Below are 574,922 nucleotides of genomic sequence, written 5' to 3'. Positions count from 1 at the left end.
CACGAATGTCATCTGCACAAATTTGTGATGCTGGAGGGCAGAGCGGGGTGGTCCCCTTCACCCCGCATTCCCACCTTGAAGGGGTGCCACCTCCCGGGGGGCTGGGGAGATGCTGCCATCTGCTTGGTGGCAGGGTGGCCCGTGCCCACATTTGGTCCCTGCCCAGATGGAACAGGAGCAGCGAGGGGGCTTTGGGGGGCTCTCCTGAGGCACATCTCTAGCAGACACTCCTGGAACCGGAAGGTCCTGCGGCCCCGGGGGCCGAGTCACCAAAGGCCATCATCACACATTTGCCGTCTGAACCTTCTCATGGTGTCTGTGACCCGCAGTTAGACCTGATGGGCATCTGAGACCTGATGGGCGATTGGGGCCCGGGGCTGGTGCTGGCGTCAGCAGGGGAGGTCTGGATGCCTTCTGCGCCCAGAGGTGCCTGTGGCTTCCACTGCACCAGACTGTGACCCTGAATGGGGCTGTCACTGGGGCTCAGCTGCAGGGTGACTTCCATTGATTTACTGACATGTTTACAAGTATGTTCACAGTAGCCCAAGAGGCAATTACTAATGCATCCCCATTTTACAGGTGAGGAAACTGAGGCAGAGAGGTTGGGTTACCCACCTGAGGACCCAAAGGAGCTAGTGGGATTTGCACCCTGGCATTCTGTTTCCAGTCTGTGTGCTCAGGCTGGGGCCATGGCAGGTGGTACCGTAGGGGATCTAGGGGCTCCCAGGGGCTCCCACCCTCGTGGAAGTTCCCCTGCCTCTGTACGTGGGGACCAGAGGAAGGGGCAGGACAGGTACCAGCCTGGGGGCGTTGATGGCTAGAGGGAGCAGGTCTTCGCCTGGCGCCACCCAGCTCCCTGCACCCCAGGGACTGAGCCGTGCTGGAGGCCCGTCTTTCCCAGAATCCTCCCTCTGTGCCTGCTCCTGGTGTTGTCACGGTCCTGCAGGCCACCTTCCTGACGGCCTCCTTGCTCCTGCCCACCCTGCATCTCACCTGACCTCCCCTCACTTTCGTGGGGGTGCCTGCATTTCACCACTGAGGTCCAGCTGCTCCCTGGCTGATGCATGCCCCAGAGGGACCTGACTTCATGACCCACCTGAGGGAGACGCTGCCTGTCCTCCGGCTCCTGGATGCCCCCAGCCAGCCCAGGCCAGCCTGAGGTCCCATCCCCCTACCTCCATCCTGAAATAGTTACCTGTGTGGGACAAGCAGGTGCCAGGTGGCTGTGTCCGCAGAGATGCCCTAGCAAGCTGAGGTCTGGGGGCCCCACGAGGGCCGAGACTTAGGAGCTTGGGAGCAGGGAGTCTTTCTGGGCTCAGAATCTTTCTCTCAAGATGGAGCATCCTGGTTGCCAGGGCCACTCAGCTCAGAATTCCGCCGCTGGGGGCACGTGTGCTGGGGGTTTATCTTGCATTTCTCATCTGCCATGGGATGGGCTTAGCGAGGCCTGTCTAGGCCTGAGCACAAGAGCCCATGGAAAGCCATTTTTACCCTGAACTCCTGTTAATCCTCCTCATTTTTATGTTTCTGACTATGCCCTCAGTGTTTTTTTTTCTTTTCAAAAATTAATGTAATTTTTCTAATTATGTAAGAAATGCGTGCCTTCTTTGGAAAATACAGAAAAGCACAAAGAAGAAAATAATCTACAGTCCCACCTCCCAGAGGGAACCACGAGTAGCATTTTGTTCCTGTTTCTTTTAAAAAACTTCGTACTAAATGCAGTTTCTTATAAAGCATGGTTTGGGGTTTAAGATCGAACCAAGAGTCACTGGCTTCTGAGCGTGTTCCCCTCTCGGGGACGTAGCTGTGCCGTCACAACACCGCAGCCTCCTGGCCGCCCAGCCAAGCCCCCCTGGGGTGGAGCCTGCGTAGGAGGCCAGCAGCCCAGCAGAGCAGGAGAGCCGGCTGGAGGCACCCCCACCCCTGCCCTGGGTGACCCGAGAGAGAAGGTCCGGGGCCAGCACGTCCCTCCTCCTCCCCTGGGTGCGGAGGAAAGCTGGCCGCCCCACCATGTCTCCTGGGAATGGAGTGGGGACCCCACGGTTCGTGGGGAAACGGTGACCCCCTCATGAACATTCCATGGCTCTGGGCAAGCCTGCCAGCCCTGGGTTGGAGGAGACCGTCTGGGGGCACCGTGGAAGGGACACAAGACAGGTGGTGACAGGCAGGCTCCAGGGTCCGCATCCCCGCATCGTCCAAGGAATGTGTGTCTGTGGGGGGTGGGCATGGAGATCCCGGGGAAGGGTCTGCGTGTGCCTTTCCTGGCCCCGCCTGGCCCGGGGCGGGGCGGGGGGAGGCGCAGCAGCCTGACTTCTCCTCCGCAGCGGCCTGCGCCCGCACCCCCGTGAGCAGCAGCGGTGGCGGACGGAGAACCGGCCACCCCTGAGCTGTAGCGTCGGCTGGGCTGACGGGGCAGTGAGCGGCCCCTGCTCCCCCTGGCCGCTGCTCGCCCCTGGGCAGGGGCTTCGTTTCCTGTGGTCGGGAGTCTTTTTTTTTTAACTTATTATTGATACATGAGATACAGAGACGTGTACAGAACTTACGTGTGTAGCTTCAGTTTTTGCTGCGTGAACCCACCTGTGTGGGCAGAACACCACCGGCCCCCGGAAGCCCCGCTGGGTCTCTTCCAGTCACCCTGACCCCTGAGATAACCACCACCCAGACCACCTCTAACAGCAGGGGTTCGTTTGCGTGTTCTGGAACTTTCTATAAATGGAATCATGCTGCACTTGCCCTTCTCAGAGGTTCTGCTGGGCGATGGCTGGGCCGTGTGGTGTCACTCTGGCATCCGTGGTGGCAGTGATGCCCCTCCCGACTGCAGGGTCGTTCCGTCACTCTGCAAACACTCCGTGTGTGTGTGTGGCTCCCGCAGATGCTGGCTCGGCGTAAGGGACACTAAGTCCTGGCTTTGCAGAAACTCTCAGGCCACCAGGCAAGGACAGCGTCTCCTTCTGGGGCTGGAAGGCATAGGGGCCGAGCCAACAGCATTCAGAGCTAGCCCAGGAGAGAGGTTGGGATCTCCCTGGAAGAGGTGGAGCCTGAGTGAGGTTCTGAAGGCTGAAGAAGAGTTTGCCAGAGGGACAGAGCTGGGGGAAGGGCAAGTCCAGAAGAAGGCAGAGCATGTTGGTTTTCCCAGAGGGACCCTGGCTCCTGCAGACCTGGCCCCATGCCCTGCCTTGTCCCTGTTGAGACTGGGATCAGGAAACCACATACCAAATCAAGTCAGGAGCCAGAGTGGCCCTCACTGCCACCCAGCCCTTGAAAGAGGAAGAAACTGCCGATCAAAAACACCTCCCTATCTTCTGTCTTCCACCTTGAGATCTATGGCTTAAGGCAGATGCTTCTGGGAAGGGACAGAGGGCAGGGGATGGGGTACTGAGGTCTCGCTGTGACTGGAAGAGGCAGGAGTTGGGTGGAGGGTCTCTGAAGTCCCTCCCAGCTCCAACCACCCCGATTAGACGTGTGGTGTGAAAAACTGAGGGTGCGTCGCTTGCAGTAAGTGCTTGTGTGAGAGGGCAGTGTCCCTTATAAGGCATGGGCGCCTAAATGTGGATGGGCAGGGAGGATGGACATGCGGAACCATAGGACTGCGGGCAGAGCTGGGGGTGCGGCACAGCTGCCACCTGGGGCTGTGGCTGGGCTTCTGGGGACCGAGTGCACAGGCGGTGTAGATGGGCACAGTCCTGGGGTAGGGAGCTGTGGGAGGCGCTGTCGTCGGATTCGCTGTGTACCTGGAATTACACGTTCTGCTCTGCGGGCAGTGGGGCAGGAAGGGCCAGTGGCTCATTTGCACTTTTGCTCTGAGTGTGCGCGGAGCTTGGCAGAGGCCAGGGCGCCTCAAAGAAGGGCCACTGAGTTGAGACAGGTCCAAGCTCTGCAGGGGCCACTGATCTTGTCCTTGTTTGAGAGAGGAGCCCCCTCCTCACTCCCCTTCAGAGTCTCTGGGGAGCTGGGCGGGTCCAGCCTCCTCCCAGGACCCCTTTTGGGATGCCGGCGTCAGGCAGGCCCAGCCCGTTCAAGCCCATACAGCAGTTGATTGGCCGACAGACCGGAATTCATCTGCTGGCTGGCAGCCCCTCCCTGCAGGAGACCCGGCGCCTGGTTTCATGCTTTGTCACCGTGAGGTTGTGCGGGGTGAGGGGAAGACGGTGGGCAGAGCGCTGAGCACAGACCTCAGCGCTACGGCCGGCTGGGCTTACCTGTGAAGTGGCGCGCCCGCCACCTCCCAGGCCCTCACAGGTCAGTGAGATTGCAGGTGCGATGCACCTGGTGCCTAGCAGACCTTCCGTCAGGGTGTGGCCGTCCCTCTTGGCACAGATACCAGCACATGGGAGCCAACTGTGTTTCACCCACCCGTGGAGTTGGGTGCTGTGGGTTGATTGCCCTGTGGAGGTGTGATCCGTGTGCACCGCTGTACTGCGCACGTGGGCCGGCTCCCCTGGGGGCACTGTGGCTCCCAGCCACATCCCTCCCCCGGGGATGTGGGCACCTCGAGTTAATGATAGAGCTCCTCCCAGGGGAGCTCTTCCGGCAGCCACCCCTCCGTGACCCCTCCCAGGGCAGAGAGGAGCCCTCGCCCCTGCCTGGCTCCTGTACCTGCAGGAAGCTCTGGAGATGGGAGATGGCTCCCTTGGGGCAGGCGTAGGAGTCAGGTGTGAACCTGGCCTTTCTCCTCCCTAGGCATCTGTCTCCTCATCTGGAAATGGGGATAGAGGATTGTTCGGACTTCACGGGGTATCACAGGATTGAATGAGAGGATGCTTCTACCACAGTCTTGCCTGGCCCGAGGGGGAAGCTCGTTGATTGTTAGTTCAACTCACCTGTTGGGGGTTGTCTGGCGATACCATGTTAGCCTCCAGCTTTTCTCCTCCTGGGGGATTGAGGGGCCTTCTCAGCCTCCAGGTAGGGCCCTGCCTCTGCCCTCTGTCGCTCACCGCCGGTGACCCTGGCAGCCCACCGCCCACTCTGAGGCCCTTCGTGGCCAGGCCACGCGTCTTGTCCTGACACTCTGATCGTTAGTTCACCGGCAGAGAGTCACTGGGTCTTTCTGGAGCCTGGAAGTGGAAGTGGCAGACAGGTGCTCCCAGGTAGCCAAGAGGAAGGGCCGAAATCGACAGGCAGCATGAAAGACTCAGCAGGGTGCACACGTGTGCGTGTGCGTGTGTGTGTGTGGGCGTGTGTATGTATGCGTGGTGAATGTGTGTGTGTGCAAGCATGCATAAGTGTATGTGTAAGTGTGCACTTGAGGATAAAGTTTTTTTTTTTAACATATCTCCTGTGGTTTTCAAATAGCTTATGTTTCTGAAAATCAATACAAAAGCTTCAGGTGCACTTCAGGTCTGTCAGGCTGACATTGTCATGCTGCTTAGAAGGTGGGAGGCTCAGTCAGGGAGAAGATGCAACCGCCCCGCTGTCATTAAGTGCTCATCAGGTCCAGCTCCGGACACCGAGCTTCAAGAAGAGGCAGGAGATGGGGAGGGGGCTTGGATGCGGCGTCTGTTTCAGCGTGTGCTGGTGGCACTGGCAGTCGCCAGGCTGTCCTCTCAGCCACGCTGGTGGGAAGGTCCAAGGTGTACACGACTGCCTGCGGGGCTCAGGGTCCGCCAGGGCGTCTCTGTAGGAGCAGTGTGGGGACACACCTCTGGACTGCCACCCTATCCTGACCTGGAGTGGCCGCTCATGGATGGGGTGGGAGGGTCGCTTTATGCCAGCTGTGCCTGGAGTCGTGCTGGGTGCTGTTCACATCAGGCCACTTAATGGCAGTCAGCCCCTCACGTGTTATTTATCAAAGGTCTGCTCTGAGTGAGGCCCCTGCCAGGCGCTGGGACGTACCTGCCAAGTATTCACGCATATTATTAGGTAAATAATAAGGTAGTGAGTGACCTCTTCACACTCGTTCCCGAGGAGTCACCGAGAGAAGTCTAGAGTCATCCTAAAGGCTTCCTTTCTCGTGTCCTGCAGCCAGTCCCCGCAGTCACCTCCTGTACCCGTCAGGACCGCTTTGGCTGAAGCTGCCAGAACACTAGCTCGCAGTGGCTTCAGCCATTGAGATAGTTATTTACCAAAGAAAGCAGTTGACAACCCTCAGACTCAGGGTTGGCACTGCACTTCAGCAAGGGCTGTCTCACCTGTATTTTTTGATCCACAAGCCTTAGTATCAGGGTAAATCCAGGCTTTCTGAGGCCTGAAGTTTAGGCAGCGTGGAGGGAGAGGGGCATTTTAAGAAAAAGAATACATTAGGTTTAATGAATATAAAAGTAGGTTGGAAAAAATTGGAAACACATGTCCACACACAAACGTATAGATTTAATGTTCAGAGCGGCATTGTTCGTACTGTCCCCAGAGTGGAAGCAACTCAGGTGTCCATCGCCTGATGAGTGGACAGACAGAATGTGGCCTGTCCTCCCGGCAGTGGAATGTTATTCAGCCATAGAAGAGAATGAGCTACTGACTTGTGCTATGACATGGAGGAGCCTTGGAAATATGATGCTGAATGAAAGAAGCCAGACACACAAAAGCCACATGTCATGTGGTTCGTTTACAGGAAATGTCCAGAACAGGCAAATCTGTCGAGATAGAGGGAGCATTAGTGGTTGCCAGGGGCTGCGGGGTAGCCAGGAATGGTGAGAGACTACTGAATGTGTTTAGGGTTTCTTTTTGGGGTGATAAAATATTCTGAAATTAGATAGTCATGATGGTTGCCTAACATAGTGAATGCACTAAAGGCTACTGAAATGTACACTTTAAAGTGGTAAATTTTATGTTATGTGAATTTTACTTCAAGAAATGACTATTTACATGAACATATTTCTGGGGCCCTGGAAGGTGCCTATGCCATTGAGGGGCCTGAAACTGAAGAGTCATTAGCTTCGTGGTGAATCCACTCCTGCTTAGCCTGTTGGCTTTTCAGTCCATCTGTCACCTCATGGTCATAAGGTGGCTGCCATGGCACCGAGTGTCATGGTCACCTTCAAGGCAGTGCCAGTGAGCTTTCTTTCCATGAGTGTCCCTTTTATTTGCTTTAAAAAATTTATTTATTTTTATTTTTTATTTTTGGCCACACTGCACGGCATGTAGGATCTTAGTTCCCTGACCAGGGATCAAATCCACATCCTTTGCATTGGAAGTGCAGAGTCGTAACCACTGGACCACGGTGAGAAGTCCTGAGTGTCCCTTTTAAATGGATGCAAAGCTCTCCCAGTGCTGCCCACCTTCCCTAACTTCCAGACTTCCAACTGTATCTTTGGAACTGGGTCACATCACCATGCCTGACAAGGGCTTCTCAGGAAGGAAGTACCTGGCACGAGGCAGTGGAATTGTCACAGCTGGCTTAGCCAGCCGTGATTCTCTGCCTAGGAGTGGACCCATGGCTGCCTCAAACAAAATTGGCTTTAGGGTGGCCAGGAAGCTAGCCTTTCTGCCTCCATGACACCCCCACTCCATCCTTCCAACAGCAGCCAGGCTTGCCTCGCAGATGTTCAAATCTACGTTCTACTCGCCTGCCAGAACCACTCCACGGCTCCCACTTCCTTCTGAGCCAGGCCGAACTCATGTGCTCCATCATCTACTAGACTTTTCTGGGCTGGCCTCTGCCAGTGCAGCCTTAGCACTCACCAGTCCCCTCTCCACACTGAACTTGGAATTCCCACCAGCCTCCTCTTCTCTTGGCCGTGGCCTTCACTGGGATGTTGTCGGCAGTGGTGACTCTGACAGCGACTGGCACGGGGGGAGCACTTGCACTGTGCGGGGCGTTCGTCTGTTTCTGCCTCATTTAAAACTCTCCATCGGGTGACGCCTTCACCCCCGTTTTACAGATGAGGTACCTGGGCGCCGAGTGGTTGAGCCGCTTGTCCAGTCACATGGCTAGCAGCGACAGTACAGGTGCCTGCCCCGGCCACCCTGCTCTCAGGTGGGTGAGGGTGGTGACGCGGAGGAGAGAGAGTCACAGCTCCTGTTTCCTGAGAGATCGGCCCGGCCAGGCGCGGGGGCTGCGGGCGCTGCTAGGCTGAGTCACGCAATCATCATAAACAACCCGCGGGGCCGTCGCCCTTCTCACTTGAACGTTGAGGGGACTGCAGTTCCGAGAGGCAGACTGTGCCACCCGGGGTCCCAGAGCTAAGTGGCCGAGGGCGGGATTCAGACCCACGCTCTCTGGCCTTGTTCTTCCTGAAAACCTTGCTGCAAACTGGAGGCTGGAGTTTGCAGCAGGGAAGGGCCCCTGCCCAGCTGGGGCCCTGTGGGTGCCCACGCTGGGAAGGTGGCTGTGCCTCACCTGGACCCCGAGGCCTTCGCTAGGCTCCTGCACCCCATCCGGGATTGCACTTGCCTGACCTTTCCACCCGGGGCTCCTCACACAAGACATGCCTGTCACTAAGCGCTTGGCCCCTTCTGCCTACCCACCCCCCTCACCCCCCACCCCGGCGCCTTTGTTGGTGCCACTGCTCACCCAGACCATGTCCTGCAGTGACCCTCCTCTGCACTGTGACTCGCGCCCCAAGCTCAGTCACACTGATGTTGGCAGTGGCTGCTGGCAGGTCCCCTGTCTCCATCCCGCCCCCACCCTCCAGTCCATCTTCCCTGGGAACCAGAAGGAGCTATAAAATGCACATTCCATCAAGCGCCTCCTGGCTTGAACACCCTGTGGGGTTCCTGTGGCCCGTGGAGAATTCAGGTCCTTCTGTGTCCTGCTGCCTCACCTCTGTCATTGGACCGGTCACACTCCGTTCTCCCTCCATGTGCATATCTAGGTCTCCTTTATATCAGTTTTTGGATACTTATATTATTATGGTTAGAATTAGGTATTCTGCATTTTCACTCAACATCACACCACCCATATAATTCTGTTTCCCTATGATCTTTAAATTTTTTCTGTATGGACTCTCCATCCTCTCTCCTACCCCCACCTCCATCCCAGAACAATCTCTGTTAACAACCTGCCATGCTTTTCTCTCTGCTCGAGTGTACACACACACACACACACACACACGCACACACACAGGCGCGAGGGGTGGGGGGCCGTCTTGTTTGTTTTTTCAGAAGCGGAATTGTACTGTTTTTCTTTGCACGCTGCTTTTCTCACTTCACATCCCGGATGCCCGCCAAGTCCACGGCAGAAGTGCTAACTCGTGCCTTTCACACGCTGTGTGCTGTGGAGGCCTTGCACGTGTGCTGGGTGTGGGCGTTCCCACTGATTCCTCTAGCCGCCTTGTTACCAGACACTTGGGCTGTTCCTTTTTTCCCATTACAGACAAAAAAATATGCTTTCTTAAGCTATTTTCTTGTTTTAAAACTGTTTCCAGTTTCTCACTTAATGGTTCGGACTTCAGATTCTATTAATGATTCTATTAATTCTATTAATGTGTTTGTGGAGTAAAGAAGAGTTCTGGGAAAGTCGCAGCTTGTCCTCTGTGGTGTCCACCAGGTGGAGGTTTGAGCAGGCAGAAGGGGGCAGCCTCTGTCCCCAGGCTCTTGGGTGAGATTTCCACTCCAGCCTGTGCTGAGTGAGTGAAGAACCCCCTTGGCCCCCGAACCCCGCCACGTGGCTCTAGGTAGCATTGCCTCAGAGCACAGGGTTTCCGGCTGCGAGGAGGAGGAGGTCAGGGCTGATGGTCTTCCCCCAGTAGAAGCATTTCCAGGGGAAGGGCCGCCCAGCCTGGGGAGGTGCTCACAGCGCCGTCAACCTGAGCTTGTTTGGAAATAGGGTCAGTGCAGATTTAATTCGTTAAGCTGAAGCCACACTGGAGTCGGGTGCGTCCTTAATGCACTATGACTGGAGACATTTAAGAAAAGAAGTGACAGAAAGTCACAGAGAGAAGTCAGCCACGTGAAGACAAGGCAGAGATGGGAGTGATGTGGCCAGAAGCCAGGGAACGCCTGGGGTCCCAGATGCTGCGAGAAACAAGGAGGCGCCTTTGGAGGGAGCGTGGCCTTGCCAGCACCTTGACTTTGGACTCCTGGCCTCCAGAACTATGAGAGAAGAAATTCGTGTTGTCTTCAGTCCCCTAGTTTGTGGTACTTCATAACAACTAGTATTAGCCAGGCTTATTTAGACTAATTGAAACAAACATCAGACATCATGTCATTTAGTGTGAAAACATTTCAGTCCAGAGATGGAGACCGGCAGGCTGGGGAGGGGTGGGGAGGGGGCTCAGGGAGACTGTGGGTTTGGGGCCTGAACAGCTGGATGGGGGGTGGGAGCTGGACCCTCAGGGCGGCTGGGGGCTGTGGGGAGTCCTGCCTTGGCTTCCTTATGATGCAGAGGCGGGTTGGACCTCCAGGTGGAGACCCCTGGCGGGCGATGGGTCTTCACGTCTGGAGCTCCGAGTGACAGGCCAGGGCTGAGGTGAGCCGTGCGTCTTGTCCAGCAAGGCCTCGGCCGGAACCTGGGTCAGCTCTTTCTGCTGTGGCCTTCTCACGGGTCAAGGCCAGTGGCCTTGAAGCCTCCCTGACCTGAAAGGAACAAAGGAGGGGGACATTTTAAAATAAAAGTGTACATTTTTAAATGCATGGCTTCTCTTAGCTTTTAAGTAGCGATGGTGATTATATTAGGCCTAAATGGGAACTCATATTTCTTGTTTCTAAATTTAATTAACTTAATTAATTAATTTGGTTGTGCTGGGTCTTAGTTGCAGCAGGCGGGCTCCTTAGTTGCAGCTCACCGGCTCCTTAGTTATGGCATGCGAACTCTTAGTTGCAGCATGCATGTGGGATCTAGTTTCCTGACCAGGGATGGAACCCGAGCCCCCTGCATTGGGAGCTTGGAGTCCTAACCCCTGCACCACCAGGGAAGTCCGAGAACTAATATTTCTAATATGAAAATATAGTCTAATTAGATTTTTCCTGTAAAACAATTTCCCAGCAGTGCATCTTGGACATGAAAGCCCCATGATGAATGAATCTTATCTGCAAAATTCAGAAGTTTAAGAGAAAAGAAGGAACTCAGTTTCTAAGCCCTAGTTCTGGAAAGAAGGCTTTCTTTTCTGTTTTAGTGCTAGTCTTATTTGTAAAGCTTTACAAATTCATAGAAGAAACCATTTGGTGCTCTTTTCCTTTAATTGGGACACAGGGTGTGGATTGCTGCGGTGACCAGTGGTGTGATTTGCAGGAACGGGACCTTCCATGCATGGAGTAGTCTACCAGGCGGGCTGGCCTCTACCGCCTCGCGGGGCATGGTCTCTGGAATCAAGAGGTCCTGACTCAGTCACTGCCTGACCGGGCACTTTGGGGCAAGTGACAAACTCTCTGAGCCTCGATTTCTTCTCTGTAAGTGGGGATGGTGATGCCTACTTTATCAGCTGTAATGAGGAGTAAATCAAATCACGTTGTGTCTGTACAGCATCTGGCAGGGTAACTGCGGCCACGAGCACTGTGCTGGCCTTGCAGGGTGGCACAGATGTCCTGACCTTGGCGGGCTGATGGCCTGGCTCCCAGCCCCTCAGAGGCCTGGGAGTTGAACAGACTCCTCTCCTTCTTCCTGCCGCCAGGTTGGGCTTGAACACCCCCAGTGACGGGCGGCTCATTCCTGGCCGAGGGAGTCTGGTCTCCTTTTAACACTGTCGTACCTGTACCCTCTCTGGACCCGAGCCCTGTGGCCACATTCCTCAGCCACTGTGGAGCAGGGGGCTCCTGGGTGAGCCCAGTCTTGGTGGTTGAGCCCTTATTCGGGGATGATCAGCCCTCCCCCTGACACACCCCTTCTCATGCCGTCAGGAGAGAGGCCCCGTCTCCACTGTCTCTGTAGTTCTTGTGCTCAGATTGTGCAGCTGCTTTTGTTGATTCCTAAGATTTCTAGAAACGTGTGCAGGTGGGACGGGGGATGTCGTGTGTTTCACGTGCAGGAGGTGGTCCGGCTGCCGTGGCTCAGCCTCAGCGTTTTATGTGTGTGGGGCCCTCCCGTCCTGGTGTGGACACGTGTGCACAGGTGCGTGTGCCCGGCTTCTCCCCACATTGACTGATCGTGGAGAAGACCTGCTTCCCCTCTCCAGGCTGCGATTCTAGGACAGGGGTTCTGGGCTGCCAGCTGCGGGGGCGGGGAGCCGGGGCAGGGGGAGGGGCCCGCCGGCCCACAGAGGCCTGAGACGGCCGAGCCCCCTGCCCTGCCACCCCCTCTGTGCCCCCAGGGTGATGTCCGTGCGCGGAGCTGGGGCCGCCTTTGTGCCCCACACAGAGGGCTGGGCGAGGTGGGGTCTGGAGCCCAGCTCTGGAGCCCGACAGCCTGGGTGCAAATGCCGGGTTCACCATTGAATGAGCTTCACTGTGTGAGCCTTGCTGTGCCTCCATGTCTAATAACCTGGCTCTACATCGGGACCACAGGAGCCACCACCTCCTGTGAAACCCTGTCTCCCCAGAAATGGTACCTTCTGTCATCACTGTCATGCCTGCCAGCATCAGCCCACCCGCCCTCCGGGGTGCCTACGGAGGCAACCCCCCAGCCTCAGCACCCACCTGCCTCCGAGCCCAGGCAGCGGGGAAGGCCAGTGGCAGGGAAGCCCTCTCCCCAGACGTGTGGCGCCCTGCCCCCACAGCCTCGCCGTGGGCTGTCCTCCCTCACCCCGACCACGGGGAGATAAAGGCCAGGTGGTGGGACACGTCCTGGGTGGGAGATGAGAACTGCAGGAGCCAGCGTGGGAAGGGGGCCTGGGCTGGGGGGAAGCCGCCTTTGCTAGGGTGGTGGGAGGGCCCCCTTTGGAGTTCTGATGCCCGAGGTCCCCCGGGCTGGGCTTCACGGGAGAAGGTCTGCAGCTGTGAGGGGCCCACAGCCCCTCCACCCCAGGGTGGGGGCCCCTGCAGGCCTCCTCCGGGGTAGTGCAGCTTGGCCCAGGAGGGGGTTCCCACATCTGCCCTCCCCCCACCCCCTGGAGCCCGGGCTCACTGCAGGGACAATGCACAAGAGATGTCCAGGGAGTGTGCGGGGCCGTCAGCGCTGTGGTCTTGCGGCCAGCGTCCCGACAGCGGGTTTTCCCACGGCCTCTGCGAGCAGGTCCAGCGTCCTGAGGCCCCGAGACACTTCACATCCCCTGCACCGACGGCAGGCACTTCCTCTCCTCTCCCGCTGCTCCGCTGAACTGTCTTCTCGAACCTTTCCTTGCTGTCCTCATGTCCCCCTCTGTCCTCAGGATGTCCGTGGGGGTTCCCAGTGCTCCATTAGAAGAGGAGGCCCTGCCTTCCTGCTCCAGCGCCCTGCTGGCCCTGCAGCCTCCCCACTCCCCACCCTGGAAAGCGGGTTAATAATATTCACCCCCCCCCCCCGCCACCGGAGATAAGGAGAGAAAAGCATCTCAGGCTGGAGGGGCTGAGCGCCATGACTAACAGGCTGATGAGTGTTCTGATCTCCTTGAGGGAAGAGGGGGGGCTCCCGGGCTGTCCTCGCGGAGAAGCGGCCAAGCAGAGCACAGCTCTTAATCCTGCCGTCGCTGCCTCGTAGGCTGGTCTCCGCCATCCCCCTACCGCACCTCTGCGGTCATCTCTAAATCAGACCTAGAAGGGCTGGCTGTGGGGCCACCGTCCTTTGGAAAACGCCAGAGACCGTGTGGACCAGCCTCCCTCCCCACCTCCCGACTCCACGTGCCCCTGAGCCTGCGAAGGGCCAGCCCCACGTAGGGCCCTTTGAGCAGCCGCATTTTAATAGCCTGACCCCGAGAATCAGGAGGACCCGCTCTGCTGATTTATATGCTCTACGCTTGGGGTTTAATTGGCACATAATTGTAACCCATACGCCTGTTGAGGTGATTACGCTTATAAACCTAATATGATCCATAGATCAGTGGGTTCGCAGCTAATGAAGGCAACCGTAATTAACATTTACAAAAAACCTGGCAATTACCGGAGTATCTTTAAGCTGGCCTCCCGAGCTGATGATGAGGCCGGGCTCAGGGCTCCGCGGCCTCCTAGGGCTGATTCCTCACACTGGGCCTCGGGTACCAAGTGCCTGTGCCTTGCCTCGCTGGGGTGGGGTCAGCACCCACCGTTACCACCGCAGGGCTCTGTGACGGGCCCCCGCCGATGACGGAGGCAGCAGAGGAGCCAGATCCTTGTGACTCGGCCGTCTCCAGTGCTCAGCTTCTGTTCTGGCTCGTTAGACTCAGCCCAACAAGGCAGTTCTTGGAGAAGGAGAACGAGAGATCTGCGTGTTGAACTAGAGGTGAGACCAAACGCCGGGGAGTATGGCGCTTCTTCGCCCGGCCCATTCCTCAGTGGCGATGAGCTATCAAGGTTCAGAGGGTCTGCCTCCGGACTTTCTTCCTGCCGCACCCCCTGCACCTGCAGCAGGGCTGCACCTGTGCTCCCCCCACTGCCCTGGGCTGGGAGAGGGGTGGGGACGCGCCTGCCCTGAACGCTGCGCTGGCTGTGCCTGCGTTCTGTCCCCATGGGCCCTCCTTGGGGGAGAGTTGGGCCTGGTGGGTGTGGGGCTGCAGGTGGCAGTGGGGGTGGGGGATGGGGAGGCCATGCAAGGATCCGTGCCCGGGACCGCGTCATGGCCGGAGCTCAGGGGAGCCGGCCAGGAAGTCCAGGTGCCCTTGATTGTCCATGGCTTTTGCACAGCCTCCAAATCTGTGTGTCTGGGAAAAAGGAACCCGTCTCTAATACGGAATGTTCCAGACCGCACCCCTCTCTTCTCTCCACCCCTGCCCAGCCCCAGGAAAAATCCAACAGCTGCACGCTAGGGCCGGGGCTGCTCCTGTTCCTGTGTGTTGTGTGGTTCCTGGTCGTGTTGTCAGCTTGGCGAGCCCCACAGAGGCCACCCGCCAGCCCCCCGCTCTGCCCCCGCAGGCAGGGTCCACGCTGGGATGACCGCTGGCTCATCTGTGTGGAATCTGTGCTCTTCCTGCTCAGGAAAGCAGTGGCACTCTGGGAGGCACCGGGACGTCCTGTTGTCCTCGCGGCCCCGTCCTCCGGGAACCAGGGGCTCCTTTAGACAGCACCGTGTGCCTCCTTTGGGAGGGATGCTGGTGTAGATAGAAGGGAGTGTGGCAGGGCCGTGATTAGCCTGGGCTGCCTGCATGCAGACCCTGCCTCTGCCACTTGGAGCTGGTTTGACTGGGTAGGAGTTATTTAACCGCTTTAAGGCTCACTTTATATGATGGGGAGGTCACGACTAAGATGATGTGCATTAAGCGCTCAGCATAGTGTTTGGTAATGGTAAGCGCGCAGCTCACGCCGCTGCTACTGTGTCATGACTGTCATGGACGGGGGCGGTGGGGCAGCAGGGCACCGGGGTGGGTAGGGTAGGCCGGCTGGGCTGTTGGTGGGGCCCGGCTCTCTGCTTTCCTGTCTCTGCCCATAGACCCTGCAGACCTGGCAGAAATGTCCAGACAGGTCCCGTCTCTTTAATGGAGCAGTGAGACAAACGAGTGTGGGGGGATTTGTCCACGGGGACCAGGTTCAGGGGCGGCACACACACATCGGGAGAGAAAATGAAAATCCCAGTGGCGTCGTCATTTCTCGAGCACCTACGGTGTGCCAGACTCTGGGCTAAGCACCGCGCAGACTCGTTCCCTGACTCCGACAACAGCTGGATGCAACTGGTATTTCAGTCCATTTCATGAATGAGGAATTGATGCTCAGAGAGGCTGAGTCATTAGCCTGAGTTCGTCCAGGAAGGGGTAGCTGGGCCAGGGTTTGAACCCAGCCATTCTCACCACCCCTGTGCGCTCTCCCTCCCAAAGGGAGCCCCCCCCCACTCTCTCTCCTGGATGGGCCAGTGGGGCTGGGGGAGGGGTTGGGCATGCATGGAGGACAGGAAGGAGCAGGCAGGGCTGGGCTGCAGGGGGCCTGGGGCAAGGTGGACGGCCCCTGGCTGGGTCAGAGAGAGGAGCCTGTAGAATGCTGGGGGCAGCCGCCCTCTCCAGGGGGATGAGAGCTGCACCCTGGAGACGCTGTCTGGGGTCGCTGTCATCAGCAGCAGCCTCTTTTTTTCCCAAAATTCGGTATAATAATTTGTATTTTTTCTTATTGACTGAGAAAACTGTGGGCATTCCTGAGCTGTTCTGGGTCCAGTTCTGCTCTGTTCTTAGGTGTTGCCTCGCTGAACCCTCATGCCGAGCCCAGGATGTGGGTGCCGTCATAACCCCTCGTAGGGATAAGTTAAGCCGTTTGCCCGAGGTCACACAGCTGGGACGTCATGGGGATGCTGGCCCCACGGCTTACATGCACTGGCTTCTTTGGTCCCTACCACCTCCAAAGGCCACAGCTGCGAGGTGGCAGCAGCGGAATTCAAACTCATGCTGTCCAGCCCCCTAACCTGTGCTTACATTCACTGTGGAAAACTTAGGAAAACCTGAGAAGTGAAAAAAGAAAGTAAACCTCCGGCCAGCCCACCATCCAGAGGTGACTTCTGACAACATCTGGGGTCCACCTTCCAGACCTATGCAGAGTCGGTGGGTTACGTATTTCATCCAAAAATGTGATTAGGAGCACAGGCTGTTTTTTTTTTTTAATTTAGTGAAGGTATTTCTTTTTTTTAATTAATTAATTAATTAATTTTATTGGCTTTGTTGGGTCTTTTTTGCTGTGTGCGGGCTTTCTTTAGTTGCGGTGAGTGGGGGCTACTCTTCATTGTGGTGCGCAGGCTCCTCGTTGCCGTGGCTTCTCGTTGCGGAGCATGGGCTCTAGGCGTGTGGGCTTCAGTAGTTGTAGCACATGGGCTCAACAGTTGTGGCTCACGGGCTTAGTTGCTCCGCGGCATGTGGGATCTTCCTGGAGCAGGGATTGAACTGTGTCCCCTGCGTTGGCGGACGGATTCATAACCACTGCGCCACCTAGGAAGCCCCAGCACACGCTGTTTTTGAAACTCCTCTCTTCAGGGACCAGTTTGAGAACACCGTTCCAACCTCAGTAGCATCCTCCCGTGTCACTCTGTCAATGGCTGCATCCTACTCCATGTGGATGCACTGTGTTGCTAGATATATTCCATTGTTTCCAATTCTTCCTTAGTGTAAATAAGGCTGCACTGAACGTTCTTGGAGCTGGGCCTTGCACTTATTTATGATTTTTTTGCATTAAGATAAATTCTCACATATGGCATTGCTGGGTCAAAGGACGTGCAAAATTCTGAGGGCTGTGGTACTTCTGCAGAATTCTCCCTCCCAACGTCAATTGTGTTCACATCTGCAGTACATTGAAAAACATTGCCTCCATTGATAGGAAAAAAGGTACCATCTTTGATTGCTAAGGAGACTAAAGTTTTTTTTCCATCTTCCTTGGTCATGGATTTTTTTTTTTCGTTCTGTAAATTGCATATTTGTATCCTTTCTTGTTCTTTATTGGCTTTCCTGTAATGAGAAATCTGTATTTCATCAAAGATGGAATGCAGAGTCTGTGGTTCATTTATTCTCTGGAGAAGATGCTCCTTTTTTGTTCCTCTAATCCAATCAGATACTGAGACTGAAAGATTTTTGGCAAATTAATTTCCGGCGTGTGAGACTGGCGGTCGATGTGTATAAGGATCCTCATTGAGAAAACAACATTTTAATCCCAGTTACTCAAAGTCACGAGGCCACTTGTGGTCACACTGACCAGGGTTGCAGTCCCCACTCGGCTACTTTTGATCACCGTGACCTGGGAATGCTCCTTAGCCACTTACAACCTTCACCTTCCGGGCTGTAGAATGAGGACCCCTGCGGTTGCTGTGCAGTTTACATGAGGTCTGGGTGGTTGTGATGGACCTGGTACTGCACCCGACCCCTAGGAAGGGAGAGGGGGTTTTTCAGATGCTGCTGATGCTGGGTCAGGCGTCGCTCTTGATGCCGTGACAGTTCAGGCAAGTGAAGGAAGGGGAAAGGCTTGAATAACTCATCTCAGACCAGCTGGGGCCCCAGCACCGCTGGGGCAGCGATATGCTGATTAGATCAGGAGTGACAAAAAAGCCAGCAGGGGACTTGGATGCACCAAGGATGTGGCATGGAGAAGGAAAACTAGAGAAATCCTGCAGCTGAGTGATGGACAAAATGGGTATTGGAGTAGTCCTACCATAATCACTAATATTTATTAAGCATTAAGGTAAATGCTGTCTTATCCCCATTTTGCAGATGAGGGAACTGAGGCACAGCGAGGAAAACGACTTGCCCAAGACAGCGCAGCTGGGGAGTGGCCCAGTGGCCCAGCTGGGACTATAGCTCCTTCTTGACATGGTCCTGGGTGAAGGGTCTTTGAGGTCTGTGCTCAGCAAGGGCTTCCCTCACCTGCTGCTCATTCTGATGGGGTCAGACCCCACCAGACTGGAGAGGGAGGAAGGTGCAGAGGTGGCTCTGAGATCATGTAGGGAGCTGTGCAGAGTCTGATTCAGTGGTCATGATGAGACTGTGGCCTCCACCCAGGGGCCTTTGTTTCCATTGTCAGGTGAGGCCACTCACCCGGCATCCACCACACCAGCTTCAAAGGGCAGTCTGCACTCTTGGGCCCGGCATCTGAGATCCTTTTAGAACTGCCCCCCAGACATTCTGGTCTCATTGTCCATTCTCCTTACCCCACCCCCCAAATTCCAGGCAGGCAAACCACAGCCAGCCTACTCCAGGCCTCCCCTGCCTGGAATGCTCTCTTCCTCTCCCTGATTCCACACACTTACTCTTCTTGTGAGTGCGGCCTCCTCCGAGAAGCCTTCCCTGGTGCCACAGGGGAAATTTAGACATTTTCTCGTCTGGCCCCCGGAACACCTCATTCATGTCTTGGTCATAGCTCTTGCAACCCGTCCCTGTCCGCACTAGCCCAAGAGCACCCAGACTCCCCTGGGCTCCTTCATTTTTCTGTCCTCTGGACTGGAATCCACTCTGGACCCGATTTTGAGCTAATGAATGAATGAATGAAGGTAGGAGCGAATGGTTGGCACATCTGGGCCGCAGGAGGGCCTGACGCTCAGCAGTGCTCAGCTGATGCCGGCTGGATCCGTGGTGGTGGCCCAGGGGGCCTGCATGTGCTGCAGCCCCAGAAGCACACTGAACCCACCTCGGAACACATGTGAACCAGCCCCCTTGCTTGTGTTGGGAATTCAGGTCGACAGATAGCTTCATGTAGTTACTTTGTACTCAAACCTCTGTGTCCCCAGGAACTGGGGAGACAAAGATGTGTAAATAAATGATGTCTGTCTTGGAGTAAGTTGCAGCCCGTTTGTAAAATCCATTTCCTAGAGGAGGGCTGGCATGCTGGTCTTGGGGTGGGGCTGAAGCCTCGTGGGACCTTGTCATCCCCCAGCTGGTGGGCTCACCCCTGGGGAGGCCAGGTGGGCCAGGTGTTGTCCCTCCCCCGCAGAGATGCTAGGCCTGGCTGGCCAGGGGCAGGGGCACAGAGGGCACTGGGTTGGAGAAGCTACGCAGGAGTGGACTGTGAGTGATCAGAAGCGGGGCCCATGTGGTGGTCAGGGGCTGAGCGGAGCAGCACGTGGACGGAACACGTGAGACCTTGGGGAGTCCAGGGGGCCTAGGGGGTGTGCAGGGGTTGGGGAGGGGAAGCATAGAGGTAGCCGAGAGGTGTGGCCTCAGCCCCGTCCCGTCACTGTGTCCTGACACCTGGGATGCTCACGTGGAGCCTGTCCTCTTGTACCTGCTTCTTCCCTTGTCCTTCCTGTCCCGTGTGCCTGACGCTTTGGGGTCACTGGACAGAGGTGCCCTGACGACTCTGGGTGACAGTCGAGGGTGCACGAGGCTGCAAGAGAGAAGCAGCCACGTGGCCCTGCGTTCTCACGCTGCCACTGGATGGACAGCTGCAGCATCTGCCTCGGGGGCCACCCTGCAGCTGCTGGGCCACCTGGCCCGGGGAATGGGCCCAGCCGCTTCCTGGGAGTGTTCTCAGAGCCTTTCTGGGGGAGGGAGGCAAAGTGACCCTTCTGGAATCTGAGCCCCAAGTCAGGGAGTGGCTGGAAGGCTTCCTGAGTCCTCCCTGAGCGGATGTCGTCCCGTGGCTGTTGGGCCTCCTCGTCCCCAGGGAGCTGCGGTCCACCCCGCGCCCACAGCGGGCCTGTGTGCGGCTCCTGCCGTGTGCTCTGCATGGCCCCCTTTCCAAAGGAGGGCAAGGGGGGTGGCGGGCGCGAGCCACTTGCCCACGGTCCCGCAGTGGGAGGCGGACGGGGTCCCGCCCTTGGCAGTCTGACTGAAGCTGTGCTCTGAGCCACTCAGCTTGTCTCCCTCTCGGTTGTGTGGACCCCAGCCTCTCCCCTGGGTGGCTGTGCTTGCCTTGGGTTTGCCCAGGTCAGACATGGAGGCTCCCGGGAAGGCTTGCGGGAGGACATCGGGGCAGAGCCCTGAGCCGAGTGGGGCCGGCGGGCAGCGGGCGGGGGGCACTCACCACGCTGCCGCCGCTCCCCACCGCCCGCCCAACATGGGACAAAACGGCTCACGACCCACTTTTATTTTGGTAGAGCCTTTAGTCCCCATTTACATGTTTTGTTTTTCCTTTATAGTCCCAAGTGTCGAGCCTAGCAGAGCACAGATGTCTCACCAAACAAAAATAGATCTGCTCCAAGGAGGGCTCTGCGGCCACAGACATTCTCATGCTCTCAGCAAAACCAAGGTCCCTTGCCAAACGCTCTTTGGGAGGATGTTTGGAAAAAATGTCAAGGCGTTCATTTTTCTCTCGACCTTTTCGGTTGAAATTGCGGGGCCTTCACACTGGAAGTAAAAGAAGTTATAAATAAAGACGCAGCCAATGGCCAGGCCTGGCCTGCTCTCCCAACTGGCCGCGGATGGTTTCTCTGCAGCTGTTACACTGAGCACAAGGGCCTGCAGGGGCCCCGCCTCTGTGAGAGGAAGTTAACGATAGTTTCCAGATAGCAGAGGGACAGAGAACAAGGTTTCCACACCCTATGATAGCAAAGAAGAGGAGAGGCCCAAAGAGAAAGGGGGCGACAGAGGACACTGCCTGGGAGGCCCAAGGGGTGGGCTTCCTCTAGACGGTGTCACCAGAAGATGCGTCTGAGAATGTTTGCTCAGTCTGTCCTGGAGTTTGGAAGTGTCGGTTCTTTACTGCCTTCTGGTTCTCTGGCAGCACTGACCATCTGCTGGAGGAATCTGGGTGGGTCCAAGGGCACCTGCCGGTGACGCATCCCAGCTGGCTCTGACTGCATCCACTCTCCTGTACTTGCCCGGCTGTGGGTCTCAGGCTCCAGGCCAGGGGGCTGGCTGGCTTCCCCAGGGCCCACCCCCTTCCAGGGAAGCCAGGACCTGAGCTGCCTGCTGAGATGAAGACCACCCACCAAGGCCACAGAGGGGATGTGGTGGTGGGGCCAAGGGTGTATCTGCTGGGGGAGACGGCACATACGGGCCCCCGTCTGCCCCGGCTGGAGCCACCTGTGGAGGCATTTCGTGCAGGGAAACGGGCCGTTCTTCTGTCTTCATCCTAGAGGACCTCCTCTGGCCAGTCTGGCCTGGCCCATGGTGTGGAGAGCTTGGTTCTTGGCAGTGCTGGGTTTTACTGCCCTTTTGGTCCTTTGGTGGCACCAATGGTCTGTTGTGGGGCCTGAGGGCGTGCGTCCTGTGGGCTCCGGGGCGCACGGACAGTAGCTTCCTTGGGGTCCATCTGCGGTCAGTGCTACAAAGTGACTTCTTGCAGGGGTGTGGCCACCCAAGGGGCCACCAAAACTGGAAGCCTCAGGGCTGGCAGTACGGCAGCTTCAGGGGTGCAGGGAAGAGGCGTAACTTCCACTTTCCAGGTCCTGGATCTGGTTGGCATCTCATGCAGTGGCACCAGAGTCCTGTCTTGACCACAACTTAATGGTCTTAAGTTATAAACCCCAGTCCAGATGCGACAGGCAGGCAGTGATGGCTTCATATACTCACTGGTTAGCTTTTCATGGGAGAGATTTTATTTTGGTTTAAAAATTTGTTTTTAATTTTATAAAGGTAATATGTTCACAGTGGGAAATTTGGAAATTATAAACAAGCCGAAAGGAGCAGTGAAAAAAAAATCCTTTTGTAATCCACCAATAACATCAGTTAACATTTGGCGTATTTCCTTCCAGCCCCCTCCTTTTTTTAGTATTTTTAAACATAATTGAGGTTGTGTTTTATGTACAGTTTTACAGCCTGTACTTGTCAGCTTTGAAATAGGCTCATCTGCGTTTTCGATACGTGCTGTGGGGAGAAGACCAGATTGCTGAGGTTCAGCTGAAGCTGTGGAAGAAGGAAACCCAGAAATATCTTCCTCACACAAGGAGTGCTGGGGCCTCCTGTTTTCCTGCTGGTGAAATAAAGGCTGAATTAGCCACTGAGAGCGGCCCCCTGATGGGCGCTCGGTGATTATGCTCCCAGAGGGCATGCTGTGCTCTCGGTCAAGACCAGAGACGAGGAAGGGGCTGTCACGGGGGAGCGCTGAGCCCAGCCCCCTCCTGAGGAGCCCCTCGAGAGCTCCCCAGGGTGCTCTGCAAGGCAGACCCTTCACAGGGAGCCGAGGGGTCTTCTGTCAGATACCCGCTGCTTCGTCACCCAAGACCCACCCTGGTTACAAGAAAAGAAAAATCTGAACCATGAAAAGCCGTTGGAGAGACTTCTGCTTCTGACAAGATGGAGTAGAAGTCCTTTCCCTATTCCTCCTGCTCAGTGCAACTGAAACCCTAGACATTAGCTGTGAAACAAACACAAGAAAACTCTGAAAGGTGGAGACAAGAGGGCATACTGGCCAGGGACCCTGGGACCCGAGGAGTGACACAGTGGTGAGTTCCCTGGGTTTTCTTCTTGCCCCGTAGATGTCAGACTCAGAAGGGAAGAGGTCAGCAACCCGGAGACACCAGTGGGCCCAGAGGAAAAGCCCCCACGGAAGTCTGCTGTCTCAGGCAGCCCAGTAAGACAGAACCTTGCAGGCGATAACCACTCTACGCCAGTCAAGTACCGCAGAATGAAATGTGGTCTGTTCCCATCCATGCCAGCAGGGCCCAGTGGGGAGCCTGGACTTCCGCCTTCTGGAGGCTGTCATGAGCCCCTCGCCGCTGGGGTGGGGGCGGCAGAGAAGGCCAAGTAGGTAGGGAGCCAGAGTAATAAAGAGGGCTCCTCAGCTGGGGTGTCAGCGGCGACCACACGGAGAGTCTGTGCTTCTACCCCAACCAGCAGGGATAAGGCCACCCCCGACCACCCCCACGCACAGTGTCAGTGGAGGCCACGTGGGAAGCAGTCATGAGTCATGCCTCCCGGCAACCAGGGGCGGGGGGTCTCCTGCCCTGGACCAGCCGCACCCAGCGCCCCTCCCCACCTCCGTGTCAGCAGAGGTCCAGGGAGGAACCTGGGCTTCTCCCCCACCTGGCAGCTCTACCATCTTTCACCTGCTGGAGCTGTGTTCCAAAAAAAGCCAGCTGAAAGAGAAGGTTTAAATAAGATCCAGAGTCTCATACCATAATACCCAAAATGTCCACATTTCAGTACAGAGTCACTTGTCGTACCAAGAACCAAGAAAATCTCAACTTGAATGAGAAAAGTCAATCAATAGACACTAGCAGTGAGATGACACTGTGGTTAGGAGAAATATTTTAAAGCAGCTGCTTTAAAAATGCTTCAACGAGCAATTGCAAATATGCTTGAAGCAGATGACAGAAGCTCAACAAAGAAGCAGGTCTCAGCACAAAAATAGAAGATGTGAAGAAGAACTAAAGAAAATTTTAGAACTGAAAAACACAGTTCCTTGGAGGGGACAGAGGAAACAATCTCTGAACATGAAGACAGACAAACAGAGGTTCCCCAGTGAGAAGAGAAAAAAATAGCCTGAAAAACAAGAACAGACATTTCACCAAATAGATAGCTAATATACACAAAAAAAGATGTTCAACTTTTATTAGTCATTAGAGAAATGCAAAAAACCACCATGAGCTAGCCCTACATACCTATCAAAATGGCTAAAATAAGAAATGATGACAACAGCTAATACCGAAGAGGGTGCTGAGAATCTGATCCCTTAGGCATTGCCAGTGAGAATATAAAATGGTGCAACCACTTGGGAAGATAGTTTGGCAGTTTCTTAAAAATCTAAACATGCAACTGGCAGTCCAGTGGTGAGGACTCCGTGCTTTCACTGCCGAGGGCACGGGTTCAGTCCCTGGTTGGGGAACTAAGATCCCGGAAGCTGCGTGGTGCAGCCCAAAATAAATAAACAAACAAACATCCAACTATCATATGACTTGGCAGTGGTACCCCTGGGCATTTATCACAGAGAAATGAAAACTATTCACACAAAAACCTGTACATGAATGTTCATAGCTGTTTTTCTCCAAGCCCCAAACTGGAAACAACTCAGATGTTCATCATTGGGTACATAGTTTAACTGTATCCATTGCACAGGATACTACTCAGCAAGGAAAGGAAACTGTTGATACAGTGAATAGATCGCCAGTGAAAAAAGCCTATCCCCAAAGATTATGTGCTATCTGATCCCTTGTATGTAACATTATTAAAATGATAAATTTACAGTGATGGAAAGCAGATTAGTGGTTGGCAGGGATTACGGAGTGTGTCGGGGTAGGAGGGAGGTGGGTGTGGTTATGAAGGGCAACATGAGGGATGCTGCTGGTGATGAAAATCCGCTATATTTTGACCGTAAGAATGTCAGTATTTTGGTTTTGATATTGTTCTTTAGTTTTGCAGGATGTCACTATTGGGAGAAGTCACATGTGAGTCTACAGTTATCTCAAAATAAAAGGTTTCCTGAAAAAAACAATGAAACGGTAGGGAGGGGAACCCGTTTGTATGTAGCAACCCAGAAAAATGCCTATGATAACAATGTGAAGTGATGGGAGCTGATGACAGAGTTTCTTGTTTCAGAGTGATGACAATTCTGGAATAAGCGTGCTTGTTGGGGAAAGAGGCTGGAAGGCAGTGTACCCAGATACCTATGGTGGTTGGGTTAGAGGACTGAAGTCAACCTGTTATTTATCTGTCTGCCTGTCTGTCTGAACATTGGTCTTCTTCAGTCCTTCCTGGTTCCCAGTGGGAGACGGATGAGGAAGCGGGTGATTGCAGTGTAGAGTGCTGAGTCTGGGGTGGGTCTGTGCACTGTACGTGAACTTATGGGCAGTGTCTTCTTATCTCTAAGTTCCAAACATGTGATGTGGCTATATTAATTTTTTATGATGGAAGAAGTTATATATTAAAAAAAAAGGAAACTGCATGAGCAAAGTAAAGCCCTTCTCCTGGCCATTCTGGGGGAGCTCATAGGGTGCACTGGGTTACTGCACGGTCGTCTGACAACAGCCCTGGGTTCTAGGGCCTCGGGGGGTGGGGTGGGCCTTGCTCTGAGCTCTTTGCTGCTGGGGCTTTCCCCTGCACTTCCCTGACACAAGCGCATCCCAGAACCAGATGGCTGGTGGGGGGCCTCACGGGCTAGACACACCTGTTCTAGCCTTTTCTCTCACAGAGCAATAAACCAGAAAGCAGTCTCCAGGCAGCAGTGGGGCGGGGGCTGTCACAGGAGCCCATGTCTCCGTTCAGCAGTGATGTCCTCACCCAAACATGTCCCGTGCTAGGTTCTGTGATATTGAGATTTATAATAAGAAATATATATTTGGTCTTCATCTGCATTTCTGGCACAGAGGCCCCCAAACCTTTGGAATTCCCTAAGTGATAAGAGTGCTAAAGGTGTCTCATATTCATAACAAACCCCTTTCCACCACCTGTGAGTTTATGTTAATGATGTGACTTTTGGAAAGCCCCTACGGATGGGGCTGGTCGCCAGGGTACCAACCTTGTGATTAAAGGATTGGTACTTTCATTTCTCCCCCAACCTCCCAGTGGAGGGGAGAGGGGCTAGGGGTTGAGGTCAACCACCAGTGGCCGATGATTTAGTCAGTCATGCCTACGTAATGAAGACTCGGTAGAAACCCAGAAGGATGGGCCTCTGGAAGCTTCTGAGTTGGTGAACACATGGAGGTGCTGGGAGAGTGGTGCACTGGGAGAGGGCATGGAAGCTCCTTGCCCCTTTCTTCCTACTTCATTCTATGTCCTTTATAACGTCCTTTAAAATAAACTCATAAACGTAGGTAAATGCTTCTCTGAGTTCTGGGAGCTGCTCTAGCAAATTAATTGATCTTGAGGAGGGGATCATGGAACCCCCTGATTTATAGCCGGTAGATCAGAAGCACAGGGACCACCTGGACTTTGGCGTCTGAAGTTGGGTGGGGGACGGTCTTGTGAAACTGAGCCCTTAACTGTGGGAGCTGACGCTCTCTCCAGGTAGACAGTGTCAGAACTGACTTGTATATAGGACAGCCAGCTGGTGTGGGACAATTGCTTGGCATTGAAAGCTCCACACATTCTTTTTTATCATTTTATTTTTTTTAAGCTCAATTTATTTTTTAAGAACTTTTATTGAGCTATAATTGACATACAATAAGCTGCATGTATTTAAAGTATACAGTGTGATTTTTTTTTCTTATTAGTAATGTATATATGGCAACCCCAATCTCCCAATTCATCCTACTCCAACCCTGCTGGCCCCCGCTTTCCCCACTTGGTGTCCATATGTTTGTTCTCTACATCTGTGTCTCTATTTCTGCCTTGCAACCCGGTTGATCTGTACCATTTTTCTGTATTCCACATACATGTGTTAATATATGATATTTGTTTTTTTCTTTCTGACTCACTTCACTCTGTATGACAGTCTCTAGGTCCATCCATGTCCTACAAATGTCCCAATTTCGTTCCTTTTTAAGGCTGAGTAATATTCCATTGTATATATGTACCATATCTTTTTTATCCATTCCTCTGTTGACGGACATTTAGGTTGCTTCCATGACCTGGCTGTTGTAAATAGTGCTGCAGTGAACACTGGGGAAGCTCCACACGTTCTTAACACACACTCCGCTCAGATGTGCACAAACCACACGCCAGGTGACGGGCGAGGCCCACCTGAGATGCTCGAGGCCTGTCCTGGGGGATCCACCCCTTCCTGCAGCATCCCGCAGCGCTGAGAGGCAAGTGTGAGGGAGGAGGGCATTTTTCCTCCCTTGGAAATAATTTTCGGTTGTGGTAGAGGATTTTGTTTGTCTGCTTGTTCTTGGACCGAGTGCAGAAGTAAGGCCTAGTGTCCCTTGCGTCCCTTACTGAAAGTCAGTAAAGAACACAGGTGCTGCCAGCCAGCCATGCAGGTCACAGCCCCCGAGGAGTCACTTACTGTCTTTCTCTGCTGGTGTGCATTAGACTTAGGGTTACGGTTTAGTCTGGGGGGAGCAGGACCCGTCAAGCTGGGTTTCCAGGTTTTGCACCTATTGTTAGAAAGGGCACTATTTTAAAATCGAGAACCGCCAGCTGAGTCCCAGCCTGTCCTTCAGAGTGGGCATTGGGAAGAGGCCCAGTGCTCAGAGCCCTGACACGGAAGTGAAGCGGCCCCTTGCCTCGATTCCTGGGTGGCCACCTTCATCCAAGAATTTCAAGGTCTTTTCTGGTATCGGTTCTTGGCACGTCCGGTTCTGTCAGGCGGGGAGAAAGCCCAGCTCCTACTGTCCCAGTGTGTGGCCGCAGACGTGGGGGCATCTGGCCTTGCTCAAGGTCACCAGGCAGCAGCTGAAGAGGTTGGCACACGGAGCCTGGACTGTGGCTGCCAGCTCTCCGCTCCAGCCCAGGGATCGGGTTACAGCAGGTCCAGCTGGCTCGGAGGACCACTGCTGCCCCTCCGTGTTTGTGTGTGGTGGAGAAAATTGGACTTTACACCTACAGAAACCTGACAAAACAAAGGTGCCAGGTAGAGAGAACCCCTGCTGTCCTCACAGGGCCTCTGGGGGGTGGGCTCAGTGCGGCCCACTCGGCCCCTGGGTGGCCGCAGAGCTGGGCTTGGCCACCGTGCAGTGTTTGTTGTGGGCAGTCGCCATGCCACACTCAGCGGGTGAGGCCCAAGGACAGGTGCGCCGGGCCCGGTGGTTCCCCAGCCTGCCTGGCTCGGGGGTGGCACCTTCTCCAGTGTCTCTTCAGGGCCAGATCCTGGAGACAGGACATGTCACCATACCCCTCCGCACGCCCTGGTGCCCTCCTGGTACCCGGAGTCTGGGTAGTGTCATTGGGTCCCCAGGGACAGCACTCTTGGAAGAATTGTCCTTGAACCCCAGGGACACAGTGCTTCGTGTCCCCAGGGGGACACTAAGCTGGGAGACCTCAGGTGCTGGCCACCCCTTTAGGGCCAAGTGCCCGGGTTTTCCCAACTTCCCCCGGTTTTCCCAACTTCGACACTAAGCCGTTTGGCCCAGGTGACGTGCTGCTGGCGTAACTGTGATGTAGGCCTTTGGAGCAGCGGGCCAGCTTGTCAGAGTCAGTTGTGCGCATCCGTCCTGGCCCTGGTCGGCCATGTCGCGTCTGTAGCTTGAATCTGCCATGGTGGAATTATGGATCGTCGGGGGTGTTGCAAACTAGGGTTCATCCCCCTCCTCCCCGGTAAACTCCCCGCCAGGAGCCCGTTTACCAGCCTGCCTCTACCTTTTGGGGTCTTTTGTGCAGAGTGAGTGGGATCCCAGCAGAAGCTTGGCCAGGTCACTGTGAGGCTTAGGGTGAGGGGCGGGTGAGCAGCTGAGCTGGTCACCCAGGCAGCAGAGGACAAGGGTCTGAGGGTCCGCAGCAGTGCCTGGAGGGCGGTTTGTTCCTCTCAGCCCGACACCCTTCCTGGTGGATTCCCCCGGGGCAGCCTGGCTTTGCCCTGGAGCAGGGCCCTACCTCACGCCCCCCCCCCCCCCCCCCCCCAGTTCTAGGAGTGAGGGCCCCCAGGCTACACTCCCTTGTCCGCTGACAGAGCTCCCAGCAAGAGAGGCGAAGGGGAGGGGGAGTTGCCTGGGACCCTGGAAGGTCAGAGCTGGGGCTCCCGCCCTGGTCTCCGTGTCCCAGAGGGTGCGGATCCTGTACCTCCACCCTCTGGACACCCCAGCCCTTTGTCCCGGTCCCTGTTGGGGCTAAATGTGCTTGGGTCTGTCCCCACAGTGGACTGCAGGCTCCCCATGGGCTGGTGCCTTGGTCAGCTCTGTGTCCACAGGCCTGGGCTGAGCGGGACGTGAGAAATGTTGCTTACGTGAGAGAGAAGACACGCACCGGGGACTGAGCACGTGCTTGTGGCGACCAGAGGCACAGGTGGGTCAGGTCCCAGCCCAGCCACTTGCTGCCCTCTGTGTGCCTTTGGCTGTCCTCCTCAGCCTTGATCTCCTCCACTCGTAAATGGGAGTAAGTAATTGAATAGAAAACACCAAGTTCTTGGTCTGCTGCCTAGCACCTAGCAGTGCTTAATATGTAGTAACTAGTATTATTGTTATTAATGAAGTGTCCTTCATGGTCTCCCCTGTGGGCAGTTTTGAGTCTTTTAATATCCCTGGATGACCACAAAACAGCACTCTTGGGGACACGGGACAGAACAACCCGGGTCAGCCTCACGTGGCCACTTACGTTACCAGCTGTGGCTCGTGATCTCCTGTGGCTGAAGGAGCCATATTGTCCCGGGTGAGACGCCTGTGTGCACAGCCGTGCACATGCACAGGTAGCCATGCACGTGCCTGCGTGCGTTCAGGCATGCATGGACACATGTGCACACCCGGTGCAAGCACACTCACACATGCACCTGTGTGCACGGGTGGATACTCATACAAGCGCAGACCACTTGTGTACACACACACGCACAGCTGCTCCCTGTGATCTGCTCTAACGCATGGTTTCAGGAGCTGTGTAATGTTCCATGGTTCTTCCTAAAATTTCTTTAAATTAACTTTATTGAAAAATAACATAGTAGAGAGGAGTGCATGTATCATAAGCACACAGCTCGATGTATTTTCACAGAGTGAATCACATCCCAGTAACCAGCCCCAGGTCAAGAATCAGGACGTTTCCAGGCCCCCAGACGCCCTCACGCGCCCCCTTCCTGTCACTCCCTCATTGCCAGGATGACCACTTTCCCGACTCCGGGTCTTTACGGGATGGAACCACGCAGCGAGCTCTGTCTTGGGTCCTGGCTTCTGCTCAGCACCGCCTTTGTGAGATCCTCCTGTGACCACGTGTAGTCACGTGTGGCTGGTCCACTCACTGCCGTGTAGTTTCTGCTAGTTCTCTGTTATACTGACCTGGGCATTGGGGGCCATTAGGAACGGGACACCGGAACATTGCTACGCGTCCTGTGCGCACATGAGATGCATTTCTGCTGGGTGTGTGCTTGGCAGGGAGCCTGCGGCGGGTGCTCCTCTTCATCACGGGCCGGTGAGGGGGACACACCTGCCATCTGAGTGCCCAGGCTTCCAGAGCAAGCAGGAATGTGGAGGGCAAGGCAGCCTGAAAACATAGTGGTAGCATGTGTGAGAATTTAATTCCTTTTTCGACTGGGTACTGTTTCATCACATGAATGTACTACGTCTTATATATCCGTTCCTCAAGTGATGGCCAGTTGAGTTGTTTCCATTTTTTGGCTATTGTGAATATAATGCTGCGGTGAAATTCCATGTACAACTTTTTGGTAGACATACATTTTCATTTGTGTTGGATGTATACCTACTTGTGGAATTTCTGGGTCAAATGGTGACTCCATGTTTAACTCTTTGAGGAGCAAGTAGCCATTTTTAAAGACTGGATAAGCCTGTGTAAGGAAGAGACTAAAGGTATTCACTTCCATTCAAGAAACTTAAAATAACATGGTAGGTGTGAACCTTTGAGCCTTGCCCCAGACAGCCGCGATGTCCACACGCGTTACCTGGGAGGAAGGCCTCGGGAGGTAGAGGGGCCATCGTGGTGTCGGTAGTAACAGAGTCCAGCCCATGAGTGAGATCAAAGAACTTATCAGTGGAAGCATTTGCGTGGTTTTTCTGTTGAGTTCACTCCTTTAACCAGCTCTCACGGGCTGGGCGTTCGGGAGTCACCAGCCCGCTGAGGGGACTGAAGCCCCTGCTGCACGGGCTCGCGTGCTGGCAGGGGAGGACGGACGATGGAGAGGGCGAACGGGCAGCTACCTTCTACGTGAGAGGACGAGGCGGCCCTGGACCACGAGCAGGCTACAGGGGAGTGGGGGGCCGGGCACCGTGGGTGCAGGTGCAGAGCTGTACAGGCAGTGAGAGGAGTCAGGGCTTCCACTTTTGTTTTGCCAGGGTGGCCCATGGCGGGTTTTGCACAGAGGACGGAGCTGACCTCAGGTTTGGAAGGGGTCTCTCTGGCTGCTGTGTTGAGAGATGACAGGGGGTGAGGGCAGGAGCAGGGAGACCGGTTAGGAGGCTTCTGCAGAAATCCACCGAGAGGTGGTGGTCACTCGTACCAAGTAACAGAAGCACGTTGTTAGGAAAATACTCTGTCCCGGTAACATAGAAATACGTCCACTGGAAAGTGGGTGCTGACTCATCGTTGTGTTCCCGGACATAATCATCACGGCTGCTGTTTGACATAGGTCCCCCTGGACTCCTCCGTGTGTTTAAACACATGCTTTTTTACCTTGATGGGATTATACCGTAACTATAAAGTGCAGTGATCTTGTTTCCCCCTTAACATGCCTGGGTGTCTGGGTCAGTGTGTGTGGAGCTGGTTTCTCTCCTGCAGCTACAAGGGCCCGCATGACACAGTCGTGCTGTTACATAGTTAATAACTTCCAGACTCGTAGACATTGCTGTTTCTAGTTTTTCCCTATTTTAAACAACGTTGCAGTGAAAATTCCTATGCAGAGATACGTACGAGTGTTTTTAAAAATAAACTTCTTATGTTGGAATAATTTCACAGGCATAGAAAAGTCGCACAGAGGGTTCCTGTCTTCTCTTCCCCCAGCTTCCTCTCGTTAGCATTTTACGTGCCACGGTCCGCTTGTCACAACAAAGAAACCGGCTTTGGTGCATATATTGTTAACTACACTCCAGACTTGATCCGGATTTCACCACAAACACATATTTCTGTATACTTGCTTGATTATTTCTTTACAATAAGTTCCCAGGGACTTCCCTGGCGGTCCAGCTGTTAAGACTGGGGGCTTCCACTGCAGGGAGCGCGAGTTTGGTCCCTAGTCAGGGACCTAAGATCCCACATGCTGCAAGGCGCAGCCAAAACATAAAAAAAATAAAAAGTAAAATAAATCCCCAGAAGGGGAATGGCTGGGTCAGAGGGCAAGTGTAGTTGAAGTCCTGCCTTCTCACCCCCAAGAAAGAGGATAGCGTGTTGTCATCCCACTGAGTGGAGGAGGGTCCCGTTGCTGCACCGCCCCCAGCCCCGCCCCCGGCTGCTGAGCATTGTCACCAGGGTGAGAGCGTGGAACTCTGGACTCTGGGTCACCTGACTCAGTTCGGTCACTTTGTAGATGAGGAAACCAAGGCCCCAAGAGGGAAGGTCCCTGCTCCCAGTTATGGCGCAATGGGTCTCAGAGCCAGGATGGAGCTGGACAGCGTCCTCTCTCCCAGCTGAGACACTGAAGATTCTACCTTCCCAAACGGTGATTTCGGACCCCTGAGACTTGGACAGGTCCAGGTTCACATTTGAGATGTGGGAAACGGAAAGCCACCCTCACAGCCTGCAGGCACCTGGACCCAGGTGCCACAGAGCAGCTGCACTGACCCTGGGGTCACCATGCTGGGCCCGTGCACGCGCCAGGCTCAGGTCCACCACCCCAGCCCCGGGGCCCTGGGAGCTGTGTCTGCGGTCGTGCCTCGATCGGAGCACGTGACTCAGAACCCCAGTGCTGACTCCTCTGTGAGTTACATCTCCTGTCGCAGTGTGTGTTCTGTGTGTGTGCACATGTGTGAAACCTGCAAGACAAGCAGATGAGACCCTCCTGCCAGAGTGTCTGTTGTTGCGCAGAATAGAAAGTCGTTTTTGACGGGTGGCTCTCAACACACAGCTATACCAACCCAGCAGAACGGTGCCCAGGGCGACAGGTTTGCTGGGAAGTGGGAGTCGGGAACCACCCAGCAGCGGCTCATCTCCCTGCGGGAAAGTGCCCTTCCCCCAGAGCAGGCCCCCGGGGAGGGACCTTGGCACAGTCACCTCAGATCCCCAGAACTTCACACACGCAGAGCCTGACTCAGAGGGCTGCTGGGGCTTACGTTTAGCTTTAAACTTCACGAGGTGTCCTGTGTGTAGAAGTGGTGGATGCATCGAGACTGTGGAAAATCAGACATGGGGACCTGCTCCCAAGGTCCAAGTTCACAAGGAGTGATACCCAGCCTCTGAGCTGTCCCAAGGGCACAGCCAAAGTCCCGAGGAGTCTGGGCCAAGGGAAGGGAGTGGTCACATCCCACTGGGCGCCTGGGGTGGTCCTGGAGGGTGCAGCGTCTGAGTCGGAGGGTGAGAGGGAGGATGTGTAGGGACCAGGGGAGGAGGAGGTGGGAGGCAGGCAGACGGGAGGGCACGGGTGGAGGTGCGGAGGAGTGAAACTGCGGGCCTGTCGTCCGGAATAACAAAGGGTGGGTTCCCATGTTTCGCCTGCTGAAGCCACACTGTCCTCTCGGCCCTCAGCACACTGTCATTCCCAGGATTCCTTCTCAGCCTCCTCTCCTTCCTGGTCTCCAGGCGCCGTAGGCTGCAGGGCATTTTGGCCGAGGTCACCTGCTCTCCTCCATTTCTCCCCCCAGGTGATCCACGCGGGCCTGTGGCCGTAAGCCCAGCCAGGGATACTCCCCTGACTTCGGCCTGCAGCTGACCCTCCTGAGCTCTGGCATCAGTAGCCATGTGACCTCTGCCCTTGTCCATCATTTGACATCTCCAGCCTGGCAGGTTCAAAACAAAGCCCTTTGGAAGTTAAAGCAGAAACAGGATATTCATGTAGCTTTCAATTACCCTCCTCCCCAAATGTAGCAATCAGAAAGGGGACAATGGGACATTTACAGGGGAGGATGCTGGTAGGCTCAGCCTTAGCCAAGTGATCCAGGTGGATGTCACCTGCAATGAGACATCACGCACTCCCTGACATTGTGCTCAGGAGGGCACCACAGCCCTGGGCGCCCTTCCTCATAAACTCGGGGAAACTCAGATGTACCACAGTGAGGAGGGAGGTGGAAGCAGGGAAGTGAACAGCTCCTGTGCACAAATGTTCATAGCACCGTTTTTCGCAGTCGCTGAAAGGCGGAAGCAACCCAGGTGACCTTCAGCCAGTGAATGGGTACAGAACACGGAATATTATTCAGCCATAAAAAGGAATGGATTTATGACACGTTACAACATGGACAAACCTTAAAGACATTACGCGCAGGGAAATAAGCAGACACAAAAGGACAAATATTGCGTGATTCCACTTATGTGAAATATCCAGAAGAAGCAAATCACAGAGACAGAAAGTCTAGCGGTGGTTGCCAGGGGCTGGGGGAGGGGTGAGGGGGAGCTCTTGCTTAATGGGAGCACAGTTTCTGTTTGGGGTGTTTTCTGTTTTTAAACCTATTGGAACTAGATAGTGGTGATGGTTGCACAACCTTGTGAATGTCATGAGTGCCACTGAACTGTACCATTAAAAATGATTACCATAGCAAAGTTTACGTTCTCTGTATTTTACCACAATTTAGAAAAATTAGTAATGCAATATATCAGAAGCCATTGATTTGTACACTTCAAATAGGTGAATGATGTGGTATGTGAATTGTATCTCAATCAATCCGTTAAAAAAACACATTGAGGAACATTGTATAGAACGGTCACTGTTCTCCCAGGGGCGTGGTACGTGGGCTCCCTCCCTTCCTCTGCTCAGACCCCATGTCTTAGTCTGCTTGGGCCAGACAGCTGGGGCACTTACATAACAGGCACCTATCTTCTCAGAGTTCCAGTGGCTGGAAGGCCAAGATCAAGGCGTCGGCAACTGTGGAAAGAATGATTAAGAAAGTGTCGGTGCTTGTGTCCACCTTTTTCCTGCGTCCCTGGTCCCCTTTGTCCACTCCTCCCCCAGCACCAACTTCCCCCAGACCCGCTGCCACCTGCGTCAGGTGACCTGCTCGGGGCGGGGTGGGGCCGTGTCTTCTTCATCCACCCCGTGGCCTCCAAAGCCAACGTGTGCGTGGATGACTGAGCAGCATTCTCCCAGGAGTACGTGTTCCATCCGGTTGGTGCGATGGGCGTGGGAGCAGGAGGGGTGACGCGTCTAGACAGCATGGCCCAGGGCTGGGCAAGGACTCCAGGCGGCCTCCTGGCCCACGGAGAGGCTCGCAGCCCTTGGGCGTCTGCTGCAACGTTCAGCTGTCAGCGGTTAGTAAAACAGAGGTACGAGCCGAAGGGAAACACGGATCCCAACGGCACGGGTCATTTCCACATTGTGCGGAGCGCTCAGGCCTGGTTTTCTTAATCACTTTGTTCTCTGAATGCCCGGGGTTTTGATGATGAGCTGCTGAGGATGACTTCATGTGGAGATTTTACTGCCTGATGGAGTACATGCATATTTAAAAAAACAAACCTGGCAGGACAAGGGTAAAAGTACAGCTTTCCCAGAAATATATTTAAAGAAAAAAACCGTTAAGAACCCGGCAGAACATAAAGCGCCAGTGTGAAGTGTGAGGCAGGGAGGGCATGCTTTGGCCGTGGTGGTGGTGGGCCAGACCCTCCTCTCCCCCTACAGCCGGACCCCAGGCCTGCCAGGAACGTGGATGCAGGGGTCTCCTGCGCCCCCTGCACACGCACACACAGACCTCCTTCCTGCCTGAGCAGGGCATGGCTGGGGGACCGGGGAGAGCTTCTCCAGGGCGGGGTGCCCGTCCCAGCGAGGCCTGTCCCAGATGGGCGCCCGCAGTTCGTGTCTGTGCTGCCCAGGGAGGGCCCTGCCACCCCCGCTCTCTCCTTCCACAGCCGATGGTACCCCAGGCTCTGCATGCCCCACCCGCCCGTCTGGCCTGTGCCCCAGGTGGGCTGCTGAACACCAGACGCAGGCCAGGCCTCCATCTGCCAGTGTCAAGGGGACGGCCGTTTATCATCCCGAGCTCTCAGGTGCGTGTCCGTGGACCCGGAGACAAAGCAGGCGCTACTACTTACATTCTAACGACAGGGAAATCGAGTAACAATAACAGCGCCCACGGAGCGCGCACTGTTGTTAGGCCTGGTGCTGACTCTTAACTGCTCCTGGGAAGTAGGTACCATCATCACTCCTACCGTAGAGCTGCGCGAACAAGGACCACCAGAGGTGCCTGTCTGCCCGGTTTGTGGTTGACCAGGAGATGAACCAGGTGGCCTGGCTTCTCCTGGCCCCACCCCAGCCTCCTGGGCCCAGGGGGTACTCCCACCCCAGCCCACCCACCCAGCCTTGTCCTCCATCCAACCTCTTCTTTAAAGCAAGACGTCCCCTGGAATGAGCCCACCCTGAAATTTTATTGATCCAAAGAAAAAAACTTAATTAGGTTCATAAATTGTCACTCTTGACACTCTCCAGAGGGCCGCCTCCGGTTTCCAGGGCCCCAAGGAGCTGAGGCCCTGAGGCAGGCTTGCCTGTGTCTGACCCTGGTCCCTCCCTCTTCTGAGGACACCAGGTGGCCTTGGAGCCGGGCCTGGCCCTGCCTGTCCCACCTCCAAACATGGCGCAGGGGTCGCCCCTCTCTCCCTCCCTCCCTCCCTCCCGGCGAGGCTGTGACGGGCTCCTCCCCACCCCACGCACGCGCACGCGCGCGCACCTGCCCCCCTACACGCACACGCCTTCACTCCTTATCCTCCTCTCCGCAGCCAGCACCTCCCCTCTCGCAGCCCCTCACGCTGTGATTAGCTGTTCTAGCTCCTGTGACGACCCTCCATGGGTGTCTCCCCCACCCAGGCATGAGCTCCCGAGGTGAGGCCACGCCAGCATCGTCGCCGGGGTCCCCAGCCCCGGTCCAACCACGGAAGGTGGCCGAGGGAGGGACGATGCACCAGGATTCAGGAGGTCAGGCCGCGCGTCTCTGCCCCAGTGCTCTTTCCAGAGGTTGGACCGAGTCCGTGCCCGGTGCCCTTGTGGGGGCAGCTGAAGGGCCTGGAGGCCTTATGGCAGCGGCGCCCACCCGGCTCCCAGGCCTCCGGGCACGAGCTGATGCACACACACCGGGTCGCTCTTCCTCCCACGGCCGTGCGTCCAGTTTCCTTTTCCCTTCCAGCTCCACCCCCGCAAGGGGTGTCACTCCCTGGAGTCCTTCACAGACCCCTCCCCATCACCCTCGGCCTGTCCCTGGGGCACAGCTCCGCACGGGGCCTGCTGGCTGTGCTGAGCAGGGGCTGAGCGCCTCACCCACATTCTGCCAGGCTCTCCTCTGGCAGGTGAGCTGCACGGTGCAGGCGTGGCCTGGGGTCCAAGGCGCGGAGGAGTTGACAGGATGGTGGTAAGCCCCGCCATGGCAGGGGTGAGGAGAGAACGTGGTCAGGAAGGACATTCCTGTGTCCTGCTTACGAACTGTGCTCAGGTGCCGAGGGGGCACAGACCCCAAGGGACCCAGGCACTGCCCCTGGCCACGGGGAACTCACGTTCTGCTGTGGGTCTGAAGCTGGCGGGGTCTGAGCAGCGCCTGTGAGCGCCTGGAGGGCCGGGCCTCTGCCCTCCGCCCCGGTGCCCCCGCCGCCTGGGCAGCCTGGCCGCCAGGGCCACCCACCCATGGCTCACACACTTAGATTTTGGCCTTTGGAAAAACAGTTCTTTGCATCACTTATTTTTGGTCCCACCTAAGTCTGGCTGCTCAGAGGCCCCCTCGAGGGCCAGAGGGGATTCTAGGAAAGGGGATCACGTGGAAAGGGTTCTGCAGGTGAGTAGTCTGGGGAAAGCTGGGCAGTTTTAGGCTAACGTGCTGACGATCCCAGCCACATCTCCCGAAGATGCCCCGACACTGTCCCTGGGTTTGAATCGATGTCAGGCGGGTCTCCCCAGAGCCTGCAGTAAGGAGACAGGCATTGTGAGGCTGAGAAGGGTGGGGCGGCCCACATCCCCAAACAGGTTTGACCACAGAACCCTTCTTTGGAGGAGCATCTCATGCACCAGGGTTTGGAGTGCCCTCTGCAGAAGGCCCTCCTGCTCCAGGCAGCCTACCACCACCATGGAGCTGGCGAGGGTGGGTCCCTCCGCCTCTCGATGGAAAGAGTCAGCTACTGGAAAGGTAGAAGAATCCCAGCACTGAGTTCCTTCCAATTTCCTTCAACTGTATTCGTGCAGCATGGCACCAACAGGGAAAGTCGCACATAGGACCTGTTTATTTAGAGGCCTGGCCAGCCTCTGGAAATGAGCATTTCAGGGTTGGCCAGGAAAGAGGCTGGAGTTACGTGGGAGCATTTCAATGTATGGCTGTCCCACAATTTGTATTCCAGTCTCCTGTTGATGGATGTGCAGATGGTTTGCAGTTTTTTTCACGATTATAAATCATGCTGTGGCGAGCCGTGTTGGCATCCCTCCTGTGAAAATGGGCTAGGTTTTCTTTAGAACAATTTTCCCCACACTTGCTGGGTCATAAGCATCACCTTGGAGAGCTCATTAAATATACATATTGCCAGGTCTGTCCCTGGCGGGTCTGCGTTTTAGACCCGGGAATCTTTTCTTTCTTTCCACAGGATTTCAGTGATTCCTGTTATCAGGGAAGTTTAGTCAAGCCTGATTCCGAAGCAGGAGAACTGGCTCAGTGAACGCAGTTCACAGTTTACTAATTAGAGATGCCGATCACTGCAAAGTGGGCGCGCCCAATTCTGTCCCCTCCAGCGGTGGAAAAGAATCCCATTTCCCCACATCCTTGCCAATTCTTGGTACCATGAGGTATTTATTAAAAAAAAAAAACAACTTTTCCAAATCTGAAAAGCGTGTAATAATTTGTTTTAATAGCATTTGCATCCCCTGTACTCTCGGTGAGGTTGAGCTTTTTTTCAATGTTTCCTGGCCATTCAGGTTTCCTTTTTTGTGAATTACCTATTCATATGCTTTGTGCACTTTACCATGGAATGCTTGTCTTTTTAAAATTTGTTTGTAATAATCCCTTATGCATCCTGTTCCTGCTCCTTTGTCAGATATCTGTATTGCAGACATTTGTTTCCAGTCTGTGGTTTGTCTTTTCACTTTATGTGTCTTGTTGAGCAAAAGTTTTAAGTTGAAGTACAGTCAGATTTATTAATCTGATCATTTTCATTTTCTTTTTGTTATGGTTTGTGCATTTTGTATCTTGTTTAACACATCCTCCCTTCCCCATAGTTAGGAAACTGGTCTTCTGCGTTCTTCTCTAGAAGTTTTTAAAGTTTTGCTTTGCCCATTCAGATTCTAAATATAGTTGAATTTGCTTTTTGTGTGTGGCGTGAGGCGGGGTATTTAATTTTATTTTCTGTGTGGATAACCAACTGTTCTAACATTGTCTTTTAATAGCCCACCCTTTCCCCTCTGATCTGTAATGCCACCTCTGTCATACGAGGGTGGGTCAAAAATTATTCGCACTCTGGGTGTAGAATTTACAGGAGTTTTAATATAACTGGAGTGCAGATAATTTTTGACTCACCCTCGCATGTCAGCTTTCCATGTTTGCTTTTATCACTCTCTTTAAATGTGTTTTTTAAAAAACAGTGTTATTGAGCTACAATCCACAGCCATACAATTCACCCATTTAAAGTATGTGATTCAAGGGTTTTTAGTGTATTCATGCACCATCATCATCCGTCAATTTGAGAGCATTTGCATCTCCTCTAAAAGAAACAGTGTACCACGCTCACCATTTAGCTACCCTCCCCCCCTCTGCCCAGCCCTGAGCAGCCCCTAACCTACTTTCTCTGTATGTAGATTTCCCTATTGTGGAAATACATGAGTGAAACCATATAATATGTGGTCTTTTGTGACTGGCTTTTTTCACTGGGTATGTACCGAGGAGTGGAATTGCTGGGTCATATGGTAACTAGTTTTAGTCGTTTGAGGACCTGCCAGACCGTTTTCCAAAGCAGCAGCACCGTTTTACATTCCCAGGCATCATGTGAGCGGTGATTCCTCCACATCCTCACCTGCACTTGTTATTATCTGACTTTCAGATTCTGGCCATCTCAGTGGGTGGTGAAGCAGTATCACTGTTGTCTTGATTTGCAGTTCCCTGGTGATTAACGATGTCAAGCATCTTTTCATGTACTTATTCGCCATTTGTATATCTTTCTTGGAGAAATATCTATCAGATCTATTTCCCATATTTAAATTGGGTTGTCTTTTTAACATTGAGTTGTAAGAGTTCTTTATATATTTTGGACATAAGGCACCACATATATGATTTGCAAATATTTTCTCTCATCCTGTGGGTTGTCTTTGCATTTTCTTGATGGTGTCCTTTGAACACAAAAGTTTAATTCTGATTAAGTCTAAATTATCTATTTTTTTTCTTTTGTTGCTCATGCTTTTGGTGTCATATCTAAGAATCTTTTGACAAATCTGAGGCCGTGAAGATGTACCCCTGTGTTTTCTTCTAGGAGTTTTGTATTTTTAGCTCTTACATTTAGATCTTTGAGCCATTTTGAATTCATTTTTCGCCTGTGATGTGAGATGGGGTGCAGCTTCATTCTTTTGCATGTAGCAATCCAGTTGTCCCAACACCATTTGTTGAAAAGATTATTCTTTCCCCTTTGAATGGTCTTGGCACCCTTGTTGAAAATCAGTTAACTTACACACACAGTTTTATTTCTGGACCTTCAGTTCTGTCCCACTGAGCTTTATATCCATCCTTGCACCACATTGACTTGATTACTGTTGCATTGTGGTGAGTTTTGAGAAAGGGAAGTGTGAATCCTACTTTCTTCTCTTTTTCAAGATTGTTTTTGGCTACTGTGAGTCCTTGCAAATCTGTATGAATTTTAGAATCAACTCGTCAGTTTCTACAAAGAAGTCAGCTTGGATCTGATAGGGATTGTGTTGAGTGTGTAGTTTTGGGAACTTTGCCATGTTAACCACGTTAAGTCTTCCATTTCGTAACATGGGATACTTTTCCATTTATTTAGGTCTTTAATTTCTTTAACAATATTTTGTAGTTTTCAGAGTATGTTTTGCATTTCTGTTGTTACATTTATTCCTAAGTATTTTATTCTTTTTGAGCTATTATAATGAGGATTGCATTCCCGTTAGATGTGTGTTTTTTAAATTAATTTATTTCATTTTTGGCTGCGTTGGGTCTTTGTTGCTGTGCACGGGCTTTGTGTAGTTGCAGTGATCGGGGCTATCTTTATTGCGGTGCGCTGGCTCTAGGCACATGGGCTTCAGTAGTTGCAGCATGTGCGCTCAGTAGTTGTTGCTCGTGGGCTCTAGAGCACAGGCTCAGTAGTTGTGGCGCACGGGCTTAGTTGCTCCATGGCATGTGGGATCTTCCCAGACCACGGATCGAACCTGTGTCCCCTGCATTGGCAGGTGGACTCTTAACCACTGTACCACCAGGGAAGTCCTAGATGTGGTTTTTTTTAAAGATTCATTTTATTATTTTATTATTTATTTATTTAATTTTTGGCTACGTTAGGTCTTCATTGCTGCACACAGGCTTTCTCTAGTTGTGGTGAGTGGGAGCTACTCTTCGTTGCCATATACTGGTTCCTCATGGCGGTGGCTTCTCTAGTTGTGAAGCACAGGCTCTAGACGCGTGGGCTTCAGTAGTTGTGGTAGATGGGCTCAGCAGTTGTGGCTCATGGGCTCCAGAGTGCGGGCTCAATAGTTGTGGCGCATGGGCTTAGTTGCTCCGTGGCATGTGGGATCTTCGCGGCCCAGGGATTGAACCCAAGTCCCCTGTGTTGGTAGGCGGATTCTTAACCACTGAGTCACCAGGGAAGCCCTAGACATGTTTTTAAGAAAGCATTTTCGAGCAAATTTTTCTTAAGCGAAGGGCTAACATGCTGAAGATCCCAGGTAGTGAAGCAGGTAAGTCCTGAAGGACCTTGCTCCTCCCCCTCCTGGCCCCTCCCTCTCCTAGCCCAGCAGCTGTTCTAGATGTTGTGGATTGGTCTCTGCCTTGTTTCCTTTCTGTCTGAATGAGACGCAGAGAGGAGAGGGAGAGATGAATGAGATTAATCAGTCCTCGCTCTAGAGGTGGGGCTGATGGAGAGAAAGGCCCAAAATGTTCCCTCGGTGTTCCTCTGCCCTGGCAAGGGAGCAGAAAGTCGGGGAGATCACCCTCCCCCTCCAAACCTGATCTAGTGCGGACCGTGGTCAGTTACGAATGTGAATGAGACAGGCCCCTGCCCTGCAGGATCCCCCAGGGTTGTGGAGAAGAGAGCCACAAACTCCACACAGAACAGGGACACAGAATGGCTTGGGGACACCACTATGCCAAGGACTGAGTTTGCTTAGTGAAGGGCCCAGCCAGCAATGTCTGTGAAAGTCCACGAAGGCTTCTTGGAGGAGGTGGCATTTGAGCTGACTCTTGAAGGAAAGGCAGATTCTCTGACGGACCGAGAGGATAAGGCTTTCCAGCAGAGGATGCGATCTGCACGGAGGCCCACAGGTGGGAAGGAGGCCACAGCTCTCCTGTGGCCCCCACCTTGCTAATATAAAGTCAGATGCCTCAAAAATGTTATAAATTAAAGGTTTTCTCATCTCCAAAGACCTTCCCTGGGTCAGTAGTGATTCAGTTTTATTGTCATCATCTTGGAAGTCACCCTGCCATGCATCTGCGAACCCTGGCTTATTTATATATAAGCATATACGTCATTATCTCATGGAGTTGTTTTTGACTGTGAGGAGACATAGTTAACGTGGAGGATTAACAAGTTCAAGTGCTTTAGAGGTAACAGCTCGCTCCTTGGTGGTGGGGAAGCTCTGACGGGTTGTGCTTGCCACGTCCCGTGGTGTCAGTGCTCCCACCGTGGCGGATCTTGAGCCACCAGCAGGATGTCCCTGAATGTGGAGTTGGCGAGACACATGCACAGTCACTACAGACCAGGGCAGCACACGGCTGTGTGCAACCCACGTAATTTATGTTCTCATAGAGAAAATACGATCCCACGACTCTCTCTGGGGTGGACCCTCTGTCAGCCGTGTAGACATCAGCTGACTTCATCCCCAGTGTGCGGTTGTGATTGTGTTGACAGAGTCCCGGGAGACAGGATAGATGGATGGGGGTTACACAGAGAGGAGACTGTATATCTAATCTTTGCAGAGCACAGAGCAGCCAGCAGTGATCGGAGCAGAGCGGTTCCAGGGGCATTGTAGAGAAGGGAGGGAAGAGGAGGGGAAAGAGCTAAGGATTCCCAACCCTGTAAAAAATGCTGCCCAGCAGGAGCATTTGCTAGGCTCTGACCCCTGCACCATCCAAATCCGGTACTCTGGGCGGTGCTCAGAGGGGAGGCCAGGTATTTGGAGAACCTCTGCTCCTGACGTCCGGACCCTGGTCCCAGCCAGCAGTGCCCCTGAGACATAGCCCCAGCCGGGGCCTACATTGGAGCCGGTGTGCAGAGTGCCCGTTCCTGCTGTCTCTCCTCGAGCCTGGGTGCGGAGGGCCCCGAAGTGGCCCCTGTCAGTGCCTTGGCGGCCGTATGAGGGTTCCCAGGCAGCCCTCTCCTCGGTCCTTCCCGAGCGCTGGCCACTTGGGACTCAGAATGGGGAGGTAGCTCCAGAGTACGTGGGAGCCAGGGCTGGGGCGTGGCCCCCCAAGTGGCAGGGGACGGACCCCACAGAAGAGTGAGGCTGCTCTCACTCAACACATCAAGACAGGGGGAGATTTCCCCCGGGGGCACCCCCGCCCTGTCCTTTTGGCCAAAGTCATCTTCTTTCTCTCACACCAGCCCCAGTAACTTCACCTTCTGCTCCACAATTCAGTCTGAATGTTTGTTTCTCCCTTTCTGACCAGACCCTCCTCCATCCCTTCCTTCAAGCCCGATGCAGGGTGACCCTGACAGTGCAGCAGCCAGTGCTCTGGCCAGTGCCCATGTGACATGAGATGTGCCCCAGCCCCTCTGGGCCCTGCTCTGCCCCTCCCTCCACTGTCACCACTGTCCCCCACGCTGCTCCCAGACCCTTCACTCTAGCTGTTTGTTCTCAAGAGGCCAGCACCCACCCTGAGTTAAAAAAAGAAAATCCCAGAGATGTTTCAGGGTCTGGTCTTGACCTTGCACAGTCGAAGCCCTGGCTGAGCACAGGTGCGGGTTGGGGTCAGGGCTGCCAGGCTCTGTTAAGGTGGGCATCCCAGACCCACAGGTCCCACACCAGCAATGCCACCTGCCCCCCATGTGCCAGCCTCATGGGAAGTCCTGCTCCCCACACTTCCCGCCCCCAGCAAGCCACACCCACAAGTGCTATGTGTGCGGAGAGCCAAAGGCTGGGAAAATACAGGTCTCTGGACAGGCATCTGTTGGGGTTCAGGGGCTCTGTGCGTTCCCAGCCCAGAGGAGCCAGGGCCAGCGCATGTCGCCTGGGGCCTCGCCTCCACGGGCCCAGCCAGCCTGAAGCATTGCTCTCTAGAGCAGCAAGCTAGACTTTTAAATTTTTTTCAAAAGAAGTTTTTGTAAATGCACAGAAACATCCATATTGGTGGGTTCCTGCTCCTCAGGACCTGCCGTGACAACAGCTTGCAGGGGCTAAGTCTGCCTTCCCAGGGGGCACACACCGAGGCCTGCGGGAGGGGCATCAGGGGGTCCCCCCGCCCAGGGCCCAGCCCACAGGTTGTGTTGTACTCTGGGAGCCGAGGATGCAGGAGCAAAGGTTGGGGAGACCAGACGCTCGCCTTCTGGAGCAGCTGTGTTGCCAGCACAGCGGTTATTTATGAGACGGAGGAGCGCCCGTAAATCAAAGCTTCCCCCAGCAGCGCAGCTAATGAGGGCTCTGGAATGATCTCGTGGTGCCCCCTCTGCAGAACCATCGGATGGAAAACGGGGCGTCGCCTATAAGGACCTAGGCTTCTCCCGAGCCTTGTGCAGACCCGGGCAAAACCTTGTCCCTGCACTGCGGGGTTTTGGTACAGCCTGCGGGGTGGTGTGGGCAGGAGTGTCGTCCGGCCTTAACTGGGGCTGCTCCACGTGGGTGAACGGACGGGTGGGCCGTGTGCGGTGGGCGTCTTCTCTTGCCTGAGGACAGCGACTCAGAACTTAAAGATGGCGCCTCCTTGGTGGCGGCCAGGCTTGCTCAGAGCATGCGTCACAGGTCCTAATTTTTCATCTGTTCGAGAAGCTGCCAACTGCTGGATGGAGCTGGGCCCACCATTCTGGCTTCTAAGCCGCCTCCAAAGACAAAGGCCAATCAGCAAAAATTAAAATCCGGCTTCAAAACAGTGACGTGGGCTCAGCCACAGAGTCGCCATCCCGTGGGCCCATGCAGGATGGCAGACAAGAGGAGGTGTGGGCAGTGGCCACGTGGGCTCAGCATGACCCCTTTGTCCAGGGTCGGAGGTGCTGGGCCGCTTAGGCACACGAGACCCCCTCCAGGGAAGGCCTGGGTGCTGGGGGGCTCACTCCTTGAACTTTAATCGCCAGTTAGGGATTGGCCTGTGTAATTTTCATCCACTGGTGCTTCCTTCCCGTGTTATTAGCACAGAACGATGCCTTTTCCTCTCCATCCCAACAGACCCGTTGGCTGTCCCGCATCTGTGGGGACAGATCTGTGGGGTTCCCCACTGGGCAGCCTTGGCCGATGGCTACAGAGCTGAGGTCAGCCTCTCGGTTCAGACCCAGGGGTCCCTGGTGCCGCAGCCCCTCTGATCTGCAGGCCCCCTGCGTGCACTGGCTCTCCAGCCCCCAGGCTCGGCTTTGAATGAGTTCATTATTCCCAGCCCTGATGCGGCGTGCTGGGCTGCCAGTTTCTCGGGGCTGGCAGTGCTCGGAAGCTGGCCACTGCCAAATCCAGTTGTTTGACTTAATGTTTCAAGGCCAAGTCCTTTCAGGAAAGTTCTCTCCATCCCCACCCCATCCCCCTTAGAAAAATAGATGTGCAATTGACTGGCTTTGCAAGTTTTTAATCCATCATTCTTTCCAAAGAATAGCGTGAACAGCTCATTCGTTCACACACATAACACGCTCTCTCCGTATCTGTCTCTCTCTCTCTCTCTCCTTCCAAATGCACATGAAATGGAACTGGGAGAGTGTGGACTCTGAGCGTTTTGGGGATGGGGGCTACAGAGCAAGCACTGGCTGTGGTCTGTGCAAAGGAAAGAGAAGCTGGCTGCCAGGGAATGGAGGTGCCCATGGGTGGCCCCGGGGAAGGGCTGGAACCTTCCACGCAGGGTTCGCTGCAGCTGGATGTCCCTGTTGGCATTCCTCTTAGTGCCTGTGATGTTTTAAAAGTTCTGGCCTAATTAATAATCCATCTATATATTTATATGCCCATGTCTTCCCCACGGTGGGAGGGGTGGCGCCGTGCAGGCTCTGGACTTGGCCTTGCCTTTCCTGGTGGAGAGGCCGTGAAGGACATACACAATCAGGAGGGTCTTTCTTGTGCTCCGAAGGCACCATCAGAGCCAAGAGAACTTTTCCTGGCCCAGAATTCTGAGTCAAGGTGTGATGTGGGCCTTGGCGATGGCGAGCATCTCCAGGGCCCCTTGCCACTGTGCTGGGACTGGGACTTGGCCCCAGGCTGGGAGCTGTAGTAGGGCGGGGTAGCATCCTTCCCATCTGCCCAGGGCTCCCCCACATCTGCATAGGGGGCCCGTCCCGCAGGATGCATCCAGCGACTCAGCTGGAAAGGGAGTCAGAGTGGGTCCATGACCCAGCACTGCCACTTACCTGCTCTGGGACCGAGGGGTTCACAGCCCCTTTCTAAGCCTGCTTCCTTGTCCACAGACCAAAGGCCAGATCATAATCCTGCACAAATTGAGGGCAGAATGTGCTCACGGCATGGACTGTGCCCTGTGACATCCAAGAAGGCATTGTGGTTTTTAGCAAACACTGTTGCCCACCTCTTCGCAGAAAACGGGATTCCCTGTCCCAGATAGAAAAGATCTCGCCTGTCTGGCGGCCCAAGATCACTGTTCTTTCATGAAGTTTTCACCTGCCCTGGGCGTGAGGCGGGGAACACAGCGGCCCCTAAAGGAGGATGTGGAGCTTGCAGAATACGAGCCAAAGGGTGGTTGAGGTGGGTGTTGTGTTCAGTGCTATTTCGGGGTCCTGGCTTGTTAATTAAAGGGGAGATGGGACAGGAAGGACAGGCTGCCTGTCAGCAAGCATCCTCTTAGCGTCCTGGCATGCGGGTTGTATCCTGAGTGTCCAATTAGGGCAGCGGCTTACAGGGAGAAAAGACCGTGTGGAGGGAAGGTCCATGCAGAACTGTGGAAGGAGATGAATTTGGCCACCACAGATGATAAGGACCATTTAGGCCACCAGAGTAATGGGTGGAGGCTCCTGATGGTGGAGCAGAGCTGGGGGTCTTCATTCACAGGCCCAGGGCCTGGGGTACAGGGTCGAGTCCATCCCATTCTCTGGTAGATGGGAGGAGGCGGGGCTCCTGAGGACTGGCAGCCGGATTCCCACCCTGCTGCCCTAAGGTTCTTCGAGAAGCTGGGACTCCAAGCAGCACAGGTGGAGAGTGTCAGGGCTGGGGCAGAGTCTGGTGTGAGGCCCAGAGTGGGAAGCAGACTTGCCCAAAACCACACGGCTCGTGGCTGGCATTGTGCTGCCACCCTCGTTTTACAGGTGTGACAACTGAGGCAGCGTTTGTGCAGGCTGCTCTTTCTTCCTGCTGGGCAGCCCTCAAGTGGTCTGCATGTGGCAGCAAGGTGGTCCTCACCACCCACTAGAGTCACGGGCAGTTTAGACCAGCCAGCACCTAGGCCAATTCCAGACCAACTAAGTGAAATCTCTGGTGGGATGGGGGTGGGGTTCAGGCATCAGCATTTCTAATTGATCTTTTCAAAGAACTAGCTCTTTGTTTCAGTGATTTTTTTTTTTTTCCATTGTTTTTCTGTTTTCAGTGTCATTGTTTTCTGCTCTGGTCTTTATTATTTCCTTCCTCTGCTTGCCTTGGGTTTGTTTTGCTCTTCTTTTTCTGATTTCTTAAGGTGGGAGCTTAGATGATGGATTTGAGAACTTTACTCCTATATAAGCATTTTAGTGCTATGCATTTCCCTCTGGGTCCTGCTTTAGCTGCACCCTACAGCTTTGATACCACACATGAATCATTGTTCTGAGCTCGCTAGGTGATTCTGATAAGCAGCTGGATCTGAGAACCAGCATTCTCATCTGCTGTCTGATCTTGGGCCTCTAGAAATCGAGCTGACAGCAATTCCCAGTCTGCTCCCTAGGGTTCTGAGGAAAAAGTTAGGCTTTTCCTGCTGAAGAACATTGTTTAGGGACAATTTAAGACACCTTCCTCCATGTTGTAACACACACTGGAAAAGTTAATTCTTAAGTTTGTATGGCAATAAGTGAGTAAATAGTCAGGAAACCTGGGGGAGGGAGGAATGAGGGGCCCTATCAGATGTTAAGCATAGTGTAAAGCCTCAGCCCCTGGAACTGTATAGTCCTGCCACACACCTGGGCTGAGGGACCAGCAAGGGATGGTGTTCCTGTGATGCTAGGCCCTGTGCCCAGAATCTGGTGCCCAGGAAGGAATAGCATTGCAGATGTCACCTGGGGCCCTACTTTTCATGGGATCCTCACACAGCACGCAGAGGAGGTAGGTCTTGTTACCTTCTTTCTGCCTGTCACTGGACCGGGCTGCCCATTCTCCAGTCCCAGCAGCCTGAGCCCTTCAAATACACTGAGTCCAGGCCTCAAGTCCCAAAGGTCACTGAAGGGGAACTAAGGCTGAGAAGGTTGATGGGGAAGATGAGTCAGTGTGGCTTCCCCAAACTTGGGAAATGCTCTGGTCCCCGAGTCCGGAGCCTAAACCACTGCCATCGGCCAGGTTTCCCCTTCTGGCCCTGTTTCCCCATCGGTAAAGAAGACAGCGCTGCCCCGCCCCGAGGATCAATGAGCAAGTGTGCCCCAGGGCTGCCACCGTCTTCACCCACAGCCAGATGGGAGCTGCTTCCAGGGCTTTCTGGAGGCCAAAGGGCCAACTTGTTTGGGGCTGGTTTGTGGCTTCCCAGTAAATCACGGGGCAGGACCAGGGTCTGAGGAAAATCAGAGCAGTGTTGAGTGAACGTTCTGGAGGAGCAGCTTGTCTTCCTGGGCTGGAGATGAAACTGAAGAAAACAAGGTTCCGTCTAGGAATCGTCCAGGGCTCGGCGGCCCTCCAGGAGCCGGGGCAGCTTGGACGGGGTCCCTGCACGCACAATCGGCCCAGTGTGGGGCACGCCGCCCCGGCAGGCTGGCGTCCCTGGGGGCTGGAATGAATGGCCCCTCACTGGGCGGCTTTGACCGTTTACGAGGTGCTGTCTGGGCTGTGATGAATGAAGTGGCATCTGTCAGCTTTTCGGGGAACCCAGCCGGGGTGGAAGATGCTGAGTAAATACGGGGGAGGGGCGTTGGTCTCCCCACCGGTTCACTCCAGGCACTCCAGTCTGTGCCTCAGTTTCCTCTCCTGCACCCACTCCCTGACACCTGGCCCCTGTGTTGTAGGTGCAGGCAGGTGAGAGTCCTGGTAAGAAGGGAGCCCAGAACCCCCTCTGCTCAGGCCTCTGACCGGGGGTGGCTGGCTCAGCTCTCTGGAAGGACAGACTCATCCCATCTCCGTGCAGCGTCTGCCCCTCCCTGGGCCTCAGTTTCCTCACCTGAGAAATGAGGAGTTGTACCCCGAAGTCCCTCCAGCTCCTGGCTTTAAGGGCTCGTTCACCATGTTTGGGGCTTGGGTACAGGGAAGATGCTGGCATTGGAGTCAGAACAGAACCCGAGTCCCAGCCGCACCACTTACTGACCACGTGGCCCGAAGCAAAACCCTTACTCCTGTGTCCCCCTCTCCAGGTGGGGGGAGATATGAAGTCCTTTCCAGGTGGACCCAAAGGAGGTGCCGTCATGGACATGCTGGGCGGACCCCCAGGGCTTGCTCTCTCCCGAGGGCAGTGGGTTTGGGTCTGACACTGTGGGTAGGTGGGCAGAGGGTCCCGGGTGAGGCCAGCCCTGGGTGGTCTCCAGGTGGCATTTGTTGGCTGTTGCAGGTACCTCCGGCCCCACGGTTACCTCGGCTCACCTAGGGTGCTCCGTAATTAATGGATATGCTCTACAGAGCAGGTGGCATTCGCCATGCCCGGCTGGGTCACTGGCCCCAAGGTTAGGGCTGGCCTGGAGTGTCCTTCCCACGGCTGGCAAGCTGCTGGACCTAGGCGGAGCCGCTGTGCCTCTTGTTGTATCTGGCTGAGCTGGAGCATAACCTTGACTTTCCAGCCTCCTTAATACCTCCGGTGAAGCGGTGGCAAGACAGAACTTTGCTTTTATTATTATGTCCATAAATATTAAGACAGCTTTCCCGCAGCCTCCAGGGGAACTTGGAGGAACGGTCCTGCCCATTATCGCACCGCACTAAGACAGCCGTTCATCTCCTCTGGGTGCCTGCCGGCCCCCTTCCGTAGCCACGCTGATGTGCGCGTGTAACTCTCGTCTTCCCCTGGCCATTGTTCATAGCCGCGTCTTATTTTACGGAGCAGGTAAACCACACTCCCCCGTGGCTGGGCTGGTTTGGGCTGGTTGCTTTGCTGTCGTGAACATCTCTATTGTACCTATAGCTTTTGTCCTTCAATTCAGCTCACTTTTATTGAAACCCTTCCACATGCCAGACTCTGTATGAGGTCTCTTTAGAATGAAGTCTTTAGGAAAGATTTCCAGGAATGGGACTGAAGAACATGGTTCTTTTTATGAATCTTAACATCTACAGCCACATTACCCTCCAACCGAGTGCTGTCAGCTTGCCTCCCCGGGGAGGAGGACAGCAGGGGAGAGTGTGTCTGTGCCCCAGGGAGGGTGCATCGTGACAAATGGAGAGGCTGCACGGCCGCTGCAGAGTCACATGCAGGGGGGCGGGAAGGCTGTGCCAGAGGCAGGGGTGCCGTCTCTGAGACCCCCCTGCAGGGGACAGTCCTCGTGCAAAGCGCATCCGTCCCCGCGAGCAGCCCCTGCGAAGCGGTTCTTGATGCCCACTTGGGACGATTTGGTCCTTGCCGTACCGCCCAGCCTCTGGTCCGTGATGGCTGTCCGCACCGCTGCCTTGTCGCCCTGAGCTCATGCAGACTTCCACTAGCCAGCCCGACCAGTGCACGCTGTCCTGTTCGGTCCTCACGGGGACAAAGGGAAGTCACCTGCTCAGGCGGGATTTGCACCCCAGCTGCACCAGCCCAGGGTCCCTGTGTGAAGTGCTCCCTCCAGGCCCTCCCCACGGTGGCCCCCGTCGACCTCTGAGGGGCCGGGAGGGTCTCCTCCTTCCTTTTGCACAGGAGGAGCCCACACTCTGAGCTCAGTGCATACGGCCAGGCAGAGGCGCGGGGGCAGCTGCCACCAGGAGCAGGTCCTGAGCGAGCTGGATGTAGGTCCTTCTTCTGCCCTGTTAGCCCTGGAGCCTCCTGATTGTGGTTAGTAAGTGACAGGCGACTAGCTCAGGACCCTCAGAACACAGCACATTAGCGCTTGGCGCCCAGCATTAAGTGTTTTGATTACCGTCTCATTTAATGGCACTGGCTCTCTCCTTATGATGGAGTGAAACCTCTGCATGTGAGGCCTTGGGTCCCCCTTTGCCGTCTTGGAGGGACATCTCGAGCGCGTGGGGGCCCCGGGAGGGCTGAGTGAATGAGGAAGGCACACAGCAGGCTGCCAGGGAGGGAGTGACTGCCACCCCACCCTGCAGGCACCCTCTGACACCTGCGATGTGCAGGATTGGAGCTAAGGAGTAAAATCCCTGCATGGGGCTCATTAAACACAGGCTCTAAAACTTCACTTGGCTCCTGGGACCTTCGCCGGCTACCAATGCTGCACCAGCCCGCCCCCCCCCATCCCTACTCCCAGTACCACCTGTCCTGGGTCAGCGTCTGCCTCAGTCTCCTGTTGGCCCATGAGGTGGGACGTCCACTCCCAGATGGGAGAAGGAACATGAGAGCCAGGAAGGTCAGCTGAAGCCACCTGGTTTATGAGTGGAGAATCCGAAGTCCAAAGAGGCGAAGGGACTTCGCTGAACTTGGCGTGGCCAGGTGGGAACTTGGGAGCAACTGTGAGCTAGTTTGGGAAAACCTTTGCTGAACAAGCCAGCAACCTGCTAAGCCAGACTTTAGGAAGTCAGGGGAGTGGGTCGAGCCAGTCTTGGAGCCACACAGTAGCCACCTTGGAATGAGATGGCCGGAGGTCTGCTCATAAGGGAAGAATACCTTCTGAGCTTCTGAGACCCCCACCAGGTCCTCGCCATGCATGAGACCATGCATACCCTCACGTGGGCAGGACAAGACCCTCCTGGTCGATGCTACTGGGAAGGTTGTCCCTTATGAATAGTCACTGCTTCTCTGTAACCTACAGAGTTTCCCTCTTTGCTTTGGCTGCCAGGGAACTCAAAGCTACATTTTTGTTGTTGTTGTTCCAACCCTTAGGCCCCTGGCGCTGTCCTGAATGTCACTGTGTGCCTTTCTAGGCTACTGGGGATGTTTAAAAAACCCAAGTCTTTATTTCACCCGTGTCGTCCTGTGTCACAGGAGCCTGTTCTTTGTCACTGGTGTGTGTTGCTTCACTGTGTGACTGGACCACAATTATCACTCATTCTGCTGTTAATGGTCACTGTGAACAGAGCTAATGGAATGTTCCTATCCACGTCTCTCAGTGGACGTGGCCTCATTTCTCTCAAGCACACATCCAGGGTGGAGTCCCTGGGTCACGCGTATTCATGTGTTTAGCGTTAGGAGGTACCATATCTGCCAAACGTTTTCCGGAACGCTGCACCCTCTTGCACGCTTCCCGCTGTGGTGAGAGCTCCCCTTGCTCACATCCTGCCAGCCCTCGGTGCTGTCCCTCTGGCTGTTCCATGGGGGAGGGCACGTGAGGTGTACTGCTCTGAGCCTGCACATCCCTGATGGCACGTGATGCTGTGTAGCTTTGAGCTCGTGCGGCCATTGGACCTCCTGGTTTGTGAAGTGCCGATTCTGACCCTTTTTAAGTGGCTTACACACAGCAAAGTAGGTAAAGGCTGGTAGACCAGAAGGCCCATGTGAGCCCCTGGGAGGCCATGGAGCTGATGAAACTGCACTTCTGAGCTCAGGCTGCACGTTGTATGGAATGAGAGCTCCACACGCTGGTCCCTAAATAGGACCTGGGAAGCGCAGCCTGGCCCATCGCCTTTGGAGACTTCCCTTCCGAGCTGACAGACAGGACAGGGGTTCTGGGTGCGAGCCCTGCTCTGCTTCAAGCTCTGGGCAAGTTCCTCACCTGTCCTGAGCCTCAGTTTCTTCACCTATCAAGGGGGGATATGGGTGCCACCTCCCAGGACAGCTTGGGGTGGTGCCAACAAGGCCCCCTTCCCCCCGTATAGAAACCCCCATTGTCCACAGTCTCCACCATGCCTGGTGGAGACAACACCAGGCCCTCAATGAGTGGGACAGTCAGACCCCCCGTCCCCAGGACCGGGAGGGGCACCCGCTCCCCGTGCTCTCCCTCCCTCCTGGGCCACCCTGTGAGAATCAGAGCTTGGGGGTGCAGGCCCAGACCCCTGTGCTAGCCGTGGGGTCTCCCTGACCTGTCTCGCCTCCAGAGGAGGGGGATGGATGGTGTTTGTGGAGGAGGCGGGGAGTGAGTGTCCCGCCCTGTGCCCCTGCGGGCCCGGGTAGGGGCACAGGTGGACCTCTTGGGAGATTTGCCTGTTGGAGAGCACATCGGAAGGGGCCAGACCAGCTTGTTTTTATCTAAACACACACCAGGTGTTCCGTGTGTTTTTATCAGAATATTCTGAACAGCTGTCAGGGGCTCCTCTGCTAGAGGCCGGCGCCCCGCCCCCCAGCAGGTCCGCTCCTCTGCTTAAGCGAGCCTTTTAGGTGGACCTCTGCCTGCTGCCTGCGAGCCCCGCCCTCTGGCTTCTGATGGGGTTTGGACAGTGCTTCCAGCAGGCTGGGAAGGCAGGTGGGCCTCCCAGCACTGCTCTGTGACCCCGGGCAAGCCACTTACTCGCTCTGAGCCTCTACTTTGTCAGTTGTAAGATGGGGGCAGTAGCACCTACCTCCTGGGCTCCTGCGCACAGCAGAGCCACAGCACGTATATTCCCTCACCAGGTCCCTGAGGGAGAGGGCTCTCAGTGACTGTCACTATTATGAATCGTATTATGAAGAGAGCATCCCGTCAGCTTGGAGAAGTGGGCCCCGAGGGCAGGCTTGGGGCACAGTTGGGTCAGCCTCCGCCAGGGGCTGCTGCCCGGGAGCCTGGCTGTCCCTTGGGGAAACCTCCCTGAGATACATGGTCCTCAGGACCTCCTCTGCAGGTAGCGTCTGCTCTCCGGACACCAAGCCCAGGGTGAGGCCCCCGTGCACAGCTGTAGGCCTTGCCCCTCCCCTCTGGCCAGAGCGGCCCGCGAGGGCTCTTCACCCGCCCCGTCCGGAGCCTGCTGCCCACCCGCCACCCACACTGCACATCTGCGGTGGCCCCCTGTGCACCATCTCCCCGCCTCCCCACTGTGGCCCTGGGAGGGGGTCTTTTGAGCCCCGCTTCCAGACTAGAGACTCACGGTTCCGAGACTTTGCTCAAGGTCACACAGTGGTCAGGCCCAGCAGGCAGTCCCCGGCCCTCCGCAGCAGCCCTTTCCACGCCCCGGCCCGGGTGTGGTTGTCCTTAGGGACCTCGCGGGTCAGGCTGGCATGCCTTCTGGGAGCGAGAAAGGGGAGAGAAAAGAGAAACTGCCCTCGCTCTTCAGCAGCCGTGGGGGTCACGGGATGTGATGGCTGACCGCTGAGGCCTGACTTGGGGTGCCCTGGGGGTTCCCCACCTCCCGGGGAGCTGCACCTGCTCGGTGTGCAGAGCCACCCATTTTGGGGTGCTCTTCCCATGACCCTGGGCTGTCCCAGCTGGATTCGCTGGGTGCCTGAGGCTGTGCAGGGGTTCACTCCCGCCCTCATCCACGCAGGGGTAGGAGGGGTCCTGGAGGCCGTGGCGAGGGGTTGCTTTCTGAGTTGGGCCTTGCAGAGAGGAGTGGGCACGAGGAGGGGGTGTTCTAGGCAGTGGCGCAGATGGTTTGGGGACCATGACAGGAGGAACACAAGAGCTGGGGGGCTACGGGGAGGGGAGAAGTGGGGGGCGGCTGGTGGGCTCTGGGCACCTCCTGGGCCACGTCAGGGAGACTGGACTTAGTCCTGGTGGCGGTGGGGGACTGCAGGGTGATGGACACCCTGCCCGGACCCCTCAGGTCCCTGGCGGCTGTTTTTGTGCAGCCCCCAGCTCCCGTGTGCTTCTCCTTCGAACACCCACGCTGCAGTTCTGCTCAGGACGCTGCCCTGGGGCGCTGGAGCCTGCTTAGCGCGAAGATGCAGAGCCCTGCAGGCCTGCGTGGGCACAGGGGGCTTGCCCCTGAGGGTTCGTTACACTGGCCACAGACAGGGCTGGCCCAGGCTGCCTGTTGACATTTTCATGCTTCTGAGAGCCTGGGCTTGGGGGAGAGGGCGTTTCATTCTGGTAAGTGGTTCTCCAGAAGGAAGTTCTCTGTGGCCTGGCGCCACCACCCAGACTGAGAGCTCTGGTGCTTGGGGGCTGGGCAGCAGGGCCTCCCCGGGGAGGTGAGGATCCAGATGGCATGTGCCCCGCACGCTGGGGCCTGCGCTCTAGGGAGGAACAGGATGGTGAGGCCGGGCGGGGGCTCCCAGGCCCTGAGCCTCAGACACCTGCCTTTCTGCGCGTCACCCCTCGGCTATGGGGACGGACTGGACCCCACGCCTAGATTTCTAGGACAGCTGGGGCTCACAGGGCACCAGACGCCTGGTGATGAGGCACAGCTGCCAGATGGTCAGAAGGAAGGGGCCACTTGCTCATCTACTCAGGCATGTGGCTGACTGTTCTTGTCTCTGTCAGCTCCCAGCATAAGCCCACACCACAGGGATGCCCTTGACCTCAGGGAGCCCACAGTCTGGAGCGAGCATCACACAGGTAACCAGACAACTGCAGTAGAGTGACAGGTGCTCCGATGGGGTCAACACAGGTGCCCCGGAGCACAGGACGGGCACCTCGCCGAGGTGGGGCCTGGGGGAAGGGCTTCAGGGAAAGCTTCCTAGAGGAGGTGACTTTTTCCTTAGGAAATGAGTCCAAGATAAGCCAGTGCTCTGGGACAGGGTAGCAAATTCAGAGACCTGCAGGGGCAGGAGGAAATGTAGTGGCGTGAACCAGGCCTGGTCTAAGATAGGGAGACGAGAGAATGGGGGAGAGCGTGGTAATCGAGAAGTCTTTTGCCCCATTCAGGGGAGCGGCTGCCACACTGTTTCAGCTCTTTTTGTTTGTTTGTTTGTTTCAGCTCATTTTTGCCTGTGGGAGCCCAGTCCATTATTACTGAGTCTTTCAGATTTTCAAAAGAAGCCACATTTCCAGCTCCTTTTCTTGAAAAACTCTATCTGGGCCCAACCAGACATGTCCAGGGGCCACCGGTTCGTGACTCTGGCCTCACCGTGCATAAGAATTGGGCAAAGGCTGAGGCAGGGGCCACAGCCAGGGCTGGGGGCTCAAGGGACCTCGTCTGTCAGCGTGAGAGAGGCTCTCAAGTCCATCAACGGGCAGGTGGGTGGCTCTGCGGCGCCACCCACTCATTCCTGCGTGTCCCACCTCTGCTCGCAGAGCCTCAGGTGCCTGCAGCCCATGGGCAGCGAGAACTGTGCAGGAAGCAGCTAGCGTGCTGGGTCAGTTCTGGTTGACGGGGTGCCACCAGGCTGAGACACGCCGGAAACAGGCCCGTTTCCTCCCTGTGGGCAGAGGGACCCTGGCACCCACCCTGGGTGAAACCCCTCCCCGCTGGGCTCCGGCCCGCATGCCCTCTGCCTGGCTGCAACAGGCCTGGCCCTGGGTGCTGGGGACCCCGAGGCCCAGGTAAGGCGTTCTGGCGTCTCCGCGGTTCTGCCCGGGCTCGCCCAGCCATGGAAGGCAGTGCAGCTCCAGTGTGGACGCGCCGCCGCCTCTTTCATTTCCCTCGTCGGTTTTTCACAAACCCCGTGCTGCCCTCCGGGCATTGGAGCTGGCAGACACTTCCAGGAGCCCGCCTCTGGCCTGGAGCTGATCCAGAGGTGAGGTGCACCCCTGCTCTTGGCCTGGCCGGAGGTTGACCAGCACATCCGTGATTCCCAGATGCGGAATCTGTCCCATGCGCCAAGGGAAGGAGCCTGGATTTCAATCCAGACACACAGGGTTGAAGTCCCAGCGCCACATTCACTGCCTGTGACTTTGGGCAAGTCCCTCTTCCCTTGGGTCTCTGTCCTCATCTCTAGAATAGGCCGTCGTGCTGCCACCAAGGAACGTCGTGCACGGTGCATGGGAAATGCTCCCCAAAGCCCTCCTGCACAAGCTGGGGGGGCCGGAGCCCGGTTGTCCGCTGGTCCCTGTGGGGCAGTGTCTGTGGCTCACCCATCCCCCCCAAGCCAGGTGAGCTTTGCCCGCCTCCCAGAACCTGCCCGCTGGCTGGGTGGGACCTCTAGTCCGTGGCAGGCTCCTTCCCTTGCTCAGTTTACACACAAAGTGCCTCCTTCTGGTGGGAGAGACCCGTGGTCCTTCCCAGCTGGAGGATGGGTCGGCCGGGGCAGGGGCGCCACCTTCCTGAAGGAAAAGGGGCATCCAGGGACCACCCAGGCTGCAAGGTGCAAAACACAAATGGGACCCTCCCCCTCCCTGGGTGGCGCCCCAGCCCACACGTGCACATGCAAGGGGGGGTGTGTCTCCCAGCTGGTGAGCACAGGACCCTCCCCCATCTTTAGATCCTCCTCCAAGTGGAAGCTGGAGGGAGGGGGAGGGGAGGCAGCCAACCTGTGATGCCTCCGCCCCTCCCCCGTTGCTGTCGGCTGGAGGCTCCGCTCTTAGTTCCCTGAGGGCCCGGCTCACCTGGGCGCACCTCTTTCTCATTTGCACAAAGACTCCACAGGGGAGGGGCTGCTCTGGGGGAAGCTTAACTCTCCACCCTCCCCACCCCTGCGCGTTACAGATGAGCAGACGGCCAGGCCTACAGGAGAGGCCCAGGCGCCTGCCAAGAGAGGGAGCTCTGGGCGCGGGCACCTCCCCCGGCAGAGCTCTGACCTCCAGGGAGGTCCCGGGCAGCAGAAGTGTGTCCCCATTCCCTTTCCTGGCCAGGGCGCTGTGGTCCTCAGAGGGGCCTGAGGCGAGGACTGTCTTAGGCCTGGGTTTTTATTTCAGTGGTTTTCCCTCCATGTGATTTTAAAGCATCTCGAGAAGCCCCGGTCTGCGTGAGCTGGGCGGGCGAGGGGAGGGCAGGTCTCTGCTATCAGTGACAGGAGGGGCCCCGGGTTGCAGCGTCCCCAGGCTGGCCTGTACCAGGTGTTAGGCTGAGGCTGAGCCCAGGCAGGTGGGACTGAGGGCAGGTGATGGGGGGGGGGGGGGGACACAGGGGCCAGGGGAGCTGAGGGTCTGGTGGGTGGGGCTAAGGGATACAGGCCTGAGGCCTGAGGCCTGAGCAGGTTTCTGAGCGAGGACAGGGATCTGAGGCTGTAGCTGATGACCGGTCCAGGCTGGACGGCACAGGGCCTGGGTTCTTGTCTCAGGGGTGGCCTCCTTGCAAGCAGGGACCGGGTCAGAGTGCCCTTGTGAACCAGGGCTTGGCGGACCTTGGCAGGATGGGGCGTGGGCTCCGGGGGGAGCAGCTCCTGCATAGGTTTCTCCGTCAGCAGCAGGACCAGCGGTTCCTGGAGGCGCCCGGGGTGTCTGCCCAGGTCTGGGCCTGCACCGCCCGCCCCGCCCCGCTTCTGAGATCTGTGGCTGAGAGTGCCCTCCCGGCCACCCCGCTGTGAGGTTGCACCTGCCAGCAGGCAGCTCAGGCCGGGTGTCACTGGCTGCCCCACTGGGACCCAGCGAGCGGCCGTCTTGACGGTGAGCGTCCTGGGCCAGCACGTGGATAGCAGGGAGCCCCGTGCCATAGGCCTCATGTTTGGGCCACAGGTGGTGGCGAGAATCCCATAATCAGCCTTCAGAAGAGCATGGACCAGGGCAGGTGGAGGCAGATCGAGGGACCCTGCCCCTGGTGTTCGCAGGAGGCCGCGCTCTGGCCTGTGCTGTTTTAGAAACAAGCACTCAGGCCTCTGGGTCTTGGACTCCTGGGGCTCAGATGAAAGGACGCCTTTTGCCCAGACGCGTCACCTCCGGCCCCATGAACCCAAGCCCTCTGTCCTTTTTCCTCCAACCTCGTCAGCACAGCCCAAAGTTGGCATCAGTCATGGTGGCGTCACCCTGGAGCCAGGGCCCAGTTCCCTGAATCCACATGGCCAGCCCACCCCAGCACCCAGCCCTCAGCCACCGGGGGTGCAGCCGGCCCTTCCAAAACAACTGGGGACGAGGACGCAAGCCTCTCCCTGTGTGGGCAGCGCGGGGCCTCCGGTCTCAGGCACCTCTGCCCTGGAGCGGACCATGGTGGGGAGGTGGAGGTGGGTGGCACCATCTCCTCGAGGATTTCACAGGGGGAGGCTGCACCTGTGTCCCCTCGGTCAGTGGAGCCAGGGAGGAGGAGGTGGGCATGGAGATGGCCCTTGCTGGGCTCCTCTGCTGGGCGTCCAGCTGCCATTTTCCTTGGGCTGGTACAAAGATCGACCCTATGAAGCCATCCAGGCTGACACAGATTGGCCTTGTTCTCTGCCTCCGTGTTCCCTCCTTCCCTCAGCTCACAGGGCATGAGGGGGCGGAATAACTAATGACAGGCGGCGCCCTGCCTGGTGGGGGCCTTTGTTCACTTGCTGGTTGGCAGACACTTCCTGGGTGCCTTTGTGGGCCAGGCCTGTGTGGGCGGCCACTGGGGGCAGGAAGCCTGGCCCCTCCCTCTAGGCATCCCAGGTCAGCTGGTGCCCAGCCAGAATGGTATGAGGGTTGGGGGCAAGTTCTGGGTGCTCAGAAAAGAGAGCAACTCGCCACGGAGCATAGAATTGGAGATGGGAACAAGTGGGTGAGGCTTTGAAGGATGAATAGGAGTTTGCTGGTGAAGCAGGACCTAGCGATTATGCCATTTGAGGACGTAGCCTGGACAGAGGTGTGGGAGAGCATGGGATGTCTGAAGCGCGGTGGGCCCTAGACACTGGGTAACTGGGAGGACATCCAGTTAGGACGAACGTGTCTGCTCTGCTGAGGAGCCGGGCTGTGACACGGGCAATAGGGAGCAGAGGTTACACAGGGAGAGGCGAGAACTGTTGAGGAGAGAGGGAGGATCCGCACAGGCCCCCAGGCTCAGACTCAGCCAGAGAAACTTGGATACCGCCCCCACACAGCAGCCCAGAAGAGCAGAGAAAGAACCCACTGCCCGTCAGCCAGGCAACCGCCCAGGGAAACTGCCTCCGCCTCCAACCTGGGGAAGAACCTGAGGGCCGTGCTCAAATGGATGGCGGGGGCGGGGATCCAGCCTGACGCCCCTTTCTGGAAGCTTCCCTGACCCCCTCCTGTGCCCCCTGTAAATTCCCTCAGACTCTGCACCCTTTTCTTCCCTTCCCAGCCCTGGTCACGACTGTGCGTGTGGGTTGGACAGGGAGCCCTGGGAGGGCAGAGGGCAGGAGGCCGACCCCCACGTGGGCCTCCAGGTGCAGGTGGAGTGCCAGGTGCTTCTTCTCAGAGTGACCCTGAGAGCCAGGCCATGTGCCCACCTTACACACGGGGAAGATGAGGCTCAGGGACGTGAAGAGACACTGGCTGGGGACAGAGCAGGGGGCCCAGCCTGTGTGGGCCTGGGGCAGGGGACGTGCAGTCGTGACCCCCGTGGGGGCCCCCACAGAGCCAGTGGGTGCAGGGAGAGGGGGCCTCTCCCAAGTCCCAGGGGGCAGAGGGGTGACCAGGGCACAGCCCGCTCGCTGTCTGCCCGGGAGACCCTGGTATCTGCTCTCCACCTCTGTGCTCTCCTTCTCCTTTCTGTTTCCCTTTCTCTCGTCCTTCCCTCCATCCCTGTCTCTGCTCCCCTCCCTCCGTGTGTCTCTGCCCCCTGCTCTCTCCCACCTTCTTTCCCCTGTTGCTCCGTTTCCCCCCTTCTCTGCCTGTCTGACTGTTTCTCTTCCCTCCCTCCCTCCGTCTTTCTTCCTGAGTGTGTGTCTCTCTGTGTCCTCTCTCTGCCTGCCTGTCTCTTCCCTGCTCCCGTCTCAGCCCTCCGGGCCCAGCTGTGCCTGCCTCTCCCCTCCCTTCCCCGCGCGTCCAACCCTGTCCTGGCAGGGCCTGCGCAAGGCCGGGGGGCCGGGATCCTGGCCCCTTTGCCCATCACCCTCTGCTTCTGTTCCTGCTGCCAAAGGGCACGTCTTTGCTGGGTTCTTCGTTCAGCTTCTGTAGTGTGACATCTTGGAGGCCCCGTGGGTCGCAGGTCACTGGCCGGCATGGAGTGGGGTTCTCTCCTGCCCAGTGAGGCCAAGCATAGCTGCCTCGGGGCCTTCGGGGCGGGCAGGCCCAGAGTGAGTCCCCTCCACGTACCCCGGCTCCCTGAGAGCCGCAGCCCACGGCAGCATCACGTAGTTAAGACATAAAAGTCCGCGATTTCCTCTGTGTGTTGGCAAACAGCGGCTGGCTGCCAATGCAATCCTTTCTTTGAATGGATTCTTGAATTTAAATGATATGTAATTAAACATAATTAGCCACGTACCCATTCGGCTTGGTACCGTATGCCGAGTGGGCCCGCCTAGAATCTCATCATGAAGCATCTTCTTTTACGGGCGGATTTCTTGCTCCCTCTCGGGGTGGCATTCGTTTGGATGGACAGTAAACCTGGCCTGCGGGCCAGTGGAGGTCCGAGGAGGACAGTCCTGGGCCAGCTGCCCAGGGGATGACAGGGATGACGCGTCGGGGTGGGGGTGTTTGTTGGGAGAAGTTCCCTTCTGCCTTGAGCAGCCCCGGGCCTCACTGCCGCGGAGGGAAAAGTCAGGAATCTGATGGAAAGTGGTGGGAGGGGCCGCAGAGCGGGGGCAAGGGGGTCAGCACCTGGGCAGGTGCAGCCTGAAGACGCCTGCCCCCCGCGACACCCCCCTCCTGAGTGGGGGCTGGGGCCCCCCGCGTCTGGGAGCCAGGCCTCAGGGCTGCCCTTCGACCCCAGGGGTGGCTGAGGGAAGCCCACGTCGGCGCATCCTGGACGAGACAGGGCTTAGCTTCACACACACAGGCTGAGCAGGAGGGGAGACCAGGGGCAGGGGGCCGGGGCCGTGGCGCTGCCCCCGGGACGTCCCCGAGGTCCCGGCCGCCCTCCGCCCCCTCCCCCCCTGCAACGCCTGTGGTTACACGTGCCCGCCCCGCCCACCAAACTCACCGTCCTCCGTGTGCCTCGCGTGCTGCTGTGTGTCCGTACGTCCCATCTGGCGTCCCCCCACCAGCCTGTGTGCCCCGGGCGGGACCCGAGGCCAGGTCACAGCCAGTCTCCCTGCCCGGCCCGCAGTGCCCTCCCGAGGGCTGGCTGTGTCCTCACCGGCCGCGATCACCGCGCTGCGTGCCTGCCCCAGGCCTGCCCCCTCCAGCCTCGCGTGTCTCCCGCACTCCTCCTGGGATTACCTCCATCTGGAGACGGGCGCCGCGGCACGGAGGGCTGCAGGCTCACCTGGCGTCACGAGGCGGGTAGGGGTGGAGCCTGGTGTGCTCAGGGCACAGATGAGGAAACGGAGGCAGGGAGGTGGTTTGCCAGGGGTGGGCTTACTGCTCGTTCAGGCGCTCTGTTTCCATTGCTCAGAGGGCCCCTCCTGCCCACCTGCTCGTCCAGCTCGCTGTGCCCTGGGCCAGGCTGGCCCCGTCTCAGGTGGAGCTGCCCAGGGAAGAATCTCTCCCCCACCTGCTTCGGAAGGACCTGAGTGAGGGGGCCACCCCTCAGTCTGTACAGGGGAGGGGTTGTCTGCACACCAGGAGGGCCTGGGTTCCCAAGGAGGAAGACCCTCCTGTAGAGCCCCTGGGCGGCTCGCAGGCCGTGAACGCCCATCCCTGGGAGGACAGCAAGGGAGTGGCCAGAACCAGGGGTCCACGAGCCTTTGCTGCAGAGGCCCAAGGGGCAGCTGGTTGAGGCTTGCGGGCCACGTGTGGTCTCTGTTGCACATTTTCTTCTTTTTACAAAGTTTTAAAAATATAAAAACCATCCTTAGCTTGAGGGCTGTACAAAAACAGGCTGCTGGAGGAATCTGACCCATAGGCCATAGAGAATAGCCGCAGGGATGGGAAATAGATACCTAGTATTTGTGAGAGGGTATGTGACTTTTTTTTTTTTTTTTTGGCTCTGTTAGGTTTTCGTTGCTGCCCACGGGGCTTTCTCTAGTTGCGGTGCGGTGGCTTCTCTTGCTGCGGAGCACAGGCTCGAGGTGCGCCAGCTTCAGTGGCTGTGGCTCGTGGGCTCTAGAGCACAGGCTCAGTAGTTGTGGTGCACGGGCTTCGTTGCTCCGCGGCATGTGGGATCTTCCCGGACCAGGGCTTGAACCCGTGTCCCCTGCTTTGGCACGCAGATTCTTAACCATTGTGCCACCAGGGAAGTCCTATGCAACTTTTTAATTAAATTTTCGAGGTGTAACATCTACCTGAAGAGTATGTTATATACGCATATGTTTAGATCACGTAAAGTGCACCGAAAATGAAGAGTGTGGTGCATTTTCCACCATGTGCCGCCCCTGTCGTTACCACCCAGGTCAAGGTCTAGAACACTGCCAGCACCCCCCAACCCATTCCCCCAGGAAGAAACCATCTTCTGGCCTTTGCACGGGCGACTGGTTATACCCATTCCCGAACTTCACACAGACAGGTCACCTGGTTTGGGTTCTTGGAGCCTGGCTTCTTCTGCCCGTCGTGATCTCTGTGGGACGTGGTGGGCAGACCGTGTGGCATGGTGGGTCGTTCACTGTGGGTGGTGGTGTCCTGGGCTGTGCTGCATGTGCACATACCACCCTCTGTTTCTCCGTTCTCTGGTTGATGGCCATTTGTGCCGTTTCCGCCTTTTTGCTATTACGACTGGAGCTGCCTGGAACATTCCTGTGCATGTCTTTAGTGAACGTGTTGATGCATTTTTGTTGTGTTGCACACCCAGGAGTGGAATTCTGGGTCACAAGTAGGTACCAATGCAGTTTTCCGGAGCACGTGCCACATACAGCCTTTCGCTGCTAACAAATATTTCAGTACTGACACGGGATAACTTGGACCCTAAATTCCCCACATTCACTGGATTGTCTGACTCTGGCAAGAATAAAGTAATAATCCCTTAAAATACCTCCGCTGCCATGAGAGAGCTGCTCATCCTGTGGGTGGTGGCGAGGGTCCCTCTGTGCACTTGTCCCCTTGTCCCCAAGGCTCATGTTTGAGGCCTCACCTCTAGGGGAGTCATGTGCCGTCCGGGGTGCCTGTCTGTGAGTGTGTCGACCCTCGAGGCGCAGGGTGGCCAAACTCGAGACCAGAGGAGTGATCCCGCCAGCCCTGGCATCTGAAGGTGGCCTCTGCTTGGCGTGGGCAGTGCCCACTGGGGCCTTCCTGTTGGGGGGGGGGAGCGTCCAGTGGCCGTGTGTGCTCTCGGAGGGTGTGGCACCCAGAATCCAGCTGGGAGTCAGAAGAACCAGGTCAGATCCCGGCTCTGCTCTCCCTGCCTCTTGGCCTTGAGCAAGTCTCTGAACCTCAATGAGCCCCCATTTTCTCACCTGTCGGGCGGGGCACCTGCCTCCTCTCTGAGGATGGATGGAGAAAATGATGTGAGACGTGGGAGGGCCGTGCCTGGGGACTGCAGCAGGAAGGAAGTGGCCTCAGCCCATACGAGAGGGTGGGTGAGTGAGTGGGGGCCGCTAGGGGTGGGGGACCGGGCGGAGTCGAAGGTGGGCCCCCCTCAGTCATAGGAGTATCCACACTTGCCTCCCCCAACCTGCCTGCCCAGGTCCCAGGCCTCAGCAGCCCCTGGGGAGGGGGCCTCCAGGCTCCTGGGCTGAAAGCTCTTTAAAGGAAAGGTGCCTAGGACTTCCCTGGTGGTCCAGGGGTTGGGACTCCACACTGCAGGGGGCACGGGTTCGATCCCCAGTCTAGGGACTAAGACCCTGCAAGCTACATGGTGCGGCCAAAAACAAAGGTGTCTTTGCCCAGGACAGCCATTTTAGGGTCAAGTGCTTTGTAGATGCCAAACCCTTCAAAAGGGGCAACTTGACTTTTACAGTGTTGTCAGAACCAACTTCAGCCACTTCCTTCCAGACCAGGGTGGGAGCTTCCAAGGTGGTGGCCTGGCTGCTGGGAGGGTGCCTTGTGCCTTCCCAGGGTGCTTGGGTCATTGGGGTGATACAAGCGGCAGGCCCTCAGTCTGGGAGGCTGCACAGGGGCGCCCCCCGCCCACCAGCCTCCAGCCCATGAGCAGTGGGGAGGGGCCTTCCTGTTGCCAGGACCCCACGCTTCAGTTCACAGCCCCCTAGGCTGCCCACGGCACCCCAGGATGAGTCTCAGTCCCTCCCACAATTGTCAAGACTCTGGAGGGCAGCCCCTGGAGCCCACCCCGCGCCCCTCCTCCCTCCTGTGGCTGGGGCCCCAGCCCCATTACAGCTCTCCCTCTCCCACGTGTCCACCTGGAGCCCCTCTACTTCAGGACTCAGCCCGCAGCCCCCCACCGTGAAAGCCCTACACGGGCTCCCCTTGTACTGCAGAGACCCCACAGGCATCTGCACGCATGGTGTGGTCTCAGTCCCCTTGTCCTAGCATCCACCGAGACCGCGGGGAATACAGGCGGGGACAGACGAAGGCTTTGGGAGGTTCTAGCCCCCAGATCTCAGCCAGAGAGCAGCTCTGCCAGCAGCCTTCCTCTGCTGGGTGGGAGCTGCCTCTGCGGACACCGAGCAGGTGGCACACGAGTCCCCTGGGGCTTGGGCAGGAAACGCAGAGAAGGACTAACTCGGGGCCCGACTCTCAGGGGCGTGACGCTTCTGCTGGCAGCACAGACAGAGCAGGGCCCAGTGGTCACTCTGCCACCAGGCTCCAAGCAAGCTGCCCACAGGAGGGGCTCAGGGAGGAGTCCAGGTGGAGGAACACTCAGGAGGGAGATGTGTGTGCTCTGAGCTCTGAGTGGGGGTGGCTGGGCCTGGGGCGTGGCGGGGACGGGGACAGCCGTTGGCCAAGACCAGCCTGCCTGACTGGGGCACAGAAGGGCCTGGAAGTCTCCTGAGGGCAAGGCCACGCCTGTGCTAGACGCTGGGCGGCAGTGGCTTCAGACGGGTCACCTTGGGGTTACTGATGGACTAACGTGCGGTCCTGCCCTCCAGGCCCAGTGACGAGCACCACCCGGAAGTAAAGGCTGACGGGTACGTGGACAGCCTTGCGGAGGCCGTGGACCTGCTGCTGCAGTTCACGGACAAGTGACAGGCCCTCTGGGAGGGCCTCCAGCCTCCTGCCACCCTCCCCTGTGCCCAGACCACCCAAGACACTGCCCTCTGCCCTGGACGGGCAGGCGAAAGGGTGCCAGGCGGGCAGTTCTGGGCCGCCCTGCCCCTGAGCCACCAGCCCCTCCTCTGTCTCCATCTGCTGACCATCCCCCTCCCCCTCCCCGTCACATCTTCCAGCCGCCTGTGCTTCCCTAGGGAAGTCGAGAGGTGGGGCACATCTGTTGAATCCCCAAACGCATTCTCTCTCCAGTCACGCCAGTCCTTTAAATGTGCTACCGAATTGGACTCAGGCATTGGCCCACTGCCTCTTATCAAACAGTCCTTTGCATTCTCAGGAAGCGCCTAGAGAAAGCGGGGCCTCCCGAGCACAGCAGCCGGAGCTGAGCCAGCCTCCCCGGGACTGCTCGGCAGCCCCTGCCCTCACCTGGTGTCGGAGGGGCCCCTCAGCGCTGCCCACGCTCCCCCCCAAGTGATGCAGCCCACCTTTCCCATCCCAAGTCACCTCTGGAGCCAACGTGGAGCGGCTCCCGGGCACTTCCAAGTCTGCCGTCCTTCAGAGCTAGAATTGTAACCTCTGGAATCCAGGTTGTAGGTGGAGGGTACCTTCTGGAGCCTTAACTCGATAGACTTGAATGTGTCACACCCAGGACACTAATAGGTGAATAAACTCTGCCCTGACCTGCGGCGACTCAGGCTCTGACTGCGCGGCGGGGTGGGAGGAGGCACCATCCCTGATCCTGCTCTGGACTTGAGCCCGTGCACATCGGAGGGCCAGGGCCCTGAGGCACTTGGCCTGCTTCAAACCCTTCATTTAACAGAGCGGGAAACTGAGGCCCCATGGGGACCAGGTGGACGGGGCGAGTGTGGGCCTTCCCTCACGCAGCAGCCGGGGCCCCCAGGGGTGAGCCGAGGGCTTCCCGCGTTCACGCACAGCCCAAGTGTCAGGTTTCAGAATCAATCAGCAGAACAGATAACTTGATTTCTCTTTTTCTCCCCAAATCCATCCAGAAGCCACTGACGAATCTTGGGAGACTTCTCATGAAAGACGTCCCGAGCCCTCCTTCCATTAAGTGAAGGCAGATGATGATAAAACACTCAGCCCTGAACCTGAGTTCCTGGCACAGGAGCCCAGGGCTGGCGGGGGGGCCATGTGGTCCCCAGGCCTTGCCCGCCAGGCCGGCCACCATTAAATCAGGATCAGGAAGAAATGGTGGTGGCTCTTTTCATCAAAATGAGAGGCCACCGACCAGGCTGGTGTCATTGGCTTGTGAGGGAGGAGGGGCATTTGGCTCGTTAGCTGGGAAATATGCAGATGGCCTGCTCCTGTGTGGAGTCCCCTAATCCCAGCTCGTTAGGTGACCAGCACGGTGCAGGCAGCAGGCACGGGGGCTTGGAGGGGTGACTGTGCTGGGACGGGCCTGCAGCCTTCTATTGTTTGCTTCCTTTCTTCCTTCTTTCCGTTCATGTGGGCTGCCCTTGCCTGCTGTCCTCGGCAGGGGCTTGCTGCCAGGCCAGTGCGGCTCTGGAGGAAGGAGGCTGGTGGTCCTGCTCTCCATGCATAAGCAGAGCCTCCCCTTGAGAGCTGCTGCCCAGGAGTGGGGGCGGAGAGGGCCTCAGAGGGACAGAAGGCTGACCCCTGCTTTGGGCAGAGAACATGCTGCCCACCACCCTGAGCTGTGGGTTCAGTGACGTGGACACTGTCATCTCCCCATTTTACAGATAAGGAAACTGAGGTGCAGAGAAACTGATTTGCCTACGGGCTGACGGCTGGCAAGAGCAGAGCCAAGGCTCAGATCAAGGTCTGACCCTGCATCCTATGCCCTTTCTGGTCCCTTCCACAATCCCTCCTTGGGGGGTGGCCTGTGGTGGCCCCAGTGGCTGTGACTTTCCAGGCGAGGAGTGCTCTGGCGTCCTCCCTCTGGAGACGAAATGTTCCTCAGAATTGAGGTCCAGCCCTAATCTGGGGGCACCGTGTACCCCCGAGCCTCAGCTACATCACGCTCTCCTTAACAGGCATCCACCGAGCACCACCGGGCGCCAGGCCAGGCCAGGGTGCCCTGTCACTCCACTGGGGGTGCTGACCCGTCCTCCTGCGGCCCTGGGGACTGCCTGGAAGTGAGGATGACTTCCCTCACCCCTGGGTCCTTCCAGCTGTCGGGCCCTGGCCTGCTGCACAGCCTCCTTCCACACTCCCAAGCAGGGTGGGCACAATTCTCAAGCCACGGACGGAGCCATTGGCCGTGGTGGGGCTGGCAGTGACCTGAGGAACTGTCTGTGATCAGGAGACGTGCCCCAGATCTGCCACACGGCCAGAAGAACTTGCCAGGCTCTGGGGGGCCCAGCAGAGCTGCTGGGTGGGGTAGGGGCAAGTGGGGCAGAGAAGAAGGCAGGAAGGGAGCTCAAGGGCCTCACCTACCCCCAGATCTCCCAACTCAAGGGTCCACACAGTACCAGCTCTGCATGAAAACTCGGGTTAATCCAGTGGGAGTTTATCATGTGCGTGGCTTCCAAGTCCAGGCCTGGCTGGATCCAGGTCCCAAGATAGTCCCAGGCTGACCCTGGGCAGGGCAACGGTGACCCCACCCAAACTCGCATGGGAGAAGAGAGGGGCGTGGCACCAGGAGGACATCCACACGGTCCTCTCGCTGCCCTGCTGGGAGCTGGGAGCCAGGCTGAGGGGTCCACGTCCTCGCCAGCAGGTGTGCGCCCACCGTGGGGCCCAGGCAGCTGCAGTGCTTCTCTCCTCACATCAGGTGAGCAAGGTCCCTGCAAATGCCCAGCCTACCCACTGGGCCATGCCTGCCCTTCTCCGGGAAGCCAGGGCAGGGGTGGGGGGGGGGGAGGGGGCTGCGGCAGGAGCAAGGGGCACAGGGGTGGGGACGCAGGGAGGGACACGTGGGGGCCTGCTGGGTGCTCATGGTGCCACCTGCCCCCCGCTCGAGTACCCACGAGCTCCTGCTTCCCCGCTCAGAACCATCCTGCTTTAGATGATAAACATTCTGGGCACTTTGAATCATCTCACTTTATCTTGTTTTGATTTTTTAAAATAAAATTATGAAAGCAACATGCGTTACTTAGGAACATCAACAGAAATGTTTAGAAAGGAATTGCCATCACCTGGAGCCTCCTGACCACTGTTAATATTTGGGTGCGTTTCCTTTCCTCCCTCTTTCCACGTGCAGACAAATGTCTGGACACAGCCTGGATTGCACTGCGTGTCTAGGGTGGCACTGGGGTTTGGGGGGTCAATTCTCCCATTTAAGCCTCACGAGGGTTATGAGCCCCGTCTGTACATGGGGAGGCTGCTCAGAGTCCGTGTATGTCCTGGTGGCCCACAGCCCCTGCCCGTGTCGGCTGCAGGTGGCCCCAGCGGAGCCAGGGCCAGAGACCTGCAGCTGGACCCAACGGCAGGGCATTTGAACTGCTGTCCAGTGAGCCCAGAGCCCATGCCTGAGGCCATGTCCTCTCCCTGCCGCAGGGCTGGCACCACCGGGTGAGCTGAGCTGGGGCAGTGCTGCTCGGCCCGGGCCACACCTGGACAACAGGGCCAGCGCCAGACCCAGACCCAAGCACAGCCAGGGACCTCACCTGAGGGGGGCAGGTAAGGAGCTATTAGGGCTGCAGGCCCATCCGGGCCACTCTGTGGTAGCATCCCCTACCAGACACGGGGGATGTGAGGCAGGGTCCCGGGCCTTGGGGCTACAGGGCTGCTCCTCTCACCCCCAGCCTCAGCCACAGCTGCCTTGCTTCACCTGCTTCGTGAACTAGACGTTCACACACAATTTTGTTTGAAAAAGGAACGGCTGCTACATGGAAAACAAACAAGAAGCGCCTGGACGGGGTGCTCTGGTGTCTCGTTCCCAGAGGGGCATGCTCAGGACCTGATAGATTTCTAGGCAAAAACTCTGTGGTCAGGTGATATGGGCCAGCCTTGGGTTATAGACATTGCACAAGCCTCCCTAAGTCTGTCCTCAAGGCTGCAAACGTCCCAGTCCCCTGAGGCTGGTTAGCGAGGGGTCCCTGACTTGGGGGCCAGGCACCCGGAGACCACGCTGGGCTGCGCTGTGAGCACCGGTGACCCCTCAGCCCGAGCAGCACAGATGTGAGCTGTGCTGCCCTCTGCGGGGCACGGGGGCCCACCTTGTGCTGCCTCCTCCCCCGCTACCCTGGTGGGCAAGGGGCCTCCAGGCCCGGCGCTCTGGAGCAGTGCAGCCTGGAGCAGCTGCTGCGTGGCCTTGCCTGGGTGTGGCTGCGGGCTGGGCTGATGTGCTCAGAGCCGAGGGCTCTGTGAACCGTTCCTCCCCTGCTGCTGACACACAGGGGCTGTCCCTGCTCCACTGTCCTGGGGTCCCTGGCTCCTGGCTGGAGTGAGGAGCTGGGCCCCTCCACCCTGAGCACACATGTACTAACTGCTGGGGTCCCCAGGATCACAGCCGTGGCCTTGGCCAGCCCTCCCGTCCCAGGAGCTCACCGCCTCCTGCATCGGAGCCTCTCGACAGCTCGGACCCGACCCTGAGGCTCGGAGGGGACAGAAGAGCCCAGACTCTGCCTGTGCCAGCCCAGAGCTGACGGTCCCACAGGCAGAGGGGGGACCCTCCGACCTGCCAAGCCCAACAGAAAGCACACAGCCGGCTCCCAGCAGCTGGGTGTTGAACCAGGAAGCTTTATTTACACAGTAAAAGTAACAAGCAAATTCCTGAGAGACTAGAGCGGCTCTAGTGCAAGACAGTCGTGGCCTGCACAGAGGACAGGCTGCGGTGGGTGGAGATGGGGGGACAGACCCAGCGCCTTCTGCACACAGAGCTTGGCCCCGGGCAGGGGCCTGGCCCACGCTGCCCATTCTGGCCGCCACACTTTCTGAAGCTTCACGGCACCAACAAGGTACGGCTGGGAAAGCACGCACAGCCCCAGAGACCGCCAACGCGCTGTCACCGCGCCCCGGGACGTTGCCCCCCCGCACTGAAACACAATTTCTTTGCCAAAGAGACTATGCTAGAAGATCAAGACTATCCTACCTAGGCTACAAGATCTCCGCTGCGGTCTGGGATTTTTAAAAAATCTTTTCCTCTCCTTTTCTCTTTAAAGAGGCATGGTTTTCTGTGGCGCCAAGGGGGAGGGGTCGGGCCAGCTGTGGCTGCGGCAAGACGCGGCATCACTGCCTACACGGAGGCACTGCCCTGGCCGGGCTGCCGCCCCGGCGCCAGGGGCACCGCTCGCGCCCCAGGCCGTGGAGCCTGAAGCGGTCATCGTTTGGGTGACTAGCCCCGAGGCTGGAGTGCACACGCCTTGAGCCCACGGCAGGGCATCCTGGCGTGCGCCGAGGCTCGGGCAGTGCCCGCCAGAGCATGGCAATGCACGTCACCCCTGCCTGGGGACCCTTTTGGACGTTGGGTTTGTTTTCGTTCTAAGGTGGACTTTTCCTTTATTTAAATTTTCTTTCGGCGTACAAATTCACAAAACTTTCCTGCTATAAAAATTTTGCTGAAAAGTAAGGCTTTCTGAGAATGAAAATCCGTGTGTATGATCAGAACAAGCTCTCCTGTGGCCTGGATGGCGTGTCTGCCTGTGGGCCCCGCGCCGGGCCCTGGCCTCCACCACAAGTAAGGCAAGAGGGTTTGCGGTCATGTAAACGGTGAGGCTCCGGCCCTGACCCCTGGCCTGGCCCCCGTGGGCAGCAGCCCCTGTTAGTCCAGCGGCTTTAGCAGGCGCTCCCTCTGGAGTAAGCAGGGATGCCACGCGACAGGCAGCCCCCCTCCACATCCACGATCCTGCTCTTGCCCTTCAGGGCCCCCTGGGCAGGTAGATGGCCGGGCACAGTCCTCCCTCCTGGCTCGGAACCTCCTCAGTCCCCTCTCAGAGGCAGGAGTTCATGGGCTGCAACAGGCAGGGCCCCAGCAAGTGAGGCTCGGGGTGAGCCCACAGCTGCCCACCCTCCCCGGGACAGCGTCCCGGGATCAGACAGAGCCTCCCTCCGAGACCGGAAGTCCTGGTGCCAGAGGAGCAGGCACGGCCGGGCCTGTGACGGTGCGGCAGCACCTTCTAGACGGGGTCTGCTCTCTTCCATCAAGACTGAGATGAAGCTACCTGAAGGCCATCTCTTTCTCTGAGGGGGTCACTGGCCATTCTCTCCCCTCTTTGCTGCTGTCGTGGGCTTGGGTGAGGAACTTCAGGTTGTGGGGCAGGGAGGGAGGGCAGGAATAGCCAAGAGAAGCCTGAGGAGGCTGGAAAGGGCCATACCCTGCCTTGAGCTGGGATCCCTTCTGCCTTTGGGGTAGACAAGACCAGCCTGCAGGGAGGTAGGGAGGATAGGGCTGCTGCTGTCCTTCCCTGCCCCCAGGCCTGACAAGGGGGAGGTGGCCGGCAGAGTCCGAGGGCATCACCTGCACCACAGCCCTGTGACACCCACCCACCACCATGTGGTTCCCTCCCGGCCCTAAGGAAAGGCCCATCCTGGCTCAGCCCCGCCCCCTCGGGAGTGAGGGAGATGGGACCCTGCTTGTCCTCCCCCAGGAAGGACCGCTGTCCTGCACGCGTCCTCTGTGGCCACTCTTGGTGTGGGCCAGGTGTCAATACCTCCCAGCCCAGGCTGTCTGAGGCCATGAGGCACCAGCATGTACTCTCTGAGTTCAAAGGCTGCTGGACACCACCCAACAGCTGCCCCAGCCTCCTCTAGGTCAGCTCTAAGACAGCCCACCACGTGGGGATCAGGTGAGATGTCTTCCTCCACCCAGAGCCACCGGCTGCCGGATCTGGCTCCCCAGGGTCCCCAGGGGACGTGCCTTTGGGGGGGCCCGCCCAGCGCCTGCACACCCATTAAGCTCTACAACCTGAGGCTTTCGACACAATCTCGGGGGGCCACGGAGTTGGGGTTTTCTGCAAGCATCTTATGGCTGATTTTTAAGAAAAGCCAAGTATAAGTGAGTACTTGAGCCAACACGCTTCTGATGTAAAAAAGTGAAGGTTTAACTAAAGTTTCCCAAATACGGTCTCTCTTCAGTGGAAAGAAAGTGAGAAGCATTTGCACTCAACCTGCAGCAGTGAGGCACCCGCTGTGAACAGAAGATGGGCAGGAGCTAAGGGACTCCGAGGGTGCCTCCGCCACGCGGCAGCGACCTCCAGAGGACACGCAGAGGCACTCAGCCTCGTGGGAAGAGGAGCCACTTGCCCGTGAGCCGACCCAACTGCTCTCGTCTGTGGGAGATGCCAAGCTGCTAAAAGCCAGATTCCGAGGGAGCAGAGCCCATGTGGCGTGTCTGCACGCGGGGCTGGAGAGGAGCTGTCTGGGAGTGAAACGTCGGGGGTGGGGGCTCCTCGTAGACGCGGGGCGGTCTGCACACCACGCTCTGTGCCTACAGTGGCCGCAGCAGGGAGGACACGCTCTCCTCCTCTGCTCCCCAGTCGACCAGCCCCACGAACCGAGGAGACTGTGCTTGGAAGACTGGGGGCCCCAGAGCGGCCGGCAGACACCGTCCGTCCCCGAAACGTGTGCAGGGCCTGGGTTCCTGAGGACATTTTCAAGAGGTTGTCCTTTTATGGTGACGTCTCTCCACTCACCTGAATCCACTCACCTGACACTCAGTGACAGGTCAGTCATGGAGGATGGCTGCCAGCTGCCAACTCTGCCAAAGCAGCCCCCAGGGTGGCAGGGAGCCCGGGGCCAGGCCCTCCACGCCACAGCAGGGGCTCGTGGCTCTGCCTTTTTGGCCAAAAGATCCACCAAATGTCTACCCAACTAGACAGCCTCTAACGAGCACCCCAAGTTGTTCCCTGGACCCCGAGAGTCCAGATATGGAGGCCACCCAGCACCCCAGGGCCCGTCTCCCACACTTGGAATTAAGGCCAAACGGTTCTGGTGTTACTACAGAAGCCTCTCCCGACCCTTCCCGAGCCTGAAGTGGGAGACCTGGGAGAGAAGGCACGGAGGACGACTGAGGGAAGGCGGGCGCTGCGGGCCGACTCCCCAGCACGGAACCTGAGCGGGAGGCTGAGAAGGGCCTTGACCCCAGTGGATGGACCTGAGCCCAGGAGGAAACCCCGGCCGGGGGTCAGCACGGAGAGCGGGCCAGCCCCGTCGGAACGCCACGGGACTGCCCGGGGACGTGCGTGCTGACGTCCCACAAGGGAGAGGGGGAAAGAGACGGAAACCAAGAAGCTTCTCACCCGGCCGCCGCAGTTCCGTGGACCACGGCTGCCGTGCTGGTGGGAGGCTGAGACGCTCCACCGTGGGGCCTGGCTGGGCGGCTGGTGCTGGGCCAGGACCCCGCAGGCGGGACACGTCTGGGGAGGCGGTGGGCTCGCTCCTGGGCCCCGATGCCTTCCAGGAAGCTTTGATCAGGCCCAGGAGTGGGGCTCCCCCAGAGTAGGGCTCCCCCGGAGGGCCTGCCCAGCGCCGGGGGAAGGCCCGTCGATTCTAACACCCTCGCCCCCCGCCCCCAACTGGGGCCCGAGGCCCCTCAGTTGTTCTCTATCTGCTCGATGTCCAGCTCACCGTCCAGGGAGCAGGGGCTGCTGCGGGCGGCCCCGCGGTCCCGCCAGCCCGTGCCCGGCTCCCCCCGCCTGCCACAGCCCTCGTCCAGGGCACAGCCCCCTGACTCCTCGCAGCACGACTCCTCCCGGCAGGCAAGGTGGTCGTCCAGGGATGGGGGCAGAGGCTCGGGGACAGGAGTCCCGGCAGGGGTCCTGCCCCCCGTGCAGGAGGCCGAGAGCAGGGCGGTCCAGGACCTGGTGCTGCTGACGTGGAGGGCAAAGGGGCTGTGGGGGCCGTGGTCTTCCGTCCCCGCGCTCAGGCAGCTGAGGCTGCTGAAGGTCTGACAGTTCTGTGGGGGAGACAGACACACAGGTCACTCAGGGTCATGCTCCTGGAACCCCAGGACCTCACGCCCCACCAAGCCAGGCCCAGGCCCATCAGGCAGGGGAAGACCACCCAAATCCTGGCCTCCTCCCCCGCCAGGCAAGGACAAGGGGCCATCGGTCACTCATGAAGAAATACCCCTGGCCAGTGAACACCATGTTAATAAAGAAATGCAAGATGCAGTCATTCACCTACAAATTGGCAAAGAGGGCGAGCCTGCCAGCTCCTGGTTCTGGGGGCACTGCGGTGGGGGCCGTGCGCAGAGCCTTTCATGCACAGCTGTTCTGAAAACGGACCTGAGTCTTTCATCAGGCAATTTCTAGAAGGACTTTTATCTGAAGAAAACAATTTGGACGCATGCAAAAACTCAGGGACATGAGTGTTCCTCGTACACTGTTAAATTGAAAAGGAGAGAAAAAAGTTCCCTTTGATAATGGTTTCATAAAGCATGTCTTTTCAGACAAGGGAAGCCTCTGCAGCCATTTAGACGGACACTGCAGGAGTGGATTTACTGACGCAAGCGGAAACGCCGCCAGGCTGCACTGCCGCCCAAAGGGGGCACGGTGCCCAGGCCACCCTCTCGCCATGATGGGAGGGGACACCGGCCAGGACGGTGGGGTGGACGTCCACGTGGTGCACATCACAGCTGCCCAGGGGCTGGTTTCCCCGTGAGCCCTGGGCTCCTGTATCCTCGACAGGCACTCCGGTGGCAGGTGCTGCAGCCCTGCTGGGGAGGGCTCATTGTTGGGGGCCACAGGCAGGCCCCTCAGCCTCCCTAGGCCTCGGCTGCCTCATCTGGAAGAGGTGAGTGATGGCCCCTGCCTGTCCCGCAGGGCCCTTTGAGGCCCCGGTGAGAGAACGTGGCTGTCGAGGACCCTGCACCCGCCAGGCCCTGCCTCTGCACGGGGCCTGCCTGTGGCAGGCACAGCTTGAACACCACCCAAGGGCACTTTGCACCACCCACTCACAAGAGGGGGCAGGCCTGGCGTGGTGCACAAGCAGGTTCAGGTACAAGCCTGCTTTCACAGCCGAGCACAACATCAGGACAGAGAGCTGTGTGGGCGAGGGTGCCTACGGCCCCAGCCCCACCGATCCCCAACAGGCAACACAGTCCTTTCTCGGAACAAGACAGAGGAGATGCGCGTCGAAGGCAGTAAGGGGGGGACCTGGGCTTTGGTTTCGTCCCTGTACACGCTGGGGAGGTGGGGGTGCGGGGAGCACCGCACGCCTGCCAATGCCAAGATCACAGGCCTGTCCCGCGGGCCCTGGTCCTTTTACAGGCTGCAGTGTTTGTGTGTCCCTTTGAAATAAAGATGAGCACCGGCTGTCACAGTGAACAAGTTGCTGAAACAGGCTTGGCAAATGGAAAATAAAAGGCGCTCTCTCTGGAGGAAGGTGGCCAGGCCTGCCGTACACACGCTCATTGTTCCTGCCCGCGCCGCGGAGGAAACCGTTCTGATGGGTTTGCACGTCTCAGAATCTTTTGATTAGCTGAGAAAGGAAGGCTGGGGTACGGACAGAGGGGAGGCGGGGCTCTGGGGTTGAGGACAGAAGAGCTGGGGTTGAGGAGATGAGACCTGAGACGCTGGCCCAGGCCGCGGTGGGAGCCAGACTGGGGGCCCTCGCGGTGCCCCTGCTGGGCCACGGGGGGCTCGCCGAGGCCCCGGTCCGCACAGGACACCTCCCTCCGCTGCCGCACAGAGAGCTGGAGACCGCTCCTCGTGCAGCACGCCCCCGAGATCCTCCACGTCCCCAGGTCAGCACATAAACCTGACACTGGGTGGGCAGGGGCTCCAGACGCCTGCCACGCGAGGGCCCCTGAGGCCCCTTCTGCCTCCCGGCCACTTTCCCGACGAGCCTGGACCTTAGCCGGGACAAGAGGAGAACTGTGTAAGGGAAAGAGGAAGAGGGACGATGGCCCAGCCCGGCAAGGGCGTCGAGCCCTGGTCTCAGCAGAAGAGGAGCGAGGCCCAGGGGCAAGGGATCCAAGCCCCCTCGCAGCTGGGCAGTCTGTCTCTCGCCCTATAGAGGCGGCGGTGTGTAAGGAATTTCCGCCAACGGCAGTGTGCTCCTGTTCCAAATACTAGCGCCCAGTGGAAACACGATGTGCTGTGACTGGGTCGCAGGTGATGCCGACACCCCGATGCCCCCCGCCCTCGGGGACCAGCCGCACCACACCCCTCTGCACGCGGAACCGCTGAGCAGGCCTCGCTGTCTCCCGTGAGCTAACGTGCAAACGGAGCCAACCTGAACAGAACGTGCTCCCGCGTCCGTGTCCGCCTCCCATCCGGCCCAACCTCGGGTGTGAACTGAGGCGCAGGTGCTGGGCGGGGGCAGGGAGGAGTGTGCCTGACGTCATGGCAAATGCGACAGCGGCTTCTGGGCCCTGATCACGTCAAACAGCAGCCGTGCCCGCAGCAGGGTGCCGGGACCCCACTTTTCTGAGACCTCGCAGAGATGCAACTTTTGCCTCAAGTGTGCCCCGCCGGGGGCTGAGGTCAGAGAAACCGCTACAGTCCTGGGTTCTGCCACACAAGCCCGATGGCTTCCGACAGGACCTTCAACCTCTGGGCCTTGGCCCACCTGACAAAGGGTGAGCCAAGGGCCCCCGGACCCCTCCGTGCTGACTGGAAAAACGGGGTCCTTTTCGCTTTGCAGCAGGCCAAGAAGCTGCAAGGTGTGGCTGGTGAATGTTGTCACAAGCAAAGCCCAGGATGCCACTGAGCCCTACCCTCTGACAGTCCTCAAAGGCACCTACTCCTTGGCTACAAAGCCAGTGTCACCTTGAAAACACTGACTTAAAACTCAGCTGTTTCAGCCACAGTGAAAACCAAGACCCACCTGCTGAGCGTGCCAGCCGGCGGTACGCCCCGCCGGCCAGGGAGGTGTGTGACTGCCACAGCGGGGCAGTGTGTGTCCTGCCCCGGCTCCCTCCCGGGAGGGCCCATCCTGTGCCGACCACACCCTGGGGGCAGGGGCCCGCCCAGCCTCTCCTGGCAGCTCAGCTCTCCAAAGCCCAGCTCCCACGGAAGAAGGCTGCACGGGCCTGCTGGAGGCCTGTGTGCCCTCAGAAATGTCTGGGGAAAGCTGCAAAGCTGTGAACAAGTTCAAAGCACCGTGTGAACACATCATTCCAGGGCGAAGTGGTTGCTCCGGGACAGACCGTCCCCTTACGCCAAACCCTGTTCTCTTGGGGACCAGCCCTGGTCCAGAGATGGGTCGCCTGCGTGGGCATGGGCCTGCCCAGGTAACAAAGCTCAGAGAGAACCACCTGTGTGGCCGCAGGCTAGTGGCTGCAGACAATGCTCAGCACCCCAGTCCTGGAGTCTGGGGCGACTTTGGAACAGAACCCCTGAAAGTCAAGTTGCTTCCATCAGGTCCGCCAGACCTCAGGTCTAGGCAGCCTTTCTGTGCGTTTGCTCCTGTTCCCTCCTGCAGGGTGGCAGGCTCCTGGCTGGGCCCTGGGGACTGAGACAAAGCTCCCTGCCTCTGGGCTCAGCCCTGCTGGAACACTGTGCAGCCTTCACGGCAGGCAGACCAGGGTGGTGGGAGCACACGGAGGGCCAGGCCCGGCACCTGTCCACACCCAGCCCCGAGTGCCCACACTGTGAAGAGACCGAGGAGGACGCAGCCCCTCGCCAGCTGAGGGCACCTCTGCCTTGAGCTGCAAGCTGAACGCCAACCCCACCCTCGGGAAACTCACATGACCTCAACAGATGCAGCCCTGTCTCTCTGTGCACGCCGACAGCCACCCACCCTGCCGAGCCTCGGGCCATCAGCTCCGAACCCTCCCCAAGTGCCAGGGCTCCCTGTGCCAGCCTGGGGCAGCCCAGGGCCAAGGGCAAGGAGGGCTGGGGGTGCTGTGGCCGAGAGCAGGCAGTGGCAACCCGCTTTCTCCTGGTCGTCCTACCCCAAGGAGGACAGGCTGTTTCCTTCATGCCTATCTCCCGGGGCCCCATCCTGCCCTCGAACTGGAAAGGCCTTGGGAGCATGGTGCGTGTGGCCTGGGGGAGGAGTGCGGGATGCAGGGCCTGGGATTGGAGAAACTGGGCCCAAGACTGGCTTCTGCACTGACAGAGTCGCCTCATTTGGGAAACGAACAGTCGTCACTGCCCTGGCTGCCCCCCGGGCCACTGCAAGGGTCCCACAGGAAAATGGATGTGAAGCCGGGCTGTTGGGGCACCCACGGAAGCCTGTCCCCCAGCGCCTGGCACAGCTCCCCTGCCCCTTCCTCCTGGGACAGCCCACCGCCAGCAACTGGCTGATACTGGTTCTGGAGCTGCCCCGGGCCTGGGGGGGTCAAAGCCCAGGTGCCCTTCACACTGCGGGGCTCTCCTGGGTTAGGCTGAGGCCTCCTTCCCTGGCTTGTCTGCTTCCCTCACTTCCTATAGGTTTCTCCCAAAGCCTCCCAATCTCTGGGCCCAGATTCCCGGCTGCAGCTCTGCTTCCAAGGAAATGACCTAAGACGGGAAGTGAAAGCACTTTGCATCAACTGCTCATCCGTACCGCTTTTCCTTCCAGAAGAGGAACACCAGGTCCCGTCAGGAGTCAGCGGTCAGAACCATCCTGCCCTGCATTTCCTGGGGAGCAGTGCTCACTGGGGGCCTCTCCTTGGCCAGCCCGGGTCCTCATCATCCTGCCCAGATGAAGCTTCCTCTCCGCATCGCGCTAGGACAGGACACGTCTCCCCAAGGCACGCGTGTGCTTCCCCTTCTCAGACAAGCAATGTGACAGAGTCCCCCACTTCCCTCTTCTGGTACCATCGTCCGTCAAGGCCGGCACATCTGCTTTTCCTCTTTTTTTTTTTTTTAATAAATTTATTTACTTATTTATTTATTTATTGGCTGTGTTCAGTCTTCATTGCTGCGTGTGGGCTTTCTCTAGTTGCGGCGAGCGGGGGCTGCTCTTCGTTGTGGTGCGTGGGCTTCTCATTGCGGTGGCTTCTCTTGTTGCACAGCAAGGGCTCTGAAGCGTGTGGGCTTCAGTCGTTGCAGCACACAGGCTCAGTAGCTGTGGCGCATGGGCTTAGTTGCTCCGCGACAAGTGGGATCCTGGACCAGGGATCAAACCCGTGTCCCCTGCACTGGCAGGCGGATTCGTAACCACTGTGCCACCAGGGAAGCCTTGCTCTTCCTCTTTCTAATGTTACCTCCCTCTTTGTAATCCAACTTTATGGATTTCTTTGTGTTACTGATTTTTAGGGAACCACCTCAAATCCCTCTAGAAAGAGGAGCATAAACAAGCCCAAGCAGCCAGTCGGGACGACCAGACCAGGTCCCCGCCCGGCCCAGGCTTCTGGAGCCTTGCAGCCGCTCTGCTGCAAGCTGCTGGGCTAGGGCCTTGGCTGAGTGGAGGTATTTCCTCTGCAAACAGACCTTTTCACGAGAGCAGAATTCTCCAAGTATCAAGAAAACACCAGGTCCATGAGAATGGCTAGCAGCCTGGAAATTTTCTAAGTCTCATTTATGCTGGAGGCTGGCACAGAGAAAACCAAGGCGGTGAGGCATGCGGTTTCCTGGGGTGGTTTGTTTGTTTTGGTTTTTTTTTTAAAACTATCTCAGAAAAGAGAAAAAGGTACCCGCTTATTTGGGGCCTATCTTTAATCCACCTTTGGTAAATCTGAATTTTGCACAAAGGCTGCACTGTCTCTCATAGGAAGCCCCCCCAAGGGGTCAGGTGGTGGGGCTGGCCCAGGTCAGAGCTGTAGGTCTGATGTCTGATGTCAGGCAGGTGCTGGACGTGGCCGAGGGCAGTCGATCCAGGCACCTTATCACTGCGCTCAGGCTCCAGCCCGGCTCCACTTCCTGCACACTCAGGTCTGCGTCACGCCCAGCCCGTTTCTGTGACCTGCTTACCTTTGGACCCCACAAAAGGCAGCCCTTTTGAGCCTGGACTGCTTCCCTACCCTCAGGAATAAGGGAAACGGTGGCCGTACAACCCAGACAGGGAAGCTGGGTGGCCGAGGCCTGAAAACAGAAAATTAAGTTGCCTGGAGGGAGGAGCCTCGGGGGCCCAGGAAGCACCATGGATTCGGCACTGGACACTCGAGGTTCTTCCCAGATCACAGGGTCTAGCATCAAACAGCCGGGGGAGAGCAGGAAGTGTCTGTGGGGTGGAAGGATGGCCCTGGCAGTTACTAGGAAGTCCCTGCCTTCCTGTGCCATTTCCTCAGCTCACTGCTGCAGAGGCCACAAGTGTTTCTTGAGCACCCATCACCCGGCAGGCTCCTCCTCATCCTCTAGAACCCCACAGGAGCCGGCCTGAGCCTGGGTGCAGCCTGCTGGTCCCTGCGGCCCTGACCCTGCACCCCACTGCCTGTCTCAGGGGCCGGCTCACAGAAGGTGCTAGTATAGCCTGGTGGGATGGGAAGGAAGGACCCGCCGGGTTGGCCCCGGGGGCTCAGCTTGTGTGTCCGCGCAACCCTGAGGTCCTGGGACACTGTGGGCATGTCCTCTGAATGGTGGCCAACCTCATGGTCTGGAGCCCCTCTCTGCCTGGGGCCACACGGTGGCGACTGCTGTTTCTGCACCAGGCCCCGGGGGGCAGATGGCCTGCCTGGACACAGGAGGTGTGGAGGGCGACGCCAAGGGGCCTCCCGGCACGCTCACAATTAGAAAACAAACATTTTGTTTCTGCGGTGAGCATTCCGGCCAGCACACACTCAGGACAGGACTTGTGAAACCACCTCGTTCTCAGCTTGGCGTGGAGAGAATTCCTTGCCTGACAAAAGTCGAGGGACCTTTCCAAAGCACACAAGGTCCTGGCGGAGGGCCAAGGCTAATGTGTTGCCAGGATGCACAGGGACTCTGGGGGCGGCTTCTGCACCAGGACTGGGGGCCCTGAAAGTGGCTCCAAGGCCCCAGAGGGGATGGTGGGCCCTGAGTTTTGCCCTGCTGCCTGGAGCTGGGTGTCCCAAGGGCCACGTCTAGGCCAGGGAGCCAGGACTGCAGAGCACTGGGGCCCTCTCGGCCGCACGCTAGCAGCCCCATTCTCTGTTCAGATATTGGCTTCCAGAGAAGGGGATGCTTTTTGGAAAAATGATCAAATTGGCAATCAGTCTAACAGCCTTATTTGCAGATGGGCAGACTGAGGCCGAGAGAAGGGAAGAGACTTGCCCTAAATCCCACAGCTGGTGGATGTGCAACCAGACCTCTTGACTTCCGGGCCAAGCTCAGGAGAACATTCAATCCTCAGGCAGGATGACAGCCTAGAAGAGGCTGGACAAGCGGGGCTGGAACCCCAGCTCCAGTGTGCCCTCTGGGGCCCTCGGCAAGTCCTGACGCTTCTCAGCCTCAGTTTCTCATTTGTACAATGAGGCTAATAAGAGCCCCAAACAAAATCACAGAATTGTTTGGAGGGTTAATTGCATTGAGACCACGTAGGAGGCCAAGGAGGCACTTGGCAAACTTGAGCTCCCTCCTCCCACCTGTGCCCACCGGTACTGGTCCACGGCCTGGGGGTTCGGGACCCCTGCTCTAGATGGTCAAACCCACTGTCCTTTTTAACCAAAACCTGCTTTTAGGAGCAAGAAGACATGCCAGCAACACGAAAGGTGAAATCGCTAGGAATAAAAACATAAGAATCGGCAAAAGAGATAGGAAGAAAACCTTACAGAACACAAATGTGGGCTTGAACAAACAGAAAGACATCCTGTCTTGTGGACAGGAAGACTCAACCTCAAAAAAGTGTGACTTCTCCCAGGTTAATTCAGAAGTCTAACACAGTCCCAACCTACATCAACAGCAGCCCTCCCCACATCTCAAGACAAGCTGATTCTCAAGTTTTTAACGGAAAAATAAACGGGTGAGAATAATCAGGAAGCTTCTGTGAAGAACAATTAGGAGAGAGTCCTGCCAGATGCTAAAACATACTACAGAGCCTCAGTAATCAGGAATATACTACTACATGGGGACACACAGAGACTAATGAAATAGAAGCGAATAGCCCCAGGTTAGCATTAGATAAAGGTGGAATCTCAGAGCAGAGAGAAAAAGATGGCATTGTCACTTGCTGGTATTGAGACCAACGGGCAGACATATTAAAAAAGAAAAAAAAATGTTGGCTCCACATTCACACCATATACAGGATAAACTCCACACAGGCCGAATGCTGCAAGATAAAACCATACAAACACTAGAGGGAAACACAGGAGAATTCCTTTATAGTCTTGGGATAGAAAGGCCCTTCTAAAATCCAAAATTCAGAACCATAAAAGAAATGATTAATAAATTTGATAAACACACACACGTCCAAAAACGCCAAAAGCGCTGGTGGGAACGTAAAACCGTGCAGTCGCTTCAGAAAACAGACTGGCAGTTTCTCCACATGTTAAACACAGAGTTACCATAGGCCCCAGCAATCCCACCCTTAGGGACATACCCAAGAGAAATGAAAACATACGGCCATACAAAAACGTGCACATCAACGTTCACAGCCGTGTTACTCACAAGATCCAAAAAGAGGAAACCACCCAAATGGCCGTCAATTAGCAAAGGGATAAATAAAATGTGGGAGGGATATTTTCCTGCCATAGAAAGGAATGAAGTACTGACACATGCCACAGCGGGGATGGACCCTGGAAGCGTTATGGTCCTCAGCAAAAGAAGCCCGTCAACAAGGGACCACATTGTTGTATGATTCCATTTATGTGGAATACCCACAACAGGCAGATCCAGAGGGAGAGAGAAAGTAGATTCGTGGTTGCCTGAGGCTTGGGTGGCTGAGGGCAAACAGTTGCTGCAATGGGTATGAGGTTTTCTGGGGGGGGGGGGGGGGGGGGGGGGATGAAAATATTCTAAAATTGACTGTGGTGATGGTTGCACAATTCTGCAAACATGCTAAAAACCACTAAAATTATTCACTTTAAGTGGGTGAAACGTATAGCATATGAATTATATCTCAATAAAGCTGTTAAAGAATGCCAAATGCAAAGTCAAAACACAAAGAACAAACTAGAAATAAACATATGCCACTCATAGCAAAGCAAAATCTAATCTCTCTAATAAACAGTCGGGAAAAAGAGCAACAGCTCATTTTTTTTTTAAGGGCAAATGAATAGCACGGAGGACAAACGAATGACCTTTAACTAGAAGATGCTCACCTGATTAGAAAAATGCAAACTCAAATGACACAGAGAAGCCATTATCACCTATCCAGTTGGCAAAATCCACATTTGACCAGAACCTGTTAAGGTGGTGGTGGGGAAACGGACCACCTGCGGTATCTGTCGGGGTGCCGGCCCCCCTCGGTGTCACCTGGGCAACATCCTCCCAGACGACAAGAGCACACACCCTGCCACCCAGCGGCCCTAGGGGCGGGATGTGCCCACAGAGGATACACCTGCACATCTGAAAGGACCCACGGGCAACGCTGTTCGCAGCTGAGAAGACTGCCCCCAGCTCGGGGGTCCGCAGCCTGGGCAAGAAAGTGGGCCACGTCCACACAACAGACCCTCCTGCGGTGTAAAAATGGCGGCAGCAGCTCGACTCTGACACAGAAACACTCCCAGGGTCTATTATTTAAGACGGCAAGGTGCAGAAAGACAGATATTTGCATGCGATCTTTCGTATAAGAAAGGAGAATAAAACAAGAACATTATTGTTTGCTTGTACTTGTGTAAAGGAATCCTAGATGGATCACAAGAAACAAATAAGGAGTTAACCCAAGGCCACGGGGGACGGGAGGGATGGGAGCAAGACTTTCCCTGTATATTGTTTTAATTTTTGAGCAAGTGAATGTACCATCAAAAAATATGCGTGTGTGTTTATTTGAAGAGGAAGGGACACTCTAAGTTAGGAACGAAGACAAGGATGACTCACAGGCCAAAATATCTTCCTGCGATGGTCACTCAGATTTTCAAAAAAAGAAGTCCCTCCCCCCCAGTCCATCTCCATATTAAATCATTTTAATGTTTCTCTACCAAAGTTCTTGTTGACGTTCCTTCTCTCCTATTGGCAGGAACAAGGCTTATGCCTTTCCCAAAAAATGGCACGTTGCAAAACTGCAGACAACAACAACAACAAAACAACAACAAAAATCCCTATACCGGGTTCCTGCACTTAATAATCACCACGTTTAATCTGAGTGTCACACAAGCACAAGACGTGGAAACATCAGGAAGGGCCAACCCTTGAACGGCAAACGGGCCACACGTGTGCCAGACATCTGCACGTGGGCGGTCGGCTGTGCGGGCCTCTTCCCGGGGCTGGTAGGCGCGCTCACGGATGCAGGCGGGGGACATCCCTGGGAGACATCTCGCTGTTCTAGAGGTCTGCAGGGCTCCCTGCCTGCCTGGAGGGGCCTGGCCTGGGGCTCCTCGCTCCGTGGGAGAACACTGCCAGGCTCTGCGGGTGACCCAAGGCGGGGCTGGGGCTGCGCTGTGCCCCAGACCCCAGCTTCCCCCACACAAGGCCCGTCTCTTGGACTGCGCTCGCCTCGTCCAAGTGGGCCAGTGCCGGCCTTTCAGAGCAGCTGCCCGGCCCCACCTCAAGCCCGAGCAAGAAAGAGGCTGCTTGTTTGTCAGAAGCGGTCTGGGGGGAACGGCCCCCTCATGTCTGCGAGAGCCTGGGTGCTGAGGGAGCATTAGGACACACGCTGAGGATGGACATTTGGGCCAGGAGTCTGCAGTTGTGGTTCGCGTGTGAACACGAAGCCCCCACTTCCACCTGTCATCATATTTCCACACCTGGCGAATCGACAAGAAGCAGAGATTAAGTTCAAAGTGTCAGATTCAGCTGGGTTTCCTTTCTATTTGCTGGGGGGAGGGGAGGATCTCTCCTCCTCAACGATAAAATATAAACCATAAAGAGAGACAGGCAAACATTACAGAAACACAACTGACTGATTTATCTGCTCCAACAGGCCTCAGCATGGAAAAATCCAGAAGCAAACAGTCCCCACCCCCCTCACAGACTTCCCCTTTCCATGGACAAAGTGCTCCTCTCCCGCTAGCAAGGACCACCAGGTGCCCTGGCCTCACTCCCACCCTCTCTGGTTCGGTTCCACCCCTTCCAAGCGCTGCACCTCCAGACCCCCGGCCCTCAACTTCAGGAAAGACAGTGTCCCAGCAGGGCCCAGAGGCCACCTGCAGAGCCGGATCCAACCCACACCACTGGCTCCTGTGTGCACGTTGACATCAACGGTACTGGAGGAGTGGGCTTTACAGCAATGACCATTTAGCACTGATTCCCAGCTGACTGGCCCAGGCCAGAGGGCCAGAGAGGACAAAGACAGCAAGTACCCACGTCTGCTGTCTGGAATCTCAGCCATCTCCCAAGGCCAAACACTGGAAAATCCAAATAAAACTTGCCACAATCAGGCTGAACTCCAGGCAAACCTGAGGCCAAGAGAGACTATGCCAACCACCTTAGGGTAATCCCAGCACCTCTCAAGTCCTGGGAGCCTGGGCGATCCCAGATAGCACTGCCCGCCTTGCGCTTGGCACCTGAGGATGTAGCCAGATTGGGAGGGCAGGCTCGGGGAACAGGGATGGGCTGGAGGCTCCAAGCAAGGGGGCCTGTCCCCACTGACTGGACCACCCACAGTGCACCCTGGTCCACCCAGGTCCCCTGAGAGAGACACAGCAGGGCCACTGGGAAGAGGTCCCAGAGGGCCAGTACACGATGTCTGGCTGCCCTCCCTTCTGTGGCATCAGGCCCTGCCAAATCCACAGGGCCTCCTCATTGGCTACAAAGCTGGCCACGTCACAAGCCCTAAGCGCCACTCTCTTGCTCTGTGACTTGGTCCAAGGTCAGGGTCCCAGGGCAATGGCTCCCCCAAGGGAGGCAACTGTGCCCACGTGGGAGAGTGAACCTGCCTGGGCATCAAACACGGGGTCTAGGTGCAGCTCCGCGGCCTCAGGTAAACCCTATTCCCTTCATGGCCTCCATCTGTCCTCTATCCTGAGACGGGGGGGTCCCCAAGGGCCTCAGCAGTCTGCAGAAGGTGGGAGACAAAAGGCAAGCCCCAAGGGCAGTGTGGTGTCCAGGACACCCCTGCAGGCGTGTGGGCACCTGGCTCCAGGCTCCAACCTGTCACGTACAGGGTGTGTCCTGGGAACGTCCTGGGCCCATGTCCACAAGGAGGGAGTTGCTGGTCCTGCAGGAGCCTGGCTGGCCCCGCCCTGCCCTGTCTGCACCCTCCCTGCCCACTCAGGCTCCCTGGATGCACTAAACTCTTCTGGGGTGTCCTCCCCCAGCCAGGATCGCCCCCTGATAAATCTCTCTCCCCCCTCACAGCTCAGCTAAAACACCCTCCCCACCCCCACAAGACCCTCTTGGAGCCTCCCTGCCCCACTCCCATGGGCTGGCTGGCAGGGTTCTGGAGGGCTCGGCCAGAGAACCAGCCTGCTCACTGCATCCCTGGTGCCTGGAGGGACGGGGTCGGGTGGTTGAATGAAGAGTTGAAAATGGTGATTCATCTGGGGTGGAACCCTGCCTCTGCCCCTACGACTGGTGTCCCCTTGGCCTCCCTGGGCAACCTGCGTTTCTCTTTCCCCATCTGTAAAATGGAGACATAAAACTGCCCTTGTGGGGCTGTACCGGGGCTGAAGAGATCACAACAGGGCCTGGCTCAGTGGGATTCCCACACCCCTTGACGCGGTCCAGCTGCACCTAGATGGAGGCGCAGGGCCAGCCCTGCCCCCAGCAGCTCAGCAGCTCAGGCAGAAGCAGCAGAGGGAGGGCGTTTACCCACTGCTGTCCCACCTGGAAGTGACCCGTGACAGCAGAAGTCCCAGGAGTGCTGGGGAAAGAGAGGCCCTGCTGGCCTGGCCTGCACACCATCGTCCTGCGGGGGCGAGGCGAGGTGGCAGCTGGCTGGCCTCGGCCAGCATGTCCCAGCGTGCCCGGGCAGGGCAGGTGGCCACGGACATGCCCGCTGGCTGCGGGTGCGGCAGGACATTCCTGGGCACATTCCACCTCTGTGGGCTCGGCTGTCCCTCCCACAGAGCCAGGGCTGAGTGGCAGGGACACTGTGTGGGGCCCCGGTGCTCCTGAGCCCCCGAGGGCCCGTTGGAGGACCACCTCTCCTGAGGGCTGGATCTCACCTGGAGGCAGGCAGGACACTTAATTACAGGATAGGGCGGGGGACTCCCCACCTCCTGCCCACCAGGCGCTTTTCCTGAGGTGGCCTATCCTCGCATCTGTGTAAGTCACAGCTCTCCAGCCAAATCCGTCACTGCAGCAGGGCGGGAGCCTAGCAGAGGGCCAGGAGCCCTGGGTAGAGTCCCAGCTCTGCCCAGTGCCCCAGGGGTGACCTGCGGTCTCACCTCCCTCAGAGCCCGGTTCCTGCAGGCTGCAGTGAGGGACGACTGGGGACAACCGTAGGAGCCAGGGAGGGCGCAATGATCTGGGAGCCTGTGTGGTGCTCGCCGGACTTCTCTGGATGCTTGTGGCCACCAGCCCAAGACACACTGTCAGGGAAAGCCTAGTGCAGGGGGCTCTTGGGCTGAGGGGTAGGGGCAGCAGGCCCAGCCTTCTCCACCAGGACCAGGCCAAGCCCACCCCGGCAGGAGATCTAGATTCTGGGCCAGGAGCAAGCACCCAGGAGACTTTTTTAAAAAATATTTATTTATTTGGCTGTGCTGGGTCTTGCAACATGCAGGATTTTCAGTTATGGTATGCAGGCTCTTAGCTGCAGCATGTGGGATCTAGTTCCCTGACCAGGGATCGAACCCAGACCCCCTGCACTGGGAGCTCAGAGTCTTACCCACTGGACCACCAGGGAAGTCCCTAGGAGATGTTTTCACAAAGGGTACTAGAGATGCCAAGGATGCTGCAGAGGGCACATCCTGAGCAGCACAGGCGTGGCTAGAGCATCATGCCTTGTGCCACCAGACAGACACAGGAGTGGAACGTGCTCTGAGTCGGGACAAGCCATTGCCACTCAAGAGGCATGACAGAAGCACGAGGCCCACCTCGTGGAAGACCCAGCTCAGGGCTGCATGAGCCAACACAACGCGCTTCCCACTCGGAGGCCTGACCGCAGGCTCCGGAAGGGCTGGCCAGGGTGGGTCCCTGTTTCTTTGACTTTCCCAGGAACATACTGCAACACAGCTGTGAATTTCCTGACAGGCTTATTTTTTCCTTTTCTATTTTTTCCCTTTTGTTCATTACTGTTTAAGTGCTTGACAGGACATGCAAATGCAGCACTGGCATCTTGAAGCAACTGGAAGCCCTCGCAGTCCAAGTTAACACACCTGTGGATGCCTATGGCCATACTGGGTGTACCTCTTGCTCCATGATCTCATCATTTAATCCCGAGAGGCGGGCTCTGCCAGCACCTCCACGTATAGGCAGAGAGACCCCGGTGACTCAGCACAGTCCCACGGGGCCAGTGGTGGGCCAGGCTCAATCCTGGCTCTGTCTGCGCCCTTACCCGGCACTCTGCACCTCATGGCCACCAGAAATGCCTGAATCCGGGGTGGGAAACCCACCTAATTCCTACCCCCCAGGCACCCCCAGGAACTCTCACCTACTACTTGGCAAAATTTCCCAGCTACCACGGCCGAAGGCCCTTATGACGACGAGGGCTTCAAGATGGCCCAAGGGAACATGCAGGGCCCACAGTTCCATCCAGACGTTCCTTCACATAAAGAAAACCGACCTACGAGGTTGAGCTGTCGTAAATTCCGCCTGTCACCCCCTGGAACCCTGCCTTGCTCCAGGAACAGAGTTGGAGCATTTCTGGGGGTTCGTTCTCATGTCCTAGCAGCTGTGGAGCCTCTGATGACAGTAGAACTAACATCTACTAAGCAAGTTCCCTGAGCGTCCTGGGGTTCTCCCACAGAACCCACACAACACCCCCTAGGTGGGGACGGGAGCACTCCCGTCACTGGAGGCTCAGGAACTTGCCAAGGCCACACAGGTAGTAAGTGGGGAGGATCTGAACCCCGGCAGTGTGACTCCGGAACCAAGGGCCTGCGTGCAGGAAAGAGAGGCAGACGCCAGCAAGGCAGCAGCCCCGCCAGGGGCCAGAGGGAGGGTGTGCCCAGGCTGACCCCGCATGGGGCCAGGCCCTCGGCCACATGGGGGAAAGGGGCAAAGGCCACGAGTATATTACTTTTCCCTGGAGTCGCCCCCAGGTGATGAATGATGTGTCAGCGGAAATGCTCAAAGTGCCAAGGAGGAGACAAACCAACAAGACAAAACAAGAGAAATCAGCCAGTGCCCCGTGACAATGCTGGGTGCACACAGAATCCGGCGTCTTCCCGAGGGCCCCAGCTCGGCCCCCGCTCCCTTCTTCCCTGTAGATGTAAACTTGTGTGCGTGTGTGAGCAGGTACTCCCCACACAGACACACACAGCTCCGCCACCTTGCAATCACTTCAAGATGCTGCAATTCCAACCGTGATCGGTGATCGTGTGGTCAGCCTGACTCCGACACCTTCATGGCTGTCCTGGTCCAGACGGGTGAGGTGAGCTGTGATGGAGCTGGGTTGGCAGATGAGCTGCCTCTCGCCAGGAAACCAGCTTCTGGGCCCGGGCCCCAGCCTCTAGCTTAAGACCATCATTGGCTGAGCCCAACTCAGGAAATGAGCCCACTTCTCTCTTGTAAACGTGTCTGATGATTTGGAAAATCACAGAACCCACGGGGAAGTCCCTTCCTTTCCATCTGCAAGTGGCTGCCTCAGAAAGGAGCTGCCAGACGCTGTGTGCCATCAGCTGAAGCCCAGGTTCACTCAGTAAGGGGAGCCTCTGGAGAGAAGTTTCTAAAATCCCCATGGGAGCTGCCACCAGGACCTTAGGAGGAAAGCAGCCCAGGAGCCGGCCCACCCCAGCAGGCTGGGTCCCTGCCCCTTGGACCACAGGAAGAGGGCCCCTTCTCCACCCTCTGTCTTCCAAGCAGGTGGGCGGATCTCATTATGGAAAAGAGAGCTGATAACATACTCCCCTGACCTGGGCGCCTGCCATGTGCAGGTTCCTCCAGAACCATAGGAGGCAAGTGTCAGGGCTCCTACTGTTCGGATGAGGAAGCTGAGGCCTGAGGAGCCTGCCAAGGTCACCACGTGAGAGTGGAAGCCTCCGGTCATTCTCTGAACAAAATGGCACAGGGACACACAGGCACGCACGTGTGTGCAACGCGCTCGTAAGCACACACACACCACCTTGCAAGCCTGGAGGGAAAATGAGCCGTGGGGGCCCCCCTGGCGGGTCACTACAACCGCAGCCAGGGGTTATGCCGGGCGGGCCCCAGGCACAGAGTGGTCATTCTTCTCTGGTCTCGAGGACACTGACCCTGCCTGGGCTTATCAGCGATCAGCTGCACAAGCAGGTCAGGGGATCTTAACGAGGCTGGGACTCCAGACAAGAGGGGATGAAAGCGCGAGCCACGCCTGCGGACAAATCCACAGTGATGGGTGCCCCCTCATGCCAATGCCTCTCCTGGCCCTTGTGGCAAAAGCAGGCCAGCTTCAGGGGGGGAGGGGGAACAGGCAGAGTGATTCTGTGGTGACAGAAGGGCTGCCCGGCAGAGCCCAGACGGCCCCAGATACCACCTTCTCAAGCCTGGCACATCCTCTCTGCAAGAGAACCGGCCTGGGGTAGGCACCCCCGCCCCAGCAGCCCAACAGATGAGTACTTAGTGGGCTTGCAGGCGTCCCCTGCAGCATGAGAGCAATCAGGCTGACACCCTGTGGTCACAAAGTCCCTGAGGGAACAAGGGCCTTGAAGCCCTGTGGCTCAGCAGTGCCCCAGGCGCACACACACACACTCACACACACACCCCATACACTCACGGAACCCCGGGAGGAGGGCGGCCTTCTCTCTCCTCCGCCCTTAAAATGGGTTCTCACTGCAAAACTAAATATGAGCTAAGAATTTTCCCCAAAACTGTTCCGGCATGGTTGGGGGACCCAGGATGAACCCCTTAAATTGCAGCACACAGCCCCCTGGTGGGCGGCTGAACTGCCTTTCTCCTCCCCGGCTCCCCTCGTGCTGCCTCCCTCTTTAATCTCTGCCATTGTCCCCTCCAAGTGAGACCTCATAGTGTTTTCATGAAAGCAAGAAAAATTGACATTCCTGAAGGTATTGTGGGACCTGTCGAGGCGGAATCGCTCACATATGCCTTTTTTCTATTAGCTTGAGATGATCTTAGAGAAAGAAAGACAGAGAGAGAAAGACACACACAAAACACAAACAAAAAAGTCCGCTCCTCAACGGCCGATGAGAAAGAAAGCTGTGCTCCGTCTCTCAAGACAGACATCAATGGTCAAGCGCTCAGGTTAATGGAGAAGCACAGAACCGAGCACCCCGCTCACCCAGCTGAACAGAAGAGAGCAGCTTCCAGTTGATTGGGGGAAAAAAATTAACTGCAGCTTTAGAAACATCCTTTCTCTCCCGCAGGACCTGGGGGCCATGGGAGGCCGGGCCGCTTTGCAGGGCTCCCGGCGGCATCGCTATTCACCACTCGCAGGTGGCTGATCAATTTCCCAGGGTTTATCAGCGTGGCGATCGTGCCGTGCTCTTTCAGCGAGGGCTGCAGGAACCCATACAAGGCCACTTAAATCAGTCTGAAGCTGTGAAAGGCTCCATCACTCGAAGCCCGGGCCCGGCCGCCCAAACAGAGCCCCGGGAGGGCTGGCGGGCGGGCGCAGGGCCGGGAGGATGGTGCCAATTAAAAACCCAAGCCGATGAGCCTTTCTCTTCCTCGTTTTCATTCCTGCAGCTACATTGTGTCCACTGGCAGCAGATCCCAAAAGCAAGGCGGCTGCATTCACCTCCCAGAGCTTTAGAGCTGCCTTTCCCAAACTAGGCTAATTAAAAGCACCGTCCCTCCCAGGCTGCTCCTGGGGAGGAGTGAAGACGGAGGCCTCAGAAGACAAGGTCTGACTGTGAATGCTGGCTCTTCCGGGGGCAGCTGGCAGTCTGGGAGGAGCGGTCCCCTCACGACCGTCACCCCATCCTCAGAGGCAGAGGGCTTCTGGAGGGAAAGGGCCCATCCTGGCAACAGCCCCCAGAAGAGCCTGGCCCCTGGGGTCTCTGGAACATTCCAGCATTCCCTGCACGTGCCCGAGGCCCCCAAACCTGTTCAGGAAGACAGGGCAAACCTGGCGTGGGTGGGACCGGGCTGGTCTGCAGCTTTCACAGCCCTGCTCTGGGGGTGACGTGCCTCTGGGGTAAATTCACCGCCCCCACTGGCTCCCAGGATGCCCAGAGGACAGCAAGCTGGCCAACCGGGGGTCACTGACTATGGAGACAGTCAGAGTCACGGGAAGACAGGAGCCAGGCCTGGCCATTTTCTAGCTGTTTATCCAAGGCCCAGCCACTCTGCCCCTGTGGGCCTGTTTCAACTGGAAAGCGGTGACAATGAAAGTGACCTTGCAGAGTTGCTGGACTAGCACAGTGTGTGGCACACACATAGCCCCACTCAGGGACAGCCAGCACTGTGGCCACTAATGCACTAACCACAGCACGACCAAGCAGCACCCCCCCCGGCCCCCCAGAAGCTCTGCCAGCAACCTGAGGAGCTTTGGCTCCATGGGGGCAAATCAGTACCCCCAGAAATGGGGAAGGGGGTCCTCCCTGCTCCACTCCGCCTTTCCAGTGCCCTTTAGAATTCCAGGACCGCTCCTAGCCCAGCAGTGGATGAAGATGTGGGTGGCAACTCTGTTCTTTCAACGAGATGCGCGTTAATTCCAACTGACCTGCGCGGCATTCAGCAGCCTTTCTCCAAATTACCAGGGTATCTGAGCTGTGGAATGAGGTCCTCCCCCAGGAGCGCCTCAGAAAGGCACCGCTCAAAGGTGGCTGCCACAGAGGGAGGCCAGAGGCGACCTCCCTGGGTTGCTCCGAGAAGCTGCGGATGCTGGTTTCCCAGACGGCAGTGGGAGCAGGCATCTGGAGAGATCCACAAAGCCCAAGAATTTGACCTGAGAGGGCAGGCGGCCGTGATGGGAGTGGGGGAGGGATGTAGCAGAGGGCAGCCTGGGCCGGCCTTTCCAGCCAGAGCCTCCTGGGGTTGGTCTGTGTGGCCCCTCTGCTGTGGGACCCGACACAGCCCAGAGCACCTGCCCCCGAGTAGGTGAGGGTGGCCCCCACTGTACCCAGAACCCGCGGGGCCTGCCTCTCACATGCTTCCCTGAATGAGAGGAAAAGCAGCCACGTGGGTGGACATCTGTGTGCCGGGCAGAAGCCAGCCCTGCAAGGCAATGAGCCCCGCAGTGGTCTCCTGCCCCGGGGGCAGCAGCAGAGCAAGGACCAGGCTCAGTCTCACAGGGGAGCCCCAGGGTGCACGGTGGTCCTACAAGGAGCTGGGCTGAGCCCTTAATGCAGAAAGAGGTGGCTGGGCCGGCCAGCCCAGGGCTCCCTGGAGGCCTCCATGCAATGCGGGCCCTGGGGACTCACGTCTCCTGTTCTCAACATCTCCCTCAAGGGAATATCTGGGACTCCAGTCCAGCTTCCTTTTTATCTTTCAAGTTAAAAAAAAAATTGAACACTGAGAACTATAATAAAAATAACACCCATCCTGAGCCAGTGCCTCCTCAGGCTCTGCTGAGAGACGCAGTCTTAGCCCCTGAGACAGGCTCCGAGGCCAGAGGTGGCCCTGGTGTGGCCGTGTGCTCCCCAGTCCCGCTCCCAGGAGGGGCAGAGGACAGGGCCAGCTCTGAGGGCAGACAGGTGATGGTAAATCGAGCTGAGCTTGTGCCAAGCAGTTGCTAAGATCTCCCTGAGAATCCTGAAATCCTGATTAATGGGCGAGATGGCTCTGGGCTTTGGCAGGGGACTCAGGCGCCTTTTCTGATGAAAAGCAGTGACGCACACTGCTGGCGGCCGTCTGGCAAAATGCCTGTTTGCCTGGCCTCCCTGGAGGGGCTCAGGGGAGACCCTGGCATTGCCCAGGAGCTGGCAGGAGAAGTGGGCCAAGAAGCCATCAGACAGTGTCACCATCCTTCGCAGCTCCTGGGGTATCTCCCCAGGGATGAGGAGAACAAAGCTAACAAACGCATCCCCGGGGGTGGCAGGCCCCGAGCTCCCTGTGTCTTCAGGCAACAGGACGCCCCGCCCTCCAGCCCCACCCAGCCCGCGTGGAACGTGAGCCGAGTGGGCACTAAGAAGGCACCTCTCCTGTGCCACCGCCCAGTTCAGAAGCATCAGATTTCCTGTCCGAGGTCAGACATGTAACAGGGCCCCAGGGGCTGCAGCCACCAGGGAGGTCAAGATCTTTCTTTCACTGCAGTCAGTAGCCTCACCTGTACAATGTCACCTCCAGGTGACGGTCAGCAACTTGGGGGAGGGGGAACTACAGGCCCCTGTGGGTAGAGGCAGGGATCCTCCAGGGCAGGACGGCTCCTCTGCCCCTAACAAAGAATGATCACGTCCCAGACGTAACACAGCTGAAGCTGAGAAACTGCCCTCGTCTCAACAGCCAGCATTTCTCCCTGTTTCCTCTCTTAGCTGTTTGCTTGGTGCCTTAAAGCATGTTCCCACGGAGGCTTCAATGCTGACGGGTTAAACCTGCTCTGGCCCCGTGACAGGTTCAAACATCCTCCCCAGGTCTTCAGTACCTGACGGGAGAGCGGAGGGAGAGTACTCTCCAGCCAAGCGGGGAAGGAATCCTAGAACAAACGGAACCTTTCTGACCAGCTGCCCCCATCCGGGGCTCTCCCACTGTCCACTGTCAGGCCACCAACTCCAGGTCCTCCCTCAGCCCTTCTGCACCCAGCCCGGGGCCTTTGAGACGTGAAGCCAAGGGCTGAGAGCACGAGGCTGTCCGCCACGGACGCAGGCGTTTGTGGTGACTCTGCATCCCTGCCCTCTGGCCCAGGTGGCCGTGGTCGCTCTCTGTGGCTCTTCCCCTGCAAGTCTCCTCCTGCTGCGGGGAGACCCACCCCCTCATGTGAACTCTGGCTCCCCTTCTGAGTCGTCAGCCTGCGATACCAGGGTGACTCATGGTCACGGAAGGTGGAAGCAGGCACAGTGGGTGCCCAGGGGTTCGGGGAGACCTGCAGGCGTCGTCTCCCTACCGCAGGAGGGGGGCCTGTGACGTGCAAAGGGCAAAGTGCAGAGGTGCAGACCCCGTTCTCTCGGGGTCTAAAGGGAGGCCCCATGCACGGGACCCAAGGTGCCCAGGCACACGTGGAATCAGCCCGAGGGACCGTGACAGGGTGACACGGTCCACCTCCTGGAAGGCACCGGGCCCCACCTGGGGGCCCAGAGCAGAAGGAGACCAGCCCGGCCTCTGAGGAGTCCAGTCAGGAAGGGCCGAGGCTGGGGAAGGGGCCTCAGGGCCAGGTCTTGGGCCAGCTTTTGCTGAGCACCTGGCCGGGGCCGGGCACGCTGCCGAGGGCTTTGGAAGTGCCATCTCATTTAATGTGCACGTCCCCAAGAGACTCAACTTCGTTATTATAAATGGGGAACCTGAGCCCCAGCAGCAGGAATGAATGGCTGGCAGAAAGCCCCTGCAGGCCCCCCCACCCCCCGAGCAGCTGCCCAGACCCCAGGCCTTGGCCGTTTCTCCCGCTCCCAAGCCCACATGGCCACAACCCGGTGCTTCAGGGTCTCAAGCTGGATGCTGATTTGTCCATTTTGAAGCCCCAGATTAACTAGGGTGCCCTTCGGATGAGCGAGCGAGAGAAGGAAGGGAAGGTGGCCTGCTAAGGGCCCACCAGGTGCTCAGTCCTGAGTCCCAAGCCGACTGTAAAAGGACAAGCATGTGTCCCCACATACTGCCATAGACCGAAGGTACCTGCCCAGCGTCCCAGCTGGGGTGTGGCAGAGCACGAGGGAGGCGCCCACAGACTCCCCCCAGCACCTGGCTACAAGTGCCAAGGGCAGACGCGGGGTGAGCCAAGGACATATCTCAAGCCTCCTGAGAGACACCGAGCAAGAGCTTTCGGACTCCGATGGGACTGTACCGGGGTCAGGGTTCCCTACAGCGCCCAGACCTCCAGGGAGGCCAACACAGAGCGCACTGACAGCTGCACCGAGCTACCAGCCAGCAGGGTATCCGGGAGGGGCGAGGGATGCAGAGGAAGTGGGTGTGGGTAAGGGAGCGTCAACAGGAAATGCCCGGCACGTGCCTATGAGCCGGCTGCCACCCCCGCACTCCTGCCTCCTCGGTTCTCCCTCAGGTGCTGAAAACCCACTCGCCTCCTCAGGGCAAAATGGCACACTTCCTCCTCTGGGAGCACTGGGGGCATTGAAGTTTCGGGGAAGCAAAGATACCGAAGGCTCTGGAAATGTTTGCAGGAAAGCCCAAGTGTGAGAGGGATGGACAGGCTTGGCTGCCCACAGACCAGCATGCCCAGCGCCCACGAGCCCATGGTCTCCATGGAGAAGGAAAGCCTGGGGGAGGGGGTACCAGGGGGAGAGTGGACAAGCGTCAACCTGCTGGGTCCTGGCCTGGCTCTACACCACCTGCCATAAAGCCATCACCCATCTCCTTCCCCGCTCAGAGCCTCCATCTCCCCTTCTGTGAAATGGCCATAATGGTCTCTGGCCAGCTCACCCAGCAGGATGGCCACGACACCTCAAGGATCGTGGTCATGAGGCTCCGGAAGGGAGAACCCACTGAAACAGCAGCAGCAGAGCCCACGACTGCACCCCCACCAGCAACAAGCCCTGAGGTGCTCTTCTTGTCTTCAGTTTGCAGATGAACAAGCAGGTGCAGAGAGGCTCAGTGACTTTCCCGAGGTCCTGGAGCTGGAAGTCGCACCATCAGAACTCGGGTGCAGCCACCTGCCCCGCCTGCTCAGGGCTCCTCCTGCCACTAAGAGGCCTGGCCGGGATTAGCCATCGTGGGAAGCTGCCCTGGGAAGAGAGAGCAGCATCCCAGCCCTTGAGGAATGTGCAGCGTCACCGGAGGCCTGGAAAGTGCCTGCCACAACAAGAGAGGCACTTGGAGGCTCAGGGCGCGGGCCGGGGAGGCAGGAGGAAACCAGTGGGAGAGGAGAGTGCCGTCCTGCCAACTTGCAGGAACAGCTGCAGGCCTTCTGGGGAAGGTGCCAAAGGGGGAAGGGCAGGTGACAGAGTGATGGACGGCCAGGGGCTACTTGCCGCCCTGTCACCAACCGACTCACTGTGTGAGCCTGGGCAAAGGGCCTTGCCTCTCTAAGCCTCGGTTTCCCCAGACATGCAATGACAGGATGAGATGAAGGTCCCTTCAAGCTCTGAGAATTACGGGTGCCAGCTAGCACCTTCTGCATCTCTTCATCCTCAAAACCGGGAGCGAGGAAACCAGCCCTGGTTATTGGAGGGGTTCACGTGGTCTTCCTAGAGGAAAACACCATGGTCTCAGTAGACACCAGCACACCAAGCTCGGCAGAGGCCCCCGCGTTGTTCTTGGACCAGCTTGGCACCCTCTGACCACCCACCTGACCGACCAAGATAGGGGGATGGGTGGAGAGGGTGCTGCCCGGCACGCTGGCCCAGGCATCAAAGGCAGCGGTGGGAAGCAGGACACACAGTCCTGGCAGCCCTACCTTCACGTGAGTCAGCAGCTGTTTCTCCCAACATACTTTTCCTCCACAGCACACCACAGGGTACTGCCAAAACCCCAACAATTGCACAGACACGAACAATGCCAGTTCTAAACAAACTTCCAGATTAAGCCCGAGTCCATGTCCGCACAACTGTGTGAAGGGCGCCTACCGTGAGTGGTGCCCAGCTGGAAGATGGCAGGATTCAGGACCAGAGAGCCCCACCCCACTCCCCTGCCCAGAATTCAGTCATGCTCTCCCTAGCACGTGCTGGGAAGTGTGCACTTCGTTCCTTCCCTTCCTTCAGGCTCCAAAGGCAACAGACATTTCCTGGGTGCATGTGTGTCCCACGAGTGATGCTGTACATTTCTAGTCCTCACGATGCCTCCACAGGCAGGTTATTGTTAGCCTCATTTTTTAGGAAAAACAAACCCAAGTCAAAATAAAACCAAAACCCCCCTGAGGCCCAAAGAAGTAACTTGCCCAGGATCGTGCAGCTAGTGAAGCACAGAGGTGAGGTGGACCCCAGACTGCTCCCCCGGGCCAGCTCCCTCTCCATTGTGCGTTCGGATCTCCAGTGACCTGCTGAGGTATTCACAGCATTAAGAGCTGAAGTCATGACAAGATGATTTGGTGACATGCACAGATGACATAATTATCTACCAGACGACTTTTCTTCCTAATGGAGCCAGAATATTTTATTCTTAGTAATATAATTAAGTATAGGATAATTTTAAGATCCTGTAGGCTCTGTCTTGCTCCCAGAGTAAGTGCTAAGAAGACAGCAACTAACACAAGGACCTCTCCCTACAAAGAAAAACTTTCTACCAGTTGGAAGAGGCTAAAGTTGAAAGAGCCTCTTGCCTCTTGAAGAGGCAGAAGCCCAGGTCACTGCAGTACACAGGAGATGAAAGGTGTACTCCAGAGAGCCAGACATGAGGCTGCATCTTCTAAGTGTTCTGACTGGACCCTGCACGCTAAACGATGATGATGGTGGTGGTGGTGGTGACTGGGATGGTGAAGACGACAGTGGTGGTGATGACGGTAACATCAGTGGTGATGATATTGACAACAGCAGCTACTATTTGCTGAGCACCCACTGTGTGGCCAGATGTGCTAGATGCTCTACATCCTTTGACTTATGTGATCTTCACACCAACCCTGGTGAAGTAAGTTATCAACTCCATTTGCCAAATGAAGAACGTGAGGCTCAGAGTGGTTACCTGGCCAGAGAGTGGGGAGGGCAAAATTCCAACACCAGTCCACTGACTTCCAAAGGCATTGCCCCGCCTCTCTCTCATGCCTCCCCAAGGGATCTATTCCAGATGAGAAACCACTTCTTCTGCTGATGATCAGTTACCAGCATCTATGACCCCAGCACAAAAGTCCCTACCTGCCTATCAAGCCAATCTCCCTTAGCCATTGATGTTTGTTTTAAGAGGGGAATGTTTATCTGAAAGGAGAGGGTTCATCCTAGAGCAGACCTTGTGTGCTTCAGATTCTGAGCCCTCTTTTGCCCTCGGCGATGAGTGCCGAGGAAGGTGGGGACTGCTGGGGGCTGGGAGGGCGCTGAGGGGCACTGCTGAGCTGCGTGCATTTCCCTCCCCCAAGGGCTCCCCAACCTCCCTTTGGAAGCCACTTCCCTCCCAAATCACCCCAAAGCCAAAGCCACAGCAGCGAAGGAGGCAGTGAGGCACAGCAGTGGAGAGACCAGTGCCAGGCACGCAGGCCAAGCAATGTTTTGTCCTTGCCGGCCAGATGCCGCCTCTGTGCTACAGGGAGGGGGACAAGGTCACCCTCAACCCACCCCCGGAGCCTCTGATGGCCTCAGTCATCCCACAACCGGGAGTCAAGGCTGGAGCCCGACTCAGAACACTGAGCTCCATCTCCCTCTGGTGCCAAAGGGCAGGAGGCCAGAGGGCAGAGTTGCTGGAGGGCGCTGCCTGGAGTGCCCCTGGGTCTGCTGCATGGGACGGGCAGGGATGAAGCCGAGGAGGGTGGCTGAGGGGAGAAGCACAGGACCGTGGCTGTGGCCCAGTCTTGCTCCTGACCCACAGGTACCACGACGGGAAGTCCAGCTGCTGAACGAAAGCACAAGCCCCCAGACAGGCCCTGGGGCCCAGAATGAGCCCCTCACTCTCCTGCCGTCTCCTCTGCTAGCCTCCCCGGTGGACATCCCAGCCGGGAAGCCCCCTGGCTTCCTCCTCAGGGCGGTGCGGTGCAGACAGCTGACCTCCGGCCCTGGGGCCTGACCGCTCAGGAGAAGTGAGGCCAGAGCCGGCTGGTGAGGCCCGCCGTGGACACGTGGCTCTAGCCCCAGGCCACCAGGCCCCCCCGGCTACTCCAGCGCTGTCGCTCACGCAGTCCCTGCTGACTGCGCCCACAACGTTCACGCCAGCTCCGGCGTCAGGGGCACCTGGGCCTGGGGGCCAGTCTCAACCCAGGCGGCCTCCACTCGCCGGCTCCTTCAACTCCTCCCCGTCCGCAAAGCCCCACCGTGCGCCGGGCACTGTCCTGAGCTCCGGGCACTCGGGGACCAGCAAGACAGGTCCCTGCCCTCCAGGGTCCCCTTCCCAAAGGACGTGGCTGGGAATTTCAAGCCCAGCATAATTCGGACGCATCAAGGCACAGTGAGAATGAGAATTCTTTTAAGGTTGGAACAATCTCCCCGAGTTCTTCGTGTGCAGCCCTCTCTTGAGCTTAGGTTCCAAGACTTTCCCAAGTTTGTCCCTGCAAAGGGGAAACGCATCCACCTCCCAAATGCTCCCTCTCAGTGGGTCTGAGCCACAGCAGTGCTGAGGGCTCACCACTCACGCAGCACGTCCACATCCAACCCTGGGCCCTGGGCAGCACGGGAACGCACCTGTGCTCGCTGCTGCCTGTGCCAGCGGCTGCGGCCGTGGCTTCTCTGCCGTGGGCTCTGGAGAGTTCTGAGAAGGAGCCTGGTCCAAAGCTGCCCCCAAAGCTGGTGACAAGCTGCAGGGTGACCATGGCAGAACCGCTTCCCCGCCCCAGCCTCAGTGGCTTCACCTGCAGAGTCAAGGGGTTGAAGGCTGTGCACGAGTGAGATTTGGTATCTCCCGGTGTCCACACGCCAGGGTTAATACCAGGAGTCCAGTGTTGGTGGGAAAGAGTGGTATGTGGTCACAGGGCCACGGAGAAGCACGGTGGCGCAGGGCTGGAGCTGCTGGTTCCCAGCCTGGGCCCCGAGTCCTTCCGTGTGGGGAGCAGCGGGAGTCCCCGGGGAAGACTCTGGAAGGAAATGTGCTCTTTCCAGCTGAGACTCTCAGATGATTCCCCAGGACACAGGTCCCTCCCGTCTCCCCCAGCCCATGGCTGCACACAGGCTCGGACGCCCTATGTGGGGGTGGGCTCCACCAACCGAATACTTCAAGGAACTGCAGGGGAAAGGGCTCGTCCTCCCAGGGCACCTGGTGCCTTGACCATGAGTTGACTCTGCTGGCAGCCTTAGGAGGGAGAGCCACATGCCCACGAGGCCAGGACAGCACTTTCCAATCGGGTCCTCCGGGGCCCTGCAGAGAACTCAGCTACAAGGAACCTTGGGGGCTGCCTGTCTGCATGTCAAGTACCCCAAACACTGTCCTGTTTTGCTCCTTGAAACTACTTAGGTTTGTGGTTTCTATGCCCACTTTGGGGAGTGAAGCCCTCTTCTAGCTCACACAGGCTTTGATGAGTTTCTCTGATGAAGTCCCAAGCTCAAGGCCAGGAAGTGATGCCTTCCAGATTTCGGGAAGAACTGTGCCTGCGGCCACAGCGTCTGGCTTACTCTATGCCAGGCAGGTTGGGTACGGCAAGAAGGACCCTTCTTGGGGCCTCTGATGCCCACTGAGCAGGGGCATCTACAGAGCCAAAAACAGCTGGGCGCTGCCAGGAGCCCAGGCAGCCAGGCCTCCCTCTCCGCCCTCTACTTTCGAGCGGCTCTGCCAACAATCCAAGGATGGATGGGCTGTGGGTCTGTCGCTAGGGTACCACTGGGGTGGCGGCATCAGGCTAGGAGCCAGGCAGATCTGGGCTCAAGGCCCTCTCTGCAGCCACTCCCTTGCTGTGTAGCCTTGGGCAGGCGGTCCACCCGAGCCTCACTCTCCTCATCTGCAAGTTGGGCGAGCAGAGCCCATCTCAGAGGGGTCCCGCAAGGAAGAAACAGGCAAGGTGTGTGAACATACTCTGTGACTCTAACGTGTCAGGTGGATGGGAGGGTCTGCACCACGCCAGGTCTGGAACATCTGTTGTCCAGTTCAGGGTTGGTGCCAGGTGGATTCTCCAGCTAATGTTTTTACACTGACCGGCACCAGCCAGAGGCTTGGCTGGCAAACCACAGGGGCTGGGTTCCACCTGGCAGGCTTCTGGCAGTTCCAGTCAGCACCCTTCCCAGGCCAAAGCCTGCCAGGTCACTCTGTGGACTCAGGAAGGACAGATGCTCAGAACCAATTAAGGGACCCACAGGACACCAGGCTCCCACTAGCTAGGCTGCCACATCTCCCTTATTTGGAAAGAATGGAAACTCTTAGGTGTAATCCTAAAGAAAAAGGCTCATATCATGACCAAAGGAAATAATTACGAAGCACTAAATGATAAAAATATGCTGTGAGCTAATCGCCATGCCTGCCACCCCACACTAACGTGCCCAGAAGAAGATCTTAGAACAAAGGACCTGAGGCCTTGTGCCCACCTGGCCCTCCCAACCCCTGGGTCTGAGCAGTGATGCTCCCTCCACACTGGGACCAAAACAGGACTGTGGTGGAACTCGGTCTCTGATCCGTTGCCACACAGGGACGAAGGGAAGGAAGGGATGCTCCCGCAGACAGGGCTTCTGGTTCCCAGCGGGCATGAGGATGGCAGCCAGGGCGGCAGAGTGGTGAGGGCTCATTTTCCACTTAGAGCAAAACAAACAAAAGTGAGTTACTGGAAGGCAGACTCTGTCTCTGATTCATCTCACCCAAGCCTGGGGGAGAAAGCCCATCCTGTCACATGCAGGAGTGATCTCCTTCCCAACCCAGCACAGGGGCGATGGCAGGAACTCGCTCCCTTCCGCCACCGGCAGGGTCAGGGCTGATGGGGCACCGTGTTTTGGGTGGGTCTGCAGGTGGCTCCGTTTTCCTGCAGCCCTGACACGATGCTCTCCACTCTGGACTTCCTGTCTGCAAGCCAGCCACTTTGTAGGAGCCCTGTGTGCCCACTCACCCGTCTACATTTGGCCCGAGGAGCCCCGAGGGCAGGTTCACACCAGGTCACCGGGGCTTCCTTTAAAAGCAAGACACACAGGAAGGGCACAGAGATCACTCTGCCAACAGCCAAGACTGACATGAGCCGCAGGTCCCCAAACATAGCCCAGGTTACATGAGCCCAAGGTCACGGGCTTCTGGTCGCTGACAGAGACACAGAATATGAGCCCCGGGGCCTGGGACGGCTTCCCCAGCCCTCAGTCCAGCGGCCCATTCATAACTCCACTGCCACACTGGACACTCCCAGCCGGACAGCCCACTGTGTCCTGCCACATTTAGGTGACAGTGCTGCCAAGAAGCTCAAGGACACAGTCAGCCCCCATCTCCCACCCACTCCCCAGGGCCATCCCCTGGTGACACCCGCTTCCACATGACGGGCAGCCCATTCTGAGGCTGGGTGTCTCCATAAGAGTTCAGGGTTTGTGCCAAGACCTGCTGGGCTGGTGAGGAGCCCAAAAGTCATAGCTCTCTTGATGTCTAGGAAAACCAGGGGCTACTTGAACTTGACATATTTCCCCACCAAGATGTTTCCTCCTGTGCACTTTGAGGCCAATACCGCGGGACGGTGGAGGCTGAGGAAAGGGGCATGGCGAGAACCAGGCGGCGCTGGGATCCTGGGGAGATGGCCCCTCCTTGGGGGCACCTGGCCCTCCAGATGATGAGCCATCGCCAGCCAGGGCACCGCTTGGCGGCAGTGCCGGGGCTGGACCAGGTGTGAGTGCCTGCCCCGCCCCGCCCCCGCCCCAGCAGCTTCTGCCAACACAGCCAGCCTCTGGGGTCACTCATGCCACCTCCCCATAGAAAGTTCTCCTGCTTCTCTGTCCGTCATCTCTACTGTTACCCATGAGTCTGGGCTTCTGAGCACGGACTCTGACATGGTTTCTTTGCTCATGCTGTCTGCCCACACAAGGGGAAGTTTCTGGAGAACAGGGCCTGAGGCCACCTGCCCAAGCCGTACTCTCGGTGCTGAGAGCAGGGCCGGCACAGTAGGTACCCAGGGAACAGCAACAGCCCCAGAATAAATGGGACCCATGTGAAGGGAAGGGTCCCGCTTCTATTTCCTATGTGCAGCACCAGTGCAGGGCCCCACACACAGCAGGTCCCCAGAGAGAGGTGCTGGATTGACCAGACGGTGATGGAGATACCCTTGAACACGGGTGCTACGTGGGAACAGACAAACCCAGGAAGAAGCCAGCTGGTGTGGGGTGAGGTCTGAGAGCTGGGGAAGCGGACACAGTGGAGGCAGCGCTCTCGGGTTGTCTCACACCAAATGCACACCCTGGTCTGCAGGGCCAGCGTGGAAGCACAACAGGCCGCACAAATAAGCGTGTCCTGAATGAGCGCGGGGGCCGGGGGCTCCGGGCAGCACGGCTGTGGTGGGTGTGCAGACGTTCCTGGGCACTGCGGCCCTAAAATGGAATGGTTCACTTAGAGAAAATTACACAGTCAACCCAGCTCCCTGGACTCATGTGCAAACTATTTACAAAGAACAAAACCAAAACAACGGCCGGGCCCTGCCCTGTCGGCAGCCCTGCTCCAAGTCCGTGGTGCAGGACTGACATTGGAAATGACTCTTGGGCTTGGACGGGCTGGAAACATCTGGCCAAGCTGTGCTCAGTGCAGCCAGGCCAGCTCAGCTCCTGCACCCAGGCCAATGAGCCCCCGGAATGGACGACGGGGTTGATTAAATCATATGAGGCGTGGTGTCCAAGCTGACGGCGAGTGTTCTGTGATGTGAAAGGGAGAACACCATCACCACAAACTCATGGTACAAGAGAATCAACACATTCGCCACAGAGCTTGGACCAAACAGCCTAGAAGATTTCAATTCTATTTTGCATGGGGCCAAAAATTTTGTGGTTACTTTTTTTTTTTTTTTTAACTATGTCTGCTTTTCTTATTGGATAGAATGAAAAATCAGTACTAGGCTCAGGTATTTTCTGTTTTAACAAGTAGTATTTCTTTCATTTCTCTCTTTTAAAGCAATAAATTCTTATTTCTTGTCATCATTCCACACACAGTATATCTGAATGTGCAAAACCAATGGACTCCTGGGCTGGAAGGGGCATCGGGGTCTCCATCCAATATTACAGCTGTTTAGAAAAAGGACCACGAGGATCTACACCACACACTCGATGGGATCTCTGGGGGTGGACGTCAGAGGAATTTCACTTTCTGCGTTTTTACATGTCTGAACTATAACTTGTTTACCTTCTGAACTTTACATTTTTTTACATGTATGCACTAACTTTGTAACCAGAGGAAACAATAAATAATGAATCTGGAAATTACTTGAGTTGCTATACAAACGTGTTTGCTCCCATTCCAACAAGAATATTGCTATGCGCCATGAATTGTTATGTGCCTTTATGTCCTCAATGTGAGACAGACATCATCTCATTTAACTCCCTGTTATCATACCCATTTTACAGATGAGGAAACCGAGGCTAAGGGTCCCACAGCCATTTCCACACCCAGCTCTGTCTGCTTCTAAAGGCCTTGCTCTCAGCCAGCCTGCTCCACAGCCTCCTGGCAGACTTAGGGGCTCCTTTCTACCTGCCCCTTTTTCTACCTGGCCACTGAAAGCAGCTGCCATTCTAACCACCAATGATACAGAGACCACAGGACCGGGTGGGCACTCTGGAGGTGTCCGGACCATGCCTGGTGACTTCTTTCCCACAGGCCAGGAACCAGGTCAGTCCCCGCCCTCACTCACAGACTGTTCCGTGCAGGGGAAAGGGGCAGGCCAGCAGCAGCCCGGGGAGAGGGCTTTCCTAGACATGCAACTGCAGGAAACACTGGTGTATTTGGAGATGGGGCTTCTTCTGGGCAAGCATGGAGGCCTGGCCATCTTCCGTGTTGCCCTCTACCCTGGGAGGTCTCAGGACCAGAAGCTCGGGGTCACCTCTGCAGGGAGCCCCAAGCCATAGACCCCAGAACAGATGTCAGTGGGTCCCCTCCCACCCGCAGCCACATGCCCAGCCCTGATAATACGCTAACGGTGCTTCTCGAGGCTGCTCTCCAGGGGCTCGGCCCCACACAGGATGTGAAATGCTGCCTTCTGCACCTCCTCTTGGAGACACAAGTGTGTTCAGGCTCTGAGAAGCTCACTGTAGTGAGACCTGCTCAACTGTGTTGGACTTGAAAACTGCACAAGCCTGGCAGGACGAGAGTCCACACAGCCCACCTCAGGAGACAGGCACGAAGGTGCTCGGGAGTTCCTAGGAGTGGGCGAGAGGCAGGGCTACGGGGCAGGGAGGTGAGGGGTGCAGGCTGCCTGCAGTGGGACTCTAGGGCTGCATTCCTCCCCTCCACGCCCACCGCCTGGCTCTGCCTAGGAAACCTCCAGCCTTCGGACCTGCTCCCTGCACCTCCTGAGTCTGCCGAGCGTTGGCTTAGCACACACTCCCAGCCAAACCGCCTGGGTTCAAATCCCACACCTGCTGGGGTCTGGCTCTGTGGCCCGGGCCAAGTTACTCATCACGTCTCTGTTTCCGTGTCCTCAGCTGTACTGCTGTGCAGATGTGAGCATTAAGTGAGCTCATACACGGACAGCATTTAGAGCCATGCCTGGTGCACAGCGAAGGTTGAAGTGCCTGCAATTTCATTACTGTCACCCAGTGCTTCCCAGGGACCCCAGGGTGTTCCTGGGACCTCAGTTTAGCACGTGCCTCGTCCAGGCTAACTGCTGACAAGTCTGTCTCTCCTGGCGGGGGGGTGGGGGGGGCAGTGCTGTGGCTGATGCCCGCACACTCAACCCCAGCATCCTGTACACAGTAGGAGCTCAGGTTAGGTTGCTAAGACTTTCAGAATTTGTAGTCTGTGAAGCTAAATTCTTCTTTGGAAAATCATAGAGCCCCCTACCCCACCCCCACCCCGGTCTTCCTGCTTCTCGGCCACGTACACCCTTCAAGTCTGAGCAGAGTGGCCCACTGCATGGCCGCCCCTGCAGACAAGGCGGGACGAGAGGACTGCAGGGAGCAGCTTCTTTAAAGGGAGATGCACATCTACTCATTCTCCTCCCCTCGTCCTCCTCATGCCTCATCTTCTCATCACCGGCTTCACAGCAGGGCAGACGCCAACGGCGATGGTGGAAGTGGCTCTTGGTTGTACTAAGAACTTTCCGACCACATTCCTGGTCCCCGAAGGCACTCCAGCCCGGCCGCAGCCTCCTGGCTCAGGCTGCCTGTGGATTTCTCAGGCGCGGGGCGGCTCAGCCCTGGGACAGGCCAGCCTCTGTTGACTGAGTCTGAGGTGGAGTGCAGGATGAAAACCACGTCCATCTGAGGCTCTTAAACGTCAGAGCCAACCTCCCCACCCTTATTTTCACAATGCCGTTCCAAAACCACCTCGCCGGGCCAGGATCTGTTACCGCAAAGTTAATATCCGTGAGCAACTTCCGAGCTGGTTGTCCGCCTCGGGGGCCAGGACGCATCTGGCCAGCAGAGAGGTTTCTGGGTTCCCAGCCAGGGTGAACTTTCTAGGGGTTTGTCTGCAGTGATGAGAACCTCTGCTGTCTGCATCTGAGTTTTGTTCTACCATCCTGGGCGGAAAAGCCTCACCAAAATTCTTCGAGGGATGGGAGAAGATCAAGGGAGGGAGTGAAAGCAGGAGGAAATGAACAAGCCTCACGTTGGCCCATGCTCTCCAAGCATGGCAGCGGCAGAAGGGCGGCCTGGAAAAGACGGGAGCATTGGGGCTGGACAGGCAACCCCAGCCAACGCTTCCAGAGCAAGGCCACTGGGAGAACCCGGTTCATTTTGAAAAAGGGATCATGATTTTGTGTGCTGAGGTATGAGGAACAGCTTGTTCTGATGCCAGGGCCCCCATTAGCCAGCCCTCACAGGCTCTGGCAGCCCCTCGCCAGCCCCTCCGTCTTTTTTTGTTTTGTTTTGTGTTTTTGGCCACATGGCTTGCGGGATCTTAGTTCCCCATCCAGGGACTGAACCCAGTAGTGAAAGCGCAGAGTCCTAACACTGGACTGCCAGGGAATTCCCAGCACCTCCTTCTTATTTGGCCCTTGAGGAGCACAGGAAAGGGCCGCACAGGGGCCAAGTCTGGACCCGGCAGAGCCTGAGACAACCAGGCGGACCGCGTGACGTCACCCCCACATTCCTAACCACGGGGATCACGGTGCCGGGCCCTTTCTAGGACTTGCTCTCCATGAGGAACAGCCAAACAAATTCCAGTTGTCTTCCAAATGGGGAAACCAAGGCACTGGGGCTGGTAAAATTCTCTTGAAGGGCCAGATAGTAAACATTTTCGGCTTTGAGAACCATGTGGTCTCTCTTGTAACATGAAAGCAGCCACAGGCAATGCTAAGAAACGGCCACAGCTGTGCACCATTCTATTTGCAAAAACGGGTAACAGTGGTTTGCTGACCCTGATCTGCATGGTTTGAGGGGACGGCTATCACCACTTCTGGAAGGCACTTGGCCATAACTGCAGAGCACCACTGAACCCCAATTCGGGAGGCCCCAGGGGTCCCCTTGGTGGAGCTCTAGTTAGGATGTTAAATCTATTATTATACAATATTAAGTCACATCCCATACAGAACTCAATAGACACTGGGCCTGCATCCCCCAAGGTCCAGCTCTGTGACAAGGGTGGTCCCTATAGCCCCTCCTGACATAGGTTCAAGGACTGAGGGTCAGGGGTGGCCCAGGTGGAGAGGGACTCATGGCTGCCTCCGTCCCTCCTAAAGCGTAAGGAAGAAGAGAAGGCACCAGAAGACTGGAACAAAGGCAAGGCCAGCTGCCCTGGATGCCCGGCCTCCAAAGAGGCCCAACAGGGATTCTGAAACCTGGGGTGAGGCGCAAATTCCACCTGTGTTTGTCCTGCTCCCGGCTGGCCAGCTCAGGGACAAGCCTCGCGGCCACCAGCCTGCACTGCGGGGTCTCTGCAGGGCCCGAGCCGGCGGGACCCTTCTTTTCCTCCATGCCAACCCCTCGTGCTGAGCCTCAGGCACTGCTTCAGAAGTCTGGGGCTCCTCGTACAGGTCCCTGGGCTTCCTCAAGGCTACCGTTAGCACCCTCACTGGGGCACCTGCTCAATGCCACCACTTCGATCTGAAGTTTCAGATTTCGGTAATAATCCAATTTTAGCCTACTTCATCCAGAATGGTGACAACTGTCACCTTAGACCGTCTAGACAGCTCCAACAGCTGGCACAGCAGGGACCAGATCGGGCTTCCCTGGAGGTGTCACATGAGATCCCAGCTGCCACCCCAAGACTGGGCACTGACACCTGAGCCCAGCCACCACACTGTGCTCAAACAGTGCCCCAGGTACCCAGGGCTGGTCTGTCCCACCAAGGGCCCACCACAGCCAAGGAGGGAAGACTCACTCCTAGCCAACCTCCAGCTCCTGACTCCAGCCTCTGCTGGCCCTGACCCCGCCGTGTGGACATGGGCCTGGTGTCCAAAGCCCTGCCTAGCCCCCTGACGAGGTGTGCAACAAGCCTGGACTGCCCAGCCCTGCCACAGCCAGCCTTGTGAGCCTGGCTGCCACTTCGAACCTCCGTTTCTTCTTCTGGAAAATGGGAACAGCAATCCTCACTTTCCAGAATTGTAATCAAGACATGTGACTACATGAACACAAGCCTTGTCCCTGGTCCACGGGGTGCAGTGGAGCACAGGGACACACAGGCACAGTGCAGGCATGCTGCCGCAGGCACACCGTAACAGTCGTCAGCGTCATCTTATCGTTTACACGTTGACCAAAGTCTCAAGGGGTGGGGCCCAGGCCACACAAGGTGCAGGGCTCAGCCTAAAGGTTCTCAACATGAACCAGGCTATCCTCATTCCTGGGGAGAAGGGACAATGCGGGCAGCAGAATGACCAGGCAGGTGACCCAAACCAAAGCAGAAGGCCCCATCGTCTCACTGCTCTGCTCAGGAGTGTCACCTCTGGACTTCTAGGCTCCTAAGAGGAAAAGGAAGCCCTTTCTGACTCAGTGCACTTCCCTAAGGACAAATGTGGTCATCCTCTTTTTTCCCTGATGAACTTCTCTGTGTGATGCAGGAGAGGAAGAGCTCACCTGAGTGGTCAACTCAGCCAGCTGCCCTCCTTCTGTACCAGGCCCTGGACCCTCGGGCCTAGAAGAACCAGACAAGGAATTCCCCGAAGGCTCTGGGTCCAAGCACTTCACCCTGCATAGGCAGGACTCCTACAGCCCCCTCTCCACTGAGGGCCACCAAATACATGGGCACAGCTTCCTCTCTCTGTCCTGGGGGGCTCCCTGCAAACCTACCCCCAGCCCAACTAGGGTTCAAAACCCCACCATCCTGTTCAAAACTGTCCTTGGCTCCCCGCTGCACACAGAATAAGGCCCCAACTCTCCAGCTGGCTCTCGAGGCCCTCCACGCTCCATCCCAACCACAGTCCCAGCCAAACTGGCTGGTTTCCGGTCTGGGGAGCATCTCTGTGCCATGTCTCTCCTCTCCACTCCAGCGGAGGCACAGCCTGAGCAGTGGCTGGGGCACCATGCCTGGGCCCACCAGAGAGCTTCTCTGTTCCCCTGCCAAAGAGTTGAGGCCTGCACACGTCACGGTGAACCCACCAGGTGCCCCTGGTCCCTACTGCTCACTCCTGGAGCACTCCGTGAGTGTACCAAGTGCCAGTGGGTGTCTGTCCTACAGTCACCATCTTATTTACTCCCAGCAACAGCCACTATGGATCCTATTTGACAGGTAAAAAGACCAAGACTCAGAGGGCAGAGCTACGAGTGCTGGTCATAAGCTCTGGGTTTCTACGTGATGATGTGTTGATGCTGTGACCTCCAGCAGCCTGGGGCTGAGTGTCCTGTCTACTGCTGCCTGCCCCCCTGGAGCCTACAGGGACCCAAAACACAGCAGGTGCTTGGTACATGGTGGCTGAATGAAGGGATGAGTCCACAACTTGATCCAAACCCTGAGGACGCGGCTACCTCGCCAGTTCGCAGCTGGCTGAATAGACACAGCTGCTCCCACCAGACCCCTCTGCAGCCTGCAAGCTCCTTAAAGGTAAGGACAGGGTCTTATGCACGCTGGTCTTCCCGGAGCCCCTGGTCCAGGCACTCGTACACAGCTGGCACTCAATCAATGCATGCTGATTTGCACCAGCTCACACGGTTATTGCTGCCTGGCGCGCAGAAGGTTCCCATGGAGGGTGGGGCTGTGTTTGAAGTTCCCAGGCTGCTGAAGCTGTAGGTCTCACCTTCCTATAAGTCCCTCCTGGCAGGGGGTGCAAACCAGAACCACAAATACAACTTCCAGGAAAACTGTGGTCAGGAGGCTGCCAAGCCCCAGGGACGGGACTGTTGGGGAACCACATTCTGCCCCCGGGCCATTCCACACCTGCCCCTGAGGGCTGAGTTCACCCTGCTGCCTGAGGTCTGGAGGCCATGTGGCCCACCCCCAGGAACAGGCCTAGAGTTGCTCAGCTGTGCGGAGTCTGGCTCAAGTGGGTGTGGCAAGTACACAGCTCGCTCATCAGAGAGCAAGACGGCAGCACAGAGAAGTGACCCACGGCGTGTGGCACCACAAAGCCTACTTCAGCATCCCCACCAGGATCCCACGAGAAGAGCTAGCCTAGCCACCCCATTAGGGCCCGTCTACTGCCACCCACCCCCTTCTCCAGCCCCGGCCTGGACACGTGCCAGACCGAGCAGGGCTGCACCGGTACAATAACTCCAGCAGAAAAAAACACCTCAGAGGAGAAGCCAGGGTCTCCCCCTTCCCACAGACCTGCTCCATGGGGGGCCCAGCGGTGAGCCTGTGATGTGCCTGTTCCATGACAGGGTGGGCCCCTGAGTATCCAAACGCTCCATTGTGTAGGCCTCCTGGTCCCCTGGTGGAGAGCCCACAGCTCTGAGGATCCCGCACGTCGGAGCAGGGCCTCTTGCCAGCCCTTCCTTTATCAGCCGGCACCCAGGACCTCTAGAAGGACAGGGTCTCCAAGTGGGTGGCAGAGCCGAGCCCCTTAAACCATGGCTGAGTCCCAGTCCCATCCCTTATGTCCCTACCCCGAAGCCTCCCTGCCCACCATGAGCACACTCTAATGTGGTGTGACCTTGGGCGAATGCTCTGTCCACTCCAGGAGCCACCTGCCACCTGAGCCCACTGAGCACTGGACATGTGGCCAGCCCAAGCTGAGATGTGCTGTAAACGTAACATACATCCTGACCTTGGAAACTTGGTATTAAATAAAAACACACACATCTCCACTAATGACTGATTTCTATTAATTTCATGGTGAAATGACACTGTTTGGATATACTGGGTTAAATAAAATATATTATTAAATTAATTTTACCTGTTCCTTTTTTCTTTTTAACCGTGGCTACTAGAAAATTTAAAATAATCTCTGTGGCTCATATTCTGTTTCCACTGCATGTAGCTGAGACTCAGTTACCGTCCCTAAAAAGGATAAGATGCGTCGGCCTCACAGGGCTGTTTTGAGGAGAGAATTCCATAGGTGAGTTTCTTCTGCAAATTCGCTCCCACCTTACTTGCCAACAGTCAGCAGCCCCACAGCTGCTGCCTCTCACTCCACCTGTGTGTGGTCAGAGGCTGCCCTGAGGCCCCTGCGTCCCCAGGGCTGGGCAGGGCCACCTGGGGGGGGGGGGCCAAGCACCTGGCCCTCTGCACCCTCCCTCCAGCCTCCCAGCCCCTCTCAGGCCTCCAGGCGGCGTGCTGCTTCCTTCACGGGGCTGCCCATCAAGCTAATGACAACCACTTCAAGGTCACAAGCAGTAATAAGTCAAAGAAATAGGAACGATGACGTGGTGACAGCACTGATCCCAGGGCCAACATTTCCCGAGGGCGTCTGTGCACCCGGGTTGCTCCAGGGGTTCCCACAAGCTCAAACCCCACATCACGCCGAAGACGACACGGAGGCCCAGAGAGCGACAGTGACTTGCCCAGGGCCACCCAGCTGGCGAGCGGTACACCCCTCGTCAGGCCCACCTGGCCCCAGAGCCCAGAGCCCGCCCTTCCCTCTCCTGCCATCCTCGGTGCGGGGCAGACACGGGCAGGGTGATTGCTCACAGCTTCCCTGTGTGTGTCACGCTGCAGTTCTGGTGTCTCTGCTGAGTGACAACGAACATCACACCATTGCAGATGCCACCTCCCTTCTCTTGCCAACTAGTTACTGCTGCACAGTCAGCCCACGTCTGCTAAAACACTCGCGCCCAACATACAGCGTGGCGCCACTCCTGCCTGGGTCTTTTCTGTCGCTGGCTCCCCGGCCTGCATACTTGTTCCCATTTTTCTTTGCCATCAATTCTCGGAAAATTCCGTTGTCCAAGACAGTTCCAGATGAAAATGAGACGGAATTTCTCTAGGTGGATTAGGCCTGTTTAAAGCTGGTCCCAACCATCGAGGGGCTACGGGAGGGTGTACTGGCTGGAGGTGGAACACGGGTAGAACCATCGGCAAGACTGGACCGTGGCACCGAGTCCCGGGCGGGATCCATCCTTGCACAGGGCACATGTGATGCTCTGAGACAGAACGGCATGACGGGAGAAGACCACCCAGCTAGCCCACAAGGGCCCTCCCCAGGTCTCAGTATCTTCCCGGGGTACCCACATTAGAAAGGGGCAGAAAAACAATCTGGGGTGATAGGGCAAGAAGAGCCCCTCCTGTGAGTGTGAGCGTGAGCACAGCCCAGCCTGGCCACGCCGCCAGCACAGCACACCCTCAATGCCACCTTGCACCTTGTCTGCCACGTCCGCGCAGTCAGGGGTTTGCGAGGACTTTTCCTTCAGGGACACAGAGGCCCATTTCTCATGCCTCTTCTCCCCATTTCCAGGCACACCCACCATTTCAGAGGGAGAGGCGTGCCCAGGGGCTGCGTCCAGGACAGCCTGGCTGGGGTCAGAGGGGAGGCTGGCCAGGCCCTGGTCTTGGGCAAATGCAGGACTGGCTGCGACCCCCTCCCCTCCCACAAGACGAGCCACTACGGGGATGAGGGGGTGGCAGTGGCCAAGGGCTTAGAGATCTTCCAGCAAACCACAAAAATGGGCAACGAAGACTCTGCTTTGGGCACCAAGAGGGTTATTCCGGACTGTGGATGCATCCACCTGCAGGACATAACTGACATTTTCCGGGCGCCTCCCCTCAGCACGGCAGAGCCAGACCGCAGGGCCCACCTCCCTCGTGCTCCAGCCTTGCACTATGGAGGGACCTGGGACAGGACAGCCGGGCCGTGCTGCTCCGGCAGAGCCGAAGCAGCCTCCTAGAGAGGCCCTGGTGCCGACTCATGGGGCCTCTTTAAGCCCCCAGTGCCCTATTTACCTACCAGAAAACTCACAGCTGAAGAAATGCAAAGTCTGCCCAAGGGCTGGGAGGATGAGTGTGCTATTAGAGTATCGAGGCCACCGCATCAATGTCTGCCTGCGCGTATGATAAATAACAGTCATGCCTCCTTGAGGACACCCTGAGCCCTGGGCCAAAGCGGCCTGTGGTGAGAACGTCACCACCCCCACCGTACCTTCAGGGAACGCGAGGCCTACAGCTGGCCCCAGACTCAGCCGGTCCCGGGATCGCCCAGGCCTGTGGTTCGCAAGTGGTGGCAGGACCCACCCCAGCAGGGGCCCTTCGGAGAGGCTGTGACCCATGGGCAGTGGGGGCTGAAGGATGGCCCCCTCTTGTCACTGCTCGGCCGCTCGGCAAGCGGGCTGGCAGCCCACACTCGATTTTCTCCCCTGAAGAGGAAGGAGAGGAGCCGTCCCAGGGTGGACGGGGGGACCACGTCCTGAGGGAAGGCCCCAGAACAACCAATCCCCTCCCACCCCTGCTGCAAAAGCAGGCCGGGACTGTCAGGGGTTAGCGCCCCACTTCCCAGGGCCTGAGCCAGGCTGCCGTGTGAAGACGTAGCGGTTAAACGCAGCCCATCATCCGGTCATCTCCTCAGGGAGGCCTCCCCGTCCCTCCAGGCTGAGGCTGGCCGCCTCCATCTCCTCTCCCCCACCTGGCGTTCCAACCACACCAGCCTGCTTCACTTTCTTTATGGCAAATGTCACCATCGGAAATTACCTGGCCTGCTGTTCACTTCCTTGTTATCCTCCCCCTTTCTGGAAAGTAGCTTATATGAAAGTGGTGATTGTGTGTGTCTTACAGAAACACCCCTGGGCCTGCCTGAGTGCCAGGCACCCAGTAGTCACCAGGGAAGTGTCTCTGAGTGCAGACGAGGTGGTGGGAGTGGAGAGCAGAGCGGAACAGGTCTCTAGCGGCCCGGCCCAGGACCTAAGAGGGTACTGAGAACAGAGGGCTTGCCTGCGTCTGCACAGCCTGCCTCACAGCCAGGCACTAGGATGGAGGAGCTGCATGGAGGTGGGAGGGCAGGGGTTCCCCCAGGCGGCGAGGGTCAGCTGCCTGCTGTCTCAGCTCCAGGCCACTCCCGCTCTGCACTCTGCGCCGGGGCCGGGGTTCTGCCATCTGCCCCCTGTGAGGCTATGCCTGCGGGAGGGCTGGAGGAGCCCCCGAGGCTGGAGGCGGGAGTAGGGCCGGGCATCGTCCTGTCTGCTTCCTGTGGCCGTCACTGCCCCCCAGCCCTGCTCCTCACCCATGGGAGTGGTCTGGTCCACTCACAGCACCTGCTTCCAGCGTGCAGCTTTTCTAACATCCACAGAACCAACTGCCATTGCCCTGCTCCTCAGCCCCCAAGGGCCTGCGGACTCCCAGCTGCAGAGCCTTCCCAAGGGCAGCGTCTTCCCAGGTGGGAGCAGCTGCAGCAGTAGTTGTCTCTGTGATACCTGGTGTCCACATCTCGACTTCTCGGTTCTTCAGGAATCTGGTTAACAACTGTCCGGGGAACTGGCGGCACAGTGGTTAAGAACCCTCCTGCCAATGCAGGGACACGGGTTCAATCCCTGGTCCGGGAAGATCCTACATGCCGCGGAGCAACTAAGGCCATGCACCACAACTACTGAGCCTGTGTGCCACAACTACTGAAGCCTGAGCGCCTGGAGCCTGTGCTCCTCAACAAGAGAAGCCACCGCAACGAGAAGCCCGCACACCACAAGGAAGAGTAGCCCCTGCTGTCCGCAGCTAGAGAAAGCCCGCGCGCAGTAACGAAGAGCCAACGCAGCCAATAAATAAATAAATAAATAAATAAATATACAGGCCGCTGCACTGTTTCAGGGAAGGGGCTGGGCCTGCTGGCCTTCAGTGACATATTACGATGTGAGCTCACTGCTACTGCTCACAAATGAAGCTTCTGGTGGTTGCCTTATATTTTGGAACCAACCATTTCTTTTGTTTTCCAAGACAGAAAAAAGAAAACGCCAGCCCTCGCCCTCCCCAAAAGGAATTATCCAAGAGTTCTACTATGCCTAACTTTCAAAGCAGGCATTGTTAATCTTCTTGCCATAAATAGGCAACTAACACCCACTCCGAGTCCAGTCAAACCAAGTTCCTGCCGGCCTGGGGACACGGCAAAGGGCTGGCCCTCCTGCCTGGCATTTGCTTTCTTTAGTTCTCGACTGTGGTCTGAAGCTGCAAGAAAGGGCAGGAATTCAGGACGGCTGATTCCGCAAAAACGTTACAGAAAACGGCTCATGTCAACAAGGATTCTGTGTCGATGCCATGCTTGGGACAACGGAGGGCTGTGTTCCAAAAGGCAAAATGGGCACAGTTTCACCCTGTGCGGGTCCCCACGAAAGCCAGCGGCCTGTACAGGATAAAGGCACAGGCAGGTGGCAGGCATGTCGGCTCAGCCCAGTAATTAATCACACATCCATCTCGGTGACACCGCTCCGCGCGCCCCTGTCTCTGGCCCTCCCAAGGGCAGACCCGCAGGCTCACTGAGGGCTTAGAGCTCCTCCTGGGAGACGTTATCCCACATCCCCAATAAGGAGGGAGGGGTAAGACGGGGGATGCTTAAATCCTTCTGGGTTTCTGTCAAGTGGCCCCTTCACCTGCATCCTTCCAGGCAGGGCTGGGGTCACTGGACTCTGTTAGTAGATTCACAGAGGCCACTGCAGGCCCCTCATTTTCCAGAGATGTTGCCCCAGCTGATGTAAACAGATCAGATGTGGCACGGCTGAGACGCGACCCAGTGTGACAAGGCTCCAGAGCTGAAAGCATCCTCCTGAAGCCCTGAGCCGCTCACCTTCTCCAGCCGAGTCCCAAGCAGAGGACCCAGTTTCAAGTGGACAAGGACAGAGACGCTTCAGCAAAGGAGTGGGAGCCTTGGAGGCAGGGGTGATGAGAAAGGGTAGGAATCGAGTTTCCTCGGGGTGGGAAAGGGCAGCCTGGGCTGGCAAAGCACGGATGCGCACGGGTTTGGGGGTGGGGTGGTTTCAAGGACACTTGTGGAAACAAAACGAATCATGGTGATCAGCTGCACTTCGCTTCTGCTGAGAACAGGTCATGAAGAAATATGGGCAAAGCGAGGGCTGCCAGTGAGGTGACAAGAGGGACTTACCATCAGCAAACTCTGAACACAGTAGCTTAAAGACAGTTATCTTTGGGGATTAGGGTGCTGGATTCTCAGCCCGTTGAGGTCTGTGACTAGGGTGACTTGGAAGCTAATGACAAGATCAAGCCCCTTGGCTGGGCCTGTTGGTTGCACCCCCAGAACGTCCGAGCCCCTAACAGGAATCCACGTGTCCACCGCCCTGGTCCAGCCCACTGTCCTGTCTGCCTCTCCCACCCCTCCGTCCATGCTGCGCCCCCCCAGCCAGGAGCTTGCAGGGCAGGGGTTGGGGGGAGCTGCCACTCCCCTGCTTAAAACTCTCTGTTGTTTCCCCTCCTGCACTCAGAATAAAAGACAAACATCTTCAGAAGACCAACCAAGAAGGCCCACCGCGCTCGGGCCCCTGACCCCATCACGCCCTCTGCTCCGGCCACGCTGGGCTCCTCCCAGCCCCTTCGCGACTCTGACCTTCGCACACACACCTGTGCAAGCCCCACCCCCACTCTCCCAGGGCTGCCTCAGGGCTTATGTCCCTGCTCACACGATTCCAAGGCACCGTGAGAACACTCTGGAAGCCTGGCCGCTTCCGAATGCTACCAGGGAGCAGAGACGCCCAGCGCACGCGGCATCTGGACAGGGCACTGACAGCCACACGGGCTTCCTGGCATCCACTCTGCTGCCTGACACAAGACTTGGGCCGCTGACCAGGGACGCAGAACCACCACACGTAGGGACTTGCCCCGGAACCATCCAACACTACCTAGCAGACGTTTTCCAGACGTTCCCCACAAAGCAGGACTGGAGGTGTCCTCAGATGCGCCTCCCACCTGCCTACAGGCTGCGGCCTCCTGAGGGCGGGCCGTCCGCCTCCCGCCTCCTGCCTCCGGCACCGGAGCAGGGCCGGGCAGGTCGAGGGTGCCTCAAGTCTGGGGAGCTCCCGTCTGGGCACCAGGCTTATGGAGCAGAACATCCCCCCCCCAGAAAGCCCTGGGCACCCCCAGAGCCCTGTGGCCTCACACCTCCTTCAGCTCAGAGGGGCTCTCAATGAAAGCATGGAAAATCACCAAGTGGCATTAAACGCTGCCTCCCTGGCATGTCCCCAGTTGAACTCCCTCTATTCTTTTCCTCAGGAGATCAAAGCTATTGTGTCAACACTCGGCCCGGATCCAAGTGACCTTAAGCAGACTGCTTATGCAACCTGGTGGCTGTGCCTGGGGAGACAAGAGGGATCCAGGAGTCTGAAGAGGGGCTTCCTCGACTTACGAGAGCACCCATCAGGGGTTCTGCAGGGCTTCTGAGAGAAAGGAAGCACTGGGGAGAGCTGAAACTACCCTCCCGCCCCGGCCCGGCGCTGCCCTGCCCTGCCCTGTCCAGCCCTGCAGGATAGCGACACCCCTGTGCCAGGAGCCGCAGCCCAGCTGACTGCCAGGAGCCAGGGAGACGGGCCGCAGGGTGCGGCTCTGACATGAGAGCACCCAGCCCGGCGGATCCACGCCCATAAGAAACAGGAGCTGTCATTTCCATTTTACAGACAAGAAGACGGAGGCTTACAGAGGGTGACCCGCCCAAGGGCACACAGCTCAAAAAAGTGACAGATGGGGAACTGAGCCCCACCTGACTCCAGAGCTCACACCTTCACCTCTACGCCCTCTGTGTCCCACGAGTGTCCGCCACCTGGAAAGAGCACTTGGGGGCGGGTCACAGTAGAGGAGGAGCACTGAAGCCAGCCTTCCCAGCCTCCTCAGGAGCCACGTGGCTGTGGGCAAGTCACCAACCCTCCCGGACTCTCTAGTGAGGGGTGAGAGGTGGCAGATCAATGAGTAGTGGCCACCAAGATCGCAGAGGGGAGGACTCTAGGTTTCCTCTGAGTTCAACCAGAAGGACCACCACGACTGACCAGCAACGCCTGTCAAGCGCACGGAAGGCGCTGCCACCTCGGCATCCATCGCTCTGACGGCCCGGGTCTTAACGGCTCTCTTCCTTTGTCCAAGCCCATCCTGCTTCCTTATCAGAAGCAACTACCCCCACGTGCCCACAGTGGTTTGTTTTTTTTGTTTATTTGTTTTTTAATATTTCTTAATGTTTTATTTCTTAAAAAGAGAAAAGTATAGACATCTGAAAAATAAAAAATTGTCAATATTTCTTTAATCTTTGTGTTGGGTACATGACTATGTTTTGTTTTTCTATAATTTTGTGTATTTTATTTAAAAGTAAGTATATAAAAATAGAAGAAATACGTGAACAGAGTGTGAATAGGAATATATAGGTATATATCAACAAAGTGCTTAGGAAAATGTTAAGTAAGGCAAGGTAGTAGTAGCACCAAAAGTTGACAGCACTATTTTTTTCCCTTACATGGCTGATGGACAGCTTAAATAAAAACACTTCTTGCTAAGATCCATAGAGTGGTAATAAATCCAATACACAGAGAATATGTGGCTCGGTGAAAGGTAATTAATCTGCCCAATTTTATCCACTGGGTAACTGGTAGGAGAGGGGTTTGAATCCACAACAGCGTAACCCAAAAATGTGTGTCCTTTTCACTATATGGTGATAATCACAGCCATGGACCCTGACTTGCAGCGGGCAGAACAGGCAGCTTTAAGCTTTAAGTGATGCCATGTTTCCTTTCTTCAAACAGATCCCCACAGTGGTTTTTACCTTTACTTTTATTTAGAACATCTATCATCCCAGTTGGCATTTCAGGGCTTTCCATGACTATTCCTCAAAGATCTTCACACCCATCTGCATTCCGTGTTGGAAAGGGAGACCCACCTCTGAATTCCTCTGCTGCTCTCAGCACGGCCCCCCGTGCTGGCAGGAAGGGTGTGAAGGGTGCAGAGCAGCCGGAAACGGGAGCCAGGGAGGTGGCCGGCCGGCCACTGGCAGAGGGGACAGGAGGCCACTAAGGCTTGGGCAAGCCAGGCCTCAGCCCAGGGACCCTGCCAAGAAAAAGCACATCTGGCCTGCAGCTGCCAGGGCTGCCGGAGCAAGAGAGAGTGCAGCCAGGGGTGTGAGGGCCACCCCTCGTTAAAGGTGGCCCCCACCGGCACACAGGCGGAGGGAGGGCAGGAGGCCGACCAGAGGCAGCCTCACCCGGCGATGACCCTGCCAGCAAAGAGGCACGAGTTATTGGTGAGCATCTGTGACAACCCTCCTGGTGACTTCCTGCACCAAGCCCTCACCCTTCAGAGCCCGTGCGGCCCTGGCGATGCCGCTCTCCTGGACTGGTCTGCAGGACCATGGCTCTCGGCACAGTTTCTACCTCACGCTTCTTTCCTACCCCGAGCTGCCCCCAGCCAGCTTTCACGGGCCCCTCCAACATCTGCTAACACAACAGTTGCTGCCTGTTTGGAGGCCTGCTCCGGGAGCCTCGGGGACTCAGTGTGTGGGCAGCTGCCATCAATCAAACCTCTGTTTCAGCATCCCAACCCCTCCTCACAAACGTCTCCCTTCTGTTGCAAGCACTGTTGAGAAGTACAATTTGTTGCTCTTTCAAGCTGACCAGCTTGCAGTTAAAAATACAGCAGGGCCTGTGGCACCCAGGGCACGGCATTCAGCAGGTAATCTTTAATTGTTGCTTTTTTCTGAAATCTTTGCTCACGCACACGTGACCCGTGTCTAAATGGCCACGCAGAGCCCAGGTCTCGCTGCGAGTGAACCAATGCTTGGTGGTCAAGCCAACTCTCAAAAAAGCAGTAATAAATCATGTCAGCGAAAGTCCCGCTAATAAACAGCTCATGTGCTCCGGCTGGACCCTGCCCTCAACAGCACATGTTGTCATTTTGCAAAAGGGAGGCTGAGGCTTCACACAGAACACCAGGCACGAGGGGCCTCGACAGACCACGAGAGGGAAGCTGCGCGGGGAGGCCAGCGGCACCCGACCTGGCACGGACGAGGCAAGACTGACTGCCTTCAAGCATCTCGCTCTGCGGACCGAGTGGCTGCAGTTACGGTTACCGGGAAGGAGGGCCTTTCGGGGCCAGGTCCTGGCATCATCCCTCCCCATGGGGCCCCCTCCCTACAGTCACCCTCCCTCACTCAGGACCCAGCTCCCTGCCCGAGAGCAGGGCACTCAGGTTTTGAGAAGCAAAGAATCTGAAAGCAATTTCTAACCCCTCCTTCCCCACTGCTGCAAGAGACAAGAGCCCCCGCTGCTGCCAGCTGGACAGCTGTGCCCGGAGACCCGGCTAGGAGGGCAGGGCACCTGCAGGGGCAGCTGCTGGGCTCCTGGGGTCACTTCCATCCTGGTCCCAGGGGTGACAGACGTGAGACGAGAACGCTCACACACGCCAGCCTCCTCTGGCAGGTGGCGATTCTGATTCTGTCCCCATTTCACCACCCCGGCTCCAGGCGCGCTGTCCACCACAGGCTGAGCGGAGCCACAGGGCAGGCCTCCTTCCCATTTTTCAAAACAAAAGGATGACGTAAGAAGAGGAAGCAACAAGAAGAAGTAAGTGGCAAGGACAGAAGAGGGAGGGCAAAAACAGAAGGAAAGAGAAGGACAGATAAAGCAAAGGGGGGTCCTCAGAACGTCAGCCTCTAGGCCCAGGTCTGCCTCTGGAGGTGCCCAGAACAAGCCCGCACCCTCCCTCCCAAGCCCTGTGATCAGGACGCCAACAGTCAGTATCTGTCAGTGCTGCCTGGGCCAGCGCACAGGTGACGAGTGTGCAGATAAAGACACATACACGTGTAGTACCACAGATGTCACAGATACACACACACGCACATACAGACATCCACACACAGCTACACCCACACATACGTGCACACAGACACACTGACACACTTACACAACACACATGCACACACATGATTTCCCCTATTCCTCCTGTGTTGGTGGTGGCAGTGGCAGTGCCTGTGTTATCTGCTGCACAGAGATGTTAAGCAACTTGCCCAGGGCTGCCAGACTCCTGCCCCATCTCTGAGGCCTTCTGATTTGTCAATGTCCCCCCCGAGGTGAGCATCTAAAGGTGAACCCCATGTGACGGAAGGGCCTGTTTCCTCAGGAGGGGCTGTGAGGGACACAGCCCGAGGGACACCTACATCTCACGGCCTAGGCTTCCAGCTCAGAGCCTGCAGCTCAGAGTGGTGCCCGCCCCAGCGCCCTTGCTCCCTGCGTGCAGGAGGCAGGTCCCGGCCCTCAGAGCGTTTGGGCTCCCCTAGCCCATCGGACTCTCTCAGGGTCCCTCCCCGGTCCCTTTTGTGCTGGATGGAGAGGCTCTGGCTACCATCCTTACTCTGGGCACCGCTGGTGCTCACACAGCCCCCGGGGAGGTCCCAGCCCCGGTCAGCACCCCTGGGGGCCGGGGTTTATCAGGCCTGGCTATCGTCCCAAAGGTCTGACTGCAATGCACTCACTCTGTACCTTCAGCCCAAATCTCTCACGCACCTGGGCCCAGAGCCCACGCACACAGGGGCTTCTTGACGACACTGTTCACGTGGAACCCCTCCCGCCAGGTGGGCAAACGCATAAACCGAGATAAAGAGACCCAGGAGAGAGAGTCTGTGATCCAGCTGGAGGAAACGACGGCAGGACACACAGAGCAGCACCGACCCTCGACACAGGCCGGCCTCCCCACAGTCGTGCAGACCCACTCGCTTCCCAGCAGCTAAAGGTAAGACCACGGGGAGGCCAGGGTCTGGAGGAAGTAAGTCCTGCACCAGCCACCGTCCGGCTGCGAGCAGGTCCCCACACACCAGCGACACCGCTCACAGGGTGCCGGGCACAGGGCCCTCCATGCTCCAGGCTGCATCCAGGGCTCTTCAAATACACAGAGGTGGCCCTGGGCCTGGCTTTCAAGGCTCCTGGAAGGGCAAGGCCCACCTCCTGAGGCCACAGATCATCCAGATGGGGAGCTGAAGCAGGCAGCGCCCCAGGGGAAGGGGTCTGGCTGGGGGGAGCGGCTTGGGGCCACCCATCCCCAGGGCTCTGACCGCAGCCCTTCGGCCCACATGCTTCCCAGGGGCCCCTTCTCTGCTCTCCCTGGACCCTGCCCTGCCCAGGCCTTGGCTGGGGAAAGGCAGGCAGAAGGAGGACAGCCTCCTCAGGATCTTGAGGGCTGCCTGGAACCGATGAAGTAACCTATACATCTGGGCACAGCTCCACTGAGCCATATATTTTCAAACGGTTTCTGCCCAAGTGAGGATGGGAAAGGTCCCCGGTGATGCCAGTGGTGTGATTCCAACGTGTGGCTAGTAAAATATAATAACACGGGTACGTTGTTTTTATTGCCTATCTAATTTATTAGCTAATAAAACAAGCTCAGCATTAAAAATTTAACTGAAGCCATTTATCGTGCCCAGAACTCAGGGCTCTGGGTTTCCTTCAGAAGTCGCCCAAATCTGTCACCTTTCCAGCCTTTTTACCTATTTACATTTCTCCAGGAAGGAAAATTCCACTCGCCTGTCCCATTTGAATGAATGTGTCCGATCGCTGCCTAGCTAGGACACTCCTAGAGCCGCAATGGGAGGAAGGGAAACTGACCGTGAGGGCGCAGGGTCGGCTCTGCCAACTCCTCTCCTCAGCTCTCCCCCAGGCAAACCCCACGGTCACAGAGTGGGGGGCAGTGCCACCCACCGGTCCTCCGGGCCAGGGCCTGGGCTCTTGGACAAAGGTGGCCAGCAAGGCAGGACTCAGGGGCCAGGTGGGCGCTCTAGACTGGAGATACCTGCACCCCTTGTTTTCGGGGGGCCTCTAGGCTGGCAGGGAGAACTAGAGGAAAAGGAAACTCCCATAAACAGAAGCTATATTTTCATTCTGAAAGGAAAGGAGGCCCAGTGGAAAAAGCAGCACTGGCCACTGAAGGAAGGCAGTGATGCCCACCTGCGAAGGAGTGGACACAACAAGTCAGTCTGCACAGATGTGGCCATGTGCTCACAAGCAAGGCCAGCCTCTCACTGCCAAGCTGGTCTCCACTCCCTAAGCCCAGCCATGACTGAGGCTCACATGACAAGACCAGAAAAGATGATGCTCAAACCGTGGCTCTGAGCACCTGAGGAACCCCTGGACACAGAACCTAGAGAGCGGTGTTCTACCCACCACACCCATCTGTCCTCGAGTAGACAGGTCACAAGGGCCAACCCTGCTCCCTGGGCCTCCCTGTCACGCTCTGATCCTTGGGACTCCCCAGTGAGAACCAAACGCAGGCATGCAGGCTTGGAGACGGTCCTGATGAAGGTGTATTAACTCCAAGCTCATCTCATTCAAACCAATACTCAAGGTCAGTGTTAGCACAAGGCAGGGTCCGAGACACAGAGGATAAAGCACAAGGGACGGGGCGTGTGGCCAGAGGCCGCGCCTACAGCGAACAGCGAGGACGATGACAGAGGCGGCACAGAGGAGAGTGATCACGGTTCCTGGACGGTCTCACACTATCGGCAGTTTAAGCAAAAGAATAAGTGCCTCCCCCCCATCTATTGTCTCTGAAACTATCCCCCACGGCCCTGATCTCAGGATCAGCACAGTCTGAGTGACACTGAGTCTCGGCCTGGGCGAGCAGTTCCTACGGCGGCTGCAGGGATGGGCTCCTGGGAGAGGCTGCAGAGAAGTGCCTGGAGGGGGACCAGCAGTGTCTGGTGACACTGGGCCGCCCAAGGCCCTGACTCTCACCATCTGTCTGCTCCTGTACCGCTAGCACGTGTGCATGGGGAAAGAGCTTTCCTGCTTTTAAATGGAAAGCCACAGATGCTTAAGAAAAAGGGTTTGATTTCATCTTTCAGTGTATAGAATTTTACAAACAAGGAAGTTAACCCACTTCCTGGGTATTTCTGACACGGGCACCCTGCCCTTGCCCAGCGTGGGCCAGGAGCCGTGGAGGCCCCGACAAGCGCCTGGTTGCTTCTGCAGCACCTTCCAGCGCCTTCTGGGGCTCTTACCTGTGCCATCTTGGCAAGGTCCAGGGAGGGCCTCTGCTCCTGAGCCTCTTCGGGGCGACGCCGCTTAACGCCGACCTTCTTGTCATTAAGGACACACGGCTGGGAGCGGCTGCGGGAGAGCCCGCTGGAGCGTCTGGCCAGCTCCGGCGTCGAGGCGGGGGTGCTGCTGGCGGACGGGGGACAGTACTCCGCGAAGGAGAACTGCTCGTGCGAGCAGGAGAGGGACCGCTGCATGTCGAGCCGGTCCCCGCCCACAGGGCTCGGGTCGGGGCCCCAGATGTCTCCCGCCTGTCCGCAGGTGGCCGAGCCCGGCGCCCCCCGGCAGGGCTGACCGCCAAATCGGTGGTGAAGTCCCGCCTGGTCGTAGGGCGAGGAGAGCACGTTGGCACGGGCCGGGAGGCTGAAGCTGGAGCTCCTCTGCATGGTGCTGAAGCCGTTGGAGTAGCGCTGGACGCTGCCCCCACTGTAACAGCGCCTCTTCTCGACAGGAGTCCAGACTTTGGACCCCAAGGGCCTCCATGACGTTCGGCAGCTGGACATCTCGTCAGAGAAGGACAGCGACCGGCACTGGCGCTTGCTGGGGGGCGCGGAGGGGTTCCCGTTGTGGTCACTGAGGCTGAGGTCTTTGATCAGGCTGGTGACCGCGCAGGCAGTCGCGGCCTCCCGGTGCCACAGAGTGCTGTCCTGACACTTGTCGGGCAGGCACTCCCAGATGCTGGCGCTCGGCTGGTCGATCTGAAGAGGGCACTTCCTGTCCAGGTCTCGCCATCTGTCATTTTCTGGTTCGTAAATGACAAAGAGAAACAGGATTTGAGAAGGCCTTTGTGCCAGCCCTCTATCTCCTCACCAAGAACCCGTCTTAAACAGGATGCTAGAGCCAGAAAGGCCCTTAAAAGCCATCCAGTCATGGCTTTACAGATGAGAAACAAGCTCAGAGGGGGGACGTGAGTCCCACGGTGCTGAGTTAGAAGCAGGGCAAAGCCTAGGATCCAGGCAGCCCCCAGGATTCCTGAGACAGTTTTCTTTCCAACATACCGTACTGCCTCCCAGGAAAGTCCAAAGCACTACTGTTCACCCCAAATGCTTCTCATTTTCTAGAAGGGAAATCAACTTGCCATCCCTGCCCTGGCCGGCAGCAGAGTGGGGGCAACGATTCTGTTACATCTCGTCTCAAGGGCTCCACAGCTCTGGGGCTGGGACTTGATGTCCCGGCCGGCGCCAGACCACGACCAAAGATGAGTCCGTCAGGACTTCAGAGGGGCTGGAGGTGCTGCCAGGTTAGCTCATCTGGCTTTCATTCTTAAAATACTTGCTGACAACAGAAACCGGATATTATACTTATTTATGTCCCCTCCACCAAAATGCACAAGCCAACGACAGTGGCTACCGATCACTGAGGACCTCCCTCGTGCTCACATGCTCTCTTGCTGAAATCGAGGATAAAGTGGCCAAAATCTACAGAACCAAGTCTTGGGCTGCACAGACTTAGGGGTACAATTTAAACTTGCATATTCAGGTCTCTTCTCGAAGGCGTGGACAAATAAGCTAAGCCTGCTAGGAAATGCAGACTTCTGCACTTGAACCGTTACTTTAGTGAAATATTCAAGAACTATTTGTTGTTTTTCTACTATGGAATCAGGCTCTGTGCTGAGAATTTTAGGAGCGCAAAGACAAATTTGACATAGTTCTTGTATGCAAGTTCACAATACAAAAGCAAAGTTAAGAAATCTGCTGTACTATAGGGATCAGTGTGTTAGTATGTTTCTATGTTTTCTACTCTACATCTATTTATAAACTGTGCAAATGTGAATATGGAAAAAGTATGGCTTGAGACAGTCCGTCAGTAGGAGAGAAGTAAAATCCAAACTGACATTCAGCCGGTTATTTCACGCACACTGATTCTCAGCACCGTAATCAATTACTGCCTGTCCCAAGTGGGTGGTGCAACCCACACAGAGCTCTGCATGGCTACCACTGCTGCCCAGAGTGGGAGACCCAGGCTTGGGGATGTTGACCCAGTGGCCCCAAGCCACACAGCTAACAAGAGATGAGATGCAAGCCCAGGCGGGCCCAACCCAAAGCCCTTTGCTCTTTTCACTGCACTGCAGCACTAAGGGAACCACAGGGCAATCTGACCTTGGCCCTGCCCTCAAGGAGTTTACCAGTCGTGCAAGATGAGCCATCGCTCAGAAAATTGTGATGTCACCTACAGGAGTGCTCCAGGCAGCAAGGACTGTAGGACCATCTCCTCTACTAGTGGCGACTTCTCAAAGGGCCCCAAGAGACACCCGAGGGACTGACCCCATGCTGAGTGTCACAAGCTGTAGCTACTTGACAGGTTCAAAGGGAATGACCAACGGAGGCCCCCAAAGGAGCTTCATGAGCCACAGGAAAAGCCAAGTCAGGGCTAAGTGTGACCCTCCTCCCTTGAGGGCACCCTGTGCAGTCATGAGACGCAGAGCCTGAGGGCTGCAACCTTGGGCAGGGGACACAGCAGGAACCTTTCAGAGGCTGTTTCCACGGGAGGGCCTTAGAAGCTGAAGACGCAGGAGAGACATCTGCCAAGTCAGGCCAGCTGGGAACAAAACGGGACGGACACTAAACGTCCAACTCATCTCATCCCTGAAATCTGCCCGGGCCCTGATGCACAGCAAGTCTCAATACGTGTTCCTTTAACTGAGTCGGACAAATCATTGCCAAAAATTACCTTTCTGCAAATAGCATTTACGTTGTTCAAAGTAGGTCTTTACTACCCACCACTCCTCACATATTCACCATTCTTTTAAAAGTTTGAATTTGACATTTATCAGCAGTTGAAAGGTCAGCAAACTAATATTAGGGTAACATTTTTTAAAAATACAAACTAACATTGACTGAGTCACGACACCTCTGATTTAGAAGAAGAAACGTTATCCCCAGAAAAAGTGGAGATTTCTGTATGATGATGTTCTTTAAAATGATATGAGTGACAGCAAAATGGTAAACCCAACTAAAATGTCCTACAGTAGGGGGCTGGTTAAATAAAGCATCAAGGAATAACATGGAATATGAAAAAAGTAGTTTCAAAGAATATTAACGATGTGGAGAAATATTAATGATGAAACACTAAGCATAAAGAAACAGGATATAAAGCTGTATAGACAGCGAGATTCCTATTTAAGTAAAATACGAATGCTACATGGGAAGATAAAAAGGAAATAAACCAAAATGTTCATGGTCGATTGGCAGACAGCTAGTTGATTTCTCCCCTTTCTCTTTCTCTCAAGTTTCTACATTTTCTATAATGTGGAGCACCAGGGCCTACAACCCCATCCTCCTCTGGGTTTGCTCCTCTGCTCTTTCAGGAAGTCCCCATCAAACGATGCTCGCCGCTGACTCCTCTTTTGGGACAAGGCACTGAGACGCCAGAAGGGCCACAAATGTAGTCGACTACGGAAGGAACCAGAAACCCAGCCAAAGGCTGTGAGGGCCCCCACATGGTGCCACGGTGGCCCCAACTTGAGGAGCCTGGAGCCCACTGGAGACGGTCTCTCCCAGGCCTTGGGAAACCTGGGAAATTAAGAGAGTAGTCCTATCCTCAGAAGATACCACTTTCTGTTCCATTTTTACTTCACGGCCCTGGAATTCTCCCCATCTCTAGGGAAATCGTGAGGAAAAGGAGAAGTGGGAGCCAGTTAAGCACGAACATTCTGTCTCTCCAGCGGCCACCCTGTGATCTTGGCGCTTCCTAACTGGACCACTCAGGCCTCCCTCTTCCAGTCCCACCTCCTTTCTGCCTCCAGGGGACTTTCTGAGGCCCACACGTGTCGTGGCCCCATCTACTCATGGTCTCCCCAGGAGGCCCTGTGCTCCAGGCACATCAAAATTCCTGTGAAGCAGAAGTCAGACAAGAGTCAGGGAGAGCCAAGATCACCCTCCAAAATCCTTGAAACAGCCCATAAAGCCCACTCCTCCTGGTGCTGTGTACACAGCCCTGAAGAGTATCTAAAACTAAAGTTTAATAAATCGGTTGCAGGAATGAGCACTGGTAACATCTACGTGCAGAGGGGTATGCATTTGATTTGTTTTGAGGTTAACTATCGAATCTCCAGTGGGAACTGGAGTTGGATGGTTAACTCTAGTGTGCTCCTACCTGCCTACAGGAACTACTCCCCTCTGTTTTAAAGAGCAAGCCTCCATGACCTGAATACACAGAAGTCTTTGTTGTAGAGAGGATTAAAAGAGTCAGTTCTCAACTCAGTCCACTGGTTAAACGTGGATACGATGCAACCACTGTGGACCTGCAGCTACCCTTCCCACGTGAGCTCTTCCACACCTTCACACCTTTGCAGAGACCTGGAATATTATCCTCCTGCCTTTATCCTCCCACCAGTCTCTTACTCCCCATTTCAGAGCCAACTCAAACATCACCTCCTCTGCAGATACGCCTTCCCATACAAGCCCTTGGGCACCCGCAGCTCTTTGCCTAGACTTTCAATCACATGGCTCATGTTAACTGAAACTTAATGATGTCCTTACGTGTCTACGTCATCTACTGAGTTACAAGTTATGGAGCACAGTCCCGACATGACTCCCCTGTGCCCAGCACACAGCCTGGCACACAGCAGACTTCAGCCGGTGGTGGGTAGAGGAAGGAGGGTATGACGAAGTGCAGAGAAAAACTGCCAAGCAGATTGTGGGTGTTCACTTGGTCTCGCTCATCCTTTGTCCGTGGCACAAGTAACTGTTCCCTGGCCAGGCAGGTCCAACCTGGGCTGTGCCTTGAACTCCCCACCCCCCTGCGGCCAGGGATGGTTGAGTACGAACTAGCCAGGATGCTGGCTGGCACTGCAGTGGCCAAGATACTCTGAAAACACAAAGCACTGCCTGATACTGAGCACTGCTACTGTGTGTCAACACCAGCCAGGTGGCCACTTGTTCTGTCTGTGGAGCAGATAATGTTTTAATTGTTTCTATCTTTATCGCTGCAAGAAGTACAATATAAGAAAAGTAAAAACAATCGCAGCTATGTTTAGCCCTTGTGTTTTCCCCCTTCGCTCAGGGAACAGAAGGCGATTTGTTGGGTCAGGTCACCAGACAAAAGAAACAGGAATAGAAGCTAATTTTTCATGGCAAACCGCCCTGAGCGTTAGGCCCAACGTCATGTTGTACAAAAGGCCTCGGTTCGGCTCCAAGGAGAGGATACAGGACGCCCCCGCCCCTCCATTCAAAATCACTTCTGCACAAACAACTGTAACTCTTTCAAAAGTGACAATGGCCGTGGACGTGGGGAGTCCACCGAGCAGGGCTCACTTGGTGTGGTGGAAAGGGTGTGGACCTGGGTTCAAGCCTCAGCTCTGCAAGTGACTTAATCTCTCAGAGGCTCAGTTTCTTCATCTATAAAATGAGGGGACTGGTTGTAACCACCCCACCGAGCTATTCTGAGAACTAAACAGTTGCCTTGCAGAGGGCCTGCGAAGACGGAATGGGCTCTCGAGACGGCAACACTGCAGAAGGCTCGCACAGCTGAGCCTCGGCCCTTCTGTAACTGCGGACCCAACTCTGTGGAGTCTGGCTGGAATGGGAACCCAGACGCTCTGCACGAGGATGTCTCAAATTGTGGTTTCGGGACCACCTGCAGGGGCATCCTCCGGGGAGTTAGAATGCAGATTCTGAGGCCCAGTCCCTGACATGATATACACAGACTCTCTAGGGGTAGAAACCTGCATTTTAATAAACTCCCCAGGTTATTTTATTGCGAAGTTGTTGAGAACCACTGCTTAGACTGCAGGCTACACAGGGGCCTGTGTTCTCAAGCACCTCCGTGACAGCCTGGCCAGACCTCCAGCCACACCAGGAAGCTCCTGCAGGGTTGACCTTCCCAGTCCCCACATTCTGGATTCGGGACGTCATTGAACGCGGCCGTTCTTCTGTTCGTTTAGTTTGAGGCCAACAACAGAGAGCAGAATGAGGGAGAGGGAGGACTCTGCCCTTCAAGTTCCTCAAGGTCCCTCTCTGCAGGAGGGGCTGGGGACCCCCAGGTGCACAACATGTCCTGGATGGAGAGCCAGTGGGAAAGGCCTGAGAAGCCCACCACGCATGTGAAGGGCATACTGTGAACCCTCCCCACCCCACCCCGAGACACGCCGCGGCCTAGAGCTTCCCAGGGAGGCCCGCAGCACCAAGCCTGCGACAGACGCGACACAGCCCCAGCGCATGGGCGCCGCTCAGGTTCTCGGCGGCCCCCCGTCCTGCAACCCTCAGGAGCAGCCACAGCTCCTCCACGTCCCAGCTGAGCCCACCTTCACAAGGCTGAGATCCTACACAGGAGTGGGGGTGTGTGCAGGACAAGCACACACGGGCTTTTCCTACGGAGGTGGGGGCAAACCACGCAAAACCACACCAATCACACAAACCGCCTCGCTTCCCCGCACACGCACTAACCAGACGACCTCCGAGGCGCCTGCGAGGCCGAGGCTCGACGACTGAGCCTGAGCTTTCCGGGAGGCATGGGAGCAGCGGACAGCCACACACGTGGGGACTAGAACTCCGGTCCCCCGGCCACACTCGCAGGCTCCGGTCCTGAGACCCCTTGGCTGGGGAGAGCAGAGACTGCCGGGTGCGCAGATCTCGAGCTCAAAGAAAACACCCAAAGGAACACAAATAGCATTTGACCTCAAATGTTCTTGTTTCCATTCCTGCCCTTACGCGTGAAGGGAAATTCCCAGGGGCCCAGATTCAGAGTGGACTACAAACCCTCTTATGTTCAAAAGACAGAGGAGATTTACAGCCTTGGCTATCTTTATGCTGTGTTTAGTGGCTGCTGTATGGTGACAACCACAGCAGAATGTGGTTTCTAGAAAAGGTTAAACACCTGAGGCACAGCCCCAAGATACAGAAGGTTCCTGCAGCCGCCCAGGCCGGGGCAGCGGGCCTCAGTCACATCAAGGCCGGCTGACTCATTCTTGGATTTCACACCTGTCTACGGTGCTGACATCAGTCTCCTCCCCTGCCCTGTGGGTTGGGTTGTGCTAACTTGGCCTCAAGGCTGCAAGGACGCTATGCTTGGTTTGGGGGTAGAAGCTCACCAACCCTTTCAATGGGAAATTCAAGAGAGTTGAGGTCTCTTTCTGAAGCCAGCTTTATTCAGCCGATCTTATGAAAAGAACACAGGTGGAAAAACACACAAGGCAATGACATGAGCTCTCCCACAATGGCGTCATCTACTTTTAAATGAACGTTAGAGCCCCTGGCCCACGGGAGGGCCTGTTTCCCTGCATCAGCAGAAGGGAGACTCAGTGCAGAGCTGTGTCAGGAAGAAATGTTTCCTGGGCTCCGCCTGCCCAAGCTTCAGCCTCTGGTTGTGCCCTCTCACCTGCAATAAATCATAAAATGTCAGCAGCATCTTGGGTTCAGGGACAACAGCACAGGATGCCAAGCTCCTCAGCCAAGGCCTGAGGACCAGGGACGAGGACAGCTTGAGATAACGTCCACTGGCCCTACCGAGGGAAGGCTGGCTCAAAAGGTGCTGGGAGATGCCCGAGAGACTGGGGGGTTCAGAGTGGTTATTGGGGTCCTACCGTTCCCAGCTGGGTGGGGGTGGCCCATGGCAAGTCGCCGTTTCTGGGAAGTCTTTGCTCTTACAAAAAGCGGCCCAGCAGGATCCCCAGACAGTACAGAGGTGTAAATCAAACCCTCCAAACCGGGCACTGGGAGCAAGCGCCTCAGTCTCCCAATCTGTAGGAAGGGCGGACTGGGGCCCTGTGACAGCCCCCTTTCAGCTCTGAATGGACCTCCTGCTCCACCCACAACCTCCAGAAATGCAGGGAAAAGCTGGCATTCCCAATGGCAACAGAAACGCTGAAGAGACAGAAAGGTTGGTTTTATGTCTCCTTCAGATCGCCACCCCGGCTGCGGTACACACAGAGCACGGGAAATGGGCAACGCCTGCGTTTCATCTCTAACCCAGCGTGCGCAGCAAAGCTGGGCGCCATCATACAGACGAGAAAACTGGCAGCTGCGAGAGCTTTCCAGGAAACTGTCAATAAATTCGCATTAACTGTTAATTAACTAACACCCCACTGGGATCGTTGCTGAAGTTGGGGGAAAAGCCTGAGTGCACATCCCAAGCACAATACTCATCTCGTGGGGCGTCACAGCACTCCCCGCATGACGCGTGGGGAGACTCGGTTTCAGGACAGCATCCTATCTCGCCTCTGGACACACAGCTAGCAAACAGCAGTCGGCAATCCCAAGGCTGTGCTCTTGCAGCTGGGCCAGGCTGCCTCCTAATGACCATTTCTCCACGTGGAAGGCAACCTGGCGATGCCCCACACTGGGGGCGCCCAAGGCCAGTCTGGCCGCTACCACTCCCTGTCCTTTGGCACTTCTGGGGGCCCCCTCCCCTCCCACATCAAGCCAGCCTGGTGAGAAGGCAGCCCGGGAGGCTCCCTTTTCACCGTAAACAGCCATCATGTGCCAACGACACTTTGCACCTACTTCAATTCTGTCCGTTATTCCAGAAACACTGTCTGAAACCAGTAACTGGTGCAAGGAAAAACTGAATGCACTCTGTATGGACAAACCTTACCATATTTTAGAGATGGAAAAATCACACCTATGACCACAATAAATAAAAACAGTCCTTAAAAGTCAGGTTTTAAAAATCATGCAGATGCACTATTGTATATGGATGTACTAGCCTATTTTGGTTAATAATCCGTTTCTTACAGGAGGCCCTGGTCCAGGGATGATGTGCAGCATGTCTATCTCTGAGAGCCGGAAAAAGTAGCAGAGACCAGAAATTCTGGCTCTGTTATCGCTGTTGTTCATTTTGTTTCAGTCATGTGTTCGTTTGCTCTCAGAAACCTAAAATGCTCAGCCTCCGAATGCTGGCTTTCTCCTGCACAGTGCAATCACAACACCCCGACTTTCAACGACAAATGGTGGTGGAGTAAGAAGACCATAAGCTACCAAATCTCAAAGTGAAATCTTTTCATCCTCAACACAGCCAACTGGTCTACCCTGTAGGAATCAGTACAGAGGGTGCCCCCAGGAGAAACCCTTTTATGTACAGAGCAGACTTTAACAGCCAAGTAATTAAACACGGAAAGTGAGGGCTTATAATTAAAATGCTGACAAACCTGAACCAGAGTGGCACAAGTAGGGCTGCTATAATATTTTTACAATTCCTTTTCTATACATAATGTATGATCCTTCTGCTCAAGTTTCCTCTATATTCTTTGCCTGTGAAATAATTTACATTAATAAATAATTTATTACCATGACTCCTAAAGTAATTATGGGTTTCCACCCAATTTTTTTTAGCATCTGAATTGTGTTATTCTCTGTCCACTGACTTGCATTGACACGACTTTTCCTAGTGCCCTTTTGGAAGTAATTGGTGTCGCACACGCTTTCTCACATATTATTTGATTTCTGGGTCTCCTTGTCACCTGAGTGCGGAAGAAAATGGAGCGTGTAGTGTCCAGTGTCCCTGCAGCATGGAACTCACTCAAGGGGTGCAGTTAGCCGAGCCAAGGGTGATGAATGGAGGCCCCTCTCAGCCCACTCGCCCTGTTTCACCAAAAGAGATCCAACTAGAACGTGTGTGACCCTGGCTTGGTGCGAAGAAGCATCTCCCACGGCAAACGGTGGAGGAGCAGGAGGGAGACAGCTGTGTGCTGAGGATTCTCAGGCAGCCCCCCCCTCCCCCGCACAGAAAGCTTCCCTTGGGGGCAGCCAGGCCCCTCTCTGCACCCACTAGAATCACAGCCAAGAACGGGGCTGGCTCGCCTGTCAGGCCAGCTGACCGGTGGGCGGGCCACACCCATGAAACTGCCACCTGACCAAGGTTTCCTGTGTCAAGAACACAATAGCCGGGCAGACATGGCTCTTCCCCAGAGAAGCCGTTTGCAGAGGAAATTCCGCTTCTGCACAAACAACGTGCTGAGGACTGTCTGGGAGGTGAGAAAAGAAACCGAGAGGCACAGCATCGTCTCTGCTAAAAGCAGCCCTGCGGTGACAGGCTGGCGGGCAGCCTGACAAGGGACACTCAGCCCTGGCCGGCCGGTGGCCTGGGTCCACTGCACCCCGCTTCTCCCATCCACACTCCATGCTGCCTTTGTCTCCGCCCGCCTTCCCCACCCCCACCCCCACTTTGGAAAAGAACAAAACCACTTCTTTGTATCAAGTTCCCAAACTTGGGGAGGCGGGGAGGGGGATGAAGGTGCGGACCGCCTGGTCCTATAGTGCAGCTCACAATACTGAGCATCAAGTACTTAAAAACAAAACATTGTTGTGAGCACCGATTATGTTCCTAACACACTTTATCTCAGTGGCTGCAGAGGAGGCTGAGCTACTTGCAAGTGTGGCTTTTTAAGAGGAAGCAAACAGGCACTCCCCGCCCAAGTGCACTTGCCTGGATGTTCTTAAGAACATTTATGAAACTCCAACTCATCCCAGGGTCCGGCTAGGAGCCTTGCTGGGGGGTTTAGGAGGGAAATGCCCCGAGTAACAGGGCCAAGCTTTCCGCAGCTCTCACGGGAGAATTCCACTGATCAGGGCCAGACCATGAGTCCTTTTTCTTCAGGAGACAGGCAGGGCGTTTTGCTGATTTTAATACGATGATGTTTTATCTTTGCTGAGCATTGTCCAGCCCAGGAAGGGCCCAAACCCTCTTGAACAGTCTGGCTGGACCCCCCAGGAGTCCTCTTCCCTGCGAGGAAAAGCAGGCGCGGCTAAGATGAAGTCTCGCTGCTGCTCAGGTCGCAGGGCAAGGCCACACCCCGAGTCCCGGGTTCACTGGGACGGAGCAGCCACCGAGCCTCCACGAGCACACGGCCTGGCAGGCCTCAGACCCCCGACATGCCCGCCTCAGCAAGAGCAGGAAAGGGATGGGGGTGGGAGGGGCTGCGCTGGCGCCTCCTGGGCGCTGCTGCCTCTTTAAACCCCACAAACACCTGCCACGTGCAGGGTGCGCAAAGCGAGGCTCAGGGAGACGGGCCGCGTGCCCGCGGGGCGCCGCGTGCCCGCGGCGCTGAGGGCCCGCTTCAGGCGCGAACCAGCCTGAGCCACAGGGATCCACGGCTCCCTGGCCTCGCGCCTCTGCGAGACAGAAACCCCCGAGGGCAGGGGTTGATTCGCTCTATCCCCACCCGACGAGCACCTGACACAGGCAGGTATTCAATAAACACTGAAACCAACTGCAGGGTCAGGCGGGTCAGGGTCTCCCAAACCAAGGAGGGGCTGAGGACAGAAAGATGAGCGCGTGCGGGGGGCGGGGGTACCTGCACGGACCCCACAGAGCGGCTGCCCCACTGCCCCTCCGCTGCCTGGCAGTGCCCAGGTGTCGGCCGGCAGAGCAGGAGAGGGACAGACCCCGCAGGAGGGAAGAGCCTGAGGGCGAGGGAGGCTTTGCAGAGCCTTCCGGAAGAGCTACCCTGCAAACCAGAGCCCGGAGGGGCAGCAGCACAGGCCGTCCTCGAAACCCCAGGCCGGAGAGAGCCCCCCCAGCAGGAAGCAGGCCACTGGGCTCTGCGGGCTCAGACCAACTGTGCTGGGAGTCTGGGCAAGGGCCTCTCCCCACACGCCTCTGCCTTGGTCCCTGGGCCTGAGCATCTTCCCCCACAAGGGCAACTCTCTCCCCTACACCCCCTCCCCAAGAAGACCAAGCTGGTCCCTTTGGGCACGGAGGCCTCTTGCAGGAGCAGCATCCTCACTTTAGGCCTCAGCCCTCTTCTCACCTATCACGTCAGGAGCTCGCGCTGTGCCAGGCTCCTCACTACCGTCTCGGAGTCCCCACAGCAAGCCTACGAGGCGGGTGCTGTGCTAACAGCCATTTTACAGACAAGGAAACTGAGGCTTAGAAAAGGTAAATAGTTCAGAGTGGCTGCGTGAGTGCTGACACCACCCGCATGAACCCACAAGAGCTCCAACTTATCATGGTGCCCTTGCAGCAAAGGCCAAGGAAGCCTGACGCACAACGGCCTTGAAATAAACACTGACATCGCCACAATCCAGGTCACTAGGCCGGCCCGATTCAGAGCTAACATCCTGGTGTGCCCAGGAGCCCCCTTCTCCTTCCTGGACACGACAGAGGAAGGAGGTCCAGCCGCACCTCAATCGTGAGTCTGGCCCAGGAAGCAGGCAATGGGGCAGGCTTCTGGGCCACGTGGATGGGTCGCCGAGGGTCGGTTGAAAGCCGTGAACCACCACTGAGGCGTTCCATCGAGCCCCATGTGGGGACAGGCCTCAGAAGCGTGTCGCACGGGTACACCAAGGCCAGGTGAGCTCCCTGTTTCCACTTCCTCTGGGCAGCAGCACCAAGAGGGCTCTCCCACAGAGCTGCGGCTTGTGCGCGAGAAGACGACAGTCCGCCCCCACCCTGGGGCCGACTCTGCCTACCAAGGGGCCGTGGGGCATCACCTCGTGAGAGGCCTCAGTTTCCCCAGATGGGAGTGGAGTGCCCCTGCCCGCCCCTCCGAAGCAGCTGCGGAGTCAAGGAGACCCTGCACGCACGGCGCCCGGCGTGGCACCACGCTCACTGTGACACCCCCAGCGTCACCCCCGTCGCCCACCTACGGGAACTGGGTCTAAGGAAGGAAAAGAAAACGCTGCGCCCAGAGGGAAAGGGCCCAGACAAAAGGCAACGGAGACTGTATACGGTCCTGCGGAGACAAGGTTGAAATCGGAAAGAGGGGACCCACCGTGGAAGCCCGGTTTACAGAAATTCATCTGGCAAGGTGTCCCCAAAGGGGGCAGGAGTCCAGGGGAGAGGGTGCAAGGAGAAACTGCCTGATCGCCTGGAGCAGAGAGAAATCAGTGCAGTCAATACAGTCACCTTTTCGGCCCTCTTATAAGAAAAAAACAGTAAGTAACACTTGCATGGGAACAGAGGACCGAGGCACGCTTTCTGGAAAGCATGTCAGAAATACAAAGCAAGAGCCTTAAAAATGAAACGGTTCCTGCCCTCTGGCCTCTCTATTCCACTCCTGGGACCGATCCTGAGGGATAATCCGAAAGGCAGAGCAAAATTCAGACACTGAGTCACTGCTAATCACAACAGCAAACGAAGCAGTCCTTCCACCCAACAAGCGAGGAACAGTTGCACCGTTTCAGACATTCTGAATCATGCACACGATGCGATACTGCAGACTCATTACAATGCATGGAACGAGCGATCTTAACGCTGTGGGGAAACAACGGTAATTATTACTAAGTGAAAAAAGCAAAAAAAAAAAAAAATTGTATAAATAACTTCATACAATCATATGCTCGTCATGGACGTAACTATGTAAAAAATGCAAAGGACACAAACCACACCAAAATATTAACAGTAGTTATAACTGGGTATTGGGGCTGTGAGAGATTTTTATTTCATATTTTACAGTACGGTGCATTTTCTGAATGTAAAAAAAAACGAACACGATTCCTTTAATAATCAGACAGGAACTCTCAATGTCATTGTTGGAAGTTATAGACTCGTAAGCCGCACAGCAGCACCCGGCCACGCACTCAGGCCCAGCAGCCCCTGCAGCACCACGCCAGCACCGGTGAGACAGGGACCGCTCAAACACACAGAGGAGGGTCCCCACGGCTGCTCCTCGCGCCTGTGTCCGGCAAGCGCCTTCAGGTCTCACCCGGAGGACTCGGGCCCCGGCGAAGGGCTGGGGAGGGCTGCTCCCGGCCACCCGGGTACTCACCCGCAATCCCGCAGGAGAACAGTGTCGGACCTCGACTCATCTTCTTTGGCGTCTGCTGAAAACAACCAGAAAAGCTATCACTCTTCAAGTCGTAAGAAGCGCGTTTGCACATGACCCTGCACTGATCCCTCGCTGAAGTCACACTTAAAGGGGTAACGTCAGATTAGGGAAAGGAGAAAAAAAGTATTAAAAGAGACATCTGCCCGTAATTCGGTCTGGGCTCTTGGTCTGGAGCCTCCGGTGAGTTATGGAGTCCATCAAGTTAACGGGCTTTAAAAACACACACGAGAGCCCCGTGACTTCTGACACTAGGGGATTTTTCCACGTGAGTGATGCGGAGGAGGGTGCAGGAGGAGCTGTGATATGAACAGGGGACCGAGCTGAGCTGGAGAGAGGCCTCCCCACAGCCCAGCCTAGGAGGACAGGGGACCTCTTCCTGTCCATGGTGACAGGAAGAACCTCGAGTGAAGGGCAGAGGCCCACCTGCCACCCCCAGAGCCCTCCCTTCGAGACACAAGGAGAAGAGCACTTCCTTCTCTGTGAAGGAGCAGCGGGTGAAGCTCAAGAGGGCGGCCCTGGCTCCACAGGCTGCTGTGCAGCCAGGAGGCCCCCGGAGGCATCCTCACGAACTGAAACAGAAACTCACAGGTTCTGTTTGGTCTCAACACACTGCTATGGCTTTTGAACTCCTTGGCACCACATTTCCCCATCCCTGTCCGCTGTAAACACCACACCTCTCCCCTCTAACCCCATACCTGGCCTGAGCCAAACACTACGGTCACTGGGTGGAAAGCCAGTGAGGCCTAGATGAAGCCCCAGTCCAGACCCTTGCTCCATGGCTATATAGTAACGTGAGTGTGGAACATTCCAGGGGCTCCTTGCTGGCTGAGGCCCAGGTCAAGAGGCCTGTTCTGACCTCTGACGAGGAGGGGACGATCTACGACCATCAGGGCCCCAAGAAGAAGGGTCTCATTCATTCCTTCCTCCCATCATTCTTTCATCCACTCGTTCAACAAACATGTACCGGAAATTAGTTCCGTGCAGGCTGTGCCGGGTTGAGCAAGCGACGGTGAAGGAAGTGCTCAGCTCCAGGGGAGTCAGCGGTCACCGAGGGCTCTAACTCCTGAGAGGAGCCCCAAGTGACAGGGACACGAAGGCTGCCCGTCCAAGAAGTGGGCAGGAACCCAGGCCCTGGCACTTTTAGGCCTGGCAGGAGGAGGGTGGGGCTGACTAGGAACACCTGGCCCACCCAGATAAGAGGGTCGCCAGTGTCTGGCAGCAGCTCCCCGACCCCTGTCCTCAGCTGCCCGGGTCAGGGACCTTTGCCCTCGTCAGCAATGTGTTCAGCCAATCAGGTTATCAAGGGTCCGTCCCGACCAGCCTGGAACACGGAGGTGAGGGACGCCCGCCTCGGCCCTAAGGAAGCTCACACTTCGTACAGGCCACGGTCACACAAACCCCTACATGACAGAGAGTGGGACTGGAGGCAGACGGGCCAGCCTTGGGTGCTAGGGCGTGGAGGTCAGGCTGGCTTCCTGTGGGGAAACCGAGCTGGTTCTGAAGGACCAGAAGGAACGTATGGGGGGCAAAGTGGGCAGAGCCATCTTCCTCCAGTGCCCCCTCTCGGGTTTAAAACAATCCTTATGCTTTCAGGATAAGTCTCCCTCTTGGAGTCCATCCAGTCTACAGCCATCCAGGGAAATATCTGGAAAAAGTTAAAGACAGCTGCCTCTGCCTCCCTCCCGGCTCACTCCAAAGTCATTGAATGGAAAGCAGGTGACAGACACTCAGAGCCCTGCCTCCTGGTAGCGCCTCCCGTGGCAGCCAGGCAGGCCCCGCAGCCTGGAGAAGGTTCAGAGAGAGAAGCAGGGCCTGGCTGATGCCACAGGCCCAGCCGGTGGAGGGAGGTGGCCCCGATGCTGCAGGAGCCCCCAGCACATAGCAAACACCCACTGGGAACCACAGTCCCCACCCCACCCCACCCCACCGCACCCCCGTGCTTGGCGAGGAGGAGAGCTACCCGGGCTGGGAGCCCACAGAAACCCCAACCAGGACCGAGCCAGGGCAAGAGAAGGCGTGACAACGCAGGAGCTGCGTGTCACTGCACTGCGCCCACCGAGGAAGGTCTGGGTTTACAGATACAGCAGGAAGCAAACTGACGGATGACCGTCAGGGGAGGACTACTCACTGGCCCTTCCTCCCACCAAGCGAGCATGTTCCAGAGGGGCACCTGGGGGCCCTCTCCAGGAAGGTGGGCCAGTGCGTGGGCGCCAGGGATGCTGGGGTCTGTACCCACGGAGGGGAGCCACTGGGCCAGTGCACAGGGCTCCCCCGGCCCTCGTTCTCTCATTCCTTCCCTCAGCAAGGACCCGCTCGCCAGGCGGGAGAACACACGCTTGGAATATGACTGCTTCTCACCCCCCACGCCGCCCAGCTGAGCCCCACCACCCTCCACTGAGGGACCAAACGAGCCCCGAACTGGTCTCCACCCTGCGCCCTGGCCTGTGCTCCATTCTCCAACCCTCATGCAGACCCAGGGAGACCAGCCCACGTGGCTGCTCTGCTTACAGCCCTCCAACCACCTCCCACAGCAACCAGGATACAACCCGCTGCGCCCCCTCCCTGAAGCCCACCGGCCCACGTGAGCCAAGCCTCCGTCCATCCCGGCCTCACTCACGCAGCTCGGGGACCGACCCAGCTCGCTGCCGCCTCAGAGCTTTTGCTCTGTGGCTGGTTCCTGTCACGTGGCCTCCTTGGCGGCCTTCCCTGACCATCCCGCCAAAAGCCGCCTCCGCACCGCGCCTTTCTCCACGTGGCCTTGTGTAACGCCTTCCCCGTGTGCATCAGTTTTGTTTCTCAGCTCATACTCCGCTCCCCCCAAGTCAAGCTCCTCGAGGCTGCTGTCCTCTCCACGATACTCCTAGCACAGGGCAGGTGCCACGTGACTCTCTGCTGACCGACTGCTACAGCCACCTGTCCGCCCAAGCTTGTCTCGCTCTTGCCGTCACACGCCTCGCAAGTGCAGGGCCGATGGAAATGGATTTTCACCAGGCAGGACCTGCTGCCTCCCCAAAATCACTGGGTTCACGCCAAGCCAAAACTCAGCGGAGAAGCAGGGAGAGCACCAGGCAGACGAAGCAGGGATCAACCCCTAGGCAGCCCGGGCTCCCCACACGGCCTCTGACTCCGCGCCAGGAGCGCACGGACCGACGATCGCTCACACGGAGGTCCTACGAGAAGGACCACCTTCTCCGTGTCCCCTGTCCTGGGTGGAGCCCACGGCCGCTCCCCTCCGTGAGCATGTGGAGCTGCACGGCCTAGGGGGACACCCCCTTCTTCTGCACTGGGACTGCTCCTCTCCATCCCTGGACAGTGTCTTGGTGGGACTGTGCCTCCACCCCCGGCATGGGGTGGGTGTGGCTGACCAGACGCGCCTGCTGCGGGGCTCTGACCCCTGGGTGGAGGGGGTGCTGGGGGGGGGGGGGTGCTGGTTCACCCAGTGGGGAAGCCCCGAGCCTGCCAGGAGCCCCGGCCTCCACAATCCTCCCAGCTGCCCTGTCCCTGCCCTTTCTGGGCCTTCATTCACCAACGCTTCTCCCAAATTTCTCGACTGCCCCAGCGAATTCTCTTCTGGGGTACATCAGCGGGAGATGGTCTCTGCCGCTTACAACTGAAGAACCCTGGCCGATTTCATGCCAGACTTCAAGAGGCTGATGGTGAAGTGGGCCCTGGCTCAGCTACTTGAAGGAATATCATGCAGCTGCTGGGCAGAGGCTTCTAGCACCATGAGGAAATGCAATTTATAAATTACACCTGCTTAGCTAAAAAGAGATAAGAAAACCTGCCAAAATATGTACAGTGCAGTGTAGTTTCCTACCCCCGGCCCTGCCCCGCCTAAAATGCAGCTTTTTCTATTTTTCTCTTTCTTTCCCTTCATCCTCTTCATGATGCTCAATTCAAACTGGTTTGTACGTGTAGACACATTCCATCAAAGTAATTATGGAGAAACGCTGACTGATAGGACAGCAGCAATTTTAAGGTCCAACGTAAGGCCTGAAATAGTCATGGGGTAACTGCTTCCCCCTGGGGCTTTCTGCCTCCTGTCGGGGTAAAGAGAAAAAAAAAAAAAAAGGTGGGATCGGGGGCCCCCATCTAGCTTCCTGAGCCCCAGGCAGGAGGCTGGGCTGGCTCTGGACAGGCCAGGGCATCACGTAACCGACGGCTTCCCGGCGTGTCAGGCCCCAGGCACACTCTGACCACTGGCCAGTTTCCCTGGGCCCAACAGCAAGGTTTCCACTGGGCACCAGGTTGTCCAGGGCCTTCTAAGCCTGCTGGTTTGTGCCATTCTGCAGCCAGCTTCCCTGAGCCTCCGAGCCCTCTGTACCCCCGGTGGGAAGGATGAGCCAATCACTATGTGAACAATGCGGTGAGGCCGACGGGCCCCGGGGGAAACTCTCACCATCTGAGGTTTCACAAGACGCTCAGCGTTCGCACACAAGTGCACGCCCAGGCCCTGGCTGGTGTCTGCAGTGCAACAGGACAATAAGCTCAGGTCCCCGGGGTGTTTCTCCCACTCCAAAGCTTGTGTTTCTAAGCCTCCCCCAGGCACAGCCTGGTGTCTGGGAGACTCCTTGGATCACCAGAGAAGGTTTTGGAATCAGATCTTCCATAGGAAAGGCAAAAGCTGGAAATCAAATTGAGGCTCCAGGGGCCATCTGTCTGACTAAGGCAAGAAACCCTGCCTTAAATAAAAGACACACTTCAGGTCATTGTTTAATGAGGAACTAGCTCAGGCAGAAAATGGCCGAGCTCATCTCTGGCCACAATCATGCGTCTTCGTAACTTTCCTCTACAGACTACTGACTAAAGCGGCCATATCACTTTTCCTTCTCCTGATGCAGCACTACAGGGAACCACAGGGCAACACACACAGGCCCTCACTCACACGCTTGAGAGGAGCAAGCGGGGCGCCCCGGCCTCCGGAAGAGAACAGGGTGAGACCTTGGCCGTGGAGAGCAGGAAGCAGAGCCAGGCCAGAGAAGAGAGAGAAGCTGAGGAGGGAGAGGCGCCCTTGGGTGGAGGCCCTCAAAGATGCTGATGGAGATAGGGCGGGCTGCAGGGTTAGCCACGGCAGGGGGGCTCCGGTGCCTCTGCCCGCCTGCCCGCCGTGGGGGCAGCACGGGGCTGCCTCGGGCTCTGCGCACTTCTGGATTGCGGCCAGGGAGCCTGGCTCCGGGTGAGCGGGAGGATGAAGACCCTGGGTGCCCAGGCAGCCGGGTGCCAGACCTGACATCGTCACGGACTCTTCTACGGGGCACGTCCCTGAGCCTCGGCATCCTAATCTGACACGCGTGGAAGGAAGGACCTGCTCCAAAAACGGGTGTCTGTTATGGCCGGAAATACCTCGAGGCTGAGGAAAGTGAGGCAGCCTGGAGCCTCGCCCCGGCCTCCGCCCCCCTGCCCCACCCCGGGGGCAGAGCACCCCAGCTCCCCCCGGGTCTCCAGACTGGAGAGAGGCCCGGAGCCTTGCCGGGGAGAGGAGGCCGGGCCCGGCGGGAGGAGGGAGAGCAGGCCCTTGGCCGGGGCGTGGGCGGGCGGGAAGGAGCTGGGGGAACGCGGCCCCGAGGTCAGATGTCCGGGCGGCCTTCCAGCGGCACAGCTAATGTTAGCACACGCGGAGGAAGAGCCGCTCGCCGGGGAAAGGAAGGCGACCAGGCGGAGTGGGGGAAAGGGGAACCGAGTCAACACACCCCCCGCGCCCCCACCCCTGGGGGGAAGGCGAGACTGAGTGCCTGTCAGTCCCTTTTCTGTCTTCCCACCTCCCTCGGGAGTAGGGGCAGTCACGTTGTCACCAGCATTCCGTTTTTAGGAAAAGGAGAACAAGAGAACCATTACAGGGAACCTAAGCGGGCAGGGAGGGGCGGCCAGGGCCTGGGCGGGGTAGGGGGCACCCAGGCTTCGCCCCTCCCAGGGTTCCCAGCCCTGGGGGACCCTCACCTGCCACTGCAGGCTCTGCGCTCACTGCAGGGCCTCTCGCTTCCCTAATTCCGAACAGACCTGTGGTGACTCATGATTTCTTTTTTAATCTAAACCCCCAACTTCTGTTATCTTCTCAGTCTGATTAGAAAACACATGGGCAAAGCTTTTCCATCTTTCCTGTTATTATCTTGATGGTGTTTACATGAGGATGATGTTACCCGTTTAGGAAGCTGAAGCAAAACCCCCACCTTCCTTTCAACCTTGCTGGCTGTTCACAGCCAATTCTGATGGGTTCACCTCACATTCTGTGGGTGTCATCACCGGGCTGGTCCTATTTGGGGTCTTTCTCTGGGTGTTTACAGCTGGCGTCTCTCCCGAGGCCTAGCGGAGCGCAGGAGCCGGGCAGGGGCGGGCGTGAAGGCCTTGGTGGGGGGACGGGGGTCCGGACGTGAAGCCTGCGTGCTGGCACCCTGCTCGCCAGCTGTGTGACCTGGGCCCTCCGTGCCCTGGGCTCCGTTTCCCGCCTGGGCGGCAGGTAGAGTCGTGGGGGAGGCTCCGGGAGAGGCAGGGGTGACGGCATCTCTGCAGGCCCTGCGCGGCCTGTGCTCCCACCCTCCGGTGTGCCTTCCCTGTGCTCCCACCTGCACTGCGAGAGCAGAACCAGGCCAGGCCTGCGATGCGCCCACAAACTGACATAGGAGAAGGCTCCCTGCCAAAGGTGGCCACTGCCCACAGCTCACCTGCCCCCCTGGGGGTCCAGGGGAGGGGAGAGGAGGAGGAAGACGGACGGCGGTGACCTTACAAGAAGGCGAAGCGCGTGGGAAGAAAGGGCGGACCCAGCCCTCTGAAGCCGCCCATGGCTTCAATGGCCATTTGCTTCCCTTGGCTTTGTCTCCTTTTCTTTTCTGAGAAGATGAGTTTTCCTTCCCCAGCTGGGGCTGGGAAGCCGTGCTCCTCTTGGCGGGGGCTCGGGCCCTGTCTCTTCGGAGAGCCTCAGCGGACCACAGGCCCGCAGGCCCAGGAACCAGCCCCACGGCCAAGCCCAGGCAGGCCCACCCCCGATGGAAGCACGTTCAGCAGTGGCAACTGAGGCAGCAGCACAGCTGGAACCGGACAGGGGCCTCCCTGGGACCTCCGGGAGGCCTGCACCCCGAGAGTCACTCCTTTTTTGGTCAGAGCTACTCTACACGAGTGCTTTAATTTCTCCTGGGGAACACCCACCAACAGCAGAAAACAGAGCAGCCCCTCAGCCGTGAACCTGAGCAGCAGAGAAGGGACCAGGACGGCAATGAGCTGAGCCGCTGGGCTGCAGGAGCCCGCAGTCACACGCTCCACAAGGGCCCCTGGGCACCTGCCACGCACTAGGCCCAGGCTCGGGCGCTGGGTACTCAGCAAGGAGCAAAAGAGACAAAAGTCCTTGGCTTGTGACGCTCCCATGCTGGTGCAGGAGTCACTCAGTGAACAATACCACAATGTCAGAAAGAGGGAAAAGCACAGGGAAAGGAGACAGCAAGTACATGGGGGTGAGGAGGTGGGGGGGGAGGGGAGGTAGCGGAATTAGATTTTAGACCAAGTGGCCAAAGAAAAGGAGGGAGGGAGAGAGTCCTGCTAAGGGGGCATGTTCCAGGCCGCAGAAGAAGTGCACAAACCCTGAGGCACGGAGAGCAAGGAGGCCAGCGTGGCTTGCGCAGAGTGCACGGCAGAGAGCAGCAGTGAGGAGCGTGGTGGTCCCGGGGGCCAGCGTTCGCCAGACCTCGTGCATCGAAGCAAGGCTTTGGTGTTTGCTCGTTCTGAGGCGGGAAGCCAGTGGAAGGCTCTGAGCAGAGGAGGGATGGTCTGTCTTGTAGTCCCTCTGGCTGCTGGGTGGAGAACAGGCTAAAGGAGCCAGACGCAGGGGACCAGTTCCCATAAGAATCCAGGTGAGAGAGGACGCAGCAGGGACCAAAGCGGCCGCAGTGGGGATGGTGAGAGGGAATCTACAGACAGATATACATTCAGTGCAAATTGGAAAGGAAGGAGTGATGGGCAGAGATCCAATATCTTGCAGAATTCCTCCAACCCAAGGTGCTCTGTGAAGCCCTGCAGAGTGGACGCAGGTCTTGGTGGCTTTCAGAAGCTCCTACGGGGACCTGAGACCCACCTGCCTGCTCCCGGAGTGGGTGCTGGTGTGAGATAGGGGGAGGAAAACCACGAGGTGCGAGCGTGGGGTCTCACAAGGGACTGTGAAGGGCCCCAGGAGGGGGGCTGGGCAAAGTGACCCTGGACAGTGCCCCCGTCCCCAACCACAGAGGCGGCAGAGAGTCTGGGGACATACCCACAGGCAAACTCTTCCGCAAGAGTGTTTATACCCGAGTGGGGCTGCTTCCAGCCCGCTCTGCAGGGAAGCAGCCCACCTACTTCTGAGGAATGAGGGCTGGAAGGAAGGTGAGAAGGCCGTTTTGTTCTCAGTCTGAGAAGGCCAGGCGGTCTGCCTCTCTGGCCCAGCTTATCAGGCCGCTTGGTGAGAGGACGGCACGGCAGAGGGCGGCCACCACCAGGCCCAACACCTTGGCCGTCAGGCCGCACCTCCTTTCCTCACTGTCTCCCACTCTGGGTGTTCCTGAGGCAGCAGCGCTCGCTCTGACCGCCCTGCGGAGGCCCGGCCTTATCTTGGTGCCGCCCCGCTTCTGGAAACTACTCCCTTACTAGGTGGAGACCAAAAGGAATGTGGGTCTCGGCCTGGCAGGGGCGGCAGAACCGTGCCCGGCAGTATTTACCGGGGCGCTGGCCTTCCCGCCCCACTTGCCAGACGACTCCCGTGTGGGCCGGCGACTCCCTGCTGGCGAGGGCGAAGCCCGGCTCTGGGCGACGCTGCCCCACCGCCCTGCCTGCCGCGTCTCACACAGCCCTCTGGACCCGGTCTGCTAAGCCTGCTCGCTCAGTCCACAGCCCCACCTGGACATCGGGCCTCGAGAGGGCCGGCAGAGAAACGCGGCCAGTGGGTCCTTACCAGCTCAGGGCTGAAGGTCCTGCATGCTACGGGGTCGGCTCCCTGCTTGTCGGGGCTTTGACTTAGGATCATCACCATGGTAAGGACCTCAGGCACTGGGCGCCAGCCCAGGGTGGCCACGAGCCATCTTCGGGTGGGCGGACTTAGGCAGAGGCGACCTCCTGGGCACCCCCCGGATGATGACGTCAGCAGAAGCAGCTACCCATTGGCTGCTCACCCGTGGGGTGGGGCTCTTGCAGTAAATGGCCAAGGGTGGTCAACTCCCTGGAAAAATAAAAGAAAGGCAAAGGGATTCAGAACTGGGAAAGACTGGGGCCCTGAGAGAGCCGCACCCACCCCTCCATGCTGCGACCCTGCAGGGGCATGGAATCGCCTTTCCACTGACGGAGATGCATTCTGGGGGGGGCGGAGGGGGGGCACGAAGGCCAGAATCCCCTTCCCGGAGTCCCTACCCCGCACATAGGCCTTGGGGCGTCCCTAAAGCCAACACCCTGGTGGGCACAACAGTGACTCCCAGCTCAGCCTCGTGGCACCTTTAAGACAGCTCTTGGGGTCTGGGCTGCTCCCAGCCTCGCCCCAAAGTGCACTCAAGCCGTGTGACCTCCTACACTGAGCTCGCCCTACAGACAGCCCAAGGTTGGCTGAGGTCAGACACGCATCCACCCTGCAGTCAAAGCTCAAGGGGTCAGCCCTCGGGCAGCCAGCAAGGTGGCTCCTGTTCTCCACTCAGGTCTGAACAGAAGCTCCTGGAAGAACTAGGAGGGCCCATTTAAAGGCACATACTTCCCATCCTGGGAAGCACCATGTTTCCACGACGACACATTTGCAACACTGGGGGCCTCTGTAGCTCTGTCCCCTTCCTCAGAATGAGCCAAACCAAGTCACGGCCCTTGCAGGGCCTGCGCATACCCCTCGGAGCTCCCAGCAGTGATGGACCCTCTCTCATCACCACCCTACGCAGCCCGGAGCATCTCCCTGACCCATCATCATCTCCCACTAAGCAAACGCCCAAAGAGTGCAGCCTTCAGTCCAGGTTGGGAAGATCACTCCTCAAAAATTAGTTTCTCCAATCCTAGTTCCATCCCAGCCCTCTGTGGTTACACCTTCAGAGGAAGTCACAGAGATCCAAGGAACCTGAAGATCACCAGCAAAAAGTAAAAAGTAATGATAATAACAGTAAAAAATAAATAAAAAGCAGCTTCTAATCTGTAATTAAAAACAAACTGGCCAGTGCAGGAAAATGTTCTAGAATCTGCTGCTCTGTGAAAAAATTAATTGCACCCTGGTATTTACTTGCCGTCCAGATTGTAAATCATATTTTCCTGTTTACTTCGATTAGACTTTACAGTGGGTGTTATTGAAATTGCTCAATTATGGGCCAGCTGGCGAGCACAGGAAAATTACCTTCTCCTATTCTTCGAAAACAAGGTTCATGCAAAGTGCAAAAGCAGGGAAGGCGAGGAGGGAAATCAATACATTTTCAAAGGACTAACTGTTCAGGAGGGAGGCCCGGTGGGGTCTCCAGCCCCGCAGGTCACCCTGGGAGACCTGATGCAGAGTTTCAAAGCCACATCAATCTAGAAGGGACGCGTTATGACCAAGTATGATCTGCCCCAGCAAAGAATTTCAGATCTCTCTTCTGAGTCTGGCCAGAAAGCTGAGCCAGGAATGCCCGCCAGCCCCCTGGATGCTTGGCTTGGGAGCGGGGCTGGCCGTGTGAGCGGGAGAGCACCCGGAGGGGCACCGTGGACTCTCACTTCAAAGGGACCCTTTGTGCCGCTGGGAGGAGAGGTCTGAGGGCAGCCGCCTTCTCTCTGGGTACAACCTCGATTCAGTTCTGGGGCCGCCAGCCATTGCTCCAGGCCCAGGGGTGGCCCGTCCTCCCCAATCCCTTCTTCCCTCACAAGGCAGGAGGGCTGAGTGGTTACAAGCTCAAGTCCTGAGTCGAGCACACCTGAGCTGGAATCTCAGCTCTTGAAAGGTAGTGTCTGAGTGACCTTTGCCAAGTTGCTTATTTTCTGAGCCTCGGTTTCCCTCTCCATACAATAAGGACAGCAGTGCCTGCCTTAGAAGATGACTGTATCATAAGAAAGTAGAGCTCAAGCCCTTTGCTCGGGGAGAAGTCCTAGCTCATTTGAAGAATGGCTCAATACACAAGTAGCCACTGCCACTAGTTTCATGGGGGAGCCTGTGGGTCCCCATCTTTCCTCAGCAGCGGACACCCAAGCAACTGTTCTCTCAAATTTTTTTAAAAGGGAAATTCCATCAAAAGTTTTCAAAGCTGGGGGAGGGGACAGTTAGGGAGTTTGGGATTGACATGTACACACTGCTATATGTAAAACAGATAACCAACAAGGACCTACTGCATAGCACAGGGAGCTCTGCTCAATATTATGTAACAACCTGGGTGGGAAAAGACTTTGAAAAAGAATAGATTCATGTACATGTGTAACTGAATCACTCTGCTGTAACCTGAAACTGCCACAGCATTGTTAATCAACTACACTCCAATATAAAATAAAAAGTTAAAAGAAAATAACTTTTCAAAGCTAAATTCAGTCAAGAGGGAACTAGCTACATTATGGCCTATCCCTCTGGTGAAACAGGAGGTAGCCAGTAAGAACGATGCTATGGAAGTCTTATCACCATGGAAACACGTTAGCCCATCTGATGCAGCTGCTGCGTACCAAGCACAAAGCTGGACAGAAGAGGTTGGTACAAGCGTCCCAGCTCTCGCAGCTCTGCTCCCCCTGGAGCCCCTACGAAAGGCCAGGGTGCACAGAGGCAGCATTACTGGCGAATACCAGAGCACTGATTGGAAACTGGGCAGTCAGTAAACATGGCAGGCCCTGGAAGGAGGAAGAAGGTCCTGCACAAGCCCTGGCTTCAGGAGTCATGGAAGAGAGTACTGTGAACACAGGCACCACTGCTACTGAAGGCAGACAGGAGGAAGAGGGCCCTGAGGCTGAGTCATGAACACACACCTTTGCACAGGGACCAATGACATGCAGCACAGCCTGGAAGACAACCCAGGCAGCCATCAGCAGGTGACTGGTAAGAGAAATCATGGTGTAGCTTCGTAAACAAATACCATGTTACCTTCACCGCAGTTTTAATGCGGCAATTCTAATGGTACAGATATGAAACACCCTCCAAGATACACTGTACATGAAAACAGCAAGGAGTACAGCGTGACCACATGGTCCCGGAGTGGGAGAAGGCACTTTAAGTGTATAGCCTTATACACGCACGTGCTCTTTGAATATTTCATCCAGTGCATGTAACACCTTTTCGGTTAAAAAGAAAATAGGCAAGATTTCAGCAGGAAGGGAAGAGGCACCTGGGAAGAGGGAAGCGTGAGTGAAGCGTGGCAGCCTGGCCTGCATACGGTGTGCAGGGGGCAGTAAGCACACTGGCAGTGGGCACACAGGACACATGGAAAGGGGGCGGCAGCAGGACAGGAGGCTGGAAAAGCAGAGTCACACCAGACCAAAGGCTCCGAATGCCAGACTTTATCGTGTGGCCACAGGAGGCTCCCCAAGGAGCTGGATGGAGTTGGCTGGGTTGATCTGTTGAAAGAGTGATTTTTTTCTGAACTCTCTGCAATACCTATCACGGTGCCTTGACTACAGCAAGAGCTCCATGCGTTTCTGGAATCAGGCTAAATCGCAGCAACATCTGAAATGATCCGGGCACAATCTCAGACCCTGTGAGGCAAACCCAGACCAGCAGAGCCTGGCACAATCTGGAATTCCCTGGGATTCCTTTGATCCATGGCATGGGCCTGGCCAAGCTCATTGGGGAATGCCAGTACCTGTCCAGAGACTCAGAGCTGCCTGAGGGCGGGGCCAGGAGCTTCTCGGGGAGAAGCCAGGAACTCGGCCTTTGGGGAATGACTGGGTGCACAGCTCTGTCCAAGGTGAAAAGGAGGTGCCCCAGAGGCCACGGGGAGGGGCAAGGGGAAGGCCTCCTGGGGCACAGATTCTACCCTGGCCTAGTGGATCTTCTCTTAACCCATATTAAGAACAGCTTCTATCTATTGAGCACCTACTGTGTACCAGGTGCTTTATATATCAATACATTAGTTACACGACAGATGTAGCTAGTAACAGTTTACAGACAGATGAAGCAACTCACTCAGGGTAGCAGGGGTGAGCTCCCGGGCCTGTGCTTCCCACCAGTGGCCACCTGCAGCAAAGTCTCCACCCCCATCTGCCTCCCCATCCCACATGCATCCTTCAAAGCCCCATGGTGCAACTGCCATACAACCCAGCAAGTGCACTCCTTGGCATTTATCCCAGAGAAATGCAAGCTTATGTTCACACAAAACCCTGCACATGAATGTTCATAACAGCTTTATTCATAACAGCCAAAACCAGGAAACAACCCAGATGTCCTTCTACGGGTGACCGGCTAAACAAATTGTGGACCAGGCATACCGTGGGGCCCTTCTCAGCAGTAAAAAGGGATGAACCATTGATACCTACTTGGATGAATCTCCAGGGAATTACGCTGGTGAAAACCCCCAACCCCCAAAGGTTAATGACTGCATGATTCCATTTACATAACATTCTTAAAATGACAAAATTATAGAAATGAAGACTAGATTAGTAGTTGCCGGCGGTTCGAATGGGCACTGGGGATGGCGGTGTGGGAGTGAGAGGGATACGGGTGTGGTTATGAAGAGACACTGGCAGGGCTGCTTGTGATGGAAATGTTCTCTAGCTCGACTGCATCCGTGTCAATTTCCTGCCTGTGATTTGTGCTACAGTTTTGCAACATGTTACTGCTGGGGGAGCTGAATAAATGGTACACAGGATTGCTATGATTTCTTACAACTACATGTGAGTTTACAATGATCGCAAAATTTAAAAAAAAATTTTCTTCCCATTTTATTGAGAAATAATTGATGCACAGTCCTGTATAAGTTTCAGGTGTACAGCATCATGACCTGACGTACATACATCATGAAATGATCACCATAAGTGTAGCGAACATCCACCATCTCACAGATACAACACTAAAGAAATAGAACATAATTTTTCTTCGTGTCAAAATTTTAAATTTAAAAAGCCTGCTCCAACTCTGCAGTTGTCAAAACTCACAGAACTAAATACCAAAGAGTGAACTGTCCTGCATTACATATAAAATTGTTTTGAAAAGAAGGCCACGTGGCAGTCACTGCCTGTCTGGGGCCATGTGCGGCGTGGGGCAAGGAGGCTTGCGAAGGGATGGGGCGGCCTCGTCCTCACCTCCCAAGTCACTTGACTTCAGTTTCCTTATCTTTAAAATGAAAGTGAAGGGGAACATACTGTGTAGCACAGGGAACTCTACGTGATGCACTGTGGTGACCTAAATGGGAGGGAAGTCCAAAAGGGAGGAGAGATCTGTATGTGTACGGCTGATTCATTTTGTTGTGCAGTGGAGGATAACACAACATTGTAAAGCAACCATACTGTAATAAAAATTAATAAAAAATAAAAGAAAATAGTTTAAAAGAAAATGAAAGTGAGAACACCTTTGCTCTGGGGGCTGCTGGGACAGTTAGGCAAGAAAATGTGTATATAAGAGCGCAGCACAGAGAAGGCCCCAGACATCAGTGCCCACTCCTCAGCGTACATATGGACGATTGATGGGCACCAAGTGACACTGCCCATGGTCAGCGAGAGGCCTCAACCCAGCCCCGCGGCATCCTGGTCCCAGTCTCCACCTTCCTGAGCATCAAATACGGGCTGGGCTCTTCTCATTTCATCTCTCAAATTCCTGTGAATAGGCATTGCTGTTAACAGTATTCCCACTTTCCAGATGAGAAGACCGAGGCTCCAGGAAAATAAATCAAGCATTTGCCCAAGACCCTACAGCTAGCAGAGGTAAGGATCCTACAGCTAGCTGGGTCTGCCTCCTCAGGACACTGCAGGGACAGGGAATAACTTCGCCTTCTCACACGAGCCCTTCCTAACATGAAACTCTCTTTTGTTCTGCAATCTTCAATGTGCCTTCATTCATCTGCAGCCCTTGAACCCAGCTGTCTGATATCACTGTGATCAAGACGCTCAGCTTCAGGCAAATGGGAATCCTGCCTGGTGCACGTTAAATGCCTTTATACATGCAAAAAAGTTCGGTAAACTCTAGAATTCTATCTAACTCTTCAGAAGATTACAGGAGTTTACCAAAGGCTTCTGTAATGCATTTTGAAAAGCTACTCTTTAAAAAGAAACTGACCACGCTGGAACTCACCCAATTAAATGTTTCCTTCTTTTAATATCCTTATCCTGTGTTTACTACTTGTAGAAGTTAGTTTTATAGCAGAAGAATATCTCACCATCCCAAACACAGGACTCAGAGCAAAACCTAAACATAACCTTGGCCGCTGACAGTGATTTTCCTGATGGCCCGAGCAAGTCATTCCTCTCAGAGCTTCCATTTCCCCCTCCCATTAAGCAAAGGAAATGGGAGGAAAACAGCAATTGTACAAGGCCTTCGGGAAGGCCATGTGCACTTTTAAACTTTCGTAACTTCAGTTGTTGGTGTGACAAAAGCAATCTGTGGGCAGGATCTACAAGCAAATTTATGAACATTTGGGGAAGTGCATCTTTCAGGGGGTCGTGCTGCCTTTTTCCAGATCCTGTGACAAACCCATGGAAGGGATCAATGAACCCTGGGGTCGCAGTCAAGGTTCACATCTGCCAGGAGAAGGGGATTAAGTCTGCCTGGGGATGCCTTTTGCTTGCTGCTTGCACAGCTAAGGCATCTGAGTTTAAAGGATAAAAGTTAAAAGCTGCCTAGGAACTTTATCAAGGGACCATACTTTCCCAGACCGAGTTGACATTGGAAAGAGAGTGTGGCGTTTCAACAAGAGGACAGGCCCGGAGAATGTGTTTCCCAGATGGCGGTGGAACATTTAAACTAACTGCCTTGGCCCAGGTTCCCAAGTCTTCAGGTCCTACTGAAAAATAACTGATCAAAGACAACTATGCCCTCATCACCTGCAATACACCAACACAGAAACAGAGACAGATGAAACCTCTTAAGCCAATACTTTAACACTAAGGACATGCTCAAAACCAAGCATTACTGATTTAAGGAAACTTCTCAATAGAGGCGGTAGCCAGAAAAAAATACACTTTTGTTCACCATTTTCCTAGTATCTTCCTGGTGTGCATTTGTGGAAATAACAGGTGACACTGAGTCTACCACTAACAGAGCATGAGTAACATAAGCACAGCCACAGCAGCAGTGCCAAGTCCCAGGCCTACCGCATCCTCAGAGCAGCCCTACAAGTGGGCATGGTTATTATTCCTTTTTACAGAGGGGCAAGCTGAGGCCCAGGCAAAGATCACACAGTTGTAAAGGGAAAAAAGGATTCAAGCCATATCTGCTGCATTCCAAAGTCTCTGTCTTAACCAGCAAGCCTTCTACTCCAGGATCTGTAAACTTTGTCATAATTATTCCGTATTTGATTTCTCAGTTAAACTGACCAAATGATGAAACACAGACGCTGGGCTTGCAAGACACCCCTTCTCTATAAGCTCTTCCTGAGGAGCCCCAGGCCACACCTCAACCTTCTGGACTTCATGATGAACTGGCACTAGGGGTTCCACTGAGGCAGGCAGTGGGGAGGTGAGAGGGTGGGGGTAAAACACAAAGGCACTGCTTCCCATGCCTAACCACAAGGAGGGGCGGCCGTGCCGGGAGCCATGCAAAGGTAAAGTGCCTCCCAGGACAGCCAGGGTGCCCCCAAGCCTTGGCAAGTGGTGCTGGCTTCTCGCTACATCAGCCAGAATCTGTGTCCACCGGCCCCCATCTCCCTGGGGCGCTGCCTCCTGCCGCCCCTCCCTCACAGCCCACCCTGCCCTCCTCCCCAAACCCACTTGCAGGGTGTTCACAGGGACCCCGCCCCTCCACACGTTGTCTGGGTGTGGACCTGCCTCGGGGCTCCTCGGGTCTCAGCACAGAGCCTGCCACCCAGGAGCCTGCTCGGAGCATGTTCCCTGAGTCAGTAACACTCTTGGGGACGAGCACTGGACACGAGGCCCGGAAGTCACATTTCCACTCCGCTCAGTCCTGGGCGAGCTGTGGCACCCTGGGCGGGCGGTATAACTTTGCTGAGCCCTGTGATCTGTAAGAAGTCAGCCTTGCTCTGCCCCCTCAAGTGGGAAGTTAGGGAAGTAAAGGTCTGTACCTTCAGGGGCCCCTGAAGAGGAGCCCAGGGTACTGAGGTCCTCAGGCAAGCACAATTCGAGCAGAGAGCAGGCCCTTGCTCAGCACGTGTGCACCGGCTAACAGAGCTCACGTCCTCCCAGCTACAGCACGAGCGGCTGGGCGGGGGCACGGACACGCTCATGACTCCTCCCAGCACCTCGCTGGGAGATGCAGCTGCTGGACGATCAAATCCATTACCGAGTCTCATGGTCACCCGGGCTCCTGTCTGCATGTGACAGGTGAGAAAACCGGGCTCAGAGAGGCAGCGTGACCTGGCTAAACCACATAGCTGACATGTGGCTGCATCGGACTCTCAGGGGGGCTGTGCAACACTTTCTTGCTGCAAGAATAAAGCACCTGCTATCCTTGGAGAGGGCATGATCACGCCCCCCCTTATCCCTCACCCCAGGGTAAGGTGTGTCCTTGGAGGTGTTTTCTTCAGTAACTGGGGTGAATATACATTCCCTGGACTAGAACTTCAGGTAATCAAAGGCCACCAAAGGCCCACACTCAGGGAAGGACTGGCAGTCCCATTACCCAGATGGAAAGGGACCTGCCCTGTGCCCTGTTCTGAACAGTGGCCCAGGCTCCCTTATGAGACTGTCTTAATGGAGGGGAAACAAAACAAAACAGTAAAATGAGCTGTTGAACCAAACTGGGACTCTGTTCTCTGGGACTTTACACAGTCACTCTCACAGTGTTGTAGGGATTTGCTGTTTTTTCAAGCAAATAACATTTCAAGAAGAGGGGGAGGAAGGACATTACTCAGGGACATGAAAGTGTTGAGACCCGGAGCCAAAACAAATCTGAACATGGGAACGAGACAGCCTGTGCTGCTTCTTGAAACTCAAGCCAACTGCATGCATGACATGTCAAGAGCTCATTCATCAATGAGAAGTAACTGACAGGCGCGTTCCCTATATGCACTCCCGCAATTCTCACTACCGTACAAGTCCTCATAACCTGCCAAACCCTACGAGAGAAGACTCCTATGGACTAGAATCTGCTGTGCAAACTCGAAAGGAAGGAAATGAAGGACGGGGGGAGGGAGGGGGGGAGAACCAGTACTTACTGAGAGAGCACAGACTAGACACCGCCTTCTCCTCCAGACCAGGGTGAGGGAGAGAGGGGCAGAGAACAGAGGCCGCTGAGACACAGCAAGGGCCCCAGAGATAATCTACTGAAATGTTAAGCCACTTAGCCTAAGACGACCATGACCTGTTCTTCGGTCAGACCTGTTTATAAGTACAGTGGATTTAATCAAACCATGATTAAAAACCAAAAGAGATGAGGGGTTAAAAACAAAATTAAACAAGAACAAAAATAAAGAAGCCCAAACAAGAGGCAGTGTGGCCAGTGCTTCAGAGAGCAGGATTCGGGAGGTGCGGGTCTGACCCTGCCTCTGCCACCGCGCGGCTCTGGCCCGTCTGCCGGGTCACCTCTCCTGTCTGGTCCCAGATCCCTCACCTGACGCGTGGAAGCCTGGGCCAGACGGCTCTGCTCCTGCCTGGTGAGCACCCGCGTGCAGCCGCGCACGGCTGTGTGGCTCAGCTAGGCCACGCTGCCTCTCGGAGCCTCAGTTTCTTCCCCTGTGACATGCAAATGGGAACCCGAGGGAGCACGAGACTCAGTGCCGGATTCGAAGGCGCCGTGTGAACTGTGAGCTGCAGAGGTGGGGGCGGGGGGCAGTTGGTGACGCCCGTCCTGCAGCAGCTGCTCTGGTGGCCGTGTGTTGGCCGCCTTCCCGGCCCTGCCCAGACCTGACCTCCAGTGTCCACGGTCCCAGGAAACCGGACAACAGCGAAGGCCAAATTCTCACTCACTGCCATCACGAGCCTCAGCAGTGACCTTCCACACGTCTGAGCGGGGAGCCACCCTGATAGTCCCTCGGGGCAGGTGACGCCTGGGTTCCGGGGCCGGGGAGGTGGGGCGCCCCCCTCTCTTACGTATCTACAGGTGCAAATGGGGGTATTTGCACACGTTTATTTTCCAAGCTCAGTCCTTAAGCACCCCGGGGGCACCTTGGTGTCTTTCAGTGACATTAACAACATTCTGAATTTAAGGAGTTTCTTGGAAGGCCAGAAGTTAGTCACGCACCAGTTTTCACACCTTTATCTCCTACCTCCTGCAACAAGAACAGCCTCTTCCTTCGCAAAATGTTTGTGGACTTTTGGGGCCCAAAGACAGCAATGTTCTCTCCCTTCTGCAGGTCGATCCACCCCACCCAGGCTGCACACACACGTTCATGCCAGCGAGGCCCCAGGAGCCCCATGGGCAGGAGGAAGCGCTTCTGTTCCCGCCCCGGCCACACACCAGTGCTGCCCTCACAGAACCCCCAGGCCGCAGCACAGGGCGAACGGGCATCTCTCAGCAGCTGGCCCTGGGGACACAGCTGGGAGGCAGCCTCTCTTTATCTCAGGGGCTTGGGGGCTGGTGGCCCCACCCACTATCACAAGTATCACACTGGAACACGGGAGGTGACGCAGGAGGGGACTGGGAGCTCTGTAAGAACCGTTAGGGACTTGAGAACCATATTTCCCATCTGCCACCCACTCAGAGGTCACACCCTGACCTCATCTCACAGACCAGGACTTCACCCTCCTGACCTGATTCTACAGGGGCTGGTGTAGAAATTCATCAGCTGGGCTAACCAAGCTACACGGAGGCTTCCGCCTTCTCCTCTACCCCTCACACTGCAAGCCCTACCACACGTTTAAGAACACCGTCATCGGCCAAAACTCTCTGGAGAGACAGCTGCCAGACGGGTCCGTCAGAACGACAGGTGCCCTTGAACTCCGGGCCCCTCTCAGTCAAATTCCCAAAGCCATCCCTCTGGTGCCTCCCGGGGGCTTCCGAAGGGTGGGACAAACTCCACTACAATGACTCTGACATCAGCTGCAGCACGGGGGCGAGGGAGCCACTCTGTGTGTAAAGCAGCCATCTGCCTGCACAAGAGCCTCAACAGCGCCAGACTGCTGACTCTCTAGGAGGAGAAAGAGGCTCCTGTGAGAAGGGCTGCCCTGAGGTCCTAATTCAAAGCAAAGCCCAGAGATTCAGCTCTGAATTACTTAGAACCGCTCATGGACCGAACATAAGGAGCTTGGGGAGCAGCTGCGTGTGGGTCCTGAGCTCCCGCTTTACCTTCTGCAGGGCGTGGGGCGGCAGGAGGGAGGGGGGCCTCATTTGCAAACCCATCTCCACTTCCTCTAAGCACTCTGGATATGACAACCCCAGCCTCCGAGGGCTCAGAGCAAAGACCTCGAGGGGGTTAAAGAGGAAATGACATGGCCAACCAGATTCGAGCCCTGCTCAACTCTGCCAGAGCCCTCTGGGGGGTATCTTGACAGCTCGAAGCCAGACTCAAAGTGCCCTAAGAGCGTTAACTCAACTTCCAGAGATGAGCAGATCATCTTCTTCATCAGAAGTAGCCCAGGACCCGGAAGAAACAGAGGTTCACTCCATTTTTTGTCCACAACACACCCCAAAGGACCTGGAAAACCGCCCAAAGCGCTCGCAGCTGCTGCTGTTGTCGTGCTGCTGTCATCGTCCCCAAGGGGAGCCATCAGAACCGCGTTTTGGCACAGGCCTGTCTTGCCCTCAGGAAGCTCATTTCACTAAGGCAGCAGCAAAGCTCTACAGCCAGGCCTTGGAGCACCTCCCAAACCCACCAGCGGGCTGGCCTTCGCCTCATGAGAAAGGGGCCTCGTCCTGGTCAGGAGCCTCTGCTGGAGGAGTTACCAAACGTGCAAAAGCAGGAAGGCTACACGTGGACCGGGAGTAAGCCCGGGGGAGGTGGGCATAAATTATCAACGTTCTGAGTTAAAAACAACAATAATAAAGCTTAAAAAAAAACAAAGCAAAACAAAAACCTGTCAGACTGAATAAGGGGACAAGCTTAGAATGGATGGAATTTAACAGGTACTGGTCAGGGGTCAGCGTCTGGACACGAAAACCAAGTTCCAGGTGCGCTGGGTGAATAGCTACCAGCAGGCTGTCCTCCCTGAGAAGCCTGATGGGACAGGAGTTGTGCTCATTCATCCCACAAGCCCTCATCAAGCGATCACTTCGTGCCTGCAGGGAGGATGCCAGGTCTTGAAGACAAAAACATATGTAAGCCACAGGCCCTCCGCCCAAGGAAGTAAAGATTATTAACTGATGCATGAGTGAAATGAAAAGTAAAATAAAATGCACGAAGAGGCAGAGTACCTTTTAAAAGACAAAGAACATGATAACATAACTGGGCCTGCTACGGTTCAAAACTGGGCATCACCACCTTTATGGGGTGGGTGCAGAGCCATGCTGGGGTCTCCCCCTCCCCGCCCCCCCGGTGGGTTTTCTTCCTGGGCAGAGTCTTGTTCACATCAATTACTAATAAATCAACAAACACTTGCTAGAGCCACGATGTTCCTGAAGCACACAGCCTGGCGAGTGCCCGGAAGTAGCACCCATGTCCACCGGGCCCCAGCACACAGGGCTGGCAAAGCCGCCCTGCAGGCCCCTGGGCTGGCCTCACCCCGCTGCTGTGAGTGGTAGGAGGGTCAGGGTCTGGCGCAGGTGCCCAAGGGGCAGTCCCTCTGAGCAATGCCGACCACACCCCTGGGTGAGTGGCATGTCACGAACCCCCCGTGGGTCCCCTTTCTCGGAGGGGTCAGTGATGGGAGGCAGCAAGAGAAGGAAACAGCTTCTCCCCCAAACGTTCGGCAGAACCCAATTTAAAAGTCACTTGCCTTCCATAAAGAGGAACAAGGCGACTTTTAGAGAGAGGAAGCAGAAATATAATTTTGGCAAACGTCTCTGGGCTGTTCTACTGTCATCCTGACAGCTCTCCTCTTGAGCCTCGGGAGTCTCAGAGTCCAAAGTCACCTGCCCTATAGATACTCCATCTCGGGTGCAAAAAAATAATGCACCTTTGACACAGGTAAGACAGAAGGCAACTTAACTGCCTAACAGTAAGAACAGGATAAACCAAGGCCCAGACATCTGTGCGAAGGACAAAAATGCAGCTTTTCCAAAGACTTGATAGGTACCAATAGGAAACCATCTTCTGGTCTACTGTTAGGTGGAAAAGCAAAGACAGACAGTGGACATAGTAAGCTCCAATTTGGGTAAAACTAAATCAATCATATACCCGTAGAAGGATACAAAAGAGACTTAATATCAAGGATCTTCAGGGAGAGGAAGAGAACTGAGGGGAGAAGAGACTCTTCAAGGAATACCATTTCATACGTTTTGAATTTTAAAGGTATGATCTATGCAAAAAATATATAAAATTATAAATTTTATAAAGTACGAAATATAAAAACTAAAATCAAAGTTGTGTATATATATATATATATATATATATATATATATATATATATAGTTTGTTTGTTTATTTTTTCCCCTCTGGGAGAATAAACAAGAAAATGGCAACAGTTCTTCCAGAGAGAGAAGAGGCAGAGCTGGGGGACAGGGATGGGGGGTCGGGGGCAGAGTTCCTCTTCACAGCTGTTTGTACAAAGTGTATATACTGCCTATTCTTAAAAATTAATTTACACACACACACACACACAGCTGTCGTGTTCCCCCAACTACCACACAAGTTTCCATGTGTCCAGACCTTTGCTCACACCGGGCCCTCTGGCTAGAACTTGCTCCGTTTCCTCCTGCTCCCCTCTCAGCCTCTACGGCCTCCAGCTGAGCTAACTTCCCTCTGCTCTTAGACTCAGCTCAGGTGTCTCCTGCTCCAGGAAGGCCTCACCTCCACCGCAGAGCGCGAACCAAAGGAGCATGAAGTGAACTGGCAGTGTGTCTGTCTCCCCCACGGACTGTGAGCTTTGGGAGGGCACGAGCCCGACCGCGGGTCCCTGAGCCCCAGGACCTGGGAAGAAGAGCTGCTCAAGGAATGTTCGTTCGCTGAACCAAAAAACACATTCGCTACATTAAGTCAGGTCTTGACTTTCCTGATGCCAGAAGCTATTGAAACCTCTCTTGCTTGCGGGGTTTCCCACAGCTCTCAAAATTGTGTTGTTAACACTAATTCGAAGCGTTACACCTCCTGGTCCACAGAGGGGCTGGGCTCAAAGCTGTCAGCAGAGCACAAGCAGAATGTGTGCTCAGCACAAAATCACTCTGTCTGATACCATTCACCTCCTGGAAACTTGCAAATCCTTCTCAGAGGCTCCGTGGGCAGGGGGGTGGGTGGCCAGCCCTTCACACACCCAGTCCTAGGAAAACCTCAGCCCAGGGTCCTTCCCTATGGTTTTGGTCTCCAAGTTCTGCCTTTAGGAGAAAGCACCTGGCTGCACTTGGGGCTTGCTGGGAGGCCACACCCCCGTGGGCCAGTGTCCCCTGAGAACAAGGAAGCCCCAGGTCCTGGCAGCCTGCACGGTGAGCAAGGGGGGTCAAGGGCCAAGGTCATCCGCGAGAAGTCAAATGTGCACGTGACACTGCGCTCCTGAACAAAGGGTAGCTTCTGAGGGTCTTTCATTCAGCAGGCAAATCCGTGCCCCCCCGCACTGTGCTCTTCTTGTCATTATTTCCTCCTGGTACCACCGCCCCATCCCAAGTCCAACACTCCCCTGGGCTGGCTGTGCCAGGGGCTAAGGGAGGAAGAAGGATGTACCCAACCAAGTTCACGCAAATTGCCAAGTGTTCCAACAGGTACACCGCAAGGCACAATGAGCACCGGGGGAGGACGCAGGACAGGAGTGGGCTGGAACTGCAGGCAGCGAGGAAAAGATCTGGGGAGGTGTCCTAGAGAAGGTGGCATGAGTATTGGGCTTTGCAGGCAGATAGGAGTTCAATAGTGGGAGACATGTGAGGGCATCCCCAGAGGAAGCCAATCAGTGACGTGTCAACACCCCGGGGAGCTGGAGGGCCAGGAAGTGAGGCCCCTTCCCAGCTTCGGGCGGAAGTAGCCCCATGCTGCCCAATCGGACACATGTCCGGCTGATGCCCGCACCCCTCACAAGGCCCTAGAGGGTGGGTGCTCCGCCACCCCGGGCAGCCTCAGCCACACTGGCCTTCCCCCTCCTGGCCCAGCCCCACCTCTCCCAGCTCCTCTCTAGCTCCCGGGGTCCGCCTGTGAGAACACCAGGCCAACAAGCTGAGCCATGAGAGGCATGAGCTGGTGGTTTACTCAGCTGAACAGAGCCAGGCGACCCAGAGGATCCTGACGGGGTATCCAAACCACCCCCTTCCTAAAAAGGCGGCATGAAGGTACACAGCCTCAGAGCAGCTATTTCCATCTTCCAGTGTACCATCAGCCCCGGCTCTGACCCACGCTGCTAACCCAGAATGCCAACAGACAATACAGCAATTGTGTTCTCTCATGGGAAGGGGGAGTGGCCACATCCAGCCCCACACGAGAATGTCACGATCGTCTCGGACTGCCGAGTTACAAATATGTGATCAGGGCATGTGCCGAGCACGCGCTCACCACGTGTTTGCGTGGCTATGAAAGCACAAAAGCACAAGGGCCGATGTGCTTCAGCTGCCGGGGACTGGGTCTGGGGATGGCAGGGGATGGGGCAATGAGAAAGGAGTCAGAAAAACAGCACAGAAACGCTTCCCTCAAAACCGTCACTGCTTTATCGTCCCCTAGTTTTCAAGGAGCAGCAGTGGAAAACTGCAAAGAGAGGCAAAACTGGTGACTGCCGTCACCTCCCAGCTATTCCATCCTAGGCTAAAGAGGCGACGGCAGCGATTTCAGATTCACGCCGGACAACTAAAACCCCAAAATGAGATGAAATCAATCTTCGCAGGCAGGCAACCACCACTGACAGCTCAGATCCGAGCAGCCTCTGGCTGACTCTGTACAGACTAAGGCACATCACTTCCTAGCTCTGGGCCTCAGTGGCCCAGCTGTAATAAGAGCTCTTTCACCTCCAGAAGCCCAAGCTGGGCCTGTCTGTTGGCAGGCAAGAGAAAGAAGGGACAGAGCACTTGATCCTGGGCATGGCTGGCACCCCGGTTCCCACCACTACATGGTGACACTCATTCCAGGGCACCTCAGCCTCAGGACTGATACCTGGAAAGTCTTGGGAAGCATCTGGAGACCGTGAGCACCATGAAGGGAACAAGCTGTCAGAGAGGAGGGAGGGTTCCCCGGCATCTCCATGCCAGATGTTAGCTCAGCCCAGGTGGAGCCTTTCTTTGATGAGAAGGGGTAAAATAAACCTATGTGGGAAACCAAAGCTCAAACCTCAAAATCATCAATGTTGCCTCCTTTGGTATCCAGGGTCCAGATTAAGGGGGTTGGAGGCAGAGACACACAGTAGGTTAGAAAAAGAATTACCTAAAGGTGGGAAATAAATGTTTCTCCAACTATTACAATGAGAGACTGAAGATAAACAGCTTCCAAAAAATAGCTGGTATCTCAGTCTGCTCAGGCTGCTGTAACAAAATACCATCAGCTGGACAGCTCATAAACATTTATTTCTTGAGGTTTGGAAGACTAGGAAGGCCAAGATCATGGTGCCAAGAGATTCAGAGCTCACAGTCTCTTCTTCACTGGTGGTCATCTCACTGCATCTTCACATGGAGGAAGGGCCAGGGCTCTCTCTGGGGTCCTTTTTATAAGGACTTAATCCCATCCGTGAGGTCTCCAACTTCATGACTTAGTCACTTTCCAAAGGCCCCACCTCCTAATACCATCACTTCAGGCTTTAGGTTTCAACATACAAATTTGGGAGGGACACAGACATTCGGTCCATAGCAACTGGAAAATGAAACATCTTTGGACATCTAAGGTCCAGTTTCCCAGAAAATAAGATGCAAAGCATTGTGAGTACCTCTGCACGGCAGGAAAGTAAAAAGAGGGACCAGGCTCACAACAGGGTGGGCATTTGAGCCGCTGGCTGGGACCCACACCAGGTGTTGCTGGGGTGAACACCGGAGCGTTTGGCGCCTGCTTTAACAACACGGCTCTAGTGCAAGTGGTTCTCAAAGTGTGGTCCCGGGACCACAGCAAGCAGCCTCACCTGGGAATTTGTTAGAAATAAAAAGTTTCACTCTCTACCCCACACTGAGTCAGAGACTCTCTGAGTGGGGTCCAGCAATTGGTGTTTTAACAAGCCCCCAGGTGAGTCTGTTGCACCCACAAGTTTGAAAAGCAATGTTTTAGTGGATTTGGTACTTAGAACCCTGACACTTGGGAGGATAATTCTGCAGATGAGAAAACTGGGGTGCATCAAAGTTGAGTCTCTTGCAAAGGCCATGAGCTCAGAAGGGGGTAGAACGCCAAGGCCCTATCCCCAACACTTCATTTGGGCCAAGACCGGGGGACCTAGATAGAGATGACCCACTCCCCAGAATGCACTCAAGAACACCAGTGGGGGTGGGGCCGTCAGGGTCCTTCTCAGGAGTCTCGGCCCACCGGAAGCAGGGGTTGGACAAAGACCCCAGGCATGCAACGGGCTGGCTAGCAAGGGAGAATGCCCCACTTCTGCTGCAGATTGGGGGGGGGGGGTCGGTAGGCAGAAGAGCTTTCAGGCAATGGGACATATGGCCCACATGTCTCAAATTCAGCAGACAATCCAGAATGACACTAAGAAGCCCAAAGGTGGCCCACGTAGTGAAGTATGTGAGAATCAGAAGAAAAAAGCTGCAGAATATTTGCCACAGGAGGAGGAAAAAATGGGGTTGAGGGGAAAAAAAAGTAAATGAAAGGAGTGACTGATATTAAATATTTGGAGGAATATGAGAAGAAAAACTCAATTCCTGAAAAAATATAAATTGCCATTTGGAGGCTCTTTACCTCCACTTGCTTCACTGAGTCTCTGTTGGAAAGAATAAGCTAAGAGGCTCTGAGAAGCGTGTTCTCATTTACCCTAAGAAATTTTTCTCTTTTGACCACCAGCAGAAGTTATCTACTTGATACATGGCAGCTAGACTGCCTGTCAGATAATTTAGAGATTAAATCTTTGTTTAAAAAAAAAAATCCTGCAGCATCTGTTAAAATCATGGAAGCATTTTTGGACTAAGAAGAGTAAACTAGGTGAAGCACCTGAGTGACTTTAGGGGGGTTGGGGGGAACAAAAAGGATCCCCAAGTAACTGGGCATCGCAGGGCAACCGGAGTGAACCCTGGGGTGGAGACTGGCTTCCCAAGGGTTGAGGGCCGTGTTCTCAGAGTTACTCCGAGTCGTGCTGGCAAATTTCAGAGCAGCAAGGGCCAAGCTCCAAGGAGATGAAAGAGGCAGTTCCCCTGCTGAGCCCGGCTCATCTCTGTCGGTTTCCTTGATTATGGGGGGAATGACTCTGTGTGCGGGGCATTTCCACCACTACCCACCTTGCACCATACAACCTGGGGGACCAGAAAACCTGAACCTGCCTTCTGAAGTCACGTCCACTCCAGCAATCTCCAACTCAAATGCCTTCCAGGGAACAGAAATGCGTGCCGTGGGCTGGGTGGGAACAGTGATGCAGGGAGCGTGCCTCAGGGGGTGGACAGCTAACACTGCAAGGCCGCATGGGAAAGCGGGCCCAGGATAATATTAAAAATCTTCTGATGTGTCAGGAAAAGCTGAAAATCTAAATTTCTTTGTACAATCCCGGTTTTTAAATGTTGGCAAGAAATGTAAAAATGCATAAAGCATCATGAGGACCAAACAAATCCTGCCTGAGGACTGCACCTGGACCCCAGGCCACACAGCCTCTGGCCTAAAGGACGCTGCCTATTCAAGCTCAGGAATCGCCCAGGCAACTGCATTACACCTTGGGTTGAAAAGCCCTGTGGATTCGCCCATCCTGAGCGCCCCATGGCCACACATATCCATTTCCATCACTCCTGGCTTGTTTTGTGTTAGAGGAAGGCCTAGAAAGGACTAGAATGCACAGACCATCTGAAATTCTGAGCACGACACAGCAGTACCGTGATACTCCCAATCCCAAACAGCGGAGGCCTGCCTTCCCAGCACGTGCTTAGAGGTGGGTGAGCTGGTTTCTCTGCCTGGTACCCACTCTCCATGGTGAGCATGTGGCATTACTGGGAGCAGAGGAGGGCCTGGGGTCTGTCCTGCCCTCACCAGGAGAGCTCCCTTCAGGCCTCTCTCACAGTGCAGGATCGGGGGAGGAAAGAGCTTCCATGCAAATTCTTTACACAAATCCACGTGAGCCCAGCAGATGGAAGAGACAATTCTGGGTCCCTGACGCCTACAAACGGCTGGCTTTGGTAAGGTCACCGTGAACAGAACAGCTGCTTCCTCCATCACGACTTCTGCACAGAACACAGGATTCTGTTTTGACGACATCTATGCAAGATATAGAAATGAGAGGGGGGTTTCCTGCCTTCTATTTCAAAATAGCCTGGGACAAACGAAGACTTCTTGTACCATAACAACACAGTCAAAGGCAAAGCTCCATGAAGTAGGTTTTCTTAAATGTCAACCCACAGAGCAGCCTACTTCTCTGCCCACAGGCCATGGTAAAAACGTGAGTGGGGAGCCCATGGTCCATGATGGGGGATAACGAACTCCGGGGGTGGAGGAGAGACGGGCTTTGGAACAGATGAACTGGGGTCCAAGCCAGGCTCTAGCTGCTTAGGACCTGCCCTCTTAGGGATGTGCCTGGAGCTCCATCCTGTGGAGCGGGGCTAATTAACCAACTGACTGTGTGACGATCAGATGAAATACGTGCTTGACACGTAGCAGGTGCTCAGCAAATGCCAGCTCTCTAAGTAATAGATACTTTCTACTGTAAACTTATTTGTACCAGGGTTCCTTTCGGGCACACGCAACTTCTCCCCCGTTCTGGGTGCGGAGACAGCAGTGAGCAATTCTGAGCTCAGCCCGGTCTGCTCTCAGGCCCCCACCGGCCACAGGAGGACCCAGGAGGCCATTCTGAGTGGCCAGCTAGAGGCAAGCAGGGTGTCAGAGGAGGGCATGCAATCAAGTCTGGGCTTCCAGGGCTACTCTTTCCTTTCTTATAGCAGGAGGCAAAAAATACCCACTCTGTGTGTGTCCTCTTAACCCCAACTTCCTCCTTACCAAGCACTTCTTTCATGCAACTATTCTATGGCTAAATTCACCAAGCTTATCTGGTTTTTCCCTTGTTCACTCTTGCCCAAGGTCCTGCAAGCTCCTGCTGATATGTTAGGCTTGCATGTTGGAAATGTTTTCCCCCTGACTGTGAAGGGAGTGGGCACTAAGCTGGGGAGATTCGTGCAGACGGGACCCATGTAAACCCAAGATGGACAGGCCCAGCTGTTCCCAAGAGCAGGAGTGGACCGGTCTCCTGACAAAACGCAGCATCTCCTTAATGCAGCTAGCCCTGGACCAGGACATCCCAGCAGTAAACAACCAAGCAGCTTTTCTCCACAGTGAGTCCATGGCCGTGCACCAACGGTGGGGAGATGGTTCAGGCACCAACGCGTTTATAAGTCAGGCCCAATGAACAGAATTCAAATCCACGTTCTCCACAACGTGGCTTGCCTTCACATCTCAAAATGACTCTACCCCTAATTAGCTTCCGAAGAGATTCCTATTCAGATAACATGGGAACCAAGCAAGACAAGAGCTGCAGTTCAGCCCAGCTCCCGGCTCGTCAACAGACTGCCCGTGTTGCAGCGGGCGGCACTGAGAGGGGAAGGCCACGTGATGCTGGTGAGCGGAGGGGCCTGGAACTCGTCTTCCTCCCTCCTGCTACGCAGCAGCTGCCTTTCTCAATGAATGAAGTACTTCCTGATTTGCTGCCGCTGGAAACCATGGCCATTTTCATCAACCAAAGCTGTTCCCGTCCCAGCACAGCAGGGACAAGGGTGACACCCCGTCAGGTCCAGATGGTCCAGAACAGAGCGTGATCGGAACACAGGAAAGTCTGCATTCCTGGGGATTTTCGCAGGGCCCAGGTGAGCCAGGGGCCGGGGGAGGGGAGATGGGGGTCACAGGCTGGAGAGCGGCAGGGCCGAGGGGGTCCTCGGGTAGCAACTGGTCACTCGCAGGTGGGGACCGTGGCCTGCACGCTGAGGGTGGCTTGCCCACGGTCACAAGTGAGGTCTGAGGGCAGCTTGTTCACTCCAGGCCCCGGCCCGCTCTGTCACGTCACACATGTCTCCATCACCTCCGAGACAATGAACTCACTTTCCATTCTGTGTTTCGGGGCCAGGAAAGTCGGCGTCCTTTCTTTCACTGGAATGTCTCCTCTACACTTCTGGTTCCCTCAGATTTGGATTCTCCACACACTGAGAGACAAGTCTAGCATACTTCTGCCCCTTGGAACTTTCTGTGACGTTGGCTAAGTTTTATATCTGCACCGCCCAACATGACAGTGCAGCCGCACTAGCTACTTGAGCACGTGACAAGTGGCTAGTACAAGCGAAGAACTGCATTTTTAATTCCATTCTGTTTTAAATTTAAATAATCATAATTGTGTCCATTATCTCTCAGCATAGCTGGAAAAACATTTGAACAGTTACATGTGGCTAGTGGCTAGCATATTGAACAGCACAGGTCTGGAGCACAGAGCATCCTTAGAGGGAAGGGGTCAGCACATTTTTTTCTGTGAAAGGCCAGACAGTAAATATCTTAAGCTCTGTAGACCATATGGTCTCTGTCACCACTGCTCAGCTCTGCTGTTGTAGCACAAAGGAAGCCACAGACACTACATACACAAATGAGCGTGGCTGTATGCCAATAAAACTTTATTTACAGGAATGAGCCGTGGGCCAGATTTGGCCTCTGGGCTTATTAGCTTGCCAACCCTGACCTAGAGTACAGAACGGGAGTTCAAACCCCAGCACTACCACTCACCAGCTGGATGACCTTGGGCATCTTTATCTTAATTTCTTCATCTAGAAAAAGGGAACACAGTACCCACTTCTCAAGGTGGTTGTAAGAATTAAATGGGAGGCCCACATTTAGCATAGGGCCAACACAGATGGGCATTCGAAAAGTCCCTGAGGATGAATGGAAACTGGACATGCACTGGGTGCTCTGACTTACAATACCCTGGTGCTTCCTCCCTCTCCTGTGAAGTGGACACTATCATCCCTGGCCTACAGAGAACTGGCTGGTTCAGAGTCAAAGACAGTAAAGTGGCAGGACTACAAGCCAGGGTCCGTGTTTCCTGGTTCTTTGCTCTGGTCTCTCTTCCTCTCAGGCTTTGCCAGCTGACATCAGCTCTACCCAAGGCTCTACCTGACTAGCTCATGTGAATCACCTTGTGCTGTAAAGACTTGAACCCTTTTACAAAGGAAACTGTTAAAAAACAAAGTCGATGATTTCCTGACAGCCCTACAATGTCGTGCTCTTCTGGTTCCTGCTCTGTCCACTGTTCCGGGGCCCCTGTCACCACCAGGGACCAGAGACCTCTCAACTAAGGCTGTCAATCACCAGTACACCACAGGCACGCCCTCACAAGGTGGAGTTTACTGGGCAGGGTCGGAGTGAGGTTCGGGTGCTGCAGGTCCACATGAAGATCTGGCTGTCGCCCTTCACAGCCCTGCCTCCCCACAAGCCCTCCAAAGTTGCAAAATGCTACCCCCACCCCGGTGATGGGGTCACAAAGAGATGTTCTCGGCAGTTCCTTAGAGAACTGCACAATCTGACGTGAGCAGGCCCAGCTTAAATACGAACTCAATGGCGGCTTCCACCTTCCTCCCAGCTCCCTTCAGAGCAGAAGGAAGTGCCAAGGTCTCCTACCCCATCTCCTCAGCGGAGTCCGTGAGGATCATTCCTGAGCAGAGGAGAGGGCACTCAGGGTCACCACCTCCTTCTCCAGGGCCCTAAGACACAACTGGTTGCACCCACCATGCTGGCTTACCTGCAGCAACCAGCTGGTGGGGCCAAAAGCCCGAGCAGAGGCCAAACGAGATGGGCAGCCAGCTGGACAGGGGCAGGCGCCTAGGCCCCAGCTCGCTCCTTCTGCCACAGAGAGGGGCTGAAAATCAGGCCCCCGTCCCCAAGAGCATCGTTAGCCTGGCCATGCCACCCACTGCCTTCCATGAGGGACCTCACCTGGTCTCCCTGCAGATTCGCCCAGAAACTGGGCAGAAGCGGCCGTCTCGGCCTTTCTCTCACAAGTGCGGGGAAAGCGCTGGGCTGGGCATCTTCCCACAGGTCCAGAGCCGAGCAGGACACTAGCAGGCCGGCAGCTCCTCAGGCCAACACAGAGCAGATGCCAGGCTGGCCCTGCTCTTTTGTGGCTGAGCGGGGGGCTCTGTGCCACGTCCTAGAGCAGAGATACCCTGGGGTCTTTCCTGCAGCACTCAAGGACATGCCCGAACCTTACAAAACTTTTAAAAACTGTCTTTTTTTTTTCTTTTTTAAAGCAAATTAGAACCCATTCACCTGTCCATCCCCCACACTCCTCAGCCAGCAGCCCAGGCGCCTGACGGGCCCAGCTCTTCCACTCCAGCCTGCAGTTTACCTTGTGGCCTATTGAGCCTCAGCCAGGCCTGCCCTCTCTCTTACTTTTCTTTCTAACATCTAGGAATCAGATGAGCAGGAGGCTGACTGCCAAACTTTCGGCCACTTGCAGCTAACTTACTTACTTCTCTCCTCAAGACTAAGTGCTGATGAGCAAACCCCTCCAGGACTCGGAAAAGACACCCCCGAAGCTGAGCTGGCCTGCAGAAGCGCCTGTCCTCGCAGGCTCACTATTCTCCTTCATTCCTGTCCTCTGGGCCCGAGTCACATGCCACCAGCCACCAGGGCCTGGAATCCGGGCTGGCATCTGAGGGTGTGGAGTCTGCAGGGGCGCCAGGCGTCAGGTGACCCAGGCAGAACATTCTCGTGTGTTTGTGTCAGTGACTCCCCCACCCTTCGAAATCACCAGAGAGAACATGCTACCACAGAGCCCAAAGGGCACCCAGACTGCTTTTTCAATCACACCAACGTGGTTACTTTCTTTTCCTTTAAGGGAGGGAAAAAAAAAAAACAAGTTTACACTGAATCAGACTTTTCCAACTCATGCAATGCCAGAGGTTTTGTTCATTTTGGTTCCTTTAGGTTCGGTGCAGGCACAGGCAAGGAACTTTGGAAGTTCCTGGGAATCCCAAGTGCCCCCACTGAAAGCAAGAGTTTCATGCCTCCGGCCAAGCAGATGGCGCTTGATGAAACTTCTGTGTGTAGGGGGCTAGTCTTGTGCCCTCCACAGAGGTCACTCCAAGGCCAAAAGGACGGGGCCCCTGAACAGTCTCCCCAGAAGGCAGTCCCGTTCCCTTCTCCTCCTGCTTCCTCACCAGCATTCAGTTGGTGACCAACCAACCGCCACCCCCTTCAGCCCTTGCCCTGCCCTGGTTCTCCCCCCTCTCCTGGGTCCCTCCGTGGTCTCCCAGGTGTCTGCTCCAACCCTGCTCCGCAGTGCCACTCTCAGCACCGAGCCTCCCAAAGTGCAAGCAGCAGCATGTGCTCCCAGCTCCCAGCCCTGCGGGGATAAAGTCCAGACTCCTGCATCCAGTGCCCACTGCCATCCTGACCTCGACCGGCTGAGCTGCCGGCCCAGCGGCGCGCTTCCCACCCCGGAGCCCAGGTTATCCGCCAACCCCGAGGCGGTCTCAGGCCGTCTGCACACACTGCTCCCTGGTCTGGAACATCTCCTCCCAACTCTGCGTCCATCGAAACTCCTGCTCGTTCTTCAAGACTCAAGAAGGCTTCTCAGCCCTCCTCCCTTCGGCTGGGTTTAAATGACCCTCCTGTGACTTGCACAGGAGACCCACACATCCATGAAACTTATTACACATGGCACGTGGTAGGAAGTGGATAAAAAGCAACTGCAGTCTGAGTGTCCATGACACAAGCTTGCAAACTCCTCAAGGACAGGGATGTGGTTGACTCATCTGAATTCTTCAGGGCCTGACACACACAGTTGGCTTTACTAGACACGAACTGGATTGCGCCTGGGGGACCACCAGCACAGCAGAGTGTTCTGTGGTCGCCACAGAAACAGCGACACGTCTCAAGAGGCAGAGAAGGCAAGAAAGATGAGTTCTGTCACATTCGCCAAGAGCAGAGGCGGCCCAGACACGTTGGTCACCTCCCTCACACAGCCCCTCACTCACCAAGCTTTGTGATGTCTGGGAAGAGGGTCTGTGTCAAGGCCACCCAAGGTCAGCCACCTCGGTGGGTCTTCCAGAGAGAGCTCTCCAAAGCCAACCCCAACCACGTGTGCCAGCCTCTGAGGGCAGGGAGATGCTGCAGCCTGGAGTCAGGGCACCCGCCCAGAACCCAGTGAATAATAGCCTGCACACTGCTGTACGAAAGGGTCTCCCCCAAAACTGCCCAAACTATGGTAATAATCTCTCAGGCCAAGACTGTCCACCCTGTTCACACCATAGGACACCAGGCTGGGCCCGAGGAGGGGTGACACTCAGAAGACACAGGGACTGGAGACCGTCAGGGACCACTGGCCTATGGCCACTGGGGAGGGGATGGCCCTTCCCTTCGTCATCCCAGCCAAGGACTCGTTTCTAAAGCTTTGATGAGCTTAGATGAGCTCCTGCTCCTGGAGAAACTGCCACCACATTTAGGTGCCAGAGGGGTCCGGAGGTTGCAGAATCACACCCCAGGTGTCAGTGAAAGGCGGCCAGGCTGGCACCAAATGCCCCAGCTGCAACTATATAACCTGCACCAAGAGGACATGGGCCACAGTTGTGAAAGGCAGTTCCCCAACTTGAAAGAAGGGTAAGATGAAATAAGGACATCAGCTACAGAGAGTCTAAAAAGAATCTTCAAGGCAGCAAATGGGCCTCCCACTCTCAGTCCAGATAGGTGTGCAGCCACTGAGGTTTTTGTGAAGAATTCATTCACAGGAGTCAGTGAGAACGGAGCCAAAATTCCAAGGCCGCATCATGACACTTACATGCGTTTAATTTTCTATGTTTAGGACCAAATTAAATCACTTTTGGTAAACAGAGATTTTGTTTCCTAAAGAGAAAGCTTAAAAGATTTCACCTGTCTTAACTCTTATTAAGAGACACAATGCAGGGACTTTCCTGGTGGTCCAGTGGTTAAGAATCTGTCTTGCAATGCAGGGGACGCTGGTTTGACCCCTAGTCAGGGAACTAAGATCCCACATGCCGCGGGGCAACTAAGCCCAGGTGCCACAACTAGAGAGCCCGGGTGCCGCAACTAAAACATGATGCAGCCAATAAATGAGTAAATATTTTTAAAAAAGAGAGAGAGGGAGAGACACTGCAAACTAAATTGTAACATGTGCTTTCAACCCTTCCTCCCCGCAAAATCACAAGACATCTGCAGAGAATGTAGGTGAAGAAAGGCTCTACCTGGCCTTGCCTAACCTGTCCAGCCAAGCCCAGCTCAAAGTTAAGTCCCCTCTGCTCTATCCCTCGCCTTGTCGCTCACTGGAGCCATGAGGACAGGTGCCCTGGTTCTTCCCCCTTGAACCCCCAGCCCTCTATCTGTCCTTCCTATTGCATGTGCCTGCTTCGGGCTGCACACTAACATTCACTGCACTCTAAGTGTCCCCTAACCCGCGGCGGGGTGTGGTCAGCACGGCCACAGTCCAGAAGAGGGAACCCAGGTGGGAGAGTTAGTCAACTGCCTAAGAGCAAATGGTCAGCAGAGGGCAGACCTGGGATTCGAACCCAGGCACCGATGCCAAAGCTGAATGCTGCCCTCACCCTAAATGACGCAGACCTGGGTTTCACCTCCTCTCTGCCCAAAGCTCCCCCGTGGTTCTTCTCTTGCTAGCCCACAGCCCGCTGGACCGCCTGGCAGAACTTCTGCCCAACCAGTCCAGCTCACATCCCACGGGCGGCACCGCACCTTCTCCAGGGGCTTCTCGGACAGGCTCTCACCCAATCCTCTTGAAACCACCAGGAGGCAGGGCCAGCAAGACGAGAACCCCGAGACCACGTGGGTCACACAGCAAATTAGGTCGAGCAAGTGAGCAGCAGTGTGCCTGCTGCCTTCCCCTCCTGGGGGATCCCATCGTCTGACAGCTCCAGGGCCTTTGAGGGAGGGGGGCTCTCAGGACGATGCCACGGAGGTGCCCCTGTGTTCCACACCGTCTAGAGTCTCAGAACCACAGACACGCCCGGCCCCCAGGGCCCCTGTCCTCACCCGGGGCACAGAGGTGGCCGGCTGCCGAGGACGGTGTCTTTCCACCTCCAAACACGCGGAGATGCTGCTCGCAGGCGGCACACAGAACCTCCCTCCACTCCCAGGCTCCCAGCCAACGTGAAGGCCAGAGCAAGGGGAATTCCAGGCGTGGCGGAGGCCTCTCCCAGCTGGGCCGTGTCCGTCAGGGCACTTCAGCCAGAGGGCAGCCGGGAAGGAGGGTGGCCTCCTCGGGGTGAGCCACCTACTCCCCACAGGGCACTGCTCCAACTGCCAGGACACAGAGAGGCCCCGGACAGACCCTGCTCTCCCGGCCCTCGCAGACCCCCCAGCAGGCCCTGCCACGCGGCCACCCCCACCCCTCCTGGAAGTGGCAACGTGGTGCCCAGTCCGTAATCGCCAGGGACCACCCCCTGGACGATGCCCCTGGCTCATGGCAGGAAGCGCACCCAGGGCAGCCGCTGGACCAAGAGGGAGCACGATATGGGGGAAAGAACACAGGACGCAGGCCCGCCACCAAGAGCCAAAGTGCCACCATCCCGCCCACCCGAGGCGAGGCGTTGCTCTGAGCAGCAGCGTTTGCAGCAAGAGACAGAGCGAGCCCCTCAGCCACGGGCTGTGCTGAGGATTCAATGAACTAACGAAGTGAAGTGGCCAGCTCCGCGAGGGACACCCAGCAGGTGCCCAATCAATGTGCTAAATGAATGCAGGAAGAACAATCCCCCTCCTCCCCACCTCATTAGGCCCAAACCCAACTCTGAGCGGAGGAGAAAGAGCCCTTATTTACCCACCACCACCAACGCGTGGAAGAGCAGATGGACAAACCTTTGCCAAGACGACCAGAGGCCTTTTCATCAAGCTCAAGGTTTCAGCACTTCCCATCAGGACTCAGTTTCCCCAGCTCCGGGTTTAGTGAGCCTACTTTCGGCAACCGAAGGGACGCCTGCTGTGCACGCATCAGGGGAGGAAGTGAAAAATGGGATGGGCTGTCCAAGTTAACCAAGAGCGGCGGAGGGCACGTTTCACGAGGCTAAAGAACTCTGGACAATGACCCCGTTGCTTACGGGTCGGCTACAGCGCGCTGTCCTGCAAGCGAGAATGTGTCCCAAAGGCTCACAGGAGAGAAGGCAGCACTCGAGCAGGGCACCCAGGAGATGCAGGTTCTGGTCCCTCTGTGCTCTAGCCCACGTAACCTTGGGAAAGTCGCCACATCTCTCAGGGTGGGATTTCCCTTCTGTAAGATTACATCAGCGGGCCACAGTAGCTCCTGCTCTCCCGGCCCCTGGTCATCCTAAACATCATTCTATGAAATGTAATCCCAAGTATGTAGAAAGACAGGTTCCCAGCCGTCAGGTACAGCCAGGTGGCTGACACTATGACACTTACTGCAAGCCCAGGTGAAAAGGACCAGTGGCTTACTGAGAATCACGAGGATGCACCCTGAACCCGACCTGCATCTTCCCTCCCCGGAGCCCCAGAGGGATACTGTGTGCCAAACCTCCAGAAGGAACAAGAAGCTGAGAAGACTAGCAGGATGGGGGCATGCGGGGCCTGCATGAGAACCACCCTGAGACAACAGACTGAGTGAAACCTGCCCTCTTCGTTCCAGAAAGGAGGTGGCTCAGAGGGGTTGCACTGAATCCTGTGTGGGGAAGCGTATCCAACACCTGGCCTGGCAGAAACAGGAACTACCTGGACCATGTCTGCAGCAGGCACTTGGCCCAGGGGTGGGTACCTTTCAGATTCTCCTTCACTGAGACACCGCCAAGCGGAAAATTCCAATAGGTTTATTCCACTCCTGAACAGGAAGGTCCCTAATCCCCTGCTAAGGGAAGGGAGGTATGCGTGGGGGTCTATTCCAGCCCTCATTCTTCAGTCTAAGATGCACTACAGCATCAACTCAGAAGCTTTAAAAATACCAACACTGAGTCCCACCCCTTCTCTCTAAGATTCTGATGTAATTGGTCCTGGATGCTGTCTAGGCAACCAGACTTTTTTTTTTAAACCTCCCCAGGTGATTCTACTGTGCAGCCAAGGTTGAGGACCACTGCTGTAGAGTCTAAAACCTCGGTGACAGGGGATCCCAGCCCTTTCCCACAGACTCTTTAGGAGCAGAAAGGCCAGCAGACCCAGCCAGGCAGCCCTTGCAGGAGACAGGTATCCTCAGCCCACCCCCAGCCCCCACCCGCACACACAAACCAGGATCCACCTGCAAAGAGCCATCTGTCTGAGGCAGAATGCAGGGCCTCGGCCCAGCCCTGGCTGGGACATACCAAGTGCCCACACGCTGGAGGACGTACAATTGTGTTTAGTTATTTGATGGAGGACGTACAATTGTGTTTAGTTATTTGATGACTTTAGGCATGTAAACAAAATGTGATATGGTACCAACCTGGGGTGGCAAGTACCACAAAATGATTTACTACGAGACATGTAACTTATAAATGCAAAAAAAAAAAAAAAAAAAAAAAGGCTGGAAACCCTCCTAACAATCTCTTTGAATGGAAAATGGGATCTGCATAAATGGCAAGGCTTCTCGTGGGCTGTCAGAGTTACTTCCCATTTCCCCCAGAAGGTCACTGGGAATAATCATATTTTCTTGTGAATCTGTCTTTTGTAAGGATGAAGCAAAACACCAGTCTTCCCAACCGAGGCACTGCCTTTGGTCCTATGGTAGATATAGAATCCAATCACTCCTTTAAAGGATCTAAAAAAATAATAATAATAAATGGCTGTAGGAAACAGAGGGGCAAGGGAAAGAGGCAGTTAAAATTTCTGTTTCCCTGTGGTGTTGACAAGACTAAACAAAATTTATGCTTTGAGATAAAACAGAACCCAGTGCCTCTGTCTTACGAACACACCAACCGATAGCATGGTGTATGCAGAGCAAGCCGGCTCTGAAGCCAGACAGACCGGAATAGAGCTACCAGATGCTCGGCCTTCCAGCTGTGTGGCCCTGGGCCAGTTACTTGGCCTCTCTGAGCCTCAGTTTCTTCGACTGTAACTGGAGGACTTCTTTGAGAACTAGAGACAGTGTATGCAAAGCCCCTGGCCAAGGGTGAGCCTTCAACAACCAGTGGGCACCACTATTATTCTTTGAATAATCCATCGCCATTTCAGCTAAACCCCACTGCACCCAACCTCTTACAGGCCTGGATCTTGGGAACCACATTGTATCACCACAGGAGGAGAATCTGTTTCTTTGTTTCATGGGAGAGTGAGAACAGCCAGGAGTTGGCCTGCTCCTGCATTCTGGGGTCAAATGGGCTGTTTACGGACATGATTTGCTTTCACCTCCTGAGAGGGGCCCGATGGAGAAAGTCCCTCCAGGGACTACTGATGCCTAAGGCGGGTGGGGGGCTGTTGTTTCCGTGATATTCCTGCACAGTCGGCCAGGCTGCCCCCATCCCCCCTGCAAAAGGCAGCTTCCCGTGCAGCCCCCGCAGCAGGAGAGGAGAACCGTAAAGAAGCGGGGTGCCTGTCACACTTCTCCGTAACCCCTGACGTGATGTGAAATTCTACAAGGTAGACCCTTTGAAATGCAAAATCTTCCAGAGTCCTTCAAATGTGTTTTTATTTTCTTGGGTTCCTAAGGCTGCTTTCAGACCCACCCATCAGCATTTCCCCTCTCAATCAACCCACACTTAACAAAAAAAGGAAGAAGAAGAAGATGAGGAAAAAGGAGGAGGAGGAGGCAGCTGCAGCAAAGACGTCTCTGTTTTTTGAAAAAGCTCAAGTATCTCCGGTCCCTGCAAGAGAAAAAAAAAAAAAAAAAAGCTTGTCCTCTGCTCCAGCCTCCCTGCATCCCTCCTCCAAGACATCCTGAAGCCAAGTTTCCTCTGGAAGATTTCCTCCCATCCTAACCAGCACCGCACTAACTCTGCTCCTTCGCAGGATCTCAGAGAACTTTCTTAAGACAAGAATCCGGGTGTCCCCTGACCAGAGTTCGGGAGGGTTAAGACAGGCACCACCAAAACCACAACCCGCAATTTTCGAAGCCCAAACCTTGATCCAAAACTGTGTGCACAGGAGGTTTGGATTAAACATCAAAGAAGAAGTTACCTTAAAACAAAGTTGTTTGGCAAAGAAAATTACTTCGCCATAAGAAGAACCCTAGGGAACAGTAAATTGCTTTTGAATATAGACTTTTCAGTGGCGAGGTCATTAATCATGTTAATGTAAACTGCGCTAAAACAAAAATTTTCTAAGCAAGTCTCCGGGCACATCAGCATATCTAAGCCTCCGGGTTTGTTTCCAAAGTTCACATCCCTGGCAGGCAATGAAACTGCCGTTAATGGGGTCAGCTATTACAGTGCTGTCCCCGACCTTGGGCCATAATAAAGGTGACTCAGTCGTGTAGAAAGAACCCTTATAAAGTTAGGCAGGAAACAAACATAGAAATTAATCAGAGGAGAGTCAATGATTTTGGAAAGTTTATTCATTGGGCAAGTTTAAACAGCAACTCTCCCTGGATGATCAGACATTTCAGAAAAGAGTTGAGGGAAACCAGTCAGCATTCCTCACGGCACCCAAGTCCCTCAACCAGGCCCTGTTTTGTAGGGTGGAGGGCAGGACAGCAGCTGGACCAGGCGAGGAGAAGAGTGGAGCCCAGCAGAGTTAAGCCACACTGAGCCCCGCCAGACCCGGCCATGTGCTTCATGTTGGCAACAGACCGGTTCTTTCAAGAGAGGAAGAGTCTGACAAAAAGGACAGCTGCAGAAAAGCGAGAAGCAAAAACCTTGAAAAAGTGCCGGGTTTGGGATTCTCCCCTCAAGTCCAAAAAAAAAAAAGTCACCTTTGGGGTTTACAAGGGCTAGTTAATCTATTAAAGTGTCTCCCTTGCTGGATCAATTAAAGAGACCCTCCACATCTGGTTTCCATCTAAAACCGAAACTTGTATTATCAGCATATTACATAACAAATTATGCCTGCAGGTTTCTTTTATTACACATCAGAGAGGTGTGTGTACTGGTGGTAATGATGGGGGTTGTGCTGATCTGAGTATTTGCTTATTTCAGTCTTTTTTTTTTCTAGGGCAAGAACAAAGTTTTCCACACAGTATGCAATCCAAAAAAGTCACACTGCCTGGGTGAAACAACAACTGAACAATCCAACAGTGGGTCTGGGGCTCTGTCTTGAGGGCCCACTGCATCCAGCAGTGGGCGAGAAGGGTGAGCTTTTTTAAAGAGCAATGCAAAGATGCACCAAATTGCTCCCAGGCATCCTCTGCTGCCAGCTCCCGGATTTCACACAAGGCTCTCTCCTCTCCAGCCTCCTGCAGGGGAGGGGAGTTGGCTGGCCTTTCCTGAGCTTCCATCATGGGTCAGGCGCCTGCTCCCTGAACCCACTGAAAGGACATCCAGCTCACTGGACTCCTACAGAACCGGAGAGGTGGAGAGGCCAGGCGATAGTGAAGGACTCAACAGGGAAATAAAGGCTAAAAGGAGTGGTGGGAAAGAGCCTAAGAAATAACAACAGGGCTTCCTATAAAACATCAATTAAGTGTAGCCACCATGATTACAATAAGGTATCTTAAAGCTCTTCCTCAAAGAATTTTATGAACTTCCAAAATGCTACTACATGCAACATACCCTAAGTTGAAAACAGAAAAGAGAAACTGACTACAAACACCATCAATCAAAACAGTGGAATGCTCTATTTGTCCTGCCAGCCTTAGGACATTTGTGTCCACTTCCGTAGCAACTATACTGCTAGCTTTTATTTAAAACTTGTCTTCAATGTTAAAATGATTGCACAGCAATAATCACCTTCTCAGGGGAAAAAAAAAAGTCCTTGGGCAAAATTATCTGAACTGGTCTTAAAACCACCTTGTTCTCTGGAGGAGCATCTGGGAGAAAGAAACAGACCTGCCCCAGGCCTCTCCCTCATTTTCTGGACTGGAACAGCTCGCTGGAAGCTGGAACAGCAGGCTCCTTGGTCTGTACTATGGCTGGCAGCATCCAGACCCTTGCCAAGTACAGACACAGGGTCAAGGGCTACCAATCCTGAACTTAAGACTCAAACCTTCCCCCACTAACATGGGCCTATCAACTGGGACAAGTAGCTGGTTTCTGTTTATCTCGTTGTCCATAGCTAAGGAAATAGGGAGGGAAAAAAAAAAAAAAAAAAAACCACACCACACTACAGATCTGCGATTCAGTATCAAAACTGCAACTGAGACAAGTTACTGTTAAGTGGATAAATTAAAATGAAACCAAAACCTGGCCAAGTCAGGAACAGTTTCACCCAGTCTACTAACTCCATACCTTTCCAAGTCCTCAAACTTGGTGGCATATTTTAACCCAGAGTCCAGAATCTGGAGCAAGGAGGGATCCCCCTTCCAGCCGGTGGGAACTGCTGGGAACACATATGCTAGCATGTCATTTGGAAGTCTGCTAATACGTTGTAAGCAGCACAAGACGCCTGCCTGGCTTCCCAGGCCAATAAACAATGCCATTCCAACTCCTGCAGCAGTCAATAGAAAACAGTCCCTTGTCTCCACCGTCCAACAACTCAACAAACATTTGTTCCTGTTGAACAACCGTCAGCCTAACTCCATCTGTACCCGCTCCGGCAACGCGAGTGTGGCGGAGGCGGCATCGGCACAAATGCCCTGCCCAGGTCCCGGGCCCGGAATGCAGCCCACCGCGGGGGCCACTTGCCCAACACCACCGAGTCCAGAGACTGCAACGTATGGAAGACTCGGAGTGTGGCCTATAGGAGGCAGAATCCCATTCATCAAATGCTGCAAAGAGCTGTTCTTTGTTCACCGTGGTACGAAGTACAGTACGTGTTAATGAACCCGGGCGGTCAGATGGAGGGAGCCTGGCTTCAGGGGGCGTCTGGGGGCGAGGGACCCGAGCAAACCGGCTCTCGAGACTCGCCGGTGCTCCGCCACCTTGTCCCGAGCCACGAGCATTGTTCCCCAAGTCTGCGGGCGGGGGTGGGGAACTGGGGGGCGCCGGAGAAGGCACTTGGGGCAATGCAAACCGAGGGCCCTCCCCGGACTCCGGGCGTCCTCCCCTTCTTCGTCCCCGCCCCACCAGGAGAAAGCCCGAGCGGCGAAGCCGACTCCCACGGGCTTGCAAATCAAGGACTGGCAAAAATGTGACTCGACCAGTGTGCCCGTGCCGGACGGCCCTTCTCGCCATGTGCAAAAGCCACGCCGGCACGGCCCCCCCCCCCCCCATCCCTTCCCCATTCCGCAAGTCCCCGCCGCGGCCACCCCGGGGGCTTCCCCCGCCCGGGACGGAACGCCCTCTCACCCCCAACGTGACCTCCCCGGCCGGTCCAGCCGCCGCGCAGCCCGCCGCTGCGTGCCCGCATCCCGGGGGTGACGGACGCAAACTTCCGCGAACAAAAGAGTTGTCTGCAAACGATGCGGGAACTTCGGGGTGAGCGGGGACGCCCGGGTGCCGGGGCTCGGCTCCTTCGCCGCTGCCGCCAGCCAGGGCTCAAGTTGAGACGTGTAGACGAGGCCACCCCCGGGCGCAGCCGTCCCCGCGCCCGCCCCGGGGAGCGCAGACTTTTCCGCAGGGGCCGGGCTGGCTCGTTCCCCTGGCTGCGCTCTGACAAGTCTCACGCATGCACCAGCGGCGACACTCAGCGCCCCAAGAAACCACCGGACCCAACGCGAAACGAGGCGGACAAAAAGGAAATCAGCAACATAAAAATAAAAGAGGGCAAGGCCAGCACACACGCGAGCCGGGCTCCCTACAGCCGGCGGCTGGGGCGCACACGGCAGGGACCTCCGCTCGGGACCGGGCCCCCGGCCGCCGCCGCCGCCCGGCCCGGGATCGCTTACTGTGCGCGGCGGGACGCTCCGGGCGCGGGCCCCGCGCCGTAGCCGCCGGCGCTCGCCAAGTCGTCCGGGCTGCCCGCCGCGCGTCCGCCGCGCGCACGCTCTCCTGCCGGCGCCGAGCGCTTTGTACCGAGCGGCTCCCGGGGAGGAGGAAATCGACTTGTCACTTCCTGAACTGTTTGCAACTCGTCCCTTTAACCGGCCCCGGCCAGGCCGCCCGCGCCCGCCGCCGCCGCCGCGGGGCCGCCCGACCGCGGCTGCGTGTCGCTGGGTCCGGCGCTCTGCGGACGGCGTCGCGGGCCCGGGCGCTTAGCGCGGCGGCGGCGGCGGCGTGCAGGAGCCGGGCTGCGTGCGGCGGCGGGCGAGGGTGCAGTGCGCGCAGCCGCCGGTGGGCGGGGAGTGGGGGGGTCGCGGCGCGCCGCCGGCGGGGCTAGAGGGCGTCCTGCGAGCCGAGCCGCGCGCCGCTCGCCGGGCTCGCGCCTGCGAGGCCCCGGAACGCGGGAAGTGGCCCCGGGCCCCGGCCGCGCCGCCGCCGCGGCTGCCCGGGCCCCGAGCCAGAGACCCCGGGGCCGTCTTCCCCCGCCCCCCGCACGAGCCGGGATGAAAACCCCGGGCCGCGTGGACTTCAGACGTCCAGCTTCCGGGTTGTTGGGTTTCTGAGGTTTCAAAGAAACGATCATTTCAGGGGCGTGCTGGGCGGTAAGGGAGGGGGGACCGTGTTAGTGTTGTCACACTTTCGGAAAATAAAGCGCTGCCTTCCTAACTCGGGGCGCTGATCGAAATAATGGAATGTGTACTTCAGAAGCCACATCCAAAATATATGCAACTGGTGAAGGAAGGATTTGTGGTTGCTAAGCAGAAGCAGAGCATGTTTAGTTCTGTAACTTAGGATGTTGACTTAAGTTCAGGAATGTAGCCCTGATAGAATAAGCAGAGTATTTTCATTGTGCTGCTCACCTGGGGGAGGGGATTGTTTTCCTTGTGAAGTGAAGCCCTAGATTTCCCATTACTCCTTCCTACTGGTGTATGTTATTTTATTGACCTTGTATCCAAAAAGATTTTTTTAAAGAGAACGTTCTTAAAAAGAGCTCCCAATGCCTGTTTTGTGTTCTCCTTTGCCAAAAAAACAAAACACCTCATTACTTTACATGGATTGTGTCTGTGCCATTTGAATGGTTCTATTCATAAATCAGGAAACTTTGTCTGTTGCTTCTAGGAACATTTAATTGGTTTTAATCCAATGTTTCAATCCCAGTATCAAACATAAATGAACAATTAACTTCTTGAGCTGTGTGCACTTGGGAAACTATTATATTTCATGGCTATTGCTAAAATATTTCAGTTTCTCATCACACTGGACTCCTTCTTTTCCAGAAAACCACGAGCTAACATCTCCTTTCACACTAACTACAACTCACTAGTGATTTCTGCTGCAGGATGGACAACCACCAGGAGAAGGATGTGAATGTTCATTCAAGTAGATGACGTGGGATGTAATCAACTCATCCCAACAAAGCCAAAATGAGCTAATATGCAGAACACTAAGGTACTGACATCCTTATACAGAAACACTGCTTTAAAAAAACTTATCAAGGGCCAATATTGAAAGGAGCAGAACCAAGCTTCCTAGACTGAACAAAGAAAGGCAGAAGGAATAATTTGAGAATGCTGCTCACTGCCCTAATGCCATCTTGTCACAGTGTCACCTCAGCCTTTGAGAGCTGTAAGAATATAGTTTAATTTACGTTTTATTAGGAGGCCTAGAGTGACTCCTGCTGGCAAGTATTCAGTTTATTCCTGCAATTACCAGTTCACCAGGTCAACTTAAAAAACAAAATTCAGGGGTCCCAAGCCTGGAAACAATTATTGCAACCATTATTCTTGTTGCTTTCAGGATGATTTTCGTCTCACAAAACTCCAAGGACTGTGGTTATGGCAAGCTGCTTTGCTGTGACGCCTCCTTTCCAACCTAAAGCAGCCTGTTTTTCTGGTTCTGAGGTTTTCTTGAAAGTGTAGAGAACTAAACTATCAGCTACAGGAGTTCTGCTACTAACCAATGAATAGCTATTTCTCATGTACTTACTTTGAATGTCCAAAGACTAAAAATATACATCAAGCCCTGTATCAGTAACCTTCCATACTATGGGCCTTCCCACATCATGTAATAAAGTCCTATAGATGTAACACACCCCTTTTTAGGGCTATACTACATAGTTCTTCATTATAAAAAATCCTACCCAAAAGTTTGTATATTAGAGTTGCTCAATTCAAAAGAGTAAATATAAACCAAACTGTGGACTTAAAACAATGTAAGCTGCACTCAGAGGAAGGGGAGGCTAAGCTGTCTACCTTTGTTCAGTCCTCAAAGGTCAAAACCAAATCAAAACCAGATTTAGAGCACAACCAGACACCTAAATGCAAATTCACAGGCCAATTTAGGAATAAATCCAGAAATAATCCAAAATGATCACTTGTCACTTTTCCATTATCATCAACCAACACTAACCTGGTTAAGCCACAGAACACCCTAGGGATTACATATGGTCTCACTCCACCATCAATATATGAAACCCAGGGAGAAAGCACAGCAACACTGGCTGTCCTGGCTCGCCTCAAAGCAGAACTACCAAAGGAAGGAATGCCTGTGTGTACGGTATGCGTGATGTGTCCACTCAGCACTGCCTGGGAGATATAAACTGAGTAGCATTCTATACTAGACAGTTCCCCGATTCCAAGTTTAAAGCTCTTAAGCAACAGGAGACAATAAGAGTGTATTTTATTAAGAAAGGGTGTAACCAACTATAACTTGTATCAACAAGCTAATAAAAGTATTCACCTAAGCACATTTGTGCAGAGGAGGGTAAAGATTGGGTTTTGATATGCACTAAGAAATGTCCTTGGTAGTTAGTGGGTATTTTATTTTTGTGCTTTTAGAACCAGATAAACATTCAAACAACAAGAAGCTAAGCTTTGAAGTTTAAGCAAGTACCGTTAAGTTTTATCCATCAAATTTAACTTTGCCTATGATTGCAAAAAGAGCTCACCACTAAAAAATGGTAGACTTGTTTGTCTCTGAGAATAACATTCTTTTTAGACTAACAATGTGAGTGAAACAAACATCAAACGTGTTATACATTGGACCCAACAGCAGTATGCAGATGCATGTGTATTCAGCTTCCAAAAGCCACTGCCTCTTTGTCACAACTGCTGTATTAAAGCCAGTCATTCACATTTCACACTGTCCTTTCTACATTTGAAAAGATCTTTTTTAAAGCAGAACCTTTTAAAATTGCTTATAATAGATGATGGGAAGATAGACATAACCAAGTCCACCTGAAACATTTTCAAAGAAATTGGCTACTGAAAACAAGTTAGCAAAATATATACTTCTTTGAAAACTATGGAAAGTTTTTGGTTATCGATGGAAGCCGCAAATCTGAACCTACTATGGGTGCAATTTTCTTATGCAGATCTTATTCAGAAAAATAAGTTCTATAATTGTTCCCACACCTATGATCCAGCTACAACTAAAAGCCCTACCTTCATAAGCATGTTATGACATACTAATCCTTCTGTTCTTTCCTTTCTATTATTCTTTTTATACTTTGTTCTGAAACCTTTCCACTAATGAAAATGAGTAATAGCCCTGGCTGGAATCTCATATATAGATATACAGATACAGATACATAAATCTATCTCCCATATCTATAGACACACCTTTTTTAAGAGGTACTTGGTTCTTGAAGACAGTTATTTTTTGATTCAAGAGCTAAATAAATTTATTTTCATTGAAAAATAAGCACAGCAGTGAATTTAATGATACCAATCTAACTCCATTGATACAAAATGAGTGTTGAAAGCAGCCTGAAGGGGAATGCCTATTGAAATCAGCGTATGTGAATCTGCACAGCTTTGTAACCGAACGTCTAGCACCATTGAGGTACGAAGCATGCCAGCTGGGACGGCATTGTGCACCACAAAGTGTGGGTTGTAAGCCTAAGTCCTGAGCACAAACCCTGATTTCCAAGTTGGCAGGTGCTGAAAACACAGCAAATGTCACGCTTGCAACTCACTGGATGGAAGAGCTCTGAGTAAAGTAAGCTAAAAAGAACACAGCAACAGTTAAAACATTTCAATTTGATATTACTTTTTCTTTGCAAAGTTAATAGTAGCTATTAGTGTTATGTGCTAAAAGAAAATACGGACATTGAAAAGTTTATGCATGGTAAATAAGCAAAAATAAATATAACAAAGTATTAAATCTATAGTCAAAGTTACTAGCATATGTAAAACTTACCAAACCTATTTTCACTATTTTAATACTGATTCAAAACCATAATCAATTCCTGGCCTTTCCCTATCTATTTATGATCTTAGCTGAAGTTGCCTCTAACTAGTATCACTAAAACATGGTTAGTCACCTATAACCTAGTTTGCCTCAGTTACTCCACCAAAAACACAGCTAAAAACAAGTTACAATATTTTCATATTGCTACATATTGAATTTAATCTAGGAAATATTTCAACAGCACACTCGGATGTTTTTCATCTTAAATGAAAACCATTTCAATTTTTTTCTTCATATATTCTTTAGTGGGATTCAGATTTAGTATTTGAGATATTAAGCCCCAAATCTAACAATTTTTCTATCCACTACCTGCCCTATAAGTCACTGCCTCAAGAAAAAGCTATTTTTAACTCATCCCTAGTGATACGCTCACAGCTGCAGCCATCCTGCCTCTCACCCATAAAGGTGAAAATGAGCAAATGTCATTTTCATTAGATATAGAGAAAAGTGAAAGGTACAGCCTGTGATTTCATAGAGTTTAAATACCCAATCTGAAGACTGAATCCTTTGGATTTAAAATATCAAGAAAAAAAATTAGTCTCTGGCTCCAATGGTAGAACATCCCCGGGAGCAGTATGAAAAGAACATTTGCCCCACATATTATATTAGCCTGTGAATTTCTTCACTCTCCTCAGCACTTTCTCAATCTTCTATATTAACCAAAAGCAAAGATATTTTGTTTTACCATGCCCATTACTGTTTGTGAGAGGCAGTAGCCTTGCCTGTTTTGTCCTAGCGAACCCTGCAGCTGACCTGAAACAGAAAAGAACTGATATGAATGAGAAGCTGGCTTGCTATTTTAAATACTACTTTACATCTTTTACTTTTCACATAGAAACAAAACAAAAAGCACCTTGATCAAAACCAAATTCTTCAACCACTGTAATGTTAAACTACCTAAAGTAGTGACACTTTGATTATGTTCTATCCTCGACGATGTACATCATATCGTACTGACCTCATCTTTGTAGAACTTTTTTTAACTGGTTCAAAGGCTTAAACTCTTTGAGGTTAGTTACCTAGAGAAAGTGACACTGCTCTGGCCAGCGTTTCTATAGCTGCTTAACGCTAAGCACTCCAAGCACTGAGATATTCATTTAACCACCAATAAAATGGTTCAATAAATAAACAAATCTGAAAACCAAGCATTTTCTACACGAGTATAAACAACTGATTCACTGTACTTTACATACTATACTGTCAGCTCCAATATAAACCGAGGTCGAATCAGATAAACTACTTAAAGTATCGCCCATCAAACTTTAAAATGCTGCTGTGAATGGTACTGTTAACAACTTATAGCAAGGAAAAGAGACATGACACTGATCAAAGACATCAAATCTAGGTGATGCAAGGTGGAAATCAAAGGTAAAATCTTAGCCCACAGCTTCCTAAATGCACAGTAAAAAGCCCAAATCCAACTTAATTCATTAAACCTGAGGCATGGTCATCTGGGGGAATCTGCTCTCAGGGTCCCTTGTTAGCTGTCACTGGAAACAATGCCTTGTTGTTCAGACCTAAAGAAGGAAGGTGCACCATATCCTTGACCAATTGTTTTTAATTCAAATGCTTCCACGTTAACATTTTCCCCATCATACCTACACTTATTACTATATAATTACCTCTAAAACAGATAATGATCTTAAACCTCAGGGGTATTCTTAGAGTCTGCTGAAACACATCATGAAGGACATTTCGTGAAAATCCAGAATTATGATATCTGGTCTTCATTTCTTAACTAAATAAAAAGGTGCTTTCAGCATCAGCCCGATCTAGAGACTACAGAAGAAGCAGCTACACGGTATAGCTTTTTAGGACATTCTGCAAGGCCCACCTATTCCAAATTTTCCCTCTTATTTATCTACCACTCATGCTCCTCTCTTCACTCATCTAATCACTCCTGGAATACAAATGCCTTAAAGTGGAACCGAATACATTAACTCAGTGGCACTGAGGGTTAGCTCCAATAGGAAGAAAGTTTCCTTGGAAAAAAGAATATTTATTTGGCATTGGTTTGTGCTAAGAATCATGCTAAGATGATTTACATTTATTTTCCTCACTTAATATTCACAACCCTATAATGTAGAGTCTACACAACTGCTTGTCTCTCCACCATATCAAACTGCTTCAAAGAAATGTACTGAAGGGAAACCAACTTGAAATAAGTATCTACTACACATTTGGCACTTTTTGCCAGCACCTTGAAAATACTGATACTTCAATTTCATTGAGGGGATAAGCAGTTTTAGGACAGACTGACAGTAGCCCAAAGATATACAAGGCATAAGAAGGGCAGACCCATGTACTACACTCTGTATAGCATGAGAAGGTAGAAATCTCAAAGCCCCGGGTCTTTCAAGTGGTAAATAAGGTCATCTATGAGTGATCAGTGTGTGTGGTCTGGGGTAGGGAAGAATCAAATTAGGGAGATTCTTCAGGTTATCATAATTTTATATAAAATTAAGGCAGAATGAAAAAATTAGATGTATATTTCTGAGTTTCTCAGATAAAACATCTCCATGGTCAAATGAATATAAACTGAATTATCAAATGTGGGAAGACATTCAGGAGCCTTTCTGAAACCTTGAAAATGTTAAAGTATGTGGGCTGAGCGATGGGATTCAGAATGTCCTGCTTGAGCAGTGGAGGAGCTGAGGGTGCGGGGCGTGGAGACTATGGGGGCATAGGCAGAGGATTGGCCCTCTCTGGGGGTGCAGCCCCTTTCTCACTTGCACACCTCATATCACCCTTTTTGGCCCTGGAGGATGGCTGGTTAGCCAGAGACGGGTAAGATTCCTCAGGGGAGGAACAACCTAAGACAGGCACAGCCGCAGAGGAGCCAACAGGGGTAGGGCACAGACCCTTCCTCATATCACCCTGTTTGGCCCTGGAGGATGACTGGTTAGCCAAAGACGGGTAAGATTCCTCAGGGGAGGAACAACCTAAGACAGGCACAGTCGCAGAGGGGCCAACAGGGGTGGGGCACAGACCCCTAATATCTGAGAGAGGTCTCCTGCCCCCAGGGCTGTTTTGCTCTCCAAGCCCAGCTCAAATCCACACCTGCTCAACTCGGACCCAGGAGGCAAACAAAGATCATTGCCCCAGTCATGTGAGGCCTTTGATTGTTTATGGGATTAACCTGGGAGTGTTAGCCAAGAACTCAATAAAAGCCACGTGGGATGAATCAGCAAGGCTCTTGATCCTAGAGGTCTTGAGCCCGAGCCCCCCCCCCCCCCCCCCCCCCCCCCCCCGCCCCGGGTCCCATCTTTCTCTTCAGTCTGTGTTTTCTTCAAGCTTGCAGCACCCGTCACTCGCCTCGAGTCGCCAAGCTGGTCTCGGCAATCAAATATATATCAGGGCAATCAATACTCAAATCTAAAGTTTACCAATGAATGCCCAAAGACATTTTTAGACCAAAAAACAATCATGTGATTGCTTCAAATGTTTTATTATATGTACACATATTTTTTTATATAAATGAATAGATATTTTGGTTTAAAAGAATCATAAAGTGACCTAACTATCGATATTCAACTAACAGAGTATTTAAACTCCCCACATGCAGTGGAAATCTATTTTGTAAACTTTCTCTAAACCTCAGATCAATTTCAGCAGTTTTTATGGACTCTTTGTGTCCCCTAGAAATTTACTTATGTTGAAGCCCTAGCACCCAAAGAAACAGTATTTAGAGATAGGGCCTTTGGGAAATAATTAGGGTTAGATGAAGACATGAGGGTGGGGCACTCGTGATGGGATTAGTGCCCTTATAAGAAGAGACACTCAGAGAGCTCTATAAGAGACACCAGGGAGTTTGCTCAGGTACACACTCTCTCCCCACAAAGAGAACATGTGAACATATAGGGAGATGGCAGCTGCCTACGAGCCAAGAGAATAAACCTCAGAATGAAACCTACCTTGTCAGCACCTTGAACCTGGAATTCTCAGTCTTCAGACTATGAAAAATAAATTTCTGTTGTTTGAGCCACCCAGTCAATGGCAACCTAAGCTGACTAACACAGGGGTAGAGAAGAACTTTAAATATTACCTACTGAACACCTTTGTTTCACAGAGAGAAAAACTGAAGCCCAGAAAAGTAAAGTGACTTGTCTTGGTTCCAATCATCTTTTCCTCCAAAATTTAGTATTTAAAAAAATCATTTCCCTCTGATAGTTATTCTTATTACTTAACAGATTTTAAAGACAAATTATCTGATACTATAAAATGAAATAAATAAATAACTAAATTTCAAGTTCAGAAAATAATCTGATGCTGCATTTGTTGCAAATTAAGTCATTAACCAACGGGACTAAGAATGATCTCTCAATTCTGGCTATGTAATGTCTTTATCATACAAAGATTCCAAGAGGAAACCTTAGGTCACTAAATGAACAAATTTTTGGAAAGGTCAGGCTTATTTCACAGTGAGGTTTAGTATATGGAATATATTATGTAGTATATTCCAGAAGGAATAAACAGCTCTGACTTACTTATGACTGTGTCTCAAAAATCAACAAATATTATTCTCATTCAAAAAAATAGCATGAAAGCAGTTTCACTTAATCACAAAGGTTCTATTTATAAATCACACAACATGGTGTTTTCACTCACAATTTCAGGCCTTTCTTCCAAAACTTGCAAACAGCTCTTTAATTCAGCCCAGTATGTTTTATTAAATACCATATTATGATTTTCCCCATTCACATTCCCAACTAGACTTCTTGTTAATGACATGGAAAGAAAACCTAATTAGTGCTGCTCCAGTACATCTAAATTTATTTCATCACAAAAATCAACAGCGTAGGAGCTAGATGCTGTCACAGAAAGGCAGACGGATATGGAATGTAAACTGCTCTTTCCTCCACTCTTCCCCTCTCCCAGCCCGCCCCTCCAAGTTCCATGGCTGGAAATCATCCTAACATTTTTTTTTTTAGCCAGGATGTACTAAAATTAGATGGGAACAAAGGACTGACATTTTCATATTAGAGGAGAGGTTAGGAGAAAAATGTGAACTAGCAGCACCCACTCTCTTCTACATTTAGCCTCTTCATCCTGACTATTCCCTCATCTTTGAAGCAGCAAGGAAGGCAACAGCAGGGGAACTACAACTGTCCCAATAGCACTTCTATTCCACTATAATCACATAATGATAAACTGCTTCATCTGTAACTATGTTAATGAAGAGTGACAAATACACCTCATGGTCCCCTTATTCAGGGTACTTCATATTTCTTTCTCAGCCCCTCAGATAATATTCAGAATATGCTAATTGCTGGCTCATCTGTATATTTTTAGGTATTTGGGAAAACAAATATGTTAGATTTGCTTTTCTTAAAAAGCTTCTGGATAGCATGCACAATCACTAACATACTTATTTCCTGATGTGGTAATAACACTCCATATTTTAAAATATAATATAGAAGAATTTATCATTTCTTCAGGAAGGGTCACTTAAAAATGAAATAAGCAGATTTGTTTTTTTATATCTTCCACCAATAAACTAGGTAAGTAATTTGCAAATACTTTAAGGCACAACTGATCTCTTGGTTGTAAGTCTTTCTTACAATGGTATCAGCATGACAAAAGTACATTCTGCTAACCTCTACATCCCAGTTTTTGAAGTTCTACTCCATAAAAGCAGGATACTGATACATTCATGTCTTGAGAATTATTCCTATCTTTTTAATTTGGTTTCCCTAGGCCTAAACCACAGGTCCATACAGTGACAGCTCAAAATGCAGTTAGAGAAGCCCTTTTAATGATTAGTCTAATGCACTGTGTTGTAAAGATTTTTAAAACTCAGTAAGTACCGACTCAAGCTCTCTTTTTTTTTTCTGGTTACTGGAGCCCATCTTGACATCTAAGCTGGAAATGAATGATCTTTCAACAACACTCCAGGGATTTTGCTAAGGTCATATTCAATCATTCATTAGGCTCCTTGCCCCTCGCTTTTCAGAGTTCCATTGTAGAGCTGGTTTTATTCAGCATTTATGTAGCCCGTGGGCTTGGGTATTTGTCTGCTTAACGTTGAGTTTCATTTCTATGCCACTAACATAGGAATCCATCAATTGACCAAAGAATTTCAACCTATTCTTTTACTTTTCTAACAAATTGCATGGTATGTATGAAGAATAAATTAGCATTAATTTTCTACCATTAACTGTTAATAAAACATGTTCATGTGCTCCCTCTTCTTTAAGGATATTTCTGTTTTCTGCCTAGCCAAGAGAAATGACAGGGCTTCCTAATTTTTTTCCCACTATGCAATTGTCCTTCAACCTACCACAATCCTCATCTCCCACAATCAAACTCTAGGTCATTGGCAGCCTCCTTCCAGTGAAGTGTACTAGACAAGACTCCTTTCAGACCCCATCAACATCCCCCCCGCCAACACACACACACAATTAGCTAAAGAGGTTACTACAGTGGAACACAAGACACTTGGTCTCTTGCTCTCAAAGCAGAAGGCTGTCTCTGGAGCACATACATTCTAGCTCACAGTGCTAAAAATAGGAAAATCAAACCCAGGTCTCCCCATAGCAGTAGAATGATCTAGAGAGCAACTAATTTTTCACATTTATATATATTTTCATTGTAGGCTACCAGAAAGACAGACAGACAGACAAATCCACACACATAAAATAAAATTATTTAAGAGAACATAAATCAAAGCCTATTCGCATAAGCAGGGATACTCTATTTCTTTGCATATCAATTTAAGAAAAATTATTTAAAAGTCGTATAAAACAATTACTCATACAGGTTCTTTAAGGTTTCTATTATACTCTGGATGAATGTGAATGAAGGTCAACATATAGTAATGCATTACAGTATGATGGAAATTTTAAAATAAATAATAAGTGAATTGAAACACATTATTCATACAAAGACTAAAAGTCTTCAAATATGTTTACCTCCCTTCTTGCCCCAAAATGAACAGAAAATTGCACACATAGCACAGATGAAGAAAGGCAAACTCGTCGCTACTACAAAGGGAAAGAAATCATTCAAGGACAGTTTGTAGTTATTGTAAAATGGCTTTAGTCAAGCCACCAAGAGTAGGGTCAGGTTTGATTCTCAAATCCATAAATGCCAGTCCCAAAAAGAAACTAACTTGTGCACCTGGCTTAAAACAAAATGTTCTGCAAACTTTCTATTTGTTAGTTGGTGTAACTCACCCATTCAGGCCTCCAATCCCTTTGGACTTGCACACGCACTTTCCACACACAGAAGTGGCCTGTTGTGCAGCAATAACATCATCATGAAAAGCAACAATTCTGTGCAGGCTCCACAGAGAAATCTCGTTTGCATATCAAACAAGTTTCCTCAAAATAAGGGTGTCTTTTGATGAAATAAAATTACAATTCCAACTTCTTATCCAGATAAAACAGCATTCACTACATAACTTACTGCTCCCTTTTATAACTGCATAATTTCTTTCACAGTTACCCATATATTCATATGACCTAACAAAACTATTTAATAATAATGTATTTATGATTCGTTTCAGTAACTTGGGGACATTTACAGGCCTGGTTTTTACAGTGTGGTATTACTCGAAAATACTAATAATTTATTATGAGCATTTTTGGACCTTCCATTTGTTCTGATTTCAATCTCCGAGATGCTGGCTTCCAGCAGGATTAAACTGATAAGAAGAGATGACAACTCCCTTTTCCTAATCTTATCAACAGCTCCATGATCCCCCCCAAAAGTCCTACATTTTTGCAAATGGAACACATGTACCCCCACAATAGTGACTCAAGGAGCTTTTTAACAAAGGCCCACTCCAAGCTATCAGTGAATCAAACCCAATGTCTCAGTCTGGTTGCAGAGAAAGCCTATTTTGTTCCATTGATGCTTTAAAATAGCTTATGCATAACAACTCAGAATTCTTAAAAAAGTACTTATATACTATCAGATATTTAAAATCAAGAAATATTAATGTGATAAGATCTCCTCAATAAAAACACTGACTCTATGGTTTAAGATCCCATGTCTAGTTTATAAAATCAACACAATTTTACACATTTAAATCACATGTATTTGAAAGTAATTTCTCATTTTTTACATCTTAAAAATTAAAGCTTTTCTAAAAATGTTATTTGTGTTGAAAGTTTATGTAAATGTCTTTAGTTCTCTTGTGCAAGGCAGACAGTAATCTCAATGGTTGATTAATGTTGCTCTAAATCAAACCACCCTTCTTCTCCTCGTGCCCCCACCCCTCCCGAGAACAAAAATGAAAAGAAAAAGGGTGTAACACTAGACTTGCTCAGTCCTGGAACAACATTTGCCAAACAAACAAAAATTCTGTTTGTCTTGTAACCCAACAAGGCCCCCAAAGCTAAAAACCATAAACAGTATTATCACTTTCTAAAAACTCGTATTGTAACTCCAATATTAAAATATTAGCCCAAAACAAAACGGCACTAAGGATTAATAAAACTTATCTTTTCGAAAACATTCATAAATAAGCTGTTTCTCTTGCTAATCAGCCCCTAAGTAGAACATCTTTGTCCCCGTGTCCCTGAGGCTGTATATATATAAAACTTACACCACCTTTCACAGAAGAATGACACAACTCAGTTCTTGATTAGGCAAGTCTTTTTAAGACAAGCAGGGAGATGGTGAAAAGTAATGATGACTCACAGTCCACTGATCAACAGTCACTAACAAGGAGCTGCAGAGCTCCTAAAAATAACTGCCCAGCTTCTCTAACAGAATTTTCAACAGACTAGTCCTAGTTCCCCAATTGAACTGTAAATGCCATAAAGGCAGAGACTTAGACCCAGGAGGTAAATCTACTAAGGGAAGAAAACAGGTTTTAGAGTCAGACTCTGAGAAGAATCCTGGCTCTACCCTGTACTAGCTATCTGATATGTAGAAACAGGAATAATACATGCTTCAAGAAGATTTGAAGGAATTCAGTGACTTAGTAAGATAATACAACTTAGTCTAGTGCCAGCATATGACAGTATCTCTTAGTTGTCTTTCCTTCTACCATTTATCCCTCACAGTGTGTAGAAGACCATCAGCCACAAAATACAAGCTCAATAAATATTTCTTGATCAACTGACACATTTATCTGATTTTGTTTAATTATACACATAAGGGCTGGGGGATTTTCTGAGGCATTAAATAATTTTTTTTTTAAATTACCATTCATCCCAAAATATCAAAACATTAAGAAAGTCGTTTGGCTTATTATTCTGGCTGTGGAATAGCTTGGTCAAATCTTCATAAATAGCTATTTTCAGTTCACTTTTACCAAGGCACACAAAAAATCAAGAATACACGCTTTCTGTAAATTCATTTACTGCTTTAAAGTTTTTAACTGTTCAGCAGTTACAGGAAATTTTTTTAAATCAGAAAGAAAAATATTTACATCTCAAATACAAAAGAAAATTTTAAATTATTCTTGGTTGACCTCTAAAACCCAACCACTTACATGCTCCTGATTCTTTTTACCAACCCATTTTATCTATTCAACATGTGCATCCTGTGTACTTACTAAACATTTATTTGCACTTCCATTTTCTGTCAGGTTTACTTTGATGTAGAGCTTCTTAGCAAAGCTAACTGAATTTGTCCAATGAAAAGTCTCAGGTTTTTTGGAAAACCAATGCTGCTACACTGTTTCCAGGTCTGCCTCCAAAGCTGAACTTGGGTGTAGGCAGCTCTTCGAAAAGTTCAAATCCTGCCAGACAAAATTAAAACACTTTTATTAGGGACTGAATCCCACAGTTAAGGGATATTTATATTAACAATGTACTTTTGAACCTTTTACAAAACTACAGGATTCCAAACTCTAAATTGTTACTAAATTTCACTTTAAGATTTTCAATTCTATATACTATACGTGTATATGTGTATACACCCAAAAACACTTTGAACATGGAGCAGACAAAATCAAACTGGAGAAAAGAGGCTTTCCATCCATCCCCCATTTCCTCTACTTCCTGTTTATCATCCTTTCAACTCTGATTTCAACTCCATGACCTCCTTCACACCTAGCTGTAGGAAGCATCTTATCATGTGTTGAGGTCTTATCATGTATCAGGCACTGTTTTGAGTGCTTTATATGTAGTAACTCAATTAATCCATATCAGATGTATAAAAGCACTTAATACAGAAAAGTTAAATAACATGGAAATAAAAATGAAAAAGTCCTGTAGACAGATGGTGGTGATGGTTGCACAACAATGAGAATGCACTTAATGCCACAGAATGATAAACTTAAAAATGGCTAAAGGGTATACTTTATGTTATATATATTTTACCACAATAAAAATAAGTTTGGGGACTTCCCTGGTGGCGCAGTGGTTAAGAATCCGCCTGCCAATGCAGGGGACACAGGTTCAATCCCTGGTCTGGGAAGATTCCACATGCCGTGGAGCAACTAAGCCCGTGCGCCACAACTCCTGAGCCTGTGCTCTAGAGCCTGTGAGCCACAACTATTGAGCCCATGAGCCACAACTACTGAAGCCTGCACACCTAGAGCCCATGCTCTGCAACAGGAGAAGCCACCACATTAAGAAGCCCTTGGACTGCAATGAAGAGTAGCCCCCACTTGCTGCAACTAGAGAAAGCCCAAGTGCAGCAACAAAGACCCAATGCAGCCAATAAATAAATGAATAAATTAAAAAAAAAAAAAAAGAAGTTTGTAACCAAAGATCAAGACCCAAACTGAACCAAACTTGGGAAGGCAAGGAAGTAGTAACTTTCAAAGCAACACATGGTGATTTTTTTTTTTTCTCACTTAACATGGATTCAAAAATCCTGGGTTCAAGTTCCAGCTCTTCCACTTATTAGGTGAAAGGTTACTAGGTTAAGGTCAATTTACCTTAACCAGAATCCTCAATTTCTATGCAAGGAGGTTACAGGTTTATCACTGCGCCATCTAACTTACAGTGATTTTTGTGAAGATCACAATAAGAAAATGCAGTGTTCTCCTAAACTATAAAACAAAACAGAATTTAATGTTTTATTATTTTGTTTTTAAAAAATTAGACAAGGGTGGACGGTCAGTCTTAGTTAACCATGGTTTTCTCTCAGTGATGGGACTATCAGTTTGGGAGAATTCTTTTTCTTTTGAGAGAGAAGGTGTCTGCATTTTCTAAGTTTCCATGCCTTGAGCTAAAGCTGAAATAACTCTTGTAAACAGAAAAAAATGCTTAAAAGGATACACATTATTCTATCAATTCGTTTTTTATACTTTGTTTCATAATTCATAGTCTTAATCAAACTTCACCAAATCCTAACAAATAACTAAATATTAAAATGCTCATTAAAACTGATCATAAGGAAACTTTTCCAAACAAAGCCAGGCCTTTTAAAAAATACATTTTAATGCTAAAAAATGGAGCCACTGTAGTGGGTACATGGGTACACACCTATATTGTTTTCTGAAATTTTACATATGCTTAAAAAATTGCATAATAAAAATTTTCAAGAGAAAATGGAGCTGTCTATATGAATTTTCTAGCACTAATTTTTAAACTCCCCGGACTAACCCTACAGAATTCAAGTTTTATATTTCAGTTGACAATACATCAAAATATTAAAAGTGGTTGTATACCAAACAAAGATAACAAATTTTAATTATTTTAATCTATATACTTACGTGTTGGTGTTAATGATATTTAAAAAATTTTTTCATAATGAATCTGATTACTTTTGTAGTGAGATAGGTTTGGGTTTTCTTTTTAATTCACTAGTTGTAAGAAAGTCAAGTTCCTTGGACATCAAATTAGAATATCCTAGTGTCTGGCAAATGATTAAGTAATTCTCACCGAAACAAATGACAACACAAAATTATTTATATAAATAGGGCTATAGAAGAAAAATGAAAAATTCATCTCAATAGATTTATGAACGCTTACATTTCAAATTAAGAAAGAAGCAAAGAACCTTATAAAAATTAGTGAAGCAAGCTTTATTCTACGCAAAAGGGACCATGAAGCCAATCTTAAAAGCTAGTGACAAGTCCCTCAGCAGTGATGCGTGGCAGTGTGTTCTGTTACTGTCCTGTATCTAACTCCAAAAACCATGTTCTAAGAGAAACATGCCTAGATAAATGTCTTCAATTGTATATAATTATTTCTGTAACATTTCCTGTTGTCACATTTTGCTTATTTAAATTCTGCATTAAGCTCTAAAACTGAACATAAGTTAAAGAATTTACTCAGTAGTTCTCAGACACACACATTTTTAAGCACTCTTTACCAGGCTAAAGTCTGTTCCTCATTATGAAAGACAGACAAATATGTTTTTGTCTGGTGGTTCCAGGGGTAAAAGAGAACACCTGTATTTAAAAACCAGGAAAAAAACTTGCCCTACACAGTGTAACTTTGAGCATTTATTAAAACTGTCAAGCTTCAGGAAGAAAGACTATTGATACGGGCCTCAACAGTTCTAAAGGAAACAAATTTAACATAGAAGATAATAAAATTAATGACATGAAATAAAAGACAATAAATCACATAAATCTTGTTTTCCAGAGGCAACAGTAATGAAGCCAAAGGCTCACATTTCAAGCCTCAAACACTTTAGGTTTTACATTATATAACCTGCCAGAGCCATCGAATGCACACAAAAGGACATATGTTAAGTGTTCTCCCTCCTACTGCCTATTCTCTTACTACCAAAAAGAAAACAAACTCTGAGATAAAGCGCATGCAGTACAATTATAAATTCATCTCCCATTAGCTTGTGACAACGGAGGTTCAAAATTTAACCACAAATTTAGTAGCATATCACCCATTAATACTCCATCCTGAAAATTCCTCCCATTCCTTTAAAAAAAACCTTAATACTAATCTGAAATGGAGTCTAAGGGAAAAACAAGCAAGTATCTAGTTGTAGAGTCTCAAGGTACTTTCCCAGAAAGGCCTGTGCACTGCATTAGTAAAGTGACAGGTGAAATAATCCTTAAACCATGCAAGGAACAGTCTGCCAGAAAGCTCAAAATATTTGTGCATGGATTAAAGATTCTCGATTCTCACAAGATCCCCATTTAGTAGACACAGTACTAATTATACTTTGCCAACGGGGCAAAAAAGGATCCTATCTTGGCACCAATATCTTGCAAAAAGCAGAGATTTCCTCCAGAATTAATAGATAGTAATTCTTCTAAGTTCCTACATTTTGTTCCTGTGCAATGTTAAAAAAAAAAGAATATACACTGAAAACAAGAAGAAAAATCCTAAATATCTAAATGACCACTAGACAAGATGAATTTTATTTCATCTATAAAATGAAAACTGTCATCATATAAGACTTTAAAAAACACTATTACCATCTGCATTATTACTAATTACCAGTATATCAGTGCACTGAAGTCAGAAGCACAATATATGTGCTTTCTTTGTTTGATTCTCTAAATTACAGATTATATAGCTTAAATAAAGAACTTAATTTTTACAGGCTCATAAATTTTAATACTTCACTGCCAGGATTTCTTGGAAAATTTTACAAAGGACTCTGGATCTCAACCAATATTATTTCTTTGTTCTTTGCATATACAGTTAAAAGTAGTACCATGGTTATAAACAAAGAAGAAAAGCAGGCAACTCCCACAAACAGAAAAGTAAAACACCATAACACTAAGAAAAAAAAAAAAACTATTTAAGTGCACTAAGCCTGAGGTAAAGAACACATTTAAACAACATATAGCCATTTACCTTCACTGAATTCATTTAGCAACTCTTCCTTGGTCCAATTACATGAGGTTATTAGAAAAAAGCCTTTCACTTTCAACACCCTGGAGAGAGATTTCACATACTGCTTCCTCTTCTCAACTGCATTGTCAGGATTAAGGCTTATGGCATCAAAAGTCCCTTTGTCAATACAAATATGAAATCCAGACAGCTTTGTGGAAGGATTCAAAAAGTCTTCTACCTATATTAAAAATCAATATCTACATGAGAACAATTCATACACAATCTTAACTGAACTTAAGTAACAATCTGTAAAAAGTTATAGATAAAAAGAGCAATTAATTATGGTGGCCTTTTATAAATAATAAACATATTTTCAACTTTATAGCTATCTTTTATGTGCTTCATTCCAAGATTGTTAAAGCTAAGATTAGTAAGCAAGACTGACAGTGTTTCCTGGACATTCCAAATCTCTACAAATTTGAAAACAAATCAAAGCCAGGTGTATTGCCTAATAATACCAGCACATAATGGGGCTCATAAGCCTGGTTTATGAAAAAGTTATTTCTGTGAAAAAACAGAATATTTGGCATTTTTTTAAATGACAGAAAAATATCTAGAACTCAAACAGGTCACTGGAAATAAGATGATTTCAGCTGATGTTACCAGTTTTATGACCTGAAGTAAACACGGGTAAATCAACAGTTCTTATGCCTTGACTCAGCAGCTTACAAAGAAGCCAATGGATACAATGAATGGCACAAAGCTTAAGAAATTAAAGGACTATTTAAACTGCAATTACTTAACTTTATAAATATCACACACTTCAGATTTTGAAAGTCATGTATCAGCATCTCATTCACTTTCAATAACTTACTGATACTTTAGAAGCATGTGAAATAGTGCTCTGCCTCAATTTCATATTCAAAATAATTTGCCAAACTTAATTCTGAAAAGCTACTTTGAAAAAGTAATTAAGCAATTAGCTCATGATTATTCATATAAACTTAACGAAATAATCACAAATAGTGTACTATCTAGAACTCTCTTATTGTTTGACTTAAAAATGTGTATTGTATGTTTACATACATTTGAACATAGGTTACCCCCACTGCCTAATATCCAAGTATTCATTACACCAGGAGCAAAGTAATGACCACCACTCTTAAGTGTCAAGTTTGGAGAAGTGCCTATCCTAAATGGCTATATAAAAGTATTCATTTATTCAACAGACATTTCATAGACACCTATTATATGCAGGCACTTTTCAGGCCCTGGGACTATAACTGCAAACAAAACAAAAAAGCTCCCTGTATGAGAATATATCTCATATTCTCTAAAAGGAGAGGCAAGCTAACCAAACTATTCCAGATAAAGTGCTGTGAAGGAAAAAAGAATAATGAAGACAGTGAGTGACTGGGAAGAGATGTTTTGGAAAAGGCAGTCAGGCAAGACCTCTTTAAGACGGTGATATCTGAGCAGAGATCAGAATGATGAGAATGAGCCAAACAAGCTAAGATCTGGGGCAAGAGCACTCCAGGCAGAGAGCAGCAGGCGTAAAGACTGGAGGAACAGGGCCGACACGCATCAAGAGCAGAAAGAAAGGCAATGTGACTACAGTAATGGTGGTAAAGAAGGAAAGAGGTAGGAAACGAGGAGCTTTGTAAGGCTGGGTGGGGGTTCAGATTCCATTCTGAATGCAATGGGGAAGCCCCTGGAGGCTTGTGAGCAAGGAGGTGACACAAGCTGATTTACATTTTAAAAAATACCTCTGGCTGCTCTGTGGTAGTGGACAGCAGGGTGGCAAGAGTGGAAATAGGAAGGCTAAGGAAGAGCCTACTGTAGCCATCTAAGTGAGAAATGATGGTGGCTTGGATCTGGGAGGTAGCAGTGGAAAAAATCAAGGAATGATCACATTCCTGATATACTCTGAAGATAAAACCAACAAAATTGGCTATAGAATTTTTTCTTTCTGGCGTGCCTCGTGGCTTTAGGGATCTTAGTTCCCTGACCAGGGTCTCCTAGTTCCCCTGAACAGGAGGGAAAGCACCAAGTCCTAACCACTGGACTGCCAGGGAATTCCTGGTTATAGGATTAAAAGGAAAGAGTGAGGTGGGGGATGGGAGGTGAGTGGGAAGGTTAAGGAAGAAACCAAGAGTTTCATTTTGGACTAATTAAGAGACTATTAGCTATTGAAGTAGAACTATAGAATATGCAGCGTTTATATAATTCTAGAGCTCAGAGGAGAAACCTGGGATAAAAATATAAATGCAAGAGTCATCATCTCCTCACAGATCAGAGGGCAAAAAATAAACTAAGCATACCACTTTATGTATTTATAACTTTTTGATCTAGTTAATCCGAAGTTAGCTATTGTGTATATTTGCAAAAAAAGAAAGACAGAATAAACATACTTCCACACAAGGAAGAAGAGAAAATAACTTCCCCAAACTGACTAGACTGAAAAATGTAATACTGTTACTTAAAAAGTATCATTTTGGATTATTTATGGTTGATCCTTTATTTATGAGTTCAAAGATGTCAGCAAATTAATATACTTCAGAAATATTTAAACTTTATAACTTATTATAAAAATAATAGTTACAGTAATATAAATAATAGTTACCTTCAACTTAATGTTAGATAAACCTTCTTTCTCTATAATACTTCCAGAAAGCTGTATTGCAGAAGGAGAGTAATCAATTCCAGTAATATTAGAGAAACCAAATTTTGCCTAGAGACAGAGAAATAATTTTATACTTTAGTTTGTTAAAGTTTTAAATACTGTTTTACCTATGAATTATAGTATTCCTGGACTGTTTTATTTTTTTAATGTATCAAACGACATAAACCATCCAATAATCTAAAATGTTTAAATTTTATTGTAGAATCTAAAATAGAAACTAAAAGTTTAAATTTATATAATGTGACAATTTATTTTCTTTTATAATATTCGATTTCTTTTTCAAAAGGAAATTCATTTTCTCAAAGAAAACGAGAATATACACATATTTCTGCCCTAAAGCAGAAAAATGCAGTATTAACTTCCAATGCTGATAGCTCTAACTCACACAGAAATCTGTTATACATTTTACTTAACACAATTAGGTTACAGGAATAAATCAAATGCATATGTAATAAATTCTTGCTTTTGAAAATTTTCCTTCGGTGTAATTATAAATCATACAATTCTCCACCAACCACGTGATTATCAACCACCTTACATTTGTATAATATTTTTCGTTTTTGAAATATTTCATACATTCCAATAGACCTTTACAAAAAACCTGTGAGGTAGATTGGGCAGGTATTAATACCCCCGAAGAGTTAAAGAAAGCTCATTGGACTTAAGAGTTTTGAGACCAAACCTGCAGTGCAGCTGTTTACTAACCATATTAACCCATGGAAGGGTGTGTGGAGCCTGAGGCAAAAACATGATGGCCTCTGGTCCTCACCCCAACCAGGATGAACACTGTTAGACCAATCAGGCTAAAAAGGAAATCTGAAGAAGAAAAGAAGTTGCAAAGTAAAGTGTAGCCTGAAATTCTCTTTCTGCTCTTCACCATTTACTAAATGGTTACTTCCTTCAAAACTAGGTAACCTAGGCCAACACTATCCATTAAAAGCTTATTTAGACTTTTCAACCCTAAGTGACTGACTCCTAATCTAAACTCAAGTAACACAATTATTTTCCAGAGCATTTTGTTCCCTTTGATCATTTTTATTTTTAGTCTTAAGGTCTAATATCTCTTCTTTGACGCCAACCTCCTAACCTTTTAGCCATCTCAATCCATATTCTTCAAGGCCTTTGTTTCCTCTCAGTTTCCCTCTTTTCCTTCTCTATCAGACCTAGAATGCAGGATGATTCTATTAATTGACTCTTAGCAGTTCCTTCTTCTCCATGCCTGTTTATTCTTCCCTTAGAATTTATAAAAATCATACATAAATGTTTTAAGTTTCCAGAACAATAATCCTCAAACTATTGCCAACATTTTTCACATTCAATTTCTGGCACTCAGTGAGAAATAAATAGACATTCAAGGAAATAATAAATGACCAAAACCATGGGGGAAAAACTTACATTAGAAAAAGACTCACAGGAGACTCTAATAAAAAAATAATTAGAAACAGACATTTAAACAATTTGGAGAATTGTGACAGAGAACTGAAAACTATAGAAAAGAACCATACAAATAAGAGAAATTTTAAATGCAATCATTGGAACTTCCCTGGTTGCGCAGTGGTTAAGACTCCACACTCCCAATTCAGGGGGCCCAGGTTCAATCCCTGGTCAGGGAACTAGATCCCACATACATGCCACAACTAAAGAGCTGGCGAGCTGCAACTAAGACCCAGTGCAACCAAATAAATAAAATGCAATCATTAAATTAAAATATTCAAGGGTGGGCTTGATAGCAGATTGGACACATACACAAAACACAGTGAAGTGGAAGAAAGGTCAGAAAAAAATACCACTGTTAAGCATAAAATGATAGAAGGATGGAAAATTAAAAACAGGAAAGAACATAAAAGACATAATATGGCACAGTGTAAGATTTAAATATATATAATAGGAGTCTGAGAAAAAGAGGAAGTAAAAATTGGGCAGAAGAGAAAATGGCATATGACTGAGAATTTTCTAATTCTGACAAAGGCTCCCAAGCCACAGATTCAAGAAGCATTATAAACTCAAGGCATGATAAAGCCAAAAACAGTACAGTATAATACATAATAGATCTGACAAAATATCTAATTTATATTACATACAACTAGTATAATATAACTGATGAAAACCAAAAACAGAACAATCTCAAAAGCACTCAGGGAGCAGGGCAGGGGATACAGTGCAACAGACCACCTTCAAAAGACCAGCAATAAGACTGACAGCTGACAATAAGTCATAAAGAACAGAAGCCAGAAAACAACGAAAGGAAAATGCCGATCTAAAATTATATACCCAGCAAAAAAAAAGTATATACATGTATCCATCAAAAATGTAAGTGATCACTGAAAAAGCACCAAATATAAGCAATGATTGTTACCATCACAAAAATACAGAAAACTAAACATTATGTGCCACACAGGCAAATATAAGACTACCTATTAAATTTACTTGTTTTAAAGAAACTGAATTTGATAAAAACCTGTGGATCAGAGGTAAACAAACCTTTTCTTTAAAGGAACGGAGTATAAATATTTTAGGCTTTGCCAGTCATACAATCCCTGTCACAACTACTCAACTCTACTACTGTAGCACATAAGCAGCTGTAGACAATATGTAAATGAATGAATGTAGCTGTATTCTAAGAAATATTTATAAAAACAGGGGAAGCCTAGATTTGACTCATAAACTATAGTTTGCTGACCCTTATTCTATATGTAACTTTCAACCTACAGAAAACAAAGGAGACAGAAAACATGTTAAATGATACTACAGAGACACAATTAGAAAGTCCACACTGTGGTAAATCATTTGGGACTAATAAACTACCTTCTACAACAAATAAATCACCAACTTAAATAAAGAAAAAGTACAGGGAGAACTTAAAAGAGCCTTAGAAGACTATCAACCAACTGCAATACATGGACTCAATAGCAGAACAGAAATGACAAGAAAAGTCAATGAACTTGAAGACACATCAATACTCATAATCAAATCTGATCAACAGAGAGAAAAATAATTGGAAAAAAAATGAACAGAGTTTCAGGGACCTCTGGGACAATACAAAGAGGCCTAACATTGATATTTACAGGCTCCCAAAAGGAAAGAAGACTGTGATGCAGGGAAAAATGAAAACATAAAGGCTGAAAACATCCCAAATTTGGCAAAAGATTTAAGTTCTAAGATTCAAAAACCTCAGTGAACTCCAAACAGGATAAGCAGAAAGAGATCCAAGCAGCAGTACATCATAATTAAACTGCTAAAAACTAAAAGACAATGGAAAAAATCTTGAAAGCATCCAGAAAACTGATACATTACTTAAAGGACACAACAATTCAGAAGACTGCAGATTTCTCATCAAAAACTATGGAGGTCACACATTTTCAAAGCACTGAAAGAACAGTTAATTCAGAATTCCATATTCAGCAAAAACATTCCTCAGAAATAAAGGTGAGATGAAGACGTTCTCAGATGAACAAACACTAAGAAAATTTTTTGCCAGCAAAGCTGCTCTAAAGTCATCCCTGAAGGAAGTTCTTTAGGCAGAAGGTAAATAATACCAAAACAAGCAAACAAACAAACAAACTTGGAATATAAGGAATGAAGAAAAAGGTGCAAAAGGAAATATCTGTGTTAACATAATCAACTACTATTCTCCTTTGTAAGGAAATATTATAGCATTATCCAACAGGATTTTCAATGTATATAAAGGTAACATTTAAGGCAACTGCAATATAGGGACTTCCCTCGTGGTGCAGTAGTTAAGAATCCGCCTGCCAGTGCAAGGGACACAGGTTCGATCCCTGGTCCGGGAAGATCCCACATGCCGAGAAGCAACTAAGCCCGTGTGCCACAACTACTGAGCCTGCGTTCTAGAGCCCATGAGCCACAACTACTGAGCCTGAGTGCCACAGCTACTGAAGCTCTCACACCTAGAGCCTGTGTTTAACAAGAGAAGCCACCACAGTGAGAAGCCTGTGCACCACAACAAATAGTAGCCCCCACTTGCCGCAACTAGAGAAAGCAAGCCCGTGCGCAACAACAAAGACCCAACACAGCCAAAACTAAATAAATTTATATATTAAAACAAACAAACAAACAAAAACATGACCCAACTATATGCTGGCTACAAGAAACTCAATTTAAATATAATGACATAGGCTGGTTCAAAGAGAAAGAATTGAAAAAGATATACCATGCAAAAAGTAATTTATAAACGTTGAACTTCACACCCACAAGGATGGCTATAATCAAAAAGACAGACAATAAAAAGCATTGGTAAGAATATGGAAAATTGGAACTCACACACAGTGCTCATGGAAATGTATAATAATGCAGCCACTGTGAAAACAGTCTAGCAATTTCGGAAAAGGTTAAATATAGAGTAACGATATGAACCTGTGTATATACCCAGCAGAAATGAAAACATATGTCCGCACAAAAATTTATACATGAGTTTTCACAGCATTTTTCATAAAAACCAAAAAGCAGAAACAACTTAAATGTCCATCAACTGGCGAGTGGATAAACAAAATGTGGTAAATCCATCCAACAGAATAGTAATTGGCCAAGAAGAGGAATAAAGTATTGCTACGTGCTACAATGTGGATGAATTTGGAGAACATTATGTTAAACGAAAGAAGCCAGACACAAAAAACTACATGCTGATGATTCCATTTACATGAAATGTCCAGAATAGACAAATCCACAGACAAACAAAATGTAGATGCATGGCTGCCAGGGGCCGCAGGGAATGGGGAGTCAGGAGTGAACCATAAAGAGTATAGGGTTTCTTCTTGGGGTGACGAAAGTCTTCAGGAATTAAAATTGTGGTGATGGCTGTACAAATTTGTGAATATACTAAAAACCACTTTAAAAGGGTAGATTTTATGGCAGGTGGATTACATCTCAATTTTTTTAAAAAGCTGAAGTGGCTTTATTATTAGCATCAAAGTAAAATTCAAAGTAAAGAAAACTACCAATGTTAAAGAGGAGGAACGTTATACATTAATAAATAGGTCAGTTCATCAATACACACACACACACACACACACACAATCCTAAACATGTATGCTCTGAACAACAGAGTTTGAAAATACATGTAGCAAAAACTGACAGAAATAAAAGTTAAAATAGACAAACCTACCAATATGGTCAGACATTACTATTTCCGTAATCATTAGAACTAATAGACATAAAATCAGTAAAGGTAGAGAACTGAAGACCACCACCATCAAACACCATAAATCTAGTTAACATATATAGAATACTCTATCTGGTAACAGCAGAATACACATTTTTTTCAAGTGCACATGAAACATTCACCAAGATGGATATACCCTGGATCATAAAACAAACATATTTAAAAGAATTAAATCGGCACTTCTCTGGTGGTGTAGTGGTTAAGAATCCACCTGCCAATGCAGGGGACACAGGTTTGATCCCTGGTCCAGGAACATCCCACATACTGCAGAGCAACTAGGCCCATGTGCCACAACTACTGAGCCATGTGCCACAACTACTGAAGCCCGTGTGCCTAGAGCCTGTGCTCCTCAACAAGAGAAGCTACTGCACTGAGAAGCGAGCGCAGTGCAGTGAAGAGTAGCCCCAGCTGGCCTCAACTAGAGAAAGCCCACATACAGCAACGAAGACCCAACGCAGCCAAGAAATAAATATATTCATACATACACACATACATAGAATTAAATCATACAAAGTATATTCTTTGACATAATCTAATTAGACTAGAAGTCAGTAACAGAAAGAGAAGAATCCACAACATTTGGAAATTAACAGAATTCTAAATAATCCAAGGATCAATAAAGAAAACCAGAGAATTCCCTGGTGGTCCACGCTTTCACTGCCGGGGGCCCGGGCTCAAGCCCTGGTTGGGGAAATAAGATACCAAAAGATGGGTGGCGTGGCCAAAAAAAAAAAGAAAAGAAAAGAAAGAAAAGAAAAATACAGCATATCAAAATTTGTAGGGTGCAGGAACACCTATAGGAAAATCTATAGCATTTATATCATTAAATGTTTATATGAGAAAAGAAGGAAAGTCTCAAATCAATAATCTAAGCTTCTACCTTAAGAAGCTAGAAAAAAAAGAGCAAGAATAAATTAGAAGCAAAAAGAATGAAAAAATAATAAAATTTAGAGCAGAACTAATGGAAACTGAAAACATAAAAACAACAGTCAATGAAAATGAAAACAAAAGCTAGTTTTCATAAAAGATAGAAAAATGAATCTCTAGTATCACTATCAAAGAAAAAAAGAAGAGACAAGTTACCAATATTAGGAATGAACAAGGGGATTTCAATACAGACTCCACAGACATAAAAAGAATAAGAGATACCATGCAGAACTCTACACATAAATTCAAAATAGGCTAATTCCTCAAAAACCACAAACCATTCAAACTCACTCAAATAAAATAACCTAAATAAGACTGTGACTAGTAAAGAAATTTAACTCATATTTTAAACCTTCAGAAAAGAAATCTCCAGATTAAATGGTTTAATTGCAAATTCTACCAAACATTCAAGAAGAAATAACACTAGCGCTACACAATATTTTCAAAAAATTTAAAAACGAGGGAATGCTTGCCTGCTCATTTTATACGCTCATCAATGCCCTGAGGCCAAAACCAAATAAAGACAGTACAGGACTGCAGGGAAACTTCAGACCAATATCACTCAAGAATACAGATGTAGGGACTCCCCAGGCAGTCCAGTGGTTAAAGTTTGAGTTCCAATGCAGGGGGTGTGGGTTCGATCTCTGAATGGGAACCCACGTGCCTAGCAGCCAAAAAACCAAAACGTAAAACAGAAGCAATATTGTAATAAATTCAATAAAGACTTTAAAAAGGTCCACATCAAAAAGAATCTTAAAAAAAAATACAGAAGTAAAAGTTCTCAATAAAGTATTAACAAATTGAATCTAGCAATACAGAAACAGAATTATACATTATGACCAAATGGGGCTTATTCCACAAGTGCAATACTGGCTCAGTATCTGAAAGTCAATCAATATAATCTCTCATATTAAGTCTAAAGGAAAAATCTTATGATTATATTCATTGATAAAAAAAATTTTTCATTTTTTTTTATAAAATTCAACAGCCATCCTAGAAATTACAAGGGAACTTCTTCAGCCTGATAAAGGGCACCTAAAAAAATCCTGCAGCTAACATCATACTTAATGGTGAAAAACTGAAGACTTTCCCCCCTACGGTGGCAACGAGGCAGGAATGTGCCGCCTCCAGTCCTAGTCAATACTGTATTGGAAGACCTACACAGTGTAATCAGGCAAGGAGAAAAAAAAAAAAAGGCACACACATTGGAAAGAATGAAATAAAACTGCCCCTATTCACAAATAACATGATTGTCTACATACAAAATTCCAGAAAATCTACCAAAAAATTCCTAGAACTAATAAAATACAAGATTACAGGATACAAGAGCAACACACAAAAATTAACCATATTTCTAGCAACAAACAACTGGAAACTGAATTTCAAAAAGCAATACCATTTTAAATACTCCAAAAAAAAATACATAGGTATAAGTCTAAAAAATATGTACAGGATCTACATGCCCAATGAAAACTAAAAAATGCTGATGAAAGAAATCAAGAAATCTAAGGGAAGGGACAAATCATGTTCATGAATTGGAAGACTGAAGATGGTAAAGATTCTCCTCAAATTACAGGTTTAGCTCAATTTCAATCAAATTTTCAACATGGGTTCTTTTGTAGATACTTACAAACTGATTCTTAACTTTATTTGGAAAGGTAAAGGAACTAAAATGGCCAAAATAACATTTGAAAAAGAATAAAGTTGAAAGAATCACACTGCCCAACTTTAAGATGTACTGAAAAGCTACACTAATCAAGATATAGCATCCAGAGGATGTCACCATGAATTCTTCCCAACATTTAAGAAAGAAGCAAAGCCAACCTTACAAAAATCCTCTGAAAAAATAGAGACAATTCTCAACCTCTCTTAGAGTTAGACCAGCATAGCCTTGATACAAAAACTACACATTAAAATTGCAAGTAGGGAAAAATAGTGGCTAATCTCTCTCATGAAGTCATATAATTCCTAAATAGAATACTCTCAAATCAAATCCAGCAACATATGAAAAGGATAATACACCACAATCAAACTTGGTTTACCTCAAGAATGGAAGTTTAACACTGAACAATCAATCACTAAAATTATCTCAATAACAACATCAATTAAAAAAAAATTGAGGGGCTTCCCTGATGGCACAGTGGTTAAGAATCCACCTGCCAATGCAGCAGACACGGGATCAATCCCGGGTCCGGGAAGATCCCATGTGCCTCAGAACAACTAAGCGCGTGCGCCACAACTACTAAGCCTGTGCTCTAGAGCCTATGAGCCACAACTACTGAAGCCCGCATGCCTAGAGCCTGTGGTCCACAAGAAGAGAAGCCACAGCAATGAAGAGTAGCCCCCACTCGCCACAACTAGAGAAAGGCCGTGTGCAGCAATGAAGACCCAACACAGTCAACAAATAAATAATTTATTTTAAAAAATTAAAAATTGAAAAAATTGAGGACCCCAACCAAAATCAAGCAATTCAACTCTAACAGAATCAAGAAGAAAAATCATCTGATCATATCAATGAAAATCAAAGAAAGCAACTGATCAAGTTCAACACCCATTATGATTAAAAACTTAACAAACTAGAGTATAAAGGAACATCCTCAATCTGAATGACTATAAAAGCCTAGAGCTAACATCATATTTAACAGTGAAATATTAGAAGCTTTCCTCTTATAACAGGCAGTTAGAAGGCCATCTGCCTTCAGAATTTCTCTTCAACGTTGACCTGAGAGTACACAGCATTTTAATAAACAAAATATTAAGAATGAAATAGAACAAATACAACAATTATTTACACATGACATGACAGTCTTTATAGAAAATCCAAAAGACTATAAACTATTAATGTGTGAATTACTGGATACAAGATCAATGTAAAAGTCTGTTGTACTTATATATATTAGCAATAAACTATTAGAAAATGCAATCTTAAAAGCATAACTATAACAATTACAACAACATAAAAATCTAGGAATCAACCAAGGAAAATATTGGGTTGGCCAAAAAGTTCATTCGATTTTAAGTAAAAATAAAAGACACATTTTTCATTTTCACCAAGAACTTTACTGAACAACATATTCATTAACCAAGCAAACTTCTGGTCAACCCAATATGTAAGATCTCTACAGGAAAAAGGACAAAATACTACTGAGAGAAAGTTAAGAGCTAAATAAATGGAGGCACACACCATGTTCATGGACTCAGAGACGCACTACTATAAAGATGTTAATCCTCCTCAAACTGATCCACAAATTCAATACAATCCTAGTCAAAATTCCAGGGTAGGATTTTTTCCTGAGAAGCAATAAGATGATTCTAAAATTTAAATAAATATGCAAAGAGCTAACTAACAATATACAAGACAACAGCGGAAAAGATACCAAAGTTGAAGAACTTACATTAACCAAATAGGAAGACTTATAAAGCTGCAGTAATTAGGACAACCTGGCACTGGTACAAGGATAAACAAACAGACTCAAAGGAATAGAGGATCCAGAAACAGACCTAAACATATACCATTCCCTGACTTATGACACAGGTACCACTACAGTGCAGTGGGGGAAAGGACAGACATTTCAGTAAGTGGTGCTGGATTATCTCAATATTCATAGGGGGAAAAAAAACCTTGACTCTACCTTATGACATACACAGCAATTAATCGGGACCTAAATGTGAAAAGGAAAACAACAAAGCTTCTAGAAGAACATATAGGAAAATATCTTTTTGACTCTGGGTAGGCAGATTTACTACACAATATTCAAAAGCACTATTTTTAAATGATATATTAAACTTTAGTAAAATTAAAGAACTTTTGTTCATCAAAAGTTACTACTATGGGGACTTCCCTCGTGGTCCAGTGGTTAAGACTCCACACTCCCAATGCAGGGGCCTGGGTTCAATTCCTAGTCAGGAAACTAGATCCCACATGTTGTAACTAAGATTCTGATGCAGCCAAATAAATATTTTATTTAAAAAGAGATGCTATTTCGAAAGTGAAGAGACAAGCGACACGTTAGATACAAAGGTTATATACAGAGTATATAAAGAACTCCTACAAATCCATAAGAAAAAGGCAACCCAATTTTTAGTAGGCAAAAGCTTGAATAGGCATTTCACAAAAAAGAATAGCCAAATAGCCAGAAAGCATATGAAAACATGCTCAATATCTTTAGTCATCAGGGAAATGAGAATAAAACCACAAGATGCCACTACACACCTCCCAGAATCACTGAAACTGGATAAGCTGATGAGAGCAGGTGTTGGCAAGGATGTAGAGCACCTAGAATTCTCACACACTGCCAGTTAGAGTGCAAATCCTACAACCAATTTGGAAAACTGTTTGGCAGTATTCATAATAACACAGCACTGGAAATGAGTCAAACGACCATCAACAGGAGAATGAATGAATAAAAGGAATGAATGACAATCAATAAATAAGCTGCGGTATTTTCATATAGTACAGTACTAACCACAAAGAAATGAAGCAATCTAGTGCTACACACAGCATGAAAGAACATGGATAAACCTCATAAATCCATATTCAGCAAAAGAAGCCATATCAAAAAAAGTGCATACCCAAAGACACTATTCACATCAAGTCAAAAAGAGGCAAAACTCAGTGAAATGGAAAAAGGATAACCTTTTTAACAAATGACAATGGAACAATTGAACATTCACATGCCAAAAAAAAAAAAATTAACCCCATCTCAAATCAACATCATTAGTCATTAGGAAAATGCTAATTAAAACCACAATGAGAAACCAGTACAGCTGATATCAAAAATACCCTAACTTTGGATGACAGAAGTCATAATACTCATCACCTTTAGGAGTGAGTGTGAGGGGATATAAGGGGGCTTTTTCTATGGGGGGTTTTTCTTGATCAGGTTGGTGAGTTACACTAAAGTGTTCATTTTGTAAAAGCTGTACACTTATGACCTATTCACTTTTCTACATGGTTATTATACTTTATTCAATAAGTTCACATTAAAAAAGAAAAAAATTTCCCAAAGCAACTCCACATCTAGATGGCTTCACCAGTGAATTCTACCAAACATTTAAGGAAGAAAAAACAATTGTCAACAAACTCTTTTAAAAAATAGATTCTCATTTAATGATGTTAGCATAAATTGATACCAAACCCTGACAAGGACACTACAAGAAAGGAAAATTACAGGACAATCTCCCTCATGGACAAAGTTGCAAAAATCCTAAACAAAATATTAACAAACTGAATCCAGTAATACAGATATATATGTTGGATTTATTCCAGAAATGCACTTAACATTTGAAAGTGATCAATGTAATTCACCTACATGAAGAGAATAAAGGAGAAAATTCATATGATTACATAAACAGATACAGGAAAAATATTTAATCATCAACACTACCACGCGCGCGCGCACACACACACTCTTAGCAAAGGAGAAACAGGAGGAAACGTCTTTAGTCTGATAAGAGTTATCTACAAAACAAACTAACTTACAAGATATCATACCTAGCTGTGAAACAGTGAATATATTCTCTGAAAAGGGCAAAAAAGACAAGGGTGACTTCTGTCATCACTTCTTTTCAACATTCTCCCAAAGGTCCCAAACAGTGTAATAAGGGACAAAAGTTACAAAGGATTGGAAAGGAAGAAATAAAACTACCATTATTTATAGTTTGCATATTTTTATATATGTAGAAAACATAAAGGAATTCTATAGTTAAAGTATTAGTCTCAATGAATAAATCATTAACCTCTACAAGTAAGCTAGAAAAATCCAAAAGAATCTACAGGTAAACACCAGAATGAATAAATGAAATTGTCGTATAATCATACAAAGGAGTTATGTATGGCCACAAAAATGAATGAATTCCTATGTGCAACAAGGTTAGTGAATCTCACAGAATGCTGAGCGAAAGACACTAGAAAGAATACACACTGAAGGCTTCCATTATATATCCAAAACAGGCAAATTAATCTATGATGTTAAAACTCCTCGTGGTTACCTTCAGAGGTAATTTTTTTTTTTTATTTTTTTATTTTTTTGGGGGGTACACCAGGTTCAATCAACTGTTTTTATACACATATCCCCATATTCCCTCCCTTCCTTGACGCCACCCCTCGAGTCCCCCCCACCCTCCCTGCCCCAGTCCTCTAAGGCATCTTCCATCCTCGAGTTGGACTCCCTTTGTTATATAACAACTCCTTCAGAGGTAATTTAGAGAGGATTCAAGGAGGTGTTTCTACAGTCTGTAATATTCTATTCCTTGATTAGGGTGATTGGTGTGTTCACTTTGTGATAATTCTTTGAGCCATACTCTTTTGATTTGCACACTCTAATGTACACACGCTCTCCTCATTTCAAAAAAATTGATTCCAATCACAATTTTTTCTAATCACATTTTACTGCTTTAGACACTAATTGCTCCCCAGAGCCTAAAAGTAAAATCGAAGCTCTTAGGCTGGGCAGATGAGATGGCTCCTACCTTTACTCTAATTCTCATCTCTGTCTATCTCACACATACACTTTATATTCTAATTTACCAAATTATTTACAGGGCCAGAACATGGTACGCTGCTTCAAACCTTCATGCCTTTAGATACTGTTTCCACTTCTTGAAATTCTCTCCCTCTTTACACTTTACCCACACTCAACACAATTTCCACCCAACCTGGATATTAGCTCCTCCAAGACCCTTCCTATCCCTCTTCCCCAAATCACTCGCTTTAATCACTCCCTTTCCTATACTCTGTGTATCTATCATTGCACACGTCAAGCTATAGCATTAGCCATTTATGTCTGTGTCAGTCTATCCTCTCTTATACTGTGAACAACTCAATCACAAGGTCTAAATTTTCATATTGCCAATGCCTAGCACAAGGCTTGGCAGGTGATAGTCACTTAATAAATTTCATGTTACGTATATATCCTTGCAAACTGAAGCAGTAAAACCATCTAGGATGAAGCCTAAGTCTTACACTTCCTCCACAGCACTTGGCACAGCAATGAATGCACTACAGGCATGTAACAGTGATGGTTTAGCTAGTAGTAGAACCTGTACCAAAACTCAGTGCCATGGACAAAATGCTCTTTACAAACCATATGCAAAACACTCTTCAAACCATATGCTCACCTAAGAAAAGGGATCTTTGTCCTACTGGAAGTGCAAAAACTCATCTTCCTTTTATACATACAGATTTCCAGAGTTTGAGCTAGAAGAAACCAATAGAGATCACCTAGTCAAAATCTTTACAAAAGAACTGAAGCCCAGAAAAAAAAGTGGCTTGCTCAAGGTCGAGACAACAGAAAGAAAGGCCAAGACTAGATCCCCTGGCTTCTTTTTCATTTAGTGCTTTCTCACAGCCCATGCAGCCTCCCTTTTGTACCATGTGACTTCTCAAAGTAAGTGATACGACTGCTTTACTAGTTTAGACTTAGATAGCTAGTATCCTCAGCTGCAAGATTTTTTTCTTAATTTCATTTTTAAATTTGGCTCTAACACATGAATACTAATAGTACCAACAAGTTCAACCAGGAAAACACCATTTCCAGTTCCAATGTCAAGCACTGAAGTATCCAATGGGATCTTGTGTTTCTGCATCCACCTTATTAGTCGAGTCATACTCTCTTCTCCAAACCTATTAGAAACAGAGAATCAATTAATCAAATAACAGAGGGATAGAGAACAAAGGCTACAACTACACTCTACTTAAGCAGCTTATTCCATATGCTCAATTAAATCTTTTTTGAAAGTAAGAAATAATATCTGTAACTGCTTAATCTTCATCTCTACTATTATTTAGAAGAAAACACCCCCAAGAATAGAACAGAATAGATAAGGTTGCTATGTTACTTATTAATGTTTCTCTACATCAGCATTAATACTCATACATGTTGGTGGCTCAAAACTGCATTGCTTATTTAAAAAAGGACAATTATAGAATAAGGGTTATTTCCCAATACTGTTATCAAATTTAAATCTGGGCCATTAAAAGAGAAAAGAGAGAGATTCTTTAAATCTACCCACTAAAGAAGCAGAACCAGAATCAGTCCAAGGTTCCCAAGATTTCTAGGCTTTCTCTGAGATAAGCACATAAAAGATACACACGAACCTACACAATCTTCTGGATCATAAGCCCACTACTTTTTCTAACTCACCAGATTTCTCCTGTATCTCCATATTCTTGGAAAGTTTGCAGTTCTCTCTCATAGACAGCATCCCAACTATATGAATAATCAAATGCAAAGCAAATTATTGAATTAAACTGTATGATGAATTAAGTGTATATTTCTAATACATTGCTGGGATAGTTATGACAGAAATTTAAAACATTATTAGTGTTGATACGTGCACATCGCTCCATCTCTCAACATCCTTGTGTTAAAAGAATGAAAGAATAAGTTTATACATATAAAACACAATGCCTGACATTTAAAACGTTATGTTTTAGCTTAAAAAATACAAAGAAGTATCTCTCCAAGGATCCCTAAGTCCCAAACACAAGTCCAAAACTTGACTGTACAAGCATAGCATCATTACAGCACATTTCAATCTAAAATGTTAAGTCACAAGAATTTGCCACCAATTAGGTGGTTACTCACAAAGGAATTCACCAATGACAAGCTCCGCTTAAAGGTTAAGTTTTAAGACTTACTCTTACTCCTTTTAAGGACTCTTCCCCCATCAACTGCTGTCTCTTCCTATTTCATGTCTCTAGAATCCCTGCTCCCCCTCCAAGTTACTTCTCATTCTTACCTTTCCCCACAGTCATTCATTCATCCACCTATCATTCCGTTAATTACTGAGAGTCTTAAGTCAGATCACTTTCTCCTACCCCAAGATGCTCACTATCTCCTCGCCCACTCCTTAGACCATTCCCTCCACTCCCACCCCTTCCAGCTTCCACGTTCCTGCCCTCGTCCCCTTCACTTTTTCTGCTCTCTAGCCGGGCAGTTCTCCCCGGGCCTCCCACCCTCGCCCACCAGCCCTATTCGTCAGCCTCTCCCTCTTTCCCTTTCCTCAAGCCTGCCCCAAAGGTTCAAGACCCCTAAAGAGCCCCCTCAAGAGCTTCAGTGTCCGTCCCGCACCCCACAGGCCCCTTAGACGTCAACCCCGTGAAGGGCCTCCTTACAGCCCCCAGCGTGGTCCCTCGGATTCCATCCCTACGGTCCCCCGGACCCTTGCCCAAGCCGGCCCCTTCAGGCTTTCTCCCGCCACGCCCCCTAAGCTCTCCCCATCTTCCCGGGCCCCCAAGGCCCCATCACCCCGTCCCCTCCCGGGGCCCAGTCCAGGCAGCGCCGCCCACCCTCCCCTGCCCCGCGCCACACTCACTGCTCTCGGGTCCCCAGCGCAGACGGGACGAAGCCATCCCCTCCAGGACTGCCCCCTCCGGGACTGCCCCCTCCGGACAGCGCCGCGGCCCCAGCGCCGCCGTCGTCGTCGTCGGCGCTCCCGCTCATCGCCCTCCGCGCCCCGGACAGCCGTTGGGGCCGCCATAGAGACGTGGCGCGGGCAGAGCGGACGGGCGGGCTGGCGCCTCTAGGAGGCAGGAGGCAGCCCTCTCTACTGCTCCCGGCCCCCGAAGGGGTCTGCAGTCCCGCGCTTCTCCCGGCGCTACCTTGGTCCCGATTCCCGGGTCCCAAGCCCAGGAGTGGGCGGGGCTGGGCCTCGCTTGAGTCCCCACTCTCCCTCCAGCCAGCGTCAGATGCACCCCCTTCTTCGAGGTGCCCGCCTAAGCGCCACTATATTTGGGGACTGCGGTTTGTGAGGTACTATTCAAGGTATTGCATTTGGGAAAAAGGCTGGCGGTGGGGGAGCCACGCTAAATACCTAAGCCGACGCTGCTCAACCCAAATGTACAAATCACCTCATCTCTCCACGGCATGGGCAGATCTAGAAATGCGTGGGACAATGCATCGCATTATTTGGCTTTTCCTGCCCAAGGCTAATTCCATTTGTGGCTGGCATTCTGCCTTGAAAATAGCACTCTGGCTTCTTCTGACTTGACGTCACTGGTGGACAAGGGAATTTATGCCCAGTGAAATGAATGCCCTAGGACACCCGCCCCCCTCCCCACCCTCCCATGTAGGCCAATCACGGGTATCAGAGTACTAAGTGAAAAGAAAGCTCTAAGTGAAAGTCAAGATGCTCCTCTCAGCTCTCCCCCTAACCAGCCCCCTGGCCCTATCCAAGACTCTTAACCTCTGTGTGCTTCAATTTCCTCACTTGCACCTTGCTGGTAATAGACTGCTCCCAACCAGTGAATCTGAGATTCATCCACCTCTTGGTGAGACTGACATTGGAAGTTCTGCAGCATAATGCCAGAGGTCTTAAGGGCCAAAGGTATGGGGGGGACTTCTGTAGCAGCAATGAAATACTGGTAGTCCGATGTCCTAGGCAAGAATCTCAAAGGCTCCTAGCAAGGCTGCCTTCCAACCAAAACGCATGTTTCCTAGGTCACGTTTCGGTTGACATGGCAGACAGAAGCCCAATAACAAGTCCCTGGAGGTAAGCAGCATCGACAGTTGCCTTTCCAGCTCACAGAAATCCCGCTTAGAACGGCATGTGCATCTCCTCTGATGTAAGACATTCCAAGATCGTCAGGCACCCGCTGGTGATAGAATACAGTAAAAGAAAGATGGGAATCTATGTGTATAGCGATTAAAGAACTCAAGAAAGTGCGTAAGTAACCTTATTACAGAGTAATAAAACCACCATATGCCACAGCCAATTAGTGCTGCCCTGAGCCAGTGGTTGTTTTGATCTTTTCTAGACTCGATGCTCAAGAGAGTAAACTTGAATGTGACTGAGTGGGTTTTAAAAAGTTCTAGGTACTAATTAAGAAGCACCCATGAAAGATAAGGCCGTCTTCAATCTGATATCTTGCCAACACTTAAGATGTTTTTGCTGTGTTTGATGAATGCTGTAAACAGTTGCTGGTATGGAGCCCTGGAAGAAACCACGGTTTATACAGAGTTCCTTCTCTGGCTGCTGGATTACTCTGGGTGTTTAGTCCTGAAGGCTGAGTGGGGCACCACCTCCAATCTCCCAGGGCAACAGATTCTTGGGGGGGGGGGGGGGGGGAGAAGCTGGAATGTGCCAAGTCAAGTGCCCATTCCACAAGGCAGGAGGGAGACTCTGAGGGTACTCTGAGTTGCCTGTCTCCCTCTCACTCTCACTCTGCCAATCCCTGCAGCCTGGAACTCTACTCACCTACAACTTCTCTCAAACTATGTTTTCAGGAGTTCTCAAATGCTCCCCAGTTGGCAAAATAAAGGTCAAGTTCCAGGCGATCCTGGTTAGGGACAGAAGGGAAGGATTCTCTGAGAGGGTAGCACTGAGTGAAAACCTAAAAGAGTTTCTCACAGGTTGTGTCCTCAGAGAAGCAGAGTGTAAGACTGAGATGAACATGGAAGAAGTTTATTAGGGAATGCTCTCAAGATCACCACCTATTGGGGAAGAGAGAAAAGCAGGGTTGGACAGAAGAAATAGGCTGGGGTACCATCACGACCAAGCCTCAGCTAACACTCTCTTCCCTGACAGGGCATTGAAGCTGGGATGATCCTTTGGAATTTTCAGGTTGGATTGAAGGATGTGGGCCTTTGTTCATCTACATTGACCAGGCCTTGAGTGCTTGTTTGCCCAGAAAACGAGGATTGACCTTGGGTAATGAGACCCTTCCTCGAAGGATAATTCCAGGAGAGGGCTGTCAGCCGACATCCTCCCCAGCAACTGGGATAATAATTCAATCAGTCCTGCAAGGGGAGGTCTGCATCACACATCGCCACATTTAGAGCAGAGATAATGGAATAAACCTTGCAGCTTTCTGGAAGAAGAGCATTCCAGGCAAAGGGAACAGTAAGTGCAAAGCCCCTGAGGTAGAATGAGATAGGGGTATCCAGGAAGCAGAAAGAAGACTCGTGTAGCTCCAGCAGAGTGAACAAAGGGGACAGCAACAGGAAATGAAGGAGTCAGGTCATTGTAAGGTTTGGGATGTGCCCAAGAAGCAACATGATTTAAATTTAAGTTTTGGCGTGACAATTTTGGCTGGAATGTTGAGAACAGATTTGGCAGGGAAAGGGTTAAAGGAAGGCAGACGTGGGCACACAGGGTTTCTCAACCCCATTCGATTGACATTTGGGATGGGACGAGTCTTTGTTGTGAGGGGCTGTCCTGTGCATTGTAGGATGGTTAGTAGCATCCTCTGCCTCTAACCAGTGGCACCCTCCTCCCACCCCCGAGGTGTGAGGTCCAAACGTATCTCATTTTTGTCAAATGTCCCATGGGGCAAAATTGCCTCCAGTTCAGACCCCTTGAGTTAGCGGCTGTTACAGTGATCCAGCAGAAAGATCATGATAGCTTGGACCACTGTGATGGGGATGCTGGTGGTGAGCTGTAGAATTCGGGATCTATTTTGAAAACTGTGCTGACTGATCAAAGGGAGCACCAGGAATATTCCCAGGCTGTTGGCCTGTGCAGCTGTCAGGAAACGGTTCTGTTTGCTGCCTTCGGAAAAAGTGTGGTAGAAGGAGTTTGGTGAGAGATTAAAGTCCCAGTTTTGAACCTGGAAGACTGAACAAATTGAAGAATAATGAAAGGTTAGTTCCTTCTCTGAGGTTAGTTGTAGTTCATGTTCACTGTTATTTATTATTTATGTTGTTTTTATCTTCTTTGATTTTTCATTAAATTTGTCTTCTCTTGTACCCAGAATCCAATTGCTTCTTAACACCTCCACGGCTACCGCCATCTCGCTTCTAGCCGTCCCCAAAGCATTGTCATCCAGCGTCGGGGTTATTGTGACAGCCCTTCCCCGGCACTATATCCTGGACATTGCAGCCAGAGGGGTCATGTGAACATTGAAATCACATCATGTTACTTCTACGTCAAACCCCAAACCCGAATCAACTCCCTCCTTTCTCCTTGAGCATAGAAAATGCTGGCTTTTAATACTAAAAGTTTCGTTTGCAAAGAGAAAAAAAACAGTTTGAGGAACTACCAAGAGAAGAGGCAGTGGTCTGGGACGCGCAGAGCGCGAGACCCACGCGGAAGACAGCGCTTGGGTCGGTTCTGACCGCGTATACCTGCGCTTCTCAGCCCTCACTCCCCGGCGCTCAGGCACCCTGGCCCTCCCCCACCGAAGACTTCATTTCCCAGGATGCCAAGGGGCGGGGCCGACCGGAAGGCTCTGTGCCCTCCGCGGGGCATGATGGGGGAATTGGAGATTTCCATCATGGCGGCTTCCATTTCGGGCTACACCTTCAGCGCTGTGTGTTTCCACAGCGCCAACAGCAACGCCGACCACGTAGGTGCTGGGCCCCCCGCCGCGGCTGCTGGGGCCTCCAGCCTCGATCTCAGGCCGACGCCTGCGGCCAAGCTGGGGTCACTTGCGGCTCGCCCCCCGGGCTGGCCCGAGGAAGGAACCCGGGAGGCTCCCGCCGGCGGCGGACTCCTGCTGCCCGGGGCTCCTTCGCCCCCGAGATGGGCCCCCTCACTCGGTGCCTCCCGCCACCCGGCCGTCCCGGGACAGCAGTCTCCCGTTTGGCAGCGCTTTCTCGGCGGGCCACCGACAGTGTCAGGAGTCGCTTAGTGGAAACCGAGCGCCTGCCCCTCCCTGAGAATCAGGCTCCTAGACTTGTGGGGGGCGTCCGGGGTCGGGAAGGAGCCGAGAGACCCGGCTTTAGTCTAGGAGCGCGGGCACCCGGCCGCGCCCGCTGGTCTGACAGGTTGTTGTGGGCTGCGGCGAAGGAAACGTTGGCTGTCACTATTCATACTGGTTAGATACGATCGTGTATTTTTTTCGTCTCGATGGAAAATGAAATGTAACCGGGAGTGTCAGGTGTAGGGTCTACTTGCCTTGAAGTTTCATGTTTAGTTCCCTGGCGAGTGTTCTGAGACCACGGAACTAGTCTCAGTGAAATAGGGAAGTGACAGGCCTACGTATGAGTTATCGGAAATGCATTTTTAATGTCACTGGTCTCTGGATGGAAGTTCTTTATGAAACTAGATAATTTTTATCTTTAAGTATTTGCCCACCAAATTGAGGGATTGTTTTAAATGATTTTAGTAGCGAGTTATTTAAGTTCACTAAATAAATGGCGGGGGGGGGGGTGTTGTGGTTGTCATTACAAAGCAAAATGATACATTGCAGAAGAGGAAACTGGATATAGTTTGATGTCTGCAGCCCCAGCGTCCATTAATAAAAACTGATTTCATAGAGAGGTGATTCCATTAGTAAATTGGGTGGCATTAAGTTATTGTACCGTTCATCTCTTCGGTTTGATGGTAGAGCTTAATGATAGGAGTATACACAACATGGGTTTTTCCAGAGGCATCTCCTGTCTCTGGGCACTAAGGCCTTTGATACTGCAGCCAGATTTTTAATAATGTAATGCAGTTCCATGTATAGGTAGTTTGTGATACTGCTAGTGTCCCGTGGAAGTATTAAATACGATTTCAATACTGCTTCTTAACCTCTCTGTATCATGGAGTGCCTAGTAATATCACAGTTTATGTAAAAGGCAAAATTACTGTAAGAATAAGCAACCTGTTGAAAAGTGGATAGTTTTTTTTACAAATTGCAATGAGCTGGCCATGTTACTTAGATTGTTATTCATTTATTTCAAGAGAGATTTCTTTAATATCTATGCTATGCCAGGCATGGTACTAGGCTTCATAGAAATGTTAACCAGTGACAGTAGTTTGCAACTTGTATCTTATCCGAGGATACCGACTTATATTAATCTTGCCACAATTATATAAGTGGAATAAAGTAATTTCAATTTCATATATTTTAAAGTTGAAGAACCAAGAATTTGTTTTTGTAGTACATTCTTTTTTTTTGCCCTGGCAAGAAATCAGTTTAAAACCACTCATTTTAGTAGAGCTGGAGTTAGCAAACTTTTTCTGTAAAGGGCCAGACAGTAAATATTTTAGGCTTCATGAACCATGTGGTCTCTGTAGCAACTACTCAGCTCCGCTGTTGTAGGGAGAAAGGAGCCGTAGACAATGAATAAATTAGGATGACTGTTTCCAATAAAACTTATGGACACTGAAATCTGAATTTCATATAATGTTCACATGTCATGAAATATTATTCCTATTTTCTATTTTTTTCCAACAATTTGAAAGTGGAGAAACTCATCCTAAGCTTGTAGGCCATACAATAACAGGCATTAGGCTGGATTTAGCCCACACACTATAATTTGCCTACTGTTATAAAGTAACAGAGGCTCAGATAATCCAAACCAGTAGATAAATAAGTATTCATGTTTTATGTGACTTTAGAATGTCTCAATGTCACTGTTGACTTTTTCAAACTGAGGCCTGTGGTAGGATTGCCAGCTAAAACATAGGGCACCCAGTTAAACTTGAATTTCAGATAAGTAGTAAACAATTTTTTAATATAAGTATGCCCCATTTATTACATAAAAGTTATCCATTGTTTATCTGAAATTCATATTTAATTGTGTCCTGCATTTTTATTTGCTAAATCTGGCAACCTTAGACTATGGAACACTAGGAATCTGTAGATATGCTTTTAAGGTCTAAAATTCTGTAGGAATTTTAAATTGTATTTTCCACTTTGATTAAAGAAAAAAGTTTTTAACTTGTTACAAAGACAAAGCTTGTTTTTTGTAGTGAGAACTCATAACTGAAAGACTTTAATAGGATAAAACAAGCTTCTTTAGTCCATGTTTTTCCAGACTAGTAGTCATGGACCCTCTAGGTCTGAGAGAGATTTTTTTAAAGGGGGGTCTGTATATTACTCAAGTTTGAGAAGTGCCTTGTACATGATGATTTGGGATTTTAGGACACTCTACTCCCCTAATCCAATACAAAAGCCATGCTGAAAAGCATTTGTCTCTCCCTCCTCACCCCCACAGATTCCAACTGGGAATGTTTTTAAACTAGGAAACTTCTTTAATTGATTTGAAGGGTCAGTCTAGAATAGAAAGGACATTGTTTCATCAAATGTATTCAGCCAGCATTTATTGAGCAGCTCCTGTGTGCTGGGCACTATGTGAAGTGCTGAGATACACAGTGAACAAGCACAGAGTTCCTGCTCTCTTGGAGCTTATATTTTAGTAGGAGCAGGCATTTGTTAATACATATAAATATGAAATACGGCAGATAGAAGCGAGAAGACTAAGAAGAAAAAGGATGCAGGATAAAGGGAACAGTGTCTGGCAGACACTAGTGGGGAAGGCCTCTCTGAGAAGGTGCCATTTGGGTGGAGAGCGGAGTGGAGGGAAGGAGTCAGCCACGTGGATGTCAGGGACAGCCTAGTAGTTCCCCACCCACAGGGAAGCTGTGTTGACATTTAAAGTGTAGGTTCTCCAGCCGTGCTTGTGCTGAGCACCGCAGCAAATGTGAGACGGTAGGTTATATGCTGAGTAATCCGGAATTGACGGTGGTGTATGTTCTCCAAAGGTGTAAATAAATTTACCTCAACATTTGTTAAAGAAAAGCTTTCATGTAGTGATACGTGTATTTGCTGGAATCCTCATTTCCCATGCCAGCCTGGACAGGAGCAAACTGCTTTATCCTTTTAGCATTAGCAGTGTTTTTAAAACAGTGAAATAAATTACATGCTATTTCAAGAAAACAACCTTGGAATATTTCTGCTTCCTGAGCTTTTTTAATGTTGGTTGTTACACTTAGTAGGATTTAGGCGATGAATTCACTCTACTTCTTTTCACTTCAGAAAAACAGGGTTTTAGGGGAAGGGATTAAAGTAATATTTCATCTCGTCATGGAATCCTTTTTTTGAACAATCCACTTAATAGCTATATCTCAAATTGTTTTAGCCTTGTTGGTTTGTAGAATAGTAGTTTACATGGCAAGCTTATTTGAATTATTGTTAAAGTTATAAAATTATGATGTCCTCAATTCCTCTTAATTCCAGTAAAAATCATTTTTATTTTTAGCTGCAACTATTTTCTTCCATTACTTTCAGGAAGGATTTTTGCTGGGAGAGGTAAGACAAGAGGAAACCTTCAGCATCAGTGACTCCCAAATCAGCAACACAGAATTTCTACAAGTAATTGGTAAGTGAGTTTATCACTGACCTTAGAAATACTCTTCTTGTATATATGCTGCTTGTTTTGTTCTTTGCCCTTAACTGATTTTAACCTAATACTAGATTAAAAGAGTACGTAGAAAACCACTAAAATCACAGTGCCAGTCATTTGCACTAGTAAATGATCTGTAAACTCACAGTGTGTAGCTGTAAGTTCAGGTATTGTGTGAAGCCATCCCTGACCCACTGACTAGTCTGCCCTCTGAATGGCTGTGTGGAATTGCACGTGATGGTCTCTTCACAACCATGGTGAACCTCGAGTTTGCACCGTGGGCTGTGCCCATTGTCCCCATCACCTCGTGCTATAATGAAAGCGTGTGTTGTTCTGGTCCTTCCTGGAGGGATCTGGCAAAGATGTTTATACTTGTTTACAGAAGATATTTGTTAAACTTACACAGCCTTCTGAGGAATAAGCCAAACAGTGAATTTGGGGTCGATTGCTGGGGCAAACGAAGGAGTATTTGTAAATTCACCCCCTCTCTTTGGATCAGTCTCCTTTTGGTAGATAAGGATCATGGTCCGTTCAGCTGCACCTCGAGCACTTCACCCAACAGCATATCCTGATACTCAAAACAAAGCAAGGGCTGTTTTATTCATTCATGCAGCCAACAACTGTTGAAGAATGTCCATGCGTGAGGCATTGTGCTGGGCAATGAGAGGAATGTCCAGTGCATCCCTGCCTCCCAGGACTTTGGGGAGGATAAGGCGAGTGTACAGAAATACCAGAGAGTGCAGGGTGAGTGCTGTCAGGGCGGAACAAAGAAAATCTCATGAGCTCAAACAAACAAAGAAACAAACCAAAAAAACTGCTAGTGGATTCAATCAATAAAGACACCATAAGAGAGGTGAACTTAGGGCCAGTGGGCATTACATTCAGGGGCTCCCAGAGCAGGAATGCATGAAACACACAGGGAGGCTGGCCTGTTTCTGTCTGACTGAAATACAGACTGTGCGAAGGTGAGTGCTCTGTGGTTTGAAATACTGCTGGAAGGTTAGGTTATGTTGAGGCCAAATCATCAATTTCAGCCTGTTCTCATAGCCTTCTAGTACCTGGACTCGGAGACCAGGGTGGGGATTGAGGTGGTTAGGATTGGGGGAAAACAAGAGACAACTGTTTCTTAAAGAACCAAAACTTTGAAACACACTCCCCACAATACTGACTTATTAAAAAAAATACTTGATATACTGTTGCATAGTTTTTCTTTCGTTGAGGTTTTATTTTTGTGTTTTGTTTTGCTTAACTCTTTAAAATCCTAAAATAGTGAATTTGGTTTCATTGGCCATCTGTGCAATTATTCATTGTTTGCACTTGGGTTTTCAAAACTAATCTGGTATATGAAGGTTTGCCAGATAGACCTGACGGCAGACTGTGCAAGAAAGAGCACACTTGCCTGGCATGATCACAAAAGTAGCATTTCTGATGGACGTTCTGGCTATTTATTTATCTTTAAAAAAATAGAATGGTAAAGTAATTCAAATTCTCCAGCATAGTGTACTGTATCTTTGATTCATAAACCTTCCAGTTCTTGCAGTAAATACCAGTTTCCATGGTACTGCAGATATGGAGAAGAACCAACAGAGCGTCCCAGTTAGTTCCGTGCCATGACAACCCTCTTCTGCTGTATGGTGTTTAGTGTATTAGCTACATTCACTTCATTGTTGGGAATGGTCATGGATCTCATGAACAAAGTATTTGCTAGTATTGATATTATCTTAAATGTATTGTTATCATTGTAATATTTTTCCTTAAAAAAGAAATGCATATTAGCAAATGTAAACCAGGGACTCTGGAAAACCTGGATTGAAAGGCCAGACACTAGGTAACATGCCATGAGCAGTGTTCCATACCACTTGTGTGGAGAAAGTTTCCAGCATAGTTTAACCTCCAGAATAAGATATTTTAAATAAAATAAATTGACGAAATTTCTTATTTGTCAAAAATGTCTGAATCCACACACAGACACCTTTCCCCGACTCTGTACAATAAGGAGGACTTTACGTGGAATATCACATTTTGAACACTTGTTTTGAATACATATTCATTTTTAAAGCTGTGCTCACTCACTGGAAGTGGAGTCATCCACCCTTCGTGCTGGGAGTGGTCGGGAGGAGACAGCAGCAGAAGAGCTCCCTTAGTTAATGAGGTGAGGCAGCAGCAGTTACTGGAAAGAGCGGAAGCGGGAAGGAGAGGAGCTGTGCAGCTCACCCACCAGCAGGAGAAGCAGAGACAGGAAGCTAAGCAAACCCAGCAGTATGTCCCCGTGGGGATTTTCACAGAAATGCAGGCAGAGACGCCATGCATGCATGAAGGGGGTCCACTGTGTGGATGAACTCTGGAGGCTTCGGAAATTCCAGCATCCCAGGCAAGGCTGCCCTGCCTCCCCTGCTTCCAGAAGTCTTCCTGTCAGCTATCGTGCCCACCAGCTTCATTTCAGCCTGCGGCTTATTGTGTTTGAGAGCATCACTCTGTTTTTGCCACGGAGTGCTTAGTGAGGTATTGCAGTATCTTGTAAGAGAAAGCTTTAACTTCCTTTAGAAAATACCACGTGATATCTAGAGCATATCTTCAGCACGCTTCTAATCCAGGTTGTAAATCATAAAAGAAGTCTGCTGGGGTGGATTGATGACAGGAGTTTATATTCAGAGTTCAGAATTTACTCTAGGGATTTTCTTTAACAAAATATTCTTTCCTTTAAAGTAGAAGATGAGTTGGTTTTTCTTTTTTCTTTTCCCTGAACTCTAGTTAACGTTTTTACTACAGCCGTTCCGCATTTTAATTACTTTACTAACAGTATCTCTGAAATAACTTCTGATGGTATGCTGTATCATTTTTGGTGATAAAAGAGGGAAATATTTTTAGATGAGGTTTTCTTATTTGTATCACTATGTCGACAGTTATACTAAGCAAATGAACTTTTCTTTCCTGTGGAAGTACTGGCATTTCTGTGTGTTTTGGCAGCGTTCACATCAGTACAGAACCTGATGGGCATAGCCCAGTGTCCTTCAGGGTTGTGGTTTCATCTTAATTGAGTTAAAATTGAAGCCTGGAACCCTGCGGCTGTGGCTTTATAAGCAGCAGGCGATGATTCGCTGTCCAGGAGAACGTTGTTAATAGAATTGAGTGGTTAATTAGTCCTGTGGTCTTATAAAGCAACCCAGACCCTAAGCCCCCTGATGAGCTTGAAAAAATGGTTCGCTGTGGTTAATCAGAGCAATCTTTTAAGAAGTCGTTAGGATCTGCCTTACAAATGACTGTTTCCCTTGGTACTGAAAATCTTTGAAAGGGTTAATAAACTTCCAGAGTTTCTGCCCTTCCCCTTCAAAACATCTGGCCCAAGGACTTCCTTGGTGGTCCAGTGGGTAGGACTCCTTGCTCCCAATGCAGGGGGCCCAGGTTCGATCCCTGGTTGGGAAACTAGATCCCGCATGCATGCCACAACTAGGAAGCCTGCATGCAGCAACTAAAAAAAAGATCCCACATGCCAAAACAAAGATCCCACCTGCTGCAACTGAGACCCAGCACAGCCAAAATATATAAGTAAATATTAAAACAAAACAAAAAAACACCTGGCCCAGTTGTCCTGAGCTGCTAGTAGGTTACTGACAGTAGGATGGTTAAGGCCCTCCTTTCCCCAAGCTGTCCTCACAGCTTTTATCCACCTTGATTAAGTGCTTCCAGTCAGTGGTTCCTTTTTCCTCTTGGTCGTTGTTTAAACAGGTGAGATTGAGTAAGGCCACACAATAGCTGCAGGTTTCTGAATAAAGGCTTTCAGGTGTGTGCTCATCACACGTGGACAAATGGACCCAGAACTGTCACTCACCAGTTTACTTTGTCCTGAGAATGTGTCCCTGAGTTTAAGTGTTAAAAAGACACACTGCCTTCATGAGTGTACATGCTGTTTGGGAGAGGAAAACGGTCTTTTTATTGTCTGAGATTTTGGTTAAAATTTTTTTTTTAAATCCTGAGCTATTTTATGGTTGTTTATATCTTTACATGATTAACTGAGATGTATTTCCTCTTCCTAATTACAGAAATCCATAACCATCAGCCTTGTTCAAAACTTTTTAGGTAAGTCACATCCTTCTTTGTAGCTTTTCGTCCTTATTAAAAGATTAACTGACTGAAAACTAGTGAATTTAGCCATATCTAGTTGTGGCTATAAAGTTACAAGTATAACTGAGGGCATCCAAATTCACTTATTTTCGGAGTGCCAGATGTGTGTGTGGCTCTGTGTTAAGTTAGGAAGAGGGCAGCGGGGACAGTATAAATCTTGGCCTCAGTGGTTTAGAATGGAAGCCTTTCTGCCAGCCTCCCCGGCAAGGGCTCTTCAACCATAGAGAAGGAAGTTAATCAAGGATCGCATATAGATAAAATAAGTGGTGTTTTTAAGATGGATAAAAAGTGTTCAGTGTTCAACTTTAAAATGTAAGGAAAGGGAACGTAAAACCTACTTTTTTGTGTTTGATATACACCGTTTGAACATTATTACCAACTAAAGGACAGAAAGAGAAAAAATTGGAAGGAGAGACGTTCAGAGGGAGAAAGCAAAGGGCAGAGATACACATGGAGGGCAAAGGAAGGGAGCAAAGCGACCAGCACCTCCCACACGCCGGACTTCTGTTCCCCAAACCACAGTCCAGGCCTCTGCCTTCCTTCTCAGCCCCAAACCCTTCCACCTGATGGCAGGTATGATGATTTGCACTCTGTGTTTCTTAAAACTCCCTGAGGCCCTATTCTTCTACTTTCCCAAAAGCCAGGCCAGTACTTTCCTTGCATTGCTGCTCATACTAGTTCCATTCAGGGTTCTTGGTCAGCACTTCCGTCTGTAACACTGCCAACCCTTGTGCCTGGCTGTTCTTGCCCTGTGTTCCCTGCAGCTTTCACCCTGATCCCACTCCCATTTCCAGCTGACCCAAACACCCAGCCCCCCTTGCACCCAAGAACCCCTGGGGACTTATACCTTTTTCATCACCCACCTTACCCCCACCCCTCCCACACACACTTACCCATTGTTTCAGAAGATTGTTACCTGTGAATGAAGCCTCAAAGTAGCTGAGAGCCTCATCTCTTAGATTTACACATAACTGAAAGAGGAGCCAGAAGCAAGACAAGGAACCAGCAGTTCATTTGAAAAGAATCTCAGAGCAAATGAAATGATTCAGGCCCTGGTCCACACACAGCCTCTGTCTGTTGGGCCCTGACCATCTAAAGCTTTGGTAGGTGTGCCCTGCCATGCCCTTCTGAGGAATTCCTTAAACCACTATCAGCGAAGTAGTACCAGAACGTAGACTCACAGACTCATACTTTAAATTATAGACTCATAATTCTTAGAACTGAAAGAAATCTTAGAAATCATCTGTCTACTGCAAAATCTTTATTTTGCAAAAGAAGAAATGGAGGCCAGATAGGTTAAAATGACTTGCCCAAGATCCTACAGTGAGAAGCAAAATGGAGCTGGAGCTGGTATCTCCTGACTCCCAATTCAGTGTTTTTACTATAATTTGAACTGCTTCCTGCCTTATAAGGCCTGGGCTTATGGTGGTAGGAGGAGGGGAGGAGGTACCATGACCAGAGGTGGAAAAACACACACATCATTATGCCTGGACTGCACATCATGGGATCTTGGTCAGATCGGTCTCACTTAGGGGTGAGTACATTCAATATGAAGCTGGCCAGACCTGACTTCAAATCCCAGCTCTTCCATCTACCAGTTCTGTGACTTGGGGCAAGTCATTTAACCTCAGTATCTTCATATACAAAAAATGGGAATAAAACGTGTTGATTTGTTGGGCTGAACTAGTACTTACCTCCCAGCACTGAGATAAGAATAAATAAATGAATTAACATGAGAAAGCATGTAGCTGAGTGTCTTATTAAGGATTCAACAAATACTCATTTCCCTTCTTCATTTCTCAGAAAATGAGCTTCTGTGTTCTTTTTTCCCCCATAGGTAATTGATACTTAGAAACAAGGAAAAGATGTCACAACCATTTGAAACCACACATTTTATGATTACTTGCTATCAGCACCTCCCACTTATGGAAGTAATACCCTTTGAATATGGCAGTCTCTTGAGTATTCTTTGATGCAGAAGATCCTCATATCTGTAAAGCATTTAGGTGTCTCTTTATATACCTATTGCAGAGAAGCAATTGTCTCTTTATTACCAATAGGGTTAGATGACCCATAGACACATATTGCTAAACATATTCATGTCCAGATGCTATGTATTTTTAATAAAATATTTTTTCTCTTAAATAAAAAAACAGTTTTTACGACTATGCAAGCAAAGTTAATGAGGAGAGCTTGGACAGGATTCTTAAAGATCGGAGAAAGGTATGTTCTATTTATTGCCCAGTCTGATTTGGAAATCAGTTCTTATTACCCAAACTTAAAACCAGAAAGGAATGTAAAATGAAACAATGAGATTTGATGTTAACATGTAAGAATTCTGTTAAGTAGATTTTAAAGGTAATTTGTAAACGTGACACAATGCTTACAATCTACCAATAGAACAAAGCTTAAATATTTAGAGTATGATTCCATTATGTAAAAGTCAGAAGAAAAAAAGAACATAAACTATAATCTAGAAAGTTGACAATACTTGAGTTGATTCTGGATGGTTCTGTATTCCTATTTTGTAATTTAAAAAATAATTTTGCCAACATTTAGTACACAAGCATGAATTTTATAATGAGGGAAAATATTTTTAAAAAATGTAAATTGCAGTCAAACATCTTTGGATATGTTACTCTTTCAAGTTCAATTAATGATGACTATCGATGTTTTTCCAAAAGGTCAAGTGTTTATTATTTCTGTCAGCATGTGCATATAATGTTCTAATTGTGTATGTATGGTAAGCAAGTCTGAATAGAATTGAAAATGAACCAAAGCTTTATTGCTGCAGCACTGTCTGATGGTCTCATTTATAATTTACTCTGTTGTACCATGTGTGGGGTTTACTTTTTTACCTTAGTATATTAATTCCAGAAAAATAGTTTGGTCACTAAACCATCACTTGAGGGGAAAAAGTACCAAAGAAAGTTTCAACTTATCAAACAGAAAACAAAATGCCTTTGTTTAGGAGCATGTATTATTTTTTAAAAAGCTTTTAGAAGATTACCTGTGCATAAAAATAATCAGGATAGGACTCCTAAGGTGTCTGAAGAAGGGCGTCAGATGTAAGAGTGCAGTTAGAGTAGATCAACAGCCTTTCCAATCCACAGAGTCTCACTACCACTGTCAGGTGTACAGGCAGAAAGAAAAGTAGGTAAAATAAAGTGAAAAATGGGAAGTGTGGGGGATAGTTTTGAAAGAAGGACAGTGGTTTTAAGGGTGCTAACAAACTCAGGAAGTGCGTGGTATTGACAGAGAGTCAAACACAGTCACCTGCCCAAGTAGGAAAGTGGGTTAGGGCAGCCACAGGCGTCACTGTCCAGCTCCCGCATATTCAGGGACTTGCCCTAAGCATACATTCTGGGCTTCTCTTAGCAGTCCATCTTCATCCCCCTGCCACTGCCTTACCTCCTCTTTCCATTTATTTTCATATTTTAGATAATGAAGCTTCATTATACTTTCTAAAACCAAAATTTATTCCATGAAAATTCTTACTGAAGCACAGTTGTTTAGAGTACTCACTACATATGAAATTACTAGGAACTTTTTTTAGTAGATGAAAAAATTTAAAGTGAAAAAATGAATAAATATGAACAGGAAATTCACAAAAGAAAAAAGAAATCCATAAATGCCAAGAAGTAATGGAAAGATGTTCATTCTCAATCAGAAAATGCAAAATGAAACACATAATGCTGTTTTTTTTTGTCCATCCAGTTGGCAAAAGTGTAAAAGGATTGCTAATATCCAGTGCTGGCAAGACTGTGGGAGATGGGGAAGCTGTAGTTGGTGGGAATGTAAGTTGATACAGTCATTCAGGGGAGAGTTTTTCAATAACAGAATTTTAAATATGGAGTTCCACCTCTAGGAATCTGGCCCAAGTAAGTAAATGCATCTAGGTACAAAGGTATGAAAAGCTAGCATTATTGAACACTTTAACTGTGCCAGGCCGTATTCTAAGCACTTCCCAGGTATTGACACATTTAATCCTTGCAATAGCCCTATGAGGCTGTTATCATCACCCCCATTTTACAGTTGAGACAACTAAAGATAAATAACTTGCTTAAGGTTGCAAGCAGGAAATGTTGGTGCCAAGCTTTAAACCCAGCAGTCTGGCCTTTTAATCTAGCATACAAAGATGTTCGTTGCGTCTTTGCTAATAGTGAGAATTTTGAAAGCAATCTAAATTCCACCAGTGAGGAATGGTTAAGTAAATTACGTTGGTACCTCCATACTATGGGATATGAAGCAGCCTTTAAAAAGAATGAGGCAGGTTCTCATGAATGACATAGAAAGATCTCAAATTTAAAGGAAATAACTTCAGCCTATTTTTTATAAAAACAAAAGTCTGAGTATTTAAATGTACACAAAAAGGTCTGGAAGGAAGCCAACCAATCCTAAAAGTGGTTACTTTGAGAAAGGGAGCAGAGATGCTGCTGAGGAAGGGATATTTTATGTGAGAAGGTTTTTACAATTGTATTTTATATTGAAAATAAATTGGAAAAAAGAAAACTCTACCATGTAGTTTTTTCAGTAGTAAATAGGGACACATTTCCAAATTAATTTGGGGATTTTAAAATTGGATTTGCTAATTTACTATGGTGTTTTGTATGTTGGTTGTGTATTAAAAATATTATCATGTTTTAAAAAAAAGTAATAAATAAATAAAATTGGTTTTGCTGTTTTGAGACACAGAGGACCAGTCATAGGTTGTTAACTGGAGTTAACTTGGCTTTTCCTGGGGCCAAGATTCTCAAAAAGGTTAAAAGCTGGTCTTTAGTTTTGATTTTGTAGAACTTTGTGCTAAAGCTAATGTTTATATATTTTTTTTTTTGCAATTAAAGACAGGAGTTTGTTGCTTCAGTTTACCTGGAAATTATGTTTTATTTTCCATGGACTTTGTTAAAGGGACTCTTTAAGGATTTTTTTCAAAAATCCAAATTTCTAGCCCCAAAACAAAGATGATGCATAATATTTAGACTGAAAAGCTTTATAGTTGACTCTGGTTTTTTTGCCCCAAGAAATGGTACAAAGTTACATCTTTACCTCAAAAGGGTTACAGAAGTACTTACAAAGGTACATTTAAGATGTTAGGCTTAAAAATAAATAAATAAATAAATAAATAAATAAATAAATAAATAAATAAATAAAATGTTAGGCTTAAAAATACGTATATACTTTAAACAGTATCTGACATGCAAAAAATATTTTTAATTGATATCTCTATAAGAAAGTGCTGATGGAAGCTTCTCAAAAATTGACTCTTTACTAGGCAGGCTTCAAATCTAATGTTTAATTGAAAAACCCTGGGAGTTCCCTGGAGGTCCAGTGTTAGGGACTTTGCCCTCACTGCCAGGGGCCCTGAGGGCCCGGGTTCAATCCCTGGTCAGGGGGCTAAAGTCCCAGAAGTAGCACAGGGAGGCAGAAAGAAAGAAGGAAAGGAAGAAAGAGAGAGAGAGGGAGGGAGAGAGAGAGGGAGAGGAAGAGAAGGAAGGAAGGAAGGAGAGAGAGAGAAAGAAAGATCCTAAGAATTGGACGAAAGTTTAGTATGTGGAACTCATATAAAATAAGTACATAATGATTTTAAAAGTTCCCTGAGTCCTAAAATTATTCATAAGAAAACACAAGCTAATAAAGATTTTTGTCACAACAGCAATTAATATATAAAAAACATAGAAATATGTTTACTAAAAAAAGTGTGTGGCTGTCAAATATAGAAACTCCACAGCATTGCTGAAACATTAAAAAAAAAAAAAAAAGTTGGGTTTAAGATAGAGGCTAACGTTTTTGATATGAAAATCCCCCGGTGGGTTCAGCGGGGTTGCGGGCTCAATTACTGCTCTGGCAGAATCCATATTGTGTTTACAAAGTTTTGACCAGCCTCAGGTTTTGGGCTCAGGCCAAAGAAGCAAGTGAGAGGCGGAGTTCTGCTTTCTTGAAAGCATCTGCTGTGAAGTAGATAGCGACGAACGTTACTGCCAGCTTAATATCTTCGTAGGGCCGAAAAGAACGCAACTCAGAGGTGACGAGTATGCCCACTATTGGGGATAATTGCTTTGGCTCCAAAGAATGTAAGTGAGGAGAGGAGAGAGGAGAGTCTTTATGAAATATTGTCTGAAACTTCAGCAGAGATGAGGTTCTAGGGAGAGATATTCATAGTTTCTCATCGTGGCCTACACATAGCTACCAAAATAGTGCTCGTCAGTGTCAGTGACCGCATTTCTCAATAGCCTTGCAACCAGCCTGTTAGCTCTCAGAGGGGGAATTTTAGTTGTCACCAATGTGAATTATTTTGGCATCTCATCTTCTTGATCAAAGTGAAGGGGGTTATCTTTTTAGCAAATATTGAATAAATTGATATACAAAATAAATTTATAAGGCTTCCTGCTTCTCAGAAAATACAAGTGGAATAAAACAATTAGAATCAGCATAAGTGAACATCGTTAGTACCCATCCATTTGCAAGATTCTTTAATCAGCGAGTATTTCCTGAGACCAGCCCGTGTGCTGAGTGCTGCTCAGGCCTCTGCGGGGGTGGGGTGGGGGGTGAGATGCCCCCCATCTTGCAGAGAAGCTAATCCAACGTTAAGTATAGAGTGCCCAGACTCAGAGTGAAAAAAGCCATGTTCTTTGACATTGGTAGCTCTAGCCAGTTGATAATTTTTCTTACTGGCTTTCTTTCTTTTTTTTTTTTAAAGGAAGGCTACTTGTCACTCTTTTATGAGCACCGTTGTGTGAATGATGTGGAATTTTAAAGTTAGTGTAGTACAGTGGGAAGGTTCCAGGTCCTTGGTTGTCACTCAGTAGCTCTGTGACTTTGGATAAAACACCTCATTTATAAGATTTACACTGTCGGAGGTGTTTGGGTTTTCTTTGTATTTAAAGAATATCAGAATTAATTCCTTTGATATAATTGGAATTATGCTTTATTTTTAGTAGGACTCCTTAAAGGCAGGAACTGTTTCTTTGCTCCCTGTAGTCCTTGCATGTGATATGAACTCAGTGCAGAAAATATTACTCACTTCCCAGGGTTGTTGTAATAATTAGTGAAAATATTTGTAACTAGCTAGCTGGGGGTCTGGCACAGGGGCTCCGTAAAGGTTGGTTGACTTCCTTCCTAACATAATCTAAATTTACTGTTAATTTTAATATGACAGGAGCAATTTTAAATTACTTTGATTTCTTAAACCAGGATTTTCATTGTTTGTTTCTTAAAAAGAAGCTATATGAAGATTATTCTTCTTATAGAGAATAAAATTGTCTCTACAACAGAGATTTTCAAACTTTAGTATGCATAAGAAAGAACTTAAGGACTCATCTTAAATTCAGATTCCTGTCTCTAGCCTTAGAGGCTCTGATTCTGCAGGTTTGGGTGGGGCCCAGGGGCATTTTAGTGAGCTGCCAGGTGTCTCTTAGGCCATCTGTCTTCCAGATGTTCAGCAGATCACATTATGAAAAATATTCTTCCAAGAGCCTGTCAGTTTAACTCACTTACCAGTTAAGTTTGGTTATAGTCAGAACTGACAAAAGTGAAACTTTTTAAATTGTTATATTGAAGTATAACATGTAATAAACTGTGTATATTTAGAGAATATACTTTGATAAGTTTTAATATACATGTACATGCATGAAACCATCATCAAAACAAGATAATGAACATAGCCATCCCTGCAAAAATCTCCTCATGCCCTTTTCTGATCCCTCCTTCTCACCGACCTCCCCCGTTACCTGCTGATCTGCTTTGTCACTATAGATCACTTTTTATTTTCTAGAATTTTATATGAAATAGAATCCTATAATGTATGTTGCTATTTTTATTATTATTATCATTTGGTCTGGCTTCTTTCCCTCAGCATAATTATTTTGGAATTCATCTGTGTTGTATTTGTCGGTAGTTTGTTCATTTTTGTTACTGAGTAGGATTTCAGTGTGTGGCTACACCACAGTTTATTTATCCGTTCACCTGTTGATGGACAGTTGAGTTGTTTTCAGTTTTGAGCTGTTGCACATAAATCTGCTATGAACATTTGTGTACAAGTGTTTGTGAAGATGCATTCAGAATTAAATTTGTAAGATTTCATGCAACTTTTAATGCTTTTTTTCCATCTGTTTTTGTTGCAGAAAGTTATTGGGTGGTACAGATTCCGGCGAAACACACAGCAGCAGATGTCGTACAGAGAGCAGGTTATCCATAAGCAGCTCACCCGCATCCTTGGGGTGCCCGACCTCGTCTTCCTTCTCTTCAGCTTCATCTCCACCGCCAACAATTCCACTCATGCTTTAGAATACGTTCTCTTTAGACCAAATCGAAGGTAAAGAAAGCGTTCCTCCCAGCCTCGCATACATATGAAAGATGTTGATACAAGTAATTGAGATTTGTGACTTTAAAAATAGGCATTTTATAGCATCTTTAAAGAAAAGTGTTTATAACTCTCCTTTAGCTAGTTTTTTTTAGAAGAAAATTATTTTTCTTTTAAAGAAAAGGTTAGAGAAGCTATTTTTCTGTCAGTTTTATAAATCAAAATTGTTTTTGAATCAAGAAGCATTAGCAAGACATTAATTATGCATCAATTCTTATAGGAATAAACAGCTGGAAATCATCATTTGCTTCTCCATAATCCATTATGTAGAAATACAGTTTTATTGCACTGTAAGTCTGATTATAATTTTAAAACATGATTTCAAAGACAAAATTGTAAAATTGATCCACCTACTGGTTAATGAGGGTTTTGCACTGTGAACTCGCTAAAATAACAACAAAAATCATATGATCATGGTGGCTGTCTCTAAACAACAGAAGGGGTACCCTCCAGAAATTCACTTGTAGTAGAATAAATTAAATCAGTATCGGTGGAAATAATTATTAATTGTTAAGTAGCCATTTGCAAGATTTCATTAATTAGTAAGTTCTTGAGCACTTAAAACCTCCTCAGTACTCTGTCAGTTGCTGCAGAGATGCAAAAGACGTGTAAGACACCTCTGCCCTGGAGGAGTTTACAGTTGAGTTTCCACTTTAGGGAAGGGAAAAAATTGCTAATTCACGTAACCCTGTGTTGTCTGTGGAAGCAGGTCCTCTGTGAGACCTTCAGTTAGTTCCCAGTGCGGAGACTCAGGCTCCTGTTGGCAAGACCCATTCTTCAAGCAGAGCAGTGCTTTCAACATACTCTCTCTCCTCTTTCCCCACAGGTATAATCAGAGGATATCCCTTGCTATTCCCAATCTAGGCAATACTAGCCAGCAAGAGTATAAAGTGTCTTCAGTGCCAAATACTTCTCAGAGTTATGCCAAAGTTATTAAAGAACATGGGTAAGTTGAAAGGTAAAATGAATATTTTTTTCCTTTCTTTTGTTAACAATATGTTTATGGAGAAATGTGACATTATATGATATGATTAACATTGAAAAATGCAGTAAGGTAATTCTCTAGACCACCGCTGCCATATATCAAAATCTTATGCTTATTGAGAAGATAGGTTACTTTTATCAATATTTATTTTTTTATTCATTTGCCACAATTTTTTTTCCACAATTGATACAAAAGTTTGGATAGAGTGTGTGTATTTCTGAGGTTCTGAAAGCTAACGGTGGTCACTGAAAAATGTATAGAGTGATCTAGGAAAACAATAACACTTTTTATTATTTTTCAGTTATCTTGGTAAGATGGGTTCTCTTTTCTTTCTCTTCTGTAATTCTAGGGGTGTGGACATTATTGCTGTAACATTGTCACCATGGACTTGTACCATTTAAGTAATAGATTAAGGTAGAAATGATGAGAAAGTGCATTCCACTTGACCGCAATTCTAATCACTTTGTGCATCTTTTTTCTGTATCTTCTAGTACTGACTTTTTTGACAAGGATGGAGTAATGAAAGACATCAGGGCAATTTATCAGGTTTATAATGCACTTCAGGAGAAAGTGCAGGTAACTGATTTGTTTACTATTTTCATCTTATTTTTATTGCCCAGATCTTTTAATTCTATTTTAATTTTTAATAATCTCCCAAATGACAAATGAATCGTGGTCCAAAAATGAGAATGTGCTCTCCCAAAATGATATCAGATGTGTGTGTGGAGTAGTTGCTCATGCGAGCCTACGAAAGTCTGTGTCACTCTGTGTGCCTTCAGTAGAGACTCTGAAGTACGGAATTCATATCACTCTGTTAAATACTTGTGACCTCTTTAATGACAGTTTTTTTCCTGGGGAAATGTATTCCAAATTTAAAGGATTGCTAAGAACACAACTGTCCCATCACTTGTACTGTAAGTGGAGACTCACCCAAGGGCACCCATAACTCAGGACAGCTCTGCTTCCTAATTCTAGTTCACTCACTTTGCCTGCAGCTGCCTCCGCTAAGTGGGAAGATGCATTGGAGCCTGTTCATTCCCAGGCATTCATGCAACAAATATTTATGGAAACAGCTCCTACAAGCCGGGTCCCGAGCTAGGTGCTAACAGTACTTTCCCACGTTCTTTTCATCACCCCCAAAGTGTTCTTAGGAGTAATTTGTCCTAAAACCCTAAGAACATAAGAGCCTTTGAGGACAAGAAGGAGAGTGGTAGGGCTGAAGAAGCCATCCCAGGCCTAGAGAAAGCCTAGTTTTGAGGAGGAAGGCCCCGAGGAATAAAGAGAGGAATGAAGGCAGCTACTGAAAAGGAGGAAAGCAGACAGAGTTCAGCCTGGGGCAAAGAAGGCGGCCTGTGACGGGCAGTTTCCAGTGCCAGTGCTCCAAGTTAGGGTCACGGTTACCCGTGGCAGCATAGGGAACTTAATACACTGGTGACCGGCCCACTTTCTGGTGGTCTCTGGTATTTCTGTTATGGAAGGAACGTGCAGTGAGAAACAGCTTTTTGTCCTGAATTCATGACCATGCTCTTTTCAGACTGTCAGCGCTGTCTAACGGACTTCACAATGGCTGTTATACTTTTCACTGCCTATTGATTAAGGTCTGCCCTGCAAACGCCAGTATCACGTCCGGTGCCCTGATAGGAATGGTTAAATTACATTGATATGGTCTCAAATCGTTACCTTTCATGAAATCTTGACTTTGAAACTTATTTTCTTTTTCAACTTTCCTTAATTAAAAATAGTTTCTATTAAATAAATCATGTCATCTGATGTTTGATTGTTGATGATAAATAAAAGTTAAAAGTATCTCATTCCTGTCTTCTGTTCATCCTCGTATGCCAGACTGGTATCAGAAATTCCCTTTTCATATCAACAAAGATGAGTAAGCAAGGGAAGAGATGAACTCTTTCCCTCCTTATCCTTCTTTTTCAAGAATGTGTAAAAAAGCTAAGTAGCATAATCATCTTAACGTAATTAAGAAATCAGTTCAGTGAATAACAACAGTACTGGACTCTTGGACTGTCACGATTTTGTTCTGTCTTAGGTGTCTGCTTTTTAACTCAGTAAAATATCTGGACTCTTCCTGGGGTTATAATCGATGCTGTCTTTATGAAATGCCTCATGCTCGGATTTGAAACTAATTGTTCTTGTTGTCATTTTTCCCTCAGGCAGTGTGTGCAGACGTAGAAAAGAGTGAACGAATTGTTGAATCTTGTCAGGCGGAAGTGAACAAATTAAGAAGACAAATCACTCAGAGGAAGAATGAAAAGGAACAAGAAAGAAGTGAGCTTCCTATTAATTTTACCATCAGTATCAGGGAAATGTCTGGTTTTAAACATCAAATTGTATAATAAATTACATGCATTCTTCTACAGTCATCAAGCTCCAAGTTAGGCTGTTTGGAAGAGGGCGTTCACTTGTCTTTAAACTTTTCCAGAAAGGACATACTGTTTTTCATGGTGTCCCTCTCAAGTCTCTGAAGCTGGAAGAAAAAGAAGACCAAAGGTAGAAAGGCTGAAGCAAGTTAGAATAGATCCTGAGAAGTGATATGATCTTTGTACAGTGGATGTGATGTTTCTTACTAAGTTAACCCTGGCGTGCCTTGCACATAGAAACAGTGTCCTGTGTTCATTGCAGCCTCATAAAAGAGCTACCTGAAATTCTCTTGACTTTATATTTGATTCATGGGCAGGGTCTCAACAAAGGCTAAGAATGTCTGGTTTTTGATAGCAGTGGATGACTGGATACCATTAAGCTAAGGAACCAGCTGATAAAATGAGAGTTAGGCCCAAGAATCTATTTTGTTAATTCCAGCATGGTAACATACATATTTGCTAGAATGCCACCAAATTTTTTTTAATTTATTTTTTTATTGACATATAGTTGATTTATAATGTAGTGTTAGTTTCAGGTGTACAACAAAGTGATTTAGTATTATATATATATGTATATATATTCTTTTTCAGATTCTTTTCCATTATAGGTTATTACAAGGTATTGAATATAGTTCCCTCTGCTATATAGTAGGACCTTGTTGTTTATCTTATATATAGTATGCATCTATTCATCCTGAACTCCTAATTTATCCCCTCCACCCACCCTTTTCCCCTTTGGTAGCCATAAGTTTGGTTTTTATGACTGTGAGTCTATATCACTCTTATAAATAAGTTCATTTGTATCATTTTTTTAGATTCTATATATGTGATATCAGTGATACTGTCTTTGTCTGACTTACTTCACGTAGTATGATAATCTCTAGATCCATCCATGTTGCTGCGGATGGCATTATTTCATTCCTTTCTATGAATGCCACCAGATTTAACATTTGTAAGTAAAATCTATAACATTGATGTCAACTAATAGCAAGTGTAAAAGAAATAACGGTATAACTAACCTTTTCTAATTTAATAAGAATATATTTGCAAACCAGTTAAAATGTAATTTCCAGGTAAATGATGTCTGGTTCATTTCTACTGTTACATTATTCTCGAAATAATCAGAAATGCAGACAGGGATTTGTGCACAAGAGTGTTAATCACAACTTTATAATCTCAGAATCTTGGAAACAATCTGTGACAGTAATTGAATAAACACCAGTAGAATAGTTAAATACATTTTGGTATATCTGTATAATGGAATACTGTACAGCCATTGAAGTGAATTTTAATGACATAGGATAATATATAATCTTATACGAAAATACTAGGGTATAAAATGGTATAAACATATTATCTCAGCTCTGTTTAAAATACATGTACACAAGGACTACCCTGGTGGTCCAGTGGTTAAGACTCTGTGCTTCCATGGCAGGGGGCATGGGTTCAATCCCTGATCAGGGAACTAAGTTCCTGCATGCTGCAGCAAACAAACATGTACACACAAACACACACACAAAGCTGGATAATAGAACTAGAATTCAGAGAAGTTGGGGTGCCTGACACCTAAAGTTTATGTTTTTTAACCCCAGATCTTATGCTATTTTCACCAAAATTTTAACAGTGTCATCTGGGTGATAGAATTGTGGGTGATTTAATTTTTTTGTTTGTTCTTAAATTTTGTTCTTTTCGTAAATTTTGTACAAATGATTTTTATAATATTTTTTAAATGTACTTAAAAACAATTTAAAGGCCACAGACTCATAGATGTGGGGCTGGTTCAGCTTTACCACCATAAAAATGCAGTAAAATCATGGCCTAGTACCTGGAAAACTGGCCGCTTAACACAGGGCTTTGAACTTTAAGGGAGAAAGAGATGTTTAAGAGTATTGTGACAAGTAGTTGTCAAAAAGTTTTTTTTAATATAAATTTATTTTTGGTTGTGTTGGGTCTTTGTTGCTGTGTGTGGCCTTTCTCTAGTTGCAGCCAGCGGGGCCTACTCTTTGTTTTGGTGCACAGGCTTCTCATTGTGGTGGCTTCTCTTGTTGTGGTACACGGGCTCTAGGTGCATGGGCTTCAATAGTTGTGGCATGTGGGCTCAGTAGCACGTGGGCTTAGTTGCTCCATGGCATGTGGGATCTTCCTGGACCAGGGATCAAACCCATGTCTCCTGCATTGGCAGGAGGATTCTTTTTTTCTCCCCCCAGCTCAAACCCCTGTTTATTTATTTATTTATTTATTAAGCTGTTTATTGGAATATGTTTGCTTTGCAGTCTTGTACCAGTTTTTGAGGTACACCAAAGTGAATCAGCTGTATTTATACATATATCCCAATATCCCCTCCCTCCCACGACTCCCTCCCACCCTCCCTGTCCTGGCCCTCTAAAGCATCACCCATCATCGAGTTGATCTCCCTTTGTTATACAGCAACTTCCCACTAGCTATCTGTTTTACAGTTGGTAGTGTATATATGTCTATGCTACTCTCTCACTTCATCCCAGCTTCCCCTTTGCTCCCCTACCCCAGCCTCTTGTCCTCAAGTCCATTCTCTGCATCTGCATCTCTGCTCTTGCCCTGTCACTGGATTCATCAGTACCGTTTCTTCAGATTCCATATATATGAGTTAGCATATGGTATTTGTTTTTCTCTTTCTGGCTTACTTCACTCTGTATGACAGTCTCTAGGTCTAATCACCTCATTACATATACTTCAATTTCATTCCTTTTTATGGCTGAGTAATATTCCACTGTATATATGTGCCACATCTTCTTTATCCATTCATCTGTTGATGGGCATTTAGGTTGCTTCCATGTCCTGGCTATTGTAAATAGTGCTGCAGTGAACATTATGGTACATGTTTCTTTTTGGATTATGGTTTTCTCTGGGTATATGCCCAGTAGTGGGATTACTGGGTCATATGGTAGTTCCATTTTTAGTGTTTTAAGGAATCTCCAAACTGTTTTCCATAGTGGCTGTACCAGTTTACATTCCCACCAACAGTGCAAGAGAGTTCCCTTTTCTCCACACGCTCTCCAACATTTATTGTTTCTAGATGTTTTGATGATGGCCATTCTGACTGGTCTGAGGTGATACCTCATTGTGGCTTTGACTTGCATTTCTCTGATGATTAGTGATGTTGAGCATCTTTTCATGTGTTTGTTGGCCTTCTGTATGTGTTCTTTGGAGGAATGTTTATTTAGGTCTTCTGCCCATTTGTGGATTGGGTTATTTGCTTTTTTTTTTGGTATTAAGCTGCATGAGCTGCTTGTATATTTTGGAGGTTAATCCTTTGTCCGTTGCTTCGTTGGCAAGTATTTTCTCCCATTCTGAGGGTTGCCTTCTTGTCTTGTTTATGGTTTCTTTCGCTGTGCAAAAGCTTTTAAGTTTCATGAGGTCCCATTTGTTTATTCTTGATTTTATTTCCTTTATCCTAGGAGGTAGGTCAAAAAGGATCTTGCTTTGATGTATATCATAGAGTGTTCTACTTATGTTTTCCTCTAGGAGTTTCATAGTGTCTGGCCTTACATGTAGGTCTTTAATCCATTTGGAGTTTATTTTTGTGTATGGTGTTAGGAAGTGTTCTAATTTCATTCTTTTACATGTTGCTGTCCAATTTTCCCAGCACCACTTATTAAAGAGGCTGTCTTTTTTTCCATTGTATATTTTTGCCTCCTTTGTCAAAGATAAGCTGCCCATGTGTGCTTGCGTTTACCTCTGGGTTCTCTGTTCTGTTCCATTGATCTTCCTTTCTGTTTTTGTGCCAGTACCATACTGTCTTGATCACTGTGGCCTTGCAGTATAGTTTGAAGTCAGGAAGCCTAACTCCACCAACTCCCTCTTTCCTTCTCAAGATTGCTTTGGCTATTCGGGGTCTTTTGCGTTTCCATACAATTCGTAAGATTTCTTGTTCTAGGTGTGTGAAAAATTCCGTTGGTAATTTGTTAGGGATTGTGTTGAATCTGTAAATTGCTTTGGGTAAGATAGTCATTTTCACAATATTGATTCTTCTAATCCGAGAACATGGTATGTCCCTCCATCTGTTTGTATCATCTTTGATTTCTTTCATCAGTGTCTTATAGTTTTCTGCATACAGGTCTGTTGCCTCCTTAGGCAGGTTTATTCCTAGGTATTTTATTCTTTTTGTTGCAGTGGTAAATGGGAGAGTTTCCTTAATTTCTCTTTCTGCTCTTTCATTGTTAGTGTATAGGAATGCAAGAGATTTCTGTGCATTAATTTTGTATCCTGCTACTTTACTAAATTCTCCACTAGTGCTAGCAGTTTTCTGGTAGACTCTTTAGGGTTTTCTATATATAATATCATGTCATCTGCAAAGAGTGGCAGTTTTACTTCTTTTCCAATTTGGATTCCTTTTATTTCATTTTCTTCTCTGATTGCTGTGGCTATAACTTCCAAAACTATGTTGAATAATAATTGTGAGAGTGGACACCCTTGTCTTGTTCCTGTTCTTAGAGGGAATGCTTTCAGTTTTTCACCATTTAGAATGATGTTGGCTGTTGGTTTGTCATATATGGCTTTTATTGAGGGAATTTCCTTCTATGCCCATTATCTGGAGAGTTTTTATCATAAATGGATGTTGAATTTTGTCAAAAGCTTTTTCTGCATCTTTTGAGATTATCATATGGTTTTTATCCTTCAATTTGTTAATGTGGTGTATCACATTGATTGATTTGCATATATTGAAGAATCCTTGCAATTCCGGGGATGAACCCCACTTGATTATGGTGTAAGATCTTTTTAATGTGCTGTTGGATTCTGTTAGCTAGTATTTTGTTGAGGATTTTTGCTTCTATATTCATCAGTGATATTGGCTTGTAGTTTTCTTTTTTAGTGACATCTTTGCCTGGTTTTGGTATCAGGATGATGGTGGCCTTGTAGAATGAGTTTGGGAGTGTTCCTCCTTATGCTATCTTTTGGAAGAGTTTGAGAAGGATAGGTGTTAGCTCTTCTCTAAATGTTTGGTAGAAGTCGCCTGTGAATCCATCTGGCCCTGGGTTTTTGTGGCAGGAGAATTCTTAACTACTGTGCCCCCAGGGAAGTCCCAAGAAGTATTTTTTTTTGATGTGAGGCCTGTTAAGGAAAAATTCACATTCAGATGACTGCCAAGGATGGTGAGGACTACTGATTTATCTTTCTGTCCCCACAGTCTCTGAGCACAATAAGCAACAGGTGAGGGAAACACCACCGGATTTGGAGTTAAAAGACTTGTGTTTTGAGTATCAGGGCCCCATTTCTAGCTGTTCTCTTAGTGAAGTCACTTAACCTTTTTGAACTCCGTTTCTTTGCCTGTATAATGGAAACAATGATATTAATGATGACAGTGGTATTTCAGAGAGCTGTTTGGAGGCTTGAATTAATGTGTAGAAAATTCTTTTGTAAATTATGAGATACTATGCAAATGTAAAATAATTCATAGTAATAATAAATTTCACTGTTTTTGTTGCTATTTTCCAGAACAATCAGGTTGACCATTTAATGTATTGAAATGCAAAGCTGTGAAAATACAGAGTTACAGTTTTCTTCCTCTTTTCACCCAGGATTGCAGCAGGCAATGATAAGCAGACAGATGCCATCTGAAAGTTTGGACCCCATGTTCAGCCCTCGGATGCCCTATCCTGGGTTCGCAGCTGAAGGCAGAAGTATGCTTGGAGACGCAGAGGCCTTGGATCCTCCTCCCCCTTATTCTGATCTTCACCCAAATAATCAAGAAAGTACTCTGAGCCATTCTCGCATGGAAACTAGTGTCTTTATGCCTCGACCTCAAGCCGTGGGCTCCTCCAGTTATGCCTCCACCAGTGCTGGACTGAAATATCCTGGAAGTGAAGCAGGCCCTCCTCCTTCCCAAAGAGCAGCTGGAGACAGTGCCGAGGAATCAGACGACAGTGATTATGAAAATTTGATTGACCCTACAGAGCCCTCTAATAGCAAATACTCACATTCAAGGGATTCTCGACCCATGACACATCCCGACGGGGGCTCCAGGAACACTCAGACCTCCCAGATTTAACTAAACAAAAGAAACTCTCCACTTAGCACTGTTTTCCTTAATTGCTTATTGAGAGTTTTTTGAGGACTTAATCTGGGGGGAGTACTGCTTTCTCGGACCCCTGAACTCCCCAAGACGAGAGTTTTTGGGTTCAGAACTTGTAAGAACCTCACACCCACGGGTCCTCACCTGCGGACTCAGTGTGCAGGTTTCACGACAGAATCATTAAGATAATCAAATTGTCCTAATTCTGGTGCGATTCATGGATGTACTGGTAAATTTAGGCAAAGATAAACTTATCAACGTAGTGTCTGTTCTTTAAAATAAATTGGAAATTAGAGACTAAGCACAATTAGTCTATAAATGTTCTATAAATCAAAACCTTACCTCTTGCACTATCATGCCTTGAAATTTACTTTTTTCAAAGGGAAACTAGTTTAGCAGCAGCCTTCAGAGAACCTTCTTTCTATGATGAGCCGAAATCATCTTTGCCAGAAAGGAAATTTTGGTAATTCCAAGAAGCCTGATTGGAACAAATGAGATGTACCTTCTTTTGTCTGCATGACTTTGTGAGATCGAAAGAGAGGGCTTTGTTTCAACTTTTCCTACTAGCCTGTTATGTACTGTCACTTAAAATGGTTGCCTTTTTAAAAAATGTAGAAATACTAATTACCAGTAAGTAATCATCCAAATAAGTATGTCATAAAATAAATTACTTATTTTTCTTTCGGGGAATTGCAGTGACTGCTGTGTTGCACTAGCCACATTTATGGTCTCTGTTCTGGAGTCGTAAATGAAGGACACACAGCAGCATAACAGAAAGGAGTTATGTTCCAGACCCTAGTTTCATGATGAACAGAGTCCAGACACAGTGGATTTAGCCAAGTTCATACGTAAGGAAGATAACTCGTTTAGATCTTCTGACAAATCCTAGTGTTAGTTTTATTTGTGGAAGAAAGACATTTAATAAACTGTTTGGGAATCTTGGTTATTGAATAAAGATTCATTTTCAATCTGAAGAACCATACTTTTTTGAGTTGCCATTTGGAAGATAGCTTGTGGAATGTGTGGAGACTTTCCGTTGGGATGCACTGACATTTTTATGTAATTACAGCTTGTTTTCTAGTTTTAGGCCCAGAAAGTGAGAAACCACTAAAGACATTCATGAGCACGATAAGCTCCTGGTTTGGAAATGACAAGACCCCTCCCCCCATTCATGGTGGGGTCAGCCCATGAAGCTAAGGCGGTGGATTATAACTGCCTTTCCTCTGGACTAGTTAAAACCTGTGAGACTGAGGAAGTCGTTTAAGAGGCTTAAGATCCAAGTTCTGAAAAAGTAGTTTCATTTAGTAGGAGAGAAGTTTATGCTAGTCTCACTGGAAATGAAATGCTAGAACTGCCATTCTTCAGGTATCTGCTCTCTGGGGTCTGTATCTTCCTACTCTCCAGTTTTGTGGGCCTTATACCACTGCCATTTGATTTGAAATGTTGCAGACCACTTTCTCTGCACATGTGTTCCAGTGTTTATCAGCTACCTTCTGGTGGCTTCAGCACCAGTGTAAATTTAATTTTTTTTTTTAAGTGCCATCACCATCTCCTCTGTTCAGATTTTGACGTTCAGGAAAATATTTTTATTTTTATGCCATACCGAAACCTACAATGTATATCTGACAAAGCAGTTAAATGTGACAATAAAAACTTATTTAATCATGATACCATTGTTTTAATGTCTGTCTCAACACCCAGCAAAGTCTTGCTTAGTTTACACATCCTTGCAGTTCTTAGTCAACTTCATACAGTTTTTTAAAAGGCATGAAAACTCATCTGCATGCAGATTTTTTTTTATCAGACTGGTTTCGGGGAAATCCAAGAATAAAACTTACTAAAAGGTTTCTATTGATTTCAAGAATGTGTTGAATATCAAATTATCAAGAGAACTGAGTATCAGTTGTATCAATTGAACCTTAGTCCCCAAAAGGTACCTTTCACATGAGAACTGATCTTGTTTGAAAAGACTCCTCGGCCAAATCACCTAATGATTGAGATGGAGAAGTTGGTGCTCCTAGAGTGTCCTTGGAGTTACGGAACCGCCTTAGAATGAGCGTCTACTGGCTGACAAGTATATTCTGAATTCTGCGGGGGCTATTCCAGGTTAGTGCTGTATCTCTTCCAGAATCCAAGGTGATAGTCTTTTTTCATCAGGATTTTAAAATGTGGATTGTAGCCTTTTAGGATTTTACTCGATGTCTCCTCCAGCTAATTTAGAGAAAAGGAGATTGGATTCTTTTAACTTACTTGGAAGTCTGGACATGCTTAATAGAATGTTGTAATTGGCTTTTCTGGAGAAGGATCAAAATGTAAAAACAGAAATCTCACCCGCAAACATTCAAACCCTAATTTAAAATTCTAGACACTGTAGGGTGGTGACCATAACTGCTTTAATAAAAACATTTAAATTGACCACCTTGTGAATCCCTATTTTAAGGAGGTTAAAAAAAAGAGTTGGGGAATATAAAATTAAAATACAGTAGAAAGAAGTACTGATTATTAACTGTGGTCTGAGTCTGATTTGCCTTGACTGTAGGTTTCAGCTCAGTTACTAAAAGATCCTCACCCTGTTACAAAGTTCTGCTTCATCCTTTCCCAGGGCGAACAGTTCTGCTAGACTCTGCAGATGTGATGCTAATACATAATGGAAAATGTTTACTCTTCAACTTTATGACACACAGATTTGGGGAAAGTTCTGGGATTTAGCTTAACTGCTTTCTTTTTTACAGTGGTTTTTGCGATGTCCTAAATAAGGCAGGTGAGTCAGGACATAGAGTCCATCCAAATTGGGTTACTCTGGGCTTGTTCTGATCCCTGGAGGTTGGGGGAGGGACATCAGCAGCGAGGCTTTGGGACATCAGCAGGGAGATGTGCCCTTGAATGCCATATGCTACACATGGTCTAGAATGTAGCACCTGGGAGTGGCCTTCTGTTTGTGCAGATTTAGCAAAAGGTAGTTCATAGCTGCATTATTTTTCAATAGCAATAAAAGCTAGAAATTAATACTAATGACAGTGGTATGGTTAAGTTTTGGTACACCCACAGAAGAAATAGTCTGCAGCTACTAAGTGTATTGAGGTAAAAATCAGAGATTTCTTGACATGGAAAGATTGTTTCTAAATACCAATTGAAGAAAGCCAGGTTTCCAAATAGTATGGAAGGTATGATCTGATTTTCGTGGGGGGAAATGTTTTTATGTAATATTCCTTTTGAAAGAAAACAGTCTAGAAGGATATTCACCAAGGTGGTAACAGTGTTGACCCTAGATCATGGCAGTTCTTCCATCCTTCACTTACTGCATTTTCTAATATTTCTGCAGTAAGTGTATAATAAAAGACTTCAGAAATGTTGGGTCATTGGCTACATGAATTATTTCATTCACACCACCCTAGAGGTGATTCTGGGAACATTCTTGACTCTTCACCTCTTCACCACCACACTTCAATTTTTTAGATTTGTGGCCAGTGTAAGGTCAGCCTTGATGCTGCTGCTAACTTCCCTGCATTCAACTTTTATTTTATTTCCAGATGATGTCATGTACTTACACTTGGTTTTGCATTGACACTGATTTTTTTACATTTTTATTTATTTATTTTATTGGCTGTGTTGGGTCTTTTTTGCTATGCGCGGGCTTTCTTTAGTTGCGGTGAGTGGGGGCTACTCTTCGTTGTGGTGCATGGGCTCCTCACTTCCATGGCTTCTCTTGTTGTGGAGCATGGGCTCTAGGCGCGTGGGCTTCAGTAGTTGCAGTACATGGGCTCAATAGTTGTGGCTCATGGGCTCTAAAGTGCAGGCTCAATAGTTGCGGCGCACAGGCTTAGTTGCTCCATGGCATGTGGGATCTTCCTGGAGCAGGGATCGAACCCATGTCCTCTGCATTGGCAGGCGGATTCTTAACTACTGTGCAACCTAGGAAGCCCTACTTTGATTTTTTTTCCTAATAAATCTAGAGCCAGTTCCACTTGTCTTAGTTCAGAATCCATTTCCTAAATTTCCAAGAAGCATTTAAGAAATGCTTTCTGAGATTGAAATTGATTTAAAACTGGAGCAATTACTAATGATGTTTCTCTAAGACATAAGTGCTCACTACAAAGTGGATTTTTGGAGTCTTAATATGTAAGAATGAGTTCCTTGATCTTGCAGATAACTCTCTGCAGGATTCATGTGTCTTGCTTGTGGTTATTCTGCTGTGTGTTTGTTTTACTGCTCCATGCAGATCTTAGTTCCTCAACCAGGGGTTGAACCCGGACCCTCAGCAATGGAAGTGTGGAGTCCTAACCACTGGACTGCCAGGGAATTCCCATGGTTATTCTTTAGTATGGTGCCCTTCCTGCTCCAGGAGCCTTAGATTGTGTTACGTGTTAGGAGGTTTAGAGAGACCCTTGATAGTCTAATCCACACACAAACGAGCCTGTGAGGTGTTTGATTCCAAAGCAAATGTATACTTGCTTGGGACTTTTGCTGTGGCCAACCAATGCTTTATAGAGCTCAGAGCCATCAGTCATTTCTCTTGCCTGACTAGAAGCAGATGAGGTTTAGCTGTACTAAGATGCGGATCATCCAAAACACCTTCCGGGCAGTTGCAGAAGGTGGGTATGTTGGAGAAATTTGGGGGCAATAAGTAACCACTCTCTAGAAATAGTCAGCCCTCCATATCTCTGGGTTCTGCATCTGCGGATTCAACCAACCTTGGATTTAAAATAGAAAAACAAATCTAGAAAGTTCTAAAAGACAACACTTGAATTTGCTATGTACTGGCAACTATTTACTAAGCCTTTACATTGTATTAGGTATTGTAAGTAATCTAGAGATGATTTTAAGTACAAGGGAGGATGTACATAGGTTATATACAAGTACCCCCCTCTCCATTTTATGTAAGAGACTTGAGCATCCTCGGGTTTTGGTATCTGTGGGGCAGGGGTGGGGGGGGGGGAACAAGCCATCCCCCGGGGATACCAAGGGATGACTGTAGCAAGTCCAAGGTCGATCCCTGGCATATGTGAGATGGAAAGTTGAGACCAATTTTATGCAGTGTGAATCCTTAAAAAGTTCTGCATCTTCTCAGTCTGTCACAATCCTACTCATTGTTTAAAGCCCAGTTCAAATGTCACCACCTTTAGGAAACCTTTCTGATTCACCTGGAAAGACTGCAATCTGAGTACCTTGTTCAAACCTCTGTCTGCTGTCTTGCACACATCAGGGATAGCACTCAGCACGTTGTATGGAGTCATCGATCATGGGTCTGAGTCCCCAGCAGGACGTGAGGCCCTCAAGGGCAGGAAAAGGACTGAGGCATCTCAGAATTCCTGGTACCAGTACAGGCTTGGCATAGAGTGGGTGTCAATAAATATTTGCTGCCTGAATGTTGAATGAAAAGAGAGGGACCCAAATAAAGCTGCCCATAGATATACTAGTTCCTGAAGAATTAGGTGGGAAGACAGGGATTATCATCCAGAAAGGTTACTAGTAAAAATTTTGACTTCTTTAAACTACCCTTGTTGTGAAGAACTTATCGATAGTATCCTACCCAGGCCTGTTGGGGCCATTATCCAGTGCACAAAGGTAGGCACAAACTCAGCAGGGGTTGAGAGCAAGATTGAGAATCAGATTTTCATTCAGGACCTCTGTGATCTCATCTGTAAAATAGGCTTGACAGTGATGCTGCTTGCCCGGCAGGGTGGTGGAGGGAATTGCTGAGAAACATAAAAATGCCTTTGTAAACTGTAAAGCATCACAGAAGCAATTGTCTGACAGCTGGCCAGATCTCATTTGAACATCTTCCTAGGTAAAGTGCCCTGGGAAGCCAAGGCCATCTTGAAGAGCGTTGCACACAGTCCCCTGGAGAAACCTAGAAGGTCCCGGAAAGCAGTTGCATGAGTACCGTTTCTTCCACTGATTGAGTTTTCCTCCAAGCCAGATGGCATTCTCCAACCACATGTGAAAGAAAGCCTGGTATGGCTCCCAGAACTGTCTCCTGTCCCAGGATGGAAAGGTGCTCAAAGAGCAAGGTCTACTGCTTAGAAACAGCTGTTGTTTTACACTTCATCCTTTGCCCGTTTTTGGAGAATAATTTGTGACCTTTCACTTGTGCGAACAAGAATGAGTGAACCTTAGAAAGTTAAGATTGGTGAAAGTTATTTTACCCTTTGAAAAAGGGGGTGGAAAAAAAAAGGGGGTGAAAATGTTCTGATCTGTTTTATAAAGTTGGCTGCACTGGTGTGTGATTGGTTTGCTGTGAGAGCAAGAAAAAAATTTGATAGTGACAAAGGTCACAATCAGAAGTCTATGGGATTTTGGTTTGAACTAGTTGCCAACACATATTCAGGATCTAACTCTGTTTAACTTCACTGTCTCCAAAGCATTCACTCATTCTTTTTTTTTTTTCTCTCTTTCTTTCTAAATATGAAAGTTTTTAAAGATATGCAAAAGTAGAAAGAATAATATGAAGAACCACTATTTTTCCTCTTCCATCTTCAAGGATTATCAATTTGACACCCTTGCTTACAATCTGCCTCTTTTCTTTTAAAAAATTATTGCTATGTTTTTTTTTTTAAATTCTTAATTTATCTTTGGCTGCGTTGATTCTTCATTGCTGCTTGCGGACTTTCTCTAGGTGTGGTGAGCGGGGACTACTCTTCATTGTGGTGCGCAGGCTTCTCAGGGTAGTGGCTTCTCTTGTTGCGGAGCATGGGTTCTAGGCGTGTGTGCTTCAGTAGTTGTGGCATGTGGGCTCAGCAGTTGTGGCATGTGGCTCGCAGGCTCTAGAGCACAGGCTCAGTAGTTGTGGTGCATGGGCTTAGTTGCTCTGCAGCATGTGGGATCTTCCTGGATCAGGGCTCGAACCCATGTCCCCTGCATTGGCAGGCGGATTCTTAACCACTGCACCACCAGGGAAGTCCTATTGCTATGTTCGTTTCAAATATACCTCCAACATCGCAGCCTTTTGCCTATTCTTAAATACTTCTGTGTGTATATCTAAAAAATAAGGACATTTTCTTACACAAGCACAACCGCATTATCACCCCTGATGAAAGTGATAATTCCTCCATGTTATCTAGTGCTTTGTGCCTGTGCCAACGCCCTTGGTTGTCTCCTAAATCTCTATTTAGTGAGACCTCACTGTCACCCCTTAATCAAAATGATGTCAGTATCACTAACAGGGACACAGAATGACCTCATGGGCCTCCTGATGTGATGCCTTTAGGAGTGCACTTCACCTGTGAAGTATTTTTACCCATTTTCTAACCTGAATCTAATCAAATCTTTAAGCCTAACTTCCAGTTTACAAGAAATCCATGAGAACAAGGTAAACAACATCACGAGGAAACAATCAGACAAATTCGGAGCGTGGGACGTTCTACGAGATAACTGGCCTCATGTCTTCAGAAAGTCATTGTCAAGGGGGAGAAAAAGTGGAGGGTCCATTCTGACTAAAAGAGATTATAAAAATGCAACAACCTTGATTGGCTTTGACTTTGAAAAAAAAACTGTACATTAGGACAGACTCACAGACTTCGAAAACAAATTTATGGTTACCAAAGGGAAAACATGGGGCGGAGGGAAGGATAAATTAGGAGTTTGGAATTAGCATATACACACTACTATATATATAAAATAGATAATCAACAAGGGTCTGCTGTATAGCACAGGGAACTCCACTCAATATTCTGTAATAACCTATATGGGAAAAGAATCTGAAAAAAATGGGTATATGTATGTGTACTGTATAACTGAATCACTTTGCTGTACACCTGACACTAATGCAACATTGTAAATCAACTATATTCTGATATAAAATAAAAATTAAATTAAAAAACCATACATTAAGGGAAATTTGAATAGGGACTGGCTTAGATGATATTAGAAAATTATTGTGACTTTTTTTTTAAAGAACTTTTATTGAGATACAGTTAACAGACAATAAACTGCATATACTTAGAGTGTACAATCTGGTATCCCAATCTCCTATTTATTGTGACTTTTCTTAGGAACAATAATGATATTATGGTTATGTGAGAGAATCACCTGGATTTTAGGAAATACAGGCTGTGTGTGTTTAGGGGTGAAAAGTGATGATGTCTGCAGCTCACATTCAAATGGCTCAAAACCCACATATACAGAGAAAGACAATATGGCAAAGGTTAACAACTGCTGAATCTAGGTGATGGGTATATGAGGAGGGTTCATTGTACTCTTCTTTCTATTCTTCTGTGTGTTTGAAAATTTACATAATAAAAAGCTGGGGGAAAATAAAAATAAAATAGAGCTGATGATAATTCCTGCATCACTATTTCAGAGGCAGATGATATTAAAAATATTCAATGATTGATATGGAATATAAATTAATATAGAATTAAAATTAATATATTTTCCTTTATTCTTGAAATAATCTAAAATATATAAAGATATTTCATATATATAAAATGAAAGGATACATAGTGTGATATAAATAATTCATCCATTATTCTAGTAATTTCCAAATTACTTTTTGATATTTAGAACTGTTAGTGTGAGTCTTCTTTAGCACTGCTGTCACTAGCTAAATGGCGCCCCTGTCTGGGCCATAATCTGACTTAGGAATTACATCAAGCTTTTCCAATGGCTTTCTCATTAAATCAGTAGCATTGAGTGACACGCAGTCAGGGTAGAGAATCACTTTTATCAACAACTTGCTCTGGACACTGGAATCTCTCTCAGCCAAACCCAAAGCATCTACATGTGGAATTTTTCTAGCTTTTATCGTAGAAGGGTTTTTATATAGCCAATTTCTCTATTATCAACTATCTTGAAATTTTTTTGTTAGAATGTCACATAAGGTGGCATTAAAATAAACTCTATTAATTTTTGTTTACTTAAAATCCACAGAGCTTTGCAGATGTCAGCTGGCCGAATTTCAGGATAAAATAAAAGACATCAAAGTTTATTATGTTTATTTACTTTTATCATAGAAAGCAAATATGTTCTCATATTTGTTGATAATTTAATAGGTTTTTTCCCCTAGGAACTGCCACTTTGTTCTTTCATAAGATATATCATATTTTGTTGTTTTTCTAATACTTTCTGCTCCTTTTTATGGTTTCCATGATCAGTTTTATATGTTCAGTCACTTTTTTTTTTTAAAGCAACGATACTATTCTTTTTTTTAAAATTAATTTATTTTACTTATTGGCTGCATTGGGTCTCCATTGCTGCACACAGGCTTTCTGTAGTTGCGGAGAGTGGGGGCTACTTTTCATTGCAGTGTACAGGCTTCTTATTGCAGTGGCTTCTCTTGTTGTGGAGCACAGGTTCTAGGCGCACGGGCTTCAGTAGTTGCGGTGTGTGGGCTCAGTAATTGCAGGCTCTAGAGCGTAGGCTTGGTAGTTGTGGTGCTCGGGCTTAGTTGCTGTGCGGCATGTGGGATCTTCCCAGACCAGGGATCAAACCTGTGTCCCCTGCATTGGCAGGCGGATTCTTAACCACTGCGCCACCAGGGAAGCCCTAATCACTTTTATTATTTTATCAGCTTCAAGAACCAAAACATCTTTCTTGTGGAAGTAAATAAAGTAATGATATCTCTGTTAGAATATCATTTACTAAAATCTCTTTGTTTTCAGTTTCCAAATGTTAACTACTACTATTTTGTAATTTCTGTGAAAGATAATATTGTAGGCTCAATTCAATTTCCAAACTACTTTTGTAGTTGTAGCACCTTATCGAGATACAGTCTTCTGATTTTCAATTTTTAGCTTCTCAGCTTGTAAGATATTATTTAATTTATCTAATATGTATTTGATGTGGTAGTAAATATAATGCTTTTTAAAGAAGAGATTTAAAGTTACTTAATTGATTTACATCTTTTATTGCATCATTCACAAGATAATTGAATATATCCACCAGGTATCAAGTTAAAACATCCAGGAAATCTTCTAATCTTTGGCCAGAACTTTAGACCTTCTTACTAGCATTACACGGACACTACCCACACAAAATCAATCATGTTTACTTGTAAAATCTTCTCAGTGTAATAATTTTTCTTGAGTACCAACAATAAAGCTCAATATGTTACTTCAAATATTGTTCCAAGAGGGCAAGGAAAACCAATACATATCATTGAAATCTTAAATTTCACTTTTAGGTAAACTATCAAGATATTTCTGTCCATAAACGATGAAGATTCATCAGTAAAGATTACAATTTTATTGCCTTCATTTATAAATTTTCAAAAAAGATATTTTTGGACTCTGAGAGATGGAACGTCTCCCACTCAACTGGGGACACAGCCCACCTGAGGGCTTTCTCCTTGTTCTTTCCACCTGAGGTCAACGGGTATTTCCTGATCCTCTCATAACAGAAGCACAGGGCCTCCTATGCCCAAGCCAGCCCCTCTTGATAGGTGGCTGGTGAGCCCACCCTTCTCCTTCTGTTTCAGCAACTGCTTGTTTTTGACTGAAAGGTTCCAAGCTCCCAAGTGGGCTTTTTCGTGTATCTTGATGGCATGGACATTTCTGGCAGTATAGCCTGCACGCCAAGCCAAAGCTCCCATCATTGACAATTCTCAAAGTGCCATCAGGTGCTGAAGGCCCACAGGACCAGCAGCATTTAGAAAGAGAAGGCGAGTTTCCTGGAGAGTAGCTGCTAATTGACTAACTCATCCTGGTTTGCTAGGGACTTCCCGGGTTTAGCACTGAAATTCCCACATCATGGAAACTCCTCAAGATCACCCTACCACTAGTCTCTAAACTGAACTCAAGGATCCAAACGGCATTTTAAGAGCTGGTGATTTTGTAGGATCACCAGCCCTACAAATCTCTGGGAATTTTCCCAGCCTTCTTTAATAGCCTGATCCTCCCAGGGGAAAATTGGCAAAGCCTGGTTGCATCCTGGGCCATTCAGGGCTACTAAAACTCTACATTAAATGTATTCATTTGTAGGCTGTATAGATGAAAAGAAATGAGCATGCCTAGATGAAGAGCAACCTCAGGTTAAAGAAAAACCAAAGGTGAGAAATTGTGGGAAGACATTCAGGAGCCTTTCTGAAACCTTGAAAATGTTAAAGTATGTGGGCCGAGCGATGGGATTCAGAATGTCCTGCTTGAGCAGTGGAGGAGCTGAGGGTGCGGGGCGTGGAGACTATGGGGGCATAGGCAGAGGGTTGGCCCTCTCTAGGGGCGCAGCCCCTTTCTCACTGCACACCTCATATCACCCTGTTTGGCCCTGAAGGATGGCTGGTTAGCCAAAGACGGGTAAGATTCCTCAGGGAAGGAACAACCTAAGACAGGCACAGCCGCAGAGGGGCCAACAGGGGTGGGGCACAGACCCCTAATCCATCTGAGAGAGGTCTCCTGCCCCCAGGGCTGTTTTGCTCTCCACGCCCAGCTCAGATCCACACCTGCTCAAATCGGGCCCATGAGGCAAACAAAGATCATTGCCCCAGTCATGGGAAGCCTATGATTGTTTATAGGATTAACCTGGGAGTGTTAGCCAAATAAAAGCCACGTGGGATGACTCGGCGAGGCTCTTGATCCTAGAGGTCTTGAGCCCCCCCGGTCCCATCTTTCTCTTCAGTATGTGTCTGTGTTTTCTTCAAGCTTGCGGCACCCGTCACTCACCTCGAGTCACCGAGCTGGTCTCGGCAAGAAATCCCTGGTGGGGGCAGGGGGGAGGTGAGGAAAAGAGTGACTAGACCAGTCCTGGACTCCATGGGATGCCTCATGCCAATCAAGGTCCTCCAAATAATCAGAACCACCTCACCTGTCGCGTGCTGCCCTTCAGGAGTGACCCCTACATTCTCGTTCCTTTTAGAGCGGAGGCACTATCTGCACCGCCCACACCCCTTCCCCGCTCCCCCATCTCCTGTCCAGGCCATCAGCTCTGGTCCAGTTGGAAGGATTCCCTGTCCATTCAGTCTTGGCTTCTCTCCTGAGCCCCCTCCCCCAGCACACCAGCTGTCCCAGGGAAGCATTGAGACTTTCTGCACAAACTCGCTCCCTGTCCGGTGGTGATGGAGATCTCCCCCAACCTCCATAGAGAGGTGACCTCAGAAGCTTTCTGGCCACCTCTGCTAGGCCTGGAAAGTAGCTTAAAACAGCGCTATGAGGTGGTCTTTGGAATCAGAATCACCTGGTGTTCGAATTCTTTAACTGTGTGCCCTAGGGCAAGTTACTCAACCTCTCTGAGTCTCATCTGTAGGTGGAGATGAATGTTTATACCTTTCCATAGGGTTTTTGTGAGGATTAAGTGAGACAGAGTATATGAAGTCCGGAAAACAAAGCCTGAACCAGCAACAAATACTGATAACCTGTGGCTACTGTTGTCTCAAACTATGTCTTCTTCCCAGACAGACACACAGCTTAATAGATAACAGATCAGCAAATACTAGTGCTGGGAGCTTTCCCACAGATGGGGCCCCATGGGAGAGCCTGGGAACCACTGTGAGATACGCAGAACCTCGTGGGTCTCTGGTTGCCTCTTCCTTAGTTTATCTGTTGACTGCTTTGGTCTTTGGGTAATAAAAAGATCATGAAACCACAGGTTGGTCTAGCCCAGGCCTGCCCACTAGAACTGTCTGTGATGATGAAAATGTTCTACACCTGCATTGTCCAATACAGTAGCCACTAGCCACGTTGTGGGCTATCATGATAGAAGAACTGAGTTTTTTTTTTAAGAACTTTTATTGCGATACAATTGACATACAATAAACTGCATATATTTAAAGCGTACAATTTAATTTTTTTTTCTTATTAGTAATGTGTATATGGCAATTCCAATCTCCCAATTCGTCCCATCTCAATCCTCCCCACTTTCCCCACTTGGTGTCCATATGTTTGTTGTCTACATCTGTGTCTCTATTTCTGCCTTGCAAACCAGTTGATCTGTACCATTCTTCTAGATTCCACATATATGTATTACTATATGATATTTGTTTTTCTCTTTCTGACTTCACTCTGTATGACAGTCTCTAGGTCCACCCATGTCTCTACAAATGTCCCAATTTCGTTCCTTTTTATGGCTGAGTAATATTCCATTGTATATATGTACCACATCTTCTTTATTAATTCATCTGTTGAGGGACATTTAGGTTGCTTCCATGTCCTAGCTATCGTAAATAGTGCTGCAATAAACATTGGAGTGCATGTGTCTTTTTGAACTATGGTGTTCTCTGGGTATATGCCCAGCAGTGGGATTGCTGGGTCATATGGTAGTTCTATTTTTAGTTTTTTAAGGAACCTCCCTACTATTCTCCATAGTGGCTGTATCAACTTACATTCCCACCAACAGTGCAAGAGGGTTCCCTTTTCTCCACACCCTCTCCAGCATTTATTGTTTGTAGATTTTCTGATGATGTCCATTCTAACTGGTGTGAGGTGATACCTTATTGTAGTTTTGATTTGCATTTCTCTAATAATTAGTGCTGTTGAGCAGCTTTATATGTGCCTCTTGGCTAGCTGTATGTCTTCTTTGGAGAAATGCCTATGTAGGTCTTCTGCCCATTTTCTGATTGGGTTGTTTGTTTTTTTGATATTGAGCTGCATGAACTGTTTATATGGAACTGAGTTTTTAATTTCATTTAATTTTATCTAGTTTGAATCTAAATTCACCTAGCCACATGCCGTGTGATCAGTGGCCACCATAATGGGCAGTGCAGGACGCTCACCCCTTATGTAGAGGGAACCGAGGCAAGGGCAGCCCTGGGATGTGCCCCCGGCCACAGAGCCAATGACAGAACCAGAGCCCAGGCCTCCTGCTTCCTCCTTCAGCTGCATCTGCTCCAGACCATCGCAGACTCAGAATGTCAGCCCAGTAGAGATCATCTCAGGCAACATTTGTCCCAGATTGAAGGAAACAAAGAACAGGCTGGAGCGTTCACTCCGGGGCCCCCGTGGGGTTTGGCACCCGGCTCAGGAAGCTTGGCTGTCCTTGGCTCATCCTTCAAGGCCCTTTGTGGTGTCCTGGCCAGAGCCGGGCAGGGGTCAGGGGACCTCTTCTGTGCAGCTGCAATCTCAGTGACCCCTTTCCCAATCCTCACACTCCCTCCCCGGCCCTAGCTAGGACTGGAAGGGTTGGATCGAGGTGGAGGTCAGCCACATCCCAGCAGCTCAGGCCCACACCCCACCTGCCCACTCCCTAGGCCTCCCCACTCAGAGGTACCCAGGTGGAGGATCAAATTAATCCCTGTTCTTTATCTGGAGTTTGGCACTCAGATGCCCACCCACCCAGGGCTGAGTGACATCCAAGCCCTCAGGAGAAGGGGGATGGCGCAAGATCGCTGGCACTTCTCTCTCGCCATCTGTTCCCAACCAGATTTAGGCTGAGTGCGCTTTGCCACAACCGATGCTAGGAAATTGTGCTCAGGGCTCCTGAAGACCTGGTGGGACCAATTGTCAGCCCCGTTTCCTTGGTGGGGGTGGGGGATGTGGCATCTTTTCTCCTCTCTCCCTGTCTCTTTTTCTACTCTATACCCCCTCTCTCTTTCCCCTTCCCTTCTCTATTGTTTGACTAAATTTTTAATCAAAGCATAACATATATACAGAAAAGGACTCAATTATAAATGCATAGGTTGTTGAATTTTTCACAAAGCAAACATACCTATGAAATCAGCACAAAGGTCAAGAAATACTCGTGGTGATCATTTCCCGATACGTACATATATTGAATCATGTTGTGTACAGCTGAAACTAATATAATATGTCAAATTTACCTCAATATAAAAAATGTACCTTAGAACGACCCTTCATGACCCCTCTCCGTGTTACTCCTGCTCTCCTGACTTCTCATCCTTATGAACAGAATGTTTGTGTCCTCTCAAAACTCTTCTGTTGAAACACTAATCCCCAGTGGGATGGTATTCGGAGGTGGGGCCTTTAAGAGGTGATCTGGGTTAGATTAGGTCATGAGGGTGGAACCTTCATGATGGAATCAGGGTCCTTCTAAGAGGACATGAGAGAACTCGCAAACCAGGAAGAGAATCCTTCACAGAACCCGACCACACTGGCACCCTGCTCTCAGGCTTCAAGCCTCCAGAACTGTGAGGACTACATTTCTTTATTTCTTTATTTATTTTAATTTTTATTTATTTGTTTATTTATTTATTGGCTGTGTTGGGTCTTCATTGCTGTGTGCGGGCTTTCTCTAGTTGCGGCGAGCAGGGGCTACCCTTCATTGCAGTGCGCAGGCTTCTCATTGCAGTGGCTTCTCTTGTAGCAGAGCACAGGCTCTAGGCTCGTGGGCTTCAGGAGTTGCGGCTTGCAGGCTCTAGAGCGCAGGCTCAGTAGTTGTGGCGTATGGCCTTAGTTGCTCTGTGGCATGTGGGATCTTCCCGGAGCAGGGATCGAACCCGTGTCCCCTGCATTGGCAGGCAGATTCTTAACCACTGCGCCACCAGGGAAGTCCAGGAGTACATTTCTGTTGTTTACAGACCACCCAGTCTGTGGTGTTCTGGTAGAGCAGCCCAAGCTCAGACGCTCACCCTAAATCCATTCTTTCTGTTTGTAAACGTGTCTCCTTTTTTGACTCAACACTGTGTTTGTGAGATCCATCCACGTTGCTGAGGGCAGCGATGATCTAACTGTGAGTGGGCATTTGAGACTTTTCTGGGGGTGGGGCAGCACACAGTGTAGGTCGGAATAGTCTCATCATGTGTTTCAGTAAACCTACGTCCATGTTTCCTTTGCGTACATGTCTGAGTGCATTGCTGGTCATAGGGTGTGTAATTGTTCAGCGTGGCTAACACTTTTCCAATATTGTCACCCAGTTCATACTCCCAACAGCCAGGTATGAGAGTTCCAAGAGCTCCATCCTCACCCACACCTGGTACGGTCAGTTGAACATGTTCCAGCCATTGTGATTAGTGTGAGTGGCGATCACTGTGGTTTGAAGTTCCTAAGCTTTGCACAGTGGCAGTATCGTAGCCAAAGAGGTTTACCCAAGGCACGATTAATGCTAATTGAAGTTCCGCTTGCCTGCCGACTAGTGATGTTGATCGAGTACCTTTCTCTGCGTTTATAAGCCATTCAAATAACTTCTTTTGTAAAGTTCTTGTTTGACCCCTTTTTCTGTTATATTGTCTGACATTTCTTTTTGACTTGTAAGAGTTCATATATATTCCAGACAGTAGTAAGATATATATATGTGTGTGTACATATATGTGTGTGTGTTGTATATGTGCATACACACGCATATATATGTAGTCCAAAAGATAGTCTTTTCCCAGCTCAGTGGCTTATCTTTTTACTTTCTTAAAGGTGTTTTTCCTGAACAGAAATTTAAAAATTTAATCTAATCCAGTTTACCAATTGTTTTCCTTTATGGTTAAGTGATTTTGCATCTGGTTTAAGAAATCTTTACCTATTACATCATGAAAATTTCCTGCTGAGTTTTTTTCTAGAAGCCTTATTGTTTTACTTTTTATATTTTGATTTTTGCCTATGGCGTGAAGTAAGGGTTAAATTTTTTGTATGTTATATGACCTAAGGGTCAGAATTTGTCTTTTCTCTATGACTATCCAGTTGACTAGCACCAGTTATTAAAAATAATCCTTTCCCCCATAGCACCGCATCGTCACATTTGTCATAAATCAAATACAGGTCTGTTTCTGAATTCTCTTTTGTTCTAGTGGCCGTAAATCCTCGAGCTTTGTTCTTGGCTATTCTTGGCTCTTTGCATTTCCGTATAAACTTTAGAATCAGCTTGTCAACTTCCACATCCCCTAAATAATCTTGCTGGGATTTTGATTGCATTGAGTCTGTAAATTGATTGGGAAGAATCGACGTCTTTACGATACTGAGTCTTCTAATCCACAAACCAGATATATCTGTCCATTTATTTAAGGCTTTATTAATTTCTTGCAGTACTGACTTGTGTTCTGTGTGGAGATATCTCACGTCTTTCATTAGCTTTGTCCCCAGGTGTTTATTTTGGTGTGTGTGTGCATTGGGGGGGCGAGGTGTGTGTGTGTGTGTGTGTGTGTGGTTTGTCACTAATATATTGAAATACAATTAATTTTTGTTGATATTGACCTTGTATTCAGCAATCTTGCTAAGTTACTTATTCATTCTAAGAGTTTATCTACAGTTTTTTTTTTATTTTCTGTGCATACAGTCATGTTTCCCATGAATAATGTCTTATTTCTTCCCTTCCATTCTTTATACCTGTTACTCCTCTCTTGACCTTTTGCTCTCGCTGGTACCTCCATATAATGTTAAACAGAAGTCCTGATGGGGCATACCCTCGTCTAGTTCCTGATGTCAGGGAGAAGGCTTTCAATATTTCACATGTAGTAAGAAGCTTTTTAGCAGATATTCTATCAGATTGAGGAAGTTTTCTTACCTTTCTATAATCTTTTTTCCTTGTTTTCTGAGTTTCGTTTTATTACTATGGATAAATACTGGATTTTATCAAATGCATGTGATTTCACTCCATATGTAGTTAAATGTAGTAAAACACATTGATTTTTTTGAATGTTAAGACAATCATTTGTAGAATAAACGTTCTTGTCGGGTATTATCCTTTTCATATATCACCAGATTGAGTTTACTAATAGTTTGCTGAGGGATTTTGCATCAGCGTTCATGAAGGAGATTCACTTGTAATTTTCCTTTCTTGTAATGTCCTTGTCCAGTTTTGAAATCAAGGTTGTGTTGGCTTTACAAGATGAATTGGGCAGTGTTCCACTTACTTCCATTCTCTGGAAGAGTTTGTGTAAGACTGGAGTTACTTTTTCCTAAATTGTTTGAAAGAATTGTCTGGCGAAGCCATATGTACCTGGAGAGACAGACAGACAGACAGGCACACAAACACATACACACACACACACACACACACACACACACACAGAGAGAGAGAGACAGAGACAGAGACAGAGAGTTTTACCCGTTTTTTTTCTAGTTGTTTTCAGTGGAGAAAACGCTACTGCCTTATAGCTGGAAGCAGAATTCTCTGATAGTCTCTTAAACGGAGCTTTGCTGCAAGTGGCTGAAAGAATGAAATGTGAAGAGCCTGAACCCCAGCTTCACATGTACTGACAAGATGCAGGTCTGGGCAGTGGGCTCACCTACCCCCGTAGTCTCAGGCCCATCTGGGGTGTGTGGGGGGGGTGCAGGGTAATTCGGCAGAAGGATCAGGGGCAGTTGGGCCCATCAGATGAAAAAGTGAATTCTAGCTTAGCAAGCTTACTCTTGGTAAGAACTTGGGCTAGTTACCAAACTTATCTCTTTACCTCTGAAATAGGGACCATACCCCCTTCCTCACTGGGATGCTGTAGAGATTAGAATTTGGCTAATGCGTGTGAAGTAGGTAGGACTAGCCAGACCCTGAAGCAGCCCTCAAGAAGCAGAGGTAATGAACTTGTTATTATTGTTACTGTTCAAATCACTGAACCTCAGTTCTTAGCATTTTGCAGACCAGGGACCTGGAAGGGGTGAGGCTGCTGCCTGGCGGCCCAGCTCCCAGGAGGAGGCTGATCTCATCCCCCAGTGAGCCGCCCTTCCCAGGCCGTGGGTTGGTGCGCTGTTGGACCAGGACCCTTTCAGGGGCAGCCTGTGGGCCTGCACAAGACAGCCCCTGCAGGATCACAGCCCAGGCTGTGCTCGACCCCTGACCCCGGTAGAGTCCTGGGCAAGTGTCCCACCTCTTCCAGACTAGGGTAGCAGCGCGGGCCCTGCTGGCTGGGCTTTGAAGCCCTGCCTTTGTGTAACTTGGCCCCGTGGCAGGGATGGGGCTAGTTGGCTCAGCTGTGCTGAATTCACACCTCAACACCACTGGCCTTGGATTTGTAAGTCCAAACTATGCATTCTATCAGTGGTTCTCCGTCCTGGCTGCACTTTACAATCCTCCAGGGACGATGAGCAGTGCCAACACCCAGGCCCCACCGCTGGAGCTCTCATCTAACTGGCCTGGAGTGGGGCTGGGGCCACCGGTAGAGTTAAAGAGCTCCGCTCCTGATTGTAACAAGCAGTCTGCACGGCCATCTGTATGTGAGCCCACTGAGGCGGCAGGGGCCCCAGGGCACCTCGGTCCAGGCCGGGGAGGAGCACCTGGGCCGGTAATGACAGCGTGGCAAACAGGTTCTATTTCCTGCCCTGGCCACTCTGCGGTGTGGCCTGACACCACGTTGCTTCCCTTTTTAGAGCACAGCGTGGCAGTGAGCCAGCATCTCGGCCCAAAGCAGGTCAGGCCGGTGGGTGGAGTCCAGGCCTGGGTGACCATAGCTGCCGTCACCCACAGCACACCCACTGTCTGCCAGGCTCTGGGCACTTTACACACATCACGCGGGTGGGATCATCCACACTCCACGGTGAGGACGGTGAGGCGCTCTTGGCCGAGGCCATGGCGGGAGGAATCATCCCAACATGGAGGCCTGTGTGTGTCCCCTTAACGCCCCCTCCCTGGGAGGCCAACAAGCACAGAAGGCAGACAAAGAGGCCCCTCCCTGGGGCTGCCCCTGGAGGATGAGGAGAGAGGAGAGAAGACTGCTCCGCTGACCCTCAGTCTCTGGAAACCCAAGCGCCATCTGGTCCCCACGCAAAAAATATTTCTACAAAATCCTGCCCAGTGATGGTCAAGCTTTCCCAGCCTCACCTCTGGACATTTACATATGCATTAGCACATGTCTGCCATTGAAAGGAAATGGTGGTCTTTTGACACCCATATGTTCCCTTTCAAAACGACAGACTGATATATATCCTCTGAACAGAGCGGATTCTTAGCTGAGCACACGTCCTCCTGATTGGCAGAGGAAGGGTCCTCCAAATTAAACAGGTCTCTACACAGCCCACCAACCATTGGGTCCTCTGTCTACAAGTCAGGTGAAGGCTCCCACACAGATTCAGGTACATGTGAACATCATGAAGGTTGCTTTCTTTTAAAGGAAAGTGTTTAAGTATGTTGGCAGGGAATGTATTCTTCTATCTCTTGGGTTAAAAAAAAATGTTTCAAAGAACATGAGGCATCCTGGTTGGTTTTCCCATGTGGCCTCATGGCTGCAGGGAGCCCTTGTGGGAAAGGAAAGACCTGGGGGCTCTGAGGACCAGATTGTAGCTCCTGCCTGGCCGCTGACTGGCTGCAGGACCTTGGACCGGCCGCTTCCCTGCTCTGCGCCTCCAATCCCCCAGCTGTGAAGGGAGGGGATTGAACTACCTTTGTCGTCCACGAGCCTGGCCGCCCATCAGGAGCACCTGGAGAACTTTTAGGTCTGTTGGCCTTGTAAGCTCTTCAGTCTCTTCTGAACTCCTGGCCAGCCAACCGTCAAGGCCCTCTAGCACTGACATGCTGCATCTGGAGGGACAGCGGCAGTGCCCTGGACTGCACAGCACACCTGACCCGAGATCTCGTGCCCACTTCAATGCCTGGCATGCTGTAATGACGACAGGTCTGGCCAGTCGCTGGTGGTGCTCTCGGGATGATAACCACAGCTAACATCTGTCAAGCCCTTATGGAAAGTCAGACATGGGCTGCATGTGTGTCTCTCATTTAACACAACAGCCTGGGAGGCAGCTGCTATCATTAGCTCTCTGTGAAGCTAAGGAAACCGAGAGATTGGGGAACTGGCATGAATTTAGGTTATAGGACATCTAAGTGGAGGGTGGAGTCAGAACTGGAACTTGGGCAGCTTGGCTCTAAGCCTGTGGCCTTAACCACTCCGTCATTCAGTCCAAGTCACAGGGCCACCCTGAGAAATACAAGGTGATCCAAGCTGGGCAATGGCCTTCCCCAAAGCAGCATGCTGGCCCCTCCCTAGGCCCAGGTGTCCCGTTTTACTGCCTTCCTAAAAGGTGTGCAATAGCTCACTCCCTGAACATCCAATTCCTTCTGAAATGGGTGGATCACCCACGCATTGTCCTTCTTCCTGTGACTCTGGAAGAGATTGTTCTGGAAAACACCCACTGCATGGGTGGGAACCGTGAGTGATGGGGGCGTGGGCACATCACCAGTTTCGGCAGACGTGGACGCATGGCTGTCACCTCCTGTCTCTTGGCCGGTCACTTGGTGCTCAGCTCTATCCCTGCCCTTGGTCCTGTACATGGGCTCGAGGGCACCTCTCCTGTGCAAGCCACACAAGAGACCTTGTCTGGTATCCAAGGTCCCTTCGGCTCTTCTATCAGCTCCAGAAAGTTCAAGGAATCTTTGATGTGTACATTATCATTATTTTTTTCTTACTGGATCTCTCTAAACCCCAATCAATCCAGCCCAGGCGTAGGAATGGTCCCCAAATACAAATGTGTGTGGAGACATGTGCCCTTGAAGAAGAAAGGAAGAAACATTTAGTCAAGGAAACAGACTTGAGATTGCTGCTTCCGGGAGGAGGGCCAGTGAAGAAAGGGCAAAACCACAACATCACGTGCCAGTGATTACTCTTTTCAACCAGGGGAGCCAACATTCCCAAAAAAATAGTTACTAATGTGCTAGACATCTGAGCAATTTCAGGCACACCCAGGCCCAATTGGATTTTTTTTTTTCCCATCCGATTTGTCATGAACTTGCAAGATGCAAGTGTGTGTCTTAACATCTATAAGATCACTGAGAGGTGCTGCTCCCTGGGACTTACACTTGACCTTGTGGGGAGGCAGGACATTGAGAGAGGAAAAAAAAACCTTTGATGTGTAAAGACCGTGAACTTTTTCTTTCTTGCCAATTTATTTCTCAAACATCGCACTAAATTGGAAAGCAGCTGTCAAGGTCCTACACAAGATAGCATTTCGCTAAAATGCACGAAGCCAGGCTTGATGAAGCAAAGAGGGGCTGGAGGTGGCTGGGGAGAGGTTCCCATTCAGGTCAGTTTAAAAGCAGGGGCCTTGATGGTGTACTTCGCAGAATAAACACGGCTCAACTGCTTCAGCAAAATGTCTTTCAGCCAGGATGCGTTAAATAAATTATGATACCTCTGTACCACGGAATGTGGTCCCGCCTTTCTAAAGAACCAGGCATATCTACGTATTTACTGAAATACAAGAAGATCGATTGTTAAGGAAGATGCACTTTCCACTTTTTGCACATTTATCCTTTTCCATATTTTGAAATTTGATTTTGAACCTTGTGACTATACAGCCAATTCAAAAAATAATTCACTGTTTTTAAAAGGGAAAAGAATAATTCACTAAAAATATAATAAAATCAATTTAAAAATGAGTGGGTTTGTGCAAACCAAAGATATTCACCAAAATGATCGCTGAGGTTATCTCTGGACTTTTGGAATAATTTCCACATTCTTCTTGGAATGTTAATTTTTTTATAATAAACGTGTCATTTTGATAAATGAAGCTTTTAAAAATTACTAAATAAAAGCCGAGGACTTTACGAACGCGTCCTTAAGAACACTAGCAAATGAAACAAATGTGGTGTGACTAGTGGGTTAAAAACTACATCAACTAAACACTGGCGGAATACGGAGATAAAAGGAGAAAAGTTGGAAAATTGTGTTTCGAATGTCACACAGATAAAAGAATATTGCTTTAAACTTTTTCATGATAAAAGAAATACGTACGCATAAAATTAGGAAAATTAAAAATGTTACAAAAGAAATCACTTCTAGATTCTTCCCAAACACACTGTTACTGCACTCATACGTTCCCTCTTAGTCCTTTATTCCAGACGTAGGGATTCTTGGTGTCAGTCATAGCATAACCGTGTGACAGCTATTAACTGGTTAGTCAGCTACTGAAATAGCCGTGGGATTAACTTCTTCATTAGTTGAGAGTCCCCCGTTTATGTGGTTGACGCCCATGTCGATGTGCGCCACGATGCCCACAGCACGGACACCATCCCCAACAACTGAGAAGATATTGACTGAGGGAAGGCCTCACCTTCACAATGGAATGTGTCTGCTCTGTGGCCACGGACCAAGCCTGAGAGGGAATTCCAGCAGGAAATTCATGGCCACCTTTTCCCTCTGTCCTTCCTGAACAGGCTGGCATCCGGCTTTATGCCTGAGCGTCCCGGGCAGACCGCTGATGCCCCAGGGTCGAACCCAGCTTCCAACGTGATGGGCATGTGGGGCTCAGGCACTCGGAGCTGGAGGAAATTGGACTTAAGGGCCTCTCAGAAATGACTTCACTACCCCCCACCCACCCCAGAGGCTGAGGGACCAAGCTCTGTGGGCGAGAGAGGGGATGAGGAGGGCAGGGGAATGCCAGCAAGGGAATGGGCTTCAGAACAGCGAGCCCCTTGGGAAGGTAAAATGGCACAGCCACTGTGGGAAATAGTATGGTGCTTCTTCAAAAAATTGAACGTGAAATTACCGTGTGACCCAGCAATTCCGCTTCTAGGTAGAGACCAATGCAAACCAGGGTCTTGAAGAGACATTGGTACACCCACCTTTGTACAAGCATCATTCACAACAGCCAAAAGGTGGCAGCAACCCAAGTGTCCATCCCTGGATGAATGGATAAACCAAACGTGATATACACATACGACAGAGTATCATTCAGCCTTAAAAAGGAAGGAGATTCTGACACCTGCTGCAACATGCATGAACGTTATGCCAAATAAAATAAACCAGTCACGAAAGGGCGAATACTATACGATTCCACCGACGCAAGGTACTAACAGGCACATCCATAGAGACAGAAAGTAGGATGGTGACTCGCAGGGATCAGGGAGTCAGGAATGGCGAGTTATTGTTTGGTGGGTACAGAGTTCCAATTCTGCAAGATGCAGAAGCGCTAGAGGTGGATAGTGGGGACGGTTACACGACACTGTGAATGTGCTTAATGCCACTGGCCTGTACACTTAACATGGCTACAGTGGTGCGTTTTATGTAAGAAAAGGAAAGCAAAGCAAGTTCCCCCTTGAATAGAAAGCCTCCCCCCAGAGCCTCCTCCTGCTGCCCCTCTGAGGAGACAGTGTGCCTGAGTGGGTGGAGGGCTGGCTGCACAATTTGTAGGACCAGGTACACAACAAAAATGTGGGGCCTCTTGTTCAAAGAGCAGAACAGTGGTTCTTTCCTTGCTCCTGTGGTCTCTCTGCCTGTCACGGTGTCTGATTTGCTGTGTAAAGTTGGGCCCCACTCCGTGTGCAGGCCAAGCTCACCCAGGCTGGGGTGCAGGGGGCGGGGAGTCACCGTGGTGGCAGTAGCTACTTGGTGTGGGTGGGGACGAGTGGCTGTGAACTCCCCCTGGAAGCTAAGGTTCAGAACCCCTCCTGTCAGCTCCATTGCCCCATCAGACTTCACTTACAAAACACAGATTCAAAGACAAGGTTATTATGAATTTTAAGGCAATGACAGCAGAGCACTGAACCCCAAGTGTGTGTGTGGCAGGGGGGTCCTGAGTGTGGGGTCCTGTGCAAGAGCTCAGTTCACACACCTGTGGAGCTGGCCCTGGGTGGGTATTTCGGGTTCCTGCGACATTCTCTACCCTCATTCATCCACATTCCTTAGCCTTTTTCCTGAGTTATCTGGGAAGGAGGGGTGAAAAGCCAGGAGGGAAGGTGGGGAGGGTGTGGGAGGGTAAGGTCCGGCCTCTCCCCTGCCACCTTTTCTAATGACAAGGGAGGCATACTGCATGATAAAGTAATTCTTGGAAAATCAAGTTATAAAACAGAAAACTAACACAGTATTAATCTTAAATTAAATATCACTTACCTTATGCCTGTGTAAGGGTAGACTAATATCTGCATATATTCTTTGTATTCATGACATGTCTAACTTTTTCTTAATGTTTTTGATATTTCTGGGCTATGCTGTTTGAGTTTTTTTCAAACTGTCACAAATCTCCAGAAAAATTCCCAATATTTTTATGGAAGAAAATCTGCACATGAGTGGACCCTTGCAATTCAAATCCATGTTGTTCAAGAGTCAAGTGTGCAGTCTGCGTGGAGAAGACGGCCCAGTGGGAGGGAGCTGTGTGCTGGTGGCGCTGGGCCCAGGCTGTGGCCCCAGCTCCCGCATCCTGTCCAGCAGGACCCCGGCCTTGGTCACCACAGGTTCCAAGGGCCCAGCACAACGCCGGTGCCTAGAGGACTGATAGAACAAATGGCTGGGATGAGACGCTGGGCCACAGTCCTGGAAACCACGGTCCCCCAGAGGGGCTGGAGGACGCTGGGAGCACGCCGCTCTTGCTCTGAAGTGCCTCAATGCCCGCGGTGTTCGGGCTCCTCTGTAAAGCTGGAGCCAGCCCAGAACAGGAGGGTTTTGAAGCAAGGCCGATAAACATGGACAGTGGGGACCAAAGGCTCCCAACAAGCCCACGGTGGTGAGAAAGCCAGCCTGGGGTAGGGGCGAGGGGTGTGTGACAGAGGCCAGGTCAGAACCGGGACAGGCCGGAGGCTGAGGTGATGCCGTGTGATTCTGATCCGTACAGGCTGCCAAACCTTTCCTCCCAGAGCCCCAGCTTCTCACCTGCTAAATAGGGATAATTATCTGCCTTCTTTATGGGGTGACTGTGAGATCAAAAAGCTAATGTGTGGGAAAGCGTTTTATAACCTGTAAAGAGCAAGACAACTCGCCAGTGTTTCAGTTCTTCCCTTCCTGCTCCCTCCCTTCCTCCTGCTCCCTTCTCTCTCCCATTAAAGGCCCTCAGACCTCGCCCCTCCGGCCAGCCCTGTCCTCTTAAAAGCAATGCCTCTGACCCCCACTGGGGGAAGCCTCTGCTTCTCCATCTTTCTCTCCCAATAGCAACTCAGAGAAGACCTGAGTCAGCCCTGCAGAGTCTGCTGATCATGGCACTCCCACGACATCACTTTCCTGCTTGGGGACCAGCCCCCCTGAACCTTCAGATTCACAGCTGGTGGGTGGGGGTGAGGCCCAGGTCAGGTAGCCTGGTGTGGGCACGGAGCTGAACATACCTTCAGGGCCACCTCAAACTCAGGTGAGCGGTGCTGCTAGGGATGTTATTTCTGTCCCAGAGCTACCACCCTGGCCTCAGTCTCCCCACGTTTCAGAGACTCCCCGAGGCCCCTCCCCACTCTGGATTTTCTGCTCTTGCCCTGCTGCTGGGGCAAGTCCTGGGCTGAGGGAAGGAGAACCCCCCAGATCAGGGGTTTCCTGCTCTTTCCTGGGTGGCATTGCCTCAGCAAGGGAGGAAGGATCTGGTCTCACCTCCAGCTGCAAAGAAGCATCATGGACCACCTCCCTGCCCTGCTGGACCAGAATCCCAGCTGACCCTGCCAGGTGGAGGACCCATTCTATGCCAGGCACTGCCTCACTCCTCAACCTCCCAAAATGTGGGTAGTGCTTGACCCAGGTTGTGTCAGACACCAGGCGCAGACCCAGGACAGGGTCAGACATGCAGAGATTTATTGGAAGGATGAGGGGGAGGGAGCTGGAGGGCAAGGAGCCCTCAGGGATGATCCCTGAGAGAGGCCGGGGAGGAAGGTTGGGTGGTGTCTTGATCTGCTCAGGCTGCCCAGACAAAAGGCCACAGACTGCGGGCTCCACGGCAGAGATCTGTTTGCTCACAGTTCTGGAGGCGACAAGTCCACGATCACCGTGTTGGCAGTTTGGGTCTCTTCTGAGGCCTCTCTCCTTGGCTCGCAGATGGCCACCTTTTTGCTGTGTCCTCATATGGTTTTTCCCGTGTGCGTGCATCTCCGTGCTCTAATCTCCTCTTCTTCTGAGGATACCAGTCAGATTGGATGAGGGCCCATGCTTATTTTAACTTAATCACCTCTTCAAAGGCCCTGTCTCCAAATACAGTCACATTCTGGGGTATGAGGTGGGGGGGATGGTTAGGACTTCAACACATGGATCTGAGGGGGATACAGTGCAGTCCATAAGAGCTAGGAAGCGCCTTAGGCCTTAGCGCAGCTTTAGGTGTCTGGGCCAGGCTGACAGGGTGCCCTGAACACCAGCGCCCGGGGCCCCCGCATGCTGCAGGAAGGGACAGACACAAATCACCCCTCACCTTCTGTGCTTGGTCACTGGGTGAGAGCAGTGGGGGGAGGCAGGTCCCTGGGGGCAGTGCTGGGGTGTTGGCTCTCTGGGACCCCACCAGCATGCTCTCTGAGGAGATATGAGCAGCGTATTTCTGTGGCAAAGTGTTTCCTGGAGAGAAGAGGAAATATAAGGCCACCAAAACTTGAACCAAAATGCTCTTGGCACCTTTGTCATAATCACCACCTAGAAACAACCCAACTGTCCATTGATGGGTGGATGGGTGAATACAGGGGGTATGTCCATACAATAACAGCCATGAATCAAAAGGAAAGAAGTACTGAAGCATGCAACAATGTAGATGGATCTCGAAAATATATTATGCTGAAAGAAGCCGGATGCAAAAGAGTACGTATTGTATGATTCCATGAATAGGAAGTCCAAGAGGGCAAAATGGTCTCTGGTGACAGACGGTGAGTGTCTAAGGGGTTGAAGGTCAAGGAATTGACTGAGAGAATTTACTGCAGTCATGAAAATGTTCTATATCTTGATTCAGGTTTTGCTGATACTTTGTCAAAACTCAGAATTGTGCTGAAAATCTGTGCATTTCACAGTTAGTAAATTTTACTTCAATACAGGAAAACATCCTCACCGTATAGGTAAGGCTCAGAGAGGTCAATGGTTTGCTCAAGATGCACAGCAGTTGGGCTTGGGTTAGAACTCCATCTGCCCAACCTCTAGTCCATGCCCACCTGGCTCCCAGAACTGACCTACCAGGTTCCTGTGCAGCCACATAAATTCCTGGGGCATGGAAGCTAGTCCCCTCGACAGCTGGGGCCTCAGGCTCCTCGGTTAGTGTCCGGCCCCTGTCAGCAGAGCTGGGTCACAGCCCATCACACTCTGTAGCAGCGTGGGCAGCAGCTCTGGAGATGGGGACCCAGCCCCAAACAGGCACTGGCCTCTGTCAGGCCTCGGCCAGGCTAGAGGAAGCTGCAGGAGAGCCCTCTCCAAGGCTCTGGGGAGCTTGGGGGGTGATCAGTCAAGGCCAAATCTTAGCTCCACCCCTTACCCCAGCTGAGTCTCCTAGCCCAACGATTCTGAGCCTGTTTGCTCAGGAGTAGACTGGGGGTAAAAAAGGGAGGTAAATGGAGAACACATACATAAAGCTCCTGAGACAGAGGAGGCTCTCAACAACGTCGCTTCTTTCACCTCTCCTAATTGCTTCACTCATTCATTCAGTCAGTCATTCAGCAAACATTTATTGATTCCCTGCTGTCATCAGAACTGTGCTATGCACAGAGATGGATCAGTCCTGCAGTCAATGAGCTCACAGCCTAGTAAACAAATTATCAGGATTACTAGTAGCTTTATAAGACACTTGAATACCTGGTTGGGTTAGCTCTGTCCTCCTAATACTTCGTTCTCTGAATTTTCCTGATTATTCTTGAATGTTTACTTACAGAAACCTCAGAAGCAGTTTGTCTAATTTTTAAAAAATCAGCATATAGAATGATTACATATCTTATATAGGTGGTATTTCAAATCAGTGAGAAAAAAGGTAGATAATTTAGTAAAAATATTGAAAAAACGATGTAGCCAAAAAAACTCCAAAATAAATTCCAGAAGGAAAAAAGATTTAAATGTCAAACAATAAAACAATAAAAACATTAGAAGAAAGTTTTTCAACGGGTAAAAAACTTTCTAGACATGACACAGAAACCATAAAGGAAAGGCTAATCAATTTGTCCGTGTAAAAATGAAGCAATTTTTTGGCCTTAAAACTTATCAGGAACAAAATCAGAGACAAGTGACAGGGGAAAAGTATTTGCAGCACGTATGTCGAAAGCCCATTTTCTCGAATATGTGAAAGAATTCCTAGAAATTTTTATGTAAAAGACAAAAAATCAAAATTTAAAAATGAGTGTACAATGCATGAGCAGATAGTTTACAGAAAAGAGAATAAAAATACCTTTTTAAAAAAGCTTTGGGACTTCCCTGGAGGTCCAGAGGTTAAGAATCTGAGTTTTGGATTTCCCTGGTGGTGCAGTGGTTAAGAATCTGCCTGCCAAAGGCAGAAATAGAGACACAGATATAGAGAACAAACATATGGACACCAAGTGGGGAAAGCCGGGGTGGGAGTAAGGGTTGGGGGGGAATGAATTGGGAGATTGGGATTGCCATATACACATTACTAATAAGAAGAAAATATATCAAATTGTATACTTTAAATATATGCAGTTTATTGTATGTCAATTGTATCTCAATAAAAACCTTTAAAGAAAGATGTGGATGCCTTAGAGGACTGGGGCGGGGAGGGTGGGGGGGACTCGAGGTGGGGGAGTCAAGGAAGGGAGGGAATACGGGGATATGTGTATAAAAACAGTTGATTGAACCTGGTGTACCCCCCCAAAAAAAATTAAAAACAAAAAAAAAAACAGATGATTGAACCTGGTGTACCCCCCCCCCAAAAAAAATAAAATAAAATAAAATAAAATAAAAAATAAAAAAAAAGAAAGATGTGGCATATATATACAATGGAATATTACTCAGCTATAAAAAGGAATGAAATGGAGCTATATGTAATGAGGTGGATAGACCTAGAGTCTGTCATACAGAGTGAAGTAAGCCAGAAAGAGAAAAACAAATATCGTATGCTAACTCGTATATACGGAATCTAAAAAAAAAAAAAATGGTACTGATGAACCCAGTACAAGACAAGAATAAGGATGCAGATGCAGAGAATGGACTGGAGGACACGACGTTGGGGAGGTGGAGGGCAAAGGGGAAGCTGGGACAAAGTGAGAGAGTAGCATAGACATATATATACTACCAACTCTAAAATAGATAGCCAGTGGGAAGTTGCTGTATAACAAAGGGAGATCAACTCGATGATGGGTGATGCCTTAGAGGGCCGGGACAGGGAGAGTGGCGGGGAGTAGAGGGAGGGAGGGAATATGGGGATATGTGTATAAATACAGCTGGCTGGCTTTGGTGTACCTCAAAAACTGGTACAAGAGTGTAAAGCAATTATATTCCAATAAAGAGCTTAAAAAAAAAAGTCTTTAAAGGGAAAAAAAAAAAGAATCTGCCTGCCAATGCGGGGGACACGGATTCAATCCCTAGCCTGGGAAGATCCCACATGCTGTAGAGCAACTAAGCCCAAGTGCCACAACTACTGAGCCCATATGCTGCAACTACTGAAGCCTATGCACCTAGAGCCCATGCTCTGCAACAAGAGAAGGCACCAAACTAAGTCTGCGCACGGTCACAAAGAGTAGCCCCTGCTTGCCACAACTAGAGAAAAGCCCGCACTCAGCAACAAAGACCCAATGCAGCCAAAAATAAATAAATTAATTAAAAAAAAAAAAGAAGCCGAGTTGTCAGGGAATTAAGATCCCATGTTCCATGTGTGTGGCTACACACACACACACAAAATTAATTAAAAAATTTTTTTAATTAAAAAAATAAAAAAATAAAAAAAGTCTTATTTTGAGATAATTGTAGTCTTGCAGAAGAGTTGCAAAGATAAAAGTTTCCATGTGCCCTTCACCTAGCTTCCTCTAATATTAACATCTTACATAACCATAGTACGATTATCAAAACTGAGTTAACCTTGGTACAGTACTATTAAGTAAAGTACAGAGTTTATTCTTGTTTCACTAATTTTCCCACTAATGTCTTTTTTCTGGTCCAGCATCCAATTCAGGACTCCTCTTTGCGTTTAGTTGTCTTGTCTTCTTAGTCTCTTCCCATCTGTGATATTTCCTCAGTCTTTCCTTGTCTTTCATGCCTTTGATACTTTTAAAGACTTGAGGACATGGGGTGGGGGGCGAAGGGGAAGCTAGGACGAAGTGAGAGAGTAGCACTGACACATGTACACTACCAACTGTAAAATAGATAGCTAGTGGAAAGCTGCTGAATAACACAGGGAGATCAACTCGATGATGGGTGAGGACTTAGAGGGCTGGGATAGGGAGAGTGGGAAGGAGTCTCGGGAGGGAGGGGATGGGGGATATATGCATAAATACAGCTGATTCACTTTGTTGTACAGCAAAAACTGGCACAACCGTGTAAAGCAATTATACTGCAATAAAGAGCTTAAAAAAATAAAAAATAGCACTGACCAGATATTTTGTAGACTGTCCCTCAGTTCGGGTTTGTCTGGTGTTTTCTTGCAACGAGATTGAGGGGTGAGGTACCGTTTCAGTGTATCATCAGGAGTCCGTGATGTTGACGTGTTAACCTTGATCACTTGGCTGAAGTGGTGTCTGCCGTTTGTTCACTGTAAAGTTACTATTTTCCCCTTTGAAGTTATTGAATATCTTGGGTGAGATATTTTTTTGAGACTATGCAAATATCCTATTTGCTCTTAAACTGTTACCCACTTATTTTAACACCCATTGGTGAATTTTGCCTCAATGGCTATTACTGAGATGTGTTATTGGTGATCATCTATTACCAGTGTCCCATTCCTTCCACATTTATTAATTGGGATTCCTTTGTAAGGAAGAGTTGTCACTTCTCTCCCACTTATTTACTTATTCGGTAAGTCATTTATATCAATAGGGACTCATAGCAATTGATTTCATTTTTTGGATTATAATCCAGTATTACTTAGTGTGTTGTTCATGTTGTTCCCAAATAGTAAACACAAAAACACCTTTTAAAAACGTCCATTGGGGAGATGAAAATTAAAATACAATGGGATATAGTGTTTTTCACCCATTAGACTGACTAAGATGAAAAAGCTAACATACAGCATATTAGTGAGATTAAGGGAAACGTGTGCTCGTATCAAGGTGGGAGTGTGGACTGTATCACCTCTCTGGAGGGCACTCTGGCAACAACAATTAGAATTAAAGTGCACATATCCTTAGACTGAGCAATTCAACTTCCAGGAATTTTTCCTAGAGACATACTCTTACGTGGGAAATGATGAAGGTACAAGGATGGTATCAGCAACACTGCTTGTAATATCAAAAGATTGGAAGCTGCAGAGATGCCAGATGTTAGAAGACTGTTAGTAATTACGAGCTCTCCTGTGAAGGAATGCCATGTGTGGTTATAATGAGACAGGTTTTTAAGTACTGACATTAGGGATGATCCCCAAGCGGTCAGGTTAAGTGAAAAGTCAAGATTTACAGTGCGTATATAGAATACTTTCTGGAAATTTTTCTTAAGTTATTTCTTTGGTGATTCCATCCCCTTTATCTTCCTGGTTCTCTTTTTCTGGGAGAACTTGTGTTATTTGCAAGTGGTGCCTCCTGGACTGGTTCTCTGATTTTCTAATCCTTTTTTTGACTATCTTTATTTCTTTGCCTTCTTTACTTGACTTTCTAGAAAATTTCTTCAATTTTATCTTCTAAACCTTCTATTAAAAGTCTTTAACGTAATTGTTAAAGTATAGTTTACATAAAACAAAATGTACAGATTTTAAATGTACAGCTTGATAAATTTTTATAACGGTATTTATCCATCACCCTATAAGATGTGTTTGCATTTCCATCATAGTAAATTCTCCCGGCCCCTTTCCAGCTGATCTCCTTCCCCCTTACCTCCCCCTTACAGAATCCCTTACAGAATCACTGTCCTGATTTCTATTAACCAAAATAAATTCCTGAAGGATTATGATGTAAAAATTGAAACCATAAAAATACTAGGAGAACATTCCAAGTGGGGAAAGGACTTCCTAAATAGAACATATTATGGCATTTTTAAAAAATAATTTTATTTATTTATTTATTTATTTTTTGGGTGTACACCAAGTTCAATCATCTGTTTTTATACACATATCCCCGAATTCCCTCCCTCCTTCGACTCCCCCCCCCCCCCCCCCCGTCCCAGTCCTCTAAGGCATCTTCCATCCTCAAGTTGAACTCTCTTTGTTATACAACAACTTCTCACTGGCTATTTTACAATTGGTAGTATATATGTCTGTACTACTCTCTCGCTTCGTCTCAGCTTCCTCTTCACCCCCCCCCCCCAAACCTCGAGTTCTCCAGTCTATTCTCTGCATCTGCGTCCTTTTTCTTGTCTTGTCATTGAGTTCATCAGTACCATTTTTAGATTCTGTATATGTGAGTTAGCATACAATATTTGTCTTTCTCTTTCTGACTTACTTCACTCTGTATGACAGACTCTAGGTCTATCCACCTCATGACATATAGCTCCATCTCATCCCTTTTTATAGCTGAGTAATATTCCATTGTATATATATGCCACATCTTCTTTATCCATTCATTTGTTGATGGGCATTTCGGTTGCTTCCATGTCCTGGCTATTGTAAATAGTGCTGCAATAAACATTATGGTACATGTTTCTTTTGGGATTATGGTTTTCTTTGGGTCTATGCCCAGTAGTGGAATTACTGGATCATATGGTAGTTCTATTTGAAGTTTTTTAAGGAACCTCCAAATTAGAACATATTATGGCATTTTTTAAACTAATGAACTTTCTTAGAACAGTCTTAGGTTCACGGAAAACCTGAGAAGAAAGCAGTTTCCTGTAAACCGTTCATCCACACTCCCTCTCTCCCCCTCCCCACCCTTCCTCACCATTGACATCCCTGCATCAGTGTGGTACATGCATTACCGTCGATGAACCAACACTGACACATCATTATCAACCAAAGTCCATCGTTTATGTTAGGGTTCGCTCTTGGTGTTGTGCACTCTGTGGGTTGGGGCAAATGTATGATGACATGTATCCACCATTATAGCATCTTTCAGAGTAGTTCCACGGCCCTAAAAATCTCCTGTGTGCCCCATTTTCACTCTTACCCTCCTCTATAACCCTGGGCAACCACTGATCTTTTAAGTGTCTCCGCAGCTTTGCCTTTTCCAGGATGTCACATTAGTTGGAACCGCACAGTATGTGGCTTTGTCAGATTGGCTTCGTTCACTTAGCAATATGCATTTCAGTTTCTTCCATGTCTTTTCATGGCTTGATAGCTCATTTGTCTTTAGTGTTGAATAATATTCCATTGTGTGGGTGCACCATACTTTATTCATCCATGGTGAGCAGTAGTTTTGTGACTGAGTGTGCAAGGGAGCCCTGTGTATTGTCAGCTCCTGTGCCTTCTCAAGGTTCTTCGGTGCAAACTGAGGGCTTCCAGCTTTCCTCACTGCAGGTGTAGGAACTGACTTTCTTGGGTCTCCTAATCAGTTACCCCCAGCTCATTTGATTTCCAGTTTCCAAAGGGTTGTTGGCATTTTCCTCTCCCGTTCTCTCTGTCCTGTTGGTTTCTATTTGTGTGTGTGTGTGTGTGTGTGTGTGTGTGTGTGTGTGTGTTTAATTGTTTCACTGTAGATTTCAGGAGGAAGTGAAGTTAGATGCATGTGTTCAATCCACCATTTCAACCCAGAAATCCCCCTAATATCTTCTCTTATTTTATGAAGAAATAAATAAAGTGATGTCCCGATTCTTCTTCTATTCTTATATGGCAAATCTAGCAGAATTTTAAAACATAAAGTTTGCCGCCTGAGTTGTAAAATATCATCCCAACATTACTGAATTTTTATGTTCTTGCTTCGAAATTCATGTTGGGTGTTGAAAACCAGTTTTTCCTTTTTCTCACAGTGATTATATGAAATTTCTTGGAAACAACACATGGTATAGAAATTTCTCTTGTCTGAATAGTAACGTTAATGTGGAACTCAAAGAATTCTTGAGCACCTGCCGTATACCCGGCCTGACCCAGGACTGTCCAGTGAGGCTTCAGGGAAGACAGAGCACTTCCACCTGCCGCCTCAATCCTGGGACGGGCCCAGCAGGGCTCCTCTCAGCCCCCTGCCCCATCAAGTGCTGGCACAAAGCTTCCTGGTCACTTCCAGCCAGCCCTCCCCGTCCAGCTGGACCTGTGGGACGGGTCTCCCGCTCAGCTCTGCCCACTTGGCTCCTTTCACTCCCTTGCTGCCGAGGACAGAATTCTGGGGCCGGTGACTACATAGTCAGAGAAGGTTACGTGGAGTCTCCACTTCGGGCCACTTTCCTCTGCGTTTTCTTTATCCAGCTAGTAAAACAACCTCAACAGCGACAGCAAAACAAAGCCTCTTGGGAATTCCCTGGTGGTCCAGTGGTTAGGACTCCGTGCTTCCACTGCAGGGGACGCAGGGCTTGACCTACCTTATCCTGCAAGACTCGTGGTGCAGCCAAAAAAGCCAAAACAAACAAACAGAAAACAAAGCCTCTTTCTGGAAGGAATTCTGTCGAGTAATTCTCAGCCGTTGATGGATACACAGTCTCATTTACTTGTGTAGATTTTTCTGTCTAGGAAGAGAGGTTGGTGAGTGACACGTGTCCCCACATTCTAGAGGAAGGAATGGGATGCATCACAGCAGCAGCGAAGAGAGGGACAAACTGGCTCTGCAAGCTGGCCCTGCCACCACCCCTGCCCACCCCACCCCCCAAGTGAGGATGGGCCGGGAGGGGCTGCCAGCCTAGGGGGCAGGGGGTGCTGTGGGTCCCTCCATCCATTTAACACTGAACATTTTCCTGCATAACTACTCTAGGTAATCAGCCCATAACCCCAAGGCAGGTCTTTCCGCTAATATCTCGTCTAGACCTGCAGCGAAGGAGTCCTCTTCCTTCTCACTATGCGTCAAATCCAGGCGCAGGGCTCTGCCTGATCAGGTGAAGAAAGATGAGGTAGAACCGACTTGATGTCCACTCTCCCAACTACACACAGATGACAGTTGCTGGTGTCTTTCCATGGAGCAGCACAGACAAGACGACCCCTATGTTTGAACCAGGCTGTGAAGGTGGGATTGCCTGCTTTGGAGGTGCGGTAACATTGACCATTAGTAAGACATTGGTCCAGGCTAGGGTCAAACGCTGGCAGCGAGATTAGCCCCTTGGCCTCCCTCTGGAGGTGCTGGGGGTGGAGGGAGGGCGCCGGGGAGGCACCCTCCTGTGTTGTTGAGACAAGAACATGAGAGAGGATGTAGATGTTCTTTCTTCCCACAAATGGTAACATTCAGAAACAACTTGAAAGTCCAGCAGTAGGGGAATGGCTAACTTATGGTATCTTCATAAAACAGAATCTTATACAGTTATTTAATAAAACATCTTCCAAGAATTTGCATGTCATGTGATGTTATGTGCACACTCACATATATACATATATAATTATATAGGGAAATGATTAATGTGAGTAAAGAATATATATATATACTTAAACATGCACACATATATACACACCAACTTCAATAATGATATATTCAAATTATATATTTCTGGAAATTCTTTAAAATTTTATCTGTGATTAGCTCTCTTGGTTTGAGGTATGTGGGTAATTTTAATTTTTTTCTTTATTCCTTCCTGTATTTTCCTGGTCTTCTGTAAGAAATAAATATTAGCCTTGTTTGATTTGCTCCCCCAGAGGAGCAGGGGGTGCTCCCTGAGAAGCCAGAGTTGGGGGGCTGCCCACCTGGACCCCGAAAGGCAATATGAAAGGCAGGATGGTGGGGAAATGCCGCAGCGGAAAGCTGGATGATATTTCCAAGATGGCATCAGCTGGAAGAGGCCAGCAAGAGTGACAATCTGGGGCAAATTCAAGGGACTAGATGAAGTCCAGAGGTTGGGGGTGGAGGGTGTAACTGGGCCCTGGACAGGCAAGAGGGAAGTGGCAGGGCTTTTTTGAGAGAGGCTGAGCCTCGTGTGTGGACAGCATTGGAGTCATTAGTGTGCCAACCCCATGGAGACAAGCTTTACAATCACAGACATATTGGAAAACAGTGATAACACTGCCTTGGGTCACCTTCTCTATGTACATCTGTCACCACTCTCTCGGCATGACAGGCTCCTCTGCCTGCTGCTTTATACAGGGCCATATATGATGGTCTTGGCAAACCCTTCTGTGACCCCTGGGGCCTGCAATAGTGATAACAGCAGAAGCCAGAGCCTCGAAGAGCCACAGCCTGGAGGGACACGGGAAGCACAAGCTCAAGGTCACCAAGTCACAGCAGAGCAGGGGAAGACAGCGGCAGTAGCTGCAAGGGAAAGGCATGAGCCACCCAGGGCCGAGGGAGAAAGATGACCTGGGGAGTGGGCATCTCCTGGCTGGCAGCTCCGAGTTGGACTGGCGCGGTTTCCCTCTGTCCTGTGGTGGCCCCAAGACTGATGCGGCCCAGGTACACAGGGCCACATCACAACCCCTCCAACCTCCTTGGTCCCCTCCTCCCGGCAGCTGTTCTCATCCTCAAGTCCCAGTGTGGCCTTGTTGCTGCTGGACTCCACCATTCTTCAGGAGAATGACGTAGGAGCACAGTCAGAATTTTCCAGACCCTGGAGACACGTGCACCTTTTCTCTATACATTTTGAAAGCCACTTTTTAAAAAATATACATCTTTATTGGAGTATAATTGCTTTACAGTCTTGTGTTAGTTTCTGCTGTACAACAAAGTGAATCAGCTGTATGTACACATATATCCCCATATCCCCTCCCTCCTGAGCCTCCCTCCCACCTTCCCTATCCCACCCCCTCTAGGTTGGCACAAAGCTCCGAGCTGATCTCCCTGTGCTATGCAGCAGCTTCCCACTGTGAAAGCTGCTTTCTTAAGGGTCCAGGATTCATGTCTGGGTCCTGACTTTGTGTCTTTGGCCGCCCTGCAGGGACCCTCTCTCCCGCATGAGGATGCTATTTCTTCTCTGCCCCTGGTTAGTCCCTCCCGTTGGTCAAAATGAAGACCAGAGGCAGAGTAGGTTCCCTCTTGTCTCCTCTTCTAGAATACATGAGAGAAAATTGTCAAGTCAATAATTTATTAAGGCTTTGTGTCTTAAATTCTTAATTTTCATTCCTTCAGTGAATGAGCTTGTCATCGAAGTGCTGTGACCACTTCTTTTTCTTTAGGCCTCAGCCTCAGGGTTTAGAATCTCCAGATGCTGTCCTGTGTTGTGTAATCTGGGTTGCCATGGAGCTGGAAATGGCTTGTAAATGCTGAAATCCCGTGATTTCGCTGGTGCCTGAGAGAGGATGATACGTTATGTGTAGATTTGTGTCACGTGTAGACTAAGCTGCTTGGTGACATCTGAGTTGCGATTTGGTGGTTTGTATCAGCTTCGGATCCTAATGTGATCACCCTCTTGACTCTGTCAATTGACTGAATTACAGTCAGTTGTTAAAACAGCTAAATGACCCATTTAGTAAAAGGATGCTGAATTCTAAGCTGCTGGATGACACCCTTTTCTGGCCTTGGTCTTTCGCTGCATTTACAAAATCTGCTGCCACTGGGGAGTCAGCTGAGAAGTCCCTTTGGTTTTGGGGCTGGTGACTGTCAGTCTCCAAGGGTGGGACTTCCCTGATGGTGCAGTGGTTGGGAATCCACCTGCCAATGCAGGGTCAATCCCTGGTCCTCGAAGATCCAGCATGCCACGGAGCAAATAAACCCACGCGCTAGAACTACTGAGCCTGTGCTCTAGATCTCTTGAGTCGCAACTGCGGAGCCCATGTGCCGCAACTACTGAAGCCCATGTGCCTAAAGCCCGTGCTCTGCAATAAGAGACGCCACAACAATGAGAAAGCCCTTGCAGCAACGAAGAGCCAATGCAGCCAATAAATAAATAAATAAATTTTAAAAATCTCCAAGGGTGCATTGCCATCTGCTAAGCTCTTTCTGCTCCCACCGCAACAGCCTCTTGACCCCATTGTCAGCCTTGCTCTGCACAGCTCCCCCTCGGTTGGGGACCCTTAGTCAGGAGGTTCTAAGCAGCCTCGCTAGAGAACCAAGTCTCCCCACCCTGACCCTTCACCTTTAAGCCAACTGGACAACCACTTGTCATAGACACACCTGTTATGGACACGTTGGGGATGCCCTCGTGGCCCCTTCTCTGACCGTGCCTACAAAGCCACGGTCAAGGACGTGGAGCTAGGCAGCAGTATATTGGTATATAGGGGTTGCAAAATTGGCAACCCATATTGTACCGCACGTGTCAGCATCTGGGGATTCTAAACCCTGAGCCTGAGGCCTAATGAAAAAGAAGTGGCTGCTGCGTGTAGATGACAAGCTCATTGTTTGCGTTACGGGATCTGACCCCTAGGCGAGGGTGGCTGAAGAGACGCCTCACCCCTGCTGAGCGGATCTGACCCCCTAGAATTCCATCCAAATCCTGCGTTAGATGGCTCCGGTGCTGTGTCAGGGGTTAGCACTCTCGTGGAGCCTCTCCACTCAGGTCCGCTCTTGGCACCCCTCCCCCCCACCCATTACACACCTGCTCGTGCCCCTGGGGCTCGAAGGGTATGCCAGGTCCTCCTAGCCTCTGCCTTGGGCAGGTCCCTGAGTATGTTCCTGGGGACTTGCTCCATCCACTGACGACACTTTGGCCCTCCCTGGTATTGTACAACCCTCGCCCCCTCCAGGATGCTCATGCTAGCTCTGGTCAGCCCCTCACTGGCCAAATCCTGGCCCTATTCTTACTTTTTTAAAATTAATTAATTAATTATTTTTTAATTGGCTGTTTGTTGCTGTGCATGGGCTTTCTCTAGTTGAGGTGAGCAGGGACTACTCTTTGTTGTGGTGCACGGGCTTCTCAGTGCGGTGGCTTCTCTTGTTGCGGAACACAGGCTGTAGGTGCATGGCCTTCAGTAGTTGTGGCATGAGGCCTCAGTAATTGTGGCTCGAGGGTTCTAGAGCACAGGCTCAGTAGTTGTGTGTATGGGCTTAGTTGCTCTGCAGCATGTGGGATCTTCCTGGACCAGGGATCGAACCCTTGTCCCCCTGCATTGGCAGGCAGATTCTTAACCACTGCACCACCAGGGAAGCCCCCCTACTCCTTTTTTTTAAATTAATTAATTACTTTATTATTTTATTGGCTGTGTTGGGTCTTTTTTTGCTGTGTGTGGGCTTTCTTTTTAGTTGCAGTGAGTGGGGGGCTACTCTTCGTTGTGGTGCGCGGGCTCCTCATTGCCTTGGCTTCTCTTGTCGCAGAGCATGGGCTCTAGGCGCATGGGCTTCAGTAGTTGTAGCACGTGGACTCAATAGTTGTGGCTCACGGGCTCTAAAGCGCAGGCTCAATAGTTGTGGCGCATGGGCTTAGTTGCTCCGCAGCATGTGGGATCTTCCTGGAGCAGGGATCGAACCCGTGCCCCCTGCATTGGCAGCCGGATTCTCAACCACTGCGCCACCTAGGAAGCCCCCCCCCCCACTCTTTCTTAAAGCCCAAAGGCCAGTAAGCAGGGCCTTGGAGTGACTTGTACAAAGACCCAGAGGGAGGAGAGGGACCAACAGAAAAAAACGCATACTCTGGGAAATGGCTTCTATGCACTGTGCCCCCTGGGTGGGCTCTTCCAGCTCTTCCTACTCATGACCATAGAAAGGGGCGTCTCTGGTGGAGATGCCATCAGAGCTCTTGCGATTTAGAATGGAACTGTCCACCGTTCATGTCATACATGTGCTGAAAATAAAGGTCCAGACACAGGTCTTCCCCCATCACTGTCAGGGCCCAGGGCGGGAGTGGGGGCCCACGTGCCATGTGTTGAAATGTTTACAAGTCATTAATCAAATCCCCCAACTGATACATAAAAATATGTTCTATCCCCCTACCTTCACAAATACATCTTCATAATAAGAAAACAACAAAATACATCTGTTTGTGAACTTTTGAAAGTCAGCAAAGTATCAAGGACAACTGACTTTAATGATTATTGTAAATGTCTAGGTACTTTGTTAATGAACTGGTGATATTTGTGTAAGTAGTAAAGGCATATAAAATTCATAAATTATTCTATATTTGTGCCCCAATATTTATTTTTCTTTCTTGCATTTCAGCAAAGTCACTAGTTATGTTGTTACAGGTAATATTTTTGCATAATTTGTGTCCCATTGACAGCAATGCCAAATTAGATGACTTTTATTGAATCATTGTAATTCTTAGGTAGTTTTTTCTTATTAATTTAGATTTGGAGACGCTTCTCTGGGTTGAAGCAATAGCAACTGGAATTGTTAGTAAAATTATTAAAGCAATATTTAGATTCAGAAATGAGCCATGGATTTCATACACAAACCCATTACAGTGTTTGCTTCTGATATGTGACAAATTATCTTTATTGCAGGAAATAGTACAACATATTGACTTTTAGTATATAAATTACTATCACTTGATTTGCAATTTTCCCCATCTCTTAAAGCAATATCTAGATCCATAGAGTAACACAGCAAATAACTTGGCCTTATGCTTCACACATATTACATCGAGACCTACTTATGGACACATTCAAGTGTAATTTGAATTGTGTAATATTGCACAGTGTTCCTTGGCCACCATGTGCAACTATTGTGAAAACCGTATGTATTTGTGAATACTTTCCAATCTTGAATTAGAACATGAAGGGAAGAAAAAGAAGGCACATAGAGCTACTGGAAAATGATGCTTCTCTATGTAAGAATCTATTATACTCACGATTTTTGAGGATTTGGCAAATGGATCAATTCGTCCTTCTCTCATCTGGCCAAAAGATCTCCCCCTGGCCAAATCCTGGCCATCTCCAATGTTGGTGGCAGCACAACCACCAAATCTCCTGGGTGATCAGACACAGCCACCTTCTGATCAAGGACAGAGGGTAGGAATTGTGGAAAAGCCTTCCCTTGAGCCCTGACAAGTGCTAGTCCTGGATGTGGATGTTTGCCGTTATGACCTGTGCTGCGTCAGTGCTGAGCACAGGATCCCAGGTGGCCACACACCCATGTGCTCTTCATCTGCGGGCTTTGTGTGTGTGTTTGTCACGTATGAGGCGCATGGAAGGGATCTCTCTAGCCTGGATGTGAACATGGTGCCGTCTGGGAAAGACTGCTCTATGGTGATGTAAAAGCAGCTCTGTTTCCTGCAGAGAATGGAGGGACAGATACAGGGGGGCACCTGCCAGGTTCCAGGTCCTGTGCTGACCCCTTCCTTCCTTCCTCCCTTTCTCCCTCACTTTCCCCCCTTCCTTCCTTCCTTGCAAAGAAACTGCATGCAAATAGTAACTGATTCCAACCACTGCTCCCTAGGACCACCAGGACAGCACTGGAGAGCCGTACCCTGACTGGCAGGAGAAGGGCCGCCTGCCTCAGGAGAACCAGGCTTCTGGGATCTTGTTGGCAAGAGGGGCCTGGAGCATTTGTCCTCTTGAGGTTCTCCAGGAATCCCAGGGGAAGCTCAGATCCAAGGATGGTTTATTCCCGTTGCTACTGCTGCCCGCACGTGACTTTTCCCTCAATCTGCTGGGGCAGAGAAGGCAAAGGTTTATCTGTTGATGACAAGTTCAGAGCAGTGAACACACTGAATTTAAGAAGACTTTCTGGGACATTAACCATTTGTCTCGTAGGAGAAGACTGCTGTCGTGATCGCCTGGTACGTCCTTTCGTTTCACGATATGTGACTTTCTCTGTGCCAGCTTCGCCGAGTAGTCGGGCCCAGCATTGCCTGTCTGTGCGCAGATTCCTTATCTGTAAATGGGTGCCGACCGCAGGGGGCTGCGGGAGTTCTGCGAGCTGCTCACGCAGCACATGCCTAGCAGCTCAGAGGCTTCTCCTTCCCTTCCTCCTTCCGATGTAAATGAGGAAAAAGAAATGAAACCCAGCCACCCTATGTGCGAGTTGTGTGTGTGTAGGTGTGCATGCATGCTAAGTATATATACTGTGCAGCCTGCATTGGTTTCCCGAAGCTTCCACCACACTCTCAGTGGCTTAATGCAGCAGGAATGTCTCCTCTCATCCATCTGGAGGCCGACAGTTAGAAATCAAGGTGTTGGCAGGACCATGCTTCCTGAAATAGCTCCAGGGGAGGATCCCTCCTTGCCTCTTCCTAGCCTTTGGTGGTTGCCTGCAATCCTTGGTGTTGCTTGGCTTGCAGACATAGCGCTTTAATCTCTGCCTCTGTGGTCACATGGTCTTCTTCCCTGTGTCTCCTCTGTCTTTGTTGTGTCCTCTCTTCTCTTTATAAGGACGCCAGTCATGTGGGCTTTAGGGCCATCATCATGCAGTATGACCTCATCTCATAACCAATTGCATCTACAAAGATTTTATTTCCAAATAAGGTCACATTCTGAGTTTCCAGATGGATGTGAATTTTGGGGGGACCTTACTGAGCCTAGTACACAGGGTTAAGACAGAAAGCTAAGATTCCATTGTGAGATGCATCCCAAATCAACGACATTAAATGTGAAAAAATGTACATCTTAAACTCCATGAAATATAGCATCTCACATACACAAACACACACAGACACACACCTACACAGACAAGCGCACACACACACACAAGATTCAACAATATAGATGGGAAATGCATTCTCAAAAACTGCTGTAATCATCTTTTGGTGGAATCCCAAGCTGAGGGGCTCAACTTTGATGGGCGGAGGACCTCATGTTCTCCAGAATAGCTGAGTTTCTGGAAAAGGGTTTACTCAGGATGAATTTCCTATGGCAGATAATGATTGCAAAAATGCTTTGCAAACAGTCAAATGTGGTACAACTAAAGGTCGGATGGATACATGGGTTTACCCACTCTATGCCTTTGGGGAAAACTGTCCACACACAAATTTGGTAACAGTAGGTTTTCACAGGTCATGATGGCAATTTCCTGAAAAAAAAATCCTTTTTCACCAGATAAAACAAAGGATGATTCCTCCTGGCTTCATGAACAGAAACCCTGTTTTTCATCAAGAGATCCAGCAGCCCTTTCTGAGTTAATTCATTTTAGAGCCCTTGGATTGGGTTTCCCATGTGTAGGTTTTGTGTATGGAAGGAGGGGCTCTGATAAAGGATTTTGCATATTGTTTTGTTAAAAACAAAGGACGGTGGGTCAATCATTTCATAAGGAGTTAATAGAATTTTATGTCTGGAAGGGAATTTTTACGTGATCTTGTCTTACCCACTTATTTTATAGAAGAGGCTTAGAGAGAAGTGGCTGGTTCACCCTTGGGCAGAGGAGTTGGAAGTGGAGTTTGGGCTTGAGGAGAAATTGAAGCAGCTACTCTGAGGAACAGTCCCTCCCGTGCTTAGCTTCTCCATCACGCTGCTAAGGTAGGGCTGACATGCATTCTCCCATGTAGTCATCACAGCAACCCTCCAAGGTAGGTGCATTATTATTCCATTTTACAGATGGGTAAATAGAGGCTGCTTGATGCAACATCTGGCTCAATATCATAAGCTGGTGTTAGGTGACCCAGAGCCCAGGCTCTTGACCATCACGCTGTCCTGCTGTTCAGTCAAAAACCGTGAATGGAGGGTCCACCTATTAGAAGCAGTCGCATTCCCCACCCCTAAGAGACGAGCCAGGGTAAATGACAAGCATCTATTCCCATAAAATATATGATTTTTTCCTGGCTTTAAATGTCATGATAAAATTTTGAAATGAAACAACGTCTTTATAAGTAAGCTAAATGAAACAACAAAGTGAATGCAGGGAATTCCCTGATGGTCCAGTGGTTAGGACTCCATGCTTTCACTGCAGAGGCCCAGGTTCAGTCCCTGGTCAGGGAACTAAGATCCCACAAGCTGTGTGGCACGTCCAAAAGATTAAAAAATACAAAATTAAAGAGAATGTTTAGGGACTTAAAGAAGTGGGGTGGGAATCACAGATTATCAAGAGGAAAGTTATGATGTTGTTAAGGGCTGGAGGCTTGCTTGGGACAAGTCCACCGAAGATAATGCCTCTTGTTCTGTCGATGTGGACTCCGCAGCTCTGCCTTTCTTGCTCTCAGAGTAGCTGACATTGATCATCTCACAATGTTCCACCCAGTCTTTCATTTCAGCCTTGCCATTGCTCTAGATGGAGGTTCAGTGTGGTACCAGCACAGGCTTTAGGACGAGGTGCTGACTTACTATTACTGAAAAACTAACCAGATCCCTGTGCTTTCAGCACGTCCTTATCAGAATTCAGAAACAAAAAAATTCCGATCAATCACTGTGTGCTTTTGCATTTTCTAAATTTCTTCCGCCCTACCCCCCAGGTGCTTACTGCTTAAAATCTAATGAGTCTTAAATCAAATGAGTAATGATTCTTACTGATTGAAAGTGAGTAAGGAAACAGTTTGGGGAAGTACTCGTAGTGTGTAGGAATTATAAAACCGTGTTCCATGTGGAGATAACGTTCTCTATTGTATTCTGGACATTTTCTGGCACTTAACTGAAACTAAATATAGAGCATCTTACTAAGATTTTGGTACAGCGTCTCTTAAAATGTAAAAGTGCCTCGTATTTTTCCTTTTCTACTTTTTCAATTTCTGGCCGACTTATTTTCAGATTAAAACAAAATTCTAAAGGTCCTTCCACAAAGCACAGACCAAAGCAGCAACTTGGAAAGGGGAATTATTGTGATTAATGTTTGTAAACAACCTGGAAAAATCATTGCTATTAGCACGACTTTTTTTCAGTCTGAAATATCATGCTGAGACAAAATTTTAGAGCTGGGAGTGAATTTAGCAAGGCCACTGTCATTCAAAAAATCTCTCGTGGTTATTTACACATTTGGTATTTTTATTTACTGGGTATAACTAATAGGCAAATTTTTAAATTTTATTTATTTATTTATTTATTTAGTTGCCCTGGGTCTTAGTTGTGGCATGCGAACTCTTAGTTGCGGCATGTGGGATCTAGTTCCCTGACCAGGGATTGAAGCCAGGCCCCCTGCATTGGGAGGGCGGAGTCTTAACCACTGTGCCACCAGGGAAGTCCCAGGCACATATTTTTAAATAACAATTATAAAGTGACTGTTCAAGGGAGCCATTATGGTAATATGAACCAACTCTCAGTACTGGAGATTTGTAAGTACGATGCAAATGTCAGTTCTTAGTTTATTATCCAGTAAGCTGATTAGTTAGAACACTTTCCATTTGACCTCAAAATCTGCCAAGCACCAGAAGGCTGTCCCTTCAGCCTGCTGTTTCTGGTAGGGAACAGGGACAATTTCCTCAGGGAATGCACCTGAAACATTACTTTTAAGCTAACCAGACTCCAGAGGGCTCATAAAAGTATGTTTGCCTTTTTATCTGCTCTTCCTTGGTTACTCCACTGGGATTTCTTTCCCCATACCCAACAAAAGCCTACTCCAGGCTTTTGTTTTGTTTTGTTTTTTAATTTTCAGAGATACAGAAATATTTATGGGTGAAATGATATGATGTCTGGGATTTACTTCAAAATAATTTGGGAAGTAGGGAAGCAGATAGGAATAAGATTGGAACAAGACTGGCCATGAATTGATAATTGCTGATGCTGGAGGCTGGGTCCTGGAGCCCCTGCAGGGAACATCCTTGTACACAGGTGGGAACAGCCCTCAACTCCCCCGCAAGAGGAACTGCTGGGCTTATACACATTTACAGTTTTACTAAATGCTATCAAATTGCTCTCCAAAGTGTCTGAACAAAGTGACATTCTCCCCAGTCTCACCGAAACTTGAGAATTAACATTTTTATCAATCTGATTTTTAAAAAGTGGTATATCTCCTCTTTGCTTTCATTTGCATTATCCTAATCACTTTCAGCATATTTTTCACATTTTCTGGTTCTTCAGGTTTTTCCTGTGATTATGTGTTTCCTGTTGTTCCAGATTTTAGATAAAATCACAGCAATTTCTCTTTCCTCTTCCCTCCAAGCAGTGATATGCGGCAGCTTGCTTGCGTTTGCTTATAAGAGCCAGTTGTTCCATTTTCTAGAATTTTGCCAATTGGTTACCAAATATTGGTATCTCAAAGTTGGCCCTGCTGGGAATATTTACACCATGGCGATCAGCAAACATTACACATCAGGGCATCCATTCCCATAGAGCTGGTTGTTACACATTTACCTGCTAACCACTGCCTCCAAGCATTTACTTCTACACATGGCCTGGTTCAAAAGAGCATCACGGTGGACCTGAGGCATGGATGATGGATGGGCCCCTTGACTTGATACTGGGACCAGAAAGGGCTTAGTGGCTCTTTTTCCAGTGCTCAGCATCTCTTGGCATCAGTGCTCATCTGCATAGGCAGGGGGTGGGGTGGGCAGTGCCTCAAGGGCATCTAGGAGAACCTGGTGCTCCTGCAGCAAGGTGAGGTAGGCTTGGACACAGGTCCTGGGGTAGAGTCTCTTCCTTGGCCCCTTTCACTTCTGTGCCAGGTGTGGCCAGCTGCATAATTTGTGGGGCCCAGGGTAATACAAAAACATGGGGATCCTTGTTCAAAAACAAGAAAAAAGTCTTTCCTTTCTTCCCCTGAGATTTCTCCATCCGTCACGGTGTTCTTTCTTTGCTATTTAATGTCATGTTCCCTTGGGCAAGAGGATGTTTGTGGAGTGAACGCCATATCCCAATGTCACCCGGGGTGTTACCTGGTGACTGGGCACACAGTGTGCGTGACCCCCCCGGATGCCTGTGCTCAGGACTCCTCCCAGAGCAAGGGCAGCTGTGGTCACTGCATCAAAGCAGGGGAGTGGGCAGCGAAGCCCCCATCCCAGGGAGGCAGGGAGGTGAGACCTGGGCGGACCCAGGCTCTGAATCCCTGGCGCACACTCCTTTGACCCATCAAACTTCACTGACAAAGCACATATTCAAAGACAAAATTATTAAGAAATAAATTCAAAACAGCAAGCAAGAGTGGAGCACTGGACCCCGAGTATGGGCCTCCTGAATGTGCGGCTGTGGGCCTTGGCTGCACACCGTGAAGCTCACCCTGAGGCCAGGCAGCACCCGGGCCACCAGGCCTCTTTGCAGCTGAAGCCTCCCTGGGCTGGTGCTGTACGAACACAGATGTTCCACCCACATGGGGGTTACAGCCCGCTTACAATCCAGTCAGAGAGCAGGTTTGTTTTCACAGCCCTCCTTGTTTATAGCATACTGTGTATGTATCGAGCAAATGCTATGGTCTGGGCACACCAATACGTACAAGGATTACAAATACACAAAAAAGATCCCTGCCCTCGTGGAGCTTACCTTCTGGCACAGGAGACAGGCAGCTAATAAGATACATAAGTTTAAAAAAATATGTATGTGGAGTGTTAGTGGTAGGTGGTAAGACGGGAAATTAAAGAGAGAAAGGATCGGAGGGGGTGCACTGACAGAGGATGGGTGAGTTAGAATTTTAGATGTTGGGGTTTGGGAAAGTGAGCAGGTCACCTCACCTGAGGTGAGGGAGGAAGAGACTAGGTAACACACTGGTCCTTTACCTTGTATTCTCTTCCTTGTAAATACTACCTAAGGGCTGATCAGGGTCTTAAGCATTTGTGAGTATTGTGCCACACCACCTTTTCAGTCAAAATTTGCCTGCATCACATTCAATTTTAGTAAAAGTCGTTTTAAACATTGGAAATGTCATATTAAAAATATGCTGGTTAAACTGTAAAATAGATGGCTAGTGGGAAGTTGTTGTATAAGAAAGGGAGATCAACTCGATGATGGGTGATGCCTTAGAGGGCCAGGACAGGGAGGGTGGGAGGGAGTCGTGGGAGGGAGGGGATATGGGGATATATGTCTAAATACAGCTGAGTCACTTTGGTGTACCTCAAAAGCTGGTACAAAAGTGTAAAGCAATTATATTCCAATAAAGAACTTAAAAAATATGCTGGTTAGAAACATTTTTTTTCCTATAATGTTTATGAATTCAATTTTCTTTGAAGCAGATACTTCATTGATTGTCATATTTTTAGAGACTTGGGAAAGTTATCTTTGGCATCTCCCGAGGATTAAACACTTTCTGCAATGATCTTTTTTCCCCTTATCCTTTTAGTTGCTCGACAGGGTTTCTTCTCACAAAAGTCGAGCGTTAAGTAACAAGAATGTAAAGCCACAGGACGAGGAGAAAGAAAGAGCAATTCCTCCACATCAAGAAGTGAAGTACTGATATTACTCTATCCGGGTATTTGAAGAAGAAAATCCCCAGATAACAGTGGCTTAAATAAGATAGATGCTTCTTTCCCACGTACAAGATGTCTGGGGGAAGGTAGTCCACGCACGGCCTGTGTAATAGCTCCAGGCTATCATCAGGGCTTCAGGCTCCTAACCTTCTGCTCTACCATCCTCAAAATCACCTCATTGTTCAGGATGGCCACAGGAGCTCCAGCCATCACATCCATACCCTAGGAAGGAAGATAGGTGAGCAGAATGACCCATTATCTGACTTTTAAGGAAAATTTCCATAAAATCCCTCACAACATATATAATGCTATATACACATATAACATTATAACATTATGGTCTGGAATTTAGTCACATGGCCACATCCACCTATAATGGAGACTTGGGAAATCAGTAAAGGCATCGAGCTAAACAGTTTTGTTAGAAACTGATGTTTTGTTGCTTGGGAGGGAGAGGAGAATGGCTGTTGGGGAGAGTTTCTAGCAAATTCTGCCACACTCACCAGCTTTATTTTCTTTTTTAAGTTAATGATGGCTATAAATCTCAGGAAAATAAATCAATACCTAAGTCCTAGAGCCTTGAAAAGCTACATTTTTAGGTGTTCCCATCCTAACTTTTTTTAAAATAAATTTTTATAAATTTATTTTGGCTGTGTTGGGGTCTTCCTTGCTCTGTGCGGCCTTTCTCTAGTTGCGACAAGCATGGGCCACTCTTCATTGCGGTGCATGGGCTTCTCAGTGCGGTGGCTTCTCTTGTTGTGGAGCACGGGCTCTAGGTGCGCAGGCTTCAGTAGTTGTGGCACATGGGCTCAGTAGTTGTGGCTCGTAGGCTCTAGAGCACAGGATCAGTAGCTGTGGTGCACCGGCTTAGTTGCTCCATGGCATGTGGGATCTTCCTGGACCAGGGATTGAATCCATGTCCCCTGCATTGGCAGGCAGATATTAACCACTCTGCCACCAGGGAAGTCCCTCATCCTAACTTAAAAATTCAGATGAAAAACTCCAATAGGGAATTAGATTCTGTCATCTTTATTATTTTTGTGTGTGTTACTTCAGTAATCTACCATTTCACCTGCTTTGGAATTGCACAGATAAGCTGTCAAATGAAAGCAGGTTTCACTGTTGTGCTTTATAGGACAAAGTAATTTTTTTAAATATGTATTTGAGAAAGGAAATAATAGTACTGAGTTGATTGTCACGGTATGAGTTTAAGTTCTGCGCTCTGAAAAAAACATTTCCAAATGGACATCTTACCTTTTTTTTCCTGTTGAAAATAATTGTCAACAAAGAAAGCACCTTTCTCTTGTTGATCCATGCCACAATGCAGTATCGGCTCAGGCAGTTTTTATATAGTATGAGTGGCTTTCTGATGGAAAGCTAATGTATTTTTGCTTAAACACACACACACACACACACACACACACAGAGGTCTATCTTCTGAGCACTTGAGCACAAGTACGCCTTCCTCTTGAAGATTCATTCTTCCTTTCTAATGGTGACAGACATTGTCTGCCAGCACAGCAACACAAGAAAAACGTCATGCTTCAGTTCCAATGACTCCTGGCTACTCCCCTGTCAGTTTTCTTTAGTGCATGGCAACCCAGGGATGAAACTGCTAATATTTTATTCGTGGGGGGTTTTCCTTTATAATTAGAGAAGCTTTCAGGAATATTGTTAACACAAAGCCACATGTCCTGCGTGAATCTTTCTGCTTTATTAAAATATATTTATCTCTGAGTTAGAGCTGGCTTCTTAACATAATTCTTTCCTACTTAATAGTATAAAAGATTCTTTGTCTCTAAACCTGATTTCAGTGATGGAAATCCTGCAGACTCAAAACTATACCATATGACAAAATCATAAAAGAAAATTCTGTTATATCCCCCAGCTGTGGAAATACAGTTTGATTGTTTAATGTATGAGGATAACTGTCATTAAACTCAATCTAGGCTCCAACAAATCTTCCCTTTTGTAATAAATCATTTCATTCCTAAGAGACACTGTGAAAGAGATAACCTATCAGTTTATGGACTTAAACTATTTCCTTTTGCTTTAGGAAGCTTTTTCTTGATGATGCTCCGTTATTTCACTGGGATGTTTCTGTACCACCTTTGACATCCATCTTTTCTGAGTTTAGCTACAGAATGGATTAGTGTAATTATTTTTTACTGGCATAAAAACATTCTGTAGTTGAAAAAGGAAAATTCAGATTTTCTCAAAATACATTATCTTTGGGTGGAGTAGTCTTTGCTTAAATGGATTCAAAATGGCAATAGTTGTTGCCTGCAAGTAAAGCTCTGGAAATATCCATCTTTTACTTTTGTTCTGCTGGAGTTTCTGTTCGCTGGAGAGCCTCACCATGTCCCTCCAGACCTGTTCTCCCCTTGCTCTGTGCCCCTGGGGCAGACTGACCTGTAGGGACTGCTTCAATGGCCCCCTAGCCTCATGGTCACCAGTTAGATTTGGCCAGTGGGAGGTCCTGGCAGAGACTGGAGGGAGGACAGAGGGTGCAGGATATTTACTCTGGCTGGTTTTCTAGCTGCTGCCAGGTGGCCCTCCCTACAACTCCTCTCTCTCCAGAATTTGGTAATGATTCCCAATTATTGCCAGTTCGGGGCTGTTTCACCATCCTTGTTGGTTTTCTTCTGCCCTCATCTATGTAAAGAATCACAGTGTTCCCATTTGTGTGTGCTATGTACTTCTGTCTGGGACCTCGATACAAGTCTTCTTAATGACAATCTCTATGGGCAGAGTGGTCATTTTGCCTCTGACTTGTTTTTGGAAATGGGTTTCATCATGAATAGAATTTAAAGCAAGGCCCCGGACCATTTAAGCTTTCCCTGCTGTTTGTTTTTCACTACTAGAGTTGTAAATTGTTTACATTCTCACAGAATGTAAAAGAGGAAGGATGCAGTTCTGCAATGCATTTGTACAATTCAACCAGTTCTCAAGGGCTGTTGATGTCTTGCTAGAGCTTCTGGAGGCGTGTCAAGTGATGGTCTTACCACCGTGGCCCAGCGGCAGATGAATGTGGTACCCAATGGGCCCTAGCCTGGGCAGCATCTTCTTTCCCAGACCCACCTGCACTGCAAGGAGCATGGACTCCTGCTGGTTCCCTTACCTGCTTGCTCCCATACCCCGTTACCCTCCTGAGTGCTGACCCTAACACTTCAAGAGAACTCAGGCAAAGCTCCTGAAACAAAGTGCTCTGAAGCTGTTGCTAATCACCTGTCCTAAAAGGTTAGGTGAGAAATCCACTTATTTTGAGAACAGTCTTTTTCAAGTTCATCATTGACAGAGTTTGGCTTCAAGTTGGTGACTTAATGCTATTTCTCTTTTCCTCCATAATTGGGATGGATGACTCTTACTTCATGAGTGTGGCAAAGCCAGTAAATTGTGATCTTTTATTAGCAAGGACTACTTCTTGAAAAAAACAAATCTTAAAATTAGAGAAGGCATTGACATTTAGGCTTAATCCACATATCTTTTATAGAAACAACTGTGAGGTGTGTGAATTCTGGGTCCCAGTTAGATACATGGAAAAACCTGGGGAAAAGGTCACTGGGTTACATTGCCATTGAGATCCTGTGTTCTAATTCCTAAAAAGAAAGTCTTTTGACTTTTCTGTTCCTTGGCTTTACCTTCAGTCATTGGAGATAACACCTACCTGACAAAACCAATAAAAACACAACAAGATAGAGGATAATAAGAGCAGCGTGCAGCGATTCGTTTTTTGTGATCTGAGGGTGTGCACATCCACACACTTCTGCCCACACTGTCGACACTCTGCAAAAACTTCGTTTTGAGGGGCTAAAGCATCCTCCCTATAGTCCTGATCTTGCTCCATCGGACTTTCTTTTGTTTGGTCCCCTGAAAGCAGCCCTACGAGGATGCAGTTTCACTTCTGATGAAGTGAAGACAGTGGTGCATTTGTGGCTCGCAGCTCAGCCTAAAACATTTTTTAATGAGGGACTACAAAAGCTTGTTGACCAATGGACAAAGTGTATTGAAAAGCAAGGAGGCTATGTCAAAAAAAAATGATGTATTTGTCTTTTCTAAAAATTAATTAAAATAAATTCTATAGCCAGGGTCCGGATAATTTTTGACTCACCCTCGTATATAGTCTGAAACAGTGGTTTTTAACCTTTTTGGGTGGTTAATGCCTTTAGAGAATTGATGAAAGCTACAGACCTTCTTTTCAGAAAACTACAAGCCATCAGAGGATTTTCTTTTACAATTTCAAAGCATCCGTGGATCTTCTGAAGCCCATCAAGGTTTGGAAAAATTTCATCAAAACGTCTTGTTTTCTTTTTAAAGATTGCTAAATGCAAAAGTTAATGGAAGTGTTAGATATGATTTTCATCAGCATTCATTTATAACACTTGACATTTAAGATTCTTCACAAGATATATAAATTACAAACCAAAAGAAAAAGCATCAAAAGGAAGTATCAAACTATTCTAAGCTCTTGAACAAAATTTAAATGCATTAGGTTATTGAACTAGAATCATGATGGTTGAAAAGATCCTGAAGTACAAAGTCAATAGAGCTAAGTTCATTCATTCATTCAGTACATATTTCTCGAGCACCTGTATGTGCCAAAGGCCATTCTAAGTGCTCAGGATACACTAGTGAGTCAAACAGTCAAAATATCTAAAATATGAAGATGGTACCGCCTTTTCATTGCTAAAGCTGTCAAAACTCTAGGTAATGTACGAATCCTGGCAGCCAATGAGTTCATTAGCTACATAGTTCACACTTTACTCCTCATGTGGAACAACTGAATAATTTTGTATTGGTCGTAAAACTACTCTTCTCTCTGATCAGCCTCCTCTTAACATTGAGCTTACACATTTTAAATTTTAGCTACTATAAATCTTCCACGTTGAAGGTAACAAAATATTGTGAACTTAATGGGTTCCCTCCCAGGGATGAGGCTACCACTCCGATTACTCTCTTTGGTCCACAGTTTCAATTTACATATTGTTTTTGAAGCAAATGAAATCATTTGCATGAATCACTCTGATTAACTTGAGAAATACTTGAATGACATCATGAATACTTTCAAATATTTTGAAATGATTTTAGACTATGTGGTCTCTGAAATGACTGGAAGGAAGGAATGAAAAGTATCGTGGCATTCCTAACTTTGTAGATTATTTTTCATTTTAGTGTTTGGCAAATGGCAGAATATTTTCAATTCCATGAGCATTATATAACCATGTGGGTATCATGGTCGCTTTGGAATTTTTTATTTATTTATTTTTTTTGGCGGAGCCATGAAGCATGTGGTATCTTTGTTCCCCCACCATTGCTGGAAACTGTGCCCCCTGCATTGGGAATGTGGAGACTTAATCACTTGACCACCAGGGACGTTCCCTGGAATAATTTTTTTAAATGCATAAAACAAATGAGATTAGGGGACTTCCATAGCTGCGCAGTGGTTAAGAATGTGCCTGCCAATCCAGGGGACTTGGGTTCGAGCCCTGGTCTGGGAAGATCCCACAACTACTAAGCCTATATGCCACAACTACTGAACCTGCGCACTAGAGCCTGTGAGCCACAACTACTGAGCCCACGTGCTGCAACTACTGAAGCCCAAGGGCCTAGAGCCCGTGCTCCACAACAAGAGAAGCCACCTCAATGAGAAGCCTGTGCACCACAACGAAGAGTAGCCCCCGCTCTGCACAACTAAAGTCTGCAGGCAGCAACGAAGACCCAACACAGCCAATAAATAAATAAATAAATAAACTTATTAAAGAAATAAATGAGATTATAAGGAGACCAATTAAATTGAACTATAGTTCTCAAAATATTTAAAAATCTGTAATATTCATTTACGTACTTTCAAAATAACAAGTTAGTGGCAGGTCTAACAGCCAGCATGATGTTGTAGTCGTGATGAGGACAGGCCATATTTTGAGATAGCTACAATGGAAATGTGTTCTCAGAAATCTGTGATTTCTGTTGGTGCCAAAGCCACCAGGTCTGTTAATACTTCTGGGGTTTGTTATGTTGCTAATTGATGTAAATGCTACATTTCAGTTAAAGTTTAGTGGAAATAAAGATGTATTTTCTTCCCATCTGAGTTTACAGCCCTCTAGAGGGTATGGATACCCCAGGTAAAGAACTTATCCCCCACTAGACTGTAAGCCCTTTCATCCAGAGACAGGCCTTTCTTTTCTTTTTCCTCCTGCACAGCCAGAACTGAGCACTGTGTCTGACATAGAATAATTCCTCAACAAAGATCTGAATTAAGCACAACACAAAGCAAGGAAACCAATTTACGATTGCTGCCAGGGCTCATCACCTCTTACCTCAGTGAATCTTCAGTTCACTGCCAGGGAAATATTACCCTATGTTTCTCAGACGAGGAAACTGGGACTCAGAGGATAGCTATGCGGCAGAACAGAATTTAAACTCAGCTCTGTTTGACTCCAAAGTTAACGTTCTTTCCACCTCGTTGTTGCCTCTTACAAAACTCTTCTGGGTCCAGAGAATAACACAGATGAAGTTGTTTCAGATAGTTGATGTCTCCAAACTTCTTAAAAAGGCTCGAGAATTTCAACAATTCTTTCACAACTTAGCAAGTCTACTTTGTAGGGATACCTTGTTAATGTTTTATGACAATGTTTTAATCTAGATGATCTTGTTACTATGAGCATAAATTCCTAGCCATCCAGATGAGACTAGTTCTAGCACAGCCCAGGACTTGGATAAGTCAAGCGAGCTGTATTCTGCCTGATGCCTTAACACCCATACTTTGCCCCTTCGTGAGAGATTTTGTCCCAGGCAGGTTCCTGGTTGGGTTGGCGTCGAGGAGGGGTCCCAGGAAGATCCTGTATTCCACAAAACAGTGACATTTATGGCATGAGAATGGATCAGGCAACGTTATCATATGGCGTCTTCCACTGCGAAGAGGTTTTTCCACGGAGGAATCATGTATAATCATGTACAGTAAGTGGAAGATATTTTGTAGTTCATAGAATTGACGTTTTCTGCGAAACAGCTGAGAATTTGTTCTCATAACAACTGACGTTTCTAGCATTTCTTTTGAGGGAAGCTTACCAATTTTGTACAGCTTGCTTCATAAAAGCACAGATTCCCCCAACAGTTCCTGAGCAAGCTGGATCTGCCACCATTTCCCTCAGCCAAGTTTCTGATTTGGAAATGTCCACCTCTAGGTTGCCTCTGCCGTCTGGCCCCCCTGTTCTAGGCCTGACTCTGGGCTGCTGGACAGTGTTGGGAAAAGTGAGTCCTTTTGCTTTTCTTTCTTCATTCTTCTTGGTTTGCTTCCCCACAACCTTTGTCCCAAAGTCCCTCTGTTATCCAGCTCCCAGCCCAGCCCTTAGCAGGTGACCTGCACTTGACTCCCCCAGGAGGAGAAAGGATATGAAGTCCACTCCATCACCTGTTCTCCCATCAGAATGTCTCTGCAACTTGGGACTTCCCTGACGGTGCAGTGGTTACAAATCTGCCTGGCAATTCAGGGCACATGGGTTCGAGCCCTGGTCCGGGAAGATCCCACATGCCGCGGAGCAACTAAGCCCATGCACCACAACTACTGAGCCCGCGTGCCTAGTGCCCGTGCTCCGCAGCAAGAGAAGCCACCACACTGAGAAGCCCGCACACCACAACGAGGAGTGGCTTCAGCTTGCTGCAACTACAGAAAGTCGTGTGCAGCAATGAAGACCCAATGCAGCCAAAAACTAATAAACAAACAAATTAACTTTTTAAAAAAAAAGAATTTCTCTGCAACTCTATGTTTCACATCTTCCTTTTCTCCTGTTTCTGGGAAAGAAGTCGCCCCCTCCGCATCCCTAGCTCTAACCTAAGACACATCAGTCTGCTCTGAATCACCTCCCTCCTGGATTTCAATCCTTTTTTTTTTCCCCTCCTTTCCATCTTCTCTCCTCTGTTTACAAAAGTACTCAGATATGCTCGTTTAAAAAAATACATAAAATAAAACAAAACCTTTCCTTCATTCTTGCTACTCTTCGCATCTATTCTTGTATCTCCTGCCTTCCCTTCATTGCCAAAAGTCTTGGACTGGTCTATAATCACTGCTTCAGTGCCCACACATGCCTTCAGCTTTTGGAATCTGGCTTCTGTCCCCACCATCCTACTGAGAATTGTTCTCTGGAAGGTCACTAAGGCTCTTGTTTGTCAAATCCAGCGACCTTTTTCTCTGTTCTAATTCCTGTCTGTGGAATCTGACATTGTTTGTTGTCACTGTGTTCTCGAGGTTCACCACCCCTTGGGGTTCCAGAACACCTTTTAACCTCCTGTCTTTTTTTAAAAAAAATATTTATTTATTTATGGCTGCGTTGAGTCATCGTTGCTGAGCGCGAGGTTTCTCTAGTTGCGGCAGGTGGGGGCTACTCTTCGTTGCAGTGCATGGGCTTCTCAGTGGGGTGGCTTCTCTTGTTGCGGAGCATGGGCTCTAAGAGTGCACGGGCTTCAGTAGTTGTGGCACGTGGGCTCAGTAGTGGTGGCTCACGGGCTTAGTTGCTCCGCGGCATGTGGGATCTTCTTGGATCAGGGATTGAACTGGTGTCCCCTGCATTGGCAGACAGATTCTTAACCACTGCGCCACTATTGAAGTCCCATCTCCTATTTTTCTGACCGATCTTTTCCTCTTTCTTTGGGAGTTTCTCTTTTTCTATCTCACTCCTGAGGCTTCAGTGGTAACTTTTACATGGATAACTCCCTGCTGTTTATCTCCAGGTCCAGCCTATCCAATTTTCAGCATTTCCGCTGCTCACTACACATCTCCTCCTGAGCCCAGCATCTCAGCATACGTGATCCAGCAGTCAACATCTACTCTTACCTAGTTCCTCTCCTGTGTTTTGATTCTGACTTTCGATTCTTTCATCTGCCCCGGATTCAGACACTGGCAAACCCTGAAGTTCCATGGTTAGCCTATTTCACTTCTGCCCCGTCCTTTCCATTCCCACAGCTACTTTGGTTTTAGGTTCTTGATTCTTAATTGGTTTCTCTGTCTCTGCTTCTAGTTCCACCCTAGTTTATCCCACAGGTATTCCAGGTTAAGGTTTAAGTACTGGCACTTGCCTGCTCAAACGTTTCCATGACTTTCTACTAGTGAAGGAATTAAGTACAGAGCCACAGTTTGGCATTTCAAGACCTTCACAGCAAGGCAGGAAAAGTAAAATAGAATTTTATCTCCTATGGGTAGTTTGAAAAACACCTGAAATAAAACCCCAAATTAGTTGTCAACAAAACTATAAAGCCCCTACACTTTAGTAATAGGGTTGTAAGAAAAATAACTTTTGTTTTTTTTTTTGGAGAGAGTGGATACATTTTTCCCCAAATGAAATATTTCTCAGAACTATATGTCAGGAGAATGATAATTTAATCTGTGCCAAACAGCACGAATCAGAGCCTTCTTTGTGACAGTGCTGTCTGCTGCATTCGCTGACATCATTTCTACTTAAACGTGGTGCAGTGGAAAGGAGATTTGACTGGGGAGTCAAGAGCTTTGTGTTCTAATTTTAGACCTAGATGGTCTGGCTTTTGGTAAGTCACTTCAAATCTCTAGGCATCAGTTTCCCCATCTGCAAACTGCCGGGCTGGGACAATGTCAATATCTGACTGCACATCACTGTCACCTGGGGAGTGTGTTTAAAAGACAGCCAGTGCAAGCTCTCCTCCTGGGGATGGTTTCAGGAGGTCTGGGTAGGGCCTAGATAGGCATATTTAGAAAAGCTCCTCATGTGTATCCAGGGCTGAGAAGCACTGGCTTGGTATCTAGTACCTTTTCAGCTTTAACATAGAGTCATTTTTGGATTTGCTCTTCCTCTCAATTACAAGATGATTTTCATTTGGATTTACTTAGCACGTTACCTCATATTATAATTATGTTATTTTTGTCCCTCTTTCCTATGCTGTAGTTTCCTCAAACACAGAATGTGTCTTACTCACCTTTGTATGCCTGCAATTTCTTGACGCATGGACTTTGTTTGCTAAGATGCATGAAGAGTTAATAAGCTTACCCAATAATATCCTCTTTCCTTAACAAAATGAATTACAACAAACTAAACAAAAATGCCTAATCCTGTGGTTCTTGGTAACTTGTAGGTGAGATTCACGGAGGACAAACTGGAGGGTCTCAGAGGCTTTTTTTTTTTCCACAGAGGCTTTTAAAATATTTTCAAAGTAAAATGTTGGTGGAACCATTTCTTTTTACATAATGACGTGCTGTAATTTTATCTACAATTGTGTTAATTATACATTTGAGAATGTGTATTTAAACTCAACTTATTGATGAGTCCTTGAGCAAATAATGTTGCTCTGGAAGATGGTGGTTATTGAAAATCTCTGTATCACAGGAATGGCTGCAAGGATAAGATATACCAGTGATTAGGAAAGAGGTTGTTGATGAGAGGAAGCTATATGAAGTATTTCTCTTCGGTGGCCATAGTGAAGCTGCACACACATCCTTTGTCATATTTATGCAAAGACAGACTGAGAATACCAGGCATAGTTTTACTAAATGGAGTCTCCATTCAAGTTTTAAAAATCGAACTAAACTCTGAATGATACATACTTTCTGTTGAAGCTGAGGCGTCCAATAGAACTGCTAAGTGCTCTTTTGACAGTGCTATAGTTCCTCAAGAGATAACTTTTAAAGAGGTTTACAACTTTTAAAGAGGTTTACAACTTTTAAAGACTTGCTGCATTTTTATGGTCAAATTCTTGAAGCATGAAAAATGCAAGGTGAAGTCTCATTGAGAAAAGCAAAGCTCTCCAGCCGGAAAGATATGACATATGCATGGGGTGTTAGTAAATGGCTACATGACCTAGACTATTTAGCTGTATTTATATTTATATTAAAAGAAATACACAAAACATCACCATATAACACATTGTCTTTAGAACTTGTGCTCAGGGAATTCTCCCGGCGGTTCCCCCCACCCCCCATGGCTATAATGTAACCTCTTCCTTACGTTTACAAAGTACAGAAAAGGCAACCACGAGAAAATTACATTTACCCCAAACTAGAGCTAGGAAGTAGTAGAAGAGAAGGAAAAGCAAAATCTCCATAGTTGTTGTTTTTTTTAATTTTAATTTTATTGAGATATAATTGGCATACGACGGTACGTATTTTCATCATGTATGTATGTATGTACTTGTGTAATACGTCACAAATTAACATATACGGAAAGATAAATGGATAGCTGCCTCCAAGGCAGGAATAAAAAAGACATTGTAAAAAATAGATATATGAAAATTAAATGATCTCAGCCTAAACATTTATCTTCCCTGGTGTCTCATCAAGAGTGTGAAACCGTATGAGAAAAAGTGATGCAGAATCTGTCACTAAGTTCCCTCGGTGAGCCTCGGGGGCTGACTGAGAAGCCCGGTGAGCGAGCAGCAGAGACCAGGCACCAAGAGCCGGGCAGCCGCGAAGACGCGCTCCCGGCTGCCCCGGCTGCGTCCCCGCGCCCCGCGCACGCCGCGCCGCCGCCCGCCGGCGTCCCCCACACGTCGCCGAGGTCCCGCAGCCCCAGCCGGCCCGCCTGCCTCCGCAGGGGGGGCTAGGCGGGGCGGGGCGGGGCGGGGCGGGGGCGGGGCCCGGGGGCCTGCGCGCGCCGCCGCCTCACAATCGGGGCCCGGCGCCGGCGTGACATCCCCTTTCCGCGGACCGCCTTCTGCGCCCGGAAAGAGGCGGCCGCCCATTGGCTGCGCCGCTGGCGGCCTCGGGGCCAATGACAGGGCGACGAGCGGCGGGGTCGGGCCTTGACGTTGTGCCGCTCGCCGCGGGGTGTATTTGGCTCCGGGGCCCCTCGCCGCCGCCATTAGGAGCCCGCTGCGCCCGAGGCCGTCCCCCCTCCTCTCTCCCCCCTCCCCCCGGCGTCCCCCCGCCTCCGCGCCTGCTCTCCGCCCCTCTGCCCCCGCCCCCGGCAGCGGGAGCCGCGCGCGGGCCCGCGGAGACCATGTCCTGACTGAGGGGAGAGGGCGGAGGCGGCAGCAGCGGGGCGCGCGGCGGCGCGGAGGGAGGCCGAGAGGGGCCGGGCCCGGCTCGTCGCCGCGGGCTGCTCGGGGAGTCGCCGCCGCCGCCGCCGCCGCCGCGGCCGCCGGGCGCCGAGCGTCGGACCGGGAGGAGGAGCAGGAGCTGGAGGAGGAGCCGCCGCCGCCAGGTAACCGGGCCCCGGGAGGGCGCCGCGCCGCAGGCCCCTCGCGGCCCCGCCGCGGCCTGCCTGGCCCCTCGCTGCCTGCCGCCGCCCGGGCCTCCCGGTCTCCCGGGCCGTCCGCCCGCGACCCCCGGGGCGGCGTCGCGGGAGGAGGAGAGCGCAGGGGGCGCAGTCTGGCCCCGCTGCGCTTCCATCTTGGGCTTTCCCGGTGCGGGGACAGGCCCCGGGCTGTGGGAGGGTGGGTCCGCCGGGCTTGTTTACCGACCATCGATCAGCTGCGGCTGGACGCGCCGCCTGCCCTGCCACTTCTCTTCCGCCAGATCCCCCCTTCCCCTCGACTTCTTTTCCTGCCTCCTACGGGCTGGTGAGCGGGGTTTCGCTCCCCCTCTGCAGTAGGCCCTAAACACTTGGGTCCGTCGCCACAAGTTGGTGCTGGTCCCCAAACTTGTATTTCGGTCCCTCGGCCGCTTCCTCTCCGCCTCCCGCGGTGGCCTCCCGTTGTTGCCTTTTCTGTTTAAGAAAATAAAGGTTGGGGGGGGGGCGATGCGGGTGGGCTGGGGAGGAGGAGCTGGAACTAGTGGGAAGATTGTCTACGCCTCTCGCTGGCAATAAGGATGGTTCAGTGCAGCTATCTGTTATTTTCTCCGCTGTGGGTCATTTCACAGACAAAAGGACTGCACTGAATACTTGGGTTAAGCACAAGGGACCAGCAGTTTAGGTTCTGCCTGGAAGTTTGAACCGGCCTGTTATCTCTGAGATAACACGGGTGTTTTGAAACTCTGGCTCAGAATTTGGTATTTCAGTCAATTGATTCCGTAATTACGTAGACTCTCAGGTTAAACGCCGTCCTCTCTATCCAATATTTTGGTCTGTTTGCTCGCCCTGTGATCTGTTATGTTGTTGTCAATAAATTTAATGTACAGTTGAAGAGAAATCTTTAGCTCTTGAAAACTTTATATGGTGGTTTTTCTATCTAAGGTCTCTTTTTTTTAGTTGACTTATCACTTGTGCGACCTCAAGGGTACCCCTGTTTTGATCAGACATGGATGACTCAGTGTTCAAACCATAAGCCAGGGGAAACCATAAGGAATTTTGATCTTGGCTTGTGCCAGGGGCCTTAGGAAAGGCATCTAAACTATGTTTGTGAAAAATTACGCTGGATCTCTCCTTCCGGTTATTAATATTATTAATTAAATGAGGCAGTTATGGAGAAATTTAGAATCCTGCTTCCCTCTTGATTTTTGGATCTTATGATATGCAGTCACCTTCTTATACTGAAATTTCATAACATTGTTTTTATAGGCTATTGGGGGACTAAGAAGACAGTAATTGCACATTTTAATCTTTGGGGAGGATATTATCTGAATGTCATGACGGATTTTTATTTCTGTTGATGTTTCAACACCTTTTATTAATGCTTCAGAGCATTGAGACACCCATTTATTTACTCTTGAAATGTGCTTGGGTTAGTATGATGAACTCATTCATGGTATTTTAAAGTTGTGGCCTTGATCCAGCTCTGTATGCTGATAAGGGTTCGACATATTGCATTTAAATTCTGAGGGTTAGCATAGTTTTGGAACTCATGATAAAGATGTAGGATATTTGAGGTAAATTGCCTGCTGTGTGTAATTTATATAGTGAGAGCTGTTCAATGTGCTTTATACTTACATTGCTTTTATAGTAGACGTAAACTTTAAATAAAAGGGAGCTGCAAAAGTAGACCACTGTGGCTTTTTATTTACCTTGGTTCCGCGTTCTTATTTGAGCATTGCTGCTCACTTTCCTCCTTCCCTAATAATAAGCTCTTGTACCTGGACTTTGAATACGTTTTCTCCCAGTGATGTGTCTCACGTGGAATATTTGTGCTCCGCTGATGCTTTGTGTAAATAATATCTTGCACATTTTAACACTCACCTTCTCACATCACAACATAAAATCTTCCAGAACACTCCTTGTTACATGCAAAGTAAGGTTTAAGCTCCTTGGTGTGGTTTTCAGGTTTCTGTATAATCTGGCCCTGATCCATTTTTCAGTCTTAACTCTTATTTCTTCCCTTTGTGAATTTTTAGTTCCAGCCAGACTAACTTGTTTGTTGTTCCTGTGTAGTCCCTCCTCTTGGCTTTTCTTTGTGCCTTTCTTTCTGTTTGAAACCGTTTTCTGCTTGTATTCATGGATACTCCCTTTACTCTGGGCTCAATCAAGTCTGTCTCTTGAGAAGCCTTTTTGACTACTTCAACCCCAAGGGATCTGTTCACACCTCTTCTCTGTGGGACTGTTTTCTTCTTCTTCTTTTTTCTTAGCATATGCTAGCCTGGATTTCATTTTATCTTTTTATGTTTTTATTCTGCTTCCCAATTAGATTTTTAAGACCTTTGAGGAATGGGTATGAACCCTAAACCCTATGGAGACCACATATTAAGCACTGAAAATATGGACACATGGTCTGACAAAGTATTTTTGGTTATAGAGGTGTTCTAGAATATGAAGTTTATACTCCTCTGAGTATTGGAGTTGCTGCTCTCACAATTGGACTCCGATGATTTATGAGACAAAATATTTGAAACTGTGGCCGTCTCTAAAAAAAATTTTTTTGGCCAGTATGTTTATATCTATTATCAGCATGGTTCTCTTTCTGTGGAGGATGTTCGACATTTTGATAATGATCATGTCTTATTCAAATAAAAGTAAGCACTACAGGTCTGTAGTTTACTTCAGGTTTGAGTCTGGGGAAGTTACGTCAGTTTGAATTTGGCACCAGTGACACTAAGAGTTGTCATTCCATATTTGTATATAGGTAGCATTTAGCATCATGGACAGGAGAAATAATCTGTAGTCTCAGTTTGCATCCTTAACCTCAGATGTTGGCAGCATGTGTCATTGATCACGAGGCAGGTGAGACTCAGGAGAATGTGTGATTCACTGCTACCTGTCAACACTGTTGAGAAAAAACACAAACAAGCGCATCCATAGTATTTTTGTATACCAAGGATAATACGTGTAATTACGTAGTACATGGGTGGTTGCTGATGTTGTTGGAAAATAGGTGTGTACGTTCCTGTTCTGTTGTGTGTGTGAGTGGGAGGCCGGATGGTTTATGGATTCGTCCTCTCCTAGCAGTAAATCTCCTTGATTTATCCACTGCGTCTATGTGGAAACTTGTGCTCTTCATCCAGTTCATCAAAATATTTTTTTCTCCTGAAAATGACTGGTTTTGAGAGACTAGTTTACATAAAAACTTTTTTTTTCACGCTTCAGAAACCTTTTTGGCATAATTGAAGCTAAAATTAGTTTGTTAACTTTCCAGAAATACTAAGCATTTTTGCTTAGGCTACTTGCATTTGTAAAAGGGACTTTCATAGAATTACATCGGTAATTTCACCACTTGAGAAATCTGGATCAGTAAGCATTCTTTGCTCTCTGGGAGGGTGATATTTTGCTTAAGAATCATTAGTTTGAATATTAAAAGAGGGGTTGGTCAGGTGAATTGAACATAAAATTGATAATGTTTCAGGTGCCTAGTGAATTGAACTTTTTAGTAATGAAGAAACTAATTTCCTTTATTTCTATAGTTCATGTGTTGAGGGCTTTCTGCCCCACCACCTCTCAACCAACACAACACAATTTTGGTTTTTCATTTTGTACTGTTTGGCAAGTCAGATTTTTATGTGGATTGAATTTACATAAAAAATATTTGAATGGATAAGGCATTGTTGGAAAGCAGTTGCATGCATCTCTGCTTTTTTCTTAATTTTTAAAAATAACAGCTTAATTGAGGTTTGTTTCATATAACAAAAAATTCACTCTTTTAAAGTATACAATTCATTCGTTTTTAGTGTATTCACAAAGTTATGTAACCATCACCACTATTCAGAACATCTTCATCATCCCCAAAAGAGACCCTGTTCCCATTAGCATTTGTTCCCCCTTTACCCCAGTTCCTGGCAACCAGTAATCTACTTTCTCTCTCTGTGGATTTGCCTATTCTGTACATTTCATATAAATGGAATCATACAGTACAGTTGTGCCTTGATATCCGTGGGGGATTAGTTCCAGGATCCCTCTTGGATACCAAAATCCAGGGGTACTCAATTCTCTTATATATAAGGTAGCGAAATATTTCCATAAAACCTACACACATTCTCCTATATACTTTAAATCATCTCTAGATTACTTATAATAATATGATATAAATGCTATGTAAATAGTTGTCAGTGAGTGTCAATTCAGGTTTTGGTTTTTGGGACTTTCTGTATGTGACCTTTTGTGTCTGGCTTTGTTCACTTTAGCTTAACGTTTTCAAGGTTTATCCATTTTGTAGCATGTATCAGTACTTCATTCCTTTTATGGCTGAAGAACTAATATTCCATATATGAATTGCATTTTGTTTATATTTATCTATTCACTGATGGATGGACATTTAAGTAGTTTACACTTTTTGGATTTTATGAAATATGCTGCTGTGAACATTTGTGTACAAGCTTTTGTGTGGACATAAATTTTCATTTTTCTTAGGAGTGGAATTGCTGTGTCATATGTTAACTCTGAGTTTAACCTTTGAGGAACTTCACGGCTGTTTTCTAAAGTGGTTGTACCATTTTGCATTTATACAGCAATGTTATGAGTTCCATTTCTCTACATCCTTATCAACACTTATTATTTTCTCTCTGTTTTATTATAGCCATCTTAGTGAAGTGGAATCTCCTAATTTTTATTTGCATTTCCCGAATGACTGATGATACTGAGTATCTTCTCATGTGTTTATTAGTCATTTGTGTATGTTTAGAGAAATGTCTATTCCAATCCTTTGCCCTTTTTGCGGGGTGGGGGGGGCGGTTATTTGTCTTTTTTACTATTGAGTTGTGAGAGTTCTTTATATATTCTGGATACAAGTCAGATGATTTGCAGATACTTTCTCCTATTCTGTAGGTTATCTCTTCACTTTCTTGATGGTGTCCTTTGAAGCACAAAAGATTTTAATTTTGATGTCCAATTTATGTTTTCTTTTGTCACTTGTGCTTTTGTTGTCATCTCTGAGAAGCCATTGTGTAATCCAAGGTCAAGAAGATTTGCATTTCTTCTAAGAATTTTACAGTTTTAGCTCTTACGTTTAGGTCTTTGATAACTTTAAGTTTTGTATATAGGATGAGATAGGGATCCAACTGTATTCTTTTGCAGTTGGCTATCCAGTTGTCCCAGCACCATTTGCTGAAATTTAGTTAGCTTTAGTAACATAATTATTCTCAACTATAAATTGATTATTGTAAGACGGCACTCCCTGGATACATGAAGAAATTATCCTTACTTTGTAGCTGGAGAAAGGATTTCTACTGAGTGTTGCACATTAAGTTGCAGCAGTACACCTGTGATTGGAATTCTGAAGGCAAGACATCATTTCTGTAATTTTTTTTTTTTTTGGCCGTGCCATGTGGCATATCATTCTGTAATTTTTTTTTTTTTTTTTTTTTTTGGCACACGGGCTTAGCTGCTCCGCAGCATGTGGGATCTTCCTGGAGCAGGGATTGAACTCATGTCCTCTGCATTGGCAGGCGGATTCCCAACCACTGCGCCACCTAGGAAGCCCCATTCTGTAATTTTAAAAAAAAACTTAAAAAATTTATTTTATTTATTTTGGCTGCATGCTGGACCTTTATTTGCAGCATGCGGACTCTTAGTTGCCCCATGAGGGATCTAGTTCCTCGAACCCGGGCCCCCTGCGTGGGGAGCACAGAGTCTTACTCACTGGACCACCAGGGAGGTCCATCATTTCTGTAATTTTTAACAAACCACTTTTAAATCCTTTTCTGGTTGGGGTGGATAAGTAACTTCATTTTTTGGTATTTAATGAAGTTAAAGTTTGTTTTTAAACAGGGGCATGTTAGCAATTTGCAGAACTTTTAATTAATCTTTGTTTGGAATACTATCCTTTAATATCAGTAGAATTGCTTTTTATTGACTAAATGATTAGTGAGCAACTGTTTTATAGCAAACACTGTTTATAGAGATGTAAAAGTGAATTTTTCACAGTTGATCATTAGAAACAAACCTTAATCCACTAAACTAAGTACTATGAAGTGATAAAGAAATGACTAATTTAGCACACGATTAGGATTGAGTCAAGGAGGGTTTTACAGAAGTGGGAACATTTGAGCTAGTCTTTGAAGAAGTTAACAGGTTTCCAAGTATATATAGAACCAGGTAAGGATGGGAGCAAGGAGTGGGAGAACATCGTCTGCAGAAGCAGTCATGTGAGTGAAGGCATGGAGATGTGAAAATCACATGTCACATATAAGGAGGGTACAGCATGGCTAAAGCATGTGGCTGAGGTTGGAATGGCACTCCTAGCACCTGGATATAAGCACCTTGTTCCTTCTCCAGTCCCTGATCCTCTTTCTCCCCTAGAGCTGGTACTGTCAAGGAGCTGGGAAGTGGAAAGGAGAAGTGATCCTCTTCAGTGTGGATCATCTTTACAGGTGGGAAGAGGGAAGGGTTTTCTCTCTCTCCGTGTGTGTGTGTGGGGGGGGGGGGGTGGGTGGGATATGTTTGAGGATATTTGTTGTTTAAAATCTGAAGGCATTGTTTTTATAGAAGTTAATTCAAATTAAGTTAATAATTGTTGGGCACCTGCTCTGTGATCTGAGGTTGTTCAGGATTTTCAAAAAAGTAGATTACATAAAACACTGTTACAAAGACTACTAAGTTAAAACGTTTAGTAATGACTTGTTCAGTGTTAAGCATTTTAGTAGGTAATTGTGCTGGATACTGAGATACCCTTACAAACAAGACAAAGTCTCTGTTACTTGTATTTACATTCTAGTTTAGAGAGAGCAAACAAGGAAAAATAAAAACAAAAAACCAAGAACCCGAATCAAACCCAGGTAGTGATAAGTGCTGCGCAGATAATGTAATGAAGTAAGGTAATGTGGTGGAGAATGACATCAGTCTGGCAAGAGGAAATCTTTCTGAGAAGGTGATATTTAAACCCAGTTTTTGATGACAAAGAGCTGGCCATGTGAAAACCTGGAGAAAGAATTGTAGGCAGAGGAGATTGCTAATACAAAACTCTTATGGTGAGAATGAGCTTGCTTGTAAAAGAAACAGAACAAAATCCGCTTTAACGTAAAGATTTGCAAGAAAGACTGGGGAATTTTAATTTTATTCTGAGTTGGTTGGGAAGCCATTAGAGGATTTTAAGTCCTTGTGTTGTGACCTGGTTTGTATTTCTAAAGGATCCATCTGGCTTCTGTGGAAGGATGGTGGATAGACTAGAGGCAGCAAGATTAGTGGGGAGGTTATGTAGTAATCCGTGTGAGAGTCGATGGTGGCTTTGTAGGGTAATCTGGAGAAAAATTCAAATTTTGGGACTTGTTTTGGAGGTAGTGTTAATGTCTTGTGGTAGCTAGAGATAGTGACTATACAGTAAGTCCATCTTGTAACCTAATATTAATGTTTTGTTCTAGGGAAACGTTTTTGTAACTCTGGAAGGCTGTGGTGCATTTGTGAGAGAAAACAGGAGTCAGAATCTGGGCTTTACTTCCTAAAGTTTTGTAACTGTGGGCAATTTATTTCATCTTTCCTGAAGCCACAGATTCCTTGTCATTAAAAAGAAGATACTTGTACCTCAGAGGGATTCTGGGATATCTTACAGGAAAGTACCCGAGGGTTCCGAAGATGAAGTAAAATAATACAACTGTTCTGTGGTCTAAAGCTTCGTATAAAATTTAAGGTGTTGTTATTTCAAGCTGACATTTGTTCATATTATTAATTATAGGATGTGGATCTTGAGATTATTGATTTTATTAGCCCCTGTGTAAAGACAGGTAAGGTATTATTGTAATTTTTTCAGATGAAGAGGCTTGGGTCTTAAGGGTTTGGTCAGTATCCCTGACTCAGTAAGAGGTGGAGAGGGACATGAACTCACATCTAAGAAGTGCAGTACATTTTTCTCTAAGTGAAATATCAAGAGATGGAACTAATCTTCCCATAGTAAGATAAGGTAGATTTCCCCTTAATAATGCTTTGGTGAAAGGCATTGAAGGAAAATATTGTAGGATATTCTTGACACACATGTGTTTGAGTTTGAAGGGGTCTTTTATGTCCTGTTTAGAATTTTTCACTTTAGTGGGGTGTTGAAATTTTTAAAGCTGCTGAATAGCAACACCAGGTTTTCTTTTTTTTTTCTTTCTTTCTTTGGGGCGGGGGGCAGACTACTCTGGCAGAGATGTGGAGTATGAAGGTTGGAAGACCAGTTAGAATAATAAATAAAATAGTTGAGAGAAATGATGAACTAGGGCTTGGTAGTAGGGATAAAAAGAATGGACAATTCTTGAGAAATTCTTAGGATATCGGAGGCCACATTTACTCTCATATAAAAGGACTGTTGTGTACCTATTTTGTGGTTTTTGTCAGAATAAAAGTGATACATGTGAAAGTATTTTGTAAATTGTAAAGTTTATTGTGTGATGTGGACGTATATAAATATAAATATATTTTTCCCCAGAACTGTTTGAAAGTAAATTGCAGACTTGATACCCCTTAATCTCTAAATATTTCAGTGTGTATTTCCTAAAAACAGGGGCTTTCTCTTATGTAATCACAATAGAATTATCACAGTCAGGAAATTAACACTGTATGATTAATTCTTATAAGAGTAACTTTCTATAAATCTTACTTAAGTTTTGTCAGTTGTTCCATTAATGTTCTTTATAAAGCGCAAAAGAAAATCTCAGGTCATGAGTTGCAGTCTCTTGCCATGTATTTTAGAAGCTCCGTTAATTGGAACAATAAAGTCCTTGTTTTTCACGATATTGATGTTTTTGAAGAATATAGGACTAGTAATTTTGTAGAAGGTCTCTTAATATGGCATTTCTGATGTTTTCTCGTGATTAGCGTCAGAGTATGTACTTTTTGGCAAGAGTACCACAGAGGTGATGTTTTGTTCTTAGCCCAACATATCAAGAGGCAAATGATGTCATTACTAGTGTGGTTAACTTTGATTACTTGGTTAAGGTGTCTACCAGGTTTTGTAATGTACCAGTTATCATTGTTGGGTGATACTTAGAGATTATTTAAATATCCTGTTAATTCTAAAATTTTCACCCACTAGTTTTAACAATTCATTGATGATTCTTTTATGAATGTATTGTAAAGATTGCCAAATGGTGAATTTCTAATCCAGTTATTCATTTTGCATTTATTAGTTTGATTTCTGTTGTAAGGAAGAACTTTCTCTTCTGTTTGTTAGTTTGTGAGTAGACTTAAGGATTTTTGCTTTAGTTGGTGCTTTAAAAATCCTTTACGGTTATTATTTATGGGGATGCTTGAGTTAATCCAGATTTGGCCAGTGGGAGCCCTTCATGCTTGTTTCTGTCTTTTTTTAATTTAAAATTTTAGGTGTGAACATATTTCAGATTTTATTTTATTTTTTAGAGCAGTTTTAGGTTCATACCAAAAGTTATGTCCTTTTTAAAACTTCTTCCCATCATTCTTGAGAACTTTTTTTTCCTTTTTTTAAAGGAAATGTTTCTTGGATATCAGTGACTAAAAAACATTGTTAAGAAGTAAATTTTTACAAATAGTCTTTACTTTTTAGAGCAATTTAGGTTCACAGCAAAATTGAGCTGAAAGTAGAGAGTTCTTATACCCCTCCCTCCACATATGCATAACGCTCCCGCTATGAACATCCTGTAACTTGAGTGGCACATTTGTTACCTTGATGAATCTACCATGACATGTAACTATCAACCAGAGTCCGTAGTTTACATTGTTTTACTTTTTTTTTTTTAATCAAGTAATTTATTTATTGGCTGCCTTGGGTCTTTGTTGCTGCCTGCGGGCTTCCTCTAGTTGTAGAAAGTGGGGGCTACTCCGCGTTGCTCAGGTTTCTCGTGGTGGCTTCTCTTGTGGAGCATAGGCTCTAGGCTCATGGGCTTCAGTAGTTGTGGCCCATAGGCTCAATAGTTGTGGCTTGTGGGCTCTAGAGCACAGGCTCAGTAGTTTTGGCGCATGGGCTTAGTTGCTCTGTGGCATGTGGGATCTTCCTGGACCAGGGATTGAACCTGTGTCCCCTGCATTGGCAGGTGGATTCTCAACCACTGGGCCACCGGGGAAGCCCAAGGTTCACTCTTGATGTGTACATTTTATGGGTTTTGACAAATGTATAATGACGTGTATCCACCATTATAGTATCATACAGAATAGTTTCACTGCCCTAAAAATCCTCTGTGTTCTGCCTATTCATGCCTCCCTCTGGCAACCACTGATCTTTGTTTCCATAGTTTTGCGTTTTCCAGAACATTATGTAGTTGGAATCAAACAGTATATAGCCATTTCAGATCGGCTTCTTTCACTTAGTAATGTGTATTTAAGGTTCCTGCATGTCTTTTCATGGCTTGATAGCTCATTTCTCTTTAGGGCTGAATAGCAGTTCCTTGTCTGGATGTACCACAGTTTATCCATTCACATGTACTGAACTTTGGTTGCTTGCAAGTTTTGGCAGTTATGAATAAAGGTGCATCCATGTGCAGCTTTTTGTGGGGACGTAAAATTTTGACTCTTTTGAGTAAATACCAAGATGCACAATTGCTAGGTCATATGTTAAGAATATGTTCAGTTTTGCTTCCTAGGCTCCGCTCTCGGTCGCGGTGTCCTTCGCTGGAGGTTCGGAGTGCTCGGGCTGCCCGGCCGCCTTGCCTCCGATGGCCGGGCCGCCGGGCAGGAGCACGCGGCCACCCTGAGCCTGGTGAGGCTCCAGCCGCGGCCGGGCTGGGTCCGAGGGTCCGAGGCTCCCGAGCCCTGAACGGGTGGAGAGCAGCGGCCTGTTCTGGCCTCCGCCACGTTGTCGGTGAGACCCCGGGAGGCCCAGGAGCGGCTCCGGGTCTGCGTTTACACGCCGGGATGTGGGGCGATGGGGGTGAGGGCTTTCTGAGTTTATTGGTCATCGACTGTACGTTAGGAAATTTTTAATAGAAGCGGGAATTTTCTGCGTGTGAAAGAAAGGCCTCACCGTATAACTGCACGTGTGCCTGCCTTGTCACGGTGTGAAATCAGGTCCACGCAGAAGTGCCGTGGAAGGTGTAGACCTTGATAACTGTGTCGTGGTGTGGAACCTGGCGGAAATCGAGTGAGAATCACCAGCTTTGTGGGCGAAAGATGGACGTTTGAAGCATAGACTGCTGTTGACTGGATACTTACTGAGAGCACAAAAATGACCTAAGGATTTCCTTGCTGAGGAATTTGGCAGCTTGATCTTCGCGGGTTGCTTAGAGTATTGAAAATTTTCAGGATTGCTAAAAAATACTGCTCTGGAACAGTCCATAAATGTATATATAAAACAGTGGGACACAGATGCAGAGAATGGACTGGAGGACACGGGATTGGGGGTGGGAGGTGGGCAAAGGGGAAGCTGGGACAAAGTAAGAGAGTAGCATAGACTATACACTACCAACTGTAAAAGAGATAGCTAGTGCGAAGTTGCGGTATAAGAAAGGGAGGTCAACTCGAGAATGAGTGATGCCTTAGAGGGCCAGGACAGGGAGGGTTGAGGGAGGGGATATGGGGATATATGTATAAATACAGCTGATTCACTTTGGTGTACTTCAAAAACTGGTACAAGAGTGTAAAGCAATTATATTCCAATAAAGAGCTAAAAAAAACCCAGCGGGGCTATAAATTAAAAAAAAAAAAAAAAAGAATATGTTCAGTTTTGTAAGAAACTGCCAGACTCTCTTCCTAACTTGGCTATACCACTTTGTATTCCTCTCAGGAATGAATGAGCGGTCTTGATCTATATCCTTGTCAGCATTTGGTGTCGTCAGTGTTCTGGGTTTCTGCCACTCTAATAGGTGTGTAGTGGTGTCTCATTGCAGTTTAAATTTGCAGTTCTCTAGTGAGGTATAATGCTGAGCATCTTTTTGTATGCTTGTTTGCCATCTGTTTATTTTTCTTGGTGAAGTGTCTGTTCAGGTCTTTGCCCATATTTTAATTATGTTTATTTTTTTATTGTTGAGTTTCAAGAGTTCTTTGTATAGTTTGGATAACAGTCCTTTATCAGATATGTCTTTTGCAAATATTTTTTCCTGTTTTTTGGCTTATCTTGTCATTCTCTTAATAGTGTCATTTGTAGAACAGAAAATTTTAATTTTCATCTCTTTATTGGAGTATAATTGCTTTACACTGTTGTGCCAGTTTCTGCTGTACAACAAAGTGAGTCAGCTGTATTTATACATATATCCCCGTATCCTGTAGAAATTTTTAATGTTAGTAAATCTAGCTTATCAAGTGTATCTTTCATGGATTGTGTCTTTGGTGTTTTATCTAAAAAGTCATTGGCATAGTCAAGGTCATAGATTTCCTTTTATGTTATCTTCTAGGGATTTTATAGTTCTGCATTTTACATGTAGGTCTGTGATCCATTTTGAGTTAATTTTTGTGTAGGGTATGAGGTCTGTGTTTAAGAGCTTTTTTTTTTTTTTTTAAATGCAGATGTCCAGTGGTTTCAGCATCATTTTTTGAAAAGACTTTCTTTTCTCCACTGTATTGCCTTTACTTCTTTGTCAAATATCAGTTGACTCTGTTTATGTGGGTCATTTCTGGGCTCTCTGTTCTATTCCATTGACCTATTTGTTCTTTTGCCAGTACCACAGTGTTTTGATTACTGTAGTTGTATAGTAAGTCTGAAAGTCAGGGTAGTTAGTCCTCTGACTTTTTTTTTTTTCCTTCAGTACTGTGTTGGTTATTCTTACTGTTTTGGTTATTCTGGGAATTATACTTCTCCATATGAACTTTAGAATCAGTTTGTCAATACCCACAAACTTGCTGAAATTTTGATTGGTGTTGCGTTGGATCTTTTTTTTTTTTTTTTTTTTCAAAACTGAACAAGAGATTTTATTTGAAAGTAGACCAGAAACCAAATAAAGATTACTCCTGGCATACCCTGTTACCAGTCGTCATGTTGAATCTTTTGATCAAGTTGGTGAGAACTGAGATTTCGACAATATTGAGTCTTCTTGTCTGTGAACGTGGAGTATCTCTCCATTTATTTAGTTCTTGGATTTCTTTCATCACAGTTTTGTAGTTTTCCAGATATAGGTCTTGTACATATTTAGTGAGATTTATACTTAAGTAATTCAGTTTTGGGAGTGCTAATGTAAATGGTGATGTGTTTTAGATTTCATATTCCATTCGTTCATTGCTGGTATGTAGGAAAGCAGTTGACTTATTTGACCTGTATCCTGCAACCTTGTTATAATCCTGTATTGTTAGCTGCAGGAGTTTGTCGATTCTTTTGGATTTTCTACGTAGGCAATCACGTCATCTGCGAATAAAAACAAATTTATTTCTTCTCAGTCCGTATTCTTATTTCGTTTTCTTGTTTTACAGCATTAGCAGGAATTTCCAGTTTGACATTGAAAAGGAGTGGTGAGAGGGGATGCCGTTGCGTTATTACTGGTATCAGCTTGAAAGCTTCTAGTTTCTCACCATTAAGTATGAAGTTAGGTGTAGGCTTTTTTGTACATGCTCTTTATCACATTGAGAAAGGTCCCCTGAAACCAGCTGAGAGGTTGTGTGTGTGTGTGTTTAAATCATGTTGGATTTTGTTACATGCCTTTTCTGCTTGTATTCATGTGATCATGTGATTTTTTTCTTTTCTTTAGCCTGTTGGTAGAATGGGTTATGTTAATTGATTTTTGAACGTTGAACTAGCCTTAGCCTTGCCTATCTGGGATAAACTGCACATGGTTGTGGTATACAATTCTTTTTATACATCGTTGGATTTGATTTGCTAATATTTTGTTGAGGGTTTTTGTCTCTGTGTTCATGAGAAACATTGAAAAGACAGAGTTTTATCACTTCAATTTAAGTCTGGTTGTGAATAACCAACTGTATATTAAAACATATACATGTTTAATACATATATACATGTTTAATATACAGTTGGTTAAGTCAGCTGGTTTTCTGAAGTGTGATATTCATTTGCAAGTTTAGCATGAAAGAAACTTTGGTTCATATTTTGATATAGTGCCTCTAATGAACCATACCTGTGAGTTGTAAAAAGAAGCTATATTCATTAGTTTTCCAAATGTTTTAACATTGTGTCTCAAATACAGTCTCAGATGTTTACTAGTAGTTTCAGCAATCATAAAATTATTCTGTAAAATTGCTATAAAAGTTTGTAAATGCTTACTCTGTCTACAGACTAGTAAATAGTTTGTAGAATTTAACAGGGCCCTCAATCGAGTTTTGAGTAGCATTTTTAACAATATGCAATATACTACTTTTTCTAGTCTTAGCAATCTAAGCCTTAATTCTTAGTCTGTAATAGCATTTGTTATCTTCTTGATAGATTTTTAAAACCTTTCATGGGGAAAAATTTCAAACATATATACATATAGAGAGACAAGGAGAGTGAACTCTCGTGTATCCATCACCCAGTTAGCAACACATGCCTAGTCTTGTTTCCTTCATAGTCTTCTTTTTTCTTCCCAGTGGATTATTTTAAAGCAAATTCAGGATATCTTATAACATTGTAAATAACTCAGTGTGTGTCTCTTAAGAGAAAAGTACTCTTTTAGAAATGTAGGTACCATACTGTTAATGATACCTTAACATTTTAATAACTTAATATCAAATCAGGTTCAAGTTAATTTTTAACAGGTATATGCCTTTTAATATACACATACCCATAGGAATTTACTGATTGCACCTCCACGGAATCAGTTTGTGCCTCTGTCCTCTGATCCTGTAAACTGGCAGTTAGATCTGGAAGCTTGTTCACGTTCAGGTGTGGTAACTGTTGTTATTATTTGGCACAGGTAATTCATAGGTGGCATGGTGTATGTGTGTATGATATGGCTTTGTTTTAGAAATAGGATTTTTGTTTCAAGTAATAGGATTTTGATACTGCTTAGATATATTAAGTGATCATTAACTTAAATTTAAGTATATATTTTAAAATTTGGGCTTGACTATCAGAACTTGTCACAGACGGAGCAGGGAAAAGTTAAAAAATGTTTTAATTATCTTTGGAAAATAGAGTGTTTGCAAAATAAATTGAATAAACAAGATTTTTAAGTGAGTTTTAAAAAATTTTTTTATTGGAGTATAGTTGATTTACAATGTTGTGTTAGTTTCACGTGTACAGCAAAGTGAATCAGTTACGCATATATCCACTCCTTTTTCAATTCTTTTCCCATATGTGCCATTAAAAAGTATTGAGTAGATTTCCTTGTGCTATACCGTAGGTCCTTATTAGTTATCTATTTTATATATAGTAGTGTGTATATGTCAATCCCAGTCTCCCAATTTATCCCTCCCCCACCCCCCCCAAAGTGAGTCTTTATTTAGAAGAATGTGAGACATTGCAAGTTAGAGTTTAGTATATGGGGTGGAGATTCTGGAGATCATCTTGTTTAACTCATTTATTTTTTAATAGATGAGAAAATTGAGGCTCTTAGAGATAAAAATGATTTATTTACTATCTCACAAATAGTCATTCTTTGCTTTCCTTTAACACAAGGGCATGTGTAGGTAGTGTAATTTATACGCACCTGTCATTTGGGGAGGCTTTTCCCTTTTTCAGTTGTCTCGATGAAAATGGAAGGCTTTCTGTTATTTTAGTTGACATGCTGTGGTTTCTTTAGTAATCTGTATTGGTTTAAGAGAAATCAAACTGACTTTTATTAATAATATTTTCTTCCCCAGAGATTGCCTCCAAAATAAAAAAATACTTAAGGCATCTAAAGCTCTCATGAATACTTCAGATTTTTTTTGCCCCACTCAATTTTACATGGAAAATTTGGTATATCTTGTTTTATATATAACTTTTTAGGTCCTGCTTACTTAACTTTTTAGGCATTTTGCAGTAGTTCTCAATCTAGATAAGCTTTGGGAAGATTCTGTGTAATTTTAAAAAGCTAAAATTTGAGCAAAATATGTGTTTTTTTGTTTGTTTGTTTAGATATTGTCTCATTAGTTATCTAGGAAAGACTGTTTAGTGAAACACTAAGTGCAGTTTATTAATTGTGCAAATTCTGGATAGTGGGAATAAGTGACTATGGGCTGCAGTATAAATGTATTTTTATTGCATTGTCTGTCTAGTACAGACTTTGGAGCCAGAATGCCCAGGTTCAGATCCTGGCTCTGCCACTTAGTAGCTTTGTGACTTTAGGAAAGTTACTCAAATTCTCTTTTCCTGTTTCCAATCTTTAACACTGGAGATAATGATACCTGTTTCATAGAGTTCTGATGATTAGATAAGCTGATGTATATGTACAGTGCTTAGAACAGTGTCTGACATATAGTAAATGCTTAAGTTTTAGTTGTTTTCTTTTCTTAATTGGACAAGGCTGACCCTGGAAAAATTATGGAATAAAGTTGGCCTGGACATTCATCCATCTCTAATGGTTGGGTAAGCAGTCTTTTCAACCTGCTGCTGTCTTTGGCATTCCTTCCCAGGTGGCCTTTTGCTGAACTTTTGCCTACTTGTTCTCCGTCTCCGCAATGAAAATCCAACTCACAAAATCCCCGCCCTACTTTCCTGTTATTCATTATAGTAGGAATTGTGAGAAAAGTAATCTAATTGAATGACTTCACACTGTTAATAAATAAAATTTGTAAATAACTTGTCTTTATAAAATAAGTGTTCTAATTCAGATAACTAGGGGATTAGATGTTAGGGAAAATGACAAATTTGAACAGAGTTGAGGCGTTGGGAACAAGATGTTTTTGGATGAGATAGTAGCTCTGAATTGGTTTTGCCTTGGAATATTTCATACATTTGGTTCTGCCTGCTTTTCAGATCGTTTTCTTTCTTTTATATCAGAACTCACTGATTATTTAAAAATTTCTACCCCTCCTTTCTCTGTCACAGAAAACATAGTGTTTGGTTAAAAAGGTGGCCTTAGGTTGGGCTAGGGTTAGTAGTGGCTCTTGGTTGTTACGAGTGTTGTTAATTGAGACTAATCTGTTCAGTGTGAACAGAGAATAGGTGAGAATACAAAATCAAGTTCTGAGTGAAGTAGCATGTTCATAGCTTTTGCAAAAGGTGTTTTGTTGTATTTTAAATGCTGGCTTGATACACACTCTTGGAGATAATCTCCCCAGTTCCATGTATGTTTTAGAAAGCCCTAGTCATCTTTCATCTAATTAAATTGCAGGTGTCCTGAGCACAAGTACAGTATTTTATCTGTGTAGTTATTTCTCTCCATGTTTCTGAGTGTGTAGTAGACCTTCAGTAACTTGTCATAGGTTGTTACATTAAATTAGTTTTGTTTGGGATTATAATTTGGAGTATGTGATTGACCTGTGATGTCTCTGAAAGGGTGTAAAGGAAGCTTGTTAAGATGGGTTCTACAGTAGCTCAAGATTAATCAGTCAGTCTGTCTATTACTCCTCCTTCCTTTCTTATTACGGTCTAGGAACTGGAGAGTACAGAGGAAGTTGATGAAGTTACGGATAAAGCCCTAGTATGTAAAGAGGTAGAATTCTCCCAGAAATGACTAGAAGGTAGATTTTTAAAAAGGAGCATTTCTTTTGTTTTGTGTGAGATTTGACACGCTGTAAATTAATTTTGTGTCTGTGTATCTTCTTCCATTCTAATCAGTGGGTTACCAACTATCCAGTGGTTTAAAAGAAAAACCATTAGCATTGTAGCTTTTATTAGTTTTCCTAATTAACACAATGTTGACCTATTGAAATGTAAACTTTGTATTCTTTGTTACATTTTAAGAACTTAGGTTTGGTGGAATGAAGTTAGACATACTGGTGGTACTTGTAATTGCCTTAGTTAATTAAGGCATAGTGCCAGTAAGGCCGAGGTCACCATGACAGGTGTTACTTAATTGTTATTATTATAACTGTTATTTTAACCAAATTAATTTTGTCCAACTTGTCCACACATGCCTTGGAAGGGGCCCTCTCAGCAAGTGTGTTTAGTTCATATCTCCTCATTAGATACAAACGACATAGATAGCAGTGATCTCTCTATGGGAGGAAGGTCAGCATATTTTGGGGTCTGGCTGATTCTTAATCATGTATACATAATTTCACACTGATTTAGGACTTTCAAAGGATATTTAATGATCACAAAAGTTTGTGCACTTGTGCCTTTAACACCACAGGACTTGAATAGTTTAGCAGCTCATGCGTACCTGTGGCTTGGTACCTAGTTGTCAGAGGCAGACATGTTCTACTGAGGTCTTGCCACAGAAGTGGATCCCATCCTCTGGAATTTCTTCTCTTTTGCCTGAAATTGCTCAAAAGCTCCACTCCTTTCTTTATTCAGGTCACTCAACAGGGTCTCTTCTCTGTATTTTACTAAACATAGGGCTGGTCCACATTCCATGCCACTAGAATCCCTGAGCGAAAGTTTTTGAAAGCTTGGCTACCTGATTGAAAACTGAGGGGAGGAAATGGTGTGGGGAAGACACACAGATCAGTGTTCCAGAAAGTAGCCCCAAGAATACATACAGTAGGTGCCAAATGTCAGTAGGTGTGTGGTTGCTTGAAGTGTACTTGAAATGATTTGAAAAAACTTAATGAGAGATGAGATTTGAACTGAACTTTAAAGGATGGATAGGATTCACCAGAACTGAGTGTGTGTGTGTCTGTAGTACCTTCATGTGTGCATCGTGGAGGGGTGGTGGTACATGAATGAGTCTGGGGTATGTGTGGCACGTCTGTATATTCTGAAGGAGATGAGAGTTTAAACTGTTGGAGAAGAGCTTCAGAAAGAGGCACTTGCTGTTAGGAGGATTATTTTGGCAACGGTGAGCTGGATGGATTTAGAATGGGGAAGGCGCTTAGGAGGCTATTATAGTAGTTCTGACCTGAGCTGAAAAAGGGTCAGTGGCAGCTGAAATGGAAAGAAGGGGACCGATTGGACAGAAACCACTAGAAGGAATCTATGGGACGGAGGCAGAATTCAAGATGAGTCTGAGTTTCTGTGTTGGGTGCAATAATATTGGTGGTGGTGTCTTTAATGGAAGCTGGAGAGGGAAGTCAGGCTAGGGGTTTGTTGTGAGAGGAAGGTAAGAGGTTTAACGTAGGATGTGACAAGCTATTGGAGCCGGGAAATGAGGTGAGATTTGTAGATAGAGGGTTCACTTTATCATCAAGCTTTAGGATCTTGCTCAAGACCAGTTGTTTTTTTCTGTTGACTGTTGTAAGGAAGACTGTGATGTAGAAAGGTGCTGAGGAGAAAAGAGGAAATGACTCTGTTGGATTTTGGGCTCAAGAGTTAAGCATAGTACTTTTTGTTTATATAAATATTGCTGTTCAGAATTACTTTATAATATTTTAATAGAACCCGAAAATTCAGCATGCTTGGAATATGCTTCTAGTTCTAGCTTTCATCTTTATTCCCCTAAAATGCTTTCTGAGCATTTGTAAAGCTCTACAGATTTATGTTAATTAATGTTCATATCAATTTATATTAATACATAAGTATTTATATTATTAAATATAGACTTAATATTGATAAAGCTAATGTAAAACCTGAAAGACTGTCAGTCCTTCCTTTGGATAACTGCTCATCATTGGACACTAACTGGCAACTGAGCTTCTCTCAGTTTGTTTCTCAAGCAGTTTGTGCTTGGTGAGGATCATTTCAGTTCTCTGCTTCTCCTTCGTAGGGTTTTAGTAGGTGGTTGGGGAAATTTGTAGTGTAGCTACAATTTTGAGTAATTGACTTCAAAATAGGTATATTTCTTCTACAGTGTTTACTAATGCTTCACAAATATGGTCTAATTAATTTCACTAAGTATGACAGTGTAAAAAATGTTCACTTATGAGCCCCTCCCTTTCCCTAGCCATTAACCCATACATCATAATATTCATGCTTTTATTATTGTTTGAACTGGGAAGTATATAATCAAAAGCAGTTATGAATTTAATAGTAGAAAATGGTTGATATACTTGGAGACATTATTCAGTCTGTCTACAGGTAGAGCTTGATGTATAAATAGATTCATGGACTCTTTGGTCAACAAGATGGGAACTGCTGGTATTGCATTTGAACCAAGGAATATTTGTTTTAAGAGTAGCAGTTGTGTGTAGCTCCCCTTAAGGAAGATCCATATTATGCAGATTTTATTGTTGCTTTGTGTACTGATTAATTGAAGTATGATTCCCTGGATAGAATTTGAAAATCTGTATTTTATGCAAAAGTAGACTTGTAAATTAAATTTACTTGGGTATATGAATATATGTTAACTTGAAAGCTATTTAGTAACAGCTTTATTTCAACGTACGGTGTTAACTCTCAGCGCTGGTTGCTATTAAAAATTATTTCATGTTCTTTTTGACATCTGGTAGAAAAAGTGTACTCAGTGTTAATTTCATCTCAATAATGTAAATCTAGTTGAACTGATGTTATCTTTACTCTTCCATTCCATTTACTGTTACCACAGGTACAAGTGACTTTCTCAGATAATCCTCTCCAGTGAATTTTAGCTTTCAGTTATGAAAAAACAGTATTCCCAATACAACGTCTTGATTCCCCACAGAGTGGATACTATATGCATCATTATCTAATATAATGCACTTATCTTAAATTTTTTTAAATTTTTGGCCGCACCTTGCAGCATGTGGGATCTTAGTTCCCCCACCAGGGATTGAACCTATGCCCCCTGCATTGGAAGCACAGGGTCTTAACCACTGGACCGCCAGGGAAGTCCCAAAACTCTTGAGCTTGGTTTTGGTATTACTTTGTTGCCTGAATTTTGGGGAAGGGTAGGCTATTTACCAGGCATATATGACAATGATTCTTTATTTTCTAATGACAGGTTTGTTTGTTTTTTGTCAGATGTGGACATTTAAGTATGTTACGCTGGCATATTAACTTAAGGCCACAGACCATTTACTTGAGCCTACATCAAAGTAAGACTTATCAAAGCAAGCATGAATTTTTGAATGTGAATATTTTAAGTGAAATATTGAACTTACTTATAGTATAGCCTTAGATATTCATTATGCCATTAATTTATTTGTATTTCATTCCTGAGAAACCTGAAGGAAGAAACTGTCTAATGAATATGAAGGTTGCCACTAAATCTCAATTGTCCATTTTATGGGTGCTTTTATGATTATAGTCTTTGCCCTTCAACACACTTTTGGATTGCTCTCAAATTGTGTATAGTCAGTATGTACAAGCTAAATTTAAAAATCTAAGCAGATAAATATAAATTACCTGGACTAGAGAAAAAGTTGCTGAAGGAGGAAAAGATTTCAAAGTTAAATATAAGCGCTCTCTCTCTCTCTCTATGTGTGTGTGTGTGTATATATATATATATATATATATATATATTTGCTTTTTCTATTTACTTGGTTTATACCACTGTTCCCCCTTCAATAATAACAAGTAATTCTGGTAGGAATTAATTTATTAGTACCACCAATTTAAGATTAACGATAATAATTGTGCACACCCACATATATTTAAGGTTTTAGGGGAAAATATCCTATGTCTAATTTGACTGACCAGCCCAATCAGCCAGTTTTATTGCTGTGTTAAATTAAAATTCTAAATATAGTAGTCCATTATTAAAATAAATGAGTAGGATTAAAATAGAGAATTTACTAACATAAAGCCTTTTAAAAAATGCTTTTGGATAAAGTAACAGGCTTCAAGTGAAATTCAGTTTTGGTCCCCTTTACAGGAATAGCTATTCACAGTTGTACAGAACCACTTATCACGTTTTGCAGTATCTCCTGAGGAAGTCAGAATCTGAGCCAGCATGACAACTGAATCTTGTCTTTGGTCTGATTTATAAGCTGTACTTTTATTCTGACCATGTGCAAGGTGGAGGTTATAGCATGGAAACTAAAGTCTTAGTAAGTGTGCTTTTTATTTTAGCTATTAAATAGTAGCCTCTTTTATAGTGAATTTGTCCTCTTAACAAAGTTTACACTGTAAAAGGGGTGAGGACTTGGCAAGCAGGGACATAACAATACACTTATAAGGTGAAAGATTTTGCTTTCCAGATTCAGGAAAAATCCCTGAGAACGGGAAGGAAAAGCTTCTGTTACTCTGCCTCGAATTTCTTTCACTTTTCTGGTTACAAAAAGGTGGCAGGATGATACTAATTTAGTTGAGAAGGTAATTAAGAAAATGGAGAGGCTGCAAAAGCTGGTACAAGAGTGTAAAGCAATTATATTCCAATAAAGAGCTTGAAAAAAAAAAAAAGAAAGAAAATGGAGAGGCTGGCTTTCATGGCCAGTGTCTAAATTCAAGCCATTTAAAAAAATTATTATTACATTTGCTGTGCATGTTGCTTCATTTATAAATTAGTTGTCATTAAATAATAAAGTATTGCAGTGTTAGTAAGCCCAGTGTAGACTCCTAGGAGCCTTGTAAATAGTTAATATGTTTCTAATATGAATTGAATTTTGAGTATATTTTAAATATTGAATATTTTCAGTATAAATATTCAAAGTTATATGGGAGTGATTGTGCTAGTTGTTATCTCAGGGATGTTTCGTCGATTGTCCCAAGTATAGGTGATCTGCAGTTTTTATTTTTTGCGCTGTAGACAGAGCAAGATTTTGAGGATATAGGCTATCATGGGAACTTTATCTCTTTTTCACAGTGTTACTTTGTTAATTCTAAGGATTACTGCTCAACATCTTTCTTTTCTATATGTGCTTATTAAGAGCAGTGGATAATTAACACATTTAGGCTGCTTTTCTCCTTTAGCAAGAATGATAGAATTGACTGATCTGAATTCTTTAATGAATGAAACATTGTGGTCCTACACACAGATAGTGTAATCATCTGTGTGGCTCATAATTTGGAAATGGTTATGTGCTTAAGATATTTGGTTTGTGTTCTGTCCCTTCCCTTTGAATCTTTTAACTATTGGTTATTTTTCTAAATTGATAGTGATGACCTGGCTGAAATTAAACATTTCTATTAGAGGCTTCCTGATTTAACCGCCTTCCCTCTTAGAAATAAACCTCCCTTTATCTTCTTCCTATCTGTCTTGCATTCCAAATACAATTTCATTAAATCCCCAGATCTAAGATTTTTCTTTGGGAACTTATCTCCAGTGTCTCTCTGGAAGGTTTAAAAAAAAGATAGTTCTGTGTGAAATGTTACATGCATCTTTTGAGAAATTGATGTTTTGTAAGTTGAAGAGTATTTTTATATTTTGGGCATGTTTTCAGGGGTAAAATTATGTAGTTATTGTATTAATAACCATGTCCTAATTATTTATAGCTTCCTGCCTGACATAACTCACTTCAAGAAGTGCACAATGTCAGAACGTGGAATTAAGTGGGCTTGTGAATACTGTACGTATGAAAACTGGCCATCTGCAATCAAGTGTACCATGTGTCGTGCCCAAAGACCTAGTGGAACAATTATTACAGAAGATCCATTTAAAAGTGGTTCAAGTGATGTTGGTAGAGATTGGGATCCTTCCAGCACCGAAGGAGGAAATAGTCCTTTGATATGTCCAGACTCTAGCGCAAGACCAAGGGTTAAGTCTTCGTACAGCATGGAAAATGCAAATAAATGGTCATGCCACATGTGCACATATTTGAACTGGCCAAGAGCAATCAGATGCACTCAGTGCTTATCCCAGCGTAGGACCAGGAGTCCCACAGAATCTCCTCAATCCTCAGGATCTGGCTCAAGACCAGTTGCTTTTTCCGTTGACCCTTGTGAGGAATACAATGATAGAAATAAGCTGAACGCAAGGACCCAGCATTGGACTTGCTCTATTTGCACATATGAAAACTGGGCCAAGGCTAAAAAATGTGTTGTTTGTGATCATCCCAGACCTAATAATATTGAAGCAATCGAGTTGGCAGAGACTGAAGAGGCTTCTTCAATAATAAATGAGCAAGACAGAACTCGATGGAGAGGAAGCTGTAGCAGTGGCAACAGCCAAAGAAGATCGCCACCGACCGCAAAACGGGACTCTGAGATGAAAATGGATTTTCAGAGGATTGAATTGGCTGGTGCTGTTGGCAGCAAGGAGGAACTAGAAGTGGACTTCAAAAAACTGAAGCAAATTAAAAACAGGATGAAGAAGACTGATTGGCTTTTCCTCAATGCTTGTGTGGGTAAGTTTCTGCATTTTTTGAATGGGATGGGAAAAGATATTAAAAATGACATGAAAGATATAAGGAAGGTCAGTGTTATTTAGCATTTAGTTTACTCAACATGATAGCTGTACTCCCAGTATGCATGCATAAGAATCTCTGTATTTGTAATCTTGTCATAACGTTGTCCAAAGTTGCCTCCCATTTCATTGTGCATGTGTCTTTCCATCATTAGAGAGAAAAACTTTTAAGCTATAGCAAAGTTTTTTACATATCAGTATTAAAATGTATACCTGGAGTTTAAAACTGCTGCTCTATTGATTGTAACAAGATGTGACTGAGGAACACCAGCTGCTGCTTCAGAGTGTTTGTAAACAGTGTGAGCATCTTGTGATGATAGAAGCTTTAGTCAGATGTTAAAAATATCACAAAAATGTGTGACTCCAAGAAGTTGAACAAACATAATACTGACCTTGAAAATACTGATGTTAACTTAACATGAATGTCATGTAGTGAATATTTGCAAACTTTATGGGACTGATTTCACGTAGCCAGCTGATTTCATAGTTCAAATTATGATTTGTGTGTTTTGTGTTTTAGTGCTTTCCTAAGGAAATTCTGGGTATTGGTCTTGGTTTCTGGCTCAGAGCTGTTAGGGAACAGAGACATGTTGTGAGAGTAACGTTTTCTCCAGTTATTGACCTTGTGAGTTAATTATTTGTGATGTAATTCACAAGAGCAGTTATTTGACTCCTCTGTATCCCCCCTCTCTTTTTTTGAGTAGGTTAGTTATTTGAATTATGTGATTTAAATTATTTTGATGGGGTGCTTACTTTGACATACAGTTTTTCTGTAAAGAAAATTTTGAGTGACTTACCAAAGTTAAATCTTGTGTGGAACAATAGCTAAGGCTTAAATATGGCTTAGCTGTATATATATGCATTTTTTTTAGTACTAATTTCAATAAACTAATTTGTTTATCCCCCTGAATATAGCCCCAAGAATATGAAATGCATAACTGTGTGAACCTGCAAAGTCCTAAGAGTAGATTTCAAAAAATCCCAGTTTTTTTATTTTAGCTTTTTCCTGGCCAAAAAAAAAAAAAAAAAAGGTCCAGCAGATGAGCCCTTCTGAACACCAAACACGGCAGGCGCTCAGTAACTGTTAGCTCCAGTTTTCTCCTGTCCTGAGGATGAGGGATGAAAGCACACTGAGCTGTCTTCAGCCATCTGTGCTATCCTGTTACATCCCATGGATTCTTTTTCTCTCCCCAAATTGAGGTACCACATATGGTGTGAATGTCTTTTTTTTTTTTTTTTTTTTTAAATCAGGAGATACAAAAGGGTTTTATTTATTATGAATTTTTAAAAATTGAGGTCAAATACACAACATAAAATTCATCATTTTGAAAGTGAACAAGTCAGTGGCGTTTAGTGCATTTAGTATTGTATAACCACCACCTCCATCTAGTTCTGAAACACATTTATCACCCTAAAGGAAACCCTGTACCTGCTTCAGCAGTTACTCCTCATCTCTTCTCCTCCCCCAAGTCCTTGGTAATCACCAGTCTGCTTTCTATTTCAGTGGATATACCTATTCTGAATGTTCCATTTAATGGAATCTTACATTATGTGATCTTTTGTATCTAGGTGTGATTGTCTTTTAATTACCTGTATTCCTTTTGGAACACTCTTAAAATCATTTTTTGCAGGCAGTAGTGTACTATGTAAATGCCAACTGCAAGGTGGTGTTATAGTACATTTAAGTTTATAGATGGTGGTGAACTACATTGCAGTGATTTTTTAAACTCTTTTGGGGTCAGTGTTTCTTAAGTCAGTGAATCTTATAAGAACTCATGCTTTGAAATATTTTCTCCCCTTGGCACACACATTAGACCAATCAATACATCTTTGTCTTTATGGCTGTTATTTCTTATCTTTGTTACTAGTGTGTCTTGCTTGGTGCTGCCTTTATTTCTTTCCATATATCTGCTTCTTTTGGATAACCATCCTTGTACCTCTTTGCATTCTTATAGCTGAACGAAAACTCCTCCCAGTAGGACCGGTATTAAATTTGGTCTTATTTCATTTATAGAACAGTTTCTTTGTCATTAAGTCCCCATTCCCACATACTCCAGAGTTTCTAGGTCCTTAGGGCCGAGGATTGATTGTATTTGGTTGTTGGTAATGTGGATTCTGTCTTTCCTATCAGCAAATATTTTTGACTCTTCACTACATAATGTGGTTCTGAACTGTTGTATGAAAGATTATGGCCCTGCTTTATTGGGTAGTCATATCCTGATTTGTAAATGTCATTGACATATGTTAAAAACTTTCGTTTGCATTGCGTTGGGTTAACAGAAGTCCACATGTATTGAAAATTAATCTTTTTTTTTTTTTGGTGGCACCTTGCGGCATGTGGGATCTTGGTTCCCCAACCAGGGATCAAACCTGCACCCCCTGCATTGGAAGGTGGAGTCTTAACCACTGGACTGCTGGGGAAGTCCCTGAAAATTATTCTTTACTTCTTCCTTTCTTCCTGCCTTATGCTCTCCAGATTTCATTAGATGTGATATATTATGGCTTATCGATGTTAGGCATTTAGAAAAACCATCTTAGTGCTTGCTTTGGCAGCACATATACTAAAAAAAAGTCATATCCAAAGTATATACGCTAAGTACAAAATGTGTACTGTGCATAAAATTTGTACTAAGTATAAAATGTGAGACTTTCCCATTTGAAATTGGAATAAAAAATCTCAACCTCAGGCCAGCTTTGTAGCTGATAAAATGGCAATGAGGAAGATTCATTGTTGAGAAGGCTAAAGTAAAGCTTCCATAGTATTAAGTAAGTATCGTTTACATGACTGTTGGGTATAAGTTTCACATAAGTCATACTATCTTATGTGATGAGAGGACTTTGGGGACAGCAGTGCCAAAACCTGACGCCAGTAAAAATGGAAACTGGGAGTGGGAGCCGAAATGGTAAATGCAGAGGTGTGAATTTAAATGTGCAGTTGTCTCTGGAATGTCTGCAGACATTGGTGCCAAGTTACTTTCTGGGAGGTCATGTCCATTCTAATCGTGGTCTACCTTTCCCACTGGACAGATGATAATGTTGCTAGAGATAAGGTAGCACTACCTAACATACCATTTTAGTTCTGCTGTTGCATTGAATCAGTTGCCCTTTAGAAGAACTTAAATTTGTGACCCCAAGTTGATTCCTTGAAAAGATACAGGATCAGATGAGAATCCCTAATTAAAACTGCATAATAACTTTTGTATGCCTGAACCCTAGACTCTTACCTCCAGCTGTCGCTGTACAACATCTTCTCTTGAATACGTGATATTTCAAACTCAGTGGGGCCAAAAAACTAAACTGTTCTCTCAAATCTATTTTCTCACTCCCCCATCTTGGTTCATGGCAAGTTCATTATTTTATTTGCTGTGTCCAAAGCCTTGGTCATCCTTGGTTTACTTCTTTTTCTCTTATACTCCATTCTCACTGGCTCTGTCTTCAAAATATAAGCAGAATCTGGCCACCTCTAACCACACGGTCCAAGCCATGATCCCCTCTTTGTTTGTGTCCTTCTTCACAAACTGTTCTCTAAATAGGAGCTACTCTTCTAAAATTCTGCTCAGAACCCTCCAGTGATTCCTTGTGTTGCTCAGAGTAAAAGCCAATTTTATAGGCTCTCTCTGTACTCTATCCCACACCTGCTTTCCTCATTTTTACACACACACACACACACACACAGACACACACACACACACAGACACACACACACACACACACACACACACACACACACACACGTTTCCCTCTAATTTCATTTATTGCTCTCAACTTCACTCATTCACTCCAGCCACTCTAGCCACCTTTCTTGTCTGCAAATAAGCCTCAAGCCTTTGTACTTGCTCTTTCCTCTGCCCAGATTGCTTTCTCTGGATTGGAGGATTAGCTGCTTTACTTCCTTCAGGTCTTTTCGCATGTGTCATCTTCTCTGTGAGGCCTCCCTGACTGCTGCATCTAAAATTTCAGTCCTGTCCTGTACCCTCTTCCCCCAACTTTAATTTTCTTCACAACACTTGTTACCTCCCAGTACATTTATTAGAAGTCACCTTATTTGTCTCTCTCTTTCTTAGAACTTAAGCTTTATGAAGGCCAGGAATTTTGTCTGTTTTGTTCACAACTGTTTCTTAGTACGTAAAACAGTGGCCTGAAACATAGCAGGCATTGAAATTTTGGTAATCAAGTGAATAAGCTTTTGTGGAAACTGGAATCTGGACAAACAGACCTTTTCAAAGACAAATAAACCTTTTTGCTTCTCTCCTAAATTTCTTGATTCTTTGCTTTCTTCCTAGCTTTCTGTACTTTTCACCTCACAGACTACCTGGAGCTTGACACTGTGGGAGCCACCTTGGCTTCTTCCTGTCAGGTGAAGACAGAGCAAGTAGGTCCCATAGGGTCTTATTGGGAAGAGTACAGAGGCCTCAGTTTATCACTAGGCAGTCTGTGGATATGAAGTCTAAAGTCAGATTTCTTTCCATTTAATTTCTCCGTCTTCCAAAAGGATATATAAGGGAAAAAACATAGTGTTTTGTATACCTAGAGTCCTAAATCAGAGTTTTTACTTGAAAAGTTTTTATTCAGTTGTCATTGGATGTGTTGCTTCCTATTTGGCATTTTGCCTTAAATAGTTGCATCTTTCTTAACATTTAGCTTGTCTAGTGAGCCTGCTAATGAACATGAGAAGGATTTGAGATGGGGGGGCAGGAGCGAGTGCTGTTGAAGGTGTAGGGGGAAAAGGATCATGCTTGTATAACAGGTACATGTTGAGACTGGAATTTTATGCTGAAATGTTCAGTTGCCCCGTGGCAGTGGCATAATAGGGAACATATGCATTAGTAAGATCCGCATTGCTCCCAGGCTTTGGGGTGACCTGCAGTAGTACTGTTGAGAATCACTGATTTATGGGCTAAACCAGAATCTCGTTATCAAGGAGTATGTTGAAGTGGAGTCATGAGGGTAGTAGTCTTATTACTGAGCAAAACTTTGATGTGCCTAAAATTTTTTATTCCTTACAACATAGGAAATACATTAGACTTAACTTCTTCTTGCAAGTTGTCTATAAAAATATTGTTATATTTGATCTGTTTCCCCCTTTCTCATAACTGTTGAAAATTAATATGTGTGGCAGCTGTTTTTTGTATTGATGCCAACTATATTTTGGCCCCCTTACTAGAACCCTATATACAGTGTGTTTTATATATATATATATATATATATATAAATATGTGTGTATATTAATATATGTATGTATATATCTGTCCACTTCAGAGTGTCAGATGTAACTATAGAAATATCTAAAACTTGCATGGTGTTCAACATGTCAAAATGTATTGATATTTGGTTATTTGGTTTCATTAACACTGTTTTCATTTTAACAGAAATTAGCAATGTATATATAGACTTGTTACTTATTCAGTTTGCTTTGGTATTGGTATTAAAAATCGTGTATATGGGTGGTTTTTCTCAGGGATGTAATCATTAAGGTTGTAGTGTTATTTTTCTTCCTCTGGTGAAAAGGGTTCCCAGGCTCAGTTCCAACGTGTGTGTGCTTATGCATGTTTGTGGTGGGGAGCTTCCTCATACCAATGGGCAGTTAGGGTGTCCGAGAATTCAACTCAATCCTGACACTGTCTACCTGGAGGTAGAATCACATTCCACAGGTGAAGGTCTCTGCCCTACAAGACCTGCCTCCACTTCAGATGCCAGATGCCAGTCACAAGCCCAGGTTGTTAACCTGTACTTCTGATCGACTGGCTGTAAATCAGAGGTTCCCACGACACTCCGCCTTGGGTTTGATTAATTTGCTGGAATGCCTCACATAACTCAGAGAAGTAGCTTACTTACTGGGTTATCAGTTTATTGTGAGAGGATATGATAAAGGGTACAGATGAACATCTAGATGGAAGAGATGTATACAGGGCAAGGTTTAGGGAAAGGATGTGGAGCTTGCATGATGCTCTTTCCAAGTGTGCTACTCTCTTCAAATCTCTGTGTGTTCACCAGCCTGGAAGCTCTCCAAACCTTGTCCTTTTGGGGTTTTATGGAGGCCTCATTACGTAGACGTGGTTGATTAACTCATTGGTCACTGGTGATCTCTGGCCCCTCTACCCTCTCTGGAAGTCAGGGTGGTATAGTCAGTGGGGCTGAAAATCCCAACCCTCAAATCACATGGCTGGTTCCCCTGGGATCCAAAAGTCACCTTACCTGAAGTGTGTTCAGGAGCTGAGGACCAGAGACCAACTGTTATCCTGCTGCTTTTATCACTCAGGAAATTCAAAGGGTTTTGGGAAGCTGTAAGCTAGGAACTGTGGATGAAGATCGAATATATGTATTTGGTCATCTGAATGATGATTTCTCCTATAAATCACAATATTGCATCTAGGAAAATCTGTTGCAATGTGTAATCTTCTACGATGACTTTTTAAATTCCTAATTTTGAGATACAGTGTCTGGCCAAATGAGTGTTGTGCAGTAACCCAAAATTAAATTAACTTCTATGGAAGAAAAAGTCATATGATTAGTGTTTTTAAAAAAAAAAATTTGTTTTTATTTATTTGGTTGCGTCAGGTCTTAGTTGCAGTAGGCGGGCTCCTTAGTTGCGGCTTGCCGGCTCCTTGGTTGTGGCATGCAAACTCTTAGTTGCGGCATGCATGTGGGATCTAGTTCCCTGACCAGGGATCGAACCCAGGCCCCCTGCATTGAGAGCGCAGAGTCTTAACCACAGCACCACCAGGGAAGTCCCCAAGATTAGTTTCTGGGATATGGTAGTACTGTGTACTGGAATGATAGTAAGTTGATTTTTTTTTTAAATTTTATTTATTGTTTTTTGGGGGGTACACCAAGTTCAATTATCTGTTTTTATACACATATCCCCGTATTCCCTCTCTTCCTTGACTCCCCCCCCCTCGAGTCCCCCCCAGTAAGTTGATTTATACCAAGAAAATTACTACATCAAAATAAAACAAAAGGAAATTCTTGACATGAGACGCAGTGGTGATTTTACCTATTTATTAAGAAGTCTTTTTGGTTGACTTTTTAACTTTAGAGGTAACTCAGGGTAAATAAGTTATTGTAAAAAATAGAAGAGACATCTGTTTTCTAGTTCAGGAAGTACTTCTTAAAAATTAAATTTGCTCCACAGATGTATTTTATTGATGTCTTGTCTGAAAACACGAAACATTAGGTATCTTGAAAAATGCAATATTAATGATGAGTTAGTGTCCAGATTTGTATATTTTGCTTGCCCAATACTTCCTCATAGGCACTTCTCCCCACCCCCCTTTGGGTTTTCTCTGATTTACATGACTGATTTAAATAGTGTGGCAGGCAGAACAATGTACTCTGGTACCCCAAAATGTCTAAATCCTAATTCCCAGAACCTATGAATATGCTACTTTACTTGGCAGAAGGGATTTTGCAGATGTAATTAAGGGCCTTGAGATGGAGAGATTACCCCAGATTCTCCAGGTGGGCCCAGTGTAATATGGGTCCTTGATCAGTGAAGGAGAGCGATGGAAGAATGAGATGTGACAGAGATGGAAGAATGAGATGTGACAGTGGCACCGCAGAGGTTTCAGTGATGTGGGGCCCTTAGCTAAGGAATGTGAGCAGCCTCTAGAAGCTGGAAAAGGCAAAAGCTCCTGTAGAGCCTCCCTGTGGAGTACACCTTGATTCTAGCCCAGTGAGAGCCATATGGAACTTCTGACCTCTCCCAAATTTTAAGATAAAAAAATTTGTATTGTTTCCAGTCACTAAATTTGTAGTAATTTGTTAGAAGCAGCAATAGGAAATTAATACAAATAACATTAAAAAAATTACAAATAGCATCTTAATTTGACAATTTCAGAAAAATTTAGCTTAACCTCCACTGGTTCAGTGACAACACAAGAGTCATTGTTTTGTTATATAATGGGAGAAGTTGAGGCACAGAGAGGCTTACTCTCTTGATGTGATGTAACTATGTTGTTATCCTTTTTAGACAAAGGTGCTACATAGATGTGTTTGTAAGGAAAAGCTTACTTCTTTGTCTCTAGCCTTACACTACCTTCATAACAATAATGGTCAACAAATGTATGTGTGTTTGGCGGGGGGCGGGGGCTGGGGGGAGGCAGACTCCCAAACCAGGCTGTTCTCAGATTCTCTACACACCAGCAGGGCATTTTACAGTTTCACTCAGTTGTGACTCTGTCTGCCTGGAAAAGCATCAGATCCCACAGGTTAAGGGCTTAGGCCCACAAGACTGCCTCCCTTCCTCCCTGCTCCCTTCAGATGCCAGTTGCTAGTCCAGGTTGTCATCTGTGTTTCAGATTGCAGGCTGTAAATTGTAGGTTCCCACCATCATGTCCTTGGGTTCAATTAATTTGTTGAAATGGCTTTCAGAACTCGGGAAAACATTTTACTTACTAGATTACTGGTTTATTATAAAAGGATATGACCCAGGAACAGCCAGGTGGAGAGAGATGCATAGGGCAAGGGAAGGGACTTTCCATGCCCTCCCCGGCCGCTGCTCTCACAGCACCTCCACATGTTCACCAACCTGGAAGCTCTCCAGACCCTATATCAGGGATTTTTATGGAGGCAAGATGGAATAAATCATTGGACATTGGTGATTGTTTCAATCTCTAGTCCCCCTCCCCTCCCAGGAGGTGCGGGTGGGGTGGGGTGGGGCTGAAAGTTCTAATCACTGGGCTGGTTCCCCTGGCAACCAGCCTCCATCCTTAGGGGCTTTCCAGAAGTCACCTCATTAACATAAACTCAGAGGTGCTTGAAAGGGGCTTGCTGTATGAGGAACAAGAGACCCCTATGTATTCCATCTTTATCATTCTGGAGCTATTTTGGAACTGAGAACAAAGCTAAATATTATAGCAAAAGATGCCCTTTTGACTCTCATACAGGAAATTACAAGGGTGTTAGGAGGTATGTGCCAGAAGATAGATGAAGTAGATGAAGACCATGTATTTCTTATTCACAGTGGTTTTTTGTTGTTGTTGTTTTTTGTTTTTGTTTTGCTTGATGTGGTTGAAAGGAATACTGTTACTGGAACTTTTGAATGATGTTTGATGCCTATGAATATTAATGTTCTCATTTCTTTTTTCCAAGTCAGCTAGATAAGTATGCCTATGTGAAGTTGATTGCTGTGTCCCAAGGTAATCCATCACTTGCTAATATTTCTCAGCATTCCATAGCTAGGCAACATTATTTGAGCTTGATTTTTAGTATGGCATTTGTCTAGTATTCTGCTTGCTTTCCTTGTGTTTGTTTATGCTTGGTATACCACAGGTGTTAGGACAATATTTTCCATCTTTAGGATTTTTCTTGCCCTGTGAAATTGCTTCATTTTAAGTTATGGTTATTTTTTAAGTGCTGGGCCATTTTGTTTATGAACTTGATTTTGTATTGATAGCAGCCTGTTCTACTAAAAGATACTCTTATTTAGTGTCCCCTTTTCCTTAATACATTACTTTATATATGAATGAATGTGGAGCCTGAAAAAAAGGTCTTTTTAGTCTTTGACATTTAAAACCATCACACTTTTTTAAAACATTAAAAAAAATGGTTTGAGCTAAAATATTCTATTAAAAGCTTTTAATAGACTCCAAAATACATGCAGACTCCTGCAGCAGATCTCTGGCACTGCATCCATAAAAGGAAAGTAAGCTGCTAGAATGCTGGCAGTACTTTGTATGTCCTTGGCTAACTTTGTGTGATACTCTTACGTGGGATGTGTGCATGTAGCTATAAAAACTGTGATGTCTTTTCACTCCGTACACTTCCTTGGTTGTGGGTCTCATTCTTGTCCAAGGTAGTTGGTATTACAGGTAATAGCATTATTTTTAGCACTGTGAAAGGAGTACTATCTTCAGCTAGTTCTGTCTTGTTTTTCTTCAAGTTTCAAAGGATTTGCTCTTGTGCTTTTGGAACTCTGGATTTAAAATAACATTTTATGTCATGGTTTTTAAGTGAATTGTGGTAATTCTCAGCAGTGTAAGATTCTAATCTGTAGGGAATACACACACATTTTTATTTCCCCTGGCTAGTTCAGTCTGGCTTTTCAAAGTGCTTCCTGACACCTGAAATAAGAAGAGCTTCCAGGAATGAGTGTGTCAAGGCAAATGGACAGCAAAGTCAGAAAGAGAGCCCAGGCAGTATTCTTCTGGTTGCCTTTAGTCTGCCTGAGACATAATTCCTGGCTTTTAGAAATGATTCATTACACAGGCCTGCCAACTAGTAATGTGCCTCCTAACTAATAATGTGCCTCCTGATGCTGAGAAAGGGGATACATCTGGGGATTCTTGATTATATGATAGTGACATTTGAATATGCATCATTGATTTAGTAAAGGTTTTCATTTTTTAAAAGCACTATATTAAATGAGCACATTGAATTATGAAATCCAAAGTATCATTTAACTATTAAAAATAAAAAGATGTATTTAGAGTCTAGAGAACTTTACTGTTTACCATAAAATAACTTTAATTTTAAACATTTATTAAAGTAAACTGTGCACAAGGTTATAAAAATCAAGCAATTATAGAAGGAGTTTATAAAGAAAAGCAAGTTTCTTTTTCTTATTTCTACCTTTAATCCTTCTCTGTGGAGATAATCACGTCGTCCGTCCCATACCCTGTCCCTGTCCCCCCCATCTGCCTTTCATTCTGAGTAATTTCAAAACCAGTAGAAAAGTTACAAATATAGTACATTGAACAACAAATGCTTTTGACCTAGATTTTCCAGTTGTTAGTACTTTGCTGCGTTTGTGAGCTGTTTGCCTCTTTCTGTATGAGTTTTTCCTAAACTATTTGAGAGTTAGCTACAGATGTCATGACAGTTTGCCCCTAAATATTTCAGCATTACATGTTTTTTTTATTTTATTTATTTATTTATTTATTTTATTTGTTGGCTCTCTTGGGTCTTTATTGCTGTGCGCGGGCTTTCTGTAGTTGCGGAGAGCGGGGGCTACTCTTCATTGCAGTGCACAGGCTTCTTATTGCGGTGGCTTCTCTTGCTGTGGAGCATGGGCTCTAGAGCGCAGGCTCAGTAGTTGTGGTGCACGGGCTTAGTTGCTTCGCGGCATGTGGGATCTTCCCAGACCAGGGCTCAAACCCATGTCCCCTGCATTGGCAGGCGGATTCTTAAGCACTGCACTACCAGGGAAGCCCTCAGTGTTACATGTTTTAAAAACACATTTTCCCTACATATGCACACAGTATAGTTATGCAGAAACTCTAATATTTGAAGTTTCACCAGCAGTTTCACTAATAGCTATTGCTCCAACCCCATTCAATCAAGGATTATCAGTTTTATTTAGTTGTTTTATCTGTTTAATCTCCTCTAATCTAAACAGTGCCTCAGGTCGTTTTTGTCTTTGTTTTTGTTTTTGTTTACTCCTCGTGTCATTAACATTTTCAGAGGCCGGGCCATTTGTTTTACAGAATGAGTCTCAACTTGGATGTGATTAGATGAAATTTAAACATTTATCTTTTTGCGGGGAGGGAGGAACGCTACGTAGGTGATATTTGAAGCAGGACCTCTAATATCGCTGAATAATGTCCTTTTATCATTTTTTCCTTTTAAAAAAATGTAATTATGGTAAAACATGCATAAAAAAGTTTGTTGTCTTAACTGCTTTTAAATGTATAGTTCAGTGGCTTTGGTACATTCACCTTGTTATGTAACCATAAGTAACCATTATCTGTGTCCAGAACTTTTTCCACCTTGCAAAACTGGAGCTCTGTATACAGTAACGATAACTTCCCAGTCCCCCTTTCCCGCCTCCTGGCAACCACCCTTCTCCTTTCTGTCTCTATGAATTTGGCTACTTTGGGTACCTCATACAAGTGGAATCATATGGTGTTTGTCCTTTTGTGACTGGGTTATTTATTTAATTTAGTGTAATGTCTTCAAGGTTTATCCATGTTGTAACTGTGTCAGAATTTCCTTCCTTTTTTAAGTTTGAATAATGTTCCATTTTATTTAATTTTTTGTGTATCCATTCATCTGTTGATGAACATAGCAGTATTTCTTGTTTTATCAAATTTAGCATTGTATACTGACTTCCTGTAACAGTATGTAAGGGTTTAATTCATTTTTAAGTAATAAAAGCAGAGCTTACTCATTGTAGAATATGTTAGAGGTAAGAAAAGCTATGAAAAAAATAAAAGTAGTTTATAATATCACTAGAGGAAATCTCATATTTTTGCGTATTTTCAATTTTTTAATATTTTTGTGTAATTGAAATAATATTGTACATTCATTTTTGTTGAATTTTACGCTTTGAAGTAATTAAAATATTTTCACCTTTTTAAAAAAATAAATTTATTTATTGCCTGCATTGGGTCTTCGTTGCTGCACGTGGACTTTCTCTCATTGCAACGAGCAGGGGCTACTCTTTTGTTGCGGTGCACGGGCTTCTCAGTGCTATGGCTTGTCTTGTTGCAGAGCAGAGGCTCTAGCGTGCAGGCTTCAGTAGTTGTGGCTTGTGGGCTCTAGAGCACAGGCTCAGTAGTTGTGGTGCATGGGCTTAGTTGCTCCGCGGCATGTGGGATCTTCCTGGACCAGGGCTTGAACCCATCTCTCCTGCATTGGCAGGCAGATTCTTAACCACTGCACCACCAGGGAAGTCCCAAAATATTTTCATCTTTAAAAAAATGAATGTGTAATAGGACTTTGAGTTGCCGTACTTTAAGTTAACATAGCTCTTATTATTGGCCTTTTGGTTATTTGAAAATTTTTTATTCTGATAGTGTGTTTTTTTTTAGTTTATTTATTTGTTGGATTTATTTTTTTTATTGGTTGTGCTGGGTCTTCATTGCTGCACACGGGCTTTCTCTAGTTGCAGAGAGCGGGGGCTGCTCTTCATTTTGGTGCGTGGGCTTCTCTTGTTGCGGAGCACGGGCTCTAGGTGTGTGGGCTTCAGTAGTTGCAGCACATGGGCTCAATAGTTGTGGCTCACGGGCTCTAGAACACAGGCTCAGTAATTGTGGCACATGGGTTTAGTTGCTCCTCGGCATGTGGTATCTTCCTGGGGCAGGGCTCAAACCCGTGTCCCCTGCGTTGGCAGGCAGATTCTTAACCACTGCACCACCTAGGAAGTCCTCTGATAGTGTTTTGATGAACAAAATTGTCAGTATTTCTAATGATTTTCTTAGGTTCCCAGAAATGGGATAATAGGATCAAATGATGTAACCATGTCAGAGGTATTTTATGCATATTGGTAAATTGCTGCCTGGAAGGACTGTACTGGTTATATTCTTATTATCGGTGTGAGAGAGTACCTGTGTAGCTGTATCTTTGCTGATGCTTATTATTAAGGGGGGCAGGCTATCTCACTTAATTAGTCATTTGTGTTTTTTTCTGTGAATTGTTGATTTGTGTCTTTTGTCCATTTTCCTTTGTGATTTTATCTGGTTGTATGAAGATCTATATAAATATAAATAATGTGTATATTACAGAAATGTACCAGTCATATTGCACATTTTCTTTATCTTGTCTTTCACAGTTTTTTGGATTGAACTAAGGATTAAGATACTTTTTCCAAGTAATTTTCATTAATATGATTTATTAAATAAATTCTCTATTGATTTGGGTGGTTCTGTCATATATAGAGTCTGTCATACAGAGTGAAGTAAGCCAGAAGAGAAAAACAGATACTGTATGCTAACTCATATATATGGAATCTAAAAAAAAAATGGTACTGATGAACCCAGTGACAGGGCAAGAATAAGGATGCAGTTGCAGAGAATGGACTGGAGGACACGGGGTTGGGGGGCAGGGGGTGAAGGGGAAGCTAGGACGAAGTGAGAGAGTAGCATAGACATATTTACACTACCAACTGTAAAATAGATAGCTAGTGGGAAGTTGCTGTATAACAAAGAGAGATCAACTCGATGATGGGTGATGCTTTAGAGGGCCAGGACAGGGAGGGTGGGAGGGAGTCGCAGGAGGGAGGGGATATGGGGATATGTGTATAAATACAGCTGATTCATTTTGGTGTACCTCATAAGCTGGCACAAGATTGTAAAGCAATTATATTCCAATAAAGAGCTTAAAAATTGCTGTAAATAGATTACAAAAATTAAAAAAATAATAAAAAAAGATAAAAAAAATGATTTTGCTTCATTTGTTTTGAGGCTATTTTGATGTTTGTTTTTTACATCAGTATCACACTTTTGCATAAACAATTATGGCTTTATTAGATATCTTAAAATCTCAAAAGGCAAATGTCCAACCTGCTCCACCCTCTCATTGCTTTGCAGAGTTGTCTTCATTTCCCCCTTTTCTTTGTTTGTTCGTCCATTCATTTATGCTTTCAGATGATCATTGAGGGTGCTCCCAAGCACCAGGAAAGAAGTCAGGGCTCTCAATGAGCTTGTGGTCTGGTGAAGAAATAATTTAACAGGTCAGGAATAGTGTGATAAGTTCAGGAGAGGAAGTATAGGGTGTTAGAGGAGGAATATGTACCCTAATATCATTTGGAGATTTGGGGAGGGCTTCCAGGAAAGAAGTGACATCTAAGCCAAAACCTTAGAAGATGGAAAAGAGTGCTTCTGCCAGAGGGAATTGCATTTGTTAAGATGCCAGAGGCAAGAGAGCATGGCTGGTCCATTCAGCTGGAAGAAGTCTGCAGGGTTGGGGTGTAGAATGGGAGCTGTGAGAGAGCAGCTGCAGGGTAATGCTGGACCTTTCAAGACCTGTTAATCTGGGTAAGGATTTTAGGTCTTAATGTAAGGACAGTGGTAAACATTTGGAAGGAGTCTGCCTTAGTCTGATTTGTGGTTTGGGAAGCTCTCTCCGGTCATAACCTAGAGACTAGATTGGGAGGGGGCAGCACTGGAGGCAAGCCATACCTTTTAGGAGGAAATCACAGCAGTACAGGTGAGAAAGAGTATGCCCTTGACCTAACTAAGGTCAAGGCAGTGGAGAAGAGAGACTTTAAAAAAGTAGGATGGATGAAACTTGAAAGAATTGACATTGGGGCTGAGGGGAGAGTTCAGAAGGATATCCAGGTTTTTGGTGTGGACACTTGAGTTTGACAGAAGTATCATTTTTCCTAAATGTAGAAAACATGAAGATCAGTTTTAGACATGCTGTAGTGATGATGTAATGGGTTGTTGGGTATATGGGCCTGAAACTTTGCGGAAAAATCTACCACTCAGTTTTATGTGGATAGTTGTGGGGTTATGAGCATTAAGGGAAGCTGTGGAACCTTCTCTTGCAGTAGCAAATTATAGCGACTCTCTTGTTTTGGGCTTCTACCTGGGGACCTTATCAAGATGGACTAACTTTTAAGTATCTCTTCCAGTTTGATGATTCTCTGTCTTAATTCTATCAGTATTTTTGGCTAGAAGAAAAGTTATATGGATATAATCTGAATAGTATAAAGTTATGTCAGGAGAGGTTTTCTTTTTATCTGTCTCTTTTAAAATGCTTATTTACCCTCTTATTTTCTCACTTATAAAAGAGAGTGGCTAGACTATTCAGTTCCTCTTGGAAGGCCAGTCTAAAATAGTATAATTCTAAAAATCTAATCTTTGGTTTCAAATTTGGCCAGGATAACTTGACAGTATAGCAGATGGAATTTTTACCTGAGGTCTGAAAAGTTTGGGGGACTTGGTTTCAGTGAAGAATATGGTTTTGACATACACTGTTTTATTTGGTCGGAACCTCAGATTTTAAGAACTTTGATATCCCTTCAGTTGACTTTTTGGCAATATTTTAAGTAACCTTTCTCATTTGAACTCCCATTCATCTTTAACCCATTAACATTGGTCCTCATCTCTGATCATCTTCCCAAAGATCACTTTATGACGTGTTCCTTTACATCCTTCCATTGTGCTTTTAGCAGTAATTCTTCCTGCATGGCAAGATCATTTTTCTTATGAAGGTACTCTGTCAATTCAGGTTTTTTTTCATGACTTTGGGGATTTATATTTTCACAGCAGTTTGGCTGTTAACAGTCTGGTCAAAGATGTAAGGAGGGAAGAGCACCAAAGTATAAATTACATTTGGCATAGTTTGTCATGATTAATAATAGAACATTAAAAGGCTTTATTTAGAGATGATTTTGACTTCCTTATCATTTGAATTTTTAAATTTTTCAAAAGAGGATGTTTTCAGGAGTTCCCTGGTGGCCTAGTGGTTAGGATTCAGGGCTTTCACTGCTGTGGTCTGGGTTCAGTCCCTGGTCAGGGAATTGAGACCCTGCAAGCCGCACAGTGTGGCCCTAAATAAATAAATAGAATGCATTCATAATGGAGTAATTTTATTGAATGAGTTGAATAGAAACCCATCTTGATAAAGTATAGATTAGATTAAGAATTTATTTCCAGTTTGTGAGTTTCATCTCTTGGTTTTTTGAAAAGATTACTGTTCAGTAAGTAGTGCTATTCTAGGAATAGAGGTGGTAGATTTTAATTTGTTGCCATTGCTTATTATGTGAAAAATTCATTGAGGAGGTGATTTGTTTGGTCTGCTCAAACTGTTTTTAGGATTGCCATGAGCTTGTGTCTACTTAGGTACATTTAAAAATATTGAGGTCATTTTATTTAAAAAGCAGCTCGTGTTTGAGTATTGAAAGAGATTGCTGTTACTGTCTAAGCCAAGTTCATCTGTGAACTATCGCCAAATGCTTAGGAATATGAAGAAAAGGTATAACTGGATGGTATAGTTTCCTTTTTAATATGCAAAGACAGTTAAGTGAATTAAACTGAGTAGAGGAAAACTTCCCAGACATCGTAGCCACCCACATCTGCATCTTTCTGCTGACCATGGTAAAGGCCGTTCTGAACATTACCACTTAAAACTAACTTTTCTCTTTAAGGGCTCCTGAAATTGTGCCAGCTGACTCCAAGTCCACCCTGACCCCACAGCATAAACCATGCTGTGATGTCACAGCTACCATAGAACTCCAGGGTAGTGTTGAGCTGGCCCTTGTGGGCTCAGGTAAGTCCTGGCTTTTTTTTTACCATTTGGCATTCTTTTCAAAGTTAGTTACCATCATGATTTTATGTCAAAAGAAACAAGGCAAAACTTTGAAAACTGTGCCATATATGGGGGAAAAAATAAGTCTGTTTTCTAAATATCTATGAGCCAGCTCCATATTCTAACCAACGGAGTTCCATAGTAGCTGTGAAGTCCCCAGTGAGTTGTGACCTGTGACTTCAAAATATGTTAAAATCTACTCCTGTCCCAACTTACAGAACAATGAGTTTTGCTTTTTTTTTTCTCCTAATTTCACTTACTCTCAGGTCTTTGTGTTTTTAAAAGTATATTAACTTTCCTTTATCTATAATTATGCACCACCACTTAGCTAGTTGTATATTTCATTCAGTCAATTTTGAGTGTATAATGATACTGCAGGTTAGTTTTATAAGTTAATCTTCTCATAGTGCCTTCAGCTGTCTTTTAATTTGCCTAACATGGAGGAGGAAGGGGCAGAACATGTAATATACGTTTGTTAAAATTTCAAAACAACATATTAAGAGAAAGATACTTCAGTTACTCTTGGAGGTAGCGTGAGATGTCAGTAACCTAGAAAGCACATATATGTCACCTCTTTCTCTTTTGCTGAAACTTTTCCATTTTTTCCTGGTCTTTGTTACATTAAGTGAGGTTGTACCACTTAGATTTATTTACTGTATTTTCCTACCTACTAAGTGTTTTACCTTCTTCCTGCTCTACTTTTATCCCCTAATATTAAAAGGTGGTAAAATGTAATATTATGTGAAGACATTTTTCTAAGTCGTTTTGCATATAATCTGATGCTTTTTTCCACCCTAAGTAGAAAACATGTGGTAGCTAAAACTTAAATTATCTCAGTTTTAGACACCATGTTTACAGTGAAAACCCATCTGTGAAGAAGCTTTAATCACTCGCTCCTCTTGAGCAGTGTGTAAAAATTTGAACAATTCATTGACATTCTCATGAAATTTGATTTGTAATAAGTTTACCCATCTTTGTAGCTGAAAACTCATACCAGGAACTGAAACTGTGAGCTCTTAATTATGATTAATGAAAAGAATGGAATTATATATTCCGAAGACATTAGACAATAAAATATTTTTCTTTTAAATATTATTTTGTCCCTATACTGAAATTTGTGTTTTTCATGTTCTGGAAAGTTTGGAGATTTTTTATGCTGTGAAGAGTAGAGAACAGAATCTCTATTCTGTTCACCCTCATTTTCTTCCCTCCTGTATATATTCCATGCTAGGGGCGGTAACATTCCATATTTGCAGTTTAGTGCAGAGCATTTGGTCAAGGGAAATAACTGTTCTTGATATCTTGGATTAGGCCAGATAGAAATCCTCCAGTTTGAGTGTGTATATGTCAGCTTTATTGAGATATAATTCACATACCATGCATTTCATCATTTGAAGTTCTGTTTTTATTAAAAACACTTAGTTTGAAGGCAGACTGTAAATCATAATTCCAAAGCACAGTTGCTGACTTTGTTGTGCAGTTTGGTCTGTACCCCTCCCCACCTTTGACTAGCTAATTAGTTTCTAATTACAGAAATCCTTCAGAAACATTAGAGAGGCAACGGATTCTTAAGCAAATATTTCTAAGATGAGATTCTTCCAGACATCAGCTATTTGATGATTTAGCTAAAAATAGTGAAGACAGTGATTTAGAAGATCTCCCCTTCCTCCATCCAAAAGAAGAAAGTTAGTTAGTGTTTACCTTTAGACTACCTCATCTTTGGGGGAAAAATATATGTGTGTACACACACACGCATATACATATACAGTGCAGGTCATCCTCTTTATCTTTTCAGGTATATTGATCAGACTTTTGGTCCTTGTGTTGCTTTTGGAAGTGCTTAGAACATTTCTTATACCATACAAAGAAATTTTATAAATATGTATTTTTAGGTTGAAGCTAAAAAACTGTAAAAGATGTGGATACTGCATGTACCTAGAAATAGTTATTAATAGCTTTGCTAGAACTGAAGTGAAAAATAATTGCCTTCGTAAGGAAATGCTGTATACACAAAAGGAAATGGAATAGGGCATGTTCAGTTTGAAAGAAATATATGGTATTATTCAAAAAGTTACGACCTCTGCTAGATTATTCTCATCTGTTCATTAAAACAAGTTAAGCAAATTTTAGATTTGTGTGTCTCTTCTTCAGGCTTGCCCTTTTGAGAAGGTTCACCTCCCCTTATCTCATGCCAGCTGTATTACATTTTAACCTCAGTGATTTCTCCAGGGCACAGTGCCTCATAAGGGTGTGTTGAAGTCCTTTATGTATTGGAGTGGGGCTACAGCTGTCCTTATATGTTTATATTGAGGAATGTATTAACATATATTGCTGTGAAGATAAAAATTTCTATAAGGTATTCTCATTTGAAATCATGGATTCTTAACCTGAAAAATATATGTTTCATGGGGAGGGGGTCATTTTTCTGGGGAGAGCATCTAGTTTTGCAAAAGGGATCTTTGATCTCAGATTTGGAAACTTCGAAGCTGGCTTTTTAAAAGCTCACAAATGGGATGAAGGACTGTTTTGAGTGTAGGAATCATGTTTTTACTGTCTTTATGTTTCTCACATTGTCTTGCATATTGCTCTGGGTGTCATGGGCATTGGATGAATATGGGAATTACCATTTTAAAGCTTTGTTATTTTTAATAATGGGGAAAATTGTTGCATTGTACCAATCTGTTTATACTCTAAGGAATAGGTCTTATTTATCTAATTCCTAATTCAAGATAGCGGTTTAAAATGCTTTTTTTTAAAGTACACTAAGAATATATCTAGCTAGTAGTAGCATTTTATGGAACAAAATTTTCTTGATGTAATTTAGGAAACAAAGTTATTTAGCCCTACAGTCTTGGGGTATGTGTGTGTGTGTTTAATACTATTTGTAGTAAATTCAGAGCTAACCTACACGTTCACTTTTTTGCCACGGCTGTTTGTTTATTATCCATAGATGTACTATACTGCTTAGTAAGTAGGATTTCTGTCAGTAGCTAACATTAATTTGTGTTGAGAATAATAACGTTTCAGTGGGAACTGAAAGTTCTTTATGGATTTGGAAAAATTGACACTTGTTTTGTATCTCTACCCCTGAACTGGTTTATAGTGTTTTATTTTAGCCTATTTCTGTTCAAAATCATCTAACTCAAGTTTTACTATATTAATAATTCTTAACGGGTGTAAGGAAGACTTGGCCATGAGAAATTCTGAAATCAAAATATTGCTAAATTTTACTTACATTGCACATGGGTTTAATTGCTCTAAATTGTCTCAGAGCTAACAAAACAGCAGTATTTGTTTTGATTCAGCTTTCAAAATGCAGCATAGGGAATTCCCTGATAGTCCAGTGGTTAGGACTTTGTGCTTTCATTGCTGTGGGCCCGGGTTTGATGCCTGATCGGGGAGCTAAAATCCCACAAAGCCGCCCGGTGTGGCCCAGAAAAAAACCCAAAATGGCAGAGTAAAGGGCAAAAGCAGCTCAATACCAGCAGGAAGCACATCCCCGTCTCCTTGGTTTCTGCAGAGCCAGGACCAGAACAGGAGCTTAGTGTCTTTTGTGAAGTCTAGTTACACTAGATTGTTGATCTTTGATCCAATTAACATACTCTAATAATTTCTCTAAACCTTACCAGAGCATGGAACCAGGACTAATGTGATGGTAAGTGCCTAACTACTAGACAGTTCTAGTTATGGAAAGAAATGAAAGGGAAAGGAATACACTATAATTTTCCTTATATTCTTCAGGACATTTAAATGATGCCCCGGGATCCAGAAAGCACAGAGAATCAAAGAGTTTAAAGTGAATGCTACTGGTTTATGCTTTTTGAAGAAAAATAGAATTAAACTGTTTTCTGTCTTGATGCTTGTTTTAGGGGTTGTAGAAGGTGATTTAGCTGCTATAGAAGCATACAAATCATCAGGAGGGGACATTGCCCGTCAGCTCACTGCAGATGAAGTGCGCTTGCTGAACCGTCCTTCCGCTTTCGATGTTGGCTATACTCTGGTACATCTGGCTATACGTTTTCAGAGGCAGGATATGCTAGCAATATTGCTTACAGAGGTGAGTGTGGTATTTTGGTTAAACATTTTATATGAAGGAAATGTGTTCTTTAGTTTTCATTTTTGATACAAGGTTTATCAGTTCTTAAATGTTTTAGATTCATTCGTCTATCCTCTTTTCAAAATGACATTAAACTTGGGACTTCAACAGAAGTATATAATTTTTAAGGATATGTATTTTTATTTTTTGTTTTTTTAAGAACTTTTATTGAGATACAATTGACATAACTGCATGTATTTAAAGTGTACAATTTGATATTTTTTTTCTTATTAGTAATGTATATATGGTAATCCCAGTCTCCCAATTCATCCCCCCCCCCCCGCCCCTCCACCTCCACTTTCCCCACTTGGTGTCCACATGTTTGTTCTGTACATCTGTGTCTTTATTTCTGCCTTGCAAACCGGTTGATTTGTACCATTTTTCTATATTCCGCACATATGCGTTAATATATGATATTTGTTTTTCTGTTTCTGACTCACTTCACTCTGTATGACAGTTATTTTAAAAAGTTTCATTGAGATATAATTGACATACAATAAACTGCATATATTTAAAGTGTACAGCTTGGTTTTTTTTCTTATTAGTCATGTTTTATACATATTAATGTATATATGGCAATCCCAATCTCCGAATTCATCCCACCCCAACCCCCCCAGGATTTGTGTTTTTAAAACAGGACATTTTGCCACAATATTTGAGTCATATGTTTGATTAAAAAAAAGGGATGTATCTGTCATTCATTCAACTAAAAAATATTTATTGAGGCAACCGTGTTAAAAGGGGTGTAATTGTGAAGACATTGGCTCCTCCTTCAAAGAATCTCCAGGTACAGTTATTCTGTACAGAGTGCAGTTTCATAGATGTAGGTGCCAGGTGCTGTGGGAGTACTTGAGAAAGTGTTTTGAGGTATCTTACCTTCTTACCTACAGCAGGTAACATTTTAGCTGAGATCTGAAGGAGTAGGAGGAGTTAGCTTGATAAAGTAGGTGGAGAAGAGAAGGGAGTTGAGGAAACCATTTATTTAGAGGCAAGGGTGGTGGTGGTATTTGTGGTGAATTTGGAACTTGCAGGTAGCTCAGCGTGGTTGTGATGGTGAAGGGGAAGTGAGAGAGACAAGTAGGGAGCGCAGTGTGAAGGATCTTTTAGGCCAAAGAATTTGAAAATTATTCTGAGGGCAGAATAAGGCTTTGAAAAGGGTTAGGTAGGGGGCAGGGGAGTGACAAGATCAGAGTGTGTTTTTGGCTGCTTGAATTAGAGAGGGGCAGTCCTGGCTAGGAAGACACTGCAGTGTGATGCTGGCAGGAACTCTGCTGGGCCAGTAATGGCAGCAGAAAAAGAAAGAAGTGGGCTGGTTTGAGAGGGGTGCTGGTGATATAGGCAGAACTAAGTGGGTAGGTTGGCTATGGGGAGTAATGGTGAGTTAGGGGTTGTAGTTGATTCTCGGGTTTCTGGATTAGATAACTAGGTAGATGTTCTAAATGAATTAGGCTGCGACTATATTATCCAGGTAATTTTTTTTTTTTTAATGATAAGAGAAATAGGGTAAAAGTGCAGAGAGTTAGACCAATTCAGTGGATTCAAATCCAGTTTGGTCAGTAGACTCCTGTGTATGCTTATCTGGGTAAATTCGCCAATATCTGGGAACATTTATGTACGAAGCATAGGGTGAGGGGATTAATAAATATGAATGTCAGATGCAAGCATGATTGAGATGGCTAGCCATTGTGTTTAGTTTGGTATGAGTCCGCTGTAACCAGGGGCACCTGATAGACTCAGAGCACGGGAGGGCTTAAGAGACAGTCATGCTGAAAACAGAGGGCAGGCTTACTGAGGATAAGGGAGAAGGGGACTGTTGAAAAGCAGCTGTGTGATTAGAGAGAGCAGAGTTCTGAAACGTGGGATGGAACAGTTAGAAGTAGTTCCTGTGGTGTCTGAGGTCTGGCTACATTTGTGTTGTGATGCCCAGTTGTGTATTGGAAGGGATGGCATGTGGAGTTATAATTGCTGGTGTTGGCTGGAGACAGGAGAGAAAAAGCAGCTGTGAACCAAGGCTCAAGTCTTTAGGGGCTACACAGATTCCCCTCAGGCTGGTAGAGGACTATGAGAAGGTTCTGGAGGGACTGGTGTAAGTCACCGGCCTCCTAAGAGCGTTGTGGGGACTAACAGCTGGAAGACAATAGGACCCCACTGTGTTTATTATTTACTGCTGTGTAACAGATCCCTTCAAAACTTACCAGCTTAAGACAGCAAACACTTGTTATCATAGTTTCTGGGAGTAAGGAGTCCAGGAGCAGCTTAGTTGAATGATTCTGGCTCAGGGTCTCATGAGGTTACAAACCACCAGGGCTACAATTGTCAGAAGGCTTGACTGAGACTAGAGGATCTGCTTCCAAGTACACTCTCGTGGTTGTTGGCAGGAGGCTTCAAATCCTTGTTACGTGGGGCCCTTGTTAGGGCTGCTTGTGATGTGGTAGCTGGTTTCACCTAGAGCAAGTGATCCAAGAGAGGGAAACTGCAGTGTCGTTTCTATATAACCTAATGTAGGAAGTGATTTACCATTATTTTTGCCATAGTCTGTGGTACACATAGACCAACCCTGGTACAAGATGGGAGAGGTGGCAAGGAGGCTTATTCTAGGGAAAGAACAAAATCAGTGACGGAGTTTAGTCATAATGGAATAGGCACTCCGCAGGACAGAGTTGAAGGAGCCAGTGGGAAACTGGAAGGGGGAGCATGAGTGTGGACTAAGGGATGTGTCTGCTGAGATGAGAACAGGAGAACATTATATTTTGGGAATATGTATCTGGGGCAAGGGGTTTAATTGGATTTTATATCATTGACCCTGTTTGTAGTTTGGTGGAATCTATGGACTTCTTTTCAAAATACTGTTTTTAAATGTATAAAATAAAAAATAGGATTGGAAAGGAAATCAGTTATATTGAAACATAATTATCAGAATGTCAAATATGTAACGTATGAGAAAATGCATTTTAAATATAGTCAAGAGGTTAGTGAAAATGAAGGATTTAAATTTAAATGAAATTCCTGTTCTAGTTCTTGGGCCTTTCCCAGGTTCATGGGCCCTGAGTTAGCCAGTAGCCTGAGGAGATGGCTGAGATCATGAGGTTGAAGAGGCTGAAAGATGAGAGGCAGGCCTCAGGGACATGTGCTTAAGGATGGCGGCTGGCAGAGGAAGCTTAGGGGCCATTCACCAGCTGTAAGGTTTCTCTTGGGGTGTCAGCAGTAGTCAGATTTCAGTCCAAGTTGTTTTTGAAAAAAATCTTCCCAGAATATTGGAAAGGAGCTGAGGGTTAGCAGATTGGGGTAAGCTGTTTTTGAATTTACGTTTGAGATCCGTTTTAATGCTGTTACTTGAGAAATAGTTATATTCTGAAAATATTTAATATTTGGTTTTCCATAATTTGAGTGTTGTTTAGATTGGGCTCATGGAGATAACCTGTGGTAGCAGTTTCATTGTTACTGATAATCCTGGCCAGTAACGTTTAGGAGAATTGATTTTTCATGTAGAGGTCTTCAGAATAGGATGTCTGATCCTTGTGTTGGGCATGCTGGATTTTGAAACACTGTTTACTTACCTTGCTAGTAATTACAGTTAAGTTGTCCACCTGTGTTACGTGGATGACGTTATCAGTAAAACTTATTCTTTGTGTGGCTTATTGGAAGATCTGCTCCATTTGTGACTGCGAGACAGTGTTCAGGAAGGTCATCCAGGTTAGTGGCTGCATCTGTAGTGACAGCGGAGAGCGGAGCTAACTGGCTCGCTCAGGGTCACACCAGACTCATTTCCTCTCTAGCAGATACTCACCTTGGATTTCAGAATTTCTGTGTGTAGATCTCTTGAGCCCCACAAAAGGAATACAACTTAAATGTAAGATAATGCCTTTTGATTGTTTGTTGTTATTCATCATTTGAAGAGGACAGGAAAGTTGTAGCCACCTCCTTGTTTAGAGGTTCTCTGTGGTAGTGCTCCCTACCCTGGTGCTCAGAGTTCATTCCTGTTGAGTTGTACAACCTCAGAGGTTTGTTGTCCGTTCTACGCTTGGAGAAGTCAGATGCTTTTTTAAATAATTCAGAATTATAGGGACTTCCTGGCGGTCCAGTGGTTAAGACACTGTGTTTCCACTGCAGGGGTTGTGGGTTCAGTCCCTGGTCGGGGAACTAAGATCCTGCATGCTGCGTGGTGTGGCCAAAAAATAGAAGAAAAAAAAAATCAGAATTATAACAAGTGTGGAGGGATTTGAAGTCATTGGGAACTAACCCTTTAAAAATATCGTGCTGTTCTCTATTATAAGTCAGGGTACTTACATTCTTAACTTAGCAGGAGAAGAGTGTTTGTACTTTCCTCCTTCTCTGTGAGCTGTGTTTTAAGAATGTCTTCCTTTGGGGAATGGTGGTTATTCTTTGTTTTCTGTCCTGCCTCCCCCTCCTATGATGAACCTTTGTGAACAACTGCTTTTTTTTTTTTTTGAGCACTCGATTGGAGTATAATTGCTTTACACGGTTGTGCCAGTTTTTGCTGTACACCAAAGTGAATCATCTGTATTTATACATATATCCCCACATCCCCTCCCTCCCGGCACTTCTTCCCACCCTCCCTATCCCAGCCCTCTAAGGCATCACCCGTCTGGAGTTAATCTCCCTGTGTTATGCAGGAGTTTCCCACTAGCTATCTGTTTTACATTTGGTGGTGTACATATGTCAGTGCTACTCTCTCACTTCGTCCCAGCTTCCCTTTTGCCCCCTACCCTGTGTCTTCAAAAGTCCGTTCTCTACATCTGCATCTTTATTCTTACCCTGTCACTGTTCATCAGTACCATTTTTTAAGATTCAATATATGTGAGTTAGCATACAAACAGCTCCCATTTTACATAAATTTTTATATTCATCTTTGTGTATTTCCTTGGGATAAACTCCACTAAAAGGTAGAATTAGTCGAGAGAGTAAAGCATTTTTATCATTGTTTTCCAGGAAAGTTGTACTGATATGTACTTACACTGTTGAGGAAGTAACACCCAATACCTCATATATGAGGGTGAGTCAAAAATTATCTGCACTCCGGTTATATTAACACTTCTGTTGGCTGCACTGTCTTATCAGCGCTTTCTGTTCAAGGCTACTGTCTCCCCAGTCACTGCTGTGCAGGTGTGGACGTGTTACATCAGTTCATTTGTAACTGCAGTGCGAGGAAAAATGGATGCCCTGCTTGTGATTTGCCCAGAAGAGCAGTGTGCAGTGATTTGTTTTTTGTGGTCTGAGGGTGTACCTGGAGCCATTATTTATCGAAAACTTTGTGCGCAGTATGGAGAAAGTGTTTTGTCACGAAGTAGTATCTATGAATGGATAGAGAAGTTCAAGGAAGGTCACACAAGTGTTAGCCATCAAGAAGGAGCTGGTCACCCATCCATGTCCACTGCTGATGGCAACATTGAGCGTACATGTGAAATGATTCTGTTGAATAGACGAGTGACAGTGGATTATGTGGCAAATCATTTGAAAATCAGCTGTGGCTCTGCCTATGAAATAATCTGTGACAGATTTAGGTTTTGAAAAGTTTGTGCTGAAGCCTAAACTTCGGATTAAGTACAGAGGACTGCTATCCAAGGGTGTTGTGATCATGTATGGCAGTGCACGTCCACACACTTCTGCCCCCACTGTTGACAATGCAGAAACTTCGTTTTGAGGTGTTAAAGCATCCTCGCTATAGTCCTGATCTTGCTCCCTTGGACTTTCGCCTGTTTGGTCCCCTGTAAGCAGCCCTATGGAGACGAAGATTCACTTTTGATGAAGAAGTGAAGACAGCGGTGCATTCGTGGCTCACAGCTCAGCCTAAGACATTTTTTAATGAGGGAATATGAAAGCTTGTTGACAGATGGACAAAGTGTATTCAGAAGCAAGGAGATTTTGTCGAAAAATGATGTATTTGTCTTTTCTAAAAGTTAATTAAAATAAATTCTACAGCCAGAGTGTAGATAATTTTAGACTCACTCTTGTATTTAAAACAAATAAAAACCACCTTGAGTTACTGGGAAATTTTAGTAATTTCTTTTACACTGTTGTTTTCTGCTTCCACTGATGATAAATGAGATGTAGAGGAAAGTTTCTTTTGTATTTAAGGTGTCTCAACAAGCTGCAAAGTGTATTCCAGCAATGGTGTGTCCTGAACTGACAGAGCAGATCCGGCGCGAGATAGCTGCCTCTCTTCATCAGAGGAAGGGGGATTTTGCTTGCTATTTCCTAACTGACCTTGTCACATTTACGTTGCCAGCAGGTAACTCCAAATCTCTATGGGAAAACAGATTTCCACTTTATTATAATTTTTTAATGTCTGAATGAAAATGTTTCTGTTAGAAAATGGGTAACTTAGCTACTATATGTGGATCTTAAATTACTTGATTACCCTGTTTTATTGGAAGTGACCAGTACAAGGGCCATTTATAAACTAATGCTTTAGAGTTGAGAGAAAGACATCAACTGACTTCTTTGTGGGCTTCAGATATTTAAAAAAATCTGTTTTATCCATTTATTTTTGTTTTTATTTTAGAATATTATCAGCCTGCTTTTTTTCTTTTTCTTTTCATGGGTGTCTGTTATTTTTAAATTAGGTAACTGTTGGTTACCTGATATTAGGATATAAGATCAGAACATGGGTTTTTGATGGGTAGAGTCAAGTTACTTGAGTCAAAGGTATTGACATTCTTTTGAAAGTGTCATTAGTTTCTTCACTCATTACGTTAATTTCTACTGTATTTGTGAAGCAGCTTTTTATTTTTCAGTTCCATGACTAGTGGATGTCTTGGAACTGAAACAAAAAACATGTCTTCCAGGATGTTTTTTTGTCAACTGGTATTGCATAAAGGCACTAAACACCAGAAGTTTCTAAATAAAACTTACATTTTGGTTTTGCGTGTTTTGAGCTTTTTTTATATTAAGATGTGAACGGAGGTATTTACAAAATGGTAGGAAATAACAACTAAGCTTTTTAAAATCAGACAGATTTCATTTGAAATGCACTCTATATATTTAAACTTATTACTTTCCAAGTGATTAGATTTTATTTTAAATTGAAAATAGTTCTACAGTTTAAAAATTTTTTGTAAGGGTATTGCTTCTTACTCTACACTACTCAATTAGTAAACTGAATAGAGCATTAGAGAATTTGAGGAAGGTGAGAAAAACAAAAATCTGTGTGCCAAAATGAATGGTTCATTAACTTTTATAAGAACATTCTAACATCTGAAAATAAGTCCTGAGCAGAGGTTGAGAGTTTGTGGGGAAGAGAACAGACAAAAATTTGTTTGTTGCTGTTGTTATTTTAACTTGAGTTATCAGATAGCTGTTTTTTTCTTTTATTTCAGCTGTGATTAAGTTATCATTGACATAGAAAATTGTAAGATATTTACAGTGTACTTTGTGGTGATATGATTTACACATACCTTGTGGAAGGATTTCCCCCATCTGGTTAATTAAAATATTCATCTTATTTATTTATTTATTTATTTATTTATATTTTGGGTGAGAACATTTAAGTTTTGTTCTCTTAGTGAATTTCAGTTCTACAGTACGGTGTTACTGACTATTGGCACTGTGTTTTGCATTTAATCCTAGCCTTCTTCATCTTGTGGCTTATAGTTTGTACTCCTTTACCAGTTTCTCCCTATCCCTTCCCACCTTGCTCTTGGCAACTGCTTTTCCCTTCCTTCCTTCCTTCCTTCCTTCCTTCCTTCCTTCCTTCCTTCCTTCCTTCCTTCCTTCCCTTTCTTTCCTTCTTTCTTTCTTCCTTTCTTTCTTTCTATAAATTTATTTATCTATTTATTTTATTGGCTGTGTTGGGTCTTTTTTGCTGTGCGCGGGCTTTCTTTAGTTGCGGTGAGTGGGGGCTCCTCTTCGTTGTGGTGCACGGGCTCCTCGTTGCCATGGCTTCTCTTGTTGCAGAGCATGGGCTCTAGGCACGTGGGCTTCAGTAGTTGCAGTACATGGGCTCAATAGTTGTGGCTCACGGGCTCTAAAGCGCAGGCTCAACAGTTGTGGCGCACAGGCTTAGTTGCTCTGCGGCATGTAGGATCTTCCTGGAGCAGGGCTAGAACCCGTGTCCCCTGCATTGGCAGGTGGATTCTTAACCACTGCGCTACCTAGGAAGCCCTGGCAACTGCTTTTTTGCTCTCTATGAGTTTGACTTTTTTTGTTGTTTAAATTCCATATATAATCATCTGTATTTATACACATATTCCCGTATTCCCTCCCTCCCTCGACCCCCTACAGATGACTGAATGGGTGTACCTCAAAAAAAAAAAAAAGAAAGAAAAAAAAATTCCATATATAAGTGGTACCATGCAATATTTATCTTTCTCTGTTGAGCTTAGTTCACTTAGCATAATGTCTCTAAGGTCCTTGTTTTAAATGGCAGGATTTTCTTCTTTCTCATGGCTTAATAATACTGAGTTGTATAGATATATCACATCTGCTTTATTTATCCACCCATTGAAAGACAGTTTGTTTTCGTATATTGGCTATTGTGAGTAATGCTGCAACCAGCATGGGGGTACAGTTACCTTTTCAATATCCTGTTGTCATTTCCTTTGGCTTTATACCCAGAAGTGAGTTTGCTGGATCATATGATAGTTTTAAGTTTTTGAGGATCCTCCATATTGTTTTCCATAGTGACTGCACCAGTTTACATTCCCACCAGCGGTGCACAAGGGTTCCCCTTTTCTTCATATTCTTGTCAATATATGTTATCTCTTGTCTTTTTTATGATAGCTGCATATAATTACTGGTCTAAATGTTTTTCTTTTTATTATTTGTTGATCACAGTTTTGATAATGAAGTACAGGAAGGAAGTATTCTACACCACACACACACACACACACACACACACACACACACACACGTGCATGCACATGCACACACGCTCAGGATACATGCATTTTTTTTGTTTTGTTTTGTTTTAAGCTCTTCATTGGAATATAATTGCCTTACACCGTTGTGCCAGTTTTTGACATGCATGTTTTTTAAAAGAAGCTACTTGACAGCCTTCAGTGGAAAGGAAGTTACTGTTAGATGCTAGTATCAAATTTTAAGTTATGAGGCATATAAAGATTTTTTAAATCTGGTTTTTCTTTGTAGATATTGAAGACTTGCCTCCAACAGTCCAAGAAAAATTATTTGATGAGGTGCTTGATAGAGATGTTCAAAAAGGTAAGCATGGAATTAATGAATATAATTTAACTTTTATTGATTTCAGTAAACTTTTTGCTTTGCTTTTGTAAGGTTTAGAGTAGTTTGGTGTATGGTCAGCGTATTTTATTTCTACTTTAAATTGAAAATGTTAAGTCCTTAAGAACAGTGTTTTATTGTGCTGTTAAAAGTGCTCATTCATAACTCTTAACTGTGGTAGGGTGAATAAATAAAGGTATAAAAGTTTTTAAACCTTGTTTTTCTGATTCCTATTCCAGAATGAGTATATTTTCATATTAAACATTTTTTGAAAATAAATTGTGAAGAATTTAAAAGTTGAGTAAGTTATTCTAGAGCCTCAAGATGTTTCAGCTACTCAAAAGGTTTATGTTTCAGTTGATCAAAATTATTTAGGTGCTTATTAGTAAAGTACATGTAAATCTGTTACCTTCTAGAGAATAGGTTCTTTCTTCCACTGAATGTTTCTTAATTGCAAAAGCATGAAAATGAACATGTTATGTATTTATTTACTTACTTACTCATTTACATTGAACTATAGTTGATTTATAATATTGTGTTAATTTCTCCTGTACAACAGTGATTCAGTTATACATACATTCTTTCTTATGTTCTTTTTCCATTATGGTTTATCGAAGGATATTGAATATAGTTTCCTGTGCTATACAGTAGGACCTTGTTTATCCATTCTATATATACTAGTTTGCATCTGCTAATCTCAAACTCCCATACCCCCTACCTCCTCCTTGGCAACCACAAGTCTGTTCTCTCTTGTCTGTGAGTCTGTTTCTGCTTCATAGATAAGTTCCTTTGCGTCATATTTTAGATTCCACATGTAAGTGATAACATATGGCATTTGTCTTTCTCTTTCTGACTTACTTCACTTAGTATGACAGTCTCTAGGCCCCTTCATGTTGCTGCAAATGACATTATTTCATTCTTTTTTATGGCTTAGTAGTATTCCATTATATATACGTAACATATCTTTTTATCCATTCATCTGTTGATGGACATTTAGATGTTTCCATGTTTTGGGCTTTTGTGAGTAGTGTTGCTTTGAACATGGGGAGTGTTTATCTTTTTTTTAAAAAAAATATTTATTTATTTATTGGCTGTGTTGGGTCTTTTTGCTGTGCGTGGGCTTTCTCTAATTGTGGAGAGTGGGGCTACTCTTCGTTGTGGTGCACGGGCTTTTCATTACGGTGGCTTCTTGTGTTGCAGAGCATGGGCTCTAGGCGCATGGGCTTCAGTAGTTGTGGCATGTGGGTTCAGTAGTTGTGGCTCACAGGCTGTAGAGCACAGGGTCAGTAGTTGTGGTGCATAGGCTTTGTTGCTCTGCAGCATGTGGTATATTCCCGGCCTAGGGATCGAACCCATGTCCCCTGCATTGGCAGGCAGATTCTTAACCACTGAGCCACCAGGGAAGCCCTGCATTGATCTTCTTGAATTATAGTTTTGTCCAGATACATGCCCAGGAGTGGGATTGCTAGATCATATGGCAACTCTATTTTTAGTTTTTTGAGGAACCTCCATACTGTTTTCCATAGTGGCTGTACCAGCTTACATCTCCACCAGCAATGTAGAAGGGTTCCCTTTTCTCCACACCCTCTCCAGTGTTTGTTATTTTTAAACTTTTTAATTATGGCCACTCTGACCGGTGTGAGATGGTATCTTGTATTTTTCATTTGCATTTCTCTAGTAATTAGTGATGTTGAGCATCTTTTCATGTGCCTGTTGGCCATCTGTATGTCTTTGGAGAAATGTCTGTTTAGGTCTTCTGCCCATTTTTCAATTGGGTTGTTTTTCTGTTGTTACAAGCCGTATGAGCTGTTTGTGTATTTTGGAAATTAAGCCCTTATTGGTCAAATCGTTTGCAAATATTTTCTCCCATTCCATAGGTTGTCTTTTCATTTTGTTGTTTATGGTTTCCTTTGCTGTGTAAGAGCTTGTAAATTTGATTAGGGCCCATTTGTTTATTTTTGCTTTTATTTCTGTTGCCTTGGGAGACTGACCTAAGAAAACACTGGTATGATTTTTGTTGGAGAATGTTTTGCCTATGTTTTTTCCTAGGAGTTTTATGGTGTCATGTCTTGTATTTGTCTTTGCATCATTTTGAGTTTATTTTTGTGTATGGTGTGAAGGTATATTCTCACTTTATTGATTTACATGCAGCTGTCCCACTTTGCTAACACCACTTGCTGAAGAGACTTTTTCCCACTGTATATTCTTTCCTCTGATGAAGATGAATTGACCAGAGGTGTGCTGGTTTATTTCTGGACTCTCTATTCTGATCCATTGATCTGTGTGTCTGTTCTTGTGCCAGTGCCATGCTGTTTTGATTACTATAGCTTTGTAGTATTGTCTGAAGTTTGCAAAGGTTAGGCCTCCTGCTTTTTTATTTTTTCCTCAGGGTTGCTTTGGCAGTTCTGGGTCTTTATGATTCCATATAAATTTTAGGATTATTTGTTATAGTTCTGTGAAAAATGTCATAGGTAATTTGATAGGGATTGTGTTAAATCTGTAGATTGCTTTGGGTAATGTGGCCGTTTTAACAATATTAATTCTTCCAATCCAAGAGCATGGGATATCTTTCCATTTCTTTGAATCATCTTCAGTTTCCTTTATTAATGTTTTATATGAAAATGTTATTTAAATTCCTCATATAGAGTTAGAAGAAGAATCTCCAATTATAAATTGGTCCTTGGAATTGGCTACACGTTTGGACAGTCGGCTATATGCACTTTGGAACCGGACTGCAGGAGACTGCTTACTTGATTCAGTACTACAAGCTACCTGGGGCATTTATGACAAGGACTCGGTGCTTCGGAAAGCCCTGCATGACAGCCTGCATGACTGTTCACATTGGTGAGCTGACCTCCTTCCCTTTTTAAATTCAGGAGTGCACTGGCTGAACATTTCCTATGGTGGTAGGATACTTTTTGTTTGTTACATGTTCTGTGGAAGCTAGGGGGGACTAAACTTTGGTTTTAGCTATTGAGACACTTCAAACATCTCAGTGGTTTTTATATCTTTTTGCTGAGCTTTGAAATAGAAACATTTTAAGTTGTAGTAGTGGTCTTAAGTATAGAAAGGTCTTTGCTCATATTTTAACGTAGCTATGATTTCATATTTTTGTTCAACTTTAAGAGATTATATTGATTATGTATTACAAGTTTTTCTTCCTGAGATAGGTTGTCTTAAGATCACCTTCTATTTTGCAAATTGTCAAATCCACAGAGAAGTTAAAAAAAAGAACATCAGTGTAACAGACCCCAACATCTCCTACATTGGATTGACCAACTGTTAATTAACATTTCGCCACACGTGCTCCATCTCTATGTACTTAAACACTCCCCTTTGCCAATTAGTTTTAGTCATTGTGATGCTTTACCCTTCAGTATTTCAGCATGCATCTTCTCTTTCCCCATCTTTATTGGGATATAATTGCTTTATGACGTCATGTTAGATTCTGCTATACAACAAAGTGAATCAGCTAAGCTGTATGTATTCATATATCCCCATATCCCCGCCCTCTTGAGCCTCCCTCCTACCATCCCTATCCCACCCCTCTAGGTCATCACAAAGCATCGAGCTGATCTCCCTTGATCTTCCTGTGCTCTGCAGCAGCTTTCCACTAGCTATCTATTTTACACTTAGTCGTGTATATATGTCAGTGCTACTCTCTCACTTTGTCCCAGCCTCCCCGCCGTGTTCTTAAATTCTCTACATCTCCATCTCTATTCCTGCCTTGCCACTAGGTTCATCAGTAGCATTTTTCTAGATTCCATATATATGCATTAGCACATGGTGTTTATTTTTCTCTTTCTGACTTACTTCACTCTGTATGACAGATTCTAGGTCCATCCATCTCACTACAAATAACTCAGTTTTGTTTCTTTTTATGTCAGCATGTTCTTTTACGAACAAGGATATTCTCCTACCCAACCACATCCTTATTACCACATCTAAGAAAATCAACATTGACTCAGTTATCTAGCATACAGTCCAGATCACACTCTGCTTGTCTGAAAAATATCCCTTAAAAAAAAAATCTAGTAGTAATCAAGTATATGACTAGTCTTGAACTGTAAATTTCCCCATTGGGGTATTAGTCACCAGAGATGATGACTGTGTTTGTAAATCAGTAGTTTGGTCTTTACATTTATTTGAGGTATGACATGTTCTTGGTTCTGTACCCACATCATCTCATGTAGTTATTGTATTATAAATGAGAAAAATGGAGGGTGAAAGAGGCTAAATTAAATTGGCCATTGTTAAAATTAGGAAGTAGCAGAAGTCATTTAAAATTTCACACTGTTTTCTGTATCAATATCAGAATATGCTGTTTTTCTCTTACACCTAGTCAGATACTTACACAATAATGATAATGGCCCTGTTCTAAAAAACTTTTTACCTTAGTATCGATATATAATTTTTGAGCACTTAGTAGTTGTAAATTTAGTGATCATATGAAGCCCATTAGAATATAAACTCCATGAGAACAGAGATTTTATTGTGTTTTATTGTGCCTACAATAGCCTGACACATAGTAATAAGTACATGGTAAATACTTATTGAGTGAAAGCACTCTTTAGAATTTGAAAATGAGAGCAGTAGTAAGTACTTTCTTCAAAGCTAAACTATAGATCAAAGCATAAAGGAATAGAGTAAAACTTTTTGGTCACCTGAAAAATAAAATAGCTCCCTGGCTGGCAAGCCTAGATGGTAACCTGATTGGATGTGTAATATAGCTAAAGAAAGAATGTCATTCAGAACTGATGGTTTAGTCGTTCAGCCTTTGTCCAAGCGAGAGGATTTTGTGCCTTTTAGTGGAAGGTGATTGCTGTGGATTGATCTAGTAGTATGGGCAATACTGTTCTTTTTGTGATGTGGATTCATCAGGCCAAGTAAGCCTGATGTCATTAAATGTTCAGTCTGTCTGACTGTCTAGATTGGATTATGTGCTCCTCAGACACCATCCTAGTGATGATTTGGCTGTTTATATGGGCTTGCCCACACCGAGAGGATGATAGTCGTTTGGAGCATTGTGGTTTTACAGGTCTGCCTTGTAGGTTTAGTTAATGTGACTCTGCCCTTGGGAAGAGAGATCTGTTCTCTGGGTGTGGATGAGTTCTAGCTGCTCAGCCTGGAAACTAGATCTGGACCTTGGTAAATCTAACAGTTTGCAAGTCCTTTTAAAAGGCAGTCCTGGCCTTTCCTCTGGTGGTAATATTCTGACCCTGTTGTAAGGTTGAAAGTGTACTGCAAATTTCAGGAGGCGATATCTACTTTTCCTAGTTGGGAGAGCTTTAAAAAAGACAAAACAAAAGACTGGTGGCCAATAATAATAGTTTGGGAACTTTATGCTACCTTTTTCTCAAAGCTGGCAGTAGGTGATCTTCTGGATTGGAGTTGCCACTGATGTTTGTATTAGGACTGAAATTCTAGTTTTGAGTCATTTGAAGTCTCCAAAGTCTAATGTGAAAGTAGAGAGAAAAAGAAAAAGAGTATCATAATCTGAGGTAGATGGCTGTTCGAGCGAGAAGGACCTAGGTTGTATGAGTGCAGCTGCTGGTAAGTGCTGTTGCAGCAGATCTTTTGGTAATGGAGGCCTTGATTCTAAAAGGATGCTTCAGTTGGCATATGAACAGGCTCCCAGAAATAAAGTGTGCCTTGGTACCACCTCCTCCAATCCCTGCCATACACGGTCTTCACCTGATGTTTTACAGTTAAGGCTTAGGAAGCTGCAAGGATTGTAGTGATCACATAGACATCTTCAGTATCTTGGGGTGGAGAGGGGATGAAGATTATCAGATGGGGAGAGAGGAAACATTGTTGCAATAGGTTCAGGGCATCAATCATTTGGGTCAAATATATTAGCCTTACTAAATAACCATTAAATTATTGGACTGTTTTTTTTTTGAGTTGTGACAAGTTTGTTGACCAGGCTCTTATATGACTGTTAGAAGGTAGAATGAGAGCTCCCTGTCCTAGGTCGGGAGAGGAGCAGCCAGCATATCGCTTCTGCTGTCTCCTTTTAAATCAGCTTTTTGCTATGGTTTCCTTTGCTCATAATCCAGATCAGGTGGGCTGAGACTTTTTTCAAGTCATGTAAAATATCTAAATGAGAACTGAGAAAGTAATTTTCTTTTACTTAAACCCCTTCTCCTATCACTTTAAGATAGGCCATTTTTTTTGGTGGTAGTAGCTGTGCTGTTCTGTTGGGTACCTGTGATTTGAACTGGCTCAAGTGCTCAAGACTTGCCTTTGTTTGATATGTCAGTCCAAATAGAGAGCCAAGTGGGAATAATTAATATAAATAGGGAAAAAAAATCAGTGAAAAATCAATTCTTTTAGAAATGTCATCTGTAGCTTAGTATTGTGCCTCTCTCTATAAATTTTTAGATTTGTTTATAGCAGTTTTAGTTCACAGCAAAACTGAGAGGAAGATACAGCTATTTGCCACACAGCCCCCTCACGCATAGCCCCCATTATGAACATCCCCGACAAAGTGGTACATTTGTGACAAGGGATGAACTCACGTTGACAACATCTTGATCACCCAAAGTCCGTATTTCACATTAGGGTTCATCTTAGTATAATACATTCCGTGATTTTGGACAAATGTATAATGACATGTATCCACCATTATATTGATAGTATTATACAGAGTATTACAATTACAGTATCAGAGAGTGTTTTCATTGCCCTAAAAACCCTCTGTGCTCTGCCAGTACATCCTTTCCTCCTCTCTAACCCTGGCAACCACTGATCTTTTTACTGTCTCCATTGTTTTGCCTTTTCCACATTGTCATGTAGCTGGAATCATATAATATGTAGCTATTTCAGATTGACTTCTTTTACTTAGTAATATGCATTTAAGGTTCCTCTGTTTTTTCATGGCTTGAAAGCTCATTTCTTTGTAATGCTGAAAAGTACTTCATTGTCTGGATGTACCCAGTTTATCCATTCACCTACTGAAGGACACTTTGCTTGCTTGCAAGTTTTGGCAATTATGAATAAAGCTGCTGTAAACTTCTTTATGCAGGGTTTTGTGTGTTCATAAATTTTCACTTCCTTTGGGTAAACATCAAGGTTCATAAATTGCTGGATTGTATGATAAGAGTATGTGTTTAGTTTTCTGAGAAACTGCCAGTAGATCTTCTAAGGTGGCAGTACTGTTTTGCATTCCTACCAGCAGTGATGAGAGTTCCTGTTGCTCCACATCCTAGCCAGCATTTGGTGTTCTCAGCATTATTACATTCAGGTCATTGAGATTCAAAGTGATTATTGATACAGTTGGATTCATAGCCACCATATTTGTAACTGTTTTCTATTTGTTGCCCTGTTCTTTGTTTCTGTTTCTTTCACTATTTTTGCCTTCTGTGTTTTTAGTTGAGCGTTTTATATTATTCTCTTGTCTCTACTTTCTTAGCATATCAGTTATACTTTTTTTTTTAACTTTTATTAGTGGTTGCCCTAGAGTTTGCAGTGTACTTTTACAATTAATCCAAGTCCACTTTCAGATAACACTGTGCCACTTCATGGATTGTGTCATTACCTTATAATAACAAAATAATCCTCATTCCTCCCTTCTGCCCCTTGTATCTTTATTGTCATTCATTTTATTTATATATAAGCATACGTAAACACATTACCTGCATGCACACACATATAGTATGTTACATAAGCATGCATATTCGAATATATTGTTGCTTTATTTTGAGTAAACTATTATGTTAGATCAATTAAGGATAAAAAATAAAAGGTTTTAATTTTATCGTCAATTTATTTCTTGATGCTCTTCCTTTACGTAGACCAAAATTTCTGATTTGTGTTATTTTCCTTCTTTCTAAAGAGATTCTTTTAACATTTCTTGCCAAGCAGGTTTCTGGCAACAAATTCCCTCCATTTTTGTTTGTCTGAGAAAGGCTTTATTTCTCTACTTTTGAAGGATAATTTCACAGGGTATATAGAATTCCAGGTTGGTGTTTTTTTCTCTCAACTTTTAAAATATTTCACTTCATTCTCTTCTTGCTTGCATGGTTTCTGAGAAGAAGGATATAATTCTTATCTTTTGTTTCTCTATAGGTAACGGCTTTTTGTACTCTTATTTCAGGATTTTTTCTTTGTCTTTAATTTTCTGTGGTTTGAATGTGATATGCACAGGTGTAGTTTTTCAGGCATTTTTCCTTCTTGGTGTCCTTTGAGTTTCCTGGATCTGTGGTATGCTGCCTGATCATACATTTGATGAGATTCTCAGTCATTATTGTTTTAAATATTTCTTCTTTTACTTTCTTTCTTCCTCTATTGTTGTGTGTTATGGTGTATGTTATACTTTTTGTAGTTCTCATGGTTATTTGAAATTCTCTTCTGTTTTTTTCTGTGTTATATTTGCTTTTTAGATTTGGAGGTTTGTATTGATGTATCTTAAAGAGGTTCTTTGCTTAGTTATATCCAGTCTACTAATAAACCTATCAAAAATATTCTTCATTTCTGTTAGTGTTTTTGATCTCTAGCATTTCATTTTGGTTCTTTCTTAGGATTTCCATCTTTCTGCTTACATTGCCCATCTGTTCTTGCATGCTTTTTCTGTTAGAGCCCTTAGCGTATTTATTCTAGTTGTTTATAGTTTTCAAATGTAAAATTTTAAAGTTTTATTCGTGTGTTTTCATCTAGGAATTTCATAATTTTAGCTTTTACATTTAAAGTCTATGACTCATTTTGAGCTAATTTTTATTGAAGGTGTGAGATAAAGATCTAAAATCATCTGTTTTGCATGTGGATATCCAATTGTCCCAGTACTGTTTGTTTATTTCTGATTCAGATGCCTTGGTACTTTTGTCAAAAAGTATTTGATCGTAAATGTAAAAGTTTGTTTCTGGACTCTGTTTTTTTCCTGTTGATCTGTAGGTGTATCCTTATGCCGAAATTACTTTCTTGGTGATTGTTGCTTTGTGGTAGGTTTTGAGATCAGGAGTATAGGTCTTCCAACTTTGTACTGCTTTTTCAGTATTCTTTTTGCTATTCTGAATCCTTTGGATTTCTAGATAAATTTTAGTTTCTAGCTTCTGTGGAAGAGTCCTCTGAGATTTTGATAGAGATTGCACTGAATGTGGAGATTAATTTGGGGAGTATTATCAGGTTGAATATTGAGTCTTGAATGTGGAATTGACTTTTTTTTTTTAAATAAATTTATTTATTTATTTATTGGCTGCGTTGGATCTTCGTTGCTACACATGGGCTTTCTCTAGTTGCTGCGAGCCGGGGCTACTCTTCATTGTGGCGCGCAGGCTCCTCATTGTAGTAGCTTCTCTTGTTGTGGAGCACGGGCCCTAGGCGCGTGGGCTTCAGTAGTTGCGGCACATGGGCTCAGTAGTTGTGGCTCACGGGCTCTAGAGCACAGGCTCAGTAGTTGTGGCGCACGGGCTTAGCTGCTCTGTGGCATGTGGAATCTTCCCAGGGCAGGGCTTGAACCCGTGTCCCCTGCATTGGCAGGCAGATTCTTTACCACTGTGCCACCAAGGAGGTCCAGAATTGACTTTTGAATGTTAATCCAAACCTGTATTGCTGTTCCACTTGGTCTTATGTTCCTGGATTTGGTTTGCTTTTCTGTTCCTAATGAGCCAGGTAGCTTGAGAGTTTAGGTCTTTGTGTGGTGGGTGTGATTATTTGAACATGCTTATTTTTAAAATATATTTTTGAACCCTCTTATTCTGCAGTCTTGAGTTTTGAGTGAAGTCGTCATTTGATTTCTGGCAAATTTAGCTATCTCATTTGTAAAATGACACTAGGCACTAACCAAGAAATTTCTTAACTGCATACATCTTTCATTTTGTTAACAACTTTCTGTGTTTCATGGTAGTTCTCCTCGAACTTACCAAAACGATGTATTTTTGTCATTGGTGTATTGGAATATATTTCTTCGTATCTTAGGTGTTTTAAGAGGGATATCCGTATTTTATTTTTAAACATTTGGTATTGAAACTTACATTCCTGATTTGAAAAGAAAAAACCTGTGGTTACCTAGAATAGAAAATTTTTTTTTTCTAATCAAACAAGAGTTAAGCCTCTGTAACATTCTTTTTTAAATCTAAAATACATTAATTTGCTCTACACAGAGCCCTGCATTAAGTTACTCTAAAGAAACATGTAACACTAAGGCATTTAATACCTTAACTTTCAACAACAGCAAAAGAATGTTTTCTGATCTTTTGATTTTTTTTAGCTAGAATTCACATACATAAAAGTATTGGGGATTTCTGATAGTTCTTTTTTATTTATTTATGTATTTATTTATTTATTTATTGGCTGCATTGGGTCTTCGTTGCTGCACACAGGCTTTCTCTAGTTGCTGCGAGCGGGGGCTACTCTTCATTGTGGTGCGCAGGCTCCTCATTGTAGTGACTTCTCTTGCTGTGGAGCACGGGCCCTAGGCACATGAGCTTCAGTAGTTGCAGCACATGGGCTCAGTAGTTGTGGCTCACGGGCTCTAGAGCACAGGCTCAATAGTTGTGGCGCACGGGCTTAGTTGCTCCGTGGCATGTGGAATCTTCCCAGGACAGGGCTTGAACCCGTGTCCGCTGCATTGGCAGGCAGATTCTTTACCACTGCGCCACCTAGGAAGTCCCTGATAGTTCTTTATATGTGAGAGGAATGTAATGTTACAAATAGGTTAAATGTCTCTCTTCAGAGGTCTTTGTTGGTTTGTTTTGTAAGACAGTGGATCACAATTTTGAGCATAATTAATATCTGGCTTTATTTAATTGTACACTTGATGTAAAGAAAAAGAATATTTCGTTCGTAGTAATTCAGTCTACCAGTGGCCTAGTTTGATTTTTAATCTTCGTAATTTATTAGGCTGAAGTATTTAGAGAGGTATTAAGTATGAAGAAGGGATTGTTTTTATAGTTGCAGTGATTCTTTTTTGGATCATCGTGATAATCAAATAATTTTATTTAATGAATGAAATCTCAAGGCAGTGATTTTGATGTTCTCCTAAATACATGGGCTATTCCTAGTCTGTGACCGAGCAGTGGGTACTATTCTTTAATGGAGAAATGTAGTGTCTTTGATTTTTATCCAGCCTCTCAGATGATTTTAAGTGTTTTTTTAATTTGTAAACCAGTAGTAGACACTTGAGATCAACTGTTCTCATCACTAGTGTTTGAAGTTTTTTTTTCTTTTTTTTTTTTTTGGCGCACGTTCTTAGTTGCTCCGTGGCATGTGGGATCTTCCTGGAGCAGGGATCGAACCTGTGTCCCCTGCATTGGCAGGCGGATTCTTAACCACTGCGCCACCTAGGAAGCCCATGTTTGAAGTTTTGATGAAAATTTGGTGGGTGGTGAATGAAATTATGTCTGAGGATATGCTAAACCATGTCTGCTAGCAGGGTGGAGGCATTTTTAATTTGAAAAATATACTGCCAGCCAGGTGAAATTAATTATTAACCTCTTTACATGAATTTCTTAAAGACTACATTAAATAAATGATTGGAACATTAAATGAACTGTTTATAGAAAGGCTTATTTTTTACTGTTATTTTTTAGGTTTTATACACGTTGGAAAGATTGGGAGTCCTGGTATTCTCAGAGCTTTGGTTTACATTTTTCCTTGAGAGAAGAACAGTGGCAAGAAGACTGGGCATTTATACTCTCGCTTGCTAGTCAGGTAAGAATGCTTCAGAGCATGTGGCTTCTATGAGAAAAGCGAGGCCGCTGGTCTAAATGCCTTGGTTGACATTGGACCACGTTGGAGGCAGCGTGGTGCAAAGTAAAGCGTGCCTGACTTGGCACCAGGTGCCTTGGGTTCTAGTGACTGCTGTTTATCAGCTCTGTGACCAAAGGCAAGGCCTCACTGCAGAACAGGGAGGGCAACATGTTTCTTATGTTAAGTGACTAAAACGTGGTCAAAACGAGAGTTGTACTTGGTGATTCTAAACTCTTAAGTATTTCCTCAGATTGCTCTTCTGTTATATTGTCCTCTCAGAAGCGTGGCTTTTTGGGATTGACACACACACACACACACACACACTACTACATATAAAATAGGTAACAAACAAGGACCTACTGTATAGCATGGGGACTCTGCTTAATACTCTGTAATGACTTATATGGGAAGAGAATCTTAGAAAGAGTGGATTTATGTATATGTATAACTGATTCACTTTGCTATATAGCAGAAACTAACACAACATTGTAAATCAACTGTCCTCTAATAAAAATTTTTAAAAATAATAAAATGAATTAAAATTAAAAAAAAAAGAAAGGTGGCTTTATGCCTGTTTCACCTACCTACAGGTTAGCTCCCACTCTGTGTCTGACACTTCCCCGAGAGCCCTGCGCTAGTATTGGGCACTCTTGTGCTGATGCTGAGCTGTCAGGCCCCTGAGGATCAAGTTGTGATCTTCAAAAAGCTCCCCAGGTGAGGCTCTGTCTGTGTGACGTAGGCCAAAGAGAAGGTGCCGTGGACAGGAATGATTAACTAACTTGGGAATGAACTTTTATAGATGTGTTGTGTAGGGTGGTCCTTCAGACTCATGCTAGTTTTATTTTGTGAAGCAAATTCAAATATATGCACAACAGACCACTTCTTTTCTTTGCAGAAAGCACCATAATTCATTAGTACCCTGTGAAGGAAGCACCTTCTGTCTTTGGGCCATTTGGGCAGGGTTCACAGTGACTGTTTTACATCCGAGACATGTACCTCCTGTAAAGGTGCTGTCAGAATCGTTGTAGGGGAATAGGAGACCTCTTGCGTATTCCTGCCTTAAGTGATGCAGCCATTTATGTTCGTATGAAATAACGAAGCTCATCTTTTTACTTGGGGAGGACCTTATTGTAGGTAGTACTTTCACAAGTAACTTAACCAGAAGGCAATTATATAAATCAAGCTTCCTTTGCTGTCTGAATCTCTTGTTCCTGACATTAGTATGTAACCAAATCTGTTAAGTTCTTGAGTTTGGATAGTGAAGGATACCTGTACGTAAACTTTGCAGATTTCCTTTATTGGACTTTGCTATTTAAGGAATCAATTGCTTTAGCTTGACAATAGTATTAGTATATTTTTAAAATGAATTGAGATAGTGTACTGAAGGAGGATAGCGTTGTGTTTCATCAGTTTTCCTGAATGGTAGTAAATGTTTTAAAGAGGAATTGCTTTCTTTTATTTTGTTCTCCATAGCCTGGAGCAAGTTTGGAACAGACCCACATTTTTGTACTTGCACATATTCTTAGACGACCAATTATAGTTTATGGAGTAAAATATTATAAAAGTTTCCGGGGAGAAACTTTAGGATATACTCGGTTTCAAGGTAAGCCATTATCATGAGTATTTTGAAACTTTTGTGTTTATTATTTTAATGCACATTTCAGTCACATCTTGAAAACCTTATTGTGATTTCCTTCTCTCTTTCCAGGTGTGTATTTGCCTTTGTTGTGGGAACAGAGTTTTTGTTGGAAAAGTCCGATTGCTCTGGGTTATACAAGGGGCCACTTCTCTGCTTTGGTTGCCATGGAAAATGATGGCTATGGTAACCGAGGTGCTGGTGCTAACCTGAACACCGATGACGATGTCACCATCACGTTTCTGCCTCTGGTTGACAGTGAGAGGAAGTTACTCCATGTGCACTTTCTTTCTGCTCAGGAGGTAAGAAGCCTGTTTCTCATATTAATTACTTAAAGTAGCAGCACTGTACCAGAATCCAGCCTAGGGTGTCTTTCAGGTGTGGTACTATTTATAGTACCACTTAAAAATTTGAATTTGGGTTTTAGTAATAGTCACTTTCTGTAAATACTGGTCAGACAGACTTTGAAATTTACCTTTTCAGAGCTGCTGTGTAGGATGTGTTGTATGGAGATAAAGCAGTGAAGACCAAAGTCCCTTCCCTCAGGTAGTGCTGAGAGCTGAGGAGAAAAAGTAAACAGATGGGCTGAGGGGGAAAGGGAGGGATGAGAGGGCCAGGGTGTTTGTGATTGAAACAGGGTGGTAAGGTAAGGCATCACTGAATTGAAACCTGAAAGAGGAAGGAGTCTTGCAGCATCTGGGTGGAGAGAGTTGCAGGTAGAGGGAAGTGCCAGGCCAGTGTGGTTTGTGGGGATTGGGCAGAGGGGAGAGTGGGGGGCAAGAGGCTAGGGGGGTGGCATGGGGGTCATCAGCAGCCTTCTAAGTCTTTGGCTTTTACTCTGGGTAAGCTGGGGCGCCAGCAGCCAGTTTGCCCAGAAGAGGAACACTGGCAGCTCAGTTGAGACTAGATACCTGGGCAGTGGCAGGAGCAGGAGCAGAACACCAGGTAGGAGATGATTGTAGCTGCAGGGGAGAAGGTGGTGTAGACCAGGCAGGGGAGGTGGTGAGACTCTGTAAGACAACACTCTCAGAAAACCCATCTTCTCATAAAATTACTGGTCTTTTATTTAATATACTAGTAATAATTATAAAACTTTTATAACCATGACATTAAGAAAAAAATTCATAGATAATTTTTGTAACTTCAGCCTATACATAGCTTTCTGAGTAAACTTACCTTGTTCTGTTTGAAGCTGCACTTTCTCTTTCTAGCTTTTTCTTTGCCAGGATTAGTTTCTTAGAGAACATTTGCTTAGCAAACTAAGTTATTACTAGGCTGTCCTTCCCTCTAGGTTTTTCTGTGAGTTTCCCCATTGATGTTTTTTTCTATTAACCGTAGGAAACTGGGTTTTAAACATAGAATTGATGAGAGGTGGAAACCATGTTGAAACAGTTCATTGCTCTGGCCTTTTTCATTAATCATACCAGTTGTAGATTTCTATGAAATTTTTCCTATCGTCTCTGTTGTATTATTTTCCCTCTTCTTCACTTTCCTCTAAAAGCTAGGTAATGAGGAACAGCAAGAAAAACTGCTCAGGGAGTGGCTGGACTGCTGTGTGACTGAGGGGGGAGTGCTTGTGGCCATGCAGAAGAGCTCTCGGCGGCGGAATCATCCCCTGGTCACACAGATGGTAGAAAAATGGCTTGACCGCTACCGACAGATCCGGCCTTGTGCATCCCTGTCTGACGGAGAGGAAGACGAAGATGATGAAGATGAGTGAAAAACAGTCAGGGAGCAGAAGACCAAGGCATCAGCTCTGTGGCGGCCCCACATTAGTGGAGCGCTCCACACAGAATGCATGGCGTGGAATGAAGCAAATCTGGCAGGATCTGCTCGGAAGGGTTTTTCTGATCCACACCCAACAGAGGTGATGCATCTGCTGTGTGAGGAGACAGAGAACTTAGGACTACAGTTTGTAAAAAAAACTAATTTTATTAAGACAGAACTTTTTCCCTTTCAAATTGTAAATCTGTCTATAAATGTAACGCATGTGGTTGTGTAAGAAGTTGTGTAATAGGAAAAGTCGTACCAGCATCTTCATCTTATTGAGAAGTTTTTTCCAGCATGGGCACCTCCAGAAGCACATGGCAGATCACTCTTTGTTCCTTTGAGATAATTCTTTAAGTAGAACCTGGCATTCTACTTCCATCGTAAAAGATCCATTTTACCATTATGTCTCACTAGAGCTCGTTAAAGAGATTTGGAAACTTTTTGTACAAATTATCCACAGCAAAACATAAAAATAAAAACAAGCTTTTATTTTTATTAATAATTTAGTTCCTGTTGTGCCCAATAAAATAAAATCAAATCTTTAAGGAACAAACTGTAAGAAAAGTAAGAATTTTTTATTGAGTGAACTTCACATAGACATCGTTCCCTTGTTTTGGAATGGGTTTTGGTTTCTATTATTTTGTGTTTTTAAAGTTTCTGATATGCCCCTGTTCACTATTTAGGAATTTGTTTGGAAGAGTGCCCTTAAAATGAGGGTTCTTCTACCAGACTCTGGGCAGCAGTCTCTTCGTGAGTAGTTATTCCGTGGATGTAAATTAGGGGAGTGCTTGGGGGAGCCGGCCCACTCATAACTGAATGAATTGTGTGGAATTTGCTCACTTGACTCTGTGATAATGTTATGCTCCCAGGTTGCCATGTAAGGGGTCTTTAGATTCTTACTGTCTTTTATCATTGACTCTGCTTTAAGCCAGTTGTATTGGAAAGGCATGCCTTTGCTTGGGCGAATTGGGAGTATCAGTTCAGTATAGAATAAAGATTTAAGAACACAGTAAGGTGGTAAAATGCATTGTATAATGAATTTCTCAGTGAGTAGTCTGAGAATTTTTGCATGTTGGTTAATTGTGGCCATTCTTATTTAAAGTTAAGACTATAATCTTAGGTAGGAAAACTTTCTATAAAAAGTATTATTTGACCACTTCAGGTATACATTCAATACTGGGTAAAAATTTCAGACCTATCTCAGGAACACAGAAGACTTAGTGTCCTGATAAGCACTTTGTATAGACTATTGATGTGGCAAGGAATTTGGAAAGAAGCCCTACACACACACACACACACACACACACACACACACACACACACACTCACTTTCTTTCCCTTTGATGAAAAGGCTGTGAAAACCTTTAAATATTTGCTTCTTGTTTTCTTCTGAGTTCTGTTTAGATGGTGTTGAAATGTTCACAACCTCAGATTTGAGGCTGGAACACTAAAAATAGAAAAATACCTATAAGATGTCATACCTTCAGTTCTTTCTTCCCTCTCTGAACACTCACTGAAAAGTGTTCCCAGGATGAAAGGATCGCTTTTGCTGCATGCTAAAACTTGCAGGAAAAATATTTGCAATTTGATTCCATATAAATGAATGCGGATACAATAATGGTATATGTTACTGTTTCAAGTGGTTAATGTTTTCTTACAAATTGACTATGGTTCGCTTTCATTTTGGACAGTAATTAATCAAGTTTTTAGAAGGCTGCCATTCTGATTACTTAGCATAGCATCCCTATAAACTTTTCTCCATATATAGGAAGAATTCTTCAATGGCCAGACATCCTGTTCTAGTTGCTGTTAAGCAAAAACTACCCTCCCAGTTGAAGAAGCCAAAGAGAAATGTTTGAGGGAAAAGCATCTAGTTGCTAGGGTCTGCATTGCAGCCAGTGCTGTTTGGAAAATTGCAGGCTCAGTCTTTAGCCTCTGTGTGTTGTGTTCTGCTGAGTGGTGTGTCCCCTGAGGTGCCTCTTTATTTATTTATGTATAGATCAGTGACCCTGACCACATCTAGCTTAACAGGTATAACATTCTTCCCTGTGGGAAAGAATTACACACACACACACACACACACACACACACACACACACACACACGACTCCATTTCCTAGACTCCAGACAGGGATGGGGCTTTAAATGGTTTTACAGCAGATTGGCTGGTAAAAGCCAGCATTTTGGTGAATCAGTGCTGTGTTAAGCTCTTGAACTATCAAACAGCCATAACTGTTGTCCCAAGATAGAGTTTGTAGTCCTTTCTCAGATTATATGTGGCAGGGTAACAGATACTGTATATCTTCTGGTTGACTCTGGACAGTAATACCTGAACTGTATGGTTCTTTTTCTAGGGAGACTACAGTGTGGTGTTTTCTGTTCTAATTAAAACCCAGGTGGCACCATGGATGTGGACCTGCCTTTTTGTTTTTGGCTTTTAGGCTTGTGTTGCAGACTTAATCTGTGTTAAGGGACTACTGCTGTGCATAGGCGGTTGGGGTCTCCTTTTGGTGCATATGTCATCCCCTCACTGACTGCCTATTTGACAAGTGGTTACGAAGATGATATTGAACTGCCATCTGCTTCCTGGAGTTGATAGGTCAGTAACCATATGCGCCATCTCTGGCCAGGGTAGCTCTATCCATGTCACGTGGTTTTAATGTAATTTGTCGTGGGTGAGTTCGGCCGGGACCACCACCTTAAAATGAGGGCGTGAGGAGGTTGATGCTTTCAGTTGCTATTTTTTTTAAAACGGGGGGGTGGGGGGGATGGGGTGCAATTGTAAAGGAGTTTGGTATCTGGAATTGTTGGGCTTAACTGACATTTGCAGATACCACTAGTAGTAAGGGGTTTAATGCTATCTAAAAAGGAAGACCCGTTAAATCAACTGAAGTTTTTAACATATGGAAATGGCTGATGTTAATTATTTTGCAACATTTCTTTGTAAATATCATTAAAAAAATTTTTTTTTGAGATTCACCTCCCTGCATTAATGCTTGAGCCAGGTAATTTTGCTTTTGGGTAAATTAAAATCAAAACTCTAAAACTTGACCAATTTTGTTTCTTGATTCTAACCCACCATTTCATCTTAAGAATGGCATGATTTGATAAGGATGGCTTATGTGAAGTTTCGATTTTTCAATTAAACTATCACATGAAGTAATTGTCAGCATTCTTGAGTCTGGTTATGGAATAGGCAGAAAAGTATTGTTAATCTTTGAACCTCAGGATAACAAGAGTTGGGAAATTGGCTAGTTGAAAATGCAGTTGCCGTTAAACATCTCAAGGAGAGAACTTTTACACTGGTGAGTTGTACTTGAATTTCAGAGCTTAACAGAAATTTTTATTACTTTTTATTGAAAACTGCACTGAACGCTAAATGTCCACCTTTACAATAAACAAATACAGTAACGGTAACTCACACTAAAACAAAACATATTTCTGATAGCCATTATTTTTCTGTTTGGGACAGTTTTAAAGGTTTTTTTGTCACAAAAACAGGAATGTACCTATACAAAGGCTCAAAATAGGCCATCTTTTAAACAAAAAGGCGATGATTCACAAAAGACTATGAATATAACATGTAACTAGTTGATACAAATCTAATCGGATTTGTTAAAATCAGTCACATCTAATAACACACCTGAAGTGTTCTTGTATAAAATATCACGTGAAGAAAAGAAGACTTTATCAATGTCTAAAAAAGTGGGTTTGTTCATAGACAATCTGACAAGTTACCATAAAAAGTGTTTCCTGAGACATAAGGAAATGCAACATTATTCTTCTTGAACCCTTTCAGTTCAAGACTTTCCACTCAATAAAATAGCTGAGGATCTGAAACTGAGAAAATATATTTGAGTACAAACAGCTTGTGAAACTTAATACTTTTTTTTTTTCTTTTTTCTTTTTTTGCATCATCAGAGGGTTTTACTGAACTCACAACCAACTTGCCCGCTCCATGTGCAGTTCAGATGGGAGAGACTTCTCTTGTACAGGAGCCTGCACTGTCTTCAATCCTGTGCTCGCAGGTGTCTAACACGGGCAAACAGTTTTCTCCCCATTTTGTAGTAATTCAATCTTCCTATTAGCAAAAGAGGTAACCAGCCCCCGTGGACCGAAGGGACTAGAGTCATAGGATGGGGATTTCCTCTTAATATTTTTTATTTTGATGTTTGGAACTCTTGATGCAACATTCTAGAGCAAGGTGTTCAGGACCTGCTGTGCCCAAGGGACTGATAAAGGAAAAAGATCTATTTATTCTTTGTGATTTGATGCACAGATGAAAAACTTAACACACAATAACAGAAGTTGGTCGTTAATAAATCACGTCCTAGTCTTTCTCGGTGCTTCCACAAGCAGACGACATCTTCAGTTTTCCCACGTCTCGGCTTCTAGCTCTTTTGTAGTTTTAACACTGCAGCGTCAATGATGCGTATGTCCAGAATCAGTTAAAAAGACCGTCAAATTCCTTTTCTCTTAGTTCATCTATTTTTCACTGTCTCTTGGTCCCAGGTGTCTCTGAATGATCACCTTTCAGCACTCTCTGCTATTGCTCGTTGGGGTGCTCTCGATTGTCCCCGTGTTTTGTGGGCTGGTTGGGAGAGGGCGCTTGGGAAGGGTGCGCCACTGTGGGGAGGTTGTGGGTCACTGGGATGCCTCCGGGGATGATCCCTTCCATGGCTGCAGGAAGTCCTCCCGGAGCCACGCCCACGATGCCTGGCGGGTATCTAAGGAGCACACAAGAGAAAGGGCCGCGGTTAAGTGCAAAGCCTGGAATTTGCCAAGCTCTTGGCGCTGCCTTTTTTATGGAGCGGGTTGTCATACTTCCTACTTCCAAAGCAAGGAGAAGTCTACATAGAGAATGTAAACATTGACATCTAATTCATTGACAACAAAGCCTATTTAGTCCAACCAAAGCACTAGTTTTGTAGCTTTTAGGCAATAGGAATAGACCATACTAATTAATTGCGTCTGGGGAAACTGTTGCATTTGGAAAACATTTCGAACAAAATAGATTCTGAGTTTTCTGGTTGTGTTAGGAAGTATTCATCAGTTATATCAATGGCTGTAGTGATTTCCTGACAGACAGCATGAAGTATGCTTACTAAGTGAGACTTCCTAGGCTGGCGAGTTATGTGCTCCCGTAACCTGAGCTGTGGAGGGGGACAGGGCAGCAGTGGAGATGGTGAGCTGGCGACGGGCTGGATGCCTGCCCTCGGAGGATACCTGGAGGCGCCTGCGTGTGCACGCATCACCTACACTGCAGGCGCAGGGATGGCTGTGTGTGTGGACATTATGCCCAGATGCGATGCAGTGTGTTTGAACATTGAGGACGAAACATACTTATAAGGCAGGGGCTTTAGAATTAGTCTTACTCTCAAAGTTATCAAACCCTCCACAGTTGTGGTGAACGGGATGGTGTCTCTCCCTGTGGAAGCTACGCTGCCCCCCTCCTGTGGCCTGTCACAGTGACGCTGCTCAGGGACTGTCCAGGAGGACTCGGTGGACAGGATCCCTGTGAGCCACAGCCCCTCCAGCACAAGCATCTTTCCAAGGGGCCAGGGAGCCTTGCTCTATCTAGAGGAATAATTAGGACGTGGCCCTTAAAGGGTAGGCCAGCAACACAAACAAACGGGAATCCAATCTGGTGCTGTGCTGGGCTCAAGCGATGCTTGAAAATGCTTTTGAGAGTAAAACATAAGTGGGACTTTAACAGAACATGCCGAAATGCAAATAAATCCACGTGACTAGGGAAGAAACCGCTTAGCTTCCCTGCCCAGAGGAGGAGCCTTCACGTATGGGCCCTATTACACAAGCTATATTTAATCACCCCCAGAGCAGTGGTTCAGAAGCGGGAATCTGGGGGTGCTTTTGGTTGTCACAGTTGGGAGTGGGAGGTGCTAGTGGCATCCAGTGGGTGGGGGCCAGGGCGGCCACGACACATCCTACAGTGCGCGGCACAGGCGCTATGAGAGAAGGGTCTGGCCCGGCACGTAAGCATTGCCAAGGTGGGCAACCCTGGGTCAGAGCCAGCAAAACACAGCTTCCCTCTGGCATTCAGCACTTTATGTGGGAGGAGCGGTTTGCCTGCAACCAGCCATGTTGGGGGAAAAGAACCATGGGAAACCACCACAAAGAAAAGCCCTGGTTCTTCCAAGGGCCCTGGCCGGTGTCCCCAGTGCAGGTTCTCTTGCCTCAGTCACACCCAAACTCCATCACACCCCGCTGGGGTCAAACTTTCTGCTTCACAGAGAAACGTGCAAGGACATCGCCCCTAGTCACAGGTACTGGACTTTGGCCAGAATGCTTTCCTTGGACAGAAGATTCAAAGTCAGGCCCTTTTTCTTGATGACCTTTACTGTACCTTTTCACCTAGAAACCCTCTGGTTTTCAAGCAGCTTTGGAATGAACGGTGATTCCTTGCAGTGTTCAGACCACTGGGGAATGTACAGCCCACCCTACCCCGCACCCCCTTTAAAATCGGAATTCCAGTTCTCAGCTCTGTCCCCAAACTGATGTTTGTTCCATGGAAGTGAGGGATGGATGAACTGCAGGGAGGGGACAGTGTAACTCCCACTAGTGCTCAGGCTGGCTTAATGTCCTTATGTCCTGCTTCTCCGCACTCCCCGGGGAGCAGGGCTCAGGCCATTCCCCTCCTCACCTGTATGTGGCACCATTGAGCTCTGGATGAATTGCCTGCTGATCTATTACTGACCAGGGAGCTGTTGTGACAAAGAATTCCTTGTTCACACAGTTTCTTAAGCTCTCTGGGATGCGACCTGCAATAAGATGATTAAAAGTAATCATATGTATTTTTTAAGGTCACAGTGACTTAAATGTTATACTTAGCTGTTATGGGGGAACCATCTGCAATGCCCGTCTCTTACTCATTACTAATAGGAGGAGCTGGCCCTTCAATTTTCCACAACATAACGAACTGTCCCAGGGTCTCAGCCACACTGGTCTTCAGCCAAACAGAAGGGAGCTGCCCACTGCTTCCCCGGGGCTCGCCCACCAGGCCTGCATAACTTACATTGGCTAATACAAAAGGGAACTGGTTTCCTCTGAAAGAAATAAGGCCCTACTCATAGGGCCCTACTCATTCCAGATTTCTTCAACTTGACCCCTAGAAACTATTTCCGCCTGCAGCAAGCCTGGTAACTCTTCCCCTGTGTCTGTTACGGGATTAGAGGCCGCGCGGAGGGCTCACCTGTGATGGCCCGGCGGATCTCGGTGGCAGCCGCCTCCCTCATCTCCAGTGAGGCTTGCTCGCTATACCAGGCTGTGTGGGGTGTACAGATGAGATTCGGTGCATCTTTCAAGGGACCCTGAGCAAAGCTAGATGAACGTACAAAAACACAGTAAATGAGAAAAGATGAATGCACACCACTCCCTGTCCTACTCGTCAAAAGGGAGCTCTTGGCCACGTGGAACATGAGCTACACAAATAAAGTAGAGGGGAATGTCTGCAGTGTAGTTCCTAAGGGGTGGGACTTGAAGAACATACTCGTAAAACTGTAATTAGCGTCAGGAGTAATCAGGGACTCAGAAAGAAGGAACAATTCCATGGAGGGCCAACTGGCCTGTCTCGAAGCAGAACAGCCCAGAGTACAGACAAAGCCTGCTCTCCACCACCGTGGTTCTACCTCTCCCCTCTCTGGTTATCTCTGGGGGAACTTCTGGCCCTTTTACAGTTAGTGAGAATACAGCACAATCCTTAGAAGAACAGAGGCTGTCAACGTGGTCTCCAGCTTCCCACCCAGGGCTGGTCTGGGAAGCTGCCCCAGGTTCAAAGTGGGGGGTCAGGTGTAGAGGTGGGTCCTGCCAGTTCCTGTGTGAGTCCTGAGCTCCGGCTATTGACATCTCTGCAGCCTCACCAAACCTACCTGAAAGGCTCCGATTCGTGCACGTCGAGGGCCGCCCCTCGTATCCTGCCTTCTTTGAGGGCTTGGGCTAAGGCTTTCTCGTCCACCAGTCCCCCGCGAGCCGCATTCACGAGGAATGCTCCTTGCCTCATCTGTGAGGGGGAAAGAAAAGCTGGTAAGTGGATGCTGCCGCCTCGGGAGGCGCCTGTGCTGAGGTCTGCAGAAGAAAGCTGGACAGCAGTGGAGTCTGTGGGACTGGCTGTTAGATGTACATGCAGCAGTGTCCCGGAAGGGAGGCAGAGGCTCAGAGACAGCTGGAGGCCAGGGGTCAGCTCCTGCTGGCCCTGAGAGAGGGCCACAAGCTGGGAAGGCTGGAGTTGGGACCTGTCCGCTGCCTGTCTTGGAGGCCAGGCCTGATCAGGGCAGGTCCCTGCTGGGTCCTGGGCCAGCTCCTGCCCCTCCCTGCTCACCACAGCCCATCGCGTGGAGGGGGCCCCACCCAGCTCCTTCTGATGTCTCGGGACTTTCTTCCCTGCTCGTCGGTGTGTCCACGGACCATTTCCCATGCCCCCTTTCGTACTGACAGAAGTTTCCAGGGTCTGAGACCATCTATTTCAATTTACCTGCTTTATAGTAAAGTCATTGATGAGGTGGTGGTTATGTTCGTTGAGATTACAGTGCAAGGAGACGCAGTCGCTCTGATACAGTAAGTCCTGTAGGGTGTAGACCCTCTGCACGCCCAGGGACCGCTCTATCCCATCCTGCAAGTAGGGGTCATAAAATATGACGCTGAATCCAAAGGCCTTGGCTCGAACAGCAACCGCCTGCCCCGTACGACCTGTGTAGAAAGAGAGCGTCCAGGTGAGTGAGGCCCCCACCCCTCCTGCCGGCGCTCCTCCCGCGGCCGGGGCCTCGCGTGGTGCCCCAGCTCTGAGGCCGCCATTACTCCCGGGACCTGGAACCTGGGCTGGCCGTCCCAGCGGGCAGTTGGACCCAATCAGTGGCGGCTGCTGGAGGAACTGAACGCCCAGAGCTTGGTGACACCCGAGGCCAGCACTTCTCCCCGGGTCACTGGGGCCGAAGCCAGGCCAAGCTTCCTGGGTGAGCACTGCTTTGCTACCAGTTTTTTTAAAGTTCCTGAAAACGTACATATACATTTTCAAACAAACATAACTAGAGAGAATAGTCTAGTGAGCTCCACGTACCCATCTCCCAGATCCTAACCATCACCAGTATTACCCCCATTTGTTTGCTTACACAGCAAGCTTTTTAACCTGAACATCTCTCTCTCTCTCTCATTCTGGCCACACTGCGGCATGCGGGAGCTTAGCTCCCTGACCAGAGATCAAACCTGTGCCCCCTGCAGTGGAAGCACGGGGTCTTAACCACTGGGCCGCCAGGGAAGTCCTGTGCTTCATCTCTTTATTGCCCTCTGTGTCAAACAGGGACTGGTCTCTTATGTAACTACCACTAGGTTTGCTCATGAAAGGGGTAAGATGATCGAAACTGACCACTGCAGTCTGGCCTGAGCACCAGTCACCATGGGGAGCTGCTCTGGTTGTGAGGTGGAGCTCAGAGCATGGGTGGAGTGCGGGCCAGGCCTCTAGCAAGTTGGACAGTGACGTCACCTAACAGAACACGAAGGCCTCCCTGACTCCTGAGGGGCCGTCATTTGCGCAAACCCACTGACCCCCACAGATGGCGCCTCTTGCTTCCCAGAGCAAAACGGTGTGAATGATACCTGACGGGACTGATCTGGGGAGAGCACAGAATGAATACTGATGGAAAACCACCGCTCAACTGTGCAGGAGGGAAAAGGGAACAAGTGAAGCCGGTGGTGGACCGTCTCCCCCTCCTACTGAACTGCGATCTGAATGGCACTTACATGACTGCCAAGGTGTGGAGGCAAAGGTTTAATAAGGCCATTCTGATCAAGAGGGACGGCTGCAGGGCTGCCAGCAGGTCCTGCCCCTCATGTCACTCCTCTTCAGTGTCACCACTTGGACACAGTGAACCAGGAACTACAGCCACACACCGCAGAGGAGCCGGCACGACAGATGGGGATGGGGGCGGGAAGAGCAGCGGTGACCTAAAGACCCCCCCCCCCCACCCCGATGCACCTGAGATACGGGACCAAGGCCCCCACCACGCGGCCGCTGGGAGCTCACACCCAACACCAGACACCCTCCATCCCCCACTGTGTGGGCCCTCAGCCTCCCCCGCTTCCTAGCACACTTTAACAGGAGATGGGGTCCTGGCAGCAGTGCCAGGGGCTGAGTCACGGCCACTCAACAGGGCAGTGCTGACCATCTGGGTGTTACTTCCCCATGGCTCTGCTTTTCGTAGAATCACAAACCCTCATCTTTCCCCTGGCTCTACTTCAGCCGTGGGGTTTCCCTGACTAAATTTTACAGGATACCTAAGGATAATTTCTCTTACTGACCTGATCAAAACCCAGCCTCTGAGAAGAGAGCCCAATTGTCTTGGCAAAAAACAAAGACAAAACCCAAAACCACCGTCACCATTGGCAGGCTTTCCCGTCAGATGTGCATGCGTGTCCCCACATTGGAGGCTGGCCGCGCGTACCCACCCACCACCAGCTCAGGCCGCCCCGTGCAGGCCCCACACGGCAGCACGCACTGGGTTTGGAGGAACTTGCTCACACTCTGGGCTCCGCTGCTGCTGCTCGGCAGAGTCTGAAGCAAGCGGATGCTTTCAGCCCCTAACAGACGGTGGCAGCAGGGGTGAGGCTGCCTACAGTTCTGGGAGGCCGCGGAGAGACCAGGAAAGGCAGCAAGGAGAAACCTAGCGTGTGGGGGCACCGGGACTGTGGCAGCGCTTGGCTTACAGTCTTGAGTAAACAGGGCTGGAATCACGGGCGCGGCCTCCAAAGGATGGATGGCCAAGGGTACGGCCAAAGAAACACCCCCCCCATAAAACTTGCTGTGATGACTGGAGTCAGGCGCCACAGAAACAAGTGTTCTACCACGTGGCTCACGAGTTGAGGCTCTGTACCCTGGCCAGAGCCCACCTGAGGCCCTGCAGTGGCTTAAGAATTCGCGATGGTGTAAGAACCATCTCCAAGGCAAACTTCCCGGAGCAGCGGGAAGCCCGGCGGGCACCAGCAGAGGGCGCTGTGGCTCACAGAGCGCCAGCATTTCTTCTTATTCTGTATCTTCCACTCAAGAAAAAGGAAAACGGACTCTCTGGTAAAAAAGATTAGCTCCCTGAGCGTGATCACCCCTGAAACCTGGGCTGGAAAGATGTGTGCTCCTGGAAGAAGCCCAGCTCCTTCTACCTGTACAAGCCGGTACCCTGAACAGGAACCTGCGGGGCGAGGCGGCACTGTGGCCATCCCAGAGGTCCTGCCCCTCAGTTATCCACACACACAGCTCCAAGCTGAGGGCTCAGTGACAGCTTGGGCAGCCTTCTGGAAGCCAAGCCCTGCAGTCACAACCCACCCCACGCGCTTCCATGCCTTTGACTCCTAAGGGGCAGCCACCGTGTATCATTCATGCCCAATTTACAGACTGGGAAACTGAGGCAGAGAGGCTGAGTACTTTCCTCAAGATCACAGACCTGGGAAGTGGGTGGGGTGAGATTCAGCAACAAGCAAGGCCCCCTCCTGTTTGCTGTGTGGGGGCTCAACTTGGGGCCCTGTGCTGCCAACAGCCGCGGCCACCAGGCTGCTTTCCACTCCAACGCCTCTCCTCCTGGGTACCTGCCCCAGGCCCCTCCGGGGCCGCCAGCTGTGTCTCACCTTGACAACAGCAAACTCCAGGGAGACCTTTCTCGCCTCCTCTCTTGGGTGAGCTTTGCAAGCTGATGACCTGACTGTGCCACCTTCTGGCTCAACATCCTTCAGTGACTCCACACTGCCACCCCCCTGGCACCTCCAGGTACTGGGCCTTGCCCACTGCGTGGGTCTCCACTCAGCCACCAGCCCCCATGTGAGCCCCTGCGCTTCCCCCTCTGCCCAGGACAGTTAGGGAGCGCAACCCCTTCCTGGAGATATCCTCGGGCCGCTTCCTCCCTACCCAGCCACATCAACCCATTCGTCCGGAAGCAGCCCAGATCTTACCTCTGGGTGCGTTCCCTGATCAGTTTTGATCTCTGACCTCCCACCCCCGCTGCAGGCTGGGTGGCCGGCAAGGGCCCTCCTGTAGCCCACAGGCACTGCTGCAGTGAACCCCAACTTCCATGGCCGGGCCTGCCTGCCCTCCTCCCAGAGTCCCTGTGGCCGTCCCAGCAGTGTGGGGGGACGGGGTGCCGTGGCTGCACGTACCAAAGCCGATGAGGCCCAGCGTCTCCCCGCGGATGCGGGCTGCCCCCGAGGCGACCTCCCGGATCTGCTCCACGCTCTGCACCCGCGTGCCTTCCCGCAGCGCCTGGTACAGCCATGTGTTCCGCCGGTACAAGTTGAGGATGTGGCAGATGGTGGAGTCGGCAGTCTCTTCCACTGCCGCGGATGGGATGTTGCACACAGCGATCCCTGGAATAGACAAGGGCCAGGCGCTGGGACGAGAATCCCTAGTTCTGTGGGGAAGCGCCAGGGCTCCCGGCGCACCCAGCGGAGGGGCAGGGGCAGCACAGCTGGCCCGTTCAGCCATTCTGTGGGTGGCCCCGGGCAGGTCAGGGTCTCTGAGGCTTGCTTGTCACCTAGAGGACACAGACCCTCTGGCTCTGATGTCCAGCAGCCATCCCAGGAGCACTTCTGTCCAGGGCTTTGCTCACCTACCAGCCCCTCCACTGACCCCACGTCCTGACCACCCACCCACCCAGTGCTTTCAGACCCCACGTTTCTGGGCCAGCTCTGGGCCATCCTCGTCCAGTGCCAGGAAGCTAGCGTGCAGGGCCCCCTCCTGACGGGCTGTGGGGTCTGGAAGACCAGAGGCTCCCTGCAGTGCAACCTCCTGGATCCTCCTCCTGGGGTGGGGCTCGGGTAATGGAGACCGCCTTGTGTTTTACGGTATTTTATGAGTCTAATGCAATGAACATGTTATTACTTGTTTTTTCTTTTTCTTTTTTAAAAGGCAAGACAAAAGAATTAGAAGCTAATACCTTCAGAAAGGGCCATGAGCTGGGACAGGATGGAGCTGATGTCTGAATCCAGCCCCACATTTGTTCAGTGGACCCCCTACTCTGGCAGAAAGAAAACACAGCAGACAGGTGCCCACCTTGCTTTCTGAAAGAGATTTTAGGGCTGAGAGCAGCTGGTGAAGATGAGCCCTCAGGCTCCATGTTAGGAACAGAGATGAAGGCCTGCACCAGGGGGGTCTGCGAGGAGAATTGCCCCAAGTCTCAGGCAGGAAGGGCCCAGGCACTGACCTTCCTCAGTGGGAGGGTGTTTTGGGAAAGAGTGTTTGCCAGATGTGGGAGGGGCAGGCGCACAGAGGGCCAGCGGGCTAGATCTAGCCCCGTTCCCCTGGCAAGGGCTTGGGCTCTGCCCGTTAAGCAGCTTTCTAAGGAGGGACATAGGTGCCCAGGTGGCATGTTGGCCCCGTTCAAAAGGCTTCCGTTTGGGACCCCGGGAGACACAGCCAGGGGCGCAGGGCGGGGCCCCCTGTAAGGCGCCTACATTCCTCTAATCTTATCTGGTCAGGGCTGTGGGCAGAGCACCTGCAGCTCCGCCGGAAACAGGACCAAGCGTGTGGAGCACCCCTCCCTAGCAGCTGTGTCGCCACCCCACGAGGGCTGCCCTGAGGTCCAGGGCCTCCGTGACGCCTTCAGAAGGACAGACAGCCCCCAGGGTGAAAGCACCCACGTGCACAGGGCTCCACCTGCCCCACCTGGCCACAGCCACCTGCCAGGGGATGGGTTTTGAGGTCCAGGCGGACAAACGTTCCACGAGCTGGAAGTCGGTCGTCTTGCAGCACCCACTCCGTGTGAAATAGCGAAGCACAGAGTCTGGGGCTAGACTAGAAGGCAGGAATACTGCCGTCTGGAGAGATGGAGGCAGGTGCCAGAGGTTTAAGGAAATCTTTTGGCAGCCGGGACCATTTCCATTCCTTGTGGGGCTTGATCTGTTTTGCCCGAAGCCCAGGGGGAAGGCCCAGCAGCCGAACAGCCGGGTGTGGACCTTCTGCTGCAGACGCAGCCAAGCGCCCGGGCCCAGGGGCCCTGCTGTGCCCCGGGAGCCGGGATGAGGCGCGATGAGGCTGGGAGAGAGAATCTGCCGGTCCACGAGAAAGAAAGTACCGTGCCAGCCCACCCAGGGGATGAGGGAATGAGGTGGGGACATCTCTCCACCTTTACACTGGAACTCTGAAATTTAGCTCCTTGGTTCTGGTGTCTATGTGGAGAGACCAAGGTCTGGCAGGAAGTGTTGCTGGCATCCCCTGAGATGTCCTGCCCTGATGGCGGAAACTCTGTAGCCTTGACCACCCTCTTGAGGGGAAACTTCTTCTACTCCATCCTTCATACCTTCAGGGTGATTCTCCACATGCCATGAGGTGAAGCTGCTGGCACCCACAGAGCAAGACTGCAGCCCCCATGGGCCCCAAGGTCCAAGGCCCAACAGCGGAGCTGCTTTTCTTCTCAGCCAATGGTTTGGCTCTTTGCTCTAACGCCTTCTGAACTGGACCAGGCTGGACACCAGATTAACAAGCTGGGCCAGCCAGGCTCACAGAGTGACAGGGCTCGGCGCTCAGCCTGGGCCTTGGCTCCCGCCAGCACCTTCTTCCTCCCGCAGTTTCTTCCTGGACATCACAGATGGGGAGGACCTCCTCTGACTGCCCAGAGCCCTGCCCTGCTCTGGACAGGAAGCACTTCGCCCATCACGTCAGGGCTGAAGGCAAGGTACCCTGGGCCCCGCAGGCTTCAGGAATGGGCTCCAGGGTACGCTGGAGCGGGGCTGCCCTCCCAGGAACACACACCGTGGGCCCGGACCGCGTCAGGAGGGCAGAGACCTGAGTCACCTGCTCTTCTGTCCTCATTACAGGTCAGCTGACCGAATGAGCTGAGGAGTACATTCGGAGACAAAGGACGGCTGGACAGAGGCCCATTTTCCTCTGCAGATTCCACATCTGAAAGCTGCCCTTCAAAACAGCCCAGCAGATGTCCCCAGAGCAGCTCCCTTATCAGACTGGACCGGGATCAACGAAGAGGCCGCCGCGGACGTGCCGTTTACATCTTCCAACATCACAGGCCCCGGCTGGCCGGTGCGGGGGAGGGACACGACCGCCCCCACCCCGGCCCAGGCCCTGCCAGCGCGGCAGCTTCTGCAACTGCAGAGGCAGGAAGTTCCCTCTCCGGCACCTCCCGTCCTGTCCCCCGCCCCCGGAGAGAAGCGGCCGGGTCCTGACAAGGAAGCCCGATGTCACACACACTGTGGGTGGTGGTGTACAAGGGGCAGAGGATGCGGAGATGGCAGGTGCGTGAAGGGAAAGATCGAGAGTCCCTCAGGGTATCGAGCCGCATTCCCTGTTGCTGCTTGAGCTTAGGATTTCAGCTCTATCAAGAGCACAAAGAACATTTGTTTCCAAACAAAAACATTCTTCTCAGTGCCAGGGAAAAATGGAAAACTTTTGTTTACATTAGACATGCTTCTGAAGACGCACGTCCTCCCAAGTTTCTTTGTGGCGACAAAGAGGGTCTCCGAGTCAGAGCCATGCTGGGGCTGGAGGCAGAGGCTCAGGGTGGACGTGGGAAGCCACCCCTTCCCCAGACCCTGTCATAACCCCCTCTCGTCTTCTACAGGGTCAAGCGACCCCCAAGGAAGGGGTTGAGATGATGGAGACTGGCCAGGGGTGACCCAGAGCCACCTCCGCGCAGCAGCCCATCCGGGGAGGGGGAGGGGAAGACCAGCACCCGTGGGGCAATGACCACCTCCTGCCTTTTCCTTGGGGCTCACCTGGGAGGCAAGCCCAACCCGCCGTAGCCACAACTCCCAGAGCAGCCCGGCGCCATCCTGAAGAATCAGACCAGACTCAGTGCCACTTAACACAGGCTCCCCCGAGGCCTGGTCCCCCCAACCCTGCTCAGGCCCGCACGACTTACCCTACGGTTCAGGAACGGGATGCGGCCCCAACGCAAATAGGAAAACTAACCACTACCACAAATCCCCAGCTCTCACTCAAAGCCCCAGTCTGGGACCACGGGGTGGGGGGACACGCCGCAGCCCACGGGGGTTCCCCCGGCTGACGAGGCAGCAGACAGGTGTCTGTGGGCTGCGGAAAGAACCGTCACATCACACGCCTGCAGGTGTTCACGCTCAGGTATGACGCTGGGCTGGCCGAGCGAGGCACTGCACGGCCCCGGCCTGCTCCTGCAGCCCCGAGGGGCGGAGAGGCTGGCTCGGGGCGGGAGCAGGCACGGGCCATGCAGGCCTGGGCTCCTGACCACGCGGAGGTACCCCTTCTCAGTCCCATGGCCGCAGGGCCCCAGGCAGATCCCAGTCCCACATGCCGGGTGCGGGGCCGGCATGATTCAAAAACAGCAAGGACAGTGGCCAGAGAGGGGCTTGTCTAGAAGAACCCTTCTGGCCCCTCCAAAGACAGCAGGGCAGCCTGGGGACCCCTGCTGTCAAAGCTTTGCCCCTTGAGTCTCTGCCAGTGCTCCGTGCACTCAGAGCCCAGCCAGGTGCCGGGACAGGAGGCCACCACACCAAGGCCCCCGCGTGGGGCGCTTGCAGCCAGGGGTCTGGAAAGCAGCCGGAAGCCCTGCCTTTGGGTGTCCATCTGCTGCCTCTGCTCTTCTTTGGAAGCCCCTGATGGCAGGGGCTGGGCAGGAGGGGCTAGGCAGTGGTCCACCTGCACTGGCCCTGACCTGGGAAGGTTCCTGTGTGGACAGCACCCCTTGGAGAGACAAAGCCATCCCAGGACTGATGGACACCCAGAAATGGGACCTCCCCCTGCCCAGAAACCCTGAGCTGTGCACCCAGCATGGTCAGCACAGAGGTGTGGCCACTCACACCACCCCCTCTGAGGGAAGGCCCGTGGCTCGTCTGGCTCAGGTCCTTCCCAAGTAAGACAGCCCCACAGGCCCCAAGGGGGGGCCTTGGAACCCAGCAGGACGCTTCTCCCTGTGTACCTGGAGGTGTGCCTGGCTAGGCTCCCTGTGAAACCAGCCCCCTTCCTCCAGCCAGAAGAAGGCACTGCATGGTCTCTATTCCGGCTTCCCTCTGCCCCACCAGGCACTTACCGAGCTCGCCCGCAGCCTTGATGTCGACATTGTCATAGCCGCTGCCTATCCGTACGATCACTCTCAGGGCCTTGAACTTCTCCAGGTCCTCCCTGGTGAGGGTGATGGTGTGATACATCATGGCGCCGACAGCCTCATTTAAAACCTGTGATGGGGCAAGCAGAACGCAGGTCGGAGGCCCCTGCTGCCCTTGAACATGCAGGAGAGGATTCCAGCAGGAAAATAAGCTTCCCCCAGCTTCCCCCCGGTTGTGCTCTGCTGGGTGATGCCAGAGGAATGAGGGGAGCGGGGGCGTGGTCAGGGAGGCCCGAGGAAGTGAGAGGGACTGGCCAGCAGAGACCTGAGGGTGGAAAACTGGGGGACCCCTCAGGGCAGCGGTGGCACCGAACACACGCTCGCTGCATGCCAGCGGCTGCCCCCTGACCCGGGGGGCCCAGCCCGACGGGCGGGGTGGGGAGAGGGCCCACCTTCTCGTGGATCTCCTGAGTGGACTGGGCGTCACAGAAGGCCACGGTGGCCAGGTCCTTCAGGATGGGCATCTCCACGGTGCAGTCCCTGCCGTCGAGCAGCGCCACGAGGGGCCGGGGGTGCAGGGGGCCGTTCATGATCTGGGGGCGGATACCTGCAAGGAGGGGACAGGAGGGCGGCGGTGGGTGTGGGACACCACGAGGGGCCGTGCCTCCCCCACCGCACCACCCACGCGCCTCCCTCCTGGGAGGATCCCGGGAAAGCCGGGGAGACCGCGCGGGAACATCTGTGCAGCGCCCTTGACGCAGGAGCTAAGATGCCTCCCTAACAGGCAGCACCGTGGCGCTAACTCTACCGCCACACGGAACTCGGGCCCGGAATCTGCTCAAGCCCACACCTGCCTCTGCCACCAGGGACAGCACGCTGGCTGCCCATCTGCCCCTAGGCCACCAAGGCCCAGAGACCGGCACACACAAGGGGGCCTGGCCCACGGCTCCCCAGGCTGGGGTGGACTCTGCCTCTCGGCCCCTCTGCTGTGCCTCCCTGTCCCCACCTGGCACCACTGCCCTTCCAGACACACACAAGAGGGGCTAAAATGAAAAGGGAGGAACAGGTTAAGGCACCAGCATCCCAAGGGAGCTTCCTGGAGGGAACGCCTGGGAAACAGGTGCCCGGGGCCCAGCTCACGGGCCCTCGCACCTGGGCCAGGTGAGGAGGGGAAGCCAGTCCGAGGTGGTGGAGACGGCGTGTGTGTCTGTGTGTGACGGCAAGCGGCTTGCTGGGGACTTGACCACACGGACTTCTCAAAGAACCACAGAGTGAGCATCGCGTGCCGGCTACCGGGACTAGCCAGAGCCGTCTCACGTCCTGGTGCTTCCGGTGGAGACAAAGGATGTTCAACCCCAGAGCTGGGGGGGGGGGCGCGCGGCACAGGGCAGGGGCAGGCCTCCCCACACGCTGCCTAAGAGCGGATTCCCCAGCGGTGTCATCAGTGCAGCTGCCACGCCTCTGAGCCACACGAGGGAGGAGCGTCTGCCCTCCGCCTCAGGGACCCACCGCAAGGTGCACAGGAGGGGCACGCACACCAACCCGGGGCAATTCATCCTCTTTGGCAAAACCTTTCCTTTCAGGTTCACACTGGAAGGCCTTGGATTTGGGCCCCAATGTTGAATCGCCATGACCCACCCCTGAAACGGCAGCACTGAGGTGGCCAGCACAGGGCAACTCCCGTTTCCTCATTACATCACAAGTGTTTGATTGATATCACAGATTACAAGTCACAACACGACGGCTTTCCGTGCATCCGAGGTTTTCAGATGTTCAGGTAAACTCTGATCATGGCCACAGCACCGGGCCTGGGCTCAGCCCATCTTGTTTCCTGCACAGAATCACCGCTGCCCTGGACGGCGCCCCCCACGCCACAGCTGCAGCATCGAGGGACAACCATCTCTCTGAACGCGGACCGGAGAAAAGCCTCTCGTCCTGGCCTCAGAAGAACAGGCTGGGGCGGCCGGGGCGAGCAGGCTACCTCTGGGCGGCCCCGGGCGAGGGCTCCCGGTGCGTGAGTAGCAGCCGAAGCCCCACTGCCTCTCAGGACCCGGTCCTAAGGTGGGGCAACCCAGCGAAGCTGAGCCCCAGCATCCTCTGTCCTGAGCGGGACCAGGGACAGGTGGGAAGCAGGCACCGAGCCTGGCTGGCTGTTGGAGGGCCGGTGAGCACTCTGCTAGCACCCCGCTTTGCCCAGCGGCCAGGTCCACAAGAGCTGAGCTGTTGTATGCAAACGGGGAGACGGTTCCCCCAAAGACCAAGGGTGCAATCTTCAGACAGGACCCCTGGACATCCCGCGGAGAGAGAAGGGGGGAGCGGTAAGTTCACATGGAGGCCCACACCCTCTCACTTCACCCTTGAGACGGCACCACCGTCGCCCTTAACAGACGAGGAAACGGAAGCACAAGGTGGAAAGTACTTCACTGCAGGAAGCAGATGAAAGGTGGGGCAGCCGGTGTCAACTCGGGGTCCCACACACAAAAGCCCCTACATCTGCCCTTTCTGCCAAGGGAGATGGTGAGACGACCAAACCCCAAAGGGAACCATTCTCTTCCTCCAGATTCTCCCCCACACCCCCCACACCTCCTACGAGGCCCAAGGCTGGGCTCCTATAGGACCCCATGGACGGATGCTTGCCACAGGCTGTCCCTCCCACAGCGTGAAGAACACCCGGACTGCACTCCGGGGGGTGGCTGGCAGGAGGGTTAATCAGGCTACGTCTGTAACGTTCACGATCACGATCAGAAATCCGAGTTGTTAATTAAAAAGCCGCCACACAGGAAGATGACAGTGGGCACAGGCAGGCATCTGGAGAGGCTGAGGGGCCGTCACCACCACATGTCCATCCACAGCATCGATGCACGCATCCCGTTACCTGGGAAACAAACTCCGGGTTGCCTAGCGATCGCCTCCCTCCCTGACTTGGGTCGCCTTTCTCTTTGGTGAAACCCACCCTTTGCCCTCCTTCAGGCTGGGCATGCAGAATGCAGCTGAGGCTGGTCCACAAGACCCCTGGCTTCCTGAGGCCCGAGGCTTGGATAGTGGCTGCAAGCTCTTTACAGTAAGGCGCAAGATGGAGATGCAACAGGGGACATGCTGCTCAGAGGTGCTCAGGCTGGGGAAGATGCTGAGGGGGGACAGCTGGGTTGGGTGGTGGCAGTGGGTGAGAGTCATAGGTGTTTCACATGAGGTGCAGGGACCATAGTGTGGGGCTGCAGAGGATCACGCGTTAAGGGGACCCTGTGAGACCCCCAGCACTGAGGATGAGGGATAGCTTAGCCAGGTCACTGCCAAGGTCTGCTTCTAAAAGAGAGAGACCCTGCCTATATACATGCTCCTTCAGTTCCAGAAGGGACTCATCCACCTGCACAACCTGGAAACCAGTTAATTTCAAGCCACTGTGCCCAGCACCCTCTGTCCCTAGAGTCTTGCTGGAGTTGGGGGCAGAGGTACCCAGAAGACTCCAGGAAATGCTGGGAAGATGAAGTTGCAATTAGACCTTCTATCTCACCTCATCTTAATCAGCACATCCTCCAGTGTTTCTGACAAGTTGAAAATTTTTTAGTGTATTAGAACAGAATTGACACATTACGGATTAAGAGCTGTATATATGAAGGTGGCAAATGTCCCTTTCAGGGACTATGGAAAATGGAGTACCAACTCAGGGGCTGGCTCTCAGGATGGAGGGAGGAGCCCTATTTCCTCTACAGTCAAGGGAATCTAGGGGAGAACGGCATGGCACAATGTTTAATGAGACGTCACTAAAAAACAGGGTCTGTGATCAAAAGCTAGGCTACTAGACACGGCTCAAACCCCAAGAAACAAGCCCCACAAACTCCAAGACTGCTAAGAGTCACACAACATTGCTCTTATTCCCATCTTACAGTCAGGAAGACAAGCCAAGGGAACAATAAGAGCTGCTTCACACAGCACCAAGGACCCAGCAGAGTCCGAAGACACACCTGCTGATGAGGGTCAAGAGGGTCCTGGTGGCCCTTCGGACAAAATGACTGTCCCCTTTCCTCAGTCTCCCTTCCCACCGACGAACGCGCTCTATCCATTTCAGAATGACTCCAGCTCCCATTGGACACACCGTGGAAAGTGTATCAGTGCACCACTTTCCACAACTTGTCCAGCATTAACTTCGCAGGGCAGAGAGCTCAGCCGACTCCCCTGGTGTCCATTACTTGCTGGTTTCAGGCTCGCTTTCACACAAGCAGAGGTGCAGAGCCCTAGCTCGAGGCCAGCTCCGACGTCCGCCCCTGGGCCTGGAATTGCTTAGAGCTGCAGCTGCACACAAATAATTGTGCCATTAGACACACTCAGTGGAAAACAAAGACGACACTGGGCTGAGTTGCCAGAGTTTTGTTAAGAGTGGCCAGCAGTCCAGGGAATGCCAAGTGCAAAGGCCTCATGAATTTTAAGGTGGGAAGGGGAAGGCCCCAGGGAGGACTCCGGTAACTTTCTGGCCACCGTATCTGGATAACAGCCCCAGATTTCTTCTTGGGGCTGCTCCTTCCCCAGGTGACGCAGGCTGAAAGGGCTGCCATCACCCAAACGGGAAGACGTGCTCCTACCACGCAGAGCTGCCCTGTGGTGTTCCTGAGACCCATTTTCTGGCGTTTCTGGACACTGTGTGAGTTCAGTTGACGTCACTCCTACAGAACCACACAGCATTTCCTAAGATCTGAGTTGGTTTCTGTTGCTTGCAACTCAAGAACCAAACTGTCTCAGGGACATGATTTTGCTGCTTTCAGATTTCGGTTATTGAGCAATTTTACTCCAAAGGAAAGTGGCTGCAATAATCACATTTGACCCAGCAGGCAGAGAGACCTCTTTTAACAATGGACCAGATTTTATGAAGCACCCCAACACCGCAGCAGCCTCACAACCCCCATGCCAGGCTGACCAGGATAATAGGATGACGGTCACATGTGCAGACGGCCCTACCTGTGCAGAGTCACCTCCTTGCTCACCTGACAGGGGTTGGCCAAGTACAGCGGGACTGCCCCCACAGGACGCACATGTGGGGCTGGGACCACTGAGGGAAAGGACCTGCCACGCAGCCCAAGCCCACTCAAAGATCTTCACTGCTGCCCCAAGGCAGCTGCTGGGATCCTCTGGGCAGCACCAGTTGTCTTGACAGCTGACACCAGAACTAGTACCTGGAAAGGTCCACAGACATGAGACCTGTGCAGGCCTTAAAAAGACCCAAGACAAACTGCACTGCCCTGCACACTTGGCAAGGCGCTCTGGAGGCAAGCAAACAGACAGGTCGTCAGCTCCCAGGACCTGCATGGTGGCCTGGAAGGTAGAAGGCAGCATGCGTAGCTCCCATCCTCACATGCAGGTGGCCAAGGGGGAGAGGAGACACGGCCACGCAAAGCCCCAAGGTCTGGAGTGGGCGGAGATCGACACATCAGGCCCGCACCTGCAGCCCTCTAGCCTGGACCACTTCGCAAGGGTCTGATTGCGTCTCCCATCATCGAAGAACGGCTTCCCCTTGAATGGCAGCTGCTCCCCAATTAAAAGGCCACTTCCTGCAACCTCGCACGGCCCAACCCTTATTGGCTGGGCTCAGCAGTCCGATCTCCAGAAGGCCAGACACAGAACCAGATCTAGGGTCTGAGAAGCGGCATATTTCGTAGGCTTGCATTTCCACTACCCAGAGCTGCAACTTGTGACTGCAGCCAAACCGGGAACCAGATGCTGGCCTTGGGACGTAAATGAGCCCCTATCGGAGACTCGGCTTTCAAGTAGCAAACGTGGCTGTGTTTAGGGGTCTGCCTATCCACCCAGGGCCCAGGGTGGCAGAATCCCACCTGGGAAAGGAGGCTGTGGGGCCTCGTGCTGGGGTGAGACGCCGCCCTTGCTTTGTAAACACGTTTATCCACGTTATAAAAACTGTTCTAAACGGTTGACAACAAATGTTCTGCAATCGGCTGCAGCTGATTCAGAAAGCAGTTCTGGAAAGCGAGCGAAGGCAGTGACTGTCCTGGACACCCCAGGAAGGTGCCCACCCTACAGCAGGGCCCCTCGCCTTTCACAGGAGACCACGGAAGCAGGTGAAGGGGGATGGGGGGGTTTAGAGAGCGGCAGCAAGGCAGTGATTCACAATCAGACGTGTGCTGCTACGTATGGCACTATTTTAAGGTTAAAAAAAAAAAAAAGCAGTCACCGTTGGAAATCTCTAGTCTTTGTTCCCACACTGCTATCTGCCTTTTCATTTGGCAAACGCGCTTTTCTCTGCGGTGTCCCTGGGCAGCTCTCCCAGGCCGAGGGAGCTGCGTCCACTTCCTTCCCACGCCTCCGGGCCAGTCTGGGATGTGGCCAGGCCGCAGTTTGATTTTGAAAACTCGGTCAAGTGCAGATATGCTCTCCCCACACAGCGGAGAACCCAATTTTTCTTCGGTTGCCTTGCTTTCCACATCTCGTTTTGCACCGCACAGCTCCCCGCTCCAGGAGGTGTCCTCCTCCCTGCGTCCTGCCTGGCCTGAGGGCAAGTGAGCCCTTTCCGACTGGCCCAGAATTCTGGGCAGAAACATCTCGGGATGGAGGATGATGACCAAGGAACGGTGCACCTCTGGGCCTGGGGGCTGAGGACCAAGAGCACCTTCTGGCTTTAGGAGCTGCTAGAACCACAGTGTGGTTTCTGGCCGAGGAGGAAATAAAGGGCAGCTACTGAGTGGACACCAGCCCACACGCTTTCGGCTGTGCATCGGCTCTGCAGGCTGAGGCTGCCCTCTCCAAAGTGGACCCTCACACCCGATCCACCCTCATTCCTTCCTAATTCCTTACCTCCAAGCTCTGACACGGGACAGTCCGGCCTGGTTCTAGGGACCCAGATGTGGACGCTCCCTCTGGGAGCCTTAAACGCATGAGGAATCTGGCTTATGGAAGAAACAGCTTTCCTCAAGGCACTTCAAATCTGGAAAGTGAGGGAATTCCCTGGCAGTCCAGTGGTTAGGACTTGGCACTTTCACTGCTGGGGCGCTGGGTTCAATCCCTGGTTGGGGAACTACGATCTGCAAGCCACATGGCACAGCCAAAAAATAAAGTAAAACAAAAAGAAAACAAAATCGGGGGCTTCCTAGGTGGCGCAGTGGTTAAGAATCTGCCTGCCTGATGAACTCAGTGATAAGACAAGAACAAGGACGCAGATGCAGAGAATGGACTGGACAACTCGAGGTTTGGGGGGGGGTGAAGGGGAAGCTGAGACGAAGTGAGAGAGTAGCATAGACATATATATACTACCAACTGTAGAATAGATAGCCAGTGGGAAGTTGCTGTACAACAAAGGGAGTTCAACTCGAGGATGGATGATGCCTTAGAGGACTGGGACAGGGAGGGTGGGGGGCAGTCGAGGGAGGAAGGGAATATGGGGATATGTGTATAAATACAGATGATTGAACTTGGTGTACCCCCCAAAAATAATAAATAAATAAATAAATAAAAGTTAAAAAAAAAAAAAATCTGCCTGCCGATGCAGGGGGGCACGGGTTCGATCCCTGCTCCAGGAAGATCCCACATGCTGCGGAGCAACTAAGCCCGTGTGCCACAACTATTGAGCCTGTGCTTTAGAGCCTGTAAGTCAGTCACAACTACTGAGCCCATACACCGCAACTACTGAAGCCCACGTGCCTAGAGCCCGTGCTCCGCAACAAGAGAAGCCCCTGCTCGCCGCAACTCTAGAGAAAGCCTGCGTGCAGCAATGAAGACCCAACACGGCCAATAAATAAATAAATTAATTAATTAAAAACAAACAAACAAACAAAAAACCAAAATCAGGAACATGAAGTCTGTTTCAATCAGGGCCAAGATGTGGAAGTCAACTTGTACAGTACAAATGAAATCGGAACACCTTGAAATTCAGTGCAGACTGCAGCTGAATGGCCATTATGAACCTTGGTGTGTTCGGGGCTGAAGAAGAGGAGAAAGTAAAGTAAACGTGGAAGGTGAACACAAACACACAACCCCTCTTCTAATTCTGTGCTCATAGCAGGCATCACTAATTGATCCCAGCACTCCTGGCCTCAGAGATCCTGTTGACCCCGATGCCCCTAGGGCTGCCCCTGAGAGGCTAGTTGACATCTGCTGGCCATGCTTAAGTGCACACAATCCCCTCTTGGAATGGGTAAAGGAAGGTGAAGGTCAATGTTCCACACATTACACCAACACTGTGAGTGCAGAAAGAAGCAGGGAGAGGTAGGGAGGCCTGGGGGGAAGGACGCAAGGTCCCCTCAGCCAGGATCAGACCGCAGACCTCCTTGGTCACTCTGGGACAGCACTCTGTTCTGCTGAGAAGGGTGGGCTTCTGGAGAAGAGGAGAGGGACCCCAGAGTGGGGCTGGGCTCTGCGGTAGGTGCCCGGGTTTGCACCCACCTCTGCACAGTGAGGACCTCAGCTGCGCCAGGCACGGTTCCCGATGGCCTGTGACACCCGCCCTCTTCCCAGTGAGACGCTGCTGCCCACCCCCCCAACCCGAGAGGGGAAGCCCACCTCCCCAGCCCAGGAAACGGGCTGGCCTCGTACTTCAGTCCAAACCACACAGAGGTACTGCTGCACCACTTCCAAGGCTGGGCCTCTGGAGTGGGCATCACACTTTTCAAGTTCACACCGGGACTCGAAACAAGCTGTGAGCTGGGAGGCATGGGAGGAAGGACCCTGGGGCCAAGGCCCGGCCATCCCAGCTGAGGTGAGGAGGCCGCCACAGACTGTCCAGTCCCAGCTGAGCTCAGCTGCCTGCAAGCCAGGAAGTTCTGGAGTGCTTGGCCATGCGGCAATAGCTAGCTGATGTGCTCGGCAAGGCATGGCCACGGCGGTGAGCCCACGTGTCCTCGACCAGCGGGGACCCATTTGCCAGTGCTGCAGACACCCCCGGAGGTTTGTCTCCAGGCCTTGCCAGGACAGATCAAGGTGAGAGCTCCTGTAGGGGATGGATTTCTGCAGGGTAGGAGCCCGAAGCAGGGATCAAGCTGTGGACAGTTCAGTAATAGGATGAGTTCACGCGGGCATCCTTATCTTATGCCAGGGCGGGAGCCCCTGTCTCCTTCCCCCAGGGATGGGTGAGGCTCCCTCATCCCCATGGCACTCGCAGGGCCCTTCTCCAAGGCCTGGCCAACAGCAGGTTTCAGGATTCTGGTGTGGCCTTCTCCTCACAGCTCTCTCCTCACTTTGCTGGATGAAGCCCCAGCTCTCAGACCTCTCCCCTGGAACACCCTAGAAGCCCTATCACTGGAAGCCTCTCCCTCCCTGCAGGGAGCTTTCAATTCTTCGCTCCGCAGGTAGGGCACCAAGGCCCAGGAAGGTGACAGGGTCCCTGGGGCCCCCAAGGGGTGAGCATAGGCCAGCTAACCTGAGCTCTGCAGTGTCACCACCCGGACACCGTGAACCTCGCCTGGCAGAATGCTGTTTCGCTCGACCCCGACGGGGTGCTAGCCCCAAACCAAGTACTAGAAAAACAGCAGGATTAAAAATAGAACAACCTGGCTTAAAACTAGTGCTGGGGAATGAAAAGGAGCGGAATGCTTTTTAACGAAAGTTGCCATGACATCACTGCGTGTCTCAGCAACTACTGGCACATCTCGTTTCACGGCGCCTCGCAGATACTGAGCTTTTGTTTTCTTTTTTAAACAAATTGAAGGTTTGTGGCAACTCTGTGTTGAGTTAAGTCTACTGGCACCATTTCCCCCAAAGCATTGTTTTTTAATTAAGGTACATACACTGTTTTTAAAGACACTATTGCATGCCTAACAGACTACAGTATAAACATAACTTGTATACACACTGGGAAACCAAAGAGTTCATGTAACTTGATTTGTGATACTCATTTCATTGCGGTGGTCGGGCATAGAACCCAACTCCTCTCTGAAGTATGCCTGTGTGGGCACTGCCCACAGTCCCCCACGATGAGTGGTGCAGCCAGGCAGGAAGGAAGCCCAGCGGCCACTGCACACCCAGCCCTCTCCTCACTGGGACCGCAGCAACCTGAATGCTGCTGGGTCCTCCAAAGCCGGGTTCCTCCACTTAGCTGTGAATATACTGACCTCCACTTCTCTGGCACACTGGGAGGCGAACGGTACAGGCGTGTGAGTTACATCTCAATAAAGCTATTAAGAAAAGACACACGTGTGGGGAATCTGGCTTCATCAGGCCCTCGGGTGCTCGGCTGCTGGGGGCGACCCACACTAAGGGAGCTCCCAGAAGGCTGGGTGTGCTCTGGGGTGGGTGGGGGGCTGACTTGAAGCCACTCCTCAGCTCTGATTTCTGTGCTCTCTGCAAAGGCAGCAGGAGGCTCGGTCCCCAGATGGCTACAGAGTGTCTTGATAAGTAGATCAGCTTCTTAAATAAAACATGTGTCTTCATGAGTCACGGCCTCCAAGTGAGATGCTCTCAGGCTGCCTCGTTTGTAGCTCAGGTAACGGCCGGACAGAGAGCCGGCCGAGCAGGCGGCACCCAGGCTCCCAGGAGCCCAGCCCCTGCTGCCTCCCCACCCAAGGCCTGCTGGGCTGACGCTGTTTAACCCAGGGTGCACGCACGAGGCGTCTTCTAAGCAGAGGCCTAGACGTGTGGCAAGGAAATCACCTAGTTTAAAAAAAAAAATAAGTGCAACTTCTGTACCTCCAGAAAGACAAGCATCTGCTGTCACTTTCACTGACGCCTTAGAGCCGCCCAGGGAAACCGTCCCGGCAGCCGGAACTGCGCGGGGTCCACACCATGCCAGGGAACCAGGATGGAGAAAAGTGATGGATGCTTTGCCTTTGCTCAACAGAGCTTAAAAACAAAATTGGAGCCACTTATCACTTGTTGTAACTCATTCTCTTACACACATGCTGGCCACGCGGGCTGTCTGGGCTCATCACCCTCCCCAGTCCCAGGGGAACCTCTTGTGTCCCTGGGGAGCCTCTGCCCTGAAGAAGCGCCTGACGTTCTGTCTGGAAAGCTGGTGCTTCCCACTGGGGGCGGGGTGAACACCACCCACTCAGCCCAGGTGTGAAGGACCCTCCCAGCTGACCGGGCCAGAGAGAACCATGCAGGGCGTTACCGAAAAGCAAACACGCCGCCAAGGAACGCATTTCAGAGCAACTGAGGATGCGCAGCTCTGCTTCCACTTTGAGGGAAACAAGATACATGGTCTGTATTTCCCCCAAAGGCCCAGCCTCAAGTGGGTGGCCCTGCAGCACTAGAGGAGAGAGGATGGGATGGAGGGACGCGGTCTGGGTGCAAGGGCTGCAGGCCCCGGGCTTAGGGAACAGCAGATCCCCGGGGCAAGGACTCACTGGCTGCCCGTCCAGGTAAGCTTACCCCTCTGCACGCTTCTCAACATAGGGGACAGTCCCTGGAGGGGCAAGTGACTGGCAGCTTATGCCCGGGGCAGGGGACGACCTCGGCTGTCCCTTCTGGCTGGGAGCACACACGCTCTGCACCTCCTTTCCAATAAACAGCTCTGATGGAATCCTCTGGAGCTCGTTCTCTTACTGTTGGCAATGGCCAGGGGTCCGAAGGCACCACAGTGGCCTGTGCCTCCCCCCAGGAGTGGCAGCTCCTGCAAGTCTGTAGAAGAGATGAGCCTCAGGACCTCGCCCAAGACCACAGCTGATGCGGCATGACCTTCTCAAGGACAACAGGGGGCTCCCAGGCCACTGGCTGACAGGACCCTCAATGTCACGGGTCTCAGTATTCCTTGAGGGCGCTGACCCAAAGCCAAGGCTCAGCCGGCCAAGCTCAGCCACTGCTCATTGGTCAGGGCCCACCTTGCCCTCTGGCCACTGCCAGCAGTCCTGCAGCAGGAGGCGGAGACTGGCCATGAGGTGGGTGTCCGGGACCTGCTCTCCCCCTTGGTGGCTGCTCCATTCTTTGGTTCCAGCTCATAAGCCAGGAACCCTGAGATTCTCAACTCAAGGGCCGGACTTCCCAAGTCCTGAGCTGCTCTGGAGCTCGCTGGAGAGACCCACCCCCACCCCCACCTGCAGATTAAAACAGCTGTCGTGGCCCAGGGGTCCCTCCACCACTCATCAGACCAGACTGTACAGTGACGTGCCTGAAAGCTGGGAGATGCCTGAAGCTGGCCTCAAGTTGTAAAGCAGTAAGTCATGCAACTGGCACTGCTGCCCTCAGACATTTTTCCTTAATTGACTTGCAATCTTTCATTGCATCAATAAAACCACCTACGTACTCCAAACCAGCCCACACATGGAAACCAAGGTTTGGGTAGCTGGGAGATAGCGAACAGGTATGAGGACACTGGCCACATGGCATCAAGACGAAGAGATAAAAGCCAGTCCAATGGTCCTCACCTGTGTAGAAGGCAGCTGTGCTGGGTGCTTCTCTTGCACTTTCTCATCTAAACCCTGCGTTAAACTCTGTGAGAGTGTTACCAACGAGGAAGCAGAGACTGTGACGTGGGAGAAGCTCGTCCAAGGTCACAGGGTGACCACGTGGTGCAGCCGGACTTGAACCCAGGTTGGTCTCACCCCAGGGCTCACTGTGGACAACTGAGGACGATTACACGTCACTCCTACACCTGCCTGGGGATCAACTCTGCACACCTGACACCAACAGCCACTAACACCACCTGCCAGGCCCTGGGACCCACCCACTCTGACGACAGACCTCCCCTCAGTGAGCTGAGGCAGGTCTTCGGGTCCTCTCTCTGACGCCAGCGCTGGCTGTCTATCAATTACAGATGCTCGGCTGCGAAGTCCCACATCAAGAACCTTCACCTGCTGTTTGTCATGGTAGAGACGGACCCTTCCCTTTGGGGTCACTCCGGATTTTGAGGCCTGAGAGGTCCATCAGTGGGGTAGGAACTGCCATGCAATGTAACCCTGCAGCACCACCGGAAAGAGACAAAGCCCCGCCCTCCTTGGTTCCTCTCAAGCGGAGACCTGCCCAGAGTCCACCTCAAGTCCCTCTGGTCTGCCGGCTGCCCCTGGAGCCCTCAGAACCACGGAGATGGAAAGCTGCATCTGAGCAAGTCAAAGACCCCAAAAAGGGGGAAAGTGACTCATGAGTACACAGCCCCTCCCCCAGCCACTCTCGGGGACCCGCGCTCACTTCTCCAAGTTCCTCAGACCCAACCATACCCATGGGCCCAGCTGATAAGAAACCTGGTCCAGAAAATGCAGCTTGGCCCTTGACCTCTGCTCTGCCTGCACAAGGATTAAGCCAGGACTCCACGTGCCTCCCAGGACTGTCCTTACAAGGAACAACCTGGAGGTGGCCTCTGGCCAGGCAGGGCTCGCCGAGGCCCTGAAGCCTCAGGGACAGATAAGCTCAGAGGACCGAGCTTCGACCAGCTCAGGGCCACATGGACAAGACAGAGCCAGGCCCAGCCAACCACAGCCATCCAGTGTCACGGGCCTCTCACAACCCAGTCACCACCAGCAGCCTTAGACGGGGCGGGGGAGCGGCGGGTGGACACGGTTCTGTCCCTTCTAAGCAGTAACTGCAGAGACAGGTGGGCCATCCGTCCTCGTCAGAGGACATGTTGCTAGCAAATACGCGCAGCGTGCAGGGTCCTGACTGGTCACCACGTCTGTTTCCTTGAGGTTGCAATAAGCCTGGGGAAACAGCACGTGCCACACGCTTCGCTAAGCCGGCAGAGAGCCCTGCCCGAGAGAACCTCCTCCGTCACCTCCTTCCGTTCCGGCTTGATATTCGTTTAACACTTAACTTGGGGCTTCCCTGGCGGTCCAGTGGTTAAGACTCTGTGCTTCCATGGCAGGGCTCATGGGTTCAATCCCCAGTCGGGCAATGAGGATCCTGCATGCCACACAGTGCGGCCGAAAACAAACAAAAACAAAAAACCCCGCTTAGCTCGTTAATGGTGCTGGACACCAGGGCGTTGAGGTGGGAGACTGTCCTTGTGAGTGTGTGGCCAACACCAAAAGAAAAGCCGCCCATTGGGACCACTGGAACCCCCAGGTCACTGTCTCTTCTCGAAATTGTGCTCTGCTGCCCCGAGAGCCACGTCCCGGATGGGGGAGCCAGCACTGGTTCTCTTATAATGCCAAAGCCAGTGCCACCCCAAGGGCCACGCTCGAGGTGCACAGAGCCTGTTCTCCATCCACAGCCCCCCCGCCGAGGGAGTGGTGGGGGTTCAGAAACCCGCGCCCTGCCTGGAGATGCAACACCGGCCGGGAGGCTGGGTGGCCGGGGCCAGCGGTCTCCCCCCGGCTGGGGGGGCCTGAGGGGGGAATGGGCTGAGCCTCGGGAACTTCCAGGAAGGCCCTGCCCACGGCACGGGGACCGCCCGTGGAGGCCATGGGGTATTTCGTTTGAGTATTTCTCAAGTTCTAAAAATGTGCCCATGGCAACAACAGAAGGGGATGTTTGAGAAAAATAAAGTGAAATAAGGATGAGAACAGAACGCGCGGGTGCCAGGAGGCTGGCAGAGGCAGGGCTGCGCGCCCACGCACCGGCCTGAGTGCCGCCGGCGTGTGATAGGCTCGCACGGGGCTGCTGGGACCCCAGGAGGCCGCGGTCAACCCACTCACAGGGTGAATCACCCGCCCTGACCCCGTTCCAGGTGGGCGTCTGGAGGGGCCTGGCACCCAGCAGGTGGGCTTCAGCACAGGGGGGCCAGGGAAACCCTTGGAGGGGTCCCCAGCCAGGCTGAGGACACCCCAGTCTCCTTGGTGCCCGGAAGGACCGTTCCTTCCCAAAGCACAGGAAGCAGCAGCAGTGGAACAGCCCTGGCCCTACAGGCTCGCCTGGCCAAGGTCAGGCTGGGGCCGCAGGGATGTGGCCCTAGAAGAGCAGGCCCGCCTGCCCGTGGTGCTCAGCGCCCCGACCCTCCTGGGCCGCTGCCTCTGTGGCTGGGCTCGTCCCCTGGAATCAGATGGACAGACTCCACCGGGGCCCCTGAGGAACAGACAACATGTCCTCCTCCCTAAAGGCCCCTGGAAGAGCCTGGTGGACTCGGGGTTATTTTTCTAACTATATTGCCTGGGCCAAGGGCCCATAAAAACAAAATACAGCCCTGCTTCTTAGCTATGGCAGCCACCAAGGCCAGGATGCAGATGGAAGAAGGACAAGGCTTTCAGCTTAATTCAGTTTTTCATGTGGCTCTAGAACCCGAAAGGAAAGTGATTCTTAAGGACCCTTTCACAGACTTGCTGTCCGGCGGGCCGGAGGCCAAGCACGCTGCCCTCAGGCCCCAGAGCAGCCAGGAAGCTAATTTTCCCAAGTGCAACAGCTGGACGGACATCCCCACCCTGCTCTTTTCCTCTATGACTTTTTCTTAAAATCTAACGACATCTAAAGCGATCCAGGCTCCAAGCCCAGTTCACAGGAAAACACTAGGATCCACCACAAAGTCATATTTATTCCTTCAAATAAAAAGCGTCTAACAGAAAACTCCCCAGCAGGGAGGCTGCTTACGTTGAGAGGTGAGCTTTAAGCACCAGGAGGGGTTGAAGGGGGAAGGGACCGGCCCAGGCTGGGCTGCTCGCAACAGTGTTCAACCCCCCCCAGGCAGAGCCCCCTCAACTAAGAAGTTTCGCTACCTCCCTGGGGACTTGGCAATGCCCACCAAGGGCAGGACTAAGGAAGCAGCAGGTACCCTGGAGAGGAAGTCAGCTGTCAGCTGCAGAAGAAGGCCAGCCAGGCCCCAGACCTGCGCCTGTGAGCTTAATTAGCAATTGACTGGATAAGGCCCTGGTAAAAATTTTACTAAAAATGTTAGATGAGATGCAGGAAGTTGTAGCAAGGTAGCAGAGCCTGTGAATGGGAAAGTGCACGCTGGGGAACGACAGGGAGGGAGCACTGCAGACCTCGAGCTGATGTTGGTTCTTTGGACCTGTGGTCAAAGACAGGTGAAATTTAGCTCACAATTGCTCAGAAAAAGGATTTTTTTGAACAACGGGTTTGTCGGGTCCCATCGTAGGCTCAATGTGTATCTTTCAAGTGATCCCATTTCCCTCTTTACTTTGGTTGCTAGGAAGCTCAGAGTGCAATTCTCACCTGTCCTTGTGCACAGGACTGCAAGGAGTGGGCTCCAAATTCTGGCCTTATCACCCAGCTTCGTCTTTCCCTGCGCTTATTTTTCCATCGACTCAGTTTTACCCTTGTGTGTGTTAAAGCCCTTCCTGATAGCCAGTCTTAAATCCTCTTAGGATGAAAGGACATTTTACATTCCATTTAATCACACAGAAGAATTAATTTCCTTGCCTCTCCCAGAAGGCAGCACAACACAGAGGAAAGGGGCTCAGCTCTGCAGCAGAGCAGTGTGGATCCAAGCGCAGCCTTGCAGGGCACCAGCTGGGGAAAGGCAAGCACCAGTAGGTGACCTTGGAGCCACACAAGCACTGAGCTTACCTGTGTGCACAGCCTGGGCCAGCCCACGTGATGTGGTCCCTCAGAGCGCTCTAGGGGGTGAATGGGCTCAATGTCACACTTGGGGAGGTGAGCCTCAGAGCACCTTGGGACTCCTGCTTTGGAATCACCCTCTCTACTTCCTCTCCGGACATGGACCTTGGCTTCCAGCATGGGCTGGTGTCCCCTTCCCTGACCTCACACCACTGTTGAACTTCCCATGCTGTCCTAAAGTGCTGTGCTTGGTGGTTCATCATGAAACAGCAACCAAGCACAAGCTTGGAGTCAGACAGGCTGGCCCCAAATCCCTGCCCTGCTGTGTGACCTGGGGAAGAGTGCTAACCTGAGCCTCAGATTTTTCATCTTAAAAGGGGAAACGCCTAGAGTCTTCCTCAGCTGAGATCACTGTGGTCAAATGCTGCACAATGGAGACATTTACTCTTACTTATTGGGCTGGGTAAACCCTGGACGCACTCAAGGCTGACTTCTCCAACCCCAGTCCTGGTAGAGGGCACGAGGCATATCAGAGGCAACTTGGGGTCAGGAGCTTCCCCTGAGCCCTGCGGGGGGTGACGTTTTCCTATCAAGTCAGTGTCGGGAGGACTCACTCCCCACCAGCCTCACCAGCACATCACACACCTGTGCTTGGAACACAGGCATCAGAGAGAGAGTTCCGGCTCTCCTCCGTCCCCAGGAGCGCAGCCCAGAGACCTCATTTACTAGGACAACTCTGCACCGCGGTTTTCTCACCCAGCTCTCCCACATTTAAACAAGGAGCTGTTTCGCTCACATTTGCAAACCCTTCTTGGGATCAGTTCTCAACCGCGCTCAGGAGAACACATCCCCGGGAGCCACCCAACCCCCTCTCGGTGGGGACGAGTGTTTACAGGTTTGATTTTATGCCCTCCCGACAATCTGGCAAAGGGTGTTTTATTCATACGCTGAGCACCACTGTTTGGCTAAATTTAACTGCCGTGTACCTTCCTGTTCCTTGAGCAGGAGGGAGCAAGTAAGAGTCAATAGTCTTGTTTTTTTTTCCCCCTTTACATAAAAAACAGCTAAAAAAGTCCTTTGTGTAAGCCAGCCTCAGAGGGGGGGTAAAACACACCCAACAGAGCAGCAAGTTAACTTAAGCACATGTAGGTTCTCTATTGCTGACGTGGGCTAATCGGTCATGGATTAAAGCACCATTTCCCTTTTGTAAACTTAAAAAAAAAAAAAAAAACCAAACCCCAAAAACACACGTACTAGCAAAGAACCTATGAAATTCTTGCCTTGTATAATCGCTGGGGTAAGAAATAGGTTCTAAACACCTGAAAATCTCCCATGTTAGTATATGTGGGTTTTCTCCTATAAAAATGGTGCTGGGATAACTGAGTATCCACGGGCAGCAGAATGCGGTGGGACCCCTGCCTCACTCCAGATTCAAGTCGACTCAGGATGGTTCAAGGACTGAAAGGGAAGAGCTAACGCTACAAAACTCTTAGGAAGAAAACAGGTGCACAAATCTTCATGACCTTGGATGACGACACCAAACCCACAAGCAACGAGAGCGGGGAAAATAAACAGGACTTCAAAATGAAAACTTCTGTGCTCCAAGGACAATATCAAGAAAGTAGCAAGGCAACCCCAGAATGGGAGAAAATATTTGCGCATCAGGTATTTGATCCCAAAAGCCAGTGAGGACTTTGGGTTTCACTTCCTGGGCCCCACGGCCCACCCAGTAGAATGTAAGTTGGAGAAGCCCAGTGTGGACACTGGACCCTCAAGGCCAAGGGTCACGTGAGGAAGTAACGTGGCAAGGAGGGGCCTGCTGCCTTTGCCATTTCTTGGACAGATAAACGCACCGAGGCTCATCTGTCTGTGCACTGGCTCAGGCACTTGTGTCCCCTGGAAAATCTAACTGGCGCCGTGGACAAGACCACCACCTTTTCTAAACATCTCAGAGAGGCCATCATCCCAGGAGGAGTTTGGGGTTGGAAAGATACTAATACACAAAACTGTTACCTAGAGACCAAAGCCACGTCTGACAGGCTACGTCCTAGAGGCAGAGGCCTGTGAGGCCCTGGTGGACGAGGCCCCACTCTTTCTACTCAGAGCTGCTTTCTAAAACAGTAAGACCAAACACCCATGAGAGGAGAAGGCACAGCCAGCCCGTGCTGGGCAACTTGGGGCTGCTTAGGCCACACGGAGAGGGTCTGGCGACAGGAACTCAGGCAGGGCTGGCCGGTGTCCAGCAACAGCCTTGGCCCCATCTTCCCCCCCACCCCCCCAAAAAAAACCCCACAGATCAATTCCTTTAGACTACCTCACAGGAAAGCACAGCAAGGAATAACTTCATTCATTAACCACCTTCTCTGCTGTGTCCCAGACCATGTTAGGCAGAAAACCTACAATGACCTCAGAGCTCTCCAAATGGCCAGGAGCCCATTTCACCAGTAAGGGGTGGGGTGCAGGTGGCGGGCTTCCCAGCTTATTAGGCAGAGAACTGGGGTCCAGACCCAAGTCCCCAGAGACCACACTCCTCGTACGATCACGGATACACACCCTGCAGAGGGGGTCGGGGAGCCACAGAAGAAGTGAATTGACAGAAGTGCCCCGCTACCCTTTGGGTGAAAAGCCCGTTAAGCTTTTCTGTGACCCAGGCCTGGCACAGACAGCAGCTGGGACGCCTCCAGGCCGCAGCTCACCCAGATGCCGTCCTCCGTGGACAGAAGGACCCAGTCCACACCCACAAGGTCAGAGCAGGCTGTTTGAGGGCAGACGGCTGCAGTATAAGCCCAGTCTCCGAGCTGAGTGCCCCCAGAGCCAGAGTCCTGCCTCCCGGCCTGAGAAGCGGCCAAGGAACAGTGACCATCTATAAAAGCACCACTTTCAAAGCAGGCCCAGCCGAGGGGCAACCTGAGTGAGGAAGAAGAATGAACCAAAGGGTGACCTTGGGCTCTAAACCCACGCACACAGTGGTCAGCCCCAAAGACCCTCCAAGTACAAAAGCAAAACAAAAGCCTGTGGATTTTATTGACCTTGGACTTATTTCAGGTATACTTGGAATGGCCTAGCTGTCAGCACCTTGGAAGACCACGGCTCCTTCCTAGGACTCGATTTGGAAGGGAGACAGTTGGGGAGAAGGACCTTGGCCAGAGGAGGAGGAAAGTCCTGCGGGGTGACTCTGGAAGAGTCCCCTTCCAGTTCCACGAGGCAAGGATTTCCTGACAACGGAGGTAAAGGTCACTCTGCAAGAAAAGGCCATTCCAGGGAGTCACCAGGCAACAGGCTTCTTGGGCTACATCTACACACAACCACCCAAGTGCTGGTTTGGACAACGTCCTCTCTGTTGGCCCGACAACAACATTTGCAGTTTGACGGTGGCGGTTCTGGAATTTGAGCTCTGCCCTCAGCCACGCCGCCAATGCACACACGCTCCTCAGGGATGCTTTCTTGAGTGCCACAGGCTCCACACATGTGTCCCTATCGCATTACAGTAACTGTCTTTTTATGTACTAACTGGGCGGGGGAGAGAATGTACCTGAAGCCCAGGCTGGGGTGCATCCACGTGAGGATGACCCCAGGCCCGGAACACAACAGGGGCTGGAGCACTGGTGAGGGGACCAGCCCCCAGGGGTCTGTGCTCAGGAACCCTGCCGTGGACCGCAGCCCGGGAGAGGTCTACTTCCTTTACACATCTCCTGAGGCAGGCTGCTGGGGTCACCACCCTGCTGCTCTGCAGGGCCAGCTCAGGGGCAGGGTCCCCACATTCAGTCCCCGCATACGGACATGCAGGGGACAGGCTGAGCCCACCCTTCTCGGGCTGGCTCTGCTTTGGGGGTGGGGGATGGGTGTGATCAGTTGGCTTGGTGGGAGGGTGTCTTTGGGACCTCATGCTGGTCTCCTCCAGGCTGATGGTTGGAGGGTCATCACCCTCAGAATGAGTGAATCGTCCAGACCCCATTCCCCAGCACAGAACTTCACGTGCAAAGGGACCTTCAAATAAGGCAAGGCCACAGGCTGAATCACCAGGTACGTGTGGGCCCGACAGGAACAGTCCTCCATGCTGATCCTGACGGGACCCCTCCCCGGGAGACCCGGCGTGCACACCCATGGCGCTGGAGACCACTGCCACCACGTTAGCCTCCCATCACACGCGCCATGCGAGCGACCAGCTCTGGTGACAGATAACGCTGTGACACCACCAGCCTCTCCCACAGCCGCACCGTACATGGGCCGCGGACACCCCTGTCCTGTCCCGAAGGTCTTTGGGCAGTGCCCCCGGCAACTAGACGGGGGCCACGATGGACTTCATCGAGCTGCATCCAGGAAAACGCCTGGAAGGAAACTGAAAAGGGCCAGAGAGAGCGCGGCTGGGGCTGCGTTTCTCACACGTGAAGCTCTGAGGCCCCTGCAGTCCACGTGCGTTGCTGTATCCCGGGAGGACAAAACTGGGAAGATGGCTGCGGTGCTGCTGTTTACACGACGCACCCGGCTGCACCCGGCAGAGGGGGGGCTTGGGCGACAGCAAATCCTTGGCCGAGGTCGACACCATGTGACGTGGGGGGAGGGGGCATCGCTGGGTTACAGAAGGTTCCGCAGCTTGTGCCCCAGTCGAGCAGGTCAGTGTGTAAACGACAGCAGATCCACCAGGTACTGATGCTCACGTGGCTCTGACACGCGGCCCCACTAATCCTGCGCCGCAGGGGCTGGGGGCTGCCCCCGGGGGCCTGGCCTCGCCTGGTCACCCTCCACTGCCCGGTCCACAGACTAGCGAATGGGAGTCTGTTATGTATACCAACAAAGCCAACCACGATGAAGCTGGTAGCTCATACACCGAGAAAAGCAAATATAAATTAAAATACCTACTCCAGGATGTGCTGTACAACACGGGGAATACAGCCAATATTTTGTAATAATTGTAAACGGAAAGTAACTTTTAAAAATGTACAAAGGATGAAAAATTTAAAATATCCAAAGCGCAGAAAAATAAAACCAAGCACTTAAAGACAAACAGCCCACCCCCTGCAAACACTCGGATCACCTCTCCAAAGGGAGAGAAGGGACAGCCCTCCTCCTAGCACCCCCTGCCCCTCCAGATCAGAGGGAACCAAGAGTTCGGCGAGAATGAGAATGAAGATTTATGCTTGTTGTGCCACAGACGCCAGAGGCGGCTCGATCTGGATTTAAAGATCGCCATCTCCCGTTTCAGCTCAGCTCAGCAGCCGCTGCAACGCAGCTGCCCCCGTGAGCTTCAGGTTTCTAGACCCGAGGTCTGCGATGCTTTCCTTAAGTGGTAAATGTTATGCTCTCGGGGGCAGAGCAACGGCCCGGAGCAGGACTGTAGGTTCCAACAGATCCCAATCTGGCTGTTGACTTTATGAAAACTGCCACACACAGTGCCATGTATCCAGGCTCAAAGCTCCGGGGGGAGCCAGGCTCCTACCCCCGGGCCCTGACACACTGCCTTTGGGGGAGGGCTACAGTGACACTGAACGTTCGAGAAGGGATGAGAGGAACCGCTGCTACAGGACAGATCATCTGACAGAGAAATTTATTTGCTGGCAGACTTCCGACTGCAGACTTATTGGCACTGGCTTGCTGCCATGCAAATGAAACAAAAATCAATATCCCTCGGTCTGCAAAACCGTGTGTTAACAATCACACGCCAAACAACTTAAATAAGATCCCTCACCCCGGCCCCAAATAACAGCGCCTGTTTTTGTTAGAAGGCAGCACAAAATAAACAGAAAAAAGAAGAAAAGAAGGCAATTTAACAGGTCCTCCTTCAGCAGAACCTTTCCAGGACTTCAGCGCAGAGATAATCTTTCTGTGATTATGACCAAACCCTCCCGTTGCTTAGCAACACATAATTAAGGAATATGTTTTCAGATCCGCTTTGCAAGCCCAGCCATTATCAGATGAAATTACTGAAGCAACAAATGTCATCGCCATGCAAATTAGTTGGTTGCAAAGAAAGAATGTTTGATGGTGAGGGGGAAGACACAGGCCCTGGGAAACATTATCTGACTTTTCTCCTGTCACACACTGATTAAAAAAAGAAGTCAAAATAAATTTTATGATAAGACTTACAAAGAAAATCCATTCATGAGACAAAACCAGAATCTACAGTGAGAGACGACAGAAAAATCCAACCAGTGTCCCTTTGGAAATAGGAAAGAAATGTGTGTGGAGGTCAACTTGTAAAGCAACAGCCATTTCAGTCTATTAACCAAATCATCACCGGCTTCATCAATGTAACAGATAAATCTAACACAGTATCTCAGGGCCACAAGATCAGGCTCTGCGTCCCCACCCACAGCTATTTAAGGGGTATTTTTGAAAAGGTGCCTCTTATTTTTACCACAATTTTCATCCCACTATCTCCACCCTATAATGCTGGTTAATCAGGGGGAAAAAATTCATTTAACAAAGACTCGGTTTTCTAAACTATGTTGGAGAGAAAAGGAGAAAGAAAGAAAGAAAGCTGATTTATAGCTTAAATGGCCAGTGAAGATTCTAGAGTCAAATAAAAACTCTTCAGGGTGGCTCAGAGGATGTCCACCTGGAACTTTATCCAGATGCCCAGGGAAACACATGCATTCAATTACACTTGTCTCATATTTTGAAGAGAACCAGCTAGGATTGTTCTCTCTTTCCTCAGCTTGGAAATATATTCTTCCCTACGCGTAAGCAGAATTCCCAACTGTGTTTTCCAATATGCGAGACCAAGTCTGTTTTTGAAACAGGGAGTTCTAAGGGATTTCAACATCTTGCTTTGTTTAACACACAAGTCTGGAAGCACACCCGTTTTTAGTTCTACAGTGATTAATTCTACCTCTGATACTGCGTAGACCCTTCAGAGGCGCTTTTCCACACTACAGTGCACTTCTAATGGCAAGTGAACGATGCAGGATTTAGGGGAGGCGATGGACAAACATCCTGCCTTCTCCAAAGTCACTGAATGTGAACTGGGGAAAACGCCACCACTCATGAGCGGAGGGTTTCATCCTGTTCCGAATGATTTCCGGGTTTCCCCCATAAACACAGTTGTGTTTCCTTACCATAAAGAGAAACCCACAAACCAGCTTGAGCTCGACTAGAGAAAAGGGAAGGCTGACCCCATGTCAACCCGGTGGGTCACCCTAAACCACAAATCTATCTCACCCAAGAGAACCGGTGCCAGCTGGCTAGCTGGCCACGGTGCCCTATTCAGTGGAGTGTGTGTGTACGTGTGAGCGAGTCGGGGGGTGGGTTGGTCTCTCCGGGCTTGGCCACATGAAGACCCACTGTCCTGTGCTCAAGTCTCTGCCCCCACTGTCCCCTCAACGTCCCAAGCGAGGAAAGACAAGGAGGGGGTGCATTACTTGGTTCCGGCGCGAGCACGGTGGATACGATGATGGGGGCCCCTGTCCGTCGGGCCACCTTCTGGTAGGGCGAGTGAGGCGTGTGGAGGCGCTGGCTGGCTGGCGGCAGGGTGGCGGGCTCCAGGGGGGCGCCGGGCTTCCGCAGGAGCTGGGGGCTGCCGTGCGGGCTGGGCAGGGGAGATGCCACCACGCTGCGCTCCCGCTTCAGCAGTTCCATGGGCACCGTGTATGCCGTGGAGTAGGCAGTCCTGGGGCCTGGGTGGAGTGGGGTGGCGGGGCCCGGGTTGGTCAAGGCCACGCCAGCCTGCGGGGGGTACGTGGGGCCCAGCCGTGCTGTCAGGGCACAAGGGGTGGGAGAGCTGTATCCAGAGTTTGAGGGCAAGTGGGAAGCCTGGACACCCACCCCTGGGGCAGAGTAGGTAGCCGCAGTCTCCAGGAGATGCTGGGATGGTGCGCTGGAGGGGCGACGGGCGGGGTCTGCAGCCCTGGGGGACGCCGCCTGCAGGGGCCCCTCTGGCTGGGGCTGCAGGGCTGAGGCGCCCAGAGCAGACAAGTCACCGTGGAGCTCGCTTCGGTGGCTGAAGCTGCTGGAGCGCGTGCGGGGCAGGGAGCCTCCGCGGCCCTGCCTGTGCAGCTGCATCTCCGTCCTGCAGCTGCTGGCCAGGCGGCTCAGGACACGGGCCTGGCCCAGGTTGGGCGCCACGCACTTGATGTCCGCGTCCTCCATCGTGGCCAGGACGGCTGGGGAGTCAAAGCCCTGCTGCAGCAGGGCCACCAGCGTGGCCTCCGCCACACCCTCTGCTCGCAGGAGAGCCAGGAACTCGGGCATCACGCTCCTCTTGCTGCGGTTGGGCCCCTGGAAGGCGGACAGGTCAGCCTCGCAGTTCTCATAAGCCATCCTGGGGTGGCTGCTTTCCCGAGCGGGCCCATAGCCTCGGTTCAGGGCACCCTGGGCTGTCCCCGTGCTGATCTCAGAGGCAGCAGCCGCTCCGGGGTCCACGACCAGGCATGTGGGGGCCGCCTGCCTGGCGGTGGCAGTATCCTCAGGCCTCTCGCCCACATGACTGTAGACCTGGCTGGCAGGGTAGGTGGGCACCTCCACCCCATACCTGCCGTCGGCCGGCTCCCCTGGGTACCTCGCAGGCGACGGGGCCCTGCTCTGCGATCGCTGCCCCTGAGGGATCAGTTTACCTCCGGGATCCTGGTACAGGTGACCGGTGGCCTGCAGGACAGGGGCCCGGCCGTGCACTGGCTCCCAGGTCATCCTGCCACCCAGCGCTCCATAACCGGGCAGTGGCCGGCCGGCTCCCGGGTCGCGATGGTGCCGAGGCTCTCTAGGCGCCTGGGCGGCTCCAGCCGGGTCACTGTAGTAATCCCGCGGCAGCAGGGCCCCGCGAGCCGACATCACCGCCTGTCTGCTGTCGTAAAAGGCAAAGTCAGGAACGGAGCTCTTCCTTCCGGCCACCGAGTTGTAGAAGGCCTCCCGGTAGAGGCAGGGCTCGGCGACCCCGGGCATGGTGACATCCTGCAGCCCCGGGTTCGGCCGCTCGTACCAAGGTCCCTCTCCACCTCCGTCCGTCAGAGAGCTTCTCCGCCCCGGAGCCTCAGCGATCTCCCAGGGGCCCTCGTACCACCCGGCAGCATCCCAGCTCTGAGATCGACCAATATTTATATGCCTGCTGGGAACCGGCATTGGAGAAAAAAAAAAAAGAGAGAGAGAGAGACTGCGGCCGAGGCAGAAGAGGAAGCCTTTCTTTATAAATCTTCAATTACACACATCAAAACCAGACCTGGCTGTAGTCTAACCCTTCCGAGACGGCAGGAACAACCAACTGGGGGTTTTCTATTTCAAAGTACGGCCTAAATTATTAATCCTCCGAAATCTTAGTAGACAAAACACAACACTCACAGTAACTTTGCCTCACTCTCCAACGATAGTGCCAGAGGTCTTTTCTTTACGGCTCAGTCCCAGAAAGGAGGCTGCATCCAGCCCTCTGGGCCCCCCTCCTGGCTGGTGTGCTCACATGGACCTCGGCTCTCTCAGCGTGCGGATTAGGAGCTAAATAAAACCCCTAAAGCTTTTGTTCCATGTGACATCTCGTTAGACTGATGAAACCGGCTGCAGGTTCCATCCAGGCCTCCCGACCTGCAACTGGGAATTATTTTCACACTGAAGCTCTGGCTTATCTCCCCTGTCCTCACCAGGGCACTTTTTGGACGCGTGCTGCCTCCCCCTCCCAAAGGTGCCCCCCTCCCCCCAATCGCCTAAAAGTGACAGAAGGAAAATAGAAAAGGACTGCTTTAATGCCGATTCCATCTTAATCCACCCTGATGAAATGTTAATCCATTGCACACGGCTACGAACACATTACATGTGAACAGGCAGGCGGGATGAAAAGAAAGTCTCAGGCACAGTTCTAGAGCATGAGATGCCCGAGAGACGGGCCAGGTCTGCAGCCCGACGCTTTGCCAGTATTGAAATCTGGCTCTGGGATGCCTCTGGTTACGAATCAAACGAGTGATTACATTGCTCAAGTCCAGATGGATTCTTGACCGTATTATCGTAAAGCACAGATCCTTTCATACTGCCCAGAAAAACACAACGGCGACAGAAAAACAACCCGTGTGTGATCTAGAGTTTATCATTTTCAGACTGTCACGGAGATCAATGACGAAACCCCAACATTAGGAAGCAAAGCCGGGAGGGAGGAGGCTGCATCTGAGGTGTGTCCTCCTTTAAATCTAGTTGCAGGGAAAGCATAATTCCAGCCGGCTTGGCCTGGCTCAGATCCCGTGATCATTTTCCACGTTCCCACGGATTAAGATTTTACACAGTCCACCGGGGACTTTAGGTGCAATAATGCAAAGAACAGCCGCTGTTTAGATAAAGGAAAGCCCCGCACAGGAGCATTAAAACATTTCCTCGAACACACAGACAGGTCCCCGAGAAGCACCACCACAGGCTGGGCCAAGATCTTCCAACTGCAGGTTCCACAACAAAGAATCCACAAGAAAAACAAAAGCTGGGGATCGTGAGGCTACAAGGGCTGTGTGTCGTTCAATCGCCTAAAAGTGAGATAATTTGCATATCTGCAGCCATTAAACTTCAGTGTTTCACCTTCACCCGCACGTCCCTCGACCTAAGATACAATTAGAATCTTCAAGTAAAGAGAATTACCAGTTAAAAAAAAAAATTTTTTTTTGAATGAGAAATATTGAAAATTTACTGTGAGAAGGAAAGTGGATACAAATCCACCTCCAGGAACTAGAGGCACCCGGTAATGCAAGACAGTTTAAAAGGGCAGTGCCCCCCCCCATCCTGATCAGTACGTATTAAAATTCGGGACAAGCTCTGTTTAAATCCACATTACTCCCCAAAGAGCAATGGTTCCCCAAAAGCCAGAGCTCTGTGACCCCCAGACTGACTATAGCAGAACTGGTCCAAGCACTGCCTGAGGACACAGCCCAGGGACCCCAGTCTGTTACTTGAACACCAACCACGGCCTCCTTTTCTGACCCAAAAATGCCAATAAGGCCTCAAGTTAACTGGGAAAAAGCCCTGGCAGATGGCAAAGAGACTCAAATCCTCCTCCAATCCCCTCCACCTCCTAGGATGCGTGACAGGAAAAAAAGAGAAAAATGAACAAGCCACACTGCAAAATGCTGGGCTTCCACATATGAAAGCAGCCTGCTGTGCCAACGTCTCTAATTCCTCTGCTGGCTCATTCGCCATCACGGGCTGAAAGGCCCGGGCAGGGGAGACAGAGGCGACGGGGCTGGCCACACACAAGGCAATATGTACACGTCTCACCCGTAGCCTGAGGACCTGTTCACTCAGAAGATACATCAAAAAGGACAGGAAAACGTGAGCGCCCCAAACTAAATGGAAACAGCACTATCTGGTTACAGCCGATCGTGTCCCGGCTCTGCTGGGCGGGCGGGTTCTCTCTTCGGGGCACTGTGCAGAACCAGGCCTTCCTCCCCTCCGGAAAGCAGAGGGTGGAGAGGGATGGGGCAGTCTCAGTGGTAACCCTCCTAAGATCCACTACAAGGAGACGAGACTGTGAAAACAAGCCTGGTGTCTGCAACAAGCGGCTCACACCGTCACCCCAGAAAAGACACTAACCTGACGACCTCCAGCGGCCCCGAAGCCCACAGAGGCCTTGTCACGCCCTCTCTCCCCGTCCAGGCTCTTTCAGCCAAGAGGGGTCTTCGAGGCCTCCCAGTGGCGGTTCCACCCCGCTGCCGCTGCCCCTGCCACCTCCCTCCTTCCACCACTGGTCAGAGAACATGGTTGGCTAGGCAGGAAGTGCTGCAGTGGTCCTGCCTGGTTCTTCAAGGTGACCAGAAACAGGGCATCTTTGACATCATGTTTTTCTTACAGGATCCTCATTAGAGAGCTTCGACATTTGTTCAGTGTCTGAACCAGGCCCTGTTCTGGGTGTTCTGCCCATAAATGATTCTACAGGCAGGAGTGATTATGTCACATCCCAGATGCTGGGATGGAGAGGTTGGGTACCTGGCCCAGGGCCACAGAGCACAGGACCCAGATCAAACTCCAAAAGCCAATGCTCTGCTTTCTGGAATTCCCTGCGTCGTCCTGGGATAACAACCCTGCTGGTGCTGGAAAAGGGGAACCTCTTTAACAAAGTAAGTGTTATTTTCTTAAGGTTTCCCCAAACCCCAAATATAAATATGTCACTTATAAAATTAACCACTTGAGGATCAGAAAGTAACTCCTAAACTGATGACTGTTCTAACTCCTCGAAACCGGGTGCAGTGGGCCCCTGTTACAGCCAGGGCCCCCAGACTTTAGCCGACAGATGGCACTGGCCTAAGGCATCAGTGTTATACCATCTCGATGTTTCCTTTTCCTTCCTTCCTGTCATAAAGAAACATAACACGGTGTGGCGTTAAATGCTACAAAACGCCACTTGTGATGCAGACATGATCCTTCAGAAGCTGTCTGTGCTGAATTTTTTTGCAGTGCGGTAGCTGTTGGTGACTCACCCAGCTTACGGATAACTGGTCCTCCGCGTCAGGAGGACTACCTAAGAGCACATACCCCACAGCCCCTAAGAAACCAGGAGCAGCTTTTTTGAGAAGGTGTGAAGGTGTAATGCCAGGGGCAGGACAGCAGTGGGCAGATGAGCTTCAGGCAGGCGTCATCCTCGCCCCAGAACAAGGAGGCCCAGGTTCGTTTCAATTTCTGACCCGTTCTGCTTGGAAGCCACCCAAACTCATGCAGCCTCAGCTCTGCAATCTGCCAAATACTATGACAGATGTTTTCCTGTGTTAGGTAAAAACACCTGTAACTGGACTTGCACTTTTCTAAACACTGGCAGATTTTCTTTTTTTTTTAAAGCTCACTGCAGTCATTAGTTAAGGGCTGATTTTCTGAAAATCTCATGTTGACTAAATAAAGCGAGATGGGACCAATTTCTGAACGATTAATGAGTCTTGCAGACTTAACTGTTTAATCCTGCAGAGTCTCACCACAGAAAATCGCATAAAGGAAGAAGCCATCTTCTGAAAATTGAGAAACAGGCAATCCAAATTCTCTTGCAGACAAAATAAACCGAAGATAAAGCTGACCCTGTAGAATCATCTGAAAGGGAACCTCAAGATTATAAGCGACATTTCCCCCCCAGAACCAAGTCTTGAATTCCCTGTGCAGCATAAGACAGCAGTTCACAACTGTAGAGACCTGAGAACTCTGAGATGATCCGGACAGTCCCAGAAGAGCAGGGAAGGAAATCAATGAGCGCGAGGCAGGGGATGGCCACCCACCCCTTCCACGGAGTGGTCCTCGGGCAGGTCACCCGCAAGCATGCCGTGTTCTAATCAATACAATGATCTGGGAAACTGCTTGAAAAGAATGGGAAGTAGAAGTACTGCTCTGGGGTCTAGTCCTCACGTTTTTCTTAAAAAAAAAAAAAAAAAAAAAAAAAAAAATCAGGTACATGGTGGACTCAGTGAATCTAAAGACCAGACTCACATGAAGGTCTCTGGGTCTAACTGCCTCCCCTGACAGCTGTGCTGTTTCCGCCAGCATGGCAGCAAGGGATGCTTACTCCTTCTCAGGAGGAGACTTTGGAACACTACTTGGCCGGCCTTCCTGTGCTGGACCAATGCTAGCCTGGGGCTTTCCATCCCCTGGTTCTCCAGTCCTTGGGGCCAGGAGCCCAAGACAGCTCTGAAAGCAAAGGCGGCAGTAAGAAACCCCCTGAGATGCTTCCCTGTGCCTGCTGTTTGCAGGATGAAGCCACTGCCCTCACCCTCTGCCTCCCACGGGCAGCATGTCCTGGGGGACACTACTGAGGTTAGTGGGTCACACTCTGTTTTCCGGGAGACGGCCAAAAATAGGCCCATGACATCCCACTTCCTACTTTCAAATGTGTACAGGCTGCTGTGTTGGTTTTTTGTTTGTTTCTGTCAAGTGCTTTAGAATTTATGTTTAAAGACAGCTTTCTGCCTTTAAAAAAGTTTTCTTTCCTTCTGTTCCCACAGTGTCCCCTCTCAAAGCAACTTACTTGGCTAGTCTAAATCACAGAGGGGGAAATAAACTCCCAGGACCCTGGTAAGACAGCAAATAGGGTCTGGTAGGGTTTTAAGATAGCCTTTGTCTAAATGACATGAGTACAGGGACGAAACTAGTGGAACCAACCAGACATTTCAGACTTCCCAGGATCGACGCAGCAGCAGAGGCTGTTGGATGCAGGCTCTGGGCTCCTGATTTCCAACCCAGAGTGAGAGACGTTTTAAATCATCAGCACAACCCTCCCGAGAAAACCCAAGACCCGAGGTGTAGCCTTGCAACCAAGCCAACCCTTTCAAGATGAGCTGCCCTCCATACCGTCCTAGGCCTCCTGTAACTCATGATTTAACCATTTTAAGCGAAAACAAAGGCTTGTGCGTGGCTTCATTTCTTGACTAGATGATAAAACTTAATGACAGCTGTGTTATGAAAATCAGGCTCAACTCCCACACATCACGGGACAAAGAGTCTCTTTTACGGTATGTTTTGCATGCACCGCTGAAGCAGAGAGCATGCGCTGGGACCCCAGCTCGGACGCGGGGCCTGGGCGAAGCGTAGGGCAGAATCTGCCTGGAAAGGCTCTGCCGGGTCCTCGACAGCACCCAGCACAAGGTATGGTCAAGGCAGGTGCTCAGGGACTTCTGCTTGCCTTCTCTCCACAAAATCCTGCAATAACAGCTCATCCTGCAAAGTCTCAGCATCTCAGGTGAGCCCTGACTCAGCTTGATGTTGCCCCCTCACCCCAACGCACTCCTGTGTTATGTCTCCTCCGCTCCGTCGGGTTCAGAATACCAGGAATGGCTTCCCCTCACCTTGGCTGATGCCCCAAATCATTTGCACCCGCCAGGATCCACCTCAAATAACCCACCTCCAAGAAGCTTCCTCAATCCTCTGCTGTCACTTTGTCCCCAGTCCAAAGAAACCTGCCACTCATCAAGGTGAGCACACCATCCAAATCATCCAGGGACTGCATCCGTCTGCAGACGTCCCATGGTTTGCTGGCTAAGGTGACGAGCCCTGTCCCCTCCTGACATGTCCTTCCTCCATGCATCACGTGCTCATTTGTTTGATACACAGGTTATAAAAACTGACCTGTAGAACAAGCCTCTGTACCAGGAACAGGACTTGGTGGCAACAGCCAATTTTTGCCCTCAAGGAGTGTATGTTGTGATGGGGAAAAGGACAGAGAGGTGTACACGATCATCAGGAAGCCCCGAGCCACGACCGCACTGGCCTCTGAGCCCAGGTCAAGGTTGAAGCAAGCACAGCACCTCACTTGCAAGGACCTGGGCACAGCGGGCACTGAGAAGAGACAGCAGAAGAAGACGACAGCCCCCAACACCCGACACTGCCTGGTAGAGACGCACACTGTCCTGGCCCGAGGTGCTGTTTCTCACACGGGCCCTGATTGTACAGTAAAAGGATGGGCTGCACAGATCTTCTGTGGACAAGAAAGGACGGATCAGCCACCCCGCTTATTTCACCCTTTCCAGGGTGTGAACAGGAAGGGGGGACCTTCTCAGCACAGACCACTCTCCAACCAGGACTTGGGAAACAAGCTGATGGATGTTCCAGCCCCCCTGACGTCCACGCAAGAAGGACAGGAAGTGTGGAGACGGCGGCGAGCAGGTGCGCGGCGATGTCCAGATCGCACTCCCCTGGCTATAGCACAGCCCCGCTGCTGCCACCGCCAAGCCAGTTTACGCCCTGCACCTGGAAGGGGAACCAGCATCTCAGAAGGCCACCAAGGCCTCTCCGGAGACAGAGAGAAGCCTGAGCTCTAGAGCAGAGGAATCAAATAATGATTTGATGAACTCAGTATAGATCAGTCAGGACAGGAGTCTCACTCCGCAGGTGTCATTTGCAAGGTTCTGAAAAAGGGGTCGGGGGCGGGAAGCTGGCAACAAAGTGTATCTTGGGGTTCTGGCATCACAGTCACCCCAAACACATGTGATTGGGTTGAGTTGTGTGGGACAGCCTCTGAATCTGGGCCGCCGTCTGCGCGCCCCCAGCTCTGCAATGCCAGGTCGCTCTGTCCTCAGACCCACTCTGACGAAGGAGGCTTGGCCTGGATGCAGTGGAACCCAGGTTCCTGCGAGGTGTTCACGAGGCCTGGAGCAGGCATCCTTTCCTCAAAGGTGCAAGGGACCAAGGTGAGGTGCACCCAGAGCAAAGCAGGCTGGGAAGTCGAGGCAGGAGGCTCACGCGCGGGAGCTGTGATTCCAAACGCCGCAGAGACAGGTGCCGCCCACCTGGGGGAGAGCGTGACCCGCCGGGCGGGGGCGAGGGCGGGAGCAGCCACCACAAAACCTAGACACCGAGAGACACCCACACCCAGCCGCGCACGAAAGCCGCCACACCCCAAGCCCCGAAATGGAAACAGAGCAGCCTTAACAGGCTGTTTTTAAAACTGTGGGGAGTTTTTAAGGAAGGAAAACCACAGGCCAATATCCTTCATAAGCAGAGGTGCAAAAGACCTAAACAAATACGAATCTGTCAAACTGAACGGTGACTTCCAGCTTCTGGTTCTGCATGGCGAGAACGTGGACATGGTCACCCCATCCCAACAATAAGTAAAAACCCAGATAGAAAGAAAAGGCAACAACTCTCCTGGGACCCACAAGAGGGGAGAGCCCAGGGCAAACCTCTGCCCCCAAGATTGGAGCCACACATTGGGAGATTGGGATTGCCATATATACGTTACTAATAAGAAAAAAATATCAACTTGTACATTTTAAATATATGCAGTCTACTGTATGTCAAATATATCTCAATAAAAGTTCTTAAAAAAAAATCTGCCAACAGCATTGAGAGACCATCAGCAAATCAGCGAGTGCAGAGAGCAAGCTTGAGTCTGCATCGCACACATGAGGAACAAACGAGAAATAATACAACACTGAACCTGACTCTCACTTGCAGAAAGCCGAGGGCCGGTGCGGGGATTCCAAGAACCCAGTCCCTAAGTGACCACAGGCACGCGGGGGAGGGGTCGTTGCTCCAAAAGTATCTTGAAACCAGGGCCTCTTGAGACAAAACACGGATAGGGATCCCTGGCCAACAGTGTCTACGAAGCCTGAACTTGACCGTTCTCCCTTCCTTTTCTGATCCTTTACCTGAGCACAACGTTGCTTCATTACATTTGTTTACACTACAGAGTTTTAAGTCATGTCTGGTTGACTATTGTATATTTACATAGCTAATGTAATTATCACTAATCACATAATTACTGGAAATGTATGTAATTGCCTGTTCCAAACATATAATTATAATGTATAGCAACATTATGAATCCCATGTTTAAGATCCACATTTTGGGGCTATTGAAAGACATTTATTAGAACTGATTGTGGACTGCCTGCAGACAGCCAGTTTTGGTACTGTTTCTTGATAAGGTGCTCCAAGCGCTTTAAGAAACAAAAGGAGTGGTTCTATAATGCATTTTCTTAAGACAGGTAAAACAAAAAGCATACAAATAAAAAACAAAATGATTCTGCCCCAAGTCTGTAGGTAATGCTCTTCCCCTGGGGAAAAGCAGACCAGTCCTTCTGCTCTGCGGGCCCTGCTGGGTGTGAGCCAGGCAGTGAGATCCCCCTGGTCCTCCCTGTAAGGAGCACTCGCCTGGCCCAGACGCCCTCTCCACGTCTGTCACCTCAAAGACCTAGAAGCTCTTAGACAACACCTTTGCTTCTTGAACATTCTGGTACCATGAATGAGCTTTCTTGGGGGAACAGTCCACTGAGATGTACTTTCACAAGGGCAGGCTCATCCCAGTAAGAAGAGCACAGTAACACCGGGGAAAAAGTTTTCTTCCACCTCGTCCCTGCAGTATTTTCTCTCTCACTTTTCTTGTCCTCCTTGGGGGCAAAGATTCCCAGGATTTGTAACTAACCACGTGTTTAACAGACACTGGTTGGCCTCTATCTCCCCCCACGTCCACCCAACCGACCCGTCCATCTTCCTCACCGCCTTTTATTCCCTGTGCTCATGAGAACATCCCAGAGGTAAGGAATGCTGAATTCGACTATTTATTTAAAAGGAGGTTCATATCATTTCTTTTCTTCCTGCAGAGGAAAGGAGAAGTCTTCTCCTGAATTATGCGATGAAGCGGACTTATCACAGCTCAGCTGATATCATCCCCAGGACCATTTTTCCACATGTATAAGACATTCGAACAAAATGAAGTATAAATGAAATATCTACTTTTTTCCAAATTACATTTTCAATAGCCACAGGAAAGGATGGTGTGTAGTGATTTACTGTACCATAACCCACAATAAGATATTCTAACAGAAAGTCATCAGCAAGGCCATTGTGGTATGTCACAGCTCTACAAACCCAGGCCTCCAGGAAATGCTTTTCCCGGTTACTTTCACAACGAGGGATAGCAAACCCTCTTCTCTGGGCAGCAAACACTTGGGGCAAACTGAACCAGTTCTGCCATGATGCAGTTACGTATCAAAACTCTCTGACCTGTGCAATTCACAAATGCAGCGTGTCGATTGTGCCAGCAAGCTAAACAGAGGGGAAGACCAAGACCTACATCATACATCAAAAAGAAGAGACTGCAATCTCGTCTGACTAGTCTATTAGCAGACCCTGCCCCGTAAAATCCTTACACAATAGCACTCTAGGAGTATCTGATATGAGGCAGCAAAAAAAAAAGCAGAGAACAAATTACAAATATGAAAACAGAAGAACTGCTTTTTCAAAAAAATCTAGCTTTTAAGTCAGCTTGAAAGACTATTATTACGGATTTGGATGGAGTCCCGAAGACTTCTGGGTGGTGAGAAGCAAAGCTTTACTCTGTATAATCCTGAGAAGAAACATCTCTTTCAAGGTGCAAAGGTGCAGATTCTGGGTACACAAAGATTCATGGACCAGGTCACAAGGGGACTGTGGTTCCAGAGGAAGAGACCCCAAGAACTGGTGTGGAAGGTTTCGAGGAGGAAGGGACTGGGCCTGGGAGGCAGACAGGGATTCTGGAAGCAGTACCCGCGCAGGGGTGATGCTCGTTTCCCACCAAACTAGCTCAGCTGGAGAAAAAGGGTTCATTTGAGGGGGTGAGGGGTGGACCCTGGAGGGCATCAGAAGGCTTGTGTGGCTTGGGTCCCAAAGCTAGGGATTTGCGCTGGGGTTGGCAGCAGGCGGGAGGGGAAGTATTTGAAGGAATGTGAGTTGCTAGAGACCAAGTGCACAAACACAAAGTTCCTATGAGCCCAGAGAAGAGCGGGGCAGCTTCACACTTTTAATCATAACGTTGAAAAAAAGAAAAGAAAAGATACAGGAAGTCCCTGGGGTGAGGTGTGGGCAGTGGGAAGGAGAGAATCGTTCGCTGGGCTCGATGGACTTCCAAGGAGAATATACAAGAACAGTTAGTTCAGGTTTACAGGATGGTGACTGGTGAGAATCCAAAGCCAGGAAAGGAGGTGTGTGAGGCTTTCAGGAGGAAGAAATAACAGAATCCACAGAGCCGATTCGAGGGCAAGGCCAAATACAGAATAGCAGACTGCCTGGGTGCGAATCACTGGCTGCTCCGTACTTCGCTGGTAGCACCTCAGAAACGGGTATCACCTGCCCTGACCTTTGATGTTGCTAATCCAGCTTATGAATGCATGGAGCACCAAAGAAGCATCTGGAACAGCTGTTATACTTAACGGGACACCAAATGAATGTTTGGGATTGTGGATTATACATTACACCTGAGTAACTTCATGTCCTGCACCTATCTTGATAGTGGCCATTGAGAAATTAAAACAAAACAAAACATTGCAACTATCTCAGGGACACCATCCAGGATAAAGATGCTGAATTTGTTACAAAAAAATAGGTTGGGGACTGGTGAACCAGGCCTGGGAGAGAGGGTATGAAAGAACCGTCAATGGTTTTACCATTGCCGACCACCCTGCACAAGAAGAAGAAAGGCCGCTGGCGCTTCAATCCCACTCCTGTCTCCGATGTGCTACCTCTGGATAAATAATGGGGTTTATCAGCCCCAGACGTTCCTGATACTAACCTTGGAAAGTTGATCCACGAGGGCTTTCCGGCATGGGGACTCAGTACCAAAAATGAAGCACTTTCCACAGGAGGGCAAAAGGACATTTAAAAACCCCAAACAGTCAGGTGAACCTAAACTGTGGGACATGGTACAAACCTACCGGCTTGGGCTCTTCAATGATGTCAATGCTTCTGAACGTCAGAAGGGCCAGGGAAGTATTTTAGACTGAGAGCAAAGAGACATGACAACTAAATGCCACATGGGTCCCTTGATTGGTTTCTGCACACAGGCAAGCAAGCCAGCGAAAACAGATACGTGGGGGAGACGGGAGTACGCCATCTATGTCAGATGATGTGTGAGGAGGTCCAGTTCCGGGCAGGCGAGGATGGTGGTGTGTTTATGTGGGAAAGGAGCCTGTAATGCATGCCACAGGTACTTGAGAATAAACTGCTGCATCTCCAGCTTTCCTTCAGATGGTTCCAGAAAAGCCCATCAGTCCATCCTCCATTCATCCATACACACATGCATCTCTGTCTGTCTATCTAACTATGTATCTAAAGAAAGCAAGTGATAACAAATGTTATCAACTAGTAAATACAGTTGAAGCAAGTATCAGTGTCCATTGCACTATTCTACCAATCTTCCTGTAGGTTTCAAAAAATTTTAATAGGAAAAAAAAAAGGTCCTTAAATTCCAAACCCCTTATGCTGTAGCAGAATCGCAGAAATGCGGGGGTCAGTCAAGGCTCCTAAATTCCTTTAGGTCGAGCTGTTGCGGGCAGACAGTCATTTTAACGCCTCCACACCGCTCGCTTGAGCCACATCTACAAACGATTCCATATGGACGGCCTGAGGGAGACATCTCTCCTGGGCCTGAGTGAGCCGGCCAACCAGTGTGCTGGCACAGTCAGGGGCCGGGAGGGGGCTGCTGAGCCCACCCTGCCCAGCGGCTCCCCTCCCCTGCCCCTGAAAGAGACCTTGCAGTAAAGGCACCGGTAACGACGCCAAGCCAAACCCAGCCTGGCAGCAGGGACGCCGGCCGGCAAGGAGCGCTTCACACCACACCCAGGTCCACTGGCGCTAGATTTCTTACCGCTCCCTAACGAGAAGGTGGTGCTCAGTTCACATTTCAGAGGTTTGTCCCCGTATTTCCATTAGATTTTAGTTCTGTTTATTTTTCCTTTCAGGAATAAAACACTTCCAGACATTTTCAAACATACCAGGGACGTGAACAGAGTGTGAGGGGCTACACTGGGCTCCTGAGGAATATCTTGGAACTCGCGGTGGGAAAACGTTTAACTTGAAACAGATAAAGTCCAGAAACTTCAGAAAGTAAAAAAAGATGGTCCTAATACGTGGTGTCTTTCATATGCAAAATTATTTGGGGGACAAAATGGACCTCAGGGCCTGCTCCCTCCCCAACTTCCCTCCCAGCCCCACCCCTGCCCTGGAAGCAGGCCTTGAAGGTCAGGCCTGCTGACCACACCAAGGACACCGCCAAGGACATCAGCAGAGCGTGCCTGATGGTGGGAGGCGCTAGGGAGAGAGGGGCCTCTGGCTGGGGGTGGGGCGTGGGACGCAGCCTGGCTAGGGGACCAGGTCGGGGATTCCAGGGCGGGTCTACGCGTCTTTGGTTAAAAACCGCCAATCACGCTGGCTCTTACCTTCACAAATTCTGTCCAATCGCTGTCGCTTGACTTTGTGCTTATCCACAAGGGCCATTCTTTATCGAACTGTGCACCTCTCTGATTCAAAAGGCAAAGCAGTCCTCTAAGAACTTAGGGGCCCTCGCAGGAGTCTGCGGGCATTACGCCACTACGCGCCCTGAAACAAGGAGAAAAGAAGCCTTACTCTCTGGACACCCTGGGGGCAAGGACGACAGGTCATTCAGGCTTGGCTGCCACTTGCTACAAGGGGACCTGCCCTTGGGCGCTTGCTCTCCTCCTCAAACGCTGCAGATGGTTTGCTACAAGTCCATGGGACAGTCTCCCGCCTCCGAGGGAAGCCAAGGGTCACTGGTTCCCGAAAGCGGTACAGGGCAGCACCTGCAGCTCTTGCTTTTGACCTTGGGGCTGCAAACACCAATTCCTGGCCAGCCCGAGTCAGAATACTCTGCGCTCCAACGCCACAGAGCAAAAGCAACAGCCAGTGGGGCTGGTCCTGTACTCCTGCGAACCACAGCAGGGCAGAGTCACAGACCGACCCGGACCACCTGGGAGCACGTCCCAGGAGCATCTGGACAGAGATGCAGGCACCCGGCTGTGGCTACTCTCCCAAGGCCTTCTGCCAGGAGGTTCACAAAACCTCCCCAAACTGCCCTCCGGCCACCGCTCAAGCACCACACAAGCCCCTTGCCCCACCGCCTGAGAGCGGGGCAGGAAGGCATGCACCACCTAACCAAGGCTTGCCCAGTGCCGCCTTCTGGAGCCTTCCTTGCCCCCAGGGGGAGCCACAGCTGGCACCAGCTGCCTGTGCCCGCCCCACACCCATGGTGTTTCAGGCAGAGGACGGAGGGTCTCCCACTTGGGCCTCTCCAGAGGGACAGTCACATGCCATGCCACCTGAGAACAGGGGGCGGCTGCTCAGTTTGTGGAGAAAGTCAGGGCTGCATGTTTGGGGAGGCTCTGACCTTCATTTCCTGCATGGCCATGGTACCAGCTGAGACCACGAATGACCTCCTGGTACCCCCGAAGTCCTAGAGCTCTTAACTCAGTACTGCAGTTATTCTAACAACCACAACTACTACCACTACTACCACTACACACACACAAACTCGTGCTCAGTTATCCAGCAGTGGAGGCGGGGGCGGGCAGATGGACGTGAGGCTCCAAGGTTAATACTGAGGACTGCTGTGTATGGTCATCAATTATGCAAAACGCTGCAAGTCACTTTATCAAAGGTCAGAATGCAGGTCTGACTATGAAAAGGCAGGTGACTTCCTGGAAGTTAATGGCTAATTTCTCAGCAATGAGGCTGAAATAGCACCCTAAAGATTTATGGCAATAATTATGTGATTTTTTAAAAAAGAGCTAGGAGAAAAAGCACAACTTCTAATCGCATAAATAATTAACGCAACATCCAAGAGACACCAAACACTTTCCAAACCTGGGACGTTCCCCACACCTGAAACGACCCTGTTAGATGAAGGCCGTCCTGAAGCGAGTCAGAGCCGCAGTAGGGTGATGGAGTAGACAGATTTCTAAAATTCTGGTTTCACTTTTGCTCGGCTTTATGAAAGGCAATCAAGGAAAGGGGGAAGGTGGTTCCTAACTGGCCAACTTGAGACAGACAGACAGACAGACAGAGGAGCAGGACCTCTGGACTCAAGGGTCTGTGCCCGAGAGACCCTCAGAGGCCGACTGGCAATTTTCGTTTGCTCGGGTCCCAGGCTCTGAGCATCACACGGCCCCTCCCCGACTCTGGCGTGGAGGCAGACCCCGCGTTCGCCGCCGCATCCGGGGGTGAGAGAACTACTTCGTTAATATTTGTGAAGTGCCTTGGAGATGAGAAATGACAGCATTATCATCCGAGGCGAGACGCGCTTCACACCCTCCTCCTCCGATTCCCCAAGCGAGGCATAATCATTCTTTTTGCTTTCCTTTGAATTTTAATTTGTATAATTAGATGGCTTCCTGAAAAATTGATAAGTAGAATCTCGATTATGCAATCAAAGGGAAGATCAGGCGTCAGCTTACACAAATTGTCTACGTCCTAGTATTTAAAAAAAAAAAAAGGGCAACTGACTTCTGTGTATGGGGCGGTGGGGTGCTCTGGCTGGCCCTTCCATGGGGTCCCCCCAGCTGTGGCACCCACCCATGTCTCAGACTGGCCGTGCTGACAGAGAATTCAGAGATGTGAGGCCACCGTGCAGAGTCTGGTCTGGACTTCACGGCAGTGACCCCTGATTCATGTAGTCTCGATGCCCTCCCCCCAGTATTTCTTTTGAAGCAAGAACGTATGAAATGTGACATTTTCCTCCTTGGTCCTCTGAAGGAGCAAGCTATTTATGAGGACTTAACTAACATGACCCTCCTCCTAATGACAGGGACAGGCCCTCCTCAGAGCTGAGCTGTGAACAGCGGTCCCCGGCTGGGATCCACGCCAAGAACGGGAGCACCCAGCACCCCGCTATCCACGCGGGCCCTGGGCTCCCCCAGCAGGGCCCCCACACAAGCCAACCTCTGTCTTGACTGTGCACCCGTCTCCACTCATAAATCATGAACTTTTTGCCACTCGAGTTATCCCTACTATCATCAATTGACACTATCCGATCAATGTTTAACCGCAAATAAATAAAGGCCCACATAGGGAAGAAAAACCTGAGGGGGGGATGCATTGACTGAAATTGTAAACCTCCAAATTATGGTGTTGTGGGTGGGAAGAAAGTTCTAGAACCTTCTTGCAGAACGACTGTGCATTAGTAGACTCCATGTTTGTACAATGTGGATGGTGCTCTCATGCTCCAAAGCGGCTTGAGGATCAGAGGTGAGCACACAGGAAACACCTGGTGCCCGGCAGCAGGCCTCCAAGAACCGCCCGTGCCTTCCTCTGGCGAGAGGCCCCTCGGATGCAGGCCCCCAGAGTCACACAGGAGCATCCCTCCTGCCTAGACTGGAGGTGAACCTCGGTGAAACCCAAGAGAGGTCAAAAGGAAATTCAGGTCTTTTCACCAGGAGGCAGGGCGCACCACTGATAAACCTTACAAGAAAAAATGCCGCCTTCTCTCCCAAAAGAGAAATACTAAAATCACAGGGCAAACCACAGAAAGGTCTACCTAAAGTTTTGTTAGCTTGAGATAAGGGGTGAGATCTAGGGCTGGAGGATTTGGTGTCAGGGAACTCAACTTATTTCAGAGGGGGAAAGATGCTTGTATAAGAAAGCAACGTGGGGGAATTCCCTGGCGGTCCAGTGGTTAGGAGTCCGCACTCTCATTGCTGAGAACCCAGGTTCAATCCCCAGTCAGGGAACTAGGATCCCACAAACCACAGCACGGCCCCCCCAAAAAATAAATTAATTAATTAATATATTAATTTCCTAAAAAAGAAAAGAAAGCTACTTGGAGATTCTTGATCACTAGAAAGAAGCTACAGGTGTGGAAGATTTGTCCACATGGGCTTCAAAGAGAAGCATGAGAGTTAAGAAAAGGGAGAACAAAGGGAACACTTATTTACATATAAGTGCAAAACACCCAAAAGTAAGACAAGAGAAACAGAAGGTTCCCCCTCATCTATCATGGTCTATAATCTGCGCAGATTAACTTCACTAAATGACCATTAGCAGCCCCATCTGCCAGGACCAAACCGCTATAGCGCACAAAAACCCAGGCATCACTAATTTACATTCTTAACATCTCAAATAAGTTTTTAAGACTCCCTCAGTTTCTTTATCCTGGTTCCTAGTCGTCCTAAAGATTAGGCAGAGGAAGGAATTTACAAAGTAAACGATGTCTTCAATGATGTCTTTCAAAATGAAAATTCCTCTAAAACCAGTTAAACATGATGATAGCCTTCAATTCTTTTAAGGAAATCTATCAATTCTTTTAAGGAAATCTACGTAAACATTATGTTAAAAAAGAGAGACCAAGTTTTATGATACGCTAATAAATTAATATTACGGTAGTTAAGCAAGTACTGCTGAAGTTCTCTGAGTGAACCCCTGGAGCCTTCAGAATACATTCCTCTATTAAACCTGCAAGTGGGGAGATTTAAAGTCTGAGAGGTTGCCGTGATCCAAGGCAAGCAGAAGAGGCGCCTGCAGCCCCAGCAGCATTGGTGGCCCTTTGCTTTGCTCACCTTTCTGAGCCTGGGATCCCTAAAAAAATGACACCGCTCTTTGGGTCTCCTTCACCATAGCCTACAAGGCTCTCTGGGTGTGGCAACCCAGCAGGGTGGCACCATCCCGGTTAAGGCCACAGGCAAGGACCCCGCAGGTGAGGTGCCACCCAGAGGATGACAGCGTCACTGCACCTTCACAGAGCCTTGAGAACGCGGGCCCACCAATGACCAAAAACCCCTCTGATTCTTCATCTAGTCCCAAATAAAGCCACAGGGCTTAGGCCTCCTCGAAAGAACCTCTTCCAGAATCTTCAGAAGCCAAACAAAGGTGAACAGCAGATGATAAACTGGGTAGAATCCTCTGAACAGGTGGACCTGGGTTTTATTTTGTCAACCACACCTGAAGGACCGGTTAAAATCCAGATAGAACAAAAACACGCTCTACGGGGTGAGGAATCAGTGGGAAAAACACTGGCTTAGGCTTTGGCTAAATGGTTGACATAATAACCCAGTTAATAACAAAATGATTAAGACTGCACTTTAAGGAAGAAGAAGGAGCTTTGGGGGAAGATCAGCTGTGGGAAATGAGTTTACTGAAGTCAAGTTTTCAATGTCCAAAAACTACCACTGCTCCCTGATTATAACTCAGTAGGTTTGGGGCGTATTTAGGTTTTGGAGAGGAGGGGAAATGTATGTATGGTTCAGGCATCTAGTGGCATTAAAAGGTGCACAGGGATGCCTCCCCTTCTCCTCCCCTCCCCTCGCCCCCGGTTTACCAGTAAGACCCTTTAATACACGCTGGAGCTTCACTCAGGTGCCTGAAGCCTCCCCATTGGGCAAGGCGGCTCATATTTCCCCAGGGAATGCCCAGCAGCCCAACCCTGGGGTGACAAGGTCACACCCTGGTCATATGCCCTCCATCTGATCCACGGGCCCCACCCTCTGGTCCCCTGGGGCTGATGCAACACCAGTGTGTCCCAGAGAGAAGTGCAGACAGCTCAAGAGCTATTAGCACAGGGCCATCACCCTGCCTGCAGAGGCCAGGCAGGCTTCAGAATTCAGATGGGATTTTAAAAAGACAAGCCAGTGCTTACACCATGTTACGATGGACCCACAAACCAAGTGCTAACGTTTCTACGTTAGGATGTATGAGCATATGCTTACCCCACTGGATCACACACACACAGAACACACAATTCAACAATTCAGGCCAGGTCAAAATTTCAAAATCTGCCACCAAATGGGTTACAAAGAATTAAAGTGTTCAGAGCTTTTTACAATTTGGATGTGCGGTCAAGGAATTGTGGGCCTGTGATTTTATTTTTTTCCATCTAACCCCCACCAAAATATTCTCTGGGGCTTTGAAGGAGACAAAGAAATTAAAAAATGAAGACTCTGTAATCTCTGTCGAGCTTGTGGCAGCAAAGAAACAGAGAAAGCAAGTCTTCTAGCAGGTGGAATCCCAGTCCTGGTGGAGGAGCGCCCTGTGAGGTTCGAGGCTGTCGATGTGAAAACCACGCTTCCGCTGAGAGGCCAGCAAATAATTTGACTGAATCCTTCTGCCTGGTTTAGATTTAGAAACGACATCTCCTGGTGTTAAATGCAAAACTCCAGAATTCTAAATATTTTCACTTGCTAAAAGCTTTCATCAAAAACAGAGGACTTGAGCAGAAACAATTTATGATTTTCCTAATTGGTTGTTTTATTTGTGTCATAATGAACATTAAGTGTGGGTGAAGAAAATGAGACACTTCTGTGGGTAAGAATTTTCACACATTTTTAAAGCACCTGACTTACAAACATGCTTTAAAAATAAATATATTCATTCTAATACTAAAGCATCCTTTAAAAATAAGAGCAAAGCAAAACGAAACAAAGAGGGTAAAGGCAAATAAGCAAACTTTCCTCCAAATTAAGAGGTGTCAAACGATACCTTTTATTTCCACTGTGTGGAGACTGAGGAATCACGGAAATACAGGTGAATTTTTCCTTTCCCAGTTTTCTAACCCTTTCCTCCTTCGGCAAATTTGATCTGCAGCTGAGAAGTTTGGTTGAACGGGGTGAAGGGATGGACGGCCTCAGTTTCTATGTGGACAGAGGAAGTCCCATCTTGACCAGATGACTCATCCTTTCTTACATATTACATGCAAGAAATTACTGTAACAAGTTTATATCAGAGCAAGTAAAAGTGAACACTATACAGAGGAAGAACCTGGAACGTCGGGAAGTTTGAAAAGGTCTCATAAAATGCCTGCAGAGGAGCCTTGGCCATGGTGAGGCTTTTGGGGTGGCCACTCAGTGCTCCAAAGGTCACCTAAAGGTGAGGTCTGCAGCCTTGAAAGGCTTGTGCATCCTCGTGTATTTGCCGTGGTCCAGTGCGGAATAAAAGCTTGGGTAACTGATGGCCACTAGGGGCTTGGACCTGGAGACCACCAAGACAGGAGCCACCAGGAGACAGCTAACTGCAGGTTATATGTCAAACTTGTGCTAAACTTTAAAACAGTCTATGGAATGGAGTGGGGGGTACCAGGTGCGGGGTAAAGAAGATTTAATATTTTCACGGCAACTTTGGATTATTTGGCTTATTGTAACATATGTGAATTGCACTTGTATTTACAGGAATTAGTTGCTTATCAAACAAGTAGCAATGATAAGATCTTAAATGTTTAAAAAACGATGTTAGATTTTGAAGATGTCTGCCCCTTGATTTCTTGCCACCGGGAGGCCCTAAAAGCCAAGACTGGCGACTCAGAGTGTCCACTTTCCTTAGGGGACACAACTGCTTTGCTGTCCCTGTGTCTCGACACTGTGCAGCCTGGAAACAAATGCCAGGGCACAAGCTCTGCAGTCTCAGCTCACGCCCAAAGCTATCGGAAACCACCCATGAGGGCCGACCTGTTCCAGCCCTTCCCTGGAGCAGGCCTACCCAGAGGAGGCCTGGCAACCAGCGATGGGGCCCTTTGGCCAGCAGAGGGCACTGCACACCCTGCACGGCCTTCCCGAGGCTGCAGAGAGCAAGAGCGGCTTTGCCAGGGCTCGCCTTGCACATTTCAATCCCAACTTGGACTCTGCAAGAACCTGGAGAAAGTGAGACCAGATACATTCAAAAAGAAAAGCCCAAGATGACTTCAGGATGACACACTGCATGTCCCTTCAAATCTCAGGATGCAAAAGGGACAGAAGAGACCTCCAATCTCCCTTAAAGCAACAGGTGTTTAGCCTTTAGGAACACGACCAGCCTGGAGAAAGGAACACAGCGGCGGCCCTCCTGCTAACTATCTCCTGGACTGGTGGCAGGGGTCTGCCCTTGCAGAGCTGAGGGAGCTGAAGTCCAGGTGCTGGAGGGGCAGGTCACGGAGCAGGGAGGCTCTCTGCCCTGGGCTTGGGGTCCTGATCCAAGAAGCCCATGGGCCACCCAGAAGGGTGATTTTCCATCCTATCCATGCTCCGTGTGTAAGGACACATCAGTGGGGAAGGAAGGAGCCACAGTGATGAGAGATGAGACCAACTTGGCAGAGACATAATTTATAAGGAGAGGAGAGGCGTGAGGTGGGCCTGGGCAAAGGCTGTCAGGGTTTCCATCACAAACCACAGCACCCGGGGCACCACACACATCTGCTCACCTGGCAACTGTGCCGTTCTCCTCAACCTGGGATCCATCTGCTGTGAAACATGGATGACCTCAGGACACACACACAACCTTTCCAGGAGACACTAATTTGGAAAGGAAGGTGGAAAAAAGTAGATTTTCCCAACCTTATTCAGGTGCTCATTCTGGCTAGTGGCACCAGCCAGGAGGTGGGGCTTTCTCTCTGGGCCCCTGAAACCTGAAGGTTGCAACCTTTACGGATGCTGGCTTCTACCTGCCAGGCTGACCACAGCAGAGGGACAGCTGACCTGTCTAGTCTTTTCTGGTCACCAAGTTCTAAGAAGCCGACACACTGGCGCAGTAAATCAGCTCTCTTCTTCACATCTGCAGGGCACCCAAATGGTTCAGGTTGGAGAAGGAAAGGAGGGGCTGGTGTTGTCCATCGATGCTGAAGTTAGGGGGACACACATACCCAGTCCAATCCCCACACCTCCATGGCACCAGCATCCTTTCTCATCACCATTTCAAAGCCAAGGTTGCCATAGCAACAGATGCCAATGGAAAACACGCCTTAGTCTTGACCTGACATAGCAGGAGATGCCTTTGGAAGGACCCCCCCCCCCACACACATATCCACACACACAAGCCCCTCCCCATCTTGTTCCAAACCACATTAAGTGGGATTTGCTTTGACCTCCTGGAGGAAGGTACTCTGTACAGCCTACTTCGGGGTGGACAGCCCAGAGAGGCACGTGGACTACCTGGTGGCCGAGGCAAGCTGAGAGAAGCCAATAGGTAGGGCCCAGGTCAGGCTGCCAGGAGAGGGGATTCAAGCCAGGCCAGCAGAGTTAAAGTTATCAATGTGAAGGATGGACGGCTGGGGCTCTTTGTCTGTTTTCAGAAAGCAAGTGGCTGGAAAAATTACCTCAAACGCCAACAGGAGTTCACTCCAAACCTGAACAGGTGCCTGAAGGAACAGAGACCCAGCCTCCTAAGTTCAGTGCTGGATGGGTCACAGAGTCACCAGTCAAGAACCAAACCCAATAAAGGCTTCGGAGCAACCCTGCTTCAAACCTGCAGCCCAGCCTGGGGTGCACGGACTAGGAGGAGAGCGTTTCCCGGGACCCAGGTCCGGCTCTCACACAGTTCAGCCCATCACCTCCCAGGTCCCAGGGCACCACTCTCACCACTCTAGGAGTGCCCCACGTGCCCGGGGGTGGCCCGTCCTTTATTCCAAAGGCGGACACACAGGAAAGTGAACTCAGGCCTTGGGAACAGAGTAATAACTTTGTTTTATGATGACGGATATTCTGTGTCTGGGTCTTTACGAATACCCACATTCCATCATGATGTTTCTCTACAAGGAAAACATTGGGCTGTAGCCTTGGAGGCGTTCGGAAGCCCACATGACACCTGGTTCTCAAGCAAGACTTTTCTGGAAATCTAAAGCGGCAATCAGACATCCCAAACTCCAAAAAGCCTTTCGATGGAAACTCAGTTCTTTCCAGACCTTATCTTTTCAACCTGAGTCATAGAAAGAAAAATCTCAATCCTCTACGCAGCTATTTAACAACATGAAATAAAACAGCTTGCGGCTATTCATTTTGCTCAACATGGTTTAATGTGGAGGACGGGGAGTGTAACAGGACCCGGAGGGAGGCCCCGAGGGAGACAGGCCTTTGTTCGTATCCACGGTGGCCACCAAGGGGAGGAGGATGGCTGGAGGCCAGGGGGGAGAAGTGGGTGACACTCGTATGTCACAGGAGTCTCTTTGCTGATCGAACTCAAGAAGAAAAGAAGGAAGCTAACTAGCTCCTTTTGTTTTCTGTTCATTTCAGGGTATTCCTGAGGTTAAACAGTCTTCTTGAATTATTTCACCTGTTTCAGTGACTCCTCGTCGGTCTCCAAGGCTTTGGTGGGTAAACGATGACATTTTTGCATACATTGCAGCCCTGAATGTTCTGTGCTATGGCTAAAATATCACTCGGTGTAGGGTGGTTGCTGGAATAGGGGAGAGGAAGCGGCAAAGCTCCCCGTGAGAATTTTCAAGGTGTGAATTCTTGTCATCAACAACCAGGTTCTTCACACTAGGGCGAACCCTGGGATGGTTACGGAGGATGGGACGCTGGAGAGTATAGTCACTTGTTTAGACAATCACAGCTGACCGTGTGCTAACACCTGAGGGTCCGCATTTCACATGAAATCTTACCAAAGAAGTCTTTTCAAGGTGATGACCATGTAAACCTCTGATCTGAGCTCATCTATGGGGATGCTGTACAGGCTGCAGGCCCCATCAGACCAAGACGAGACGGGAAGCAAGCTCCAAGGAGTCAGACAGCTGGACACTACGTTCATGTCCCGGGACCAGTCAACCCACGGAAATGACACACGGTGACTTTCTGGGGAGAGGCAGGCTCCCGGGCACCCTCCCTGCAGCCCTGTGCTTCCTTGCCTTAGGAGCCCAAACCGCTCATCTGCGGGCTCCGCGTCAGCGTACAGACCCCCCACCCCCAAAGGCAAACGTACAGTTTCTACTAACCGCCTGGGGGTTGGGGGCCCCTGGTTTAAACCACCCAGCTGGTGGTGCTTTGTTACGGCAGCCCTGGCAAACCACTCCAAGCCTACTGACGATATTGGGGCAACCGCCCCCAGAAACCCCTCTGGGATCTTGCACCAATGATGCTTAGGGAAGCTCAGGACCAACTTGTTTGGAAGCCTGGCTGTGGTGAAGAGGCGGCCTCTACAGGGTGTGATCTGTCATGGGTCCTGGCTTTATTATTTTAGAGCACCAACTCAAGCCACGTCTAGCCATGTGTACAAAAACACAACAAATACGGACATGTCCATGGCTGTTCCCCAGGCGCTGCCCTATCAGGCAGCAGGGCCTGGCTGGGGAAGGAAGGGGCTGCGGGCCCGACACCAAACTCCCAGGACCCTCGAGGAGCAGCCTCCTGGGAGACAGAGGGACCTGTGTTTTCAAGGGAGAGAGACACGAAGAAAACAGTCCCAACCTTACTTTGCTCTTACTTTACTGTGTTCTGCTCCCCAAATCCAAAGGTTGTTTGGACACACTGCCACTGTGGCCTCTGTGTTAGCAAACAGTAGATGTCTCCATCCTGATGCGGGGGGTGGGGAGAAGAGTGGTCCCACACTGCCCTGTCCTTCTCCTCAGTCAGGCACTGGCAGTCCACGCTTCCGAGGAGGCAGGAACCTGCCCAGGAATCCACATGGCCCCTTGGGACTCCAGCTAGCAGGTGACTAGGCTGTGCCTTTAACACTAGGGTCTGAATAATAGTCCAGGGCCAGGCTCCCCTAGGGATGTGAATTCCATCCACAGTGACCAGATGTGTTTCTCTTTCAGAGCCAGGGATCCCGGACTTAGGCTGGACACTGTGACTGTAATCTCCTCCATTAACACGGCACTGGGGCAGCCTGTACATCTCCACGCTTCCAAAGGTCCTGGGAAATTCTGAACGGAAGTCGTTTTTGACTATATGAATATACACAACCCAGCGTGCAAAGACTCCCCTGTCTGTGGGGCAGGGGTGCTGGCCAGGGACGCCCTTCATGCCCAGGGATGCCCTCCATCACGAGGAACCAGTGACCCAGCACAGGACGCGAGGCCACACAGGACGCGAGGCCGCACAGCAGTCCCACGAAGGCGGCAGGGACAGGTCGCTGTGACCCATGCAGCTCCCGCAGGGGGTGCCCAGACACAGAGCCCCGGTGGCATGTCAGCTCTGCACAGCACCCTGCTGCTGGCATAGGGGGCGCCCAGGGAGCAGTGGGGAGGGGGTGTGAGTTGTCAGGGGTCCGTGGAGGACTTTCAGAGCCACGACCCTTCCTAAGAGGCCTATGACCTGCCTCTCGGCTTGGGGCAGATTCCTTTCTTGCCACGGAAGAAGAATCAACACACACGGCCCCCAGCGATCCCCACCCTCCTGGTATCTGTGTCCTGTGTAATCCCTGCTTCTGACAGACAGACTTGAGAATAACAGCAGGCAGGTGGGTGGGATGCCATTGCTGGGAGACGGCCACCTTGGGCATCTTCCCTCCTCTCTTCCCGCTCCTCCCCCGCTCCCTGGAATCCAGCTGCCATGCTGTGAGCTGCTTCACGGAGATGCTCAAAGGACCGAGGTGGCCACTGAGGAACCAAATCCCACCAACGACTGCCTAAGTGGCCTCCTCCAGTCAAGCCTTCAGATGAGGTGGCGGCTGGGGCTGACATCCTGACGGCAGTATCGTGAGAGACTGTGGCCCGGGCACCTGGCTGAGCTGCGTGGGGTTCCTGACCCTAGGAAACGCTGAGGTAAGGTTTTGCTGTTCTGACACTCTAAGTTTTGAGGTAGTCTGTCACATAGCAATAGACAACTAATACAACGCTTTATGCAGTCTGTCAAATTTACTACAGCCACTGATACGGTCAAGTCAACAGGAAAGACAAAAACACTGATGCATTTGTTCTGAATGGCGCCAAGCGTCTATTACCCACAGGACAGAGAATGCAAGCAAAACACCACCTGAATGCTGTAAATCCTCACTGCCCACGCTGACACGAGGTGTGTCTGTGATGTATCCGGCTCTGTAAACTCTGGGGCAAACTCCATTCTCCGCACATCAGCGGTGCCCACAGGCCTGGAGAATGGAAAGTCTGCTGTGACTTTCGCTCACCCAGATGCTTCAGTACATTCCAGGGCTGCGCTCAACGCACACAGAGTTAACGAGGGCACCCTAGGGTCTCCACTCTGATGCATGCGCACCCCTAAATCTGGGATGTCAGAAAGATCCACCCGAGACGGGGCCCCACATTAAGGATGCAGCCTTCGAGGCCACCCTCTGCAAGGGAATGCACTGGATAAACAGGCCCTCTCGCTTTCTTATTCTTAGAAGAAGTCCTTGAGCTGAGACTACTATTTAAGTTGAGCTCTCCGAATCAGAGGAAAAAGGAGGCAGGTAACATGAAAGGCAGTCGGCAAAGAGTTTCAGAGTTTCCTGCAGTGTGAAAGGGCAGACAGGAGCTTAGATATCAGCAAGCCTGCCTGGAACCCAAGGGGCAAATAAGTGCATGGAGTGTCACACACATACATGTGCGTGCGTGCACACACACACACATACTCATGTCCACATATGCTCGTGTGGCCCTTGCTGGTTTCTTGCAACCATGACATTTCTGGAACATTCTGCCTCCTTCACAGATAGAGAGCCCAAGACTCAACTCCTAGCTTATGTTCCCGCTCACCCCCCATAACGCCCAGGTCACCCCAGATGCTCTACGGAGGCGTTACTGGTGCAAAAATCTGGAAGCCCGGGAGACAGCGCGAGGCACACCAGCCAGGTAGGAAGCAGGCCTACGTCTCATTTAGCCGCACCCCCAGTCCTGAACCACATCTAACACACCCACCCCCTTCCTGGGGGAGCTCCCAGAGCTGGGGGAGGAAACAGCCACATAAGTAAGCCAAGAAACAGATCAGTGAAACAAAGAAATACTGGTCTTGTGAACTCCTCAAACAAAGTCCAGATAGAAAGGGACACAGCCTCCGGCAGGGCTCCTGGGAGGAGTGGGACTGTGGGGGAGGGGGCCTCCCGCTGCACAGTTTTCACGCACATGTTACTTTAACAACAGTGACACTCACAGAACGCTTAACGTGTGGCAGGTACAGCTCCAAGTGTTTGCCGAGTGTTAACTCACTTAACGTGTACACAAACAGCCCGAAAACACAGGCTGCTGCCCTGAATTCAACAACTAAGACCTCTACGCTGCGGAGAACACGCCCTGCACAGGTACCCGTCTCGGTGACCACACCTGCTCTGGGTGAGGCTTCGGACAAGTCCCGAACATCCCAGGTGCTCCCAGGACAGAGGTACAACCCCCACCCCAGGCACTTTCAGAAGGGTGAGTCCAGAGGCAGCCCAAACCCTTTCAGATAAAGTCACAACCCAGGGCCCCACGATGGCTCAAAACTCCTTCTCTCTCAGAAATTGCTCATCTCCAAGTCATACTTCTGTGTGCCAGTGTCGTATAAAGGCCAAAATACCCGCACCATTTTCTTGCCTCCAGAACAGATCCAGCCTCCGGTCAGATGCTGGTATGCTCTCTTGGATGAGGGGTGTCAGCTACAGAAACTTCCAGGGGCCTGGGAACCCCAGCTTGATCCCTCCCAACCCCGCCGCAGGGAATGGCTTGTCCGGGTCACACGGGTGAGGGCAGGTGCCTGCTGGGGACCCGCCTCCCAGTCACACGGTGGCCCCCAAGTTTGATGAGCTGTGATCATGGCACAGACCGGCATGCAATGCCTGCAGAGTCTGGAAGGTTCCCTCACAGGGACGTGGGGGGTCCTTCACTGCACTCTTGGTTTGTGAGTCCCTGCGACACCTTTTGGTGGAAGCCGTATTGCCCTGCTGCGGATCCGCCAGGCTCTGTGGGAGCCAGCCAGGTGGGCTCAGTTCCCCCCACCGGGGCCGGGGGCTGAGACAGGAGGCAGTGTTCTTGTTCTGAGGGGAACTCAGCAAGGGTTAAATGGATTTTTAGAAACAAAACTTATGAAAATGGCCTCAACACAATTTGATGAGGTCAGCGAGTAGAGAGGCCTAATGACACTTGTAAGAAAAAACATCTGTCGGTGTCGAAAGGTCGGCAGGAAGTGAGTGGGACTGACGCGGCTCTGATTGGCCAGACCAACACTCCTAGAAAGAGAGGCACATGGCTCAACTTAGCCCAGAGGAACAAAAAGCCCCTTTCAATTGTCCTCTGACCAGCCCCGCCCCCTCTACACAGGAGGCCAACCCCCAGCTATGAAACCCACCCGGGACCCTGGCTGGCAATGAGCCCTTTGTTCTCTCACTGATCAGCACTGAGGCCAAAATATTCCTGAAGGAGCAGCAATCTTCAGGGAATGATGTTCTTACAAAATCCCCAGTTTTACTTTTTGGTTGGAAAACAACGTGGGTCCGTTGAATAGCTAACGTTTCAATAAATCCATCATCACAAAATTCAAAACAAGAGGTTTCTTTGGAAAAACAGGAAGTCTTGGCACATAACATGGCTTAAAATAGGGCCAAGTTCATTTGTTGACAAAATCCCAGCCTGCAAAGTCTCTTGGCCTGACCTGTCCAGATTCAGCATACCCCCCAATCCTCCTCAGGACCCCGTCCTGCTCCCTTGGGTGACAGGCTGGCCTGGCCTTTGCTGCTCTGGCACAGGGCTGGCCGGCAGGCCCGCTTCCTGTCTACAAGCTCCGAGGAGCGTCTCGGGAGATGCCGGCCCCCAGCCAGGCCGCTGCAGGAACCAGGCCTGGGGCTTTTCATGAATTGGGGGCCCGTTTCAGGCTTCTCATCGGAACCACATAAAACGTGGAGGGCTTCTGGAATAAGTGTTCTGTTTGTCCTTTATAAACACACATTTACCCACACACTGCTGTGTCTAGAGGGCGTCTCCCAGGTGCCATGCCTTACCCGCTACAGCCAACGCCACTCCCTTCCCACTCATTTCTGCCTTTACTAACCACCAAGCAACAGGGGGACGGCGTGAGCATGTACCATGATTATACACTTGTTAAAACGTGAAACCACGTGACGCACAGAGATAGATTACAGAATCAAGCCAGCCAGGTTCTTAGATACATCATCACCACCACCAAACTCCGCTTCCCAGGGTCCGCTGCTCCTCTCCAACTCTCGAAACGTTTCTTTACCATCGGGGAAGGCAGGAGAAGGTGTCTGCATGTGATAGTTATATAAAAACTGTCTGGTGTATTGCATTAAGTAACTTTTCTACACAGTTGCTAACGCAAAGGAGATTTATTTTTTTAAGTCCAGGCTTAAATAGGAAACGCTAGTTGTTTCGGGATTCTGGCAGATTTTGTTGATTTATGGAAAAGAAAATCAGCTGCTGCCCCATGAAGAGGAAGAGGTGTGCAATCTCACGTAGGAAACGAGAATTTAAAATTCAGTCTCAGGTATGCGACCAACTGTAGTGGAAAATGGGGGAAACAGAATACATAACTTCAAAAAATAATGTGATTGAGATAAAATTCAGTTTGCACCCAAGACTTGCCACCACGGACCCATCCTGATTCACAGACTCCTGGGCCCCAAGATGCCAGCCGGCCGTCCTGAGGGCACCGATGCTGGAGTGAAGCCCGAGAGGGAGGGGCCGCCTCTCTAATGTCCGGCCCTACCAGCTAGGGAGACGCTTCCAGGGGTCAGAGACTCTGCCAGCCTCTGGGCTCCTCGGGAGCCTGAGAGCTGCCGAACCAGAAAAGGATGCACTTGGGAGCCTGCGTGGGGTCTGACTTTGCTGCTCTCCTGGGGGAGACACTTAGGCCAAAAAGGGGTTCCGGATCCAAACAGGCTCGCCCAGGCCTCACAGGTGAACCGCAAGGCCGTCACCCCCCTGAACACGCTCCGCTGCCTGGGCCCCACCCTTGAGTCCTTCCTCACCAGGCGGGAAAGGCAGGGAGGCCTCTTCCTCATGCCTGAGAGCTGCTGTACGGCAGCCACCGTGCACCCTCATCCAAGTCACTCCTTTGAGGAGTGAACAGGATGGAGAATGTGGACATATGCGACAGCACGCAGCTAAGGCACACAAGCATTCCACGCAGCCTTTTATTTCAGGGCCTCGTGCGCTATTTTTATCCTCCACCGAAACACTGCCAAGGGAATCCACAAAGGAAAACGAGTGCGCTGGAGCTACTTTGTCTAGGCCAGCTTCACACTTTTACAAAACGGACCAGCAACGCATACTATCTATCTGCTGCCTTCTTGGAGACAAAGGTCATAAAATAAGTCATTTGAAATTATTTGAGTTCAAGTACCTTTTTTTTTTTTTTTTTAAAGAATAGGTCACAAGTGGCCTTTAAATGGGAATGCAGTTTTCTTACTCATCACCGCTGGCTGTGATATTCTGCACCCTTCTCTCGTGCGTGTGCGTGTGTGTGCACGCACACGCGCGTCACAGCCCACCTGCAATATTGGTTGTCAGCAAGGCACCAACTTGAAACTCCACTGTGGAGAGAACTAGCCAGGTTTAGGGAAAAGGGGAAGTTCTGGAGCCGTGATCTCTGCCTGCAATTACGTGCAAAGCAGTCATGCAGAAGGACTGAGCGTATCCTGTGCGGGCAGAACCGTGACCAAGGAGGGTGAGGAAGCCAGAAGAGATCTCAGATGGATAAAGAAGTTTCTCACAGTTACGGACGGGCTGCCCCTGGACGTGAACCATGCTCCCCTCCCCCAACCTAGGGGACAGAGTCTAGTCCAGGGCTGTGGCCCAGTCAGGTGACCCACTTGAGCAGTGGGGCAGGGGCGCGAAGGTGGGGGGAGGGGGGGACAGGGGCCGTGGCACTCCATCTCACACCTGTAGATGTGTTTTCCCTATTCTAGAACTTTCCAGCCTGCCCCAGGTGTGCCCAAGGGCACCCCACAGCCAGCCCTACTGGATCATGGTTCCCCGAGGCCCTCGTAATTCTGAACTCTCACAGGATTCCTGTGGAGGCAAACAGCCTGGTATGTACCATTTTATTTTCACTCAAAACATCCTTCCTGGGACCATCCCAATAAGCTGAGCATACTATTTTCAACTAAGGCCTTGGCATTGTCTAGGAATGTTTTCAGGACTAAGCAAATTGCTAAAGCAAACATCTTATTTTTGTCTCCTAGGACAGCCAAGCAGGGTAAAAATATTTCCTGCCGGGACTTCCAGTGGAACGGCCCCCTCTGGTGGAACCGTCTGACCAGGCACTCCATTCAGGAAAAATGCTCTCGCTCTGGACACGGGGGTGAGGGGCACCCACACGTTCCTTGGGGGTGGTTTCTGCTTCTGGTGCCACCCCAGCAGCCTGGGGAAGGCTCCCTCTCCTGCTGGCTCCCAGCCCTCAGGCACTGCCAGTGTTTGAAACCAAACACCCATTCTCTTTATCTCTGCTGCGTAAGATACACCCCCCCGTCCTTGCCGGGGTGGCCTGGGACTCAGCCACCCGGTGACGGTGTCAGGGGTGTGAGAGAGGAGAGGAGCAAAGCAAAGCAGTGAGACTGACTCCTCCCCGCCCCCAACAGGGGACGGGCAACCCCGGTGAGCTGGCGGTGCAGGAGGCATTGAGGCTGGCACACCTGGGCTTGCCCCAAAGTCCATTTAGTTAGTGAATACGTTGTTCAATACCATTCTTGATGAAAACGAGAAATGTCTTTTATTTTTACTTAAAACCGAAGGGACTTTTTGGCCAACCCAGTAGCATCACCCGGAGCAGCAGCTGTGGCAGGACCAGCATCCAAAAGTCCTGGGCGTTGTTCTCAGCTGCCGTGCCTGCACGAACTCCTCCTTCACAGCACTCTGAGGAAACACGTTATTAGCATTATTTAAAATGACCAAGTTGAGGCCCAGAACAGAGAACAGCTTTGCTCAAGAGCCACAGCTGGTGGGAGCACTGGACCCTGGGCCCGGTCAGGCCATAGTCCCACACACGCTGTAGGAGAGCCAAAACTCACATGCATCTGTTAATATTTTCAAAGAGCCAGACCAGGGGGCAGCTGAGGCCTGCGGTCTACACCCCCAGCTCTGGAAAATCAGAAAGAAGGTGGCCCTGAACGGGGAGGGGGGCCACAGGAGTGGCTCATCAAGGTCACAAACTGTTCAATCTTCTTTGGGGGCCATAACGCTATTTTTGCTGTATTTTTAAATGAAGGAGTCCTTATCTTTTAGGAATACAAACTGAAAATATTTATTGAGGCCAGGAAATGATGGTGAGGGTCTGCTTTCAAAGGTGGGATGTGGGGCGGGCACAGGAAATGAGACTGGCCCTTCATTGCTAATTGCCCGAGCTGGCTGGTGGGGACTTGGGTGTTCGGTACACATTTTCCTCTGCTTTTGTATATCTGAAGTTCTCCATCTGTAAAATGGGGACAGTGTCATCCACTTTGCAGAGCTGCTATGGGGATCATGGATGGTGAAGCAGATTCTCAGCACCCAGTGGAGCTGGATAAAGGCAGCCCCTTCTATTCTGCTGCTTCTTAGAAATAAGGAAGACTGAGCACCCTGCATTTCCTGGTGGCCCTAAGGTCAGTGGGGTAGACAGCTGTGCTCGGATGATGCTTCTGGGCTCCAGAGAGCAGCCCAGGCCCCTGCAGGACAGGAGCCTGGTGTGAAGGATGCCTCCTGCCACACCACTGATCACCCCACATCGCATCTGCCTCCACCTGGACTTTCACCACCACAAACAGCACTGAACAGCCAATGTGGGTTGAACCAAGACAGGACAATGAGCAGGTTATCACATCCTTCTCCTCCTTGGGAAGAGATATGCAAAGCTAATGATGTGTTACTCCAAGCACATCTTTACTTATGACGTGGAACCAGGGTGGAAGATTGCTCTAGTGGGTAGAAACATCGTACATAAGAAATTCATATGATTTGCTAATCAGTGAGCCACGTGCATGCATGTCACACACGTGTCACGAGGCCCAGCACGCCCCAATGGGGAGTGAACGTTTGCTCGCAGCCCAGCTCTGGCCACACAAGGAACTTGTAAGAGTCGGTGAGGGCACCCAACACGGCAGCTCCCCAGGCAGTCCTCAAAAGGAATGCTTTCTCACGGAGGCGACCCTGTTAAGTTCCTCTCAATACACACAAAACTGGGGTAAAAATCTAGGCCCTTGGCTCCCCGCCAGTAGTAAAAATTAATTGCCACATAAAAGTGCTGATTCCTACCAAATGAAGCTCTACGATTTATCAACTCCTGGATGGCACAAACTCAATAGCGGTTTAACTACATCACCTGAGTTATTGCTGTGTTTTGTATCAGTGACAGCTTTACTGGGAATGAAAGTTTTGCAAATTCATTCACGTAGGACCAACTTCCAAAGTAAACAAAGGCACTAAGCAGACACAGCCCCCCCGCAGCTGTGTCACACAGATTCTCGAAGTCAAAGGGTGTCTGGAAGGACAAAGTTTTCCTACCACAGGTTTGGGGTGGGGACCTAGGGTGTGTGCCTGCATCAGAACCACTCCCCACCCCCTCCCAGGGGTGCTGCCCTCTGGCACCCTGAAACCTCCGCCCCCTAACCTTTAGAACCCATCGTAATATTTCATTATCCAACTTGGCCAAACAGTAGGAACCCGGGTATTTAAAATGCATGGAAATAAATCATTGCCAACTGCGTTTTTACTCTCAGCCGGGGCAATAAATCTATAAATAGCTTATATGGTGCAGCAGACAGTTAGGTGGAGATCAAAGCTGCAAAAACCAAATGGTAGCAACGCCAGCCTCTTCTTTGTTCCAGCTCCAGTGACTCCCTGGGGGTCCGGGCATCCCCACCACTTCGTGGGTCACTGTCACTATCTTCCTTGCCTAATTCCACACTTGTTGGACCACAGTGGGTTGATCTTTTTCTAATTTGAATCAGGCCAGACACAAACAGGTAAATTACTTTCCAGTTTCCACAATCAGGGGAACATGCAAGCATTTACTTCTCCCAAACTCCTGAAAGTGCTGCCTTCCGAGGAAAAACATCTTTGGGGGCATGCTTGGTAGAAGACCCTGTAGGAGTCACTGATCCTTCTTCAAAGAGCTTCAAAGCTCTCACTCTCAAGAGAGAAGTACACCGGGACTTCCCTGGTGGTGGAGCAGTTAAGAATCCGCCTGCCAATGCAGGGGACAGTGGTTCAAGCCCTGGTCCGGGAAGATCCCACATGCTGCAGGGCAACCAAGCCCGTGTGCCACAACTACTGAGCCCATGCGCCTAGAGCCTGTGCTCTGCAACAAGAGAAGCCACCTCAATGAGAAGCCCGCACACTGCAATGAAGAGTAGCCCCTCCTCGCCACAACTAGAGAAAGCCCGTGCGCATCAATGAAGACCCAACACAGCCATAAATAAATAAATAAATTTATTACCAAAAAAAGAGAGAGAAGCACCCCAAATTAAACTCAATTCCGGTTACATTAAAAAAACCAAACACAGAAAACAGTATCACAACCCACTGTATAAGCGGGCTTTGTCTTCTGCCCATATTCAGAAAGGATGCTATGAATCCATTTTAGAATCTTATTCTTGAGACCGTGAAACAAAAAGCAGAGGCTGGTTTCCCGAAAAGTCAGAGAAGTTATTAGGATCCAGGCTGTTGCTGTTCCGGCCGTTCCAATTTGTCCCTTTGTCACTCTCAACCCCTCCCTGCCCATGTAGTGAGGAAGCTGGGATGCAGCCCAGGTTTGTGGTCAAGGTCACAGGAAGAAGAAAAGAATGAAAACTTTCTGGTTTGGTCACCTGGCTCAAAGCTGGTTTTGTTCTTTTCTTCTTTCTTGGCCAAGCTTTGCATATTTAGGGGTTTAGTTTCACAAGCTTCCCTAGCTCACTGGTTTTACTACCGAGCAGAGAATACTTTCTAATGATTATCTTTCAACGCCCCCACAGGTAACCACAACTGTTTCATGTGCAACAGGAAATGCTCCGAGGACATGAAGGCAGCTCTGAGTGGTGATGAAATGTTCGCCACCAGAAATACATTGAGCTGTCTGTCCCCAGTGTCACGGGCTGGGAGCTGCTCACTGCATAAACTGTGGATCCATCAGGAGGTGGCTTCAGAGGACACCCAGGGATCTCATGGATTCAGCTGCTGGGAGGGGAAACCGGGTCTCATGTTAACACAAACAAAATGCACATGAAAAGCTACTCTCCCTGCCCGGAGCCACAGTCTGGAATGTTCGTTCTTTGACCCTGGCGTCTGATCCTTCCAGGAAGGCCGAGCCATTATCAGAACCCACATGGAAATCCTGCCACTGTGGGCCTCTGTTGAGCTCACAACCACACAGGGCCTGCTGCCATGATGATTCACTGCAAGGCAGTTCGGATTTACACACTTCTCTGTGGGTATAACCACAATTTTTATTTTTTAAGTTAAAAACAATCCAAGGGAGAGTCCACATTTTAATTCAACTCATACCTGACTGTCAAGTAACTTCAGCAAAAATACAGGAAGGAACCACTGCCACAAGGCTACTGGTCTCATGCTGTCTCCCTGAAGCCCCGAGGGGGTGATTCGGACCAGGGTTGCTGAACAAGTGAAGCAGCCTGGATCCAGTTAGAGGATGCCATGTGCACACCCCTGGGCAAACAGCTCCCCAGGGTTTGATCCTGTGGGTCTCTGAGCCGTGAACTAAGTGGGGACCCAGAGAAACTGGGGAGTAAAGTTAGAGAAGGCGCCCATGGCTGTAGCACCTGCTGGCTCTGTGGGCAGCCCAGTGGGAATGAAATCCTTCTGAGGCTTAAGACTCACGGTAGTATTCATTCAGCCTCCAACATGAAGAAGGGAGGTCTTTTTCCTCCTCTGGATATTCGGTCCTGCCTGGCTTGCCATATTAGGCTGTCAGAAAAGGGTCCTCAACCACCTGACTCTGAGCTCCTCTGACATCCAGGCTGACGCCGGCAGAAGGACTTGGTAGAGGCATGTCAGTACCCTGAGCCTGCACTGCGGCCTGCAATAACCCGCAGTGGCTGGCACAGCTGGCTGGCCACCCCCCTGCCGAGCAACGGGTCCCAGCAGAGCAACAGCAGGACCAGCACAACAGTCTGCAAAACCTCAAGTCAGAATGTTCTCTGCCTTGTTGACTGGTAGGTGCACACGTGGTGCTGGGTGGTGCTGGGTAGACAAATAAGATGAGGAAGCAGGGCTCCCTGCCCTTGGGGTGCAGTTCAAGGGGAAGACAGATACGTGAAAGAGAAAGTGCAGTGATGCTGCCATACATGCAGGGGGTGGGGGGGATGGGACTGCTGGGGAGGGGGTCCGGGGGACAAGCAGGAAATGTGGATGACCTCTGGGTGCCCCCTCTTCTTCTGTCCCATGACGGGAGGGTGACACCTGATTACAAGGAGGAAAGAGGGCTGACTCTCGCCACTTGCTGGAGAGCCCTATGACTCTGTCTCCTGAACCCTCCACACCTTGGGTCTTTACCCATCAAAGGAACAACCTCTCTGGGATGTCAACAATGTGACAAGGAAAGGTCTGGCATGTGGCAGCCCTCAGTAACACCTCACTGAGGCCTCAGGGTGACCTGAGGGGATTCCAGAAGCTTTGAGAAGAGACCACTCCATGCTTGTGAACAATGTCCATCATCAGTAAGCAATGACCTGCATCTACCTCCCCGGACAGTCTTTCCAACTGCATGGAAAAGTCTGTGATGAAATGAACACCAGCAAGGCCATCAAACTCCTGTTCAGCCTTCACACCCAGGGCGGTGGCAAGGTCAGACCCAGTCCACGCCGAGGTTTGAGGGACAGCACTTTGTACCCAAGTACACTGACCCCACGGGGCAGCTCATCACCTGCTGGCAATTTGACCTTTAAAGCATCCTTCATTTCAAAAAGCACACAAGGAAAGGCTCCCACACAACCCATGACCCAGTCTAATCATGAGAATACCGTCAGAGAAACCACAACAGAAAGACAACTCCACAAAACATACGACCACACACCTCAAAACTGCCATGGTCATCAAAATGAAGCCAAGTCTGAGACACAGTCACAGCCGAGAGGGGCTGAAGGAACCACGATGACTAAATGTCATGTGTTGTCCTGGATGGGGCCCTGGGACAGAAGAAAGACGTCGATAATCTGGATGAACGATGGACCTCGATGAGTAACATATCAATATTGGCTCATTAATTGCAACAAATGTACCACACGAACGTGAAGTGTTAGGAACAGGGAAACGGTGCAGGGTAAGTGGGAACTCTACGCCACCCCCAACTTCTCTGTAAATCTAAAGTGTTCTTAAAAAAAAAAGTTCATTTAAAAACAAAAAAAATTGCTTCTATATGTGTCTCAAATTTCTCACCATCTCAACACTTGCCCTGTGTTCCAGCCACCAAAATACAACGCCCGAGTCCTAAAACACGGCGCACACCTTGGGCAGGGGCACCGGCTTGCCTTCCCTGTCCCGGGTCACCTTGGCCTCGCCTCAGAAACCACCAAGTACAAGGTCAGCCCCTAGGGGCCAGCGAGCTGCAGGTCCCATCAGCATCCAACAGGTGCCTAGTCAGGCCTCACACCACCCACTCGCTCAGGACCCACACATCAGCAACACTGGGAGATGCCTGCTACCTCGAACGACCAGGTGCGTCTCCCCTCAGCTTGTGTGTCCAACAAACCAGCAGAAAACAAAGTGTGGGTAACAGCCGCCATCCACGAGGAGGCAGCCCCACCCACCTGACTCCAGGTGATCTGGGACCCTTTACGGCAGAACCAGGTTCCTGCCCCAGTGACCTTCCTGGTGCGTGGCGGACACGTCTGTCCTGTCCACCAATGTTCCCCGAGCCCCTGTTGGGCACAGGGCAAGCACCACAGAATGACTGTCCCCAAATTCAGGTATCTGAACTTTCAAGTGCATTTTAGAAAAACAAAAAACACAAAAACAAAATTGTTTTGTTTCTATTACTTTTGTAATAGAAACAAAAGGAAACAGTTAATTTGCACATATAAGCCCTCCATCCCCTTCTCTCAAAACAATAAGGTGTTTTAGGGTGCAAAGAAGATGTTATGTACATTTTAAATAACTAAGGTTTAGTGATCAATGAAAATGAGAACTTTCCTCCTAAAAGAGAGGCTACAAGCTTCAGTGATGCGTGAAGCACAGTAAGAAGTAAGCATCAGAGGGTCACACGATCATCTCTAGATGGTGCTAAAAATGCCCAGCATCGTGCACCGAGGAGGGCGGGCTCCCAGGGCTCCAGGGTCGAGGCCCATCTCCTTCTGCACAAGGCTTGGGTTTCCTCTGGTCTCCACTGCTTGACCTTGGATGACGCATTTCAGCTCTCTGTTCCTCCAGCGCCTGATCAGCAAGATAAGCCCCAAGAATGAAATGGAACGATGGCCACGGAGGGCCTGGGCAATGTGGGTGCCCACCAGCCTCCCCGCAAACAGCTGCACGGGTGGTCACTTCCACTCAGCTGTCCCAGGACCGAGCCTCCCTGGTCCCCTGCCTTGTCACTGAGTCATGGCCTCTCCTGCGCGCCACCTGCCAGCTCCCAACACTTGGGGTCCAACACCAGCACTGCGGAGCAACAGCATCACAGTTCTGGAAGGTTTTAAATCCCCAAATCAGAATGAGGCGAAGTCTCATCTACAAAACATCGACAACAGCGAGTTTCACTCAGCACGCACTTGCTGAACGTTTCCATATAGACAATTCTGTTTTCCAGTATTAAATTCCTAAGCTACGACACAGTCACTTCTCTTTGGTTTGCTATTTAGTCAGGAAATGGAGACTTTTGCTGACTAAACCTCCTTTTTAATAGAGATTTTCATAGAGAATATTTTGTTTGCCGGCTCCCCTGATACCCACCTGCCCCCCAGAAGTTGAACAGAAACTGAAGATGCGTAATTATTTCCTTTACTGCATCATTAAAAATAGACAGAAAATAAAACACAAAAAACCCTGAAGGAATTGAGTGCTATAGAAAGATAAACAGTTACCCTCTGAAGACAAGAATAATGTACCCATAAAGAGCTTAAAAGAAGAAAAAGAAGAAGAATGTATCACTTAAGAATAATGTATCATATTGGCTCACTGATTGTAACAATCACATGAATGTCAGATATTAATGGCAAGGAAAACTGGGCGCATGGAAATCCTTGTATTATCTTCTCAATTTTCTGTAAATCTAGAACTTTAAAAAATATAAATGTAAAATATATTGAAAAAATTTAAATCAAAGAGAAAAAAAAAAAAGTAACCCGCTCTCCCTGACACTGCGTTCCTGTAAGAATAATCCCACACTGGTGGGTTACCTGCCTGCAAACCTGAGCACACTCGCTGTATGTGTGAAAGCAACATTCCATCAGCATCCAGATGCTTCTGTGGGCTGTGCCGGGGCAGCACCCTTGTGTGTGTGTGCGCGCGCGCGTGCACGTGTGTGTGTGTGTGTGTACGTGTGTGTGTGTGTGTGTGTGTGCGCGTGCTGGGGGGGGGGGGCAGCAGCAGGCAGGCTGGCAGAGCCTGGGGGGAAAGGGTGTCTATAAACCCGAGAGCTTGCAGGAGGCTGACAAGACAGTCCTTGGCACCAGACTAGAGGGGCCAACCAGGGATTTAGGGGAATGAAGGGGGAAACTAGGAAATAAACGCAGAACACCACCAACGGAGGAAGTGGCAAAGCCCTCTAACAAATGGGTCATTTGTGTGGTAAGCGTGAGCCGATGTGGAGCAGGAAATTAATCCAACATGCTAGAGACTCGCATTTCGATTCTTGGAACAAGGCGGGGGAACCCACCCACCCCAAAAGTGAAGTAAGCCCAGAAAGATGGCAGTAAAAACTTACAAGACTCAAATTAAAGCAGAGCTGACGGCGATGACGGCTGGCCAAGGAGCCAGAGAAGGACCTGGCTGGCCAGGTTTTTAAGAGTCCTTCAGAGAAGCAAGGCTGACTACAGCCATGAGGGAAATAACGGCAAAATAAAATCCTTAACAGATTAGACAATAAATCTTTGAAATCAGAGCGAACAGTCCAATATTTTTCCAGTAATTTTTCCTTCAACAATAAAACGATCAGCAAAAATCGACTTCCCAGATATCCAGAAATGGACAAGGCACTGCCAGAGGCCTCCCAAAACAGATGCCACACCTTTGCAGAGATGTCCGCCCAATGCTGTGACTTCAGAATGAGGGCAGGAAACAGAATCTGGCAACATTTATTGGGGAGGATGGGTCAAAACAGTCGGCTGCATGCAGATGCAGAAGCTGGAGCACTTGGGGGAAGACAGGCGGTCTGGACAGGCGCCTCCCCTCCAAGCTCTGAGGGTGGCCGGGCCAGGCCCGTGACACACAGCCGCCTCAGGGCCTGGGCACGGGCTTTATGGCCAGATGCTGAACACCAGGACAGAACCCATGTCCTGCAAGAAAAGGCCCCAGGAGAAGAGATCAAGAAGGAAGGTAACAGATGCCAATTCCTGGGCCCTCGTACCCCAGCCTTCCACTCCTCGTGGGAATCAGGAAGGCCCCCCCCCCCCAACGCCACCCGCCACCCGCTGCCAGGTGAAGCTGCTGGTGCCAAGTGACCGTCTGGAAATCTCCGGAGGGACACACAGGGCAGACAGGGAGTGACAGGTCTCTCCTGCCTGGCCTCGAAGGGCCCAAAAGCTCAAATCAGTAAAATGCTGGTCTCAGAGATTTGGTATATTCCCCCTGGAAAGGTGCTTCAGGACCAATTATTTCGTAAGCAAGGCCCCAAATCATGAACAGATACGTTGCCTGCAGTTTTGGCAATCACTATGGAAGCTATTACTTACACTGTTGGATGCAATAAATAGAGTTAGGACAGAACGGCGAGCAGCTGAGCTCCACCTCCGGAGCCCGAGAACACTGTGTCAGAAAAAGAACACAGCTCCAAACAGGCTTCCTGGTCTTCGGTCAAACCCTGCCTGAGAAACTACCCTGAAGACTCCATCCCATTGTTTGCACTTACAGGAGCCACTGCATTAAGTTTCGATATAGTTTTTTCCCTTAATCTCAAGTTGGTGATACCCACTTAGAAACTCAAAGGCATTGCATTTCTCCGACGGCTTCCACATCTCTTTCAAATTGGCACTTTTACATAAAGTGAACGTATTAATGGAATTGTAAACCAGTTTTTATGCAGCAAACAATTTTTATGTGGCAAGTCAACTGCCTTGATTCCTACAGGGGCTACCTAATATTATGGCTACAACAGAGTTTTTTTCAAAAGGTAAGATGACATTTCTTTTAGAAAAAGTGTTCAGTGTGACGACATCTGGAGCTGGCTTACAGGCATGGTGGATGGCTCCACGTTCCTCGGTGACACGAGTGCCCGGGATGCAACACTCACTCCAGCCAGGGCCAGGTGCTGGGCTGAGAGGCTGTGAAGTGCCCTCTCCCTCAGGCCACAGGACGGTCTGCTCTCCATCAAAGTCCACTCAGTCCCCGCAGCTCCAGAGTTTTCAGGGACTTGCCTAAGTCCAGCCTCCAGCCTGCATCTCCTTCCTGGACTCTAATCCTCAAGCCTGTCCACCACCACAGGACGCTGGTATCACCCGTGCATTTCCAGGCTTTCCCACCGCAGCACCGTTCACATGTGGCCGGGGAATTCCTTCCTGCCGGGGGGCTGGTCTGTACAGCACAGTGTGTTTAGCTGCATTCCTGACTCTACCCACTAGATGCCAGTAGCACCGCCACCCCCACACAACAACCAAAAATGCCTCCAGGCATCACATCAGTACGCTGAGGGGCAAAACTGAGAACCACTGGGTGATCATGGGACCAGCCTTTCTCACCGGGGCACGTGACTGTGGTCAGCAGGCAACACCCAACGTTCAAGTTCACTTGTGGCTTCTCTGTGAGGTCAGGAGGACAATAACGTCCCACCAAGCTGAAGTACATACAGCCTAGTCCTTCCAGGCTGGACCCTTCAAGACAAAGTGGGAATACCCACGCCCCACCCCTACCTCCATTCTGAGATCTTCTCAGTACTGTGCGGGGCGTGGTGATGATGCTTTGCTGGGAGGACACCTGGCTGGAAACGGGGGGACATCTCCTTACGATCACTGTTTTTAGACTAAAGAAAACTTTGGCCCAATTTGATGATCATTTGTTCTTAAAAAGGCATTACATAAAACCCACACATGTACTTTTAATGCCAAGGGTCTAGAGATATCTTCTACTCTGTGGAACTTTTTGGCAAGATGATGATCTTTCTTTCCAAGAGAATCTCCTTTTACAACTTCAACAACACTGTTTGCAGGACTGAGGGTTCTACCTACAAACCACCACCTTGGCCCAGGCTGAGAAAACAAAGCCCTCTACCGATGGTTCCCGGTGACTGTAGCATCATCTAAGCATCTTCGGGGTCAGCCTGTGTCACTTGCTACCATGGTGACAGTGCGGAGGAGCTGGGGCCGGAGGTCGGGGTGTGGTCTTGAGGATGGGTTGACCATTTGGGAGAATTAGCGTCCAATTCACAATGCACTCACCGCTTTCCGCTCCTCATTCCCCCAAAAGGAAAGTTGGGAGGTGACTGTTCTCCCCCAAATTCCCCTCCCAATGACTCACTAAGAATCTGAATGAAAAGGCCCATCTGACAAGTGATGTAAAGCCACTTAACTCAAGAGTTCGGATGCTTTTCCATCCCTGGAAATAAGCCACATTTTGGGCCTTGGTCTTCTCATCTGGAAAACCGAGAGGGTGACCGAGTGGCCTCTAAAATGTTCCTTCCAAACCTTGCACGTTTGACTTTCTAAAGCCTGTGGGTCACTTCATAATTTTGAATAAAAGGAATACAGCAAGAATTGCTAAAAGAACAAACTTAAAGCCCCCAGACAATATCTTGGGACAATATTCTGTATAACTCAAACCCTGCCTAGTCAAGAGTTTTAGGATAGATAGATAGATAGATAGATAGATAGATAGATAAATGAGGGGAAACACTTCTAGGCTATAATAGTCACAAGCCAAAGTAACTGACAGCAAACACACCAGATACACACCAGTGGTGCTGGGGAGGTTTCATTGGGAAAACAGTGATCACCGGGAGGAATATACTGGAACGGCTGAAGGAGACAAGGGATTCCATGCACGATTTGGGGTCTTGCTAGCAATGACATACACACCATGGTGAGCTCTGCCCTTTGGACCCTGAAGTAAGGGTGACGCCGGGGGTACGTTTTGAAACACAGCAATCTGTCCATCCTCACTCTCCAGTGGTGTTTCTGTCCCTCGAAGCACACCTGTGCAGTACTTCCTGTTGCCCGGGCCCTTTCTACATACTAACCAGCTCAAACCCCCATCACCTGGGGCAGTTCCTCCTCCTCAGCTACAGGTTCACAGAGGCAGAGAGAGCTAACCAGGTGAGATGTCAGAGCTGTACAGGTGATGCTGCTTAAACCAGAGAGGCCTCTCACCTCGGGGATGGCCCAAGGCTACAGAGTCCCAAATGCCCAGCAGATGGATACAGAAATCGAAGTATATCCATACAATGCAGTATTATATAGCAGAGGGGGAAAAGAACTACCATTCGCACAAAACATAGATGAACTTCACAGACACAATGCAGAAGACACACAGTGCAAACTGATTCCATTTTGAGTGAAGAACAAAGCTAATCTAAGTCGGCAGAGTAACTTTGGGAAGAGGGAGATGAGATAGGACTGGAGGGTTTTCAGAGGAGACTTCTGAAGGGCTGGTAGCATACGAGGACTTGCCCTGGGAGGGGGATAAATAGTATATCTGGTATGTAAATGCATCAAGTGGTACACTAAAGATTTGCACACTGTCTGTATAGTCTATTTTCATTAAAAATTTAAAAGATGTACAAAAAGCGGCTGAGTCTCACCACTTATGCTGGACCCTCCTTCCCTCCCTCCCGCGAATAGCTGCCTTCTTTCTTTTCCCCCAAGCTCCAAATCCCCATTACCAGACACCACCCCCAACACCAGAGGCAGCACCCACTTGGGCCACTCTCTCCCCACCCCCTCGTGCCAGTGTGTCTAGGACTCAGCCGTACCGCGACTGCTCGGGACCAGTCCTGGGTGTTCCCGGGAGGATGGTACGGGCAGGACTCATGGGTTCCAGCCCCACCTCCACGGCTCCCTGGTGCGTCCTCAGCAGAGCCATCCCGCCCTGCTCAGCGCATACACCATGGGCAGCTTAACCTGGAGAAGGAGTCAACCTCTCTTCCAGGTCTAGAAGCTTCTGTCCTGCACACCATTGCCAGCATGAGGCCGCCCCTTCCCCAGAGCCACTGCCGCCCTCCTTTCTTCACTCATCCACATCCTTCCAGCTCCCTCCAGTCCTCAAGGAGAGAAACACACGGATCTGAGAGGCAGAGCCTCTCCACAAAGCACCAGCTCACTTTTACGAGCCCTCCTGCCAACGACTGCACGTAAAAGGCACATTTAGCATAAATGAACCTCACAAAACCAAATGCCAGCCAGGTCAGCATGGCTTTGAGACGGCAGCAGGAAGAGAAACTGAGTTGTAGCAGGGGTTAAGAATCTTACATCCCCCGCTGGCCAGAGGCGGCTCATTTCTCAGGACTGTCCACGGATTTCCAGATTTCTTCCCAGGAGAGTTTGAACATCCAGAAAGGTTTCTTCCTTCCCAGACCCTCGTCTCATCCTTCCCCCTTTAAATGATCATTTCTGCCAAGAATCATCTGTCTCGCTACTTCCTGCTGCTCCATTAATTACCATAACAAGAAATAACCCTGCAGTGATGTCAGGCAAACTTTTACTTCCTGGGGTGAACCCACAGGTCAGCTCGGAGGCCAGCTGCATCACGCCTCCATCTTGGAAACAACAAAATCACGGCTCCTGCTCTCCCTGAGAGCTTTTATGCTCACAGAGGCACTCGCCCCAAAGGTTTTATAAGTTCCATAAAAATAAAATGGGTGTCAGGCACTGCTACCACCAAAATGTAGCTATTGTAAGGGGACAACAAGCAATGGATTGTGTAAAGCTGTGAATGTAGGTTTATATACATGAAGAAAAGCCACATTTTCAAGACATGTGGAATGAGATGGAGGGCATAAAATACATCCAGTGTTTCTAGCATGTGTGAGCTGAGAAGAGGTGGACTTTTTAGCTTTCTGGCATCTGCAGGGATACGAAGGCACCTGTGGGTGAGTGGACACACGCGGGAGAGGGGATGCTTCCCTGATGGGTGTGATTAGAGGGACAAGACAGAACCGGAGACCCGCAAGGAAGGCCCATCCTGCCAATGGCTCCAAGCTCCGTGGCCTCAGAGAACAAAGTGACTCCTTCACGAGGCCTGGTGGCCAACGCTGATAAGTGTTTTTAATTTTCTGAAGGGATCAAAGAATAAAGCTGTGCCCAATGGCACGTGGTGGAACGTTCTGTGCTTGGGATTGCCAACAAAAAGGGCTCTCTGGGGCAGACAAGTGGGGGCCTCCCTGGAAGAAATGGAACCCAGGTTAGCAGGAGAAATCACCCATGAAACAGCTGTGCCCAAGTCCTACAGTTCCACCCTCCACTTGTACCCTGCGTCCACCTCGGGTCACCTCTGCAGCATTTTGTCGAAACGAGGCCACTATCTGGAGTCTCTTCTGTGAATTCTGTGGCTTCAACACTTGGTTACCTTGGGTTACTGCTTAAAGCCTAAGTCCAAACCCAGACACAGGTGACATCCCCGGATGTAACGCTGAGGGCAGGAGCGGTCCACTCTGATGCCACACATCCCCAGCCCTCAGGAGGAAACCTGCTCCGACCTCATCGTCACAGCACCTGCAGAAAAACCAAAGCAGGGCCTTCTTCGTGGGAGGCCGCCCACGGGCACTAAAATCGACAGTCAAGACAGCACCTAGGCCTCATCTCCTACTGCAAAGATGGAGCTCAAGTATCACCCGAGAAGAGTATTGTTTTGTCCCTAGCTTGCCAGAAGTAAGGTTCTATTATCAAATATATAAATTATTTGCAGCTGAACCTGTTGTAGTCACATGGACACTCCATCACCCAGAACTAGATATTCTGTAGCCAACCTATGATTCTTATTTCCACAGCAGTTTTCACCCCAAGTGCCTTGGCCAGGTCCTGATGAGTTCCACCTGGGTCCATTCCAAGGTTATGGGGAAAGCGCTAAAGGAGATGTGGGGGCACAGGCAGCCCAGGCTGTAAGGGTAAAGGCCTGGGCAGGAGGGAGACGGGGGAAGCACATCTTTATTGCGGCAGCTCTGGAGTCGGAGCCAGAACCATGCACTTCGGGAGCAGGCCCCACCACTTAATCTGACCCCTACCAAGGATGACGCTCTTTCTTGAATTCTGTTTTCCTACCATGGATCATGGCCAGAAAATTCCTTCTAGGCCAATCCAAAAACTGGGGAAGAAGCACCCCAAACACCAGCCCAAGGTGGGTCAGTGTTCCCCACCCTCCACCAAGAGTTCAAAAGCTGTGAGTGGGACTCCTGGTTTGTCGGGTCACCTGGTCCCTAGCTGGTGGAAGACTAGAGAAGCCGCACCTTTCACAGTGGTTGCTGAGTGACGTCAGCCGGCACCCTCCGCAGTGCCAGGCACCCCTGCAGGGGGCGCGGAAAGGGAGGGCCGTCGTCTTCATTGGTCCAGACCTGGGACGCAGCCCTTCAAGTCTCGTGGAGGCCACAATCTTCAAGCTTTCCTCCCACAACAAATAGTGGACTGGTTTCAATAAGATATGAAGGAACAATGACGAAAGACCGTTTTGAAACAGCCTATTACATACAGAAAATTAAACCAAGCCCTGGCTCCAAATAGAAAGGTGGGCCAGGCACTTGCAAGCCATTAATTACTAATTCTCCTGCAATGTCCCAATAGGAAGCAAATGGCCGTTCCCAGCGGAAAACTTGTTCTCATTGACAAAAGAAGACCAAAATATCTGTAATAGTTGTTAATTTGAATAGAATCAGCTCTAAAATAAGGATGAGTGACTATTTCAAGGGTAAGTTTATTTACAAGGCATTTGCTCAGGTGAAACTAAGGAGACTGCTTTAGAAACCACAGCTTTTCTCCAGTGACATAAACCACTTCCAGTACTGAGTGCTCTGTGGATAAGTACTTACTTACATTCTTTCCCTTTGCTTTTCAATGTTTTAGGCAGAAGTTTAAAATCCCAGTAACTGTGCTAAAAGGTTTCCATACTGTACCTGAGCATCTGAGCAATCTTGTCCAATAAGATGTTCTTCCGAGTTAACTCTGCCGTATATTTATGCATTTAATATCACAGCTTACTACAAAGTGCACAAATCATTTTAACAGAGTGTAAATTTAACTACCATGAAGGCATTTTATCCTCTGCTTAACTTCTCTGAGGGGCCCACATTTTTCGGAGCAGATAAATCCAGCTTCCATAGAACTCTACTTAAGGGAATAGCAGTCAGAACTTCTAAAGAGAAATACACCCCTCAAGGCTCCTTGGCTTTGGTGGGTAAACAAACACATGCATCTACACCCTCAACCAATTCATCTACCTCTGGCATCTGCTTCCTTTTCTCACCAAGGAAGAGCAGCCTGCAGCACCCCTGGGCCAGGGCAGGGCAGGTGCGGACAAGAGACAGTTGACCCTCCCCCCGCCTCTGGTCACTGCCCCCTGACCACTCTGGAAAGAGAGGGGTTGACCACTGTTGACTCGAGAACACCCGAACATCATCACGGGGCTGACATCTGCACTGTATCGACTGTCGTCATTAGAAACACGATCTCCTAAGGATCTTTTCTCAAATGAACTCCGAGCTCCAACGCCATAAAGGTCTCCAGATGCACACAAGAGAGTAAAAAGTGGTAAAAAAAGAAGAAATCTATGCCTACAGCAGCTGAAGTCATAAATTATTTACTGAACGGAGGGAACCCTAGCCATGGTCCATCTGGAAGGGCCAGACTCGGGGGTCTCAAGCTGGACCCCAAAGGTCGACACTAAGAGACTCTGCTGGCCCGAGCGAAGCGGGAGACAGCAACCTCTGAATTCACAGGCACAGGAGCACACTTCCATGTTCCGAGCATGCAATCACATACGTGTCCTGCCCACAAACTGGAAATACTCAACACTGCCTACCCACGCCCCAGTCCATACCCATGCATGGTGTGTAGGAGAAAGATACACAACATCACGTACAGGATAACTTGGGGGAGAAAAAGGAAGTTGAGTGAGAAAGTAAGGAAATGCTCAAAGAAAGAGAGGTTTCAAAAACACAGCATTGTAGCCAGTCGGGCACCCGCCGGCCCAACCTGAAGCAATTTGAACATCCGTATGAACCACAATCATAATCACTAAATGAAATAAAAACCCAAGTCTCTATACACACAGATCGATGAAGTGCTTACCTTATTATACGTGAGGAAAAAAGGGAAGCTTCTTGTCAAGAGCAGAACGTAAACAAATAAGTGTATGTGGAAGCACTGATGGAGCTGGAAGACCACCATCTGGCAGCCGTCATAATAACTGACTTAGATGAGAATTACCAGTGGACAATGAGACCAGTGGGTGAAAAAGTGTGAAGTTCAAAAGCATATCTACATAGTAGCAAAACATCTCCCCACAACATGCTTATTAATTACAAAGGGAAAGAGGATAGCTTTGCCGTGGAGAAAACAGCAGCAGCAGTACTGTAACCAAGTGACTGAAGTTAACCTCACCAGTAATGAGGTAAACTGACATCATGTGCCTTCTGAGGAGATGCACTGAGAAGAACACATCACTTCTCAAGTAAATATTCCTGCCAAGAGTGCATAAACTGACTCTAATCAGGAGAAAACCCGAGACAAATTCCAATGGAGGGACAGTCTACAAAACGACTAGTCTGTTCTTGAAAAAATACATCAATATTATGGACCAAATGCAGGTGAGGAAATGCTCCAGATTAAAGATGACCAAGGAGACATGGCAACTAAACTTTCTTTTGCCATAAAGGACATTATTGAAAACTGGCAAAATCTATAGAAGGTCTAAAGATTATATAATATTATCATCAGTGTTAATTTCCTGATTTTGGTACTTGTAAGAGAATGAGCTTCGAAAAAATTAATTTCTTTATCCCCAAACACTAATGTAACATGGAGAGTTCAAGGGGAAAAACAAAACAAGAGCAAAATAACAGTGCTTCCGTGTTTGCGCGTATGAGAGAAGAACAGAGCGAACGTGGTAAAAAAATCATTTGGGGGTGTCTAGGGGATGGGTAATTAGAAATTCTTTGTCCCATTCTTACAACTCTTCTGTAAGCCTGAAATTATATCGAACATGACACTGGGTGAGGGGAGAAGTGAGCATAAATACCCCCAGCAATTGTGATGAGAGTTTAGGGTTGATTGCTAGTCCCTCAAAGGACCCAAAGCATTGCAACGTGATTTTATTACTCTTTAAACGATCCAAAATAAAGTAAGGTTCACAGCATGTCAGGGTCTTTAGGTGGAAAGACAGGTAGGGTCAGAGGCAATGAGGACCCCAGGATCCCGTTCTCCACCTGCCCCACCGCAGGCTGCCACGACGGAGGGGATGGGCGAAGACGAAGGCAGGAGAGGGCTCCCCACGCGGCCACCTGCAGTCCGGGGTTCAGCGGCCCAAGGGAACCACAGAGCTCTGAGAAAGGCCTGGAGAGACTGCACAGAAAGGGCACTCCGTCTCCTCATTGCCTGTCTTCTGCCTGAGCTGGGGCTGCTCCGAAGAACCGGCCACCGAGGAACCAGACTGCGAAACACCCACACCCCAGGCCTGCACGGCCCCTTCAGGCGGTCTCTGGACCCACGACCACTGGCCTGGTCTCTGGCTTCAGCTTGAGGTGGTGTGTGAGGCCCCCCGGCCTTCAGGCCGCCTGAGTGAAGGTGCCAGAAGGCTCAAGAACACACCGACCCTCCCTCTGCTCAAACTCCACCAGGCAGGGATGATTCCCTAAGGGCACAGTAAAAGCCAGAACCAGCCCAATGGCAAGGCTGAGGTCCAAGGCAGGATGCAAAGGTCCCAGAGCTTAACATGTCCTCCCTGGTGGCCCGGGGCAAGACGTGGCCAGGCTCCCAGCAACAGCGGGGTGGGCTGACCCTGGAGAGCAGTTCACAGGCCCCAGGCAATGCGGCCTCTTAAAATCCCACGTTCCTCACAGCTAACTGACATCCTCCCCACGTAAATGCAGCCCAACCCGTCACTCTCTGGAGAAGACAAAAAAAAAAAAAAAAAAAAAGTCAATGGCTCCCATTAAAAAAAAACTTTTTCTGTAACCAACCTTGACTTTTCATCATTCAATCAATCCTGATGAAAATTTAACATACCTCTTGCCTTGGGTAACATCTTCAGCTAATTTTGTGTCTCCCTTGCGACTCGATCGCAGTGGCCGGGCAAAGTGTCCATGATTATTCTCCTTCAGCTGGTTTTCAAAGGACAAGGCCAGCCGGCTTTCACATTACCTTCTACGCGTCACGTTCTTGCTGCTAGAACATTCAGCTCAGAAGCTATTTCTCCAGGAGAGGGCTTCCCGGAGCCCAGAAAACAGGCTTTCTGTGTTCCTTCCCCTGAACCACTCAGGGCAGCGAACATCTCCCCGGGTGGCCGTCAACACCACCCTGTAAGGATGTGACGCAGGCGGGCAGGGATACCCCTCATCCCTGCATCCTGGGGGATGATGCTGAAACCAGCTGATGACCCAGGATAGCTACAGCTGGCACCAGTAAAGTTAGACTAGTACTTCACCTTAAAGGTTTCCATCTGACACCAAATACACACGTAAGACCACGGGGGCCAGCACACAAGTCCAGCATACTTTCCCAAACTGGAAGACAGCACAGCCAAGTCACTCAGAAAAAAAAGCTCTCGATCTGACAGGAGCGGCCAGACAGGTGGGACAGGACGGGAATGACTCTTGGGGAAACATCAGAGGCCCACTGCAGGCTTCTCTGCGAAGCCTCAGGCCAGGAGGTGAGGGAGGACACCTGGCTGGGCAGCCTCACACAAGCCCCCGCCCCTGAGGGAGGACCTGGCCCCAAGACTCACTTTCCTCAACCACAGAAGATGAGGAAGATGCCCATGGCCGAGGCCACACTAACAAAAGTGTGGCCAGGAGAGAGGAGGACCACACCCTCCAAGTCCTCTATCCAAACTGGGCGAGGAGCCAGGCTGCACTGGCTGCTCCTTCTGAGCAGGGATCCCCAGTGGCCTGTGACTCTGCACCAGCCCACAGCACAGAGACCACCTGCACGGGTACCGCAGGGGAGGCTGGTTCAGTCTCCTACTTGGAGCCCACAGTGGCCGTGTGGACAGAGGACTAACGAATGAGTAAGAGCCTGGCCTGCAGGTGTGTTCCTGCAGTCCTCCCCGCTGCTACCCACGCCCTGCCTCTCCCATCCCCTCCGGGAAGGGAGGACACTAGTGGGAGTGGTACCCTGAAGCCACCTCCCCAGCCATGAGGTTCACACAACCTCCATCTTGGGGGCCCTTGATGGCGGCCCCAGTCTGGCATGATTTCCCAGGCCACTGGGATTCTCCGAAGCGCCCACAACCCTCTCCCCTTCCATCCTTTGTTCCCTGGCAGAAGGTGGGCAGCCACAGGGCAGGTCCTGACCCCACCCAGGAAGCAACGCTACCGTGCCTCCCTTCTCCCTGTTACCTTCCCTCCTTCAGCCTGTACTTGCTAACCGTAAGGGCTCCTTCCCACCAAGGCGCCCTGTGATCCCCAAGACCATGCCCCACTGCTGCCCCCAATCTGCCCCCAGAGGTGACGGCTTCTCCACCTGTTACTCTGGTGCTGGACACACAAGCCCAGAGAGAGCTCTGCCTTCGCCACGTCAGCAAGCCCGCAAATCTTCACCAAAGTGCACTTGCCCTTGAACATTCCCCAGGCTCCATGCAAACAAAGCCCTCTCCTTAGCAACAGCTCGCGGGGCAGAACCCAAAGGTGACCTGACCTGGAGCTGCTCCCAGCATCCCAGGGCTCTTGGCCACCAGGACCCGGACAGAAGTCACCTTCCATCTCCCGTCCCGTCCTCACCCATCGCCCAAGTGGGGACACCAACACGTCCGGAGGAACGTGAGGCAGATTGCAAACAGCTGCCCAGCTCCAAGATAAAGTTTTATTTTAGTGGCTAAGAGGGAAAGTGAAGAAAAGGCGCCAACATTTTTACTAACAGCGTAATTAGATCAGAGAAAACTCCGTGGTCTAAGGTTCCTACAGGCCCTGACAGCAATTTAAGCAGCTGAGAAAAGATGGTGAGGACAAAGTCATTACAGCAGGACCCTGTCTCTCTCCCATGCGCACGTCTGACGCTCTTTAATGACAATGAAAGAAAGCTCTGAGGACACATGGCAGGGGGAGCTGCCCTGCGTGCACCAGCAGTTACAGAAAGTGTTCAGTGGGGGATTCCGCTGTTTTAAAGATCCCATTAACCAGAGACAACTCCATCTCAGACTCCAGGCAGAGCTGGTAGCTTTATTCGTGAAGTCAGGGCAAAAAACCCTCAAAAGTTATTCCAGGGGCAAGCTATCCTCCAGCGGGAAACCTTAGAGAAATCTACTCCTGTTGATTTCAAATTAGCCACCTTCAAGTTAACTTGGACATTCTTGGCTAAAATATGAGTAATCTTAACAAATACACGGACCCACGACCATATATTGGACACATGTAAGTGGGCCCATGCCATATACGGACCCACTTAAATGGTCCCCTTGTATCTGTTCCTGCCTCTTTCCACACCATTTTCCAGAGACACCTGGCGGTCTTTCTTTTTTGCGATGGAGGGTGGATCTTTTTTCAAAACTTAAATCTGGGGACTTCCCTGGTGGTGCAGTGGTTACAAATCTGTCTGCCAATGCAGGGGACACGGGTTTGGGCCCTGGTCAGGGAAGATCCCACATAGTGGCCGCAGAGCAACGAAGCCTGTGCGCCACAACCGAGCCCACGTGCCACAACTACTAAAGCCCGAGCGCCTAGAGCCTGAGCTCCAAAACAACAGAAGGCACTTCAGTAAGAAGCCCGCGCACCCACAACTAGAGAAAGCCACGCAGCAACGAAGACTGAATGCAGCCAACGATAAATTAATTAATTTTAAAAAAAAGCTTAAATCTGACCACATCACACTGTCCTTGAAACCAACAGCCCCCACTGCCTTGAAGCGCAAGAGCAGGACTCTGTGTGATGGCCAACCTGCTCACGGCCCACTGCTGTCCCCTCTCACGCAGCCACAGCCACAGCCACACTGGCTGTTGCCCTGGGGGCTCTGCCTGGAGGCCCTTCGCGCAGATCTTCAGGGGGCTGCTGCCTCCCGCCATCCCACTCTCAGCTCCCATCTCCGAGGCCACTCTCAACACTCCCACCAAAGTGGCTACTCTGTCCAAGACGGACTGTATTTCCAGCTTGACACACACCTCAAAGGAAGATAAGCATCAGGGGTGTACCCGTCCTCTAGAACACAAGCTCGGTGACAGCCTGTCGGTGGCACACGCAAACCCTAGAACAGCCCCTGGCATGCGCAAGCACACGTGTGTGCACATATACACACAATGTTTCAAGTGTGAACTGACACGCACGATTTTTGGATGGATACGCCACTGAGTCTGCAGAGAGCACAGGCTGGCCACTCCCCACCTCAATCCTGAAAAGAGGGGGCCTGGGCCTTTCTTGCTATGGACAGAAGCATCTGTGAAGGTCAGCGGGGCTGTCCTACACAGGTCAAAAGAAACCAAGCCCTGGGGATGCACCATGCATTCAATCATGCCAGGGAATATCCTGCAGGCCCTACAGGGTGAGGTCTGTCTGCTAAAGGACCCCCAGCCTCCCAGCTCTGTAAACGCTACTGACCTGTCACCCCACACCTTGCATCCCTCTTTGCATTTATTTTCTCCTTGAATTTTTCTGTTTGACCAACAAGCAAGATCCCATGTCTAGAAGCGCACAGGCCTCTCTAATGTGTCTGAATCTAGGAGATCTCTGGAAGGTAGACTCTCATGACACGCGGTGACCCTGCAGGCTAGGACAGGTGGCCTGTCAGGCAGTTCGCCAGACACAGGGGTCCAACTCATGGTTGGACAACGTGTTATTTTAAGAATTCCTTAGGTTTAGGGGATTCCCTGGCAGTCCAGTAGTTAGGACTCCTGGCTCTCACTGCTGAGGGCCCAGGTTCAATCCCTACTCGGAGAACTAAGATCCTACATGTCACGTGGTATGGCAAAAACAAAAACAAAAACACTCCTTAGGTTTAAAGAATTATGCTCCCCGCCTCCCTGCCCAGCTCTGCACTCCGGGACAAGCTGCCTCCTCTTTCCGCAAGATAACACTTCTCTCTGCTCCGCAACGCCATCCCTGCATCTCAACTTGCTTCTGTGAGCTCTGCAAGGATGGAGGTGCGGCTGGAATCTGACCCCAGCACCCCAGACTGCAGGGCCCACTGAGAACACACCCCCATGTTCCCCTTCTGCCCTCTTCTGCCCGCTGGGACTAAAGGTCACATGCATTTCTGTCCAGACAGACATCCCTGGCACCTCCTTCCTGTGTGTCAAACATGCAGCATAATATCTGTCAGGCAGCTCACAGAATGGGACAGCAGGTCAAGGAGTAACCAGAAAAAGCCAAGACACACTGAGCAGGAAGTTGGTGAGAGGCACAAGTCCCTGCTACAGGGAAGGAGCAGGGATGAGGGAGGGGCTACAACTGCCGGTCACAAGCCACCGCCCAAAAGGCAGAATTACAAACATGCAGTCTCTCTTTCCCCCGCCACACCTGACTGCAAGCATCAGTGCTGCCCCTCTGGTACCTCCTACGCCCTTTAAGGTTCTACTCTGATAGTGCCTGTCACTGCATCACGGCCAAATAACCCAACCAATCAACACAGTGGAAAAGCCTAAATCATCCTGGTAACCTCAGGATTTCCTCTGTGCCCGTGACCTTCTGGACAGTGTGGTATGACTCAAAGACATGTGAAAAGGTCTCGCTCCTGGAAATTACTTACTGTATCCAACTGTTAGAAACCAACAGCCCTGCCTGAGGTCTAAGAATGATGAGTTTCTTTAAAATACACACCCAAAGAGGGAGCAGATAACCCGCCCTCCCCCCCCCCCAATTCTACTTCTCACCATCGTGCAAACCTGCCTGTAAGAAATGCCCCAAAGACGGAGCCCCTATTGGAAGGGAGAGAAATATCAGTCTCAGCTCTGCCCTCCACCCCTAGAGTCCAGTGATGAATTCCACCAAGCAAACTGATCACGACAAGATAAAATATCAAACGAAACCATCTTAACTGGGGAGCCTATCAAATGTGCCTTTTACTCTAGCCGGGATTCATCAATTTGGTTCCTGAGATGTACAACTGGTATTGGAGACCCAAAGGCCGCATTCTAATTTCTTCCCCCAAACATGCAATAGAACACGAATAACAGCTCTCACAAAGTGTGTTTATCATGTATGTCCCCAAAGAAGCCAAACCCTACACAGAATATTCCTGAGCCTGATAATATCCTGCAAAACATTCTCCTTTAAGATATTTGCTGTTGACAACAAATTTTAGACTAGAATAAAAACTGTTTTCCTTTTCAATACGGGTGTGAAAAAGCAAACATGACTAATGAGATTTTGTTTTTAAACAACTGGAGTTTCTGATGTATCAGAAAGTTGACGCAAAAAAATATTTTTAAATCAGGGCAACAAGAATGCCTGATGGAATCAGTGAGATTATTCTTAACAAAATCTGACCAAATGTGGTGAACTTGAAAAGCAACAGCCTGACCAGGGAGAGCCTGACCCCAGGGGGGAAGAGTCAACCTAGGGTTATTAAATGACAATTTTGTCAACCTAGAGTCCCACGTCACCCACCACACGGGCCTCGTGAGAACTGTCCTGGTCACCGTTACATTGCTTCCCGTTCCTGAATCTACACAAAGTGTTGGACCAGGCACAGCCCCCAGCAGGCCCGCCATGCCCAAGGGAATAGAGAGAAACTGTGAAACCTTCAGGGAAGAGGAGAATGGAAGGAAACAAGCGGTTTGAACCAGGCTGAAGCCGGGCAGCCTCCTAAATGGGTCTACACGTCATCTCCTGCGCTCCTAGCTCCATCCCGCACATACAGCAGGCACTTAAAACATGCCTTCTCAATAAAAGAAATCACGACTTGCAATCAGCTGCTCAGGGGAGCCCATTATGGGTGGGATCAAGTCCTAGGAGGCTTCTCACCTTGGCCTCAGTTTTCACAAGACTGCCCCCACCCCGCCCCCATATAAGTCAGCACTCACGTTGTCCCTGGGAACACTTCCGGCTGGTCCACCTCTGCATTGCTCCGCTGCTGGGACACCTGATTCCAGGGGGCAGTTCCAATGCCGCAGTTCTTGAAGATCACAAGGAAAACTGGGCTTGCTACAGACAGACAGATAACATCTGCTTGTGTGGGCGGGGCGGGTGGGGAAGGAACAGGTGCGGCCTGAACGGGACTCTTCTTTAAAAACAGAATCTGTGAAAGGCTCTGAGGAGAGGGACAGGGTTTGGCTGATGTATTAGGACCGTTAACTGCAAAGAATATGTACTATGAATTGAATTCTATGCTTTTAAAGCCTTACGTGTGTATCTGTGATTAGAAACATGGGGAGAACGTGGACTAATACTGGATGTTAAAACACTGGGAAGCTGAGGAAAGTGACACCACCAGCAAGGACAGCAGGTTGGTACTGTGATCCATCACTAGGTGTCCAGGCGCTGGCTCACCCAAGCGTTAACTCACTGAGTCCTTAACGAGCCTACGGGCTAGGCACTACTGTCCCTGTTTTTAAGGAGGAAACTGAGGCACAAAGAGGACCAACTATTTTCCCGAAGTCACAGAGTGACCAAAGGGCAGCTGGACACTGGCATACACTGTTCTGCCAAGAAAGACAAAAATGGGGGGAGAGTGGGCGGGATTTCCAAAAACCTAAAAACAAAGCAAGTACACAGGCCCACGGACACAGAATCCTGTGGCCAAAGACAACCACAGGGAAATAAAGATCTGTCTGCACACAATCTGCTGTATTAAACAGGAGTACAGGGACGGCAGGATTCTTTTTGGTAAATCAACAGAAAACCCCCTGTGTGTTCATACACACTTGCATATTTCCAGGAAAAGCAAGGGGGTAGGACACTGACATTATCTTGAGTTAATTAGCTTTGCTTTTATAAATCTTGTACTGCATTTCTTCCCTCTTCATTAAGCATACGACCCTTCTGGAAACATCAAGATGACCAGCAATTTTTTCCCTATTTAAAAAAAAAAAAAAAATCAACCTATTTTCATTACACAACATTGACTGGAGTGAGGGGAGAATGGGGGGGAAAATACATCCAAATTCCACCAGCTGAGGATGAACAGTATAAAATATTCACAATCAGACTTTCCCCATGAGTATTTCTCTGGCTTTACTCATAAATGTACATCTAATATCGGATCTTCCCACTTTAAGACAAGCCTTCTACTTAAGTTATCTCAAACTGTGAAAGCATCATTTTGAAAAGAACGAGCTATTTTCCCCCTGTTGGGTGCTTGAGGCATCTGTCTTTTTTGTCATCAAATAACACGACTGCGGAACTTCCCAGTGTATTAAAGCTTTCCTGGCACTGGGTGGGGAAGGGAGATTAGTAGGTCAGAGGGCACGCATGTGGATTTTGGAAGGCGACACTGGTTTCCACGTCTGAAGGCTCTGCCTAATCACTTCGTCCTCACAATCTCTAACAGTGTCTTTCTCCCACAGACACAGACGCCCGCCTGCCTGGACACACACACACACACACACACACACACAGAGCACAGAGTCTTGTCCCACTGGGTTTAATTCTGAAGCAGACAGTCAGGCCCCCGGGCGGCCTCAGAGGAGAGCAGCGGTGGTGACACCACTGGCAGGTGGCAGCCTCCAGACAAGCCCACACTGGAACAAACTGGAGCAGACCGGTTCCTCCCATCAAGCACCAGACGCGGGGGTTGGTCTATGTTTAGAAGCCAGGATGCTGGATAGATACCCACATTCACGCACTAACGTGGCACTCACTAAGATGCTCCTCAAACCAGCGGCCGCAGCAACAGGAACACAGCCTGCCTTCCGCAAAGCTACAGTTGCAGCCCCTGCTCCGGGGGTTTAAGGGCGGCCCATGGCCCACCCAGGCCCAGCTTGGACCACTGTGAGGGGGAGGCAGGAACGGCGCCTAGAGCTTGGCAAAACTGCATGAACCCGGCACCCAGGGACTCCTGGGCCCAAGTTGGCCAAGCTCTTTCCTGCCTTGGAGTCCCTGCTCCTGCCTTTTCCTGGAGAAACCTACAAGTCAGAGCCATCATCACCTGGCTGCCTTCTCAGCAAGCACCTGACGCCCCTAGTCGTGGGTTAAGAACACACTAACATGTAGGAGAAACAAGTGTTCACTGTGTCCTGTGATTTGAGGTGACATCCATAGGGACCTTGGGGCCCACGAGGAAGACAGGCTCAGTAACAGAGTTCTCACCCAAACCACGCAAGCCCCAGCGTCCTCTGTCACCCATGTGCTGCTCTGGTCCGAGCGCGTTTGACCCACCCTGTGTCTATGGACAACCACAGCAGCAGGTCCTATTTTAGGCAGATTTTCCACATTAGAAAGCAAATTGGTTAAAATGATTGTACGCTACACCTCCCACTCGTGACGCTTTGTTTAATTCAGAGTCAAATAGCAAAGAGAGTGGCCTGTTTAGCCCATTTATAGATTTGAAAATGGCCTTCCTGACCGGCACCCAGGCTGTCCCGCCCCCTCCCTTCTTTCAGACACACAGCTGGGTAGGAATTTACTGACCTAATATTACTGGACAGATAATTCCTCGCCTCGGGGAAAGACTGGCAAAGCCCATGGCATCTGCCATTTCCAATCTTTGTTTTGAAATGGTGAACAGGGGCTCATGCCAGGCATGGGGGAGGGGGGGGGTCGGGCAGCAGGGAAGGCACTCCTCTCTAAGTGCAAATTTTAAAATCCACCTACAGCCTCAGTGGAATCAACGCTTTCCATGGGAAACCAGGCACTGGACTCAACTAAATCATCTCAAAGCCAGCACTGGAGAAAATAATTGAATTAAAGAGTTGCCGTAACTCATTCAAGTGAGATAACAAGCACCCAGTGGAAGCAGACAGTGCTGTTCAAACCGCCGTCTTCGTGACATAGCGCGGAAAAGGCAATATAACGTGGTTCAAAGGACAGATGGGACTTTCCTAATTGTCCCCAGATTCCTAGCAGCAGGGGTGGTAACTAAATGGTTTCAATTAAAAGTTAAAGAAACAGGGAGAAGCAGGCGGTAAGTTATGCCTGGTGCCGATAAGGCTCCTTCGGTTCAGTCTCAGGGATGCTTTGTCCCAGTTTCAGGCGGCCCAGGGTCAGTGGCACGTGAGCAGCGAGGGCATCCCGACGTGTCACCGGGACAAGCTGACAAAGCTGTCTGTCGCACGCACTGTCACGAACGCCTGTGTGAGTCTGTGGGGTGAGCGGGAGGCAGGGCCGCATCTCAGCGCAGGGTCCCTCCAGCTGCCGAAGCCGCCGCCGCCGCCTCCATCACCGGGACCCACAGGCTGCACGGGAGCGAGCAGCAGCCAGCGCAGGTGCGCAGCCCGCGCGTCTCCCAGAACGCGCAGAACCCACCGTGAGGCCATTTCCAGGCCGCTCCAGGCTCCACTCCACGTCCACGTGATTCACGCGCAGGGCGAGGACAGGCATGGAGGAGACATCAGCCCCAGAAACCAGGGATCCCAAGTGGGGACACGTACACCTAAGGCACACTCGCTGACACACTGGACACATCTTGGCTGTCGCGCTGGGGCGGGGAGGGCGGGTGCTTACTGGCACCTGGTGGGCGGATGCCAGGAGTGCTGCGCTTGTCCCACAACACACACGACAGCCCCCCAACAAGGAACCGGTGGGGCCCAAACGTCAACAGCGGCAAAGCTGGGTCACGCCCTTAAAGGAATCCTAAACTGAAGTTTCTGAGATATCGAAGGACTGAGAATACTTAGAAACAGCTAAGGTCAATGGTATGCAAGTTAATTTTCCACCAACGTGGGACAGAAGAGACATCACTGGTGTGAAGGCGGCTGATGAAAGAGACAAGTGGGGGTGAAAGAAGGGAACAGCCAAGTGTACCCAGTGAGCAGAGCAGGATGAGCGTGAGCTCCCGGCCACGCCAGGAAACCAAGGTGCGCAGGGCCAGGTGACGCCGTCCTGGAAAAGTGTGTTCAAAGGGGAGGATCTGACCCCGTGCCTGACCCACAGCTCAGCGCAGCTGAAGCCGAAGCTGCGAAAGCAAAGGTTTTGGTGACCGGAGGATGCGAGCAGCCTCCTACGGTGCGCGCTCAACACGCTCCAGGTTCACCAGTTCCCAGCCGTGCCACGGACTGCCCTGTGAGCAAAAGTTGGACACACATCTACAGACAGATCTCAGGAAAAAAGACCAAATCCCTAAGTGTTAGAAGGTCCCTAACTGACAAAGGCAAAGGGAGAGGTAGAGGGTCTTAGAAAGGCACATTCAACAGATAAGAACCTAAAAACCAACACCCAGCATCCGTCAGCTGGCGCTCAGGACGTAGCCTAGTCTGGGCCCAATGGTCACTAACTGGGGGCGGGGGGGGGGGGGGGGGGGGCGCGCAAGGGTCCTCGCAGTCTTGACTGCCTCAGCCCTAACGGAGTCCTTTCTAGGAAGCCCTTCAAACAGCGCATCCGGAGGCCAACTGGAAAAATGGAGAACAGGGGTGGAATACTCATGGCGTTTTTTGTCCTCACTGTAAAACAAACAGACCCAAAACCAAACCAAACTGAAACAACAGCAACAACAAAACACCACAAAAAAATACATGTAAAAAATCTGGGAATATATAAGAAATCTGAATATTCCATAATTACACAGCACCACTATTACTTAACTTTTTGTTACTACACTTAATATTTCCTGCTCATCTTTCTTCTGAGAGTAGGTTAAAGAGAAAGAGAAGACATTGAACACAGTTTTGAAACAGCTCTAGGGGAAAAAAAGCCCAACATTATGAAAAGTGAAAAAGAAAACAAAAATGTAAAAGAATATGGTGATAATGAAAAGTTCCTGCAGGATCTGGGACACAAGTCTCAGGAATCTAATACTGACAATTAAAATTTCTTATTTTCCAGCTCAAAAACAGGACAACAGACTACCCAACCAAACCCACAGACAAACAAAATCAAAGAATATAAAAGTTATTAGTCACTAGGGTACAAATAAGTCATGTGGTTGTTTACAAATCTCCATGTGGGGGGATCCTCTACTGGGTCAAATTGTGTAGACAAGCTCTGCCCGACAAATTCTCTTAAGTCAATCACATACATTACGGTTTAAAAAAAGAAAAGTAAGCTAACTCAGGTAAGAAATACAAAAGTCTGTGTAGCATGAAATATCTCCAGGAGACTTGTTTAGCGAAATTAACTAGCGGTTTAATGGGGGGAAAGCCTGATATACAAGGGTGCCTCAATTTCTTCAGAGAAATTAACATTTCAATCCTGTTTTTATCTAGAAGTCATTAAACTGTGCAACATGAATTATTGGAACTGTAGCAGAGAATTAACTCTATTCATCAACTAAGTCCTAACACTTGCGAGTGCATCTGTAATGAAAAAATAGCTCTACATTTCCATCTCTTCTCATTAAAGTAAACCGGTTTTCCCCCTCTCAGTATATAAAACTGTCTTCTCGTCATATAATTTATATTACCATAAGCTGGCTCACATTCTAAACTATTACACGCCTCCAATTAATTTTTGCAGCTTTTGCCTGAAAATTTAATGAGATAGTAGTATATGAACCTGCTGACTCTAGATTACGTGTGTGCGCCCAATATTCATGTTGGCATAATAAAATCATCTGATCCACACTCGATGAGAGAGGCTCCCGTTGCCGCAGTGGGAGAGGTGATGTGCGAGCCAGGTCCACACGTTTGCCTCTTTTAAATCCAATTATAAAATTTACTAGTCTCAAATTAAACTGCCCCTACTCATCAACCTGGGGAAAACAGAGAAGGAAGCAGCACTGTCTAATTATCCCCCAACTCCATTTCTATAAACATTTCAGCCAACAGTTAAGACCCACGACTATTTGTCTAAGACCTCTCGTGGGAGCTGAGTCTGCACTGATCCAAGCCAGTCCAGAGAGACAGCCAAGACGAGCGCCCAGGAGGATGGGGCCCGAGAAATCCCTCACCTGGTCCAGCGGCAGGCGCCCCCAGGGCACACATGCTACAAGAGGTGCGCACCCCCACGTGTGTGTGCGTGTGTGTATCTAAGTGTGCCTGAGTGTACAAGTTCAGCCAGAGATGACGAGGTCAGGGGTGCTGGTAACTTAACGACAGTCTCAATGACTACCTTTTGCCACAGGGTCTCGGTTTGAACAAAAGAGAAAAGAGACCAACAGTAAAAGCAGTGGTGGCAACAGTCACTAACCACCACTCATGAAGGACCTACCATGCACTGCGACTTCTCAGCCACCAGCCGCTGGGCAGGTGTAAAGCGGGATGTGTTTAGCCCAGGGAACTGGCTGTGGGACCACGGGCAGACGACCTAAAAATGCACAGCCCGTTCCCTACCTGTTCTGGTGATGATGACACCCACACACAACATCTCTGGCGCCTGAGAGTTAGTGATAACAGAAGGATACACAGCACTGTGCAGAGTCCAGGGCACGGCTAGGCCTGAATACATCACTTGGCGAGACTCTTTGTGGGTCAATGGCCCACAGGAAGTCCAGGACCAGGGGAATGAGAGGGCCAGGCTTCCGAGGAGGGGAGGCAAGAAGACCCTGCTGTTCATTCCTCTCCCCTGACTTGCCCCTACCCCAGCCACGTCCTCACAGTGCCAGCGAGCCAACGTGGGGCCTGCTTCTGCTAAACAGAGAGACAAAAAGAGGACAGACAAGACACTCTGGGGTTTGAGCTCCCCTCCCTGCACTGGTCCAGCCTGGGGGCCTGGCTACTGCAAAGTCCAAGAGGCTCGATCTGGTCGGGGGCCACCCCCAGCCAGCTGGGTCCTCAGGGAATGGAGCTCTGTACCCCCCACACAGGACACAACAAGCTCACTTGACTGGGAGCATTTAGGTCAGGAAGCCGCCTCTTATAGGCTGTTTGTTTGTAAACAAACTTGGGAGTCTACAGTGAGAGGACAGCCATGCAATCAGCTGGTCAGGTACACCTGGCATCAAGCCTTTTATACCCAACCTCCGAACGGTTTTGGGAGATGGTGATGGCGTACAACAGGCTGGGTGTGCAGGCTGAAGCCAAACCTGGGTTCAAACCCCACCTCTGCTACTGCCAGGAGCCAAGAGAAGGCAATTAACCTCCATTACCCATGAAATAATATGAATAAATAAGATTCCCTGTTCCCTAACTTTGCAAGACCGGCCACATACAGGAGACCGAAGGAGGCTGTATGCCCAAGAGCAATGGGCATGCTCGGAACACTCATCCGGCTTCCTTCTAGGCAAGTGCTGGACCACTCTGGGCCTCCAAGTAAAAGTGGCTTTTCAACTCTGTGCTCCACAGCCAAGGAAGGCCTGCAGCATGAGCCCCAACACCCAGGCACACTGAAGGAACCTCCCTCCCCCCACTCAACCTGGAGCATCTCCCACCAACGGCTGGGAAACTCTCCTTTTCCAGGAGGCAGCATTTAAAGGGTGCAGCTCCTCATTCCCAGCAGGAAAAGACAGGACACTTCCTGGTTACAGCTTTGCAAGAAAGAAAAGCTCTTGAGTTGCCAAAACCACTGCCTAAAAGAAAACACAAAGGTGCCCAGCTACCAGAGAAGGTGGCATCTCCAAGAAAGACAGAAGGGTTCTGAGGACTGCCCAAGCCCAAGATCACTTGCTCTGAACCCATCACCCCAGCCAGTCCAGTCTACGCTGCAGTGGGGGAATAGGGGCACAAGACTACAGCTGGCCATCCTCTACATGGTCTCAGGCCCCAAGAAAAGGCTCCCCAAATTTCACACAGCCAAGGCCTGGGGAGGTCACAGCATGTCTCAGCAAGGTAACATACAGTGAAAACCTTTTCTTATGTTGAAGATCGGAAGCTATTAACTGTTACTGGCAAGCACAGATGTTGTCTATATCTAAAAATTCCCAAATAAGATCAATTAGCATGTTATAAAGAATTTACTTTCATTTTCCCTTGACAGAGCATAAAAGCCAAAACACAACTCTGAGTTTGAAACTGACAAGCGCGTATAGCCGGAGATGCTCTATTAAATGGAGACAACAGCAAAAGAAAATGGTATCTATAATGATTAGCCACCTAATTAATTCTAAGAGTAGAATGTCAAAAGCTATAAGTCCATTTCTTTGGTAAGTGAAGCTCAACATCAAACAAGTCACTTCTGCGCTCGGAAGGGAAGCCCTAACATCTTTCTGACATTTGCACCCTGCAATACGGCTGTTCCATTAGTTTTCCAGGTAAGGTACTTGAAATGCATGTGGAAAAAGCAATGGAAGGATAGAATTCACACATGCACACACACAGAATTAGCGGCAATAAATTCTAAAAAGAAAATAGTTTAACTATGACAAATGTGTGTACACATTTTAATGGAGTTCTTGGATATGTGTTCATTTCCTGTGAATTAGCTCAGTTTAAAGAGAGAAATTCTCAGGAATTCCCCGATGATCCAGTGGTTAGGACGCCACACTTCCACTGCACATGGTGCAAGTTTGATCCCTGGTCGGGGAACTAAGATTTTGCATGCTGAGTGGTATGGCCAAAAATAATTAAGCAAAGAGAGAAATTCTTAAGCTTCTGCCCTGTGATGAAATCTGGGGGCCTTTTGTGTTTCTTCAACTTGGGGTGGTGGGATGTGTGTGGAGGAAAATTCTAAGACAGGCAAAGATATAACATTATTATCCTCTGAAACTTTATGCATTTCCCTAACTTATATGTTTAGAAATTACCCTCTGGGGGAGGAGAAGGTGGGGGCAAGAAAGGCAGAATAAGAGCAAGAATTACATGAAACCAAAATTGATTTAATTGATGCAGAGCTGTCCTTCTTCCTATACTTCTCTTCCTAGATTGCAAATCAAAATCTGCATTTAAATAGAATATTTTTAATGTTAAAAAAAAAAAAGAAGAAGAAGAAGAAGCCCTAGGGTACGGAGGTATTACGTTCAACATCTACGGGCACAACATTGCATTTTGAATGAGATGTGGCATCTTGAAATTTACTGAATAGATTACATATTCCAAATTGTCTTGTTAGTACTACTCTTTTTTACTAAATTCTCCTATCCTAATAGGTGTGTTTCTTTTATGGCCAGGACTGTTAATAAAAGTAATGTGATATTACATCATGCTATCAACTGAATTTTGAGAAAAGATTACACAGATTCAAGGATCTCATAAGCCCCTGGCTCTGATAATTCCAGCCATTATTCGGTGTGAAATTCAAACAGTCTGAATTCATTAACATTGGTTGTTACAAATCTGCATTTTTAGACTTTGCCATAAAATGCAGGAGTCCAAACCCGGTGACCTGAATCTAACAGCCTTTCATGTGAAGTGGCCATGCTAACCGGCCTCTCCCAGCGCCGCTCTCAGGATAAAACCCGGGTGCGCACCCCTCTCCACGGCTGACCCGGTCACCGCCAGCAAGAGACAGGGACTGAGTCGGCCTCAGCCCTGCTGGTCACACTCAAGGTTCAGGCAAATTGCAGAGAACTGAGCCATTGACAGGAGGGTGGGGACCCGCTCCCAGAGAAGGACACACATCATTAGACAGGTATCCAGGTAGCCGGTCACACCTGGGCACAGTACCCTGCCGCCAGCACCTCGGCTCTGCTGTGGCTCGGATTAGGTCACTCTCATGAAATTAAGAGCTCAAACTCAGTGTGCAACCTGTGGGAAAGGCCTCAAGGAACCCTAAACCTTCACCCCTGATGAAAAAGCATCATTACCAGGCTGATGGGAAAGGGGATGTTCCATTTCCAACATTCCAGGAGGAAAACACTACAAAATTACCATGAACAAGGAAGTCTAGAGTTCCAGTCACATTCTATCTCAGTGTGCGTCCCACCCAGACTACAGGTGCCTCCTTGGAGAGACATGCTCTGTGCTCTGTGCTCCTGCAGGTGTGGGCAGGTCACCAGGGCTCCCCTCCAAGCTGTGTGAGTCACTCCCTCACTTTCTGATGCTGCTGATGACGACGACGCTGGTGGTCACTCCTATCAAGCCCTTACAATGTACCAGGTACTTGTCAAGCCCTCCTCAGTGATGATTTCATTGAACCCCCGCAACTCTGCGGTTTAGCAGTACTGTTCACCCCCATCTGACAGAGGGGGAGGCCTGAGCCACTAAGCACAGAGCGGTTTAGTCTGCCCGAGGTTGATGCCATCACAGGTGGCCCACGTCGCCCCGCAAGCATTTCCTGGTGCTGCCTTCAGGACCCTTCCCTCCACCCATCACCAAGGCCATGGCCAAGTCTTTGCATCGGCAACTGGACCCTTTCCCTTCCCCATGCAAACACAAGGAGGAGGTGCCAAAGCCATGGGGTTCTGGAGGGATGCCTGTTACGATGCAATCCCAGACTAAAGAGCTGGGCGGCTTCCCAGCCATGTCCAAGGCTGCATCACTCTGCTCTGTTTAAACACGCAAGCAGAAGGCTTTCCAGCCTTAAACAGGCCTCTGCGGTGCTGCCACTGAAGCCCATGGGAGATCAGAGTACAAATCAATAAGAATCCTCTTTCCTAGAGGAAGTTGCAACCCTATGTCGTGGTTTAGAGGTCATCTTCTGCTGTAATTAGGAAGTGGCAGTGAGTTAGACTGAATTATGAAAAGCCAGGAGTACCGTACTCTCGGAGTTCGGGTTTTTAACAAACATGGGACCGAGGTGGTCAGATACGCATACACAATATACAGGCCTCCAAACCTCCAAAGGCAGGCAAAGCAGGCAGCCACCATGCTGGGTCCACGAAGGAATCCGATACACATGCCATCTGTTCTTCAGTCCCAAGGGACCTGGAGCTTCAGGTCCTCATAATCCCAGCTCAGATGCAATCCAGGCAGCTGAATCACAAGCCCCTCGCCCACGAAGCTGCCACAGGCACAGCGCCCCAGACGACAGAAGGGTCCAGCTGGGTCCCCAAGCCACACAGAATTCAAACTCCCCGCCCCACTGTGTCCCACCTGCAAGGAGGGGAGGCAGGGGCGTGCTCTCCCGCTGCGGAAAGCTCAGGAACATGGATTTATTATTTCAGAGCACATACACCTCCACTGAACAGGTAGTGTACCATGCTGGTTTGCCTTCTGTCAGCAGAAAATACTCCCAGCTGACAAAGAATCAACTCTTCCCTCCAGACAGATGCCGGGAAAGTTCCTGCACAGGTCCAGCCATCCCACACCTCCCTGGTCCCTCTGCAGCCTGGGGTTCATTCATTCTGTGTTACAATGACTGGCAACCCTCCTGCACTCAGGGAGCACGAGTGAGGATGCTCCCTGAGTGTGTCAGGGCGGTGGTGGGCACCCAGCAAAGACAAGCCCAATAGGTTATCAATATTGATTGAGAGGATGCAGATGAGGCCAAGGGCAACTTGAGTCACTATCTCACAGGACACAGCACCCACCCTCCCACAGTGCTTCTTCCTGCATTTCTGTTCCTGAGTTGTGGACACCTGTCGTCAGTCTGCAGAAGGGGTGGGACGCAGGCGGCTGTGACCAGATGAACCGAGGAGCATCTGGTAAACCTGCATCACCCCGAAACTCCTGGGGGCAAGGCCTGTTCTGAGGCTCCGGTACCCAGAACGAAAGCACCACCCAGCAAACAGCCTCCCTGGACCCAACGAAACGGATCGCTGCCCTGCGCTGCTTCAGCTGAATTTTTCAAGGAGTTGCAGGTTATACCCTGCCCCGGCCAACAAAGGTTTCCTTTGAGTTAAACAATGTATAGCTGAACCGGAAGAGGGGAGGCGACCACAGACCAGGTGCTGAGTTACAAGACATAGGAACCAGATATCTTTGCCACGAAGACTCATTTTCTGCAGATCTCCTGTATTAAAAGACAGCACATTACTGTCCGATAAATCAAGACTGCCCTAAGCGGATCCGACGGGAAGCTCACAAGGACATGTGATCCATCAGCCTCGAGAAAAGACAGAACAGGGGTCCCGGGTGGGAGCCACTGGGGTTGTTCCCTAGACACGTATGAAGAAATGGAAACTAAACACTGGGATCAGATGCTCGGGAACTGCTACTCCTCCATGGCTTCTGTCTTTCACCCCCGCACATTCGCATTTTTTCCCCTAACGTTCTATCTTTTTGCCGAATATAATTAATTTTAACAGCTTCTGTAACTTACCCCACAGGTTGCTGCTGTTTCCTTTAAACAGTATACTGCTGAGAAATTGATTTGTTTGCTCGCTGTCTAAAGAAACCGCATTATGAAATATGTATAAATGCCACTGCTCGGGCTGCTGCTGAAGAGAAGTACAGAAAAATGTCCCATTTTACCTCCTTGCGCAGGGGTCCACTCACAGCAGACATTCTCGTGTATTACCCACCTGCCCGCATACACAAACCAATGGCTTAGGAAGCATTTTCTTTTAAACCTCCTATTTATCTTGAACGGGTACGAGTCTAAGGGAAGTATCTTAATTGCTGTGTGGAAAGAATGAATTGCAAATGTATTCAGTTAACCAGGAAGACTTTATTTTTAACAGCACGGGGCCAGGTGGGAGTTGCCAAGTTTGCCAAAAATAAAGGAATCAATCAATAAAGCAAATGTGTTGAGTTGTGCGTTCGGTGGACACCGGGGAAGGGGGAAGCCACAGGCAATGAGCCTGGGGACACCACCTCCACCGGGGATGACTGAATTCTGAGCCATTTTCCTAAAGCCTAACTTTGGAAAAATGCACTAAATCAGGATTCAGAAATTAAATGATGAAGGACTCTGGAAGTACCCTGGCTCTTTCAGCGTCACGTGGGCTGTTTCCTGAGCTGTGGACTATTTCCTTAGCATTTGTAGCTGAGAATCGGAGGCTACGTTGAAAGCAATGCCAGCTTTACACTACCTGGGGAGGTGCTATCTTCCTCCACAAAAACCTGGATGGAATGACCACCGAAATGGCCTAAAATTAAGTCTTTATTTTTAAAAGATATTACTGGTCTAATGCATTCTAGAAAAAGTAGTTACAGCAGCATTGGTAACACAAATGCTAAACAAAAATATTTATACAAAGGAATAACCTCTTCCTCTCCCATTAATCACACCCAAACATTTTTGTACAAGAAAGCTCATTTCCCCCACCCACTCACACAGTGACATGTACATCCTCAATCTGAAACTTACAGTAAACATAAAATATCATTTCCTTCAAACAGGCCTGGCCTCTACCCCGAGCAGGCTCTCACCTCCATCTACTCCTCCCATTCTTACTCCCTCCCACACACACACATGCTCCAAGTCCCAGGAAAAAAATAAGGATCAGACCAGTGACACTGGCCTCTGGTTGTCCCATAACCTGGGGTTGCTGGGGAGGCCAGGGGCAGGGATGCCCGTGTGCAGGGCTTGTTCAGGTCCCCATCAGGGATGGCCTTAGAGGGGCTTTCCCTGCACAGAGTCACACCCCTGGGGACAAGCAGGAGCCCACGGTCAGCCCCAGCTTCCCATGGACCAAGTGCTTGGGGCAGGGACTGACTCCATCACACACACAAGAACATGAACTTCCCAGAGAGCCGTGGACCCCAGGAGTCATCATGACAAAGTCTTCACCACAGAGGGATCCTGCATACTGGGAAAGCACGTCACAGGGCTGCGGTGCCTCAGCAGGGACCAAGGCAACCCTGCGCCTGGGGTCACGCCATCCGTGTCCGAGCCGCAGGTCTACTTGTGGGCCCCACATGCTGGCATAACATCTCAGCATCACGTTCTTCACTAATAAAACGAGGGTCTTAGCCAAGGTCATAAGGACCTTGGGAAGAAAGGGTCACATACCTAGCCTATCCCCGTGTAATGCTGGGTGGCGTGCTCGGTAATGACCCAACTCATGCCCCACCAGGAGAGGGGGCCGAGGCCCCAGCGTTCTCCCGTGGCCGCAAGGAACCATCCTCCCAGACAGAGAGCCCTCCAGAAGGAGCGCAGCTTGGCAGAGCCCCTCCTTGGCCAGGAACCCCAGGATGTACAGGCTGGCTTATTCCAGACCCACGGATGACAGGGTTCCATGCCTCCCTGGATGGTGAAGAGACTTTGATTAGAACCAGCAGTCAGTCCTGAGGGGTGGGAGGTGGGAAACAGCGCCAACAGAGCTGGTAACAACCCACCAGAATGTGGGGGCCTAGGGACTCGACCCCCGCGTGACCAGGACAAGGACGGGCTCTGAAGACAGAACAAGGGGACGGGGCGGACGATCTCTCTGGTCCTCCCCAGGAGCCGTGTTGGGATCTGGAAATTCTCAGGACGAAAGGACAAGGGCTGACTCAACACCTCCCAGAGAAGGGCTCCTACAGGGGCTTGGATCTGCAGCTCAGGAATAAAACACAAACGAGAACCAAGAACCCGGGGCTCCTCCCCTCTCCACAGAGAGCTGGCGGAAGCTCCACTAGCATCTGCCCTGCCGCCCCCATCGCGGCCTCCTGGCTCTTTCTCATCTCGAGAGTCCCCCGGAGATGAAAGGCCCAGCGTATCTCACTCTGGTTTATGGTTTCTGACGCTGGCAGTCGTGTGTCTAGTCTAAAAACTGGAGCAGGATCACACGTCCCTAGTGCAGGCTGCATGGAAACACTGGACGAGTGACGACCAGGGCAGGCCGAGAGCTCGAGGGGACCCTGGAGGCCACAACAGGAGGACCAGCATGGCCACAGCCAGGTACCTCCAGGGCTCAAGCAGCAACACTCAGAGTCGCTGCAATGTGCAGGCATTTATTTCTAGAATAAGGCAGTATTTTCCCTTCTGTTTTGGTGGGTAAGAAAGCTGTGTGGGCAGAAACAGGGCAGAGGCCCTCATGACTAGAACACGATGACTTTGCCCAACCCCGCCGGCCCCCTAACGCCCCCCACTCAGATCAGAACAGCCTGGTCCCCACGGCAGACCTTGCAAGGCCCTCCCCTCTGAATCTGCAGCGCCTGGGGAACCTCAGATCACCTTTCCCTGGGGCTTTGTGAGGCAGGTCAAGCTTCCACATCACTATCGCCATCTGTCAAAATAAAGCAGCGCACGAGCTTCGCTGGGTGCAGGCAGCCGGATACGCTGTCATGTCTTTGCCAAACCACAGCCACCGCTACCCCACCATCATTTTACAGAATAAAAGCTAAGGGCTGTGATTTGTATTTCCACTTAGTTGTAGATATTTGACAAAAAAGCACTTATGTTTCCCTGACACGTTCGTTAAAATTACAAGGTAACTTGGTATCTGACACGTTAGTTAAAATTACAAGGTAACTTGGTATCGCTGACAAACACTAATGCGTAACAACAAAATGGCACAAGAGAAAAACAATGACCCATCTGAACCACTGGAGAACTAACTCTGGTTTCAGAAGTCAGCAAACCAGAGGGCATGTTGGGTCTTCATTGTAACAAGTAACAACGTACAGAACGGATAGCAAAAGCAGAACAAAATGCAACAGATTTTAAAGCAGAGTGTAGTCATTCATCAGTGATGACAAAATAAGTCTCCAGGGCGGGGGGAACTGAAGTGTCTGATTTGAAGTTATGAAAAGAAAATGCCACAAACCAGAGCATCAGGTCTAGAATAAGAGAAATATAATGTTTTTAAAAGAGGACACACAAATATACTAGGAGGACAAAAATGACATATAAACGGTTCTAACATCACACAGGTTTGCCATTCTGAGACGGTGACTTTTCATGAATTTTGTGATTTGTCTACTTCCTTCTCTTCTGCCTGCATTAAAAAGGATTTGTCTAGAAGGAGATCTCAACAGGTTGAAATCAACACGTGGTCCCTTCCTCAGGCTACAACTCAAGACACCCCTCTTGTGTTGCTAGGTATTGACTACAGGTGGGGCTGAGTGAGTAGCCACTCAACAAGTGGTGCACAATTGAGAAAAGAGCCAACAACTAACACACACTTCTGGGACACAGGAGAACCCCACCCTGAGTGTATGAGGGGGTGGTCAGGGGCAAAGGTTAACCCCCTGGCAGGGGGCCTAGTGCTGGGCAGCAGCCGGGCCAACAGGGTCACCATCAATGTGGGTGAGGTCGGAGACACCACGAGGAATCCTCCAGGCGTGGTGGCCATGCTCCAGTAAGGGCCAACTCCAATGGCACACGGAGCTTCTCAAGCGCTTCCAGGGGCTACCAAAAACTGTTACCCCAAGTTATGCCAAAAACATAAGTGCTGGGAACCATCATTCAAGGCCAAAAGCCAGTTGTGTGAGCATGCTAGGTGCTCAGGAAAAATGTTATCAGGAATTGTGTGGCAATTTCATCCTGATATTGGATGCACTTATGCGATGTTAATGTTCCTCTCTCTGAGACTGAGGTCGCTGATAAATGGGATCCCACAGTGGTTCAATTATTAGGTTGAGTCAAATGAAAATGCTCTTACACATAACCACTTTTTGATATTTAAAAAGTCCATTTCATCCTTATACTGTGCATTTCCAAATTCTTATCTTTAGAGAAATAGTTTTCCAACCCCGTGATGTCTACAAAATGTACCAAGCATCACTCTCGAGTTTTGGCTACGCAGCCAGGACACTCCCTCAGGTGAACCTCGGGTGACTTTCTGTGAAGGACTCGAGGATTGGCCACTGGCAGTGCTCGGATGCAAAACTGGACACCTGTGAAGCCTGACGGATTTCCATGACTGTGACCCACTGAAAACATCTTCAGCCCTGGTACTCAGTCCTGGAACGAACCCCACCAATCCCAGGTCCACAAAAAAAACGTGTACAACAACATCCCTGCCTGCGAATCCCAGGCAGATTCCGTCACACAGGGTCTTTTAAAAAAGGTTTCTTTTAGAAGAATGAGTGAGAACCAGAAAAGGAATAAATGTTGGGCTTAAAAGACAAAATTGAGTGTATATGGCTGTGAGTGTCCATCATGACTTACAGATACACCCTTGTTCCCGCCCCCCCCAAAAGAAGGTTCACTGATATTTCTAGTTTCTTATCCCCACCAGTAAAAAGAGTCTTAGAATTGTTCAAAGATTACAGAGTTGTCTCTGACACGTAACCCTCTGTGCACGCATGCTCTGCTGTGGCCTTTGGCCGGGCAGCCTTCTCAGATCACTCTTGGCAAAGGTTTCCGGATTTCTGCAAGGTGGGGGCTCATGGGGACCATCCCAGTACAACTGCTCAGGTCACAGATAAGGCCTCCAAGAGCAACCTGCTGGGGAGTGGGCTCCGCGGGCCCAGGTCACGGGCAGCAGCCCCAGCGTCCACAACTGACCCTTCTCCATGGGAAAAGGGCGGGAGACACACAGTGAGACCCTTCCCAGGGCCACACACACTGGCTGGGTTGAGACTGAGGGTCACTTAGGCCCTCCAGGTGGTCACCTGCCAAAGCTGGACCTAAGGCTGCATTTTAAGGCCAACATTTATTTCTGTGCTACTATTTATTCCAGACCCCGTGTGCTGCAACCTGCCCAGGATTCTCAGGCAGGGATGCTGTGGTACAAATTCTTTGTGGGCTCCTGACCTTTCTCCAAACCTGAGGGTCCTACTCAATACTGCAGGGAACAAGCCTAGGGGGTTGACAGAGAAAACACTGAGAAAATCTGCTCACACTCTTCTTTTTCTGGCTTTAAAATGACATTGTCAGCTCAAGAAGCATTTTTTTTTTAGCAGGATAAAAATCAATCGTTTCTGAGAAGCTGCCACTTTGAGACTGAGTAAGTAGGTTCTTTGGAAAATGGCTAAAGGTAAGTTGAAATTAACTCAGGACCCCCAAAATCCTTGCTATGGGGAGGGGGACTGAACTCTACTCATTGATATTTTCTCCAAATGAGCACAGACGATTGAAGGCTCTCCTCAGCACACACCCACATCCCCAGTCCACTCCACCAGAAAAGAAATCATTCCATGCTCAAGACATCCTAGAGGCTGGTAAGTCTAAAATTCTTAGCTCGTTAAAGATAGGCCACCATCAGCAAGCTGCCTTCTTCCTAAAGACGTCCACCTCCCATTTTACTCTGGCTACTCAGGGTGGCGTGGGACTATTTCCCTAATTCATTTTTATTCTTTGTAATTAATATGTCGAGAAGTCCTAACACAGCTCCATTCTGACTCGAGTTTCCTAGTGTAATTTCCGCTGACTTATCTCTATAGCAGCAGTGGCAGCAGCAACATTCACTTTACACTGAACTATATTGCTTCAGAGTTAATTACATGTATTTTGCTTTTGATAAATGAAAATACCAGATGCAATTAATTGAAAGGCAATCAATATGATCCCGCTATGAGACATCCCGATGAAATATCCAGAGGCTGCCAGCAATCCACAGTCGTCACAAATTGAAAACACACTCCCAAAGGGATTCGGAAAAACCTGAACTTTTACCTGGAGATGCTTTACAATAACTCACCAATATAAATTTGTCCACAGACTCTATAGTTCACAGGATGGGCTGTCCGTCTTTTTAAGAGAATCCAGCTTCCTTGGTTCAAAACCATTTAAGGCGATGAAACCCTGAAAGCAAAATGAATTGGGTCAGTGAAGCTGAAGCAGTGATTTTTTCTTGTTGTTGTTTACATCTAGCCATCCTTTAATTGCATTTTCCAATGCCTCCGATTCTAAGCTACCAGAGGTTATTAAATGGTTTCATTAGAAATACTATTTGTCTTGCTTTAGTCACACACCAGATCAAATTAAACAGTAGAGCACCAGAACAAATGAACTCTTTCCATCTATTTTGACATGAAGCCAAGTGTGCAAAACCAGAAGGTGATATTGTGTCATCGCCATGAAAATGTCATTTAACTTCTTTACATCTCCAAGCAGCAAGCAAAGGGACAAAACAATCAATACCGTCAAGCAAACAGTCTTCCCAACTGTTTGAGAAATGTGGAATTATAAAGTGCAATTCAGAAGCCCATGGTTTATAAGTGCTATTAGCATAAATGCTGACAACTGTTAATCCACTGTAACTGATTAACGGTTGCAGTTGTCATTAATAGAAGGCACTTTAACTTACTACTAAAATTGATTACTCAGTTAAGAATTCAATCCTAATGTTCAATAAAACTGCACTTTCTCGGCAAATGCAATATGAAATGAGGTGATGCATTAAACAGCACTCACATTTATTTTACTATACATGGAAGGAAGAGGAAATATATGGGACCGTCCACATTATCTGAACCACTTCCTGTGCTTGCAGAGCAGTGAGAGGGGTGGGTGTGGAAGTCACTCCTCCTGGGGCTGACAGAAAAGGCAAACACCTGGGCAGCAGGTGTGTCCAGGTGTCTTTTCTGTGCCCTTCCCATGAAGGACAGGCGCAATTTCAACCTTGGGGCTGCTGTGCACCAGGGGTGTCCGTGTTTTAAGGCAGTTCTTCTCAAGTCCCGTGAGAATGAACTGTTGCAGCCAGCCCTGACCATTTCCAAGCTCACCTTACAAACAAAACAGGATTCAAATGGTTGACTAATACTTTTTAACATGTATGAAATTACCGTAACCAGTTTCCCAGCTGCACTCTACTTTTCAAACCATTCAAAAGAAAACCACACTCCTGTGTTCTCTCTAATGTAAGGACGGATTCAAGTCCTGACACCAGTCAGCTCCTACTTGTCAATTACAACTGAGTCAATGGCAGGGTGGTCTCTATGGTCAGGGTTACCATACACCCAAGGTCAAGAAGTAACTCACTCCCACTGTGCCCCCACACCACCTTACTCCCCAAACGTTCCAATTCAAGGGAGTGTTGTAGGGAGAGCAGAGACACCCCAGTCTCTGCTAGGAAGGGAAGGACAGGCATGGGCTCTCAACAGTCCCAAGCCTCTAATGACACAGTTTCATGATGACTAAGCATCCACTACAGCCAAGGAACCATCCTTTGGAGGCAGTGAGAGCTGGCCTAGCAAACTCTTACCCACCCTTCAAAACCCGTACCCTAGACATCTTCTGTAACACGTGCACTCCTGACTACCAGGCTGTGACATACTCTGCCCATCGCCGAATCTCTAAATATTTAAACGCCTCGATCACATGTTATTCATCTCCAAATTCCTGCATGTCTGGAACACAGTAGGAAATCAAACCTTTAACTAACAGCATATATACACACACACACACACAAACACGTACACACAAACACACACACATGCATCTCTGTAACATTCTTTTCAACTGAAGTCTGAAGACAGAGGTAACATGTTAACATCCACCTAATCTTAGTGGTGGGCACAGCTTCTGTCCTTGACATACCCCAGAGTCAAATTAATTCAACAGGGAACAGAGGGAACAGACAACTCTGCCTGTGTAGAAAGCCTCACAAAGGAGGTGACATTTCATGGAATTTCAAGCCAAAAATTCGGAAGAGCCTGCAGCCTGCCCAAGCGAACAGTGACAGCTTATTTAGTGGATTAAGAACATTAAAAAGCTTGGAAGACTGTCAGAATCTTTAAAGCGAGTGCTCATTGTTACGTGAAGGTGGAAAGGAGTACTTAAAAAGAATGGAGCTAGAAAAAGGCTAAAAATTCAGAAACACTTGTTTCCGTAGATACTTGATGACAGTGCAACGGAGAGTAGTGCCCTGCAGATTAGCCAGGGGAAATGTTCTTGGCAGGATTCCTCTAAGAACTTCCAGGAGAACACAACAAGACACAGAAATGACTTAACCGATTAAAATCACCACCGCTCCTACACCAGCAACCCCAGGAACCTAAGCGGGCTGTTTCACCAAGTAAGTTGGCCTCAGCCAGTAAATGCCAGGCAGCTCCAAGTTGACTCAGCTGCTTCTGGCCAAGGAAAAGGGCATCTATTTTTGGCCTTGTGATCAACCTGGGTGAATCTATTGAACATCACTTGGCAAATGTGTTCCGCCCACAGTTGATGACGATGAGGGTGTGAGTGTGCGTACACGTGCGTGCACACACACACACACACACACACACACACACACACACACACACAGGGAGGGAAGAGCAGCACCCACGGCCTGGAAGAGTCCAAGCCAAGGCTGGGGCTTTCATATAGCAAGCATAAACTTGGTATGCATCACCTAGAAGGGTTCCTACCACCTGGATTTTTAGTTTCTTCTTACACTGAGTTGGGAATATGAAAATTACCTTTTAAGTTTATAGTACATAAGTCTACTTTTCTGAAACTGAATGAGATGAGCTCTAAAAAGGTCTGGAAGGGGGCCTGAGAGGCTCTGACCTGGCTCATTCCAGGAGGACCAGTCCAGCCTGCACTTGAACTTCGCCCTCTTTCGGAACAGCTGCTGTGCTCTGCTCTGTGCCCTGCGTGAAGGCCCCACCCATCCAAACTCTAGAGAGCAGAGGGGCACACAGGCAGCTCAGCGTGGGCTCCCGGGCACCCCCACCACCTGTGGCAGGTATTGCAAAGTGCCCACTTACTAGCACTTACTCTGCATGAATTATTTCTAATGCCTCTGAGGCTCTGATGTGTCAGCTCTTGTTACCACCGGGGGCCTGCCTGGAGCCCACCTGGATGCTTTGCTCTGCCTGACTCACGTTTGGGTCATCTAGGCTTTAAAATACCCGTCTCTGTCCTGCCATAGGCGGTGGGGGCCACTTTACCCACTGTTTCCAAGGGAAGTGCCTCTGCCTCCTCTCCTCCCGGCTGGCCCTGTGGCTGGGATAGGCTGGCCAGTGAGCAAAAGCGAGGCCTGGCCTGGGCACTTATTAGCACAAGAGAGGTCCTCAAGGGGTCACTGTGGACAGAAGCAGGAGGCCCAGGCGCAGGGAGAGCACCAGCCTGATCTGGAACCTGCCCTCCGTCACGCTGTGCTCACCTCGGATCCACGGGGCCCCATCCACATTTACTACTTAAACAGAGAGCCAGAAAGTAGTCTGCAGAATCATCCCTGAGTAATCACCAACTCAGTGCAGTCGAGGGGCCGGGGGGAGTTAACAGGACACCGCAGAGAAGAATCCCAGGCTCCAAGGGTCAAGGTGACCAACGCCCTGGGACTCTGGACTGTCTGAGATGGAGGAGACAACACCTGTTTCACAGGTGATCAGGTCCTTTCAAGGCGATAATGCCCGGGGAGCTTGGCTGGGCCTGTGTACAGCAAGTACTCAATAAACACGAGTCATGAGCAGAGCTGGCATGCGACTCCAGGACAACTGTGTCACCACCAGCATCTGCTAAGAACCAAACCCATGTGTGCTCAGATCGTGAGATAAACGGTTCCTATCTGGCCTAAGGTCACCAGGTCACCGAGGCCTGCTCATGCCCCTCCCCCACTCCCGCCACCCTGGAGTCCTGCAGTAAGGCTGTGCTCAGGAAAGGAACAAGGGAGCGGGGGAAGAACCACCCAGAACCCTGGCCTTCTCTCCCAGGGTTCTCTTGGCTCGGATGCCGCAGGCTGGCCCTCTCAAGAGGGCACCTGTTGTTATCAAATTTACGACTGGGCCCCGCTGAAGTGGTGCACCATCTCTTGGAAACGCTGGTCTGCCCACAGCTGCAGGGCCCCACCCGAGCCTCGGGGCAGAAGGAGCCGCTGGCCCCAAGGGCTGCTGCAAGGGGGACCCCCAAACTCGAACCTGAACCCCAGCTCCAGGGAGCCGTGGTGACCTGGAGGTCCGCATGCAGCCCCCATGCAAGCCCAGTGTCAACCTATTCACCCCTCCTGCCGCACACGCCAGCCACACAGTTTTGGGGTGTCAATCTGTGCAAAAGGGGAGTGACCCCCCCCCACCCCGTGATGGGCTCACAATAGGGACGTGAGGGCTTGGGAAGCAGGTGCCAGGGGCTTTCCCACGTATCCACAGCGGGGCTGCACAACTGTCTCAAGTTCAAGGGTGGCGGGTGGGGGAAAAGTCTCAAGTAGACGTGGAACCCAAAAGTCCACTGAGAAACCAAACTGCCCGCCCCCTAACACCGACCCGCCTCTATCAGCAAGGAGTCCTTCTGGCAGAAAGGGACATGCCCAGACAGAGCCGGCCAGGCGTCAATCTGAGGTCACAGGCCGCAGCTCCTGGAGGACATTTCACTGGACACCTGAGCAGCCTGGGCCCCTCCCTCACCCCCTGCAGCTCCTGGTTCACACCTGACCACCCTTGGCAGGTCTCCCACACAGCCAGTGATGCAGCGACCCGTAACAGAAACTGGATGGCTGTGCGCCGACAGGGCAGGAAGACCAGAGCCGCACGCTTGGGGGCTGCTGGGGGCACAGACAGGCATCCCTGAGCAACACAGGGGCTGGGAGGGGCCGGAAGCTGCTGCAATGTGGCCTCTCCCCACCTCTGCCCCCCCCCCCCCCCCAGCTCAGCACTCGGGGCCACACGCGTGGGACCTGCCCCTAACCAGGACCGCAGGCTGACACAGTGATGGCACGAGCCCAAGCTGCCTGGGATGGGGCCTCCCCTTCCTTCCCCACGAGCATTTATGCACCTGCCTGGGCTCTTATTATTCACACCCCCCCAGAAAGGCCCAGCCCATCAGGCACAAAGCAATGTGGAATTCCAGTCTGGTTGTCACACTGGGAAAACCAAGGAAATGACAACGTCCTCCAAAGAGGGAAACGTCTTCTGCACATTAGACAAGATGGAATTAACACAGTGTGACCTGAGCTGTCTTCCCCCTTAGTGTAGCCGTGTATCCAAGTCATTGCTTCCTAGGATTCAGCTCCATGCACTACTGCCTAGTGATGAATAAACCGTATTAATTACCTTGGAAACAATTATCCTGGGGGGGGGAGGCGGGGGCGGGGGAAGGACCCTGAGAACTAATCCCTTCCACATCCCTACACAGCCACGCTGGTATCAAGACACCTACGGTCAAATCAACACTTCATTATTCCTGCCTCTCCTCCCCTGTCCAAGAGTTTCAACTACTAGAAGAAACATGCCCTTCAGGCACAAACTTTACATACAGTCTTTGTAGAGAGAATGTTTATGGAAATTTTGTAATATTAAATATGCTCAGCTGGGTTTAAGTTTTAAGAACATGAAAAGGCCCAACCGCCAAGATTTCAGAACTCCCGTCTTCAAATATAAGGACAGCCAGTGGAAAACTGCAAGGGAAGTCTTGGAACTCTGCCACTTTCTTAAGGAAAACAAAATAGGATATTTTCTCAGTGTTGTCTCAGATGTAGTCAATTAATGTGTCCGTTCCTCTGCTGTCGTTCAGCTTTTTGCTTTTGCACCCACCCTACAGAGCCAGCGGATTCGAGCCGGGCTAGGTGACCAGGAGCAGCCTGGCCTCGAAGCATTAGCTGGGCTTCAGTCCTCTGGGGAAAGGCTCTGTTCTCACTGCCTCCAGTGATGGAGAAATAAACAAGGGCATGAGGAAGCCAGATGGGGCGTGAGGGGTGGAAACAACTGGAAAAATGAACATGGAAAGCAAATCGATAAACGGGTGCAAATCAGGCCTGACATCAGCCAAGTTTTGAAAGAAAAACAAGAAAAGCAGATCATGAGTAGCAACCCACACATACAACGACGTCATCCTGTGAATCCAAGCTGCGTTCCCACGCCCCCCACTGCCCAGCTGGCTTGGAAGTAAGCGCAGGCAGCTGGTCTGGGCAGTCTGACCCCCGGCTCCCAGAACCTGGCCAGGCCCCCGCGTGTCCGTCCCAATGGCAGACAAGCCGGGAAGCCACCCTGTTAACTCTGAAGTGCCCAGAGGAGTGGGGAGCCCTCACCTGGGGGAGGACCCCCTTACAACCAGCCCGGCTCAAAGCGAACCCTGGCCGCTGACGGGCCTATGTGTCAGGCCTCAGAGGTGTAAACCCGCAAGACGAGTCAGAGACACTGTAGGTTAGGAGGCCTTCTGTGGCTCCGAACAGTAAGTGAACCAGAAAGCTACTGGCCCAGGCACACACACCTCTAGGAGAGGGTCCAGAACCTGCCAGGACTGGATGAGAGATGCGCTGGCCCAAGAACACAGCACAGCTAGTAGCAACCACTAACTAGTAGGGCATCTTGAAAGGATGCCCTGGACTCGGTTTTCTCCCTGGTAGAGTGGAGGGCGCAGGAGAAGAAGAGGTGCTGAGTTCCTTTTCATCAGGCACCCCACTGACACAGGGCACAGGGTCGGACGGTAAGCAGAGGGGCTCCAGCTCAGACGGTAAGCAGAGGTAAGAGCGACATAAAACGTAAGCTGATGATCTTTAACATAAAATCTACGGATGACAGAGTAGAATGTTGAAGAGTTGGTGAGATAGGCATCCCCCCACCGCTTCAGTGGGAGGATGAAAGGGCACCTTTTCTGAAAAGTTAGAGTTCATCCCCCACCTCATTCTACCCCCAGGGAATAATTAGAGAAGGAATCAAGACTTACATAAAAATGATCTATGTAAGATGCCCCCCTGAAACAGAAACTAGTTGGATAACAATCTCTCCTGACACAGTATAGAGATATACAAATAGCTATCATGTTACACCTACATTCACATGATACCTGTATCTCAACAGATTATTTAGTTTTAAAAATTCAAAAATATTTCACAGCTTAGGAAAAACACTTACAGGTTAAATGGAAAAACAAATACAAAACACAGACTCCAAATCTCACACTGGGGCTTGGCCAAAAAGCGCGTTCGAGTTTTTCATAAGCGCTTATGGAAAAACCCAAACGACCTTTTTGGCCAACCCAATATTAAAAACTAAAAAATATTCTTTAAACAGTGAATTTCATTTGCTAGTATATGCATATGTGCAGGAGACAGAAATTACACCCAAAGTGTTAAAAGAAGTTATTTCTCCCTGCTAAGGTGATTTTTAAAATATAAATCTTTCAGACCATAAAAATTATTTAGTTTAATCTTCACATTTTACTCTATTTCTCCATGTTCTGCAAAGAGCAGATTTCCTACAATCTGGAAAATGCACAGTGACTCTATAGGCTTCTACATCAGGAAAGGGAGCTGAAACTGGGAATGCGGGGAGGGAGAGGCCGCCTTGGTTCCTGGCCACAGCATCAGTGCAGAGTGGCTCTACTTAGGATCTATTTCCTTAAGAAATAGCTGCACTGCCAAGGTGGCTCTAAAAGGAAGCAAGGTATATCCCCTCCAACCTCATGCAAGTCTAATCTAGAAACAGGGCGTCCCTATTAGGCAAGCCGATGCATAAATTTGAATTCCAGTGGCCAATCAACCCGGGAGAAACCCAGAGGGGCAGGGGAAGGGGGCATCCCCTAACTTCCACGGGGAGCTCGGATCCCAACCTCCACCAGGGTGTGCAGGAGAGGACAGGCACTGCAGCAAGGCAGACTCAGCAAGCCAAGCAGCCAAGTTCTTGGCCACAGATTAGGCTGCAGAATGAACACAGAGAAGCATAAAATATATATACTGTATATGGCTTGAGAGTCAAATGGCCGAGTCCGCAAGCCCTGAAAAAGTACAAGAAGAGTGACCAGAGTTAGATACCAAAGCTACTGATCAATGGACTACATGCAGAATATTGAGCAGGGAGGAAGCAGGGTAAAATTAATTCAACCGGGTAACAGCCCCTCAGACCCTAGCTCTCGGCAACGGTAGCCCCGCTTGTACCCCTTTATGTATAGTAGAAGGCACTGCACAGGCTGCTAGTTGGGTCTGTCTTTGGTTTAGCTGGTCACCTCCGTGTGAGCAGGGACAGAATATGACTTTTATCTTGGAGAACGTGGAGACCGACCACTGGTGAGGGGCAGTGGAATGAAGCCATGAGTGGCCCTAGAAAAGCTCCCTCACCCCCAGCTGGGCTTCTTCGCCGATGAACCCAGGATGTGACCATCTCCACCTCGAATGTAGGGCCGCGGTAGGGTTACCTGTGGTGCCGCAGGTAAAGTGCTCGGCGGCACCGGGAGCACTCAAATGTTTAAGAAACGTCGGTTAACAATTCCACTATTTAACACATGCTTTCCCATCGTGACTAGAGGAATTCAAGAATCCAGCCTCCTGGGAAGAAAAAGGCCTAAAGGACATTAGGTTCCATTTTATTTCAAACCAAATTTATTCAAGCCCGAACCTACAGGTTCAGGGGAGAGTTCAGTTCAAAGTGAAGTGCCTCGCTGCCATCAAATGCACCAGCCACTGTACGTGCAACCAAAGGAATGACTTGACTTTTTAACATCCGTTTTCAGCACCAGGCATGTCACAGGGAACAGTACACAGAGAAACTCTGCAGATACGGAGGAGTGAAGACCTCACAGGTCTAATGAAAAGTAAATGCATGGTTCCAAAATATGTTTCCTCTAGAGGCAACAAATTCTAGTCTTAAGAATAAATCCCAGAGCCAGATGAGACCTTAGAGAGCATCACATCCATGAATGGGGAAACTCTCCCCCCTCAAACAGCCTTGACGCCCACATCAGGACAGCCCCCCCCACACCCGACCAGAGTGCAGACCACCAGGAGGTGATGGTCCCTGACACAGATGCTGGCCCCTCGTGCCCAGAGGAATCCAGGACAAGAAGAGAAAAGCCAAAGGCCAGACCAGCCTACAGCCCACCCCAGCTGCGTAACTCCATCCCAAGCTCCAGGTGGGGTCCCTACTAGCACTGCTGACAACCAGCAGCAGGCGGGCTTAACAGGCTTGATCTAGAAAAAAAGAACCAGAGTCTCTAATGAACACACAGCTACCACCTATTGATTCATAGGTATCCAGTAAATAACACTGCGAATCCTGAACTAACTTCCTCACAGACCTAATTACTCAGTTGCATTTCATTAATGTTGAAAGTATAGACAACCTTTCAGCACAGAAGTTCACAGGAGTAATATTTCATAAATGCTGTCCTGATATGATGCATGTGTAAACACACAAGCGCATATGTTTAAAACAGCGCAAACAAATGTGAGTTCTAAAGGAACAACGGCTCAAAATTTTCACTGTGAAGTTAGATTCTCCGGGTGTGTCATTTTACAGTTCTCACGAAAGCACACCAAAGCCACCTAGGTACCAAGGGCTTCCTCTAAAGAAGTCATGCTCACACGGCCCTTACTTCCCTTGTGCACCAGCCCAGAACTCCCTGTGTTTCTGTTATGAGTGCTAAGAAAACATCAAAATCCAGTAACCTTTATCCCGTTTTGTTTCAGTCCCTGTACACTGTGCAAAAACACACAACACAGATGAACAGAACTCACAGGGTGAAGAGGGGCTCTTCTGCTGGTTTCCCAAACCAGCCAAGCCATCAGGGCGCAAGCTTGTTCGAACAGCACCCCACTGGACATTTGCTGAGAAATGAGGCAGGCTAATAAGCAGAGGCCAGAGATGCCTCATTCCTCCTGACATCAAGGAAGAATGGATATCAAAGAAGAGTCATCTTGCAACTCTCAGGTCTCCACAATGGGTTTCCTCTTGCCCAGCGTTCCAGTCTAAGGCTGGGTCAAAAACTCTTTAGGATGGAATACTCCCCACTAACAGAAAGGAACAAACCAGGGATACAACAACCTGAATGTATTTCAAAGGGAACTGTGCTGAATGAAAACACCGCACCCCAAAAGTCTACGTGTTATCCGACTCCATTTCTATAATATTCTTAAGGGACAAAGCTGCAGAGATGGAGAACAGATCAGTGGTTGTCAGGGTTTAGGGAGAGGTTAGAAGGCAGGTCACTCCAACTCTAGAACTTTCTCTGAGTGAGCTGTATCTTGGAAGTCAGCCAGCCCCGTTTACAACCCTGTTTTATGGCCATGAACTGTCTGGGCCACCTAAAGTGGGTGTGGCTATAAATGGGCAACAGAGGGAAGAGGGGAGCAGGGGGTCCTTGGGGTGATGAAACTGTTGTGTAGCTTGACTGCGGTGGGGCATACTGGAATCTGCACATGTAGCAACTGCAGAGAAGTGAACACACCCAAATGAATACATGTAACACTGGGGAAACCTGAATGATATCTGTGGACTGTATCAGTGTCAATTTCCTGGTCATGTTATTCTATCATTTTGCAAGATGTTACCAATTGGGGGAAAACGAGGTAAGGGGTCTTGTTTCTCTTTCAACCACTTGATTCTATGATTACTTCACAATAACAAGTCTAATTACAAAAATAACAAGCAGGTTCGTCCTGTTTTTTTTTGGTCTCTTTAGTTCGGCCCATGATGACCAATAAACAGGGCAATTCCTTTCTTTGGTGGGCTGGTGTTTACAGGGAGCCACGAGGAGCCCAGCCTGTCGACACGATTCACGCTCTGAACGGGGATCAGCTTCCTCCGGCTGCCGGGGCGCCCGGCTCCTGAACCCTGACCTTGTCCGCTGGAGCTGGCAAAGATGCTTGCTGCGTAAGTTCTTTCCTGGGAACAGGCACAACTGACTGGTTTCTCTCTCCCAGCTGCTGCTGATGCCCAGGGCTCCCCAGGTCACATCTCACAGAACAGCCCTGGAGAGGACGAGAGAAAACCAGCCCCCGGGGCTGGTCCATATGGGCGCATGGGCACATGGGCACACTGGCGGGAGCCCCAGGACTCCCTGACCCCGCCTGGCTAAACTGAAACCCTAGACAGCAGGCTGGAACAGGCCAAGACCGTCCCTGGCTGACACACACAGTTGTACGCTGGGCTGGCCACCTTCCAACACCCAGCTCGCTCAGAGAAAGTTCTGGAGCTGGAGTGTCCTAGCAGATTACCAGAGCCAGCGAGCCACCTGTCTGGGCTGACCCACAGCTACATTCCTGCTTTTCCAGCAGCCTGGGGACCTTGTGGCTGCCCTCAAACTCCCCATCAGCCTTTTGTGACAAAACTTAATCACACTGTATCAACCTCAAGGTCCTTTGTGGCGTTCTGTGTCTGTCCTCCGAGGTCCCCCGTTGCCTCCCTTTTAAGGAGAGCTGGCACAGTCAGTCCTAACACTCCCCGGCACCTCCCTGCTGATTCAAAGAATCCAGAAGGAGAAAATTACAGGAGCATCTCTGCCGTTCCGCCTTTATTGTCTTCAGGGTCACACTTCTTTCAATCCATTCGACAGGAGTTTATCCTTAATGTCTCCCAGCGACAGTAATGAAAGTACCTCCCTCTCCCCAAAATGTGCCATTAGGTACAAGTATACAGATGAAAAATATTTCAATCATAATATATTTTTTCAGATTCCATAAACCCTTAAATAGCCATTTACTCAAAAAGCTGAAGGCTTTCAAACATCGCCCAGCTTCCAAACTGATAAAGAAATAACCAGTGACTCTTTTCCATGGGAATAAAAATTACATTCTACATAAATTAAATATATAATTTGATTAAACATGTTTATGTCTTTGTGATGACATTTAAAATAGAAGTAATCATTTTCTTTCTTAAAAGAAAAACTCTTTCAAATAGAATTCGAAGCTGTCAAAACCTATCTCCTGCTACAGATCTTTTAAATGTCACGTACCTTCAAAGGGGGCTGGCAGTTTCCTTTTAAATATGCAATTCCAAACAGTGCGTTCTGAATCAAGCATGTATTAAAATACACCGCTGGCATTTATCCTGATGAAGTAGAGCCCTCTCCCCTTGCTCCTGACAGATCTGCTCGGGACTGCAGCACCCAGGCCGTCTCCTCCCCATACAACTAACACCTCTGCGCTGGCTGCAAAGCACCGGGCCCCCCGGGCCCAACACCAAGTCACACCCCTGAATGCCTTAAGGGGGCAAAGGTATCCTCTTATGATTCCTACGGTTCCCCTCCCAGATATCTCGTTGAACTCTGTGTAACCCAATTTTACCACAGCATCAACGGCCCAATTGTAAGACAGTGTTGACCAGATGCAAAGAAAACTCCGAACTCACTCTCCTAAGTCAATGACCTACATATTCAATTGCATCTTCTCCAACTCAGTAGCAAACACCATGCTATATTTAAACACAGAGCACAGATATATCTTTCTTCTGAAATGCTTCGAGATACAGATAAGCCTTACGCTCTACCCCTCCTCTTCTTCTCAACTTAAGGAGCGCAAACCTTTGTCAACATCAGCTGTTCGGGGTACTCCAGAGAACAGTATGGTCCGTGTCTCCACTATTTTAATGAGAAGGTACCAAGGGTCATTTTTGTAAGAAGTAAAGGTAGGCCGCGTCTTCACCAGAACGTAAGCAGAGTGAAGCCTGCCTCCCCAGCCCCTGGCAAACAGCAAGCGCTCACAAAGAAAACAGATCAAAGGACTTCCAGTTAGTTAAGCATGGGTAATGAGTATGTCACACAGCAAGTACCCAAAGGAGATGCAAATGCCCCGTAACTGCTCAACCTCGGTACTGGGGACCACACCGAATAATCTTGGAGCCAGCAGAGATGACAGCAAAAGGAACGGAGAGCTCTCAGAAGCTAAGACAGGGGAAGGGGGACTTTCCACTGCCAATCTCTTTGTGTCTCACCCAAATGTGATGAAATGTGAGCAAGTCAGCCCCTCCACCCTCCCAACCAATGCTGGAGGATGATCCTAAGACCATCTGAAGAAGCATCAAGGCAGAGGCTGGAAGAGACCAAAGAGAAGCTGCCTGACCCAGCCCAATTCTGCAGCAGCTACCTTCCTTCTGGAAAAGGAGAGGTGCCCTCGGAGGAGGGGAGGTAAGGAGAGGCCAGGCCTGTGCCTGCACAACTCGCGGGAGCCTTGTAGATAGACTACAGGGCGGTGGGCAACCTGGGAGACGACCAGGATGAGTGGGATACACTTTACAACCAAAGCCCAGATCCAAGCTGCAACCGGGAAACCTCAGCTGCAGACACTTTCCTGTCTTGTCCAACCGTGGGACCTCAGGCAAGTCACTTTGCCCCTCTCATGGGGATGGGAGAGGAATGCTACCCAGAGGCACCAGGATTCTGTAACTCAAGTTCTAATTCCATTTAAAACAGGCACTCATGAGACTTAGCGCCAATTCTCAGGTCACTGGGGCTTGAAAGAAAACAAGAGCGTGCAAAAAGAAGAGTTATAACAGGAACTTCTCTTTTTCTTTGGATTCTGGTACATTTCCTTCCTTGAGTGGCAAACTCCACCCCCACTGTACAGATGAGAAGGGCCCGTGAGCACCACCCATGAGACCAGAACCTGCAAGCTGACCTGTGGCACCTGTGATGGTAAAGCCAGAAAGCATGGGTGAACCAAAATGTGTCGTGGGGGACCTTCCGCTTGGTTCCTGCACCTCCAGCCTCCCACTAAGAGGGGAGCCTTCCCAGTGAAGGCCACATGTGCTCCCATCTCCCCACATATGGAGCCCACAGACGTCATCCGCCTAGCCCTCTCCCGCTTTCACCCCCCCATCTCCCCCCCCATCCCCCGCCCGCAGACTCTCCTGGCTCCAATGCTGCTTTCTGAGCCTTACTATCAAGCTTATTGAACCCAATATATACACACATATCTACAGCTGTAGCTATACACACACACACACCCTCACATCCAAAAAATCTGGTGTGGACTCCTGATGGTCAAAGCCAGCAGCCCTGTCTTATCGTCCACCTACCTTCACAGTGGTACCCCACACCCACACCCTTCTGTCTGTTCTGATACTGCATCGATGGAGAGACAGGTACTGCTGAGAGGAAGATGTGGAGATAAAGGAAACACAACCTTGCTTTCAAGGTGTTCCAGCAAGGAACAATACCAGAACGCCAAGCGCTAGAGAAGCGGACATGGAAGAGGGAGAGACTGCAACTTTGCTTCTCCCGCTCCCTAAACTCCCAAATCAAGTTCTTCTTCAGTCCCTCCAAGGAGCTCCAGACGCACCTCACCGCCCGCCTTCTAGACACCTCCTCTCTGACTGCACGGCCCACCCACCCCTCAAACTCAGCTCATCCGCAAACATGGACATCACTGCCCTACCCCCATAGAGCCCACAACTGCGACCAAAGCAAACCTAGACCCTGCCCTGACGTCAGTTCCTGTTCCTGGAACCAACCAGGCCTGTCCCTCCTTTTGTCTACCTCCACACCCGAGAGGCCGGCAAGTAAGGCCAACACACATCAATTCCTGGACAAGAAGTAAAACTCCAACCATCGCCTCTAACAACAACGAGTGAAAGCCCAGCTGAAATAAACATCTTTTTGTAAGAATGAGCCCGCCCATTCCAACTGGCCTAGCCCCTGTAATATTTTTTAAATTCCATTCCAAATCAAATTACACCTCAGAAGGGCTCCTCACAGAATGCCTTCCCCTAAACTGTCCCTCAACACTGTGTTTCTGACTTTCCCAGTGTACAACCCGGGCCCAGGCAGCAGCGTGTGTTAGCAGACCGCAGTTGGTGGTAGAACCCTCTATCCCCTGCAGCTCCCTCTAACGAATCATCCGTCTTTAGGATCAGCTCAAGGACACACACTGTCTCTCTAAACCCAGGGAAAGAGAGCTGTTCACAGCCAACTGTCCTGAAATTTGCGGTGGCTGCATGTCCCTTTTTTTTTTAAATCAACTCTGGTCCTTCCCCAATCTCGTCCCCTCTTAGAGCATCCTGGTTTTTTCGTTTGTTAGTTTTTGAATCCTCGAAGTACTTTCTCCAAAGAGACAGGAAATAAATCTGTAAGATGGGATCCACTCGTGAGGACCCACCAGCAGCCCTATAATCCACACGCCCGAAACCTCTGGCCCTGAAGAGACCTGGAAAAGCTGGCAGCAGCCTCCCCAAGGCCAGCGAGGCCGGCACACCCCAACTACGGGGCTCTTGGGTGGCCTGGCTCACGGGGCGACTGACCTGCAGGTGGCCAGGCAGCTGCATGCAACACCAGCTTAGCCAGTTTCCCCACGCTGCCACGGACATGATTATCCATGGGCTCCAAAAATCAACTTCTGTCAGTCATGAGTGTACAAACGTGGGCACACGTGTTCAAAAGGACCAGAAAAACACCAGGAACCAAAGGCCCTGACCCTCAGGCTTCAGTGGAGGGCACAGTATTTGGGGGGTGGGGGTGGGGGCAGGGAGAGCCAAGCCCAGGAAAAAATCAACAACTGTTCTGAATGCCCAGGGAAAACCAAGAGAAGCAGGCCCCTCTCAATAAAATAAAATGGTTACTTTTTCCAGAGGAGGTGAACTTTACAGCCCACCCCCTACAGAGAAAATGCTGCAGCCTCTGCACCTGTCTGGCTAGCAGAGAGAGCAGGGGAGAGGAAGAGCCCAACCCACCACCCCCACCTCACTGTACTACCCTCAAGTAGAAAGCCAGCATTCTGCTAAGTGGTTTAAAAAGTAACTCCATCTTCCATACATGATTGATAGCCATGTAAAATTTTATTATAACTGCTTTATAAAACAACATACACCTATTCTATGACCCAGCAATTCCACTTCTAGGAATTTACCCAAGAGAAATGAAAACATATGTCCATTGAAAGACACGTACAAGAATGGTTCACTGCAGCTTTATTCTGAATAGCCAACAGCTGGGAACAGCCCAAGCATCCATCAACAGGAGCCAGTTAAACTCACTGTGGTGGATCCCTGCACTGGAATACTACACAGCAAGTAAAAAGGAACAAGCAATTGATCCAGGCTTGCTCAACACTGGAAAATCTCAAACACGTGGTGAATTTAAAAAGCTTTTACCGAAAGGTATATATGTGGTATAATATACATGTATGTAATATTGTGTGTACATATACATGTATGAATAACGTGTATATATGTATATTATGTAGTATATTAAATGTTAGAACATGAAAAATTAACCATGTGGGTGTGTAGAGTGGCTGCCTGAGATGATCAGGGAGACAGGAATGGGGACTATCTGGAAAGTGCCATGAGGGAACTTTCTGGAATGGTGCTGTGTTCTGTATCTTGACAGAGCTGGGGTACCCAGGTACGTGCGTCTGCTGAAACAAATGGACTGGCATCCTAGAATCTACACTTTTCATTTTACCTCATGACCCCACTCCCACCCCTGAACACCTCCCCCAAGTCCTACCTCAAAGAGAAAATAAACTAAAAGAACCATAGAAAGTCAAGTTCCATAACGAGACACATGCTCAAGGACGCTGGGGCAGAGCTGAGCAAGGTCTGAAGGCTGCTGAGAAACACTGTCAAGTACAGGTGGACAGGTGGGTGGAGAGATGGGGAGAGCACGGCGGTAACTGCTGGGCCTGGGGGGTGGGACAGGGGTGTTCTCTGTGCAAACACACCCACTCGCAGAACCTCTGACACTGGTCCACCTGCAGAATCAGGACCACAGAAACACCAGCAAGGCCAGCGCCATCTCCCCACCAAGAGCTGAGAGCCCAGAGGCCCGGTGGACCATCACTCCAAATCAGAGGACTGTTTGTACCAACACGGGCTGATAAAACAGGATGTCCCTGCCCACTCAGAATAACCCCCCCGGGCAGTCACATTGGCATCCTGCAGGTTCCAGTGCTTCCGGGCAGAACCCCCAAGAGCAGCCTTTCAACCAGGTACAGCTCCCAACGAGCACATGGATTACCTGGGCCCATTTGTAAACACGCTGCTAAATGTCATATGACTTTTAACGTGGTTGTCGTTAGACACTGTGTCCTATAAAAGTCGGACTTCTCAGCCTAACGTTGCATTCCCAGCGCAGGTCACACGCAGGCCATGTCTACCAGCCTCTTGTATTACCCAAGAGGCTTTTAAAGTATTAAGTACAGGAAATACAGGTAACTTCCCAGTTAAAATCTAGTGTGTGGGGGCTTCCCTGGTGGCACAGTGGTTGAGAATCCGCCTGCCAATGCAGGGGACACGGGTTCGATCCCTGCTCCAGGAAGATCCCACATGCCGCGGAGCAACTAAGCCCGTGCACCACAACCATTGAGCCTGTGCTTTAGAGCCTGTGAAGCACAACTATTGAGCCCATGTGCTGCAACTACTGAAGCCCACGCGCCTAGAACCCGTGCTCCGCAGCAAGAGAAGCCATGGCAATGAGGAGCCCGCGCACCACAACGAAGAGTAGCCCCCACTCTCCGCAACTAAAAAGAAAGCCCGCGCACAGCAAAAAAAGACCCAACACAGCTAATAAAATAAATACATAAAATTTATTTTAAAAAAAAGGAAACTAAAAAAAAAAAAAATCTAGTGTGTGGACACGCCGAAAGGGCAGCATGTCGCCCACTCCAGTTTCATTACTGACACTTCACCCATATGGCAGAGAAGCTACAAGAAAAGCACATTTAAGAGTTACTGCTATAACCTGAGAGTTACAGAAACAAACCCTCGACAGAACCCGAGATCTCTGATCTGGGCAGGTCCTGACAACTGCCAAGCACAGACCTCGCATTGCAGAGGCAGGCAAACTGCAACCTGGGAGAGGAAATACGGCTTGCTTCCCAAACTGGAAGAAATTCCTAGGCACCGACCCTTTGACCTACTTTATTTTAAAGTCAATATGTATTGGGGACTTCCCTGGTGGCGCAGTAGATAAGATTCTGTGCTCTCAATGCAGGGGGCCTGGTTTGATCCCTGGTCAGGGAACTTGATTCCACATGCAACTAAGAGTTGGCATGCCACAACTGAGGAGCCTGCGAGCTGCAACTAAAGGAGCCCACATGCTGCAACTAAGACCCGGTGCAACCAAATAAATAAACAAAGAAATAAATATTTAAATTCAATGTGTGTTAGTTCGGGTCCTCCAAAACTAGATGCCAAGACAAGATTAGTAAGAGACTGTACAAGGGACTTCTTGGGGGACACGAAACAGGAGCCAGAGTGAGATGCAGGTCTGACTCCTGTAATGGAGACAGGGAAGGAGAACTCTTGGCCTGCCATGCAGTTCAAGGTCAGAGGGGAATCTTTGGGCCAAGTGGGCAGGGTGTCGGGGGGAGTCCCAGGTCTCACAGGGACAGCCTGGCATCCCTGCTGTGCTCAGGCCTTGGCTAGCAGCGGTCAGTGGGAGTGCGGGCTCTGTGAATGTGGTGCTGGATTCCACGCGTGGAATGCGGTTGGGGCCACCAGTCAATTACGTACATCCCCAGAAGAAGATCAGAGAGGCGCCTTTTCATGACTGCCACACCACGCCAGGTCACTATTACACTCTTACACCTCAAGACTTGCTTCTGAGCTTCTCCAAAGATTGACAATCAGACTTCTAGGGCCACCTGCCTTTACCCAAAATGTTCAGGTGGCTGTCACTTGGCAGGTTATGAGGCAGGGAGGCCCTGCAGGGATGCTCACCCTCCAGGGAGGCCCCCCAACAAGCGTGGGGAGGGAGATGGGATCTGCAGGACTTAGGGAATAAATGGACACAGCAGACGGAGAAGTGAAAGCTCTGAGGCTGAGGCCGGGGACCGGGAGAAGGGGCCACCTGCTCCCTGAAGCAAGAGGGCGAGGCAGGGGTTGGTCTGGTTGATGATCAAGTTAATCAACTACCCAAACTCACTGTATTAGCTAACACTACCTGCTTCAACTAATGAACCCAAAGTTGAATATCAGCTCAACACAAAAGCTTATTTCTATGTTACACCTCCTGATGAGGGGGGTGACTCTTCTCATGGCAATCCAGGGCCCAGGATTCTCGCTTTCTCTGCTGGACCTGCCACACCCAGTTGACAATGCAGGAAAGAAAAACTGGGGAATGCACACTTGCTTCTTAACCATTTCTGCCAGGAAGTGACACCTATTCCCACCAGTGTTCCATTGACCACCACTATCCTGGGGGCTCCGGTAGCTGCCTGGGTGGTGGCGGGGCAGCCGTAAGTCCCCACCAGTGAAGGGAAGCACAGATCTTTGGTGGACATCTGGTCGTCTCCACCACACTTACCGTCCAACTCGGTCTCGGGACAGGCTTACTTTGGAGGCAGTATGTGCCTCTGGGTCTCTCTGAACCCCATCATCCAAGGTTATTTGACCAATGAACCAAACCTGAAAAGAGCTGCCAACACATCCATTAAATCCTCTGTCGCCACACAGCCGTGGCATTCAAGTGGAAATCTGGTCACAACTGGACTCTCACTGATCAACTTAACAAGCTGAGCAACTGTCCTTTTCTTGCAAATGCCCAACTCTAAAACTTTAAAGTTTGCAAAATGCTTGCACGGCTATCAACTCTAAAACACCATCAAACCTTAGACCCAGAATCATTTTATAAGCCACTAAGAAAGAAAGAGAAAAAAATACCCTCAATTAAACTATACCATATGATCAATTTTATGACAGAACTCAATCCCAGAGATGTTAAAATGTTGAAAACCAATGAAATAACAGTGCCCTTACTGAAGTCTTCTAACAACCTTGTAAAAAAACACAGGAATAGCAATTTCACAGAGCCCAGCCCAGGGTTGGGTGACTTGCCAGGGGTCACCCACCTGGTGAGGGACAGAGTTGGGAGAGCGGGGTTTTCAACCAGTTTGACTCAGCACCTGGATCTGGGTCAAGATCCCAGCACGTCCGAAAATTCTCCAAGGCCAAGCCAAGCTTCGATACCCTCACATCCACACAGATTCTGCCTCAAATGGCACATCAAGCACCTTGGATACAATATTCTTATAAAAACATTCAAATAAAAAAAACTCCACTAAAATATGAGTTTTCATCTGCATAACACTATACCAACAAATTCCACGACATTCAAGTGAGAACAGATGATGTACTGAAATATCAAAAACAAGAATCCGATTTGGTAAACAGTTGAGCGCTATTTTCACATCATCCTAATGAAGTTAGTTTCAGTGAACACAAATCAGAAAACGCTCTGGAAATTTTAATGGTATGGTGCAAAATGATGCTTTGAATGACAGCCCCAGAAAACAAACTCTTCTCAGCAAGTGACAGATACCACAAGAAAAGAAAAATCAGTACGGATGAGTTAATTCAAAGTGTCCACTTATGGCTCGTGGATCTGTACTTGGCCCTGGGATGGCTTCCCATACAGAACCCCTGGGACCGTGAGTGAAGCAGCAGAGGCGGTCTCTGGGCCCCTGGGTCCTGCTCAAACTGCCAGGCACAACCTGCTACCAGGTGCCTGGTGCATTCCAACACGTGTACAGCAGGTGGGTCAGTACCCACAAAAGATGGCACACAGATTTCTGGTCAAATTCTTTCCCAGGGCAGGCTCCTGCCTCTACCCATCTCATTATGGCCCTCAGTGTCAAGGCTGCTGGCCAATATCTGGATGCCTGGGAAGTATCTGGAATGGCAGGATACAGTCCAAGATAGGCCCAGACTTCTCCAGAGCCCTGCGCACATGCCCACTCGTCCTCTCATCTGTGTGTCCATCCGGTCATCACTCGCTAAGTGGTACCCAAGTTAGATCTCGGCAGTGAGTTTACCGGCACTTTGTTTAAAAAAAAAAAAAAAGCATGCAGGACTTCCCTGGTGGTCCAGTGGCTAAGACTCCATGCTCCCAAGGCAGGGCGCCCAGGTTCAATCCCTGGTCAGGGAACTAGATCCCACATGCCACAACAAAGACCTGGCACAGCCAAACTGGAAAGAAAAAAAAAAAAAAAAAACCCCAGAAGACAGGGAAACACATGGACACCCCCAGAGAATGCAGGCAAGGCAATCTCTGCCGAGGGGCGTCTGGACAGTCACTTCACCTGAGCCCTGCACTTTTCCCATCTGAAAACCAAGGTTGTTGTTTGGAGGCTGTAATTAGAGCATACTGGAACAGAACTGTAAAGCATAAATCACTATAAAAAAAGACGGGACTGGACTTTTGAAATGATGTTTTTGCCTTAGAAATCATAAACCAAAATTAATACATTCAGAGTTGTTTTTAGAAAGAATCCCAAAGCCTGGTACCTTCCTTCAAACCCAAGTGAACCCTTCTCTCCAGACGGCAAGCTCCGTGGGGACAAGGAAGCACCTCCGTCTCACCCTATTCCTCCCTGAGCCTGACCTGTAGGAACCTAGCGTGCTTGACTGAATTCTGTGCCCAACAGGCACTTCCTGGCCGCAGCCCCAAGACTGAAGTAGCTTTCTTTTTTCCACAGGCAATGAAGTTTGCTTACAAAAAGAAAGGCACACAAAGGCATTTAAGATGACATCTGTATGATGTTAAAAAAACAAAAGACTACAGATAAGATTTTAAAAGCATATGATCACAAGGCAGGCAGGCAAGCGTTCAAAAGCCGCATCCTGGAGCTCCCACTCGCTGTGCGTGCAAGGACAAAGGGGGCCCCAAAGACCGGCTCCACACAGCTGAACTCCTAAGCCCATCACCTCTTCTCACACCAACAGCCACTCCATCAAGTAACTCATGGGAGGGGAACTGAGGCTCTGGGCCTCACGCCAGACTCCACAGCGGTAAAAGCAGAGATTCCACGCAAGTGCACCAGGGGAAGGCCACCTGTAACCTACCCAGCAGAAGCCCACAGGGCAGGAGGAATCCAGCAAAATGGGCCTAAACTTCAAGACGGACCCCGGGGGCATTCGGGCCCCTCTGCTCCCTGCCAGCCCCTCCACCCATGTGGGCAGAGGGGCACCACAGCACGCTTCTAGCTCTGAGCTCAGCGACCATGCAGGCAACCCGCGCAGGGACTGCAAACTTTGGCTGGCCCCGCGACCCTACGGGTTCCATCCCCTGCTGGAGGCGCCTCAATGAGAGAGGAGGTCCCTGCTCCCGAGGGAGAGGGCAGATGACAAAGAACTTGGCTGGAAAACTGTGCCGCCTGCCGCAGCAGGTCTAGATGCCCGGTTCTGTACAGCAAGGAGCACCTACAGGGAATGAAGGTGAAGCACCCCCACCCCCACGGGCCACCTCCTCCCGCGCTCAAGGAAGGGACTCAGGCAACAGAACCAGCGGGGGGCTTCCTCCCACCTGAACCTCCCCAACCGGAATCCAAGCCCCAAGCCCCGTGTGCATCCCAGCCCCAGCCCCCGCTTCTCTTCCTCCTCCTCCTCCTCCTCCTCCCCCTCCCCCTCCCCCAGCTGAGGCCTCTCAGCCAGCCCGCTGGTCCGGTCAGTTTCCCTCCCCCACCCCCAGGTTAACCCCACAGTGGATTCATCCCAACATTCAGTCACCCAGGATCTTATCTGTAACTTGGAGGCTCTCACGCCCTTTCCCATTCATAATTAAGGGGCAGCAGCTGGATGGCATGGCACACAAAGGGCCCCGGGCCACCCCCAACCCACGTCGCCCCGCTAAAGAGACCCTTTCCTCTGTCCTGGTATCACACATGTGCTCGCTTCCTCCTACCTGAGGGCACCAACACCCCTCCCCCAGGGTCTTCCACAAAACCCCCAATGATTGTAAGCAAGACAATCCCTGGAAACTCCTCCAGGGTTTGCTTTATTCCCCCTTCAGCGCCCGCCCCGCACCCCAGCACCCCTGGTCCCTGCGCTCCCTCCCATCCTTGTGAATTCACAGAACGCATCCCCCTACCCAGGCTTCGTGGGCCAAGAAATCCTATGCAGGAGCTCTGAACTACATTAGGTCCCAGACTCCCATGAGACGCTGCCGAGAGCCGGATTCTTTTCCTATAAAAACGCACGTAGGACCCTCCCCACCCATCTCCCTCAACTTGTGCCATTTCTGGGGCTCACACCCCCCACCCAGGCACAGAGTCCAAAGAGGTCCACGGCCCTGAGTCGGGCCCTCCATCCTTGTTTCCTAGGAAACAGCGACTCTCTCCTTGTAGCCACACACTGACCAAGACAGGAAGACTCTGCTGTTCCTGGAGTTTCTTCTCAAGGGGCGGGCGACGCCAACTTTCCTAATGTTTGGGCAGGAGAGGCCCTGAGGTAGGTGGGACCCCAGCAGCTAACTCTCCACCACCTCCACCCCACTTCCGAGCCGCCGTACTCGCCCCTGTGCTCACACGCACATCTGACTCCACTTTCGCTCCGGGAGAGCCCAGCCAAGGAAATGACGCAGCCCCACAGACGCTCACCTGTTGATGGGAAACCAGGCCACGTGGGCCTCTTGCCCTCGACGCTCCTCGCTGAGCGGCTCTGGGCACCTGGCCCTGCAGCAGAGGCGTATCTGTCACGGCCGACACGTGTCTGAGGAGCTGGGCCTCCCAGGAAGCCTCTCTCTGCCCCTGCCCCCAGCCTGTGGGGCAGGGAAGTTAGGACCTGCCTTGTCTGGGTCCGTGCCTTCCAGCCCACCAGCCCACGGGCAGCATGGGGCAAGCGGCCTCAGCTGAGGGCTGCTGGGCTGTGCAGTGGTTCTCGACCTGGTTGTCCATTAGAATCACCTGGGAGCTTTTAAAACTACCAGGCAGGTTCCACCCCAAGACCCCTGACTCAGAACCTCTGACGGTGGGGCTGGGCTTAGATTTGGTTTCAAAGCTTCCCCAGGTGATCTCAGGTCCAGGTAGGGATGAAAAGGATGGGGCTGGAGGGAGTTGGGCAGAGGGCATGACGGCCTCCAAGGGAGGAGCTGGGGGGAGCCTGGGCGGCCCCTCCCCCTGCAGCCCACAGCCCACCTCCTCAAGAGGACTTCCCAGGGCTTCGCTGGTGGCACAATGGTTAAGAATCTGCCTGCCAACACAGGGGACACGAGTTTGAGCCCTGGTATAGCAAGATCCCACATGCCGCGGAGCAACTAAGCAAGCGAGCCACAACTACTGAGCCCGTGTGCCGCAACTACTAAAGCCCGCGTGCCTAAAGCCTGTGCTCCGCAACAAGAGAAGCCACCGCAATGAGAAGGCTGCGCAACGCACCTCGACGAAGAGGAGCCCCCACTCGCCACAACTAGAGAAAGCCTGTGTGAAGCAATGAAGACCCAACGCAGTCAGTAAATAAAAATAAAATTAAAAAAACAAAAAAAGAGGACTTCCCAGACCTCTGGGTGTAGGGATAGGAGCCCAGCTCCCAGTGCTGGGACTACCTCCCCCGCTGCCTCCCCTGGGTGCGGTGCCCAGTGCCCTCTGGTTGTGTGGTCTGCTTCCTGCAGGCCGGACCCAGTCAGGCTTGTTCAGGCCACCACCCCAGGGCCAGCAAGGTGTGGACCACAATGTTCTGTCATCCCCCCCAAGGCTCATTAGCCCCGAGATGACAGAAGGTCCATCAGAGAGAGGAGGTACCGTGGAGGAAGTGGGCAAGAAGGAAGACGAACCCCACGGAGACCATTCTGCAGAACTTATGCCTTGGGCATCTTCCAAACCTCCCTGCTTAGGTCCGATTTACTCCTGACCCCAGGCCCGCCACCCCAGAACTAATCCACTGAACCACAGCATACACTTACCACATGCCAAGCGCTGATGAACTTGGACCGCACAGTCTGTTACAAGACACCATCCAAAACGCTGACTATTAGTCCCCCCAAAATAGCATCACTAGGCCACACACATCTAGGGACAGACACACAAAACACCTTCTCCCAAAATGGTAACAGGGTGTTCTCCCTGGTGACACTGCCTGCAGCCTGGAGGGAGCGAGGACTCCAAATGGGCTCTGGGCAGGGGAAGGACGGGGGGAGCTACAGCTGGGAGGGGACAGGTCACCAAACTTTCCCCACCCAAATCTTCAGCACTGACATCACCACCAGGAAACGAGATGTTTATCTTATTACAAGGTCTCATGTTTCAGCTTATTCTTTACCTAGAAATAAAAATTTCCCATCTGGGTCTTCACATACCAATGTCGCCCAAATCACAATTCACCAAAATATCACAAGCCCCCACAATTTCAGGAAAGGAGATTAAAAAGGAAAAGGGATGAGGAAATTAAGAAGACAGGAAGAGGGTGGGATGAACTGGGAGATTAGGATTGCCATATATACATTTCTAATAAAAAAAACATCAAATCGTACACTTTAAATATATGCAGTTTATTGTATGTCAATTACATCTCAATAAAAGTCCTTAAAAGAAAAACAAAATCAAAACCAAAACAGAAGATAGGAAGGAAGGTCTTGGAGGAAAAGTTCAGTGTGACAGATGGGTTTTGCTCTTTACAGAGGGCCACACCACAGGCCTGCAGAGACAGTGTCCCTCCTGGACATCACAGTGGTGACCAAACTCAGAGCAGGGTCTTCGGAACCCCGAAGGGGACCCCTCGGCCTGGTTTCCCAAGGGGGCTGTGAGGCCTTGCTGGCTGTGGTGGGCTCAACACCCAGCCGCACCGCCCCCGCCTCAACTGTCCCTGCCAGACCGCAGCCAGCTCTCTTCAAGGATGGGGAACTGCACACACAATATCAAGGGTCAGACTTTATCTTTTAAACGCACAATGTGCTCGAGTGAAAAACAAAACAAAAAGCCTTTCCAAGATGCTTTGCAAATTCCAGAAACACACTGGGCTGGAAAAAACGGAGCCCTGTTTCCTCTTATTTTTAATCTTATATTGGCTAGGTTCATAATAAGAGAGAATAACCTATTTATTTGCTTACCTTACTTGGAAAGACAATAAATTGGAAAGGCTTCATAAATCTCACAGGGAATTCCTTTAAACAAGGACTGTCAGCAAAAACTCTGTAAATAACCCTCTGCCAGTCTCCAGCAATCACCTCCACCACACATTCTTTTTCCTTCCTGCTTTTGTACTAATCTTCTAGCAAACAAATCAAATCAAGCACTAAAACGTTTTTATTCTTATCGAGGTGAGGCTCAGAAAACATTCGGGAGTCCACTGGGGCTGCTGACTTACTTAGGTGGCCTCTGAGAAGAATCAGATGCAGAGAAGGCCTCGGGGACCGGATGAGGGAGACCTCTGCACCCCCAAACCCCTGCCACACTGCTCTCACTGATTTACAAAACCCAGGCTGGCAATTGGCTTTGCAAACGGAGCCAGGGACACAGCATCAACTCGACACGGAGCAAAGCATGAGCCTTATGCAACAGGCTCCTATTCAGGTGGGGGACAGGCTCTCAGGCTTCCTCCCACCTGGGCTCGCCTGGCGTCAATGACCGTGCCTGGTTCAGCTCGTGCCCAGCAGCTGCTGATCAAGTTCACTCATCCCCATGCTAATCAAGTTGAAGGAAGACAGCTCAGAACTTCCAGATGTCCAGAGCAAACCCATCTCCCCCGGCAGGCCAGGCCCTGTTCCCACCATGTTAAACTGACTTGTGAGGCAACTGATTAGAACGACCTTCAGAAACAGAGTTAGATGGACAGTCTCGTGCTGAGGTTTCAAGGACTGTGTAAAAATAAGTTTAAATAAGAGGCAGAAGGAGGTTCATGGATAATCAAATGTGTAATCAATTTACATATCAGGAAAGGATAATTACCACAAACCAAAAAGAAAATTTCTCCGAGCCAAAAGTTTAAAAAATAAAAATTAACCAAGCAAACCCCTACCCACATAGAAACAAAAACGTATGTTTTTACAAAGGATGAGCCTCCTGTATACCCGGCAGCTTCCGGAGCTTTGAAACTTCCCTCCAGGACCTTGATTCTTGGGTGTGAGATGCAAGACTTAGTGAAACCCAGACTTGCGCGCAACCGAAGATCCACTCAGTTAGCTGTGCAAAGGAATGGGCTTTTGATTCAAGTCCCACCGAGGTTCCTGTGCAGCAGCCGTCACTAAAGAGCTGTGTCCCTGCAGGGGCTGAGATACCCAGCGCCTCCAGATGTCCAGCTGAAGATCAACCTCCAGCCGCTGAGAGGCACCTTAGCTGTTACTATTATCGATACACCAAATTCATTTGTTTTATCTTCTCCCCTCCTAGCACATTCCTGGTACTCAGAAAAAGTAGCTATATTCTTATTATTATATACCCACAAATTAATGTGTTTCTAATATTCCTGAATGAAGGCAAAGGCCCTTCTTAACTGGCTCCCTTTGAAGTAATCATCTGACAATTTGCACACCTCAAGCACGTCTGCCTAGTGAGGCCAGCTGGGCCCGGACACACGTCAGCAAGCTGCTCACCCCACAGGCACAGCAGTGGCTGCCCACTCCCTTCCCTCCAAGTCTGCTGCAACTTTAGGATACACCCAAGGGAGGCAGCGTCCCACCTGTTACCTGTGTTAACCTGTGGAGTCATCCTGAGGAGACAGGTGTGGAGCCCCAGGAGGGCGCTGGGGAGGCATCCTGAGGGCAGGACACAGGCAGCCCTACTGTGCTCAAGGCTTGGCTCCAAGGGGCTCAGGTGGCTGCTGACTGAGCGAAAAGGTCCCCGGGGGGCTTCACGGCTGCAGGATGCCACTACCGAAGATGATGCAGGGCCCTTCAGGACATAAACCACTTTCCTCCCTGATGTTTAAATAAAATCCAGCGTTCAACTTTTCCTGTGATAAATTCCAGTTTTTGGGCAACTTTTCTTGCCTGGGCAATGACTGGGAGGGACATGCTGTCTCAGGGTGGTCATGGCAGCCTCTGGGCCCCACAACCTCATGGCAGCTGGGTCCCGCAGCCCCTCCAGGCCGGGAGGACTCGGGTTTTCGCACTGGGCTGGTGGTGCGTCCCTTCCCAAGCCCAGCCACGAGGAAGAACTGCCACGGAGTGGAAGCCACACACACACAAGCAGCTCAGGTTCAAACGGCCCTTGTCCCACTGGGGCATCAACCCTGGGCGCTACTAACCCCAGGCTCCAATCTCTGCATCTGGAAGCCCCCCGAATCTCCTAAGCGTGTCTCCACCACACTCACGGCATGTGTGGCAGTTCACAGATGACCACCCCAAAGAGGCCAAGGATGCTTAGACAGGAATTTCAGGCCAGGAATTAAGGTCAGGGTTAGCCTGAGCTCACAGGCATCAAATGGTTTCCTAAGAGTGAACGCAGGCAAAATACATCGGGAATCACTCCACATGGTGGGCGCTCTCCCTGCCCTGAGTGCTGGGGCGACGGGGGAGGGAGGCAAATACAGAGCCCTGAAGAGCAACAACCAGAACATGAATAAACACGGCGGGCAATCCCCAGGTAACAGTTTTTAAAATTCCAAGACTCGGGGCTTCCCTGGTAGCACAGTGCTTAAGAATCTGCCTGCCAAAGGAGAGGACGTGGCTTCGATCCCTGGTCCAGGAAGATCCCACATGCCGTGGAGCAACGAAGCCCTTGCGCCACAACTACTGAGCCTGTGCTCTAGAGCCCGCGAGCCACAACTACTGAAGCCTGTGTGCCTAGAGCCCGTGCTCCACAACAAAGAGTAGCCCCCGCTCTCCGCAACTATAGAAAGCCCGTGCTCAGCAATGGAGACCCAATACAGCCAATAAAAAAAAAAAAAAAAAAAAACTCCAAGACTCATTTCACAAAGTTCCTCCCACCTGAATGGAAATAAAGAGACTATTTTAAAACTATGAAGAGTGAGTTGATGGCGACCTCCTTCCTGAATGGCAACAGGGGCCACACACAAGCCTGGCCTCTGGGCGTAGAACGGCCAGAACCTCAGCACACAGCTCCTGCTTGAGAGAAACCAGGGTCCCACGCGACACACAGGAGCCGGCGAGCGTAGGAGTGGAGCCCAGGACTCTGGCTCTGGGGTGGGGTGCGGACCCAGGTGGCCCACTGCTGGCCGCGGAGGCCGCGGACCTCCCCACAGGAAAGCACGCTGGTCCCTCCAAGCTTTCTGCAAACCACACTCCTTGACCACAAAACGGTGGCTGGCCTGGCTGGCCTCCACCTGCAGGAAACCCAGCAGGGACCTGAGGGATGCCCCACACCCTCAGGAGGCACAGCGACCGGTCAGCATGGTGTGCGGGACCACTGAAAGCAGACACACTGCCTGGCTCTCTCCTAAGCCACTTCCCCACGGAAGAAAGAGGAAGGAGACCACAGCCCGGCGGTCACTCCCCGTCCCTCTGGACCTGGAGCCAGTGGCCGTGGTGGAGAGAGGAGGCACCTGTCCTCGGGCACCTTCCAAGAGGGGCTGGCAGGACACAGTGGAGGAGGGTGAGCAGCTACTGTGTGTGTCCCTGGAAAGTGGAAGGACAGCGGCCTGAGATGCACCACGGCCCGAGGTGTGGACGTGGAACTTGTCCACTCCTGGGGGGAGGAGGTGGGCCCTTTGGGGGCTGGTGGATTCATGGGGCAGATAAGATTCCAACCACAGCGACTGGCCTCTGAGCCAACCTGCCCAGCCTGGGCCAACTTCCTTAAGTCTCAGGCATCCCTGGGATGACATGGGTAGTGCCACTTGGGCAAGTCTGTCTGCGGTGCCTGGAGTGTCCTCCTGGGCCAGGCGAAACCCTTGGACATGACAGACAGCCTAGAAAATCCTGGCACCTCACATGGAACATCTACGTACTTCCCCATACTTCCCAGGCTGGCCTTTCTGCTATCACAAGGGGACAAACTGCATCAGTGGCAGACAGGGTAGAGGCATAACCAAAATGGACTCCGGGAAGCTTCCTTGGTGACGGAATTGTTCTGCAACCACATGGTTTTTAAACAGCATTGGTCAAAACGTGCAGAGTTGAACGCTGAAAGGGTGAATTTTCCTGTATGTAAATTATATCTATACAACATTCTTAAAAAGTTGATCCTGGGACTTCACGGGGGGTCCAGCAGTTAAGACTGCGCCTTCACTGCAGGGGGTGTGGGTTCCATCCCTGGTCGGGGAGCTAAGATTCTGCGTGCCACCGGCACAGCCCCCCAGAAAGTTAATCCCCCTCAAAAAACCAGGGCAGATAACACACCCTGTGCAGTACACTGCCATCCCACTGCAACCAGAGCGGCCTTTCCAACAAAAGGGCGCTGTCCTCTGTTGCCACCTGCCCCACCCCACCAGCTTTCCCAGGAAACCACCCAGAAGAATCTGCACATCGGCAGGAAGGATCTTGTTAAACACACGCTCGCACAGCCTCCCTGAAATTCAGCGGCACTTCAAACAGTTTTGTCAGGAAGATCGTTTCGGGACCTCCAGCAGTTTAGCGGCCGGGAAATGAGAAATGAGATCCTGCTCATCACAGCCCTGCCGTCACTGCTCTTACTGGGGTTCCATCCATCACATTAGCCGCTTTACACTCCAACCTTCTACTCAGTAAGCGAGGAGTGGACAGGCTCCCCCCGGCCAGTAGGGCTGGGTCTGCCCTCACTGCCACGGGCACCTTGCGACCTGCAGCCTGCATGGGGCACGTTCCTGAGTCCCCCCAGAGGCCACACCCAGCCTTGTCCCCGTCTGGTGGTCCTGAGACCCCAGGTGTGCCTCGATCCAGAAAACCCAGGGACTCTTGCTGAAGGGGAGACCTGGGCAGCATCAGAGTTCACCCAAGGTCACACGGCAAGCTAAGGGCAGAGACCCTGAGCTCTCCCCTGCTGGTCCCTTCCGTTAGCGAGACTGCCACCACCCATGCCCCTATAGATGACCTACGTGGGGCCAGAGGGTAAAGTGACAAAATAGCCTTCGGCCCTACCTTGTGCCTGGCCTTCTCCGTGGAGGGACAGGGAGGGATCATGCCCAGGGGCTCCACAGTGAGAGGGAAACGCAAACATCAGTGTAAGACAGGCTGGGTTGAAACGGACTGACCCACCCACGTACCCTCACATACTAAGGCAGACACCACCGGCTCCCTCTCTGCCCCACAGCCTGAAGGGCATCTGAACCTGTCAGAGTTCCAGACACTCTGACAGCTCTCACCCTCACTGTCACCGTCACCTACCCAGTGAGTCCACCGCTGGTTTGGACTCCCAGGCACCACGACCACTGCTCTAAAATGCCATGTCTGGAAGCAGTAAACCTGAACTCACGGCGCCCTGGGACCTCTGACCCACTCTCGGCCTCTCCAGCCCCAGCCCCTCCCACTGCCCACACCTCAGACTCCGGAGGTGGACACAAAGAACGCCCACCACCCCACTGTGAGGACCCAGGACACAAGGAGGTGGGGACCCTCCCCAGGCCTTCAGCTAATCCCTGGAGGCACTGGGACCGGAAGTGGATATCTGGAGGTTCTGTTCTTAGGTACTATGCAGTATTTTTTTGGGCCAGGGAGAGCACCAAGAATGCCTTTCAATCCTTCCCTGACCCCTCGGCCTGGAGAGGACCCACCCTCCACCCCAGCACTTGGGAAGCACCCTGCCCCCCTCCCAGCTCTCTGAACTTCAGGATAAATCCCTGCTCTTGCCTGCAGCCCTGGCATTGGGCACACAGTAGGAGCTCTACTTGCTGAAGAAGCAGATCTTTGTTCAACAGGCAATTTTCAGAAGAAGCAAATACATCTTAATGTCACTGCATAAATTTCCACAAATCAATCCCAATTGAGCCACCTTAGCATACACTGTAAAAATTTTAAACCCTATGCATAAAATATTATACATCTATTTTTATTTGATCTACTAAGTTATAAAGCTTCCCTAAATCTCTTTTAGGTGGTTTTCCCAGTAATGCACAACTGCTTAATTGGGAAGAGAACAAAACATAATTATACCGCCTAACACTACAACACTGCTTATGGGAATATCTCTGTTCATGCATTCTGCTTTATTCTGTATTTAATCTCTATTAAGATGTCTATATCCCAAAAAAATAAAAAAAATAAAAAAAAAAAAAAAGGTGTCTATATGAAAATAGATAGGTATGGTAGTCTTCATAAACACCATAAATCATAAAGTCATTTCTTTGCTAACCCAAGTCCAAAAGCAGCCCCCAAAGAAACTGCTAGGGCCCCAAAGCCTCCCACTTCTCATATTCAAGCACAGTTGGAAACCCTTTAGCATGTGGCCCCAAATACTTAGCTCTGGGCCACTTTGCCAGGTTAAGATTAAAGTAATGGCTATAATTTCTCACACAGTAAATGGCTTGGCATGCAACTCAAAAAATACCCCAAACTGCCCCCAGAAAGCAGTTATCCCAAACAGAAGGGGTAAATCCTTTCTGCCCAAGACCACAGTGGCCAACCTCATATCAAGGGGCAGATGGAGACCCCTTAAGTTCTTGTCTGAGGACATCATGCATGGCCTTTCAAGTTCACTCTTCAACTAGTACAGGAAATGTGCCGAAGTCTCGACTCTTAAAACGGATGGGTTATCTGACTACACAGCCATTCTTTAAGCAGCTTGGTGTCGGTGGAAAAGAACCGGTTCAGACCTTGCACCATCATTTACTAACTGTGAGCCCACCCGTGTGGCTTGAGGCCCGACTGCTGATTCCACAACTGGGACGTATCCACACTGCCTCACTCTCTCCTATCGAGGTTGTTACTAAAAACAAAATAAGCCCGTGTACAACAAGGTGTTTCTACAAACAGAATAAAGGTAAGCTGTCCTCTACGCGGCAACATAAGCTATCAGCCTCACTGAAGCCTGCTAATTAATAAATTCACCAATCAAGATAAAAAGGATTTGCCACAAAATGTGTTTACCTGCGTTTCTAAAACAGAAGGTGTCGTCCCAAAATCTGTGTGGCAACATGGGTGAAATAATGCACAGGTGAGCTCCCGGAGGTGGATTCCATTCACCTACCTAACAAGGCAGATGTGCCCTGTGCCCATCTCTCCGTTCAAAGAGAAGGGCATTGACTCCGCTGCACCCGTCTTCCACTTGTGTATACAGATTTTCAAAGTGCGCTTCACTGCACGTGCGGCTCATATTTTACTAAAATATAACTTGTAAAGACAATTTCTCTCTTTGCCACTACACTGTGACACTCAGCCCAGCCTGCTCTCAATGAGCACTGCTGAAAGTTAAATGTCAAGTGCATCCGAATACAGAACCAGCTGTAATTTTAACAGGCACACACAAAACTTCCCTCACGTCTCTAGGAATGCGAGGTGCCTGGCTGAAGGGGTAGAACCTCCCCACCCCCACTTAAACCAAAAAAGGAGACTGGGGACTTCCCTGGTAGTCCAGTGGTTAAGATTCCTCGTTCCCAATGCAGGGGGCCCAGGTTCGGTCTCTGGTCAGAGAACTAGATCCCACACGCAACAACTGAGAGTCTGCATGCCGCAACAGAGAGCCCGCACGCCGCAACTGAGGGTCTGCATGCTGCAACTAAAGAGCCCACATGCTGCAACTAAGACCTAGTGGAGCTAAATAAATAAATAAATATTTTTAAAAGAGAGAGAGACTGGGTCAGGCAGAAATCCAGATTTCCACTTTCAAATCTATTCATTCAGACGGAGGCGAGAGTATTCAAGTATAAAATCTTTCAATCAGTGGTTGTGCCAAATATTCAATAACTAGGCTCAAGTGTGTGGGTGTGTGTCGAGGGAGTGGTTTATTTGAAAGAAAGACAGTCTGCATGCTGTTGGGAGCTCTGGGCTGGCTGCGTTGAGAGCCACACGGAGGAGTTTGCAAAAAAATACAGATGTTCTGGCCCCACCTGGAGCTTCTGCAATGGGACTCTGGGTGGAGCCTCAGGAGACTGACTGCTGGCCAGGGGTGCCTGGGGCTCCACCTGCTCCAGAGGCCACCGTCTCAGAGCACCTGGGCGGCCAGCAGGCCCTCCCTGGGGACTGTGTGAGTCACTCATGTGAAAACCACCAAGCCCGCAGCCTGCTTCTCGCCACTAAACGCACTACACGTGTGTGCCCAACTCACGGGGTGGGCGGAGGGGTGCTAGCACTCGCCTGCTCCCTCTGATACGACAGGGCACAAAGGCCCTCTCCCTGATCCTGGGAAGACCCGAACCCCAACTTCCTGTTCTAGACCGCAGCGTGTGGAGCCTGAGCAGGGCCGGGGCAGAAGGGCACTTATTCTCTGTTACATCAGCACCCCTGCCGCTCCCGAGGCTGCCACTGTTCCTACTCCTCTTCCTCCACCACCATCACTAATAATAATCATCAGCAGACAGCTGACATCTCAACACTTCCCACCTGCATCAGCCTCTTCTTTATGGTGCACATTTGCAAGTGTGGAAATAGGACATTCGGGCCCCTGACCCCCGAAATGCCCTTGCATTCCACCACTGGCTGCCTCCCAAGGGCATTTTCAAGGATCATCTTGCTTTCCAAGTGAGATTTTTTAACGGTATAAATTAAGCCCAAAGAAACTGCTGGTCCATGAAATGACCAGCCGCTCTGGAGGCAACCATTGGTCTCTTCCACAGACTTGGGAAGGACACCTTGCCCAACTCAGCGCCCAGCCCCCACCTCACCATTTCATGCTCACATGACCCTACAACTTGCACCTGGAGCCCACAGGCATCGCAGAGCTGTGACACTGCTGGGGGGTGGGGGCGGGGAGTTCACCACCCGTGTAGGCTGGCCCTGGTGGACGTCTAGCCCGTCCTTGGGAGTGAATGAATGCCCCGGAAGGGGACAGTTTCCTGGGCCCAGATCGGGACACACAAACACACTGGCCACCCAGCTGGACCTGGGCCAGTCAGCAAAGCTGCTGCTGACCAAGTGCCCACCACATGCCAGGAAGACAAACCCATTCTCTGGGAAGCAAGTTCACTGCCACAGCACTCCAGAGGCTCAGACCCTCCTACTGGGGACCTAGACAGGGAGAGGGGGTACCTGTAGACAGATGCATGCATATGGAGAAGGGGACAGAGTGCCTTGTCCCAAACAAAACCCCTCAGGAATGTGGCCAGTCATGCCCACCTCCGCTGTGCTTCACCGACTGTGTAAAGAGGGTGCTGAGCTGTCAGTGGTGTCAAATTAAAAACTGAGCAGGCCTCACCAGCGGACCCCACCCCCCGCCCCGGTCAAAGGCGCTGGCTGTCCTCAGGCAAAGGAGGGCAGCACCCAACCACTCACTTTTTCTTCCTTCTCTGGGAAGAGAAAGTAGGTCTTAAATAGAAAGTAAATATTTTACTGGGCATTTCTCAGAGTGACCTCATACCGAGTCACATTCCACAGTCTAAAAACAACCTCCTGAACCGTGTTCAGTTCATCACTTTGGCCCCAGGAATCAAGGAGACGATGGGCTGCTCCCTACCCCCATCCTTCCTGGTCCTGCGTGAGGCGGACTCAAAAGAGCCCCAGGATCCGGATCTCCCAACCCAAGCACCTCTCCCTGGGCCCCACCCCTTCACCTGGCACTTCCCCTGACTCCATAAGACTCATCCATGTTTACCTGCAAAGGCTAAAACCTCCCTTTCCTAGTGGACTCATTGCCTAGGACAGGGCCCACCCCACCACCTTAGTGACTAGCAAGCCCATCTCCCACCCTGCACAACCAAAGCACTCAAGGCCCCTGGAGGCTTCTAGGACATGCCCCCAGGGCGACCCCTCCCCTGCCAGTGCCTCCTTCAGGTCCCCCTGAGCTCTATCTGTTCAGGCAGCAAGGAGGCACAAGGAAATCTGCTCCACTGGGCACATGACACCTCAGGGCAAGAGCGGCTGATTTACTTGTTTATTTATTTTGCATTTTTATACATTTAACAAACACCTCCAATGTGTCCGGCCTGGCCTAAGCCCTTTATAAATATCACCCCATCAAATTCTTGTAGCCCACCCTACTCTCACCCTTGTTTCCGATTCAGAAATGGAAGCCCCCTTCGAGGGCTCAGGAAATCCCAAATGCAATCACGTGTCTCATTCCATCCCTCCTTTTTTCCCACACCTTCTAGAACAGTCTGTCCCATCTGATGCCTCTTCCCCTGCTGGTGGGGATGTGTGTTATCTTTGAGGGCAGGGCCGTCCCTCCTTGGGCATAGCCTCAGACCTGGGAAAGGACGTTCATGGCCTTTTGGTGGGACCCCTCCCTCGCCATCAGAGTGAGACTCCAGGTAACACGGAGATAAGCCCAGTGCTCCAGGGTGGCCCAGAGGAAAGCTTCTGGATCTGAGCCTGGAGCCTGACATGTCAAGTAACCACCAGGCTGCAAAATTCCCAGCCACAGGCACAGCCAAAAAGTGGTCCCTGTACTGACCGCACCCTCCTCCCCACGAACAAGGCACCCAGACCCGACTCCCACCAGTCACTCTCCCTCCAAGGCCCCAGCTTGCCTACTTGCTGCTCTAAATGATGAAATAAGTTACAAAAAAACAAAACCAAAACAAAACCTTTCATCTTTCTTGCAGAGAAACCCTTTTAAGAACCAGAGTTATACTTGCAATGTGCATTCCAAGTGGTTCTGCTGAGCTCTGAGCAGCATCTAAGGTCAGAGCACAGCCCAAACAACTGTTAGTCACAGCCCCTCTCTCTTCCTGCCCCTGGGAGACTCAAATAAGGCAAGCTCACAATTATCGCGAAGAAAACTCAAAATCACTCTGAGCTGCTTCCTCTGCCCACTACTTGGAGCATGTCTGGCCAGTTTAGGGAAGAAAAAAACTACCCACTGTTCAAAGCCCTTCTTAAATACTCAGGAAGACATCATTACAGATAGAATTCCAACGTTAATTCTGAAATCTCATGGCTTTTGTCAGATGAAGCCACATTCTTAATCCCAGGCTTAGTTGAGAAATGAGAAGAAAGGACGTTTGGCGGCGGGGCGGGGGGGGGGGGGGGTGGGGGGGTGGGGGGGGATCCTCAGCCCTGAGCAAAAAGCAGCAAACACCTTGGAGGAACAGAGAGAATAAACAGAACTCTGCACATGGCCAAGGCGGAGAAAAACAGGGTTTTGGGAAACCTGGTGTACTCACCGTGGCACCAACATGGGCACATGGGAATCCCATCAGATTTCCCTCGTGTCCTGCTGGAGGGAACCAGGATGCCAGGCACAGGGGCCTCTCTGCAGAGCCAGGGATCCTGGGACAGGACAGGGATACACACCTGCAGACCCCAAAATGGTTCTGGGACCACTCACAAATCCTGGCTCTCGGCCGGCTAAGGCTGATAAAACTACAGGGCCCTCAGCACATGCCACATCCACCCTCTGGGCAGAAGAGTCCCCAAGGAAGCAGCTTCTCCTTCTCAAGTCCCACCGAGCACCGCACTGCTGAGGCCTGCAAGGCACCACCCTTTCCCAGGGGAAGTGAAGCAGAATGGAGACCCCGTCTGAAAACAGCAGGGGATACTTAAAACAGACAGAACAGAATCATGACCCACGCGTGGGCTGAGCCAGCACACCAGGGCTGACTAGACTAACTGGTCAAAAGATATCCCGCCTCGCATCCCGCCCTGCCCCCGACCCTCTAGGAAACAGGGCTGAACCCAAAGGCTGAGACGGGGAGTCTGCGGTGTCCCCACCACCCCCAGCCCCGCTGGAGCCTTGGGGCACCAGCACCGGCTTCAGGGCTTTATTTCCCAAGCACACACGTGTCTGTAAGCACACACGTGTTCACGAAAGGAAGAGGAGCATTGTAGAGCAGAAGGATAATCTTGTAATTAAAGGAAAGCCTGTTTTTCAGGAACATCTCCACCGTGTGGGGACCTTACCCTAAAGGAAGCCAAGGTCAGTCAGAGAGCTCCCGCATCACCTGCTCCGGGTGCCTTTCAGGTGAGTTCATCACCCAGGCAGGGCCAGTGTCCAGATTTCAGGACACACCCAACTTTGTGCCATTCCCTTTCAATTCTCTGATAGCCTGTTTGAAAAGAAAGCTGTTCCTTTTGTTCGGGAGTATTCATTCAAATTCCTTTCCAAGGCCAACACAAACGCAGGGCAGCAACCCAAAGGAGGTTTACCCAGCAGAATCCAGTTTCTCGCCAGTTTTTACAGGAGTGGTGCAAACAGACTTATTCCAATTAGGTGAAATCCTCACCCTCTTCCCTGTCTCTTTTCCCGAATTCCCCCATGTTGAACACAAGAACCCCACTCCCACTGTAAGATACGCATAAAGAATCCAGCTGGACAGTGCGAAGCAGCCAGAGGGAGAGAGAGGAGTGCCCCGTCCACCTCCAGCCCCTCCCCCAAGTGAGGGGCACATGCCAGGAAGGAGAGGGCTCACTCTGAGAAGACTCCCACTAAGAACACTCACCCAGACCACAGACTTGTAAATCCGAGCCTTACCTACCTACCTACCGATAAGAATGGTACCTGGCCACTAATTCCAATTTGACCACAAAAAAACCATAAACACTGTGAAAGCTATCCTCATAATCTCAGGGCATGTGTGTGTATGTGTGTTGGGAGCTGTGTGAGGGCAGGGGGGTGTGCACATCAGAGACAAGGGAGAACATGAGATCAGGAGGACAGGGGTCTAATTTGTCCAGCATAGCAAAGCCATCCCCAGATGTACACAAGTCCCAATCAAAAGCCAAAAGAAGCCTCAGTCAATTACAGAGACACCAGAGCCAGGTGGAGCTGGCTTCTGATTCCGTTAGCTGCTGGACCCCCTGACTCTGTTTCTTGATTGGTGAAACAGTGACTATCACTTCTACCTCAGAGAGGCCAGATCAGCAGCACTGCGCCTAGCCTTCGAGGTCCTAGCCTCTGAGGTCCTTCCGGTGAGTCTGCACAGACAGTGAGTCTGTGGTCCAGAGGCAGAATCCTCCCCGTGCACCCGGTGCAGCCCGTCTCCTGAACCTCCCTCAGGCTTCGGATCAGGAGCCATGCTGTTCATTAACTCAGAAAGTATAGTGAATTTAAAACAGGCCTGGTCCAGGAAACTATCTAGAAATCCTTCCTCCACATGAGGTTGTGAGATCCCAACAAAAGACCACTAATCAAAGAAGGAAATTAAAACAAGCCAGACTTCTCATAGTCCCATGTGATCTGGAAAGCAACTCAGGGCCTGAGAAAGATAATTGTTTCTGAGAAGCAATGTGAATCCTAGGCAGAACAAGCCAGATCTGGGGTAAGCCTAAATCCTCACCTCCCCTCTGCTCTGAGGGTGGTGGGAAGAGCAGATCCTCCACCAGGGAAACCTGCCAGGTCCTCGATTCCAAGAGCCTGTTCAAGTCCTCGCTCTGCCACCTGGAGGGCAGGGAGGGCGATGGACAAGTCACCCAAGTGTCCCCTATGCCTGACACCTCAACCCACCTTGTGACGATCAAACGCAATACAGGCCAAGCATCTACTAAGAGTGACAGCGATGCTAAGAAAAGGCTCAGTAAAGGGTATAATGTTACCTTCACAAAAATAAAAGAACTACTTAAATGGTGTGCATGGTATTCTTGAGTATCAAATTGTTTGCAAGGATAGAAAGAGCCAAACACACAAAAATTCCTCCACCAAGAGGGATGCAGAGTGGAAAAGCCCCGGATGAACCTGGCTGTACACTTATACTGCCCCTGCAACCTCTAGTCACATGACTCATCAGGCTCCAAGTCTGGAGCAGCCTGCAGTGTGAAAAGAATGGAGATTCTGAGGAAGGACCGGGTAGCCGTCGGAAGTACGACGGCGCTATTTGCAGTACAAGTGAAACAGCCAGACTGGAAGGTTGCGGCAGAAACCGCGGCCTCAACACCGCCCCAGGGACTGGATGCCAAGCCGGCCAAGTCACGGCGATGGGGCTAGTCGCATCTCGGCCACCATCCCGTACTCAGTCAACCAACCTTCCTGTCCACTGGGGAGTGGGGGGTGGAGACAGGGACAACACGACTCAGGTTTGAGATCCCCACAGCCCGCGAGCGCTGGGGGTGGCTCAGGCACGGTCGCGCCAGGTACCTGGTTCTGCTCCGAGCCTCTGTCGCGGGTTCGGGGCCCACCTCGGTGTCCTGAATCCTCTCCGGGCTCCTTCCCTGTCCCGGCCCGGGGGGCTGGAAGAGGCGCGCGGGAGCCCACGGGTGGGCGGCGGCGAGGGGCGGGACCCCGCACAATGGGCAGCGGGAGGAAGGGGGAAGTGGACGCTGGGAGGATAAGGGCCACTTCCATCACCTCGCGACGGGTAGCAGCTCCGTATTTACAAGTGAAAGGGCAAAGCGCGAGGGGAGGGGCGCTTCCGGCGGAGTCGGGGACAGCCCAGGCGACGGGGTGCGGGGCAGGCGCGCGAGCCTGCGGGGACCGCCCGGGGGCAGGGAAAGGAACCGGCGGGCGGGGCCGCCAGGTAGGCGGCCTTCGGGGGCGGGGCCCCCAGGTGAGCCAACCTGGAGGGGAGAGGCGGGCCCCAGGGGTCAGGGGGACGTCACCTTCGTGCCCGGGGTCCTAGAACCCCGGAACCCCAGACGCCAGGTGACCCGTCCTTACAGCAGGGCCCAGCACCCCGGCTGACGGGGCGCACTGGGGGCAGTGCAGCCACAGGCCACGCCCCCTCCAGGTAGAACGCAGCCAGGTAGGGCGGGTTGGCCTTCACCTGGGCCCAACCTTGCCCTTCACCTGGGCCCAACCTTGCCCTCCCCGCAGCAGAAGGTCGTGCAGGAGCCCGAAAGTTGCCCTGCGGTCAGTATGGGCGGAACGTTGGGGTTCCTGGCGCCCGAGGCCCCCAAACTCGAGGTATAGAAACAGGAGGCGGAGACCAGCCTCTTTATGACTCGGGGGAGGCAATTCAATACTTCTTCCTCGCATAAAATAGGAATTGCTCTATTTACCTAGCCCACAGGAGCGTCGTGAAGATTAACGACTGTGAAATGTTTTTAAGATCAAAAACATTCTGAGACTTGGCTGGTAGGCACTTATATGTGCATGTTGATATCTGCACAGCAAAATATACTCTTTATTGATTGCCCTCCTGGAGTGACTTGTAGCCCATAACCAGAAAGCACTGAGAAAGGAATCAGGTACATCTCTGTGTCCTCCTGGGATGCTAAGGAAAATGGTTAGAAACCATGGCACCCACACTGGACCGCCTGCTCCATCCAGGCCCGGAGGGGCAGCTGGGGGAATTAGCCAGCGATGCCACAGTTCGACGTTGGAAGAAGAGCCGGAAAGAAACCTTTAAAATATTTGTCACACACCCCTCCCCCCCCCCCCCCCCCCCCGGGGAAGAAAACACAGCTTTGCCACACCTCAGCTTGTTAGGCAGGTGCCCCCAAGTGTGGGCCACTCTTGGGGTCTCTGCTGTTTGGAAGGCTCTGCCCCACCCCCGGGCCAGGAGCCCACGCAGCCCATCTGGCCTGGCAGCTCCAACAGCAAGGCCTCCGTGGTGTCCCCAGCGCTCTGTCCCTCCCAGCAAAGCGAGCTCATGTGACCAGGCAAGGCTGCTCCACTCCAGCTCACTGCCAGCTCCAGTGGCACTCCAGGTGGGCAGGCCTGGGAGCTGCAACACCCTATGGGGTCCCCACCATCCAAGCTGGTGGGCAGGCATGGCCCCCACCCCTTCCCTAAACCCACCTGGGCCTGAACAAGCAGAAACTTTGTACTTCTAGACCAACAGCACTAAAGACATCCATCAGCAAAAGAATAAAGTCCCAGCCAGAGTTCATTCAGCAGGAAAGGTGCACAAACCGTTTCCTGGCCTCTACCCCCTACAGCAAAGGAACTACACCTGCTGTTCCTCCCACCCCCTCCGCCCCCACCCCCCACACATACTCACACACCTGGGGCAGCTACAAAACTCACTTCCAGGTTGGATTCAGGTCATTTTCACCTAACAAGTGACTCTTTGCTAGCCTCCACAGCTAGCCTTTAGGCTTTTAAAATTGCCATTTACTGGGGGGGAAAACAATGCCATCAGGCCAGAGGAGCTGACCTCTATGATCTTGGTCTACAGTTCCTTCCAAAGAAACTTCCTGGGATTCCATGACTCCATAATGAGGTTTTTGTTTGTCCTGTGCTGGAGGCCAGATTTCAGGCATGACTGGAGCGCAGCAGTGAGTTCACAACCCCAGGCCAGCTCCGGCGCTGCAGAAAGACCCACACATCACCCATGTGATGAACTCCCTAAAAAGGCCCTTCCAAGTTTCTGCCACAACCTGGGCTGGGATGAGACACAGAAACGTTGCCACTACTTCCAACCAAGCTTCAAGCCAGTTAATAGTGTCTTTCAAGCCATAATTAAGGATTTATTTTAATGCAAAAAGCAGGTTTCTGAGTGCTTTTGAGAGGGAGAAAAAGCAACACTGTGAAGGAAAGTTTTCTTTGTTTTTCCATCGTACAAATGGGGTGAATCTTAAGAACCACACCGTTTTGTTGAAAAGCACTGCCTTCCCCCCATCCCGGGACATCTGTGGACTCTCAGAGAACACCAACCAAAAGTGAGGCTACCCACCAAGTTCAGGCAACAACAGCAACTCGGGATTAACATCCCCTAAAGGCCACCTGACCTTGGGGAGAATGCAGGCTCTACTGTTACCCAGGAGAGTAGTCAGAATTCCCCATAAAAGCAAAGCATCACTTGCTCCATGAATAAGAAAGAACCCAACCATTTTATCACAATTTTCGTGAATATTAAGCCAACCCTAGGCAACCATCTGTTAAATTTCGTTCGTTACACAAACAGTTAAAGCAGACCATTTCTAAAACATTTACTCAGGGAGGAACTAGGCTAGATACAGATAGAAACATCCACTGTCCCCCCAAAGTTCTACCCAAAGCACCTCACTCCAGGCAGAACAAGCATTAGCTCCCAACAATAGGCCAGGACTACACTGACCCCACTTTCAGGAGGGGCAAAAAAGAAAGTTAACATGAGCACCCGCCACTTCAGCAACAGAGGTCTGGCTCCACTTTGGAACCTCAGCTTCCCTGTGGAAGCAGGAAGCTTTGTGAATGGAGGAGGAAGATGCAACACAGAAGAGCATTTTCAGAAATGGCAGCAGCTGTGCAACAAAATACGAAAATCCAACCAATACTCATTTTAGCTGCACTTTCCCTAACAGCACAGATTAAAAACTACTTTAATGTGAGGAGAGTAATAAAAATAAACACAACTGCTTCCTGTGACTTCAGATGCCTCATTTTCTGGTAAGCGTTGAATATGATTTCTGAAAATTGCATTTCAGGGGGAAAAAGGTTTGCTTCCTTTGCACTTTCTTTGAAGAACCCTACTATCTGCTTTTAGAATCTTTCCTCCAAAAAGTAGATCACTGAGAAGAAAAAGCACACAGAGTTCCCTAGCAGTCCAGAAAAGACCACCTTCTAAGAAAAAGTCTGGAAAGGGAGCAGGCTGGCAGCCCCAATCTCCAAATCGGGCACAGATGATTGCGACTCTGGTTCCCATCCCGTCTGCAGCTCCTGAAGTTTCTGTGTTCTCGAGCAGTTAGAAGAATGAAGGCGAAACTGCCCCTGGGCTCCCATTGTCAACATTCCGCACAAACAATGGCCTGGCTCACTCCCTATTGTACATTCTGTATTCATTTGTGAATCCCGATTTTTTTGCACAATGTGCAAAGCCCTTCTTTTCACTGGTGCAGTCCTGAAGGCCCATAATTTAGGCTTGGAACACTAATAATGATGGCTAAAAGCAAACTACAGATGAAGCCCAAACATTAATTTGTGAAGATCACTGGAGTCACACTGATGGCTTTTGGATACCATCCATTAAATCATGATCAAAAGAAACAGTGAACACCTTAAAAATGGTACTGAAGTTTTTAGCAATTATTAAATATAATTTTCCAAACCCAGAGATAGGTGTGTTTTGTTTTTTTTTTTAAAAAAAACCCTTTCAAAAGTCTTTGATACATATTCCATCAAACACAGACCTGAATAAAAATTAACTTCAAAAGACCGGGTTGGGGGGTGGTAGCTTTGCGTTTTTCCTTCTTTCCCAGGATGCTGTAACTTTAACCGCAGCAGTGTAAATTAGGACATGCTTACCAGCTGTAAGGCAGAAAACTGATACTGCCCAGGCAGTACAGCCTCTGAGAGCCGATCCATTCCAGCGTTTTCATGTGCCTACTAAAAGTTTGCAGTAGAGGAAGTCCACACAAGCAATCCTTAGCTAGCAAATGGCAGGAACATTCTTGGGGAATAAGGTACCCTGATATTGCAATACACAGTGTTAAGTACAAGCACTTCTATTTGAAGAGGTCAAGCAAACTGCACTCCCATTTTTTAATTACGATGAAAATGTGTTCCACCCTTTATAACTCAACTACTAGCCAGGCGGTGGAAGTATCACTGGAGTTGTGCCCTGTCGAACAGATAAACTCCCTTTCCCAATCATGTCCTATGTGAATATATGTTTGTGGCCTGTATCGGGGACAGGAGCCATTTGGGCTGCTGCTCTGCACTGACAGAAAAGATTATTAACAGAGGGACCCGGGCTTGTGCTCACTTACATTGTGATGACAGCCCTTCTATCCTGAAATGACAGTGGTAAAAAATGACAACTGGGTGGCCATTCTACTGTTGCTGTAAACTCTTTAAGTTTTTTCCATTTAGGGAAAGTGTTAAGTGCAAAGGGGATAATTTGCCTTCAAACATGATTCATGAAGGAAGAGAATTGTTGGCAAAATGGCATTCTGGTCTAGACCTCAGCGGGGCCACCCTTTTGGTTTTGAATCTCAAGGATTTCAAATGGTGCAAGGCATCCTGAGCTCTCTTTGCTTTAGTATTTTTACAGTTCTCAGCAATAAAATAAGGATATTATTTCCCTATCCAGCCCCACATACTCATCCTTCAGTTACCTTGTCCTAGCTACTCATTACACTGAAAAAGTGACGGGTTGATTTTGCAGTTGTGTTTGTTGTTGTTGCTGTGGGCTATTTCACTTCATCTCTCATTAAAATGTTTTCAGGCTTATGAACAGGATTTCTTTCTGGAGTTTTACAAGTCAAGAGTAAAGTTATTGATTATTCTCTGAAAGGGTAACTGATGGCTGGTTACTAATTATACAGATAGCAAGTTTTCCTGTTTCATCTTGTGTACAGGACCAGATTAACAATGCCAGGGAAAGCAAACTCGACTCCACAGGAACAGGTGTGCCCTGAGTCTTAAAAGGCCAAAATATCTCACAAAGTATGTCACTGGTGTATTTTTACAATGCTAGTAGTGTTTGTTTTTAAGTAGCCAAACTTTTTTACTTTTTTAACTTTAAAGAGACACTGCAAATATTTCTTCACCCAGTCAATGACTAAGTGCCAGACATAAGTTGCAATTCGAACCTGACAAAGAAGTACATTTTAGGGACAAAGAGGTTTTTTTGCTGGGGCTGCTGCGGCTGGTTGTTGTCCTTGTTGTTGTTTAAATCACCCTTAAGAAAAGGTAATTCGCCCTGCCCCTCCCCCAGAATACCCAGTTAAGGGCCAGTTTCAAAGATCCCAAGTGAAATCCTAAGTCACAGGGCTCTGAGCTCAAATCTGCAGAGCTATGCACAGCACCCTCCACCCAGCTTTATTAATGTACAATCAGAAAGGAGGGAGAAAAACATACCCCTGAGCTTTATATTCCCAAACAGGAAAAAGAATGAAACCAAAAAGCACCTTCTCAGGTCCAAAACAAGCTGCAAACCCACGATTTGTAAATTCCCTCTAATAACTGCTTTCTATGGGGACAAACTGGGGTCCCCTTACCCCTTGGGCACAGAAAACCAATCAGTGCCATAAATTCCCTTTGCCTTCAACCCTCACTCCCTTGTACTGGGGACAGAGTGGGGGGAGGGGGTGACCCAACACCAACACTGACACTAAACCCCTCAATGCTCTACAGAAATATGCGGGCTTATTTCCTTTGTTTGGTCCTGTTATACTTGATCAAGTGTGAACGATTAAACTGGTTTCATTAAAGGCAAGTGCATTCACAGCTAGCATCCAACTTCAATGGCAACTGGAAGCATATTTTGCAAGAAGGAGGGCCTGCTTTTTTGCTTGAAATCTACCATCTCATTAACTTTTCTTTTGGGGGCAATAAAAAGGGCACTAGGGGTTTTTACAGGAGAGTGTCAGAGCAGCTCAGAGATCTGAGGCTAAACAAAAGGATATTTAGTGTTTCAACTCTGGGATACAGTTCCTGGTACTTAAAAAAGAGAAAAGAAATCCTCTTTCAATATTAAAGCTGCTCTGACTGAAAGTGTTTAATTAGCATTTTGAATATTACTTTATAATTGCTCTAAGAAGTACTCTTTGAAATCAAATGATTATAAAAACAAGATCCTTTAAGTCCCATTACTTCAAAATGTAGAAAATTTATTTTAAAAAAATCAAAACAGGGGAATTCTAAGTACAGGAAAACTAAAGTTCTACTTTGAGAACCCTAGAGGCAGAACAGCACTCTTAGGTACCGAACACGAGGTAAATTTTAAACTGTCTTTGAACCCAAGCACCTAGCAGAGTGTCTTCTTTGAAAGCGTAATACGAGAATTTGATATATATCTCCAAAGTCGGGAGGCAGAATCACTTAGTAAACTAACCAAAATAAACGTCCCCTCCAAATTATCCATGTCAGATAAAAATATACCAGTCTCTACAATATCCAACAGAATTGCAAATAAGGCACTTAGCATTTTAAATTCCCAATGCATATTTATAGAATAGAATTCTCTTGTCTACCCTTCAAGCCACTCAACGTCTGACTCTCTAAGAACTTAACCAGATCTCCAGTCTTTAAAGAAAAAAGAAGACGGGAAAATCCAGAAAGATCTGTTTACCCCGGATAGGGCAAGTGAGCCTGGCATGACGACGCAGGCCACTGCCAGCAGCCTCCACCGCAAAGACGCAGATCAAGCGGGGATTTCTACGAAAAATTCCTCCTTTCCCTTGTAAAATACTAAACCCGGGGGCCCTGAGAGCCGACCGCTGCTTGGGCCGCCTCCGGAAAAAGTATTCGGGGCTGGGAGCACCACACACACTCGCTCGCACACACACACTCAGTGTCCGTGACCATCGGCGGCAGTGGAAAGCGAGCCACCGGAGGGAGTGTGTGCGCGTGTGTGTGTCTCGCCGCGGCCGGCGGTGACCGCGCCGAGCTCCCGGGCCCGCGGCCTCCCAGCACCCGGGCGCTGCGTGGGCTGCGGGCTCCCGGCCACGCCGCGGGCCTCCGGCTGCTGAAAGACCCCTGCGCGCCCCGGCTCCCGCGCGCCTCTGCCCAACTTGCCCCGGGGCGTTGGGAAGAGCGCGAGGGAGAGAAAGAAAGGCGCTTCCCCTCGGCCGCGCGGGTCCGTCCGGCGCCGCGGAGGACAAGGAGGAAGAGGCGATCGCGGCCGCCCGGCTGTCGCTGCGCCGCGCCGAGTCCCCGCCGCCCGGGGCGCGCCCTCGCCAGCCCCTCCTGCGAAACTTTTTCTTTTTGGTTCGCCCCACCCGAAAAGTGCGGCCAGGGCGGGGGAGGCGGGCGGGCCGGGTTCGCGGCGGTGGCGGCGGCGGCGGCAGCGGGCGAGGAGGAAGTGGTGCCGGCGGGAGCGCGGCCGGGCAGAGGAAATGCCCAGCCAGCGCGGCCCCCGCCCGTGCCCGCCGCCCGGCTCGCCCCGGGCCCCCGCCCCGCTGCGACTTTGGCGGGCCGAGCCCTGCGCGGCAGCGGTGGCGGCGGCGGCAGATGTGGCCCGGCTGCCCGGAGGAGCCAACAATGCGGGGCCGGCAAAACAAAAGGGTTCCACTTCGCCTCCTTCGCCGTCTTTCACTTGCGCTCCCGGGGCGCCGCGCGGGACCCCCTGCCAGCAGGGGCCGCTCCCCTGGGGGCCCGGAGCCGCGCGCGCCCCGGTTTCCCAGCGGACCCTCCGCTCCCCTCCGCCGCCCCCGCCCGGCAGGCTCAAGGCCCCGCGCGCTCGGACTCCCGGTCCCGGGGGATCCGGCCGTATTGTCCCCGCGGCGCGCCGCGCGCTCGGCCTGGGTCGCGGGCGGCCCCCGCGCGCACCCACCGGCCTCGGGGAACAGGAGCCGGGGGCGCCTAGGAAACCGTCGCCGAGACGCCGCCGCCGCCGCTGCCCTCCGGACGCCGCCGCGCTCGGGGTTTCTTTTTTTTTTTTTTTTTTTTGCCAATCCTGATGGGAAGGAAGGTGACCGCCTACTTCGCATTCATCAACTCTCATCACAACAAAAATCCTGGCGCAAACGGCGGCCAGCGGGCGCGATCGGCGGCGGGGGGCGGCAGGCGGGGACCCCGGGGCCGGCGCCCACCCCCGAGCGCCGAGCGGGGACACCGGGCCGGGGGCGCAGACCAAAGATGTCCTCGGATGCCGGCTCGGTGTCCTTCGCCCTCCTCCTCCTCCTCCTCCTCCTCCCCCAGTGGCGCAGTGAGGCGCGGGCGCGGCGCCCCCAGCCCGCGGCCGCAGGTGAGGCGGGGGCGGCGGCGGCCCCAGCCCTCCCCCGGGGCCCCCCTTACCTCGTCCCGGGCCGCCGGCGTCCACGGCGAAGGGCGCCCACCCGGGAGGCGGCGGCGGCGGCGGCGGCGGCTCCCGCCCCTCCCACCCCACCCGGCGGCGGTGGCGGTGGCGGCGGCTGTTCGGCCCCCCCTCAGCGCGGCATGGCTCCCGGCTCCGTCCCTTGCTCCTCGGGCCGCCGCCGGCTCCTCTGGGCCGCTCCCGGGCCACCTTAAAATGACACACGCACACAGGGACACACACACAAAAACTTAATCTCTCCAGCTCCCCGCCCCTCCCCCTCCCGCTCTTCCCTCCCCTCCCCTTCTTTCCCCTCCCCTTCTCTCCGCTCCCCACCCTACCCCTCCCCTTCCCTTCCTCCTCCTCCCCTCGCCGCGGAGCCTCTTCCTACTTCCCCACCCACCCCACCCCCTTCCTCCGCCCACCCGGCTCCCGAGCCTCCCCGGCCCGATCCCGGCCCCGCGCCCGCCCGCCGGGAGGGGGCTGCGCTGGGGGTCCCCGGGCCGCACACGCCCCGCGCCGCGCTCACCCCCAAGAGGATGCTAATTCCAACTTGGATGGGGGGAGGGAGCGTCCTGGAAGCCGAGCGCCTCCCGGCTATTTGCTCTTCTTTATTTGTTTTCTCCTCCGGGGAAGGAGGAGGAAAACGGAGAGAAAAGGAAAGGGAAAGAAGCGGCGCGGCCGCGTCTCCCGGTGGCCGCCGGCTGCGCAGCAGCGAGGCGGGAGGCGAGGTGAGGGTCGCAGCTCGCTCACTCCTCGCTCCTTTTTTTTTTTTTTTTGGGCAAAGGCGGGGTCTCTCTTTGCAAACCAATGACACAACCCCACATGGGCCGGCCTCGCCCCCTACAGATACTCCTCACTACAAATCGGCTCTCTCGGGGGATTAGTGGCTCCGCGAAAGTGCACACAGGCGCGGCGGGAGGGCGAGGGGGCCGGGCGCGGCGGGCACTCCCCGGCCTGGCCCCGCCCGGGAGGCCCTAGCGGAGCGCTGGGGCCTCGGGGGCAGGGGTGGGGGTCCGGCCCTCCCTCGGCCCTCCTTCCTCCCCCGCCCCTTCCACGTGGGGCCCCGGGCGGCCGGCCACGTGGGGGGACGCGGGCCTCCGCGCGGCGCCCCAGGGTGGCCTATGGCTCCGTCGGGCCCCCGCCAGGCCCGCGGCGCCGACCTGCCCCCTTCCCGGCCCCGCGGCTCCAACTTCCTCCCGGGCCCCTACGCCGGCCGCTTCTGCCTTCTCGGGCCCGCGGGGTCAGGCGCGGGCCGGCCACAGGGGGCACTTGCGCTCCCCAAATCCGGATCCGGGAGCCTGTGCCCGCGCCTGGCCCGAGGGGCGGCGATGGCTGTGGGAGCGCGCGCAGGGAGCCCTGTGTTCTGGAACTTGCAGCGGTTGTGTTCCCTACAAGAAGCAAAACATTTTTTACACATTAAAAAAAAAATGTTCCTTCCTGTTGCCTGGATCTCGCCGGGGCTATTTTTAAAGCCTTGCCTTGGGTGGGAGCTCCGGGCCTTGCGGGACGGAGGCGCTCTGCGGCCGCGAGGCCCCCAGAGTCGGGAACCTGGGCCGGCGCACAGCTCCGACGCCCCGAGGTTAGTGTCTGGACACCAAACCTGGGATCCAGGCCGACCGCCGGCCGCAGCTAAATTCCATGCCCGTGACCCGCGGCGTTGGAGCCGGGTTTGCAGAAGGGAGTCAGCGGCTGCGGGCTGGAAGGGCTGCTCGCTCTGCGCCCCAGAATCCCCCTGACTCTCATCTCACGGCCCTGAGATCTGCCGCACGGCCTCCAAGGGCCCCTGTGTGGGCTGAACTGAGCCCTTAGTCTCGATCTGTTTAAAAACCGTATTGAGATGTTACGAACTGGATTGAGATGTTGAGCAGGAAAGGCGTGGGGAGGGGTGTGAGGTCCGGCCTTTGCAGGCCGCCGGGACTGCCATTCCGGGAGCCGAATCGCTGGGTTTGGCCTCCCACGTACCGGGAGTGCACCACGCCCTACGAGCTGGAGGAAACTTAAGCTGGGGCCTCGGGGCCAGAGAAAGGGCCACCGAACTGCTGAACCCTTTTCTGCATCCCAAAGAGCGCTGCTCTAGGCCTCTCGATCTATTAACATTTTTGAAACTCCTACTCCGGCCCGCGGTAGGGGGGAGCTCACTGCCTGTTTGTTAAAGTGCGCCCAGGTAGGCCTGCGGGACCGGCTTTGTGGGGGCCCTGACTCCTGACGAGCGTTTTATCATCAAACAATAGGTTTTAAAACCCTACTGAAGACCTCCTGTAAGTGACGGCAGCGCGGCAGTAGGCATTTAACACCCGCTAGCACACAAAATTTGGTTACTAGGATATCCGAAGCTCGTTTTTTACTTGGTCTTAACAGGCCCGGCCAGGCCAGCTGAGTGGCTCTTGAGTCTGCGGTTCAGCTGAAAAACTGCCAGACCCGCTCTCTCAGTGGTCTCCATCTTCTGGCGACCCCGCATGTCCAGAAAAATCTTCAAGACTCTCCTCCCCAGCAGTTTTTCCTCAAGGTCATGGTGCCTAAGATAGTTCTCGGTTGTACCCTGACCCCGCCCACCCCCAGGCTACTGGGCTACTATTACATGCTTTTCTATGGTTTTAGGCATAAACTATAATAACCATAAAGATTTTCTGCTTCCTTATTTCACAGATGATCTTTGGTTTTGAGTGGCCCTCTTTTCACTGAGAAAACACAGAAAGTCAGCTTGTTTTTTATATCACTTGTTCAACTTTTATGTCTAGTATCAATCTGACGTCACTTAGAAAATACTGTGTTCTTTGTTTTGAGAATGTTAGGGGAAAAAAATCCTTGGAGCCAAAAATTATTTCTTATTTTGACTTGATAACCTATATTTTGAAATACTGAGTCCATTTACCCCAATATGTGAGTTATTTCAAACTCCAATTTTTAAAAAAATATTTCAAACAACAACAAAAACAGCCCAGTTAAAAATGGGCAAAGACGTGAGTAGACATTTCTCAAAGGAAGATATACAAATGACCAATAAGCACATGAGAAGAGTTCCCTAATCATTAGGGAAATGTAAATAAATACAACAGTAAGATACCACTTTATGTCCATTGGGATGGCTATTATAAAAACAAACAAACAAACCCGAAAAACAGAAAATAAGAAATGTGGGTAAGGATGTCAGAAATCAGAAAACTCATGCATTGCTGGTATAAATGTAAATTGTTGTGCCCACAGTGGGAAACAGTTTGGTAGTTCCTCACAAAGTAATGCAGAATTTACTGTATGATCCAGCAATTCCAGTTCTAGGTGTATACCCAGAATAATGGAAACCAGTCTCAAACAAATATTTGTACACCAGTGTTCCTAACAAAAGACAAAAAGTGGAAATAACCCAAATATCCATCAAAGGATGAATGGATAAACAAAATGTAGTCTACACACACAATGGAATATTATTCTGCCTTTTAAAAGAGAAAATTCCAACACATGCTAAACATGGACAAACCTTGAGGACATTATGCTAAGTGAAATAAACCATACACAAAAGGATAAATGTTATAAGATTCTACTTATACGAGGTACCTAGAGTAAGCAAATTCATAGAGACAAATGGAAAGAGATAGCTAACGGCAGGGAGGAGGGGAGGAAGGGGAGTTATTGTTTAATGGGCACAGAGTTTCTGTTTGGAGTGATAAAAAAGTTCTGGAAATGGATGATGGCAACAGGTTGCACAATTGTGAGTGTACTTAATGCCACAGAACCATACAACTAAAAATGGTAAATCTTATGCATCTTTTACTGCAATAGAAAAGAAATGTTGCAAAGTAGCTTTTGTCTCACAAACCTCTTAGTTTATACTCAGTACTATATATAAAGGTATTTTTCAACAAGAAAAAAAAAGTGAAAACATTTCGTTTTGAAATATATTTCCGTTAATTTAAAGAATAAATACCTTTTACTAATTTTTATCTCTGCCAGCTACCTTTATAGAATATAGTACTGAAATGCTAATTTTTCAGTACTCTCCATGCTGTCTTCCCATCTAATTTTACTTAATTGGTCAGGTTCAATTTCTGGTGTCCCAGCATGGGCTTTGAAAGATACAAAAAAAGAGTCACAAAAATAATAATAGCAGCAACAAATGTTGGTCCATGACTCACTAGGGTGCCTGGCACTGGGCTAAGCCCTTGACATGCATTTTTAATCCTCATAGCAGCCCCTTAAGAGAGATGCTAGTATTGTCCCCATTTTACAGATGAGAGAAAGTGAGGTTCGAATACTTCATGTGACTTCCCCAAGGTCACACTACTGGTGAGTGAAGAGCTGGGGTTGGACGCCTATCTGTCTGATTCTGTTTATATACACATATCTTCATTAGCAGTCTGAATTCAGAAAAGGCAAAATTAGTTACTTTTAAAACGCATTTTTAGCTTCTCCTTATTTGAAATGTTTTTCTTTCTTCGTTTGTTTAATAATGTCATCAATCTAATCTTTAAAGGAAAAAATTAAGGAAAGACCCCAAATTAAACATGCTGTCAGACACTGGTTAAAAAAGGAAACAGCAAAGATGGTTATGGCCTGGTGGGTTTTAAAGCTCCTGAGGATCAATTTCAGAACAACAACCAAAAGCTCTGATAATAAAGCAGTAAATAAATGGTTACTGAGAACAAGGGTTCCACATATTACTTTCACATTAAAGAAGAAGAACTAATATAAAGAGTTCAAAAACGTTGCATCCAACACTTTCTTTTTCTTTCTTTTTCCCTTTCTTTTTCTTTCTTTTCTTTCTTTTTTTCTTTCTTTCTTTTTCTTTCTTTCTTTCTTTCTTTTTTTTTTTTTTGCCTTGTAAAAGATCTGTAATTACTTTTTCCTGAAAATCTTGGTTAAATAGAAAAATCCAATCACCCAGAATACTTCATTTGTTCAGGTAATCTTGTTAATCAAGCTTTTGAAGTGGGAGGGGTTTGAAGTGTACACACTGCCTTGGAATGTACTCTAGGAGAGGAGTTTTCTTTATTCTGGGGAACTCAACTTATTGCCTGGGAGCTTCCATCCCTGCTTGATGTTGCCAATGAAAGGCAACTTTGTGTCTTCTGATTTGATTCTGTTTCTTCTAGATTAACAGATCTCCTTGGGCACCTGAAGTTCAAACTCCTTAGCAGAGTGAGTTCTCCCCTTGTTCAAGCAGTCTGTCTCCTCCTTTCTGTATACTCAAATTTGGGATTCAGATAAGTGTGTTTTCCAGCTCCAAGGCTCTGGAGGAAGGGTCCTCTCTCTCCAGCTGAGGGGTCTGGCCCACAGAAGCCCCAGTAGAGCAGTGTGAGGGCAAGTGTACAGCTCTCAGCACAGACGGGCAGCGGCATTTTTCCTGTGGACCGAGCCATTCCCTGCTGACCAAGCCTGGCACAGCTGACCCTTTGAGATGCCGCCTTGTCCTCCACAGCACACATGACCCATCCCAGCCCCTCCCTTGGGCCACCTTCCCTCATGGATGCACTGTACCTCTTAGCTTTCAGGTGCTTTCTGTGTCTGCCAAGAAGCCATGGGTTCGTCCAGGCTTCTGACACAGTGTGGGGGAAGCACCCCTACCACAGGCCATCAGTGCAGTCACTTCCTTCAGCACCACTTCACCCTACGCAGAATGGGGGAGGGGACAGGCAACAAGAGGTGGTCCAGATTCTCCCTCAATGCATGGAAGTTCCTGTCGTCTCTGCTCTGTACTGTGTATACGGAAAGAGAGAAAGAAAGGAAGAAAAAGAAAGAAAGAAAGAAAGAAAGAAAGAAAGAAAGAAAGAAAGAAAGAAAGAAAGAGAGGGAGGGAGGGAGGGAGGGAGGGAGGGAGGGAGGGAGGGAAGGAAGGAAGGAAGGAAGGAAGGAAGGAAGGGAGGAAAAAGAAAGAAAGAAAGAAAGAAGGAAGGAAGGAAGGAAGGAAAGAAAGAAAGAAGGAAGAAAAGAAAGGAAGGAAGAAGGAAAGAAAAGAAAGGAAGGAAGGAAGGAAGAAAGAAAAGAAAGGAAGGAAAGAAAGAAAGGAGGAAAGAAGGAAAGAAAGAAATGGCATCTTTCCTGAAGATCTAATGGTTTGCCTTTTAACAGATCATTGAAAAGTGTAAACCATCATGATTCCTTGTTGCCTTGGCTCATAGGAAGCTCAAAGGCAAACGTTATGCCCAAGGATGCCAAACAGCCTATTGTCAAGTTCCAGGAAGCAACTTTTTTCTTTGTCCATGAAAAGTGATTGTGAACTTGCTATGAGAGAGGGATGGTTTCTGTTGTTTCAGAAGGCATATTAAATATTTTCATATGATTTTATATCTGGACAGCAAAATACCAGTTGTTTGATAGTACATATTATGGGGGAAAAGTTCAATAAAAAACCTTCTTGCTTGGCAATGATGAGTTGATGACACAGGCTCACTTCCTGGATTTGGAGAAACCAGTCTGAGAAACTGTTGGATGGAGTTTCTGATTCCCCTGTTCACTTTTTGATTAACTGTAGGGTTGCATATATGTCTTCACTATAGCCACCTAAAATATTTTTTTGGAAGTTGGTTGGAAATTATTAGTAAATGCCACAAAAGCCCCAAGCATATCAACATCCCTGACTTGGGGCAAGGGACGTTTTCTTTGGAGAGAATTGCAAGAATTGCCCTCAGTAGCAGTTATCACATTTTGTAGCATGAAGTTACCTGATGGTTTGATCCGTTTGGTAGGGCCTGGACTGTAGGAGGTGCTTGGTTAAGTATTACTTGGATGGATGGGTGGATGGATGACTCACTCAGTGAATACATTTCAAGAGATCTGAGCTGTACAAAAGTCATACATGCAAACCAACAAAGAGAATAAAGTAGTGTTTAATTGAACACGGTATTAGTATTAGGGAGGTAGGATTCAGGGTTATATTCAATGGTTTTTTAATCTTCATTCTATTATTTTTACAACTTAAAAAAGCAAAAGGAAATGATGTATTGCAACAAACAGTTCAGAAAAAATAATATGTAGATAAAGCAGATGTGCTTAAGGTTAAAAGCTGGTCAATCAGGGTGATGGATGTATGGGAATGCCAACAACTGATCTGTACATTTAAGAATTATTTCAAAATAAAAAGCTTTTTAAAAAGTAGTAGAAAAAATGGAATCCGTAGCCACGGGGTGAAGTGTTGAGTTTGAAAGTCAGTTGTTTTCTCCTGTTTAGCAGCCTTTAAACAGGAAGGCATAATTCCTTCCCTGCTTTGTGCCTCCCTGAGAGCAGCTCTGATGTCTGTGGAACCCGGGCCTGGAAAAGGCCCCTGGGACCTGCCCACTGCTGTCGGAGGGAGCTTTCACCCTGCTGTAATCAAAGACTTCTAACTGAGGTCCTTACTTCTCCCCTCCCTATCTCTCTCCTGTTTCATTGCCAGGAACCAACGGTTGTAGAAAAAAAAGACAGTGGCCGTAGATAATAGTGGGTTCTTTCATTGTAACTGTTTTGTGCAATAAAATGGACGAGTTGTGTGCACTTGAGTATTTCAAGGGTCTGTGTAGCGAGAGTTGCTGGGAGTTGGACTTGACTGTATTGTCACTCACCTATCTCTGTTGTTCAGGGTTCAACTCACTTCAGAACCACATTATCTGAAGCTCTCGGTCCCTGTACTGAATGGAGGCGGGAATTTTGCCGAGCTATTTTGTGGAATAGCTGTATTCCTTGTGGCTATAATGTAATCACAATATGATTCGTAATTAATTCTAATCAGCAAGTATATTTTGCCTTTGCAGATGCTGTGGCCCTTTTCAAACACATGTTAAAACTCCTATGCTCACACCCTATGCAGAGAGGGGTACAGATCGAAGTGGTTGAAGCTCTCAGTTTCAGAATTTAATTGGTATTTGGGTTTAAGCCCATCACTTTTTTTTGTTTGTTTGTTTGGTTTTTTTTTTGGCACACGGGCTTAGTTGCTCCGCAGCATGTGGGATCTTCCTGGAGCTGGGATCGAACCCAAGACCTCTGCATTGGCAGGCGGATTCTTAACCACTGCGCCACCTAGGAAGCCCAAGCCCATCACTTTTATTTTTTAATTAAACACACACACACACACATTGCCTGAATCCTTTGAAAAACAGTGACTCCAGTCCTAGGAAAACAAAAACAAGCATGCTGATCGCAGAAGTGAGTGAATCTGTAGTGTAACATACGGAGGAAATAAATAAACATATTGAGGTACTGCTACGCAACAAACATTGAAGGAGGGCCTGCTCTGTGCCTGGCCTGAGCTGGACCCTTGGTATAACCTGAGCTGGCTGCTACCTCCCAGGAGAGAGGCTCCCAGGGAAACTTCACTGGCACAGGTATTATGTCATTCAGTTCTCACCACCATTCGAGGTAGGGAGGAAACCCCACAGCTGTCTGTGAGAAAATGGAGGCAGATCAGAGGCAGGGCCAGCTCCACAGGCTGCCACCCCGTGTACTCACACAGGCCCCACACTCAGAAGGTCCCCGCACTTGCTTTAATGCTCTGCAGTTGCTGTCTTGAAATTCTGAATAATTTGAACAAGGGCCTTGTGTCTTCATCTTGCACTGGGTCCCACAGATTACTAGCTGGTCCTATTTAAGGGTCCCCTAGCCAGCAAGTGGCAGACCTAGAAGGCAGGGCATTTCTTCCAACCTCCAAGTTCACTGCACTTCCATCGCTTTGGGAAACTGATTGAAATACTGGATAAAACATGCCCAATCCTTGCGCAGTGGAACACAGAATGGGAAAGCCTAGAGTTCTCTACCAGTGGCCCGTGGAGTCAAACTGAGTCAACGTGAGTCTAAAAAGTCCCCTGGCCTCTTGTGAGGCCACCTCCTCACATGTCCAGCCCAGGGACCTACCGTTGGAATATGAATTTTAATGTTAGTTCCTGTATCAGAGCAGGCCTATGACTTGCAGACCTCCAGACGAGTTAGCACTCATGATTAACACCAGAGTCACACAGGCCACTGATGTGACTCAGCCCACAGTCCACGGTGGGGCCACAGAGCGGCAGCTGCTGGGAATGGCCGAGGGGGGATGGAGACTGGGGGTGGCCAGCCCCTGGGCTGCATGCACGGAAAGGGGCGCCATCATCAAAGGGTGCATTCCTTAGCTCCAACTAGAATTGGGTTTAGAGTCTAAAGCTCCTCATGCACCCTGCAGTACCACCACCTGTAAAATGCCCTAAAAATGGAACTGATGTCAGTGAGTCCCTCCTCCCTGGGGAACTCTGTACTTAAAAAAAAAAAAAATGCATCCCTGAAAATCTACAAATAAGGCCCATAGTCATCAGGTCAGCTAACCAGGGGAACCCAGGCTTGCCAATACCCACTGTTCATGGCACACACACTCATCCCAGGAAAACATCATTATTTCTCATTAACTAGAGTGGCTGTTGCATTTCAGACGAGGACACTAAGGCTGCAAGTCTGGGTCACTAGCCAAAGTCTCCCAGCGGACAAGCTGAGGTTTGAGGGGCTCTCATGGTCTCCCTGGCTCTGCTGTCTGCCTGCCCAGTGCTCACCAGGATGTGGACAGGTGAGTGCATCTGGCCCCCAGGCCTGTGCATCTTTGGAGACGTCCCCTCACGTTTAATATGTGCCAGGAAGAAACGAAGCAGTGGTCTGCTAGTTTTTCTCCCCAGCTCCAACTTTTCATTTCAAGAGTGTTCAGATCTATAGAAAAGTCGATTTACTAGTATTTGAATACCCACAGGCCCACCGCCTGTTACATTAGAACAATTGGTTCACATTTTGTCCTATTTGCTTTTGGTCTTTTTTTCTACCATAGATACTTTTTTTTTCCTTGAACCATTTGAGAGACAGTTGCAGACATCCTGATGTTTCCTCCCTAAATCCTTCAGCATGTGTCTCCCTAGAAGAAAGATCTTCTACTACAAAACCCTAATATCTTATCACACCTATGAAAATTAACCATACCTCAACATCAGGGCTGCCAATTCAGTGCTGTCCAGTGTGTGGTCAGCCCACTGGGGTCAACCTGCAGACTGCTTGTTACAGGTCAGGAACAAGCTAAATACCAAAAACAAGAACAAGCTTTTAGAAACTTTCATAGTTATTTGACAGGGTCATTTTATTTTTTTAATTTTTTTTTTATTTTTTATCTTTATTGCTTTACCGTACTGTGTCAGTTTCTGCTGTACAACAAAGTGAATCAGCCACATGTATACATATATCCCCATATGCCCTCCCTCTTGAGCCTCCCTCCCAACCTGCCTCTCCCACCCCTTTAGGTCTTCACAAAGCATCAAGCTGATCTCGACAGGGTCATTTTAGATCTCTAAAGTTTATTAATAAAAAATCTGGGCTTGCATTTTTGTATATTTTTATTTTATTTTTCAAGAAATTCACTTTTATTATATTTTACAAAAGTATCTGAGACAAACTGGAAAGCAAACAAAAAACTGGTTCTTCACCACACAGTTTGAGGACTGCTTAATTCCCAGATTGTTTTCAAATTTCCCCAGTTTTTCAAAGCATCTTTTAATAGACTTTTTTTTGAGGGGGATGAAGGATCCAACTGAGGGTCACAGACTCCGCCTGTTGCCATGAGCTCTGCTGGCCTTTCTGAGCAGACACTGGGCCGTCTTCCTGCTCTTCTTTGGGGCTTGAGGGTGTGCTCAGTTAGAGTCAGTAACGTCAGTATTTGGGGGGCCTGGATCAGGCAGGGTCTGGAGCTCTCTGAGGCCTCCAGAAATTACTGTGCATAAAGCTATAAAAATGGAAGCCCAATGACCTAGTAAATCATTTTCAAATTTCCTATGAATGGCTTTGTGATGACAGGAAAAAAAATTATAACAGATCTGTGACGTTCTGGCAGACTTACACTGGGTAAGGCAGAAAACCCTATATTTGTGTCAAATACCAGCTAAACAAGAGATTGGTGATGTTCTGATACCAGAGATGGTCATCAGGAAAATCTTAACAACGTGTATAGGCAGTGCTCGGCGGCTAAACTCCTTTGCACGTGAATTGGAAGTTGTCAGGTTTGGGCTCAAGGCTGTCAGCTAGCAGGTGACAGACCTAGTGTGGGCTCAGGGACTCCTCAGCTGGGAAGGGATGTGCATTTGTCTCAATTCATTCCCACTGAAGAGAAATATTTACCATGGTTGATGTAAGGCATGATACAAGTAAATACAACATTTGCACGTGTGAAGCGTTCAACATGGTGCCTGGGACACAGTAGCCCTTAGAGCAAATGCCGCTGGGCTCTCCACCACCAGCTGGCATCGCGGCTGAAATCTGGGTGGTTACACAGACCTTGCGCTTAGAAGGGCCCTGTGTTTGGTTCAATGCTCTGCAGCTGCCCTCTGAAAATTCTTAATAATTTTTAACAAAGTGCCCTGCATTTTCATTTTGCACTAGGTCCTGCAAATTAGGTAGGCGGTCCTGCCCCACCCCACCCCCCCAAAGCTAGTTAACCTCCCATTCTGATTTCTTTTCTTTCTTTCTTTTTTTTTTCTGGCTGTGCGCCCAATCAGAGATTGAACCTGCGCCCTTGGCAGTGAAAGCAAGGATACCTAACCACTGGATGGCCAGGGACTTCCCCCACCTCTGATTTCAATAGCAAATGAACTGAATGGTTGGGTGCAAGCTCAGGCTCCCCTCCACGCTGACAGCACATACCACACACACACACACACACACACACACACACACACACACACACACACACACACACACACACACACACACACACACACACGACAGAACTTTCTGCATTCTGCCCTGAGCCTTCTCCAACACCAAGGATTGCCTTCACCTGCACTGAGGTTCAGCCTGGAAACTCAGGGGGAAGAAGGATATGAGGGGGATCCCCCAGAATGGCAGTCGTCAGTAGGGGCGGGAGCAGTGGGTAAAAGCTCTGGGCTCCATCCCCTTGGACATACACTTCTGAAATGTGTTCTGTACACGTCTCTGAGTTCCCAAGATAATTGAGCCCCTGCTGCCCTATTCCTGCTCCCTACACCCTCACTCCTGCTTCCTGGAATCACCTCCCAAATAAACCTCCTGCACCCAAGACCTTGTCTGAGGTTCTGCTTCTGGGGAAACTCATGCTAAAACAGTTTCAGTATTAGGTGTCCTATAAACGTGTGTTGAACGAATAAGTGAGCACTTAGCTCGCAGGATGAGTGACAGGAGTCTGTGAGATAAATTGTGAAAGCATCTGGTTCAGAGCCTGTCACTACATGGTAGCTGTTGGTATAACTTCCTCTCTGGCCTATCCAGAGCTTCCCGTTCAGCAGAAATTGACAGGAAATGTAAGAGCAAGTGTGACAGGGATGGACCACAAACCAGGTGGCTTAAAATGTCAGGAAAATATTCTCTCACAGTTCTGGAGGCCAGAAATCTGAAATCCAGGTGTTGGCAGGGCTGTGCTCTTTCTGAAGTTTCTAGGGGAGGATCCTTCCCTGCCTCTTCCAGCTCATGGTGGCCAGCACTCCTTGGCTTGTAGATGCATCACTCCAATCTCTGCTTCAGTCTCCCTGAGTGTCTGTATCTGTATCTCTGTTTTCTCTTCTTATAAGGATATCAGTCATGGGGTCAGGACTCACCCTAATCCAGTATGACCTTATTTTAACTTGGTTACATCTGCAGAGACCCCATTTCCAAGCAAGGTCACATGCTAGGGGTTAGGACGTGACTTATCACTTGGGTATGTACAACGCTACCCACTACAGATGGAGAGTGGAATTTTATTGAAAGTAAATGCATAATACTTGGGCCTCCGGGCTTGATTTTTTTTCTTGGATCAACTGGAAGAATGAGCAAGCTCAGGTCAGAGGATAATTTATACATCTGGGGTCAGTTCACATGTCACCTTAAATGGCATTTGCACTTTTATGTTGTTATGAGGAAGCCAGACTTCTTGGGTGGATTGCAGCCATGTTTGGGGGTTTTTGTTTGTTTTTAATGTTTCATTTCTTTTATTTTTTAAATAATTAATTAATTAATTACTTTTATTTTTGTATTTTAGCTGCGTTGGGTCTTCGTTGCTTTGGGCAGGCTTTCTCTAGTTGCAGAGAGTGGGGGCTATTCTTCATTGTGGTGTGCTGGCTTCTCATTGCAGTGGCTTCTCTTGTTGCAGAGCACGGGCTCTACGTGCACAAGCTTCAGTGGTTGTAGCACATGGGCTCAATAGTTGTGGCTCACTGGCTCTAGAGTGCAGGATCAATAGTTGTGGTGCATGGGCTTAGTTGCTCTGTGGCAAGTGGAATCTTTCCGGACCAGGGATTGAACCCATGTCCCCTGCATTGGCAGGTGGATTCTTAACCACTGCGCCACCCAAGAAGCCTGCAGCCATGTTTTGACATGGCTTTTAGTATGTGCACTGAACATTTAACTTCTGATTCAGGCCATAATCCCAACTGGGCTTTTCCCACATAGCTGTTTATACATAGCCTCAGATGTTAATAATTAATACATGTGAAATACTTATTAAGCACTTAATTTATGCCAGCTCCTATGCCAGGCTCCAGAGAGACAAGGAAGATTTGGGCATAGACCCTGCCCTCAAAGAGTTCATGGTATGCTGGGTGATGGTTACAAAAATTCACAAAGTCATGCCAGATGTGTTTACTGAATGCCTACTGCGTGCACAGCACGACCTGGGTTCTGAGGTTTTTGCTTTCTCTAGTCTGAATGGGCTGCCCCAGGACTGTTCCAGGCAAAATGCAAACACAGGAGCCACTGTTGAGAATGACTGTGGCATGGGGAGCTGGGTTCTTTTCTTGACTTTGTCTTTTTTCTGATTTTGGATAGGTCATGGCCCTCTCTGACCTCCTCCGCCTCTTCTGTGAAAATGAGCAAATGAAACGAGATGGTGGAGCAGGGCTTGTCAACTCATATCATCCTTAGAGTCAAGAGTTAACCTAGACATTTATTAAGCACTTACTGTGTGCCAGGGCAGCACTAAGCCCTTGCCATGCAATATTTCATTTACTCTCAAAACAACCCTAGGCAGTGTGGATTTTAATTATTTCCATTTTATTTTATTTCTTAAACATATTTATTTGGCTGTGCTGAGTCTTGGTTGTGGCATGCGTGGGATCTTTTTAGTTGCAGCATGCAGGATCTTTAGTTGCAGCATGCAGGCTCTTAGTTGCGGCATGCATGTGGAATCTAGTTCCTTGACCAGGGATTGAACCTGGGCCCCCTGCATTGGGAGCACAGAGTCTTAACCACTGGACCACCAGGAAAGTCCCTAATTACTCCTCCTCTAGAGGGGAAGAAACTAAGGCATAGGGTGATTAAGTCCATTTCTACAGGTCATAGTGGATTAACCGTTAAAACAGGGTTTACACTCAAGTGGTCTGACCCCAGGACCGAGCTGTTAGCAAGTGCACTGGACTGTCTTCTAGGACAGCGTGGCATTCTGTGGTTTTGTGGTACTGAGGAGGCTTTTAAAGGGAGCAGCAACTGATCAGGTGAGTGTAGGAAGTCTTTATGAATCTCGAGCTGGTAGATTCTTTGCCCACTTTCCTTTTGCATCTTTCTCACACCATCACAGCAACCCAGTAAACACAGAGCATACGTGGTGTCCATCCTTCAGTGGAATGTCTTCCTCTTGAGCTTGTCTTTACCTAATGGACACCCCACTTCTCCTTTCTGGCAGATTCCCCTTTCTGTGCTAGTTGCTGGGAAACTCGTACCCCAAGTCTGAACTAACTCTAGCAATGAGGGAGTATCTTATAGGACATATCTTATGCACTCTCATTAGTTCTAGCCTCATTTTATTTACAGATTCTTATTTTCTTCTTACCCTGGTGTGCCAGATGGCTCCCACTTGCCCTCTGGATCCACTCTGCATCCTTTCCCACACAGCCGCCTGTCCTGGAGGCTGACCCGTACAGACTACACCAGCATTTGTCACTCACTGACTTCCAGCTGTGTGCCCAACGTGGAGCCACAGTCAACCAGCGGGAGGGAGGGAGGAAAGGGAGCCAGTGTATTTGTCCTCTGCTCTCCCCCCACCCCTCCTTCCTCCCACCACCCCCACCAGGTTCCCTTGGGCTGACTACCTGTTCACGTAAGGTCACACTCCCGCCCCCCTTTTAAATATTTATTGAGATATAATTCACATACCACAAATGGCACCATTTTTAAAAAGCACCATTTCAGTGGCTTCTAGAATATTCATAAGGTTGTGCAACGATCACCACTATTTAATTCCAGGACATTTTCATCATCTCAAAAAGAAACCTGGAACCCATCAGCAGTTGCTCTCTATTCCTCCCTTCCCCGCCAGCCCTAGGCAGCCGCTACTCTACTTTTGGTGTCTATGGATTTGCCTATTCTGGACATTTCCTATAAATGGAGTCATAATAAGTGGCCTTTGGTCTGGCTCCTTTCACTTGGCTTAATGTTTTCAAGCTTCCTCCCTGTAGCAGCACGCATCAGTACTTCACTCCTTTCAAGGTTCCCTGTGACCCTCTACACATCTCTCTTTCTGTGTTCCGGGAACTTCTTCCGTTCCCAGCCCTCGCTGCCTAGAGCTGATACAGCTCTACTTCTGCTAGCCCTAGGCTGCTGCACTAGCAGGTGGGGTTTCCCTGCACCCACATTAAGAAAAATTAAGCCTCCTCACACGATCCTATTTGGAGTATGCCTTTGTCTTCTGGTGGGACTCTCATACCCGGTGTCCTTGTGCAGTGTTTTATATTTTATATGAATTTCCATAATATGACTCACATACATTTTCATGACGAGTTGGGACAGAAATAAATACATGATAGGTTTGCTGATAACATGCAACTTGGTGGTTGGCATTTCCTTAAGGCCTTCGCTGTTACCAAGTCATTGAGTGATTTCAAGGACTCTTGAGGGGAAGGGGTCTTAAACCTTCCAACTCTGCCATTTCCAGAAATACCCATCAGGGAAAGCCTGGTACTTTGTCCGCATTCGGGAAGGAGCTTCACTCACTTGGCTCAAGTGAACATGGGCAGAACTAGTGAACGGCCAGACTGAAAAGTGGTTGTAACGTCTAAGTTCACATGAAGATATGCTTGGGAAACGTGCAAAACTCTAATTTTCAAAAGAGGGCTCCTTGGGAGGAACATTAGTAGCCAACAGAGAGCCATTTTCTTTTTCATCTCGTCACCACTGGTGGCTGGGAACAGACTGTCCAGCCTCTGCTACTCATGAGACTTCTCTAAAGAGTTTTCAATAAATTTCATTAACAAGGAACCCGCTCCACTTTAAAAAAAAAAAAAAAGAATATTGTTTGCAAATAACCTCCTATTACTTAAGGCTATAATTTTCACTGTATTATGGAGGGGTTGGCAGGAACAGCAGAGTAAGACAATGGTCCCAGCGTGGAGGACCATGAATAACAAGGCAGATTTGCTTAAGCTTGTCACTCACACCCGAGGGCTTCTTTCTGGAGCAATCTTTGATGTGAGCGCTCAAAATGCCCCAAATCCAAGGGCCATTTAAATCTGAATGATAAAACTCAGGAGCAACACAACTGTTCAGAACCAGAGAAGGATTCTGAAAGCCCTACAAAACAAAGACTTGGATCCCAGTGTTACTGGCAGCAGAAAATTGAGGTCAGCATTGCCCAACTCGAGCAGATTTTATCTTCTAAGACAGCATTTGGTTGCTACCATCACAAGGCAAATGCAAACATCTTGCTTAGTATTTCACCTACATCATTTGGGGAATGCTTAAAACCTGAGGGGCATAGAACGTTGTCTAGATGCAAGGAGAATTGCTCTCGCATTCCTGGTGGGAGTTTCAACCTGCCTCATTTTCTGGAGGAAGTTTTGGTAATATATTAAAAGTCTCAAAAAGTGGCCAACAGCATATGAAAAGAAGCTCCACAATGAGGGACTTCTCTGGTGGTCCAGTGGTTAAGGATCCGCCTTCCAGTGCAGGGAACTCAGGTTCCATCCCTGGTCAGGGAACTAGGATCACACATGCTGTGGGACAATTGAGCCCACGCGCCGCAACTACTGAGCCTGCACGCTCTAGAGCCCGTGAGCCACAACTAGAGAGAAGCCGTGTGCCGCAACTAAGACCCGATGCAGCCAAATGAATGAATAAATAAATAAATAAATATTTTTTAAACAACAACAACAACAAAACCCCCAATGAGCTATTGCCTGATGCCCATTAGGATGGTCACTACTGAAAGAACAGAAAGCAAGTCTTCGCGAGGATGTCAGGACATTGGTACCCTCGTGCTCTGTTGGTGGGAATGTAAAGTGACGCAGCCATGATGGAACACAGTATGGAGGTTCCTCAAAAAATTTAAAAATTATGATCCAACAATTCCACTTCTGAGTATTTAACCCAAAAGATACTTGCACACCCATGTTCAAAGCAGCTTTGTTCACAGCAGCCAAGAGGCAGAAACAACCCAAGTGTCCACTGATGGATGATGGATGAGTGGATAAGCAGAATGTGGGGTATACTTACAGTGGAATATTATTCAGCCTTACAAAGGAAGGAAATCTTGACGCACACTGCAACAGGGATGAACCTCGAGGATGTTATGCTCTGTGAGATAAATTAGTCACAAAAGGATAAATACGGTATGGTTCCACTCATCTGAAATCTCTAAAGGAGTCAAAATCAGAAAACACTAAATTGAAAGAGGGTTGCCAAGGGCTGCGGGGAGGGGGAGGAGGAAACAGTGTTTAGTGGGCACAGAGTTTTCAGTTCTGCAAGATGAAAATGTTCTAGAGATTTGTTGCACAACAACGTGAGTATACTTTACTGAACTGGACACAAAAATATTTGAGGTGGTTAATTTAAACCACGTAAATTAAATGTTATGTGTTTGTAAGTACAGGAAGAAGTAAAATAAAAAAGATTTAAAGGTCTCAAAAATGGGGAGTTCCCTGGTGGTCCAGTGGGTAAGACTCCATCCTCCCAATACAGGGGGCCCGGGCTCTATCCCTGGTTGCGGAACTAGATCCCACATGCTGCAACTAAGAGCCCATAGGCCGCAACTAAGAGTTTGCATGCCGCAACTAAGAAGTCCACATGCTGCAACTAAAAAAAAAAAAAAAAAAAGATACCACAACCTCAGCAAAGATCCTGAGTGCCACAACTAAGACCTGGCACAGGCAAAATAAATAAAACAATCAATCAATCAATCAATATTAAAAAAGAAAAGCTTACTGTTTTACTTTGTTTTTTTCCTCTCTCAGAATAATTTGTTTATTTCAGCTCTAAGACTTGAGTAGAACATGAAAAATTGGAAAGAAAACAATGAAAACTATAAAATGAAAAGATTATAAATAGATATAATTCTAAAGATAGGTAAAAAGGTAGGGATAGAAGAAAGAATGCAAATACATGATTTGCTGCTATTTTGAAAGATATTTTGAAGAATATTTTGAAGAATGCTTTAAAAAAAAAAGTATCAAAAGTGTTTCTAGCCTTCTCCAAAGAATTCCATTTCTGGAAATGTATCCTGAGAAACTCCTGGGGACATCTGCACACACAGTTTGTCACAGTGTGATATACAAGAGTAAAAAAATAGAACCAACCTAAATGCTCAGCAAAAGGGGATTGGATAAACAAACAATCATATATCACCCAATGGAATACTTTTTAGCCACTAAGAATTTTGTCATACAATAATAGTGGCATTGAAAAATGATCATGACATATTAAGTTATAAAGGCAGACTAGAACTTAGAACCACAGTGACATCCCAACTGTGTGACAATTCAGGCATACGTGCATAGGATAAAGACTGGAAGATGCATACCAAAATGTGAACAGGGATCATCTTTGAGGCATCAGGATTTGAGCTGACTTTTATGTATTTCCGTGTGTTTCTCTCTATTCCCTGAGATGGACATGCACCACTTTTGTAATCAGAAATAAGCAATTTTTTTTAAAAAAAGAAAAAGAATGAATTCTCACAAGGATTATGTCACAGTCTGGAGTCGAGATTGGGAGGGTGGAGACGTGACTTTCATTGTCCACTTTATGTGCTTTTTATACTTTTTTCTATATAAAAAATGTACACAGTTTTGTAATTAAAAAGAAGAATGAAGGCAAAGCAGAGTGTAGGCAGCATCATCTTCTCGTCCAATCCAAACCCTCCAGGTGTTTTTTCAGGGTCACGGCTTAAAAGAGAGTAAATATAAAAAGCAACTGCCAACAGTTCAGGTTGAGAGACTCCCATGACCGGCACTATCCGTTCTGTAAGTGCCAGGGTGCGTGGTGGTGCCTCCCGTGCACAGAGCCCCTGAAGTGAGGTGAGAGCCCAAGTGGGCAGGGATGGGGCAGTGGCGCCTCCTCGAGGGCCTGTCCTCAGGGGGGTGGGGATCAGAGGGAAGGACCTGACCCTCCCAGATAAGCTGCATGTCTCCATTGAAGAGGGCACCCAGGGGGAGCATTCTCCCACTATTGGGGGCAACTGTCCATTTCCAGAATCTAGACTTCGTTCAGCAGCAAAAAACTCAGGGTGATGTTTCTGTTTTGACAAAGGAGGCGTTTGGGCTTTGGAGTACCGCCCAAGTGTGTGGAGAAGCATTTTGTATTATTCACTAATAACTGTATTGTCAGCACACTTGAGAAGCCGTTCACCACACAGGCATGGAGTCAGCCCTGGCTTTACCCGTAAAGGAACGAACGATCACGGGCCCATTAAAGACGTCGCGGGAAACTCAGGCTCTGGCAATATTTGCTGTGATCATTTTGAAGGAAATCTGAGACAGGGAGGGGTCTGTTTTCAACTTGTCTAGTGATTTAATTTGCTTTATCAAGTTGATTTTACATTTTTCGAAATGGTTCTTCATTCTTAGGGCAGATTTGGTTATTTTCATTTTGCTTTTCACTTGCTAAGCATATTCTCACATTACTACAAAGTCTTCAAAACTCTCCAGAATGGTATAAAATATCCCATCTTATGACTGTGCCGTAAGTGATTCCTTTCGTTGCCTTTGAGATTGTTGGCAATTTTATTAATATTAATTCTGCTGCAATTAATATTTTTGTGCCATCCAGCTTTGTTTGCACTTCAGATTATTTCCTTAGGACTGATTCCAAAAGTGAAACCACTAGGTCAAAGGTGTGTACATTTTTCAGCTTTTATTTTTTTTTGGGGGGGGATATGAAATTTTATTTCATGTAATTTGTATATTTTTCCTTTCTTTTTTTCAAGATACAATTTTTTTTCATAATTGTAAAAGATATACCTACTCAATGTAAATGATTTAGATAAAAAAAAGATATAAAGAAATGAAAATTACCAGGCAAATTCATCACAAATAACTACTGTTAGCATTCCTTCCAGATCTTTCCTTATGTGCATATATATAAAAAATATGTAATAACTCTACATGTTCATCTCTAACTTATTTTCCCCTAACATAGCATGAACATCTTTCTAATAATTTAATAGAGGACTATATAATTTTTTTTGGCTGCATAGTGCGCTGCTGTACGGAGATATACTTTATGAAACTGAGTTTAGACATTTTTAAGGCTTGGACTCCTATTACCAAAACACTTTCCAAATGGCTTATACCAATAATATCCACTCCCGCTGTCAGTGTGTGACAATCCGTCTCATGACCAATGAAAACCATTTGCAATGTCCTACTTTTTTTTGCTGAGCCGTTTCTAGCCAGGAGTAGTGCCAAGAATCTTGATGGATGTGTTTGGTGGTTTGGGCTATTTTTTCAGAAAGAATGGGAAAGAATCTCTGTGGCTTACCTACCACGGCAGCTGCTGATTTCTGAAGAGGGGGTTGAGAGGGTGTTGGGAAAGGCAGCCGACGGGACCCTGGCTTTCCGTAAATATAATCAGGTATTTGTAAAACCTCTGTCACGTCTCTGAATTCAGATAGGAAATTTATTCACTGTAATGTAAAGTATCTTGGGGAACACTGCATACAGATATTAGCAATTAACTCAACCTGAGAATCGCAATTTCTGCAGTTAATAGAGCACCATTCCAACACTCTGATTATGAATTCTGCCCAAAAGGCCAGTATCACAGGAAGCAGGAAGCCTCCTAATGAGGCAGGACTTCCAACATAGACTAAAAACTGAGATGTTGAGGGTCAAACAGGGAGACCCATGGATCTGAGTTGTGTCACCCAGGCTAGGGCTTTGCCACATGCACATGGCATCTACCCGGGACAGGGAGGCCTCCTTTGCTCTGCCCACGTGAACAATGGGCCATCTGGGCTCCCTGGCTCACACCCCTGCAGCGCCCCTTCACTGGGCTGGAGGGGCCTCTGATAACCTGCTGTCGATGGCCCTTGGGACCAGGTGTGACGTACTCTCCTAAGTGCAGCCTCTGTCCTTGTCACCTCACTACACTGAGCTGTCTCAGAAGGGGAGCTGGGGGTGCGGTGGGAGGGATGGTGGGGGGCTTGCGAGCTCTGGTGGAGTCTTCCCACAGTCTTACTTGAAGGCCTGGGAGGCTGTGTGTGACATGTGAGCTTTTCTGATCTGACTCCCTTTCCATGGTGTGTACACAAAAGCAAATAGAGTGCTTTGTCCAGCAGAGAGAGTGCTCTGTGCCTTGCGTTTGTTCTTTTTTTTTTTTTTGGTATTTATTTTTCAATTTAATTTCATTTTTGGTTGTGTTGGGTCTTTGTTGCTGCTGTTGGGCTTTCTCTAGTTGTGGTGAGGGGGGCTACTCTTCATCGCGGTGCGTGGGCTTCTCATTGCGGTGGCTTCTCTTGTTGCCTTGCACGGGCTTTAGGCGCATGGGCTTCAGTAGTTGCAGCACGTGGGCTCAGTAGTTGTGGCTCACAGGCTCTAAAGCACAGGCTCAGCAGTTGTGGCGCAAGGGCTTAGTTGCTCCGTGGCATGTGGGATCTTCCAAGACCAGGGATCAAACCTGTGTCCCCTGCATTGGCAGGCAGATTCTTAACCACTGAACCACCAGGGAAGTCCCGCCTTGGGTGTGTTCTTAATCCTCCCAGTTAAGGTCCTGGTGGCAACATGGGGAGTTAGAAACATCAGCAAATCATGGTTTTCTCTTATTCATGGACCAAAGGTTTCGTGTGGCCTTTCCTTTTTCTATTCTGTTTTGTGGGAAAGCAGACAGCAACTGAGGAAAGACAGTTCTACAGACGAGCAGCCAATGGCCAGGGTGCCGTCGGCAAAGAGAGGGAGGGTTGGCAGCACCACTGACGCTTGTTTCGATTCGTGAGCTCAGACCTCTCTCTGCCTCTCTGCCTCTGCCTCTCTGTCTCTGCCCCTCTGACACACACACACACACACACACACACACACACACACACACACACACCCCACTGTGTCTCTGCTGACCCAGTGCTCATCGTACACAACTGTTCCAGAGCACATCTCCCCTGAGAGGCTTGCCTGCTTCCTCAGGCAGTGGTGGGTGCTCCCTGCCTGGGGCTTCCTGGCCTCCCAACAGCACTGCCCACATTGCTTTGGAATTCTCCCCGCAAGCCTGGAGGCCTCTGGGGAGAGATTCTGTCTGCCCTGCCTCTGTACTTAGAGCGTGCTGGCCAAGGCCTGCTGTCTCAAAGGTGTGTCCTGAGTGTCTGGTGAATGGCACAATGTCACAGAGCATCAAGCTTTTGTAAGCGGCTGGCCCCGTTCTGCACTTGAACCCATACCCAGGATTCACTAGGCCTTCCCAGTGCCCTGAGACTGCAAACAAGAAGCAAGGCAGATGGTCCCCCCGTGGCTAGTTTCCAGGGGCCTCTAGATGACCGGCAGCTCTGGCTACCCCACACTAGCCCTGGAAGATGATAGAGTGGCATACTGAGGGATTGTCAAGAAGAAAATCTAATAAAGGAATGCAAATCTCTTTAACCAGAGACCCAGGGAACAAAATGTTTGTGCCCTCAAAGAGGGTTCCGTTTCCAGAAGTAATATGAAAATAGCCTGGATAAAGCATTCAACTTAGTAAAACTATTCTGCCCTTGCAGCTGGGCTGCAGGCAGTGAGAGGAATGCCAGCCTCTTTGACTACACTCTTTTCCACCTTTGCTATCAGAAATGTCTGAGCCTCGCCGGAGGTTGGTTGGCCCAAGGGATAAAAAGTGAGGAAGAGGTTCCTCCCTCCCAAGGAGCCAGTGTCTGGAGGAGGAGACACAGGAGAGCCAGTGCAGTAACCCAAAGGTGCTGAGACACCCCCAGAGGTCACTCCGTCGTCCCGGAAGGGCAAAAGTCTTCTTAGGGGCTGTGGCACCTGAGTGGAATTTGGAAGGATGGATAGGGTTTCAAGGTGGATTGAGACGTGACAAGAGGAACAGAGCACAAACAGAACGTGAAGCGTCTGCTGATTCCTAACGATGTCGGTCCAAATTCCTCTGCTAGCGTCGAAGTCCTCCTCCTTGGGGTGCTCTCCTTCTCTGGAGTCTTCCGTGGCTCCCCAGGTCAGTACCACCAAGCGCAGTACAAGCGCTTCACGCGCTTCCCAGGCCACCTGCAGTGTAACTCCCCCTGGCACCCTCAGTCATCTCTTCCCTCCTCCAAGCCTGTGCTCCTGCCTTCTGTCTGGACGCTTTCCTCCTCCACCTACACCTTCTGAGGTTCTTCCTGCTTCACCTTCTCCAGGAGACGGGGAGTCCATCCTAGTCGCCATGGCAGCGCCTTCAGAGCCCGGCCCCGTGGGAGCTCGGGGAAGTCTGGATTGCGTGGAGAAGCCTCCCCTGCGGGGATGAGCCCCCCCAGGGGCGAGGGCACTGCCTTCCCCTTCGCTGGGGAAACAAGGAACAGCCCCTGGACCCCGAACTGGAGGAATGAACTCGCGGCTCTCCGACTGCCCTTTCCTCCTCCTCGTGGGACAACCCCTGGCAGTGACGGCTGCCTCCGTGTCCCGGCAGGTGTGTTCTAAGGGGGGGTTTCCAGATGGACTCTCCTGCAAGTGCAGAGACCCCAACTCCTTCCTCATTCCTCCTGTCGATCATTTGTTCATGCCCCAAACACGGACGGAACGTGTGTCATGTGTGAGGGGTGCAGAAAGGACTGTCACCAGCCCTGTCCTGAGGGGTTTCCAGCCCGGGCGGGAGTCAGAGCTGGTCACAGGCAGAGTTGGAGGAGGCGAGAGCTTGGCTCAGGGAGAGAGGAAGGGGATCACAAAGGCAAAGCAGCCATGGTGGCACTGGAGGCGAGTCTGGGAAATGGGTAACGTGAGGACACGTGGCCGTTCGTGTGCATGGGTGTGTGCGTGCCTGCGTGGGCGCCTTTTTAGGTGAACATGCATGTGTGTGTTCGTGTCTAAGGGTGTATAGGTATGTATGTGTATACATGTGTGTATATGTGCATGAGCAGAGCATGTGTGTTTATATATGTCTGCGTGTGTCTATACATGTGTGCATGTGTGTATAGGTGTGAGTGTGTATAGGTGTGTGTGGCTTTGCATGTGTACAGATGTGTATACGTGTGTGGGCTTATCAGCATGCATGTTTCTATGTGTGTGTGTGTGCGTGTGTGAGTGTGTGGGTGTGAAAACTGAAGGGCGTATTAAGCAAAGGGGGCGGCATTTGATGAGGGACCATAAGGACGGGAATGGACGGCCATGAGTTGCTCATTTTTGGGGGGGGTGTCAGGGAATAGTGTGAGGTTTGGGAGAAGGTGATGGGCAGTCTGTGAGTCCATCTGTTCCTTGGAAATCACCTGAGGCGCCGGGACTGAACCTCTGGGCCCTGGGGCGTCACTGAAGCTATAAGCAAGTCAGGGACATGGCCACAGACGCTCTGACACCAACTCCAAGCCCCGCCTCCCAGGGCTGCCCCAAGAGGTGGCCACAGGGCAAGACCCAGAAGACGGCTGACCTCCTCCAATTTGGGACGACCTTGATGAGTAGCTGGAAGGAGACAAAGGAAGCAGGCTGTACCTTAACGCTTGGTTCACCCTTCCTGCTCTTCCATCCCCGTGACTCTGTACCGCATAGTGAACTAGCCGAGTCCCGAGCCAGTGCCCTGCTCTGCTGAGTGGCGCCTGGCGGTTCCCACGGTGGAGGAGTCTCTGAGCTGGGGTGACCCTCGCGCGTTGGGAGGGGCGGCCTCCCACGGAGACCTTGGTGCATCTGGATCGTGCTGGGGAACCCACCACAGGGCTCTTTAAAAAATAAGGGCCTGGATTTTGAACAAACTCTTTTTGTGGGAATAATTTTTATGTTCCCGAGTATTTGTGGGTTCAATTTTGCACACAACTAATTGTACTTACAAATGCCTCCTTGAGGGCACAATTAGTCACTGGCAACTCATTCTAAAGGTGCCAGAGGCTAATTGTACCCCCAAGTGAGAAGTTTCAGGTGTAATTAATTATTCTTTAATTATTAAATTTATTATTCTCTGGTCGGATGCACAGAGCTGTGCTCGGGTGAACTTGCTGGCACAAGGAGGGCTGGAATGAAGGGCTCTGTGCCCCCCTCTGTGCAGACCTCTGCCAAGGAGCTGTGGGAAAAGAAAGACAGGGCTTTCTGGCTGCCTGGCTCAGCGTGGGAAATTCCTCAAGTGACACTCAAGAGCCTGCTGTGTTGGGCGGATAGCGGGAGGGCCGACCAAAAAGCCCGTGGCCTTGGGCCCCGTTGGTCAGGCAGAGGGAAGGGCTGGGGTCTGAAGTCGTCCAGGCTGGCCCTGCAGCCACATGACCTGGCAGATGACGACTGCTCTCTGAGCCTCACCCGCAGAGCACCTGCTGACCATCCTGCCCTGCTGTGCAGAGGGAGGAAGTGGGGCCACAGGCAGCGAGGTTCAGCAGCTTCCCTGAGGGGCAGCAGGACAGTGGGGTGATCACAGGAAGGTCCCCTGGAACCGGACTTTCCAGTTTTGAAACCCGGATATAAACATCAGCCATGTAACCTTGGACAGGCCATATCATCTCCCTGAGCCTCACTTTTCTCATCTGTAAAATGGGAATTCATAATAACAACCTACTTCTTGGGGTTGGAAGGACCGAGTGAGTTAACGTATGTAAAGCATTTAGAACAGTGCCCCTCCGAATGTAAATTGGTGCAGCCACTACAGAAAACAATATGGAGGTTCCACAAAAAACAAAAAATAGAGTAGCCATATGATCTGGCAATCCCACTCCCGGGCAGATACCCAGGCAAAACTATAACTTGAAAAGATACATGCACTACTATGTTCATAGCAGCACTATTTACAATAGCCAAGACCTCGAAACAACCTAAATGTCCATCAACAGATGAATGGATAAAAAAGATGTGGTACATATATACAATGAAATACCTTTTGGCCAAAAAAAAAGAATGAAATAATGCCATTTGCAACAACATGGGTGGACCTAGAGATGATCATACTAAGCGAAGTAAGTCAGAGAAAGACAAATATCATATGATATCACTTACGTGTGGAATCTAAAATATGACACAAATGAACATATCTACAAAACAGAAATAGACTCACAGACATAGAGAACAGACTTGTGGTTGCCAAGGTTGGGTGGGGCAGGAAGGGAAGGATTAGGAGTTTGGCATTAGCAGATGCAAACTATTATATATAGGATGGATAAACAACGAGGTCCAAAGGTAGTGCACAGGGAACTATATTCAATATTTTGGAATCAACCACAATGGAAAAGAATATGAAAAAGAATGTATGTACGTACAGCAAACTGAGTCACTTTGCTGTACAGCAGAAATTAAACACAACTTTGTTAAAAAAAAAACAAAACAAAACAGTGCTCCTTCATTGTAAACATTCTGATTATTTACTATTATTACTATTATTTCTTTTGTTCCCTCCATGGTCATAAACCTGTTTCCAAAGGAAAAGCCATTGCACAAATGGTAACCCATGAACTTTGTTTAAAATGCTACTTATGTTACTTCCTGACTCAGGGAGAAAATCTCTCTCTTTGTAGCCAAGACAGGAGGAGCCTCATTAAAACCTTCGAAGTGGTTATTTATGTCTGTGTGATGAGATGATGGGTGGTCATTTTCTTCTCTGCCTTCTTCACATTTTTCAGTTTTCCTTGGTTTTACTTTAAAAATGTGCGATGTTGAAACAAAGGCAAGAGAATAATGTGTATGCTTCTGAGTATTTACGTGTATTCTTCTGCAAACCGATCTGCATGTCCAGACCGTGATCTTGCTGTCCAGGCGACTGGTCCCAGCCCCTTCCCTTCGCTCTCTGTGTCCAACCTCCAGTGATGAGTGGTCATCTTGCCCTGGTTCCCCCATGTTCTCTGCCCTCCTGCATGACATGTACACAGCCTGCCTCGTGGTTTGCTCTGGCCTGAACGTCAGTGCCTGTGCTGTGAACTGCCAGGGACCAGGGTCTCCCTCTGTATCCACCAGGCCCCCCCCAGGGTCCAGCCAGGATCTCAGCCCACCACTCCCTGCACTGAGAGCTGGGAGGGCCTTCGTTTAATTTTTTTGTTTGTTTAATATTATTTTGTATGTTTTATGAATGCAGTATCATTTACTGTTTTCCAAATGTATTAATTACATTTTCCCCATAATTTTCTTTTGCATCGACACTATCTCTAATTTCTACTTTTAGTCCCCCCTTCTCTTTTTTTAAATAAATTTATTTATTTATTGGCTGTGTTGGGTCTTTGTTGCTGCACACAGGCTTTCTCTAGTTGCAGTGAGTGGGGGCTACTCTTCATTGTGGTGTGTGGGCTTCTCATTGCGGTGGCTTCTCTTGTTGTGGAGCACGGGCTCTAGGCACACGGGCTTCAGTAGTTGCGGCACATGGGCACAATAGTTGTGGCTCGAGGGCTCTAGAGCGCAGGTTCAGTAGTTGTGGTGCACGGGCTTAGGTGATCCGCGGCATGTGGAATCTTCCCGGAGCAGGGACCGAGCCTGTGTCCTCTGCATTGGCAGGCGGATTCTTAACCACTGTGCCACCAGGGAAGCCCAGGCCTTCATTTAATTTTAGGTTTCATTAGGACGCAGATTCAGAGAAGCTGCTCCCCAACACTAGTTCCCCTCCTCCCCTCCCCAGAGGTAACCATGGACATGAATTTGGTGTGCAACTTTCCCATTTCGTTTTAGTCATTGTACTACGTATGTATGCATCTGTCAACAATTTACAGTGTTGTGCGTGTTTTGAAACTGCACATCAATGATATCAAGCTGCAACATGGTTTTTCACTCAGCTGTCTGTCTTTTAGCTCTGTCCACAGTGATGCCTGGGGATCCAGGGCTGCAGATGGACAGCTGACTGAGGCCCTGGGGCCCCTGCAGCCTCAGACGGCAGCAAAAGAGCCCTGGAGCCAGGGGACTGTCCCCATTGCCCGCCTCTATGTTATACCAGGCATCTCTAGTTGCAAGCAACAGAAGCCGACACCCAGCTAACTTAAGCAGAAAGTGAACTTATTGACAGGCTCTCAGGTAGCATAAATTATTGAAGGGAGGCTAGAGAACCAGGTTTAAGAACAGACACAAATAGACAGTAATGGCAGTTCCAGGAGTCTGGGGGGACAGGAACTAACCCATGGTCTTGTCATGAAGCCACTGAAATGAAAGTCCTCTAGCGGACTTTTCCTGTTCTTTGTCATTTCACTCAAGATTCAAGGTCCCTGAAAGAAAACTTCACTCAAATTGGCTTAAGCAAAGACCAACCATATGGCTCACATAGCTAAGAAGTCCCATGTTCAGAAGTAGGGCTGACTTCAGGTATGGCTTGATTCAGGGCCCAAATGATGTCACCAGGACTCTGTCTCTCCCATCTCTCACTTGGGCATCCCCCATGGTTCTTTGTTGTTCTCTCCTTGTGCTGGCTTGAGGGCTCCCACAGCTCCAGCCTTTCACTCTCTCCACCTTCACGATGGAGAGGAAAAGTGTCAGCTTCTGTACCAGCCTTTTCAAGGAAAAGACTCACATCTTGGCCCTGGCCCTGAGGAGGTCATATGTCCATTCTGAGTCAATCACAGTGGCCAGAAGAATGCAGCCATCTCGTTGGCTAACACCTGGTCACGTGCTCTCCCCAAGGAGTCCCACCTGAAGCTCAGAGCCCACAGCTTCTCAAAGGGAAATTGGCTGTCTTACCCAAAAAGGGGGAAATAGATGTCCAGTTGGCAGAAAACCCCAGTAAATGCCCACTCTAACAAGCAAACAGAAATAAACAAGAAAAGAGATGTGAATAAAATAAGACGGCAGTAGGCTGGCCACCAGAGGACTCACCAACACCTCTGCTGGGAACAGGGAGGACCCAAGAAGCAAGTCTTGATAGACTATGTGATGGGCTGAAGAAGCAGCTTCCTTAACACGTGGGCGCCGGTTCCCGCGGCTGGCTCGGACCCCTGCAAGGTAAGGGGTCAGGCGGCGACGTGCTGTCACGTGCTTCCCTCCAATTACTGTCAGATGATGAACTTCAACCACACACTACATTTTCTCAGGATCATCCCCTCAAATGAATTATATGAATAATAAAGTTTCAATATTTTTCATCCAGCAATTAATCTTGGTGAGCATGAAACTTCATTTAAAGTGCTGGTGCGGTGGCTGGAATCCATTCATCAGAGCGGCGAGGGAGCCGGCCACGCGCAGGACCAGCCTGGGCGATGAAATATGGGCACTTCTCAAAAACTGGGGGGTCCTTGCCACATTTGAGGCACAGCTGTCCCCAGACGGTGGAGCCTGCCCGGACTGTAGGGCCTTTCGTTTCCGATTCTACGGGGGGTAACCTCCGGACTGGACTTAACATTCACGAGCGGTGTTCATGAGAGGAAAAAGATGATCGATAAAATAGTTCATAAACCCAAACCAGTCGTTATTAGAGTGGCAAAAACACAGTGCTTATGCACAGAATAGTTTACGTTAAATTAAAAACCATAACTTATCTCCGAGACACTCCATTTAGTACATCTGAGGTTAAATATGGTTCATAGCAGCTCTTTCAATTAAATTGTTCTTCCTTTGCTCTAGTAAAGTATATTAAACATAATTTCCTGAAAAGTAACAGAGATCATTACTCTGTTTGCAAATTGATACCATGTTATTAAAAATAGGAAATATTTGCAGGGATATTTCAGATCACTGTATTTGTACAGAGAACCTAATATTGTCAGTGAGGATACACCTGAAATCCGGAATTCTGGCTTCCTGGTCAAGGAGTGGGGAAGCCTGTGTTGGGGGACGGGAGGGGGCCTTGGAAGCATCAGGTCACGTGGGCTGGGCATGATGGGGGCGGTGGGCGGGGAGTCCCTAGGCTAGTCCTGGGGATCCAGCAGTGAAGTTTCCCAGAGTCCTGTGTCTTTCCATTCTGTACCCCCAGTGTCCTCCCAGTCTGTTAAGCTCCAGGTTGATTCTGAGTTGTTTACTCCTGTTTGACCGTATGCATTGTCATTCCTCTCACATACATGGACTTTACGGCCTTTGCTGCCTTTTATCTTTGCCCGTCCTATTGGAAGGCCTATAGCACTTACAAGCAGTAAGGCTTCTACCTCTGCTCCCGAGTCACTGTCGCCGGATTACCTCAAGTTCCTAAGTGAAGCTTTTCCGAGGTTTGATGTGGCTCAGGGGGAGCACAGGGCTTGTAAGACTGTCACGTGGGCCCCAGGCCGGACTGCCATCTTCCAGCGCCTTGGCAAGGGAGGATCACAGGGGAATCACCTGGTGGCAAAGCCCAGGCTCAAGTCCTCTGGAAGAGGACACAGTCTCTGGGAGCCTGGTGGGCCCTTAAGTCAAAGTCGTCTGTCTGTGGAGGTAGGGTATGATGTCAGGCATGCCGTGGGGGTGCGTTCCCCGCCCCGCCCCCGCCCGAGACTGCCCGGGGACTGTGAGGGGATCACAGATGTGGCGGAGCCGGGGAGCCCTGCTCTGTCTGGGGTGTAGACTCACTACTCGCTGCTCTGGCCGCAGTCCGGCTGTTTGTGCAGGACTGCCGCATTCCAGGTTCAACCGAGAACGTGCAAGAAAGATCATCGTGTGTGTGGGCTCTTCAGAGCCACCTAACCCACCCCAGAAAACACTTCTCCCATCCCCTTGTGTCATTGCCCTGCTTTTGCCCAAAGGCCCAGGGAGCTCAGGGGAGAAAATGCCACTGCTGTCTGCGGCCAGGGACGGTGGAGGAGCCCTGGAGTCACGGTCACCCCCTGTGCCACCAAGCACGCAGCTCCTGTCAGCTCTGTTGCAGGGCCCCTGGGCCCGACTTTGACCTGGGCGGCAGGCTTGTGAGTGTGTGACTGGGAAAAACCAGCAAAAGCTGCCAACACCTGTGTTCTGTGCGGTAAACTCTAGAAGGGAAGCTGCGGGGCTGGCGGGCAGGCTTATTTGAAAGTGTAAAAGATGCCTCTAAACCATCCTCCAAAAGGACAGGCTCAATCTGCACTCTGACAGCACGTGATGGTACCACCTCCCCAAACTCCTGCCAATGACCCATGTTGCTCAACTGCAAATTTGGGCTAATCTGGTGAGTGAAAAGGTATTTTATGGTTGCTTTAATGTGCTGTGTCCTGATTACTAGTGAGGTACACAACTTTCCTTAATGCATACCAGCCATTTTCATTTCTTCTATGAATTGCCTCTTTGTATCCTGTTCCCATTTTCTATTGGGTTGTTTGTCTTTTTATGATTAAGTTGAAGCATTTCTTCATATAATCCGATTATTAATACTTTTCTGTATATGTTGCAAATATTTTCTCCTAGCCGACTTCTCTTTTAACTTAGTTTATGGTTTCTTTTTTTTCCTACAGAAATACTCACTTTTATCTCCAGAGAAATACTCATTTGAGGGTAAGAAGCCAAGACAGAATGCCCATTGCAACACCGTTTTAATAGTGAGATGTTGGAAAAAACCCATATGTCCATCAATAAGGGACTAGTTAAACAAACCACAACACATCCATACTAAGTATTGGACAACTAAGCAGCAGAAAAAAGACAAATGAGTCCAATATGTGCATACTGATTTAGAACATTCTGTAAAGCAAGTTGCGGAAGAATGTGTGTGGTACGATACCACTTAAATTAATAAAATCTCAGCAGATAAAAAATCCTCAACTACA

At 49.0% G+C, this 574,922-nt stretch overlaps 6 protein-coding genes and 1 pseudogene across 40 annotated transcripts in view; 4 read left to right on the top strand and 3 right to left on the bottom strand.

Moving 5' to 3' along the window:
- Positions 1-80,138, top strand: part of LHPP (phospholysine phosphohistidine inorganic pyrophosphate phosphatase) — a 148,281-nt gene extending 68,143 nt beyond the window's left edge. For 2 of the 8 annotated variants that reach the window (XM_057734967.1, XM_057734963.1), the window contains one exon: positions 33,935-34,158. In XM_057734967.1, the coding sequence (XP_057590950.1) occupies positions 33,935-33,941 (7 nt within the window). In that variant the 3' untranslated portion in view covers positions 33,942-34,158. Of the gene's footprint in view, positions 1-18,026; positions 18,260-20,389; positions 20,655-22,669; positions 22,802-33,934; positions 34,159-38,348; positions 38,414-65,932; positions 67,852-68,065; positions 68,806-69,530; positions 69,654-70,477; positions 70,495-79,424 lie in introns of those variants that run through there. The other 6 variants (XM_057734962.1, XM_057734959.1, XM_057734965.1 and 3 more) reach the window with 6 other exon arrangements.
- FAM53B (family with sequence similarity 53 member B) lies at positions 70,664-148,622 on the bottom strand. Of its 2 annotated transcripts, none has more exons than XM_057734957.1 (4): positions 148,488-148,622; positions 139,520-139,574; positions 125,838-126,616; positions 70,664-74,868 (listed from the first exon to the last, which is right to left on the bottom strand). In XM_057734957.1, exons 1-4 carry the CDS (start codon positions 148,563-148,565, stop codon positions 74,506-74,508), a joined length of 1,275 nt encoding a protein of 424 aa, XP_057590940.1. In that variant the 5' UTR covers positions 148,566-148,622; the 3' UTR covers positions 70,664-74,505. The 2 variants fall into 2 exon arrangements, with proteins under 2 accessions (XP_057590940.1, XP_057590941.1); XM_057734958.1 differs by having other exon boundaries at positions 139,520-139,571; positions 148,488-148,614.
- A 7-nt stretch (positions 148,623-148,629) lies between these two features.
- On the bottom strand, positions 148,630-219,770 carry EEF1AKMT2 (EEF1A lysine methyltransferase 2). 8 transcript variants are annotated; one of them, XR_009053716.1, is made up of 9 exons: positions 219,604-219,770; positions 218,430-218,495; positions 217,791-217,909; positions 217,405-217,483; positions 205,575-205,599; positions 204,120-204,227; positions 201,518-201,734; positions 197,347-197,532; positions 148,630-148,751 (listed from the first exon to the last, which is right to left on the bottom strand). XR_009053716.1 is itself a non-coding variant. In XM_057734968.1 (8 exons), the coding sequence occupies exons 1-8, from the start codon at positions 219,729-219,731 to the stop codon at positions 197,438-197,440; spliced, it is 837 nt and encodes a 278-aa protein (XP_057590951.1). In that variant the 5' UTR covers positions 219,732-219,770; the 3' UTR covers positions 195,826-197,437. The 8 variants fall into 8 exon arrangements, 6 of the variants coding, with proteins under 6 accessions (XP_057590956.1, XP_057590951.1, XP_057590952.1 ...); XR_009053717.1 differs by lacking the exon at positions 148,630-148,751 and adding an exon at positions 188,373-188,591; XM_057734968.1 differs by lacking the exon at positions 148,630-148,751 and having other exon boundaries at positions 195,826-197,532.
- Positions 219,771-223,464: 3,694 nt separating this feature from the next.
- ABRAXAS2 (abraxas 2, BRISC complex subunit) lies at positions 223,465-249,834 on the top strand. Of its 2 annotated transcripts, none has more exons than XM_057736491.1 (9): positions 223,465-223,573; positions 227,228-227,318; positions 231,383-231,419; positions 233,621-233,687; positions 239,585-239,775; positions 240,650-240,769; positions 241,300-241,384; positions 242,977-243,091; positions 248,739-249,834. In XM_057736491.1, the coding sequence occupies exons 1-9, from the start codon at positions 223,475-223,477 to the stop codon at positions 249,206-249,208; spliced, it is 1,275 nt and encodes a 424-aa protein (XP_057592474.1). In that variant the 5' UTR covers positions 223,465-223,474; the 3' UTR covers positions 249,209-249,834. The 2 variants fall into 2 exon arrangements, with proteins under 2 accessions (XP_057592474.1, XP_057592473.1); XM_057736490.1 differs by lacking the exon at positions 231,383-231,419 and adding an exon at positions 231,850-232,037 and having other exon boundaries at positions 223,494-223,573; positions 227,228-227,248.
- A 14,308-nt stretch (positions 249,835-264,142) lies between these two features.
- On the top strand, positions 264,143-382,617 carry ZRANB1 (zinc finger RANBP2-type containing 1). 8 transcript variants are annotated; one of them, XM_057734345.1, is made up of 11 exons: positions 264,143-264,242; positions 292,880-293,016; positions 333,189-334,039; positions 354,939-355,126; positions 361,262-361,415; positions 364,271-364,342; positions 367,006-367,204; positions 375,889-376,009; positions 377,522-377,651; positions 377,757-377,986; positions 379,186-382,617. In XM_057734345.1, the coding sequence occupies exons 3-11, from the start codon at positions 333,226-333,228 to the stop codon at positions 379,402-379,404; spliced, it is 2,127 nt and encodes a 708-aa protein (XP_057590328.1). In that variant the 5' UTR covers positions 264,143-264,242; positions 292,880-293,016; positions 333,189-333,225; the 3' UTR covers positions 379,405-382,617. The 8 variants fall into 8 exon arrangements, with proteins under 8 accessions (XP_057590328.1, XP_057590325.1, XP_057590326.1 ...); XM_057734342.1 differs by having other exon boundaries at positions 292,880-293,066; XM_057734343.1 differs by lacking the exons at positions 264,143-264,242; positions 292,880-293,016 and adding exons at positions 309,542-309,979; positions 316,376-316,446.
- On the top strand, positions 265,100-265,168 carry LOC130854626 (U4 spliceosomal RNA; annotated as a pseudogene).
- Positions 382,618-382,790: 173 nt separating the features above from the next.
- CTBP2 (C-terminal binding protein 2) lies at positions 382,791-543,671 on the bottom strand. 12 transcript variants are annotated; one of them, XM_057734337.1, is made up of 12 exons: positions 543,588-543,670; positions 543,061-543,268; positions 494,983-495,086; positions 434,340-434,499; positions 396,928-397,082; positions 396,461-396,605; positions 391,605-391,811; positions 387,943-388,157; positions 387,341-387,471; positions 386,665-386,792; positions 386,116-386,233; positions 382,791-384,181 (listed from the first exon to the last, which is right to left on the bottom strand). In XM_057734337.1, exons 4-12 carry the CDS (start codon positions 434,395-434,397, stop codon positions 384,001-384,003), a joined length of 1,338 nt encoding a protein of 445 aa, XP_057590320.1. In that variant the 5' UTR covers positions 434,398-434,499; positions 494,983-495,086; positions 543,061-543,268; positions 543,588-543,670; the 3' UTR covers positions 382,791-384,000. The 12 variants fall into 12 exon arrangements, with proteins under 12 accessions (XP_057590320.1, XP_057590312.1, XP_057590322.1 ...); XM_057734329.1 differs by lacking the exon at positions 434,340-434,499 and having other exon boundaries at positions 543,588-543,671; XM_057734339.1 differs by lacking the exon at positions 494,983-495,086.
- Between the last annotated feature and the right edge of the window lie 31,251 nt (positions 543,672-574,922).

Source organism: Hippopotamus amphibius, chromosome 5 (genome assembly GCF_030028045.1).
Source record: "Hippopotamus amphibius kiboko isolate mHipAmp2 chromosome 5, mHipAmp2.hap2, whole genome shotgun sequence".
In the NCBI taxonomy this organism is placed as follows: Eukaryota; Metazoa; Chordata; class Mammalia; order Artiodactyla; family Hippopotamidae; genus Hippopotamus; species Hippopotamus amphibius.
Note: the sequence above shows the minus strand (reverse complement) of the source record. Positions and strands in the feature narration are given on the sequence as shown.

Excerpts from the sequence above, each read along its gene's own strand:
- ABRAXAS2 (XM_057736490.1), top strand. The coding sequence starts at position 223,502 with ATGGCGGCTTCCATTTCGGGCTACACCTTCAGCGCTGTGTGTTTCCAC. Across the intron at positions 233,688-239,584 it reads TTCTTAAAGATCGGAGAAAG|AAAGTTATTGGGTGGTACAG; the intron begins GTATGTTCTATT and ends TTTTTGTTGCAG. Across the intron at positions 243,092-248,738 it reads TGAAAAGGAACAAGAAAGAA|GATTGCAGCAGGCAATGATA; the intron begins GTGAGCTTCCTA and ends CTTTTCACCCAG.
- ZRANB1 (XM_057734340.1), top strand. The coding sequence starts at position 331,764 with ATGTGCAAGGTGGAGGTTATAGCATGGAAACTAAAGTCTTA. Across the intron at positions 334,040-354,938 it reads TTTCCTCAATGCTTGTGTGG|GGGTTGTAGAAGGTGATTTA; the intron begins GTAAGTTTCTGC and ends TGCTTGTTTTAG. Across the intron at positions 377,652-377,756 it reads AGGATATACTCGGTTTCAAG|GTGTGTATTTGCCTTTGTTG; the intron begins GTAAGCCATTAT and ends CTCTCTTTCCAG.
- EEF1AKMT2 (XM_057734973.1), bottom strand. The coding sequence starts at position 219,731 with ATGAGCGGGAGCGCCGACGACGACGACGGCGGCGCTGGGGCCGCGGCG. Across the intron at positions 217,910-218,429 it reads GGAGATACAGGAGAAATCTG|GTTTGGAGAAGAGAGTATGA; the intron begins GTGAGTTAGAAA and ends TGTTTCTAATAG. Across the intron at positions 201,735-204,119 it reads TATCTAACATTAAGTTGAAG|GTAGAAGACTTTTTGAATCC; the intron begins GTAACTATTATT and ends TTTTTAATATAG.
- FAM53B (XM_057734957.1), bottom strand. The coding sequence starts at position 148,565 with ATGGTGATGATCCTAAGTCAAAGCCCCGACAAGCAGGGAGCCGACCCC. Across the intron at positions 139,575-148,487 it reads GGACCTTCAGCCCTGAGCTG|CAGACGCCAAAGAAGATGAG; the intron begins GTAAGGACCCAC and ends GGTTGTTTTCAG. Across the intron at positions 74,869-125,837 it reads ACCTTGCCAAGATGGCACAG|AACTGTCAGACCTTCAGCAG; the intron begins GTAAGAGCCCCA and ends TCTCCCCCACAG.
- CTBP2 (XM_057734327.1), bottom strand. The coding sequence starts at position 421,837 with ATGCCGGTTCCCAGCAGGCATATAAATATTGGTCGATCTCAGAGCTGG. Across the intron at positions 387,472-387,942 it reads ATGACTTTACTATAAAGCAG|ATGAGGCAAGGAGCATTCCT; the intron begins GTAAATTGAAAT and ends TCCCCCTCACAG. Across the intron at positions 384,182-386,115 it reads CTCAATGGTGCCACATACAG|ATACCCGCCAGGCATCGTGG; the intron begins GTGAGGAGGGGA and ends TGTGCTCCTTAG.